The 509,056-nt window shown below is 50.3% G+C and overlaps 142 protein-coding genes across 142 annotated transcripts; 63 read left to right on the forward strand and 79 right to left on the reverse strand.

Annotated features, from left to right (window-relative positions):
- Positions 1–1,232: 1,232 nt before the first annotated feature.
- On the reverse strand, positions 1,233–2,602 carry J4E88_006998 (uncharacterized protein; the record flags this gene model as incomplete). The annotated part of the gene is made up of 2 exons (XM_049400619.1): positions 1,233–2,484; positions 2,535–2,602. The coding sequence occupies 2 exons, from the start codon at positions 2,600–2,602 to the stop codon at positions 1,233–1,235; spliced, it is 1,320 nt and encodes a 439-aa protein (XP_049253567.1).
- Positions 2,603–11,074: 8,472 nt separating this feature from the next.
- J4E88_006999 (uncharacterized protein) lies at positions 11,075–13,018 on the reverse strand (the record flags this gene model as incomplete). The annotated part of the gene is made up of 6 exons (XM_049400620.1): positions 11,075–11,134; positions 11,196–11,402; positions 11,462–12,152; positions 12,211–12,492; positions 12,552–12,740; positions 12,789–13,018. 6 exons carry the CDS (start codon positions 13,016–13,018, stop codon positions 11,075–11,077), a joined length of 1,659 nt encoding a protein of 552 aa, XP_049253568.1.
- Positions 13,019–14,525: 1,507 nt separating this feature from the next.
- Positions 14,526–15,293, forward strand: J4E88_007000 (uncharacterized protein; the record flags this gene model as incomplete). Its single annotated transcript, XM_049400621.1, has 1 exon — positions 14,526–15,293. One exon carries the CDS (start codon positions 14,526–14,528, stop codon positions 15,291–15,293), a length of 768 nt encoding a protein of 255 aa, XP_049253569.1.
- A 2,672-nt stretch (positions 15,294–17,965) lies between these two features.
- Positions 17,966–20,083, reverse strand: J4E88_007001 (uncharacterized protein; the record flags this gene model as incomplete). Its single annotated transcript, XM_049400622.1, has 4 exons — positions 17,966–18,540; positions 18,591–19,650; positions 19,701–19,756; positions 19,810–20,083. 4 exons carry the CDS (start codon positions 20,081–20,083, stop codon positions 17,966–17,968), a joined length of 1,965 nt encoding a protein of 654 aa, XP_049253570.1.
- Positions 20,084–20,852: 769 nt separating this feature from the next.
- On the reverse strand, positions 20,853–22,984 carry J4E88_007002 (uncharacterized protein; the record flags this gene model as incomplete). The annotated part of the gene is made up of 2 exons (XM_049400623.1): positions 20,853–22,568; positions 22,619–22,984. The coding sequence occupies 2 exons, from the start codon at positions 22,982–22,984 to the stop codon at positions 20,853–20,855; spliced, it is 2,082 nt and encodes a 693-aa protein (XP_049253571.1).
- Positions 22,985–25,095: 2,111 nt separating this feature from the next.
- J4E88_007003 (uncharacterized protein) lies at positions 25,096–26,181 on the forward strand (the record flags this gene model as incomplete). The annotated part of the gene is made up of 2 exons (XM_049400624.1): positions 25,096–25,338; positions 25,438–26,181. 2 exons carry the CDS (start codon positions 25,096–25,098, stop codon positions 26,179–26,181), a joined length of 987 nt encoding a protein of 328 aa, XP_049253572.1.
- A 1,340-nt stretch (positions 26,182–27,521) lies between these two features.
- On the forward strand, positions 27,522–28,538 carry J4E88_007004 (uncharacterized protein; the record flags this gene model as incomplete). Its single annotated transcript, XM_049400625.1, has 1 exon — positions 27,522–28,538. The coding sequence occupies one exon, from the start codon at positions 27,522–27,524 to the stop codon at positions 28,536–28,538; it is 1,017 nt and encodes a 338-aa protein (XP_049253573.1).
- Positions 28,539–29,105: 567 nt separating this feature from the next.
- Positions 29,106–30,047, forward strand: J4E88_007005 (uncharacterized protein; the record flags this gene model as incomplete). Its single annotated transcript, XM_049400626.1, has 1 exon — positions 29,106–30,047. One exon carries the CDS (start codon positions 29,106–29,108, stop codon positions 30,045–30,047), a length of 942 nt encoding a protein of 313 aa, XP_049253574.1.
- A 417-nt stretch (positions 30,048–30,464) lies between these two features.
- On the forward strand, positions 30,465–31,579 carry J4E88_007006 (uncharacterized protein; the record flags this gene model as incomplete). The annotated part of the gene is made up of 2 exons (XM_049400627.1): positions 30,465–30,684; positions 30,735–31,579. The coding sequence occupies 2 exons, from the start codon at positions 30,465–30,467 to the stop codon at positions 31,577–31,579; spliced, it is 1,065 nt and encodes a 354-aa protein (XP_049253575.1).
- An 847-nt stretch (positions 31,580–32,426) lies between these two features.
- J4E88_007007 (uncharacterized protein) lies at positions 32,427–36,897 on the forward strand (the record flags this gene model as incomplete). The annotated part of the gene is made up of 6 exons (XM_049400628.1): positions 32,427–32,594; positions 32,699–34,540; positions 35,000–35,291; positions 35,324–35,668; positions 36,423–36,758; positions 36,851–36,897. The coding sequence occupies 6 exons, from the start codon at positions 32,427–32,429 to the stop codon at positions 36,895–36,897; spliced, it is 3,030 nt and encodes a 1,009-aa protein (XP_049253576.1).
- Positions 36,898–37,332: 435 nt separating this feature from the next.
- Positions 37,333–38,316, reverse strand: J4E88_007008 (uncharacterized protein; the record flags this gene model as incomplete). Its single annotated transcript, XM_049400629.1, has 1 exon — positions 37,333–38,316. One exon carries the CDS (start codon positions 38,314–38,316, stop codon positions 37,333–37,335), a length of 984 nt encoding a protein of 327 aa, XP_049253577.1.
- Positions 38,317–39,287: 971 nt separating this feature from the next.
- On the reverse strand, positions 39,288–41,687 carry J4E88_007009 (uncharacterized protein; the record flags this gene model as incomplete). The annotated part of the gene is made up of 1 exon (XM_049400630.1): positions 39,288–41,687. The coding sequence occupies one exon, from the start codon at positions 41,685–41,687 to the stop codon at positions 39,288–39,290; it is 2,400 nt and encodes a 799-aa protein (XP_049253578.1).
- An 886-nt stretch (positions 41,688–42,573) lies between these two features.
- On the reverse strand, positions 42,574–43,463 carry RPL15 (60S ribosomal protein L15; the record flags this gene model as incomplete). The annotated part of the gene is made up of 5 exons (XM_049400631.1): positions 42,574–42,941; positions 42,995–43,008; positions 43,062–43,204; positions 43,334–43,395; positions 43,448–43,463. The coding sequence occupies 5 exons, from the start codon at positions 43,461–43,463 to the stop codon at positions 42,574–42,576; spliced, it is 603 nt and encodes a 200-aa protein (XP_049253579.1).
- Positions 43,464–44,011: 548 nt separating this feature from the next.
- Positions 44,012–44,720, reverse strand: J4E88_007011 (uncharacterized protein; the record flags this gene model as incomplete). The annotated part of the gene is made up of 2 exons (XM_049400632.1): positions 44,012–44,501; positions 44,551–44,720. 2 exons carry the CDS (start codon positions 44,718–44,720, stop codon positions 44,012–44,014), a joined length of 660 nt encoding a protein of 219 aa, XP_049253580.1.
- A 582-nt stretch (positions 44,721–45,302) lies between these two features.
- J4E88_007012 (uncharacterized protein) lies at positions 45,303–48,056 on the reverse strand (the record flags this gene model as incomplete). Its single annotated transcript, XM_049400633.1, has 3 exons — positions 45,303–45,820; positions 45,876–46,144; positions 46,192–48,056. The coding sequence occupies 3 exons, from the start codon at positions 48,054–48,056 to the stop codon at positions 45,303–45,305; spliced, it is 2,652 nt and encodes an 883-aa protein (XP_049253581.1).
- A 7,041-nt stretch (positions 48,057–55,097) lies between these two features.
- On the forward strand, positions 55,098–55,707 carry J4E88_007013 (uncharacterized protein; the record flags this gene model as incomplete). Its single annotated transcript, XM_049400634.1, has 3 exons — positions 55,098–55,139; positions 55,189–55,452; positions 55,501–55,707. The coding sequence occupies 3 exons, from the start codon at positions 55,098–55,100 to the stop codon at positions 55,705–55,707; spliced, it is 513 nt and encodes a 170-aa protein (XP_049253582.1).
- A 7,883-nt stretch (positions 55,708–63,590) lies between these two features.
- J4E88_007014 (uncharacterized protein) lies at positions 63,591–65,709 on the reverse strand (the record flags this gene model as incomplete). The annotated part of the gene is made up of 2 exons (XM_049400635.1): positions 63,591–64,965; positions 65,165–65,709. 2 exons carry the CDS (start codon positions 65,707–65,709, stop codon positions 63,591–63,593), a joined length of 1,920 nt encoding a protein of 639 aa, XP_049253583.1.
- Positions 65,710–67,168: 1,459 nt separating this feature from the next.
- J4E88_007015 (uncharacterized protein) lies at positions 67,169–69,214 on the forward strand (the record flags this gene model as incomplete). The annotated part of the gene is made up of 1 exon (XM_049400636.1): positions 67,169–69,214. The coding sequence occupies one exon, from the start codon at positions 67,169–67,171 to the stop codon at positions 69,212–69,214; it is 2,046 nt and encodes a 681-aa protein (XP_049253584.1).
- Positions 69,215–71,630: 2,416 nt separating this feature from the next.
- On the reverse strand, positions 71,631–73,338 carry J4E88_007016 (uncharacterized protein; the record flags this gene model as incomplete). The annotated part of the gene is made up of 4 exons (XM_049400637.1): positions 71,631–72,276; positions 72,326–72,586; positions 72,634–73,072; positions 73,122–73,338. The coding sequence occupies 4 exons, from the start codon at positions 73,336–73,338 to the stop codon at positions 71,631–71,633; spliced, it is 1,563 nt and encodes a 520-aa protein (XP_049253585.1).
- Positions 73,339–74,216: 878 nt separating this feature from the next.
- J4E88_007017 (uncharacterized protein) lies at positions 74,217–75,568 on the reverse strand (the record flags this gene model as incomplete). Its single annotated transcript, XM_049400638.1, has 2 exons — positions 74,217–74,915; positions 74,966–75,568. The coding sequence occupies 2 exons, from the start codon at positions 75,566–75,568 to the stop codon at positions 74,217–74,219; spliced, it is 1,302 nt and encodes a 433-aa protein (XP_049253586.1).
- Positions 75,569–76,281: 713 nt separating this feature from the next.
- J4E88_007018 (uncharacterized protein) lies at positions 76,282–77,803 on the forward strand (the record flags this gene model as incomplete). Its single annotated transcript, XM_049400639.1, has 3 exons — positions 76,282–76,328; positions 76,380–76,942; positions 76,998–77,803. 3 exons carry the CDS (start codon positions 76,282–76,284, stop codon positions 77,801–77,803), a joined length of 1,416 nt encoding a protein of 471 aa, XP_049253587.1.
- A 397-nt stretch (positions 77,804–78,200) lies between these two features.
- On the reverse strand, positions 78,201–82,067 carry J4E88_007019 (uncharacterized protein; the record flags this gene model as incomplete). Its single annotated transcript, XM_049400640.1, has 5 exons — positions 78,201–79,416; positions 79,464–79,771; positions 79,850–80,250; positions 80,296–80,614; positions 81,447–82,067. The coding sequence occupies 5 exons, from the start codon at positions 82,065–82,067 to the stop codon at positions 78,201–78,203; spliced, it is 2,865 nt and encodes a 954-aa protein (XP_049253588.1).
- Positions 82,068–83,121: 1,054 nt separating this feature from the next.
- Positions 83,122–84,348, forward strand: J4E88_007020 (uncharacterized protein; the record flags this gene model as incomplete). Its single annotated transcript, XM_049400641.1, has 2 exons — positions 83,122–83,475; positions 83,533–84,348. 2 exons carry the CDS (start codon positions 83,122–83,124, stop codon positions 84,346–84,348), a joined length of 1,170 nt encoding a protein of 389 aa, XP_049253589.1.
- Positions 84,349–85,675: 1,327 nt separating this feature from the next.
- J4E88_007021 (uncharacterized protein) lies at positions 85,676–86,368 on the reverse strand (the record flags this gene model as incomplete). Its single annotated transcript, XM_049400642.1, has 2 exons — positions 85,676–86,254; positions 86,303–86,368. The coding sequence occupies 2 exons, from the start codon at positions 86,366–86,368 to the stop codon at positions 85,676–85,678; spliced, it is 645 nt and encodes a 214-aa protein (XP_049253590.1).
- Positions 86,369–87,385: 1,017 nt separating this feature from the next.
- J4E88_007022 (uncharacterized protein) lies at positions 87,386–91,238 on the forward strand (the record flags this gene model as incomplete). Its single annotated transcript, XM_049400643.1, has 4 exons — positions 87,386–88,069; positions 88,116–89,627; positions 89,674–90,363; positions 90,828–91,238. 4 exons carry the CDS (start codon positions 87,386–87,388, stop codon positions 91,236–91,238), a joined length of 3,297 nt encoding a protein of 1,098 aa, XP_049253591.1.
- Positions 91,239–92,893: 1,655 nt separating this feature from the next.
- Positions 92,894–93,796, forward strand: J4E88_007023 (uncharacterized protein; the record flags this gene model as incomplete). Its single annotated transcript, XM_049400644.1, has 1 exon — positions 92,894–93,796. One exon carries the CDS (start codon positions 92,894–92,896, stop codon positions 93,794–93,796), a length of 903 nt encoding a protein of 300 aa, XP_049253592.1.
- Positions 93,797–94,151: 355 nt separating this feature from the next.
- On the reverse strand, positions 94,152–96,812 carry J4E88_007024 (uncharacterized protein; the record flags this gene model as incomplete). Its single annotated transcript, XM_049400645.1, has 3 exons — positions 94,152–96,472; positions 96,519–96,596; positions 96,647–96,812. 3 exons carry the CDS (start codon positions 96,810–96,812, stop codon positions 94,152–94,154), a joined length of 2,565 nt encoding a protein of 854 aa, XP_049253593.1.
- Positions 96,813–97,233: 421 nt separating this feature from the next.
- On the forward strand, positions 97,234–99,389 carry J4E88_007025 (uncharacterized protein; the record flags this gene model as incomplete). The annotated part of the gene is made up of 2 exons (XM_049400646.1): positions 97,234–98,026; positions 98,077–99,389. 2 exons carry the CDS (start codon positions 97,234–97,236, stop codon positions 99,387–99,389), a joined length of 2,106 nt encoding a protein of 701 aa, XP_049253594.1.
- A 572-nt stretch (positions 99,390–99,961) lies between these two features.
- On the reverse strand, positions 99,962–102,920 carry J4E88_007026 (uncharacterized protein; the record flags this gene model as incomplete). The annotated part of the gene is made up of 6 exons (XM_049400647.1): positions 99,962–100,099; positions 100,150–101,519; positions 101,579–101,879; positions 101,929–102,290; positions 102,338–102,815; positions 102,870–102,920. 6 exons carry the CDS (start codon positions 102,918–102,920, stop codon positions 99,962–99,964), a joined length of 2,700 nt encoding a protein of 899 aa, XP_049253595.1.
- A 1,717-nt stretch (positions 102,921–104,637) lies between these two features.
- J4E88_007027 (uncharacterized protein) lies at positions 104,638–105,735 on the forward strand (the record flags this gene model as incomplete). The annotated part of the gene is made up of 2 exons (XM_049400648.1): positions 104,638–105,176; positions 105,294–105,735. The coding sequence occupies 2 exons, from the start codon at positions 104,638–104,640 to the stop codon at positions 105,733–105,735; spliced, it is 981 nt and encodes a 326-aa protein (XP_049253596.1).
- Positions 105,736–107,025: 1,290 nt separating this feature from the next.
- On the forward strand, positions 107,026–107,739 carry UBC12 (NEDD8-conjugating protein ubc12; the record flags this gene model as incomplete). The annotated part of the gene is made up of 4 exons (XM_049400649.1): positions 107,026–107,046; positions 107,105–107,192; positions 107,248–107,537; positions 107,587–107,739. The coding sequence occupies 4 exons, from the start codon at positions 107,026–107,028 to the stop codon at positions 107,737–107,739; spliced, it is 552 nt and encodes a 183-aa protein (XP_049253597.1).
- A 760-nt stretch (positions 107,740–108,499) lies between these two features.
- On the forward strand, positions 108,500–109,802 carry ILV2_2 (Acetolactate synthase, mitochondrial; the record flags this gene model as incomplete). The annotated part of the gene is made up of 3 exons (XM_049400650.1): positions 108,500–108,701; positions 108,751–109,058; positions 109,107–109,802. 3 exons carry the CDS (start codon positions 108,500–108,502, stop codon positions 109,800–109,802), a joined length of 1,206 nt encoding a protein of 401 aa, XP_049253598.1.
- A 2,978-nt stretch (positions 109,803–112,780) lies between these two features.
- J4E88_007030 (uncharacterized protein) lies at positions 112,781–117,703 on the forward strand (the record flags this gene model as incomplete). Its single annotated transcript, XM_049400651.1, has 3 exons — positions 112,781–116,197; positions 116,249–117,210; positions 117,262–117,703. 3 exons carry the CDS (start codon positions 112,781–112,783, stop codon positions 117,701–117,703), a joined length of 4,821 nt encoding a protein of 1,606 aa, XP_049253599.1.
- Positions 117,704–119,221: 1,518 nt separating this feature from the next.
- On the forward strand, positions 119,222–121,393 carry J4E88_007031 (uncharacterized protein; the record flags this gene model as incomplete). The annotated part of the gene is made up of 6 exons (XM_049400652.1): positions 119,222–119,271; positions 119,337–119,412; positions 119,463–119,663; positions 119,914–120,252; positions 120,317–121,045; positions 121,100–121,393. 6 exons carry the CDS (start codon positions 119,222–119,224, stop codon positions 121,391–121,393), a joined length of 1,689 nt encoding a protein of 562 aa, XP_049253600.1.
- Positions 121,394–122,116: 723 nt separating this feature from the next.
- J4E88_007032 (uncharacterized protein) lies at positions 122,117–123,889 on the reverse strand (the record flags this gene model as incomplete). Its single annotated transcript, XM_049400653.1, has 1 exon — positions 122,117–123,889. The coding sequence occupies one exon, from the start codon at positions 123,887–123,889 to the stop codon at positions 122,117–122,119; it is 1,773 nt and encodes a 590-aa protein (XP_049253601.1).
- A 379-nt stretch (positions 123,890–124,268) lies between these two features.
- On the reverse strand, positions 124,269–125,072 carry J4E88_007033 (uncharacterized protein; the record flags this gene model as incomplete). Its single annotated transcript, XM_049400654.1, has 1 exon — positions 124,269–125,072. One exon carries the CDS (start codon positions 125,070–125,072, stop codon positions 124,269–124,271), a length of 804 nt encoding a protein of 267 aa, XP_049253602.1.
- A 618-nt stretch (positions 125,073–125,690) lies between these two features.
- Positions 125,691–126,836, reverse strand: J4E88_007034 (uncharacterized protein; the record flags this gene model as incomplete). The annotated part of the gene is made up of 1 exon (XM_049400655.1): positions 125,691–126,836. One exon carries the CDS (start codon positions 126,834–126,836, stop codon positions 125,691–125,693), a length of 1,146 nt encoding a protein of 381 aa, XP_049253603.1.
- A 1,956-nt stretch (positions 126,837–128,792) lies between these two features.
- On the reverse strand, positions 128,793–129,715 carry J4E88_007035 (uncharacterized protein; the record flags this gene model as incomplete). The annotated part of the gene is made up of 2 exons (XM_049400656.1): positions 128,793–129,394; positions 129,478–129,715. 2 exons carry the CDS (start codon positions 129,713–129,715, stop codon positions 128,793–128,795), a joined length of 840 nt encoding a protein of 279 aa, XP_049253604.1.
- Positions 129,716–130,373: 658 nt separating this feature from the next.
- J4E88_007036 (uncharacterized protein) lies at positions 130,374–131,303 on the reverse strand (the record flags this gene model as incomplete). Its single annotated transcript, XM_049400657.1, has 1 exon — positions 130,374–131,303. The coding sequence occupies one exon, from the start codon at positions 131,301–131,303 to the stop codon at positions 130,374–130,376; it is 930 nt and encodes a 309-aa protein (XP_049253605.1).
- Positions 131,304–132,220: 917 nt separating this feature from the next.
- On the reverse strand, positions 132,221–132,632 carry J4E88_007037 (uncharacterized protein; the record flags this gene model as incomplete). The annotated part of the gene is made up of 2 exons (XM_049400658.1): positions 132,221–132,318; positions 132,425–132,632. 2 exons carry the CDS (start codon positions 132,630–132,632, stop codon positions 132,221–132,223), a joined length of 306 nt encoding a protein of 101 aa, XP_049253606.1.
- A 3,395-nt stretch (positions 132,633–136,027) lies between these two features.
- Positions 136,028–137,534, reverse strand: J4E88_007038 (uncharacterized protein; the record flags this gene model as incomplete). The annotated part of the gene is made up of 3 exons (XM_049400659.1): positions 136,028–137,239; positions 137,284–137,337; positions 137,388–137,534. The coding sequence occupies 3 exons, from the start codon at positions 137,532–137,534 to the stop codon at positions 136,028–136,030; spliced, it is 1,413 nt and encodes a 470-aa protein (XP_049253607.1).
- Positions 137,535–138,241: 707 nt separating this feature from the next.
- Positions 138,242–138,920, reverse strand: J4E88_007039 (uncharacterized protein; the record flags this gene model as incomplete). Its single annotated transcript, XM_049400660.1, has 3 exons — positions 138,242–138,292; positions 138,340–138,698; positions 138,782–138,920. The coding sequence occupies 3 exons, from the start codon at positions 138,918–138,920 to the stop codon at positions 138,242–138,244; spliced, it is 549 nt and encodes a 182-aa protein (XP_049253608.1).
- Positions 138,921–139,494: 574 nt separating this feature from the next.
- On the forward strand, positions 139,495–140,658 carry J4E88_007040 (uncharacterized protein; the record flags this gene model as incomplete). Its single annotated transcript, XM_049400661.1, has 2 exons — positions 139,495–139,601; positions 139,680–140,658. 2 exons carry the CDS (start codon positions 139,495–139,497, stop codon positions 140,656–140,658), a joined length of 1,086 nt encoding a protein of 361 aa, XP_049253609.1.
- A 466-nt stretch (positions 140,659–141,124) lies between these two features.
- Positions 141,125–142,368, reverse strand: J4E88_007041 (uncharacterized protein; the record flags this gene model as incomplete). The annotated part of the gene is made up of 2 exons (XM_049400662.1): positions 141,125–141,705; positions 141,765–142,368. 2 exons carry the CDS (start codon positions 142,366–142,368, stop codon positions 141,125–141,127), a joined length of 1,185 nt encoding a protein of 394 aa, XP_049253610.1.
- A 262-nt stretch (positions 142,369–142,630) lies between these two features.
- J4E88_007042 (uncharacterized protein) lies at positions 142,631–143,326 on the forward strand (the record flags this gene model as incomplete). The annotated part of the gene is made up of 3 exons (XM_049400663.1): positions 142,631–142,952; positions 143,000–143,138; positions 143,188–143,326. 3 exons carry the CDS (start codon positions 142,631–142,633, stop codon positions 143,324–143,326), a joined length of 600 nt encoding a protein of 199 aa, XP_049253611.1.
- A 603-nt stretch (positions 143,327–143,929) lies between these two features.
- Positions 143,930–145,462, forward strand: J4E88_007043 (uncharacterized protein; the record flags this gene model as incomplete). Its single annotated transcript, XM_049400664.1, has 6 exons — positions 143,930–143,997; positions 144,049–144,135; positions 144,181–144,384; positions 144,438–144,969; positions 145,029–145,062; positions 145,116–145,462. The coding sequence occupies 6 exons, from the start codon at positions 143,930–143,932 to the stop codon at positions 145,460–145,462; spliced, it is 1,272 nt and encodes a 423-aa protein (XP_049253612.1).
- Positions 145,463–149,184: 3,722 nt separating this feature from the next.
- Positions 149,185–150,153, forward strand: J4E88_007044 (uncharacterized protein; the record flags this gene model as incomplete). The annotated part of the gene is made up of 1 exon (XM_049400665.1): positions 149,185–150,153. One exon carries the CDS (start codon positions 149,185–149,187, stop codon positions 150,151–150,153), a length of 969 nt encoding a protein of 322 aa, XP_049253613.1.
- Positions 150,154–150,579: 426 nt separating this feature from the next.
- On the reverse strand, positions 150,580–152,056 carry J4E88_007045 (uncharacterized protein; the record flags this gene model as incomplete). Its single annotated transcript, XM_049400666.1, has 5 exons — positions 150,580–151,251; positions 151,307–151,491; positions 151,541–151,763; positions 151,814–151,843; positions 151,898–152,056. 5 exons carry the CDS (start codon positions 152,054–152,056, stop codon positions 150,580–150,582), a joined length of 1,269 nt encoding a protein of 422 aa, XP_049253614.1.
- Positions 152,057–154,467: 2,411 nt separating this feature from the next.
- J4E88_007046 (uncharacterized protein) lies at positions 154,468–155,764 on the forward strand (the record flags this gene model as incomplete). Its single annotated transcript, XM_049400667.1, has 2 exons — positions 154,468–155,170; positions 155,226–155,764. The coding sequence occupies 2 exons, from the start codon at positions 154,468–154,470 to the stop codon at positions 155,762–155,764; spliced, it is 1,242 nt and encodes a 413-aa protein (XP_049253615.1).
- Positions 155,765–157,910: 2,146 nt separating this feature from the next.
- On the reverse strand, positions 157,911–158,695 carry J4E88_007047 (uncharacterized protein; the record flags this gene model as incomplete). The annotated part of the gene is made up of 2 exons (XM_049400668.1): positions 157,911–158,585; positions 158,639–158,695. 2 exons carry the CDS (start codon positions 158,693–158,695, stop codon positions 157,911–157,913), a joined length of 732 nt encoding a protein of 243 aa, XP_049253616.1.
- Positions 158,696–159,147: 452 nt separating this feature from the next.
- On the reverse strand, positions 159,148–159,930 carry J4E88_007048 (uncharacterized protein; the record flags this gene model as incomplete). The annotated part of the gene is made up of 1 exon (XM_049400669.1): positions 159,148–159,930. One exon carries the CDS (start codon positions 159,928–159,930, stop codon positions 159,148–159,150), a length of 783 nt encoding a protein of 260 aa, XP_049253617.1.
- Positions 159,931–160,385: 455 nt separating this feature from the next.
- On the reverse strand, positions 160,386–162,218 carry J4E88_007049 (uncharacterized protein; the record flags this gene model as incomplete). The annotated part of the gene is made up of 5 exons (XM_049400670.1): positions 160,386–161,002; positions 161,057–161,487; positions 161,535–161,785; positions 161,837–162,088; positions 162,213–162,218. The coding sequence occupies 5 exons, from the start codon at positions 162,216–162,218 to the stop codon at positions 160,386–160,388; spliced, it is 1,557 nt and encodes a 518-aa protein (XP_049253618.1).
- A 2,211-nt stretch (positions 162,219–164,429) lies between these two features.
- On the forward strand, positions 164,430–165,796 carry J4E88_007050 (uncharacterized protein; the record flags this gene model as incomplete). The annotated part of the gene is made up of 2 exons (XM_049400671.1): positions 164,430–164,970; positions 165,021–165,796. The coding sequence occupies 2 exons, from the start codon at positions 164,430–164,432 to the stop codon at positions 165,794–165,796; spliced, it is 1,317 nt and encodes a 438-aa protein (XP_049253619.1).
- Positions 165,797–166,785: 989 nt separating this feature from the next.
- On the reverse strand, positions 166,786–169,617 carry J4E88_007051 (uncharacterized protein; the record flags this gene model as incomplete). Its single annotated transcript, XM_049400672.1, has 2 exons — positions 166,786–169,313; positions 169,362–169,617. The coding sequence occupies 2 exons, from the start codon at positions 169,615–169,617 to the stop codon at positions 166,786–166,788; spliced, it is 2,784 nt and encodes a 927-aa protein (XP_049253620.1).
- Positions 169,618–176,668: 7,051 nt separating this feature from the next.
- Positions 176,669–180,021, reverse strand: J4E88_007052 (uncharacterized protein; the record flags this gene model as incomplete). Its single annotated transcript, XM_049400673.1, has 11 exons — positions 176,669–176,991; positions 177,045–177,269; positions 177,319–177,501; positions 177,554–177,590; positions 177,636–177,779; positions 177,826–178,198; positions 178,245–178,534; positions 178,589–178,814; positions 178,881–179,398; positions 179,452–179,807; positions 179,856–180,021. 11 exons carry the CDS (start codon positions 180,019–180,021, stop codon positions 176,669–176,671), a joined length of 2,841 nt encoding a protein of 946 aa, XP_049253621.1.
- Positions 180,022–181,312: 1,291 nt separating this feature from the next.
- Positions 181,313–183,202, forward strand: J4E88_007053 (uncharacterized protein; the record flags this gene model as incomplete). Its single annotated transcript, XM_049400674.1, has 1 exon — positions 181,313–183,202. The coding sequence occupies one exon, from the start codon at positions 181,313–181,315 to the stop codon at positions 183,200–183,202; it is 1,890 nt and encodes a 629-aa protein (XP_049253622.1).
- Positions 183,203–183,558: 356 nt separating this feature from the next.
- Positions 183,559–187,557, reverse strand: J4E88_007054 (uncharacterized protein; the record flags this gene model as incomplete). Its single annotated transcript, XM_049400675.1, has 6 exons — positions 183,559–185,337; positions 186,268–186,504; positions 186,556–186,851; positions 186,901–186,950; positions 187,007–187,155; positions 187,201–187,557. The coding sequence occupies 6 exons, from the start codon at positions 187,555–187,557 to the stop codon at positions 183,559–183,561; spliced, it is 2,868 nt and encodes a 955-aa protein (XP_049253623.1).
- A 1,224-nt stretch (positions 187,558–188,781) lies between these two features.
- Positions 188,782–189,798, reverse strand: J4E88_007055 (uncharacterized protein; the record flags this gene model as incomplete). The annotated part of the gene is made up of 1 exon (XM_049400676.1): positions 188,782–189,798. One exon carries the CDS (start codon positions 189,796–189,798, stop codon positions 188,782–188,784), a length of 1,017 nt encoding a protein of 338 aa, XP_049253624.1.
- A 2,165-nt stretch (positions 189,799–191,963) lies between these two features.
- On the reverse strand, positions 191,964–193,195 carry J4E88_007056 (uncharacterized protein; the record flags this gene model as incomplete). The annotated part of the gene is made up of 2 exons (XM_049400677.1): positions 191,964–192,887; positions 192,938–193,195. The coding sequence occupies 2 exons, from the start codon at positions 193,193–193,195 to the stop codon at positions 191,964–191,966; spliced, it is 1,182 nt and encodes a 393-aa protein (XP_049253625.1).
- Positions 193,196–197,408: 4,213 nt separating this feature from the next.
- On the reverse strand, positions 197,409–198,194 carry J4E88_007057 (uncharacterized protein; the record flags this gene model as incomplete). The annotated part of the gene is made up of 1 exon (XM_049400678.1): positions 197,409–198,194. One exon carries the CDS (start codon positions 198,192–198,194, stop codon positions 197,409–197,411), a length of 786 nt encoding a protein of 261 aa, XP_049253626.1.
- A 1,799-nt stretch (positions 198,195–199,993) lies between these two features.
- Positions 199,994–201,720, forward strand: J4E88_007058 (uncharacterized protein; the record flags this gene model as incomplete). Its single annotated transcript, XM_049400679.1, has 3 exons — positions 199,994–200,364; positions 200,606–200,941; positions 200,991–201,720. 3 exons carry the CDS (start codon positions 199,994–199,996, stop codon positions 201,718–201,720), a joined length of 1,437 nt encoding a protein of 478 aa, XP_049253627.1.
- A 4,776-nt stretch (positions 201,721–206,496) lies between these two features.
- Positions 206,497–210,240, reverse strand: J4E88_007059 (uncharacterized protein; the record flags this gene model as incomplete). Its single annotated transcript, XM_049400680.1, has 1 exon — positions 206,497–210,240. The coding sequence occupies one exon, from the start codon at positions 210,238–210,240 to the stop codon at positions 206,497–206,499; it is 3,744 nt and encodes a 1,247-aa protein (XP_049253628.1).
- Positions 210,241–210,981: 741 nt separating this feature from the next.
- On the reverse strand, positions 210,982–212,829 carry J4E88_007060 (uncharacterized protein; the record flags this gene model as incomplete). Its single annotated transcript, XM_049400681.1, has 2 exons — positions 210,982–212,475; positions 212,560–212,829. The coding sequence occupies 2 exons, from the start codon at positions 212,827–212,829 to the stop codon at positions 210,982–210,984; spliced, it is 1,764 nt and encodes a 587-aa protein (XP_049253629.1).
- A 903-nt stretch (positions 212,830–213,732) lies between these two features.
- Positions 213,733–215,478, reverse strand: J4E88_007061 (uncharacterized protein; the record flags this gene model as incomplete). The annotated part of the gene is made up of 4 exons (XM_049400682.1): positions 213,733–214,416; positions 214,494–214,576; positions 214,627–214,887; positions 215,475–215,478. The coding sequence occupies 4 exons, from the start codon at positions 215,476–215,478 to the stop codon at positions 213,733–213,735; spliced, it is 1,032 nt and encodes a 343-aa protein (XP_049253630.1).
- Positions 215,479–216,648: 1,170 nt separating this feature from the next.
- On the forward strand, positions 216,649–219,475 carry J4E88_007062 (uncharacterized protein; the record flags this gene model as incomplete). The annotated part of the gene is made up of 4 exons (XM_049400683.1): positions 216,649–216,673; positions 216,737–217,134; positions 217,258–217,807; positions 217,872–219,475. 4 exons carry the CDS (start codon positions 216,649–216,651, stop codon positions 219,473–219,475), a joined length of 2,577 nt encoding a protein of 858 aa, XP_049253631.1.
- Positions 219,476–219,564: 89 nt separating this feature from the next.
- On the forward strand, positions 219,565–220,208 carry J4E88_007063 (uncharacterized protein; the record flags this gene model as incomplete). The annotated part of the gene is made up of 3 exons (XM_049400684.1): positions 219,565–219,571; positions 219,796–219,821; positions 219,939–220,208. The coding sequence occupies 3 exons, from the start codon at positions 219,565–219,567 to the stop codon at positions 220,206–220,208; spliced, it is 303 nt and encodes a 100-aa protein (XP_049253632.1).
- A 3,861-nt stretch (positions 220,209–224,069) lies between these two features.
- J4E88_007064 (uncharacterized protein) lies at positions 224,070–225,734 on the reverse strand (the record flags this gene model as incomplete). Its single annotated transcript, XM_049400685.1, has 1 exon — positions 224,070–225,734. One exon carries the CDS (start codon positions 225,732–225,734, stop codon positions 224,070–224,072), a length of 1,665 nt encoding a protein of 554 aa, XP_049253633.1.
- Positions 225,735–226,080: 346 nt separating this feature from the next.
- Positions 226,081–227,152, forward strand: J4E88_007065 (uncharacterized protein; the record flags this gene model as incomplete). The annotated part of the gene is made up of 2 exons (XM_049400686.1): positions 226,081–226,441; positions 226,488–227,152. 2 exons carry the CDS (start codon positions 226,081–226,083, stop codon positions 227,150–227,152), a joined length of 1,026 nt encoding a protein of 341 aa, XP_049253634.1.
- Positions 227,153–233,897: 6,745 nt separating this feature from the next.
- J4E88_007066 (uncharacterized protein) lies at positions 233,898–236,389 on the reverse strand (the record flags this gene model as incomplete). Its single annotated transcript, XM_049400687.1, has 4 exons — positions 233,898–235,085; positions 235,137–235,194; positions 235,245–235,517; positions 235,566–236,389. The coding sequence occupies 4 exons, from the start codon at positions 236,387–236,389 to the stop codon at positions 233,898–233,900; spliced, it is 2,343 nt and encodes a 780-aa protein (XP_049253635.1).
- A 424-nt stretch (positions 236,390–236,813) lies between these two features.
- Positions 236,814–237,909, reverse strand: J4E88_007067 (uncharacterized protein; the record flags this gene model as incomplete). The annotated part of the gene is made up of 4 exons (XM_049400688.1): positions 236,814–236,900; positions 236,949–237,637; positions 237,703–237,797; positions 237,845–237,909. The coding sequence occupies 4 exons, from the start codon at positions 237,907–237,909 to the stop codon at positions 236,814–236,816; spliced, it is 936 nt and encodes a 311-aa protein (XP_049253636.1).
- A 3,176-nt stretch (positions 237,910–241,085) lies between these two features.
- On the forward strand, positions 241,086–242,902 carry J4E88_007068 (uncharacterized protein; the record flags this gene model as incomplete). The annotated part of the gene is made up of 5 exons (XM_049400689.1): positions 241,086–241,098; positions 241,151–241,460; positions 241,512–241,570; positions 241,624–241,663; positions 241,717–242,902. 5 exons carry the CDS (start codon positions 241,086–241,088, stop codon positions 242,900–242,902), a joined length of 1,608 nt encoding a protein of 535 aa, XP_049253637.1.
- A 1,330-nt stretch (positions 242,903–244,232) lies between these two features.
- On the forward strand, positions 244,233–247,782 carry J4E88_007069 (uncharacterized protein; the record flags this gene model as incomplete). Its single annotated transcript, XM_049400690.1, has 6 exons — positions 244,233–244,504; positions 244,566–245,796; positions 245,981–246,620; positions 246,689–246,705; positions 246,794–247,642; positions 247,714–247,782. 6 exons carry the CDS (start codon positions 244,233–244,235, stop codon positions 247,780–247,782), a joined length of 3,078 nt encoding a protein of 1,025 aa, XP_049253638.1.
- Positions 247,783–249,419: 1,637 nt separating this feature from the next.
- RPL7_2 (60S ribosomal protein L7) lies at positions 249,420–250,330 on the reverse strand (the record flags this gene model as incomplete). Its single annotated transcript, XM_049400691.1, has 4 exons — positions 249,420–249,879; positions 249,929–250,095; positions 250,161–250,269; positions 250,317–250,330. 4 exons carry the CDS (start codon positions 250,328–250,330, stop codon positions 249,420–249,422), a joined length of 750 nt encoding a protein of 249 aa, XP_049253639.1.
- Positions 250,331–250,564: 234 nt separating this feature from the next.
- J4E88_007071 (uncharacterized protein) lies at positions 250,565–253,110 on the forward strand (the record flags this gene model as incomplete). The annotated part of the gene is made up of 2 exons (XM_049400692.1): positions 250,565–250,585; positions 250,639–253,110. 2 exons carry the CDS (start codon positions 250,565–250,567, stop codon positions 253,108–253,110), a joined length of 2,493 nt encoding a protein of 830 aa, XP_049253640.1.
- Positions 253,111–253,539: 429 nt separating this feature from the next.
- Positions 253,540–255,123, reverse strand: J4E88_007072 (uncharacterized protein; the record flags this gene model as incomplete). The annotated part of the gene is made up of 2 exons (XM_049400693.1): positions 253,540–254,381; positions 254,433–255,123. The coding sequence occupies 2 exons, from the start codon at positions 255,121–255,123 to the stop codon at positions 253,540–253,542; spliced, it is 1,533 nt and encodes a 510-aa protein (XP_049253641.1).
- Positions 255,124–255,733: 610 nt separating this feature from the next.
- J4E88_007073 (uncharacterized protein) lies at positions 255,734–256,801 on the forward strand (the record flags this gene model as incomplete). The annotated part of the gene is made up of 1 exon (XM_049400694.1): positions 255,734–256,801. The coding sequence occupies one exon, from the start codon at positions 255,734–255,736 to the stop codon at positions 256,799–256,801; it is 1,068 nt and encodes a 355-aa protein (XP_049253642.1).
- A 629-nt stretch (positions 256,802–257,430) lies between these two features.
- Positions 257,431–260,646, reverse strand: J4E88_007074 (uncharacterized protein; the record flags this gene model as incomplete). The annotated part of the gene is made up of 2 exons (XM_049400695.1): positions 257,431–258,168; positions 258,220–260,646. 2 exons carry the CDS (start codon positions 260,644–260,646, stop codon positions 257,431–257,433), a joined length of 3,165 nt encoding a protein of 1,054 aa, XP_049253643.1.
- An 889-nt stretch (positions 260,647–261,535) lies between these two features.
- J4E88_007075 (uncharacterized protein) lies at positions 261,536–263,627 on the reverse strand (the record flags this gene model as incomplete). Its single annotated transcript, XM_049400696.1, has 3 exons — positions 261,536–263,137; positions 263,183–263,493; positions 263,549–263,627. The coding sequence occupies 3 exons, from the start codon at positions 263,625–263,627 to the stop codon at positions 261,536–261,538; spliced, it is 1,992 nt and encodes a 663-aa protein (XP_049253644.1).
- Positions 263,628–265,251: 1,624 nt separating this feature from the next.
- Positions 265,252–265,962, reverse strand: J4E88_007076 (uncharacterized protein; the record flags this gene model as incomplete). The annotated part of the gene is made up of 3 exons (XM_049400697.1): positions 265,252–265,439; positions 265,504–265,899; positions 265,947–265,962. 3 exons carry the CDS (start codon positions 265,960–265,962, stop codon positions 265,252–265,254), a joined length of 600 nt encoding a protein of 199 aa, XP_049253645.1.
- Positions 265,963–266,988: 1,026 nt separating this feature from the next.
- J4E88_007077 (uncharacterized protein) lies at positions 266,989–268,152 on the forward strand (the record flags this gene model as incomplete). Its single annotated transcript, XM_049400698.1, has 1 exon — positions 266,989–268,152. The coding sequence occupies one exon, from the start codon at positions 266,989–266,991 to the stop codon at positions 268,150–268,152; it is 1,164 nt and encodes a 387-aa protein (XP_049253646.1).
- A 312-nt stretch (positions 268,153–268,464) lies between these two features.
- J4E88_007078 (uncharacterized protein) lies at positions 268,465–270,966 on the reverse strand (the record flags this gene model as incomplete). The annotated part of the gene is made up of 6 exons (XM_049400699.1): positions 268,465–269,780; positions 269,919–270,078; positions 270,128–270,143; positions 270,208–270,247; positions 270,299–270,866; positions 270,916–270,966. The coding sequence occupies 6 exons, from the start codon at positions 270,964–270,966 to the stop codon at positions 268,465–268,467; spliced, it is 2,151 nt and encodes a 716-aa protein (XP_049253647.1).
- A 606-nt stretch (positions 270,967–271,572) lies between these two features.
- J4E88_007079 (uncharacterized protein) lies at positions 271,573–275,586 on the forward strand (the record flags this gene model as incomplete). Its single annotated transcript, XM_049400700.1, has 3 exons — positions 271,573–271,676; positions 271,740–273,447; positions 273,661–275,586. The coding sequence occupies 3 exons, from the start codon at positions 271,573–271,575 to the stop codon at positions 275,584–275,586; spliced, it is 3,738 nt and encodes a 1,245-aa protein (XP_049253648.1).
- Positions 275,587–276,496: 910 nt separating this feature from the next.
- J4E88_007080 (uncharacterized protein) lies at positions 276,497–277,744 on the reverse strand (the record flags this gene model as incomplete). The annotated part of the gene is made up of 2 exons (XM_049400701.1): positions 276,497–277,492; positions 277,550–277,744. 2 exons carry the CDS (start codon positions 277,742–277,744, stop codon positions 276,497–276,499), a joined length of 1,191 nt encoding a protein of 396 aa, XP_049253649.1.
- Positions 277,745–278,723: 979 nt separating this feature from the next.
- J4E88_007081 (uncharacterized protein) lies at positions 278,724–280,188 on the reverse strand (the record flags this gene model as incomplete). The annotated part of the gene is made up of 5 exons (XM_049400702.1): positions 278,724–279,134; positions 279,192–279,538; positions 279,588–279,690; positions 279,810–279,883; positions 280,005–280,188. The coding sequence occupies 5 exons, from the start codon at positions 280,186–280,188 to the stop codon at positions 278,724–278,726; spliced, it is 1,119 nt and encodes a 372-aa protein (XP_049253650.1).
- Positions 280,189–282,890: 2,702 nt separating this feature from the next.
- J4E88_007082 (uncharacterized protein) lies at positions 282,891–284,648 on the forward strand (the record flags this gene model as incomplete). Its single annotated transcript, XM_049400703.1, has 2 exons — positions 282,891–283,237; positions 283,286–284,648. 2 exons carry the CDS (start codon positions 282,891–282,893, stop codon positions 284,646–284,648), a joined length of 1,710 nt encoding a protein of 569 aa, XP_049253651.1.
- A 640-nt stretch (positions 284,649–285,288) lies between these two features.
- J4E88_007083 (uncharacterized protein) lies at positions 285,289–286,809 on the forward strand (the record flags this gene model as incomplete). Its single annotated transcript, XM_049400704.1, has 1 exon — positions 285,289–286,809. One exon carries the CDS (start codon positions 285,289–285,291, stop codon positions 286,807–286,809), a length of 1,521 nt encoding a protein of 506 aa, XP_049253652.1.
- Positions 286,810–287,687: 878 nt separating this feature from the next.
- Positions 287,688–288,229, reverse strand: ATG12 (Ubiquitin-like protein; the record flags this gene model as incomplete). The annotated part of the gene is made up of 2 exons (XM_049400705.1): positions 287,688–287,947; positions 288,082–288,229. The coding sequence occupies 2 exons, from the start codon at positions 288,227–288,229 to the stop codon at positions 287,688–287,690; spliced, it is 408 nt and encodes a 135-aa protein (XP_049253653.1).
- Positions 288,230–289,018: 789 nt separating this feature from the next.
- On the reverse strand, positions 289,019–290,880 carry J4E88_007085 (uncharacterized protein; the record flags this gene model as incomplete). Its single annotated transcript, XM_049400706.1, has 3 exons — positions 289,019–289,111; positions 289,161–290,411; positions 290,461–290,880. 3 exons carry the CDS (start codon positions 290,878–290,880, stop codon positions 289,019–289,021), a joined length of 1,764 nt encoding a protein of 587 aa, XP_049253654.1.
- A 1,430-nt stretch (positions 290,881–292,310) lies between these two features.
- Positions 292,311–293,059, forward strand: J4E88_007086 (uncharacterized protein; the record flags this gene model as incomplete). Its single annotated transcript, XM_049400707.1, has 2 exons — positions 292,311–292,869; positions 292,905–293,059. 2 exons carry the CDS (start codon positions 292,311–292,313, stop codon positions 293,057–293,059), a joined length of 714 nt encoding a protein of 237 aa, XP_049253655.1.
- Positions 293,060–293,680: 621 nt separating this feature from the next.
- J4E88_007087 (uncharacterized protein) lies at positions 293,681–294,708 on the forward strand (the record flags this gene model as incomplete). Its single annotated transcript, XM_049400708.1, has 2 exons — positions 293,681–294,017; positions 294,068–294,708. The coding sequence occupies 2 exons, from the start codon at positions 293,681–293,683 to the stop codon at positions 294,706–294,708; spliced, it is 978 nt and encodes a 325-aa protein (XP_049253656.1).
- Positions 294,709–295,059: 351 nt separating this feature from the next.
- J4E88_007088 (uncharacterized protein) lies at positions 295,060–297,200 on the forward strand (the record flags this gene model as incomplete). Its single annotated transcript, XM_049400709.1, has 2 exons — positions 295,060–295,415; positions 295,463–297,200. The coding sequence occupies 2 exons, from the start codon at positions 295,060–295,062 to the stop codon at positions 297,198–297,200; spliced, it is 2,094 nt and encodes a 697-aa protein (XP_049253657.1).
- Positions 297,201–298,687: 1,487 nt separating this feature from the next.
- On the reverse strand, positions 298,688–299,781 carry J4E88_007089 (uncharacterized protein; the record flags this gene model as incomplete). Its single annotated transcript, XM_049400710.1, has 2 exons — positions 298,688–299,320; positions 299,377–299,781. 2 exons carry the CDS (start codon positions 299,779–299,781, stop codon positions 298,688–298,690), a joined length of 1,038 nt encoding a protein of 345 aa, XP_049253658.1.
- Positions 299,782–301,336: 1,555 nt separating this feature from the next.
- Positions 301,337–302,110, forward strand: UBC8 (Ubiquitin-conjugating enzyme E2 8; the record flags this gene model as incomplete). The annotated part of the gene is made up of 5 exons (XM_049400711.1): positions 301,337–301,351; positions 301,425–301,521; positions 301,571–301,685; positions 301,741–301,922; positions 301,971–302,110. 5 exons carry the CDS (start codon positions 301,337–301,339, stop codon positions 302,108–302,110), a joined length of 549 nt encoding a protein of 182 aa, XP_049253659.1.
- A 985-nt stretch (positions 302,111–303,095) lies between these two features.
- On the forward strand, positions 303,096–303,896 carry J4E88_007091 (uncharacterized protein; the record flags this gene model as incomplete). Its single annotated transcript, XM_049400712.1, has 1 exon — positions 303,096–303,896. The coding sequence occupies one exon, from the start codon at positions 303,096–303,098 to the stop codon at positions 303,894–303,896; it is 801 nt and encodes a 266-aa protein (XP_049253660.1).
- A 3,231-nt stretch (positions 303,897–307,127) lies between these two features.
- J4E88_007092 (uncharacterized protein) lies at positions 307,128–310,711 on the reverse strand (the record flags this gene model as incomplete). Its single annotated transcript, XM_049400713.1, has 2 exons — positions 307,128–309,436; positions 309,487–310,711. 2 exons carry the CDS (start codon positions 310,709–310,711, stop codon positions 307,128–307,130), a joined length of 3,534 nt encoding a protein of 1,177 aa, XP_049253661.1.
- Positions 310,712–311,136: 425 nt separating this feature from the next.
- Positions 311,137–313,273, reverse strand: J4E88_007093 (uncharacterized protein; the record flags this gene model as incomplete). The annotated part of the gene is made up of 2 exons (XM_049400714.1): positions 311,137–313,165; positions 313,227–313,273. The coding sequence occupies 2 exons, from the start codon at positions 313,271–313,273 to the stop codon at positions 311,137–311,139; spliced, it is 2,076 nt and encodes a 691-aa protein (XP_049253662.1).
- Positions 313,274–313,927: 654 nt separating this feature from the next.
- On the reverse strand, positions 313,928–314,890 carry J4E88_007094 (uncharacterized protein; the record flags this gene model as incomplete). The annotated part of the gene is made up of 1 exon (XM_049400715.1): positions 313,928–314,890. One exon carries the CDS (start codon positions 314,888–314,890, stop codon positions 313,928–313,930), a length of 963 nt encoding a protein of 320 aa, XP_049253663.1.
- Positions 314,891–316,197: 1,307 nt separating this feature from the next.
- Positions 316,198–317,607, forward strand: J4E88_007095 (uncharacterized protein; the record flags this gene model as incomplete). Its single annotated transcript, XM_049400716.1, has 1 exon — positions 316,198–317,607. One exon carries the CDS (start codon positions 316,198–316,200, stop codon positions 317,605–317,607), a length of 1,410 nt encoding a protein of 469 aa, XP_049253664.1.
- A 132-nt stretch (positions 317,608–317,739) lies between these two features.
- Positions 317,740–319,364, reverse strand: J4E88_007096 (uncharacterized protein; the record flags this gene model as incomplete). Its single annotated transcript, XM_049400717.1, has 3 exons — positions 317,740–318,631; positions 318,686–318,937; positions 318,991–319,364. 3 exons carry the CDS (start codon positions 319,362–319,364, stop codon positions 317,740–317,742), a joined length of 1,518 nt encoding a protein of 505 aa, XP_049253665.1.
- Positions 319,365–320,917: 1,553 nt separating this feature from the next.
- J4E88_007097 (uncharacterized protein) lies at positions 320,918–323,437 on the reverse strand (the record flags this gene model as incomplete). Its single annotated transcript, XM_049400718.1, has 2 exons — positions 320,918–323,300; positions 323,352–323,437. The coding sequence occupies 2 exons, from the start codon at positions 323,435–323,437 to the stop codon at positions 320,918–320,920; spliced, it is 2,469 nt and encodes an 822-aa protein (XP_049253666.1).
- Positions 323,438–324,164: 727 nt separating this feature from the next.
- On the reverse strand, positions 324,165–326,636 carry J4E88_007098 (uncharacterized protein; the record flags this gene model as incomplete). Its single annotated transcript, XM_049400719.1, has 2 exons — positions 324,165–326,529; positions 326,581–326,636. The coding sequence occupies 2 exons, from the start codon at positions 326,634–326,636 to the stop codon at positions 324,165–324,167; spliced, it is 2,421 nt and encodes an 806-aa protein (XP_049253667.1).
- A 7,698-nt stretch (positions 326,637–334,334) lies between these two features.
- On the reverse strand, positions 334,335–335,128 carry J4E88_007099 (uncharacterized protein; the record flags this gene model as incomplete). Its single annotated transcript, XM_049400720.1, has 4 exons — positions 334,335–334,709; positions 334,761–334,828; positions 334,878–334,914; positions 334,967–335,128. 4 exons carry the CDS (start codon positions 335,126–335,128, stop codon positions 334,335–334,337), a joined length of 642 nt encoding a protein of 213 aa, XP_049253668.1.
- An 8,688-nt stretch (positions 335,129–343,816) lies between these two features.
- Positions 343,817–344,344, reverse strand: J4E88_007100 (uncharacterized protein; the record flags this gene model as incomplete). Its single annotated transcript, XM_049400721.1, has 1 exon — positions 343,817–344,344. The coding sequence occupies one exon, from the start codon at positions 344,342–344,344 to the stop codon at positions 343,817–343,819; it is 528 nt and encodes a 175-aa protein (XP_049253669.1).
- Positions 344,345–346,268: 1,924 nt separating this feature from the next.
- Positions 346,269–347,970, forward strand: J4E88_007101 (uncharacterized protein; the record flags this gene model as incomplete). Its single annotated transcript, XM_049400722.1, has 2 exons — positions 346,269–346,761; positions 347,084–347,970. The coding sequence occupies 2 exons, from the start codon at positions 346,269–346,271 to the stop codon at positions 347,968–347,970; spliced, it is 1,380 nt and encodes a 459-aa protein (XP_049253670.1).
- A 997-nt stretch (positions 347,971–348,967) lies between these two features.
- Positions 348,968–350,515, forward strand: J4E88_007102 (uncharacterized protein; the record flags this gene model as incomplete). The annotated part of the gene is made up of 1 exon (XM_049400723.1): positions 348,968–350,515. One exon carries the CDS (start codon positions 348,968–348,970, stop codon positions 350,513–350,515), a length of 1,548 nt encoding a protein of 515 aa, XP_049253671.1.
- A 651-nt stretch (positions 350,516–351,166) lies between these two features.
- Positions 351,167–352,504, forward strand: J4E88_007103 (uncharacterized protein; the record flags this gene model as incomplete). The annotated part of the gene is made up of 1 exon (XM_049400724.1): positions 351,167–352,504. The coding sequence occupies one exon, from the start codon at positions 351,167–351,169 to the stop codon at positions 352,502–352,504; it is 1,338 nt and encodes a 445-aa protein (XP_049253672.1).
- Positions 352,505–353,344: 840 nt separating this feature from the next.
- On the reverse strand, positions 353,345–356,095 carry J4E88_007104 (uncharacterized protein; the record flags this gene model as incomplete). Its single annotated transcript, XM_049400725.1, has 1 exon — positions 353,345–356,095. The coding sequence occupies one exon, from the start codon at positions 356,093–356,095 to the stop codon at positions 353,345–353,347; it is 2,751 nt and encodes a 916-aa protein (XP_049253673.1).
- Positions 356,096–356,332: 237 nt separating this feature from the next.
- On the reverse strand, positions 356,333–357,853 carry J4E88_007105 (uncharacterized protein; the record flags this gene model as incomplete). Its single annotated transcript, XM_049400726.1, has 1 exon — positions 356,333–357,853. One exon carries the CDS (start codon positions 357,851–357,853, stop codon positions 356,333–356,335), a length of 1,521 nt encoding a protein of 506 aa, XP_049253674.1.
- A 904-nt stretch (positions 357,854–358,757) lies between these two features.
- On the reverse strand, positions 358,758–360,473 carry J4E88_007106 (uncharacterized protein; the record flags this gene model as incomplete). Its single annotated transcript, XM_049400727.1, has 1 exon — positions 358,758–360,473. The coding sequence occupies one exon, from the start codon at positions 360,471–360,473 to the stop codon at positions 358,758–358,760; it is 1,716 nt and encodes a 571-aa protein (XP_049253675.1).
- Positions 360,474–360,798: 325 nt separating this feature from the next.
- On the reverse strand, positions 360,799–362,064 carry J4E88_007107 (uncharacterized protein; the record flags this gene model as incomplete). The annotated part of the gene is made up of 1 exon (XM_049400728.1): positions 360,799–362,064. One exon carries the CDS (start codon positions 362,062–362,064, stop codon positions 360,799–360,801), a length of 1,266 nt encoding a protein of 421 aa, XP_049253676.1.
- Positions 362,065–362,537: 473 nt separating this feature from the next.
- J4E88_007108 (uncharacterized protein) lies at positions 362,538–364,376 on the forward strand (the record flags this gene model as incomplete). Its single annotated transcript, XM_049400729.1, has 1 exon — positions 362,538–364,376. The coding sequence occupies one exon, from the start codon at positions 362,538–362,540 to the stop codon at positions 364,374–364,376; it is 1,839 nt and encodes a 612-aa protein (XP_049253677.1).
- A 181-nt stretch (positions 364,377–364,557) lies between these two features.
- On the reverse strand, positions 364,558–365,702 carry J4E88_007109 (uncharacterized protein; the record flags this gene model as incomplete). The annotated part of the gene is made up of 2 exons (XM_049400730.1): positions 364,558–365,403; positions 365,463–365,702. The coding sequence occupies 2 exons, from the start codon at positions 365,700–365,702 to the stop codon at positions 364,558–364,560; spliced, it is 1,086 nt and encodes a 361-aa protein (XP_049253678.1).
- A 1,095-nt stretch (positions 365,703–366,797) lies between these two features.
- Positions 366,798–367,637, forward strand: J4E88_007110 (uncharacterized protein; the record flags this gene model as incomplete). The annotated part of the gene is made up of 1 exon (XM_049400731.1): positions 366,798–367,637. One exon carries the CDS (start codon positions 366,798–366,800, stop codon positions 367,635–367,637), a length of 840 nt encoding a protein of 279 aa, XP_049253679.1.
- Positions 367,638–367,963: 326 nt separating this feature from the next.
- J4E88_007111 (uncharacterized protein) lies at positions 367,964–372,313 on the reverse strand (the record flags this gene model as incomplete). The annotated part of the gene is made up of 5 exons (XM_049400732.1): positions 367,964–369,094; positions 369,144–369,575; positions 369,621–371,942; positions 371,991–372,179; positions 372,233–372,313. The coding sequence occupies 5 exons, from the start codon at positions 372,311–372,313 to the stop codon at positions 367,964–367,966; spliced, it is 4,155 nt and encodes a 1,384-aa protein (XP_049253680.1).
- Positions 372,314–372,800: 487 nt separating this feature from the next.
- On the reverse strand, positions 372,801–374,404 carry J4E88_007112 (uncharacterized protein; the record flags this gene model as incomplete). Its single annotated transcript, XM_049400733.1, has 2 exons — positions 372,801–374,134; positions 374,215–374,404. The coding sequence occupies 2 exons, from the start codon at positions 374,402–374,404 to the stop codon at positions 372,801–372,803; spliced, it is 1,524 nt and encodes a 507-aa protein (XP_049253681.1).
- An 854-nt stretch (positions 374,405–375,258) lies between these two features.
- On the reverse strand, positions 375,259–376,782 carry J4E88_007113 (uncharacterized protein; the record flags this gene model as incomplete). Its single annotated transcript, XM_049400734.1, has 1 exon — positions 375,259–376,782. The coding sequence occupies one exon, from the start codon at positions 376,780–376,782 to the stop codon at positions 375,259–375,261; it is 1,524 nt and encodes a 507-aa protein (XP_049253682.1).
- Positions 376,783–378,104: 1,322 nt separating this feature from the next.
- J4E88_007114 (uncharacterized protein) lies at positions 378,105–380,059 on the forward strand (the record flags this gene model as incomplete). The annotated part of the gene is made up of 2 exons (XM_049400735.1): positions 378,105–378,183; positions 378,246–380,059. The coding sequence occupies 2 exons, from the start codon at positions 378,105–378,107 to the stop codon at positions 380,057–380,059; spliced, it is 1,893 nt and encodes a 630-aa protein (XP_049253683.1).
- A 1,368-nt stretch (positions 380,060–381,427) lies between these two features.
- J4E88_007115 (uncharacterized protein) lies at positions 381,428–384,159 on the forward strand (the record flags this gene model as incomplete). Its single annotated transcript, XM_049400736.1, has 6 exons — positions 381,428–381,908; positions 381,962–382,064; positions 382,115–382,826; positions 383,199–383,442; positions 383,536–384,032; positions 384,064–384,159. 6 exons carry the CDS (start codon positions 381,428–381,430, stop codon positions 384,157–384,159), a joined length of 2,133 nt encoding a protein of 710 aa, XP_049253684.1.
- Positions 384,160–384,581: 422 nt separating this feature from the next.
- J4E88_007116 (uncharacterized protein) lies at positions 384,582–387,771 on the reverse strand (the record flags this gene model as incomplete). Its single annotated transcript, XM_049400737.1, has 2 exons — positions 384,582–385,068; positions 386,477–387,771. The coding sequence occupies 2 exons, from the start codon at positions 387,769–387,771 to the stop codon at positions 384,582–384,584; spliced, it is 1,782 nt and encodes a 593-aa protein (XP_049253685.1).
- A 942-nt stretch (positions 387,772–388,713) lies between these two features.
- Positions 388,714–390,414, reverse strand: J4E88_007117 (uncharacterized protein; the record flags this gene model as incomplete). The annotated part of the gene is given in 2 exon segments (XM_049400738.1): positions 388,714–390,392; positions 390,411–390,414. The coding sequence occupies 2 exon segments, from the start codon at positions 390,412–390,414 to the stop codon at positions 388,714–388,716; spliced, it is 1,683 nt and encodes a 560-aa protein (XP_049253686.1).
- A 330-nt stretch (positions 390,415–390,744) lies between these two features.
- J4E88_007118 (uncharacterized protein) lies at positions 390,745–392,736 on the reverse strand (the record flags this gene model as incomplete). The annotated part of the gene is made up of 1 exon (XM_049400739.1): positions 390,745–392,736. The coding sequence occupies one exon, from the start codon at positions 392,734–392,736 to the stop codon at positions 390,745–390,747; it is 1,992 nt and encodes a 663-aa protein (XP_049253687.1).
- Positions 392,737–393,099: 363 nt separating this feature from the next.
- On the reverse strand, positions 393,100–395,118 carry J4E88_007119 (uncharacterized protein; the record flags this gene model as incomplete). The annotated part of the gene is made up of 1 exon (XM_049400740.1): positions 393,100–395,118. One exon carries the CDS (start codon positions 395,116–395,118, stop codon positions 393,100–393,102), a length of 2,019 nt encoding a protein of 672 aa, XP_049253688.1.
- Positions 395,119–396,851: 1,733 nt separating this feature from the next.
- Positions 396,852–399,947, forward strand: J4E88_007120 (uncharacterized protein; the record flags this gene model as incomplete). The annotated part of the gene is made up of 3 exons (XM_049400741.1): positions 396,852–397,304; positions 397,351–397,949; positions 397,997–399,947. The coding sequence occupies 3 exons, from the start codon at positions 396,852–396,854 to the stop codon at positions 399,945–399,947; spliced, it is 3,003 nt and encodes a 1,000-aa protein (XP_049253689.1).
- Positions 399,948–400,399: 452 nt separating this feature from the next.
- Positions 400,400–403,693, reverse strand: J4E88_007121 (uncharacterized protein; the record flags this gene model as incomplete). Its single annotated transcript, XM_049400742.1, has 1 exon — positions 400,400–403,693. The coding sequence occupies one exon, from the start codon at positions 403,691–403,693 to the stop codon at positions 400,400–400,402; it is 3,294 nt and encodes a 1,097-aa protein (XP_049253690.1).
- A 660-nt stretch (positions 403,694–404,353) lies between these two features.
- On the reverse strand, positions 404,354–405,673 carry J4E88_007122 (uncharacterized protein; the record flags this gene model as incomplete). Its single annotated transcript, XM_049400743.1, has 3 exons — positions 404,354–405,339; positions 405,389–405,593; positions 405,647–405,673. The coding sequence occupies 3 exons, from the start codon at positions 405,671–405,673 to the stop codon at positions 404,354–404,356; spliced, it is 1,218 nt and encodes a 405-aa protein (XP_049253691.1).
- Positions 405,674–406,019: 346 nt separating this feature from the next.
- J4E88_007123 (uncharacterized protein) lies at positions 406,020–407,268 on the forward strand (the record flags this gene model as incomplete). Its single annotated transcript, XM_049400744.1, has 3 exons — positions 406,020–406,665; positions 406,719–406,826; positions 406,877–407,268. The coding sequence occupies 3 exons, from the start codon at positions 406,020–406,022 to the stop codon at positions 407,266–407,268; spliced, it is 1,146 nt and encodes a 381-aa protein (XP_049253692.1).
- Positions 407,269–407,853: 585 nt separating this feature from the next.
- J4E88_007124 (uncharacterized protein) lies at positions 407,854–409,143 on the reverse strand (the record flags this gene model as incomplete). The annotated part of the gene is made up of 1 exon (XM_049400745.1): positions 407,854–409,143. One exon carries the CDS (start codon positions 409,141–409,143, stop codon positions 407,854–407,856), a length of 1,290 nt encoding a protein of 429 aa, XP_049253693.1.
- Positions 409,144–410,940: 1,797 nt separating this feature from the next.
- J4E88_007125 (uncharacterized protein) lies at positions 410,941–412,303 on the forward strand (the record flags this gene model as incomplete). Its single annotated transcript, XM_049400746.1, has 3 exons — positions 410,941–411,090; positions 411,297–411,480; positions 411,528–412,303. 3 exons carry the CDS (start codon positions 410,941–410,943, stop codon positions 412,301–412,303), a joined length of 1,110 nt encoding a protein of 369 aa, XP_049253694.1.
- A 441-nt stretch (positions 412,304–412,744) lies between these two features.
- J4E88_007126 (uncharacterized protein) lies at positions 412,745–415,518 on the forward strand (the record flags this gene model as incomplete). The annotated part of the gene is made up of 3 exons (XM_049400747.1): positions 412,745–413,131; positions 413,746–414,219; positions 414,391–415,518. 3 exons carry the CDS (start codon positions 412,745–412,747, stop codon positions 415,516–415,518), a joined length of 1,989 nt encoding a protein of 662 aa, XP_049253695.1.
- Positions 415,519–416,083: 565 nt separating this feature from the next.
- Positions 416,084–417,487, reverse strand: J4E88_007127 (uncharacterized protein; the record flags this gene model as incomplete). The annotated part of the gene is made up of 2 exons (XM_049400748.1): positions 416,084–416,787; positions 416,839–417,487. The coding sequence occupies 2 exons, from the start codon at positions 417,485–417,487 to the stop codon at positions 416,084–416,086; spliced, it is 1,353 nt and encodes a 450-aa protein (XP_049253696.1).
- A 54,633-nt stretch (positions 417,488–472,120) lies between these two features.
- On the forward strand, positions 472,121–472,808 carry J4E88_007128 (uncharacterized protein; the record flags this gene model as incomplete). Its single annotated transcript, XM_049400749.1, has 2 exons — positions 472,121–472,390; positions 472,443–472,808. The coding sequence occupies 2 exons, from the start codon at positions 472,121–472,123 to the stop codon at positions 472,806–472,808; spliced, it is 636 nt and encodes a 211-aa protein (XP_049253697.1).
- A 1,350-nt stretch (positions 472,809–474,158) lies between these two features.
- J4E88_007129 (uncharacterized protein) lies at positions 474,159–474,594 on the forward strand (the record flags this gene model as incomplete). Its single annotated transcript, XM_049400750.1, has 2 exons — positions 474,159–474,223; positions 474,309–474,594. The coding sequence occupies 2 exons, from the start codon at positions 474,159–474,161 to the stop codon at positions 474,592–474,594; spliced, it is 351 nt and encodes a 116-aa protein (XP_049253698.1).
- Positions 474,595–476,187: 1,593 nt separating this feature from the next.
- Positions 476,188–476,601, forward strand: J4E88_007130 (uncharacterized protein; the record flags this gene model as incomplete). Its single annotated transcript, XM_049400751.1, has 2 exons — positions 476,188–476,252; positions 476,343–476,601. The coding sequence occupies 2 exons, from the start codon at positions 476,188–476,190 to the stop codon at positions 476,599–476,601; spliced, it is 324 nt and encodes a 107-aa protein (XP_049253699.1).
- Positions 476,602–479,210: 2,609 nt separating this feature from the next.
- On the forward strand, positions 479,211–480,161 carry J4E88_007131 (uncharacterized protein; the record flags this gene model as incomplete). The annotated part of the gene is made up of 2 exons (XM_049400752.1): positions 479,211–479,925; positions 479,992–480,161. The coding sequence occupies 2 exons, from the start codon at positions 479,211–479,213 to the stop codon at positions 480,159–480,161; spliced, it is 885 nt and encodes a 294-aa protein (XP_049253700.1).
- Positions 480,162–480,462: 301 nt separating this feature from the next.
- J4E88_007132 (uncharacterized protein) lies at positions 480,463–482,199 on the forward strand (the record flags this gene model as incomplete). Its single annotated transcript, XM_049400753.1, has 1 exon — positions 480,463–482,199. One exon carries the CDS (start codon positions 480,463–480,465, stop codon positions 482,197–482,199), a length of 1,737 nt encoding a protein of 578 aa, XP_049253701.1.
- A 3,863-nt stretch (positions 482,200–486,062) lies between these two features.
- J4E88_007133 (uncharacterized protein) lies at positions 486,063–486,344 on the forward strand (the record flags this gene model as incomplete). Its single annotated transcript, XM_049400754.1, has 2 exons — positions 486,063–486,263; positions 486,324–486,344. 2 exons carry the CDS (start codon positions 486,063–486,065, stop codon positions 486,342–486,344), a joined length of 222 nt encoding a protein of 73 aa, XP_049253702.1.
- A 356-nt stretch (positions 486,345–486,700) lies between these two features.
- J4E88_007134 (uncharacterized protein) lies at positions 486,701–487,492 on the reverse strand (the record flags this gene model as incomplete). Its single annotated transcript, XM_049400755.1, has 1 exon — positions 486,701–487,492. One exon carries the CDS (start codon positions 487,490–487,492, stop codon positions 486,701–486,703), a length of 792 nt encoding a protein of 263 aa, XP_049253703.1.
- A 449-nt stretch (positions 487,493–487,941) lies between these two features.
- On the forward strand, positions 487,942–494,688 carry J4E88_007135 (uncharacterized protein; the record flags this gene model as incomplete). The annotated part of the gene is made up of 3 exons (XM_049400756.1): positions 487,942–488,230; positions 488,282–492,807; positions 492,859–494,688. The coding sequence occupies 3 exons, from the start codon at positions 487,942–487,944 to the stop codon at positions 494,686–494,688; spliced, it is 6,645 nt and encodes a 2,214-aa protein (XP_049253704.1).
- Positions 494,689–498,150: 3,462 nt separating this feature from the next.
- On the reverse strand, positions 498,151–500,119 carry J4E88_007136 (uncharacterized protein; the record flags this gene model as incomplete). Its single annotated transcript, XM_049400757.1, has 3 exons — positions 498,151–499,392; positions 499,442–499,810; positions 499,859–500,119. The coding sequence occupies 3 exons, from the start codon at positions 500,117–500,119 to the stop codon at positions 498,151–498,153; spliced, it is 1,872 nt and encodes a 623-aa protein (XP_049253705.1).
- A 329-nt stretch (positions 500,120–500,448) lies between these two features.
- J4E88_007137 (uncharacterized protein) lies at positions 500,449–501,810 on the forward strand (the record flags this gene model as incomplete). Its single annotated transcript, XM_049400758.1, has 3 exons — positions 500,449–500,536; positions 500,585–500,760; positions 500,815–501,810. The coding sequence occupies 3 exons, from the start codon at positions 500,449–500,451 to the stop codon at positions 501,808–501,810; spliced, it is 1,260 nt and encodes a 419-aa protein (XP_049253706.1).
- A 1,002-nt stretch (positions 501,811–502,812) lies between these two features.
- Positions 502,813–504,839, forward strand: J4E88_007138 (uncharacterized protein; the record flags this gene model as incomplete). The annotated part of the gene is made up of 3 exons (XM_049400759.1): positions 502,813–503,053; positions 503,114–503,414; positions 503,531–504,839. 3 exons carry the CDS (start codon positions 502,813–502,815, stop codon positions 504,837–504,839), a joined length of 1,851 nt encoding a protein of 616 aa, XP_049253707.1.
- Positions 504,840–505,350: 511 nt separating this feature from the next.
- KLP1 (Kinesin heavy chain) lies at positions 505,351–508,495 on the reverse strand (the record flags this gene model as incomplete). Its single annotated transcript, XM_049400760.1, has 6 exons — positions 505,351–505,621; positions 505,698–505,975; positions 506,026–508,197; positions 508,253–508,347; positions 508,412–508,431; positions 508,491–508,495. 6 exons carry the CDS (start codon positions 508,493–508,495, stop codon positions 505,351–505,353), a joined length of 2,841 nt encoding a protein of 946 aa, XP_049253708.1.
- Between the last annotated feature and the right edge of the window lie 561 nt (positions 508,496–509,056).

The following is a 509,056-nucleotide window of genomic DNA, read 5'->3' on the forward strand; positions in this document are numbered from 1 at the left end:
TGCTACCGTCGACGTATTGCGCAACTGTTGGCGTCCTGGGTTGTCGTGGTAAAAGAAAATGAGCGGTCAAAGTAGTCGAGTGCACGTTGCTGGGATCGCGTAGAGGGCTTCGATCGTGACTTCACGGCAGGCGCATTCACTGGCGGAATTGAGTGAAGGAAGTGAAGAGGCGATAGTATTAGAGAGACTTGTGCGCGTGAAGAGGACTCGAAAATGACGAATTGTCTCAGGGATAGCGAACAGTCGCGTCGGGCAGCAACTCTCAGTGGATGGGGGAGGGAGGGCCAGAAGGGAAGACTTGACCGAGATAGGGCAAGTGAGAAGGGGCACGACGGGAGCCCTTGGCCGGCGCGACCCAGCACGGCGGATTGCACGTCGCGTCAAGACTTCCTATTCGTGCTTTTGGGAGATGAGTGGGGATGAACCTGGTTGAGCCCCTTGCCTGGCCGACTTGACGAGTGCGGTTCCTGGGATTGCTGCATGAGCGACGCATGTCGTCACAAGAAACATCACGAACGAGACATGGCGATTGCGGGGGATGTGATGATGGTCTCGAGGCGCACTCTGCTTGCCCTACAATATCTTCATCGTTCACAAAAAGAATCACCACACTGCGAAACCGCCTGCGAACCCGAGTGCGGCGCAGTGTGGCGCGCGTTCCCCGACCATCCAGACTATGCCCAGTAGCGCTGCCTCCAACGCAGGTCAGTCCTGTCGTTCGTCGGTCGTCGCCGAGGTGATTTGTGATGAGGCACACGACGATGTCCAGGTCTGCGTGGTCTCCCAGCTTCCATCATTTACTTTCTTTTTCCTCCAGATCTGCGCCGAAGTTGACGTAGTCTACCACGATTTCAATCCTGCATCCAAGATCTCTTCCGACTCGGCCTTGTCCCTGCTGTGTGGCCGTCAACCTGCATACTTCAGCTGTCAAGCTCAGGCCTCAACCTTCATGTTGCCCAAGCATTCGGGCTCCCCTCCGACAAGCGATCGCCCGGCATAATGTCGGCGCCAACACTGTCATTCCGGCATTTTTTTGCTTGCTAGCTGCCTTCTTGGTGGTTTTTGTCATGTCGCAAGTAGACGGTGAATTGCTGAGTTAATTGCTTGGCCGAACCCTGTGCCCCGCTGCTCTGCATGTGGGGCGCAAGAGAGAAAGTTTATGTCTATCGTGAAATATTAAAGATATACAAATAGTGTGTGGCCTCTTGCATGTGGGGAGCGGGGGACGGTGATCATTCCATCTCCACTGCCATGCCAGCCTGTCGCAGTCGGTCCTCCCACTCGACGCGCAACCTCTCCATCTCCTCCCAGCACTTCCTCCCAGTGTCTATGAAGCGCTCTTGGCTCTCCTTGGTCAGGTCTTTGGCGTACGGATCCCTCCCCTTCCTCTTGTACTCTCCCAGCTTGCCTCCCCATCCCCATCCTGCCACCTCAGTGCGATCTACACGCTCCTGACCCCAAACATCCGCTGCGCTTCCCCACTTTCCTACGCCTTCCTTTGCCTCCATGTTATCCAATGTGCTTTGACTTGCAAGCGCCAGCCAAACCATGGCAGTCGCGCCCTTGTCGACCGAGATGGTATGCCAATCGCTGCCGAGAAGGCGCGCTATGTAGAAGGCCGCAACCATGGCCCATTGGAGGATGAGGGGAAGGGGGACGATCGAAGTGGCGCAGATGCCTGGGTGTGTAACGTAGAGCCGTGGCTTCGTAGTCTTTTCCGTATCTTGGGCGTGCTCGAGGTATTGATCGACAGGCTTCGTAGTTGAAGGTAATCTAGAGGTGATGGCCAGGACGTCTGTCAGCCTCTTCGTAGCCTCGTATGGCATATGCGATGTGATGCCTTGTATGTCTTGTGTGTCGAATACGTGCTCGTACGCCTCCAAGCTGCTGACCCAAATCATCCTGCCCCTTGTGCCCTCGTTCCTTGGATGTTTCGCCAGTAAGGGTGCGAGGTAGTGTCCTAACAGATAGTGCCCAAACACATTGGCGCAGAAGACCTCGCCTAAAGGAGGCTCCTTGTCCGTCTTCTTGTCCGCAGGTATTTGTTCCTTTGCAAGCCATTCACGGCCAGAGATCTTGTACGTCGGCCAGGTGGTGGCCTGCAACCACTTCGTGCAGACCGACCAGACTGCGCGCGGCCAGTCAATACCCGTCCATCCGCCTATGCCAGCATTGCAGATGACTGCATCGAGCTTCGGTGTCGTTTCCCGGAGTTTCTTGCTCAGCTTCTGTACCGAGACCAGATTCAGTAGGTCCAGTCGCTCCTGCCGGAAATACACGCGATTCTGCAGCACCTGTGCGATACCCGGTAGCTTCTGTTCATGGCTGCGAATGACCTTGCGCAGATGCTGCTGTAGTGTCTCGATCGTCGCGTCGCCTTTCCGTTGGTCGCGTGTCGTGATGATGAGGACGAGGGATTCGTTCTGGGGGCGCGTCTGCAGGAATTCGTCGATCAGGCGGGTTCCGATACCAAGCCCCAGGCCGCTATACACGAGTCAATTAGCCATATGCGAAAGAAGAGTACATGTTCCAACCTGTTTGCGCCCGTGACGAGAACATAGAAGCCATTGTCGGGTGTGGGAATGTCTTCGAGACGCGACATATTGGCTGACGTGATGGAGGATGAGCGATGCCTGTTCCTGAATTCGCTACGGCAGAAGGCGCGCTTTGACCAATCACGACCTACATCATTCTTGAACACGACTTTTGGTTGGATAATTCACGTGTGCATGTTTTGAACTCTGGACAGTCCTGTACAAATATTCAGCATGAAAATATGGTTCCTACGTAGTAACTGCAAGTTTGGACAGTGTGCAAGAGTGAAGTGAAACGTAGTATCATAGGATGAAAGCGCAATGATGGTGATCACTTGTGTGGATAGTCTAACATAGACTGATTCTATCGTGCTCTGGGTCCTAGGATCATCTCTGGTGCACATGGTAGTCTTCAATCGCCTTTCAATACACAGATAACAACCACACCAGACCACTGAAACCCAGTATGCTACTAAAGCAGTTTGAAGACCCGAGTAACAACAGCGTCTTTCTACGGAAAAGAACTCTGCCCCTCTAGTCTCCTCAAAAATTCTCTTCCATAGTTGTAGCAGTCAATAGTCGACCGGCTGATATCACCTTGAGCCACCGCCTGTGGCTCTCCAGCAAACAAAGTTTACGACTTTACACGGCGCCCCATCCCCCACATTGACCTCGTCACGAGACAAAACAATCAACCAAACGACCAAGTCCCACACGGCAGACGCAAATAACCCAACGCTTTTTTGCACTTGAGATAAACTTCTTCAAACTCTATTGCCAGTGTGGATTCAACATTGCATTATCTCGCTTTCGTTCCTCGTCTCGATACCACACTCCTTGTAGTGTAGTAGCAGTAGCGCAGTTGATGCGCAAAGTCCAGTAAGCCAGGATGTACCATGTGTAAACCAAGGGATCCACGACATGGACTTACGCGCATACGTAGTGGTATGACAGACAGTCTGTGTCATACACCTATTCGGATATCTTCCAAACCGTCCGCTAATCACGAGTGTGACCCCAGACACGAGTCTGAGGAAGCCAAGACGGCGTGCGTATGCTTGGAGCAAGGGATGCATACGTAGACAAGACTGCTGTCGTCAGCTTTGTAAACCCCCCATGCTGCTGCCCCAGATCAACATATCCGGCAAGGATGTTTGCGCGTGCATCTCGGTAGCCTTGGCGGTTGCGCAGCAGGGTCCTGGCGGAATGTCGCGGATATGCAATGCCTTGTAGGTGATTGTTCACATGAACCCAAACCCTGTAAGCATGTCAGCCTTACCGCCATCAACGCCGCGCCCTGAGCGAAGCGACTATCGGTGAAAACGCCGAGATACGGCACAGACGTGATCACCCGCCGCCTCACAGCACGACAGTCTTTCGTACATATGCTTCCGCCGAGGGTCCGACCGACGCTTGAGATTCGTCCGTAGTTGGGTTGTCCTTGCTACACCTACAGGGAGGGGATGTGGGGCCTGTTTGCGGTAAGACCACGCGGTTGACATCGTCAGGTTAGGTATGAACCTCATACATTGCTTTCTTTGCAGCGGCCCAACCCAGAACAGGGCTGACGAGATTGGTGATCACCAGCTCCAAAACGCGTATCAGTGTTACTGACAAATCATGCCCTATGCTGATCTCGTTTGTTCGAACTATTGGGGTAGGGACTGCGAGGTTATACAGAACATTGTGCGTTACCAACCGGATGGTGAAGCGGAGGTTGAAAGTATATGGCCGAGTAAGGGCCGCCGTCTCGACGCGCCAACGAGGCATATCGTCGGTTTATGCCGGTTATCAGATTGTGGAAGCAGAAGCGACGAGCCGGATTGGGGGTCAATGTAAGTGTTGCTGAACCCGAGCTAATCTTGACCAAATCTAGACCCTGAATATACTTTCCAAGGTTGCGTCTGTTCTGTATAGCGAGCTGTCTCCGCGCGCGCCCACGGGCGTGGAAACAATGCTAAACCTCCGAAAGGCGATCCACGACTAGCTCTGCAGTCGTTATGCACGTCATACCTGTAGCCTTTTAGCTGCGTCTCAGATCGTGCTAGTGAAAAAGGCCAGACTTTGTGCCGTACCGTGTCCGTAGCGGGGCGGAGATGGCTCCGCTGTCCTAGTAGGGAGCGGACAGTCTCACGCGCCGTTACGGCCGCGCTCGCCATTCGGTGTGAACGCTCCGACCGACCGAGGCTGAGCAGGATGTATACGTTATCCGTTTATCTACTCCAAAACGTTTGCGGTATGTTCCGTTTGAGGAGTTCTCTTGGAAGAAGGTTTGCGATGGCGGTAAAACATGCGGTGCTGCGTCCCCCACCGCTTCAACCCGCGATTCTGCTCTTGCGTAAGCATGGGATCCCAGTCGCCGCGGCGGAGCTCCAACTCTGTCGAGCTCTCCGAGATATGCAGCTCGTGCTGATCAAGAGGTGACAAAGAGCGGTGGATGTTTACACAATACATTGATCGGGCCGCTGAACCCAAGGTATATGCAACGCGAGGAAAAGCAAAAACAGGCGACTCTCGCACTGGTATTGATTTCTGGTGACAGCCCGGGCCGTGCCGGATAGGCCACCAATGCGGATCCTCAGGGCTCAGGCACCAGGCATGAAACATGATCCTCCTCGACTGTGTGTCACCTGTCAGGCTCGTCGTGACAGTCACAGACCATTGCGCGTTGCAGAAGGTCGATACGAGTTTTGGGTCGGAAGTACCGGCGCAGGTTGCAAGTGCCGGCATGGAAGACTAGCCACCCTCCGATCCGCCGTTGGCTAGGAGGATTACTCCGGCGTTTCCTGCAAAGGACGAGGGAGAAAAAGGCCGTGGTAAGAATATGACGATAGAGAGATGCGGTGGGCTTCCAACCAAGACGTTTAGTCAGGTGCGATCGACGAACCTAATACATTATCTCATCCGCTCCGTGTGCTCCTGATCCTATGGAGACTAGCTTGTGTGTCGTAAGCACAACCAGGAGGTGGCATGTACCAACGTGTTACCGTGGGTTGACGACACTCCTAGTGTTGATGGCGATGCAATGCTGGTCGTCGACCGTGCCCACTGAGGTGCGCACTGTACTGTGACGAGGGTACGACGGGCTGCAGATAACATGACCGCGCATGCATGCGGGAATCGTACCACTCCAAGCATTGGTGGCACCCTGCGTCAACGTTAGCATATTACTGTTATATCCAGTCGCAACACGTCTCTTCGCCAATTTCAACTCACCTGGAAGCCGGACGTTTATCCACGCGAATCGCTACGAGTCACATCCCGTGCCCGGGCAGGACCCACATGCCCTTCGCGCAATTGCTGCCATGGCCGGGTGCGTAATTGCCCGCCAGCAGCTAGCCATTGTCCCAACGTCGTTAGATGTGCCCAAATCAAGCTCATCCGGGCCCCGGCCCCATGTCAACTCAGAATTAGGTTCCTGCTGAACGCGGGGCGGCGGGAGGGTATGCTTATATCACCGAAAGAGTCCGTGACAAACCGCGCAAAGGTAATGTTGGGATATTGGTACAATGAAGACATATCACTGGCTTCTGAGATTGCCATGTAGTGGCCAGGAGCAACAACAAGCTGCCTCGTCGCGACGTCCAGTCCTGTCATTGAGTTGTTGGTTTCAAGTTCCGTTGGGCGATTGGAACGGGATTGGCAGCCGCAACCGCTGGATATCAGGATGCCAGGAGGATCGCAGTGGAGTGTTAATTGAGGGACTTACTACGCCTCCCTTAGTGTGGCCTTACGAGTTTTCAAGGTCGTTTGTGGCGGGCGGGGTGGTGGGGAAGTTGTCGTCGGTTGCGAGTCAAGCCTGTGCCTCTTTGGGGGTTCACGATGCAGCTTCACGCGGGTCAGGGTGCAGTCTATCAGTAATTCCACGCAACTGCGTCAGTATATATCTACCAAAATGGTAATGCATGCTTTGCTTTTCATCGTATTCCGTGGAGCTTGGGAAATTGGTAGAAAAACAACAGCAACATGCTACGCCGTCTCGTCTGCTCCTGGCCCATCATTCGGTTGGACGATGAGTCAGTAGCGCAGATCATCATCCTCCCGTGAAGCCTTGAGACAACCATGATTCGCCTTCCAGAAGATTTCCAGAGTGGACCGTAGGCAATGCTCTCTCCTGGCCCACTGCGCTTGGTTCTGGACGAGGTCTTTGAATCCTCTCGGCAGTCCTGCAGTGGTCGCAAAGGCCCCGCAATTGAGTTGAACTTCGCAAACCGCGTCAAGGCGGAGAACAGAACCTCATCTTGAGTGTCGATGAAACCAAGGTGGCGTCATGCTGCTGGCCATTCCCACATTCCAACAAGCTCCCCACACATACGAACCGGGTAACTGTATGCGTGCGTCAATGGCAATATTCGTCGTGTTCCAAGCTGCGGAGTTGCCGATGCAATGAGTTGTCAAGTAACGTGGTTGGCTCGCATTGCTCGACTCAAAGGCCGTAACCAACGTATCGACTTATGACCCTGATCTACTCGTGGAGGAAGAATGAATAGTGGGCAGGACTGACTCTTGATACCAGCGAAGCCTCAGCCTGGTAAGGAGGATCGTGACTCCACGTCACCAACATCATGGCCACATCCTTCGAGCTATACATAGCTGCATCGAATCGTGCATAGATCAAGTCGCTATGCGATGCGACGTCCAGTTCAAGACTTTTTGACATGCGGTTGCAAAGACACGAGCCGGCCGTGCCTCTGGCGAACCAATTTTCGTGATTGGCTAGGCCGAACAATGGATAGAAGGATTTTACTGGCCTTACCAGCTCTTTTATCGCGCTCCAGGGACGTGGTAAGCCACACCAATCTGGCAACGTGCATAAGTCCGGCGTAGCTGCAGGTAGCGAGCTGGCGCTACGATGCGAGGAGCCTGTATTAAAAAAGCCAAAAGCGGGTATTCGGCCGATCCATATCTCGACATCTTTCCAGTCTAACTTGTGATGAATGCGAGAAACTGCGAAAAGCGAACCCGACGCAATTGGGAGTCAGGCACTGCCCGGGATGGTGCTCGAGAGTTTCTGAAGCTGCGAAACTGAGACAGACAGAGAGGCGACCGACATTGAGCCGACGCGCTCAGCTTACCTTATGCTTGGGGATAGTTTTGCAGGTCGGAACACACGGAATGCTGTATTGAAGGTATGTTCCTCCGGTGCGCGTTCCGTGTTTTGTTCACGTTCCACGTAACTGGCGCCTGGTTTGGTGGCCGATTGCGTGCTTCGGAGTTGTCGCCGTCGGGTAAGATCCTGTGTGTCACCTGCGATTTGCTTTGGCTAACGCAGTACCGCCAAAATCACATAAACTTTGATTGGAAACCGGACCCTTTTTTAAACGTCAAGTTGCCTTGGGCTATCGTATTTTTGCGAAAGGTTGTCGGCAGATGGATGCAGCTCCGCCATCGTGGCTGGTGACCAACGCCGGACATTGGTGACTATAATTTCGGTTAAGTGCCATGGTCGGTGGAGCAGTATTGGACGGAGTACTGAAAAAACGACTTTTGAAATTGACAGTGATGATACATTCGACTATCCAACAAGGTAGGAAAACATTCAAAATGGGGTATTGTGCAGCTTTCCGCCGTGTTCGCCGTGTACGCCGTGCTATATTGCAACCGTGATGATAGGAAATGATGGAGAGGGGCAGATTCGTGTCATCGTCTGCAATCGCCTGGCGTCGTGTTAGGGTGGTGTTCATAACGGACATCGTGAGATGGGGCAACGAACCACAGTTCTCATTGAGTCTGTATTCTCTGGACGGACAATCAGTTTAGGAATATGGTAGTTGGGACGAACACCTACACTGCCGTGACATTGGCCGGACACCGTACATGCGTTTGTTGGTACTTGGTACACCAGGCTTTGACGACGTAGCGGACGTGAGTGCACTTGTATTGAACTTGGGTATAGTCGCACATGATGGTAGGAAAGGAGAGGCGCGAGGCGTTAGAGGTGATTGACGAGTAAAAGCTCCAAAAGGGTAGCACAAGCAATGATGGATGGCAAGCAAGCGATTTTGTTGGTACGCTCGATGAATTCTCCGGATTAGCATGCAGCGCGACGGTCCGTTATGTTATAGTAAGCCAGACAGAGCAGACAGACGTCAGTGCGATCAGGTACCCGTGAGAGCTATGCAAAGTTAGCCCATGTCCATAGAACCTGGTTCGTCAGTTGACATGCATCATGGTAGTGGCCGTGAATGTTCAACGGACCCGGGAGCCCGAGAGTGGTCGAGCCCTTTGCACATCATAGACGTGGGTGGGGACCTTCATGTTTGAAGTCCTCTCGCTTCCATGAACCTTGAGGGAGGTAAGTGGCAGCCCAACCCGGATGCCGAGAGGGACTACAAGGGCCGCTGGCCGTATTTGAACAAGATGCTTGCACGCGTCAAGATCCTCGGTCTTGCTCTCAGGGTAGAATAGCCAGCGGACGGGCAATGGCAGCCCGTGAGTGGCTGAGGGGGTATAGGATTTAGAAGTGCGCCAATCCGCCTCGTCGTTAGTGTGCACTAAGTTCAAAGTTATCAGACGTGCACAGATCAAGTTTGATCTGCGACTACGGTTCCACGTTAAGGTGGCGCGTGGGGTGGTGCAGCCGTTGGAAAATCCTTGACTGTGGCAGACACTAAGCTTCGGAGGCCAGGGTTACCCTTCCTGCAGGTCGCGAGACAGGTCGACGATATACCAAATATTAGTTATTGCTAACGTTTACACACTGCTGGAATAGGGCGGTCGCTGCATCGTGGCGCCTGTTTCATCCTGGGCGTGCCTTTCTCGGCAGTACTGCACCGGAGTTTCCACCGATTTGTGTCCTTTATGCTTACTTTCCCGCTTCCCCGGCCCCAGTCCATATCGCGAGAGCATCCGGAGGTCGAGTGTTGCGCAATCACCATATGCCGTCCCGCGTACGGTGAGCGCGGCTGCGCGACATGATCCCACCGTTGGTGGCTGTCGGCGGGTCCCTGGTCGCTGGCCTCACTTTCTGACATCGCGAGCATAAACGCGCAAAATGCGTTGCTCGCAGGATGGAATGGGAATGGGTTTGTGTTTGAGTTCTGGGGTGAGATGTGGTGTTGTGAGCGTTTGATGAACCCAGTGCTGTTGTCGGGTTGGGTCTCGCCCGCATGACGCCATTGGGTCCGGACGTCCGCCTCAAGTTCACAACTGTTTACTCATGCTACCCTACATTTGAGCCTGCTATATGGCAGCGGCACGGTCCACACCTTTGTACGGCACAGCCATGGGGCTTCACTATGGACCGTAGGCTTCTCGCATTGGTGGACCGTGCCCGAGCGCTGTGCCGTAGCTGCGTGGAAGAGGAGGAGCAACTGCGATTCGCACGGAGATCCTCAGCAACGTGTGCATATACATATACGTATACCAGGAACCTGGTAACATCCATTTGCAGAACGGCATTCTTACGCGGTGTTCTTGCGATAACGGGTCAGACTGCTGCATGACATAGGTAAAGACAATGCGCATCAGCTCGAACAAGGCGGCCAACTACAACCCTGTTCGGTTGGGGTACGTTTGGTCAAAGAACTGGGCTACCAAGAATGCGGCTACCGAAAACGGGATATGGCGACCTCGTGGAAAAGTTGGGATTTTGCCGCTTCGCCTGCGCAAGACCAATGCAGAACGTCGTCTCATACGGCGACAAAAGTGTGAATGCCCGCAGAACGTACCAGGATCGCGACCCCTGGAGTGCATGTCTTGCCTATGCTCAACACTATTCGTTGCTGATCGGATAAGTCCGTCCATTCGCATTCGCTCGACACTTCAGACGCGAGCTTATGACGAGCCGAATCACCCACGAAGCGAACTTCGTAACGATAGACCATGACTGCATACAAACGCGTCATACGATTTCTATCGGAAAGTGGAGAATCGATAGGATGTCTCTCGTACCATGAGCATGTGGCACAGCTCTGTGTTCCATACATGTGGGCAAGTGTATGTTGGCCTCTGCAGCCTGACTATCGACGCCACTATTGATAGGGGGAACCTGTGGCTCGAAGCGCCTCTCCCGCGGAAGCCGGGCAGAACCCAGGCCGTATAAGACGCCATTTACACCCACAGCTTTTGTCAGAGTATTATAACTTGCCGACGCTTTATTGGGTCCTCCTCGAAATCTCCACCTGGTAGGCACGCAATCCGTCGTTCATTGGCAAGAACCACGGACATTCAGGCTGAACGTGAGACATGGATATCAACATCAATGCCATCAGAACGGTGAACTGACTGGGCAGACTATATATGTGGATCCGACACTGCCCCGCGTTGCCAAACCGGCGGTAAGGCCAAAAGCAGTGGTGTGGCTATAGCACTGAGTCTTATAGATATTGGAGACTGTCAGCCCACCTGAGGCATAAACCCTGTGTAAGGGACGGATAGCGGACGGCACTGGAAGACGCAGCGGCCCGAGTGTATACAATTCACCGGGATGCGTAAGCGCAGGTGTCTTCGTTAGAAATAGTTCATTATTCTCCATACGACGATGCAGAGAAAAGCATCACACCAGTTGTGGATATCTAAGGCTCCATTGCACGTGTTGATCATGAGAACTCTCCATTGGCCTCCCCGGCATCTAGCCAGCCGCGGCACATCTCGACTGCCTAGTAAGGAATTCAAGTCAGCAACTGTCACTCTTGGCTCTGGTTCGTGGAATCTGCTTACCCTTCCCCACTTCTTGAACATCTTCTCGCCCACCTCCTTGTCGACATTCGGCTTGAAGACCATGCGGTCTTTCTGGTTAATCTCCTTCAATTCGTCAAACTCCTTCCATACGTCGACCGCGAATCCAGCTGCGATGGCTGCGCCCAGGGCTGTGGTTTCGCGCATGGCGGGACGGTCGACGGGAATGCCGATGATGTTTGCTTGCGTCTTTCATACACAGTTAGTGGAGGCCGCGTATACGGGCATATGTAGGGAAGATCACGTACCTGCATGCAAAGGTTCGAGTTACTCATGCCGCCATCGACTGCAAGCATGTTGAGCTTGTGGCCACTGTCAAGCTCCATGGCGTCGAGAATGGCCCTGGTCTGGAAGCAAGTCGCTTCCAAAGTCGCACGAGCGATGTGCCCCCGCTCGGTGAACTGGGTGATACCGAATATAGTGCCCTTGGCATCGTCAATCCAGTAAGGAGCGAACAGACCACTGAAGGCTGTCACAAAGACACATCCACCATTGTCTTCCACAGACGCTGCCAGGTCACTGATCTTGTGCGAGTGCGTGATGAAGCCCATGTTGTTCATGAGGAACTTGACACCACTGCCTGCGACCGCGATACTGCCCTCAAGCGCATACACGGGTTTCCGCTTTCCGCCAAAGTCATATGCGACCGTTGCCAGAAGTCCGTGCGACGAAATGACCGGCTTTTCGCCCACGTTGTACAGCAGGAAGCAACCAGTACCGTACGTGTTCTTGGCAGAGCCGGGCGTAAACCCCTGTTGACCGACCAAAGCTGACGATTGGTCACCTAAGCACCCTGCGATGCGAACGCCTTCCAGTATACCGGTGCGCAGGAATCCGAAAGCGTCTGGTGAAGAAGACGGCACGATCTTTGGCAACTTAACCTTGTTTTTGTCGATTCCGAAGAAATCCAAGAGCTTGTCATCGTACTGAACGGTGTGCCTGGGGTTGCATGAGCGGGCTTTTTCGCTTAAGCAGAAGCATGCAAAGGATGACCTACAGGTTCATGAACATGGTTCTAGATGCATTGGTAGTATCCGTCACGTGAATTCCGGCCTCCTTTCCACCATTCAGGTTGTATAATATCCAAGAGTCGATAGTACCGAAAGATAGTCGGTTCTCGTCGTATGCTTTGCGAACGTCGTCGTTGTGGTCTAGCAGCCACCTGAGCTTGACCGATGACGGGTAGGTCGACAGGGGAAGTCCACACATCTGGAGTAGCTCGTCGGCGCCATCGCGATCTTTCAGTTCACGGACCAATCCCTTGGTTCTGGTATCTGGCCTAGAATCGCCTGGAGTCAGTCGCCGTGTGCTCGTCTTTGGGGTGTATTCTGTACGTACCATGCGATCGCATTGCATAGTGGCAGCCCACTATTGGTATCCCAGACGACTGTTGTTTCACGCTGGTTGGTGATGCCGACTGCCTTGATGTCTTCGATTTCGTGTCCGTTGTCGAGGAAGATATTCGTAGCCCTATCGATACATTGCTCCACGGTGTTGATTATCTCCCATGGGTCGTGTTCATGCCATCTACGCTAATTAATCCATGTAAAGTCACGAGACATGCGCAGTACTGACCCTGACTGAGGATATTTTTGGGTGAACTCAATCTGATGTTGAGCTACGGGCTCACCGAGACCGTCAAAGATGATGAAGCGGGTACTCGTGGTTCCTTGGTCTATGGATCCAATGAAGAACTGCCTCAACCTCCCCTCGTCCAGATGCGCCTGCGATTCGTCTCCAGCTTCTTCTCCCTTGGGGACTGGCTGTGGCTCAGTGTTGTGGGCGGAAATGTCTTGTGTCGCCATGCTGAAAGTTGCGCTGGATGGTTTCAAATGTGTATGCGACCCGTTGTACTTATACGGAAGATGTCTTCCGTCCGCGGTCGGGGTTGTGGAATAGGTGCGACGGGTGCAGCTGTTGGTCGCGACGTGTTGCTTCCCAAAATTCGGCACCAAGAAGGGTACTGGGTATTGCGAAGGTACGGAAAAATTTCTAATCAAGCCAATCAGGTCTAAAAACCGATTCGCTTCTCTGCGGTGTCCGCGCTGAAGGATGTCTGGATTGCGCTGGGTTGCGTGTGAGTGTGCGGTGCCGCAGCAAAGCGCAATTGCCGATGACGTTGTTCCGAAGGTGCGGTGCGAAGGAGGTTTCGCGACAAAGAACACCGAATTTTAGGTGTATAAGCTTATGAGTTGAAATTGAGGTGGTAGAGAGAGAATCGCCAGGAGAGCATGGTAGGAGAACGAAGGTTTCGGTGTTTAATCGGCAGCGGAACCCGGGCGCGTGCCTTTCCTATGCGGTGTCTGCGGTATGACGCTCGAAGAGGGGTGGTTTTGCCTTTAAAGCGGGGGAGGGGAAGCGCTCCACGACCAACAACACGACAGCAAAGTCGCCCAGCCTCGTCACATGGAGCCTCAAATCTTTCAGCCTCTTCCGAGCTCGAGAGGCAAGCCGTTGATCGGTCTCAGCATCGTCGATCAGGCCAATGCTAGCAAAACTAGACTCTGCGCCCGGCAAAGCATCCGCGCGGGTGTCAGTGTGACTTCACATATAGCGGGTCGCGAGTCCAACAGATCCACATAAGACGACGCCGTCGTGTTTTCTCCAGTGGGACTCCAGGGGGCTCCGGTGGGATACCCGCATCGAACCCACCCAGAGCCTCATCAATTTACCAGCTTCGGCGGTATCACAACACGCGCACCGTGCTCACGATCTTAACAATAAGGGTTGGCGGGTTGCTCCAAGCTCCAGGAGTCCTTCACCGACCTTCGAACACCTTGGTCACCAGGTTGTCCACGACGCTCTTTGCTTCCAATGGACTAATGCGATGTCAGCAGAAGCTGTTCGCCTTCGGCAATGACTCGCTATCATGCTGTGCCACCTGGGCTTACTACGCTTACCACCATGCGAATCGATGATTTGGATGGCTCCATGGATGGCATTTTGCGCGATGCACGCGAAAAGTCCGATGTCAATCACAACAAACATGCCATTGACGATCTGATTGCAATATCCATGGCTCCCCGCGGATGATCTGGACTTTGGAATGGGTCACCCAGCGAAGCTTCGAGACACAGAATTTTGGAACTCGGAGGTATGAGCATCGGAGCTGACCACGCGTTATGTGTGATGTGTTGCCGAACATGGGATAGTTATCGGTATAAAGTTAGGCATCCGTGCCAAGTGGAGCTAAGTGGGTAGGACTCGTAATGGCGGAATGCCAACCCAACGTTGGCACGTGATCCTCTGCATGGGGAAGGTCCGAGCGTGTCCTTTCCTCCTATCTCAAACCCACCTTCCTACCCGACGGCCATGTCCATATCATTGCTGCCCAAGGAACTTCGCCTGCAGGTTTGGTCGCTTGCATACCACAACGAGCCCCCTCGCCTGGTTGCGCTGGAAACGAAGCCACACGCAGAAAGTCATGACGAAACGCATTTTTGCCCACGGTACTCACCTAGCCCTGCGCCGACAGTGGTAAATATATGTCATGAGTCGCGCGAAGAGGCTCGTTACCAAGCTATCAAAGCGGACCACATCGTGGAGCTGCCGTCAGACATTCCAGGTGCCGGTGGGGGCGAATTCTACTTCCGCATCGATACCGACGTCCTATTGATACAGCTGGAAGGGAAGCGCGTGAAGCATTATGACGACTCGCCCGAAGTAGGACTACTGGCTCACTTCAGACGTGCGACGGGCTGCAATCCCGAACAGCTGCAAAAGGTTGCTGTCACCAAAGTAATACTGAACGGATTTCGAGACGGTAGCCTATCCAACGTCCTTCGCGAGTTCCCAGCGATCTCGCATATGGTGATGATGCTCACAGAAGATATATGGGAAAAGGATATGGAGAAAGAGCTATTTGTTCGCGCTGCTGCGAGGATAGTGCGCATGTACAAGCTCGATTTGATGAACCGAGCCAGCAGCCAAGGCAACACATTCAAGCCGCACCCTTTCGACGTGGATTTTGCCAGGCTTCGCCACGGTCAGCTGGATATCGTAGCGAAAGATATTTGGAGAGATTGGAGTGATGGAGGAGATGAATGGGCGACGCTCGATAACTCTGAACCATTCTGGTAGTCTATGGAACATCGTGATATATACGATCATCTTTTCCCGGTAACTGAAGGAAATCCGGCGGCGTGTCTTCCGCAGCCGGCAGCTGGTGCTTTTCTGCCCAATTCCTGATCGCATCAAAGTTCCGACACGTATGGATGGTATTGAAGTCGACAAAGGCCTGCAATGGCTTGTCCGGAGGCTGGTACCATACTTGACCCAGAACGCCATTGTCAACTGTACACATGAGTTGTTGCCGCAAGATGTCGAGACAATGAGCTAGAAATGTGAGTAACATCTCCAAATGTATGCAAGGACGCTGACTTACTAACGTGGTGCTTCAGGATGTTCGCATCGTTGGAAAATGGGCCAAGCCCTTGCTTCTGATAGTACTCGAAATTCCAAGAAAGAGACTTTCGCAACAGGTTCTACACATGGTCAACATCTTTCCTGACACAGTATCTACAAAACCCACCAAGCAATGCAGATGGTGCAAGCCTTCCACGTGTGCAGGATATCCACCTCCGTATTCCTCCTTGATCTTTACTTGATCAGAGGCAAGACCCGATTTTCCAGCCTCCTCGCTTGGTACCCTCGCGGCATGGTCTAGTCATGGATGTTAGATACTGGAATCTCCGTACATCAGGAGAGCTTACAGTCGACACCCAACTCTTTCCACGCCGCATCTACTTCAGGTCCAGCATCCATTCGATACGCGTTTGATACCAACAAAGATCCGTTGAACTGGATCTGGCTGTAGGTAACCCCGACATCCTTGATGATCGGAGCTGACTGGTATTAGCAGGACACTCTTCACATGCAGCTCCTCCAAACATACAGTACTGTGAGGTGTGCCTGATGCAAAACGCATCTGCGTCGAGTCGTTCCCTTTGAGCTATCCATGCTCCTAGGAAGGCAGAGAGTATAGCTGTGCCGAGGAACGCGGTAGCGATTGCTAGCCATGACCAATGCCGCGGTATCTGTCGCAATGGTCGCAAATCGAGCGAAGCTTCTTCATGTTCTGCAAGCAACCTCTCGCAGTCTCCATTCTCTCGATCATGTTCGTAACTTGGTCCTTTCTCAGTTTCGATGTTCGACATGGCGGCAATGAACAAGCGATGGAATTATGGAACCGGGTTTGAAGGTGAAGACAGAAGCGAGAGGCATGCCAAATCGAAAAAAAGCGACGATTATCCATGGCCAAAACACTGCGGATGGTCAGTCGCACTCCCCCGGGGCCAGCTTCTAGCTCTTACCCCGCCTAAGCTGAATACGACACACGATGCACCCCTCCATTCACGATCGCTGGTGGCGTTTTAGGGCTGAGCTGGGACACACAACCACCACGACCTGTCTCGTATACCTTGTCGGAAATAATGGTCATCATCTGCGCTAGACTTCGTTGGAGCAGCTTGCAGCGCGCGTGCCGCATTTTCGATAGCTGGCTTTCGAACTCGATGCACCACCACAAGAATAGATACGGGACTAGACTTGACAAGCAGAATCAATAGCACGATGCCAGCTACCTTTACGAGCGCCACATCGGATTTTGCGTAATCTACAATGCAAGATGTGGTTTCCAAAGCGTCGAAGCTCTGTGGGGTTGCGGTGACATCTCTTTGACACCGAATGTCCACTACCAAGGTTCCAAAGCTGACATCCACACCGACCTCAAGTGTATGACGCCAAAGTCGCTCTCAGCTCTCCACAAACAACCATTTGCTTTTGCATAGACAGCTTCATTCAGACAAAACCCTGACTACTCTCCACTCTTTCCCCAGCGCCGTCCCGCCAGCTCCTCACTAAGCCCCCATACTCACGGCTTTGACCGGATCAAGCTCAATAGTCAGCCCGCCGCACATACGAGATCTAGTCTGGAATCACGCCACGGAGAATGAGAGCCAGCGCATGATGTACTACTGCATCTTTCTCCGCCCGACTGCGCACACTGTTGCTAAGACTTGCGGGGAGGAGGCAAGTAGGTAAGAGCTAGCTTCAACCAAGTCGATTGGAGGATGTATGGGAGGTTTTATGTACATATATAAGGCATGCTCGTTGTACACATATACCGTACAGCAAGACTCCCATCCTTCTGCCCACCCATACAAGCATCTCCCTCTTACTCATTAATACCTACCTTCTCTCTCCAACCCCAAACATCAACCATGAAGTCCGTTCTCTCCATTCTCGCTCTCGTAGCATGCGCTCTCGCCGCACCAGCTGCAGTTGCTCAGGGTAAATACAGCACATACGGTATGCTATACTCATCCATTCATCCACCATCTTCTCCTCCCTTTCTCCTACCTCGCCGCTCTCCGTCTTCCTAACACCGCAACAAGGCGACTACAAGAACGTCCCTGCGCCTGTAGGCGGATACGGCGACTACAAGAACGTCCCTGCTCCCAAGCCAGCAACCTACGGCGACTACAAGAACGTTCCTGCGCCTGCTGGAGGAAACTACGGGACATACAAGGGGTATGCGAAGGAGTAGAAGAGACTTGTGGGCTATGAGGGTGTGTAGCATGTGGAGGTAGCACTAAAGCAGACTCTCGAGATCGTATTTCAGCCCAGCCAGGGCTTATGAATCATGAATCATAAACATCATACACATAATCCTCTCTTCATACCGTAGCAGTGACATCCATACCCCAAACATCTTCCCCATCACAACTGTCTAGGTACGATACACAACATCATCACGCCTCAATCTTAACCCCAGGCCCAATCTCCTTTATCCTACCTTCCAGTCTCGGCGCAATAGCTTTCGTCCAATTGACCTGGAACTCCGCGCCATCTAGCTCGTCGCACAGCTTAGGGTTTCCCTTGAGACCAGCAACGCGCCACCATTTCCGCATCACACGCCGGATCATCTCGGTCTGCTTATCTGTAAACTGTATCGGGACTCTAGAGTCATACATCGGGCCATCGTCTTCATCTTCATCTTGGTCTGGGTCTTCTTCTCCGAGGGTGTCGTGTGTGTTGTCGTCGCATTGGTTCTTTTCGTCAAGATCTTCAACGGGATTGTTGCCGCGGGACTGGGTGGGCGAAGTAGGAGATGGGTCATGGAAGGCATGGCCATGTTTCTGGAGGTTCGTTTGTATAGACGCAAATCTCGAGTTCATGGACTTGCCCCAGCGTTTCCATTTGCCGAGCACCTTGAGAGACATGAAGTATTGGCGGAGGATGGTAGAGATGAGGACGCCGTTTTCTTCCGAGACGATCTCTTTGGCGACGCCGCCTTCTTCTTCGATTAGGAGGGATGTGTAGCCATCTGAAGGGAGTTAGCAAGTGGTATGTCTTTGTTGAGGGATGGCGACGTACCTTTACCGCGGCCCATGTAGCCTCGTGTAGCAAGAACATACTCGCGTGTCTCGTCAACAGGTTCTTCCCCGATCGTCACGTTCGTTACTCGCGAATGTGGTGGTTTGGAATAGTCGGCTTCGAAGGTGATGTTGGAGACTTGTGGGAATCTTCCTTCGAGGGCTGGGTAGTTGCTGACACCGTTCTCTAGTGCTTCTCGTATCGCCTTGCCGGTGACCTTTAGTACTACGACTGGGTCTTCAAATGGGAAGCAGTTGACCAGGTCTCTGAGCTTCAACAGGCCGGGAGGATAGATCTGGTCACCGCGTATCGTTCCAGCGGCCATGATACAGCACTCTGCTGAGTAGTAGTAGCGCATGAGATCGCAGACGAAATTGCCGATATTCGACTCCTTGGTCCGTACAGTTGTGAATCGGGCGTCAAGTGGCGCAGCGGTGTATCCAATCGGCTTGTCTAATCGCTTCCTGATCTCCCGTGTCTGTTCTTCTACCAGCTCCATTGCCTGGGGATCTTGTGGTATGCTGCTGACAATGTCTCGCCGTATGATCTTGAAATCCCATCCTTTGCCTTCGGGCTTCCGCCATGCTTCAACATGAGAGAGTTGCTTGAAGTCCGTGCCTGAACGCAGTACTTGGGTGCCGTTGATCAGGCTGTACGAGTAATAGTGGTCGTGACCACCGAGGATGATGTCAATCAAGCCGCCGCCGCATTGCTTTGCCAGCTTGTTGTCGTTGGGCTCTCGCTGATGCGACACGCATACGATGATCTCTGCGCCCTGCTCCTTCAAGCCAGGGATGAGTTCCTTCGCAGTCTCCGAAGCGCTCTTGTATATGATGTCCGGCGGCAGCGCGTTGATTGTGTCGAGCCACTCTCGTTCTGCGAGCCCAATAACCCCGACTTTGATGCCGTTGGATGCTGTGAGCATGACCGTCTTCTTCGCGTTTCCGAGTGGGACGCCGTCGCCGAGGGCTGGATCGTGTACGTTTGCGAGAAGCCATGGGAATTTGCATTTGGCTGTGAGGTAGCGATACTGCTTAACACCGAAATCGAGGTCGTGGTTCTATGCTGTTGTTAGTTAAACTCGACGATTATAAACATCGACGTACATACTCCTACGCAAGAGACGTCTGTGCCAATGTTGTTCAACACAGGAACCATGTGGCTTCCTAGAATTAGCGTCAGTCTCCTTGCATACCCTCGGGCGATTCAGCCCACTCACCCTTTGTGATACTACTCTCAATGCTTGGATTGAACGCATCTCCAGAGAAAAAGGTCAGGAGCTTTGGTTGGTCCTTGAATCTCTCATCGTTTCTATAATAATTGACGAGAGTTTGGAATCGAGCGTATCCGCCCACGGGCTCTCTCGACCCCGCTTCTACGTGGTAGACATCATTGTAGTGTAAGAAACGGAGGTCTGGCGGGGCATTTGGCGCGCCGCCTTCGGGCTCGCATATGAGCAGTTCTTCCGCTGAAGGGTGGTCTGTAGGTGCCATGATGAAGTTGGAGTCTATGTCATACGTGTTCCAACGCGGGAGATAGTCGTCGGGGGATTATGGTATCCAAGGCGTTCTTGTCGCGTGTTCGAGCGGTGAGCACGCCCCGACGCTGCTGTGCATCATCGAACGCAGCTAGCGCTTCAGGGTCCAGGCTGAGCTGCATGGCGAGGGCGCGTGGACCAATGACGATGACGTCTTTCTAAGTCGTGGGTGGATCTGCAAGGGGCAGTTTTGAGGCTGACGGGTGCCGTACCGCTGCCGCATGGCATGTATGAGGGGTCAGGAAGGACCTCCGGAATGGCGCGCATCGACAACGGTGCTACACGAAGCTCAGGCCACTCCAGATCCCTTGCAACAGGACTCACGAATGCATGTAGGTACTTTGTTATTGAACTACTTGCTCTAATAGATAGAGCAAAGGTAATGCCTCATATACAATAATGTAACCAGCAAAGGCGAGGGCTGTGCTTCTCGATGCCATGTGCTGGACGATGCAAAACGCCAGTGTCCTCCAAAGTGGATATCACCGGTCCAGATATCATGATCATAAGAGAGAAGATGCGCCATTTACCCAAGCCCAGAGGGACAACGCCGCGAAACCCACACAAGAATCCAAAGAAATGCAAACCGCGGTTGGAAGCTCCCTCTACAGAGCATTCCAACCATCCCAGAGATTTAACCTAGCCTTGCCCTTACCCTTCGGGCCTTGCCTAGACCCAGCTCCCGCTGGACCCGTCCCAGAACGCCTTGAACTCCTTCCTAATTCCTATTGCCTACTACTGCCTGGACGGCCCCCCTTGGCCTTGGTCTTGGTGTGTGTCTCCTTGCACTCGTCACTGCAGAACCATTTGGTCCGGCCAGTGGGCGGCTTGTCAAGGTTGACGCAAGCAAGATGGAACCACTCGCGGGGGCAGTCGTCGTTGTCGCAGGCAATCATGTTGCCATACGACACTTCGTTGCAGTAGCAGTATCGGGGCTCGTCGCCGTCTTCTTCAGCTTCCGATTCGGGCTCGGCTTCTACCTCGGCTTCTTGGTATTCCTGTTCTTGTGCGACGGAGCTTGCGGCGGAGGACGGGGGGTTCGATTTCACGTTGGGGACGGGTTTCATGGCGGGGGAGGCAGTGGCAGTAGTCGGTTGCGTGTTCTTCTTGTGGCCTCGTTTCGACCCGGTGCCTGTCGTGCTGTTGTTCTCGGATGAGGTGTTGGAGTTGGAGTTGCCATTGTTCGCGTTGCGACTGCTGCGACTTCTCGCCATTGATATCTCTGGGAACGCACCAATAACAGGTGTCGCAGTCTTTGAAGTGCGACCGGGCCTTGCAGAGGCTGCTGCCGGCACAGGAGGATCAACGTCCATACTCTCTGGCTCAGGCTGTCCCAGATCTTCCAACTTCATGTTGGATGTGTCAAAGGGCGGCGGGACCTCTGCGCTCTCCTTGGGAGTCGATGCGCCCTTTACCGAGGTATTGTCCCGCACGATCCCAGCAGCCTGCTCAAGCTCTGTAATGACATTGCTACTAGCGGCTTGTTGTACGGAATGAGAAGAGGAGGGGCGCCGTGCCGCAGGAGCCTCTTGGTCTTTGAGCGACGCCACCGAGTTGGCTGTGGAGTTCTTCCGCGCACGTGCAGACAACGGTCGATCCGATGCACCGGCAATTGCTTTGTTGATGGCAAAATTGGCGGCCAGGGGGGACGATGCCATTGGGGGCGAATACGGCGGAAGCGGGTTCTTGCGTTGCGCAGGCACGGGAGCGGCACGCGGTTTGCGCTTCGCTGCGGCGCTCTCTGGACCTGGGGTACCCCGTGGGCTTGAGCCACCTCGTACGCCGTTGCTGGTAGCTTTCAGAGCATTGCTTATTGATCGCTCCATGGCCGGGGCAGCTGGTGCCGCTGCAGCGAGGGCCTTTTCGGTCTTCTTTCGCTTGCCGTGCGGACCTGCGCCATTGCTCGAGATGCCCAACCCGAGGTTCCTGCTGTCTGGCCCTGCTGTCTCTGCGGGCATAGGCTTCCTCTTCTGTGGCTTCTTGGCGGGTCGGTCGTCGAAATCGGAATCGACCTGGTGATGACGACTGCGCTTGTTGGCCTGCATGGCTTCGCGTCTGGCCTCGCTCTTCGCCGCAATTGAGTCGACGTCATGCACATGCTGGGCGGCCGCGGCCAGATTGTTCGCCGCAGCCACCTCGCGCCGTTGTCGCTCGTGGTTCTGACCGCCCTTTTTCTTCTCCTCCTTGTCCGCGTATGCCCAGTGTGTGAGGCTGCCGTATCGCGCTTCGTCGCTGATTTCGCCGTCGAGCTGGGAGAAGGAGTGGTGCATGCGCATGAGGCCCTTGTCTTTGGTGGCTTTGGCGCCCTGGAGGACTACCAGCTTCTCGTCGAGCGTGGGGAGCATGTTCGCGATGAGCATTCTGAGGCGAAAGAAGAGCTGGCGCTTCTGGATCGCCGCCTGCTCTTCGGGGGAGAGGCTGTCGGGGTTGGATGGGTTGAGCTGCGAATGGTGAGCCTGGGGTAATGGCGTGCGCTCAAACAAGAACGTACATTGGTGGTGTTTTCGGATGCTGTAGAGGCCTGTTCCACAGCCGCCAGCTGCGCCTTAGTGGTGACGGGCTGCTGGGCGATCTCGTCAAGCAGCTCCGTGAGCATCTGCTCTGGGTCGTGGAGTTTCGCTTCGACTTCCTTGAACATGGAGAAGTGCTTGATTATCTCCTTGGGGAATGCGTCGACGGCGCCTGTAAAGTGTGTGAGGGCGGGCAGGAAGCCGGGCGCGCTGTTGGAAGCCTCGGGCGTCTGCTCCATCCCGCTGGCGGCGAGGCGGCCGGCGAAGGTGCGCGCATAGTAGTTGGTAGGTCGGACCGTGGCCCGCCCTTGTCTCGTAGACGTTCGAGTGCCTGTGGTCGGCGGCATGGTGGCTGCGAGGGCGCTCCGTGGGTTGCAGGGCGAGGAAAGTGGCCGCGGACGCGCTCAGCTCAGGATGCAGTGTGTAGAAAGAAGTTGCGTGGTAGGAATGACGTGTGGGCGCATCTCAAGCGATGAACAGTAGTTTGTTGGCGTGTCCCGCGATTTGCCTGTGGGTGCCGTGCAGCGTGACGATGCGCAGAACAGGAGCTCCTCACTACCACTTGACGCTACAAGCGCGAAAGACGCTAGGCACTGTCTGTTGACGGGATGCGCACGTGACTTGCGTTATCGGCGGTTCACGCTTGCCCGATAGTGACACAAGCCATCTCCAAGCCATCTCCCTCCCACCATCACCACCCTCGAGTTTAACCGTCTCCCCTTCCCCAACCGCACGGGGTCCACGGAGCTACCATGCTCTCGGTACTGACCAGATAAGACACCCACAACAAACTTTCTTTCATCGTTACTTTACTCTACGCGCCGGCCGTGTTGGTACTTGCCGCAGTCGCACGCGTGACATGGTCCGCTATCCTCGACGTGGAAATCCCTTTCGTAACCGTCCGTCCCATGTCGGTTCAGATCGCGTCGGCATCGCTGAGGTATGCAACGGGACATACGCAGTCGTGTTACTTTGGATAATTGTTTCGAAGTTCAAAGTCCCGGAGATAAATGTCGAATAGTAACACAGAGACTCAGCCTCATGCACGCTTTTGGCCCCGATCCGCGGTTCGCCCCGTATTTCTCCAAAGGCACAAGTCCAAAGAGTGCAAAAGAACTAGTACTATTTCCACTATATTTAGGAGTATCCACCAATTGAGTAACTTCCCATAGCCGCCGTCGGAATGCGACCTATAGCAGCTTGGAATCCTTCGCGGCGTAGTCAATTGGGTTCGGTCCGGAGATCGTAGTGGAGGAGCATTGCCGGCCTTAAGCCTCAGACGTATACGGTATCTCGCCAGGCACATCAGATTTGCGCATTCTAGATTGGCTGGATCGCATAAGTGTTTGATCAATAGTTCTCGACACAAGCGCTGCGCGGTTACGACCTCGGAACCTTGGAAGGCACTAAACTTATCAAAACCTAGACAACAAGGAACTAGAACGGGAACGGGAACCAACTCATGCCACGCCGTAGATGCTCGTTTACATCTACCCTTCGGCAAGTAAGTCTCTTCACAAGGGTCGGGCTGGCGAACTGTTGGCACGAGCCCTGATTGTCGACTCTGAGCTCTTAGACGTACACCATCGCGGTTGGGTCGGTTAACAGTCACTTGGGGGCCGTCATAGATGCGTGGAGGATTCGTTTGACTCAATCGTATTCGAACTTCCATGTCACGTCTTGAGACTTCATTCCTAGGCTTCAATGACCGTATGCGTGACTCCATTCCTCTCACTCCCTCACTTCATTCAACCCTACTCGAAGGTTTGTCTGGTTCGTATTCTGTCAATGTGGGTACTGTAACAACATTCCGCGGGCCTACTCTGAGTGTAATTCATCCTTCAGTAGCGGCACAGCTTCAATATTGCCTAGTTGCCACTCGGGTTGGCGATTGCGGCGATTGTTTCATCTTCCCGACCATTCCATGATTAATACCTTCAAGTGTTGGACTCACACGGGTCGCGATCTCGAGGCGTCATACGCGGCTCGAAGAAAAGGCTGGCCAGGGCTTGAGCAAACGATTGTCTTGGCAGGGACGTGTATCGCGAGTCTCACGGGCTCATCATTGGCCCAAGTTACCAGGTAGATGGCAGTTCAGCGGGGCTCAAGCGGTCGAGCGGTCTCGGGCCGCAGTGCGTTGCATTGTACGACGGCACATGTGAATCACGGACAATAGTCAGGGACGTGGTTGAGTCCGTCCTGAGGTGACGGTGGGTTGCTCAGGCGGTCTGTTCAAACAGTAAAAATTGGTCACTTGAGAGTCACCTTCACTTCCCATCGGCCTGCCGCGATTGCACCGCCGCCTCCCACCCTTTCTCCCACTTATAACCCGCCTCCGCTCACCTCCCTCGAGACTTTCTTAACAACAGACTGAACTCTCGTCAACAGCAGTGCAGCCGACCGTCCTTCAACAGTCGTCCCTCTACTAGTAATATATCTACCCACGGACTCAGTCAACATGTCCACCGACTATATGATCAAGACCTCCGACACCGCCGCTGGCGCTTCCTTAACGCCTGAGGTCACTCAGGCCGACACCATTCGCAGCAAGATGTCTGTCGACAACCTCGTCGAGAGCTCGAGTGATTCTCCTGACATCACCTCGGCGCTCATACTTGCGCCACCTTCCACTCCCAAGTCGACCAAGGAAGAGCCTTCGTCGCCCACTGTCAAGACTCCTGATACCGTCATGACTGACCTCGTAAGTGCAAAGCCCCCATCTGCACGCATCTCGCGCAATGTGCGGAGTTACCACTTCACCATTGAATCCACAGACTGACCGAGTATCAACTGAGTAAAGGCCGAGCCCGACGCTTCTGGTGATGAGTCTCTCGACGACGGCGAAGACGTACCCGACTCCCAGCGCGAGTTCCTCTGCATGAACGACGAGCACACTCGCTGCATGACTGGCCAGTACACCAAGGACCTGTCGCGCAAGGTCATCTCCGACCACTTTGGCCGCAACAAGGCGTGTACCCGCGACGTCACCGACTGGCCTCTCTTCTGCCGCAAGCACTACCAGCGCGCGACCTACAACAAGACCAAGTGGCAGATCCGCAAAGTGCAGCTCATCCTCCGCCAGTTCGAGGTAATCGAGAAGCAGTTTCCGGGCACCACCTACGACATCGCCTTCAAGAAGTCCGAGGAAGCGCGTCTAAACCACTACTCCCGTCAAGTCGCTGCCGGAGCCAAAAACGACCAAGCCGAGAAGAGTGTCCACCCCAAGATCGGCAAGCACTTCGAGGCGCCCATCGACGTCCTCCGCGAGCTAGACCAGTGGCTCGGCTTCAACAAGACCTACGCAGAAGTCAAGAAGATCGTCGATGTCATCCTCCAGATGCTCGAGGAGAAGGAGACTGAACAAGTCCCCTCTATCGAGTTCCTCCCCAAGCTCCCAGGCAAGACCCCGTCGCCCAAGAAGACTCCAGCCAAAGCCCGCACACCCAAGTCGCCCAAGTCACCAAAGTCACCCGCCAAGTCGCCCAAGACACCTACCCGCGTCTCCAACAAGGGTTCCGTCAAGAAGACTTCAGCAAAGGCTTAGTTCTACCATGACATCGCTGCGCCCAGCATCGCGACCACCGTCGCATCACGTCACTCCTTCATCCCATTGCCATTTGCGCTCACGGTCTCTCAGCGGCTGAGCTACCGACACTCTAATCTTCCTTTGAGTGTCCTGGCAAAACGCACGCACTACTACCATCTTCACTACATTCACAGCATCTGCAATTTTCACTCTTTCGATTCACATGTCTGGCACCATCACGACTGTCTTCGCACACGCTATATGCTGTCGCCCCTCATGTATCAGCGTTTTCCAACGCAGGACACAAGACTGTTCGTATGGGCGATGGCCGAAACATGTACTCACTCACGGCACGGGTGATTTCTTTTCACTTCTATACCCTCATCTTACGATGGCGAATTGTCTTATCTTGTCTCTTGCATTATAGGTAGATTTTGGCGGCGTTTAGGCATAGGGTGTCTTTTCTGGGGGCTGGAGTCAGGGTGTGGGCATGGGTTCGGCCTCACTGGGTCTGTGGTACTATGGTTTACGGTTGGGGCGTTGGGTATATACTACGGTAATCAAATTCAAATCTCTCGTTAGAAATATGGACTGTTGCATTCCTCGCCCTGACCTTGACGTTATCGTGAACGTTGGCATCGCCATCGCCATCGACGTTGGCCCTCCATGCACTGTCGTCACTCACGTTACACACATCATCTGCAAACTCCCGTTCCTGCATATGCACACTGCACATGCACCATGCATCCCCGGACGGCTATTGCCTCGTCTGCATGTGTGTCACCGATACTGTCTACCGCCTGCCCCACCGCACGGTGTACTCTGTAGACACACCCTCTTTGGTGTGTACCTGCATTTTGAGTCAGACTTCGGGGGCGGTCCTTTTTCGTTGTGACTGTGCCGCAGCGCGCTGCTTCGCTTGACTGGTTGGTGAGGCTGGCCCCCTCGTGCAGGCGCTTCTCCCCCACATGCAACGCATCCTGCGAGTCGGGCCGAGGGTGTGGCGCGGGTTTGTGTCTCACTGCGGTGTTTGGTTGCGTGATGGTATGGGGAGGATGGGGATAGGTGTGCTGTGGCGATCGTTGCTGCATTTGCTATGCGGATGTGTTCTTTGATGGACATCTCCGATGGCGTCTGAGGCCAGCTGCGGCATCTCACCGTAGTTCTCTCAGAACGTGGGAGTGAGAGAAACTGTCTGATGATGCAACTCACATCATCGTCCCCAGGTGGTAACAGAGGTCGCGTATAAGAAACACGCTTCATCATGTTGGCCTGCTTGTATCTTACACCTGCATCTACCTTATCTCGTGCAAACCTCTACTACTGCTTCGTCATCCCTCTGCCTCATACTCTCCAAGATGAGCGACAAAGACATCGAGCCATGCGGGGTCTGGGACGGCGACTTCTCTTGGGATGGCTACTTCATGCGGATGCACATGAAGACAGTCACTCAGACGTACGACATGTACAACCCCAGCACTTGGCTTTTAGTCCGTCAGGTTCTTGCAACGGAGAACAAGTTCGACTACAGAAAGAGTAAAGTCCCTCCCGAGTATCTAGTGTACGAGCAGACTCTCATCAAGGACCTGGACGCGCTTCGACCTCTTCAAGGCCAGCGGACCGTCAATCGTCGAAAGAACCGAGTCATGAAGAACCTCTTTCGCTACTACCCGCTCAACTATGATCGAAACGGCGAATTGAGAGCGCATCCGCATATGCCGCCTGACGAACTGGAGGAGTGGATGAGTCAAGTCAAGAAGAGCAACCCGATTGCGAAGAAAGAGGAGGACACCAAGGATGTGGTAGTCGGCGACCATGCGACTGAAGAAGTTGCTGAAGATGATTCGCCCGAAGCAGCAGCGATCCATGAGATCATGAAGATGCTGGACGACACAGACACAGTGCCCAACAGCAGAGTGGCTGAACTGGAAGAAGAACTCGACAAGACCAAGAAGGAGAGCCTAGAGGCAGACATCAGAGCGGATATCGCGGAAAAGAAGGTTACTGCAATGACAGCCAAGTACCAAACAGCCGTTCAAAGATTTTCCGTCCAGGTCGGAGAAGCGCTCTGTGAGTACAAGGAACAGTCGCACAAGCTCCTTTGCCAAGAGCGCACCAATCTCAGTACCCTGAAAAATATATTAGAGAAGAAGGAAGATGAGATTACCAGTCTGCAATCGGACCTCAAGAAGAGTGACAAGGATGTCTTGACAGCGAAGCAGGAGACCAAGGTGGCAAAGCAGCAAATCTTCAAGATTCTGGAAGAGATGAAGAAGAAGAAACAGGGTACAGGTGTGCAGAAGAAGAGAGTGGAGGAGGATGGTGCAGAAGCAGCACGGAAGAAGCCGAAGATCGAGAGTTGCGAAATGCAGTAGCGACATCAGGGATGTGTGCGCGCGTCCGGTTCTTACTTAGTTCCTGCGTGTGCTGGCTTGTTTGGCAAGAGAATATGGGGAATGCGACAGTCGGTCTAAGTCAACTGGGTCGCCAAAGACGTGGCTGCTTCATATGGGTTTAGCTCGGAAATACATTGTTTCGGATCTTTCATTGCTGCCTCTACCTAGTCCATGGGACTTTTCGGTAGAGTGGCATCGATCAGCCTCGTGTCTCTGTCTCCTACCTAGGTATCCTTATTTTCAATAGATTTACGGATCTTGCGGTCAATACGAGAAATATACCAAGGTTCCATGACAACCAGTGTGAAGATGACTCGAGGTGAAGGTGAACGAGGAGCGCTCGCCCTCTCACCGCGAATCTCCCAGACTAACCGAAAGGGCGGGAGTTTGATCACGACGAGCGACTCCTGCAGCTAGTCAAACCTCTCCTGCTTCTTCCGACTGACAACAGCAGCATCCTGCCCCTCGTTGGCATTAGAAACTCTCAAGGTAGGTCGAGCGTGGGCGTCAACGCAGCACAAATGACTAACACACTCGCGAATCAAGATGGCACCTCTTCCGCGCTACGAGGGCACCTTCAGCTTCGTCTCTTCGAGGTTGTATGCGAGCATCAAACGCGCCATCCCTACCTACAACAAGGAAGACCCAAAGACCTGGCCCTACGTCACCCTGTCAACGATCGAGAAGCTTCGCCCGTATCAAGGATATCCGGATCTGCCTACAGGCGTAGCCTGGCAACGAGAAGCAATGAAGCGATACGAAAACATGTACACCCCGCAAGAGCGAGCAATTGCCGCTTCCGTGAACGGTCCCTTGCATCAGCGGTACCCGTACAACTACGACCGATTCGACGAGCCGAAGGAGAGTGTCGGTATGTCGGGGGCTGAGTATCGCAACTACATGGCGAGTACTACCCCAATGCCATCTACACCACGCGTGCGCGAGCGCGAAGAATGGGAGCAAGACATCCCCGACAGCGCAATCGATTGCTCCACGCCTTCAGCTGGACGCATGTCCAGCCTGTCTCCCACACCAGCCACCCGACCCCAACCCCCCTCCCGCTGCACCAACAAAACCTGCACAGACACCCGCCGCGAAACCGCCAGACTCCGCGGCACCCTCTTCGACAAAGACTCCCAACTCCTCAGCTGCCAATCCGATCTCAAAGAATACGAGACAACCGAGAAGTTGCGGCGACGAGCTTTGGAAGACGCCGAGTACGAAGTCGAGAAGGAGAAGCAACGGGCTGATGCTGCGGAGAAGGAATGTATGCTGCGTATGGAGGGGAATATTAGGTTACAGCAGCGCGTGAGGGAGTTGGAGGGAAAGGTGGAGCAGGCGCAGGATTTGGATGGGTATTGTGTGGAGTTGGAGGGGGAGATTGAGAGGTTGAGTAGGGTGCGGGAGGGGGAGGGGGAGGGGGAGGGGGAGGAGTCTGATGATGGCGATGATAGACTGCGGAAGAGGATGCGGTCTGAGAGTTTGTAGGAGGTCGCATGTCTGGATGTCGCGGTCGTGTTCTCGCGATGCATGACTGCCGCGGAGACGCCGCACACGCGAGGTTTCGGCAGCGCTAGCCCGTTACGTTGCGAACGCCTTCCCCGCTCAATGCGTCATTGTCGTCAAGTGTCAAGTGTAGCTATAAACTCCGCTCTGCGTCACTCGATTAGGCAAGACTTTTGCGCTGGCATTGCTCTGGACCGATGCGCTGATTCTAGATTTGTCAGACCACGCCCTACAGCTATATCTGCATTAGTACACGACACGAGAAGAAAACCGCTCTAGGGCTTGATTACTACACTCCAAGAGAACGACTTGTACAGGAAGTATCCCGGAGTCCACTCATCTTCCTGAGGTTCTGCGCAAACCGTTCAATCTTCGCTGTCAAACGGCACATTCATCGACATGGCGCTCCCAGCCACTACGCAGGTCGCGATTCTGCTATCGATCTTCGTCTTACCTATTCTCACATATCTCTATTTCAACAAGAACCAACAAGCGAAGAGCAATGCTGGGCCTTTGCCAGCAGCGACAGAGATCACAGGGCTGTTCATACACCCCATCAAGTCATGCCACGGCATCAGCGTAAAGTCGGCAAAGCTCTTGCCAACGGGTCTCGATCTCGGTGCGCCTTTATTGTCAGATCGGAGAAATGTAATATGCTGACAGAGCCAGATCGTCAATGGATGTGGGTGAGCTATCCAAACTACGAGTTCCTGACGATCCGCCAAAACTCCAAGATGACACTGATCCGACCAACCTACGACGAAAAGACTGATACCCTTACCGTGACTGCACCAGCGCCAAACTCGGTCGATGAGAAGTTGGAGTTCTCCATCCCGGCTCATCCATCTAAGGAATGGCTCGACGAGAATACCGAAGAGCACTCGGCAAAGATATGGAGTACTACAACGGGAACCCGCGTGTATCCTACGAAGATGACCGCTCCCTTCAACAGCTTCTTCGATAAGGAAGTACGGCTCGTGTACAAGCCCCCTGTCTCCGAGGACCCCAGACCTCTAGTATCGAACGGTGCACCTGCTGTCTTAGGAAGAGATGCATCGACCTGTTTCCCCGACCTGATGCCCGTGCTCGTCGGCAACCAATCCAGCATCGACGAACTCAACACGCGTCTCAAAGCCGCAGAAGACCTCACAATCGACGTCCGCCGTTTCCGCCCCAATATCCTCGTCAAGGGCGATGCCAACGCGCCCTGGGATGAAGATCGCTGGAAGACGATCAAGATTACGCCTGATGCTGGTGATAAGCCAATCGTTCTGGATATTACCCAGCGATGCGCGCGTTGCCAGGTGCCTAATGTACATCCTGATTCGGCGGAGAAGCACAAGACGCAGCCCTGGGATGCGTTGATGAAATATAGGAGGATCGACGAGGGAATCACATACAAGCCCTGCTATGGTATGCTCGCTGTGCCGAAGTCGGTGGGGGATCTCAGGGTTGGCATGAAGTTTGCGGTTACTGAGGTCACGGATAAGCATCGGTATATCGCTGGATTCTAGGGGGTGGAGCTTGACGGTTCGTGGTGATGAACCCTTACTGGCTGCTGCGTATATGGGGAGTCTGACCGACTGCCATCACAGCGGAAGCCATTGCGACACAGTTGTCGTACGACTCTCCACAAAGGTTGTACGGATGATCAGATCAGCACACAATTTCTCTGCTGTCAGCCTCGAAAATCGAAAGAAGCTAGCTGTAAGCTGCCCGATTTAGCCTTTGGAAGATCGTAGGTGCATCGATTTGCAGCTCCTGAAATCTCTTCAGGTGATTGTTGGAGATGTTGCCCAAGCTACAGCAATCATAAGCGGATCCCCACGTAGTTCACATGCGAACCGCCATGTGCAGCGGCAATTATGACGAAGGTTCCTGATGATCCATCGGATCTGCAAAGCAAAGACTGCCGAAGCGGCTCCGCCTCTAGCCCGCGTTGAGATTAGCGACGCGACGCGACAGACAGGGGTACACCTATCATCGTGTCCATGGCTGACTTTCTCTTGAACTCAACTTCCTTCTAAGAAATGCAAGGGTTACACACAAGACGTTTCCAGCATGTTTCGCAAAGCTTTGGAGATGCCATGGCGCGCGCGTGCAGAATGGCAGCGGCATTGTTTCGAAACAGACAACTGCAACTCAGTGGAGATTACGCGCGTTCTTGATCGGACCGTGACGTGTGACGACGACTATCCGTGTTGAGACCCTGGCGTTTGGGACGCAGGGACACCAGACGGAAGGCACACAGAGGGGATACAGAAAGCGCGTCCCACCTGGCCGTCGACCAAGTATGACCACTTCCGCTTCCAGCGAGGGAGTCACAGGTCGTCGAATCGCTCTTTCCTTTCCACACCCACCATGGCAGGCGATGCAATGCTGGCATTGCCAATGTCTCCGACACAGTCGCCCAAAGAGTTTGGAAGTGCCGCCGTACAATGGGCGTGCACGCGAAGAGGGAGGATGATGGTCTTGACGATTGCACTTCTCACGGTTCTGCTCGGACTGACGGGTATGAGGAATCATGAGGTATGTTCAACCTGCTACAGACAGCGGAGGAGACGACGTCGAGATATGCGGCATACCCCGCAAGACTTGAACGTCATCAGCGAGGTTCAAGCTAACTCTTCCAGGCCATATCTTCACGATACCATAACTTCTCCTCGTACTACCCATGGCGACCGTATCTCCAGCCCCTGCCCGACATCGTACACTCGCCCTTCAAGACCCCCTCGAACACGACGCTGCAGATAGAGAATGGCGAACTCGACCACGTCCCGCCGAAACTCAAGAAGACGACGCCCAACTTCCACCTCCTCATGCCTGCCGAGCGCGACACAGATGGCTTCTGTAAGACGACTCTGTCTGCTATGCTTCTCCACTACCCTCCACCGACGGCGGTACAGCTACACAAGCCATATGAGTCGGACATCAAGTGGGACAGGGACACACTGAACAGCACGCTGCATTACCTGAGCAATGAGAAGCTGGTGAAGGGCCATGACTTGGTTCTCATTGTGGACGGACAACAGTCGATGTTCCAGCTGCCAAGCGATGTGATTGTCACGCAGTACAAGAGGCTTTTGGCAGACGCCAATATGCGGCTGCTGAAGAAGTACGGCGTTAACAAGGAGGGCTTCCAGAAGTTCAACCAGACGATCGTGTTCGGCGCAGAGAAGGTCTGTGAGAACGATGACATGGCGTGCAAGTATGTGCCTCAATCAATACTCTCGGACAGCACATACGGAAGCGAGAACGGTCGACGCATATCAGACACCCCAGCGAAGTTCATTCACTCCAAGATGGTCATGGGTCCGGCCAGCGACTTGAAGATGCTTTACCAGTTTGCTCTGGAGAAGTTCATGGAGGGGAGAAGTCAGTCCCAAACCGTGCAGTCGGTATTCGCGACTCTCTTCGCCGAGCAGCAGCTGGGCAGAGATGCGGAGGAAGTGGCATCGAAGCATACGGGTACCAAAGTCAAAGACTACCTCACGGGCAGAGCGAGCACGTCAGAAGCTAAGCGAAGACTGGAGCGTGCCAGCGCTGAGTTCTCGAACACTACACGTCATGAGTTTTCTGTCGGGTTGGACTATACCCACGCGCTCTTCCAACCCTTGGACTACTGCGTCGAAGACGAACTCGCGCCTCTTCTACACGACAACTCGACCGACTTGTCGCAATACAGTCGCTCCGACTCAGATTCCCGTTACCTGTCCCTACCCACTGCCCTCAACGAGACCAAGACCCCATTCTGGCGCCCCGACTTCGTCGAGCACAACCCCTCTCCCAACGAGAAGCCAGCATACATTGACAACCTAGAGTTTACGCTCGAACTCGATGGCCTGCCCAGCCGCAAACTACCCTGGGAAAGCATTCCCCTGATCCAGAACACCTATTCCGGTTCCGTCCCCGCCATCATCCTCAGCAGCTCTTCGCACGCGAGCGGCGAGCGCCCACCGGCCGCCAAAATAACCTGGGACAACTTGTGGTACTCAGACCACAAACGCGCCATGCTGAGAAACTACTTCCGCGCGCCTCAGTCTTCAGACGGCTACCACAACCACCTCGTCGGCGGCGATCGCTACTGGGACAACCGCGGCGGACGAGGCGGCATATGGACCGAAGCCGAGCAAACCTGGCTGCCCTGGGGCGAAGTCGATGGCGTTTGCGGCACGCTACCTCAACTCAAGGAAGTTTTCAACGATGGCAAGGGCGTGTGGCTACATGAGCTCGAGCAGGACAACGAGCAAGGCCGTCTCAACGAACAAGAGGACCATCGGCAAAAGCAAGAAGAAGCGCGACTCAAAGATATCGAAGAGTTGGTCAAGTTGGAGCAGGAGGCCAAGGAGAAGAACGAGCAGAAGGAGAAGGAGAGTATTGACTTTGAGAAGTTGAAAGAGCTTCAGGATTTGGACGCTACGGAGGAGAAGAAGGTTGAGAGGAGAAGGAAGAGGTGGAATGTTGTGGAGGAGTGTGTAAGATATTGTTAGTGGGTCGGGTTTCTTTTATCTGTTATATATCCCGGGCTTTCGCCGTCTTTTCCTATCTGTTGTTTGATAGTCCATGCCTTTTCAGGTGCAATCTCATGATGTTTCGAAAGTATGGTAGTGTTGTTAAGTCGCTTTCATCGTGTCACTTGCGGTCTTGGTCAGAAGCGCCGGGTGTCATTTGGAAAAGATATGGTGCAAGACATGAGACTTGGACACGTGCTCGAACAACAAGCCTCACAAATAATCCAAGAGACAGATATACTTCCTGATGCTACCTTGGTCACACTGCTACACAGAACTCACCAATGGCGACCGACGCGACCATGGCTACCGAACCAACCACGGCGCCTCATCCCTTCGTTTACATCTACATCGACGCGATGAGCTTCCCAGTAACTATACACACCCAATATGCGTTACCAGCAAGATGCTAACACGACCCAGTATATCAACGAACTCGTCCAAAGCAACACTGAAGCTGATGTAGGTCCGAGGCTGGAAGCCCTCATGCGTACTTGTCTCAAGAAGCACTCGAAGAAGCGGCGGAATGTCGACCTAGAATCGTGCGTACTATGGGTAGACGTCCTCATAAAGGCGGAAAAAGGGGATTGTCCACCAGCTATGCTCCGGTTCTGCGAGGACGTGACTGCGGTTCATGACTCGAAGATATTCTTGTTGATGGATGGCAAGCGCAGGGAAGGTGTGCAGGGTAAGGTCTACCTTGGGAATGCTGCTAGTTAGATTTTCCGTATGGCTGACTAGCAACAGACGAACCGGACGAGTTACCCAACGATCCAATGTGCCAGTTTACTCTTCTCGCTACCCGGAGGCCAGATCAGCTTGAGGTGTTCGCGAGGAGGGATAGTAATTGTGTGATCACAGACGAGCTACCCGGCTACGTACCCGTCAACGCATCGGGCCAGCGTGTCGACGAAAATGTCGTTCAACGACCCGCCGACTACTGCTTTGACGACTATGTCGAACACAAACGCCGGAACGGCAGAGTTCGTAGCTGCTATCACTACCACCTGGGCGATGGATGCGACGGCGAGGAATGCCAATACGATCATAGCGAGATCACCGACGACGTGTTGAGCGTGTTGTGTTTCCTAGGTCAGAGAACACGCTGTGTATATGGCGGCGCGTGCCGACGTGTAAACTGCTTTTTTGGACATGTCTGTCGTTGGAAGGACTTCGGAGGCAAGCATCCGGAATGCAAGTTTCAAGACGGGGAACATGGGGTTGACCAGACGGTTCATCATTGGGAGATGGGGAGGTTACCTACCTTATGATAGCACAGTTTAGTGTGTTTGGGTGAAAGGACGGACAGGGCAAATATGGATGGGATATGTCACGGGACGACGTTGTGGGTGTGCTGACATCTGGGTTGGGTTTGATAGGGCTTGGAGTATCTCAAGTAGTTCTGAGTGTTCGACGGCAGAGGATACGTAGAGTAGGCAACTACGGTAGCCACGTTTTGCAAAAAGCGAAAGACCTGGGAGAATACGTCGCTACCCTGGTTGGGAAACAGAAAAAGTGACGTATCCTACAAGATGCTCGAAAGAAGTTCAGTTGATACTATTAGGAGAGACATGACTGGCCAACCCACTTAACTCAACCACGGAAAGACTTGAGCAATATGCCACAACCCCAACTTAACACGAGATATATATTTGACATGCCGCACATACTTCCAAGCATGACATATCTTCTCAACTCCAAACCTTCTCACTACTACTACTCTTACCAAAACCATCAAGCACCACCGTAGCCATTTCCAAAATGTCCACCACACCACCCAAAACCGGCCTACCCACCACCCGCCGCCTCCACACCCCAAACTTCTCCACAACCCCTCTCCACGCAGAAGCCCTGTCAAACATCTACGCCCCCATCAGCAAAAACCTTTTCCTCTCCAAACCTCCCTCCTGGAAAACAGACTCCATCGCGTCGCCCCCAAAATGGAAGACCGAAAACCACATCTACAAAGAGCCAGCCTACTATACTCTGGACCCCCGAGGCATAGTTCCAGATAAGAGGTTGGAAGCAAGGGGCTTAATCGAAATGCCCTTCCAGTCCCCCTCCACCTTCCCCCGCCTCCTCATACGCAAGACCGAATACCGCGACGGCCCCATCTACCCTCAATTCGGGGATTTCCGCATCGACAAACTGGTTCGGTATGAGAAGGCCAATGTACCGGCTAGTTGCTCTTCCATCGGCACAAGCTGGACGAGAAAAGTCATTCAGGGAGCGGGATTGGTACCGGAAATGGTCAATATACTGTCTAATCCGCAGATCAGGAAAGAGCAGTTCCCGGCGCCGTTTTGCGAGTTGCCGGATGAGCAGTTTAGGATGTGGTTTGTGAGGAATATGGAGATGGTGGGGTGGGGGGCTTGGGAGGCGGGGGTTGAGGTGGAGAGGGTGTTGGGGAGGGGGGAGGAGTGGGGGGTTGTGGTTGAGGAGAAGGAGGAGGCGGAGAGGTGTTTGAGGTGTCCTTTGGCGAAGGAGATTAGGAAAAGGTTGGAGGAGATCGAGCGGAGGAAGATGGAGAGACGACAGGGCAAGATTCAGAGGGCGGTGGAGAGAAAGAGGAGGAGTGAGGAAGTGAGGGATGATGTTTCCTTGTCGACAATGGAAGAGGAACCTGTAAAGCAAGGGAGCTATCCCGTTGAACGCAGAAAGTGGAGTTGGATAAAGAAATTCTTTTGGTGGAGATGGTTCTCATCCTCCCATCCTAAATAGCAACGTAACGTAACCACCACTCAAACAACCTCCCCTTACATAACCTTCGGCTGACTCTCCGCAAGCTTAATCTTGCCCTGCTCATCATAAACAATCTCCCTAATCTTAACACACCGCAGATGGTTAACCCCCTTGCTCAAACTGCTATCATGGTAGAACAAATACCACTTCCCCTTGAACTCCGCAATACTGTGATGTGTCGTCCACCCAATGACCGGCTCCAGGATCCTTCCACCGTACGTAAACGGTCCAAGCGGGCTATCTCCAATCGCATAGCACAAGAAATGCGTATCACCCGTCGAGTACGAGAAGTAGTACTTCCCATTATACTTGTGCAACCACGCCGCCTCAAAGAACCTCCTGTCGTGGTCGCTCGCCTGAATAGGTTGGCCCGCCTCGTCCAGGATAACAACATCCTTGACATCCGAGGTGAAAGTCGTCATATCATCCGACAGTTTCGCTACTTTCGCGCAGAGCGCCGGTCCAGACGACGCCTCCATACTCTCATAGTCCTCGCGGACAAACTCCCCCGTCTTCCAACACTGCAACTGCCCACCCCAAATCCCGCCAAAATACAAATACGCACTCCCATCCTCATCCACAAAACTCGCCGGATCAATACTGAAACTGCCCTTGATAGGTTCAGCCTCCGGCTTAAACGGGCCCTCAGGCTTATCGCCGCTCGCAACGCCGACGCGGAAGATACCCTCCTTATCGCGGGCGGGGAAGAAGAGATAGTATTTCCCGTTCTTGGTTGCGGCGTCAGGGGCCCAGAGTTGTTTTTGCACCCAGGGAATGTCTTCTTGCTTGAGGGCTACGCCGTGGTCGGTGACGGGCCCGCCGACTTCTTCCATGCTGAAGACGTGGTAGTCGTTCATGTCGTATTGGTCGCCGTTGTCGTTGTCGGCAATGTCTGTCTCGCGGTCGTGCGAGGGGTAGACGTAGAGTTTGCCATTGAAGACGTGGGCTGAGGGGTCGGCGGTGAAGACGTGGGTTACGATTGGTTCTTTGTCTGCCATGATTGTGTGTTTTTGTATGTATGTATGTGTTTCAGTTGATTTGGTTGATGTTGCAATAGATAGTTGAATTGAACTGAAAAAAAGCAGCAATGTTATATAGCTATACGTTGCCCTTCCCCATGGGCCCTTATGAATGGAGGGGTAGTCTGCCCCACGATGCCGCCAGCCGCTCTGCTATTTACCCGGCGGGACGGCTATCCTGAAGCCAAGCAAATTGCAGTTGGATCCAAGACGGTCATACCACTTAGTATTGCTCAATCGCGGTACAATGGTGTCCGCTGTGGATGAAGAGATGGATGGAAGTTCGGCGTGCTGTTTAGCCGTCTATTCTTCCGCCCGCACAAGCGCGTGCCTTCTAGTGCTAACTGCTAATCTGCCTCGGGTCGGCGGGCGTCATGCGCTGCAACCGCGGGAGTCAAGTTCGCGCAAGATGCAGATCCAGGGTGCGGGTGACATGCAGGGTAAGAAGTTGTTACGTGTATCCAAAGACGACGTTGTAGGGTTCCTGCTTTTTATACCATGACCGATATCTATATTACTACAATTACACATGCACAACCGTGAAGACATCCAATGACATCGTAACCTGGAAGCTGCATCAGGGGTATTAAATGCTCAGCCCAAACGCCATCGCTACCCAAGAACGTGATATTTCTTCTTCCTCGACAGCAGTGGCTGGGGTTTCGGCGCACTTCTACCTGTCAAGATCTCGATACCACCGTCCATATTCGGCGGACTGCGTGCAGCAGTGCGAAATGCACTCGAGATCCTCATACCAAGGACTGAACTAGACGTGCGTCGGCGCGAAGGTGCTGCATGCGTAGGAACGGACTGCGTCTCTTTCAAAGTGAACTCCTGCAGCTCTTCGACAACGTCATGAAGGTCCCGGCGTCTGCCCTCTCCTTGGCAACGGGCCGCTCTAGGACACGTCAGCACACCTGCAAACTCAAGCAAGCGACAAAGCGCCAGGCTCAGGTCTGTAGGGTCTGGTACAACTTCATGGTCTTGTTCCGCACATCGGCACACTGCTGCAGCGCAGTGATGTGCTTTTCTTGCGCAAGCTTCCATGTTTCCATGACACTTTCATCCTCTTCCATCTTGGCCATGTAGCTCGCAAACCCAATTCCCCTGGTGGTCTCGCCGCGCTGGTGGATGAAGTGATGATCCAAATCTTCCATCTCGCTGCTCCGCGCAGCAAAGTGGCTAGTAAGGGTTTGACAGTAGGCTCTGTAGGACTTGACATAGACGCCCATGTGGTCGAAGTACGTGTTCACGGAAGCCACATCCAACTTGGTAGGTGGAATAGGTGCACGAGGTATCTCTGGATACTTGAGATTCTTTGCAGCGTTTGCCTTGATGGGATGTGAGCTGGATGCGCCGGAAGGGAAAGGGAGAGCATCCATTACAGATCCCAAGCCGGAAAGTCCGTTGTTTTGAGGCTCCACGACCGGATTGATCATGTCTGGACCAAGACCATTCAGTCCTTCGGCTGGTGGTTTTGCAGTGGTCGCAGAAGAAGGCGCAGTAGCAGAGCCATTCGGCGTCGCCCCTGCACCTGCCGTATTCAATCTCGGTGATGTACGCGTTCCCTTCTTTGCGGGCTTCGCGCTTGGTGGTGGGACAGGGTCGATATCCATGGCATCTACATCACCATTTGCTGGCTCTTCTGCAAAGGCCTGGTACTTGGACCTCGCTGAGTCGGTTGATTCCTGGGGCTTCGACGCTCCGTTCTGCTGGACCGAAGCCTTTCGCGCAGCCTTTGGACGTTTCGTAGCCTCTGATGGTCGACGCGGCGATGTCTCCTTCTCCTGATTGTATACCCAGTTTGGATCCTTGAACGTCTCTTGCCAGGCTTGAGGACTGAACTTGGCTGTGTGTGGCGCCATCTTGGGTGGGGCGAAGTTGACACCCGGTGGTGGTCCCGGTGGAGGAGGAGGTATTGGCTGTCCGTTGGGCGCAACGGGAGGCGGGTCCATCGGCCGCGTGCTGAAGGGGTTGCGGTCTGTCGCATTTCGCTGTGATCTGCCGCGGGTTGGAGAGGCTCGGCCTTTTCCGTTGGCACCTTTTTGCATGTTAGGAGCAAAGTAACTGCCACTGCCTTCGAACTTGCCATGCCAGTCCGAAGGCGAGAATTTCAAGTTGATGCTTTCTTCACTCCTGCTCTTGAAGCTGTTGGGTATGTTCCCTGGCACGCCGTTGCTCTGTCGTTTCGGATCAGGAGTCGTGAAGTTACCTTCTGACCAGGTTGGCGGAGGCGGTCGTGTGGTTTGAGGTGGTGGAGGAGGGTCACGGTGTTTGTTGCCGATGTTGGACGCTTCCGAGTCGGATTCTTCGTCGCTAGAGTCGGGATATCCATGAGCGAATGGGTTCGGCTTCGCGCTGGCCTTCTTCCCTTGTGTTCTGCGACCCGAGTCTGAGAAGGCGCCCCCATCTTGCGAATAACTCGCTCGGTGCGAGTGTGTGGGTGAGTTGCGCACACTGGACGACCGTCCAAGGCCTTCGAACATGGAGGTACGCTCGCCTGCTACATGGGAGTGATATGGTGTGCGAACGCGGTTGGCCTCTGAGTATGGGACGTCGTCGGCATGGCTATCCATATCAGGAGTCGTGGACATGGGTGGGGTTGGAGCCGGACGGGCATAGTTCCTATACGCTGACCGTGCCTGGCCTTCATCGACGCCTGGTGTTGATGGGTCAAACCCAGTCTTGGACGATGGGACCCTGGTGCTCTGACTGCGGCCAAAGGGGGTGCCATTGGGGTTGTTCTGCGGATTGGTATGCGGACTGCTCTGGGCGCTTGGGTTGTGCTGCCGAGGGTCCTCACCCCGTGGCTGCTTCATCTTCTGCCATGCCGTGAAGACGTTCGCGCGAGCCTCTGCATCCCTGGCCTTTGTGTCCGGTCGTTGCGCTGTTGGTGGCGCGCGGAAGTTCCTGCCCGAGAACCTGTCCGCACCCGTGTTGTATGTGCTGTGGTGTTGCTGCGGTGGGGGAGGGCGCTGGGCTTGCGGCTGCGGTTTCGGCGGAGGTGCGCGATAGTACGAGCCTTGTGGGGTGGTTGTCGTGTATGCATTTCTCGGAGGCGGCGGCGGTCTCGTTCGCGGCGTGTTCGGAGTGTGACCAGGAGCAGATACATTGCGGTATTTCCTTCTATCGGCGTCGTACTTGGCTCGTAGGTTGGCATCGCATAGTATCTCGTGTGCGGCCTGAATCTCTTGGAAGCGGACGACGAATTCGGCTTCGCGCCCGGGGTTTCGATCTGGGTGGTACTGTAGCGCCAGCGTTCGGAAAGCCTTGCGGATCTCGTTCTCGCTGGCCGTCGGGGATACCTTCAGGTCGGCATAGTAGTTTCGCGTGGCATCGGCTTTGACCATGGCGGCGGTATTGGCGAAGAGACGGGAGTGAAGAGGCTGGCGGGAAGTTGCACAGTGGGCGCACTCTGCCCTTGTAGGCAGCTCTAGTCGTCAAGCAGCCTGGTGGGGGTTGCCCGTTGACTGCCTTGTCGTGTGGCAGGGCAGTGCTGCTCAGATGATGCTGGCTGCGCGTGGACGTCGGAACATGGTAGTGGAAGCTGAACCACGGAAGCTGCAAAAGTCTGGATTAATCACTCTGTCAGCCGCATGTCGTCAGTGTTGCAGAGAGTGTGGTTACCCTTTGCGTCTATTGGAGCTGCGGTCGCTTGTTGCGCTGGCGAGGTGCTCTGCATGTGTTTTGGGCTGATGTTTTGGCTGAGAGGGGCCTACGGCAACGCTTAGCAACGCCCGACCTGGCCACGAGAAGAACCCTGTATTAATTCCTTCTCGGCTCTCGAATACCATCTATGTCGCAATCATCCAAGCATGCACGGAAACAGTCACAGCGAGTACAGCGCATTAATCTTGGTTTTGCCGTACGTCTGACGTCGATGGTGCAGCTGTCTTACCAATACCGGTACCGGTCAGCGACCCATGTGAAAGTCCTGTATTCGTTCTTGGCTATACCAAGGCACACTCGATCCTTCCGAACATGGTCAATACAACGCCTTCCTCAACCGCAGCAGCGTCTTCACATTTGATCCCTGACATTTTACGTTGCAATAGATAGAAACTGAAGTGTTGTCTTCGTAAAGATCATGAATCCGGTATGATTTTGAAAGTCCTGACAGCTTTTTTGCTGCTAGGAAGCTACGTAGCCCAGGACACCCTATGCCATTCACGCCAGCCCATACGCTGAAAACAATCGACCAGACGTTGCACCAAGCACACCATATGCTCAATGCATTTAACGGTAGCGCCAGAGGGAGAGGGTGTTGTGCCTCTTCCAGGTCTTCCTCCTTCCAGCGGTGGTGTTGTTGAACTTGTGTCCACGGCCGAGACCACGGCTCTTCTTGCCGGTGGCGGTGAGACCACGAGCCTCGCGGTGCTTGTGGACGGCCTTTGTGATCCAGTTGATGCGAGGATCGCGGCGGATGGCCTTGTGCTGGGGGTCGACGCAGATGACCTCGTAGTACTTGTAGGTCGAGTCCTGGTTGATCCAGTAGGAGTTGAGCACGCGCAAGTTGGCGCAGCGGCGGCCGATACGCTCCTCAGCGGTGGACTTGAGAGAGCGCTGGTACTTGAGCTGGTTGATACCCTGGTTGGTAGGCTTTCCTGTTCGATTGTCAGTTTTTCGTTCCATAGCAATCCGATTGCGTGTTGCGTACCGTAGGTGGCGCCCCTAGAATATGATGTTAGCGTAGTCCTCTTGTTCAAGATGTCGATTGCACGTACTTGGGAGCCTGCCTCTTGCGACCTCCACGGCGAACGCGGATGCGGTAGATAACGTAACCCTGCTTGGCCTTGTATCCGAGACGGCGGGCCTTGTCGGGGCGCGAGGGGCGGCTTGCGCGGTGGATGACCTTAAGTTGGCGAAGCTATCGATGCACTCTCAGCAAAGTTCAACGAGTACACCAATTGAGACATGGGTCTCGGGATAATCATACCTCCCAGCACTGTCACATTGTTAGCAGAGTCTTGTGTCCAGCTCAATCGGTTATACGTACGCGAACGCGCATCAAGAAGCGCATCATGTCCGACTGCTTCTTCTTCTGAAGTTCTTCGACATCTGCGGCGGATCAGCTACGAGCGGGCAATTGCGGTGTTCGGTGTGCGCTTACACTTGAGGGCACCCATCTGCGGTATTGTTAGTATAGAGTCGACGAGATTCAGCAATATTGGAGGGACGTACCTTGACTGTTGGTTAGTAGATTGTCGACGCTGTCGTGCTGGAGGTTGCGAAAAGATGATACGACAGGTATTTCGCACTGTGTGGGCGGGGCCGTGCGAGGCGCTAGCTTGACGAGGCAACGCGCAGCCTGACACGAGTCGGTCAGAAGAACATGGCCCCGCCGAGCCTGACGGAGGAGATGCGAACACCAAATCTCGGGAAAGTGCAGGGGCGATGTTCTCGTCTGACTGCATGCGACGAGAGGAGAACGATGAAGCTTGCAGATCCATACATTTATCCACGAGCCATGTCCTGAACTTGCTCTTGCGTGGGTTGGAGTCTGGTGTTCTGCGCTGTTCGATGCATAGTCCAAATTAGGAAGTCCTTTGAAATCCGTCGATTGCTAGTGTCTGCATTGTTACCACGGGTTGTCCGAACCATCGCCATGCCCATGTACCTCAGGTTCCTCATGTCCACCCTCACGCCTTGAACACCGCAATACCGCTCATACCCATCAGCCATCGCCCATCGGCAATCCCTTGACCATCCTCTTAACACCCCTCTCCGCATACCTCAAACTCTTCTGCAGCTCATAGTTCAGCTCAACCTTCTCGCCTCCCTGCATATCCACATCGCCATCTTCGTCCGTCATCACTGAGTCCTCCACATCCGCTCCCAGCACCTTCTTGACATTCCTCAGCGCAACTCTAGCGCCCTTCTTGAGCTGCTTGTCCGTGTCCTCGATATCCTGCTTCCATGTGTCTGCGATAGTATCGGGCTGCTCTTCTCGTAGTTTCGCAATCATGCCGTCTAGTCTCTGGTATTCGTTGACGAGGGCCTCGGATGCGCGTAGGACGCTGGTGACGGAGGTGTAGACTGCGTTGCCTGCGATTTGTGTGCCTGCGAAGGTTTCGGGCTCGCCCTTTGCTGGTCGGTTGGGGGTTTGCAGTGCTTCAAAGATGGTGGAGGTGAGTTCTTCGCGGCGGCGCTCTTGTTCCTTCTCGCTACAGTGGCTGTTAGAGTAGCATTGCAGATGATGAGAGATCGACTCACGCTTGGAGCTTTCGCTGTGCTAGTAGTGCGTTGTACTTCTTCTGATCGGCATTTATCGTGGCGCGGAATTCCTGCATCTGCGTGTCATCCTTCCTTGGCTTCTCGAGAAGACGACTGAGTGAAAGCATTTGCTGGCTCTCAGGCGCGGGTGAGGCATGTCGGCGCGCCATGGTTGGGATGGTAGGGTTGGTATGTGAAAAGGTGAGATGGTATGGCAGATTGGTGAGGAAGGTGCCATCCGGTGTCAATATTTGAGGTAGGCGTGAAGGCGACATCACATTTTTAGTTTACAGAAAAATCCTGAAATATAGGCCGGGAGGTACTCAATCAGCCCACGGGCTTCAGGGATTTTATCTCTGGGGTGCCGGGAGGTAGTCAAGGTGTTGAAACACTTCACGAAAATTAGGCCAGGAGGTATTCAGTGATTTGGGCAGGGTCATCTCAAACCTGATATGTAGGCCTGGCAGATACCACAACATTCACAAAAGACAGTTTTTTGGTGCCAGAAGCATTCTCATTTCGCCATTTAGGCATGATATTTAACTAAAATACACGCATTCATGGGGAATTTTTGGTGGTGAAAGCAAGAAAAATCAAGAAAAATCATGAAGGAAAAATGACTTACCTCACCGGGCAGTCTACATAAACCTTGAACTCGTGGGTGAAAGGAAAATGAAAAGGAAATACCATATAATGATCAAAAACCGAAAAGAAACCTTGAAGAGAACTTGACTTGACAGTCAATTCTGTCTTCAGTTACCGAAAGACAAGTTGTGCATGGCACCATTCAAGGTGCTGTCAGCGCCAGTGTTGGGGCGACCACGTCCTCCTGAGGCGCCATAGTATCCTCCAGGAGCAGCTGAGGTGTACTGGGCGTTGGCGTAGGCGTTGGTGTAGCCACCGCCAGAAGAGTAGGAAGCGCCACCGTTGTACGCGTTGTGATGCTGATGACCGAAGGCGTGGCCGGTACTGGAGGTGTAGTTGCGCGAGGCAGCGTATCCAGCAGTAGTTGTAGCAGGCCCATACCCTCCACCGTATGACGAAGTGTAAGTCGAAGGTGGATAGTAGGCTCCAGCTCCATAGTTCATCGGACTGCCGCTCGCAGTGACGTTGGGGTAGTAGTTACGGTACATCTGCTGCTGCATCTGCTGACCGTGGGCCCAAGGCTGCATGTTGTATGAGGGCTGGGTAGGGTAGGCCGGGATCTGGTGGGAGAACGCGTGGAAGCCGTCGTCGTAGTTACCGTAGTTGCCCTGGGTGCGAGCTTGACCTGAGCGATAATTAGCAACCATACACACGTAGCAAGGAGACGACGATGGACTTACCGTACTGCTGGGCCGGGCGGTGAGTGTTGGAGCCGAAGCCAGGGCCGACAGAGGAAGAAGCGTTGCCGTTGTTGGATGTGATGATAGCACCAGGACCGATGGCAGAAGGCGGCGGAATCTGAGACATGCCGGCAGGGTTGACGACGGAGGCAGGGTTGACAGCCGACATCCAGATGCGCACCTTGTACTGCTTGAACAGGTCGGTGACGAGCTCGTTGAAGTTGACATACGACTCGGCGTAGTAGAAGTAGGTCAGCTTGTGGTAATCACTGAAGATGTTAGTATGATGAGAGCAACATGAACATGTTTGACTTACGCCTGGTACTCAGCATCGAGGATCTCCATAGGCAGCTTGTGGTCAGCGGCCTTCTGAGCTCCGAGACGCTTGGCCTTGGCCTCTCCACCCTCCTTCTCACGTAGCGCAGAGATCTCATGGGCCTGAGCGAGACGCTTGATCATCTTCGGCTTGAACGGTTCAGGCTCACCCGAGGCAGTCACTGGGGTACGGCTCATGGGGTTCGGGAATCCGTTAGCACGGGCGAGGGCGCCGAGCATACCGGAGTCGTTCTGGGTGCCAGCCAGGGAGTACTGAGAGAACATGACGAGCCAGCGGAAGTGCTCCTCGTTCGCATCAACCTTGAGCTTCTTAGCCTCCTCCATGGTCAAGTCGGCATGAGTGATCTGGCCCAGGTCGCATCCACGGTCGCCTTCGGTGATGACAAGGTCGCCACGACGGATCTCGAGGCCGGTGTTGTCGTACAGGTAGTAGATGTCGGCACGAGAGCACTTGAAGGTGACAATGTACAAGCGGCGGGTGGGGTTTCCGATTCTAGGAGGGACCGCGTAGGGGTTGCCAGCAGACATGGCCATGTTGGGCACGACAGGATCGGGGTGAGCTGCCGAGATGGCGGAGGAGTTGATAGCGCGCGAGGCTGGGCCGTAGCCAGTGAAGTAGGCAGAGGCGTCGAAGGGCTCGTCATCCTTGTTGCCACGTGGGGACTGGCGGGGTGAGACGTACTCCTCCTCTTCTTCCTGAGTGTTGCTCAAGGTGGAGAGGGGCATGGCTGAGTTGTAGCTACCGTAGTGGGCGAACGAATGACGGCGGCCGAGGGGGTCCATCTCAGCAGGTGAGATGTTGCCTGTGGTCCACTGGGGCTTCTGAGGGCTGTCCACGATCTCGACTTCGTGATCACGGTTGAGGACACCGACGTGCTCGCTGAAGCGACGGGTAAGGCCTGGGGCAGGACGGTTGAAAGCGGGCTCAGTGTCGTCGAGCTCTTCGATGGCATACTCACCGGCAGCGTTGTAAGAGGTGTTGCGCAGACCGGCAGTCGTCTTGCGGCGCTGCTGCTGGAGTTGGGAGACAGGGGAGCCAGTGGAGGTAGCCCTGCTGCGGGCGCGAGCGTTCTCCATGGCGGCTTGTTTGAGCAATGCTTGTTTCTGCTCACGCTCCCAGTAACCGGCGGGCAGGCGGACTCCGTGCTCTGAGCCGTTGGAGGACTCGATCTCGTCGGCGTCGTCTTCACGCAGCTGCGAAAGGCCGACAGCGGACTCACCAAGAAGGCTGGGCTTGGATGGACGGTGGCGGAGGTTGGCGCTGGTGTTTGGCTGACGCGAGAAGCGGCTGACAGGACTGTGCTCGATATCGCCTTGACCTATGCTATAGGACTGGGAACGGACAGCCTTGCGGAAGGGATTGGGAGCTTGTTGGTTGAGCAAAAAGCCAATACCGTTACCGTCGTCGCCTTCAACTGTGGTGGGGGAGGGAATAGGCTTGTCGGTGGGTGCAAAAGCAGAAGTAGGGGAGGGAGCGATCTCTTTGTTGGGTCGATTCAAACCGTTGAAGCTAGGCGTGTTCCAGGGGAACGACGACGTGGACGGGCGGGACTGCTGGGGCAACTCGAGTGACGGTGTTGTGGGCTGCGAGCCGGCAAACGACACCGAGGGCAGCGAGAACTTCCGGTTGGGCTGGATATCTTGGAGCCAACCAGAAGAGGGACGTCGAACACCGAGAGGGTAGGAGCCTTGCGCAGGGCGAGTAACGACTGGCACATGCTCGCGGTCGTCGTCGCTGGACGCCAAGACATCGCTGTCAGGGGTGGGACGTCGGAGTTGCAACTTCGACTTCTCGAGCGCTGAACCACCGACGGTCAAGCCGCGGTTGTAAGGGTTATTACTCATCATGGATGGTCTACCTTGAAGATGTCAGTGATCTCCTTGTCATGGATGACAGGACAGTGGCTGGACGTACCTTGAAGAGTTGTTGGAATGGGGATGAATAGGGGGGTGTCTTGATGCACACTACCTGCACACGGAAGATGTCTGTGATGCACAGGGTAGATGCTATGTTGCGTGGTCGAGGGTGTAAGAAGATGTAATGTCTAGGCAGGTGCTGTGTCTTTATGTCTCCTTCACCTCTAATCGCAAACGCGCAATATGTTAGCGCCGACGTTATCAGAAGGGGCGATAAGGAGCGGGGTATTAAGGGTGAGAGAGGTAAAGGCAGCGGTGAAGGTAGACGTGAGGGCATACGTGGGGGCAAACGGTGAAGGTGGCCAGCCAGCGTAGGTGAAGGGCGGGGCACTCTCATGGCATGCGGCCAGACCGCGATGCAAACAATGAGAGCGCCGGATGTGCCCGAGAAGCGGAAGGTGCTGAGATGAGATGAGAATACATACCTGGACTGTAGATTTCGGAAGCAGATGTGTCTATCGCTAGATGCGTACTTGACGACCTGAAGACAGCGTGTATGGTGCTGATGCGGCAATTCAGGACGTTTATGGGTGGTGGAAAGCCGTGAAGCACCCGCTCCTGCAAGCAGAACCGGATGCAGGGCGTGATGAGGGTTGTGGGAGTGAGATGATGGGAAAGATGGTGGTGGAGGAAGAAGGAAGCAGAAATCGACGCCAGCAGCGGGGTTTTACGAGCCAGCACCGAAAGGCGACAGTCAGCTGGCTTGATTACCGCCTTGAAGCGCTGGAGGAAAGACCGTTGGCGATGCTCGAGGCAGGAACGCCGTGCACGGATGGCTTTAGAGATTACTGTCGGCCAGTCGTCTTAGCAATGAACATAGGGGCCAGGAAGAGGCCACGCTAAAGAATAACAGGATGAAGACAGCAGAAAGCTTGAATTGCTCCCAATGATCCTCCTCGTAGAAACGTAGAATGAGATGATGCTGCTGTTCGAGTGACAATGCTCAGGAGAATTGGCTTGCTGTCGCCCCGCCCACACACCATCTGGACACCCCCGAGAACTTGATGCAAGCGGCTCTACCCATCAGAACATCCTACAGAGACTCTTCCGAGGCGAATAGAGTGCTTCTGCATGTCCAGAGTCGTGATGCAGTGCGTGGTGTTGACGGCGCTGACCTGCTCCCGCACAACCTCAACTCCGCCAACGCCGGTACATACCCCGACATCTTCCACAACACCACTCGCCCCCGAACAGCGCGCCTGAGAACCGTATGCAGGGACGCTCACACCGAAGAGAGCAGCTGCAGTAAGGAAAAGACAGAAAGAAAGGCTGACTCTGCTTACCTAGTTAACAGAACTTTGTCTAGAGAATTACGCGACGCGGAGCTCGATGCCCAAAGCAGATCTATCGGGAGAAGGGCGGTATATCCTATCCAACATCGTCAGCCTCATGGTAATTGCATACACATGCACGACATCGCAGAGCCTGGATACGCCGCAGACCCGCCGCCGCAGCAGACGGGCGCGACGACGACGTGCGCACGACGCGGAATGCCAAAGGAAGGGATACATACCTGGTATATTCTATCCCACAATGACTCTATTCAAACAAACTGATTTGAAAGCCGATTAGCACTGGACGAGAGCCCCAAGCTCTGCGACACGAAGCTGCGAGGGCACAACTGTCGCAGATCGGCGAAGACATACCTCAAAACGTCGCAAACCAAGCGCCAAACTCTTGAACCAGTCTATCCCTAGTCTTTCTTCTCGAAGATATCGAACACGAACACGATCCGCTATGGCATCAGTCGTCGCATGGAATCACACAAGCCTAGGATCGGCAAGAAGGCACCGGGTCCTTGGAGTGTGGGGAAGCGCCACGCTGCTAAACCCAAGGCTGTCCCGCAGATCAAGGACAAATGTTCGGAGGATGGACGTGCGACTACTAGAGCAAGCACATGTCGCCCTCTGACATGGACGGCAGAACAGATGAATATAATAGGGAGGGCACCGTCCGCAGAGGCCAGACTGACAGCAGCAGAGTTTCGCCTTGGCGATCGTTCGAAACGTTGGGAAGCAACGCGGCAGACACCCTGCGTTCCGCGCGCCTTGTCAGATCAGGAGACGACTCCACCAGCCCAAGCGCGGCGAGCTTACGGCGATCTCAAAGACTTCGAAATGTGGCTGACAGGGAGGCAAGAGGAGGAAGGCGAGGCAGGATGTTCATTACAGGAGACGAGACGTAAGTCTCTGAGACAAGCAGACATGCAACGCCTTTGAGGCTTCTGCAGCTCACCGGGCTGGCCAAGGGTCAGGGGCTTGTGAAGGGTCGTTGCGCAGGAAATGCGGAGACGGCCATCCCAACTTTGGCTAGCCGTGTATGCTTCAGGCGAACTCCTGCAAATTGCTGCGCTGTTGGGGGGTAGCGAAGCTCGCCGGACAGGGCCCGGTTCATCCAACCGTCGGTCTTCGTCAAACCTCTTGTAACCACCTCTCGACAACACAGCTTCATCGACTTTCATCAGGATTCATCCTTCTTCTTTAGCCCAATTCCTGATCGACGATGCGTTGGGCTGCATGGCTGGGGTTTCGTCAACGAACCCCTCATTTCTTCTGTCTGGACTCGGTTGGGCCCGTCGGAAGACATCCATCCCTTCTCTTCTAGGGCTTCATGCTTGCTGCACGCCATTCTGTTTCGCTTCAAGCGCCATCAGTCACGCTGCATCCCCGTCAGGCTATCGCACCCCGGAACAGCTTTAAGCAGCACTGCGGACACTTTCAGCCCTAGAGTGTAACAGGTCACGCGGTCTCGACGAAAACCATGGCCTCAATACTAAGCTCTTTAGCTGCTTGACGCACCCGCGGCATGCCCCGCTCAGCGCGTTGATCTCTGTGGACACGTCTGGGCCTTTCCTATTCGACGCCGCCCTTGATATACGTATTGCAACCGATGGCTACACAACGAGCGTTCCTGGAGCTAACGACCAACATGTCCCGCGAAGACTCCTGAGTGGTTCGCGACATGTTCGCCATCTGCAGCCGACAGGGTATTACAGTGTGTCTATGGCTGGTGTCGAGCACACGAGGCACGGCATGCTGTTGGACAGTCTCCTCTTTCGGCTCTGCATATTGGCTGCGCGGCATCCTGACAACCCCGCATTTTGCGCACAGCATTGGCGTTATTGAGGACAACCAAGCCCCGCGGTACCTCCAGTCAACGATGCGCCCGCACGTCTGTTCGCCGCCTGAGGCCTTGTTCAAACGGTCGCTGGTTCTTCGGCCGTGGGCTTTGGGAGTCCTGTTTGTCGTTGCAGGATGTTTGCCAGCATTGTATGCTGCTCTAAGGTACGTATGGTATTGCCACAGATCGGGCTGCCCGACTCAAAGGAACCCTGTCGCAACCGACGTTTGTGAACCTCATTTGGGGTACCGATCAAGTGCTCGGTCCGATGTGGAGGCCATCCGGCTGTCACCAAACGGCATCGCAAGTACCTTGCCCCGATGTTCTGATCCGCGTCCCGGTCAAAGTAGCATGCCCCTCGGCTTCCAATATACCGCATGGTTGTGGCGATGCCTGGTGCATGCTCGTATTGGACCTTCCTGATGGTATTTGCAAAGTGCGTACACATGGACCATTCTCCGCGTTGTTGATGTCCCAGCCTACCACAGGAAGCCACACCGACCTCGAGAGTGGCGTTTGTATTGTGTCGACTCGAATCTCGCAGGGGTATCGTTCGCAGTTGCGCGGGGTACGGTCCAGAAGCCGCCAACGAGTATCCTCGTCCTGGTGTTGGGCGGACCCCCGCGGGGTTGGTCATTGTGTCTGTTCGACTATGGTGTCCGCTTCCGAGAGCCGCTTTGGTTTCAAGGGATGAACTCTGTTCGTGTTGAGACCAATGGTCGCCAGCCTACTTCTGTGTTGCCCGGTTAGCCTTTCGTACCCAAGAGTAGTATTCCGAAGGTGGTGACTGCGTTGACATGATGCCTCGCCGTCGGGTGCAGGATGTGTTGCAATCGAGGTTGCGGAGTATAGAGGGGCTTCCGCTCAGCTTCTTTGTTGTCTGGTCAGCCCTTTGTATCCAAGAGTAGCACTTCCGGGGTGGTGCGCGCCTTGGAGTGGTCTGCCGCCGTCTTCGAGAAGACTTCTTTTTGCCATCGCCGCGGGCTCGTGTAAGATGGTTTCCGATCAGGCACCACGATGTCATCGACCTGACAGCCGGCTATGGTGCGAGTCGCTCGACAATGTGGAGCATGAGGGTGTTGTTCGTATCTGCTGAAGTTTTCTCCGCGCAGAGGCGAAGGGGAGGACGTGGTTTCTTCGGCTTGCCGTCTGGTACGTGTGGCGGGGAGGCTGCGAGGCGGTCTCGTTGCGCACGTTGCCGTTGCTACACTTTTGGTAGAGCTCTCTATGGTATGGGAGTCTATCAAAGAGTTGAGTATGCGCCATCTGGGCGGCGGGGGTCTTGTAGTTCCAAATTGAGGGAGCGATTTGCCCAAGTCGAGAAGACATCGCTCAACCCCCGAGGCGGAGGCGCGGGGTGTCGAGGCAGCCCACGTTCAAAGAGAAGGACCATGACCTCCTGATGGCTTCACAGAGGGTGCATCGGGGGGTGGTGGGCTCAAGGGGGTGGGGTGATTTGAGAGGTTTTGGTCGAAGCTCGAGCAACATCACGGACAACACCAGCGCTTGCCCGAGGAAGGACCAAAGCCAACATCACAACATCATAACAACATCACAACACTATGACAAGGGGTATAAGGGAAGGCACCTTATGATCAAGAGCTTCTATATGACCTCCGCCTTTACCTTTCGTGCAGGGGAAGGAGGGTGGTGCTAGGACTCTGTCCGTGGGATGAGGCCAGACCTTGGGCAGCCAGGAAGGTAAAGCTGGACAACATCGAGGTCACCAAAAGGGTGCAGCAACCAGCACTGACCTTCACGGCGGCAAACAGGCTGCTGTGAAGGTGCTGAAGAAGGTCAATGTCTCCTAGATGTCCTCCCAAACTGCTGCCTTCCCTCTCGATTCTCTTCCCGAGCTTCTGGTTTGCCTGCTCCGCCTTCCCCGGCCTTCTGCCTCCGCTTTGACCCCTTCGGCAGCTCACAAACCGCTTTTTGGCTGAAAATTTCAGCCCCAACGCCTCCGTGCCCCCTACACCACCACCGCCCCGCCAAGCCGCAGAGCCACTTCTTCTCCTGCGGCGGTACTTGAGCTGCCAACCTCCTGCTGTCTTCGATCCCCCGAGTCTTCTCGAGGTTTTCCTCGCTTCAGTCGCTCCCGCAACGCCATCACCGTGCAGCAGACATACAAATATGCGTAGACACCTGCGATCTCATAGACCCCCGCGGCGGCTACACTCAGCTTCCAGTCAACGGTGACACAGCAACGATACACTCGGATGGCTACGCAGACGTTTCTTGTACCCGAGGACATGGCCTACCCAGGCCCTGCCAGCCACATCGTGCGATGCTACGTTGTTTCGATCAATATACACACAACGAGTCCTTCTCGCACCACCGACATAAAGCCACCTTCTCAAAGCCTTTCCATTGGTATGGGAGGGGGTGACTTGGTACACGCCGCTTGTCGGTGCTGTCGAAGGAATGTCGAAGATCAACGCGTCCGTGTTACCCTCCTGCTCCCGGGCAGCGATGGGTAGCTGGACGGCCAATCTGAAAAAGTCGCCTAGACTGAGACTCTTGTCTTTGCAATACAGATACGGGTTGGACATTATCATGTAGATGAATGACATGTGGTTGCTTCATTGAATCGTTTTTATGGAGTTGATGTACAATGTCTCCTCATACAAGGAAAAGACTGAACACTCAAGGGCCTACACTGACGTTGGGTCACCTCCTTCGCATGTTTCTATCCTGATGTAGGCTGCAAGCCTGTTCGGGTTTTTCTTTGCCTGAGGTGATATGTGAATGTGCTTGCTCAGGTTTGATGTTACTAATCCACCCCCACCCTGGGCAAAGTCTACGCGCATGGATCTCGCGTTGGTAAAACAATGCGACTGCACGACGGCACGAAGAAGGTTTCTGAAAAACGTCAACATTACGAAAGGGCCGAGTCGCCAACGAAACACGTCCGCTATGTTTCACGATATCAGGCAAGACTATAAAGCGCGTAAGTTGCAACAGCATCTCCTTGCGAGAGGCTTTCATTCCAAGGGATAGCATAATCTATGACTGACTGGCCGGCGCTGCTCGTGCGAGGACGATTTGCAAACACGGTCCAACCGCGTCACACAACAGTTCGCACGGAGCGCAACGATGGCGATCACGTCGTCGATCCGGGGAGCGAGTATCCGCAGATCCAAACCTCCTCCACGTGCAAAACCAACGTCAAACCTCATGTCGTCAAGACAAACTTTGCATGTCGGCGACGGTCCAGAAGCCACAGCGCATGTCATAGCATGAGCTGTTACGTAGAAGACTGCAGTAGCCCCCTCGGAGAAAAGAATTAGGGTGACGGTGCGGTCATGCGAGCGAAGGCGCCTAGGGGCGTCAGCAGTGGCTGATAGCGCTGATGGACATCCCTGTGCCGACTTGCATCATCGCTGTTGTTGCGCAGCAACCAGGAGAACAGCCGCGTAACAACGTAGAATCATATATAGCATTCGAGCAATGCACGCGCAAACGACAGCCTTTATCTCAAACAAACACCACGCAGCAATTCCAATTCCATCATCCGTCGAAGATCCGCACGTCGTGATCGGCGCTACCAACAAGGCAAGTACCGATAGTTCCGGAGGTGGAAGCGACGATTGGACCCTCATACGTCACTGCCTGTCGCCCAGGGTCCTATGACGCTGCCACAAAGACCCGCTTCCTCCCGCCAGCCGCCGACTGCTATAATTCTCCAGCCCCAGCCCAGCCCTTCTGAAGCAGATCGCCTTCATCTACAGCAGCCACCCGATTCATTCATCTCCACCGCAAACCTAACGCTTTGCTAGAAACGACGAACTTGATTTCGTTTGCATCTATACAACACCCAACCACCACATTTTACATATACACATCTGCAAAATGGTGTCAAGAGCTGTTTCCATGGGCCTTCGCGCCTGGCAGGTATGTTTAAGGCATTGACTCATCGAAGAACCTCATTAACATTGTATAGTTGATCTGCGCCATTCTCGTCACCGCATTCATGGGCAACAACATTGCCCGCGCGTGGAACGGAACCCACTCCATCATCAACTACTCGCTGTTCGTCGGTGTATGGTGGTTGTTCACATTGCTATACTTCCTGCCCACCTCCTTCATCGAGAAGTTCAGCATTCCCATCGTGGACATTGCCATGGACGGACTGAGCGTCCTCTTCGGTTTCTGCGCCGCCGTCGCGCTTCCCGCATACATTGGCGCACACAGCTGCTCGAACGCCGTAAGTTTTCTGTGACCTATGCCGAGCACACAATCTAATATACATCAGGGATACACCCGCTCCAACAAGGTCCTCAACAGCTCCGCAGACACCGAGCAGAACTGCCGTCAAGCACAGGCTACCACCGCTTTCCTCTGGTTCGGATGGGCCGCTTTCGTCGCTACACTTGCCGTCAACATCATGAACGGACGCGGCAGCGGCGCCAACCTGCGCGGCGGCATCCGTCGCGGTGGTCCCTCCATGAGCCAGGTTTAGAATACCTACAAGTCTTATTCCGATGCTTCATGGAATACCCGATCAGATGTCAGCGACGTCTGAGCCTGCTCGCACCAAGTCGCGCAGCGCTACCTGGAACATGTATGATATAAAGGTGGATAATACATCGTGCTTGATGCCGATGCTGGATGGATCAAGGGGAAGTTCTTAGGATACCAGTACACGTGTACGACCGTTATGCGGCGTTTGCATTGATCTTTAGCGATTGTAATAATACTATAGTTAATGATGTGGAATTACGATACCCAACATCATCTCAATACACAACATTCTCTCTTGGAAGAGTTTGTTCATCATGACGTCATTTCCTTGGTTTCGATCCGCGATATCCATCTCAGCATTGTAATCCCACGCCAACTTGAGAAAAACTGAACAGCCTAGAGCCTACCTTAACGTTATAGCTTAATGTAGCCTGCAGACGTGTTTAGTTTTTTTCTTGTATGAGGTGGTCCCCTATCATCACTCGCTTGCCATGCACGTCTTACAGCCGGTCTACCCGTCAGACAGGCGAGGGGCATGCCTAGATCTCCGCACCAATTTACCATGTTCTTTATGGGTCAGTACCAATGAGACTACCCAAATCGACAACACCGACTCAGCCAACAAACACCAAGACCCTCGATACGACTCTAACATGGATTTTACAATTCACCAATCCGGCAATCTCATACATCCGTTTCGCTCTATCCAATAAGTAAAACCCCCTGCTAGACCAACAACATGTCCTGTTTATCCACCGCAAACCCTCCCATAACCCCTGGCACTGATTCCAAACAAGATTCCCTCGGTCTCCAGTATATCACCACCCCATCTCCTCCCCCCTCTCTCTCCCCTCAACACCATCCCTCCGTCCCGCCATCGCATCTCGCTTCCAAACCTGACTCTTCGGCCACACAACAGCATGCGTAGGCTTCGCCTTCCCTGCTGCCTGGACGCGCTCAAACGTCGGCGACGTCTGCATTGTTGGTTTTGCGCCTCGACTGAGCGTTGGTGTGGTGTCTATGTCCGGGGGTGCTGTGTCGTCCTCTTCCGCGGGGCTGTGAATCAAGAAGTGGTGGATGGAAAAGACGAGGTAGGCGGTGACGCAGAGGAAGATGGCGGCGTTGAATGAGTGTGGCAGGCCCAGGTATCTAGTAAGAAGTACCGCGAGGGCTGTGATGAAGGTGGTTCGTAGGAAGTATATCCCGCGTGTCTGGAGGGTGTGGGAGATGGAGATGTAAACGCCGTCGACATCCATCTCGACTTCTCTGAGGGAGTTTGGTCGGGCGCTTACTTTCCTTGGTGTCCGTCAGGTAAGCCGAGAAGGTGGGATGACTGCTATGCTCCTTTGGGGCCTGCCTGGCTGTTAGTTGTGTAGCAGAGATATAGCGGGAGAATTGGGTCTAGTGCGGTGGTCAGGAAAGAGAAGAGCCAGTGCATTCACTGATCAGTCTGATGATTGCATTAGTATCCATGTAATGCTGGGAGCAAGTAGAAGCCGCTGGAATGTATGGGGGAAATACAGCGATCTAGTTCAAGTTACTTGGAAGCGTATGTTTCGTTGCTTGCTCAGACTCTTAGGGCATCTAGTCTTCCAAGGACGCGAGGAAGATATTCATATAGTGCCACATTGCTAGGATCGTATTGGTGAGTTGACCAGACGTTATATCACACACCATACATCCTCACACATCGAATACACAGCACATACAATCACAAGATTTATAGCTTAAGCAAAGTTCAAGTATACTTCTAATAAATATACACACTCAATAAAGTATATATCAAAATAGAAACGACGCCAAAACGCCCGGTGAACCACCCATCAGTTCAAGCCCACCGCCCCATGGAGACGAGAAGGGATCCTCTCAAGCCCACAACGCCGAATCACCAGGGTATAAAACACCCACCCACATGCACCCAACGACAAGACAAGCAAGCAAGCAATCTACTCGCTATCATCGTCGTCATCGAAGCTAGGTTCAGAAGCCTCATCCGACTCCGCCTCATCATCACTAACCACGTACTTCGCCGGCTTAGCAGCAGCCCTGCGACCAGGTCTCGCAGCAGGTGCGCGAGACTTTGGCTTAGGAGTCGGCTCATCCTCATCCTCGTCAGACAAGATGTCGTTGGCAATAGCGTCCGCATCCTCCATTTCCTCATCCTCGTCTGAGTCGACGGTGATCTGCTTCTTAGCCTTGGCAGCCGGCTTCGCAGCTTCCGCGTCCTTGCCGTGCTTCTTTGCGTACGCCTTTGCTGCGGGGCTCTGGGCAGCGGGTTTCTTCGCCACGGCCTTGGGTTTGGGTGCGGGCTTAGCGGCTGCGGCTTTGGGCTTCGCGGCGGGTTTGGTAAGTCTGCTTGCGACAGGCTTCTTGACACCGAGATCGAAGTCGTCTTCGTCAGAGCTCATGATGGTGTCGTGGATGTTGCGAGGGGGAGGGCGTTGGGGCGAAGACTGAGGCATCAGGCCTTCGTAGTTTGTGGTGTCGCCGTCGATCTCGATGGGCTCGATGGGGCTGTTCTTCTTTACAGGTGCTGCAGAGCGCGCGGTGGTAGTGGCTTTGAACATGGGAACGCCGTTCGTACCAGATCCGATGGTCTTGACCATGCTGCTAACATCGCCGAGAAGGTCATCGTCATCATCGTCGTCGGAGTCGCTGCCCATGGTGTACTTGGGGGCCTGCTTCTTTGCGCTGCGAGCAGTACGTGCAGCAGTGGTCTTGGAGGGCTCCTTTGCAGCCTCCTGGGCGACTGCAGCGAATACGTCCGAGTCTTCATCGTCCGAAAGCGGATCCTTCTTGATGGGCTTTGCAGCAGCTGGACGACCCCGTTTGGTCGCAGCTGGCGCTGGTGCAGAGTCTGCGGAAGCTGATCTACCATCTTCTCCGCCTTCCGTCTGGGGCGTCTCCTCCTTCTTCTTGACAAGATGGGTGAGCAAGGTACCCTGCTTCTGCGGCGCGGTTGAGCCGAACGCGGTGCTGCTCTTGAGAGCTTCCGCCGCACTAGGCTTCTTGACTGGTTCCTGCTGTAGATAGCTAAGCAACCCTTCCTTCTTCGGCTTTGCCTTCTTCTTAACCGGGCCAAAGTCGGATCCGGAGTCGTCCGAGTCGCTTCCATCTGCCTTTCTCTTCTTCTTTCCCTTGCCCTTGCCGCCGCCGATACCAAGCTTTGCGGAAGGTCGGCGAGTGATGGCAGCGATCTTCTTCTTGCGCTTGACCTCTTCGTCCAGCTGGACATTCCATTCATCCATGAAGGCTTCAAGGTCGACAGTCCAGATGTCCTTTGGTGATAGCTTGATGAGAGTGTCGATCTCATGTTGCTTCTCGCCGATCTGCTTCAGAAGCTTCTCGACGCGCTCTTGAGTCAAAGACCAGATAGCCATCTAGGAAACGTTAGTTCTGATATGGAGGAAAGGGTTAGTAGCACTTACACCTAGCAGATAGTCGTAATCGTTGGCGGACACTTCCGTCTCAACATCTTCTGAGTCATCTTCCTGGACGTCCTCAACCTCACCAGCAGCCTTAGCATCCTCGACCTTGGGGAAGGGAGTGAAGCCGAGCTTCTTGAGCTCTTGAACAAGCACAGTCTTCTTCTTCTTGGAGACGATGAGCTTGCCGTCGATGATCATCTGAATAAACCTGGCCTGATTTGTCATCTTCAGGTGCTCCTTCTCCATGACCTGAAGCTGATGCTGCTTTCGCTTCTCGTAGTATCGCAGACGGACGTGGTAGAACTCCTCGATGATATCGAGAACGCTTGCATACTTGTGGATGCGGCCATGTGCGTCGAAAGCAACCAAGTTGCTGGTCGACTGAGGCTTGAAGAGCTTGAACATCTCTTCCAGACCCTTGGCAAGAGCCGTTGCCATGTACTTGTCTTCCATCTTGATGATGAAGTGAACGCGGTCTGGGGTGTTGTAGTCGATGTAGTCCTTGATGTATGAAGGGCCCTTCTCGGCCTTGATGATCTCCTCAAGCTTTTCCTTGAAGTCTTGTGTCCAGTAACGAACTGGCAGCTCAGTGATCTCAACCTCGTTGTCACCAGTTTGTCGAACAACTCCAGTGAACTGGTATCGATCAGGACCGAGCACAGTCGTTGTACCATTGAAGCCCTTGTACCATGGGATCATTGGAAGCATGTCTTCCTTGGTAGCACCCGGCTGCATGCGACGCTTGATGTTGTCGATAATATCCATCGGGTTGAAGTTGGGGATTTCGGAGCTCCAACCAGTACCGATACCGCTCGAACCGTTGATGAGAATCGTGGGCAAGATCGGAACAAACATCTCAGGCTCGATCTTGTGGCCATCTGACTCACCGTACTTCAACAGTGCGTCGTCGTGGCCGTGGAATATTCGTCGTGCAAATGGCGAGAGGCGAGTGTAGATGTACCTGGCGCTGGCAGCATCGGCACCACCCTTGAGACGAGAACCGAAGTTACCACTGGGTTCCAGGTAGTTGATGTTGTTGGTACCGACAAAGTTCTGTGCGAGGTTGACAATGGTTCCCTGCATAGAGGCTTCACCGTGAGCGTAGTCAGTGGATCCAGAAACTGAACCAGCAAGCTCAACGACCTTGACATCCTTCTTGATGTTTCGCCTGAAACATGTGTACAAGACCTTGCGCTGACCGGGCTTCAGACCATCAATAACCGAGGGAATTGATCGCACGTTATCGGCCATGGAGAAGAGGATCAGCTCCTTGTTCACAAAGTCGTCGTACGAGATGTCGGGAGTGGTAAGGTCAAGATGCTGACCGGGGACGAAGTCGCGCAACCAGTCCTTACGAGCGTCTGCCTTCTTCTTAGAGAAAGCAAGCTCGATGAGCTTCTCTTCTTCTTCACGCATGACCTGGAAGCGCTTCATGTGGGTGTCGAGATCCTTGAAGTAGATCTGGGCATCGGGAATGTCACTGGTACCCAATCCCTTGTAGTACTTGTGATCCCATCCCTTCTCGTTTTGGTGCTGCTCCTTCCACTCCTCGTACTCAGGCATGGAGAAGAAGCTCTTCATACCACGCGGGTTCTTGGGGTCGCCCTTCCAGACCTTGACAATGGGCGTGATGAACTCCAGGAGGAAGCCGGGAATCTTGAGCAAGCTCGGGAACTGGCACTGGAGGAAGTTGATGAGTAGACCCTTGATATGGCTACCGTCGTGATCCTGATCCGTCATGATCATGAGATGACCGTAACGCAAGCTCTTCATGTCGGCAACCGTATATTCCTTTTTATGTTGAAGTCCCATAAACTTCTTGATGTTTTGGATTTCGGCGTTCTTCATGATCTGGTCGACGGTGGCGTCTCGGACGTTGAGGAGCTTACCGCGAAGCGGGAAGACACCAAACAGATCCTGGTTGACTACGGCACGACCAGCCAAAGCAAGTACACTGGCTGATTCACCCTCAGTGAGGATGAGCGTGCAGAGATGTCCGTCCTTGGTTCCTGCCTTGTTGGCATCTGTGAGCTTTGCGTTGCTGATACGGTTGCGCTTGTTGCCGTCCGTCTTCTTCATCATCTGATCGGCCTTTTGCTGCGCAAAGTGCATGATGTTCTGGATGACCTCCGTCTTGGCGATGGCGTTCAGGAACTTGTCACTGAGGACCGGCTTGCTACCGAACTGGCTGGCCTTGGTCGTGAGCTGCTCCTTGGTCTGCGATGTGAAAGCCGGGTTCACGATGGAACAGTTGACGAACAGGAAGAGATGGTTTTTGATCTGTGCAGGCTTCAGCTTGACAGCTGCCTTGTTCTTCTTGTTGACAATCGCCATGAGCTTGTCGATGATCTGGTCGGCGATGTGGTTAACGTGGGTACCACCTGACGTAGTCGCAATCGAGTTGACGAAAGAGACCTGGTTGAAGGAACCATCAGACACGGCGAAACCAATGTCCCAGCGGTCAAGCTTGTCTGTGATAATGACGTCCTTCTCCTTGTCATCCTCGCTCTTGCCCTGGTCGCGCGAAATCGACTTGGTATACATCTCCATGTACTTCGCGAATGACGAGATCTTGATGCGGTCGCCGTTCAGGTAGACTTTCATGCCTCGTAGCGTACCAGCCATGTCGTAGGTCCTGCGCTTGATGATAGCCTCGAAATCGTCGTCGATACCAGCCATTCCGAAGCGAGCATAGTCGGCCTTCCAGCTGACCTTGGTGTAGTCGTCCCCCTTGATGTCGGTAATCTTGGCCTTGCCCATCTTGCTCATGTTCTCAGTCCAGGTCTGCTTGTACTTCTTCTTTTGTTTCGAATCGACCGTCTCGACTGTGAATTCGGTACTGAATACGTTACAAAGCTTGGCTCCGTAACCGTTGCGACCACCGGTGACTTTCTGCTGGTTGTCGTCGTAGTTGGAGGAGGTGAGGAGGTGACCAAAGATCATCTCTGGTACATATATGCCGTGTTCCTAGTCAGGTTAGTAGTGTGCTGGGTCGGGGTTTGAAAGCGACTGACTTTGTGAATCTCAATTGGGATTCCCTTGCCGTCGTTCTTGATGGAGATCTCGCCAGACTCACGGTCAACCGTGACCCTGATCTCGCTCATGTTCTTGTCGTTCTGCTTGTTGTCGGCCGCGTTGACGAGGATCTCGTCGAAGATCTTGTAGAGACCGGGGACGTAGGAGACGTCGCGGAACTCCATCGACTCGCTCTCTGAGTTGTACACCCACATCTTGTCCGTCTGGCGCTCTACGGAGCCGATGTATGTGTCGGGGCGCTTCATGATGTGCTCCAAGTGCGTCAACTGTTTAAGTGTTAGCCAGTGCTTTGCTACCCAGAGTTCGCGCACTCACCATCTGGTACTTGCTGCTTGCGCCGCCCTTCTTGGGGGCCGAGATTGGTACATCGTCGGCATCTCCGCCGAAGCTCTCGTTCGCGATGTCTGCAAGAGGTTTGCCACTGGACTTCTTCGGTGCTGCTGCCTTCTTGGCTTTCGGTGGCGTGTCGTCTAGGAGTGACTCGTCGTCGTTCACTGGGTCCTCAGCCATGTCGATGTCCGAGTTCTCGTCGTCTGAGACAGCCTTGGCCTTCTTCTTGGGCGCAGCCTTCGCCTTGGGCTTTGCAGCCGCGCCGGCGGGCCGTCCTCGAGGTTTCGCAGGACCTGCTGCTTTCTTCGTTGCTGCTGCTTTGGGCTTTGCGACGGCCTTGGCAGCCTTTGCGGGCTTCGCGGGCGGCGCGAAGTCAGAGCTGGCGCCCTCGTCGAATACGGAGTCGTCCATTATGGAGTCGTCCGCCATAGCTGTAATCGTGTCCCGCAGGACGAAAAGGCGAAATTAAAGACGATAAACGCTCTATCTCGTGTAAAGTAGGCAATAAGAGCGATAAGAAGCAGCGAGTGTAGACGAAAGGAAGGCGTGGTGGTGAGAAAGCAAAAAGTGGAGGCGTGTTTTGTTAGGAGGGTCTGTGTTTACGCGTTGGCGTTGCCAAAGCGAGACGCTGCAGGGGACACACGCTAGCTGTCACGCTAGTGCGGGGCTTCCATCACCCTCATTGGGTGAGGACCGCTGCCAGTGAGCGCGTCAAACGTCTCAATCTGCGGGGAGTGGTGACTGAGGAAAAGACTGGTGAGGTGATTTGAGAAGAAGACGAGAGAGGGTTGTATACGGAGTTGCTATCTCTGCGCACAGCTATCGTCGAAGACCAACGTAGCGACCGGTGAGACACCGGACTGCACCTTTCACAGGTGAGTCCAAGATGCTACGATGTCTTTCGTCGTCTTGAAGACATTGAGGCCTTGTCCTGAGGAGATGTGTTGAGCAGCTGTGGTGGCGGGATCATGCCCAGGTGATGCGGGTGAGCAGGTACACGCGATAACTTGAAAGATAGTAGCAGTGAGTGGATTGCGTGATGAGTGCAATACATATAAAGTGGGCAAGATGGGATTGTGTCTTGGTTCTACTCGTACATCCACGACTCGTCACTTTGCCCATCCTCCGTCGTCTGCGCTTCAGCGAACAAGCACCTCACTATGCCCCCATCTTCAAACACAGGTACAACGTCTTTCTCTACAACCTTCATCGCCCACATAATCATCCTCGCGCCGAGGTTTTCTGTGCGTCCTTTGATGAAGACAGACATTGCGCTATCGGCGGGTTGGTTGACGAAAGTCATACCTAAGTCGTCGAGTATATCTGTCGGTGCGGCGTTCGCATCTGCAGATGGCAAACTCACGAAGTCGCCGAGGTTTTCGTCGACAAAGGTGTATGTGTCAACGTCTTCAATGCCGTCTTCTAGTGTGGGAAGGGTGTGTTTGGAGCACAAGTCTCGCATTAGAGTGAAGATCTTAATGTCGTTTGTGTCTTGTATGGTCAACATCAACGCCAACAGGACGGTTAGTAACACCGTCCACTCCAGACCTTCGTTTTGTTGACCTTGGATACCATGTTTGTTGAGAGCGCTTGAGAAGGTCTTCGCTGGTTCTGGAAGGTCGGTGCCGAAGGCTGCCAGCACATCCGAGAGACTATGCAAGGCGCGGGTGGGAAGTTCAGCGTTAGGTGCGCGCAACCTGGTAATCGCGTCTTTGAGCTCTTGCCGCACTGAATGGATTATTCTAGCCTGGCTGTCGCGATAAATCTTCGCATACTTTTGCTTGTCGTTCCGGGGTTCCTGATCTATCTGCAGTGGAAGAGTACTGCACCTCTGCTCCAGCGCTTGGTGCAGGAGTACCAATACTTGCAGCGTAATTCTCGGGCCTGGTCTTGCGATGTCGATAGTGCTCACATCCACTTCAGAAGTTATGATCGTCTGGATAAAGAAGAAGTGAACAATGTAAGGCGGAACACCACGGAAGAAGGGTACGTGGTTATCGTAGCGACCGAACGGATGGTCCTTAGCGCGTAGAAAGTGCTGCTCCTTGTTCGGATCGGTGGCCAGAAAATCTTTTGACATGCCGAAAGGCACGTTCTCTGGATTCAGCAGACCCAGCTGCTGTGCATACTGCTGCAGTTGCGGCTGGAACGCGAGCTTCAAAGCAAATTGCTCAATAGGGTTGTCTTCTAGGCAAAAACCATAGCCGAGAAGTAGCTCATCGTTCTGCTTAGGTGCGTAGTTGTTGAAGAGTTCTTGGCCGGGCTGAAACAACTCGCCTTCAAGGCACTTGAGCGTGAAAGACTGGTGAGGCTGGAAGTCCCATTCTACTTTGGCGGATACAGAGTGATTCAGAATATCGACCACTGGAAAGAGAATAGGTATGGTCTCTCTTTCCGGTAATATGTGGGTCGAGATGAAGGCTCGCGAGGTGAAGATGGTGGCTGCCCATAGTAACGAATCGCTGAGGATCGTTAGCAGGCTGCGCCAGAAAGCTGATGTATCGGTGTATCATGAGCCATATATGTGGAGATCTGTGTTGTTGGCACACAAAAGCACAACTCGCTTGCAGTGTCTCAGTTGTGGCAGAGGTAGTGCTGACTTTATAGTGCACGCTAGACACAATGTAGATTCCGCTGAATGGCACTCGCTAAAGTACTTACAGGTCGATCTCGTCAGCAAGAGGCATACCAAGCTCTTTCATGACAGCCACAGCATTTTCCCATTGGTGTTGCAACTCAGCCTTTCTTTCCTTGGTCGCAGGCGCTAGGCTGGTACCGGTCAAAAAGGCGATATCGCCCTCGTCAAACCATAGAGGCGTAGTCATACTTTCAGGCCCTGGTAGACATGTGATGTAGGCGTGCCATGGCGACTGATCGCCCCTCTTGCGCTGTTCAATCAAGAGCAGGTACGTCAGAATTTGATCCGGTGTCTTTCCACGACACCGTTGAAGAGGACTCTCGATGTGCAACACCTCTTTCTCTTCCGGGTCTAAGTTGAGAGAAGACAGCGTCAGCTTCAATGGGCATGAAGCCACCACAGTGGAGCTCAATGGTCTGGCAGCGCGCATGTGAAAGCCATGCGAGTCGCTGTAGACGATCTGGACGTCTGGACTGAGCTGACCCCCATGTTGCGTAAACCAATTGACAAGGCTCTCAGCTGATGGATGGGTACCGAAGCCCTGGCCTGACATTTCGTCCGTTGGCATTTGCACTTGTTGCTAAAGATCGCGACCCTCGCTGACACAACTTTCCTATCGTTGCGGCCGTGAGAATCGGGGGTATCTTGACAAATGGGCGAATAGTGATACTTTTCGTACGCAATGCTTTCCTGTTTCAATAGGTTAGATATCTCGGAAGTTCGGTTGAGCCGAGTGCGTGACGGTAATGTGCCCTCCAGCTGACGAGTCGGTCTCGGTGAAAATTTAGCAGCGGGATGCGGAGCACAACGGAACCGACGATCAGAAGCGAGCAGGCTTGCAGAAAGATCGTGAGTTGTAGCGGGTCGTGCAGCACGAGGTGCAGCACGGCGTAATGGTGTGCTGCTTTGTCGGTGAGGTAACGGCTAATTCGAAACCCTCCTCGCGACGTTCATGGTACCTAGAGTTGCGTAAGCCTCAGGCGGCCGCGGGGTGCCCTGTTCCATTGTTGTCGCGAACATCACAACAGCAACGCCTGAGTTTGACAAGCTTCGCGTCAGCTGCGATCTACTTTTGCCATGATGCTTCAATCTGAATCTCGTGGTCAGTGTCTCCTGGGTGGCTTGGCTGACAGCGTTGTTCGCTTGAAACATCGCAAGGCTAGCCAATCGAAGCTTCCCGCGGTGTATACGAATACGCCGTGCATTGACTGCCCAGAGTTCCTTATGAAGGTTCCATGGTCACCGTGCCGCATGATCAATCTTAAGATCGTGAGATAATCAGGTATTCGGACCCCTGCGGAACGTGTCTTCTGCGCTCGCTCAAAGGTCCGCACCGAACCGAAGTGAGACCTCGCCGTCAGCGGTCTCTTTGCTGGCGATGAGCACACCGTAAGCCGCCCCCCAGCTTTTGTCCGCCGAAGCCGAGTAATCGCTCCCCGATGAAGCAAAAAGAGGGGCTCGTAGCGAGTGTGCATGATATGCACGATGGGCCAATCGTTCTAGCCCCTTGCCGGATGCGGCTTTGCTGGCGTCCCTGCGCCCACGGGACGGACGACGGTTGACTTTACCGGCGTTGGAGCCTGTGTGCCTTGTGCGTCGACGATGCGGATGGTGAGTAGAGCCCTGCCCGGCCGATGAATGACCTGACGGGGGGCCCATCAGGACGGCTTTTTTTTTGTTTCCATTTCGTTTTCTGCAATTGCATCTGCGCCGCGTCCTGAGACACTCAGCTGCACAAGCTCAAATTATAGGGAGCAATTGATTGGCCAGCCCACTCCCTGCATAAGGTCAGCCTGCTAGCTGTGGCTTGTAAGTCAGCCCCAGTTGTTCGTCGCCTGTGGGTGTGCCTATTACGCTTGAGGGGGCACGACCTCCAAACTTCAGCGCACAGCCCTTGGGGCCCGCCTTCATAAGAACAATGGCGTCCCATGCGCTGATTGCGCCTGTGTTTTCGTCATTTCCTTGTTTGCTGACGGGTCTCTCAGCATGTCACACCTGGATTGAGTGCTGGAGCAATGCTGCTGGACATGTTGACCGCCGACGCCGCCAAACACGGCCATGAGAGCTCACCACCGCGTGCCGCCTCGCCCACCACCAATGGCTCTTTCCTGCAGATGCCGCTTTCCCTTCTCGGTTCCGTCTTGCGCGGCCAGACTCCTTCACCGTCGCAGGCGACCCTTCCTTCTACCCATACCGACCCTACGACCGATGCCCCTGACACTCCAACGCGCGCCTCGCATAGGGATGCGATGAAGAAGCCGCATGACGAAGCCACCATCACCCTCGCTCCTTCAAGACCTGTCTCCTCCGGCAGCGATGCTGCCAGCGTCAAGCCCAAGAAGCGGACCCCTCGTTCCAAGACCTCCTACATCATTGCCCGACCCGTAAACACTCGCTCCAAGCTCCATAGCCGGCAAAGAGTTGCCCTGCAGCTACACCAAGTCATTGCGTCACAGCGACCAAAGCCAGCCTATGAAGTCGTTCCTTTCTCGGCCATTCCACAGCGAGCCTCGAGACGTCTTTCGCGAAGCTTCAACACTAGGGAAAGACTGGGACCGCACGATCTCCTCATTGCGCAAGCAGAAGCATACAACAGTCAGGATGACGAGAACAAGTCGGAAGAAGATCGCTGGGGCTCGCGCGACATAATTGGCGTCATCAGCTCACGGAAGTGCGACAGGGGTGTTACTGAGACAACGGAGATTTGCATGAACGACGGGACGAGTCGCTGGGCAGTCACTGACATGCCCAACGGAGGCTACGAGTTCAATAGCACTGACGAACATGGGCTGACGCTGAAGGCTCGTTGGGTGTTGAAGCCAAACCACTCGCGCCGTGTGTCGAGCATGTCGACGACTGCGCCGCTGTCGCCATCACTTCCTCAAGCACCAGACGAGAAGAAGTTTACCTTCAGCACCTTGAGCGTCAACTCCAGACGCCATCCCATCATTGCGACAATGACCCGCAGTCGCATAGATGTCATGGATACATACGCAATGCCGTCTGCTGCCTCGCCGTCAACGCCTAGCATAACTTCCTACACCCAGTCTCCTACTACCGACACCTCCAGCATCGACATCAACACCTTCATGGACACATTGACGGATAAGCTCCCCACCGAGACAGGCGACGCACTTCGACAATTTATTTTGGCTTCCGGTGTCTGGGTTGCGTCTAGAGAGTTCGCGACAGAGAGCCCCTCTTTGGCATCGCCTCCAACCTTGACACCCTCTGCAACCTTCCGTCCATGCGCCAACCGCACATTCTCCATGTCCATGTTGGACTGCCCGCGCTCGCCATCTCCAGCATCGACTCTCGACGAGAAGCGCCGCTCGTTTCCTCGGATGTTCAAACCTAGCATGGAAAGGCTGCCCCGTCGCACGACAAGCTTCACGGATACTCCTCCTTCGCCTGCGTCAACCAAAACGGCGATACATGCCTCTCCCGTACCTGTTGTCAAGACACGTGCGCGACGTGCGAATTCCACCGGCACCGCCCTGCATAGCATGACAGGCAGTATGAGGAAGAAGTACGGCCTCACTTTCGAAGACCAGACACTCGTCGAGACCCCCGAAGAGCGCACCATGAAACGCAGCGTAGAGCTTCTTCGCATCAAAGAGCTCTCACTCCCTTCGCCCATAGAGCGTCCTTCCGCCGAATCAACACGGCCACCTCATGCCGCCATCCCCTCTCCCGTCGTCATATCCCCATCAACCGAAGGCCCAAGCTCGCCCGCGCCTCTCCTCGCCTCCCCGCTCCTATCGCCCGCCATGCCAGAAACCGAACGTTCCCGCAAGACACAGTCCGCATATGCGCCCATCACAACAACCGGCATGTGGGATTCCGGCGTCACTGACGGACCTGGGCTCAAGAAACGTCCCACAAGCATGTTTGTCATGAATGAGAAGAAGCGCAAGCAAGAAAAGAAAGACGGCCGTAGTAAGAGTAAAGACAACATCGCTAGAGCTGGTGAAGACGGAAGCGAGGGTCTTGGGCTCAAGAGGAAGAGCGATTGGTACATGTACAAGATCAAGCTTCGCCTCAAGAATTGCTTTAAGAAGGAGAAGGCTTGATTTCTGTTTGCCTATTCATCACTCTGGCATTGGCATTTGGGTATAAGCATCGCTGGGCGTTTTTTTGTTGGTTACCTTCAAGGCTGGACCTTTTGCTGGTCTGCAGTCACCACTCATTGCATTGTTTCCCCTTCTCTTCTTGTACATACATACACACCCTGTTTCCTACACTAGAGAGGACTTCTCCTCATCGCAAGTCCCCTGTTCTTGTCTATACCCATCCATTCCTAGAGCGCCCTGTTGGGTAGCGTGGTTCAATCGATACTTCTTGTTCTTGCTCCGTGGGTTATTTCCGATGCTCCGTGACTACTGCGTGAGGGCGTGGCGATCTTCACGTGCGTGTTCATTACGCCGAAGCTACGGGATGTGCTAATTGCCGTGGGCTAATGCGCACGCTGCATATGGCGAGTCTCTGTTCCGGTACTCTTGGCATCCTCGAGGCCCGATGCTGTCGGCCGAAGTGTCGGACGAGTCGGAGGGTTCGGATGGCGCGGAGGAATGGTTCGACGGAGAGTGGTGGCATGACTCGTAGATGGCTTTCTCTGTGAAGTGCTACGTACTACAGCGCATGTTGGTGTCGCACACTGTGGAGACTTGCACAAGGGGTAAGACGTAACGTGTCGTAGAGTCGAGAAAGGGGCCATCATGGTGGAATAGCTCGTAAGGCAAGATGCTCGGCATTGTCCCCAAATGCTTCTACTTGGTATCTAGCTGGAGGTAGGCAGCAAAAACCTTCATGGAAGCGACCTCAGGAGCCTTCGTCAAATACGCCTCAAGAGGGTGATGTGATCTGAATCCGCGCCTACGATTCATGTCTCCCTACCAACTCACCGGAGACTTAGGATGACAACTCCTCAGAAACTCCAACCACTGTATCCTCGCTTCAACCTGAAACTGCCTTCCCACCACCTCTCTGAACTCAATAACGTCCTTCCTCACCGCAGCATCTAACCTATCCCTCGCAAGATACAGCGCCAAATCGAACAACTCCAACAACTCAACATACGCCGCATACGGAGCGTTGAGCCAGCAGTTCAAATGCCCTCGTATCGCATCCGCGTCTTCGAAAACTATCCCTAGTTTCTCAAGATAAGTGTGCGGACTCACCGGAAACGTAATACTCGCCGGTGGGTCCAAGTACTTCAAGATACGATCACAGCTCTCCAATACTTCCTTCGGCGTAACAGGATGATGCGGCGCATCGAACAGATTCCACCCGCAGAACGGACAAACCCACACCCCCGGCTTACGGAAATGCTCTACAATACACTCCGAGCCGAAAATGTGTCCACAGGGTATTTCAACAGGCCGATGCGGTTTCTCAGACCCGATATCCTGTTTGCGCAGTGTAGTGCCGCAGAGCGAACACGACCCAAGGTTTTGCTTCGATGGGTTGAGCATTAACGGAACGACAGCGTCGAGCGGACGGTCTTGTGCTAGGAAGGTTGTGACGCAACCGACTTGCTCGCGGTCTAAGGTTAACGGACCGCGTAGCGACATACTCCCTACTGCGTCCATTGTGCCAGCCAGAACCTGAGCATCTACATCAAATAGCTGCAGGAATTCCTTCCGCTTCGCAGCCGGCAATTCATGCCACCCCAACGCCCACTCCCTCATTCCCCCAGGTAGCGATGGGAAACCATCGAGATCCATAAACCACTCCCACCCAGCTTTCAGACTCTGAGCCAGACTGAGCGTTTCGTCTTCGAGGATACGTTGAAGCTGTGCGAGAAACAAAATCTTGGGCCAGTGGGGTTGCGGTGCTACTTCCCCTTCTTCGTCTGCTCCCACCCGCCGTTTCACATGCGGAAAATACCATTCTTGCGCTAGATATATCAGGTCGCCGGCATTGAACGCGCCGTTGTAATCTAAACCGCATTCGATGTGGCTGATGAGCTCTTGTATTATAGCGAAGTATACAGGTAGTGGATGGAGACGTAGCGCGGAAAGCGAGGTGTCTGTCGGGAAGTCTGCGTATCGTAGGTGGAATTTTAAGACGGAGATGATGGAGGTGATTTGGCCTTCGAGTCGGATTATGCGGTTGTAGTAAGAGGTGTGGGGGGATGTGGTGTGGCGGCGTGGGATAACCTCTCGCTTGGTTCTATGTCGATGGCGTGGTGGGGAGAGGGAATCTGTTGCTGCGTTAGACATGTCGGGTTGGGTTTGCGCACGTCCTCGTAGCGTTTGTGGGATCCGGTGATGGGGTTGGGAAGGCATGATGGTATTTTAGTTTGGGGCTTTGAGAGGCGTTGCGTAGACTGCAGAGTTCGGCTTTTGGTAAAGCAGAAGATGTTTGACTATGCGAGCTGGATGATTCCATTCAACAAGAAGTTTTCCATTCCATATCTGCGGGTTCACAAAGCCGAGCTATACAGCGCACCGACAAGCAACTTAGGGTATCTGTCTCTCCTGCACATCACTTTCTGACCTCTGCGTGTTCGACCTCCGCTGCGTCCTTGATGTCTAGTCCAGCCATGTCTTCCTGATCCTTAGCCACGTCCCTAATCATCATGTTCTGCTTCTTATTCTCGCTCTTCTTGTACAGATACTGCATAACCAAGAACGAACTCCAGCATCCTACAATGAAGCAGATATTCACTGCATAGCCCTTGGTCCATTTCGGGCCCTCGACGATAGGGAATACTGTGATGGGGTAGAAGGAGAAGACAGCCCAGCCAGCTGTCAACATAGCGCCGACGGTGACGGCACGTGCTTCTGCGTCGTCACGTAAAGCCATGTTGATGAACGGCATGAGGATGGGCGTCACAGCAGCTGATACTCCGAGCAGGTAGTAGCAGGCGAAGTGGTAGCCCTTGGGGATGTTCCAGACCAGGAGAGAAATGTTGGCGACGATGTAGATGGTTTGGACGATCGAGAAGATGGACCAGAGTGGGTAGACCATGCAGAGTGAGGTGGCGAGGAGCGCGGCGAAGACGGAGACACCTTGGGCACCAGTAGGGATAGTGTTGATTTGAGGGACGGTGTAGGCGCCGGGGTATTTGGCAGCAAGATCTTTGAGCCAGATTGCCATCTGTCCGTGAGGATAAGATGACGATAAGAAGCTAGTAGTCGGTCAGCGTTCGCATCTATGAGTTGCTCGAAGAAGCTCACAAGGTGTAACACAGCACGCCCATGTAAAACTCCCAGCGCATGAATGTGCGCTTTGCGACCGTCCAGCTGAGCTCTTTGCTTGGTGCGACACCGGCGTTGACCATGCGTGAGCGAGCCAGCGCATGCTCTTTTGGTGTAAGCCACCATGGCTTCGCGCTGCTTGGTAGACCCGGGAAGATGAGGAAACCCGCAAGAGCGATAGGGAGGGAGATTACTCCGTCTATGATAAACAGCCATCTCCAACCCGACATGCCACCGACACTACAAGAGGTGAGCGATAGCATAATACTTTGCGGAAAGTCGCTTACCCGTTGAGGTTGTTGTAGGCCGCAGCTTGTAAATATCCACCAAACATCACGGCAATGTTGTTGGAGACATACCAAACTCCCGTCCTTTTGAAGACCTCCTCAGGCCTGTACCAAGAGCCAAGTACATATGTGGTACCAGATGCTACAGGCGTCTCAAGTAGACCGAGCAAAAATCGAGTACCGTAGATGTCGTTTCGGCTGCGCATTTGACTCTGGCAGAAAGTCACGATGGACCACAGCACTTCCATGGTCGGCAGATAGTACTTGGCAATCTGCGGTCGGGATAACAGGAGTAAAGATGGGACCTGGAATACGAGATACCCGACGTTGTAGAAGGTGTCGAATAGCGAGTACTCGTTGCCGTAGAGACTAAGCTCTTCCTTCATGCCTGACACATAGGCGTTCTTGATGTTGGAGGAGTCCAGCCACTTGAGGAAGACTAGTTTCGTTAGCATGTAAGTACTGGAAGACCCGATAGTATGACCTACACATAAAGGAACAGAATGTCAGCAGACAAGCGTCCATCTTCCTCAGCAACTTCCTCTCCTCCTCAGGGTAGTGCTTAGGATACCACTCCCAGAGATACATCCAAGCCTTCCATGGTGACCTCTTGGGAGCTTCAGCGGGCGCGATAACGTTGGTATCGAACTCGCCAGTCCTGTTGGCGACGCCAGCAGTTTCGTCGTTGGGCTGTGTGCTAGCCATGTTGAGTTGCCTCTCGTCAGGTAAAGTGTTGACGGCACGACCTCGGAAAAGTACAACAAAGCTGGGGTCTTCGTGCTTAAAGCCCTGACGTTCGTCGGAACCCGAAGAACAGGTGAGTAGGTAGTTCCCGCATGGCTAAATCTCAAAGCTAGTAAGCGACTGGACGGTTCCTCCTCGGGCGCCGGGATATTTCTACATGCGGATGGTCGAGTGCGGGGGCGGGCTTCTTCTGGGGAGAAATCCACAAACGGGCGCTGAAAGAGGTATTATCCCGTTGTCCGGTGGGTGTTGAGCTGCTGGAAGATAGCCAAGAACATGGGGAGACTCTGGGGTGATGGAATGAAGCTCAAATCTTGGTTCGGGAAGGATGCATTGCGATTCATGAGTTGTGCCAAGGCGCAGCCACAGGCAGGCAACTTCGGCGCATCGTCCGCCTAACAAGCTTGAAAGTAGGCCTCGGAATAACTCGCTGATTACTATACCGCTTAGATCTCCGTACGCAGATTTTCTTCTATTTGGCGTGGTGCAGATGCATGAATGGTGTGGTAACATCCGATGACGTCATAGACACGTTCGCGAACGGGAAATCTTAGGCGTGTCTTTACGCGTCGCGACCGCGAGCATGCACATTCATCGCCAACGTTCACGACTCGGAATCGACAAACGTACTTTCACTTCCTGCGCCCATCTCGAAAAACTGTCCGCGTTGAGTATGCGTTCCTTGTGTAAGCTTGGAAGAGCATGGTGCCCGGGGACCTCCCGTACAGAGCCGTGCATACGCATCTTCACGCGACTATCCCTACATCTCAGGAGAGCGTGATCGCGACCGGGATTCGATTTTGGAACGACCATATCTACTTCTACGCTACGCCTTTCCCCTACTTCAACGCTTCGATCATCTTGTACAAGCTGTTCTCTAGGGTGACAGGCGAACGAAGCGCAGACCAATCGTAGTTCAACAGTCCCCAAGCCTCATCCGCTCCTACGAGCGTGTTGGGAGTTCGGTTAGGACGGGTCTGGAGGTAAAAGCTACCTGAGAGCTCCCAATGCTGCCAGCTAACCTGGTACTCCTTGACCATCTCCACCAAGCATTCCGCGTAAGTGGTTTGGTTCCAATACGTTCCATTCTGGATGAATCCCCATTCGGAAATTACCATCGGGAAAGTGTACTTGGTCGCTGGGTCGTCGGGGCTGACGGCCTGGAAGCCCTTCTGATACCACTTCCTCTTGAAGGTCGCGCAGTCATCCTGGGTGGCTTCGAAGTCATACTTGTGGATCTCGAGGACGATCTTGTCCTTCCACGCGAAGCTATCGGGCACGAACTTCGCGGTCTTGTTCGCAGTCGATGTACCGCTGGTACCATTGAGCGTCTTTCCGAGAGGGATGGGGTCAATGTACGTGTCATACGAAAGACCAGAGAAGAAGATTAGCGCATTGGGATCTGCCTCGTGAACGGCGTCTGCAGCGGCAGTCATGTGGATATACCACGTATACCAGTCGACCGGCTCAGCTACCTTCGCAGCTCGCAGCTCATTGCGCAGTCCCATTGAAGAGAATGTCGACCAGTTTTCTTTCGCCTATGCTCGTCAGCATCTGCTCCATAGCAGGCGGTCTTTTGAGTACATACATGCTTCGTCATAAAAGCCAAACCTCGCTTCCACTTCTCCACGTCGAAGTCCTTCTCGCCGAACCAGCCATTGCCGTCGTCATCCCCGCAGCACCAGAAAGCCTTCGATACGTGGTTGTCTAAGTGGATGATGACGCCTTGACGCGAGAGTTCCTTGCCGACAGCATCCCAGACTTGCAGTCTGGTCGTGTTCTTAGTGAACTGTGGGTTCTTCTCCAAGATAGAGTCCAAGACGTCGGTGCCATTGGTGCCTGGAATCGCGTTGAGGACACTCTTTTCGAGAGTCTGGTTAGGACTATTCGCAAGGTAGTCATCCACCATCTGGATCGCGAACGGCATGCGGACCGAGTTGAGGCCGAGCTTAGGAAACCACGATACGATATCTTGGACCGATGAGTGCTGGAGACCTTCAGGAATCATGATCTCTTGGTGACCTGGCCAGTTTGTCGACATGAAGTGGAAGACATCGCCGTTCGCGTCGACTATGTCACGCCCCTTGGTCGACAGAGGAAGTATGGAAGCTGCCCTCTTCAATGCCGATGGCGGCGCGGCAGCAGCAAAGGAAATCAGCAGCAGCCTCGCGGTCGCACGAGTGAACAGCATTTTGAAGTTAACAGGACGAAATGTTGGTTGGTCCTATCAACGTTACGAACGTTTGCATCTTTATGCCGACACAGGTCCACGCGATCGTCTCAACTCAGACGCGTCGATATTCACGGCCAAAGTATCTCCGTCCTCACATGCTAACAGCGCTACTGCAACCCCAGACTTCACTGATAGTACAATGCGGGGAAAGTAGCTAGAAGCCCGGCCTTAGGTCAATGCTACGCCGCTTCCAAGGCTTATCAACACAGCAAGCGAAGGAACAGATACCTCTTCTGGAAGGCCGTCCACGGTTCCAAGAAAGCACAGTCACACGCTTTAAGGCGATACGAGATCAAGCAAAGAATGACGTCCACATCGCGGGCAATGCCCTGGGCTTGTGCAAACGGCCGGGTAGCGGGCATCGGGATAATGCAGATCCCACATTTAGCCTACACCTTAACTTTCAACTCTCGTTGCAAGATGACCCGGTATCGATAACAGCCCCGCCATGCTACGCGCGACAGTTTACGCGTCGCCCGATGTAGGCTTTTTGGCAAGAAGCAACACCTTGGCTACTCTTCGCTTTGCTTCCTGACTCTTCTCTTCGCTCAGTTACGACGGAACATCTAGTAGAAACGGCACACCTCAAGGACCCAGTTCCAAGTGCCATTGCACGAAATTACCTTCGTATCGAACATACGTCACTCACAAGTTTGGATCGCGAAAGCAACATGGGAAGCGCTGTACAGGATGCCAAGATGCCTTCCAAGGCCGCAGTGTAAGCAAACGCGCATGTAAAACGACACAAGCCAATGCTAAGTCTATCTAGCGTGAAGGATGTCGACCTCAGTCAGATCTACTCCGAAAGCGTGGCAGCAAAGATCGTTCAAGTCGCGCAACGCGGTCTCAAGCAACAAGCTCCTTTACAATCATACCCACACACTGTACCCCAGATTGGTCCAGACGCCGGTCGATACGAAGAGCGGGAAGCAGATTTCTGGACCTGCGGCTTCTTCCCAGGATGCATATACGCCCTCCTCGAACGCTCGATACGATACCCACAGGCTATTGATGTCCCAGAACATGTGCGGCCACAGATCCAGGACCAACTACTCAAACTTGGTCGACACTATGGCGTTGCTATCAATCAGATGTCTGGTCGAACAGATACCCACGACATGGGCTTCATCGCACAGCCCGCGTTACAAAAAGACTGGGAGTTGACTGGCAACAAAGAGAGCTTACAATCTGTCGTCAACGCAGCATACGCGCTCGCATCGCGATACGACGACCGAGTGAAAGCGATTCGGAGTTGGGATGTTGCGATCAACGACCGTTACTCAATAACGGATATGTCGACAAACTTCCTCGTCATCATAGATAGCATGTGCAGTAAGTCCTCGTCCACCCCTTCTCTTCCCTTACCCAACTCACCCATCCACTACAGATCTCGACCTCCTCTACTTCGTCGGCCACATACAAAACGACCAAAAGCTAATCGACATCGCAACCCAACACGCCGACTCCATCATCCACGAAATCCTGCGACCAGACTTCTCCTCCTACCACCTCGTAAACTTCGACCCGCGGACCGGACAACCACAAGCCAAGATGACGAATCAGGGTTGGAAAGACGATTCGACGTGGAGTCGAGGCCAAGCTTGGGCGATAATGGGGTTCGCGCAGACGTATTCGTGGACCAAAGATGTGAAATACCTGGCGACGGCGATCCAATGCGCAGAGTACTTCTTGCGTAGATTGAAAGAAGGAGAAGGGAAGTGGCATCACCCCATGGTCCCGTGTTGGGATTTCGACGCGCCACAAGATACCCCCGAGGAGCCGCTACGCGACGTTTCCGCAGGCGTGATAACAGCGAACGGCCTCCTGATTATCCACCAAGCACTCCAGTCCCTCTCTTCAACCACGACATCGCAACTCCCCTCTGGCAACGCCACCAATTTCCTCGACATCGCATTGCAAATCGTATCCCAGACTCTAGACATGTCGTACGACTCTGATCTAGCATCTTTCGAACTCCCCACCAAGAGCATGGTCAATGGGAATAGCGTTAACGGCGCAGCGGTAGCATTGGAGCTCAAGATCAAGGAATCAGGGTTCGAGTGTATACTGAGGAACAGCACGACGAATTGGAATGAGCATGCGCATATGAAGTATGCGGATCATGGGCTGGTGTATGCGGATTACTATCTTTTGGAATTTGGGAATAAGCTTTTGAGGGCGGGGTTGCTGTGATGGGTGTTGGGGCGTTGGGATGAGTGGTCTTTGGCGAGGAATACATGTTGAAGTGAAGCAAATGTGCGTTTTCTGTGAGTGAGCATGTGTAGAGACAGTATGAAGCAAGCTAGCACATAAGAAGAGCAGAATAGGTCAGCAACGAGCAAGAGTCAAAGAACGAGCGGTTGGATTTCTTTTGCGTGCGTGACGAAATGAGCGTAAGGCGTAAGGCGTGGTAGTGTATATACAGAGGTATAAAACGAGCGTGGGTATGTATATGCAACAGCATAGAACGAGTGTGATAGTGCAAGTGTGCACAAACGTGAAGAGAGACATGTACAAGAAAGGTGAGCGGAAAAGTGCGCCACAGCCAACAAACAGCAGGAACGATACCTAGCCGGTCATTGTCACTGGCTTACACAGTGACGTACTCCATGATGACCGAAGTCACAACCGTAGTCTGCGGATCAGCGGGCGCGGTAGGCTCAGGCGCTTGCTCTGAGACGCCCGGTGCGCTAGAAACCTCGGGTGTAGGCGTAGGAATCGATGAGATGGCCGGCGCGCTGGAGACCTCAGATGAGGTTGCAGGTGTAGGCGTTGATACCGCAGGGGTCGAAGCACCCAGTGTTACATACTGCGTAATGACCGACTCCAGGAGCGTTGTTGCAATCTGGGGACCCGCACCACCAGCTTCAGGCACGACTTCCGGAACAGGAGCCTTCTTCCATACAAACTCGCCAGACTCAGCGTTGTAAGATCCGCTCGACTGATCGGCAGGGAGAGTGGAGTTGGTGCCGTCGGGTCCAGGTCCGTTGTACACGGGCGGGTTGCCTTCGATGTCGTCCTTGTATTCGACATCGCCGTTCCAGGTTGGCACCTCGGTGTCGGACTCTGGGATGCTGACTGGCACGCTGAATACGGTGACGTTCAAGCCCTTGGGTGGCTTGTTTCGTGGGATCTCGCTGAAGTCCAAAGCTTGGATGCGCCAGCTGAACTTCTCTTTGAGATAGGCCTGTACTGTCTCTTTGTCCAGGCTCTTGAGCTCGCCGGCCGCGTGCTTCTGTGCGAGCTTCTCTGTCAGGCCAATGTTACCCGTAACGATGTTTGAGGAGCTCATTCGCGGAGAAGACAGGGTTGCGAGCTGACCAACATAGTTGGGGTCCGTAGGCCAGTCGATGGGGTTGGTGCTGGGCTCGCCAAGGAAGGCGCGAACGGCGTAGGAGACCTTGATGTCGGTCGGCATGTTGACTTCGCACTGCCAGTCGGTAGCCTGTACCGTGCGGTTGATGCTGCCTCCGCCTGGAGTTGGGAACGTCGCATTGACTGTCGCATTGGTCTCGCTGAGGCCTTGAGTCTGGGCTTTGTACAACTGATTGATGGACGATGTCAGCGTCGCATTGCTGGGGCTGTTTTCGAGTTCGGGGTAGGTGTATCCAAAGGAGGTCCAGTTGCGAGAAGTGGTTGCAGTCCACATGTCGCCAAGTGCATTCATGTGGAACGGTGCGAGTGGCGAAGCAGTACCAAGAACGCTACCGCTGGCGACAGCGAATGAACCCATACGCTGCTCGGCGTCCTCAACCCAGGTGTCGGGGTAGCGAGTTTGGTACATAGAAATGATCCGATCAATGTTACTACAAACGGTTAGCACTACTCTGAGCATTGCATTCCGAGGACTTACCAGTGATGGAACCAGAAGATAGGGTCAAACGCCGAAACCTCCACTATGCCCATGTGACCCAATCCGAAGACGGTGTGCAGACCATCGTGTAGAGTCTCGAAGTTTCCGATCTTGCCACCGTTCGCCTTGTTGCTCACTTGGCTGAAGGGTTGGTACGTCGTCAACAATTTGTATAGCATATCGCGGAGATTGGGCTGCTGTTTGCCAACTCGATCGTTAACTTCGCTGTTGCGGCTGGTAGCATTGGCAGCGTGGGGATCAGCCGGGTACCGAATAGTGTGGTTCCAGTACTTGAACTCAAACTCGCTCTACTTGTGTGTCAGAAGCCAAGTTCTTCAGGATGCTATCATCATCGCGGAGCGTAGATGTGTAGAATTGAGACGTACCAGGGGAGCGAAGTCATCATACTTCAGAGGATGGAAGTCGTATTTGTACAGAGGGTTGGGGATATACCCTGTGGTCCCATTGGGAAACGTGACAGTAGCCGTGAGGCAACGCACGTTCTCAGGAATGACACCCTCTTCACTGTTTGGCGGATCCATCGCCCAGTCCCAGTAAGGAAGGCGAACTCGGTTTGCAATATCCAAGGCCTTGTTACGGGCTTCACCGATGGGATACTCATTGGCAACGTCGACCGCGCGATCATGGAGAACCTGCTCGAAGAGCGCGAGATACGGTCTGTGCCACGGACCGAACATGCTGGACCCATGAGGACAATATCCCATCATCTCATGACCAGCTGTCCCGTTCACATTGTCCCATTTCTGGAATGGCACTCCGTGTATCCCTAGAGATGTTAGTTGAGCCTCTGAAAAGGACACGGATCCCATACCTGCGACCTGGAAGTAAGAGATCTTTTGATCTTGGTCCATGGCCTGAAAGCGAGCAAACGCTTGGATAAAGATGTTCCATAACTCCGTGTCTTTCTGCAATTCACGGAGTTCCTGTCGGGGGTGTACTCCAGTTCCTTGGACTCCGACAACACTGAAGTAGCTGTCGTCTGCCTTTGCAATTCCACAGGAAGGGCCATTGGTAGAGTTGGACACAGCTTGCACGCTTGCCAGTAACGAGAGTGTGGTAGCCAGACCAGTGAAAGAAAAGAGTGATTTCATGTTGGCCAACCGGTAGCGAATGAAAGTGATCGTCAAGATCTGAACGAATGAAAGCTGCAACAAGTTGCGAACGAAAAGAATGAATGTCACTAGGACTGAAAGAGAGACTGGGCAAGCGATGCTGTGATGGGATTCTGGATGGACATGATGCTGTATATAAGATGTCCGTAAAATGAACGGCTGATGGCACAATCCACTGCCCCGCTACCTGTAAGTGACGTACCGCGTTGTAGTACCGGCACTTCATGCGTAAAACATCCACCAGCTGTCAAAAGGCAGGTGCAGCAGCGTGCACGCCGTTGTTGATCGGCGCATCCTTGCCTGTAGGATGATGTTCGAAACATGTTTGGTTTCTTCGCATGAACGTGCCAAGGACGGAGGAGCACGAGGTATGGACTATGAACACAGACAATCGGAATCCTGTAGCGTATTGTCGAGCTTCATTGGGGGTCTAGTACCGGTGTCCATGATCTCAGTATAACTGCGCTTGACCGTTGACTTAGTCGTCCTGGCCAAGACGCAGCATAGACAGTTGAGTATCTTGGGGATGTCTCATCCCCACCGGCTAGTCGAGAATCAAACATCGGCACGAGCGGGCCATCTTCGATCGGTGCAGTATACTGATTGTGGCTGTGACGTGGGGAAGCTGTGTGATGTTGATTGTGTGAGATGGCAGGGCTGCGGCACAGACCACCACGGCATGGTGCGACGCTCACAGAGAGCAAATTGACGAGCAACCGAAATTCAGGCACCTATCAACTCGGATGTGACGGCCTGGAATGGTCGATGCGATGAAACAATGTCGGCACGCAGCGATTGCTAACCGGCAAAATTGGTGTTATCGTGATTTTGCGGGGGATGTGCTTCATACACTTTCCATAGTGTCGGGAGGCATGGAGTCATCGACATCACGCGCTGTCAAAGTGCGTTTCGTGTCCTTGAGTTGTTTCGCCTGGCTGCTCTTTCTCTTTCTCGAACCTGCATTATCAGATGCGATGTGCAATCTTGCCCACTTTTTGACTCTCTTGAAAACTTCGACTACTGGCGCCGGGAGCCCGCCCAGCTGAGCAGCTGAGATACCGTTGCTTCTCGTTAAGACATCAATAGTCGTTCGAGCACGCGTGATAGCTGGGTTCAGAGATTGGCCAAAGACGGTGTCACCGAACGATGTCAACGCAATGTTCCTCAGAAGCAGCATGTCGCCAACTTTGATGCTCTCTAGTGTCTGCAGTAGTTGATTTTGAACGTGGTTTTGTTCGTTGTTGGACTCTCGGGGTGGGCGCAGCCAGAACGTGACCTTGAAGTCTGAGCGCGTATCATCCGCAACGATGATCTCCCATAGATTCATCTTGTATCCGCCCTTCCGAACGAAGACTTCTTTTTGTTCCGGAGTCGCTGTCACAACGCATAGTAAGTTTGGTGTTGGAGTTTGCGGATAGATCGCTCGTAGACGCTGTGCGCTAGGTAACAATCCAAGAGGCGTGATACTCATCTTGGGCGCGACTTTGACGAGTAGTGTATGCTCATCGACTTCGCCTGGGCTGTCAAAGTCCGATAGAGTAGTTCCGAAAGAAGTAGTCAAGAAGGATGAGGAGCTGACACTCTTGTCGGTTATATCGTCTGGTAGGACCTGAGACGACAGTAGCGTGTCGTGGAATATGAGCGAATGCTCAAGATAGCCAGGCGTGGCGATTGACGTATCCTCAAAGGCGATAGATATATCCAAGTGCGTTGTATCTTCCTGTAAAAGCGACGTATATCGACTCACGTTGGGCAGCGAAACATCTGATATGTCTTGACCTCGTATATTTCCTGGGAGAAAAGGTTGTGACCATCCAGTCTGGAGCCGAGCGTTCTTAAAAGGCAGTCCGCGCCACTTTAAGGACGGCGTGGATTCATTTGCAGGTGTAGAAACACTTGTCGCTGTATCAAAGGGACGGCAATCCTCGACTGCCAAAAGTGTGTACTCGTTAAACTCTAGATGGTTGCGCAAGGGCGCTCCATTGAGCATCTTGAGCCGCATCTACGCGACTGACGCGTCTACGCGTACGTGTTGGATCGACGCGTGCGCGATAAAGTCATGGGAACAGCGTCGTTCTTCGAAGTATACTAGCGTAGGATGTATGCGAGGGTTATGTGGACCCGAGTAAAGAGGAGTCGGAGAATGTGAGGATGTCCGGGCCTCGTCCAGCAAATCCGAAGCTGGGAGCATAATCGTCGCCTAATCTGATAACGCGAGGTCCGAAAGCCGAAGCAATTCACCGAGACAAGAAAAGCAACATAAGAGGCGGTCAGCTTCCGTGAAAAACAGCCGTAACGACGTGTATTCGGTGTTACTCAAGCATCTTCGTATGTACCAGGCAGCAACGGCCGTGAACGGGCGTGAAAGACATCATCCAGGTACCAACCACTCCGTAAGCGTCGGCGTCATTGCGCGCCCACATTCCGCGGGCTTGGCGATCTAATCGCCGCATCTGATATAAAGATACGCAATGGCACCTTCCAAGACGCCCCACCGGCCGATAAACGCCTACCGAGTCCCTGCCATGTTGCGCAACCTGTCCTACAAGCTGACCTCAGCACTCTCGTCGTCAGAAGTTCCTACGTTGGCCAAGGACAGCGACGAATTCACCAAAGCGAAGAAGACGGAGGAGTTGTTCCCGACCACCGACCCCGCGGTAGATGGCGACGATTGCCTGCACGACTGTGCTAGTTGCAGTGTCAAATACCCGCGCAAGTTCGAGATTGATGAGACGGAAGAGCTGTATGGGCACGTGAAGGGATGGAGTACGCATTTGATTGTGGCGACGGGCAAGACGGATTGGGTACGCGATGTCGCAGACGAGAAGGGCAGCATCATGGAGGCGGTTGACAGGGGCGATGCAAAGCCTAGCAATGGGGTGAGTTTGGAGATATCTATCGTTAGGTTGTGTCGAGTGCGAGCTAATTGGGTATAGAAACTCATGTTATCCGCCTCCAATATGCCCGTCCCAGACCACTCGGACCACAGTTCCATGGTACTGCTGCTACCATCATGGCAGTTCATAGACAATGTCACGCCTGCGAACATCCCCGAACTTATCACCGACTACATCAACCCCGGTCCTACGAACAATACCCCATTGCGCGCACGGAAAACTGCCGCGCTACCACCTTCACAAAATCCGGGAGAGACTTCTTCCGCCGACGCCGACGCGCCCTCCTCCATCCCCCCGTCGATACCCGCACCCCAACTCAAAGCCCGACCATGTCCACACAAATACCTCATCTTAATGTGCAGTCAAAAGACACGAGACGCGCGTTGCGGCCAGTCCGCTCCTCTTCTACAAAAAGAGTTCTGTCGACTGCTCCGTCCATTGGGGTTATACCGCGATCTACACGACGAGCGACCGGGCGGCGTAGGAATATACTTTATAAGCCACGTTGGAGGCCACAAGTTCTCGGCAAACGTCATGGTCTACCGACACTCTTCTGTTGTCACACGGCCCGAGAGCACGAATGGCACTGCCAATGGACATACCAATGGTGCGGAGAAGCGGCTCGCAGACCTGAAGCTTGAAGATGATAATGGGCAGGAGGTTCTGCTGGATGCTAATAAGGAGCAGGAGGCAGAGGGTAATGGTGAAGCTGCGCAGTGTATATGGTTGGCACGAGTGAAGCCTGAGGATTGTGAGAATATTATCAAGTACACGGTGCTGCAAGGGAAGGTGGTAAAGCCGGAAAGGCAGCTGCGAGGTGGATTTGATCGATGCAAACAGCTAGCTAGTTGGTAATCGACTCTGGAGCACTACTGTATCCGCCAACTCAGGTGCTGTTTGAGCGCTGGGTAGCTCATGCCTTGTCTCTGTGACTTCTTGTGGCGTAGTTCCCCGGTCCTCGCTGTATACATTCGCCGACTTTACGCTCTTGTTACTTGAATGTCGCAAGCGAATCCAGTATATGGCGACGATGACAGCCCCGATGATCGTCAACCCGCCCATAACGCCGCCAATGATCGCGCCGATATTGTTGGTGTTTACTGCGGCATCATTGAGAGAAGACGATGAGCTGTCGCTGACAGTTGCAAAGCCACTGGAGGTTTGTCGTGGGCTGTTTCGCAGAGTCTGTGGTGATGCATCGCTAGGATCGACTCGGTCGACGGTTGTGGTGACAGTCTCATAGACTATTTGACCTGGTATCAAATTGATGCCTTCTGTAACTAGGAATGATGCATATGGCTCCTGTGTTGGGAACAAGATTGTGGTATCTGGTCCTACGGACACTGTCACGAGTTCCTCCAAGCCTTCGGTGCCCAGTACTATCGTAAGCGTAAGGAAACCTGTTGAATCCACTGGAGTTAGAACGTCCACAATTTGCTATTTTATCGTTAGATGGCACGTTGATAGTAAGATTGATGGAAGCCAGACCCTTTTCATTTCAGCGCGCTGTGGTAGGTGTCTCTTTGAAGCAGCGAGCAACGTTCTCTGGTGAGAAGGTGAAGTAGTTAAGATACCGTGAATTAGGTAAAACTTGCCATGTTTTTGTCCCAACTCGCAGCGTGAACAGAAGCCCCCCTTAACGAAAACATTGCTGTCACACCAATATGCACCGCCGCGGTTGTGTTACCTGTATTAGCATGCAACAGTGTAGCGCATACAATATGCGCGAATAACTTGACAAGTTCCTTTGTAGTACCGGGTATGTACATACTAGCTTGCATACAAGGTCAGGCTCCATATGCAACTGATCACGCGCAGAAAGGAGCAGGCATGCTTGACTCGAACGCAATATGGGGTATCATTTGTGGTATGTCGCTTGAGCATCTGTCTATGGTGGGCGTCGGTCGCATTCTATGGCCTCTTGTCCTCGAATTAGTGACCTACGGTGGACCCTTCCAGTTTTTGTGCCTTCTCGTTCTCACACCATGCTCGACATTGCTGCTCGTGGTTGCCTCTGCTCGACGAAAGTGTTTGAGTGGACCAGAACTCGTAGTCCACTGGAGAACTCCGAGCGCAGAGAAGACAGCTTCCTGAGGGTACTGGCCACCACGAAGAAGCTGTGAAGGACGCTTGAATCGCTTATATCACATGGCTTGTTGTATATGCACATACACGTCTCTTCTCAGCCTGCGGCCTCCTTGACTTTACCACCTGGGTTTGGTGCTTCGTCAATGAACTGCGGTGGCGCTGTATCGTCGAGCATGAAGTTGGGCACGCCTGAGGACTCTCCGATGCCCTCAAAGTCAACCTCGTCACCCAACGCCTCCAGCTCAGCATCCAGCTCCGACTCGTCCACGTCTTCCGGTACGTCGTAGCTGCGGCTTATAGCGTCTTGTATATCGTTGCCCATATCCATAAGATCCGCCATCTCGTCTTGCAGCTTGTCGATCTTATCAATGTTGACTTTGCCGTATTGCTTCCGTAGCTCTTTGGTCGTTGTCTTCATTGCGTCGATGGTGGTCATTGTGTTCTTGAGATTGTCTTGCATCATGCCGGCCTGCTCCATGTTCCACGATTGCGCCTGAAGTTGGTCGCGCTGCGCTTCGTATTGCTTCCGCTGCTGGAGGACTTTGAGGGCTTTTTGCTTGATGGCGGTTTTGCCGGGGCCGTCGCGCATCTTGGCGAGCTTCTGCTGGTAGGTGGACAGCTCAGCATTGAGCTTGGCGAGCTTGACGTCGAGACTTTCTATGCGTGTGTCGACCTGAGCGCGTCAGTATTGGAAGGGTGTTGCCTAATGGATGGAGCCTACATTGGAGATGGCGCTGTTGAGCGTGGGCTTGGGCGCGGTGCTCTTTGCTCCAAACAGGCGGTTCATGCTGGTGGTGTGATATGCGGGTTGCCGGCCGGAGGGTCGTGATATGCAGCCGAAGGGAGAGGACAGGCGTGGAGTGTGTTGGCAGTGTGGGGTGAATGGCAGGCACCGAACGGTGGTCGTAGCTCCGGCAGTTCCCGCTAACGTCATCGATCGTCACGTGGGCGCTAACGATGGACCGACCCTGAGATGCCCAAGCAGGATTGCCATACATTGGAGTGTCCCATGCCATGGCAATTGCCGACATTGAAAAGCTAACAAAAGCAACCATAGTACATGATGAGGCAATATCAACAGTTATCCATAAATGAGTCAAATGAACTTTCTCACAGGCGGATGCCGGCATGCGATGCCAGATGCAAGATGCAAGATGCACCAAACCATCACACTGTTGAAGATGCTACATAACTATGAAATCCTCCAGCATGCGCGGCGTTCACGCCATCAGCACTAGCTCGCATGCTTATCTCGAGCAACTACTGGGTCCCAGACTTGTAACCAGATACAACTGGCAGTCTTCTTCCAACTCGCACGTCCTGGTTGATATCAGGGAGGTGCAAGTGATCTGCGGGCCTGGCACGCTATCCGTACTACGCAGCTTCTAGCCTTGCCTGTCACCACCAAACCCAACAATACCCACAACACTCCGACTCGGGAGACACAGACGTTTTCGCAGCCTGTATCTGTAACGACGCCGCGCAACAGTCGGTGCATGGGTTGATCTAGAGCCTCGCGCGCTTTTCGTTTGCCATTGCCTTCCCCGCGGCCTCGTTCGCCTAAGGTACCTGTCCCACCTGTGCAACACAGCCCAAGCCACGAACACGCGCCCTCTGTCTCACTCGAGTCGCTCTGCTAACCCGCCCGCCGCCGTGTCCAGCTCTGCACGGCGTGTCCTTCTATGACGCATTGGTCGCCGCAGTAAATCTACGCATGTGCCCCACGCTGCTGCACACGCTCTCGAGTGCCTCGCCCGACCCTTCCCCTGCCCCGCCCTTGTAGCCGCAAACCACCGCAACCACCATGTTTTGGCGCTTCGGCGGGTACGCGCAGCTGTCGTCGCTCGACAGCATCCTCGACAAGCCCGACGTCACCGTCGAGGAGCTGCTCGACGAGTCGGACCTGATACAGGAGCTCAAGCAGCAGAACTCGAAGCTGATAGAATACCTTCGCGATGAGAATGTCTTGGAACGCCTGCTGCGCTACGTTATCGCCGCCAGACCCGACCTGCCCCCCGACGACGACACCGGAGGAGAGCCTGCGCACGAGGCGAGGAGTCCCAGTCGGACGGGCTTCTTCGGCAAAGTCAGGGCGCGCTCGACGTCCACCACCAAGTCCGATGCGGGCGATAGTGAAGAGACCAAGGAGGAGCGACAGCGCATGAAGTACGCCTATGTGTCGTGCGAGATCCTATCGTCCGAAGTATGGTCCATATCCGAGGCGGTCCTCGAGAACCAGGACACCTTGCGACAGTTCTGGGCCTACATCAAGCAGCCTGCGCCGCTCGACCCCGTCCAGGCTGGCTACTTCACCAAGGTCAACGAGTCGCTGCTCGACCGAAAGATGGAGGAGATGCTCGACTTCTTCAAGTCACTGGACAATGTTGTAACAGACATGTTGCAGCACGTCGACTGCCCCGTCATCATGGACCTGCTGTTGAAGATCATCAGCCTTGAGAAGAGCGAGGGCGGACAGGGCATTGTTGACGTAAGTCGTCACATACACGCTTGCTGGCATAACTAACAGACTCCAGTGGCTGCAACAACAGAACCTCGTTCCCCGCCTGATATCATTCCTCGCCCCCGATCAGTCGACTTCCACACAAACGTCAGCTGGCGACTTCCTCAAGGCTATTATCACGATATCCGCAAACGCTACCACGCAAGACCAGTCCGTCATCGGACCTAACGAGCTTACGCGCCAGCTTGTCTCCGAACAATGTCTGAAACAACTGATCGACTTTATGCTGCAAGGCGGCAACCCGCTGACAGTCGGTGTGGGTATCATCATCGAGGTTATCAGAAAGAACAACTCCGACTATGATTTGGAGAATCAGATTGGGCCGGTACCCAAGAACTCAGACCCCATCTACCTGGGAACACTGCTTCGCCAATTCGCCAACCACATCCCGCAGTTCATGGAGCTGGTTAATAGCTCAAGCCAGATCGTGACACAGCGCGATGGCAGCACTACAAAGAAAAAGCGAGAGCTCAAGACAGCCTTTGGCGAGAAGATCGAACCGCTTGGATTTGATCGGTTCAAGACTTGTGAGCTGATGGCCGAGTTGCTGCACTGCAGTAACATGGCTCTGCTCAACGAACGGGGCAGCGAGGCTGAAGTCAGGAGGCGAGATGCTGAGCGGGAGCGTCTCAAGGCTGACGGCAAATTGACTTCAGCGATTTCCGGCAACCCAGGCGATTTCTCCACCAGTGTAGATAGCCAAGGCTTCCACCATGCGCGCGCCCCATCTATGGACTCTCCTGCAGAGATAAAACCTCTGCATGTACAGAACAGCTCGGAAGACGACTTTGAAAAGGTTGTCGCGCCGGAAGTCGCTGTCGAGGAGGCCAAAGACACGGCAACGGAGAAAGAGCAGATTGGAGAGCCATTGGAGCCCTCGCCGAAGCTGCCACCGAGAGATGCGCCACAGGAATCGTCCGCTGCCAAGACGGCAGGCGATGACGGCGAGTTTGTTGACGAGCCTTTGACACCACCCAAAGACGCTGCAGCACCTGCTGAGAAGTCTGCATCTCCACCTAAGCCTGCAGATGATGCCGAGTCACCTACGTCAGCCGGCCTGAGTGCCAAGGTCGATGAACTTGAACTGGATACCGACACCGTTATGAACGACCGTCAGGAACCACCGACAGAGCCTGCGAAGACCGAGAAGTCGGATACCGACGTCAAGACCCCGCCATCTCTTCTCACACAGCAGCTCAACCAGACCTCGGATGCCACAACCGCTGAACAATCCGAAAGCCTCTCACCCCATCCAGACGACAAGCCAGCGCCACTGTTTGCGGGTAAGAACCGCAAAAGTGAAGCCGAACCAGCTAGCATCGACACCTCGCGCTTCACCGCACCAGTAGCAGGATCAGATCTTTCGGAGATAACTCCTATTGATGAGTCTCAGAGTGTGCGTTCGGTGGTATTCGGCAGTGCCGAGGATGCTGCCGGCTTCGAGATTGACATTGACGGTACGCCTGTTGTTGGCGACTTGCTGAAGATCACATTCGTTGAGAACAAAGTTGTACCAACGATACTGGTAAGCCCACTCGACTTCTTTCAGTGATGTATGCTAACTTTTCCAGGACTTCTTCTTCCGCTTCCCGTGGAACAACTTCCTACATAACGTAGTATACGACGTCGTTCAGCAAGTCTTCAACGGCCAGATGGACCGTGGATACAACCGTCAGCTAGCGATTGACCTCTTCGACAATGGAGGCATTACCGAGCGCATTATCAAAGGACAGCAGGAGAGCGACAAATCGCACCAAGAAACGTCCATGCGACTAGGATACATGGGTCACCTCACCCTGATCGCAGAAGAGGTGTTGAAGTTTACAGAGCGACATACCGATGAAGTTTTGTCGCAGATGGTCCTAGAGAAGGTCCACGCTCAAGAGTGGGTGTATTATGTGGAGCATATTCTGGCCGAGACGCGAGAGCGCGACAACGCCATTCTCGGAGGCGTACGACCCGACATGAGTGTCGGGCCCAGACAAGCTGTGCTCAACGCCGTCAACGCGGCAAACAACAACTTTGGAGGCGATAGTGGCGGGCTCTCTAATGCAAGCCTCGCCAACAACGGCAACATAGGCCTCGACAGCATGGAGCTCACCAATGCTGGTGACACTGAGGGTGGTGGGTACACCTTCAGCGGAGGCTCCTTGCTTAGTGGCTTTACTAACTCGAGTGACGAAGAAGACGAAGACATGGACGATGTCGACACCGAGAGAGAGCGGGAACAACGACAGGGACCTGTCGACGACTCCGAACAAGTGGGTGAAATCTCATTTGACGATGCTGATATGGACTATCGATAAGTCCATGGCCCCGAGCATACACACTATACCACGAATGTTTCCCGCCCTTGGTGCGTTTCCTTTTCTTATACTTGTTTGTATCATGAGCGGGAACGGACAGACGGCTCGCATGCTAGATCTATGGGCCTATCATCATCCTTTCTGTACATACATTCCTTGCGCCATCCGACAGGGTGTATGATACATGTAGTAATACGCATCGTGAGATGTGGTTTCCTCTCATCTCCTTTGTGTGATGTACCACTGGATGATTGGGCTTCATTGATCTGGTATGGTGTCCTCTTTCCTCTTCGTTTCCATCTGCTTGTTTCCCCTTTGTTCACCCTTTCTCTGTAGATTCTGATTTGCTTGCGTTCCATCTCCGCCCTGACGAGTCGCACCTACTACCATTGAACAGCTCCGCTAACAATCCCTTCCAGCCCAGCATCCCACCGCCCCTTCAGATCCCCCCATCGCGCGCCCGCCGCCAATTCGCCCTCCGTCTCGCCCAACGCAAAGCGCAGCTCGAATCAACGCGCGAAGCAGAAGAAGACCCAGACGACCCTTCCGCCCCGAAAACTCAAGAACAAGAAGAACGCGAAGGGCACCAGCGCTTCGCACGTATGTTCGAAGGAATCGAAGATTCTTCCGACGACGACAGTCTGCATAGCATCGAAGGCATGGGAGAAGACGAAGAAAGTATACTAGGCCGCATCGAAGTTGAGGGCCAGGAGGTGGGCAGGAGGAGTCCGATCAAAGTGGCTAGTCCCGAGAAGGTGAGTAGTCCGGAATTGGAGCGGGGTCCGAGTGGTGGGGAGGGTAAGGAGGAGGAGAAGAGGGTTGTGGTTTAGTATGTTGTTGTTTATAAGTATGGTGGGTGGGTAAGGCGCGGGCTTTCATCAGCGGTATCGTTGATGTGTTGTTCGATGTCGCTGTTGATGGGCATTGCGAGAATTCATGTAGGTTTACGCGATGGATTGGCATGATATATGTAGTAATGCATGGTTATGAGATACCCCCTTCGATCTATCTCTTGGGATATTGTACATTACGTTGAGCTTGAGCACCTAATATAGCCGCAACATGATGATGTCGTTGGAAAAGTTTCCACTTTGATCTTGTATTGTGCCGAAGACGAGGCAGGTACGACGTTGGCGAACAGTACCTACCCAGATCGACGCACACGTCATGTGACTTGGCGACACGCTAAGTAGATCCTTAGCGCGTCCGTCATCCACCCTTCCCTACCATCAACACTCAAAGACTCCACACACAAATCCCACACCACCCACCACGATGTCCTCCCAACCCGCTCCTCCCCGCCCTTCAAACGACCACCGCCGCACCTCCGGCGCCCCCAAACGCCAATCCATCCTCCCAAAACCGTCCTCCATCTTCCTCGACACCACCGTCCTCATCGCGCAGCACGCGCAAATCACCGGCACGCACCCCGTTACAATCGGCCCTAATACCGTTCTACACCCCCACAGTAAACTCAGCAGCGCAGTTGCACCTGTTGTCCTCGGTGAGGGCTGTGTAGTTTTTGAACGCGCGAAAGTGGGTGTTGGTATGGGTGCTGAGGGGGATGCGGAGGGGAAGAGGGGCAGTATGGCACCTTCTGCAAGGGGGAGTGGGAGTGTGAGGGAATCTATGCGCAGTGAAGGAACGGTGCTGGGTAGGAATGTGGTTGTTGATTCTGGGGCTGTGGTTGAGGCGGCGGAGGTGGGTGAGGGGAGTGTGGTTGAGGTTGGTGCTGTGCTGGGGAGGGGCAGTATTATTGGGAGGGTACGTTTACTCCCAGCGTTTTGGTCGCTTCTCGGGAGGTTCAGGCTAACATACTGTAGTACTGCACTATATCGGCTTCTTCCGTTATACCGCCTTATACCCGCTTGCCAGATTATACGGTCGTGTATAGTGGAAATCAACAAAGGGTCGATCGGACGCTGCAGTTAAGACCGGAGATTCTGGAACAGAAGATGGCGGTGCATGCGAAGCAGTTGGATATGTTTAAGAAGCTTATTCCCAATAACATTGCGAAGTGGTCTTGAGGGGAGGACGTACTCGGGTCTTCGCGCTATCCTTCGGATTCGAGACGGGACGAGCTTCGACACAACGCCTCGACGACATTCTTACACAAAGTTCGGCCTACAGCGGTTCCAGGGGTGAAACAGTTTTGGGCAGTAAAAGCAAGGGATTTCCACGAGACTCGGCGCTGGTTGCCTTGTGAAAGCTATGGATAGTCATAGCAGAAGCAATGGCAGCAGTGAAAGTAAGGTATTCCTACGGGACTCGGCGTTGGCGGCCTTGTGAAAGCTTCGGAAAGCCATAGCAGAAGCAATGGCAACAGCCTTTCACCGAACAGTGGGCCCTCTGGGACTATCTCCGGATTGTATATGTACGACGCACCTCCACCGTTCACGACAAGAACCACCACACCATTTAGCTCTACCGCCATTCGCATTCAACCATATCAGCACCAGCACCAGCACCAGCATTGCGACCAACAATGCCTCTCTACACCTCCAAAGCAGCCTTCGTCGCTTCGGACATGAAGGCATGTCCCATGCCGCCCTCCGACCCCTCCTGTCCTATCTGTCGCGAGGACCTCCAGCCTCACGAGCCAGAAGTCTTATCCGCGAGCCCTTCAAGCAAAGTCGCACAGAACGGTAACCCCATTACGAACGGTTCCGCCCATGACCACGACACCACCGCCGCCAACAGCGCACCCGCCGAACCAAACGAAGATCACTCCCCAGTCAAGGTGACCTGCTGCAACAACATCTTCGGCCGCAGCTGTCTAGAAGCCTGGCTCACTAGAGGAAACAGCTGTCCATTCTGTCGCGCCGAGTTTTTCCCATCGCAGACTGTACCAACGGAAATGACATTCGAATGGTTTGCTCAACTCATTGAGAGAGCAGAAGCTCGAACTGACGCGAGGTTGGAGGCAGCGAGAGCTCGATATACAGAGGGCATGACGGCGGCGACAGCTCGGTTCACAGAGGGCATGGTAGCTCGATACATTCAGCGCATGGAGGCTGCGGCAAGTGGCATTACAGGCATACGTAGAAGGGACCTGCGTACGCTTGAGGCTCTGCAGCAGGCGGGTCCAGATGAGGAAGTGGCGGACCAGGATGACGCTGAGGATGAGTCTGAGTTGTCCTCTGAGTACGAGTCGGAGGATGAATCTGATTCAATGCCCGAGCTAGAGCCGTTGGATGAAATGGAAGGGTACTACTCGGGGTCTGGGTCTGTTCTGAGCGAAGATGAGGATGACGAGTCTGAGTTTGAGGATGAAGATGAAGGTAGCGGTGATGAGGACGGTGGGGGCGATGGACCCCCGGAGGGACCTGGATCTGGAGGCGCGGTTTGTGTTGAGTGCGCTCATACAGGTGCTTCAGTGCGAGCCTAGAGTGGCGTCACTGGAATAACGAGTGTAAAGGGAGGTTTCAACAGGCTGGAAAAACTGATGTATTCATTCTTCCTGTTTGCGTTTCATATAGTCATCCATGAAAACTCATGTCGAAGTAGCACTTGCTTCAACTATTACAAGCTCAGCATCTATTATACTCATCCCCTGACTTTACACGTCTACCTCTACCAACGTACCCATCCGGCTATGACCAGTTGGGATAGCGCGAAACATCGTGGGATCCAACGATCTAGCAGCTGGTCATAGCCAGATACGTATGTTGGCAGAGATAGACGTACCTATCAGACTACACCACATCTCCCACACTCACCGTCTTAACTATACCCATCCCACCTCACTGCCACCGAAACGCATCCCCCGGAATAAAGAAATTCGCATCCTCAAACGTGATAACGCGGTCCATATCCAGGAAATGACTGTCCATGAACGCATCCGATAGATTAAGCAGGGACTGGTCTTGAGTGCTGTGCTGGTTCCCCGCCGTGGCAGTATTACCGTACGGAGCGAGCGATGGACCAGATACCGGGACTCCGTTTCCGGGCTGTTGATATTGCTGTAAAGGGGTATGGCTCGGGTAAGTAGCTGATATTTGCGGCGATGCGTATATGGGAGGTGGCGGCTGCCCCGATGGTGATATCGCGTGTGCGCTTGGGAGCCGCGGGTGGTGTTGCTCGTAGTTGCTGGGCGAGGGCATGGTTGTGTTCCGGGTTATGTCTGGAGGCGGGATGCGGCGTGGACTTAGGGTTGAGTGTGAACTTGTGAAGCTGTTGGTACGTCCGTGGCTCCTCATCAAAGAACGTTCATGCGCAAGGCTTCTGGAACGCGCTTGTGGTGTTGCTGCGTAGGTTGGACTGGCGTAATTTTGTGGGTCGAGCGTCAGGCCGTTGTGGTCGTAAAAGTCGAAGCGGAAGTTTGCGTCGTTTTGACAGGCTTCGAGGAGTCGTTGGAGGTGGTTCGCGTATATTCCTGCTTGATTGTTTGGTTTCGCGTCGTCTGTGTTCTTTCCCTTCCATCTTGCGGCCATTTCCTCGAGGTTGTGTATCAGGCGGTGGAATTCTGATCGTAGAGGTTTGCGGGTGGCTTGATGTTCGAAGAGTAATGCTTTTGCTGCAATGAAGGCGCAGAATGAGAACTGGACGTTGACAAAGGGTATGGGCGTATGGGTGAGAAATTTGTCGACGATGTTTGAAGTTTCTACGGCGGCGAGCTCGCAGGTTTGGGCACTGCATTCTTTTGGTAGTGCAACGAAGTCGTTCCATCCGCGAGGTGGGTATCCGATTGGGTGATGCAGTAATATCATCGAGGTGTTATGTGTGATATGTGCTAGAGTCAGGTTAGGATCCATGTCGACCACAGTCCTGTCTGACGAGATATTGGAGTCCTTCCACCTGGGTGGCAAGAAGATCTTCCACTGAACAAGTCTCAGGTCTAGCTCCTTGAAGCGTGTCAGCCAACTGACTGCATGTTCCTTGTCTTGCCAGTTGATCCTTTGTTGGAGGAAGAATGTCGTCACTTGACTCAAGCTCTCGGTTGCTTCGACACAGTATGCGAATGCGCCTAGCTTTGAAGCATCGATGTAGCCGTTGGCGGAATTGGGGCTGGCACCTGGAGGCAAGTGGTCAACTCCTGGGTCTTCTTCGTTGTATTGCGCGGGCACGTTTGCTAGTGAGCGCCCAATGCGAGCGGCGGCCTTGTTCCAGATACCAAAGTAGGGTGTGGTTACCGGCTCTTCTCTGGTGAAGAAACCGCCGTCTGCCGGTAACCGACGGTGCACGTCATCTGCTGTGAGACTGGTGTTCCATCCTGTAGACACCGAACAATATCGATCGAGCAGAAATATGATCCAGAATAATCTCCGTCGCTCTTCCAACTCCGTCCAGTCGTTTGAGGGCTTCACCAACCGCACAGGCGTCATAAGTGATCCCGACTGCGACGTTGATGGCTCAAGAGTAAGTTGGAGGTAGTCTATAGTCCTCGTGAGCGACCCGATCAGCGGCCACGCTCTTTGTGTTTGACCGTCATTTAGAAGATCAAAGACTAGGAAGATGAGGGCCTGCAAGCTTTCTATGGTGACATTGCGCATCGCATGCGTTTCCACAATCATCCGAGAGACCCTCGTCTGCTGAAGGATCTGATCATTGTCCAAGTACAGTACGTTGGGGTCCATGTGTCGCAAAGCAACGGCGACCAGAGCATGAAGGACCAACACATGTCCTGGATCCTGGCAACCTTGGCGCACTCGCGTTTGGAGTCTCGCCTTATGGATATATGGGATCCAATGATGGAATGAGATGCAGAAGAAGTCTGCAACCTTCTCGAGCAGTGGTTGAGATGGCAAGTGCTGCGCGATATCAACATCTTCAAAGGGGAAAAGCCAACTCTCGGCAATTGGCATCTCGAATCTTCTTTTCAGCGGATTGGACACGCCGTTCTCTTCTTCGGAAGCTCTGGAGCTATCCTCTGCGTTTTGGTGGTTGTGGCTATAATCGGGAGTAGGCGCGACGTACGGCGCGTGTTCCTCAACATGAGGTGCGCGTTCTTTTACAGCACTGGGGCTTTCATGCGCGACGGCATGATCATTCGCCGTGGTATCATCGTCTCTATACCGTGGCCGGATGTTTCCCGCATCATCTAGCAGTATCCTCTCCAGAAAGGCTATGGGGCGTAAGATTGAGTTCATTGCAGAAGGAGCATCACTTACCGACGCGGCGGGTCAACGCCTCAACAGCTCCAGGCTTAAGGCCAGGTTTGTTCTTTGGCTGATAAACACATTCAGAGGCTATGGCACATTAGCGACGCGAAATAGCGCCAATTGACAGAATAACTCACACAGCCTCAAGCAATGCGAGCACGAGGGTGTCTCGCGCGAGCATCGCAGCTTGCGTTGCTTGCAGCTAACGCACGCGGGCGTGTCACCGCCCACCGAGACGGGACCGTCGTCCTCGCCTGCCTGGCTACCATTGCCAACCGAGTAATTGGTCCACCCAGCCGACATCAGCACGACATCGCAAAAGCGCTGATCAAGAAGAAGCAAATGTGGAGGATGCAGCGAGCGGCGGGCATCGGGATAAATCGATAATTACTCCACACGCGGGCCCCGCGCGGTCTAACCCTCCTTTCGGCTGATCACCATCACTCCACCCCGGAAGCCACCCGATTCCATCAATACGGGCCGGGAGCCTATGGCGATACGCGGTATCGATGTATCTTTCGGATGCGCTACCTATTGAAGCTTGGATGCGAAGAGGCACACGTCTTTTGCATCCACTGGTGCCGCCCAGGACAGGTCACACCATGAAACCACCAGACTCACGAGACTATGGAACATACAGAACTGCGAATGCATGGCCTTCATTTGAAAGAACCATCAGGTTTTGGGTCACGCGTCAAATACTCTTGATAACGCCCAGCCCACCATGCCTCCGCTAGACGGCTTCTCAAACAACCCGTTCAAGACCCACGCCGACTTCAAAACCGCATCAATAGCACTCCTTCGCGCACTGAAGCCATATCAATCACCCCATGGCGCCCGAATCAAACTCCCATTATCAACTGGCACCCATTTCGACGATGTCGCCGCCCAGCTTGAAGGCTACGCCCGGCCGCTATGGGCAGTCGGCGCGCTGATGCACTCGAACATTGTGTCTAAAGACGAGTACGAAGAGCTCATCAAACCATACGCCATAGGCCTGGCCAATGGCACCAACCCCCATCACGAAGAGTACTGGGGCCCAGTCGTACTACGCGATCAACGAATGGTGGAAATGGAGATCATCTCGTTCGCGCTACTATCGGCTCCAGAGACCATGTTCCATTCGCAGTCTGAAGAGGCGAAGAGGAATATCACGGAGTGGCTGGGGACTATCAATGGCAAAGACTTCCCCACGACAAATTGGCTGTGGTTCCGCGTCATGACTCACCTAGCGTTGATCAAAGTATGCGGCGTACCCAAAGAGCATGTTCTCGATGCGATGAAAGCGGATTTGGATCTCATGGAGCAGTTCTACCGAGGGGACGGCTGGGCAGCAGATGGTATCTGGAGCGATGAGGGACGACAAGCAGATTACTATTCCGGCAGCTTTGCGATCCAATTCTCGCAACTCATATATGCGAAGATGGCACAGGATCTGGATCCAGAGCGGTGCGAAAGGTTTCGGAGTAGAGCGAAGGAATTTGCAGTGTCGTTCTGGCGGTACTTCGACACCAATGGTATGTTGAATACCCACCGCAGACACCTAACACTAACCAACGTACCCTAGGTGCCGCTATACCCTTTGGCCGCAGTCTAACATACCGTTTCGCATTCGCTGGATTCTGGTCCGCCGTCAGTTTCGCCGAGCTCGACCTCCCGGAACCACTCAACGACTGGGGCGTGATCAAAGGACTTTTGCTCCGGCACTTCCGCTGGTGGAGCAAGAAAGACGACATGTTCAACATCGACGGTACTCTGACAATCGGCTTTACCTACCCCAACATGTACATGAGCGAGGACTACAACAGCCCGCAATCCCCTTACTGGGCTATGAAATCTTTCCTCGCGCTAGGACTGCGGGAAGACCACCCGTTCTGGACTGCGGAGGAGAAGCCTTTACCCAGTACGGAAGTGGCAGTTATGCCAGTTATACCAGCTATGCATATCCTCTGCAACCAGCCAAACCACCATTTTCTCCTTTCCATGGGCCAATTCTGTCCTTGGCCCCTCAAAGCCACAGAAGCCAAATACGGAAAATACGCTTACTCATCGCACTTTGGTTTCAGTGTGCCTACTGGTACGCTGATACAGCAAATCGCACCAGACAGTACACTAGCAGTGAGTAAAGACGGTGGCGAGACATGGCGGGTACCATGGAAGGTCACAAACCATCGCTTTGCTACTGCGCAACTGATGCGCAACGACGAATTCATAGAGGACATACCGTACTTGACGAGCACATGGAAGCCCTGGGCCGACGCCGATATCACGGTGCAAACACACATCGTAGCTCCTTGCTCGCGCTGGCCAGATTGGTACCTCCGCTGGCACCGCATCACTAATACCGGGTCTGGTACAGTTAATATGCAGGCCGTCCAAGCTGGCTTTGCGATTCAAGGCCGCGGCGATGAATACGGTGAAGTCTTACCAATACACGCACATAGCTCTGAGTTCTCCATCCAAGCAAGCCAAAATAACGCATCTTTCCCGCAAGGCACGGTAACAACTCTGAACACAACACTCATCTGCTCCAACGCCGGCGCCAGCGGCATCGCTGCCCTCAATTCACACAGCACCGATCATCCAGCGACAAAAATGTTTGCGGAAGTCCTGAAACCGGATGCGAATACGAATTTGATGTGGCAGCGCACACTCATTCCCACGATCAGGAATGAATTGGGTATACCGCCAAGCACGACAGGGCAGCCGTCTTCGGAATTTGGTAGTGCAGTATTTGCCCTAGCTAGGACGAATGATAGTGAGGAGCGATACGCGGGGTTGAGTTATAGTGAGTTGTGGGGGGATGTACCAGTACTGGATACTGGGAGAGAGAAGGAGAAGGAGGAGGAGGAGGGGGGATGGTATGTTAAGCTCGAATAGACATGCGACAGGCTAGCAAATGCATATGGTTTTGTCTATGATCAGTTAGCTGGGCAGGACATAGAGACGTTGTGTGATTTGCCATTCAAACCCTAGTCACAGCCTTTGCCGACAAAGTATGAGTAATGGGAGAGTCGAAGGCTAAACTTTGGGGCGTAGGTCTGAGCAGCACATGAGCATGTGCCACACGCAAACAATTTTTGAAACATATTCTAGTATTCAATCTAGCAAAAAAAGACCCGCAAGCCAAGCTAATCGTGCAAATGTGATAATCGGTATATCTTCCTCCATTCCCCAATCCGATTCAAATAGGCGCCCAGACATTTCAAAAGGTTGTCCGTTATAGCTAGAGAACACACAGATAGTACAAGCAGGTCATGATCTTGCCAATCCGCACCACGTATGTGCAGAAGGTGATGTTTTTGTACATGACAAAGAGTCATAGAAAGACCACGTATAGCCTCCTTAGCTTGCGCTGAGGTCCAAGACACCGGGTAACGCCAACATGATTGATTAGCAAAAGGTGGCTGCTATGCCGCGAAGGATGAGTTGTTGAGTGATTTTTGGTGTTTCTACCTCTTCCTCACGCAGAAGAAGAGACCAGTGCGACCAAGGAACCACAAGCATCCGGCGAAACGGACAATGGCGAGCGCAGCGGTAGCCCAAAGAAGGGCCTGGAAGAAATGCGCGGTTCTGCCGGAGGCGCTTGACTGTGACTGAGTTAGTAAAATGATCGAGACAAGAACTTCAAGTAACTTACAGAGAAACCGAAGCGGTCAAAGTTGTCCTGGGTGATGACAACAGCAAGTGTGGCGTTTGAACCAATCCAGGCTGTGCACAAATGGGTACGGAAAGACTTGTAAGAGTCCTCCAGTGTCTTCTCGTCGCTCTCGACAGGTGGTACGTAAGGAGCGAGAGCACGCTTGACGGTTGCCTCGAACTGGCTGTCAATGTCGGCTTGTGGTAGGTCCGGCTCCTCGATAACGTTGTGCTTGCCGTCAGCTCCCTTCTCGGTCTTCGCTGAGGGAAGCGCATCTGCCTTGTCGGAACCCTTGGTACCCCAGGAAACATCGTGCCAGTTGGAGAAGGCGTAGACGTTGAGGATGTTGACGTAGGAGGACATGATAAGCAGATACTGAGGGAACGAGGTGAACATGTGCCATGGGTCCATGTAGAGGAACGAGGCGACGTAGTAGAGACCGAAGGTAGCCGCAAGAGCGATAATGATAATACCGACACCGCTCGACGAGAAGAAGGACGAGGCGAATGCTTCCGGCGATGAAGTGTCGAGTTTCTGCGAGGACGGGTTCGTGAAAGCCTGAACAACGAGGTAGATGGACAGGATGACAATGTAGAACTGGATGAGACCGAAGACGCAGAAGGAGACCAGGTAAGACCACTTGGAACCCTTTGGACGATTACCAAAGGCCAAAATGAACTGTAGGACAAGGAATGCGAGGTAGAGATAGGTGACGATGACGTTGAAGATGGGCGTGACAGTGTTTCCGAAGGGCCAGGCGTCTCGGGTATCGGTTTTGGTGCCGACAAGACTCATGATAACGACGGTAGTAAGCCAGAAGGAAGCCAGGGAGAACCAGGCCATGATGGTCTGGAAGACGTTGTACAGCATTTGAATGTGCAGGAAGAACATGCGGACGAGGTTGTGGCCACTCTTGTACATGCGGCCGAAATGGAGCAGGGAGTAGATACCGGCAGCGAAAGAACCGTTCAACCAACGACGACGCTGACCGATGAATTCGGCAGCACCCTCAGGCACATCGGTTTCACCCTTGGAGGCCTTGATGTAGGTGAGATGCCACTTGGATCCAGCCTTGGCGACAAGCTCGAAACACAGAATACGATCTTCGGCCAAGAACATGTTCTTCTTGAAAATGTTCATGCCCTCGATACCCTTCTTTCCGAGGATCTTGGCGAGCGTGTGGTCACCGTGGAAGTACTGCTCGAGCGGTCGGCCCATGATAGCACGGTACCGGTAGGCCGAGAAAGCACCAGGCAACACAGAGACGTATCCGAAGGAGGATTCCAGCGGCTTGTCGAGAATGTTACTGATCTTGTACTCGAAGTTTTGGGCGGCTACCAGCGGGTTGAGGAGGTTCTTCCAGCCCTTGCCTGCCAGGTTTGTTAGCCCTCCATATCTTCACTTTTTATTTGAGTCCGGAGCAACTTACCCAACATAGCGTGAATCTCACCACAAGCACCACCGAGATCCTTGTCGTTGTAGAAACCTTCCCAGAGGGCGAGAAGGGACTTGGGACCGGGCTTTGTACCAGCATCGAGCAGAATGCAGACTTCGGGGTTCAGAATGCGACCGATAGCAGTGAAGAGCCATCTATGGGAGTTGATCTTCTTGCTGTTCTTCTGCTTCAAGCAGAACATCATCTGGACAGGGGGAAGTGTGCTGGCGCTGTCATCGTGGGGTCGAATGAGCTGCTGGTTGGGCGTAACGGAAAGTTGCGTGGTGTATTCGAACTGAGTTGTTAGCGAATTACATGTACACTAGAATTTGATCAATACTTACGATGTGAGCAACGGTCTCGTTTCCGTCAATGTCCTTCTTCATGACACCGTCCTGGTAAATACCGACGGTGGCGAGCAGATCGAGAGTACCCTTGTCGCAGGGGTCGATACCGTCGAAAACCAAGCACACGACAATCTTCTGCCAGGCCGGACCGCCCTTGTTCCAGAACTCGGACTTCTTCAGGTTGACAATGTCGCGGATGTTCTGCATGACACCGTGCAGAGTACGGGCGGTGAGAACCTTGTCTTCGTTGTAGTAGGTAATGGCAATGAGCAGCTCGGTGTGGCGGTTGTACATGGCCGGACGCAGATTGTAACCGTTCTTGAGGGTGAAGTCGTTGGGGTCGCATGTCGCAGCAGTGTCTAGCGGCTGTCAGACCTGAAGGGGAAATACAGAACGTGGGACTTACAGCGCATGTGGGTGAACTCCTCGCTACCGCTCTCGAGGTCATTGCGGTACTTGGCCTGGATGGCGTTCTGGATGGCAGAGGGGACGGGGTAGTCGGCACTCAGAACGGAACCCTGGACAAGCTTGACCTTACGGGTCATACCACGCTTGAGGCCACCGGCGGCACCTCCGCCGGGCTGCTGTCGCTGCCTCCATGCTTCGGTCGAGCTGGTCTCGCTCCTCTGGTATGGTGATGGGGCCCGCTGGGGAGCACCGAAGTCGCCCTGCGCATCGTAGCCACCTGACGCCGAGTAGGAAGTGCCAGCATGGGCCTCGCCGGGGTATTGTGTTGGCCTGTCGGTCGCGTAGGACTCGGTCAAGCTGTAGGTGGAGTGCGGGCGGACCTCAGGGTTGCCGTAGAAAGGGTCCGGGTGGGCGCCGGTAGGGTTCTCGTGCAGCAGCGAGCGGCCTACTTCCTCCTCATCGTGGGTGCGGTCGTACTGCGGACGCTGTCAGTATGTCGTGCCTTCCTCCACATTATCAGGGGCGCCTACGCCGGTATTCGGGTCTCCAAGGTTATAACCTTGGTTATTGTTGTACGCCATGACGTGCTGCAGTCCACGGGCCGGCGCTGCAGATGGCGGAGTTGAAGGGAAAAAGGAATAGGCGGTAGGGGTATAAACGGTTGAGATGTCAGAAAGGCGGCAGCGCACAACTTGGGGTGTCGCTTGATAAAGGTGGATGGAATGTCTGGGGCGCTTCAGGGCTGAGAAAGCTGAAGGGACGCGCGCTATACCCCTTGTGGTGGGATGGGGGAAGGTGCGCTAGGAAAACCGCCGTCTCTGAAACACGGCTTAGCCAGCTTCTATTCGTCGTCGCCGTGTAAGCTGCGCGTTTCGGATGCAGCTGGGCACTCCTTTAACAAGAATGCATTCGTGGAGACGCTTCAAGAACGGGCGATCGCTCCTACTTGAATTCGACGGCAACCGCAAAACCTGCTGGCGGTGAAGCACACGACCGAAGCACATGAAGTCTCCGTCGTCTGTCAGTGTGGCGCTAGCCGGCCACGACCTGCTAAAATTAGACAGGCCCTGGCCGCTTGCTTGCTCAGCCTCACCAAAGTCTACCAACATCGCTATTGCCGGCATACTATGATACTGTCATGTAGACTGCCTGACTCGCCCTGCGCAGACTACTCCTACGACGTGCATACAACGCCCGTTGCCGTCGAGTGGCTGAAATGCTCAAAATGTCCTTCTGCACGGCTGCGCGTCTCTGTCTCAAGCTAGGGGTTGCACGGCCGACGTCAGCCAGCTTTCAAGGTTGCTCCGCAGGCGGATCCACTCAGAGAGATCTCCTAGTTCTCTGCAAAGGGTTGCATGCATTGCTACTGTAACCCAGCCTACCGACCTGTATACGAACCTGTAGTCGGAGCGATTGATTTCTAAATAGGGCCGTTCCCATGCCACCACTACAAACCTTGCCACGTCGTTTTTGCCTGCCGTTTTGCCAGCGTTATTGCAGTGCTGCGTTTGGCTGCCGGGTTCGCGTGATGGCGGTGCGGTGACAGGGTCCAGGCCTGTGGTGAGTCTCCTATCCGTCGCTGTGGGCCGCCGTTGGAAAGTTGTTCCTGGACCCAGGACCCTTCATCTCTGCTGGGTCTCACATCTCAACCGCCACATACTCGATCTCGCTGACAGCTTGGCATCGGCGTCGGTACCACATGTGTTCTGAGACGACGTCGAAAGTCAGATCTTCCACCACGACCCTTGGTTAAATATAAGCCTGCGTTATTCAAGTTCCTGAATATGTGCACAACAAGATGCATAGAACACGCTGGCCTATGCTGAGCAACAGTCTGCGCAGCTCCCCCGAGTCATCACATCACGTGCTACAGCCATTTCTTACATCCATGATACCTCCAGGTCTGGGGAATTCCTTCCAATCCAGGTAGCGACATATACACATCTCCCTCAAATCCCTTCTTTTGGCAGCGAAGATGGTGAACGCTCCTGCCTTTTTGCACCTTATCGCGCGGGGAGCAGCAGGCCGCACCTTCCGTCACCAGCGCCTCAACAAAACGAAAACTTGTATTCTTCATGTGCATCCACACCACTCGTGTAGTCTTCCTCATGCTCGAAAAACAACACCTTATTACTTAACCCGCTTGGCTGGCGTCATACCCACTGCTACTGCCCCGCATCGCAATACTAGTCGCGATAGTTGTAACTACAACAATTGTACATCTTGTTCGCTAACCACCTACGAAGCTCTACACAGTTCCTCTTCGACCCGCATATCCACTCAGCGGTACGAGCCGTCATGGCCTCAGCCGCACCGTTAGTGGATCTGCCCAAATCCAAGTCTGGCGCTTCACCACCATCCACGGCGACCACATCTCCAATAGCCGAAGGTCACGACAATACAGCTCAATGGCAAACACCTGAAAACCCGAACTTTGTGCACCCTGATCACGCAATACCGTCACCAAGCTATCCTAGCGCGGAGAATCTCATCATCGTTTGCTGCCACGCCATCTTCCTTCCGAATGCAGATGAGCCCAACTTCCCACTGTGTAGCCCTCACTACGAGCCGCATTGGTTGCTAGCGCCTTTCCAAAAATCAGACGAAGCGACAGGCAAGCCAGGCGAGCATGAGACGTTCTTGGCACATATCAAAGCTGGCATTGATGCCTTGACTGTCGGAACAGACGCAGAGCATCCTCCTTCAAGCATTCTTATCCTCAGTGGCGGGGCTACTAAACGAGCGGAGTCTCTGAAAACCGAGGCACGCTCATACTACCATGCAGCGCTCGCAGAAGAGTTAGCAGAAGGTCACAAGGGTGGGGGACGAACCCATAGGTGAGCACCCAGTATACTTGTCGCGATTCTAAGATTCCTCATATGAGGACGCCGATGAATGAACCAAAAGCAAATAGCAAGGCTTACTTTGAGACCATTTTCTGACCATATACACAGACTATACAATAAGGGATACATATTACTAGAGGAACAAGCGACCGATTCATTTCAGAATCTGCTGTTCAGCATCCTCCTTTTCAGGAAAGCTACCGGCAACTATCCGAAACAAATTCGGGTAATCACGCATGCTTTCAAGTCGAAGCGGTTCCTCGAACTGCATGCTCCAACTATTCGATGGCCGAAAGAGCGTATCCTGGTGCAGGGCATAGATCCCCCGATGGCGAATGACGCATTACAGAGCACCCTTCGTGGGGAAGAAGAGAACGGATATGCAGCGTGGGAGAATGACCCTATGGGTACCGGAGATCTTTTAGGTGGGAAGAGACAGCTACGCGGATGGGACGCTAGCAAAGCAGCTAAGCACTTCAAAGATTTGGAAGACAGTGTCAAGGAGTTGTTTCAAGGCACAGTATCCGACGAGCTGCCATGGATAAGCTAGACCAAGAATTGCTAGGACTTGCCTACTATCTAATGTGTTAATATGTCACCGAAGCTCCTTGTTCGGCCGTCCACAAAGCACCACATCTTCTCCCAGCGGGATCCATCTCGTTTTAGTCAATCTTGTGACGGGCAGGCGTTCTGAGCCACCATCCGGACAGACCTGTACACCACCTCTTCCTAGCCACGTAGGAGCAATCGTAACGATTACCGAGTCGAGTAGAGAATAAGCTGGACCGGGTCCTAATAGATCGTTGATGACAAAACCGCCACCTTCAATCATTACGCTCTTTATACCTCGGTGCGCCAAAGCATCGAGAATGATATGCCACGTCGAACCAGCTGCAGCAATGTCCTCCGGAGACCGGACCAGATAATCGCCACCTACGCTCTCAAGTATCTTTCGTTGATAGCTGGACGGCTCCACGCTGGTCACAATATAAGGTGCCTTCCCCTTACCATCCTTAGCTAATCTCATCACCTTGCTCTCTTCGCTAAACTGCCAGCGCCCGCGAGGATCAACGACGACTGGTCTAGGCTGTCCAACAAGTCCCTCTCCACCATAGCCACCTACGCCCTCGATTCGGCAGTTTAGTGATGGATTGTCGGCAATGGCTGTTCCGACTCCGATCAAAATAGCATCGTGTCTTGATCTTAGGAAATGGGTCATAGCCTTAGATTGCGGGCCAGATAGTGCTGTCTGCACACCGGGTGCGATGGCTAATTGGCTGTCGAGAGAAGTAGCGAAGGTTAATGTGACGAAGGGCTTAGAAACGTGTTGGTGAGCTCGGGGCGATGTAGACGAATCATGAGGTAGGTAGCCTTCTATGTGCTGGCTATCAGAAGCTGGGAAGTGTAACGCGTCTCGTACTGGAGCTGCCATGGCTGCTGCGACTATGTTTTGACTGTACGTGCGAGTGTCGTGAGTCTGTAGATGGGAGGCTGAGAACCATGGGTGACTAAGCCGTAAAGTGGGCATCACCGAGAAACCATGGTTGGACCCCACGTCGCAGCACGGACGCCCGAGGATCGTGGCAGCCTGCCCAACTCATCTCCCAAGGTTCACTCTCACGTATAATATCTCTAGCCCTTCTTTCGTTTGGCGTTCGTACTTTCGCAGGCCCTCGCACTCGCCGCCTTCTCTACTAGCCTCTCCCTATCACCCAACCGCCACCTAGTCCCCTACCTCTCGCCGTTTGCCCCGCGACCCTCACGCGCGCGCATTCCAGCACACCAACGCGATTATATCTATACAGGCAATAGCCCGGACGCCGCATACAATACCGCCAAGATGATGAAAATATGGTCTATGGTAGGTCTTTGGAAGTCTTGTGTCGCGTGGTAATGCAAGACGGCTAACGATCGTGTAGAAGAAACAGCAGCAGCAGGATGAGGCTGCACAAGCTGCCTCAAGCAAGAAGAAGAAGGTCACCCCAGCCCAGTTGCGAACTCAAAAAGGTACTTCCATTTCTCGACCCCATACCATATCCCTCGCAAAGCTAACGCGACACAGATCTCGAGGAACTATCTCTCGGCACAACGATGAAGACGCACTTCCCTAACCCCGACGATATCCTCAACTTCGAACTCACAATCGACCCTGACGAGGGAATGTACAAAGGTGGACGCTTCAGATTCGACTTCAAGATCAACCAGAACTTTCCCCACGATCCGCCAAAAGTCAAGTGCACACAGAAGATCTACCACCCGAACATCGATCTTGAGGGAAACGTCTGCCTGAACATTCTGCGAGAGGACTGGAAACCAGTATTGAACTTGAATGCGGTTGTTGTTGGTCTACAGGTACGTTACAGGGTTGCAAGATGTGGAATGGCATGCTGACAGATCACAGTTTCTCTTCCTCGAGCCGAACGCGTCGGACCCGCTGAACAAAGAGGCTGCCGAAGACCTCAAGCAGAACCGAGAGGGCTTCAAGCGCAACGTGCGCGCATCGCTCGGCGGCGGCACAGTCAAGGGACAGAACTTCGATCGCGTGCTCAAATGAGCTTCCTCGCATAGGATCAGAACAACACAAGCTCACGCAGCAATCCTTCGAAATGCCCACCCACGGACGGGTGCATTACCATGGCATGACATGACATCGAGCCACGGGCTCACTACAGCACAGGGTTGATGCATAGGAGAAGGTCGGAGGTGAACATGTCAATACATTAGCGACTGCATGTATGGTCTGGCGCATCACGTAGAGGGTGCATGGGTATCATACGGGTGCAAGATAGTATTCCAAGATCTCATACAATATGACTGCACATTTGCGCACAAAAATGGTTTTACCCGTTTGTGAGTTTTCACTGTGACTGCGATGTTTGCTTGAAGATTGCGTCACCGCCATGCTGAATCTGTGTCCGTCTACCCAGGCTGTCAGAGCTACACGCAAACCGTACTGCGCAACGTTACCTCGTAGTAAATAGGCCCGCAGAGAGTACGGTCAATCTCACCAAGTCATCAGCCGCCACGCACTATCCACTATGACTGGGTCCAGCGATGCCTCATATCATCAGAACCGCTCTCGGAGACACGCATTCCTCCCCGACGACCCTCCGGCCCCCCTGCTAGCACTCTGACGGCGTGCGGTGATTGGCCGAGGACGCGAACGGTCGGTCTGGGGCAGCGATAATCGGCCTGGTCCAAGCTCCCCAACTCGAAATTCTGGGTGGGTTGACGATCGAGCCCAGCGTGTTTAAAAGCCCATATCCCCGCCAAACAATTCTGACCCCAAGATACCCCTTTCACACACATTCACAATGGCTTCAAGACCTGTTACCCGCGCTCTGCGCCAAACCGCCCGCCAATTGGCTTCCACTCCCGCTCAGAAGCGCACTTTCGTGTCTGCTCTGAGTGCTGGTGCTAAGAAGGCTGCTCCCCGCGCGGCTGTCACAAGCCAGTTCCAGCAGACCCGTGGTGTCAAGACCATTGACTTTGCCGGAACCAAGGAGACTGTCTACGGTAAGTTTGGTCATTCTCGACGCATCTGGATCAAGCTGACAACAAACAGAGCGTGATGACTGGCCAAAGGAGAAGCTTCTTGAGTACTTCAAGAACGACACCATGGCCATGATTGGTTACGGATCCCAGGGTCACGGCCAGGGTCTTAACATGCGCGACAACGGCCTGAACGTCATTGTCGGTGTACGGAAGAACGGTGCTTCGTGGAAGGAAGCCGAGGCCGATGGCTGGGTTCCCGGAAAGAACCTGTTCGACATCGACGAGGCTATTGGCAAGGCCACCATTGTCATGAACCTCCTCTCAGATGCCGCTCAGTCTGAGACCTGGCCCGCCATCAAGCCCCAGCTCAAGGGCAAGGTAAGCAATGCTCATTAATTCGACAAGAGTTGAAACTAACAAACCCAGACTCTCTACTTCTCCCACGGTTTCTCCCCCGTCTTCAAGGACCTCACCAAGGTCGAAGTCCCCACCGACATCGACGTCATCCTCGTCGCCCCCAAGGGCTCCGGCCGCACTGTCCGCACCCTCTTCCGCGAGGGCCGCGGTATCAACTCGTCCATCGCCGTCTACCAAGACGTTACTGGCAAGGCCAAGGAGAAGGCCGTCGCCCTCGGTGTTGCCGTCGGTTCCGGATACATGTACGAGACCACCTTTGAGAAGGAGGTCTACTCCGACCTGTACGGCGAGCGTGGCTGCCTGATGGGCGGAATCCACGGCATGTTCCTCGCGCAATACGAGGTCCTCCGTGAGCGCGGCCACAGCCCCTCCGAGGCCTTCAACGAGACCGTCGAGGAGGCCACCCAGTCTCTGTACCCCTTGATCGGCGCCAACGGCATGGACTACATGTACGCTGCGTGCTCCACCACCGCCCGCCGCGGTGCCATCGACTGGAGCAAGCGCTTCAAGGCCGCCCTCAAGCCCGTCTTCGACGACCTCTACACCTCGGTCGAGAACGGCAGCGAGACCAAGCGCTCCCTCGAGTACAACAGCCAGCCTGACTACCGTGAGAAGTACAACCAGGAGCTCAAGGAGATTGACGACCTCGAGATCTGGCGCGCTGGAAAGGCTGTCCGCTCCCTCCGCCCTGAGAACGCCAAGTAGATTGTGCGTTCGAGGAGAGGTTGAGCTTGGATAGTAGGGAAGGTGAAAATGTGTAGATAATGTCATGTCTTTTGTTACGATTAGGGATGTTATGGCGTCAAGCGCTGGGTTTGTCATGGGCGCTGTTATAGCTGCATTGGCGGCGGTCAACAAAATAACCTTGGAAGAGAGAAGGAAGGGATAGCGCAAAAGCGAATGAATACCTTTCCATGACAATGACTGTTCTATCTCATGCATTCTCGTGTGATGTGTAGCCTGGACTGAAGATGTTCTATCTCGTCAGAGACATCTCAAAATTAAGTGTATCCATCAATGCATCCAATTCATCCCAGATATCCGCCATACTACCCCTTCTTTACCCCAATCTAACTTTCCCCTTCCCTACCCTATCCTATTATGCTCCTCTTACTACACGCTCTCCCACCCACTCCTGTTCGAAACCGGCGGCGCTAACCTCGTAAAAGCCTTGGACCGTGCGTATGTCGTCCAAAGCCTCCCTTCCAAGTCCAGAAGTAGTCCTGGTTTGGGTCTTTGTGCTGAAGATGCAGGGGTGCTGCATCTGAGGGATGATGTTGATGTCGATGAAGGTGAGGAAGGGGGTGGGGTCGGTGATGGGGATGGGTATGAAGTTGATGAAGTCGTAGATTGATGTGAGCCTGTTGTTGATGTTGAGGCGGATGTGGATGTGGATGAGGTTGAAGTTCGGCGAGCCATCTTGATCCTTTCGATGTGTTTTGCAGGGTCGTTAAGGACTGTGTTGAAGTTTGGGGTTTGGTAGGGTTGCGCCGGTGTGTACATGGCCACGGATCGTGCTGGTATAGGTTTGGGGTGGTAGGTTTTGCGAAGGTGTGTTCGTCGAGATAGCACTTGATAGGATGGTAGTCGTCCCGAATGTAGATTAGTCGTTGATCTTTACGCAAGACTCAAGTCGTAGGCTATACGAGGGATGAAGAACACTGAGATTAAATTTTATCTTTCGATATTTATTAACCCCAATGACTCAGTCACCATATTCAGTGTGAGCTGAACTATGGTCTGAGGTGGTGAATTTGGTGTATGTGGGTTTAGCGTACCATGGTTCATTTACAACCACCTCCTGCCCAAGTCCAAACGCCCTATCACCACTCTTTGAACCTAGCGTTCATATCCCATTTGAATACAGTTGTCCTCCAGCTTCCCCAGCCGACGTCGAATGTGAACTGGCTGCGTACTCTACGGTAGCCTGGTTCCTCTGGTTCTGTGTCGTTTACGGCGGGTTCTACGGTGGGTTGTGCGATAGGCCGTTCAATAACTTCCCAATCCTCGCTGATGTTTGTCTCGTCTCCATTTTTGGCATCGTGGCTTGATTTCGATGGTCTCGCATCAGGCGCTGATACAGCCTGTTAGCCAAGGACGAGTAGTGGATCTGTCGGAGGGGGTGCACACTGTGTTCTTTACTGTCTGGACGGGATCCAAGTATGGGCTTACCGCCTATGCTTACACTGTAAGACCATGATGATTCGCGATGGTTAATGCCGCCTGTCTGTGCCATGTTGCGATAATGACTGTTTCGGAAACAGATACCCGTTGATGCGCTATAGGAATGATATTGGCAAAAAGGCCTTTCAAGATTGTGGCGATTCACAACGGTGTTGGACTGTCGAGTGCTCTATTTTTCCTATAATTAAGTCTGCTGACAACCATGATGGTTGCCTGATCTGGCTGCGCCACGTCTTGATACTGCGGGGTGCTGAAAGAGGGAAGGATCTGTGTAGAACTCCCGGAAGTGACGGCGTCCTCAAGGATGCGGAGGGCTGCAGTCTCCGATCAAATCACATCAAGGCTCTCGGTTTGACTTTGGGCCTGGAACGATGCTTCTACATACAAAGTAGCATTCCCGGTATTCATCCGAATTGGTGAAATGGGAGTTGCTGACAAAAGTGCTGTTCCCTACGTTATGTTGGAGAGTGACATAGAGATCAGGTTGAAGTTGAACAGTCTCCTGTTTTTACGAGTAAATTTCATAGTGCACAGCCCGTCGCGACATCGTATTGTCCTTCGATAGGCTTGTCTTCGTCTTCTGAACTTCTTCAAAAGGAGAATGAACTCAAGAGGGGAGGGGAGTGACAAGTCTGGAGTTGCAAGACCTGAACCATACCAAACAATACATTTCTACCTAGGTAGGTTGGCCAAACTTCGAAATGAGCAAAGCAGAAGGGTTCGCGAAATTGCAATGGATGAGTCGCGGCATGAAGACACGATAAGGAAAGTGGACATCTGCGTCGGTCGAAAGGGGAAGCGAGGCCAAGTGGCTGAGACAACAAGCACTGCTTGGCTTCTCCTGCCTGACGCAACGGCATATTGCTCCTCGGAACGCCCTCGCATCAAGCAAGACTTTAAAATTATCCATCAGTGCTCGGGCGCTGTAATATGCAGTGTACCCATGACCCAGGATAAAGCAGAAACAACAAGGAAGCGGGTATCGAACGCTTCGCGCGTTCGCATGCTTTTGACGCACCTGAACACATCCAACGCCCACGCACCAGCAACTCTCCGCACCCCGCGGGCACCTAGCGCCTCCACAAATCGCGTGGCGGATGTACCAGATCGTGCATCGATCAAGGAGGCGTCGAATCACTCTCGGGTTGGATGCGAGGCTAAACTCCGATTTACCGATCTGGGGATCTAACATCAACATGACATCACCACTTCAACATTGAACTATCGACGCGTCGCAAACATGAGGCACGCAACAAGTGCGTGCGCGCAGCGAAGCGCTCTAGTCGACTGTCACTGGAAACTATGTTATAGTACTGTCCCTCCGTTCGGATCCCCCACAACGCCCGCAACTTTCGCGGATAGTCCCTTGAGACCGTCGCAAACGGCTCTCTTTAGCCATTTTTGTTCACAGTTCATCATTGGATAGCGATCGTCCTTGTAGTAGTTTCGCAACGATTACTACTTTTCATTGGCCTTCCTAGGCTGCGGAGATTTTCGCGATGGCTTCCAACGAGGCAGGAACGCTCCGCGATTCCGATCAACAACACACACAAGACGCGTCGCAACAACAATCCCACGTTACTTCAGACGCGTTTGCCACGAATAATGAAACGAGTACACACAATACCTTCATCTCCAACGTCTTACACACCAGTAGCCGGAGCTACTACGGTGCAGAAGGCTCAGGGCTATTCTCAGCTTCAAGCAATTCCACCGCGGTACCATCGCCAGATGTTCGACCTTCCTCAGATGCCGCAATACAACATTCAGCTTCCGAACATGTGTCCAGCGATGAATCTGCAACTCAGACTATTCCAAGCAACGACTACCTGCAGAAGACGACATCGGGAGGCCCAGTCGAGGAGCATGTAGTTCTCCACGATGATTCGTCAGACTCAGAGCATGAAGCTGAGGTGCCGTCTGAGAAGCGCACCGAAACCGCCAAGAGGCCCGGCCTCCAGTCGAAGAACTCGAAACCCATGACCGAAGACGACCTGTTCCGCGCGCTGTCCAGGCGCAGAACGAGCCAGGCCAATGGCCTCAGCAAGACAAATACTAGTGCGACAGGACGAAGCCAAGAGGAAGAAGACGAGATCAACAAGCTCATGGGAAAGATGTTCGGACACACCAGGCAGGAAGCATCAGAAGAGGAGAAGACGAGACATCAAGGTGTCATCTTCAAACACTTGACGGTGAAGGGCATGGGTATTGGGGCGGCATTGCAGCCGAGTGTTGGAAGTCTTTTCCTAGACCCCGTGAGATTCTTCAAGAACCTACTCACCAAGGGGCCACGCAAGGCAGGCGGCAAGCCCCCAATCCGCACCCTTCTCGACGACTTTTCTGGTTGCATTAGACCTGGCGAGATGGTGCTTGTTCTCGGCAGACCTGGGGCAGGTTGCTCAACGTTCCTCAAGATGATCGGCAACCAACGATATGGCTACGAAGAGATCACAGGCGACGTCTCGTATGGCGGTACTGACGCAGACGAGATGGGCAAGAAGTACCGTTCGGAGGTGCTATATAACCCCGAAGAGGACCTCCACTATGCGACGCTGAAGGTCAAAGACACACTTAGGTTCGCTTTGAAGACAAGGACACCTGGCAAAGAGTCACGAAAGGAAGGCGAGTCGCGCAACGACTATGTCAACGAGTTCCTTCGTGTAGTCACCAAGCTTTTCTGGATTGAGCACACCCTGGGTACAAAGGTTGGCAACGAACTGATTCGTGGTGTGTCTGGTGGTGAGAAGAAGCGTGTTTCGATCGCGGAGGCCATGGTCACCAAGGCATCGGTACAGTCCTGGGACAACTCGACTAAAGGTCTCGATGCGAGCACCGCTCTCGAATACGTTCAGAGTCTGCGATCTCTTACGAACATGGCTCAAATCTCGACTGCTGTAGCGCTTTACCAGGCAGGCGAGTCTTTGTACGACCTTTTCGACAAGGTCCTTTTGATTCACGAAGGCCGCTGCTGTTACTTTGGGCCCACCGAGAAGGCCGCGGAGTATTTCAAGAATCTTGGCTTCGTCAAACCCGAGCGCTGGACCACCAGCGACTTCCTGACGTCCGTCACCGACGACCATGAGCGACAGATCAAGGAGGGCTGGGAAGATCGCATTCCTCGTACTGGCGCGGCCTTTGGAGAAGCATTTGCCAACAGCGAGCAAGCCAATGACAACCTGGCCGAGATCGATGAGTTCGACAAGGAGACCAAGAAGCAGGCTGAAGAACGTCACCAGGCACGAACTAAAGCTACCAAGAAGAAAAACTTCACCATCTCGTTCCCAGCTCAAGTCGTCGCCTGTACCGATCGCCAATTTCGCGTCATGGTGGGAGACCCGCAATCTCTTATTGGCAAATGGGGTGGCATTTTCTTCCAGGCCCTTATCGTCGGGTCCTTGTTCTACGACCTTCCAAACACAGCTCAAGGTGTGTTTCCCCGAGGTGGTGTAATCTTCTTCATGCTGCTTTTCAACGCCCTTCTCGCTCTCGCTGAGCTTACGTCTGCTTTCGAATCCCGACCCATTCTACTGAAGCACAAGACCTTCTCCTTCTATCGACCGGCTGCCTACGCTATTGCGCAGACTCTAATCGACATGCCCCTTGTCCTGGTTCAGGTGTTCATCTTCGACATTGTTGTATACTTCATGGCCAATTTGTCGCGGACAGCATCGCAATTCTTCATCTCACTCCTCTTCCTCTGGATCATCACGATGACCATGTATGCCTTCTTCCGAGCTATCGGTGCTTTAGTAGGGTCCTTGGACGTCGCAACTCGGATTACGGGTGTTGCAATCCAGGCGCTTGTCGTATATACTGGTTATTTGATCCCTCCGGCGAAGATGCATCCGTGGTTTTCTTGGCTACGATGGATCAACCCCATTCAATACGGCTTCGAAGGTCTCCTAGCGAACGAGTTCTACAACCTCGAGATCCAGTGTGTACCTCCGTTCATCGCGCCGCAAATTCCCGGTGCCCAGGAGCAATACCAATCTTGCGCTATTCAAGGCAACAGGCCTGGATCGCTTACAGTCGCCGGTCCTGATTACATCTCTGCAGCGTTCGGCTACAGCAGATCGCATCTCTGGCGCAACTTTGGCTTCATCTGTGCCTTCTTCCTCTTCTTTGTGGCGCTAACTGCTTTCGGTATGGAAATCCAGAAGCCCAATAAAGGCGGAGGAGCTGTCACTATCTACAAGCGTGGTCAAGTCCCCAAGACTGTTGAGAAAGAGATGGAGACCAAGACCCTACCCAAGGATGAGGAAGCTGGCAATGGCGAGCCGATCACCGAGAAACACTCCAGCGACAACGACGACTCCAACAAGACGGCTGAAGGGGTGGCAAAGAACGAGACAATCTTCACATTCCAAGACATTACCTACACCATCCCATACGAGAAGGGCGAGCGAACGTTACTTAAGGGCGTTCAGGGCTTCGTCCGACCCGGCAAGCTTACTGCGCTAATGGGTGCATCGGGTGCCGGTAAGACGACATTGCTAAACACGCTTGCCCAGCGCATCGACTTTGGCGTTGTTTGTGGAGACTTCCTGGTTGATGGAAAGCCACTTCCGCAATCCTTCCAGCGTTCGACCGGTTTCGCAGAGCAGATGGATGTACACGAATCTACAGCGACAGTACGCGAGGCACTTCAATTCTCGGCGCGGTTGAGGCAACCGAAGGAAGTACCCATCCAGGAGAAGTACGACTACGTCGAGAAGATTATCGATCTTCTTGAAATGCGTGACATTGCTGGTGCAGCTATCGGTACGGCTGGAAACGGACTCAACCAGGAACAGAGGAAGCGTCTTACTATCGGCGTGGAGCTTGCAAGCAAACCTGAACTGCTCATGTTTCTTGATGAACCTACTTCCGGCCTTGACTCCGGTGCTGCTTTCAACATTGTGCGCTTCCTGCGCAAGGTAAGTTCATAAACCTCGACAATATAAGATGACTCACTAACTTGACTATAGCTTGCGGACGCCGGTCAAGCCATTCTCTGCACAATCCATCAACCCAGCGCCGTCCTCTTCGAGCACTTTGACCAACTATTACTTCTTAAATCAGGCGGCCGTACAGTCTACTTCGGCGATCTAGGCCACGACTCCCAGAATCTCATCAAGTACCTCGAAGCCAACGGCGCCGACAAATGTCCCCCGCACACCAACCCTGCCGAATACATGTTGGAAGCTATTGGCGCCGGTAACCCAGATTACAAGGGCCAAGACTGGGGTGACACCTGGGAGAAGAGCTCAGAAAACGAGAAGCTCGGCAAGGAAATCCAGGATATCATCTCTAGCAGGCGCGATGCATCGAAAAACGACGAGGCACGTGACGACAGAGAATACGCCATGCCTTATCCTCAGCAATGGCTTACAGTCGTCAAACGAAGCTTCGTCGCTATCTGGCGGGATCCCCCCTACGTTCAAGGAATGGTCATGCTCCACATCATCACTGGGTTATTCAACGGTTTTACCTTCTGGAACCTCGGAAACAGCCAAATCGACATGCAATCCCGCCTCTTCTCTATCTTTATGACCCTGACCATCGCACCTCCCCTGATCCAGCAATTACAACCCCGCTTCCTCAGCGTGCGCGGTATCTACGAGTCTCGTGAAGGCAGTGCTAAGATCTACTCCTGGACCGCCATGGTTTGGGGTACGATACTCAGCGAGCTGCCTTACCGAATCATTGCTGGAACTATCTACTGGTGCTGCTGGTACTTCCCGCCTGGCTTCCCTCGCGACACGTATACAGCGGCCAGTGTGTGGCTCTTCGTCATGCTCTTCGAAGTCTTTTACCTGGGCTTTGGACAGGCTATTGCGTCTTTCTCTCCCAATGAGCTGCTCGCGTCGCTACTTGTGCCACTGTTCTTCACATTCATCGTATCCTTCTGCGGTGTGGTCGTGCCATATAACGCGCTACCCTCGTTCTGGTAAGTAATATCCACGAACTGGTATGACCCAGATACTAATCACGAGCGCAGGCAAAGCTGGATGTATTGGCTCACTCCATTCAAGTACCTGCTTGAAGGATTCCTTGCGCTACTCGTTCAAGGTCAAACCATCCGATGCGAGACTAAAGAAATGGCGATCTTTCCACCCCCACCTGGCCAAGACTGTCAGACGTACGCCGGCCAATTCGCGCAGCAAGCAGGGGGCTACGTCGAAGCCCAGCCGGACGGGAACTGTGGGTTCTGTCAGTACGCAACTGGAGAAGCCTTCCTGGCATCCTTCAACGTCTTCCCACAGTACATATGGCGTGACTTCGGCATTATGTGGGCGTATATTTTCTTCAACTTTTCCGTCGTCTTCATCTGCACGTGGCTGTACTTGGGCGGCCTACGCCAGATCAAATCTTTCTTCAGCCCGGCCGCGCGCAAACAAAAGAAAGAGGCAAAGCAAAAGCAGAGCGGTGATGCAGCTTGATACAGAGATTTCAAAGATAGCAGATATTCGGCACAGTGTGTAGCGACATGCTTCGACGTCGACTGCGAAGACGCGGGTTCCGGAAAACTCCTAGCCTGCCCGCGGCCGGAACGCGCAAGGCTGGGAGACGCAGCTTTGGGACGGCCCATCCCAGCGCACTGTGGGGCTCATTTCCGCCTCGTGCATTCCCCGCGAAATGCCTCTTGGGGATCTAGAGCATCTGCTAGAGTTTCTCTGTACGTACAGGCTTGGTTCTAGCGTCCACCATAGTCACCCGTATAGCCAGCGGTGTAGCATTAATAGTAATTTTGACAGCGCAGCTGTCATGTGTCCAGAGTGCAGTAGGTTTCCACTGTACATTTGACGTGTGCATTATCATGGATGTGCTGGTCTCAGTCGTAGCTGTCGGAGTGTGCGCGATTAACAAGACCGCTCACACGAGATGCTCGGCACTTTGACACATGCAAACCCAATCTTGCAGGTATCGGGTTAACAAGGCATCGTGAGAAGCATCGAAATGCCTCAGCTTTTCCGATGGGCAGCGCCGCCCGTCCGAGGCCCTTGATTTGTGCATCGTGAAATCGAGCACTAAGCCGAACGGCGTTCCATCATAGTGCAGGGGTCTGTGTGGATCGCAAACTGCACACGAGCTGGAACCGGAACTGTGGTATCTCTGCACCGCCTCCTGTGGCCGAGCTATGCTGTCGACTATTGATTATCGCGATGCGCAATATTGACGCGCATGTACTGATTGTGGTATGAGGCATTTCGTACTGTTCGTTCAGGGCCGCTCTAGTCACCCTCCTAAACCATACCGAGGTCTATGATCAATAGCACAGCTGCTCCGGCGAGAAATAGGCCAAGAGTGGTTATAGCCGAAATGTTCGTAATGTGGCCCAATGAAACAATGACGAAAGGTCGTTGAGCCTTTACCGCTTGCAGCGAGCGTGAATGTGGGGTAAGTGCGATCAGCCCCTCCAGCCAATACCGACGCGCGCATTGCCGTTCACGCAGCTGTTACAGTCGTCACGAGGGCTCCGGTACTGCAAAAAGTCGTCGACCATGACACAACCGTGACCGCAGACCTCATCTTAGTCCTAGTTAGAGAAGAATAGAATTTGCCATTCCATGCGCGTCGTCGGCCTAAGCTTTGGCAGCCATAAAGCTGGGTGTCGTGGTTACACTTGCCGGGCGCTCCTTCCGAAGTCACCCAGCCCTCGTGCCCAGCTCCGCGTTATTTTCGTCCCTCGTGAGCCGACCGGCACTCCCACTACCCAAACACGCGCCATTACCCAATCAGCGACAGTAGCGCTAGCTTGTCCCCGGCCCAGCAGTGCCAGCCTGAGCGCAGACGACGTCGTCAGAATGGCTTCGAGTGGTATTAAAGCTGCCTCGGACCCCGTTGTTAGAACTGCATCCCCAGCTCCTTTGGCCCAAGACTTTGCCCGTCAACAGGTGTCAAAACAACAGCGTTCTAATTTCCATTCCTCTTCCATCTCTCCACTCATATCCTACACCATGGTTTCTCAAAGCGTCAACAAGACCAATCTCCACCCTTCCGGCGTTGCGTGAGTGCCATCCTTTCTCAGCCCTGAGGTCAATTGAGTTGGACTAAACTAACAACTATCTCAAGGCCGAACAAGGAACACACGGAGATTGAAGAGTCCCTCCACGACAAGGCACATATCGACTATGACCGTGTAGCGATTGTAAGCTTACCTGGGCGTACAAACCTCGACTCCAATACTAACCATGCCAGATCGCCAACCCTTCAGTCGCTGCCCTCTACGAAGATGCGCTCGTATACGAGACCGGCTCAGCCATCACAGCCTCAGGCGCTCTCTCAGCATACTCAGGAGCCAAGACCGGCCGCTCGCCCTCGGACAAGCGCATCGTCGAGGAGGACTCTTCAAAAGACGACGTCTGGTGGGGTCCAGTGAACAAGCCGATGAAGGCCGACGTAAGTCTTCTCCGCATTTCCTATGCATTAAACTTTTGCCTACGTCAAACCGCGGAATTGGCTTGTGAAATTTTGGCGGCAGACGTCATGTACGCTAGGCGCATACCCGATGGAGTTCGCATCCCTGCACGTGGCGCGGTTCTGGGGCTCGGCTGCCCCGCATCGCGCCTGCATGACGGATCAATTTCCATCGATCCATCTGGAAGACTATCACGTGCGCATCTTGAGCTCCAGCTGACATCCCATCCAGGTCTGGCGTATCAACCGTGAGCGTGCCATCGACTATCTCAACACCAGGAACCGCATCTACGTCGTCGATGGCTTCGCCGGCTGGGACAAGCGCTACAGGATTCGTGTTCGTGTCGTCTGCGCTCGTGCCTACCATGCTCTTTTCATGCGCAACATGTTGATTCGCCCTTCAAGGGAAGAGCTGGAACACTTCGAGCCTGACTACACTATCTACAATGCCGGTGCTTTCCCTGCCAACAGGTACACCAGCGGTATGACCTCGTCGACATCCGTCGCCCTCAACTTCGCCGACAAAGAGATGGTTATCCTCGGTACCGAGTACGCTGGTGAGATGAAGAAAGTAAGTTCTGACTGTACGAAGTGCATGTGAGACATATACTGACTTCGTACCTCTACCTCTGCAGGGCATCTTCACTGTGCTCTACTACGAGATGCCTGTTAAGCACAACGTCCTGACTCTTCACTCTTCCGCAAACGAGGGTATCAAGAACGGCGACGTCACCGTTTTCTTCGGTCTTTCCGGAACTGGCAAGACCACCTTGTCTGCCGACCCCAAGCGCGCCTTGATCGGTGATGACGAGCACTGCTGGAGCGACACTGGTGTCTTCAACATCGAGGGTGGCTGCTACGCCAAGTGCATCGGTCTCTCTGCCGAGAAGGAGCCAGATATCTACGGCGCCATCCGCTTCGGATCCATTCTTGAGAACGTTGTCTTCGACCCAGTAACCCGTGTTGTTGACTACGACGACGACACCCTGACCGAGAACACCCGCTGTGCCTACCCCATCGAGTACATTGAGAACACCAAGATCCCCTGCATCTCAGAAGGCCACCCCAAGAACATTGTTCTCCTCACTTGCGACGCCCGCGGTGTCCTTCCTCCTATCTCCAAGCTCAGCCCCGAGCAGACCATGTACCACTTCATCTCCGGTTACACTTCCAAGATGGCCGGTACCGAGCAGGGTATCACCGAGCCCCAGGCTACCTTCTCTTCTTGCTTCGCTCAACCCTTCCTCGCTCTCCACCCCATGCGCTACGCCAAGATGCTTGCGGAGAAGATTCAACAACACGGTGCCAATGCCTGGCTTCTCAACACCGGCTGGGTCGGTGCCGGTGCTACCACTGGCGGCAAGGTGAGACGAATTCCCCTAAACATACATTTGAAACACATGCTAACATCTCCACAGCGCTGCCCCCTCAAGTACACCCGCGCCATCCTCGACGCCATCCACTCAGGCGAGCTCGCCAACGTCGAATACGAGACGTACGAAACTTTCGGTCTCTCCGTCCCCAAGACCTGCCCCAACGTCCCCGACGAGCTCCTCAACCCCGCCAAGTCATGGAACGGCACCGCCGACTTCAAGGGCGAAGTCGAGAAGCTCGGCAAGCTCTTCATGGAGAACTTCAAGAAGTACGAAGACCAAGCCACCAAGGAGGTCATTGAGAGTGGTCCACACGTATGCTGCTGCCCCAAGCACTAGACGGTTGTTTTTCCGGTTCCGACATACCTTTCTTACTCTTTTGACAGACTGACTAGCGGATTTCCACTTCGATGTTACTTTCTCTTTATGTTACAATCGAGCGGTCGAGCGGGTACCCTCCAGCGACGTCAGCGACTGTGCTTTCCTTCTTCTTTTTTGATTGGATGGTTGTAGGCACAATGTGTGCCTGCAGATGGGATTTGATATGATATCATGGCTTTATCTCTTTACTTTGCTAGATGCGTCTTATGAGCGCTTTGTCGCGTGTACATACACTTTTGGCGTTGGGTCCAGCTGAGCATTTCATGGCAGAAGGCGAGAACGTAGCATAGCTGCTGTTGGAAGAGGAGAGAGAGAGAGAGAGAGAGAGACAAAATTATCATCATGTTCATCGAAGCGGTGTTCATTATGGTATAGGTGTGATCGAGGCTGTACCACTCTCGGAAGATACTTGGACCGCTTTCGGAAGGTATCTGTCGAGAGTGGTACATCCTTGTTCCACATTTATACCATAATGTATAGAGCTTTCGATGAAAGAATGAATCTTTTCAATCAAACACATTTACCGATGCTCTCTGTCTCAAAGACGTGAGGGTATCAAACTGTTGACTTCGTGCTCTTGCCACTACTATTCGTTACTGCTATCTCAGTGCAAGCCATTCCAACCCCCTTCCAACCATTCCCATCTATCTCCCATCTCCCATATCCCTAATACACCACCCCTCACAAAACCGCCTCATCCATATTCCTAATCCACCCCCACATCCACATCACCGTATCCAAATGCGCCTGCACCCCCACCCTCTCATCCACCGTATGAATATTGCCCAAACCAACCTGCTCCCTATCCCAACCCGGTCCATACCGAAAGATATTCTCGCTCAAATCCCAATAATACCGTGTATCCGTATTTCCAGTCATGATACCAGGACTCACGAGCAAATCTTTGCCGTAGAGCGCACGGGTTGTGCCGGACAGGATCTGGTAGGGCGTTGCGGTTTTGTTTGAGTTTGAGTGTGAGGTTGATTGCAAGGAGGTGGGTGTTACGGGCGCGGGTTCTAGCATGGTGGGGCCGTGGGAGAGGGTTATGCTAGAGGGGGTCTCGGTGCCGTTGAAGGCGTGGAGGGTGAGGTTGTGTTTTTGGGCTACTTGGGCGGCGAGGGACGCGATGTGCGTCTTCACGTCTGAAGAGCTGGAACCGACGTTGATACGGTGGTTCACTGTGATTTGGGTTCGCTCGGGCAAGGCGTTTGTCTTTACGCCGCCGTGGATTATGTCGACGGCTACGGAGGTTGTGAAGAGGTATTTTATTCCTGGACCTGCTTTTGCTGCTTCGAGTGCGAGGGCGTCTTTTGAGGACTTCTTTGAGCACGTCAAGCTACCTTTGGAGCGCTTGTCGAGGAGTTTGCCGAGGTGGTGCGGGAAATCTGGGGCGTGGGAAGCGCCGCATTGGAGGAGGCCTAGGTACGGGTTCTCGTCTGCGAGATGGGGCTCGTAGGCGTTTGCTTCGATTAGGGTGATGAGCTCGCTGGCTACGCCAATGCCGTTGTGTGCGGGTGGGATGCTGCTGTGGCCGCCGGGCATGCGTACGACGATGTCGACGTCGATGTAGCCTTTCTCGGCGACACCGGGGATGGCGAAGTTTGCGCCCCAGCTTTCGACGTTTACGGCGCCTTCGTCGATGATGGCTGCGATGGAGTTGTGGCCGAGCTTTCTCAATAGGTACTTTGAAAGATGGCCTGCGCCTTCGCGGCCAGAGATCTCCTCATCGAATCCAAACGATAGAATCAGTGTGCGCTGAGGAGTAAACCCAGCAGAAATCAACGCCTCAACGCTGTTCAAAATAGCCAACAACTGGTTCTTGCAATCACTTGCACCCCTGCCCCAAACAAACTTCCCATCATAATGACCAGAAAACGGAGGATACGTCCACTGCTTAACCGTAGAGTCTGGAACAGGAACAACATCCTGATGTGCCATGAGCAGATTAGGCTTCAAGCTCGCATCCGTACCAGCCCACGTATACAGCAAGCCATGCGTGTTGACCTTGTCCAACTGCAATGTCGCATGCGTCAACGGGAAAGTCTTCTCGAGGTAGTCGGCAAAGGAGTACATGATTTCCCAGCGCGGGTCGGATCCAATTTCGCCCATGTCGTCGTAGCTTTGCGTGGGGATCTGGACGGCGCCTGATAAGCGCTCGATGGCGATGTCTCGGAAAGCATCGGATGTCAGGTAACTTTCCATCTCATCCAACTCTTTTGTCTTCTTTGCTGGAAACAGCGGTTCGACCTGAGGACATTGCGCTTTCGAATTGACATCGCTTAGCCCGGATGGAAGCTGCCATGGCGATGATACAGGAACGGTGATATGACGTAAGAAAGCCAAACCCGCTAAGCAAAACAACGCGCTTCCAACGAATTGACGATAGTAAGAGCGACTATACTGCTTCGACGGAACCGGAACAGGCGTCTGCTTTCCCCAGTTCTTGCCCGCCATGGTGATGCTTGTTGATGGTTAGAGTCTTGGTGTCTTGGTTATCGGGTGTTGCGCGGGGATAAGTGGTAGTGCGTTTGCGACTAGTCTCAATAAGGAAGGTATGTACATGGCTTTGTCAGTATTTATCGGATCGACGAGATAATCGTATCTACGTCGCTGTTTGTTTGTTGTGTATGTTGGAAAAGTATCCGGCTCGCGTTTACTTATCGGACAGCGGGGAAGTTGTTGTGCGTGGGTGGTATTTCGGAGTTAGAGCCCACTTCTGAAGAAGACGTCATCTTCTTATCATGGTCTGGTTCGATTTTCTTGCTTCACAGCTAATCACCAGCTAGTAGTTTGATCAGAGACACCCCATGTTCAAATTCTTCGCGAGAGACTGCTACAATGAACCCTCTGGCCACTTGTACTCCGGCCACGGGAAATCTGGGACATACTTCTGCTGAAGCACAACACTTCCCGCCGGAAACGTCTTCCGTGAGCCATCAGGCATATCCACCGGCTGTGCCTCATCAATAAAGGTCCACGCTGCGAGCAGACCAGCAGCCCGCGCAACCTCGTCCTTGAGCTTCCCAAGTTTATCTGGCTGGGGAGAAAAGTTCTCAAGCAAAGCTTTCTCCCTAGTCTCCTCAAATTCACCTGGTTCAGCCGTAACTTCCACGTCTTGATCACGCTGCTGCTCTCTCATATCCATTCCACCGCAATCCGACACCAAGGGCTGGAAGAAATCGTTCTTTAGCGGTCGCTCCACTTCAGCGTTGTCCAGATCCTCGTCGATGTCGATATTGGCAATCTCGTAGTTGATGTACGTCAGAGCTAGGCATTCCGTCTTCACAAGGATCTTGACAACCACTTGTGTACTTTCTGCTTGCCCCTCTTCCACCATTTCGTCGTCGGCAAAGGCATCCACGTACCAGACTGCACCCCTCTTCACTGCATCTTCGTCAATGACGACGAATGGGGATTCTCGGCCTGCTTCGTTCTCTTTGGCGCGCATGTATTGATGGGATTTGCCGATGTAATCATTGGGAGGTCTTATGATCTTGAGCTCAAGCAGTGGCTGGAATCGAGAGCAGGCGCCGAGTTCAAATTCTGTCTTGACTTTTGCGAGCTCGTTGTCGTTCAACGGAGCAAGAAGATATGCTGTGAGGCATGTGACATCGAAGGGAGGCGATATGAATACCATGATGATGGTGAGTTTGGTAGTAGCAGAAGGGGTTGAATGTGAGCATTACAAAGGGTTGGTATTTTCTGACTGTTTATTTGTGATGCATACTGCATGATGGTCCTCGCGTTGCCAAAGACATTGTGCTCGGCCATGCAGGAGACCAACGATTGGCTATAGTTACGCTCGCGCAGGCAGCAACATTGTTGAGGTCCCTGCGTTTAGCGGCTCGACTTAGCTTGAGATCGGCCCTGCCGATCTGAAAACGTTAGGCTCTTCAGCAATGCACTTCAAGGCTAACACGATCATGCCGCACACCGAAGTAGAAGTCCAACAACTGGCATGACGCAAGGCCAGGTTCTCATTCGAGTCAAAGGCGCATACTCTTCTTGATTTGGGGTGTTTGTAGGCAGATCACGAGGCGTATCATGACTCCAGAACTTACGTCGCATTTAGCTTCCTTGACAAGATCTTCATTGTAACCTATGCTGACCTCTATCGTGGCAGTAGATGCGTCATCGCGTGTCCTCCCAGATTGAAACGAGCATGCACAATACGGAGAGAGTACAGGATGGCGAGAAGTACGAGACACCAATCATCGCCTATCCCGCAAAGCCTATACCCGTGTCAATACAGTATCTAAGTCCTGAACACTACCAGCGCACTCTCATCCGGCGAAGGACCTATATCCGGCCAAATTTCTGTCTGGCACCCAGCTGCCCTCCGAACCATGTCCCTCTCCAGAAAGTTCGCCAGCTCCAGACTATCCCAAAGTATCTCTCTTCTCCTCCGCGACCGCAGCATACTAATAATCCTCTGCCGCACTGCCACATCAGTGCAGAAAACATATAGCTGGAACAACGCCGTGGTGAGATCCGTTTTGAGTCCGTAGAGTGGTTGTTTCGACTTACTCCACAAGCGATCGAGGTCGTCTAGTAGAAGACTGCATTCTACAGCGTCGAGTTGACCAGTGGGCTGGTTGTCGCAATCGAATGCAGGGCTTTCCTCGGCTAGTAGCAACTCCCAGAGTTTGTACTGGATTTTCAGATTGACAATTCTTTCTAGGTTTCTTGCGTATTCGGCTGTGCCTACTAGGTCCTTCACCATGGCCCGGAATTGTATATCCCATACTCGCAATCGTTGCCGTAATGTTGCCCATTGCTTTTCGCACTCGGAGTTGTCATGGTCCCGATCCTGCTCCAAGTCCCATGAGATGTGCGTGACGACATCGTCGAACGTATTCATTACATCTTCCGCCTCGACGAGATCCCGAAGCTTCCCAGCAGGTTTGTTGTACTTCTTTTTTGGGGCCATGAATGGCGTGATGTTTGCGAATATACGGTTTGGGGAGAAGAGGCCGACTTGGCTGCCAATGGCGTGGAATATGGCTGCCAGTTCCTCGATATCATGGTTAGGTAGATTTGTGCTGGGTTTGTGGTTCGCAATGAGTTCTGTCCCAGACTTGATGTGCCGAATCGCTTCGCTGAAGTTGCCGCGTAGGCTCTCGAGAATGGCAAACAAGACGCAACATGTCAGGATAGTGACTAGATCGGTTGGGGAATCGTTCGCGATGCCTCTTCCGTGTATCAGACCAGATATGGCATCATTGTAGTGCGACAGGGTAAAAGCTTCAAGACTTGATGGCTTGTCGTGGTCGCATGTTGTGAATTGCCAATGGACGGCGCCAAGAGCCATGACTGCATGTCGTACACACGAGACGTTTTGGCTAGGGCCCTGGAAGGCCTTTTGCCAGAAGTTCTTGTTCAACGATTCAGATATCTCCATGTCGTGAATCGTGTTGGTGAAGAAGTGAGTGTAGTAGTAGGTTTCCAGGGGATGGCCTGGTATCAACAACGCTCTGGGAAGATCGAAGATCGAAGATTCCCTTGAAGAGCAAACCATTCGGATAGGCTTTGGTGCCAGCACTGGCGCGTTCGTCTGCCATTTTCTTAGGGGCGCAGAGGCGTAGCCATCGCAGACGAAGCCGGCTAAAGTGCATCTTTGACATGTGGGTTCAGTCTCGTCGCATTTCTTCCGTCTTTGCTTGCTGGGCGAATTAGGTAAACCAGATGTTACGGGGTGCGACAAGCCACACTGCTGACCTACCAGGTGTCACAGCCTGTACGCGTCTTGTGGGAGAAGGCTCTAACCCTCCGTGCGCCTGATGGTGGCTTTGTGTTTTGCATCGCGTATATGCAGGGGAAAGTGTGCATACATCTTACTTTAATGGCCAGAGGCTGGCAGAACCGGGCTCCAGTCTGAGTCAAACGCGTATGTTCTGCACTGTTGATACGGGAACCTTTGATGGGGGAGATGTGCCAGCCCGTACGCGGTGAGCCGGGAACTTTGGTCGCGGCGCGTTAGGCAGCTTCGCTCAAGATATGATTGGCTTCCTAAACGCGCAGGCCCACCAGCTGCTATAACGGGACTAGCGCTCGGCTCGCCACATGCAAGCACATCGAAGTCCGCATGAAGCCGAGCTACCTTTCTTTGGTCGTAAACCCTGAAAGCATCTAGACGGTGTACATTTTGGCTGAGTCCGAACTATGTGGCTAGGTATATCCGCAGGGCGAAGCAAGAGCATAAGCGTTAGGCTCCAGGGCGCAGAGCTAACCGAGAATCCGAAAGAGAAGGCATTCAGCGTTGAACAGGTGACCCTCATCGTCTAGGGCTTTTGCTCGTTCCATCAAACCTCCTCTCAGGATACCAACCTTGACCAAGAACACAACTATCGCCCTATCTTCAGCTCGAAACATGACCGATACTCAACGATCGAACCCCACGATGGCTGTCGCTCCAAGCCAGGAGAGCTCACCCCCAAAGTTAGATGCTTTTCTATCAGCACACCCCGAGATCCAGATTGGTCGCGCCGCCTTTGAAAGCCTCCAATCTACCCACGATGGAAGCGACTCATTCTCCATCATCAACAAGCCGTTCGTAAACATGGTGCTGTATCAAGAGTTCAATGCGGATACGAGAGAGCGCATATACGTCGTCGCATTGATTGACGATAAGAAGGCTCTTGATCAATATGAAAAAGATTGCGGTGGCACTTCGAACGAAGATGGATGCGATTGTGCAGAGAACCAAGGGCCCGAACACATGATTTACGAGCGTGTCGTTGAATACAAGAGCGCGGATTGCGAGAACCACAAGAATGAGCCGGAGCCAGACCCTGGTTGTTCTGAGTGCTGGCCAGTTTTGTGTGGGAGTAAATGCGCTCCTTGAAGTGCCTGGGTGACGAGCAGCAGTCACAAGTTGGAGATTCTGTACTGTTTGGTTTCGTAGAACTTGTTGTTTTAAGGAAGATTCATTGTAACCGTCGAAAGCGTTTTGTCTCTACCTCCTGTAGAATCAATCGAACGATGGCTGTTGGTAGATAACCGGGCATAAAGGTGTAATCCAGTAATCGATGCCACTTGATACTTCTCTGGAGGCTGTTTCAGGTTTATTCGTAGGCTAGTACAGCAAATATACATCCTGACGAGTTCACACTTCCAAGCAATGACGTGCATTGGGGTTTTGTCAATGCGTGCACTTGGGCAACTAAGTTACGAGATATAAATTGACCTGCGATAACCGATATTCTCATAATGCAATGAGTAGACGTGATAGAACGATGAACGGTACAAACAGGACGAATACCACAGCGGTAGGCGCATTGAGAGCGCTGGCGCCGCTCACTTGTATCACTGGCACTGCTTTTAGCGTGAGCTGCGAGGCTTGCTAACGAGTGGCCTTTTAAGAACAACTATTACCTGGCATGTTGCTGCTATCTGGGATGCCGTCAATAGTAGATTTCACAAAGTCGTATCCGATATCTGTTCGAATTCCTTCAGGGTTTTTAATCTCGGCGTCCTCATCTTGAGAGACTGTTAGCAAGGTTGCGGTTTTAGCCCGGAAGGACAACTCACACCACAACTCGTAGGCCTCCGGATGGGGCCCAACAAGACCAACAAAGCCTTTACCGTATGGCGTTACTGAGGCAGCGACATTCTGATTGGCAGAGTATCTAGCAACAATTCCACGGTCAGAGTCGTTGAAGCCTAGCATCGTTGCGCCTTCTTGGAAGTACGCCCATCTGGCCTTCTCCAATCTCGGGCTGCCAGTGCTAGCATTGAACTTCCAATCGACTTGAATCGTGGTATCTCGGTCGTCGTCAATCTGTGCTTTGTCTTGCAGTATTTCGGATCCGACGTCGATACCGCTGGGCATAAGATCGAGTGCTGACTTTCCAGCAAGATAGGCCCCCAGGCAGAAGCCCATATACCGACCGCCGCCGTTGACAAATTCTCTGATCGTCTTCGCATGCGTTTTGAGCTCATCCCAAGCTTCGTCAAGATCTGTGAAATCATTCTTAGTCTCTTGTGCTTACTTCAAAGTCAAGACGCGCTACGTTCTCATCATTGGACTAGGAAATACTGACCTGGTCCACCAGGATATGCGTAGAGATCGGCTTTAGAAAGAAGAGAGGGGCTGAGGTCCACTTCTTCGTCCGGTCCAGCATATGTGACGTTGAAGTGGTAAGGGGAATTCATGAGGAGTCTGCCGACACTCTCGGAGCAGTTGTCGCAAGCGCTAGACCCACGGTAGATGATGGCTGTCTTCATTGCTACGACGGCGGGTAATGCTACGAGCAGTACCAGGCCATCTGTGATTCTCATCTTGATTTGAGTAGTCGAGGAGTGCTATGTTGCGCTTGAAAGAAGTGTGTAAGTTGAGGGAATCAAATAATGTAGGTGTTTACCGGGTTGAGTTTTATATACACGGCTTTACCTAGGTATGCACAAGAGGGATGGTACCTTGATGTTCCTCAGGTGGGCCTCCCGCCCCATACGCGATACTCGCAAGGGAGGCCTCACCATATTAAAAGCCTCCACTACAGTCATCGCGCGAGCGCGTACATGATTGCTGGGCGAGAGGATCAATACTTAGATTTCGCTAGCAAATAATGAAGCCGACATTGAACTTCGCTGTCGGCTCAGCATCGCCTGGGCAGGCTGTGTCACGCGTCGAACGCAGATCACTTGTAGTGAGATGAATTGAATGGTGGAAGCGTATAGCTGGCTAATCAGCGACTTTCTGATATTATAAAGTGTCGTAAAGGTAGCACCGGGCAATTTCCCTCAAGATGTTGGCGTCGGCCCCAGAATGCGCGTAAAGCCGGCTAATCATTGACTTCGGCCCCACCTGGGCACCTGAGGCGAGAAAAACCTTGGAAGGGCCACATCTCCATCTCACACCTATTCGAGTCCAGCAACTCTCTCGCATCAGAACTTACGTGATGGCCCCTCCTCGTGACGCTCTGGATCTCAGAGCTACCTACTCAATTGTCTGTTGGCGTAGCATAGCAAGCTGCTTCTGGCAATCCTCCTTTGCTTGCTTTGCCTCGTCGATTCCCCAGCGCCCATCCCTCTCCAGTGTGTATATCTTCTCTATCTTTTTAATCTGCCGCAGGTGGGCTTCTGCCTCGGGCCCAAGAATCCCCAACAAAGTACCAGCGGGAAGGTCTTCTTTCTTACGGATGATCTCACGCCACTCGTCGGTTTGGCCATATTTTGGCGCGTGTTTATTGAAGTCGGACGCAAGTGCGCCACTGTCGCTTGCGTCGAATCTCTCTCCAAAACGAACCCCGTCGCGCATGTCAACATTCAGGCAACTATTGATGTAGCTTTTGACCTTTGGAGGCATGTCTCGAAATCTAGACTGGTACTCTAGTACCTTGATCATGTCGACGGAAATAGCGCCTTTTGGTAGCTTGAATCCGATGTCGGCTAGACCCTGCCGTGTCAAAGTTGGTCGATGGAAACAGACGCAGATTGTCGGATACGTTGATGACAGGTCACGGAACATCTTTTCGAGACCCGCGACGGCCTCATTGGTCGATACAAAGCTGGATTGGGGAACGTTTGGTCTCCCGTTCCATTTGGACGGCACCCAGAATCGGTACTCGTGCGCTTTGTTCTGTCTTTCATCGCTTTGATCCTCAGTGCTTGATACTGCTGGGGATGCTGGGGTGGTGATTTCCACAAACAAGACTCGCATCGCTTCTACTTGCTTCCAGTAGCCCCTCGCCTCGTTACAGGATATCCAGCCGTTCCAGGAATAGGCCAGACCAGACGGAGCCCACTCCATTGATACCAGAGCGACATGCGATTTCTCCCAGCAGCGAGCCAGGGTTTCGTTTTCTGTTGCGCATGCCCGTATTCTCTTCATCTCGCTTTCGGAGACGAGGCCAGTCGGTGGTACCATGGCAATCACTGGGCGAATTGATCTGATGCTGCTAGGATGTAAGTAGCTGTTGATAAAAGATAGCTAGCATCACTACAACAACTTACACAGAAGACGAGCCGGAAACTAAAGAGGGCGAGAAGCTTGTATTCCTAAGCGCGGTAAAGAGAGGAAAGAAATGATTGAGAAACGGATGTCATCAAAAGCCATCGTTGGAGAGTTGTTCTCCGACTAGCGCTTACACTCTGAGAATAGAATTTCCATGTGATGATTTGCTCAAAATCAATACTACCTATCAACCTCAAGGCAGCAGCACAGCCTCGTGACACATGATCCCAAACACATGGTGGCTGAGTCGATGCTAAGAAGATTGCACCAACCTGATCGACCTTGGCCAACAAAAACTTGGACACTGGATACAACACTAAGATGAGTGAAAGTCCTGCTTGCCCAGGTGCGTTGTGATGATGTGGTGGGAGAAGCGCGCGCAGTCATGTGCGAGGCGGGGTTGGCGCACATTAGGTCATCGGGCGTACCACCCCGGAGGAAAGAAGCCACCTATCAACACCTGGGCACCTTTGCATTGAGCATCATCTTTCTCAGTTCGACTAAATTGTCAGATCTACAAGAAACTCGTATTATCGTTGTAAGTCTTCTGTTGTATACATCAGAAAAGTATTAGACTAACATTCACTTATCGGGCAGCGAGGAGGCTACTTAGGTATTTTGCAAATTACTATTGAATGCCCGCTTTAGGGGTGCGGACCGTACTATGTCAATAACCTGTGAATGCATGTATCATACCCCAGCCGGACAATTACTAATAGCTCCAGCCGTGTTAATTTCGTGACATCCCGTCAGAGTAACCGTCTCGCTCCCCTTCCTTTGTCGCAATCCGTCTTTGACCGTAGCATGTATCCACCTGGATGGGAATACGTCTACTGAACGGGAGGTCCTTGCATGTTGCTCAAGTTCTCCGGGATGGGCTGTTCGCGCATCTGGATCCAGAACTCTGGCCATTCGTCCCTGAGATGGCCTGTCGGTGACAATAAAGCTTCCGGTCAGTTCATCTTGTCAAGCTTATCCAGTGTGCGTAATCGAAGCAAAATCAACATTTTTACTCAGCCCAGATTAATACTTACCGATGAGATTAACGAAGCCCGAACGAGGAGCGAGCTTGTAACCGCCTTCGAAGGGCTCGAAGTGGTCCGCGGCGCTGCCAGGGTGGACTTGGTCGAACATGGTCCGGATGTCGGTCAAGGTAACCTGGTTACCGGACTTGAGGAAAGTGAGGATTCCGGGGAGGTGGCCGGCCTTGGTGGGGATCAGATCTGAAGCGACGTTTGGCATTGTTGTTGGGGTTTGTATGCTTGGGTTTGTTGTAAAGGGTGGGAAGAGAATTGATGTTGTTGATGTGTATCTCTTTATCTTGAAGGTGTGTTGTGTATGGAAGAAGGATACATGGTTCCTGATGGCTGGTTTATATACTGGGAGGGAGTGAGATATCTGAAGAATGGATATGTGGGAATTCGAGGTGAGTGAGAGAGTGACTGCACGTGGCTAAGTCTTGTGGAAGGAGTATCCTGAATAGTGCTGCAATACGCAAGCAAAAAATAGGTAGCTATGTCTTGAAAATAGTAGAACAATCGCGCGTGATCGAAAAGGTGTGTACTCTCTCCAAGTTCCCAAATTGCGTGTCATTGCGTAGGTGCTCGTGCAACTATCTGAGCGTAGATTCATGAATGGATACATTCGGAAGACTACAGATTCCATGGGATTATATTTCACTACAATGACACCGCCTAAATAAGGTATCTCCTGGAGAGATCTGAAAGGAACATAAAATAATGATAAAACACATCTACGAGAAACGCGACTTATATAGTCTGCCGTCAAAATTGAATGAGTGGAATACCACGGTGGGTGAGAATCACTTATTGTGCGCGGAACCATTGTTTGTGCAAGTCGTGTTTGGTATTGAATGAGAGTAGACTTCACCACCACAGTATAGCCCAATTACCAGTCCATCATGTGAAAGGAAAGAGATTATCGCATCACCATCTTCAATTTCTCCACACCCCGTGATTGTACAGATTCCGTCCAGCCATTTCACCTCCCAACACCAACCTCCGGGTCTTCGACCGCACACTTCGTCTAGGTAGGATTCGGATTTTCAGGCGTCGCATCTACAACGTATCGATTACTCAAGACACTTGGAATCGGGTTCTCGTGGAGCCCGGTCCAGAAATCAGGCCAGTTGTCTCTGTAATTGCCTACAGAATCGATAAAAGTCAGCTTTTGTTGGCCGCGCTGGGTTGAACATGCATCATGAGTGCAGAACTGAAGTTCTTCTTCAGCTCATGGTTATACGCATCGACCATAGTGCGAAAGCCCGACCGGGGACTGAGTATGTAACTGCCATTTGGTTGCTGGGTGCAATGCGCCAAGTGATCGTTCTGTTTAGCTGGCGTAGCAGTACGGTTGATAGCGATAAAGATGTCGGCTAGGGTAATTGTGGTATTGATGTTGGTCTGCAGGACGCCGAGAATGTCGACGACTTGCACGGATGTGAGGACGACCATTTCGGGTGGGATCGAGACGTTGGAACTGAGGAAGATCAAGGAGAATGATTTTTGGTAGTAAGTCGCTCGTTTCTCGTCTTCGAATGTGTTGTAGAGTGAAGTAGCATACACCCATATTGAGAGCAGCTTTTATACTGCGACTGAGTCAGATATCTCTAGAAGCGAGTGACTCGATCTACAGAGTGTGTGAGAGAGTGACTGTTACTGGATCATGTAGGATGATTCTGGGTAGCATGGCTATGCCCAAAGCGAGGAGTACCAGTCATGATGCAGACTGGAACTGAATGAGTTTTCTGAGTGTAAGGATACCATAGTAGACATGGCAGATTAAGCGTGCCGTTTTTATACTACCGATCAGTCGCGTGTTGTGGTATACGTGCACTTACAGGGACCTGAGCTTAGTGTTGGCGGAGAGTTGGAGGACGCGCTCGAACCACCTCCATTCTACGATTGCGGGCCACTGCAACCACTACCTAGCTGTGACAGAAGCGCGTCAAGATCCTGACTTCTATTACACTCGTCATCTCCAATCTTGTACTCCTGACTCCTCCAGCCATTGCCTTCTCCGCACTCTCGAGCCACCTCGCTCCTACCACTGCGGGTCACCCCAACCACTATCTGGCTGTGACGGAGGCGCATCAATATCCTGACTCCCATGGTCTTCCTCAGCTTCAATTTTGTACTCTTGACTCCCGCAGTCGTCATCTCCAATCTTGTCCTCCTGACTCCCATGGCAGTCCTCATCTCCAATCTTGTCCTCCCGACTCCCCCATTCCTCTCCTTCTCCAAACTCCCCAGTCACCTCTCCGTGCGCCCTACTCTGAGCAGCAGTGTCAGCTTCCGCTAAAACATCCCCCAACCAACCCAGCAGCCTCCACCCAGCTCTACGCACGACGCCAAAACGAAAGCAGCGCGAGAGGACCACGTTACCGCCGAAGCTGTCGAAGACACGCAAGAACACCGATCGAGGCGGCGCCATCTCCTCCACGTCATCTTCTCGCTCGTACACACAATCCTCCACCTGCGAAGTATCCTCTCCCTTCCGCTCTTCTGTTTCCCGTTCCACCCCCTCCTCTTCCATCCTCTGCGGCGAAACCCAAACCAACGGATCATCTAGCTGCCCCTGCAGACTACAAATACCATCCTCCACGAGCAGTAACAGTTTCTCATACTCTTCCGTTTTTCTCTTAACCGCCCACTCCAACTGAATCCCCTTACCAGTCGGGGTAGGGAAGTTGTGCGCAAAATAGTTCCTATCATGTCTGATATCACTTGCCGCACCCATAGGATCCGGCAGGCCAAATGCGTGACAGCCCCAATCACTATTCACAGCGCGCAGGTTCTCGTTGATGGCGATGTGGTGCATCGCAAAGTCATTTTGCGCCTTTTCCAACGCCGTTAGTGCTGGCGAGCGTCGGGTTGCAGTGTTGTGGACTACGGCCAACGACGACGCTGGATAAGTGTCCAAGATGGATAGGTTAGCGACGAGGTGTTTGCGGAGCGTGTAGAAGTATTCTAGGGAGAGGAGAACGGATATACGGGATACGGGGTTGGGATAAGTTTCCTGAGTTAGTGTGCCGCTGGGGGAGAGGGTGTAGTAATGGATTGTTGCGCGGTAGTTTGGGTATGTCGGATCTAGATCTTCGATTTCATCGTGGGTTAAAGAGGGGAGAGGTGGGAGGTCAGCTAGGTCGTCCAGTGCTTCATTAGCTGTATTGTTGATACCTGGGCTTGGGCTTGGAGAAGGGTAGCTAATCTCAAGCTCTACTTCAGACGCCGTGGTTGATACTGAGCTGTTGGTGCATTCGAGCGCAGTAGACGGTCCGAGAATTGCGAGAATCTCAGTAGACATGGCCATCACGCAACTTTCTGCTTTGATAGCGGGTAAATTGAAGTTATCATATATACTCAAAGTGAACATGTACATATCTTGCGCACACTGTACGCAGAGCGACATTGTCGGCGCATGTCGTACTTCTTGCAATCACCCAGACACTGTGGAGTAAGAAGAGCTGAGCTCCAGAGACGACAGTCCAACGGTAGCTTGTCGTCGTTATCTGATTGACGTTCTTCTCAGTGTTGTGCTGGCGTCCAAGCTCGGATAAGACCAAGCTCCAACGTTCATCCCATGCCAAACGGTCATCGTCCGAGAACAACATTGTACTATTCCTGTTCGTCCTCGGCCTCACTATCGTTATGGACCATGCCATGTAGTCCTTCCGTTTCAGCACCGATCAAAGGAGCCCTCTCGCCCTCGTGACGCGCGAGATGGCCTCCTATGCTGACAGCCAGAGTACTAAAGCCATGGATCATGGTACTTCCGAGCACAATGAAGCAAACAAGGGGCCAGATCATAGTAGCTGTCCGTTGTCGCTCCACGGGCAGATCCTTAGGCGGATGTGGAAGGGGTAGGGATGTACCAGTCTCGAGCTGCGCGCGGGCTTCGATAGCGAGGAAGAGGGCACCGACACCCATTGGTCCAAAATGTCCGACAAAGAGGGCTTCAGTTGTAGTCTTTACGGATGGCAACATGTTCGTCTTGAAAAGCGTGAAAACGATCGGAATTCTGCGGAAGAGTAGGATGAGTGCGAGTAAAGCAACCAGTCGAAGAGGGGTGATTCCGTCTACCGCGTTGAAGCTCGCCCAGGGTATCATTGCGCCGAAGAAGATGAAGAAGGCCGAGTTGATCAACAAGTCGATGATAACGGGTAGAGCGGTTCCTTCTGTCGGGTTCTTCTGGTTGTGCGCGAAGCCACGTCCTGCGAAAAAGGCCACTAGGAAGTCGTCGACTCCAAGAACCGATGCCAGTCCGATAGAAAAGATGGCCAGGAGTAGGTAGAAGGCGAGGTAGGAGGCTCGACCCATCCACTCGCGGCTGTGCGAGAACCTATACAGCCCGTTGAAGATGTATCCCAGAGCAATACCGAGAAGAACGCCTACCACGCACTGGTACAGTATCGTAACGAGGAACCATTTCGTGAAGAAGCCCTTAGCAGTGTTCTTCAAAAGAAGACTCAACCCCAGGTACAAGAACGGGAAGGATATGCCGTCGTTGCAACCACTCTCCGCGCTCAACAAGTCCCTAATCCGCTTGGGTACTCGGGTGCTAAACTGGCTGTTTGACAGAACGGAAGCCGCGAGAACAGGATCCGTGGGTGTTAGACATGCCGATATCGTCAAAGCAGTCTGGAAGTCTGTGTCGAACAGGAACATGATTAGCATTCCGCACATCAGCCAGCCGAACGTCATAACAGGCCCGAGAAGAACAAGCAGGGCGCGCCATTTCTTTTGGAGATAGCCTGCGGGAAGCTCCAGACCGACTACGAAGCACTGAATCCCGACGATGAGACGCGTCAGTTCTTGGATAATTTCATCCTGCGACGGTTAGTATTGTTTGTTTGTACGAGGAGCACACTTACGGAAAAGCCCCATTCATATGGCCTGAGGAGGTTGAGAGCGCGTGGTCCAACGATCTGTCGGTCTCGTTAGAAAAAGATTCATGCTTAAAGTTATCCGTACTTACGATACCGAAAAGCGTGGCTAATGGCGGTTCTGAGAGATGCAGGCGGTTCCGGATCATAAGCGAAAACAGCGCGTACAAGATGAGAAAGAAGGTTAGGGTCACATAGGTAACGTGCGGCCCTGTGGGCTCGAGTTGAGACCAGACCATGATGCTTTACTGTTGGTCAGAGGCACGCGTGCAATTGTGGTGAGTGAGTTGAAGTCTCTGCGAAGCTTGGGCGAGAGTAGGCGTTCTATGATCGCCGTGACGTCGAGGTAAATGGCGAACACCGCTAGGAAGAAACACGCGCGCTGGAAAGACAGCGGAGATTCACGCACGAAGACCTCGAGCGGCGAATATCACGGGGGACCTGAAGTGCAGGATTAATGGCGCGTTGGATCAGGTGTCGAGCGCGAAGGATCACGCTGCATGGAGGTGCGCATCGATGACGAAGGTTGGCTGGATTGGGCATTGCGCTCGGACCGTAGTTGCCGGAAGTGGTGGCACCTTGCATGTTGAACCACACTACCAAGCATTCCAAGGTTAGGTGAGATGGACGTTCAGAAAGAGCAGTAGAGGAAGAACAGTAGAGATGCCGTGCGAGTGCATGTTTGCGGAGAATTATCGCCCTATCATATGTATGCACCAGTCCCGAATGCGAAATATGCAGCTAGGTCAAGCCACTATCTCCACGTGAGCACGCGAGGTAATCAATTGCTCTACTTTTGTGAATCCAGCGCCTCCCTTGAATATGGATATGCCCAACGCCGCTCCCACGCGGTGATGCTACTCAATCTGGCCATGCCAGGCGCCTGCTATTAAAAATACATGCAAATTACAGTGAAACCAACGGTTGTGATTATGGGCATTGTCGGCTATGCGTCGTCCGGTGGGTTGTTGAAGAAAGCGAATCGTATCCTGTGGAGCTGGGGAAGTTAGTAATGCTTCGTCTGAAGAGTGTTGGGGTGCATACCGAGGGGAGCTTTGGAATGACGACTGCTATGGTCGCAAAGCAGTTGATGAGGAAATACGTCAGATTGTAATTCGTGTAGTGCGTGCTGACGAGAAACAGCACAATGGGTACGCTGAGAAGGAACTTCTTGGCTGGTGTGTATTGTTCGCCGTTGTCAATCTGCTCCCACATGTTCAAGTTGTCGTAGGCGCCCGAGTTGAAGTCAAAGGGCACACCGCGCACGTAGTGGAACATGAGGTAGGATCCCGCCACGTACGAAAGATTGACGAGGGTCCATGATGCTTCTTGCGACATGCCGGGGATGATGTCAAACAGAATCTTGCCGAAGAAGATGAGGACAAAGTGGATAGCCCAGGCGCCTGGAGGTGTTAGCCTGAGATACAGAATAGCAGCATATCATCTCTATCTTCTGTTATATGTATGCGCGGTATCTCGTGCTCACCCTTTGCATTCACCCATTCGGCGTTGAGGTTGGGCAGGGCGGACTGGTCGCTCAGCTGCTCCAGAGACTCGGGGGGCTCTTTGTAGACAAGACTACTGCTACGTCGCCTCCTCGCGTCTTTTGCAGCATCCAGCGACATCTTGGAGTAGGACGAGGACGAGGGCGAGTCTGATGGGCGAGACCGCGGATCGCCAGCAAAGCTCAGGCGGGAGGTGCGATTGAGGAGTATGGGTGACAGTTTGGCGGTATTGCTGGGTTCGTCGGGCGGCCGGGCGGTGGAAGAGGGGGATATATAATCGCGTGCGCGGGCTGAGGCTATGGGAGAGCTGCCACGGGCAATGGCATGTCAGTGAGGTCCTAAAGGAGCAAGGCGGCGACGTGGGCTTTCAGGGTCTTCTTACTGAGTACGCAATACCTTCCGGGGCGTCCGAGCTTTTGGCGTTGAGCGATTGGCGCAGAGAAGGGCGTGTAGACGGTAGCGATATGGCGGGGCAGCGGGCAGAGAAGAGGGAACTGTTGGCAGAGGAGGAGGGAGTGAAGCCTCAGTCGGCAGGCGTGAAGACGGAGGCGTGGCAGGTCCACATGATGCTCCCAAAGACCGTGTTCCTAGCAATCACCGAGGCCGTGCCCTGAGCGCAACCATACAACTCTAGAACCAGACACGACCACCTCCGTCCGCCAAAGACCCTCCAACCACCACCCTTTTCACCACCATGGCCTCGGAAGCGCCGCCCCCGATGGAGACCCACGCCCTCGCCCACGATGCACCGCCCGCCGATGCACCCGATGCGACGCAGAAGCCCGTCAAGCGCTCGTGGAGGTATGACGCGCCGACGGATTAAATGCAGTCCCCAGCTAATGTGCATAAAAGACGAAAATATCGTAAGATGCGTATTAGGTTCGAAGAGGCCATGAACGACAGCGACTCCCTCATCAAGCAGGAGTGGAAGGCCATGGGCACCGCCCGCCGCCTGCAGGAGAACAACGACCAGATCCTCGACATCCTCCTCGAGCTCAACGAGCAGACACGCGTCAACCCGCGCCTGCGCTTCGACCTGCGCAACCTCTCCGCCGCCGACACCGCCGTGCCCTCGCTGGAAGCCGTCCCCGATCCAGAACTGGTGAAAGCGCAGCTGCAGACGCTGAGAGATGACCTGGCCGCCAACACCATCACCCCCGAGGAATACGCGACACGGGCTGACCAACTGCACTCGTCGCAAGCCATCCAGCAGACGCTCAAGTCGCTCGCCAGCCTCGAAGCCAAAGTCCCCCACACGACGCGCGCCGACCTGCCCGACCACGCCGTCGACGGCATCGACCTCAGCGAGCATGCGCCGGGCTACATGTCGCCCACCCACGAAGACGAATATCTCCTCGCTACCGACCAACTCCTCGAACAGCCCGGCTTCGACCAGGCCCTCCAGCAGGGTCGCCCCGTCCGCCTCGCATCTGCCCAGCCCCCGCTCAGCGAAAAGGATCTTACCGTGCGCAACCCGGACAGCGTCTACAACTGGCTGCGCAAGCACCAGCCCCAAGTCTTCCTGCAAGACAAGGACGCGGCGCATCACGAGAACCTCTCCGAAAAGTCTGCCGCTCCAAAGACCAGCAAGGCCAACGCAACAAAGGTCAAACGCGAGTCAAACATTGGCGGCGGCGGCACACCCGCTCCCCGCGACCACGACGACGAAGACTCCGCCGCGCCCGAGACCGGCAAGGGACGACGCAAGACTGGTGGTGGCGACGACGACACCGCCTACCGACCCAAGGGCGGCAGCTCTCGACCCGCAAAGCGTAAGCGGGAAGAGGGCGAGACGCCTGCGGGTAAAGGCAGCAGGAAGAAGAGTCGCCCCAGCGCGGTCACAGGACAAGCTGCTTGACCTGCTTGCTAACAGCGCGCATAGAAGAGATGGCCTATCGAGCTGGGGTATGCACTCATTGCGTGCGCAGTTACGATAGCAAGACCTCGTACACATGCAACGTGCGGATCCACGCTGAGAACGCTTCCGTAGCCATCCCTTGTAAGACGTGCGAGCGCCGTGGCGCCGAGTGCATTGTCGATCCACTCAATACCGGAATCATGGATACATCCGTTTAACATCGTCGTAAAAATCACGTTGGAATTGGGGACGGCGTTATAGGGAAATATTGGCGTAACGATGGGTCTAACTATACCCTTGGAAGACTATTCCCGGAAATTTGTATCAATAGGAGTTAAGGTCCACCACTGGATATTTGGTATCATCCATACACGCAGCACAGAAAGATGCTGTTTCCATTGCGTATCTGTACAACAATCAAACATTTCATATTCATACAGCAACAATCACATGTGTTGTCTATTTCCTACCTCAACGGCTTCCCCCTCGCACCCCCCACCATAACCGTCTCCGGCGCCTTGCCCGCCTCACTCATAAACGGCAAGCTCGTCTCAAGCACCTTGCTCCCATCCACCAGCAACCCATTCCCCTTGCGCTGATCCTCAAGATACGCCGTCTTCGCCCTCTTCTCCTCCAGATACTGTTTCCTCTCCTTCGTCAACACCCATTCCTTCGGGAACTCCGCCCTCTTCTTCGGCGTATGATGTCTAAAATCAAACGGCACGTCTTCAAACGTATCCTTGCCTTCCTTCGCTTCCTTGATAATAGCAGATAGGGTGTCGCCTAGGAACCGCTTGTTTTGTGACTGTGTATCGAATTTCTCGCACGAGAGCTTGACGATGTTGGTGGAGGGGTTGTAGCGGGGTCCCGCGAGTTTGATTACTTTGGAGACTTGGAGGGGGGTGAGGGAGTGGGAGGCGGAGAGATCGTTGGGCGAGAACTCGACGACGACTTTGTTGGCGGCGGGGTGCGATTCTCCGAGGTAGGAGGTGTAGCGGAAGCGGAAGGGGGTGGAGGATGTGGGGGGTTCGAAGGGGCGGGCGAGGTCTGGGTGATGTTAGTCATGTGTGTTTCGTCCTAGATATGTTGGAATCGTTCAAACGTACGGCTCAGAAGCGGTAGTTCCCACGCAATCAACCGCGCGTACTCTCTCAGCTCGCGGTGCTGCTCTAACTCTCCGTGTCCGTGACTCGTCAGGTCGTCGCCGTAGTAGTCCTCATCCGGTCCCATGCTCTCTTCTCCCTCCGCCCAGAATCCCGTGGATACCTTCCTCTTGTCATCCTCTTCAATATCAAAGTCTTCGTCTGTTTCCAGGCCAAAGTCTTGGGTCTGCGGGAGACCGCGTTTCCCCTTGCGGAGGGCGTCGCGGACAACATTCGGATCGATCTCTGCGAGAGACACGCGGAGGTTCTCCAACATGGCGGATTCGCGCTCCTGCGGTGTCATATCTTGGAACGCCTTTGACTGCGTGGTATTCGAGAACGAGGATTGAGGTAATTCCGGCGCCAATTCGTCCAGAGTCTCAGTCGGTTTCTTCGCATCCGCAGCGGTTACAGAGCCCTCTTTCGTGGGTTCATTGGCGTACCGCCGCGGCGTTGTGGATATTGGCCGTTGCCATTGTGCGGATGTGTGTTTCGGTGCTGCGAGCGTACGTATCCGCGAGGGGCATTGGCGCGACTGCAGCAGCAGTCTTCGTGGTATTGACGCCATTGGATGTTGGTTGGGCGGGTGATGCTGTCGTCGACTTTTCGCGATGCTGGATTGGCTTGGCGATGGGGTGCAAAGTGTGGCCGTGCGTTGGACCAATTGGAACTAAGATGGCCCCGACCTTCGCCGCCGTCTCTCCATCGTGACCATCTTGACGCCGACTTGATTTCGACTTTTGGTTCTGATCTCGAGGGCAGTTGATGGCTGGACTGACCACGCTCACCGTTTACTATCCCTCGGTATCTTGACATTCATCACATCCACCATGGCTTGGAACTGGACGTCTGATTCGAAGCTCTGCTTCGTGACTACCGGAGCAACGGCGCCGTTCACCGAGCTCATTGAATCAGTGCTGACTCCGACGTGCCTGGATTCACTTCGCGAAGGTGGCTTTACACATCTTTTGGTTCAATATGGATCAGCCGATTACGTGTACAAACAATTCTCCAAACTCGCTTCAGCACATTTACAGGAGACCCCGTCAAAAGGAGACCTGGTTATAGATGGCATAGATTTCAATCCGGACGGACTGAAAACCCAGTTCCAGTTGGTGCAGCGGTCGAAAGGCTTGGTCATCTCACATGCTGGTACTGCACAGCCATTCCGTTTAGTTGTCTCATCTAACGATGCATAGGATCTGGTTCTATACTCGAAGCACTTCGCTATCAAATCCCACTCATCGTCGTGCCCAATACTGGACTACTTGATAACCATCAAGAGGAGCTCGCTGTTGCAATGGAACGGAACAATTACCTCGTTCGTGGGGATGTAAAGTACGATTGTGCTTCAGACTAGTGGTGGCTTGAACTGACAGATCGTTAGGGATCTTGCGCCTGCGATCAAGAAGTCAGACGATTTCCGACTGAAGATGTCGCAATTCCCACCTATGACGAGTGGGAAGCATCGTGAGACTAAGAGTTTTGCGGCGATCATGGATGAGACGACTGGATATATGGATTGATGCACTCTTCATAAACACCTGCTTTGTTTGTGTTCGCGGAAGAACTCGAATTCTGAGAGACTTGAGCGCTATCCCGATGCTTGGGAGAAGGCCTGCTGTTTGGCATACATTCAGTCTTGAATACCCCGTTCTCAACTCACGGTACTCCCAACCTGGATACGGTTGAGAAATAAGCAGGAATATGTCGCTATCTCAGAGAATAACATTCGTCGCATTACGGTACCATATCGCTCCTGCAACGCATCGATGCGGCAGGACGTACCATAGGGACCAGGTGGACAGGGTTGGAAACTGCGTCACCTGTCACTTCCATTGGGTCACGGCGTGGAACCGAGATTGGTTGCTCCGGGTGTTTATTGCGGTAGTCACTTCCCCTTCGCTCTGAATGCGGGTTTGCAACTGCCCGTTAATTTACTGTGTACGTACCTGCGACGTATGTATCTGAGCTTTACAGATCGCCAGCAATTCTGGCTTGTACTACTTTCACTCGTTCACCTTCAAAACACCACTTGGTCTTTTCGTTCGACCTTCTTTCTCTGCTTTACTGCGCCTCGATAATCTGGCGCAAATACAGCAGACGATCCAAACCACACCCAATCCAGCATGCGTGCGCAGTCCTTCATCACAACGCTGCTGGCAGCTGTGGCCTCCGTCGTAGCAGCCGCGCCTAGGTGAGCACCCTTCCGTACAAGCCCAGTCTCATAGGCTTACTATATCTGTAGTACCCTTCACGGCCGAAGCGTCGCCTTTGACTGGGGTACCGAGAAAGTGCGAGGCGTCAACATCGGCGGTTGGCTCGTCGTGGAGCCGTAAGCAAGCCAGTACGCATTGTTTGCTCTGCCTGACACTGCCAGATTCATCACACCATCCATCTTCGAGAAGTACGACTCAGAAGAATGGCCAGTCTTTGACGAATGGACGCTTTGCGAGCGACTAGGCTACGATGCTTGTGCCGATGTGCTGAAGCAACATTGGGATAACTTCGTCTCATTGGACGATTTTTGGAAGATCAAGAATTCCGGCTTCAACGTCGTGCGCATTCCCGTCGGTTACTGGAGGTGAGACTTCCTACAATTCCATCATGCAACCCCACTAACGGCACACCTTATAGCTACGTGGAGCCCTGGGGCCCTTACATCGCCGGTGCCGCTCCCTACCTCGACGCCGCAATCGACTGGGCGCGCCAAACCGGTCTCAAGATCATCATCGACCTCCACGGCGCACCCAAATCCCAGAACGGCTTTGATCACAGCGGCCACACAGCATCTTGGCCATCATGGGGCGATGAGGAGAGCCTGAGTCACACACACGCTGCACTCAGTGTGATCTCACAAAAATACGCCAAACCAGAGATGCAAGATGTCGTTATCGCCATCCAGTTCCTCAACGAGCCTTTCCTATTGAAGCTCGATCAGGAGATGGTCAAACAGTTCTACAACGACGCGTATTGGAGCCTACGAGATATCAGCGACACACCCGCCATGATGCACGATGGCTTTGAGAACCCGTCTTGGCTGAACGGTTTCCTGACTACCAAGGATGGTGCGAGCAATGTGATTGTCGATCATCATGAGTACCAGATCTTCGGCGATGGTGTCAACGGCATGTCCATCGACCAACACATCGCTCTTGCGTGCAACTCTGTAAGTCACAAGCTCTCTGTCACCTCACGGGTAAACATGTACTGACCCCTCCCTTCCAGGTCACCAACTACGACAGCTCCGACAAATGGACCAGTAAGCCCCGCCCATCCCCATCCCTCCCCTCCGCACACTAACCCCCACCCCAGTCGTAGGCGAATGGTCCGGCGCCTTCACAGACTGCGCCCCGCACCTCAACGGCTTCCACTTAGGCTCCCGCATGGAAGGCAGTTTCCCCGGCTCCTACTACATCGACACCTGCGCCGGCAAATCCGGTCCTGTCTCCTTGTGGTCTCAAGACTGGAAGAATAGCGTACGTCGCTACATTGAGGTCCAGCTGGATGCGTACGAGGCCAAGACGAAAGGATGGATCTTTTGGAACTTCAAGACTGAGGGGGGCGCGGGCGAGTGGGATCTGTTTCAGTTGATTGATGGGGGCGTTTTTCCGCAGCCGTTGGAGAGTAGGTGGTTTGAGAGGGCTTGTGACAACTTTTGAGTGGGCGTGAGGGATGATGGGCGAGGAACTTGTGGGTTGACACGGGATGGGAGACGGGTGTGATGTTGTGGGAGACGGGTGATGGGGTATGCGGTGGTACTTGTGTATGGGTATGTGGCATCTTAGTGGATATGTACTGACATCGCATGTTGATATTAAAAACCGGTTGGACATCACTCCCGTCTTCTCCTAATACGTCACCCCTTTCCCGCACTCTTGTGATATCATTTTACTAATTGTCGAAACATGGGTAGCGCCTCAGTTTATGCGTAGACTAATCACGCATCTACTAGGACCAGCCATGCGTTCACGCTAACTCCATGATATATAACCTGCTCCATTTCCCAACCACGAAAAGACCGTATCCCGCCATTCATTTTCCTTATTATATATAACTTTACATACGTCCAGACGATGGTTGCAAGACATGGTCTGCCCTGTTAGTTTTGTCGACTACTGCTACGAAACCCATGGCTTCTGTCGGCACCATCTGCAATCTTATATATATAACGCCACGACCAAAGTTATGTCATACAATTCCGATTGGCACTTCCTGACCTCGTTCCGAGACGTTCTGGCTCCGACAACCCTGATGTACTTGGGCCAGTGTCACTTGTGTGGCATCCGATGTGATTGCGCTGTGGGGTCGCTTCATAACGTACCGGCGCGTGGAGAGACATCTAGACGCCGTGCACCTCATCGAGAGTCCGTAAGCTCTTCTGTTCGATGAACAGGCAATTGAGCTGACGGCAATGGCTTTCCTCGAGCTAAGCGCGGTTTCTCCGTGCCACTCGATATATACTGTGCGAGAAATCGAAACGGCTCTCGATGACATGTCTCGCGGACAGACACTCTGTCGCGTTTTACTCTGCGCGTCGTTCCTATATATACACCCGGATTCTAGTGCGTTGGCCTATTGGCTTATGTTGCGGAACGCTGCTCGCATCGCCACTCGATAGCTGGAGGGGTTTCCTGTCATTGGATTCACCAGTTGAACGGACTGTTCACGCCGTCAGTCAAGATCCAAGATCGACAGCCGACAGTCTTGACGTTCCTTCACGATGCGGTGCGTGCTGTCGTGGGCTCCGCCATTACACCAGATGAAGTTATAGCGGGGACTTAGGAATATAGCTACGAAGACGTCGAGGCTGAGAAAGTGGGAAGAGAGCATGTCTTATACAACTCTCCTTCATTATATATACGCGCACTCACAGATCGAGCTTCGCGCTGCAGAACTGTGTGCGAAAGCCGGTACGTATCTCCATTCTATTCAATCGCCTGCGGATGTAAAACATGCTGGGCCTGTACGTTGGAAAACGAAGATAACTGACACCTGCTCAGGTCATATGGGTAACGGCTCCACGATACAGAATGTACGGTCGACGCGTGCAGTGCTGGGTTCACTGGGAAGACGTGCCTCAATGGCCACCATTGGATGATTTCGTCCGTCGTGCGCGACTCGCCAACGGAATTTGACAAGGATGAGCAACAGGTGGCAGAATATATACACCTGGCAGGTCTTTCGCGATTGCAGTCTTGCGATTCGCGATAAGAACACACCACATGATTGACTGTGGACTTCCTCACCCAATGGTACTGCGATGACACAACGACGAGGCGCACACAATTGCCGCATCACTTAACCATCCCAAACACCAATGTACTCTCGAATGCAAAGATTGCAACGAGAGACTTGCTTCAAACCCGAATACTCGACGCGTGCTTTCCTCAGCACTCCATTACGAGAACAATATGCAAGTCCAACGCGCAAACTTTGCGCGCAAGAAAAAGTTCATGCTGCAAGGAGAAGTTTCTGATACACAACCCTGCTGCGATCACAAAGTCCAGAACCGCACATCGTCATTTTCTCCTCTCCGCACACCCGTCATTTACTATTTTTGCGCCGTGCGCACCGGAAGACGTGGGCTTCCCCGCTCGCCTCGAGCACCACGGCCCTCCTCTTTGTCCGCAATTGCGTGTCTGTGTTGCGTGCTCGGATCTCCCGAATCTTATCGGACAGACGCTCGGAGAGGAGGGATGATGGCGCATGTGAAGTTGTAATAGATAGGAGGAAATCCAACAGTTTAAAGTGTACGGAATTCCGTACTGAAGACGCGCAGCGAATGAAGGTCGCTCCCACTGCCGCACATGCTGACGTGAAGTACCGAGCCAATTGCCTCGGTTTCCACGGAATCTTAGTCGTTTAGTGCTGATTGCCGGTGCCGCGCTCGCTAGTTAGGGCCTGGGAACTGCAGCAACCAGCACAACGGTTTTGCGCCAAGGACTGGGTACCAATTTTGGGCTGTCACTGGGCAATGCGTGGTCTTCGTCCCTTCTTTTGATTCCAAGGCTGGGAGTCGATCTGCGTGGCCCTGTCTGGGAAACCGGATGCACAGACTGAGGTTGCGATCGCATCGTGCAAATTATAAGGCGGTGGTCAGAGAGCGTTGTGTTCGCCCCGTAACGCGTCCAAACTTCTTGGGCACGAACGTCGCCAGGAGGAGCCTAACTTCTTTGGGATATCGCGTTTGGGCACCGGCCGGCTAGTGCTACTGACATGCACCGAACCACGGTCGAAAATTTCGAGTCTGTCATCAAAGTTCATCAGCTTGCTGTGCGCATATTCAACAAGCAGGTTGATGCTGAATTTCGATGATGACCTTGCTTCACGGGCCAAACCTTGGGCTGCTGGATGAGCTCCCTAAGATGCGACCTGCGAAGTACCTCCTATCTGGCAATAAAGACGACTTTCACATGACGTCTAGTCCACGTCCACGACCCGCATCGTTCATGCAAGGACAAGACTCCGTGGGGTCCTCGGCAGCTGCGTAATGCAGACGAAACGTGGGAGCACAGACGAAAAGTAATGGGAAACCTCGAAAATACGGTGCGAAATCAAAGTGTCAAAAAGCTGTTGTGCTGGATTTTAGAGTTTCGGACCGGTTTACGTCGCTTTGTTTGGCAAGCCTCAACAGCCCAAGGCGCCTCATTACCAACGGCTTTAACGCGAGCGCTCTGGGAAATTGAGCACATGTCATCGGATCGTAGTGGGAGTGTGTTCTGGACCTGCTCGCTAATGACTTACTCCACATTATTCTCCGACACATCCCAGCGATCATGTTTCGCATCACATGGGATGCCTTGGGTACTGATGGGTTCTGTCGTGAAGTGACGAGCATCGCAGCTGTCTCTATGGAAACGTTGGTGCGTGGACGGAGTTCACTGACATCTGCAATATGCACTCCAACGGCTTTCTGAATGGTGAACCAGTCTTTCGTTCTTTGGTGTGCATGTAGCTAAGGCATAGGCGAAAAACACACCCCGGTCCTCGTCTTTCTGAGGTCATCGGATGCGAGTCCGAACCACAACATCGCCCCGCCTCAGCAGCATTGAGCCAATGAGGCGCTTTGCCGGACAGTCGCTGGACTATTGACCGAACGGCTCTGCATGGATCAACCGTTTTTCTGGCGTATTACGAAGATCGCCCCGCCTTGCTTTGCGACTGTTAGCGGGGCCGGAGGGACGCGCAGCTGTGTTTCCCAGTTTCAGCTGTATTTGTATCCCGTGGCGCCCGTGGTCAACACAACAACAACAATCGCAAAAAAAGCAACTAGCATGCCCCTATCAACATAAACACCCTCGCGCGAACACCTCCTGAAACATTGAACTCTCTTCGGACCCAGGAATCGGAACTCAATCGAAATCAATCGCTACCTGCCAGGATGTCGACTACCATTGGCGTGCCGTACGACGACCTTCGCCCGCATGTCCTGCGACAGAAGAAGTCGTTCTTCCAACGGCTGAATGAAACTCACGACCAGCTCCTCTCGCACATGCGGTCATTGAAAGAGGACCCGGTGCTTTCGGTCAAGCAATCAGCAGAACGCACGCGGGCTTCATCGACAACATCGCTCACATCAGTGCCGGAGTCAGATCGGGAAAGTTCCCAGGACACGACACGATGCACCGAATTCGACCTCGAGACACCGATATCGAGCGGCTTCCTGTCCCCGCCCATTTCCCCCGTCGAAGGCAGCTTCTTCCCCATCCAGCAATTCCTAATGCCCATGGACCGCAAGCCCAGCAAGGAATTCATCCAAGGCATGCAAGGCTACGTGCACTGGAAGCAAGCAACCTACGAGTCCACGCTCAGCCCACCCATCTCCCCACCCCAAACACCGCAAAGCAGCTACTCCTGGAGCTCCTCAAGAAGCACCCGCAGCGAGATGTCCGACGAGGAGATGGACGACTGGCTCGACCGGCCCATGGACGCAGACGTGCATCGCTTCCGCAAGATCTCCGCCTCTTCGCTGGAAGAATCGTCAGACTCCGACGGCGACGACGAGAAGAAGATCCACGTCATCCAAGAGCAGCCAGAAGACGAAGATGACAGCGCGTCCCGCGAAGAACGCCAGCACATCTCCGCTATGTGGCGTGAGACGTGGTGCATGCGCGATTCTCAGGCGGATATCTCGTTTGAAGACCAGATCGGCGAGATTGCGCCTGAAGCAACGCTGAAGGCTTCGCCGAGGTCGAACAAATCCAGGAACCGCGAGTCCAGATTACTGTCGCTACCGGATGGAGTGCTTCGCAACATTGCTCTTCATGTGCCGCAGGAGCACACGCAGCCTTTCGGGTTGAGCTGCGCGAAGTTCGATTCCCTTGTTCAAACACCACTGTGCTCTACTTGAGCCAATTCAGAATTTTTCCTTTGTCACTTTTGTCGTCGCGTCCGACGTTTGTCGAGATTGCTGTTATATACACCGCCCCGAAAAGGGAGCTAGAGAGAAGCCGCAAGGCACCATTACATTACCGCATTTCATTATCTTGAGCAGTTCGGATTCTTGGCGGAAAGATTTTCGCGTCGGGGACAGTGGGCCTGCGAATCTACATACTGCGTCGAACGAAGACAACACCAAGAGATGTTGCCATCGACGCAGAAGATTGGCTGGGCGGGTGCGATTCAAATGTAGTCTTCAGATGGATATCATTGGATACATAATATTTATTAGTGTGAGCCATTAGATGAGAGATAGGGTATTAGACGAGACAGAGACAGAGACAGAGAGAGAAACATAAGAAAGACATTACCATCACCATCAAGCTTCGTTCCCACTTCACACCATCTCCTTCGCTTGTGGTCTCTGATACGTCCTCCCGCTCTCGTAGATGTCGTTTGAATGCATCGACTCAGTCACATCTACCTTTGTCGTTACAGTGATGTTGCCCATCCCTCCACTTCCATGTGCTTTGTTGTGCAGCCTCGTGTCGCTCTCCGTGCTTCCTCGTTCTCCGCTCGTTGAGCTTCCTCCGGATGGACTCCTGCTCAGATCTCCAGTTTGCTTGTTCGCCGCATCGATTGTTGTGAGCATGTATGACTTGCCAGCAGCGCTATGACCTGCATACTCGCCCTCTGATGTCTTGTTCGATGCGAGAGGGCCGTAGCTTTTGACCGCAGAGCGCTGCTTTGTACCTTTTCCGTATGCATCTGAAAAGTATCGCGGTTGCGAGTTCTTGCGGGAGCCGCTGCCGTATGTGGAGACGAGGATGGATCGGAAGAGCGGTTTGAGGCAGGGCAGATTTCCGGCGACGATACCGACGTTGCATTCGACGACGGTCCAGATGGTCATGTCGCGCGAGTCCCAGAGGAGGTCGCCTTCCCGCCCGTAGTGAGGGAGGTAGGATAGTTTGACCAAAGCAGCGACTGTAGCGAATGTACCAAGGCCGAGGATACAAATAAGGGATGCTTTGTGACGGCGGTTCATTTGCACGCCCCACAGCATAGGAATCTACATGGATGCGTTAGCACAGTCAATGCAGTAGTCAGTATTCGGAAACACTTACAGGTATGCCGACTGAAAAGGCAATATCGGTGATGATGTTCAGTACGATGTTCAGAAAGCCGAGGGCTTGTCTCGTCTGGATGGTCCAGCATGTGCCTTTGGCGCTTTGATCCCACATGAGACTTAGGGGTTCGCATTGCGTCACGACTGTAAGGGCGCAGCCAATGGTGTAAACCGTCATGAATACTAGGGCTGGTTAGCTTCGCATACTGCTATCAAAGAGTTATGCACTCACCCATGATGCCGATAATCAAGCGCCTGTATAACCGTCCGACCGCAATCCGAAGGAGAAAGAACCCCACAGAGACCTTGACGAAACAGATGGCGAACAGGAAGATCGGCTGCGAAATGAGGTTCAACCTCAGAGCGGCTACAAAGTCTTCCTTTTTGATGTAGTCAATGTGTTTTCCTGCCCCCATGTGAACCTGTGGTATAACAAGGCATTGGCCAGCAATGCACTGCAGAGTGTTAGTAGTGTACAATAAACCCAAGAACAGTCGTCTCATACCAATGTCATAGCCAACAGCATCACATAGTCCTGATCGCAAAAAGTCAGTGTTGTTCACCCATGCCTTGCCAGCGGAGTACTCACGTCCCAACCAACATTCCTGATCATCTTAACTCGGACATAGAACCTCGCAATCGTCGTGAGCACGGCCACGACGGTGACGGTTAGCGTGCTCGCGAGGATGGTAGGACCCTGATCTTCGTAGGGTCGCATTGGTGGCATGGCTGCGCCGCTTTGCTGCATTGTGGGAAGCACGTCAATTGAAGGTGAAGGATTCCGGATCACGCAAGTTCTTCGATGTTCCAGCAAGATGCTTGCACTATATGCAATATAGTACCAGCGAGCGGGAGTTCGCGACGACGTCAGGGGTTTCACATGGCGTACGTCTTGAGACCAGCAGCTCCTGTCTGCAAGACCTTAAACCGCCACACGGAAGGACGGAGAGAATACAGTTAACGCGAACCTTGTTTTCTGGCATCTGCGATCCATCACGCCGCGCAAGAGGTCGGGCTCATCGAATCTGGTACCGAGCCATAACGACATGTGCTGGCGAGAAACCGTCTGGACTAGCTTCGCTACACCTGGAAGGATTGGTGGCTGTGGACGGCTGATTCGAGACGAAAGTATGGGTCTTTGCGTGGCAGACTGACGGGGCAGGAAATAGTATCCCTTGATCCAAGATTACCCCTGCAGACGCAGAGTCTCAAGTGCAGGGTCTCGGGCACGGCGCTGGTAGGGTAATCTAAGTGCGGTCCTAAAGAACCTCGGGAGTTGCGACGGCACTGGCGACGGCGCTGAGCTGTGGCTGAACGCCCAGTGTAGCGGCACGTTCTGACAGTAGTGTATGAGTTGAATAGTCACTGAAGCTGTTCTTCGTGCTACCATTCCGTGAATGCGGATGAACCTATCCGCAAAAAGCAGACATAGATGGGTAACTGCGCTACCGGCCACGTGGATATGAAGCTGCCAAGGTTAGGCAGCGAGGGAGTACCCAAAGTGCCGCATGAACCTCACTCTAGAAATCGTTAAAGCGAGTGATGAAGAGCTAGAAGCTGCATGTCATACCGTTTACTGCACATCTTCGAAACTAAACCCACTGCACTGTGCTAGTCTAGAGCACGGGCCTGTGGAGAATGATTTCGTCAATACGGAGTACAACCGAGCATTGACAGGAGAAGAGAGGAGTCGGCAAATCAGATTGAGGACATAGATGGTATCAGGCCATGAGGAGAAGGGCCGTTGCGGGAAAGTAGACGTGAGCAGATCCCCCGGGCCGCGTAGGCTGTGCTTGGACACGTCGTCTACCGGTAAGCTCGAGAACATGCTGACACCATATCGCAGTACATCTACTGCAAACCGAGGCAGGAGTGAGAAGAGCTGAGAGATCGGTTAATATCTGCTGCGCTTGTCGCTTCCAGGCGCCTTGTAAGGAAGGTCGTAACAGACGGCACGCTTCCAGAGACTCGAAAGGTGGTGCGTAAGCCAATGACTGCGCCAGAATGGGGCCTCCCGTGCGGCTGCACGTTAGATTCGCAATCGAGATTAACCGGTAGCTTGGAAGTACTGGAGGCCTCACTGGCCTTGCGCTCGGTGTGAATATGGAGTGGAGGAAGCGGGACGGGGAGTCGGCAAGACGGATCTCATCCCTTAGCGTGGCCTAGCGCCATGGCATGATTGCGCCACCAATGTGCAGCGGCATAGAATGCTTAGCAGTCTTCACCCAACACGCACGATATCCGAGCTACCAGACCCGATGCAGGCTCCTGAATCATGGAAGGATCAGTACACTTTTCAGGGAGTTTTCGTATACCACATGGCTTGCCGCCAGGATGAATATTTCCTCTCCTGCACGTGGGCGGGTCGCGGCTCATTATGCAGGTCTCGGACGTGATGACCTGCAGACGTGGAACAGACTGGTATCAGGGCATCCTCGGCATAGAAAGATAGATTTACGGACATGACCGAGGTAGAGTTGACGAACTACCTGTTGTATGGGTAACTAACGATTGCGGAGCTCCTACATTACTCGCAGCCGGCATGATTCAGAATGCTGCGCGCCCATCATGTTCCCGCGCATCAACTTTGGGTCTTTATCCAAACGACGCTAGGCCCGTGGCTATCCGAAGACCGGGCAACCTGGACATGACACTATGGGTACATCGGGGCCATATGAGTTGTCCGGCAAGCTACTTCCGATCTTACCATGCACATGTCGCCGAACGATGGCTCTTCGTATGGACTCGCTTGAGCATACGACCCGGTTCATAGGTAGCCCGCCAATCTAGCCTCAGGGTCCTTGCGCTCAGGGCATGAGTATAGTCGGAGATGGGTAGGCACAGGCTCCAGGCACCAGAAAATTATTGGCCCCACACGTGGCATCGCCTTGCCTTGCTCCAATTCTTCGCCAGCAGACGGAGATAGCAAGACTAGATGCGGTGTACAGCACTGTTCCAGCAAGGTCGTGGTGGCTTCGGCATGTACTCGCCACCAACCCCGGCAGTGAGCATGGCAAGCTCACTCGGTAGCGGTGTATGGTCATCTCTTCGAGGTATATGTATGGGAGCGGCACATTTTTCTTTTGCTCATCAGCACTCAGCTTCTTCTGCTAAACAAGCCACTTCCTGATCCATCAGTTCCATTGGTCAACAAACAATATGCGTTTCAACTCCCCCATCGCACTGGCCCTGCTCGCTGGAACTCTATCACACGCGCTACCAGCTCCACAAGATGCGCCGATAGACCCCTCCTCGCTACCAACTGCTCCCTCGAGCGATCCTTCGGTCGCAACCGAACAACTTGAGCAATTGGCTCTGTTCGCTCAGCAACAAGTCGAGGAAGCACTTGCAGCAACTTCGTCAAAGCGAGCCGCTTGCACCTGGAACAATGTGTCGGTACGCAAAGAATGGAGCGCCCTGACGAAGCCGGAACGCAAAGCCTACACCGATGCCGTACTCTGCCTCCAAAAGAAAAAGGCCAACACGCCTGCTTCACTCATCCCAGGAGCAAAGTCTCGCTTCGATGACTTTGTTGGCAACCACATCCTGAAGACCATGGAGATCCACTACACTGGTACCTTCCTGGCGTGGCACAGGTACTTCACCTGGCAGTACGAGCAAGCTCTCAAGAACGAGTGCGGCTACAAGGGCACTCAGCCTTACTGGGACTGGGCCAAGACTGCTGCTAGTGGTCTTGAGAAGTCAGCTATGCTCGACGGATCTGCCTCCTCCATGTCCGGCAATGGAAAGTTCATTCCCGGCCAGGGACAAGTTGTCATCGCAGGCAGGGGCGAACCATACATCTACATCCCCGCCGGTACCGGTGGCGGCTGTGTAACGAGCGGTCCCTTCAAGGACATGAGTAAGTACCCAGTACATATACGAGACGTTCATTCAGGTACTAACAATCATTCCAGAGGTCAACCTTGGCCCAGTCGCTCTGAGCACAACCAACGGAACCGAGATTGCAAACGGCGACGGCCTCTCCTACAACCCCAGATGTCTGACACGCGACTTGACCGACTACAGCAACAAGAAGTGGGCCAACGCGACCGCCATCGCCGACCTCATTATCAACAAGAAGGACATTTGGCAATTCGAGATGGTCATGCAGGGTGTACCAGGAACAGACAGCCTGGGTGTCCACGGCGGTGGTCACTACTCCATGGGCGGTGACCCCGGACGTGACTTCTTCGTCTCGCCCGGTGACCCGCTCTTCTACCTCCACCACGCTCAGATTGACAGGACTTGGTGGATCTGGCAGCAGCTTGACCGCAAGAAGCGCACGAGCGAGGCTGGCGGTATCTCGGGTACTGGCACATTCTTGAACATGCCTCCCTCGGCCAACACCACCTTTGACACGACTATCAACCTTGGCTATGCTGCGGATGGAACAGAGAGGATGGAAGATCTGATGAGCACGACTGAGGGACCTTTCTGCTACATCTACGTATAAGCTTGAATGACCGTTATGACACGCATGTATGCGACTGTATATACAAAATAATTAGTAATTAGACATGAAACCACTAAGACCATCATGAGTTCCCCTGCCACATGACAGCTCTCAGATACGCAGTAAACGCATTAGACGGCATAGAACATCACCTTCCACCGCCACAACCTCGCGCATCCAACCAACACACCACCACATGCCATACAAGCACCCGCCACCTTCATCGCGATCTGCCCACCCGGCTCACTCCCCTCAATCAACGCGGCAGCCCCAATAACCCCACCAAAAGCACACAACCCTGCCAACGCCATACCAATCGCAACCCTCGCCGGCATATCATCCTCCCACCTCCCATCTACCTTCCTACTAAGAAAAGACGCCACAACAACCATATGCAGCGAAAACACCACCCCAAGCGCAACCCCATACAGCGCCGCAAGCGGAATAACAACAACGAGTTCTGGATAGAGAACAGGCGCAAGACAAACCGCACCCCCCAGCACCGCGGCCGCAACGAACATGTTCACCGCCCCAATCTGTCTCAAAACATGTATGTTTGCCGCTGCAGAGCCTGACACAGCGGCAACGCTTAACATAGCGAGGAGACTGTATGCCGCTGTATCTGGGAAGAAGAGCCCAGGGGGTTGGGTAAGGAGGAGGATGCTGTAGAAGGGGTATATGAGGATTCCTGAGAAGACGAGCATGTAGCCTAGCAGAAACCACACTCCGCCCCCTTTAAAATCGTTGAGGAAGCGTTTGGGCATGCGGAGATGGAGGGGGTGGATGGATGGCCATTCTTTCTCTTTCTCTTTCTGTGCATCAAGGCGAGCGAGGAGGAAGAATGCGGTGAGCAGTGTGGCAGCTGTTACGGCGCCGGTGTAGAGATGGACCCGCGCCGCGTTACCATATCCACTGCTCTGATAGGCAAATCTGGATAAAGCGGTATACACGACTGCCCCTGCGAAGCCCGCAAACCCACTTTGTACAGACACCAGCGGGACGTCGTTTCTGTAGTGCCCGGCGAGGACTAGACTACTAATCGTAAAACAAGCCCCCAGTGCGGTGCCTAAGACTGGTCCTTGGAGTAGCAAGACTGCGATGTAACTCTGCGTTGCATACAACGAGAACTGTGCCGCAATCGCTACGAGTATGCTTATTCCAAACAAGACTCTCCAGCCCCATGGTTGGGAACCGGAGTCGATTATACAGCAGCGGTATATATAACCGATTGGCAACGGTGCGGCGAAGAGGAAGAGGAGTTGTAGACTCGGTATCATAGCCAGACCAAGCATCGAACGCCTAGGAAATACCGTTGTAAAGCAGTGTTCCAGCGTCATGCCATACGACAAGGGCGTCCCAAGGACATTAAAGAGAATAAGGGCTTGGGCCCACATGCTTTATCGAGTCAGTCAGCACAGTTCGAAGTCTTTGATAGGCGGAGAAGGGGGCAGGGAGGGAGCGAGGGAGGAGCTTACGATCGATTCCGCTGTCTAGGCGCTGGCTCGCGAGACGGGGGTGAGGAACGATGACGTGTAGGGGCTGCTGGTCTGTTGGAAGGATTCCATTTCGAGACTGCAGCTGGGATGCCGAAGTTGCCTTGTTGGACGGCGGCGTAGCTGGGGGGTTCGAAGGGTTGGGGTTGCCGACGGTTCATTGCGGTGTCAATTCGGGCTGCGTGTTTAAGACGTTGTATGGTAAGTGATGTGCGAAGCTGTAGCGACTTCGGTAGTGTCTGGTAGTGAAGTGTGGAGACATGAACGGATTTGCTTGACCTGCAAACGAGAAGGCTGAGTGCAATTGACTGGTAGGATGTTGGGTCTGTTGGTATGCTTGTCAAACGCTTCAGCGGTATGTCAATGCCGGCGCGAATGGGTCCTTGAAGTAGGACTCGATGGCGATGATGCAGTGCAAACACGCCAAACCACGACTTTACTGTTATAAAAAGAACGCGTGTATATCTGTTGACAAGCGAAGAAATCTCATATTCAATCTCCCTATACCACATTAGTTCCGATAGAAACCTCGTTCATCCCATACCATCCCGCAATCCACACGTCGTAGCAACGAACCCAAAAACAACCCGAAACGCCAGGGCGCAGTCCTCGCACCCACATCTCCATCCATCCCATCTTTCCCACTACCCCATCTAGAAAATCGAATTGACAATATTTCCACCAATCGTAGCACCCGCACCAAAAATCGCCGCATTCCCCAACTTCTTACCAAACTTCTTTCCATTCTGCTCCATCTTACTCGGCTCACCCGCCGGCTGCCCTACCTGCCCACCCTGCTGCGCACCACTCGCAACGTCCAACGGCATATTACCGTAGTTACTCGGCGCGGGCGCCCCACTGTAAGCAGGAACAACGCTCTTCTCCTCTTTGCGGACGTAGCTAGCCGGGAAGATACCCTCCATACCCGTGCGCTCGTTGCGTCCCTTCCACCACTCGTTGTTCATGTACTCCGTCACAACAACCTTGTCGTTGGGCATAAGCGCGAGATCCCCGGCGTCTTGCGCGTTGTATTGGTACATTGCTGAAGCGTGGGCGAGGACGGGGGGACCGGCGGGTGTGGCGGGGACGGAGGGGTAGGCTGGGGGTGGTGCGTTGGTGGGGGTGTCGGCGTAGTAGCCGATGTTTGCTGGGTTCTTCTTCTCGGGGGGAGGCGTGGGCTCGCTCTGGATGTTCATCGCAGAGAGCTGCGCTGAGGGCACGGCGGGGAGGGCGCGCGCGCTGTTTTCTGCTGAGACAGGGAGTTGGGATGCGATGGTGTCGTGTTGCGCCGGGGTGAGGACGTTGGACTCGACGAGGAATTCGAGGTTCTGCGTTCGTGTCGTTAGTATCATGTGATATTCAGGAGCTGGGGATAGCTTACGTTCTTGATGTCGCGGAGAGACCGGTTGATCATCGCGTTTCTGAAGCTGTCCGCCATGATGAGTGTGTTTTGAGTTTTTCTGTCGCGTGTAATGCGCAAATGTCCGTCGTGTAGAATCACTCGAGGGGATAGTATGAGAAGTCGGTCAGAGAATGCGCGACGGGAGTTGGTGAGACGGGGTGGAGTTGATACGGGCGGGAGCACGCCTAGCACCCACACCACTCGGAACGTCTGCGCCGCATTGGGGCTGTGCGCGTGTTGGCTGCGCAACTGCCCCGACTTTATTTATTGAATGAAACAGCCGTTGATCTTACTAAGAACGCATCTGATGGCATTGTTTCTTTTGCAATCACTTGCTCATAGCAAAAGATGGTTTTCTCAACGGCACATCTCCTTAAGCCTATACATCAGGGTCCAAATGTGGCTTGAATTTCTAGGTACCAACAGGCCCCACTCTGCCATCCATCCATGCTTCCTCAAACACACACCAGCCCTCGAATCCTCAATATCTACTTCTCCGACAAGAAAATCTGCTTATACATCTCCTGCCTCTTATTCTCAAACGCATCAAACGCCTTGCCCACAAACCCCACAGGAATCTGTTCCTTCCCCTCCACCAACCCCTTCCACGCCTCCTCCGTAAACTCCTTCAACGGCATACCAATATTGCCTCCATCCTTGATATCAGGCTGGTGCTTCTCATCATGCAACTCCGTTTGTACCGCAGGCGGGAAGATCTCAATGACCTTGATGTTGCCCGGTCCGTTGCCTAGCTGGTGTCGTAGAACGAGGATCATATGGTGCAGTGCGGCTTTGGAAGCGCAGTAGTTTGGACAGCGGGGCAGGGGCATGAGGGCGAGGCCGGAGGTTGTGTAGATGAGGCTGGTTTCCTTTTCTTGCTTCTGCAGGAAGGGGATGAATGCTGTGGTGAGGTGCATGTAGCTCAGGTAATTCGTCCTAAACTCCATTTCTAGCACATCCAAATCCACGGTCTCGGGCTTGGAGAAGTCGAAACCGCGCTGGATGCCCGAATTGAGGAAGATAGAGTCTAGGTCCGGGTGCGCGCTTGTTACATCTTTGACGAACTTGGGGATTTCGTCTAGCTTGGTGATGTCGAAGGCGTAGGTCGAGACTTTGTCGCTGCCGTGCGTCTTTTGGAATTCGTCGAGCTTTTCTTGTCGGCGGCCGACGATGATGGCGTGTTTGCCGTCTTGAACGATCTTCTCGGCGAGCGCCCACCCAATGCCGGATGTGGCGCCTAGGACGAGGACTTTGTTGTATTTGAGAGACATGATGTGGGTTTGATATGAACGTTTCGTTAATAGGTAGGTATGGAAAAGCTTGGCTGGGAATGTGCGTCTTTATAGCGAAGCTGCAGCGTTCATGGAAACATCATCAACGCCGCCACCAGCCAATCTCTAGCCTGGTTCGATAACTACTGTTAACCCCATCATAGCAAGGTCTCGGTGGTATCGGAGTTTAAAACGCGATAGATGATGCTGCGTGGTGTGAGAGAATTCTAGAACGTATACGTCATCGTGAAGATGTGGATCTGGATCGGGGCTCGGCAGTTGCGACGGAGGTACCTGAGCAGGCCATGGCGTCCTCTGTACAACAGGCGAAGAACGACACAAAGTGAATGTTGGCATCATGTTGTGTATTGAATTTTTTATTGAAGCTATGTCTAGCAACTGGGGTATCAAATTATATTATTAAGTATCGCCATCCCACCCTCTTCGCGCAAGCATTATGCGCAAAGGAACCTGCGCATCCAAGCATTGCCCTTCTCCTCATCCGCATCCCTAGTCAACTGACTATTCGCACGCGAAACATTGACAAACTTCGGCCAAGTGTTGGTAAGAACAAGGTACTTGATCTCCTTCTCGGCAGCATCAAACACGAGCTCATTGAACGCATCCGGCACCTCGACATCGGCAACAGACTCGTCGTCGTACAGCTCGCCCATGCGCGACACGGCTCTAAGGTTTGCGCGTCCGAGCTTGTCGAGGCTAATGGCGTTGGGAGATAGGTGGTTGCTTTTGGCGGAGACGTTGATGGGCAGATCGGAGGCGTCATCGGGCATGACGTTGTCGAAGGGTGTGGCGTCGCTGACGGAAGAGGACTCGGAGTTGCGGCGACGGCCGAATAGGAGGTTTGCGGTCCTCTCAAAGACCATGTGGAGGAGCTTCATCTCTTTGGATGAAATGTTGATAGGAAATTCGGAAAACTCGAGAGAGATGAAGTGAGCGTAGATGCGCGTGGCAGCGAGGAACTGCCTGCGGCGGTGTTCGGCGATGGATGCCTTGGGTGAGAACCAGTAGAGGCGCCAGTCTGCGACGTGGGTGAGGAAGCTGACGTTTTCGCCTGTTGGATGTAGTCAGTATACGTTCGTGTAGTAGTTGGGTGTGAAAGACTTACCAGAGAAATCCTTCAAAGCAGCAAATTGGAGCAGTGGCATGGCATTGGTCCTGAGTGCGTTCTCCAGGGCAGTCATGGTCAGGATGTCGGACTTTTGCGAGTCGAATGACTGGAATGACTGGTTGCCGATGCTGACCTCCCCACCAGACTTGAGTGTGGTTGTGTTCGAGTATTCACTGGTGCTCTTGACGTCGATGGAGGCTGCATCCAAGCCAGCCGATTTCTGGCGAGCTTCCCAGTTTGCGATTGCGTCGAGAGTCTCTTGGCGGAGTTTGTTGCCTTTGAGTACGTCGATGATAGGGAAGCCAATGCTGGTGATCTCCATGATGCAGAAGCAGACTGAGAACCACACTGGTGGAGGGAAGACGGCGTTCATGGGAGCAAATGCGGGAGTGTAGAGACCGATGAGCCAGAGCGGAGATGCGGGAAGCCTGCGGGAGTCAGTGACGAACGCGAACAAGCAATTCTTAGTACATACCCAGCAACACAGCAGATGACGGTCTGGAGGCGCCAACCGTGCACATCGCGGATGCCGCGAGACTTGAAGAGAATCCAAGGCGCGTATACCCAGGACCAGAACAGCTGCCACACGATGGATAGCCACCATTCCCAGCCCTTGCTGCACTTCATGCGCACTTCCATGCCGGTGCCGACAACGGTGTAGTCGATGATACCAAAGCCACTGTGGAACTTTCGGGATGCGAAGTAGACAAAGAGAGTGAGAGCGATCTAGACGATGGGTCAGTTTGCGTTTGAGTATTAGCTGTAGAGGCTGCTCACTTGTACAGCCATGCCGATGCCGATGAAGATTAATGTTCGCTCGATATTGTCGGCGCGCTCCATTCCATTCATGATCCTCTTCCAGCGGCTGTTGACGACCTCTTGAGCCTTTTTCTCATCGATAGGCTCATGATCCTTCAACGAGCTCATACGGGCGAAGTGCTTCTGGCGTGCTGCAAGGTGCAAGAATTGACTGTTCGAGGCATGGAACAGGGCCATTCCTAAGGGCACAAGAATCGACATCGCCCAGAACTCGACCGAGCAAGGAAATACAGCGCCGAATGGGTAGGCTGGAGGTATCAAGTCAGCATATGCTCGGTGTTGGCAGGTCTACGTAATGCAAAAGCAAACTTGGATGTAGTAGGTGTGGGCGTACGTACATAGCGTGCAGAGGGCACCATAGATGTGAAGGACGGAAACACCAGCGAACAGAAGCGGCAGCCTTCGCATACGCAGCGATGGGTGTTGGCGATGACTCCATAGGAAAGCGAATCCAGACAGCAGTGAGAGATTCCAAAGAATGAAGATGGTAATGTACGTCCAGCCAACGCCGTCGAGGACAAGGAGTGGGTTCACCATGGTGTCAGTAGGGGAATGTTCAAAGAGCGTGATGAGTACTGAAGCTCGTTGACGACACTGGTATCGTGAAGTTGGCAGACGCCTCCAACCTTATACAGAGCGCCTCAGGCGTTGGAAGTTGATGAAAGAATCGGCGAGACGACAGGAAAGAAGGTTCGCGGCATGGTGCAGGGTGCGAAGATCGACATTCTCTCCCGAAGATTCATCTTGGACGCGGGAGATGTGCCAGGGTGCGCGATGTCGATAAAGTTGTCAGTGTGCACCTGTCAGCAAACGATGTGCCGCTAGCTTCCACCGGATCGTAAGCCAGCGTCGGATACGGCTTCGCTCTATGCTCATTAGGCTAGTCTACGATCTGTCAACTGGGCATCCTGGAGAATTCCGTGGATCGTCATTTAATCGCCCAATACCCCAGGATCACATCCCTTCCAGATGATGCGTCCTTGCTTTCGTACGGTTGGGCGTGAAACACCTGGTTGGTGTGCCTGATGTTTTGTTTTTCTGCTCAGATGCCGACTTCTCGGAGAGATTGACACCCTGCATAGACAATTGTCGCGCGGAGAAAGGGTAACACAGCCACATCAAGGCTGCGAATTCTGTTCTCGCTCTGGTTTCCATTCCGCGCGGTCGCGTCGATCTCAGGAACATGAGTTCGCCGACCTCTAACCGAGCCAGAACGCCGACGTTTCTGGACGACCTATGCCGAATAGCTAGTTACACTCGTCATCAGTATGACTCGCCTCCTGGCAGCTGGCTCTCCCTGGCGGGCGTCCTCTATCCGGGTGCGCGGGAGTCCGGCCACGATGGATTTCACGGGAGGGCTCTTGTCACTTGGTCCAAGCGCTGAATCACACCAATGCCGCTGTCGCGCAGCGTGGTCTGCTGTAGTTCCTGACGATCTTGAGCAAACCGATAGAATGATAGAGCCAGCCTATGGAGAATGGGGCGTGGATGCCAATGATTCGATAGTCGAGTTGATAGAGCGATTAGCTAAATGCCACAACCAACCTAGATGATCGTCAGGGACAGCGAGCGATTCCTTAAGCACGTAATCGAACGACGTCCTGTCACTATGCAAGACGGCACTTGAGCACGTGTGTGTAGTTATGTCGAGCCGAGCTGCTGAACGTAAATCGGCACGATAGGGTTGAGAAGCGCCGTTCCGCGAGTCCAGGCTATTTTCATCCTCGTAACAAGGCACTTTGAGTGAGGCGACAAGAATCATGGCTGTTCAGCGGCGGACAGGCTTCAGAGATTTCAAGCATCCGCTCACATGACCCCAGGCGGTTGGTGTGTAGACAAGGGAGGGAGCGGTACGTCGGTTGCGAGCCTCGAAGGACGCCAAGTGGTCCAGACTCTTTGGTTCACTAACGAAGTGTGCAGGTTTTTGCGCGTAGGTCCCGTTCGTATCCTCGACGGAGTTCATCGCTGAGAGTCTGCGTGCGGGTAGATCCTTCAGCTGCGGAGATGTTTGATTCCGTTGTATTGCTATGAGGTAGCTGCTCGCCTCTCGTGTACATAGTCACGATCGCCATGTGGTAGCATGGCAACATCCGCGCCTGCAGTCTCCCCGCTCAGGGGGCCTGTCCCAGTCTATGATTCTGCAGCGCGGGAATAACGGAAAGGGAAGATCCGGTGCGTCTAAGGGTTATACGTTATGGCGTCTGCTGAGCCATTGAGTAGTCACCTCATACCGATACATTGAATTTGCTAAACATCGTCGCTGAGCACGCTTGCTAAGACATTGGCAGAGAAGCGTGTCTGTGAGTGAGGCAAAGGGCATCAGTGACTCCGGGCATAGCGTGGTGTTTCGTTGAGGAAGTGTCGAGGAGGGGGAAATTGGGCACGAGTGCAGAAGAGGAGAGGCGTCGGCGTTTCGTGTTTCGCATGTCGCATGACGGCAGCCTCGCCCCGCGCAAGTGGGGACTGACTCGCGCTATGGGATTTTCTCCCCGCCATGCATTCGCGTCACTCTTGGGCTTACGCACACCACGCCCAGACATCACGCCCGAATATGCCGCCCTCGTCCTGCGCACTGTGCAAGGTGAATCGGGCACTCATACTGCGCCCCAAGGACCACTCCAAGCTATGCAAGACGTGCTTCATCTCGGTCTTTGAAACGGAAATTCACCACACCATCACCACAAATTCCCTCTTCCAACGCGGCGAAAAGGTCGCCATCGGCGCATCCGGTGGGAAAGATAGTACCGTCCTCGCTTCTGTTCTCAAGACACTCAATGAGCGCTACGACTATGGCCTTGATCTCATCCTCCTGTCAATCGACGAGGGCATCAAAGGCTACCGAGATGATAGTCTGGAGACGGTAAAAAGGAACGCGGAACAGTATAGCATGGACCTGACCATCCTGGGATATTCAGAGCTCTACGGGTGGACAATGGATCAAGTGGTGGAGCAGGTGGGCAAGAAGGGCAACTGCACGTACTGTGGCGTCTTCAGGCGGCAAGCGCTTGATCGTGGGGCGTCGAGGCTTGGAGTCAAGCATGTAGTGACGGGGCACAATGCGGATGACGTCGCCGAGACGGTTCTAATGAACTGTGAGTACTGTCTTCGACGTTCAAAATCTACAGAACACTAACTAGAACAGTGCTCAGAGGCGACCTGCCCCGTCTGTCGCGCACCACTTCTATCATCACATCTACGCCCTCCGCGTCGTCTGACCCAGCTTCGAATACCAATATCAAGCGCAGCAAGCCTTTAAAGTACGCATACGAGAAGGAGATCGTCCTTTACGCCCACCACAAGAGCCTCGACTACTTCAGCACGGAATGCATATACTCGCCTGAAGCCTTCCGCGGCAGTGCACGTGCTCTGATCAAGAACCTCGAGAGAGTGCGGCCCAGTGCTATCCTGGATGTGGTCAGGAGCGGCGAGGATATGGCGAAATTAGTGCCTGGCAGCGATGAAGGTTGCGGAGGTGCTTGCTCGAGCAGTGTGCCTGTGGCTGAAGAGGAGGAAGGCGGATGCGGAAGTGCCCAAGGGCGCAGCACAGGTGGCGAGATGGCTAGCGTCGAGGCCCAACTCAGGCAGAACGAAGCAGCCGTTGACGGCAACCTCGAGACTGAGATCACCACGAAGAGTGTCAACGGCAGTGGACAGCACAGCAACGGCGCATTACCAGTAGCGAACGGAAAGAAGGTCAAGAAGGGCTTCACACCCAAGAAGACGAGCAAGCAGGTCATGGGCCAGTGCAAGAAGTGCGGATACCTCTCGAGCCAGGAAGTCTGCAAGGCCTGCGTCTTGCTTGAAGGTCTGAACAAAGCACGCCCAAAGAACAAGATCGAAGTCGGCTACGAGGTTCAAGATGTCAGCCTGAACAGCGTTCGAGACGAGCTTGAAGCAACGACGATAGGAGGGGAGTGAGGGGACCGCCGACGATGCGTTCTACGACTACGCCTATCGCGCAAGTTGCCATCACGGCATCAGTTCGGCCACAAGAATCGACCGACACATTCACGATCAGAAGGACAAGTCTATGCGACAACGCACCGATAGCTTGCACAACACCAACGTCATGAATGCGGGAGTGCTTCCCTCTCAATGGGTCGGCACATCTTGAGTAACATTCACACCGAAGCCTCGGTCGACATGGTCGGTGTGCGCTACAAGAGCTCGTGGTTGAAAGGTCGGTGAGACAACCCCGGGCGATGGCAGCGTGACCTGTCAGGCCAAGACCGGTGTCTCAGTCACACGAGAGTCAACACTCCACTACCCCGCACGAATGATCTCGCACCCGCACCCGCCCCGTCTCACCTCGAGCTGTGACCATACTTAATTTGCACGACATCGGTGCGGTTGCGGCCGGGCTTGGTGGGTGCGTGGTACGTACCAATTTTGGTCTGTACCTTTGTACTTCTCATGCTGTAGTGTTGCGCCGTGTTATCAAGCCCTCATACCGTCCAATTCCCGACATCACAGCACGTATCCTGAATACAATACGATGATCAACATCATGTGTCGAGTCGGTGTTGCAAGCCGACGAATTCAGAGTACGTGCTGTGATGTCGGAAATTGGACGGTATGAGGATCTGATGACACGGCAGTCATGCTGGAAGCTTTAGAAAGCATATTGTAATAGTACAAGGACCAATATATTGATAAGAAAATAAAGAATAGAGAGTTGTCCTCCAGAGCCCTCCCATGGTATCTCAAGAACCCGTTCCATGAATACAATCCCATACACATATCCAATCAAACACCCGTGAACGCCATGTCTACATGCAAACCGCTTGCAATGAAGATCCAATCCAACAACATATCCAACTAAACAACAAGATGCCACCTCCGTGTAGATAAAGCCGTAAATGAAACCTAAATGTCAAAGACCAAACACACACTCAGTCGTCCCAGTCTTACAACTCGAATGAGAACTCGCCATCCATCTTCCACGGCCCATCAACCGTAACAGCACCCTTCTCGCTGTCAAAGTTACCCGTAGCACCAGCCTCACCCCGGCCCAGCACAACAACCTGGGCAACAGTAACGCTCTCCTCATTCGCGCCAGCATAGGCAAAAGAGCCCGTAGCGCTGAACTTGGCGCCGTCGTACGAAAAGGAGATTTCGCTCATAGCAGGCTGCTCCAGACTCTCGCCGTCATCAAGGTACAGCCGTCCCGTCGCCTTGCCATCCGCATCCGGCGCAACGATGATCAAAAAGTCTTCTTTGCGCAGCGCCTTTGTGGTATTCGCGCTGTTGACACGCTGGGGCACGATGGAGCCGCCGCGGATGTGCACGGGGATGTCGCTGTAGCCTAGGTTGCTGACTGTGACGTTCTTGCCCTCGCCTTCGACCTTGGCGTACGTCCAGTAGTCGTAGAACGTGTCTTGGGGCAGGTAGAAAGTGACGGTGTCGGAGTAGTCTGTTACAACGGGTGAGATGAGCAGGGCGTCGCCGTAGAACCATTGCAGGTCGATGCCAAAGGTATTCGCGTCTTCGGGGTAGAGGAAGAAGAGGGGGTTGATCATGGGCGTGCCTTCTTTGGTTTGGTAGTACAGACCCGTGTAGATGTAATCGAGCAGCTTGTAACGCGTATCGATGGCCCGCTTCGCGGCTTCGGCGACTACGTCCCAGAGGTAGAATTCTTGGTGGATGGCGCTGATTTCCGCGTGGTTGCGGTAGAAGGGCTGGAAGGCGCCGAGCGTGGCCCAGCGGGCGCACATGTATTGGTCTGCGTTGCCGTTGAAACCGCATACGTCGGAGCCGACCATGGGCATTTGGTGCATGGAGACGAAGGAAAGCATTTGACGAATGGAGATGCGGTAGTCGTCCCAAGCGGAGAAGTTGTCGCCGAACCAGTGGGCTACCTTGCGGCCGGTGCCGGCGAAGGTGGAGCGGGTGAGCACGAAGGGACGGAGGGCGGGACGGCGGGCTAGCATGGACTCGCGGGTCGTGGATGCCATCATGTTGCCGTAGAGGTTGTGTGTGTCGTACTGCCAGCTTCCGTCATAGTTGGTTGTGTTCATGGGGATGGTTTGGCGCGAAATGTCACCTAGATGGCTGTTGATACCGTAGGCAGGCTTGAACCATTCGCGGTCGGGGAAACCCTTCATACCACTCGGGCTATCGTAGGTCTGGCGAGCAGGTAGAGACTGGAAACCGCGAGCTTCAACAGAATCTGGGCGTGGTGCAGAAATGGGCTCTACATCACGGGCCTTGTTGCTGTAACCCGGCTGGAAGGATTCTGGGAAGCCAGGAATCGGGCGGCCGGTGTTGGGTCGTGGCGCATTGGCAGGGTGAGGAGGAATGTTGTCGTCGATGGTTTGCTGGCGAGGGTTGCAGGTTGTGACATCGTGACAGAAGCTGGAGGCCTCGTTCATGTCGACCCAGATACCATCGATATCGATACCTGACTCGGGGTTGAACTGGATGTTCATTTCATCAGTCCACCACTTCTCCGTGTTGGGGTGGAACCAGTCAGGCCATGCGACTTCACCGGGCCATTGAATTCCGAGCATGTCGGAGCCATCGGCGGCCTTCAAGAAGACGTCCATATCGTGACCCTTCTTGTAGCTGAGGTACTGACCGCCCACAGCGTGAACACCCGGGTCGAGAATCAGAATGTACCGCTGATCGCGCGAGTGGAGTGTTTGCACAAGCTCACGCATCTTGGAGAGGGGGAAGCGCTCGGGGTCAACCGTGAAGTCCTCGCGAAGATACATGTAGTCAATATCAGTCCACATGACCTCAAGGGGAATTCCAGCAGTCGAGTAGTTGCCGACGACTTCAGCGACCATGTTGACGTCCCAGTAGCCGTACTTGCACTGGTGGAATCCAAAGGTCCAGTATGGGTACATGGCAGAGTAGCCCGCGATGTCAGCATATTGCTTCGAAACCTCGGCAGGCTTGCTACCGGCCATGAAGTACAAATCGATAACACCACCGATGGTGTTGTACTCAAGGTACTGGCCGTCATCGCCCTTCTTCATTTCGACTTGCATTGGGCTGGAGTTGAGCATGAAGACGCCATGGGTGCCCTTGTCGCCACGGTGGTCGAAGTAGACAGGGTGGGTTCCGTACAGGTTGGCATTCCTGGGAATTCGAGGAGACTCCGCGTTCAGCAAGACACGCTCGTAGTTCTCCGCATTGAAGCGGAACGCGTCGCTGTGCTCACCAAGGCCGTAGAGGTTGGGGTTATCGGGCAGCTTGGTGCGAAGGCGGACATACTGCTTCTCGAAAACCAGTGGCACAGTGCCAATGTCAAACAAAACCTCGCCGTTGTCCCTGCGCGTCACATCGAAAGAGAATGGACTGGTCTTGAGGCCAAATTTAAGCGCCAGGTTTGCATCGCCGCGCCTCTCGAGTTTGGGGCGTGGGAACACCTCTTCAGATACTTGGTAGACTTGCTCAGCGGCATCGTAGATCTTGACATGTAGACGCTCGTCTATTTGATGTTAGTAGGCGTGTCCAAAGTAGAGATGCTGATACTTACTAGTTTGGTACTCAACTAGCAACTTCAAGTCCTTGATGTCCTCGCTGTATGCGTTGCACGCATCTCCAGAAAGGGTAAGGTCGGCAGTCAAAGTGTCCCCGGTCTCGACTACATTTGAGGCCGTGTAGCCGGGGCAAGCATCAACTGCGGCGCGGCGAGTGAGAAAACTCGCGACATCGGCAGGGTCTGGCGATACAGGAGCCGCGTACGTGAGGCTCGAACAGGCGGCAAGCCCGAGCAGAATAATATTGATCATAACGATGTTTATCAATATTACCCAAGGGTGGAGAAGCGTTCGGGGAAGAAAGAGGAAGAGTAAGGCCCGTTTGCCCAAGAATATATACGTGGGGAAGACCTGCGTGGAAGGGCCGTGCCAGCATTCACGATATCGGTAGCCAAGTGTAATTCTGAGACCACAGTCACCGCTTGACCCACAAAATGCTCTTTTCGGCCTGTGTTGGCCACCTGATGTCTACCTGGGGAGGGTATTCATTGCTAAAGCACAATGACGCGATGAACGGTAGTATTATTCCCTCCGCTGGAGTGAATGTGGGGAATAACAGTTGTCATGCAGGAAACCGGTCTGGGCCAGGTACCTGCAGGATTTGACCCATTTATACTGCAACAAACCAGAGCTTTCCGCCGAAGGTTGTACATGGGCGCGTACACGATACAAAAAAGCATGTTGTTTGTTTGGATACTAGCATCTCGCTAGGAAATGACGGATCGTCAAATCGTGGCCAGGACCGGAAGTCCGGCCACCACCCAGGGAGGGTCCGGGGTAGTGCTCAGTTGGGCGAATACTCTTCCTGGAGTGCATCGCCACACTTTCCGCTCGGTGCGTGCATGCCTGCCAATGGATGCGCGCTGCCCAGGTGTGCCTGCGGACCCCGAGTGCGATCGTCATAGTTGCGGGCGGCCTGGCTAGGAGGATGCCCCCGTGACGGCCAAGACACCATCGCGGTCAACAACAGGAAGGACGCAAGAAATTTGCTCATGGAGAAAGTGTCGCGAGGCCCGCTACTCAAACATCTGAGGTGTCTTCGTGACGTCGGGAGTCTTGACAAGATCAGTTGCGAGGCTCGCGTGGACTGCGGGGGCGCCTCTTCCGCGCTAAGCCTTTTAGCGCGCTGTGGAGTGCCGTCACCTGGACTCAAAGTCAAGTAACGGCATCTTACTCTTCCATCCTTGAGCGCGGGTGTGGCTGTCATCTTTCTTTCTTCCTGGTTGCTCTTCCTTCCATGGCCCACACCGCTTCCACAGGGCTTGCAGCAGCGCCGCTGGGCATCACGATGCCCTTGTGACTGAGTTGTCAACCTTCCCGACCTACCCGGTTTCTTCCCGATACAATCACCACAAGCTCGATCGCTGAGGGCCTCTTCCAGTGGTTCCATTGGCATCTCACTAACATTCACAATCACGGAAGCCAGCCTTCACGGGAATAAAGCAAAGAGAAGGAACTAGCGAAAGCTTGGAGCTACAGGGTTGCTTCTGCGGCACGAACGAACCTAAAGCCGATTATACCCTCCGACAATCATGCGCTTCCGCAGTGCACACCCTAGGCGTTACTCATTCGACTATATACACTCCAAGTCTCCTCTTTTCTCGTTTCACCGATCCATCGGCCGAGCGGCATGTCACCATCTTCGCGCGCGCTGTTGTCCGCTATAGGATTCAGAGTTTGGTGTGTAAGTTTGGGGCGTTGACCTCCGTCTCGCTAGACACACGAACTTTGTTAGCCGCCGAGTCATGGATGAACTGGTGCGAACGGACGCACGGGCTGCTCCCCATCTGTCGATGGTGTTTTAGGCGCCGCCATCTTTTCCGTTTTGGTCTTCCAAGATACAAGACTACGAGAAGACTTGTCTGAACCGAAAGCTGCGAGAGTACTGCTAGGGAAGTAGGCGGGTTTCTGAAATGCATTAGTCTTTGCGCGATGTATGAAACACTAGCAGGAACTCACCGTGGAATGCTGGCTGGTCATCACTGGTTCTGAGATCGTACAATCTGGACTGTTCGTGCTTGACCATCGATACGTCTACATCGCGAACCACGTCTCTGCTTAATACCATCTCATTCGAAGCCTGTTGGATAAGAAGCGTGGCCGCAAACTGTGAAATCGGCATAGTTGATTCGAGGCCGCAAGAACATTTTGCCTACATTGGAAGCAGTTGGATGGTAAAGAAGGCCGCAAGAAGGCGTACGGTTACTTCTGTGGGAGACTACGCTGTCGTGGGTATAGTCTCTCTGTGCAATACTTTACCGCCATAGGATCGTGTCGGGATTGGAGGCCACAGTTGTGGCTACACTATGAAAGCAGTAAGTAATATGTCGCATCTCATTACATTGTAGCCTGCATGTAGCGTCCAAAAAACTGGAAGCCTTGCCATTGGAGGCCGCGTTACTCTGAGTTTCAGGCCCCTCCCCGATTATTGGAGGCCACGAAACTCATCCATGGATTATTTCTTGTTCACGTATCTTTCAGTCGGTTTACTCCTATGTGATCATTTGCGACATGCTATTGGAGGCCACATCTAGAGTAAGAAAAGATTCTCGGCTGTCAGTAGGCGTGAGCTAGCCAGATTGAGCATTGATTAGCGATTGGCTGTGAACGAAGGCCGCGAGAGAACAGCTCAGCCCAGCCACATTGTCCGCATCATCACGTTGGATCTTGTAACATCAAACGCGATTTAGATTTACCCTACCACCTCATACAATAAAAAAACTAGCCTTGCCTGCGGACTACATCAAGACAAAAACCTGCGAAGTAGGTGACCTAACGTCAACGTAAACCCCAGGGTGTTTAATGTTTTCTTAGTTGGCGTGCTACGTCTTTTTGAGTTCATCTTGTACTATCAGAATGAACGAAGTGACAATGAGGCGTTCGCCTCATGCTGGACGGCAGTCGCTAGGGTCTGAAGTTGCGCCACATTCTGATCAGTCATCTCCCCATATCCACCATTCACCAAAGCCTTTCCGTTTTGCGGATCACAAGAACCAGATTGCCAGCACTCGATATTCCTTTGCGGCTTTATCTCACGAAGATGGCTCTCTTTCACTTGTAGAGACGGGGCCAGAGTCATTGATGGGAGTGAGTGATGCAACACCAAACGTCAGAGACAAGGCTCTACACTCACTAAGCGGCCTACAATACAAACCATGGGAATTTCCGGAACCAGCTTGGCGCTCCAGAGTGGATTGGTCAAATCTTTCTGATACCATACCTTATAACAGCGAAGAATGCCAGCCAGGCTTATGGGGACGTGTTGTCAACTTTCGAATATGGGCCGCAGCTTGGATAATCGGATCGCAAGATGGGGATTCAAGTTTTGACGGCATAAACGTACGTTCTCCCAGAATGACTGTTAAGAAACATTGTTGAGACTAAAATAGGATGTACGCTTCTCATACAGAGCTTGGAGTGAGCCAGAACGTGGAGGAGAAGACCACCGGCGGTTCGAGCAGTTTGTGAGTTTATCAACGCGAACTTGGACCGAAATTGTCGGCATGAACAAGAGAATTTCCTGGAGCATGTCCACCAGTTCACATCCCGTTGTCGACACGACCGGTGGATTCTTAAAAGATGGTCACGCCGGCGTCTCAATGCCAATTCTTCTCAACTCGGCGAATGGGCATTTGAAAGGCCGCAAAGCGCTCGTAGCCTGGAAGGAAGGTGCGGGGCTGAGTAAGACGTGGAGGCGATGCAATAGAGTCACGATGTCTGACTCGAGAGTGCTAGTCATCTTGAGGTATAGCGATCAGCCCTTCTACAGGTCTCCGCTCTGGCTACCTCAAGCCTTCATCCGATCTCCAATGCGGCAGCGACACAATGACAAAAAGAGGACTCTGATCTCCGCGGGACGAGCTCGCAGGCTGGACAAGCATTTCGAGCCTCCTCTCCTGAGTCTCGAAGAAGATGAACAAAGTTATGGGCCACGCCAGTCTCAGCTCGGCTTGGCCAGAATACAAGAGCGAGGACCTGCGGATCTGGGCAACACAGAATTGCCTGCTGCATACATGAGGCTCATGTGGGGGAACGGGTCAACTCTCAACGGACAGCTTGATCGCTTCCTCCCCGAGGGCTTAATACTCCAGTCCCACTGGCGCGTTTCTTCTTTCCTGCGAAACCACTCCCATGCGGACGTATACGTCATCACAGACATCAACCATCTGCACGGACCAGGCCCGGAGCTTGAGCTTCACTCATTTCTGACAGGCCTTTCTGGCAACTCGGCTACATATGCGAAAAGAAAACAGGAGCGTATGTACAAAAGTGATCAGTGTTTAGCGCGATTCTGGTACGGCGAGAGACGCGTGTTGGTGGTACGAGTTCCAAAGCCTGTAATACCATACCGATTACAAATGGAGGATTACCCGAAGCTGAAGGGGATTGTAAGTCGGACGAGAACGCAGTTTCGATACCCACATTGGCTTTCGAGTATACCTACGTACGCTGAGGTGTTGGGTACGACCAATCACGACCCGCAGTCACCACCTTTGAACCAGAAGATGAAAGAGGAAGAGGTCCGTATCCTTGAGAAAATCAGTGAGAAAGTGCGTGAGAAGAAGTCTAAGAAGCAGAGAGATAAGCGGCGCAAAGAAAGGCTGGTCAGAAAGCTGGCCCAGCAGGTACCCGTCTGATCTCAAGTGCGATGTCGGGGTCTGGAAACTCGAAGTTTTAGGCCTTTTGAGTTTTATTTTTCTCAATATATACAACGAAGTAATGAGTTTTGTGCATAATGGCACGAAAGGTAGAATAGAAGTCAGCATCATCTCAACTGCCAATGAACGGGCAGGCCCTATACCAAAGGCAACATCTTACAAAGAATACGCACGTAAATGACCGGAATATCCTGACTCAATGTGAATTGAGCCCTCTGGTGCGCTTTTGTGGGGATGAAGAGTAGTTGTGATGAAAAGGACAACAAGTCGAGGAAGAAAATGAGTGACCGGACGTGAAGGAAACAACAAACAAAACGGTCGCATACCCCCCATGCCAGATGGTCTTTTTTTACCTCGATGATGTGGAAATGGTTTACGACTCCGCTTCCCCGCCGAGACGGTTACATCAAAGAGGCTCTGGCACAGTCCTCAACGCCCCGAGGTATACTTGCGCACCTCCATACATGGAGGATTTCGAGCTATGATCATGCTGACATGGTCGAGTCCATTCGGCAGCAGGAGCATCCTGAGTCTTGGTACTAGGCCCGGTACTCTTTTCCAATAAGACGAGATCGCTTCGACCTCCAATCGTGATTCGCAGAACTGATGATGATGATGTCGACAGTATTAGCCGCTTTCATTGGCATGCACCTCCCGTACGTGGCGCCTCAACGAGTCTTCTCGAAGGTATGAACGCTCACAAATCGAGCATGCGAAAGACTCCCTAACTGTCTGAACAGTACAGGATCGCTTTTGGTGTCTTCGGAGGTCTTTTGGTAACGTGAAGACTCGTTGACATGCGTCGCATTGATTTGTCGATGAGGGAGCCGTGCATTGGCGGTGGCGTCGGTGGTGCCTGTAATGAGCCTCTTTCGTGAAGCTGATTTTGCATGTTGGGCATGACTGAACCATATAAACCGAGCTGATTTCTCTCTTGCCAGTGAAAGCGTCGTCACAGCCCAGGCCACTACTAGGGGGACTTGTAGAAATGGATGACCTGGGCTCGGAGCTTGCAGGAGTCGAAATACTTGGATATCGATCTGTTGCCAGCCTTAACGCAGTGCCTGGGGCTGAAACCTCGGAGAAATGGTTCATGGAAGCGGGGGAGATTGTCGGGGTTGTGAAGTTCTTGTGAATGTGCGATTGGAAATTTTCGGCCATAGCGTCATCGGCCGACGGACTGATCTCTGGTGTAGGGAAGTTTTGAGGTTCGTGAGCAGGCCAGGTTAACAGATCGATGTCAATGAAATTTTCCAAGTCGAAAGACTCAGAGACAGAGGTTCCCAAAGGAACACTCTCGGCCCAGATGTTGAAGGCTGGATAGCCTTCCACATCCAAGGGGTTCACTGTGCGATCCGTCCACCATAGCGAGTCACTTTCTGAACACTCATAATTATCTTCCCGAAAGGCACCAGGTATCTGAAGCGCGGCGAACGAGGCTGATCCGTGTATTGGGTCATCAGGATGGTATTGTTGGTCTCCTGCTGCGCAGAACGGACAGTAACCGAACTGTTCTAAGCGATGATCACTATCGTACCATTAGCATCTCAGTTTGGATGTATGGGGGCTAGACGCGTACTAGTGGGTGCAGTTGATGGCGTAAGCGGCCTATACCTAGGCCGCTTCAGCTATCGATGGTCGTTGATAGGGATGAGAGGAGAGGAGGCCCCAAGCGTCGCTGAGATTTACGGGAATGCGCGTGCGTTGATGGTGTTGTCAATCGTAGGGTCCGGCTAAGTACGGCCTGGGGGCGGCTTCGCCGCCCTCTTGATCGAGATAGAGGTCTAGGTACCTAGGTACCTAGGTAAGCTGCTAACGATCTTGGCGAGAAGATGATGCGGTTTTGCGCAAATTGTTTCGATGGAAGAAAGGGAAGGACAAAGGGCGGCGGCGTGCCATAGATATGGCAGCTGAGATGTTGCGCTGGCCGGGCTGAGGACAGAAACAGAAATCCGCGGACGTCATTCAACGCTGATTGGTGGCCGCGAGTGATGTTTGCCTGAGACCGGTCAAGGCTAGCACACTAGCTTGATACGGACTAGCGGGAGGTCCTCCATATGCACAACCCCAGGACTCGATCTGTTGCAGCTCCCAATTCTCATAGCACGAAATAAGCTGGAAGTTTCCATCGGAATTCCAAACAGTTAGACGCCAGATTATCATAGCAACGCCGATTGATCGCAGCCTGCGACTTCGTCTTTCAACCCATTTTGCGTATGCATGGGATGGATGTACATGGAGCGTACCAGCTTAGAATCAGTCGTCGGCAAATCACAGTCATCACGTATCCAGCTACCCAAATTACATTTAAAGTCATTGTAATCGGATCATCACGGGACAAGCGCGCAAACAAGAAGACGTATGCATGGGAGAAATGATAGCATAGATTAGAAGACCTGTTCGTACCAAGCAGTCCGCAGAAGTCACGGCGCGAACTTGCCGCCACGAAGTACTGCTTTTCTTTAGATGAAACATACAGCCGTAAACGCCACCAAGGCTTCAACGCATGCAAAGTCGTCGCGCCGCAGCCTTAAAGTGAGCGACATCCCTGCCCGTTCCCGCCCAAAACACCCTAGTACCATCCAACCCAAGTAGCGCGCAGTCCACCGTACTCCCCTCCTCCATACCACGCCACCCGCGCCCACTCACTTATGCTCCTTGCACTTCTCCAAACTCTTGCTCACAACGCCCTCGAGAATCCTGCGCGCCTCAGCCACCAACTCATGCAGCTCCTGGCGGAACTGGCGTCCCTCGGGCGTGTCATGCTCCTTTCTATTCTTCTGGCGCTGGAAAGCAGCGCGAATGGTCTTGAGGATCTCGACGACTTCTTTGCGCAGCTTGTCGCAGGTGTTCTTGATGAGGGCTTTGACGTCCTTTTCGACTTCTTCGGCGATGGCGGAGAAGGGGCCGTTGAGACCGATGATCTTTTCTTCGAGGTACGCGTGGCGGACGTCACGAAGCTTCTGACCTGTGAGTGGGTTAGTGGGGGTGTTAATGATGTAGTAGGATGTGGGATGTTACCTTTACCGGGCTTCTGCTCGAGCGCTTTTTCGTAGATAGGCTCCATGGCTAAGGACAGGTAGCACTTGTCTCCCGGCTTGACGGCCTTCTGATAGATGGCGATGAGACCCGTGCGGAGGTCTTTCATGGAATTGTCAACCTTCAGAGTGATGTCCTTCTCGTAGCCGACGAGGTTGTTGCCGAAGCAGACCTGATATGCGTCACCAGCCAAAGCCTGAGGATCGTCTACAGTGTGCATTAGTAGGAGAAGGAACTTATGGATCAGCGAACTCACCTTTGAGTTGCTTGTTCAAATCGTTGATGCCGGCTTTGATAGTCTGGGCAGTCTGGGCTTTGAAGCTTGCGGGTGCTGCATCCAGTAGATCCCGGAATACGTCGAGGACGGCCTGCTTCGTGGGAGCCAATAACGCGGCGTTCACATCGTGCTTGATGCCAAGTTTCTTCTGATGATAAGTGCCTGCATCTCGTTAGCGATTGGCTTACTAGTCTTGGAAGGGGGCAGCACGAACCTCTCTTGTTCACCAAGGCTTTATGCGAAGCTGCGTTCTACAATAGTCAGTAAAGAAAGCGAATAGATGACATGAGCCATACTATCTTGAGTAGCTCATCGAGCTTCTTCTCAGCGACCTTGTCGAACCTGTCTTGCAACTCATGGTTTGAGAGCGCCGCTACAAGTTCCTTCACAAACGTCTTGTTGCACTTTGTCGCAACAGCTCGCACGCGGGACTCAAGATTCTGTAGCTATTAGTGACATGCTTCGACCGGGGAATAGAGATGGTACCTTAATAGACTTATCGATGATTTTCGTTACATGCTCAATCCTAGCCTCGGTGGTCTTGCTGCAGCTCATCTGGACGATGCTCAACAGCATCGGGACTTCGAAGTGGATGAAATGCTCCAAGACTGCGGTCCTTCCTTGCGAAGGAATGCCTGCAATATAGGTGCATGCGGCTGGGATCTGGGTCTCGTCGAGCTTCATCGTAGGCATCTTCTCTAAGTTCTTTGTGTTGTAACCGCGGCGATGTCGCATGTACATACGATTGGAGACGCAGAAAGCTGCAGCGCCAGCATCGTCGCCGGTGTTTTGGCTGTACATACGATTCATACCAGCGGCGACGAATCGGTTACGGCATGCAATGCGTGCATCTTTGCGCCTGACGAAGTAAGCTTGCTGAAGTCGAATGTGGGGGCAAGACTTACTCTTTCTCTAGGATAGGTATGCGCGGCATCATGTCCTTTCCTTTCTTGCGGCTGGCCAAGGCCTTGTTTGCTGCCTTGAGGCTCTCAAGCTGGCGAAGCCCATCTTCAGTGGCAGTGTTCTGCTGAATCTTCTGCCTCAATCGCTTCATTTCAAGCTTGTTGGATTCTAGTTCGTTGTCTATGGCTTGCAGTTTGTTCTCGAGGTCGGCTAACTCATCTTCAATGGGCACCAGTTGTTCTTCTGCTATAATGTCTAGCTGGAGCGTACTGCCGCCGTCGTCATTCAGTTCCTACGGCGCATATGATTAGTCACAATAAGTTGCCTGCTTGCTGTGTAAACTTACATCGGCTCTCGTCGCGACAAGAATGACGCTGCCATGGTGCCTTCGGCTGTGCGCATCGAGGTAATGTTGCCGAAATGATTGATCACTTGTTGCACGCTTGATGTCAACGACCACAATGGTCATCTCGCATTGCTGCAGATAGGCGGTTGCGGCAGTGACACGGTACATGTTGACGTCCTTTGTTCCTGGAACATCGGCCAAGCAAATGCCATCCTGAAGTAGAGGACTATCGACGTAATATCTATGATTGCTGTCAGCAACGCAGCCTATGTATGAAAGGGTATGTTCTTACCGTATGATCTCGACGAATGGCCACGGGCTGAATGGGAGTACTTTGCCTTGGTAACGTGCGTTGGGAGCTCGCATCCGGAACGGACGAAGCTGTTCGCGCATATCATTATGCGTACTAGACTTGAAGGGCACGGAGAGCTCTCCGTCCGGTACGAACTGGCCGTGGATATCCATAGTCCACTTCAACAGCTTCTTCAATGCTGGGTTGTCCTTAAGAGTCTTGCCTGATGACATAAAGTCCTCGAGAGATTCCGGAGCAACGCGGGAGGCGAAGAGATGTTCCAGGCACTCTAATGCAGCGTCTTTACGTGCGCGGTCCTCGTCGTCGACACTGTCTTCGTCTTGCATGAGCTTCTGCCTAGTGTTGAACCAAACCTTGAACCAGTTCGTGACTAGATCATCAGTGCAGTACTCGAGGCAGTAGAACTGGACTTCCGCTTGTACTGCGCCGATGTTGGTTGATAGGGTCTTTTGGCGAAATTCCGTAACGACATTCGTACACGCCGCGCCGCTGTCACCCTAGAAATGCGCGTTAGTGATAGCTCTTCGCTTCGTATCTGGAGTAAAAATACCTCTGGTGTCAGATCTTCACCAAGAAGAGCGTTTGTTGTGGCGGACTTTCCGGTACCAGTGTCTCCAGTCACGGCGATGCGGATCTCGTCTTGGTAGAGAATGTTGCGGTTCTTTATGATCTGGTTCCAGAGATAGTTTGCCTCTTCTCTAGCAACACCGAGACTATTGGCTGCCTTTAAGAAATCCATAAAGACACGCAAGAGTTCTTGAACGTCTCCCTCGGCTTGTTTGAAGCCTGGGTGGTACATTGGTAGTCTGGGCCGGCGCTGCTGGGCTGGGTCGTATGGTGCTACGTCTTCAGAATCTTGATCGTCGTCGCTGTCTTCGTCATCACTTTCCGACAGCGAATCCAAAGCTACCATGAGTTAGCAAGATACACTTCTCAGATGGGGAAAGCACATACCCTTGCGCTTTGCAGGCAACATTGACTCTACCCCGCCGGCGTTCCAGCCCATGATGGCAAGCTTAGCCCTGGTCTCAATGTCCAGGAGGCTCTGCATGTATGGTGAATTGCTAAGGACCTCTGGAGTGGGGGACTTTGGATTGTTTGTAGATAGGGGTGCGGCCATGATGGCGATGGGCACAGAAGCTGTCGGGCACTCAGGCTCAAAAATGGGACTTGCCGATCTCTCACGTGTGTACTGTTGAACGTCCTCCATCGGAACGCTGTCCGCGGACATAGCTATCACTAGTCAAGGACTGTGATGGAAGGTCTTGACGACGAGCAGGAGCCGAAGCTGACCTTGTGTCGAGCGAATGGGTGCAGTGATTGAGGTTACTTGAGTAGAAAGAAGCGTCGAGGGATAGAGAAAGAAGGATGGAGGGAGAAAGAGAAGCGAATGACGATATGAAAGCCTTATATGGGCCACTCTCAGACGCCTACAGGTGAGAGAGCGGCCACAGATTGGAGGTCACCTCGTCTGCGAGGAGGTGAGAGCGCGATAAGCTCCTCAGACTCAAAGTCATCGTGGATGACATGATCAAGGTGTGCCAACCCCAGCAAATGGTACCAGATTATAGCTTCAAGGGAACGTCTTGCTACACAGCACGCGTGCAGACGTTCGGCTCTGTGGCATTGATGGGCGAAATCGTAGTAGTGCTATGCCTGACTAGCCACGTTTTATGCCGTAAAGCCATGACATCCCTGGAGGTCTGCCTTTACTTGTCTCTATGGGCCGTCATGGCGACTGAAGGATCCGGAGTACTCGCCGTCACCACGGATACGGCAGGCGGACCTGGTACCAGCATCTCGTGTAGATCCAGGAATGCAACCCCGATGAGTGCGATGCTCGATCGAAAAGATGTCTGGTCGATATTGAAGTCGTGCGCTCAATCAATTGGAAGTGGCTGGAGATGTGGCTCATACTGTAGGAGACGTGGTGCAGGCGTCCTACTGGAGCCAGGTGCATCGCACGCTAGTTGCTGACCTCTATACGCCCCAGCCGAGGGAAGGCGCTCTGGACCCTGTCGAAAACTTTAAACCTCGTAAAACTTCCGTGTAGCTCCCAAGCTTCCTCCCACCATCTCCAGCTCTTTGCGCGACCGTGGTTGTATATTGATGCGTCGCCATGGCATTTCCACGAAATGCGATACGCGTCAGCGCCAAGCGGATGGTGCCGATTGCCGCCCCCTTAGCCTCTTCGGTCCTCCCGTCGGGCTAGACAGGGAAACTCGCAGCCATGGATGCTTGGAAGGCTTGCGACAGCGCCGAAGGACACTTTCTTTGTCTCCGTGAGCAGTCTTTCCTTTCCTGAGTTTCATGTACGAGACGCAGATGCATACTCCAACGGCATCGCAGTGATCTTTCAGCGCTTCGCACGCGACTTTACATTCTTTTACAACCTTCAATACCTGCCCACCATGGCAATCCGTCCGCTCAATTCGAGCCTCATCTTCGACAGGCGCGTTATACTCGCTCTCACGGCTGCCGTCGTCCTCGCCTTCACATTCGCATTCCTCTACTCGCCCGACCTACGTCCCAGCTCGGAATGGCTACCACCTCTCAGCTCGAAACCTACGTCCACCTTCTCCGCGCCGCTCAAGAACACCGAAGACCCCTACATTGTCGAGCTGGACTACCTAGCCATCAAGCCAAATGTCTCGGACAAGGTCAGGTTCTATTGGAACATACCGTATGCCGCAGACGCAGGAGGGCAGAATAGGTTTCGCGGACCACAACCTGTGAACAGGACATATGGCGTTGGTCGAGGCGAGAAGCCTCTGGTCTGGGATGGATCATTGGGCATGTGTCCAAGAATCCAGAAGATCGATCCAACCCAGCGCAACAGGGAAGATATCTCAGGACCGGACGTTCTGGGTATCAAGACTCGTTCCACTGAGGATTGTCTGAGCTTGAACGTCTTCACGCCGATTGACGCTGAAGCAGGCGACGATCTACCAGTGTTGGTCAACATCCCCGGTGGTGGCTTCCATCTCCCAGGACGCAGCAATGGAGGCGAGATGGTAGAGAAGGCGCGACGTGAAAAGGGCGTGGACGGCAAACTCGACAAGGGCATCGTTGTAGTCACCATGTACTACCGCAACGGCATCTACGGCTTCCTCTCTGGCAAAGAAATCGCAAAGGACGGCGACTACAACAACGCGCTTCGCGACCAGAGAGCGGCGCTGGAATGGGTCCAGAAGTATATCAGGTACTTTGGAGGTAACCCAGACCACGTAGTCATCATGGGCACAAGCGCTGGCGGCGCGTCCGTGATGCTGCAACTGACGGCCAACGAAGGCGACAACTACCACCCTGTCCCTGGTGTAGGCCGCAAGCAGCTCTTTCACGGCGCCATCGCCCAATCCCCCGCGAGTCCGACATTCTTCACGCCCGACCAAGCCGAGAAGTTCTACAACGAGGTCGCAGATGGACTGAACTGCACAGACATTGCCTGCGTGCGCAACGCAGCGACAGGCGACCTCTACTACGAAAACTACCCAATGAACTTCCCCGGCCGCGACACCCCCCCACGCTGGATGTGGGCGCCCACCACCGAGCCCGCCGGCGGCATGTTCACCGCGCCCGCCCCAGCAGCCATAATGGCAGACCACTACGCCAAGGTCCCCACCATCATCGGCTTCACCTCGAACGAAGGCTCCGACCAAGTCAAGAAGACCACCGACAACGAAGGCGAATTCAAATCCTACCTCAAAGACCACTACCCCCTCCTCACCGACGAAGACCTCTCCACCCTCGTATCGACCTACCCCAACGACCGCCACTGGCCCGACAGCGGCGCTTGGTGGGACGCCGTCGCAAAAGCCCAAGGCGACATCCGCTACATCTGCCCTACCTACCTCGCCTCCAACGCCATGTCCCTGCACAACCCGCCCTCCGTGCCCACATACCAATACCAATGGGACGTAATGTGGGGGCCCGACATAGAGAACGGCTACGGTACCAAGCACGCCGGCACCGTTGGCCAAGTCATGGTGCGCCGCCAGAACGAGATTTCGGATTACTTTATCAGTTTTGTCAAGTTTCTTGATCCGAACCGCGAACACGATGTTATTCCTAGGGAGGGTGTCAAGATTGCTAAGTGGGAGCCGTTGGATAGTACGGGCAGGCGCATGTTCTTTACGAATATTAAGGAGGGTGGGCAGAGGGGTGATGGCCAGAATATGTATGGCAAGATGCGCACGGAGATGAGGGGCAGGGATGATGAGAGAGAGAGGAAGTGTGGGGTTATTAGGGGCATGTTTAGGAGGTTGCAGTTTGAGGGTGTGGAGGCGCTGAAGTTGGATTGATGGGGTCGGGATTGAGGTTGGGATGTGGTTGTCTTGCATTTGAAGGGGTTTGGGAGTTGCATTTGCGATATAGATTCTTTTCTTTTTTTTTTCCGTTTGATGTTGTATGAATACCATATCTTTTGCACATTCAACATTGACTTCAGACATCCAAGTTGTTTTAAACAGAATCTTCATTTGGTATAAAACGACGTGCTAAACCCCAGACTAACAGAAATAGATCCTCCCAGATACCCGTGGTTGACCCACACACCCACATCCACATCCGTAGCTTCCGCTCTTCCGCGCATCCTTCGTGACATAAATACTGGTTCCTAGATCCCTTCGTGCTGACTGCAGCCTGCGCCCACTGTCTCCTAAATCTTCCTAACATGCTCAACCAACTCCGCCACGTCGTTATGACTCAAACTCTCATCATCGAGACTCATACCCAGCTCCTGTTTCTTCTCATCAAGATTCTCCCTCTTCCCATCTAAATCACGCTGCGAATCGCGCTCCAGAGGTGTCGCCTTGGTCTTCTCATCCCTCAGCACCCTCAAGTCGCCCGTCTCGATCGCGAACGGTGAAGCCGGCGGAGGGCTGACCATATCAGCACTCGTTTTCCTTGCGTGCTCTACGACTTCTTGCAGATCAGAGTGTGAGAGACTGCCGTCATCAACACTCATGCCGATCTGCGCTTGTTTCTCTTCCTCTTCGCGCTTGAGACGGTCGAGTGGGTTTTCAGAAACGGGGTTGGGGGAGTCTTGTTGTTTGGAGTCTTTCCTGCTGACCCAGCGGACGAGCTCGTCGACGTCGTCGTCGGTGATGTGGCGTTTTTCTTTGATGGGCTCGATGGACTCGCGGCTTCGGGGGCGGCCTCGCTGTTCTTCTTCGTCGTCGATTTCGTCAAAAGTCTCTTTGACGGGTGTGGATGCTGCGGATTCGCCGCTCGTGCCGTCGTGGCGCTTGAACCAGCGGCCTAGTTCGGGGACGTCGGAGTCATAGTGCTCGCCTACGTCGGAATCCAGTTCGGGTCGTTGGAGGTTGCGGCGCACGGGACCGGCTTTGGGTCCGTCGCGGTGCGATATCCAGCGTACGAGGTCGTCTGCGTCTTCTTCCTCGTCTGAGGATACTTCTCGGAGTTCGCTGTCGGATTCGGTTGATGCGTCGCTGTATCCTGAATGTGCGTCGTTCAATACGGCGGTCTCTTTGGCGTCAGATTTCCTGCTGGCAAAGCGAACAAGGTCTTCAACGTCCGATGGCCCCAGGCTCTCATGACCACTGTCTTCCTTGGCTTCCACCACGTCGCCGCCCTTCCGTCGTTCACCGTCGCTAGGGGGATCTCGTCGGCTAACCCATCGTACTAGCTCGTCCACATCAGAATGATCGATGCTCTCGTTGTCACTTTCATAGCGAGTTGTCGATGCTTCTCGTTGGTCCTTCTCGTTATCGGAAGAAGCTGTTGACGCGCGATCATTGAACTCGACCGGCGTACCATCCTCCCTGATCTTCTCCATGCTCCCTGCGTCCTTGGTCGTCATCCGTCTTACGGTCATCCGAATCCTACTCCCAATTCCACCTTTTCCTGAAGCGTCCTGGTCGGGTGTTCCCGGGGGATGCATTTGGCGTTCGGCGTGTTGAGACCGCCATTTGTCGGCCGCATTTTGCTCCTGCTGGCAATCTTCTTGCGTGGCAGTCTTCATTTGGTCTTGAATCCTCTGTTGAAAAAGCATGCTGCGCAAGGAATGGAATCGCGCCATGTGCGGCTGTTTTTGTCTGGACTTTGCGGACTTATCTCCGCTGCCATGCGCCGAAGACGGCTTAGAATGGCCAGAGCTTTTGCTGGTCGTCTTCAGGGAACTTCTGCTTGGTGATAGAGATGAAGGGCGAGGCGCCTGGGCAGCAACGTGCTTTTGCTTGTCTTGGCGCAATTTCTGGGGGTCGAGTGCTGGCTTAGTGTGTTGTTGAGCGGCACGTTGATCTTCTTCTTCGGATGGGTCTTTTTCTTCGCTGCTATCACTGTCCGATTCGTCGTCGCCTAAACCTTCCAATATCTGTGTGACTGCTGGGGACATCAAACTGTTCATGCGACCCAGTTGCTTGCGCTGGTCTTGAGGCATCTGATCTATATTCGTAGCTGGCGGCGCCTTCTGCGGCTGGAGGTCGAAGTATGACGCCATGACTTCTAGAATGGTCCTTTCTCCCCAGTAAAGATGATGCGTGTTTGAGGTCCGAGGATGCCAATGGGCCAGATATGGAGCGGGATAGAAAAGAGCTCAGGTGAGGGCAGTGCTCTTGGAAGGCTTGGAGTTCTGCAAAGTGTCGGGCTCGCAGACAAGCTAGCCTGTTATCGCAAGTCTCTACCCCGCATTTTATGATGTCACGCCTCGTGAGTGGCCGGGCGCGCTGATTCAGCTGACTAGTGCAGTGACGATCGGCGTGGCAGGCTTGGGCGACATCACCGCTTTGAGTTTAAGATCTAGGGCTCCATGCATGGCGCATCAGTTGCGACAGCCGTTGAGATCGGAGGCTTTCACTGGCGAATCTGGATCGCCATAGGTGGGATCTGACCACCGATGAGGCTGACATACTTGACGTGAGACGGCACGGCAGGTCAGCTTCATGCATCTTCCCGCCTCAATGACCGGTGCTGTCGCGCACGGCTCGATCCGCACGATCTATGGGCATGCGCTAATGAACAAGGTCAATCTTATCAACGTTTCAACATTGCTTCCCAGGGTCTCCCCTTTGTCAAAACTATAGTACCGGATCCTCATGCCAGACATTCCCAGCCGACGATGCACTTTGACGACTCTACGCGACCCGCTTCGTACGTCTGCCATACTGCTGGGATGCTTCGGCCATGTTGAAAGCTAGAAGATTCGGTGTGGTATCATGGAGAGTACTTTCATCGATCGCGCCCTTTGTCGCGACGCCAGCCATGCTTTCGCACAACCCTTCCACAGGCCATCCTTGACCCATGAAGTACGCGGCTAAACCAACGATATGAGGGGTTGCCATGCTCTGAACGTGAAGGCGGATAGTCAGCGCGCGTCACACCGACACTTATCTGGGAGTGTACTTACAGTTCCAGAGATCGTGTCGATCGATTTGCCGATCCAAGTGCTGGTGATCTCAACGCCGGGTGCCAGAATGTCGACTATAGGGCCATAGTTGGACCATTCGATGAGCGTATCGTTAATGGCTGTAGCACCTACGGTGCAGACAATAGGTTCAGATGCCGGAGACGAGTATTTAGCGTCGCGTCCCTCATTGCCCGCTGCGACACCAAGGAAGATTCCCGCTGCAACGATGGCAGCGGCCTAGATCGTTGTGAGCTGAATGTCTGATAAAAAACGGAATGGGTTACTTACAGCATCATTCAGGGCCTGCATCTTACGCCCTCCAAGACTCATGTTGGCCACGAAACCGTTTGGACATTCTCCAGCCTCACTACGTTTTGCTGCATCGTTAATAACATACTCCATACCCGCAAGTACGCCCTCGGTTGTACCAGAACCGTACGAGTCCAGTACACGGATAGCGAGCAGCGTTGTCTTCTTTGCGACGCCCCAAGTCATCGAGCCGATTGTACCAGCCACGTGAGTTCCGTGGCCCATGGCGTCGATCATGGTGTCCTCACCGCTGAAGTCAGCTAAGAATAAAGCCCCTTTCAATTTGTTAGCGCGTATCTCTCAGGCCGAACGGTTCGTACATACGCCCTCCAAATTCTGGATGTTCAACCTCGATGCCTGTGTCAATGACGTATCTGCGGTCGCTTTGTGAGCGAAGTTCACATAGGCGCAAATACGGTTGGTAACATACGCGCATGTACCCTCCCCAGCGCTGGAATCGAAAAGATAACTCGTTTGATACGGCTCGGCATGAGAGATACGAGCCAACCCCCACGTAGAGTTCAACTGTTGCACGATCTCGTTGCTATGGACCTTGGCGTTTTGTTCGATGTACTCAACCTGAGTACGTTAGTTCAGGTATGTTAATTCGGGCGTATAGCTTACATGCTCAGAAGCCTGAAGTCGAATAAGTTCTTCCTCAGAGATACTGCCGGCAAATCCTCGGAATCCAGGCATTGCGTATTTGTAATCGGGTTTGGTGGATATGGATGCCATCAGGTCGTTGTGAGCTTGCGTTGCTACGTCGCCCTTCATCTTGACGATCCATCTGCCAGCGATGCCGTCCTCGCCATCGACTCTAGTCAATGGGGCAGCAACGACCAACGAGATGAGAGCGAAGAGGACTGGAGTATACATGTTTCCGAGCCGTTCGAACCGATGTTGCTGGAAGGAATGAATAAGGGGTTGGGTTTCAAAGAAAAGGTGAGGGGTCGAATCCTTCACGTTGAATTGTACCTGCATCAGCGGCAGAACCGAAGCTTAAATACAAATGCCGTACAACCCGTACCAGCATCAACGACGGCCGGCTCATTCGAGAGCCAATGGCGCAATCTGAAGGACCAGTTAGCAACAGCGCTCGCGCGTACGCACAGGCAGTGCAACCTCTCACGGACCACGTTAGGGCATGCTGTCTGGCGAGCGCATGCTACTTTGCAACACCAACAAGAGCACAAGAGATACCGTTATCTGACAGCGCGCATGCTGCTGTTCCATGAGTTGACGGCATGGGTACACGCTTCACGGTCCTCTGGTCTTACTCGTCTCTCGTCATTTCGACGGGCTGGATGCTCAGCCGTGCAGAGCTTTGGGTCCTATAAGTAACACAATGGGTCTAGCAGAGCTTTGGTGTTTCCCGCGGATGGTACGTAGTCACCTGAAGAGATATATGGCGTCCAGATAACCAGAGGGTAGGGCCCAGTCCAGATCCAGCACTAACGGACCGTGACCACGGGAAGGAAGGTGTCTGAGACCCAATGGGCTTGGACAAAGAACCGATTAGAGGTCGTGTTACCTCCAGCGAAGCGCTGTGCTATGTGGTCTGTTATGATGCGGGTTCCTACATGATGTTGTCGTTGTACCCGGTGGGCGCTAACTTTCAGCGTCTTGTCGTGGGACATGGACGACTGGTATAGAATAAGCACTCTTATCAAGAGCACCATAGATACCCTTTGGGTTGCCGATGCACTGGAAAATTTCGATGGGTCTGCCAACGAGTCGCGGGGTGTAAGGACACATTGGGTGCATGCGCATACAGCGATTTTCAAAGAGAGTATTGGTACGACTGACAGAGCGTATCCGCGCCAACAGTTCATCGGTTTTGTTGACAGTCGTCCCTTTGCGGAATCGCGGGTTTGCGCATAATGTCTGGCGAGATTCTGCAGCCTCTAGTCAAAGTACTGGCAGGTGCGCAACTGTGTTGGCTAAACCATACTGTCGGGAACATGGTCGCGCAAGGTATGTCGCCTTACAGTAGACGGTTCATCAAGATAGTCGAAGGTCGTGCTTCCTGTTGTGGCGATTCATTTCATCAATGAATATCTTTCGAGTTGGTTGAGCGGCAAGTTTCAATTCCCTACCAGCTACAGCTATCAACACACCAAGTTTGGTGACTTTGGATACGCCAGCGCAAGGTCGACTATTGTGAAAGCCATACAGCCTATCGTATGTTTGCCACCTTCAGGTACCTCACAAAGTAGCAAGCCACTTCTCCAACGCCTCATTAACCTCTTTCGGCTTCTCCAACTGTACCCAATGCGACGACTCAATAGTGTCATAGGTCAAATTCTTCACATCCCGCTTCATCCTCTCCGCCAACTTCGGCTGCACACTAGGCGAGCACACAGCGTCGTACTTCGCATCAATGTATAGGAAGGGAAACTCCAACACCCCGCCATTCTTCTCGCTCTTCGCATACTCGACGTTTGCTTCGTGGTTGAAGTAGTATGCGTTCGCACCGAAGAACCCATGCTTCTTCTTGCTCTTCAGCAGGCTTTCGTAAAGATGCTCATCCAACGATGTGTACGAAAGTGGAATATCAGGAAGGCTTTCCGGATGACCACCGAACCAACCTCCGTCTCTCAAGACACGGCTTGTGGGTGAGGGCTGGCCCCACTTACTGTCATCGCCTTTCACGTACAAGATCTTGGTGATGACATCCAGGTGGCCGTCGAACGCTTTGACGCTTTGCTCGGGTTTCACCTCGTAGTACCGCATGTACTCCCAGTTTCCCCACTCGGTCTCACTCTCGGGGTAGAGCTCGCGGTTGATGGTGCTCTTGAGGTATTCGAGGCCCAGCTCCACGCTTCGGTACGGGACGCACAGGTTTGCCATGGCAATGAAGAATTCAGGGTAGTGTGCGGCAAGTGCGTTGGTGACGCCGCAGCCCCAGTCGTGGCCGATCCATACTGCTTTCTTGATGCCTAGCTTTGAGGCGAACTCAACGAGCTCGGGAACGAGGACTTCAAGGCGGTAAGACTCTTTCTTCTGGGGTGCCGTTGAGTCGCCGTAGCCGCGCATGTCAGGTGCGATGACGCGGTATTTTGACGAGGCGGCGAAATGATTGAGTTGGTGTTTCCATGATTCTGCGATGTCGGGCCAGCCGTGGATGAAGATTAGGGGAGTGCCGTCTGCAGAGCCTCCTTCGTAGTAGTGCGTGACCTCACCATTTTGGTGGGTGATGTCGCCTGCGGTGAATGAGTCCATGGCGTATACTGGTGCAATAATCCTAAGATGTTTGGTAGAAGATGACGTGGGCTGGAGATTTTGTATACTGGTAGAGAAATGGACCGATGAAGGTTCGTACGATACTGACTCTTGGGGACCTCGGTAGACCCACCACGAAGTGGGTATGACGACAAATACGGATTCGGACTAGACCATAAGTTGCGGCGTGGTCAGAAATGTTGAACGCACATGTGATAGTGTTGTGTAACACCAGAAACGCGAAGTAAGCTGACTGTGGAAGCACCCTTGCATTGGACTGCATAGGATCTTTCGCGGCGCTCAACTCGGTTGACACACAGCGTCAACTCAGAGTGCCAGTAGTTGGTCGATGATTCGAAGGCCTTGAGGCCCAGCTTGAGGATAGGAGAAGGGTATTAATTGACTAGCACCGCGCGAGAACTATATGTCGATTTCCACGTCCACCAAAGAGCTTCGGACTTCGCCTCCATCATCCAAATGCATTCTGGGGATATTGATCGAATGTGATTGGTCTGTATAGTATCCTACAAGGCCACTGGCACGAGCTCGATAAGAGGTATCTCGCCATGTTCAGCATCGAGAGACTCGTACCCCAGTCGGCCGAGACTTGGGACCGAGCATTTCGATGGACCAGGAGTCCAACGAAGGACGGTCGAAGGTGTGAGAGCAGTAGCGTTCATCGAATGTCGATGACAGTGTCTCATGCGCTTGTTCTATGGTACGGTGCTAGCATCAGTCGTCGTGCGAGAGCTACCGGCATGGTCCGCTGTTGACAGCGCGCGCGTGCATACTAACAACGCTTGCAGTCTTTGTTCGACTGAATGCCCTAAGGTATAGTGAGAACTGTATGCGGGTACATACTCTATTGGCATGTTGGGCGATGTCGACCGCGCAGTCTGCTCTCGTGTGTGGGAGTTCGCAGGCGTTCGGAACGCTGAAGCGTGTCGGCGCGACGCGAGCTTCTTACGGCCGTAAGCCAACAACGCGAAGAAACGCGTCATACGTGGCCGAAAGCCTTAATATTGTTCTGTAATCGTCTCATCCTGCGTATAATTCGACAGCTCAAATGATTTCCGCGTCGTATCGCTACTTCAGATGGTTCGCGCAGATTAGAGAGGCGGAAGCGGCAGTTGGTTGATGAAATTGGTGGCGCACCTCATCGCTCGAACCCCGGAAGCGTTCCGAGCTTCACTTTGGTCCGTGCGCGGAGGCGGCTGGCGGAAGGAAGATGGCAGCTGCAGCCTTAACCGCAATATCTCCTAATTGGAATTGCGGGGCGAGATTGAATTTTCCGATGAACCATGCTGATCAACGTTGTGCCAATATAGCCTTGACAATGCGGGGAAGGCTTCAGCCTCTGGTACCGCATGCAGCTAGCTGTGTGTGATGCGTGGTACTTGTTCAAGCTATTGTTAGTCGTCCGAGGTTGCAGACGTTAGACAAAGATGGGGGAATTGTAGGTCTGGGTAGCTTTGTTAGGAGTAACGAGTGTTTGGTCGAAGATCGCGATGTCTTGTTGATCGTTACACTGAGAGATTTCCGTATGCACAGATAATCGATCTTCGCAGGACCGAGGAAAGTACTTCTTTGTTTGCGTAGACGCATGTGCCGGTAGACCCTGCATGAGCCCAGTCACATATGCAAGACGATGCAGGGCATGTGGACGCAGCACCGTTATGCTAACGCGCGAGGCCACGCCTCTCCAAGCCACCTACGACGCCGCGGTGTCAACAGTCTTCTGCCGAAACAATGAATGACCCATTGTGACACATGGGCTTCTGGTATAGTCATGTTGATGAGGCTTAGCGTAAGCCACCCCCACAAGATCATTAGTGACGGTATCACAAAGGCCGTTTTCGTGATGTCGATCTCCGCATCCAAATGCCGTAGTGACGGGATGGCATTCTGTATCCCCATCGTTGACCAGCGATCGAGGTTATGGGGCAACATATCAGCGATCGGTGCGAAGACACTGCACTGGGGGCGTTATGGATGAGTAACTTCATAGATTGTATCTCCATTGGTGCTATCGACTACCAAGAGACAATTACCGCGATCATGACTTCATAAGAAAAGAAGGAAGGGAATCTTCGACTTCTATCAATGCAAACTGAAAAAGAGTCGATGCAACATGTTGATAAAGCGCCGCCGAGAAGAAGAAATGCTTAGCCGCTGGGGTTGCCGTTGAAGGCAAGGTTGTTGACGGTGCCGGAAGGAACACCGGAGATCTTGTTCTTCAGCGACAATGTGGTGAGGCGGCTGGAGAGAGCGGCAGGGGTCTTCTTGCCCTCGAATCCGAGAATGTAGGCGGCGAGACCAGCAACGTGAGGAGTAGCCATGGAAGTACCGGAGATGGAGTTCGTGCCACCGTTGTTCCAGGTGGAAAGAATGGAGACACCAGGAGCAAGGATGTCAACGACGGATCCGTAGTTGGAGAAAGAAGCGAGGCGGTCAGAGCTATCGGTGGCACCGACGGTGTAGACAGTAGGCTCGGATGCAGGCGAGGAGTTGCGAGCATCGGCACCATCGTTACCGGCAGCGACGGCCATGAAGACACCAGCGCTGACTGCGTTGGCCGCGGCAGCGTTGACGGCAGTGGAGCGAGATCCACCCAGAGACATGTTGGCAACAGCACCGTTGGGGCAGCTGCGGGTTTTGGCGTCGTTGGCGACGAAGTTGATACCGGCAATGACACCAGAGTTGGAGCCCGAACCACTGGCATCGAGGACCTTGACAGCGTAAAGCTTGGTCTTCTTGGCTACACCGTAGGTCTTGGATCCGATCGTACCAGCGCAGTGGGTACCGTGACCGTTTCCGTCCGAGTTCTGACCATCACCAGCATAGTTGGCGAGGAAGGTAGCACGGCCCTCAAACTCGGGGTGGGCAGTGTAGATGCCAGTGTCAATGACATAGGCGCAAGTACCAGCACCAGCAGTGGTGTCGTAGATGTAAGAGCTGGTACCAGGCTGCTGGTGGGAGATACGAGCAAGGCCCCATGTGGAAGAAGACTGAGTTGTGTACGCCTTCTTCTCGAGGTGCGACTCGCCAAGGTTAGCCTTGACAATAGCATCTTGCTCAATGTAGTCGACCTATGCTATGTTAGTACTGAAGATGATGCTCTTGGGGCTTTATAGCTTACACCTGGGAGGTTGCGGAGCAGCTCGACAATGTCGTCGGCCATATCAGCAGAGAAACCGCCAAATCCAGCGAACTTGTAGACGTGGGCAGGGTCCTTCTTGAGAACCTTCAAGGCGACGTCAATGAGGTTCTGAAGGTTCTCGTTCTTCATCTTGACGATCCATCTTCCGGGAATGGGAGCGCCAGCACGGGGAACAATGACCGGGGCGGGAAGGGCAAGAGCCACAGGCAAAAGTGCGAGAAGAAGTGAGAGCTTCATGTTGGCAGATTGATCGAAGATGGAAGTCTTTGGAGCGAGAGACGATGAAGACTGCTGATGAGGGCTGAGTGTTGCTGTGCTCGTGGCCTGATGCCTTGAGAGGGCGTCCGGTACCTCTTATATAGAGGTGCTTGATAATCTGGTGTTGAGACGAGATGGCAGGAGGCAAATGCACCTTCCAATAAGGACTAGCAGCCACCGACAAGGCGGTCTCGTGGCATGCCGACGTACCTGAACCACAGCACAAGGTGTGTTAGTCGCTAGAACGGCTTAAGATGGCGTTTGAACCACTCCGATACCTAGTTGGGTAGGTGCTACAGTGTGTTCGGGCACTACTTGCTCTCAGCCCACCTTAGTAGCGGTAATAGAACGGGCGGAAAGTCTTAGAGAAGGAGGAGGATGTTGCGCGTAGCAGGTCAGACGCGCAGGTCTTGGCAGAATGCACTATAGATTGGCATGCTTACTAGTTTAGGGATGTGAATAACGTCGCGTAGAGATTCAGCGTAGAAACCGGTGCGTGGACGCGATTGGATGGGACGGATCGATCTGCAGCCATCCTGATAACGGCGTAGAGGTGATGAGTGGATCATTACTAGGTCGGCTGTCAAATGAAGCTGTTTCATGCAGGATTATCGCCTGGGGTCCATGGAGAGTGTCCCGCCGCCTTTGTCTGTTGGTTATGGTTGCACGAGGCAAATTCAACTCGGGCATGGCACGCTTGCCAACCCGGATCAAGTGAACCAACATGATGTGTTCCTTTTGCATCCCTGACGGTAACTCCCAAGGGCACGGCACGAGCCGCTACTGGCTGAAGGGTAGTTCGTATGTCAAAGTACCGAGGCAATCGTCGGAGATACTGCGCGAGACTGATGTGCAGATGATTTCGAACCAAGAACAAGGTTTGCATACACCGTCACTGTGTAATGAATGACGTGACAAGAGAACCTGGCTCTAGTAATTGTTAGATGGCAATTGTATACACGTTACCTTGAGTCTTACATCCCTTACATATCTGCATGGATGTCCAATCTCGCTAGATGAGATGACCAACGCGATTTGCTCCAATCACAACAGGGTCGCTTTCTCAACTGGTCGCTGCACCGATCCCGTTTCAGGCGGCTTGGAGACATGATTTGGTGAGGAACCAATCAGATATTGCAGTCCGACTTTATCTGGCGGGCTTGGCGAGACCGGCTATGCTGTCGTAGCGCTGTTCGGCAGCGCCGCAACGTGCCATCATCATGCTTTTTTGTAACCCTCGAATGGCCGGCTGTATTGAACATGCAATATTCGAGTGTTGTCATCCGACGCAGTTGCAGCGCCATCCGCTGACACCCCAAGACCCGCTAGCATTAAGCTTAAAAGCACGTAGGCGTTGAAACCACCTCCTTCTTTGGGATTTAGCATGATGCAGATCAATATAGTTAACCTGGCCATTAGCCACACCTCAGATAAGGCAGCAGCAGAAGATGGAGACGGGCGAATCGCGACCGCGATCTTTTGGGTAGCGCTCTTGCCAGCGCGGAATGACATGATCGCCTTGGAAGGTTCTCGTCCGGTCACGTACAGCCCTTGTTCCCGTAGCCCAGGCACACGACTGGCGGCGACAGGAGATCTAGAAGTGCAGTAAGCCCGCGGACTGGAGGAAAGTGCAGCGGAAAGGCGCACTTCTTACTTCCAAGCCTTTCGAGGCGACTGCGGGCGCTGTTGGAATGGCGTCTTGCCGCTGGGTCGATCATGACCCCCGCCGGCAGATGTGAGCATGGCAGAATGTCTCCTGCCTGTTGCGTGAGGTACTCCGCCCACTAAGGTGACCTACGACCCGTCTTCAAGTGTAGTTGGCGAAGCTGTGAAGGCGAAAGGGTGTGGCGTGGTGTTTTGGCGTGGTTCTTCAGGACCCGCTCCCATCTCAGGTCCGGGTGTTGGCCGGTGCCGAGATCCCGCCGCGGGCACGTGCGCAGCGCACGAACCAAGCCGGCATCGCTCACGATGTCTCGGTATCCTCCTGTCACGACATCACCAGCCGGTGTCAACAAGTCCCTAGGCAAAACCTTCTTACGTTTTGCATCTCCACTTGGATACTCGCATAGATCGTCGTTCAATATCCCGCTATATTCCCGTCGCAACGAGTGACAGCTGTCTGTCCCAACGTCTAGGTCAAAAGATCGACCCTCGTGGCATGTCACTACGGACAAGAACGGGTCATCACATGACTGTTGTGGCAGCAGGCGCGCGTGATCTATTGAGAGCTTGATGCACTTGTAGACAACAGCTCGCCGACATGGCCGGCAGGTGGAAGCGGATGATACCTCATGTCAAGCGTGTATTAGGCGTTTGCTAACCCAAAAGAATCGTTTGAGTCGATAGCTCGCAAGAACCGGAAGAGGTGAATTCCTACGACACACCTAGAATTCATCGTCTCAAACACAAGCATTCCACACGCACTGATATCCCAAGATAGTCAACTTGTCATCCCTTCCATACCACGCTAGACACTTCCGTACCTAGCGCCAGCAGCATGATCTCCCATGATCTCCTCGTATCTCAGACCCTGCGACGATCTTCACGCGACGGTTAAGGACCTTCCCTGAGCGTCAATCTTCCGCCCGTGCCAAGAAAACGCAATCGCAACCAGCGCTTACGTCGGGCCATGACCCCACACACCTCCGCCATGGGCTGGCTACATGGTAGAGCTAGCTGCATGTACATATGAGGGATGATGGCTTGCATTAGCTTACATGTTCTACATACAGGCTACTCTTTGGCCGTACTATCTGCCCAGGTGTCTTTGCCCAACCATCATGCAGGTACACTTACTGGTATCGGGGACTTCGGTGTTGATCGATCATGCAGTCGGATGCAGTACCCATGGCGCGAGTTCTATGGCTTACGGGACGAAGTGACCTTCCTCTTCGGTCTCTACACGAACGTTCACTGTCACAGCAACTTGATGCGACCGGTGTTCGAGTGGCGCTATCATGGTTGACGAGTAGGCGTTCACATGGACAGTTCGAGTTTTCGCAAGTAGACCCCCAAAGAGAAGGTCAATCGAGCTATGCAAGACGCACAGCCCGACAGTAACGTACACATCCACAGTACGAATTGGTATGTATTGGTATCGCTGAGCCCTGCCGCAGTATACTGTATTTAGCAACGGCCCGTCCCCTGTCCTCCAAAGCGCAGCCGAAGGATTCATCTTGCACGGGTAACCTGTAGTAGCTATCTTGCAGGATCTATGCACCGCCCCAAGTAGTCCTCTAACGCTGCAGTATCCTGCGAAACGATATTCCTGATGATGGAGCCGCCAGCCACCGCGTTCCCTCCCGTCAGGAACCGGAGTCAACGTTCCGCTTTGTCCTCAGTGGATCCAATACATGTACCAAGCGGACATGTACGGACGTTGAAACCTAGAATGAACGGTGCTAATCCGAAAGACGATGTATGATCGATCATGTCCTCCTGCTGTTGCTCACTCATCAGAATTGGACCGAGATAGAGAATGTCATGCGCACTCCAGCTGCGCTCCAAGGCTACTTGGGCATAGAGCATTTCGACATCATCGCGAGCTCCCTTGTCAGCACGCATCTAGAAACCGTACAGCATCAGCACCGCCGCGCAGATCAAAGACCATCACTTTCCTGTTCCTCATCGCCGATCCCTCTCCGTCCTCCTACCCATCTTCCTACCCCTTCGACTCCCCCAATACTAACCATCCTGCCCGCCCCGGAAAGCACCTCCGTACCGCATCCTGCACCATGCACGCACGGGTGTGAGCAGATACAACGCCACCAACACAGGCACATCTCCGCAATCCTACCAACGGCTCGGCCCTTTTCTGGAATGGCGCACAGAAGGACCAGATCCACATACCCTGTGGATATTTGCGATAAGGCATCATGCGGAATAAGCCTTGGTAAATGTAGGACAAGCCTCATTAAGAAGGCGGGTGGGTGTCTTGGCGGGGGTTGGCGACCTTCCGCTCTGGGAATGTAGGGCCGGTTGGAGGGGTGGGGTGGTAGGTGCGTGTCTGGAGGGGATGGTCATGGGATGCATAGAATGCTCGAGTAGGTCGTTGAGGTCGTGAACGGTTGTGAGATGTTTATGGTAGGCGATGTATGTCTGCGATGCCACGTATGTACATTACCCGCTTGGTAATGGTTACAATCATATTGACAAGTGACCGAGGCGTTGGCGACGCTGACGCCTGGGGTTATTATATCAGCTCGATCGTAGTTTCTTGTGCAATATTGTATCCATCAAGTACGCTTTGCACTATCCGTTTTTCCTCCTCAAGCGGCTCGACATATGAGAAAAATTCGAAGTAGCCTAGTCGTTCATAGCTGCCAGTCTTGACTCGACTTGGCAGAACTAATATGCCTTGTAGACTGCCTTCTTTCCCGTATGCGAAGTGACGAAGAACCACTAGACTGATCTCGTTGCCCAGGTCCTTTGCGTTCGTGATGGTACAGTCATCGAGAGTCACGGTAACTTTGTATGGCGTCCATGCCCAGATACCCGAATCCGGTGGAGATGTCGGAATCAGGCGACATGTCAATGTTAAGGAGGCGTTGACAAGTTGCCCAGAAGGCTTCTGATCCACGGTGAGGTCTTCTATTGCCGCCATCTCATGGATAAAATCCAACCAAGAGTCATACTCCCACCACATTGTACGGCCTCCAATTACGCGATTGATGCTTGCCCAACTCCATGTAGGTGCGCGCCATTTAGAAGGCTTTGGAGGTTCATCAATCGAATGCACCCTTTCATTGGTATGCCGTTTCCAGCATAGCTCTTCGATCAGCCGGCCTCGCCATAAACCAGCAACTAGGGTGTCGTTTGTGACTTCAGCAACGGCCTTCGCAATGCCATTCAGAGCAACGAGTATATCTTCTTCCTTTGTCAAGCTGAGGCCGGAATATGAGGTCCTGAAGCGGCACCAGTCTTTGTGGATGCTTGACAAGACTTTGAGCTTGTCGACACTGGTCGGACTCCCGGACATGATGGCCAGTCGACTCTTGTAGTACCACATGTTCGATTTTAAGGTATGTACTGCGGTGTTTCCATACCACATTGTCGCTTCTTGGATACGGCTACCGTCAGGGTCTTGTTCACTCGTAACAGATTCGCGACACTCCCAGAAAATTAGGTTTTGTGTGAAATGAACGGTTCCAGTACTCAAGTAGCGTTCTTGAGCAACCCAGGCTCTTTGGTTCAAAGGTGCGTTATCGATAGCGATGGTAGCAGTAACTATTTCGGTGTGTATGGTATAGCGTACCAAAGGCTCGTCGGTTTTCTGCCCATGAATCCGAGCTCTACTAGTACTAATCCCTATTGGCAACAGATCCTGCGGATCCCGATAGAAGAAGAGACCGACATTACTATCTTTGGCAGCGGTGGCTGCGATGCAGCAAATAGCTCGACTGTAGACATTCCACATGAGAGCGGCCTCTCTATGCCAATCTTTGGGGTCATCTTGGGTAATACACCTATAGCGCGTCAGATGAGATCCAGAGCAGACTTGGTCAGGTACAACGTACAGTGAATCAATCCAAAGATATCGAATCTGCATGTTCCGAGTCACAAGAATGGCATCCTGAAACGTCTTGGGCAGATCTTTCAACAGAACGCCTGCTTTAAGACGCGCTGCAGTACTTCGTGTCAGCTGAAAAGGCCGAGACTTACCCCAGCAATGCGACAGCGCAATGTAGGGTGGTTGTCCAGCACACTCGTTAGCCTCCACAAGACAAATCGTTGGATCCCCAATGTGACCAACATCGATCATTCTTGTGGGCAAAAACCCATGCGTTTCTTGTCTGCTTTGCTGCATCATCTGACACTCAGTGTGCGTATCTCGGCATCGTTCCAACTGGGACATTATGAAATCGATGCAGTCAGCGCTGCCTGTATGATTGGCAGCAAGGCTTCTATCCGCCACTGCAACACCAGAGAGAGCCAGAAGGGAGTTACGAGGTTGTTCGCTTGTTGCCTTGGGCGTCAACGTGATCTGGATTGTAGTATCAGAGCACGTGAAGCAAGTGTCCAGTCCTTCTTCTACGGTATCGTCCTGTGCGTGTGATGGGATTACGCGGTACACGGTCGGTGCTACTTCGAAAGCGTTCTCTGATTCGTGGCCTGTATCGGGTTAGTCACTTACACACATCGAATAATATCCATGGATGGGGTCGGCAATACGCATTTCGCGAATGAATTCTCTTCGAAGGCGTCTACATATACTACAAGGCAATGCGAGAGCTTGCTGAAACGATTCGGCCGTTGCGTGATGGATGAAGGTTAGCCATCCGTCTTCCTGACCCAACAAAGGGCTCTCTCCGCTGAGAAATCTTTGGCATGGGCCACAAAGTAGCTCGTCTGACATCGTGGCCGATTTATTGGTTTCGAAAAGGTTATGAGCTGCTCATGAATGGTTACATGATAAATGTGATGAGAAGACACCAGGCTGAGGTTAGTGCAGGTGCGCAGCAAGTCAGCCTGACAAGTTGAGGTGCGGGGTCGGCTGCTGCTGCCTTGAGAGTGATGCTACCATTGTACTGGCCAGCATGCGAGAATAGCGCTCCCATGTTTGGCCCGGAGGAGAGTATGGCAAGTAGCTGAAATACCATGAGCGATGTCGATGGTGTTGAGGCAGCGCGTCCCCAGAGATTAACGGGCCCACTTCCCCTAGCCTAAGCCAGGGTCCAGCGTCGCCCGGCCTTCGTACCTGCCTGTGCTCAACTTTTACCAATTGCACACCCTCAGCATGCTGACGCTCCCTTCTCTCTCCGCAATGAAGCGGACACGATGAACTCGTCACGCGCATTCACTCGGACGACCCAGAACACCTTCCGCAAGCCCCTCGACTTCCTCAGCAACCTGTCGCGGGGTCCTGTGCAACTGCCAAAGGACAGAAAGAGAAAGGACAGCAACGTACACCGGCGGAACAACAGCGCGAGCTCAATCGACGATACCGATCACTCCGACGTCGAGTTCTACGCGCAAATGGAGACGTCACGGCGGAGTCATTCGACGCAGAACTCGCTGTCGGAGCTGCAGCCTGCGGTGCCATTGATCGATATTGGCAGTCGCAGCACCAGCCCCTACCCGCGCAATCGAAGCGCCGCGCAGAGCGAAGACGAAGATGACGAATACGAACCGGCGAGCAGTATACGGCCGTTGGTCAGCCATGACGTAGGGCGAGGAAGCCATGCCTTTCGCAGCTTCTGGCAGCAAGGCGGGCCTGGGGCTTTCTTTTTCGGCACATGGAGGGGCTGGCAGGCTTGGGTGGGATTGCTCGTCTTTTGGGTTGGCGGGTGCAGCTTTGGGCTACTGCTGATGAATCGCTTCATCATGCTGACGGGTGTCTACAAGTGAGGACACGTCAAATGCGTATTGGGTGTATACTAACAACACCAGATTCCCGTTTCCCCTCACTCAATCCTACGCGCAGCTCATCATCACGCATATCCTCCTCATACTCGTATCGAGCCTCCTACGCTTCTCCAGCAATCCGTTACATTTCATAGGCTTCGGTGCCGCTGTGCCGCCCTCGCAGCCCGCTGCGCCTCAGGGAGGAGCCTTTAGAGGCAACAAGAAGCCTGGCATATACGCATTTGCGCGATGGTTATCGAATGGATCTGGTGGTATTGCTGGCGGAGGCCTGTTTGAGTTCGACTTCCAAATCGCGAAACAGGTACTCCCACTTGCGGTAGTCTTCATCGTGAAGGTGCTGCTTAGTAACTTCTCGTTCGCGTAGGACGCCCATCACATCCCGATCTTCTCCAATGCTAACACAGAATAGCTACGCACCGCTTCCCGTCTATCAACTCGCCCGCATCGGCATAACCCCGCTTGCCATCATCTTCGCCTGCGTCCTGCAGAAAGAGAACGTCAACGGCAGCACCCTCTCCTCCGCTCTCGTCGCGACCCTCAACCTCTTCTTCGCCTCGTACCGCTCCAACGTCCGCGTTACCTGGGAGTCTGTCGTCGCCGGCGTCTTCTCCTCCATCTTCGTCGCGCTATACCCGATCCTCCTGCTCCGCACATACCGCAAGATCGTCGCTGGCCTCGTCCCAGCTGGCGATGTGCTCACCGGGTACCCTAGCGGCTCAGAAGAACCCGGCAACAGAGAGGAGACACGTGCCTTCTATCGCACACTACACTACACGTCCCTTGTGTCACTCATGCTCCTCACACCGATCGTGGTCCTCTCCGGAGAGGTTCCGCATATATACCACAATATACCGTTCCTCGATGTGCCCTTCTTCTGGGCCATGATGCTGTTCGGTGGTATGGGCTCGTGGGCTGTCTTTTCAGGCACTCTGCTGCTTGTCAAGGCGACGTCTCCTTTGACGGCGACCTTTGTCGCAGTCCCACGAAGCGCCTTTCAGCTGGTTGCCATCACTCTGTTCAAGGGTCCGGCGCAGACTTGGATTGGTGTGATACTTTGCTGGATCAGCAGTCTGTGGTTCCTGGTTGCGAGACGCGACGAAGGGAGGAGTAGGGATCGGTTGAGATTGGAGGGCAGGTAGCAGGCGTGGTGTTGTTCTGGCACATTGACTTCGCCATCTCGTCATATGATTTTTGTCTTCATTCGAAGTTTGTTGATTCAACTTACCTTGCATAGCGTAGCATCTGATACCAATACTTATCACAATTCTGACAAGGATTTCTTTGCCTTATGAACGACCAAGGGCTGACATTACCGGCTTGGTCAATGTGGAAATCCGTGCTCTCAAAAGCGTTGCCATGTGTTGGTACAGTAACGACATCGCGCAGCCGTTCGAAAGGATACCCGACTTCGCCATGGGATGAACTCTCTTGCTTTTGGTTTGGCTCGCATTGGCACCACGTGATTTCCACTGAAAGCACCATATAAAGCTTCTCGTACTGTCCTTACTCTTTCCTTCTCATCATAAACTCTCCTCTTCTGTTTTCCAAAAAGCGTTCAAAGAACAGCTCATGGCATCGAAACCCTTTCTGAATGAATACATGTCTTCTTCCGCTTTCTTCCTTCTAAAACAAACACTCCAAAAGTCTGCCTCAATGCCTCATGGGAGCCAAACGCCCAGCATTTGACTATAAAAGCACCATCACCTTTACCATGCCTCCATTCCTCCACGACAAACTCGAAATCTGCGACTCCAAAAGATGTCAACGAGTGCATCATGGCACCAAATTGCTTATCAACCACTCGCATGATATGGGCCGCGAATGTCTCTCCTCTTCTTCTGCATTGTCCTCGGCTGGAATATCAAAAAAACACAACCTTGACTGCATGTTCTGGCGGTCTGCTTCGAGTTCAAAATTACCAAAGGACGGTTCCATGTGTTCCGCTCCTCCTTCCTTTCTTCAACCAACCGGTCACTCCCGAAAGGCAGTTGGCTGAGCAAAATGGAAAATTAAACATACAAATGATCGACCCAAATAATACCGATAACCTATCCATGAGATTTGCGCCGCCCTCTGCCAGTGGAGATTTCCAAAAACGCTGCAATAGCGGATCATGTTTGGTGAGGGGTCCAAAGATAAAAGAGAGAGAGACCATGTCTTCGTCGGCCCCTTTCTTTGGACGTATTTATGGCAGCTGCATCATTTCCAAAACATGGTCGACTGGTTCCATGTGCGACTGTGTTGTCGGCGCGCGTATATAAACCTTCATTCTCCACGTTGCTCAGCTTTCCTTAGACCACGCTCCCGATTTCGATTGTCTAAAAACGATGTTACTAGCCTTCATGGAGACCAGAAAGGGAACAGGAAAATTCGGATGTCTTTCTGTGTGCACCGCTGCCCGCATACCTTAAAGGCAAGATACAGCCCTCCACCAAAGCTCTCATTCACAACTCAATTACAGAGAATTGCCAAAAGCCAAGTACAAACACCTTATGTTTCTGAGCCTTTCTTCGACTTCAAAAAAGCCAAGATGGATCTTATGTGCTTCGCTCGTTGCGGATCGTCAGCAAGCGTTTCGCTGTCCAAAAACCAACACAGTCGCGCCGAACTCCATTTTTCTTCATCCACTGTTTTTGAAACGAGCCGAGAACTCATGTTAATCTCGTCTTCGCATTTTGGGATTCCCTCGCAGAGGCGAAGTATAGAGAGTCAACTTCTGGCGGCCACAAGAAGTGACTTTATACCATGGCGGCCTCTACCGAGCACACGAATCATGCATTCGTCAACATTCGCTTTTGTTTCCTCTCCTCCTCCTATGCATACGTGTGATATGGCATCTGCATCCTGCCATCATGATAGTGAGGACAGCACGCTTCCGAGCGGTCCGACATACATCGGTGACTCTTCAACTTTTAGTAGTACGCGCGAAATCCAACGGAAGACGACATCGCAAAGCGTCATGGCCTTTTTGATTCCGTCAACCAGTGAAAAAGACTTGATAGGAATACATGGCTGGCGAGGAAGGAAAGCGGAGACAGAACTCTCCATGAAGCGGACCTGCATGTTGTTTTTGGAAAGAGGAGCGAACATGGCTCAAGTGGCTCGGAGCTTTGGAAATACAAAAGCTGTGCTGTGATGAAGGAAGAAGCAACTGCTGGTTACAGGAGACTTATATAGACATCCTCGGCCCGTGCGACCGGGTGCTAGTACAGTGCACATGTACCGCAGTCTTGTCAAATCCACCAGGGCAGGGTTGCATTGAACCGTATGAGAGAAATCAGGGCATATCCACCGCTGTACTGACCTTCGATACATCGCCCGATGGACTTTCTGGTTTTGTAGCAAGCTCTCCGCACGTCCAGAGCACATATCGCATGTCTTCTGGGCTTTTGGACTCATCGAACTTTTTTCGGGTGCTTTTCGAGGTTATGTAAGAGAGAGAGGGAAGGCGGCAGAAACATAAAAGGTTCGCTCTAGGCTTTTGGAAAGGCGGAGGGCAGAAGACATGGCGAAGGTCATGCCGTTTTTAGATGAAAGCTGAATCTGTAGGATGAGGGAGGAATAGGGTGACTCGCGCGGCTTTTATACGTAACCGAGCAAGGAGAGAAGTCATTTTATCGTACATGGTAGCGTTTTTAGTTGGCAACACATGCATCTGCTAAACGTGAGAGAAGCAGGCATCATACATCTGGCTGTGTGTTTTTCGTATCATGATTCACAAAACCAGTGCCAGGGGAAAGGAACGCATGGAAAAAGCGAGTGTAGTTTTCGGAAGATGTGCCCACGCCATGGGAAGGCGTTAGTGTGTTTTGATCAAGCGCAAGGAGTTGATCCGCAGACCCAAGGACGAACATGCAGCCTTTGAAGGTTGGCTTTCGCTTTCTGGAAGAAAGAAGACCATCAGCTCTGTCGGGAGCTTTTTTGGTAGCTCTTCGACTAGAGTAGAGTATAAGACACGGAGTATCACAAGCCTGGAAGATCTCTTTATACCTTGCACAATCCCACAAACTCCATGTCGTCATCGTAACAGAACTTTTGCGCAACATAGCGTGAAGGTATGTATGTTTTGAGAGGCAGAGACCGCCACATATCGTCTGATCAAGGGCTTTTTGGAAAGAAGAAAGAGCAGACAGCAGAGTCATAGATTCATTCTACTCATATTTTGGTTTTTGATATGAGGAAGTGTGGTGTAGGAGATCAGATCCCAGGAGAAAGAGAGAAGCTTTTATGCACTCCTCACTCTCAAACGAGCTGGACATAAGCGCGAAGGTGTTGTTCTTCGATATGTACCGTCGAATGCGGGTTTTTGGAGGAGCAGAGACCGCCACATCTTTGGGTATCCATGGAGGTTTTGGAAAGGCAGAGGGCAAAGTCATGTCCCAGTCGCGGGAAGTTTTAGGTTTCGGACACGCAAAGTGTGGTGTAGGATATCAAGTCTCAGGAAGAAGAAAGCAAATTTTATACGCTCCCAACCCTCGAACAATCATGATACCGCGATAGACAATTTTTGCGCAACATCGTTGCTACATATCGAGGGTTTTGAGAAGGACAGCCCGCCACATGTTACGGTATCGGCTGTTTTGAAAGAGAGAAGAAGCAGAGCACAAGACCATGCAATTTGGTTGACGCTGTTTTGGCTTTTGCAGATGCGGAATATGGTATGAGAAGTAAAGCTCTTAGCAATAAGAAAGACGCCTTTATACGTCAATACATGCGCCGCAACAACTCTCGTCTCGTCCATCGAGTCCTTCGGTCTTCATTTTGAGGCGGCCAACACAGGAGGAGAATCCATAGTATTGTGATTCGGTAGTTTTTGGAGAAGCAGATACAGTCATAAGCACTTCCAGGATTGGTTTTGATCTTTGAAAGTAGCAGTGGTTCTTTTCCATATATAGTAGACTTTCTATTTGCTTTTTTGATAGGTGGGAAGAGAAAGACCAGAGGCAGCTCCATCAAGGTGTGGACCCTAGGTTTTGGAGGAAAGAGAAACAGCCATGCAGCCCATGTCTGTTCTTTTTGATATCGAACAATGCCGGTGGAGCTATCTCATAGACAAGACCGCAGTCGTTTTCGAGTAGAAGAAGGCGAAGACCGGAGGAGATGCCATAGATCAACACCAGAGTAGTTTTGGAAGAAAGGACGCAGCCATAAAGGAGTGCCTCGACTCATTTGGATGTTTCGAAAGGAGCAGAGTTTTTCCCATGAAACTGTTTGATTTGGTTTTTGGTTGTGGTAGGTCGAACAGGAAAGAGCAGGAGAAAACTCCATCGTACGCATCCATTGCGATTTTGGAGGAAGGAAGCAGCCATAGAGCAAAATGGTTTCCTTTTTGATGTTTCGAAAGCAGCGGTGGACTCTGACATGTGCTTTTCTCGCAGCGCTTTTGTGGAAGTTGAGAAAGAGCCGGGAAAGAACTCCATCAATTGGATGGTATAGAGTTTTTGGAAAAGAAGAACACAGCCATGGCTGCGTGCTTCGCTTAGTTTGGTAAAGCACTGCGAGAGTGTGGGATAAAGAAGCAAGAGTTCTACCCGCACAAAAGACGTTTATATACCCCACCTCCATCCCATCTCCGCCCCTCATCCCCAATTCTTCCCATCGCTCACGTGCGACCCCCGATATGTGAACTGCCTCCAAGTGCGCGTGAAGAACATTCATGCGCGTGAAAAACATTCATGATTATACTAATCTTGGTATCTAATCTGATCTCCAAAGTCCTCATCTCCATCTCTTAATCTTCATCAAAAGGACCAGCCTATCTCTCGCCTGCTCAAAAACGATGCATGCGCGTACGCATGTCCTATATACCTCCAACCCACCCAAACTCTCCATGCCATTCGAAAAGACAAACGCCAAGAATGCAACGCCTCGTCTCCAAAAACGCTCCGAAAGGCAATCTATACACACACACCCACTCAAATCCGTCCCCCCTCAACGATCTCCCTCCCAATCAACTCCAATTCTCCACTCTCCGCCGTCCTCCTCCTCTCCAACACCCACCTGCCCTCCCCCGCCTCATCATGTTCCCGCACATAAGTCACGCTATCAGCCGCACTCCCCTTACGACTATGTCCTCTATTCCATCCACTCCCACCACCACCACCATTCGGCGTAATAGGACTAGAGTTACTAATAGGACTAAGCCCCATACTCTGTCTGCGCGTCTGACCAGTCGTAGACACCGTGGGCGCAGAAGGCGAAGACAGCGAAGTATCGATTGAAGGTGGGTTTGGCGGACGGTTTACGTGTTGGGGGAGGAAGGGCGAGGAGAGCGGCATGGGAAAGGGGGAGACGGGGAGGGAGATGTTGGAGGGAGAGGTTGCGGAGAGGCCGCCGGGGGACATGGCTAGGGTCATGTTGTGTTGGGCGTAGAGTTCTGAGATGGGAGGGAGGAGGGGTGCTTCGTTTCCTACGCCGTAGCCGGTTGGGCTGGAGAGGCTGTTGTAGTCGCTGGATGTGAGCGTGGGGCTTTCGGGGCGGTCGTTGCCGGAGTAGGAGTCTGAGCTGGAGCGACCGGACTCGTATACGCCGTTGACGGCGTCCATGAGGCCGTCGTCGTCTTCCTCGTCTTCGTTGTCGTCGTTGTGGTAGTCGGACGAAACGTTCTTGGAAGAGTAGGAGCTCTCGAGCGAGCTAGAAGGGTGCTCCTTCATGCGGTTGCCGACGGGGCTTGATGCTCGTGGTACGAACTGCATGCCCATAGGAGAAGAGTTTCGTGGGCTGTTAGCCGCACTGACAGGAAGGCTGGCAACACTTCCGCCAAAGGCACCTTTCCGTAGCTTCAGCAGAGTGTCTAGACTCATGTCTTCCTCTTCGTTTCCGGGGAAGCCATACGGGCTCATACGAGCGAGTTGTGCTAGGCCAGGGCTAGACATCGGCTGGTTCCCGTCGCGGAAGTGGTTGAGACTGATGAACGAATTGCGGGTGCTGTATTCGCTGCGCTCGGTGATGGGTGTCAAATTCGGCTCTCTTACGGCGTTGCGACCGCTGACTGTACGACCGAGACCCATTCCAGATGGTCCAAAGAAGCCACCCCAAGCACTTGGTGACTCCCCGACTGCAGACGCATAGAACCCAAACTCTTGTCCGTAGAATCCCTCATCATCGTACGCCAGGGCTTCAGCGTTTGCCTCGGCGATGATGGGGTCGTCTTCCATTGCGGAGTCGAAATCACTGTAGTCATAGTCGTCGTTCACAAAGCCAGAGCTCATGCCGTACACATCATCATCTTGTGGGAAGCTGATGGTGTCTACACTGAAGCGACCATCGTCAGGGACAAGACTGGGCCGGGAGTTGCTGAGCGAGGACTGGTCGTCAGCATCGAAGCTGGGTTGACCAACATCCACGCTGGCTTTCCTCGTAAACCGACCAGCAGCCTCAGCGCGCGTTGCTGCATCAGCAAGAGCACTGTGATATGCGCTAAGGTTGTCGAAACTGGGTACAGGCCGCTGTTGTGCAATGGAAGTCTTGTGTGCGAGCGTGGGCGAAGACTTCTCCAGATGCTTCGACACAGTATCGTCGTCCGCCTCATAGCCTGTTTCCGAACTCAAGACATCGTAGGCACGCGGTTGATGAGCGGCAGGCGCTTGCTCGTCCTCGGCAAACTTGACCTTCCTCTCATACAATGGTCCGTTGGGGTCATCGAAGACGTTTTCGTCGAACTCTGTGGGCTCAATGTCGTCTTGGTCGCCGATAAGCCCGTCGTCAAAGTCAAAGTCGTCGCCCAAATCGATATTCCCAAAACTCTGTTGTTTGGCATCCGAAGGAACGGCGTTATCTGATGTCTCGGGTGATTCATCCGGAAATGATTCATGAGGCTCGTTTTGAGAAGTTGTCAAGCCTAACCCTTGCGCTTGAGGGTTCATTGCATTCTGACCATTCAGCTGACCGCCCATCATCAACATCTGATATTGCTGGAGCATCTCCTGCGACATGGCAAATCCGATGGGGTTTCCGTTCATGTCGACGGGTGTCTGCATCTGGTTCATCGGACTAGCGGTATGACCCTTATTCTGCTGTAGCGACAGAGATGAGAAGTCGAAGGTGTTCATGCCAGAGTCAAGGGTTTGGTCTCCCAGCCCACCCCCAAACTCATCCTCTTCACCAAGCATCGGTATTTCCTCGTCAAACCCGCCGTCCATATCGTCATAATCGTCCATGCCGTAGTCGTCGTACTCGTCTTCGACCGAATTGGTAGAAATGCGCGCCTGCTTCTTCTCCGCCTCCTTTGCCTTGTGTCGCTCCTCGAGCAGCTTCTCTTGCGCAGAATCTGTTTGACCTGATATCTGAAAACTGAACCTGGACGCTCGACTGCTGAAATGCGCAGGTAGCCCGGCTGGCTGAAACGACGGGTCGGAGATGGAGGTGGCTCTTGAGCGTGCGGGCGGTGGTGGCGACTTTGTCGACTTTCTTTTCCGCGGGGTAACATCTGTAGACACGTCCAGCGGGTTCTCCGACTCTTGTACGGGCGACAGGACTGAGGAGCCGCTGTCGAATCCTTGGAATGACGGTCGAGGTAGTGGAGATGTTTGTGGGGGAGGCAATGGGGACGATTGCGGTGGAGGAGGCGGCGGCGGCGAGTTCTTGGGTTGCGGCGGGGGAGGAGCTGAGCGTTCAGGTGGGGGAAACTGTACGGAGTTTCTTGCGAGGAAGTCCTTGTTCACCAGTTGCTCTGCGCGTATAGCAGCTTGCGACTGTTCGTAGCTGGTGTCGTCGTCAAAGTGCTCACGGAACACTGGCGTATGCTCCTTGTCTATCTTCGGCGGGCTGACACGACCAATCTCCTGCTGTCCTTCCGCTCCTTCTGCCGCAGTGTTGTACGAGTAGCCTCTATTCAGTCTCGGCGCATTGAAATCGTGTACGATCTTTCCGCGGATGCTGGGGTCGTAGTTGTCGGGCATGGGGGGAACGTTCGAAGGCGAGCGTTGAGTCACGAGCGATTCGTCGGCGAGAGGATCCAAGGTCTGTCCAGACCTGCGTCGCATAAGGAGTGACATTGGGTTGCGCAAGGTCAGCCTCGATCTTGACTTGCTGGGAGCTGCCGTCGGGGTCGAAGTGCCCTTGGAACTGCCCGTGAGCTTGTCGCTGATGCCACTCAGCAGCGACGTCTGCGACTTGGAGAAGTTGGAATAGCCGGGAGAGATGACAGAGGGCGCCAGGTGGGAGGATGACTGGGGAGGCGTCTCAGACGACGGGGCGGGTTCTGTCCTCTGTGGCAAGGGAGAGCCTCCACTATGTGAGCGCGCAGAGAGGGGCTTGTTCTCATAGGCGGGGGAGAAGTGGTCCTGTGTCCGCTGGGGCGGGGAGAGCAAGCTGCGATCCTGCGCCATCTTACTGCTGCTCCCCCCAGTGCTCCCCGAGTGCTGACTGGCGGTATACTGGGAGCTACCAGGCGAGGCCGCCTTGTCCAGCTTGGAGGCGACGCGTGCAATGGGCGGCAGTTGGGGCGGATAGGGCGATATGGGCGAGCCCGAGGTGTAGCTGGCATTGTCGTTGAAGCGCGGCGAGGAGAAGTGCTCGGTGGTCTGCGACGGCGAGGGCAGTGGAGGTGCGGCGGGACTGGGGCTGGGGACGGGCTCGGGCGAGGCCAGACTCGAGGCATTGCGCTTCGCATGGCCGGGCCTGAGCTTGGAGAACATCGACGTCCCGGACGGCGCCATGGTTGTGTTTCGTGTCGCCGCGCGGCCGCTGTCGCGCTGCGTCTAGCACGCAGAGTCGATGCCGGGCGGCGCTGGTTCGGGCGGTCGTCGTGCCTCTCAGCGAGGCCATGCACCGAAGCGCACCATGACCGGGTGGTGAGAAGCGTGCCGCGGCGTCGTTGGGGCGATGGGCCGCTGGTTGCAAAAGTTGGTGAAGGGTTCCGGCGTGGTACAGCCGCGGAACGCTAGCGGGTGAGGCGCGACGGCGTCAATTGCGGCGTTGCGGTGGTAGAGCAGGGCAGCCAAGTGCCGAGTGTCGTGGCCGTCTCGTGTAGCCAGAGGGAGGGGCGCGTCGCTGTCGTGGTACTGCTCCGTCGTGGCTGGCCGTGAATGCTGATGCGACCTCCTCTCCCAACACCAAGGTTCATGCGACACGCCCGCTAGCAGGGGTCTTCCCGCACCACCACCTCCCCACACCGACAACTGGAACGCTCTTGCAACGGCTTCGCGTAGACTTTCTGAACCCGCGAGCGCTCGGTCCCACACAGATGCTATGCGCTGATCAAGCAAAACGATGCATGAGGTCGCTTCACTGCAGAGTCGATGATTGACAATCGGACGCTGATGACGTTGGAGCTCGTCGATACTACAAACCCCACTATAGGCCTAGACGAGTGATAAGACCATGGCATGACATGTGCTTTTTTATTCAACGTTCATGTGAAGATGCATTAGAGCCGATTCTACCCTCCCAACATCTCACTAAGCAGCCCTCTTGCCGCCCCTCGACATCTTCGGCCTGCCAAACCTCCCAACATTCCGCTTCCTCAGTTCCGACCGCTTCGCTACTTCCTCGCCAGCCGCCCAGGTAGGCTCTGGGTCCGGTCCGTTGAGCGCCGTGTTGTATGTCGCATTGGCCGGCGTCACCTCGAACTGGATCGTGGCATTGCCCTCTCTGTAGTCACTTGTCGGTGTGCCCACAGTCAAGTAATCCGCGTCAAACTTCTCCTTACCAGTCGCGATGTCGACCTGCTTGAGCGCGCGCTCGAAGATCTCAAGCGACGCAAGAGGTTGGTAGAAAGGTACCTCGTGGCCGGACTCGTAGATGCGGAGGAAAGAGAAGAGCCCTGCCTGCTTGACTTGGCCGTGCACGATGCCGTCGCTGGTGGTGATGTTGGTAAATCCAGCCTCGGAGTAGCCAGTCGCGTTGATCATGTCTGCAACGACCTGACCACCGAGCCAGTTGCAGTTGTAGTCGGCGTCGCCGTAGTAGAGCATAACCTGAACGCCAGCATCGAGCAATTTCTGGCAAGCAGCAATGGTGCCAGATGGACGGTCGTCATCACCCGTGTTGCCAAATGCCGCAGAGACCGTGCTGGCACTCGATGAGAAGTTCTGGAACGCGCCAACCGCTTGCTGCACCTCCGGCAGGTTCAGATAATCCCTGAAGTAGTCATAGGGGAACGGGTCAGGCGTCAAGAACCTCATGTCGTACTCATCACGTCCGCTGTAGATGTCGTAGAGGTTTTCGACTTTGGAGTAGCAAAAGTCATCTGCGGTGGCACAGACCGAGTTGATTCCCGTTTCGTAGCACTGCTTGGTACGGTCTACGCAGTTCCCAGGGCCGTAGAGGTTGTTGTACCACTCAGCCTTGACTGTGTCGTTGTACGGGTCGTAGTCGTAGGTGTTGCCAGGGAAGACGGAGTAGTTGTAGTAGGCCTGGTACTGGACAAGTGGATCGAACCACCCGTTACCAATCAGCACGTTCTCGAGCTCGATCTTGTGTGCGCCGCTGATGTTCTTCGCGTTCTGGTCGAGGAAGTAGGCGTTGAAGACGGGTGCATAGTGACCGCCGTAGCTCTCGGTGGTGAAGCTAAAGCCGTTGCGCGAGTACTGGGGGAATGCGCCCATGAATCCTTGTAGTGTCTTCCACATGTTTGGCGCCGCGCTCTCGGTGCTGTTGGCGGTCAGGGTGTGGTCCGGCTTGGAGTATGTTCCGCAAGTTCCATAGTTCTCAGCGTAGTCTGGGCAGGTCGCGTTCGGCAGCTGAACGATCGTGCTGCCGTCGCTGTAGCCGGGGATAGGAATAGAGTACGAGAATCCGACGTCTGTTGGTTGATCGATGAACAGCATGTTGCTTGCATTCGTCCACGAGTACGGGTTGTTGAACGGCTTCATGTCTGGGCCAATACCACATGGTCCCAATTCCTGGAAAAGACCGATCATGGAGCTGGAGCCTGGGCCTCCATTGATCCACTGTTACAATGTCAGTATGATTCCATGATGCTAGGAAGGAGCTCGTGGGATTTGGAGTTGTATCCGAAAGTCATCTCAACTTACCACTGTCAACGGCGCATCAGTCGGGTCCTGATTGCGCGCCTCGAAGAACCACCAAAAGATATGCTGGTCCTCCGCCACATCTGCGTAACCGCTGTAGCTCTTTACACTCGGGTCAAGCTCGCAGATGCCAGCAGGTACCTCCTTGTACCGTACACTGACATTCGCATAGCCCTCTTTAGTAATAAGATCCTTTGGCGCAGGTACGAATTGCGCAAGAGCACCCGCAGCCAACAAAGGCGCGGCGAGAAGCTTTCCTGTCGCGCTCTTCATCGTCGGTTTCGTTGCAAGTCTTCTTGGTGAGGCGACGAACTATTCCTGTCCGACTCGACGTTTGAGTGAGTGGGAAAGAGCGAAGGTAAACAGAGAAAGAGCAGTATGACGAGCACTTTCACTTTTTATTCTGGAAGCTTATGCAGGTCCGACTAGAAAGGCCCGCAGTCGTCGCGATAGCCAACTCTCACCTTCCCATGTAGGCTAAGAAGTTGCTCATCTCGGTCCCGGAGGCCGGGGTCGTGGCTATCCGCGTAGCCTGTTGCTCGTACCAGCGACGTCATGGTGTAGCTCCGTACTTGCGGTTTGCTTTTCGCGACGCGCGATGGGCAAAGGCCTATTCAGAGTATATCTTCTGGATCAGCCATCTCTAGAGCTATACGCGTTCAATGGATTGGTTCCAGGCGACCTACACATACAAAATGCGATACGGCCCATACGGGCGGACAGAGACCATGAATCTGACCGGAGCCTGTTACCTTGTTAATTGAGTGAGACGCTACGAAAAGCTACCCCGCTATTCCGTCCAAGCGCGCATTGGCAAGAGCTTGTGCAAGCTTGCATGGCTTGATAGCGGTCATGGCGATAGTGGCAGACTATCTAATCCTATATGGGCAGGTAGGTAGCACCGATTAACCGAACATCACCGGTCAGCTTCATGTCTTCGGCGCCGCGTCAGAAGTCATTTCGGTGTAATCATTGTATAAGACGGCTGGTAATTCCATGTCAAGGAAAGGAGACATCACGCGATGGGTCGGAGTCGTTGATCAGAACATATCTCATTGGGCTCATGCCATTACAATCGTTGTGTATTCGTATCCGTCACTTCGTATGCAATCGTCAAGTCCTCCAACGCCTCTTACTCCATGTCATGCTGGGATGCAATTCGATGTGGACGCTCATCTACAATACTGTACCGAAGCCGAAGGTCGTCTTGATACTGCGCACGTAGTACTGGTCCCAGTTGGTCTTAGTGGGCTCCTCCTGACCAACTGGTACACCCTTCCACTCGACCCTCATAACCGTCACGGCATCAACATCGTTTTGATCAAACCATATCGACAGTGTCGAGTAGTGTCCCGCAGGCCATTGCGCAAGTCGCCATTTCTGGACGATGTGTGTGGGTTCTTGGAGCTCGGTGAACTCTCCACTGACGTTTCCGCCAAAGAGCTCAAAGGTACCGCCAGGCTTCGCACCTGTGAAGTTCCTCGGGGGTGCCCGTGTAAACGCAGCGATGCGCTGAGGGTCCGTGAAGGTCTGGTACAGGTTCGCCGCGTCGGTGCGGAACTCTGTGCTGTCGGTGATAGTGGTCACATTGACAACAGCACCAGAGCTGCTCTTTTGAGAGCCAGATGCCTCAGTCTGGGAGGTGGATTTGTTCACGCTTGAGCTCGAGTATACCTTTGGGGCCGAGAAGCCGCTACCGGGGTTCGCACCTGGCGCGTGTTGGATATCCTTTCCGTGTTCCGCCATGACCGCTGGCGCAAGCCCTGTGAAACTTGTTCGCAGTTGCGGTAGGATCTTGGATCGTACTAGGTCCTTTACGGGTTGTTTGCTCGCTTCGTCGGAGTAGACGTCTACCTCAAACTGTGACAAGACATTAGTGACTGTGTACACTGGCGGGTGCGAAGAGATAAAGGACGGTGCCAGCGAAGGGAACATACGACATACTCGTCTTCCTCCGTGTCGTGAGCGACTTCCGGGACGGTAATGGTGCCGCTAGCCTCTTCGCCCTCTTTGTTCTTGCCTGCCGACTGAGTCAGCGCGACCAAGAAAGGCAGCTGAGAAAGGACGTACCTGAGTATTCGAGCTTCAGCTTCACGTCGAAGATGGTGATCACTTTGCCTTTGCGTTGGCTCACGTCTACGTCTCCATCCATGCTAACGACCTTGTCGATCTTGGCTGTGACGCCATCCTGCTCAGCCGATATTTGCGTGAGCTCCTTGTCAAGATACTCGCGCGTCCATCCCGACACATCCTTGTTGACCCAATGCCAGTTGTTCGGATTGTGGAGGACCATGGTGATGTTCGGCGGCGCGCTCGATCTCGATTCAATCTCTGTTAAGAAGTTGTTAGCTTCGGCCTCTCATACTATGTAGAAAAACACGTGTAGTGGGATATTGTCAGAGGGCGACTCGTAAGTCTAAGCAGCTGATCCGCATATAAAGAGTACAAGTCTTCTCAGACTGGTGCCAGCTTGTGTCTCATCATTCAAGGATTGGTAAAGGGTGGTGAATACTTACAAATTGTAGCGCTCAAGCTGGAATGGATCTCTACAAGCGACAAATCAAGGCGCAGGTGCAGAATGTTGAAGGAGTCGAGGTGTTCATGCGAATTATGTAGAGGGGAGCTCGAGGCAGAAGTTTCTGGAACTGATACCACAAAGCGCGCTATGCCCGGGCCGACCGAAGCTCCGCTCGCGTTCCTTGGCCCGAGCTCTTTGCAGCAGCGGCAGCAACGTCGATGCATGCTGCTGGTCGCGACGCTTTCACTCACTCCAAGCGTCTTCACGAGAGAATGCACTCAACGGTCGCTAGGTAAACGGTTCGAGTTCGATAAGAAGCTGTCACATTCGACATTGAAGAAACTTTCGGGGCTTCACTAGCGGACAGGATACAAGTATTGGCCGGCAATCTCGAACTCACCCATTGCAACATGGCGTGGGATGTTGCCTAGGTGATCCAATCTCACTTCCTCTAGAATCGGGCCATTGGGATGTTCACCTGGACGACCGCTGAACGGGTGTCTTCACTGCCATCTGCACGCGGCATGTTGATCGCATTGAGTTTGAGACCAGGGTTTAGCGCACGGCCGGGAGAACGCGCTGGGGGTTCGCGCTGTGTTGCCATCGTCTAACGGCGAAGAAATTGATGTCATTTTCATTAGAGGATACCGAGGGTGGAGTATTTGAAACCCCTTAACCCTAAGGTAGAGAAGCGCACCTGCCTTCGTACCGTTTCGTCTCCTGCTAGTACCTGGTGTTGCTTGCAGCTAGAAAGTGCGACCGTGTATCTCGACGCGCAGAACCTTGCGACCACCTCTTCCAGGTTTCCCCTCCACACCGTTGCTTTCTTTTTCGCGGCATTCGCACGTCAGATTCTATAACACACTGGGCGCGTCCCTCACTTCATCGCGACCGTCTTTGCACGCACGCCAAGTACTACGCCGCCTGGGTGCATGCGCGACGCGTCTTATCAGCGACAAATCGCTTTCAACCCCTCCGGACCATCGGCGCGCACATATCATTCCTTCCCTAGCATCGCGAGCGGCACAGCAAAGGAATCTGCTGCTTTTAAAATCACTCGCTTCCGGTATGTATCCTCATGTTCCCTTTCTTCTCTGCCATGCCGAACCGTGCGGGAAGTTTTAAAGTTCTGTCACCTGTCATTAGCCGTGCGCAAGGCTGTGCGCGCGAACGAGCGTGCCATACAGACCATGGAGCATTCCAGCATTGGTGTCACGACAACGTCTGGGACAAATCGACCGGCAAGACATTTGAGACGACAAGACTGGTTCATGCACGATGGAAGCATTGCTCGATCTCTGCAATGGGACCAACAAGTCAAACATCAACGGCAATAAACATGTATTGTCTCAGACAGCGTTTGCTCATCGCATCATGTGCCGCTGCAGCCAAAGCTTTCTCTTACACAGAGATTTACCTATATAGCACATGCAGAGCGTGCGACATCTGTCCTCCCACACACATTGCTAACTCCTCGTTGCAGTAATAGTAGACCTCCACAGTCGCGATCGTAACGCCTTGAACCATCTGAGATGGTGGCGTCCGTTCTCCAACCAAGCACCTCTCGGGCCAACATGGTGAACCCGAAGAAAAGACCAGGTGAGTATCACATCTTAAGGTCCTATCCAGGACCGGCCACTGTGCAGACACTGACCACTACAGCTCCCGAGCAAGCACAGCCAGCCAAGTCAAAGGCAGTACGCCCATCCGCAAAACGGCGGGTAGAACGGAGAATAGCAGGATATCAAGAATATCTTAAGGGTAATACGAAGGACTTTGTTCGTCACGATCCAGCAACGGAAACGTTGCCCGATCTACTCGCCTACGATGATGAATTTATGAAAGCCGAGAGGGCTTGCCTGGAGATTCCACAAGACTTCATCCTAGCTGTTAAGCCAGACAAGGACCCGCAACTAGCCGCAAGTCTCAGACCCAAACTCAACGAGGTGATGGACGAGTACCAAAGCGAACCCGAGCGTGTGGCAGTCGTCGGCAAGACTGGACAGGGGAAGTCGAAATTGATAGATGCTATCTTGGGCATCGATGGGATTGCAAGATCTGTAAGCACGACCTCCCCAAAGCATCACGTCATCTAACTTTTCTAGGGGGCAAGCGGCGTGGCAACAACTCGCATTCCAATTGTATATTCACCACGTCGAGCGCACATACAAACACCCTACGAGGTGAGACTGGAGCTTTCCGGCAAGATCGACTGTCGAGATTCCGTACAACAGCATCTTGCCAATCTTGTCGCGAACCTAAAAAGATGCGTGGAAGGGCCCATAGAGCTTGACGATCAAGGCCAAGACAGTCTACGGGCGCTTCAGAATCTGTTCAGCGACATTCCAGAATTCGCATCGAACGAATCTACTTGGACATTCCTAGGATATGATGTCAATTCGCACAAATTCTCATCAGTAGCGAAGCAAAAGGATGCGTTTGGCCAATGCGTCAAGTGGGCTGAGGACCGGCGCCAGAAGATCGCCAACATGTCCGCACAGGGTATCTACGCTACCAACGTGACGGAGCTGCGGAGAGAGCTCGCGCAATTCAGCGACGATCAAGCCAAGATGGACGACACCAAACTTGGTTTCAACCCCTCTGCGCTCGTAGAGAGGATTGAGGTGTTTGGTGACTTTCGGATTCGCTACTCAATCGGCGACTGCCCCGGACTACAGGACATCAACAAGGCAAGCTTGTGCCCTTCCCAGGTTGACATCGCTCAAGCTAACCGTGTGTTGATAGGACCGTGAAACAAAAGCGAACCGATATCTTCAGGACTGCAAAGTAGTCATAGTCGCTGAAGAAATCACGAGAGCTGGCGATAGCGCGTTTCTTGACCACTTAATTAATGACCGTACTACAAGGAGACCCGATCAACGCATCATCATCGCCTTGACAATGGGAGAGTCCAATCTGAACCCATCGGATCGCAAAGATGCAGATTTCAACCAACATGAGATAGCTGATCTCGACTGGCTAGCCGAACGTAAAGCAGAAACTCGGAGAAAGAAGGACAGCTACGCGCCAACAGACTATGCGCAAAGAGACCACTGCGCCCGCGAGATCGCTTTCATGACTCTCGAAGAGAACGAAATATGTGCCCGAGAACGAGGTCGTCGCATCAGCGACAGGCTGAGGCAAAGATTCGCAAAGCAGAACGAAAATTTGACAGTTATGACGACTTCGGCAAAAGACTACATGGAGCATGTCGAGGGCTACCACCAGTACACCGACGAGCATCTGCCGCTGTCCGTTGAGTCCACCCAAATCCCCAGTCTATGCAGGGAACTCGCCGCTATCGCCAATGAACGGCTGCAGAAAGATCTTCTTCGCTTTTACAGGCGAACACTACCCGAGCTCTTCAGCTATATCGAGCTCGCTTGCAGCACGACTTCCGGGCCGGTGCAGACAGGGCCCAGGTTCAACTTTGAAGAATTCGCATCCAAATTGTTGAAGCCGCTCGAAGTCTTCCTCGATGTTTTCGAAAATGAACTCATCCTTCCGAGGATTGAGAGCATGAGAAACGGAGTCGGCGATTGGAAGAACGAAGGTCACCATAAAATCAACAATGTTTGGCGAAGGTTGCATGGCAACGCCGTACGGTGCTACTTGAACAAGCTAGGCAACCACCGGACAAAGGGACAGCCGAATTGCAGTTGGAACATTACGCTTCTGCGTGCTGTCCAGAAGACGCTCGACCCGCTGTTCAAGGAGCTAATCGCAGAAGCACCCTCCAGGCTGGGTAGCCTTGCATACCAGCTAGAAGGAGTCGTGGACGACTTCCTGGAAGCCCTTCGCGTTGCCGCCGAACAGCTCGACAGCAAGAATTTCGTAGCGAACCTTGACGACAAGAAACCGCAACTCTACAACATGTATGATGTGGTCGGCAAAGACCTCATGATATTCCTTCGGCTGTTCCGAGGACGTCTTACTGAAGACGGCAACGGTGACTTCTTTCCCCAAAAAATGAAACAGGTCTACACTGCCACATTAAAGGCAAAACCGACAGGCAAGTTGACCATGAAAGAGGTGCAGATGCAGACACTGGAAACGCGCATATGCGGAAAGAACAGTCCCTACGACCAAATGGTCGACATGTTTGAAACCGCTTGGAAAGCCAAGAGGATAGCGTTGTTGGAGATTGGCAGACAAGCTATCGCTTTTCACATAGCAGAGATCAAGGCGTCGTACAAGCAACTCTGCACTCCTGAGCCGCAGGATAATTCCATGACGCTGCTGCGCGCTGAGCTGGAGCGCAAGGTTGGCGTAGCGAGGGAACAGTGCAAGGGACCCATTCTGACTTCTCTTCTGGAATGCGGGCTTGATCCGAACTTGAAGAAAGTGAAGAAAGAGAAGAAGGTGAAGAGAGAGAAGAAGGTCGCGAAGGTGGAGAAGTAGGCAAATGGAGTGTGGAAATGGTAGTGAGATCGGGTGTATACCCAGGGTTTGCTTTCATGCGTCCGTTCAGTTCAGGTATGATACCCACGATGGGCGGTAGGCCCGCGAAAATGGAGTCTGGTTTTGTTGTGCGATAGTTTTGCGATGTATGTATGTGTACGTAGGCTTTCGAACACGAGTTCGCCACACTATGGAGATGTTGTCGGATGATTAGACTGTCGCATTTCTCCTGCAGCGAATAACGGAAGCATATCCTCCAGAAGTCTACATTACCTTTGAGACATTGCTAACTCTTGCCTTTGTACCAATGTAGACCGCAGCGCGCATATTCGATTTCTTCTTGCCGGTATGCTTCCTCGAGATGACTAGTATACTCTATCCAATACACATGACATGTAGCCGACTACGTTCGTCTTCGGCGAGGCGACGTAGTGCATACATGATCGCTATGCCGAACATCCAGAACAACGCCTTCAAAGAGAACCGCTATTATAACACGCACAAGATCCCGTACCCTGTTATGCCGCGCCGCTCCACTCACTCGATGCTCGGTCCTATACAAGGTAGACCACAGGTCCAGAAACATCCTGGTTTTGAGAGGTATCACGAGATCACAGCCCTAGGCCTGCATGCCGAGACTGGGAGGGGGTGCCAAGTCAACTACGTTCGTTCCTGGAAGCACCACGGCGACGAGCAGAAGTTGAGGCAGTATGTCGATCTTGACTGGGCTTAGAAGACAGTATATAGCCCTCTCGCTTTGCTGCTGCGTCCTGGTTTTGACTCTGCTGTCTATAAGACGGCTGCTCTACCTTACTGCGGCCTTTAGCAAGACCGATGAGTAGATACACTTCATGAATCCATGACACTTCTCTCCTATTATGACCCTTGGCTCTTGTTCGTGATGATGTAGACACTGTCGATTCGTATGTGCATCTGTCTAGTTGAGTTAATTGCCGTGAAGATGGGCTATTGTGCTGTTTGGTTCGCATGACATAGCGGTACCAAGCTGCCTGGACTCAATAAAATTCATGTGATAGAAGAGGGCTTGGGGCGGACCAAAGCTTCTAGGCCTCGTGACAAGCTCCGTGCGGTCTTAAAGGTCATGGGCGTTGACCGCGGTCAAAAGTCACAATACCTGGCCCTTACGCCAACTGCAAGAGCACCATTGTATCAAAAGGTTATGAAGACAGATTGAGGAACGCAGTACGTTACGGCTAGGCTGCATCGTCGACTATATCTTACACCTATCCAGAGAAGTCGGCTGTGTGCTAGGCGGCCTGGGCGAACAAGACCCACCGGCTGACGCCCATCATCTGTATCCCCAGTTCTTCTACATGCGGCAGAAGCTGCACTCCCTTCAAATCAGCCTTGTGCTCTAGCCTTTGGCGCTCGGTTACTGCGAAGGCGTGCGCCCAATCCGTTCGCGTAATGTCGACAGCTGTGTACGAGAAGCCGTTCCGGGAAGAATTTCTCAGACCTATATGAAGTGTCCCAGGACCCACCAATACCTACTAGAACAAAATTTCTGGCTGCTGTGTATGCGGCAACACCGATTCCATTCGAGGCGATACGAGTCTATCCGGGTACACAAGGGCCAAGCCTGGAGATCCTCACGCATTTTCAAGGCGCTAGAGAAATTTCCACAACACTCTGAAGTCCTACTGGGTCCTCCATTACCTGTTAGAACAAAACTTTGGCATGCGATGTATGCGACAAAACCAGTTTCTCAAAAGGCGATACGAGCTTACCCAGGTATATATCGGCTAAGCCTGGAGGTTCTCACGGATTCCTCGGGCGCTGGGAGAATCCTTGGAAGTCTATGAAGTGCTCCCGGGCCTCTCGAAACCTGTTAGATCAAAATTTCCTAAAGCTATGTATGCGGCAAAGCCAATCACGAATTCCGGATCTGGAGCGTCATGGGTGGAAGTCACCCACACACTGTCGCTCACGGTTGAGGTGCCCGTCTCGCATACGACGACCCCGCTGATCGTCTCGGCATCAGAATCAGCGGGGTTCGGGGCGGCGACGAGCTGGAAGGATGGCCCTGGCTGATGGTGGATGGAAATACCTAGAAATCTATCCCACGACTCAGCCGGCTCGTCGACTGGCTTGACGGCTTGGATACTGAAGAACTGCGGCCTCGTCACTGACATTCCGCCAACAAGCGTAGCGGCCGGCCACGATGTGGCTACACTCGCCAATCACTGGATGCTGGAGAGAAGTAGCTGGAACCCCAAACCCAGGACTATAGCGTGAGCGGGACTTGCGAGGCGTTTGCCTGATATGTACGGAACTGGGCCAGTGTCTTTGAGATGCCGCCGACAAGAGATAGGAGCAATCTAGTCCCTACCAGAACTAAGATAGAAGGAGTATGGGACTGAATCTAGGTAGGTATCGTCGCAAACAAATTCTACGCCGGGCGACTACATCGACGCCGTATATACCTAAAAGGAAGGATTACGATGTATGTAGTTGCCAGGGCTTGCGAACAACAGCACAGAAAGCATCCCTGGTTTGACTCTAAGCGTGCTTTGACGCCAGGTTCGGTAATCTGCATTAACGAGACCTCGAAAGAGGTGTTGCGATGTTGATTGCCGCTGGTACGGGGATGGGAGCAATCCTGTGCGAGCCCGTTGAGCGCTGCGTCGTCTCTCGAGAGAAACATGATGTGTGAGGCAGTTAACCTTTTCATGGATTGTGTTCCTTTATGGGTGCTTCCGAAAAAGAGGGCTTTCAACTCGACACTGATAACATGATAGTGTGACTTCGCTATATCACTGAAGAGGGGCGCAAAAGTGGTTGGAACGAAGGCGCTATACCCGCGAGCCTGCACTGAGTGCCCGGTCCCCAATGTTCTATTCGCACATCTTGTCGCAAAAAGATTCATCCAGACGCCTACATCAGCGCCGCGACAACCCAAAAGGCGGTAATACTAGGATGGTAGCTGCCAGGGCGTGGTCTGCGACAACGCTGAGTCGACACAGTCAGAGTACAGGGCGAGGCGGCTGGCGAGCGTCAGCGAGCCCGCCGCCTCTGCCAGCCTGCCGCGCAGCGGCGCCCCCTACAGAGAAGATTAGCATGGCCCCTGCACTAAGGATGACACGCTCAATCAAAGAGAAGCTACCGTTTTTTTGCTCTGGATCTGGCGCCGGAGTAGATAGGATATCTTGGAGGGATTTGCAATGCGATATCTGTGTTGGCGAAGATAGCAAAATGTGAAGTGCAGAGGAAATGGTGTTTTGATCGTTATTGTGCGGAAAGAAAGGTCGCTAGACCCTTGCGCAGCAAAAAGAGCGCAAAAAGAAGAGCTGGGCTCGACTCGAACCCGGGTCTCCGGGCCCCGATTTGGCGGAGGAGTCAGATCAAAGGGCAAAAAAATGGTAGCTTCTCTTTGATTGAGCGTGTCATCCTTAGTGCAGGGGCCATGCTAATCTTCTCTGTATCGTTTCAAATTGACCAAATGCCCGAAGGCGAAGGTTAGACAAATAAATTGGTATATATCGTGCAGCAGTTAAGGGGACTCGCTGGGGCGTGTGAAAAGCTGGATCTGGGCCGGTGGCGGTCAGGAACACCAAAACTTGGAAGTGGACCACGCTCGTACCATCAAAGCTTTGGAAAGTCATCGGGTGACCTGTGCGTGTCCTGAAGCTGCACAATGGCTATCATAGGCGGGCTTCGCCCGCTACGATAATTGTGACTGCTATTGCGACCATTCGTTGTCGCTATGTCACAACAGCCCAAGCGACACCCAGGATATATTCACCATCTCTTTCTTCTGTCAACACAAGGTATGCAGATTGATGTATACGCCTGGCGGCAACGACTTGTTCCTATGCGGATGCACTTGTCAGCTGCGTAGTTGTCTCGTTGGCAAGATCAGCAGCACATGAATCCAGCGCGTTATAGTCGGACCTGTCGCAAATGCTTCCAGCGATCTTCAATATCGTAGGATTCGATGGTGCTGTTCGCGATGTCCTTTACTAGCTGTTGAACTTGGTTATCAGCTGTCTCCATGATTTCGAAGTACTTAGGGAATGACACCTGAAGGCTATCAGTGCACGACATGCACGGAAAGCAACCTGGTATCTTCATATGAGATGAAAGTCAGTTTCGAGGCGCGCAGTGATGCGACAGTATCACGGAGAGAGAATGCAAGTGTGTGAGAAAGCCAGGCAAGTGGTATTGACTGTGATGTTTACCCCTCCACCCCACTTGCGCTTCGCGAAACTGCGCATTAGGAAGTAGCGCTTCAGTATGGTCGTCACGGTCGCGCCTTCCAAATTTCGACCCAACTACACATCTAAGTTGGAAGCAATGCGCATGCCAGGGATGACTGTGAGCGCTAACACATGTCCTGCAGTTATATAGTGCTCTGCAAAAACAGCCTCATGACATGGTGTATACTTTGAAGCCAGCCTTTCTGTGCAACGCGACCCAGAGGACGAGATCGTTCTAGCATATCAGTATGTATGCGCAGGGCAAATGGTCAATTCGAAACAATACCGCGCAAGTTCACAGGCCCTGTGTCCAGGATGATGCGCACACACAGCATAGTTCAAATGAGAGGAGACAAGGGTATCATTGCTACACACATCTACTCCTCCAACAAGTCCATCACCAACTGCGGAATGACCTGCACACCTTCACCCTGTATCGCACTAATCGGCACAGTCTGCACGTTGCGCCGCCACGCATGCTTGCGGTTGCTAGGATGGGGTTGCGCGCCCTTGCTCACCTCCTCCAGATACGCACGAAGAGCCTCAAAGTTGGCCTGCGTATCCGGCAAATCGGCCTTTGTCGCAACAACGAACCACGGCTTCGACGAGATCGGGGTTGTGCTCAGGAAGGGAAGAGGCTTCGGCGAAGGATCCAGATGCGGCGAGTCGAGGAGGTCGGATGCGTCGCTCGGTGGTGCTTTGCCAGCGGGGGTGTAGGTGACCATCCTGCGCTCTGTCTCGGCGTTGAGTTCCTTTCCGCGTAGTGTCTCGTACTCGGATACTTCGCGCCAGAGCAGCTTGAGCGCTGCGACGGCATCACCGGCGGAGAGGTCGATGACGAAGGCGAGGACTGCGGCGCGCTCAATGTGTCGCAGGAAGCCTAGTCCGAGCCCTTTGTCTAGATGCGCATCTTCGATCAGACCCGGCACATCGGCAATGGTAAAGTTCTCTCGCAGCTCTCCATTTGGTCTGCGTGACCTGACAAGCGGTCGCCCCTTGTGGTCGTCGAGGACAACGGTGCCGACATTCGGCTGGAGGGTCGTAAAGGCCCAGTTGCCGACTCGCGCACGGCTGTTGCTCAGGGCGCGAAGAAGCGTACTCTTTCCAGCGTTGGGCAGCCCAACCAGTCCCAGATCTGCGAGAATCTTCAATTCCAGTTGAAGTGATATCTTGAGGCCTTCGTCTCCACGCGTGGCCATCTTCGGCCTGTTGTTGAACGGCGTCATAAAGTGCGGGTTGCCCAAGCCGCCCATCGCTCCGGCTGCGATCAGCATAGGCGTTTCCATGTGCTTGTCCAAGTCCAGCCACATGGGCGCTTCAGGCTCGAGGGCTGCAAGATGGGATCTCCGCGGTGGAGGAAGCTTGGGGAACTTGATCCTGCTCAGCTCTGAGGGTATAGTGCCGGGGTAAACCAGCCATCGATCTCTCCTGTAGCTGGGTTGTCCCTCCTCCAGCTCCTCCGCTTCTTCATCCTGCTCCATCTTCCAGTGCTCCTCCTCCATTATCGCCACCGGATCATGTCTTTGTAGCTCGCGCACGATAGTCCCCACAGGCACCGTGATCAAGACGTCGGTCCCCCGCTCGCCACCTTTGACCTTGCCCTGTCCATTGCGCCCTCTGCCCGCCTTGATCTGTCGCCGTCTCGCAAGCTTATGTAACGACGTCTCGCCGCGGACTGCTTGGATGTAGACGTTGCCTCCACTGCCCCCGTCGCCGCCATTTGCAGGCCCCTCTTCAATGTATTTTTCGCGCAAGAACGAGACGCAGCCGTGACCGCCGCCACCGGCTTCAACGGTGAGAATGCATCGGTCGGCAAAAGGCGTGAGGGAGTAGTCGTCCGCCGTGGGATCTAATCGCGAAGATTGCGCATTCGGGTTCGCATCGGACGGCTCAGCAGACGTGGAGTTGCATCTGAGCTGTAGCGGGAATCGTTTGCGTAGTGGACATCTGCGCGCTGCCGAGGCAAGTGGCACGTGGAGGAAGGCGGGATACAGAAACGGCGTAAGCGTACCGCTGAGACTGTACGGACGAGCGAACGACATGCGTTGGTTGCGAAAGTGGCGTCGTTAGGAAGATATGTTCAATCCTGTATATTTCAATCGTCAATATCGCGTCGCGGGACTAGCGAATGGCGGCCCCAGTTCCGATACATGATCTACAACGCTTGTCCAGGCTAGTCCTACATGCCTCGGTACCCAGCAAACCTCAAGAGTACATATGACTTCTTGGGCATTTACTGCTGCCTTGGACTGGCGTTCAATCGTTTGCCTATCTTTCGCCCTTTCTTGGAAGCCCCCAAACTTCGTATCAGTACCTGCATAGTACCTACCTCGACCCCATCAGCCCCCATTTTCAATAAACGCTTCCGCCCCATCTACCAGCCCCATCATGATCCGATGTGCCTTGCTCACACTGGCAGCCGTGCTGCTCAGAGTCGCCAAACCCGAGTACTTCAGACTTGGTGGGAAACTCGGCCTCTCCAGCAGTCAGCTTGTAACCCTCCATTACTACCTCAAGTGGGCGTTGCCGATATGGGCCCTTGTAGACTTCAACTCGGTGCTCAATCGCTTTGCCGAAAGGCGATGGATCTGGAGGACCGACAAGTCTATTTGGAATTGGAAGAATGAAGTCGCTGTAGTCACGGGTGGTTCGGCGGGCATCGGAGGCTGTGTGGTCAAGAAACTCACCTCTCATGGCATCAAAGTCGCGGTTCTCGACGTTAGCCCCCTGTCAGAAATCTTTACCAAAGGTACGTTGCGGCACAGGATCGCCGTGTTTCAAGCTAATGATCTTAGATGAGCTTGCCCTCGTACGATACTACAAATGTGACATTACATCGCGAGACAACATCCATCAGGCGGCGGAAGCCATACGTTCCGACTTGGGCTCACCATCAATACTAATCAACAATGCTGGCATCGGTAACGCGTGGACCGTCAAAGACATCCCCCAAGCCAATCTCAACAGAATGTTCGACATCAATCTTCTGAGTCACTGGAGTACCGTTCAAGAGTTCCTCCCAGACATGCTCGCTAAGAAGAAAGGCCACATCATGGGCGTCGCAAGTCTTGCTTCCTTCGTTGCTCTCGCAGGTGCCGTGGATTACAGTGCCACCAAGGCGGCGCTTCTAGCTTTCCATGAAGGCCTAACACAAGAGATTAAGCATCGCTACAAGTGTCCAACGATCCAGACCTCCATGGTCCATCCCAACTGGACCAAGTCAGCAATCACCTCACATGAGGCACTTGCGGCGGGGCTGAAAAGCGTGCGCGCAAACATCCTGGAGCCAGAAGATGTAGCCGAGGCCATGGTCAACCAGATAGTCTCAGTCAAGAGTGGGCAACTGATTCTTGGCCCAGCGATTACTCCCATCATCCGAGCACTGCCTCTTTGGATCGGGGAGCTTATTCGCGATAGCCAAGCCAAGGTCGTCACCGGTGATGGCTCCACCGGCGCATGAACGATTCCTTCGACACGGTGATGACAGGGAAGAGCGGCAGTTCCTACGGGCGGTACGGAGCGTACCCGTTCCAACCGCCTGGGGCCAGCAGCGTCAGTGAGAACTGCATGTTCCAACCAGCAACGCCCCGCCGCAATCTCGAGAGGTTCGTTGGAATTTTTCCGCGAAGCCGAATCAGCGGCACAGACGCCGTTGAGGTGGCAGAGGTTGGAGAGGGCTGCGCCACGTCAATATTCGGGGTCGGCAGTCAGCAGCGCTTCTTCTGTCAATTTAGCGAAGTCAATAGAAGGTATTTTGCGCAGCACATCATGGGTAATGCAACCAAAATGCCCACTTCTGACAACTGTTATAAACGATCGGGCGGCTGATGCACAATATGCGAACGATCGAGCGCCACAGCCGGAATCCTGAGCTAATCATAGCTGATGCAGTGAGTATTCTCGGGGTTGTAGGCAAGGTGTGTGGACTCAGCCCCAGTTCCTATAGCACCCATGCAAGGTACATTTCGCGCCTAACCCAACTCGGTCCGAACAAAGTGCAACCGTACGAAGGACCACGGCCTTGGGCACGAGGCGCGGAATTCAATAGTTATATGTTGCCTCTTTGTTGTCTGTTTCATCATCTCCGGGTATCTGCCGTGCTGCCTCCGCCTCGTTGTTGTTACTCTGCTTTGCTTTCCTCTAGTCATTCGTTTCAGATCTCGTGAGCATGCAATGGGTTGGTTCGAGCGTGTTCTGTTCGCGTGTTGCACTGCATCTTTGGTAGTTGCGAGTAATGTTGAATCAGGTTCAAAGAGTAAGTGGAGCGCTGGTAGATGGTTGCATTAACTCATGTTATACAGCTGCAAGCCTCTCTAATACTCATCTCACGAACGAGAGATCTCCTATAATTCCACGGCGCGATTTGCATTTTCGCAATGATACGAGCACATCAGAGATAATCCCAACAAGCCTAAGCACATCAGCTACATCGACGCTCTACACTTCTACGACAGTGGACTCTATTACGACGTCGAAGTCCGAGATCATTGCGCCGTCAACAGCCACTATACAGACTACCAGCTCCTCTCGCCAGCCAAATCCAACGAAACAAGACTCAGATGGAACAATAAGCTCATATGGTAGCGCAAGTAGCAGCGCGCCTGCAATATCTTCTCTTGCGGGCGAGTCGGCGGCGATATCCCTTATCATCACAGGAACGCAGCAGCTATCTGCACCATCATCGATCTCTTTGATCGATCAGATACAAACATCGATACCTGCTCAATCATCTTCGGTTCCTTCAGAGGCTTCTTATTCTACACGCGCATCATCCACAGTTCAGGGCCTAGCCGTCACTTCTCAAGTCAAGTCGACCGCGAGTGCATCCACACCGTCTGCAACATGGGTGATCGCGGACTCATCACGAGCGTCAGGCATTCTTATGTCTGCCAGTACATACTCTGCAAGCATCTCTCCTCAGGATGATCTGTCTACTCGTCCCAACGATGCACAGCAGAACACTCCAAGCGCAACGGTCACTGTGTCAAAGACACTACAGACTGTGACAACGGCATCACTGTCAGGAATCAAGCCCTCTAGTCTAACGTCATCTAGACAGGAAAATCCGGCGTCTAATATGTCTACTCGTGCATCGAGCGTGGCGATACTTCCTTCGCAGACCTCGCAGCCTCTATCTTCGACTTCCACCGTCGATGCTACTGCGGTCACTTCAAGCAAACCTCTTGCTTCGATCTCTTCAGAGGGCGAAGTGACCAGTGAGCCCACGAAGGCTACAGGTCTACTCGAACATTCTGCATCTAGTCTTACTAGCCGGGTGGCTTCAAGCTCGGCTCCGGCGGTCATTGGAGGCAGCAGCCTCGCAGCTCTTTCGTCCTCCGTCACAGACTCGGCCACAGCAACCAGTGTCGCATCGCAACCAACACGATCGTCTGCGTCAACAGGATACGCCAACCTGCCATCGGCTCAGGGCAATGCACCATCCAACACGTCGACGGCGACTGTTTCCGCCTCAGCCCATCTCGAGAGCAGTGTGACTGGTCTTTCATCAACTGCCACTCTGTCCAGTGCCTCATTCCCCCCGGTGAGCAGTCGCTCACCAACAGCGTCCTTGGCAGCTCCGATGAGCTCAGTGATCGCGGGCATGCCATCAAGCTCTGCTCAGCCCGGCGCGACAAAGAACGAGACTCCTACATCGAATGTAACCGCACCTGTTCAATCTAGCCGCTCTCGGATCGACAGCTCGAGTTCGAGCGGCAGCGTCACGACTTCTGCATCTACCAATCCCGATAAGACTGCTTCTTCAACCATGACTCGACCGCAACCCATACCCATTAATCCAATTAACGGTAACATGACACGGCCAACAAGCACGATTGCTACTACGTCAGCGCAAACAACTGGGTACATATCTCCGCCGGCACCAGGGAACGGCACCGTCTCCTCCTCGTTGGCTTTCGCAACCACATACTCCGCAGCAAGCAGCCTCGCAAGCACTGCTACGATTTCGTCATCTTTTGGCTTATCCGGCTCTTTCACACAAACCTTCATCGTGTCGAAGACTAGTCAGATCTTGAGTACTGCGACATCCAGTCAGGCGGCGGAGATCTCAGATGCACCACTTTGGGGGAGCGATCCAACAACTGCGCAATCAACCCCCGCTTCAGGCATTTCCTCATCGGCTTCCGTTGACTTGGGACTTTTACCTTTTCCGCTTGAACCTCCGCTTCAAACGGCACCTACTGGGTGGACGAACGGCTCAACTTCAAGCGCCACTCGTGGAACTCCCACGCCCAGCGCACCGTTATCCACAGCTAGTATTTTCACCAGTTCCCAATTAACCAGATCAGGTAGCTTGCGCGATGTGTTTACACTAAGTCCTCTCTTATCCACCACCACTACCGCTATTCTTTCTACTCCTACGTCGCTCAGCGGCTTCGTGACAAAGACGAAGACGGGGACTGAGAGCTCGGTTGTCAGCTCGCGCACAAGTTCGACGTCTACAAACACCTACGACACAACCCTCAGGACTCGAACTTTGACCAACGCGCCCACGAGCAGTGCTACCGAGACAGAGGCCGCTGCAGCTCCACCTTCAAAGCCACTAACCCCGGAAGAGACTGCCGGGGTTGCTATAGGAAGCACAGCTGGTATTCTACTTGCTATAGTCGCCGCGATCTTCGTCGCTCGCCGCTATCATGCTATTCATACGGCAAAGCGTGGAAGTGGTGGCTCATCGGGTATCTACCCCAAACTGGGGTACTTGTACGATCCTTCACTCGGCGAGAACGGTGGCAGTGGCAGTGCATCCGATGATGCACTCATCTTCATGTCTGGTGGAGCGAGTGGCTTGCCTTCGACTGGAAGCAGAACACCACCTCGCGTGCCGAAGAACTCTCGCGAGTACGATCCTCGCGGTTGGCTCAACATCAGTGCGCAGAATTACAGCGACCCTGGCAACCCCTGGAGAGAAGACCCATTCCGAGATCCCGAAGACCCCTTTAGAGACCCCTTTAGAGACTGGAGAGGTAGCGATGCGATTACCTCGCCGAGTGATCCTGGGTCTGATCTTGTTGCGGAGGTGACAAAGTATGCTGCGGGCCCGCAAAGACCTCTTCCTCCCGTACCGGCGTCTCTGACACCACTCTTCCGCGACCATGTCATTCCATCGCCGACTATAAGCCCAATCATGAATAGCTGCAGCCTGAAGCGTAGTCATTCGGTATCGTCAAGACGAAGCAGTGTCAAAAGCCAAAGGTCTCTAAGGAGCCTTCGTGCCTGTCCTTCGCCAGATTCCGAATCGAGAAACGTCCCACCGATATCTCCTTCCTGGCGTCGAGCGAGTAAGATCCTAGCATCTATTAGGGAGGGACACACGGACGACCCTCTTCCAGATCCGATCGAACATGACCTGCTTCTGCCAGTCGATGTAAGATCGGAAACACCGGATTCAGTGATGGTACATGTATACGCGCCAGCACCCGTAAGCAGAACGCCATTGCGACCGATGTTGTCTACGATACTGTCGGACGACGAAATGTCACTACCAAGCATAGCAGCCGCAAATTCATTAGCAGTTGTACCACCTCGGTCAACTGGTAGCATCCTCTTCCCCACACTCAAAGACGACCGATACGCATACACTTCACTCCCTTCAACTAACATCCCATCACCATCACCACCACATTCCGAACGAGCAGATAGCGACAAAACAATAACCCAATCCACCTACTCCCTCCGGCCATCATCTCCAACCCCAACAACCACCTCCGCACCTCGGAACAAAGGTTGGGAAGAGATAAAGCGCACATCCAACGGCTCATCCAGTCTCATGTCCTCACGCCCGCCAACACCACCTTTCCACCACTTCGCTCTTCCACCGCGACCCAATCTCACCCCTCCGCCTCCCCTCAAGAAACGCTCTTTGATTCAACTCCGCCGCAAGACACCCTTGGCTGGCCCCGGTCAACTCTTGGTTCCGCCTCACAACCATTACTCTTCTCCTTCGTCTTCGCCCTTGACGGTGAAGACGAACTTCATGGTCAATTCGAACAAGAGCTTCGAAGGGCCGAGGATGAGTTTGTTAGCCAAGGTGCACAGCATGAGCGATATGAGAGACGAGACTGCGAGTCCGAAGAAGAAGAAAGGCATTGGGCTTGGGATTGGATATCGCGATTCCATCTCGCGGAGGGTAGGGCGAGTCTCGAGATGGGGTCCTGAGGATGTGGGGACGAAGTTTTGAGGTTTTTCCTTTGGCTTTGGCCACGGCTTTGCATGCAGCATGTCTCTTTGGAGTTTTGGTGTGTCGCCTGTCGATACACTCCACGCGACAGTTATATCTCCTAAGTCTCAGTACAACGGTCTATCATAACGACTCCGCCCAATGTCGAACGAAGCGTTCCACTACGCATCTCTCATGTCTCACTCTTCCAGCAGTTTTACTGGGGCATCTTGTTTGAAGCGTTATACACATTAGAATATCCCACTTTGTGCTGTTACTTGCTCACTGCGCTACAGAAACACTTTTTTGTATATAGGATCTGTATAGCTAGTTTCTAATTCTACCTAACAAACATGGAGACCCGTACCTATTCCCCGTAATGGCAGCATTCGTGATTGACGATTTCGCGCAACCACTTCTCGAATAGCGAATGCATAAGGTAAATGACAATGTCAGTATAACGAGACCGCTCACGTTATCTCTGCACAACAGAACACCAATACGATGCTCTTACTCTTCTCGGTCAATGCATCGTACATCACTTTCTTGCGGTGAGAGCCTCATGCAATCTTCTCACCCCCAACCATCTGCATACACAGCTTCCTTGCAAACACCTACATACATCACCGGTATGTACCATCTCACCATCTCAAAACCAATGCAACCCACCCACGCACTAAACCCACGCGCACCACGCTACCCAGGATACCCATCGCCCATCTTCCCCCCAGCAGCACCACACCCATCGTACGATCCCATTCGTATTCAAACTTCGCCAAACCCCCCAATTCCCATTCCCATTCTCCCAAAACAGCCTTTGGGCATCCATCCTATCTAACAAGGTCAGGTCAGGTTCAAGTCTGCCCGTCACGTTTCGCTAGCCCCAAACCTTATCCCTACATACACCGGCACACGCCCGACTACCACGCGTAACTGGCTGCCGGGCGCCGGGGCAACTTCCCGGGCTGATAGCAGCGACCTAATACGCTGGCGCCAAAGTCAGGGTAATTGTGCTTGTTCCTGGGAGCGGCACGCGATTATCGGAAGCAAGAGGAGCATGGGACAAAACTAGGCCTTGGGTGGTAAATGCGCGCACCTGCTTTTACCCTGTCTACGTCTGCAGTCTGTGCCTTCGCGCGCGTCTGTGAGCTGCTGCATGCACGCAACGATGGTGTTGCGTTTTGTGGGAACGGAATGATGAAAAAATTTGGGCTGGCTTCAGGGATCGCGTGCACTGGTGCATCGTGCATGTATGTATCTTTTGTTTTTCGTATCTCAGCTTCGTATGTACATGCAAGGCTAGCATCGTGCAGTTTAAGCGGCGGTAGCGGTGAACCGCGAAATGGCCTTCGAACCCTCTCGCGATCGAGCCGCAGGATGCAGGCTGGGCTGTGGACGGAGCAAACTCCGGTGCACCATCGCCTTGCTTTTTCTCAGCCTTCTTTGCCTACATCCGAGCCCTGCCGTGGGTAAGAGGGTGTTCAGCCGAGTTCGACCGGGGGCTTCTCCTTCTAGAAAGAAACGACGACCTGCATACGAGATGAAACGAAAAAGCAAAAACGCAAACGTCATTCGGGGATTAGCAGCACGAGGAGATTTGCAATCTCGTATGCAGGATGATCTCTCGTTTGATGCTCATGGTTCGCACTGGGGTATAATCTAATAGTGTTTGTACATCGTAATATTGGGACCGTAGAAGATCCGGGGCCCAAGAAATTCCCCCGGCGAACCATTCTGGGATGGTGTGGCCTGGGCTTTCCAGGGCAGGTTGCGGCTTCCTCCGCGCCTCGTGGAAGATGATCCAGAACGTGATAGGCAAAGGTGTATCCTACAGATCGTTCCAGATCGTACTGGCCTTCAATGGACCAGAGTCGAAAGCGAGATTCGCTGCTCCAACACATGCATCGCCAGTATCCTCCTCCACCCTCTGGCCATCAGCTTCGAGCCAAAAACAAAGGCGCTGACAGCCACCACCGACCTTCACCACCATAGTTTGATGAATCACCGATATGCTCGCGAGCAGGCATCAGGCCACGTCTGAGCCGCTGCGCTTGTTCCTCCTACGAGCCCACAACTCGTGAAGCCACTTGTGAGATGCTTCGACGTCGGTGGGACCGGGGCACAGCGGGAGCCTCTGTCGGAATTCCTTCTCATACTTGCGGATCGCCAAGTGAAGCTCGATCTCCTGCGACATGCTCTCCAGCAGCATCTTTGCTTGTTCATGATCCTTGGGGAGGGTGTTAAGAGTCGCTTCAGCCACAACTTTAGCTTCGTCCGCTGACACTCGAGAAAGGTTGCAGAAAAGCTGACGCTTGAAAAACTCCATGGATGTATCCAGGAGAGGTGCCAGCCCGCCAAGCTCGCGAGTGAGGATGAGCTGAGCCTCCGTGTACATCCAAGATCGCGTCGGGTGAAGTGAGCTGCGATGCAGTAGCTGCACTTCAAGAGGGTTTACCTTGGTGGCACCTGCACGGACACAGTTCTGCAGCTCCTGTCTCAGTCCGTTGGCGTCAAGGCATGAGTTGAGAATGGGGTTGTCAGAGTTGAGGTTAACGCCCTGAGTCTCAGCTTTGTTGATGCGGACCCAGACGAAGAGGGTGTGCACTTGTCCTGGAAACAATCGGCGAATCTCCTTGTCCCCACAGACAAAGAGAATCTCACAACCTGCCTTAGTCCGGAGTTCGACCGTAAAGTCAAACAGTTCGCCAACAGGCTTCTCAGACCGAGCATTCTTCAAGATACGCTTGATGCGACCGGACGTGGATTGGTACTTGGACCAGTTGCTGGCGAAAACGTTCTTGCAGCAGTCTTTAAGACAGATGGTATCCTGGAGCTCTGGTTCGCGGCGATATGGAAGCAGCGCAGGATTGATGCGGTGAATGTAGATATCCGGAAAGGACTTCGATACATCGTGCAAGACATGGGCTGCAGGAGACAGCACGATGACATGAGTTCGGCCGGCCTTGAGGTGCTCGCCCTGCATGGATCTCGCGATGCCAAGGATGACATCAGTCATGGAGGGGTTCGGACGAGGCGGATGCCAGACTTGCGAACCAGAGTGCGCGATCCTAGACGTCAAATCCTGAAAGATCTCATCGACTTCCGTACAGACAGGTCGAAGTGCATAAAGCACTTCTGGCCTGTTTCCGGTGACATCACGGTGGGTGCAGTGAGTAGTGTAAAGCGCCACGCGATCCTCGCCGCCAAGATGATACTAAAAAGATTAGTAGATTGCTTCTGAGCGACATCAGCGATGGTGGCTTACCAAGGCTCCATTGACCGCATCTAGCGACCTCTCGAGACAGGCTGGAGTCACATAGTAACTGTACAGAATGTCAGCTGGCATCGTGGATCCCGCCATGCAGGCACTTACCCGTTGTCTACCACGAAGATCACATCAATACCGGTGTCGGGCAGAGGCTTTCGGTTGTGCAGGACACCCTCGATCTCGATAGCAACGCCGATGTCTTGGTAATCCTCGGTGAGAAGCTTGACCTCAGGGAACAGTCTAACCGCTGGGCGCAGGGTTGTTGGCAAATGGGAGGTCAAGTCTGACACCTGTGCCTCCGAAGCCTCATGGTCAAAGTCAGTCGGGGAAGGAATGCGCTTTGAGATACATCCTATGATGGAGGTGAACTCGTTACCGCTGGATCATATCAGTGACTGTTGCATAGCTTCGCAGATGTTCACGTACTTGCGGGCGTTTCGTAGCAGGTAAGCCCCGACAGCTTCATCGTCCGGATGCTGCACCTCTGAGCCTTCTTCAGTCTCTTCGTGAGCCGCGAGCGCTGTAGCTGCTGTTGGCGACGTTGCACCCGGTATATCGCTAATACCAGCGCTAGTCTCTCCAGTGTTGTGACGACGTAAGAGAGGTAGACCACTGGTGAACGATCGAAGCTTTGACGACATGCGCCGCTTCAGAGGTTCGGCGCTACCTTCAGTGTTGCTAATCACCTTCTCAAGAGCCTGTTGCGCGTTCATGTGTTCAGCGCTATCGGCGACAAAGAGAGGGTGCGCAGGCTTGCTCGACGCCACATCGATCAACGGCCAAGGAGACACTGCAGTGGTAGGCATAGAACGTACTGGGTCGCCGTTTTCGGGCTCGACATGGCTGTTCTTGCGCGAGAACGCCATCTGATCTCCAAAGCTGGATCCTGAGGCTGAGGACCGACTGTTTCTGTTCTTGCGTATCGTCAGAGGTTGGTCGCTCGGAGCGCGACTAACAGGCAGAGGTGTTACGGTCCACGACAAAGGTGCTCTGAGCGGTTGCGCCCAGTCAAAGACGGATGAGTTGAAGCTGTAGTCGGGCGGTGACTCCCAAATATCGCTCTTGATCTCGTCGATGATATCGTCTAGCGGACCGAACACGTACTGATCGTCGCTATAGGTAGGAGTTGACTTACGAAATATTCGCCTTCGAAAAGTAGCTTTCCGCGATTTCTTCTGGATGTGGAGGGGAGATGGGCAGAGAGGCGCGCGGTCCAGAAAGACGCTGCCAGCTGTTGTTGTTGTGATCATTATGGACGCGTCCCAATTAGGCACAAATAAAAGCCCAGTCACCGCGGCGCGCTCTCATTCACCTCGACTTTCTTGAGAACGCGTGGCCTTGCTATCAACAGTGACGTCAGATGGCAAACGGAATCTGGGAGATAGATAAGAAGAGTAGGCAATGCCCAAGTTGAGATGTAGAGTGGATGTGCGAACAGACGTTGGAAGTCCAACGGTGAGGTGAGGTTTAAAGGTGGGAGGCACTGCTACAAGCCGGGAAGGTGCGAGGTGGGCACGTCAACAAACCTACGATGCCCCTTCCTACTTCTGAAAAAAGACAATCTCATCAAGAACTCGCACCAAGACGCGTTCAAGTTCATGCTTAGCTTCTGAACGGGAACGCATAGCTTGTACCAGATATTTGATGCGGACTGTAATCCAAACAGTCCTCCCATTACGCCTCGCCCAGTTGTGCGGCAGCCACTTCTATATGTCTCTTCATCTTCTCGTGCATCTCCTCGTCCGCCTCGCGAAAGCGAATCTATCATATGAGTAAGCAGTGGCTTAGTCAGATATGGCTGTGACCTACAATGTCTTCTCCAGCGCCAGCGCCGAACAGGACTGGTTCCGATATACTAGCCTTGACTGCTTTTCTTACACGTTCCTCCCAGACCCCCTCCCAGTTCCACTCTCCGGGTCGGCGATTACGTCCCAATGCAGATGAACCTTCTGACTTGTCCGTCGTGGAAGGGTCGGGACTTGGAGTTGCTCGGTCTGACTGTTGCGATTGCAAGATCGGTGCGCGGTGCGCCCGCCATGCATGATACGCACCTGGATTCGCAGCAGCCTCTAGCGGAAGTGAGTCCAGTATTGACTCCTCACTAAAAGTTGAGCGGATGTACTCAAGCATGCGCACAATGGAGTACTCCGCAGTAGACTGTGAAGCCCCGAGGACGCCAAATGCGACATTGGAGTCGGATCGCGCGGGAAAAGCATTTGAAGATCCACTGACATCGCGAGAACTCGGTACAGATCTTCGAGCTCTGCCGAACCAGTGCGGGAAGCCGTGCCGGAGACTGAAGCCTCCTGGTGGCAGCCGTTCCTCATCCGTGGCACTGACGGTATCCGTGTCGGCGGAGCCAGTCGTGTAAGTATACGTGGTAAGTGGCGTGAGCAGCGGGTGAAAGACATCGGTAGAAAAGGTCACGAGGGGGGGTATAGTAGGATAGCTGGGTGGGAAGGAGATTTGGAAGCGTAAGACTGCAGGTGCATATGGTCCTGTCAAACGTGAATAACGTCGCAAGGAACGCAACGCGGTGGCGTAGCCCTATAGAACAGCCTACCTTTTCGCACGAATATTACACCTACCCACAGTGTTGGGTCGCCGGGCGTGATGCTCAAGAAAACGCCATCCAGCTGTGCATAGCGCAGACGGGTGCTGTCAGAGTTAGGAAGCGCCGCTGCTAGCCGTGTGCCTCGACTCACAACTCGACGAGAAGATGCTGCTTCCGAAACGACGGGAGAGCCGACGCAGAGACGGACAACGGCATCTCGAGAGCAACGATGATGGTTGTAGGTCGTTCGGCATCTGCAAGCACGGCGCCTGCGATAGAGAGCCGAAGCGCGTTCGACGCTAGTGCTAGCCGATCTGCGTTCTCACCTGCTTGAGTCTAACGCGCTTCCCCGCCTGCCATTCGTTGAGCGTGCAACACCACCAACACCCTTCTGTATCTCACCGGGTCGCGAAAGGAGATGCGCGCATGGTAGCATCGTGGGGGATCTGGGCTGCCCATCAACGTGGCAGTTTGCGAGTGGTGTTTGATGAGGTCGAGCTGATTATTCGTGGATGCAACGCCCTGTCGAACACCATCCCTACACCACCTCTACATATATTCGCGGTAACACTGCATGCATCTTCCTCACCCGCCCGATGCCGGGCTGCCGCTCCATCCCCGTCGTCCATCTATGTCAGACATGCTCGGGACGTCATCTGCGGCCCTGGGACAAGGCTCTGTCTGCATGCTGAGACCGAGTATCTGTGCCGACACACTCGCAACGGTCCGGCTGAACGCACACCACCGGACTCACGTCAGAATACCATGGAGGGTGCATGACCGCATGCGCCGTTGGGACTGGCGAGTCAGAGCAGAACTGGCTCACACACACCTACATCGTCTCGAAACGCCTGTGTCGGGACATGAGGTTAGCCATCCCGCTTTGCGCTTGCCGAGCCAGCCTATACACCAGCATCAGGATAATCAGCTTTCGCCCTCCTACGCTTATTTCGAGACGCTGTGCCGCACTGGTGATGATTGATGACCACGTCGTACAAGGCTCGGGTCGAAATGCGCTGGCTCCAGTCAGCCCACTATTGGTAGCCTAAGGCGATGGTATTACACGTCGTCGCAACCGAGGGCAAAAGAAGGCAGACAAAGCCTCGCACGCAGAGTCGACGCCGCCGCATCGAGCATCTACCTGATGCAGAATGATCGGGCAGCATCATTCCGATCGACCCACGCTGCCGGTTTCAAGGCTGGCTTTTCGTTTTTGTACACTCGTGCCGACAAGCGCGTGAACACCCCAATCCTCCGAAATCTCTCTAACCCACGCCGCCTGCATCTGCTGTCATCTTCGTCGCGGCACGACGCTATGAGTTATGCTATTGCCTAAGGGCAAAGAAGCATGGTGTCATTCTCGGAGGATTCCAGTAGAGCAATAAGAGGGCCAGGGGGCGTAAACCTAAAGGCGCTAAAAAAGGCGGTGGCTGTCTCAGACGCTTCCATCTTCTTGCGAACCCTGTCCCTCGCGTGGAAATCTGCAGGCCAGCCTTACATATCCACACCGCCATGACCGCTTAGGCCAGGTTGCGTCGAAACAGCCGTTGTGCCCTGGACACCTTTGCACCAGCAAGCAGAGATCGCTGGTATACCGCGACAGCTCACTTACAGCACATGACGGAAGCATGTCCGGGGCCCACCGGAAATGGGAGTGCTGGCAAAACCTAATCAAGCGGTCTGAAATGGGCAGCAGTACAGATGCTACGTCGCCGCAGAAGGGCGCAGAGCCTCGTCAGCTGATGGGGGTCCTAGGGTTATGATGCCTTGATGACTGATGAGAATGCAATCACGATGTGTGACCAGCAATGACAGATGCAAGCAGCAAGCCACGTCCTGCGACCCGGTTGGGCCCAATGCGCAGGCGTGGGAAGCTTCGAAACCACGCTGACCGGACAGGGGGGCAGAGAGATGATACCTGGGGCAGCAAATGAAATCGCCGCACGCCTAGTGCCAGGTTGCGATCTGAGGGATACGAAACGCGCTGCGTCGTCCTCCTCGGCCATTCAAGCGCCGCGACTCGTGCCTTGTGGCGCTGACGACCATCCGGATCGCCAGGCATTGCAACAAAGCGACGTTGTCTAATGCGCATTGCCGCGTGACCGGTTGGTGTGCATCTGCCGAATAGGCATGGAGTACACCGCTATTTTTTGGGGGTTTGTCGGAGCAATCAAGCAGCAAGGTATGATGCCATGACAGACGCTCATCATCAATGACAACGAGGGCCCCAGCTGCATGGCCCAAGCTGCTTCTCGAAATTCTGCGGCGAATCTTCTGACTCGCCTCACGTCAAAAGTCTGACCGCGGCTTGGTGTCCTGGTGCCCCTGAACTGGGCGCTGCGAAAATTAGCATCGCCTTGTGTTCTACACCATTGGCGGCACGACGTCCTATTTGCTGGCGGGGCATCGGCCTCTGGGCCGCTGTGTCCGTTTAGGGAAGGAAAGCAAGCCGCAAGTCGCCGGCATGTTGCCATGTCGTTCACAGAGCGACAGGGTCTCCCCTGCTGTGGCGCGACTCAGGGCGCTAGTGCCTGTGAATGTCGGTAGAGGCATGCGGGCATCTCTAGCGCCGAGGATTTGGGTCCCGGGGAGTCGGGTTGCTCTGTTGATCCTGTTCCTCTTACGAGCCACGTCCAACGCTCTTGCAACTCTCCCTGGTCCGCCTTACTCGGTTCCTTCTAGCTCGTCCAATGTCGTGGATTCCGTCCAACCCGGACCGGTTTGTTCGATGAGCAGAAAGCTTCCCCAGCCCAGCCCTGGCCCACTTTCAGGGGGCTGCATTCGCTCTCGCATGCTCACACAGACTCACAGAGCCCGTCCGGTGACATGGAGTCACAAAAAACAGAGCTAGGTACAGCTCGGCTGCCAGCACTGCATTTTCCGGTCGCTTATCGACAGACGGTGGGCTGTTTCGTAGCAACGATGGCATCACGGATCCGCTACTCATTTTACATTCGCTGGTCCCTCCGCTGTCCCTATCCGCCCACACTACGTATCCATACCCACTGCCATCACCGCTTGTTCTCCGTTTCTTCCCCGCCGCCACAATCCTTGCTCATCCCAGCGGTCTATCCGTTTTGAGGACGCCACTTAAATCTTGCTGCTCCTTATATACCTTGTGACGCTCGCGTCCTTTGCAAACTGACTCTGACCTCTGAGCCCTGGAGGTACTAATCTGTCGCAAACTCGCACATGTCTTATTTGTCACAGCCGACTCCCACTTCACTTTGACATTCACCACCTGCTGTCATAGTATTTGACATTCTTCTTCGACGACCTCGACCTCTACACCTGCACACCACCTTACATTCGACTTCGATACTATCAACATGGCTCGGTATGGCGTGGCAGCTGCCGCGGGCAGCGATATAACACCTTTCCCAACCCGACAGATGGCCGTACTTGGTGAGCAGCATGCCATGATGTAGCAACACACGACAGTCGCTAACGATGGTAGCGTTGTGCCGGATATGCGAACCAATCGCATTCATGTCGATATTTCCCTACGCATACTTCATGGTCGAATCATTCATGACCGGACATTCCACCGCCCAAATTTCCATGTACACGGGCATGGTCACCTCCTCGTTCGCATTCATGGAATGCATCAGTGGCATTTTCTGGGGCCGACTCAGTGATCGGGTAGGACGGAAGAAGGTCCTACTTGGAGGTCTTTTTGGTACGGGGCTGAGCATGTTGCTCTTCGGCTTTTCCCAGAGCCTACCAATGGCGTTGATTGCGCGGGCTCTCGGGGGTTTGCTTAACGGGTGAGGTCATAGTTCGATCTAGCGTCTGAGCCTCGCTAACCGAATATGCAGGAACATCGGCGTTCTCCAGACCACTGTTGCAGAGCTTGTTACGGACGAGCGACATCAGCGTGAGTTTTGCCATAACTCTAATTATACGCCGCGCACGACTGACTTTGCATAGCGCGCGCTTATTCCATCATGCCGTTTGTCTGGTGCCTTGGGTAAGATATTTCCTAGCAGCCCGACTCGTCCACACGCTGACCGCTTTTTGTAGCACCATCATTGGCGGAGCGCTTGGCGGCTTGCTCGCTCGTCCCGCTAACGTAATGCCGTTTTTCCAGGACACCATCTTCGAAACGTACCCGTTCCTTCTTCCAAACTTGGTCTGCACCGGCTTTGTCGTTCTCGGCCTGACTGTCGGTATTTTGTTCTTGGAAGAGACCCACGAGGATCGCAAATACGACCAGGATCGAGGCCGTGAAGCGGGGCAATGGCTTCTCCAGAAGCTGTGGAAGCGCGACGCAGATGCGAGATTTGACGACAAGGATGCTTCGCTTGACGAGATGCGCTCGATGTTGAGCGACCACGACCACGACGTCCAGGCCTACCGCAGCACCGACACTTCGCCTACTCTCTGCAGCACACGAACTTCCATTTCAGAGGTCCCGGAATTTGAGTTGGACAAGCAGTTCGAGCCAGCGCCGACTTTCCGACAAGCATTCACCAAGCAAGTGTGCCTGAATGTAGTGTGCTATGGTGTTCTTGCTTTCCACACCATCTCTCTCGAGCAGCTTCTACCTATTCTCATGTCCAAGCATGTGCCAACCGAGGGAAGCCAACATCTTCCCTTCCGCTTTGAGGGTGGTTTCGGATGGTCCACTCAAACGACTGGCGCGTTCCTCGCAGTGCAAGGTTTCCTCCAGATGTTCGCACAGGTCATCCTTTTCCCTTGGGTCAGCAAGAGGCTCGGCAGCCTTCGCACTTTCTGGATCACTCTAGCTTGCTATCCGATCCTGTACCTCCTTGCTCCTTACCTGGCTATCCTTCCCGAAAACTTGCGCATCCCTGGACTTGCGGTTCTGCTCATGGCCAAGGTCACCTTCCAATCGCTCTCCTACCCGTCCCTGGCTATCATCCTCGCAAACTCATCCCCTTCCAAGAAGGTTCTCGGCACGCTGAACGGCGTTGCCATGTCTTCTGCCAGTATCTCTCGCGGCTTCGGTCCCACCATCTCGGGTGCTGTTGACAGCCTTGGTACCACGCTCCACATGTCTGGTCTTGCGTGGTGGGCTATCGCCGCCGTCGCTCTCCTCGGATGGCTCCCCGGTTTTGCCCTCACAGAGACGAAGCGATCCAGCTTCGCTGCACAGGACGAGGAGTCCTTCATCGACTCTGACTCTGATGCGGAGTCCGTCATCACTCTTACTCCGGACGACATCGAGATCGTCCTCTCCAAATAGATTCACGCAATCACGACTAAAACAGTAACGACGCCCCTCGACATGCATGATGCGGCGCAAGCCCTCTGCAGGGCGTCGACGCGCTGGTAGCGACCCTTCCTTTCACATCATAATTTCGGATTATAGAGACATTTTTTATCGCGGCAGAGATGAGGGTTACATCTCCCGCGCGGCGCATCATTATGGGTGCAATTTAGCGACATCATTTATCAGGGCGGCATTTTTTGGGTCAATATTATTAGAAAGGAAAGCTCGATTGTATTGGAGACCAGCAATGGTCATCCCCGAGCCGGCGTTTGTCTCAAGAACAGAATACCCCAGTAGTTATTAGTTTTCTTTGCTACACTGTATGTTAGATTAGCGTGCTCGAGCACCAATTCATGACTTGGATGATTTCTCAAACCGCAGACCTTTGTTTTGCCATGTACGTCGTGAAGAGTGCATTAGCTGGATCTGAGTCGTGACAGGCCTCCAGCGGTGAGTTCAATGCGTCTGTCTTGAAGGTTAAGCGGAGGGCGCAAAACAGGTGTAGTGGGGAATTTGCATTGTCGAAGTGGTCCCTTGCACGTTACGGATGCTTCCTTTTGCCTTCTACACGTGCTTGGATCGGTGTGCTTCATGCACGTGGTGGAGCAACGGGGATCGCGAGTCAGTGACCGCCAACATGCGGATACCGGACGCCTTGCATGGCTGCTTCGACCATGAAACGGTATCACGAGGTCATGGACGGCAGATGTATGCGCGCGGTGACGAAAGTAACGGCTTCCTTTTGTGGTCCCTTGGTGTTGAAGGATCGCGACGTCGGCTTACCGAGGCCGAGGCAGTTTAGTAATGCTACGAGGGCTTGCTCAGCCTTGCAATCAGCACCACAGCCATGTCGACCTGTGGACGGATGTGTAACTGGGCGATGACATAATTGTGAGAGGAGGACGATGGCATCTTGAACAGATTGATGCTGGACGCACCCCATAGCACATGGCAAAGTAGACGTCTACCCACATGGCGAGCATGACGTGCAGCCGCACCCACACTCCGCCCACGCCTATCTTCCGCTGGAGAGATAAGGCCCGTAGCCGACCAGCTAGCCATCCACTCTCAAGCGACGACTACCGCGTCCCGCTGGGAGAATGGCAGACATCTTTCCCGTGCCATCGCAATCCGCAGCCCTATCCACGCCGCCCGCAGTGGTCGCTGTTGCTGACGTCCTGATCCAGAGTGCGGGGGAGCAAGAAAGCTGCCCGCCCGTTCAGCGAGAGCTCGGAGAATAGACGCCAGACGTGCGCGAGCTTCACTAGCCCGAACCCTGCGGACTTTCTTGCCATGCGCCCTGATGAGCGGCCTCAAGCGCTCCTTGGACGAGGCGTCTCATGACGGCGACCGGCCCTCGCCCGCAGACTCGTCCCCGTCGACGGTGAAGCCTGCCTCGCCCGCCGCGCCTGCCTCGTCGTCGTCGAGCTCCTTCCGCAATGTGAGCGCCTGCAACCGCTGCCGGCTGCGCAAGAACCGCTGCGACCAGCGCCTGCCCTCGTGCGCCTCCTGCGACAAGGCCGGCGTCAAGTGCGTCGGCTACGACCCCATCACCAAGCGTGAGATTCCGCGCAGGTACGCACTTACGAGGGGAGCTATGGGCAGTCGCCTCGGCTACGACTGACGAGCGCTACAGCTATGTATTCTACTGCGAGACCAGAATCGCCTACCTCGAGTCGCTCCTGCGCGACAACTCGATCCCCTTCCAAGATCCCGACGACTTCAACCCGGCCTTTGCCTCCAATGGCGCCGCCACACCACGACCCATATCCGCCGCGCCGCCGCCGCGCAATGGCAATACCAAACCCTCGGCGGCTCAGGCCAAGGAGGAGAGCGACAAGTACGATCGCGAGAAGCTGACCAAGCTCGTGTCCAACATCGGAATGGTCTCGGTGCAGGGCGCCAGTGACCCGCGATATTTGGGCTCAACATCCGGCATATCCTTTGCCCGCGTCGTGTTTGCTGCCGTCAAGAGCTCGGTATCAGGCTCCTCCTCTGAGCGCGGCAGCAATCGGGGCGCCAAAGTAACGAGCAATGTCGTGGACAGCGGCACCTCGATGCGCGACTCCTTCTTTGGCCTGCAAACCAAACCTACCATACGGCAGGCGCCCTTCCCAGACCGAGAGCTCGGGTCGCGGCTTGTTGAGCTGTACTTTGAGCACGCAAACCCACAAATCCCCATCCTGCATCGGGGCGAGTTTATGGAAATGTTTGAGCGTGTGTACGCTTCCGGTGAACGGCACCGCACATCACGAGAGTCGTACATGCTCAATATCGTGTTTGCCATAGGCGCTGGCATCATCCTAGGCAGTTCCGACTCTGAGGGCTCGCCGACGTCGGATCACGGGCGCTCGCCAACAAAATCACGGTCATCACCACCGAGCAGCAAGAAGCGGCGACTTGCAGGCCACCAGCACCAGCCCGAGGAGTACCACGCATCCGCCATTGTGCACCTAGAGAATTTCCTGGGTTCCTCTCCCGCAGCGGACCGTCCCGACGGCTTCGGCGGTGGCCTGGAGGAGCTGCAAGCTGTGCTACTGCTCGCGGGCTTTGCGCTGCTGAGACCTGTTGCCCCTGGGCTGTGGTACATTGTGGGCGTTGCTGTCCGTCTTGGGGTGGACCTAGGGTTGCATTACGAGGATGGCGTGGGTATCGACGGGGCGGGTGCGGAAGACCAGTCTGCTGGAACCGCGGCCTTCAAAACTGAGGGTAACGGGAACACGACGGCTGCCAGCGGCGGGAACCCTTCGAAAATAGATGCAAAGGAGAGGGGCCGCAGACAGTGGGTCAGAGACCTACGGAGACGCTTGTGGTGGTGCGTCTACTCGTTGGACAGACTGGTCAGCACGTGTGTTGGCAGACCTTTCGTAAGTACTTTCCTGGGTCTTCATTTTCGTATGGTACTACCGATTATGTCGGTTATGTCACGATCCCGCATGCATGTGCGGCAGTCTTCACCAGGGGACATGTCGAGGATCGGGATGTTCGACACCGACTGTTCACCATGGTCTCGTGCTCTCAAAATTCGATGCGTGACTAACAGCTGCATAGGGTATCACGGACCAGATTGTGACTACCGAATTCCCCTCGCTCCTCGATGATCGCTATATTACCAAGGAAGGATTCCTGGACCCGCCAGTGCATCAAGAGAAGCCGACATACAAGATTGTGGCCCACCATTACTTCCGGTTGAGACTACTGCAGTCTGAAATTCTGCAAGTCCTACAACATCGGCAGGCACAGCAGGCAAGAGCGAGTGGTGCCAATCAGAGCAATGAGTTCATGCATACCAAGCTGCCGTCGCCATTCCTGATCAATTTTGAGTCGTTCCGCGCGTGGCGCGTAGATATCGACAGACGGTTACTGGAATGGAAAGACTCGGCACCGACGCAACTCGATGCTGGCGTGCAGTTCTCGCCACTATTCCTCGAGCTCAACTACTGGCAAGCATTGATTATGCTGTACCGACAGAGCCTTGTCGTGCCCTCTGGTCTGCAGGAAGAACTGGGCAATACCGGCTCAGATATGGGCAGTCCTTCCATGAGCAATCTTGAGGAGCGCGAAGACGAAGATCTCGTTTTCCTCAAGGTAGCCGAAGCCGGTCAGAAGGTTTTGAAGTTGTATCGACAGTTGCACCGCGTCCATCTTGTCAATTACACCTTTTTGGCGACACATCATCTCTTCATGGCTGGTAAGCTTCATCATTTTCACCGGTACCCACAGTGCTGACATTTGCAGGTATATCCTTCCTCTACGCAGTGTGGCACAGCGTTCATGTACGCAGTTTATTGGTAAGTCGGTCCGAACTTCCGTACTACTGTGGATACATTTTGTTGGTGTAACATTCATGTCTAACCAATGCAGTCTCTTGACGACGTCGACTTCACCGTCCTTGCCGCGACATCCGTGCTGGGTGACCTAATCGACAAATGCCCGCCCGCAGAAGCATGCCGCGATGCATTCGATCGGATGAGCAAAGCCACCATTCAGATGTGCATGTCCACCACCGGCTTCGGGCCGCAAGCTCTGCGGTCACTTCCGCAAGCACAGCAGTACCCTACACAAACCTCACCGAATACTGCATACACATCTGCAACCGATGCAGACGTTAGGTCAGACACCGACATGCAAGGTTACGCACCAAGAAACACAGCCAACTTCTTTGGCCAACAGCAACAACAGCAGCAGCGTCGACCCATGCCACGCTTCGACATGAACCTCAAAGACCTCTTCTCTGACGACGAAACCGACAAACGGTCATTCAGTCGCGTAAGCAACCAAGTCAACGCCATGAGACCCCCTCCCCCACCCATGAAATCCGAGACTCAAATGCAGCCCTTCACAGCGGATCTAAAGATCTCTCCCCAACTGCGCACACCCCACCACCAACAACAGCAGCAACAAAACAACTTCTTTGCTCAAAGTTCAAACATGACTAGTCCGAACCAGCAAAATACCTTTTCTACGTCTCCGCCTACTAATCCATCGATGCCATCGCCCTACCAAATCAGCAATCAGGTCCCCTACAACAATTTCTCACAGAACATCACGTCCAGCTACCCTGATCTGGGGTTCTCTGATCTAGATTTCCTAGACAGTTTCCCCGTGCAGGGCGCAAGCGGTAATGGTGCTGATGCAGGAAGTGGTGGGCTGCAAGATGTAGGCATAGGCTTTGGAATGGGTTTTGGTGACGGGACACATGATTGGAGTGATGTAAGTTCCCCCCCTCACTGTCGCTACTATTTGCTACGGATAGAAGTACACGTGCTGACAATGACTAACAGGGCAACGGCTTGGATCTCTTTGACGGGTTTTTCTTTGGTCCGGGAGGCACAGGCGGGACTGGGATGTAGAGTTTGGTGTTGGTGTTCCGAGAACCGGCTCCTCTCAGCCTCGATGTAAGAGCCGGGAATAATATTGCCCGTCGGCTTACTGTACTTGATGGTATCGAGTAAAATGATACCGGGTATTGTTCTTACCCGCCCTTCTGTACTTCTGCGGCACAGTCGCGGACGTGGGGGCAAGGCTGGATAAGCCGGAAGGCGGCGGTCTCCGACAGGCGCCATGACGCCGTTATGAGAAGAATGGCGACGAGGTTATGGATGGCTGTATGATAGATGTTTTCAATCCATAAAACATTTCGGGTTGTCAGCCACTGTGTTCATGTTCATGTTAATGTCAAAACGTTCGTGGTGATCTGAGCGTTTTCAATGTTGACATGCGCGCCCACCAGAGAACCGAAAGACTCTCACCACACCGAAAGGTGCGGGTATCATACTTCTACCCTAGGAATACTTGAGACTCCATACACATTACTACAACGTTCTCTTCTCTCCCATGATCATCCACGCCCCTGCGACTTCATTCCTGCTGCTCTTCTCCACTCCCGTTCTTCCACACACACATACTACTCCTTCCACCCACCACAACGGCGCTCAATCGGAACCACACCCTCTCCACAAAGATGCTTGCAGCTTTCCAAAACAACCCGCCTACCCGTTTCAAAGAAACCTTTTAGTCGGGTCTTTGTTCTTTTCTGCTCCCTTCCTTTCGCATCCCTTGATGTTTCTTCCGCATCCCTTACATGCCGTCTCCGTTCGCAGTCATGCCACACCATGCCCAGATACCGTCCCATCATCGCATCTGGGAAACATCCCAAGGTTTGATGTATGTTGAGCTGGATTTAGGAAGTGTAAGGTCATAACTCGTAAGGGCGTGTTTGAGTCATATCCGTTTTACCACGTAGACTTCTATGGCTGCATGGGCATCACTCCACTGCTTACTACCACATGCACGACTTCACTCTATTTGAAATTTACGTTGATCCATGATTCTCGTTTACACCGTTTTGTCATTACTGTCTCTTTGACTATCACGTCACTACCAAATCCAAACCCAAATCCAAATCCAACCCCATCACATACAAGCACCACATTCACCCCAGCGCAAAACGCTACAAAACCCGCTTCGCCGTCCTCCCCAGCCCAACGCGTTTCCCAAAACAAACATGTGTCTCTACATGATCGTCCATTACGGACCCTCCCCCTTCTCACTGGCACGAGTCCTCTCACGACAAAAAGCTGAGATACAGCAACGAAGTGCACCAGAATGGCGGGTCGAACGTTTAAGTCTGAGTCGTTTACGGGAGCTCTGGCATTTAAAGAGCCGGAGTCAGGAAGATTTGAACGAGGCAGAAAAAGATGATGGGTTCGATATGAGCTATTGAGTCATCGAGTCAGAAGTTGTTAGTGACAAACATCAACATCGACACAATACAATCAAACAAAGATGGATTGGACTTCTTTGGAATGAACTTTTTGAATTCTTCCTTCAGCTGATGTGCAGAAGACTTGTCTAAGCTAACCAGAGCATGTGGCTCGGCCTGCCCTCCATCCTCCGTCGAGGAGTGGGCGACCAGTAGTCGTGATCTTCATGGTATCGTTTTGAAGCTAACCGTTTACTCCACCCATTGAACAAAAAGCACAACAGCCTAGTTCATCTGCCTGACGAGCTGGTTGATGAACTCCTCGCGGTTACCAAGGTCACCACCCTCGATGAAGTGCTTGAACTTGCGGGTGCGGAAACCGCCAGTGGGGGAAGAGAGCTTGAAGGGCCAGAGGAAGTTGGAGACGGCCTTGAAGTTGGGGCCGACGGTGTAGATCTCGTGGATGATGTCCTCAATGCAGGTGATACCGAACTTGCCGAGGTTGGCCTCGATGAGCTCGTTGTCGGTGATCGGCAGACGCTGCTTGTTGACCTTTCCGTAACCGCGCTTGTAGACAAGCTCGCGGACAGTCTTCAAGTTGGGGTATCCGTAGGCGACGAAAGGCTCGACGATCTTCAGCATCTCGCTGGTGGCCTTGGTGAGCTTGACGAAGACACCGTTGTTGATCTGGAGAAGACGGAGGAGCTGGAGGGTCTTGCGCTTCTTGGGGTCGATCTTGTTGATACTGCACGGGTTAGTGAAAGATTTTGCAGATATGGAAAACTGCAACATACCCCTTGATACGGACAACGAAGGCGAGGCGGGACTCGGCGGGGACGAAGAGAGAGTTGTCACGCTTCGCGGCACGCTTGGCCTCGATGACATCGCGCTGGGCCTTTGCGTACTCCTGGGTGTACTTGGCGGCGCGCTCCTTGATGACCTCGCGCTTTTGCTTGCTGGCCTAAGAAATCTTAGCCAACTGTGGAACTCCTATCTGCTTGCGCAGGTTCTGGGAGACTGTTATACCTCACGCTTCTTCTTCAAGTCAGCGGCCTGGGAGTCGCTGGTCTTCTGGTGGGCCTTCTGCTTCTTGAGCACCGACTCGGGGACAGCGATGTCATTCTGGGTGGGGACGCTGGGTTTGTTAGCTGAGTTGCGGTGAATTGAGCGCGGTATACTCACGATGAGCGGGCCATTTTGCTGGTGGTTAGTATCCTTGTTGTTGTCGGAAGCTGGAGGAAGAAAGTTCGGTAGCCCAGTTCGAAATTCATGTGCGGGCGCTAGTGTGGCCGCCAAGATCGAGTGCAGCGCTAATGCCCCGCTCTATTGGCCCGCCTCTCGAAGCTATCGACATTTTCCTGAGAGCTACCAACTTGCGACAGCTGCGGCAGTTTGCAAATTCAGCTTTTTACCTATACCTACTCGCAGCAATGGCACGAGGCGGCGGTCGCGTGAGTAGATACAGCATGCGCCACACATAGACAACGCCCACTGACTTCCATAGGGCGGTGGTCGCAAACCATTTCGCGGCAAGGGTAAAGGTCGCGGCGGCGGCGGCGGTGGTGGAGGACGTGATACTCGCTCAGAGCCATGGTCCACCATTGAGCGCAAGAATGAGCTCTTCGAGAGCTACTATCGCATGGGAGGATTCTTGGAAGAAGCAGAGTTCGAGGAGATGTGGAAGGCTCTCCAGACCGACCTGCCAAACAGTTTCCGCTTCACTGGCACCAAGTCCGATGCCCTCGCAGTGCGCGAAATCTTCAAGCAGCGCTACATCCCGGCGATCGCATCCAAGCAGTTCGAAGGCAAGCCCGTTTCGCCTCCCGAGGCAGTCCAGGCCTTCCCCGATGAGCTCGTTTGGCACATGAAGACGCACAAGAAGGTCATTCGACGACATGCGCCCTTTGCCGACTTCCAGAAGTTCCTTGTCGCCGAAGCTGCGTCCGGAAACATCAGCAGACAGGAAGTTGTCAGTATGATACCGCCACACTTTCTCGACGTCAAGCCAGGCATGGTAGTCCTCGACATGTGCGCAGCACCGGGAAGCAAGTCGGCACAATTGGCTGAGATGATTCACGGCGATGAGGAAGAACGCGTACAGCGGGTAGCGAACGGCGAGTCGGTCGACCTTAGTCAAGACGGTGACTACAGCGACGACGGGCGCTCAACAGGTCTCCTTATCGCGAACGACTCCGACTACAAGCGCGCCGGCATGTTGGTCCACCAGGTGAAGCGCCTCAACTTCCCCAACCTTATCGTTACCCAACACGACGCCTCCATTTTCCCTTCGATCGAACTACCCAGCGATGGCCAGAGGAAACAATACCTGAAGTACGACAGGATCTTGGCTGATGTGCCTTGCTCCGGTGACGGAACAGCCCGCAAGAACCCGAACGTATGGCAGAAGTGGACGCCTAAGGATGGTCTTGGTCTTCACGGACTCCAGCTACGCATTCTGTTCCGAGGTCTTCAGATGCTGAAGAAGGGTGGCCGCATGGTGTACTCAACTTGCAGTTTGAACCCCGTGGAGAACGAGGCTGTCGTCGCAGCAGCCATCGAGGCTTGCGGTGGAAACTCCAAGGTCCGACTCGTGGACTGCTCAGACCACCTGCCAAACCTCAAGCGAAAGCCCGGTCTCAACGTGTGGAAGGTGCTCGACACATCGTCAGTCACTGCCGGAGGAGAGAAGACCGCTCACATGTTCACCAACTGGGAAGCCTACCAGAAAGCGAGAGCAAAGTACGAGGCCGAAGAGCCCGAACGTCAATTCTCCACCAAGGTCACTCCCGGATGCTTCCCCCCTGTACCGAAGTCCGAGGAAGAGCGCATCCCTCTTGAAAACTGCATTCGTGTTTACCCACACTTGCAAGATACTGGCGGTTTCTTCATCGCCATCCTTGAGAAGGTGGATGACATCAAGATTGCGCAGGTACAGAACCCAGAGAACTTGGCCAAGGCCCAGAGGTCGCATGCCAATGCCGACACGACCACCGACTCATCGATCCCCACTCCTGCTGAGAACGTGATTGAAGCCGACGCTACCAAGACAGAGTCTGCAGATGAGACCTCTGAGGCGGCTCCCCTGAAGCGCAAGCTAGAAGAGGATGAAGACACTGAAGCTCCCAAGAAAGCCAAGACCGAAGACACAGTCGCCGAGGCAGCTCAAACACCAGACGCAAAGCCTGCCACCAACGGCTCAGCTGCCCGCTTGAAGCCTGAGAACCAGTCGCAAGCCAAGGAGTACTTTGAATACCTCCCCTCTGACGATGCAACCATCGCCTCCATCATGAACTTCTTTGGCATCGACGATCGCTTCCCGCGCGACCGTTTCATGGTCAAGAACAAGGAGGGTCTCTCCCTCAACAAGATCTACTACACTTCCGATCTAGCCAGGACCATCCTTACACTCAACAAAGACCGCGGCATGAAGTTCATACATTGCGGTGTCGTCATGTTCGTCGCGCACAAGATCAAGGACCAGGACCGCACGCAAGCGCCATGGAGGTTACAAAACGAGGGTATCCGTATCCTCGAGCCATGGGCAAGAAAGCGCATAGTCAAGCTAGAGAAGAAGGAAACCCTTCACCAGCTCATCCGCGAGATGTTCCCCAAGCTACCCAAAGAGGGCGACACCGGCCTCGGCGAAGTCGGCTCGCAGCTTCAGCAGATGGACGTCGGCTGCTGCTTCATTCGCGTCGAGAAAGACGACGAGAAGGGCATTCCATTCCGCATGGTACTCCCTCTCTGGAGACATCCTGGCAGTGCCAATCTCATGGTCGACAAGGATGACCGCAAGGCCATGCTGCTTAGGTTGTTCAACGAGAAGGACACCGAGATCATCAACCACGTTGCCGACAAGGCCAAGGCGGAGCAGCAAGCTCGTGATGCTGAAGAGGCAGGCGAGGACGATGCCAAGGTGAAGGATGAGGGGGATGTTAGTGACGATTTGCAATTTACCGATGCCATGGTCGACTAGGAGGAAGAGGGCGCTATGGAGGTTGAAGTCGAAGACGACGATGTGAAGATGGAGGGCGATGCTTAGGCGTCGTCACCTCTTCACAACGTAAAAGTCCTTATTCGGGCATTTTGTCTTGGGTTCATCATCTAGTTTGCATTTGGGTTGGCGTTTTATCTTCTTTAGTTACCATCTGGAGCTTAGCTTCTTACTCTATCACGCATATCTATGTATGAATGTCATGATGCAATCATTCAACATCTTCATCGCCTCTTTGATCATGAGCTCCAACAACGTGTATTACAAGGGGTATACCAATAAAACTACAAAAATATGCTCTAAACTCCCCTTCCCTTCCCCATCATAAACCCGCGCTCAAAAAAATCGAAACAAGAACAAACCACACACAGACTCTCACACAAACCGATACCCCCTCCTCAAGAAGCCCACCTAAGACTTCTCCTTCTCCTTATCCCCCGCTTTCGTCGCCACACTCTTCCCGCTCTTAACACTCTTCCCACTCTTCATACTCTTCAAGCTCTTCTTACTCGCACTCCGCTTCAGTTTCGCCTTGAGTTTACTCCACTTCTCCCTCAGACCGCCGTCTTCATCCTCATCCACATCTTTGGGTCGCTCGACGCTATCGAAACTGCCGCGCGGGTACTCGAGCTCACTGCCAATGTCCACGCTATCGTTGTTCCGGGCGTGTTGCTGGTGCGATTTGCGTGGTGTTTGTTTAGACGGGGTCTGCATGCCAGAGCCAGAGGGAGCGGCGATGTCTTTGTGCCGACCGAGGAGCATGAATTGGAGGGTTTGCCAGGCGGGCATGTTGGCTATGGGGCTGTCTTTTTCGTTGGCTTGGACGTCGGCGTTCTTCCAGGGGCAATGTTCGCGGTGGGACTCCAGGAGGTTTAGCCGGAGGCTCTCGATGGGTACGTCTAGTTTCTTGCTCATCTCTGTGAGGCGCGTGGCGGAGGAGAGCCACAGACCCAGGCGCTGGAAACAGTGGTTGCATACTGCGAGGGAGATGCGCGATTCGGAGACGCCGGTCCAGCCGAAGAGGGCGAAGACGAAGGCTACGGTGTCGCTGGGGGAGAGCGGGGGTTGGGTGCCGGTGGATGTGAAGAACGAGGAGGGGATGCGGGCGAGGATTTGCTGGATGGGTGGGTCGGGGTAGGTGATGTGTTCGAGGAGGGGGAGGTCGGTGGCTATGGCTTTGAGGAAGCGGTATCGATCGAGGAGTTCTGCTGAGCTCTTGGTGCGTGATGCGATGGGGATGTGGTAGATATCTTCTGTTTCGATTGTTAGTTGTGTTACCGCTCCTACTGTGCGTATCCTCATACCTTGACACCCTCGCTTCCTCCACAGGCAGTCATCTGAATGTCCCTCCACAATGAGATCTTTGTATCGCTCAATCAGAGCGTTGTCGATATCGAACGCCAGGTCCTCGCTCATCTCCAGATCCTTCCCGTTCGCATCTTTCCGCTTCGGCCTCAGCTTGACCGCAACACGGTTCTCGCATCCACCCTTGCAGGCCACTGTGTTCCAGATATCGCAACTCCAGCCCCGCTTCGCCCACTCGACCTCGTTGATCGCATCTGGCTTGGTCGTCCACTTCCTTACGTCTGCAAACGTCTTCAGTCGCTCGAGGAAATGCTCTTGACTGTATGGCTGGAAGTTTGGTGCTTTGCGCGGTGTCGAGGCTTTCGGTGTGACTACAGTCTTACCCACGACCTTGATTGTCTTTTCCCTCCGCGGCGTCATAAGCTGTTCCTTGAGCTGCCGTATGCGCTCCTGTCCCTCCGATATGCCTCTCTGGCGCTCCATGCTCAGGTTCGCGCTGCGCGGACGCTTGTTCGGATGTTCAGGGCTGTCTGGTTCCGAAAGCGCGGAGAGCGACGCGGTCGATGCATTTGATTCTTGGAGGGTGCTCGCGAGAGAAGTCGTCGAGTTGCTTGCGGTGAGGTTATCGAGGAGCTTGTGAAACTTGCGCTTCGTGGTCGCAAGCGCAGGCTGCTGCTCTATTGAAGTCATGGTGCCGGAGTGAAAGAGTTCGCGATGATTCGGGTGGAAAGGCGGATCGTTCGGGTGTGATTATTGGGATGCGCGCGTCGTAGAGTCGTGTGTCGATCTTTGTTTACGTCCAGTTGAGTCGAATGCCAGGTCCGTCTATTCACTCAGCATCGATCAGTCGCAGTCGAAAAGATATGATAAAAGCTCCACTTCACCAGAAGAGACCGCAATCTCGAATGTCTGTGCACTAACAGCAGTTGAAAGCCGTTGATGAGAGTGTTGTTGCCATGGCGGCGACCCGATTCCCCATGCAGTAACCTCCGCCCGCAGCGCCAAGGCCAGCGCCAGCGGGCTGCGTCGCGTCCACCCACCTCGGTGCAGCCCCCCACCAAAGCGACAAGGAGGGGCTGAAGATTGTTAGTGTTAGCGTTCAATGCCCACCCAAATTGCGCCATCAAGATTCTTCCTGCTCGCACTCGTCATCCTGGCTATCTCACTTATCAATCCATCGCTGTTCTCTCGCAGTCTTGCTCGTCTTTCTCAATTGAAACACCACTTCTACCCGTCCGCCGCACTTCATACCTCACAGCACGTACCCTTACACACGAACGCAAACCGAAGCATACACACCATGGCCTACGAAAAGGAACTGGAGATTGCTCTCCTCGCCGTCCAACGCGCTTCCATCCTCACAAAGTCCGTCTACTCGAGCCACTCCAAAGGCACACTCTCCAAGAGCGACTCCTCGCCCGTCACAATCGGCGACTTCGGCGCACAAGCCCTCATCATCGCATCGATAAAGCACGCCTTCCCCGAAGACGAAGTCGTCGGCGAGGAGGATGCCAATGACCTCCGCAACAACGACTCGCTCCGCGACCTCGTCTGGGACCTCGTACAAGCCGCGAAGCTCTCCGACAGCAGCGCAGAGGAAAAGATCGGCGGACCCATCAAGAGCGCAGACGCCATGCTCGCAGCACTCGACCAAGGAAACAGCGAGGGCGGAAACAAAGGCCGGATCTGGGCTCTCGACCCCATCGACGGCACAAAAGGTTTCCTCCGCGGTGGACAATACGCAGTCTGTCTTGGTCTCCTCGTAGACGGCGTCCCCACCGTCGGCGTAATCGGGTGCCCCAACCTCCCCGTCGACGACCAAGCCCCGCTCACCACAACCACCGGACAAGACGCCGACGACAAAGAAGGCAAAGGCGTGCTCTTCGGCGCCGTAAAAGGCCAGGGCGCTACAAGCCGCCCCCTCAGCTCCGGCGCCCTCACCCAAGCCAACCCCATCCAAATGAAACCCCTCTCCGACGTCACCCAAGCCACCTTCTGCGAATCCGTAGAAGCAGGCCACTCCTCCCAAGGCGACAACGCAGCCATCGCATCCAAGCTAGGCATTACCAAGCCCTCCGTACGCATGGATTCGCAAGCCAAATACTGTTCCATTGCGCGTGGAGCGGGGGATCTTTACCTCAGACTACCTGTGAGCAAGACGTACCAGGAGAAGATTTGGGATCACGCGGCTGGTGTAGTGTTGGTGCAGGAGGCGGGTGGTGAGGTTAGTGATGCTTATGGCAAGCCGCTTAACTTTGGTCTGGGTAGGACGCTTAGGGAGAATAAGGGTGTTGTTGCTGCGCCTAAGGATGCGTTTAAGCAGGTTATTGAGGTGGTTAAGGAGGTGTTGTTGAGTAAGAAGGAGTAGGGATGTGATTGTTGATCAATAAATGATATGATGATTATGTATACCAAGTTGTGCGGTTTTGGTTGTGATGTCCTGCGTTTTGACATATTGGAAAGCTTCATACAGGATACTGTCATGACGAAGTCAATATCACCTTTTTTGCTCTCGAAACACATTGCGTAGCTCAAGTACCAATTCTAGCAGGAAACCCACGTTCAAAACTCTTATTGAACCACCCCAATACTCTAGTATAAAAAACGCCGAGATGCGGAACCATAAGATATCCCTCCCTTACCATACCAACCTAACTTACTCCTACTCCAGTTCACTCCAGTTCCAATCCCAATTCCAATATACCAGTATAAAATGCCCTCCCATTTCCCCACCAGCAAAAGCCCTAGTAAAGACGTAACTAAACTTCCCTATTTTCGAACCATGTTTTCCTTCCCGTTGGGTATCACCTGCTTTAGATCCTCCATTCGTTTTCTTGCTCCGTAGAGACAAAGTTTGTTTCCTTAGCCTTTGTTTACTCCGTTAAAGTGCAATTTGGTATTTCTTCTCTCCGTTGTGGATGATGTTGAAGTGAGCTGTATGAGCGATGCGGTGCGTTCGCGTTTTGAGATGGACTGTCGAAGTTGTTGAGTGGCGTCTCATGCTGTGAGGGTAGTCGTAGGCGTGAGAATACCGCCGCCCAGAGTGTCGTCGCCACTCTCATCGACAAAGGTGCTTTCGGCACCTGCGTCGAGCTCGTCGGTATCGACATCCGCTTCTGCACCGGTATCATTGACTTCCTCAGTCTGTTCTTGTTCGCTGTCGTGCTGAACGTGTTCAGCCTCGACGTCTACCGGTAGATGCAGTATGTGGGCACTCATGCCGGGCACGGGGGTGAGGTGCATTTGTGCCAGTCCTTGTTGAAGTGCCTCCACCTCCTCGTTCACGTCTTCAGTCATCTCGACGTTATTCTCTTCGTCGTCGGAATGATCGTAGGCAGCGTGGTACGGCGAAGGCCCCGACGCACTGATGGTGGTCAGGTTTGCGGGTTCCTCCATGACACCGAATTCCGTTGTCACAGTGATAGAGTCCGGGCTCGGGATGGGTAGCTCGTGTGCATATGATGAGGGGCCATCCATGGTCGGGTTGACAGTGCTCTCATCATAGACTGTTGTGAAGAACTCGAACATCTGTCCAGCCAGCTCATCTGCTTGCCCGCGCTCTTCCTTGTCTTTCCTCTGCTTGGCGATGGCACGAAGTTGCTCTTCTTTCTTTTGTTTGATCTCCGCCTCAAGCCGGCATTTGGCACGAACATTGGGTTTGTGTGTGCATGTCGGGCAGTGGTAGTTGACAGTGCAGAATGTGCATGTGCAAGTTGGATTCGATGATGCGCATTGCTAGAGACATGTTAGTAATCTGTGATTCTCATAAATGGATAGTCAACTTACATCGCAAACAAGAACTGCACACTCCGAGCATTCCTTAAGGATAGCTGGACACTGTGGCCGGACATCTCCTGCGGGTCTCGGATACTGGCAAAAGTATGCACCACAACCACTCCACTGAACGGGATGCCGCGGATTGCACGGTAGGGGAAGAGGATTTGTGACAGGGTGATTGATGGGAACGCGTTGCGAATTCGGCGGCCAAGCACTTGTGGGTCGACCGCGGACGCCAGACACGCTGAAGGAACGCGGACGCCCTGAGCTAATGGGAACAAACGACAGCGAGGTGGCAAGTTGGAAAGGCTCGGGATTTGAAATGGAATTGAAGGATGTGGTGGTCGACATATCGATTGACGAGTGTTGGGGAGCAACCATGATCTGCGACTGAGACATGGGTGTTTCGGAGGACTCAGACTCGTTGTCACCTGTGGAGTAAAAGTCTAGATGCGATGACGATGCTGTGGGTGTGCGTTCAGGATCCGGTGTACTGGCCCTATTTGGGTTGAACTCGGGTATGACGAGGCGTTGTGGCGGCTCGTTGTGTGACCTTACATGGTCCCGCTCCGTATGTAGGTCCCGGTAGCCACACTTGCGGACCTTGAGCGCCCTGAAGTCATGCTCCTTGCATATGGGGTTCTTGCAAGCCCGACATGACACTTTCCACCTGAAGCTTCGATAGCAGTCGTTACATAGCCCTCTCGGACATGTTTGTTGTTGCAGGTCAAGCGAGTCCTGCTTCAAGTACGACAGGATATCAACGTCTTCCCCAAGCACATATTCGTACAGGCCGTTGTTCTTCAACTCCCGGACGTAGTCCACGGGTCGAAGTGTGTTGCTGAAGTCCGGATCCTCATACTCCTTTGTGCGAGGTAAAGGCGCTGCGCGTATCTTATCCGCTCCTCGGCCACCCAGTCCAGTACCCAGAACAGCAATGCCGCCACCACCAGAGAAGATGGGCTCAAGACAGCACCAATGCATGTTCAGTTTTGGAGGCTCGCGGTTCGCAGGTGGTACAGGCATACCGTTGTTCCCGTCTTCGGAATCAGAGTCGTCATCATCCTGTGCACCCTCGTTCATCAGGTTCGGTGATCGGCTCGCGCCTGGGGCCCACCAGAAGCGGTTCTGGTCGGCCTTCTCCTCTTGACTCCGGTCTTCCAGTGGTCCAGAAGACCCTGACGCGTGACCAAGTGTGCCGCCCAATGTGCTGCTGTTGCCAAAAGCCAGGTTTGCGAAGTGCCGTGTCTTGACCCGTTTCCTCGGTATCGGCCTGTTGAAGGCGCAGCTCGCACAGAGCGTCTTCCTGCAGCCCATGCAGTGCATGCGGACACTGCACGACTCGCATCGCTCCAGGATGGGATCGTTGCATTGGGCGCATTTGACCTCTTCAACAAAGGCAGTGTGGCTCCTCCGCTCGTGCACCGGGACATGTTTGCCTTCTCCGGTGGAGTTCCCGTCTTCGGGGCCGAGTGGCTCGCCATCTTCTCCTGTCTCGGCAATCTCCCACAATCTGCCATCGTGTTCGCCCAGCTTTGTCGTGCCTTCTACCGGGCCAATGCGGTTGCTCGATCGCCATAACCGGTCAAAGGGTACCCAGACTTCCATGTTCTGGGGTCCTGCTCTTCCAGCATGGTAGTCCTTCCTCCGGTTGCACCTGCCGCCCGGAGTCGGACACCACGCTGTATCTGTCCATATCCCCAACTGGTGGCATATCTCGATGAGCTGGTGGGTGGGGTCGGAATCGGAGTCTCGCCGGATGAGGGAGGAGGGCAGATAGGGCCGCCGGCGGTGGTGTCGACAGCGGTAGGTGTATAGGCTCTTCAGAGCGAGGTCCTTCTTTATCCAGGGTGCGTCCTTGAGTGTGTAGGGTTCGAGGAAGGGCACGATGTGGTACTTGATGGAGACGTTCTTGCAGCCGCGTACCGACAGGTGCTGGAGGGTGTCCTTGCGCGGGCCAACTACGTCGCCAATGAGCGAAACGCCGGCCACGGCCGTGTTGCAGAGGTCCAGGCTGGTCAATCGTGACCCGTTTGGCAGTATGGTCTGTATGAGGAGGGCGTTCAGCGAGTAGGCCTTGGACTGGCGTTCCCGGTTTTCAGGCGTCTCGTTGCCGGGCGAGCCCACTGCGACGGCGGGCTGGGGCAGGCGGAAGGAGAGCGTCTTCCATGCGAGGGGGTACTGCTGCAGGAAGTGGCGCAAGTGCCGTGACGTGTGGTAGAGTTCGAGGAGGGTGACGGTGGAGATCTGGGCGAGGAGCGACTCTAGGATGGGCGGGTATGAGGTGATGATGGACTCGAACAGGCTGAGGGCGGCGCCTGGTGCGGCGGCGTGGCTCACTGCTATCGTCTCGGTGTGCGTCGTCGCGGCTTTGTCGCCATGGCGGGTGGTGCAGGCGCCGAAGTCGCCGTGGCCGTCGTGGAGTATCGTGCTCATGCTGCGTGGGTGGTGGGTGACGGTGACGGTGTCTACACAATCACGCCCGGGGAGGAGAGAGCAGCGACATGCACGGGTGGAGCGCGTTGAGTCGTGTCGCGCAAGCGAAGATGGTCGTGTGAGATGGCTTGGCCAGCCGTCGGTCGCAGGCCAGGGTTCTTAGGCCAAGATGAAGGCGATCCGTTTGCCGTCGCCGGGCGATCTTTGTGCCTCACCGATAGCCAGGTGCGACTAGCAGTACCATCCTCACTGTTACTCGGCTCACGCTGCCGGCGACCACCTCAAAGACGCGAAACTTGACGTGCCAAGCTGAGACTTTGATAGATATGCATTCGGCCCTCCTCACCCTCACGCCGGCGCCAACCAGCCTATCAGCCAGCGGCACATTGCAGTCCCTCCCTCAGCCTTGCCGCGACAGCCCTCTGCCAGCTCAACACGGTGCATCACCTGGCGACACTAGTGCGCGTTGCTTTTGCCTGTTGGCAGACACGACACTCCAATTCCATTCGCCTGTGCGCGTCCATAATCACATCATCCGCGCTTGCTGTGCGACTGCTACTGAAACCCCTTTACCCCGCTGCTCTGTGCCAATTCGCCACCCTCAGCATATCATGGCAGGAGAAACAACACCAAACTAAAAATATTACATAGGCTACGCTAAGAGGATATCAAACAAAGTACGCCAGGTAGGCCCTTGAGCGAAAATTTATTGGCCGTACGCTCGTGCCCACAACATATTCCAACAAAAACAAAGACAAAACGCCGCAGGGACCTCTGCGCTACTGAGTGCATACGCAGGGCAGCATGCAAAGAGCAAAGAGTATGCAGCAGAGTGGTATCCCTGTCCTGAGAACAATCCTCTGCAGACTAAATATTCCAAGTACCATAATCAGAACACCCAATTGCCCTGCGTATCCCGATCCTCAAGCCCATCAAACAGAACTATATCCCACTGATCCTCGTCCTCACCAGCCGGCGGCCACAGCGAATTATCAATGAATGAAAACACTGGAAGATGCTGTCCCGTAGCCGTAGCATTCATCAACTTGCCCGCGTCAGAATCAATATCGAAAACCGGGCGTATGGGCAACTTCATAAACTCCAATTCCACTGTTCCGAAGAAAGGTATCGTATGGCGGACTTTGCCACTAGGCTGTTTGCTCGGGTCCAGTGAGGAGAGTATCTTCTTGAGTACTATAGCGCTGCGTGCTGCGATTCTTTCGCGTGGGCTGGCGCTGGCCAGTTTCTCCATTTCGCCGATGAGACGACATATCATCGCGAAGTCTGTTCCTTTGGTCTTCTTTACTTCGACTTTGTCTTTTGTGCCTAGCTCGATGACGATGTCGAGGGTGAGTGTGACGGCGGCGATGAAGACTGAAAGCTCGGCGAATCGACAACAGGCTTGCGTGATGCTTGCGTTGCGGAGCGCGAACCATCTCATCAAGATGTTGCGACAGGCCTGTAACGCGGTGACCTTGGAGTACTCATATCGGTTGTCGAGATGTGCCCTGAGTAGGTAAGGCAGGTGGATGAATAGCTTCATCTCAAAGTGCCAGACTTGCACCATCAGTCGCTCCAGTGTGGCGAAAGACTCTGGCGACCTTGCTGTCGACGGTATATTTGGTACTTCCCAGAAGTCCTTGGGCATCTCCTTCATGGAAAATTCCAGCTGCTCGTCCAATGCCAGCGCTGCCGAATATGCCTGTGGCGAGACATCGCGATCAAGCTCCGCCACTTGTCTTGTCAGGTAGTTGAGTTTCGACCGATGAACCAGATGTGGGCTGGCGTCTGCTGGAAGTGGATAGTCGTCCGCGCCGAACGGTAGGCGGAGATGCAGTCCTAGATACCGGTCAATGTCAACGAAGTGGCGCCATATCGACTTGGCGTCCGAAATTGCTGGGATCGGGGGGTTAAGGTCGTCCTGCGCAATGATGCGCTGGAATCCCATAAGATGTGCCAGGCTTAGACCGCGCCGCACAACAAGCCATGACTGCCGTAACGAAGCACTGTTTAGATGGTAGAGAGCTAGAAGCAAAAGCACCTCAAGTCCATGCAACGTCATCATCTGCTCGTCCGAGGAGGTTACCAACGATGTCACCGTCGATACATAGTTTTGCATCGTCACCTCCATGTTCCAGATGCTCGAGAGGCGCGAATGGTCGAAATCGGGTGGGAGCGAGTTGATACAGATAGCCAGATGCAGTAATGTGCGAGCGATGATGATAGGCCGCTCTTGTGCCACAGCCTGCATACACAGAGCGTACGACTGCAAGTCGTTGTTAACATATATCTCTTTCGACGCCCGGTAGATGCCTTCTAAGATCATCCACCCGTTAGACGATTCGAAAATGATATCTGCATCGTGCTGTGATGGCAACAAGGCGGCTAGGGTTCGGTGAATGTTGTCGTAGTCTGAGGGCTGCCCCTTGCTATCTGACTTGTTGACCAAAGTACGAAGAGAGGGCGCTGAAGTCCATGTTTGCGCCCCAAGCTGACAACGTTAGTGTGGGCGGTAGGACGAATAGACTCGACTTACGATCCCATCGGCCAGTGAGGAAGTACTATACGCATCGCTTCGCTGTTCCGATACATCCGGTTTGATGTCTTTCTCGGTAGAGCCTGAGGCAGTGAGGGCAGGGCTGTGCGGCACAGTAGTGGCGGCGCCTGCGGTGGCATTTTTACGACACACAAATCTTTCAAAAAGTTGTTCCAGTTTGCATAGCCTTTCTTGGATGTGGTTTGAGCATGGATTCCCGTCATCTATCCGATCCGATCCGGTATTGTCCATGATGGCGGAAGAGTTGAGGGTAGTTTGGCTCGCATTCCCGTGAACTTTGCGCTTCTTGCCTGTAGCATCTTTAGTAAGTAGTCCAGATAATGTGTAAACGGATCCTAGTCTTACACTCCCAGCATGCCCGGCGTAGACTTCTCGAAGGCCGTTTCTTAGAAGTGTTACTCGCGTTACTCAATGATTCCATCATAGTCTTGGCGACAACAAACGATGAAGATGGTATGATTTACGGAGATCTTGTATTCCTGTCACAGGCCTATACCTGATAGGGGCGGCCATGTTACTTTCATAGTGGGGTGAAGGTGTTGCGATGGCAATGCTGATGTGGAGCTGACGCTGTCGGACCGCCGGCCGGGTTTCGTCCGCAACGGATGCCGAGAATTCCTCTACTTTAGTAAGTCATACAACTCCGGCGCTTGGTAACGGCAAGGGAGGCTCGCCCGAGGATATGGCCACCTTAATAAGCGCATCTCTGAACGGGTACGGTAGAATATACTCGTGTTTGATGCTTTTACTGTGCTCTTATCCGCAGTCCTCAATTTCCTAGGTACTTTGGTGTTGAGAAGTTCGCAATTTTGGATTATCGACATGTCGGCTCCAAGGATGCTCCGACGGATGATTGCACAACGCGACCAGTGCTTATGCGGCCTATCTCCGCCGTGTTCGAACGCACTTAGAAAAGCCACGCGCATTGTTGACAAAGTCTGGAAAACTTGCCTTTCGGATACGGATATCCTATTACCAACATGTCGCTCAAGATCGTAGTTTCTGGTGTCACCGGTCGCATTGGCGCGCATGTGCTGCACCAGGCGTTACAAAACCCGCTCGTATCGAGGGTCATCGCAATATCACGGCGGCCCCCACCCGGGATAGAAACGCACGCTAAGCTGGAGGTAGTGTTGCTTGAGGACTTTACAAAATACCCCGACGATGTGCTTGCGAAACTATCCGGGGCAGACGGATGCATCTGGTACCGAGGCACCTGCGTCATACTCCCAACAACTGCTGACGTGCAAGGTGTATGACAACAACGGCTGGTGATCCCATGTTAGAGCTAGAGTATCCCAAGGCGTTTGCTGAGGCGTTTGCATCGACCATGCCTGTCGACTCAAAGCCCTTTCGGTATTTGCACTTGTCAGGCGGTATGGTGGAACGCGATCAGGAGAAGTTATTATGGATGAAAGGCTCGATGCGCAAGATCAAGGTGGGCGATTATTGTTCCTTTGTGATACCATGTGCGCAAATCGCGGTTAGAACGATCCGGGGCAAGCTGCCAAATGTGCTGACTCTGCGTAGGGCCGTGGGGAAGTTCAAATGCTTGAATTCGCCAAGATGAATGAAAACTGGAGAACGGTCATAGCTCGGCCAGGCATGGTTGTACAAAGAGGTAGTATTGTTGGTGAGGCTTCCATGATGATGGCTGGCTCTTCTGGCTCCTTCATCCGATTTGATGAGCTTGCGCTTGCACTCGTGGATGCGGTCGTACATGGCAGTGAGGAGCTGTTGCTACCTTCTATGCTCATACAACGGGGCCAACAATTGGTAAGGGAGGCCACCGAGTGACCTGTTCAGTCAGAAACGAGGACGGTTATGGAGGTGGAGATATGTTGGATTCCATTTGATCCATGAATTGGAAGCGAAGGCCGGCGCCAAACTACCGCTTAATCTCCTACCCGCAGAATGTCTCCGCATTTGATCACTGTCAATACCGGGAAGGTTCCGCGTGTGCGCGTGACGATCGAGATCATCTATGTTCAACCGCTATCTGCTGGTATTCCCAAACTCCGACGCAACGTAACGCAGAGTGAGACCTTTCAGGCGTACATATCATCGTAGTCTTCTTCGTCGTCATCCGCAGGCGGTGGCGGCGGTTGTTTCTTCTTCAACAGTTCTTTGCGATCAAGAGGGCATGTGGAGTTCAGCTTGAGCCAAGGTCCTATGCAGTCCAGGTCGAAGCGATGATCGTCGTGACAGGGCAGCTGGACTACGAGTGGGTACTTGTCTATGCAATAACCATCAGCCAAGCTCTCAAGCTCTCCATTGGGTCTTTGAGACGTGCGACGTACCTTCAAGGAATGGGTTCACGCAAATTGGACAGGTGTCAGAAGGCTTCAGCGCTTTCTTTGGCACCCGCTCCAATTCATCCAGGAAGCTGTTTGGAACTCCCTTCAGTTCTGTGGGCGGATCGTCGGCATTCTCACGGAGCATCTCGATCATACTCGCTAACAGATCCCCGTGTTCGTTGCTCTCGTCCGCCGGTCGTCCGCGCATGGTCTCGAAAGCATTGGCAAGCAAGCGGAAGGCCGCCGCCATGTTTTCGGGCTGCGGTAAAGCATTGGCATTTGTGTGCGCGCTGGGATCCGACGTGTCCACGAGTTCAAGCTGCGAGAAGAAGGTCGAGAGGTCTGGTCGGCGCGAGGGTTGCTGCGACTTGTCGTCTTCGGTGGAGATGTTGTGTTCGACTGTCTGGGTTAGCTGTTATGTTGCGCACACAGTCGCTCCTGCCTACCTTCGTAGCCCGACATGGTGGCGGTATTCCAGATGTCGCAAGTCCGGATTAGGGTCTGTGGTTTTGGCGGATGTCCTTGCCAGCTGAAATTATGAAGCTACGCGGAGTAGACGCGTCACAGCAGCAGCCTGAGACCCTGCAGTCTGGAAGGTGCGACCCCTCAGTTGTGGCGCAGGTGGCGCTCATCAGCCACATCATGACCCACACTGCATGACAATTCCACCTCCGTTGGACCATCCCAGTTCTGCTCGCCATCGGCTTTCACTTTGGCCGCCGTCATTCTGCGACTGTCACATCGACGTGTGGCGCAGCCCAAGCCGCCACCCTCATTGGCGCTCGCACAGTCCGAAGACAAGCTAACACTAGGGGAAGCTTGTCCCTGTGGTATGCCATTCTTGCGACACGCGACACTGACGCGTTCGTTGGTAGTAACTAGTGAGGCCGCGTCTGTCGTTCAAGGTTAATGTGCAGTGTGGAGGAGTTCCCTGTCAGCGCTGTCCCCAGTCTAGCGACGCTACAGGCACCTTGCACCACCTGCGCGAGGTTGGGCGCTGCATGCATATCTTGTCGATATCTGGGGAAACAAGCAACTGATGCCCAGGCACAGATCTCGGCAAAGATGCGACTCCATTGGAAACCGCTGGCGTCCACTCGAAGCAAATAATTGGGGCCTTGTGGAGCCGGTGATCCAGATCATGCACAGCCTCCTAGTGTCCGCAACCAAGTCGTCACGCACACTTTTCCCTGACAGACAACACAACATGCCGTAAAGGGGCGCAGTCATCGCAGCGGCAACTGATAGAGTCAGATACAAGAGGCAAAGCAGCCTCTGTGACACACTCGAGGTCTGAAGCTTCACATTGCCAGTAGGAGTCTTACAGTGCACAACACTCACCGCTTGGACCATCGCCGCCGACAACTACCACTTCACTACTTCAGCCTACATCTAAATTTCCATCTCCGCTCAATGTCGCTGCTCGTCATGTCAACAGATCCACCTTCTACTTTTGAGCGATTATCGCCCTCCTGGATACGCCGTCCCATGTCTCGAAGATCGACATCACCGCAAAAAGAGTCGCGGCCTACAACATCAAACGGCCTACTTGCACCAGAACCAGCGTTAACATTCAGCAACAGCGATGGCACACGATCACCACGCTCAAGCTCATCTAGCCGCCGCGGGTCGATAATAGAGTTTGTCACCAGGTTCCGTTCTTCCTCCAACGCCAGTGTCGCAAGCAACAAATCGCAAGACCCAACAGACTTCAGTGAAATCGAGAACTGGTTCCACGGATTCCGGAGATACAACCAACTAGTCAGCACCACCACATCGCCAAACAAAACCGACTCACCGCAAGACCTCTCGAAACCTTTCAAGAAGCTGACGAAGAAATGCGGGGGCCAATTTCTGCACGGGCTACCAGAAGCAGTCTTTGACTTCTCACTCCTCTGGTGTCCCGCCGGCCACCTGACCAGGAAAGACAACAACGAACCATCCTGGAGCTGGACCGCCTACGACGGCCCCGTAAACTTCCCATTCGACCCAACAACCTGCCCCGATGTGTACAAACTGCCACGCAGCGAGGGCGAATGGTTCCAATCCGAGATCTTACACTTCCACGTCGGTCCTGAGTCGGCGCAATACACAGTCCGACGGGAAAAAGAAAACTCCCTGCGCATCAAATACCCGCCTTATTTCCACGCGCCGCGCGGCTCAGACCACACCAACGAGTCCAACACCCTGCGCTTTACGGCAGCGACTATTAGTGCGGATGCGTTTACCGCAGAACCCAACACGTATGAAGGCAACGAAACCCCATCCTCACAGTTGATCAATTCAGACGGCAAAACCTGCGGCGCCATCATGGACTACGAATCTGAGCTCTCGAAACCTTCCTCTACCGGTCCTTTCGAATTCGTGCTGCTTTCCCGGAACCTGTGGCGCGAACCGAATCCTGATAATAGCAAGCCGGGGTCGAATACTATGCATCCGACTGGCACGCCGATCTGGAATGGACAGCGTTTTATATGGGACGAGAGAGTTGTGGATCATGATGAGTGTTTTGAGATGGGGCCGTGGAAGATGCTGAATGTTATGCTCATTAAGTGGGTGGGTGAGTATGCGGAAAGGGTGGCGGTTGCGAGGATACATGAGGATGAGTGGAAGAAGCATAGTCCGAGTAAGCAGGATATTGTGCTGAGATGAAATGAGATGGGTTGTTTCTTTCGTTATGATTGATTAGAGCGATGGGATGGGTATGATGGTAGATATGCCGTTCAATCATGCTATTTTGAGCATATGGATAGCCGAATACGACTAGAGTATATACGTCAGATTTGATTTTCATGAAATTGTTTGCTGACTACAGAAATTATCTCATGATCTCATTTCATGTCGCTACATGAATGCAGTAATCTAGCAGTCAGATATCCTTGGTACTCGAGACTCGAAGACTCCATGTAGCCTCCACGACTTCTCATGAACCTCCCTCAAGAAAAGCCAACGTCATCGCATACTTCAAGCCTTCTCCACCTTCTCCTTTTCCAGCTTCTTCTTTTCCCACTTCGCCACCTCCTCATCAATGCACTTGAAGCTCCAGTTCTGGTAGAAAGGCGGGTACAGGAAAGGCCTCAAGTCGAACCGGTTATCATCAGGCGAATATGCCTCCGCATGGTAGGAAGGCGTCATTGTCGTCATCTTGTGGCGATTGATGGCATAGTAGTGGAAGAACCGCTTGACCTTGACTGCGACCTCGGCGGGAGTATACTTGTCGGACCATTCGTGTGCTAGGCGAACCCAAGTTCCGTATGGACCAAGTTTAAGCTCTTTGCGGCATTTGCCAAAGACACCGAGTTCTGCGTAGGTCATGCCCATATCGACCTCGTCGCTCTGGACGTAGTCTTCTGTGAGTGGTTCGAGTTCGGCCGTTGGGGTTGCGTCGATGAATTCACTCAGAATGGGCAGGTCGAAGTCCTTTTCCGCCCAACCAATGAACCTCTTGAGGTCGCTCTTCGAAATACTTCCAATGGGGTTGAGGTCGGCACTGCTGCAGTCGTACTTGGTGAGGTATCCGCGCAGACATTCATCGACGTTTCCTGAGGCAAGGACCAGAAGGCTACCCCCATTAGGCCTGCCCCTAGTCAATGGGAGCATCTGGGCGAAAAGGTACGCTTGCACTAGACGTGTGCGCGCTTGGATATTTTGGAGGGCCAAGTTCTCAGCGTGTGAGCCGCCATGAGCCCTGAATCGTGGCGTAAAGCCCGTAGCCTTCGTCAACACGTTCTTCGTGTTAGTGTACACATCATCAATTTCCGCTTCGACATGGTGACAGCCAATGTCTTCCGCTAACCTCTTAGCGCGGCTCCTGGTCTCTGTGCTTGATTGCTGAGACATTCCCATGTATGCGGTATGAAGAATGCCGTTGCATATTTGCTGTGGGCTTGTAGGTACCCAGTCTTCGCCGTGATAAGGGCCTACGATGCGGCGGACATCCTTGAGAACTTGCTTGTTCCCGTCCTGCACTGCTTTGTACACGAGGCGGCACATGGAAAATACCAGAGTTGCGGTGGCGCAGCTATCGATCCCTCCGCTGAGGGGCAGCATGAAGCCAGCCTGACCGGATCGACGGAGGTAGTCCCAAAGCCAGCATGCAGGTCCCAAGGCGATCTCCTCTTCGGGTCGATGGTAGCGGAGCGGCTGTACTGGAGTTGGGCGGATGTTGGGATCAAAGTCTCCGTCAGACGACAGGCGGAAATCCGCCCTGAAGCGCTCATATCGAGGAGCTGATGCAGCTTGTAGGCCCCGCGAGGGATTTGTCCTGTATGACCAAATTTCTTCCTATCAGTTGTTAGCACGAACAATAAGACGTCGAACAGCTTTGCCAGCTGCGCAGCTAAAGCTTAGCATAAGAGAAACATACTAGTAAGAAGTTAGTAATATTCCTTTAAAGCTATTTGTAGCGACTACTATACCTAAGTCGATAGTTGCTGTGATAACCGCAACGTCTTCCAAGGAAAATTGAGATGCCTGTGCTCTCACGGTTCCGTTCACGAGGACCATGCTGGAGCCATCGTAGTACAGACGATCACCATCGCATCCCTGTTGATTGGCATAAAGATACGCGCCACCGCACTGCAGTAGTCAGTCTCACAAGTAGTTAGTATAGCTAGATCGGAAATACCTTGGATGTCGCAGTTCTGTAAAGGTAGAGACATGATGTCAGTGTAAGTCTCACATGAACTTCGTACAGTCAGAACTTACCTGATCAAGTCGAGACGTGTATCCAGTTTACGCAATTCATCTGACATGACAAGTTAGCATGATTCCCTTGCTTTGTACATGGAGAACCTACGATGAGAACCTGAAGAATTGATGATGATGTCCACGCCCGCTAAGCTCAAGTCTATATGCGGCGCCCGAGGCGTGAATAGCTCTTCGCAGGTTTCGTAGCCTATTGAGCAGTCGAGGGCAGACACTATGGCATCCCCAATTGGGACGAAAGCTGAATCCTGCAGAGAGCGTGCAGTAGTGGGAAGCTCATGTAGCTCGTAGTGCTCGACGCGTTGGGGTCCAGACCAGGGAATGAAGTATCGGCCTTCTCGATAATTCCCAGCCATCGCGAGGCTCATCTTGGGTCGAATCAACAATATCTTGCCGTCAAGTACAACGATCCTCGCGTTGTAAAGATTGCCTGAATGCCTAACTGGCATGCCAACATCGTATATGATGCCGTCGAGTTCGCGGTCAACAAGCAGGGAGTTTAGCATTTGCCAACTGTGTGTGACCGTATCTTGTTCAAGAAAGTGGTCGAGACACCCATATCCAGGAATTGACAGTTCCGGCGTGGTGACATAGCGTGATCCATTTTCTTGGGCGACCTTGATCGCTTCCTTGATGCGATTCAGGTTCCCCTCCCAATCCTGGAAAAGTGTAAGCAGTGTACATCGCACAGTATACAGAGGATCTCACAAGAGCCCAATTATTCAAATTAGATGTAGAGACTGTGACAAGCCTTCCCATGTTGAGTAACTTGAACGTTCCGGTTGTGGTGGGGTGTAGGTTGGTTGAAGTCGACTTGATGGAGTGAGAGCAGAAAGCGAGAAGAAAGTAAGACCTCGAGATTAAGACCCAACGCTGAAGTTGACTAACGGCGTTGATTCTCAAGTCTGGTGACTCGACATTCACAAGAGGTGGATGTATAGTACCAGGTTTCAGTCGTGAGTGGCGGACTGTGCCCAGGTGGGTCCGCCAAGGCGTTAGAAGACTACTTCGAATCAGGCAAGCGCGCCCAGGGCTGGCACCAGCCCACTGATAGCCAATCTATGGTTGCACTTCATTCAGGTACCAGGAGGATAATCTTTTCTCGTGCAACTGTCTCCCACGGCTCGCAGGTCAGCATCTTGCATGACGTCCGCCATTTGCAAGGCTCGCTGCTCACCCGATTGCCGACGACATACGCGTATCGGCTAGTAGCCATTTGCTTTCCCTGCGTCGGTTGTGCCCAAGCGGGAGTTGTGGTTGGCTGCCACTAGAAGTGCCCGACGCCAATGCCTAGGTAGTGGCTTTTGAAGGTGGGTAAACACATAGCGGTAGACCCTTTCTCCGCACGTCTCTTCAAATACATCAATGTCGGATTCAATCGACCATGCGATTGCACGCACGCAGGCCAGACGACGGCGTCGCATAGACCATGCGGATCTAGCGAGGGAGCGGGAGAAGACGTTCTATCGGTAGGCTTATCTCCTTTGGCATGCGCCACCTGGAGAGCTACACTCACCAATGTCACCATCTAGGTACTACCCTCGTCCAGGCTCTCACCTTCCCCAGACAGATGGCCCCGCGAGCCGTCACTCATCCCCGGGACCGGCTCCCAAGTCCCAGACGCCCCCGACTACCCCGCCGCCCTCTCTAGACTACGCCCCGCGAGCGTCGGACGACAAGGCCCTGACGGCGTTTGCGCAGTTGGGAGCGCTGCGTCTGAATGCGCGGAGATGTCTCATATCCTTCTTCGACAGGACCGACTGCTTCCTCCTCGCCGAAGCCACGCGCACTCTGTCGTTGCAGACTGGCGAGCCCGAATTCGAAGACGACCGTTTGTGCTTCGGCACCACCATCTTCCCCAAAGAACAGAGCCTCTGTAACTACACCGTCAACCTCGCTCCCAAATACAGCACGCTCCCTCTCGACGATCCGAGCGACCTTCCTTCCCTCGTCGTCAACGATCTCAGCAAAGACAAACGCTTCTGCAACTTTCCCTTTGTCCAGGGCCCACCATACTCGCGTTTCTATGCCGGAGTACCAATTCGCAGCCCAAGCGGCCACAGCATCGGCACATACTGCGTTCTGGACGAGAACCCGCGGGACGGCCTGTCACCGCACCAGCTCGCTTTCTTGAAAAGTATGGCAGGCACAGTAATGCGACATTTGGAAAGAACCAGGGCAGCTGAAGATCACCGCCGGGCCAAGATTATGGTCAAGAGTCTGGGATCTTTCGCTGAAGGGAAGAGTGGCTTGGAGAATTGGACGGTCGATCCCTGGGATCAGGAGACGGGCCAGTCGTCAGGTCTACCAGATGCGATCATACCCCAGCGCCAGCGTCCTTCTGCCAATTCCGACGCTGCGCAAGATCCAGTCGTGCTCAATGGAAACATAGATCCGGCCATGAGGAATCCGAAGGACACTCCACCTGCAACCGGTGCGCCCCCGAGTTTAGTCAACGGAGAGACGGTCGATACTATGCGTCCGGAGATGACTACTACGACGTCGTCCACTTCCACGAAAGGCTTCACCAAGACTGATCAAAAGGACAGAGTGGCCCCAGAACTGAGGGCTCACTTCACACGAGCGGCGAACATGATCGTAGACTCAACCGAAGCAGAAGGCGTGGCATTCTTTGACGCGAAAATCAGTACCTTTGGAGGACTTGTTGATGACGACTTCGATCCCGATCAGCTACCTGAGCCGGACAAACCTTGCGATATATTAGGGGCGGCGCTTTGCAGAACCGATCGCGACACGAAGCCGCTACCCAACACCGGAGAATGCATCTCAGAAAGTGTTCTTAGACACCTCCTGCGACTCTATCCACATGGCCAGATTTTCCACCTCGACGACGATCCTGCAACTCCTTCGGTCGCCTCGCCATCGACAGCTGGCGTGGACGAAGTCGAGTCAGCCGACGGGTTTCCGTTCAGTACACCGCGCAAAACAGAATCTACCAGAAGCTTGGATGACGAAGCTTACTTGAGGAGGGTTTTTCCGACCGCTCGGAGTTTGATACTCTATCCACTGTGGGACCCACATCGCGAACGTTGGTTTGCCACGGCTGTCATCTGGAGCTCGGAACCGAAGAGAATCTTCACGACCGAACAGGAGCTCAGCTACCTGGCAGCGTTCAGCAACTTTGTCATGGCTGAGGTCGCTCGTCTAGACACAAAACTAGCTGATGCTGCAAAGGCCGATTTCATCTCGTCGATCAGCCATGAGCTGCGGTCACCACTGGTATGTATACAAAGATGAAGCAGCCGAAGCGCATGCACTGACCGTATCTAGCACGGCATTCTGGGAATGACAGATCTATTAAAGGATTCCCCTCTAGACGGCCAGCAGGTATCACATGTAGCAACAATCGAGACATGTGGAAAAACTCTACTGGAAACTATCAATCACGTAAGTTGTTACAGCCTGTATCAGATACTGCCACTAACTTTATAGGTTCTTGACTTTGCCAAAATCAACAATCTGACCCGGGGAGTTTCGAAGCGCCAGAAGAAGCGGACACAGAGCGCGAAGCATATGATCAGTCCGGGTCAAGCTCATACCAATGATATCATGACACTAATCAACGACGTCGACATGAGCATTTTGACAGAAGATGTGGTCGAGAGTGTCTTCGCAGGCTACACCTACGCGAAGACGTCTGCTCAAACATACGAGTTAACCGCCTCTAAAGTAAACAAACCGCCGATATCTATCATTCTCGATATCAATCAGAGCGACAACTACGTCTTTCGCACTCAGCCTGGCGCATGGCGGCGAGTCATTATGAACCTGTTCGGCAACAGCCTGAAATATACACCGGGTGGGTACATCAAGGTGAAGCTTGAGGTTAAGCGGAAGCCTGAAGACGAGGACGAGACCTGCGAGTTTCGGTTCTCGGTGACCGACTCTGGTATTGGAATGTCAGAGGACTATATCAACAACAGGCTCTTCCACTCCTTTGCGCAGGAAAACCCTTTAAGCCAGGGCACAGGTCTAGGTCTTTCGATCGTCAAACAGATTGTGGAATCTCTGGGAGGCGAGGTAGAAGTGCGTAGTGAGAAAGACCGCGGCACCAAGTTTACAGTCACATGTCCATTGAAAGAGTCACGAATGTCTCCCAACTTCTGTGCAACCGGTCCAGAAGGAGAGAAAGATCTGCAGCTACAACAGGTCACTAAGCGCACCAAGGGTCTGAAAGTGAGGTTTGACGGTTTCAATGAGGAAGAGGAGTATCATGTTAGAGACTTGAAGAACAAGACAGCCTCGAAGCTATCATTGAAGGCGCTCGACAGCCTTTGTGCTGAGTGGTTCGGTATCGAACGATGCGAGGAGGGCGACAATGCGGCCGAACCAGACCTGATCATCGCTACCGAAACCTGCGCCAAAGCGTTACGGACTACGTACAGCCAGTCTCCCGGTCGAGTGTCTCCAACCCCTGTTATAGTCGTGTGCCAGGGCGCCGCAGCAGCACAATCTACAACAGCCATTACGGTGCCGGGGATAATCTTCGAATGTATCGGCCAACCTGTCGGACCCCACAAGATGTCGAAGGCCCTAGCTTCATGTCTCGATCGACACGCACGACGCGAAGAGACCCAAAAACTGGACGTCAAATCGATGATCCCTCGAATAACAGAGCTCAGTCTAAAAGAGGAAGCACCTCCCCGTCGCACCGATCACCTGCATGTCGTAGAGCCATCCCGACCACAGCTCACCAGCATTAGTAGTGCCCCCGAGATACGCTCAATCAACAGCAGCCCACCCCGAACATCCAAATACCTAAAACCCTCACGCGCACTGCGCTGTCTCTGCGTCGACGACAACCCCATCAACCTCCGCCTCCTACGTACCTTCGTCGACAAGCTCGGCCACCAACACGTCCTCGCTGCCGACGGCCTCGAAGCACTCGAAGCCTACAAAGCCGCCAGCGACGAAGAATCGCGCATCGACGTCGTCCTCATGGACATCAACATGCCCATCATGGACGGCCTCGAAGCCACCCGCCAGATCCGCGCCCACGAAATCCGATCCAACCTCCCCAAAGTCACCATCATCGCCCTCACCGGCGTCGCCGACACGGACATCCAACAAGAAGCCAACTCCAGCGGCATCAACCTCTTTCTCATCAAGCCCGTCCGCCTCGCCGACCTGGAAGTTATCCTCAAAGGCGTGGTCACAGGCCAAGACAAAGCGAACCTAGAGCTCGAAGCAGAGAAAGAGCGGATTAAACAGGCGGAAGCAGATGCTATCCTCAAAGTCGAAAGCGTGGATGAGAAAACACGGAGCATCAATGTGGGTGTGGCTGTCGTCAAGGGTGAAGACGATATACAAAAAGCGGTTAAAGTGTTCGAGCACAAGAAGAGTGCGTCGGTGATATGAAAGCACACAAGACGACCAGTATGCATCACGCTTTCTTGACGCATGTGCTAAAACCATTGGGCTAGGGCGCTCATACGCATCATCGGATGACCCTTCTTCCCCGCGCAAAACTTCCGCGCGTATTTCCTCCTTGATCACGAAACTGGGCATGGACAGGAGGAGTGAATGAACAGTGAGAAAGGGAAAAGCATTTACCTACGCATTTTGGCGTATATTGCGTTTGCATTTCAGCTTCTCGCCAAGGGAGAGAAAAGCGTTGTCAAGAGCGAGCTTGACGAACGACACAATGCATGCATGGGGTTGGCAGGCATGTTTAGGCGATTATACCCTTTTCTATCTTGCGTTTTTCTGTTTCTGCGAGTTATGAGTCCTTTTTAGGTTATTCATCTGTTTTGCTGCTTTCCATGTTTAGAGAACAGGCGGATGCGTTTGTGGCGATGGTTGGCGTCTTTTGTTAGGATCTGATCATTTGGCTGGTAGGGTAGCATAGCGTGGCGTTTTCGCTTTCATGGGCTTGATTAGACACTGGTGGGTCGGCTGGTGGATGCACTGATGGATGTATGATGATTATGGTATTTTGATATATTGAAATAAACGTCAAAGTGAAAAACAGACTGTGTGCTTGTCAATGTGATATGTGCTCAGAGTCTCGACCGACATGCAGTTGGGGATACATCAAGTGCTGGCTTAGATGGATTCTGATCTGGATTCTGACAAGTTACGAAATAATGATTCAAAGAGAGTGTGAGTAACTTGTATATAGCTAATGTGGTTATCGAACCCTTATCGTGATAATAATAACAACAACACCTGATCCAGTCCTATCCTATCCAAATCCAAGCAAAGATCAATCTCCGATCCAAAAGCGACTTCAGAAACCCGCCGTAGCAGTCCAAGCTGATTAGTCAGTCTAAGCACCGAACAAGCCATTGGGCAGGGCGTTGTCCTGCTCCCTCCACATGATCATGAACTTACCGACAGCCGGGCCCATGATAACAAAGACCTCAGCAGCCAGAACGTGGGCAAGAACAATGAACATGCCAACGATGATGAAGAAGTTCTTGAAGAACAACTTGATAAGACGGCGGCGAGCCTCCCAGTTGAAAGACCTCCACGCATCCAAGAAACCGACGACACCGGTTCCACCCATCATCTTGCTAACAACCTTGCCACCGAAGGTGCGGTCGAAGGGGACGACGGTGTCCTGGTCCTCAGGGAGGATGGAAGCTTCGATGCGGATCAGGGTGACCATGGCGGGGAGGCAAAGGAAAAGAGTGCAGACGATGACAAAGACGAAGAGGGTGAGGATGCGAACGGCAAGACCAGTCCACGCAGCGCAGGAGCTAATCTTCTCCTGCTCGAGCTTGTGGAGACCCATGAGCATGGCTACGCCGAAAGAGAGGTACAGGCTGATGTATGGCATAACGGAAGCGATGGTGGCGGGGACAGCGAGAGTCTTCCAGTGGCTCTTGGAGGGCATGCGCTGCCAGAGGCTCTGCTCGGTCGGCATACCGACTACCTTGTGTGTCCAGACTGCGTGTACGTTGGCGAGAACGGCACCGGTGATACCAGCGACGAGGATGGGCTGGCCGGGAACCATGGGGAGAGCGCCGTTGAAGAAGGTGCTTACGATGCCGGCGAGGAACGAGTACAGAACGTGGACGCGGAAACCGCGGAAGCGTGCAAAGCGGCCGGCGTTGGCTACGAGGTGGCGGAGAGTGGCGCGGATGGACGAGGTGATGGGCTTCTGGTTCACGAGGGTGATGGTAGGGCCGGTCTCGAGGAGCGTCTCCTTCTCGTCTTCTTTGTCGGAGGCCTCGTAGGTCGTTGGCGAGACGGTGATGGCGGCCATGGGGGACTCGACCATGCAGAGGGTGGTGACGACTTCATTGAGCATGTAGGAGATCTGTTGGTGTCTTGTTAGTACATGTACCGAGATGTCAAAGAGGCATGGAGTACTTACAAGACTGATAGCCACACTCGCAATGAAGATGCTAATGTAGATGACAACGACGCCCCAGATCGGGACGTCTTCTGGCTTCAGCTGGGTAGACTCTCCGTTGCGCACAGGAGCTCCATTGTGCAAGGCGCGCTTGACAAACGTCGCCGTGTGAGGGTGCGACACAGCGCGACGAGCGAGTTCGACGAGGACCGTCATCTTGTCTGAGATGCGTATTCCGTAGACTCTCAAGTCGCTGTAGAAAGTCGTATATCCTGCAAAGTCGCAGTAGTGAGAAAGTTGAGAAAGTGAGAACAGAAGAAATAGAAAAGGGAGACGGAAGTAAAAGGGTTGACAGGTGTATTGAAGTTGGCGCTGTCACAGCGCGGCACGGCGTGAGAGACAAGGAGGCGAAGTTCAGGCCAAGGCTATGCTGGCCCCCATTGACGCAACACGACGGCTGCCTGTTATGCACGGACCACGTGCCGGTTAGCCGCCGATCTATAATTGGTCTCGTCCCAAGTTGATGCGGAGAATCGGATGTGCTGGAGTGGATTCACTGCATCTATGTTCCGACGTATGCGGTGCTCCACGAGAATGTGATGGCCGTTTCTTTCATCGCGGAGGACACATGTGCTCTACTGACAGAGTTTCAATCCTGCATGTTGGCTACTGTATATGAGACATGTTCAGCGCCGCACCTGTGGCACAGCGATGGGCGAGCACATAATCCGTTACCTTCAGGCAACCTGTTGACATTTGGGGCCAATCTTGGGCGCCTCGTTCCACCCGCTAATATAAGTGTTTCACAATACGCGTTCAAGTGAACAGTTGTAAGAAGACAATATTTCATTATACCTCCCATCACCCAGATGATGAGAAAGACAACTCCCATACCGTGATTATGTACCGGAACCCCACCCATGACAGACAGACAGGACTATTTCCAAACGCTGAGTGTAGAGAATACATGAACGCGCTAGACTAGAGATCAAGTAAAGGCTTTTAAAGAAAAGGGATACACAACGCTGACTCCGGTTGCAATTTCAGGCTTGAGGACTACACACAGAAACCGAGCGTAAGTCGTTATACGTGAGCACCGTGAGAAGGGTACGTGTCAGAGATGGATTGTGGCGTGTTTGAGTGTAGGACCATGGAGGAGCCTGGCTACTCCAGATGAACTGGTTGGCGGAACAGCTTATAGAGCAGGCTGCGCGACGGGCTTCTCATCCTCAAGCTCCTCGTCAGAGGACTCCTCAGTAGCGGGAGCGTGGGTTGGGGCAGAAGGGAAAGCCTCCTTCTTGACCTCTGGGGAAGTGGAACGCCCGCGGTACTGGTTGACGGTCTCCTGGGCCTTGGCCGTGGCCTGCTGGGTGTATCCTTGGACAGTCTTCATGGCGTTTCCAGCGTGCTGGTTAGCAAGACCCTTGACCTGCTGGGCCTGTTGGTTGGCGACGTTGTAGCCCTTCTCCAACTGAGCATCAATGACCTCCTTGTTCTGGATGTAGATGAGGGGACCGAGGAAGGTAATGAATGTCGAGATCAGAGCCAAGCCCCAGAGGGGGACAAACTTGATGAGGAAGTAGGAGATGAAGGAAGCGAAGAACATCTAAGGGAGCGAGAAATCAGCCATCTTGTTCAGTGTGTGAAGAGGGGTTATACGTACAGCAACAGTGACGTAGACGTTCTCGGCGAACATGATACGCTGAGACTCAATAACGAAGAAGTTGATGAGCTGCTCGAAGTCGTCGGTCATACGCTCAAGCGAAGCCTTGGGAATGGTGTAGTACTGGCGGGGCCTGAACTGCGAAGTAAGACCACGTCCGAGAGCCATTTTTCCGACAACCTCAGCGGCTGCCGTAAGTCCGAGCACCATGTAGGACATCTTGAACATGTAGCGGATCAGGTTGAGGTATCGTGCGGCGAAGATGAAGAGGACGGTCGCACCGAACGCTATTCCGGTAGCGCGGGGGTTCTTCCAGCTCAACAAGCGGTAGAACATGCTGTGGTAGTCTGGTGTGTGTTAGCTACGTGGTCGATTCGGGGGTTGGGTATAGCTTACGAGTAAGGTTCTGGCCAGTTGCTGCCTTGTGCTCGGGAATCGTCTTGGAGTTGGCGAGATCAGCAAACTCGTTGCGCGTCTTTGCGCCCTCGGCCTTGACATTCTGTGCAACGGGACCTGTAGAGTTTAGCATTGGTCGTGTGCGCATAAGGCTGACGTGTGTGCTGCAAGATCACCGTTAGCTATTGTCCAAAGCGTGTAGAGACGACCGTGTGCACATACCCTACCGTTCATAACTGTCTGCTTGGCGTTCTGGACGCTGGGGTGGTTGTTTGCGGCGTTCATGGCGTTTGAAGCTGCTTTGTGGGTGTGAGTTCAAGAAATCAGGTGTTGTGCGGGCGGCCGATAAGACTGCCATGTATCGCGTTAGCTTGCGTCTCGGTAAGGGTCAAAGGCGTTTTGTCCCACTCACCTTACTCTCTAGAATTCCGTTCTTTGCCTTGATTGCGCTGTTTTGCAGGTCTTTGTTGGCGTTGCCGTTGGTCTGCGGTGCAGAAGAGCCGTCCATTTCCGATAGGAAGTCTGGGGTGCCGTTGGGGGTTTGCTGGAGGTCGAAATCGGTATCCGTGTTGGGGAGCTCAACGCGGGGAGCACCTGACATTGCTCGGAGATACAGTGGAGAAGAGGGGAATCACAAGTGGATTGAGAGGCAGAAGTATGCGAGTGTAATAAGGAGCTGGGGTGTGTGAGAGTGCGGGAGGTAGAGGTGCTGCGGTGGTTTTGTTCGGGCGCTGTCGTGTGCGCATTGTTGGGTATTCACCAAAAGCGGACGTCATGGCCCCACCCTGATCTAGCCATGATTTGTTTTCCACTGCCACTCACGACGCGCCTCTGCACATAAGGTAACAGGTTTCACGGCAAACGATGTCATGGGGATACATATGCATCATTCAAGCAATGCCTGAAACCGCATTGCTGCGTGTCGACTTGCTGTCTCCGCGGACGATTCTTCATGGGGCAGGCCCAAGCTCGACCGGTTTCACATGTGAAAGATGGCCAGGTGGTCTTGATTCCCCTCATGACGCAAACCCGATCTGGCATTTCAAGACAGTCTTGCACGTCTCACGATACGTCTCCCCAATCGTACACGTACCAGATACTCCTGTTTGTCTTGTGCATGTTGTTGATCATAATGGATCCACATTTGTCTATGCCAGGTCCCGGACAAACTCCCCTGTGTCGATCTTCCTTTTATCCAATGTCCGACTTTCTTTGCCATAGAACAAGATGGAGTTTGCTCTTGCTGCACCCAACATCGTAAACTGGGCGAAACTCTTTTCACGATTTTCTTCTCCAGTAGTGCGCAATGCACGTCAACGTCATAGGGAAACATGTATCCCCACTTTACTCACGCTGTTAGTGCTGGTGGACGAGCTAATATCGCGCTGAACGATGCTGTGGGCTCTGCTCTCTGTCTGTGCAACGTCTCCCTCTTAAGCCAGTAAAAGGGGTCGAAAAACTGAATTGGAGTCCAGCTCATGGACACCGATGAGCCCCCTAGTGGTTCGTGTCGTTTTATTGCTGCTGGGCAATGGGCCGAAGTGAGTTGATTAATCGGGTATCTGAACATGTGGAACCAGGAGGACCGATCACGCGAGGCTAAGCCTTGCGGCCATGTCCACGATGGAAGCCACGGATAAGGACTTTGGCGATGCGCACATGAAAATCATGGCTATGCATGAGCCTCGGAAAGCAACGACAGCGATTGCGAACCTCGCAATCTCGGGGTGGTATATCTCTTCGGAAGTAGCGCGTGTGACAATCTGGTCGCAGCGCCTTTGATGGGAACTAAATGTCGTCTGAACTTTGTAGTAGCAGGGCGAGGTCGTAGTGTTCTAGGGTGTCTTGTCGTACGTACGCATTGTACATAGGAATAGAACAGTACACTATTCATGGGTGCAATGACGATCGTCAGATATGTACAGATCACTATGGCGGATGAAGGATTGTGGACGGGATGTCGTTATCGGTCATTTCGCTGCGTTCGCGGGGCAGCAGCGACACTGTTGGTAATATGGCCGTTCGCGGAGTTCTCAACGTCAGCATTCAGCAAGGACCATGTCCTCGAAAATTGCGTTCCTGTCTGGGCATCATCATGATATAACTCAGCCTTTGTAGTACTGTATGAATCGCTATTGTTATCGAAACAGGGAGCACCTTCGCAAGGCAGGTGCGAAACGGGATGGCGGGGGTCAGGGTCTCACGAGGCAGGCGCAGACGCACAGGGCATCTACCACGCGACAGTCGGGAGGTGGGGGTTTGCGAAATGGCGCATCCCCAAGACCAACACTATAGCCGGGCGAACAGTCACGATAATTGTGCGGCAATGCGCACACTTGTGCAGCGACTAGTGAGGTTGTTGGACGCCATGCCTACCGGCCTCAACCCCGGGATTCGGGTCTGTTTGCACGCCTAATCCAGCGATAATCAGTGTCATCGATCAGTTGGTGGCCATCTCCGTTGGCCTGCCGGAGCTGATTATCCTGAGGCTTGGGTGTGAGGTGCCAATGCCCCAGGAGCCTCCGAGCGGTCAGCAACCGCTGCATTCAGGTCTGAGGGGTGTTTGACCTCCCGCCATTGCGCCGACAGGCCCCAATCGCTTTGTTTGGAGACAGATAGAGCTACAAGCGCCATAGCGGACGCGCAGCACCATTGGAATTATGCAGGTGGCCTCAGCAGGGATGCATCCGACAGCCAGCAACAGGTCCTCCCGTCGCGATGCTCGGCTTTGGACTCGAGCCGTGATTGCCAATGTCGAGCCCATTGCCCTTTGTTGTGGCCAGGACGTGTCACGGCAGTGTCAGCTAACGCCTATCAGCGAGGACCAGGAGTTGGAACCAGGAATGCTGGGGTTGGCAGGCCATGGCACCAGGCAGCCCGCGCGCCTTTGGCGATCGAGGCGGGCTCCAGCGAATATGTGGCGTACCTCCGAAGTCCTGGCCAAGGTCCAGTCTGCCGTTGCGATAAGACCCACTCACACGCGCAGCAGCTTCCGTTTATCACGCCTCTCGCAGCCGGTGACTTGTCTCGCTCTTCAACTTCACTTTCACCGCGCCCTCGCACCGCTTGCAAACGCGCGTTGAGGCTACAAACTTAGCTTGACAGCATACCCACTCTGCCATCCCAGATCCTCGGTACGCCAGCAACGTCAGCCAGAAAGAGCGACATGGTCAAAGCGCACACATCGCCATCCCCAACTCGTCACCGCTATCGCTGCCACGCAAATTCGGCACTGAGCACGCGACTACCAAACAGCTCACCCTCTGCGGAGGCGAGAGTCTGTGGGGACTACTCAACAGCAGCATGATAATATCTCGCGACCTGTACAATGCCTCTCCCCCGCTGCGCCGAACCCGCATGGCCAACAACCCGACTCTCTTGTATTCGTGGTGGTGCACCGTTTTCTCTGCCGTCATCATAGGCGTCCGACTCTCTGGCCGCTACATCCGCAATGAACGACTCTTCCGCGAGGACAAGATCATGGCGCTCAGCATCATCCCACTGTTTGCGCGTATGGGCTTTGTGCACGTGGTCCTCATCTGGGGCACCAACAATGTCAATGTTTCGACTTTGACGGACCCGCTCATCATCCGGCATCGCGAGATCGGCTCTCAGATGGTCCTCGCCTCGAGGATCTTCTATGCGTTGTTGTATGTGCAGTCATCAACTTTCTTAGATTACGACTAACCCCATGCCAGCATCTGGATGGCCAAGTTCACCGTTTCCGAGTTTCTGAAGCGTCTGACAGAACGTTTCTGGAAGAAAGGGTACGATTGGGGACTGCGTGGCATACGCATTTTTCTTGTCGTTACTTTCTTCATGGTTCTCATTGCCACACTGGCAGAGTGCCACCCCACCTCCCACTACTGGCAAGTCGTGCCGGATCCAGGACCGCAATGCCGACAGGGTTACGCGCAGCTGCTCACCATGGGCATCACCGACATCGTCACCGATATATTTCTGATCGCCTTCCCGATTCCGATCATCGTGCGTTCGAGCATGCCATTAAAGCGAAAGATCTCCCTGACTGTGCTCTTCTCCTTGTCAGTCGTCCTGATCGTCGTAACTGGGACGCGAATGCCTCTGGTCATTCAACGACAAGGCCTACAACAGTTCCGCACTGTATTCGCTTCTTCGGAGATCTTGGCTGCAACCATAGTTTCCAACGCCATCATCCTAGGATCGTTCCTTCGCGACCGAGGTGTTAAGAAAGCCAAGTTCAAAGCACCATCAACTACAGACAGCATGGAACGCAGAGGGTCAGCACGACGCTTCACGGACCAAACATGCAGTAGCGACGAAGACCTCGCACGATCGCTAGGGTACCGGACAAAACCCGAACTACTCGAGAAGCAGACAAGCGTTCCTAGACCAGCTCCGGTGGCTGATCTTGACCTTCTGTCGTCTTCTAGACAACCTGGCCCTTTTGTCAACAATAACTGGAGATTCCCCGACGAAGAAGCTGGCATGATTCAATGCAGCGACCGATCCAGCGTGACAGTCGAAGATATACGGGATCCAATGCCTAGCCCTCGTGCAAGACGAGTGTCATGGTTCGATGTTGGAGGCCTGCTTGAGAATCAAACTGTAGCTCCCTCACCCACCGATTCAGTGATCGCGCACGACTTCGCAACCCAGCCACGGCGGGGGTCCAGAGCCTCGAACACAATCATACCAAATGCACGCGCATTTTTGCCTCAAGCACGGCGCAACTCTCGACTTTCGCAGCAGTCTGAGGACTACGAGATGTCGTCTGTCCGGCCCACCCACCAGTTGCAGGACCTCGGCGGCTTGCTCTCCGAAGATCGCGAACAAGAAGAAGCTCTGTCAACCCCCTCTCCACACTCGGGCTCCTCAGCCGGTCCTCCTCGCAATGAGCGATACGCGCCCATACAACGCACGTCAACGCGCTCAACACAAGCAAGCTACGATGCTCTGTCTCTACGAGATCCTGGAGGCTTGCTTTCTTCCGCACCCCCTCCTACGTCTCATCGACGCAACCCTACCCAACATAGCCGCAATGTGCCGTCCTTACAGGATGCTGGCGGCCTTCTTGGTTGACGACTCCCTTACTACTTTACATACCCCCTGCGTGATACCCCGGCCCCTATGGCCTCTTTGCATATGCATAGCCTGCCTAATGCTTCCCATGTTATTTTTTCTTTTTCTTTTGTACAGTACACGAACCGTCCACATGTGGCGGTCGTGATGGGTTGATGACTGATGGCTTACGACATTTCCGGATGCGATACCCATGGGCCATCAGAGATCTAAGATGTATGTCGGAGGTTATGATTTAGAGTCAGGCAGCAAGACTTGTGTATAATAGCAATATACCCAACGCATGGCGTTGTTGAGGCGTACGTCACGGCAGTGAATTGCCGACCTATAAATGAAGTCAATATGCACTCTCGGCTCCTTGATCCTACATCCGGGTGGCACACGTGTGAAGGCACAGGGTTTACGCTAACAGGAAGTCGAAAAAGCGATTACCGAGCGCATGGTTCAGCATCCAACGCTCCAGCCCTATGGAACGAATAGCGTTCGGGTATTATTCACGATGTCTTGGCTGTCAACGGCGCGGGAAGGAGCTGCAGGGCGTCGGTCAAAGCTCGCACTATTACCAACAGCAACCACCGTGCCACTTTAGCACCCTTTGCGGTAGCCATCCAACACCATCGCGAAAGTGGTGCCGTCAGATATGAGCAATGACGCGCCGACGCTTGGAGAGATCACCCAACTAACCCGTCAAGAACTTACTACGAGGCAGAAGACCGATCCTATTCGCGAATGCGGACGCGCCGCGCTGTCGCTCCTTCCCAACGATTTCGAGCTTGCCCTCAAGCTTGCGTATCAGAAGCTACACGATGTGCCGTATAGGGAGGTGAAGACGTGCTGGCGTAGGCTGTATACGGATGCGAGCTTGTGGAAGGTGTTGAAGCTGGTAGGCGACGAGCGTGATGAGCACCTGCGCGAGACCCTCTCGGAGTCCGGGGGCGACAAAGAAGAAGTCGATTCAAAGAGTGACTGGGTCGATGAAGTGGTGCGGATACTGGATATGACGCTCATACTGACGGGCGCACCTGAGAGGGAGGAGCTCGTAGAGCTATGGTTTGCAGCGCTGAAGGCTGTTCTAACTCCACCAGACTCTCATCTCCATACAGAAGTTTCAGAAAGGCCGCGCAAGAGAAGAAGACTATCATCTAAGGGTCAAACTTCGCGCCTACCAGCAAGCTTCGCAACGATGCTTCCCGATCCTCCACCCTCCCTTCGACGCGCGATTCCACGAACGAAAGAGCTCAGCCTAGAGGCTTTCCAGAAGAGACTCGGTGACACAAACACCCATACACCACTCATCATCGAGGGTGCGATACAGCATTGGCCCGCCCTTGATGAAAGGCCGTGGAACGACCCAGCATATCTGCTAGAGCAGACGCTTGGTGGTAGACGGCTCATACCAGTAGAGGTTGGGAAGAGTTATACCGAAGAAGGCTGGGGCCAGCGCATCATCACCTTCCGTGACTTCATGGAGACGTATATGCTCGAGGGTCACAGAGAAGCTGTCTCAACCGCAGCGCATACAGACACGACGCAGAGTCTTGAACTCGACCAGGCAGACAGCAGCACGAAACCCACACCCACCGGCTACCTAGCCCAACACGACCTCTTCGCCCAGATTCCCTCCCTACGCGCCGACATCAGCATACCCGATTACTGCTACTGCGAGCCCGCTCCATCTCCCCATCTCACACACATCAAACCCGTAGCGAAACTAGAAGAACCTCTACTCAATGCTTGGTTCGGCCCTGTAGGCACTATATCACCCCTCCACACAGACCCCTACCACAACATCCTCGCGCAAGTCGTAGGTTACAAATACGTGCGCCTCTACGCACCTGCGGAGACGCAGCGTCTGCATCCGAGGAGTACGGATGAGAGTGGTGTGGATATGAGTAATACGAGTCAGGTTGATTTGGATGAAGCTATGGCTTTGTATCCTGGGATGTCTTGTTGGGGGACTAGGGAAGGCTATGAATTGGGCGAAGATGATGCTATGAGTGAAAGGAGACGGGAGTTCGACGAAGAGTTTCCTGGATTCAAAGACGCGAGGTACATCGAAGGTATCCTAGCACCAGGCGAATGTCTCTACCTACCCGTGGGTTGGTGGCATTATATACGTAGCCTCACGCCGAGTTTCAGCGTAAGCTTCTGGTTCAACTAGACAATCATCGTACTTCTCTTCTTCCATATATCACACATTCAGTCCATACACATATACATTCCTCTCTTCCACTCACCATTCTTCCCATATCATACACACAACCCTAATTCTCCTAGTAACCCGTCAAATTCGTCGAATATATGCAAACACCCTTCTTCTCCCCCCAGCAACCCACCTAAGCACGCCCCGCACGGTCTGGACACCTCCCACACACACCCTTCAACGTCCCGCGATGCACTGTATCCGGCACTCCGCTCCCGCAGACTCCATCGCGCTCATTCCAGTATGCACATCGCCGGTAAAGATCTTTATAGACACAATAGCAGCCTTCGTAGGTGGTTTCGTCCCATTCGCACATGGTTTATGTCGTTGGAGATGTGTAGGTGTTTGGACAGTTGAGAAGTTCAGAGTCGGTTGTTTTATTCAGGGGGGGTAAACTCGATTTTGATGGAGTGTATGTGCGCTTTGAGGTATCTTTCTTTTCTCAAGGGTGATGTATGTGGCTTGGGTGGTTTGTATAACTTGGCTTTCGATATGGGTTCTAGGTTATACGAAGGGGAGGGAGCAGACTGCTTTTATACAGTGTGCATTGTTTGGAGTAGCGGATTCCATTCTCGTACTTGAACGAAAGTGTTGACAGAGTTTCCGTCACTGTTGCTGTGGCCGTCTGCTCTTCGACCAGTGTTGGTATGTTCTTCATGCCATATTTGAACAAACATCGTGCTTGTTGAGATAAATAGATGTATGCTTCCATGATCATGACTGTAAACATAGATGCCATCGGACACAACCGATTGAATCGTAACACATCCTCTTAAACATTCTTCAGACCCCCACGAAACACCTCCCTCCCTCCCCTCCCTCTCTCCCCCATCCACCTACCCAAAAGCCGGAGCCAACGCATACCCCACAACCAACTCCTCGCCCTGCCTAAAGCAGCTCCACAGATTCCCGACTCCCTCATCCAACGCAGGACTAAACACATTGCCCACATAGCAAAACACGCTCTCGTGCTCCTTAACCCCCAGCCGCTTCCGCAGAAAACGTACTATTGTTGCGAAAGTCTGGTTGGTGGAGAGCTTGAAGATGCGTTGGGTTAGGTGGGGGGCTGAGCCTATGGGTTGGAGACGGATTGTAACTGTGGTGGGGGGTTAGTGGGTAATGAGGGAGGGAGGGGAGGTGGACTGGGATGGGATGGTGTGGATGGGGGATGTAGAGTGTTTTCGTTGTTGATGGGTTGGAAGATGGGTAGATGAAAACGGATGGGGATACCTTTCTGAACAGCGAGGTTTCCTGCTCCTTCCAACGCTTTCGAAGCGTCTTTGGGTAGGTTGGTCAACACGACTGAGGCTGCCATGGTGAGAGGCGCTTCTGTAGTGTCATCTTCCTCCGGCATCCTTTCTCTTGGTGATTCGGACATGGCGAGGGTTGATGTGTACTGATGCGAAGCGAAGAGTGAAGTGCGGTTACAGCAACTATTTTGGACTGAGTGTGAAAGGCCAAAGAAGATAAGGAGGACTGATCTGGGAAAAGCGAATGTTTGTGGGTCAGTGTTCGTTCGAGGCAAGAGCGATGGTCACGATGGAAGGTGTAAACGTCGGCCTAGCCAATCAGCGCCCCACTACCCCAACATCACTTCAATGCTTAAGACCGTTGATCAACCATATCATCTTTCGCATTGATATCTAGTGTTTTCTACATATCTGATACGATAATGATATATAACATAGCCTCCAGTATGGCGTCGTCCGCGTTCGTCGCCAAGTAACCTCCTCAGTATGACAATGTTCTACAAACCTCCATAGTAGTACCAACCCTCGTTTACTGAAAACACACGCGTGTACACCACCAGCCAGCCGGTTTGCAAAGCGCAACAACCAGCAAAGATGACCCGAAGGTCATGACGCAATAGCTATATACAAAGGGGATGCATGCATCGTTAAGCCACCAGGGATCAGTGATCATGGGCCTATACAGGGTAAGGAAATGGAGCAAGTCAAGCTATGTCGCCAATAAGGGGAAAGGTAGAAGCTGCGCCTCGAAAATGCTATGGAAACGGGTATTCGCTCGCAGAGTAATGCCATGCGCCCGGGGGCGAGAAGTGAACAACAGGTGCGATAGGAAATTATGTCGTGGGTATTAGTGAGGTCGTGCATTACGCCGTAAGGGATGCAATGTGTGGCCGTGTAGTCTGCATGAGCCGCAAGGCTCATCGACGATCAAGTTGGGCGAGTAGCTGGTCAAGCTCAACCCAGTTGTCCGTGGTGACTGCGAACTTGCGGTGCTTGCGGGAAACGACGTGCTGTATGTTGTCAGTATGTTGTTTGTAAAGGAATGCTCGTAATGCGTACCTCGTCAAAGTCATTGAACTTCTCCCTGCAGTTCTCGCAGTAACCAGGCTTCAACTCCTTCTCAGCAGTCTTGCGCCTGCGGAGGGCTGCTGCTTTACGAGCTTGTCTTTCTTCGTCTCCATCATCGTGTGTGTGACCCATGTTCTCCTGGGCCTTGCGCTTTGCCGCGCGCATGGGTTGAGAATGCTCATAGCTGAGCGCAGCCCTGACATCGTTTGTAACGGACGAATGGCCACTATTCGTATTCGCCGACGGTACGCTGTTCTTCTCTAGGACCTTTCGTTTCAGCTGGTTGACTTCCTTGCTGTTTCCAGCACGAGGGGCAGCAGCAGTCGAGGAGATCATTTGCGAGCGGATAGCGGACGTGATGTTCGATTGGTGTAGACCAGACGCGACCGGCTCACCAGCGATGAAACGGGGCATGGCTCGGATGCTAGCCTGAGCACTGCCAAACATGGGTGGTGGGCCGTCTGCCGTGTTGCATCGCTTGGGAGGAAGGGCCTTTGGAGGATCTAACGGTTTCGCATCTCCATCCTGTTCTTCTTTGACGATGGCGGCAGGAGCGCTGGGACGCCTTGCCAGGTTGTTGTTCTCTCCCAAAGCATTCTTCTCTTCCATAGCTGAAGCAGCACGCGTCCGTGGCGCTTGAGCAGCCTGCCTTCGGCGTGCTTCCTGCTCTTCCTGCTGTCGGCGACCGAAATGGGGATCCTCCACGAACGGGCACTTGCCGTTACCCGAGGCACGGAACTGCGGCCATTTGCCCTTCTCTTTCTCAACCTTCTGGTATTCTCGGATCATGACGGGTCGGGTAACCTCGTCCATATCGTGCACGTACACGTAGTATCCACGGAGCGGAATCATGTCCTGCGAGGCCATGACGTAGTCGCGGTCCAACTTCTCATTTTGTAGCAGCCTTTGCAAATCGGCGGGACGGCCCTTGTGCTGCGTAGCCACCGCCTGACGTGTCGAATGGGTAGACGCGTCCTCCCCAGTCTCCTTATTGAACATGGTATCCACCATGCGTTGCAACTTCTCGACGGACCATATCTTCATACCCAAGCTCTTAGCCTTGTACAGGATATCACCACGGTCGGACTTCTCGAGGGCGGCATCGAAGATGGACTTCTTGTTCTCCAGCTGGGCCGGGTTGACGGTGCCTTTGTGGGAGGATGAACTGCCATCGAGGTCGGCGGGAATGGAACGCGTCGTGATGACATGGGTGACTTCCCGAGAGAAGAACTTGACTTCTCGCTGGTGACTGTTAGCACGACGGATGTAGGGAAGGGTGTGCCAGACGTACGGAACCTAGGACGCGTGCCCTGTTCAAAAGTTTGTCTTTCTGGGGTTCTGAGACGCTGTCAAAGTAGAAGGCAAACTGGGGAAACAGCTTGCGGTAGTGACGCTGCCATTGTCGAATCGTTTCTAGGTCGTGAGATGCACGCTGTGCGGCCTGCTTTGACGGGGCCTTGGTATCTCTTGCTGCTTCCAGCTTGCGAGTCAAAGCCGTGGGCTGGGCCCCACTCCGACGAATAAGGCCGTGACGGCGAGCTTCAGCATCATCGACCTCGATGAGCTGTTTTTTGGGTGGTGGCTGGCCATAGGGGACATCGCGTTGCTCGCTGGCGTGGGAGCGTTGGCGCTTTCCTCCTATGGCAGTCGCGCGTAACGGGGAGTTGGTAGCGTTTTGCAGGTTGGCGAGGGGGACGCGCCGGTTCGACATGACTGAAGGAACCTGGGGCGACGGAGGGACAGCCACTGCTGCCATACGTATGATAGCGGCTGAGGGTGCTTCGAGGTGTAATAGACGGGCGTGGTGGGAGGGGCACGTGTGCGTGTAGCTCACGACGCGACGGTACAGGCACGTCGAGGTTTTCTAGCAACGCGTAGCAGCCATGTCGATGCGAGGGAGCTTCAGAGACCGAGTGAGATGTTGACCACACAGCAATTGAGCGAAGGTGAAGCGCGTTGCAGACGTCGATCTGCTTTCATCGACCAAGGAAAGAGTGTCTTTGTTTGGTCCGGAGGCTGGGTACAGTATGATGCAGGTGCAGGCTAGAGCGACTGTGGTTAGCCTGAAAATCTCGCGCGAACCATCCACAACATCATTTGCCTAGACAACGACCTGGGCAAACAATACACCCTTGCCGACAACACCGTCAGTGCGCCCTGCACGACATCTCGCGTCTGCGAATCTCCCACCGTATTGCTGGCTCACGATTCAGCGTATCAGGGGAAGATTTGCAGCTTCTGCATGCGGCGCGCCTCTGCTGCTTGCACCGACGCCGACCCCACTTCTCCTGTCTCCTGTCCTGGGAGTAATTCGACGGCGAGCGCTGCACCATTAGGCCCGTCTCATTTCGCGTCCTTAGGCCAACATTGGCTGGTGAAAAGCTCCCACGTCTTCCATTTCCATGGGACCGTGACAGCTTCAAACTTATCAAGGGTCTGGATGATGGAGGCTTTTGTGGGTAGCCGGAAGTGTCACCCACCTTGGCCGCGACTTTGTTCTATGGGCCACAAAACACCGGAAGCGTCAGGAACAGTGCATACAAGAATAGACAAAACACACACGTACAAAGACGTCATGTCGATGATGTACGTTCTGGGTGCTCCAAAGTATTTAACAGGTATTGGCAAGACGCAGGTTTTCAACGGAACACACTATGAGATGTCATGGACTCTGCATATACGGTCGTAATTAGCCCCCAACACAGTAGGTCAGCTGTTGCACATACGTTCCTACACGCTTCTTTTAAGTCTTACAATATGTTCTCACACTCTATTTCGTTCTCGTGGCTATCACCCTCTCGGTTTCCATCGCTGGCTCGTCTGGAGCTTTGCTGCCTTGCCACCCTGTACCATATCCCGTCGATGTTACTTTCATTATCGTATAGAATATGTGGAAGCCAGAACTCTGCGATTATAAAAAAGTGTGATATCGGACTTGCACATCAAGATCATGATCATAACACCAGGTCGCCCATCATTCCTTCACGTCTTGCTCAGTGAAAGGTCTACGCGTGCGGATGGTGACCTGATCATTCACTTTGACTTGGGCCAAACGCAAACAGACAGCGCCTATAAATTCTCTGGACTGCTTATTTCTCGCACCTCCACTCTCCTAACTCGACTATATACAACATCGTCACCATGACCGATTCGTATCGTCCGCCGTACAATTCCAACCGACAATGGACACCAGCGTCTGCACCTTCTGAGGCTGCGCTCAACTACGACGACGCGGATGTGAACCGTATTCCGATCAATCCCCGCCGTTCCAACGCCGCAGTTCCAGCTCAATCATCACGGCTATGGGACGAAGACCTGAACTCCCTCATGCACCGCACTATCCGCGCCTACGATCTCGTTGTGAACTACGTCCGCGATTCTCACGGCGGTACCCGCTGGTCACGCGAGGACATTGATCGCATTCGAGACGTCGGCGCCTATCTTCATGGCGACGTCCGCGATTTGAAGCACTGGAGTGAAGTGGTAGCAAAGGAGGGAGAACAAGATGCCTACACTATGGACAAGATCCGCGATGACGTCGAAAACTTGCGGAAGTACTGTGAGCAGATTCAAGCCATCATCAGGGATACCGAACGTGTTCCTCTGCGCCAACGTATGACACGAGACGATGGAGTGCAGGCTGGTCAGTATGTGGATGATGGTCATGGTTTTGGTGGTGGTAAGAGCATCTTCCCTGGAGGTGGCGCCTTAGTACTGACTTCTCGCTGCCTCCAGATACCAACCAGCTCGTCGAGAGCACTCAAGAAGGCGAGGATATGGACGTCGAGATGATTACCGACCTGGAGGAGAAGCCTGAAGTCGTCGATCCGACACTTAATCCACGGCAGGCAGTCTGGGCAACCACACCTTCAACGCGATTTGCTTGGTGAACGGTCGTACGTATTTGTACCCAGGTAGCCTTCTCAGACGTGCATTTCTGCAACGGATACTGTAGGACGAGTGCTAGATTAGTTCACGTAGCATGTTGGCGTCGTATCTTCGTCGTGTGTGACGATGCAAAGATATCCAAATGTTCCTACACGTTTTCCACGTTCCAGCTGATTGGTGCTCGGTGCTCGGCTATCTCAGGACCCCTGCGCAACGGCCTGCACCTGTGGTGTGAGCGACTCAACGCTTTCACATGCTTGCAACTCACAACTCTCGAAAATAGCACGGATTCGGAATAATGCCGTCTGCGCCAAACGAGGATAGCCGCTGTGCGGCGGCTGTCGCAGCTCTAGGCTTATCTCGCATATTTTCATCGTCCTCGATCTTCTCCCGTTTCCATTCGGCTGCTTCCTATTCGTTTGCGTTCGCGGAAGAGTCTGGGTGAAGTCGCTGGGATCGACCGCACAGCTTTGGTGGATACGCCCGCGAGATAAGCCGAAAGTATGCTGAGGGTTGAACGCGCTGATATCTGCACGTCGACTCTCGACATGGCGTCTCTTGACACGCCGTCTCTTGACACGCCGTCTCTAATGTCAGGGGATGAGACCAGCTTCCGACCCAGCATGCTCTACAGCGTCCTGCCCACCGTCGTATCGAACCATCTTCCGACGATACCCTCGCTCCGACAATCTCTCAACGACGTACGAAACCGCGGATCACATAGTAAATCAGCCTCTATCGACGAACTACCACAGCCCGAGACTCCTCCTCCAGGCTATTCGTCGATACCCCCGAGTGGTGCCGTCACACCACATAGACTGTCAGTTGCGTTGGGCGAGGCAGACGTCGAGTTCGTGGACGATGGACTGGACAGACCTGGCTCTTCAGGAAGCGCACGTTCACAGCCACATGGTGCTCACGAGGGCGGCTGTGGCATCAGATGGAAGTATGCTACTTTAGGTATGGAATGTCCCTCGCGAATGTGGGCACTGCATGCTCATACCCTACAGGAACAAGCCTCATGGCTCAAGCATCTCGAGAATCAAGCGAAACGATAAATAGCCCCGACGAGACATCCGCGACGCTGACTCGACAGCTCTATATACACGGCATAACATATCTTCTTCGGGGGCTACCAGCGAAGCTCACCCCAGAAGAGACGTTGAGCATACAAGCGGCTCTTCCACACGACGTGGTCGACACAACGAACGACGTAAGCGCACGCGCGTTACTCCCAGTCTCGCAACGCAGCCCTAGTACTCAGAGAGCGCCTCCACGAAACCCCACGATCCTGCACCGTCTGACTGCCACCCTCGTCCTCCAGTCCTTCATTCTCATGCAGTTCCTTCTACCATACATCAAGCTGTTCCTATCACACACCTACCAGTTCGAGAGGAAGCATCAGATCACAAAACGGCTCGTCAATACAGGCGTCGCGACTGTCGACGATATCGGACGGAAGACGCTGCGGTTATCACAAACCGTATGCCAGATGAACGACGGGATGGTGGGACAAGCGATCAACGAGATGACCATTTGGTGGGTCAGAGGTGTCACCGGAGGTGTTCAACAAGGTCTCGCAGAGGGATTGCAAGCTATGAGGATAGCGGAGAGCCAGCGGGGTGAGGAGAGTATGGGGCGGATCAACTGAGTAATTGGACTGCATTAGCTATGGCGTTAGGCATCTGCATAACTCGATAGACTGACGAATTAATGATATGCATCGACTGTTCCGTCCGAGCTGCTGGACCCTGATCATGTTCTACACGTGATCAGCCGCTTATCGTTATCGGGCGGACTTCCTAGCGCGTTGTCGACGCACGTCCCTTGGAAAAGTGCAATGGCAAAGTTTCTAGCGGTAACATTCTAACGAGTACACGCCATTCCTTTCTCCCCATTCGCCGTCTTCCTTCAGGCGCACACGCAGAGTACTCTAGTTGCTCATTCTAATCGTTCAATATACTCTCTGTTACGAACGAGTGTGTACCATTACCCGCACATCATGTTCGGCGCAGTGAGAAGATGTCCCGCGACCCTCGCGAGGAATCTTGCCTCAATCTCCACCAGGACCCTCCGCACACCCTTCCCTAATACCTCGAGCGCCTTAAGAATACCATTACAGTCAGCGCGCCTCGGAAACGCCTCGTTCGCTGGTTTCCACAACAGCGCCGCAAAGTGGCAACAGGAGGCTCAGCAGAGCATTGAGGAAGATGGTCCCGTCACAGAGTTCCAGGACCTGGCCACACGCGGCCTTGTTCACCCCAACCTAATCAACACTATCACGAGGCAAATGAAGCTCACGACCATGACGGACGTGCAGTCCAGGACCATCAACGAGGCGCTGAGCGGGGTTGACATGTAAGATCTCCCTTCGATTGTAACTTCAATTCGCTAACATCCGGCAGCATCGCACAAGCAAAGACCGGTACCGGTAAAACACTCGGTTTCCTCATCCCTATCATCCAACGAATTATCGCGAACGACCCCCAGCTCGGCGAGAAGGTCAGAGGATACAAGCGCGCCAGACCAGACGATATCCGCGGCATTGTCATTTCGCCAACCCGTGAACTGGCAGAGCAGATCGCTGTCGAGGCGAAGAAAGTGGTCGCCGGCACGGGCATCATCGTGCAGGTTGCTGTCGGAGGCACGCAGAAGAGGGCTATGCTTCAAAAGACTCAGCGCGAGGGGTGCCATCTCATGATTGCTACTCCCGGACGACTGATGGACATCCTCTCAGACCCTTACTCCGGTATCAAGGCACCAAAGCTCAGAGCATTGGTCATGGACGAGGCGGATCGCCTCATGGACGACGGTTTCCAGAAGGAGATTGAAGAGATCAAGAACTTCCTTCCCGACCCAGCCGAGGTCGAACGCCAGAACCTCATGTTCTCCGCTACTATTCCCCGCGATGTCGTCAACCTAGTTCGCCAGATCATGCGCCCCGGCTTCCACTTCGCCAAGTGCGTCGATGAGAACGAGGAGCCAACACACCAGCGTATCCCGCAAAGACTCGTTCATTTGAACGGTTTCGAGAACGTCATGCCCACACTTTACGATCTGATCCTCCAGTCACAACAAAAGGCACAGGCTGGTGAAACCCGACCCTTCAAGGCTATCGTCTACTTCAACAGCACCGCTGAGGTAACTCTCGCAGCATCAGTCTTCTACAAGCTCAACGGCGGCTTCAAGCGCAACACCCCTCTTTCTGGCACCAGATGCTACGAGATCCACGCCAAGCTCACTCAACAGCAACGTTCAAGGGCTGCAGATGATTTCCGTCTCGCAAAGTCCGGCATTCTCTTCTCCTCGGATGTAACAGCCCGTGGAATGGACTTCCCTGAAGTCACCCACGTTATCCAGATTGGTCTTCCCCGTGAGCGCGACTCCTACATTCATCGTCTCGGTCGTACTGGACGTGCTGGCAAGGAGGGTGAGGGCTGGTTGCTCATCTCTCCCTTTGAGAAGCAAGAAGTCCGCCGTCGTCTCCGCGACCTGCCTCTTGTCGACGCCACTGATATGCTCGAGACTGCCACCGTTGATATGAGCGAACCGGCCGAGCTCCCTGAGAACGTCGCAAAGATTCTCTCTGATACCGTCGAGGCACACAAGAAGGTCTACCCCGACCAACTCGACGCCGCATTCCGTGGTCTGTTCGGAAGCTACCAGTGGTACGGTGACAAGCAGGGTCTGCTAGAAGGTGCGAACCGTCTGGCCGAGTTTGGCTGGGGCATGCCATCCCCACCCCCACCACCTGCTAGCCTCTTCTCCGGAGGCCGCGGACGTGGCGGCGGTGGCCGTGGAGGCTTTGGTGGAGGACGTGGCGGCGGCGGTGGCTTTGGTGGTCGAAGCGGAGGCTTTGGCGGTGACCGCGGCGGCCGCAGTGGAGGTTTCGGAGGTGACCGTGAAGGCCGGAGCGGAGGCTTTGGTGGTGACCGAGGTGGTCGACCTGGAGGCTTTGGTGGTGACCGTGAAGGCCGGAGCGGAGGCTTTGGTGGTGACAGGAGAGGCGGTGGCGGTTTCGGCGGTGACCGCAGAGGAGGAGGTGGTGACAGGAGAGGAGGTGGAGGCTTCGGTGGTGGTGACAGGCGTGGAGGCGGTGGCTTCGGTGGTGACCGACCAAGGAGAGAGGCCCGCGAGTTCTAAACAGCTACCCAGCTGTTGAAAGGAACTCCCGCTCCTTTCTTCCTCCCCGCTACGTCGTCGAGATGTAAGTCTGTCACACCTTCCGTCACGCCTTTTTTCCTTCTCTTTCTTGTACTATATACCTGTATACCCCCCACAGCAAGCTTGGAAACGAGGGATGATGACGGAGACATGTCGTTGTATCGATACACTACTGGTTGCATTGGGCGGCGTTTACAGGATCATGTCCCGCTCCAAAAAGCAGCAGCGCATGTTGTTGTTGTTGTCGCCGCAGCGATCTTTTTGGTTATGGTTGGTAACGAAACGTATAAACAATCTCCATTCATACTTCTGGAGTTGGGTTGTTGATGTAAAGCTAGTTGTAGTTAGTTGGTTTAGGTTGAAGGAAAAGTTTTAGTTATCTGAGAAGAGAGTGTTTTGGGTTGATGGATATGTGATGGAGGTGATCTGTGTATGTTGTTGATGGTGTTTCTTTTTAAAGGCATGCTGGGTATATGATGGAGGTAGTAGTAACTACTACGTTGAAGATCGGAAGGACTATGCCTTTGGTTTTTCGAATCCAAAGCTACATATGCAACATCTTCTTCGGTCAATCACCCAAACATCCTCCATCCTCTCAGTCTCTATTGTAGTCACAACACTTAAACGCGTCAGCAATGCAAGATGCTCTGCACTGCAAAGTCGGCCCGTAAAACTGTCCACACACCACGACAGACCCCGAGAATCCAAGCTATGAGCTAACAGAATTTCGTGCTTCCTCCCCCCACTAGTTTCCTGTGCATTGGCCAGTGGGACACCGTTCATGAAGTTTTTACTACAGGTTGATTTATTAGATGACATAGAAAACACCGAACGATTGCACCGCGCATGGCCATACAGAATCCAAGCACAATGTGCGACAGGCATGTACATGGCGTGTGCCCACAAAGGTGTGATAACCACTAAGATTACTCCACCTGTGCGGCCACACGCTTTATGCAGACCTTCCGCGCATTGTGTTTGTGATTGAAATCTGTCATGTGTGTTGCTGTCGTTTTTTTGTTATAAGTTTTTGGCTGTGTTTGTACCGCTGTTTGCTGGTAGCAAGCGAGCGAGCAGGGAAAGAAAGCCTAGGTTCGGTTCGAGATGGGGGATGGTTGATCTTTTTGGGATGGGACAGTAAGGTATTAGGAGGTTGGGGGAGGAGTTTTTTTTTTCTGCATTGTATATGGGATGGGATGTAGAGGCGAGTGTTTCACTCACTGTGTGTGAAGGTAGACAGCTCGCTGGTTTGTGATGGAGTGTTCAACGTTTGTGTCTTTCCGTGTACTTGTCAATATGGTAATGCTCGTGAGTAAGTAGAAGTATCCTGATGTACGCATAGTTCAATGTCGGGCACAATACGTATAACCTCCACAATATGCAGAACAACGCTTCGTCTCTTATATAACTCCAAAGAAGGGAAAACAACCACCAACAAGACCAGGAATCGCACTATCAACACTCCGTCACATCAAATCCGACTTCTCCTTCTCCTCATCAACCACCGTTCTAAACTCCTCAAACGCCTTCTTATCCATAGGATACGTATGTTCCGTTGCCGGGTACTCCCTACTCTTGACCTCATTCCTGTACTGTGATATCGCCCGATGCGCCTCCTCCCACACATTCCCATACTGCTTGACAAACTTGGGCAAGAACCGTCCAGGTGGGAAGTTCCCTAACATATCAACCTGTACGAGAACCTGGCCTGAACAGCCATTCCCTGCTCCAATGCCAATAGTAGGAATACGCAGTTCTCTGGTAACCACAGCAGCGACTTCAGCGGGCACGGCCTCGAGGACTACTGCAAAGGCACCGGCTTCCTGAACGGCGAGTGCGTCTTCGAGGAGTTTCAAGGCGGAGTATGTAGATTTGCCTTGGACGCGGAAACCTCCTAGAGCGTTTTGGCGCTGAGGTGTAAGACCGATGTGTGCGAGGACGGGGATGCCAGCAGAAGTTATCTTGGCTATTGTAGGAGCCATCTCCTTGCCGCCTTCCAGTTTGACAGACTTGACGCGGCCGATTTTGATCATGCGGATAGCGGATTCGAGGGCTTGGGCTGGGGAGATTTCGTAGGTTCCCATGGGGAGGTCGCCGACCTGAGGGAGTTTGTTAGTAGGGCTGACGAGTTTTGTATGAGGGACTGGGAACGTACTGTGAATGCGCCTTTTGTTGCGCGCGCAACGGACTTGCAGTGCAGTAGCATCTCTTCCATCAGCACTTCGCTCGTGTCTTCCATGCCTAGTGCTACCATGGCCAGACTGTCTCCGACGAGTATCATGTCCATGCCTGCGTGGTCGGCGACGTGTGCGCTGGGAAAGTCGTGCGCGGTTATCATGGTGATGGGCTCGTTCTTGCGGTATAGACTCTGCAGCGTGTTCAGAGTGACGGGTTTACGCGCATTTGCTGGCGCAGAGCCCAGTGGAGAATGTGAACTCCATCGGATTTGCGCGGAAGGCAGTATGGCTCGAGATATCGGCGACGACGGCGAGTATGCACGTGGTGTTGTCTGGATATGTCGCGAAGACGTTCGCAGCACATTCATGAGGGCACGCGACATGGCGGCAGTGTCGCGGGTGTGGTGGTGGTGGGTATTTTGGGCGGCAGAAAATTTGTCAGAGCCCCTGAGGAGGGTGTGGAGGTTTGTTCGTAAGCCATGGTCCTAGGGCGGGATGGGTGTTGCTTTTAAGCAACATGTGCAGAGAGCTGCGCTGAAGATTGTATACCTAACCTTGGAGTTTTGGAAGAACCGAGGGTCAGCCTGCGCCCAGACGCCAGGGGTCTGGAAGTGCCCTGATTGCTTCGGCGAGTTCATTACTTGGTACACCCCGCCTTTTGATTATGACTATGTGTATTGTAGCGTGTCCGTCCCATCTGCCTTTGTTTCTCTCTGAATTCAGCGTTGTGCTTCGAATTGCAGAGGGCGTCGTTCGGACCGGCGGTGAAGGCCTCAGGCGAGGATCTCGGGGAAGCTGCGGCATTGCTCCTCAGTGATTGGATGTCGGTCCCAGCACCCTCAGTCTCGGTATGCATTGAACTTATACTATCTTCAGCTGTGCGGTCGGCATAAGCTTCGAACAACTTTTGGTTGATATAGACGGATCTGAAGATTTCTTCGTTCCATCTACGCTGAAGTGTCAAGTCAGATTAGGGAAGCGGTAGCCGTCGGGAACCACCCAGTCTGTTTTTGGTCAGAAACGTCCCGCTTCATACACGGCGAGTGTATCTCAGTCTTTCTGCTGTTCTTGTGCATCACCGTAGATCATTTCAGGGCGTTTCGTTGTACTTTGTAGATTCAAGTGCTAGTTATCCATGGATGGCTTTGTGTGGCTCACGATGACGTAGCCTTTGGAGTCATCCTATCTGCACTTGCGATCGACATGTAAGCACCTGGGTAGAGTCAGTGATAGTAGAAGTAGGTATTCATGATGACTGGAGAGCGGTGCTGTTATGAATGCATGAGGCAGAGATACGCAGTCGCGCCGTGGTCTCGGCGATGACTTGCCCGGCGAGACGTGCGCAAGCGTGACATGCCGGTATCGAGCTCGTGATCGCGACTACCGCGACCATCATTCCCGCCTCACTGTTCCTGCCCTTTGACACGTCCGACCCCAAAGACGCGACAACAACACACATTCACCGATCGACATCCTTACCAGGGTTCAAACAACCACAATCTGCCAACAAAGCACACACCACTTGCCAACGAACGCGCCCCTCATCCGCTATCGATAGCCCCGCCGCCTACCTCACGAGAGCTCTCACTGCGAGCTGCGCACTGCCGTATACAACTTGAAGACAAGCGGAAGACTAGGGAAGAGCAGCATCCTTTACAGGTCGCGATATCAGGAACGCCAAAATGAGTTCGCCAAAAAGACGTATTGAGACGGATGTATGTGGAGACCTTCACCCCGGTGGTTGCTGAGCAAAGGACAAGAGCTAACCGAGGCCTCTTTCCAACTATACAGGTCATGAAGTATGTTGCGCATGGTTCCGGCTGTAAGACAGAATGCTAACATGCGAACAGGATGTATGTCGACCAACATACCGCTTCCTTTGCGCCACGCGCCTGGCAACCACATGGCGAACCCTGATAGCTGATACAAGGCAGGCTCATGAGCGACTACGAGGTGACTCTGGTCAACGACAATAGTGAGTAACATAACACCCATTCCTATCGGATACACAGCTAACATCCCGTAGTGTCAGTCCTTCCTACCATCCGAATCCGCATTCGCCGAAACGACGCTGACACACCACAGGCAGGAGTTCTACGTTAGGTTTAAGGGCCCAGTAGAAAGTAAGTTGCGCACGCGCCATGCGCATCATCATGTGCTAATGAAGGACAGCGCCATTCGAGGGTGGACTTTGGAAGATCCATGTCGAGTTGCCCGATCAGTATCCGTATAAGAGCCCTAGCATTGGCTTCGTGAACAGGATATTCCACCCCAATATCGACGAACTGTACGAACTATACCTCTGTTTGGCTACATTGATGAATACCCGCTTACTTGTACAGTTCTGGCTCCGTCTGCCTCGACGTCATTAACCAGACATGGTCACCAATGTACGACATGATCAACATCTTCGAGGTCTTCCTTCCTCAGCTCCTGCGATACCCAAACCCAACCGATCCTCTGAACGGCGAGGCCGCAGCCCTCCTTATGCGCGAACCTAAGAGCTACGAGGCCAAGGTGAAGGGTATGTATACAAGGGTGAGTCGTGTGAGCCAGGCTAATGTACATCTAGAATACGTCCAGAAGTACGCCAACAAGGACACTGCCGAAGACTCCGACAAAGACGATGGCGATGACGACGAGATGAGCTCTGTCGGCAGCTACGAGTCAGGCGATGAAGATGAAGCGGCGGGCAATATGGAAGACATCTGAGGCAACCCTTCTTCGGGTGCTATCAGTCTCCTTTGTATTGTCCACGACCTTTCTTCTTCGCTCTACTTCCATGGCTGGACGTTCACGGCGCTGATCTGGCGCATATAAAGGCTACATTGCTGCATATTCCCCTGGCATGTGGCTGCTTTACGGTTTGGTTCTGGGATTGGATCTCTCTGTTGGCGTTTGTGTCTTGCTTTTGAATTATATAGTAGGCATGTGACTAGGATCATTTCCTTCGTCACTCTTGTGTAGGATTGGTCGGATGACCTCTTCGATCTTATAAGTTAAGGCCGATGTTAGAGGTACTGTATGCTATTCCACTTAACTTTTCCCCTCATCACTCGCCTTTCTCAACTCTAATCTCACTTCTTATTCCGTGTCCTTTTGTCTCAGGACTCTTTGAGTCACCCACCCTACTCATTTGCTACTGCTTCCGTCGTTTCGCGCACATCACATGCCTTTAGTATCGCACTCACCAGCCTTGCCTGTCACATGAACGGCGGTCTACATATGGGCCAATTCCTATATATTGCCACGACCTACTGTTACTCTTTATTGGCCATTACTCTTCCTTCCTACCATATCTCAGGAAATGTATATACCATCTCTGTATCCACCGTCTCCTTACCGCTCCACGCTACCAGCCAACCGACGCTCCTCACAGTGAAGGCGAATCACGTCCCCATCAAGCCCTACCGCTTTCTTCCCCGCTCCTCGTCTTCTTCACCTCGAAACACTTTTCGCCATGCGGGGGTGCAAAGTTCTCGTCGCCCGGCCCGAGCGCGTCCGCGTCCGTTTGTATATAAACACCCAATCGAGCCATCACAACAACACCTCGACGCGAACGACAATTTTTCACAGCGCACAACACATTTACTGGCAACAGCAGCTATATACCAGGTCAGAGTACGGAGTTCCCCTTGCATACCCGGGATCTTCGTGGTTTGGAAGCTGAACTGATAGAGCGATAGGCAAGGTCAAGATGGTGTCTCACAACGAGGCAGCCAGTCGCCACGACAAGCGTGCTAGGGAACGTCCGGCACTCAACGGCAACGCCGGTACTGGTTTCACCAACATCGGGGCTCCAACTAACTCCAGGCGCTCCACTGGGTATCTTGGTCGGAATGGCCGTCATGCTGACAGCAGCCGACGCAATTCGGCTCCGGGCACTGGTCTCCCTACTGTACCTCGCCCGCAGAATGATCGTGGTCTCAACTATCATGGTAACCCAAACGCATCCTGTGGTCTACTGCTACTAGCTGCTAACACCAGTACCGGTGCCGTCCGCAACGAGGTCAGCCCTGAGCCTGACGACAACGCGCTCACTACGCCCACCAACCGTCGCATGACCAAGTCCAGCCCCACTGGTCCGTCTCCCTCGTTCAGTGGCTCGCGCTTGAGGCGCCTCCTTCCCGAGAACCAGCGCCCGCCTGCTCCAATGACGCCTCTTGGCCACGAGCCTCCCGCTGCCATGACCATGTCTGCAAGCCCGATCCGCATGTTCAATCGCCCTAAGGGCAAGGGCAAAACGGTCGAAGAGCAGTATATTCTACCCAGTCCTCCCGACTCCAACATCACGGTCCCCAAGCGAGATAGTTCCAGGAAGCGCTCGAACAAGTGGGCCGTCGACAGCGCTGACGACGATGCCGCCAAGCGCAAGCTCTCAAACCCGAACGCGATCGCTGTCGTCACTGGTCGAAAGATCTACAAACCTCGCCAGAAGCCTGTCTCAGAGCGCCCCATCCTCAGGATGCGCGGCGACAGGGAGCAGAGGTACCTGTGAAGAGCTAATCCAAGGGGAAAGAATGACGGGAGTCTCATCTAGACAAGAGCTGTGTGCTGGATCGTTGTTCGCTGGTTTCCGAGATGCGACGCGATCGATCCACAGTAAGTTTTTCTTCCTTGCATGTCTTTCTTCAGTGTTCTGCCAGTCATTTTTCTACGCATGCGCTTTTCTTCGCTTTTTTCAGTTCTATTCTGGGAGGTGAGCGGGAGTCGGTTGTATGTGCTGGTTATGACAATGGTGGGATATGGATCAGTTCTGTTGCTTGTGAGTTGCGCTTCTCTTCGGTCAAACGGACGGACATGGGGATGTTGATGACGGATTACGGGTCTGGATCTGGGTTTCGTGCTTGGATCCCTTACGACTTTTATGACGGCGTCATGGATGGAGGACTGAGATGGATGATACCCTTTGCCTTTTACTGGAGGAGCACTGGTGGATTTCCTAGGTTCGGATATGAGAGGTTCGGTCATACGTAGGCTACCTTGTGTAGCGATCTGCTTGGGCCGAGGGCTCTGAGCAGTATCAATCGAGACGTGAATCTCAATTTTCTTCATGGATGTGTTGTCGTGAGAGCGCCTTCCTCGCGCGAGTTGCCAAGGCACGAATCCAGACATTGACCTTGCGACTTCCGCCTTCCTCTTTCCTACCTCCTTCACTCATCTCAAAACATCGGTACACAGTATTCCCCAAGAGATGCAAGGCCGACAGCAAGGCTCAAGCGTCGCTCCTATCACCACGGCTGTGCCGTGCACTCAATTCACGATTCGGCGGATGAACCACGCCCAACACCTCCATGCCGTACCCCCACACGTCCTTCGATAGGCAATAACGCCTATCAGATGCAACAACCACTGTTATACCCGGTGTGGTGAGTGTGCCTCAGTGCGCAGGCAGAGAGGCAGGGTCATTACCCCGCCTGCCCTGCATGCAGATGTCCAAGATGGTGACTGCCATTAACCGCTGGTTGGTAGAGTCGTGCATGCTCAATAAAGCCATCAGTTCACCGGTCAACATGCACTTGCGGAGTGGTTCTGTCGGTTTCTCTCTCTTTCTGCAGCTCCTGGTCAACTTAACATACCTAAGCCTTTCTTTTCGTTGCGCTCAAACATATACATTTACAGAAAATTTGAAAACGACATACCGCCTATATCTTTCAATACAGTATGGATCCAGCAAGTCTCACTATTGGAATCTTCGGCTTATCAACTGTACTACTCGCGACAGTCAGGAAGCTCAAGGAGACAGTCCAGGACGTTTGGTACGCTAAGGACGACCTTACTCATGTTCAGGATGAGATGGATCTCTTCGCAGGAACATGCGACGACTTTTTGGATATGTGCGATGAAGATCCATCGATTTCGGAACACACCACGAAGTTGAAGCTACAATTGACATCTTGGACCATAAAGACCATACAAGGCTTCGAAACTTTACTTGGCAAGGTGCAGCCAGTCGCCAGGGACCCTCGAGATAATTATAACATCGTCGAAGTTGTGACTGCTCATGTCGTATGGCTCAGGAGTAAGGGTACGCTAAGATACCTTTGTGCTTCCCTCGTCGTGGCAAGACAGAGCATGGTTTGCTTCACAAATATCCGCTTCATCGAGAAGCTAAACAGAGAACTGGCTTATCTCAAGTCGATACTATCTTTGACCGAGACCGAAAGACGACGCATCGAGGTCGGATTCAATATGACGGTAGAGAAGCGCATTGCAATAACTCAAGAGAAGATGTAGGTCGCATGATCCCACTAACGAAGAATTCACTGACACACTTAGTCGCAAACGCCGCAAACAGCGAAGCAAAATCAAAGCAGACTTAAACGAAGCAATCCAGGAAGCTACAGCGCATGAAAAGAACATTAAAGATCCAGAATTCATCCCGCAAACGAAACCACTACGACAATTTCGATACTCGGTCACCCAATACAGCAATGATGTCGTTGATCAAGAGAGGATAGACCGAAGAGCTCGTCGCTCGGACCGGAGTAATTCGTCAATCACGTTCCAGTCAACTGCTACCACGCCTACGCAGTCTACACAGTCTTCGCACCATCAGGCGTCAGCACCAGAATCCCCTCCCACGTCGCCTGAACCTGCAGAAGAAGACCCACGCATAAAAGAGTATGAGGAAGTAATAGACATGGTACTGGAACAATGTCGCAGATGGAAAGAAATGCACAAAGATGTTGGAGCTCACATCATCTCAATTCCACCTACCCCCACAGAGGCAGCGTCGCAAACAAGTCTGGTTGTTCCACCTATCGTACCTCCACCTCCCCCGAGACCTGAAAGAAAGATAAGAAGAGGACGGGCGTCTTCTTGTCCACAGCCAAATCGAACACGGCTAAGCAGTCAAAGTCCAATGCCACATAGACGCGCTCCAGTCGAACGAGATGTCAATACTGCGGAGGATGCCAACACAAGAACCTTCATCGATCCGGTCATACCTGAGGAGGCTGAAGACGCCTCACAGGATGTAACTTCTGAAGAGGAAGACCCGACAGAAGAGCAAACTAGAAACGCGGGACTGAGTATATGGCAAGCTACTGGTGCGTTTGAGGGTAATATGCTAAGGGGTCTGTCTAGCTGGCGACAGAGGAGTCGATCGCCTCAGGATTTCTGATAGGAGACTGCAGATACACTGCATGCGTGTTTGCAAATATACGATCTTGTCGGCTCGAAAGACGATTGAATCGAGGCGGATTGGAAGACGGAGTCATGAATGTACAACACGAAGAGGTTTTCAGTCAAGATGTATGCAATGATGTATCCAATTCTTCATGTCCAGACTAATCCGGATGATCCATTGTTGACCCTATGACCCGTTCTTGAAGCTTCTAATACACCAGCAACGTCCACGAATTCATATCCCTATCCTTCTAGCGAGACCAACTCGAACCCAAAGAGGGTGAGTCGAGGTCTCAAACCGAAAGGACTGAAACGTGAATATCGAGCCAGATGCCGAGCGACTAGCAGTCTACAAGAAAAGCCGTAATGCCAACAAGAGAAGAAGAGGTGTAACCAAGAAGGTAAGGAAAGGAAAGAATCCGACCGCCGTCCGCATGCTCAAAACAGAGAAGGAAGAAACGCCCATACCCAATGCCCAATAACAATGCAAGTCCCCAATCAACCCATATCCAAAAGAAAACACCCCAATGCACCACCCAACCCTATGTTCTCTCAATCCAGAAGCATCAAAACAATTTCCCCCTTACCCAAACTCAACTCAGTGCACACTCGCCCTCCACCCCTCCAGCGCATTAAAACTAACATCCCCCTCCATACTCTCCTCGCCAAACCCTTCCCAAGGAAGTTCATGCGTCTCATCCCCACTCTCCTCCGCCCCATGATCCTGTTGCGCCGCACTACGCCTCAGCTCCACACTCTCATCCTCATCCTCATCGACAAAGCTGCGAATCGTAACCTTCTTCGCCTTCTTCTTCTCAGGCACAGGCACCGATTTCTCCGTGTTTCCATCCTGTTGTTCTTGCTCTTGTTCAGACTGTTGAACAAGAACCTCTTGTGTGAGGTCGTCGAATTCCGCTTCGGTGAGCTCATCCGCTTTTTGGCCTTCGAGCACGTCGTGGAGGCGGTAGATCTGCATGTCGAGCCACTCCAAACGACGATGCAGGTCTTGGATCGAGGCGTTGAGGGCGTCGCGGCGGCGCTTACCCAAGCTGGGGTCGTGTTGCTCGAGGAGGGCGCCCTGGACGGCGAGTTCGGCCCAGAGGTGGACGCGCTCGTCTTTTAGGCCTTTGACGACGAGGGCGAGGGCTTCGCGGGGGGATTGTGCTGGGCGGAGGGTGGCGTCGGGTTCGTCGGCTGTGCGCGTGGATACAGAGACGAGTTTGGGGACGCGGAGGGGGCCGGTGGCGGTGGTGTAGCCTTCGCGGCGGCAGACGGTGCAGTTGTCGTTGTCGTGGTCTTTGGTGATGGGTTTGCGGGAGGTGGTGGTTTGGTTCGTGGTGCTGAGCTTGATGTCGGGGAGGATGAAGGCGGATGTCATTTCGGTAGGAGCGCTGCGGCGTCTGCGGCTGGTGTTGCTGAGCATGGACGCGTCAATGGCTGACTGCTTTGTTTGCGTGGCTTCGGCGTCGGCGTCCAAGTTCGACAAGTTGCCAGTGTCTTCTTCGAAATGAGTGTTGGTGGTGCGCTGAGTGGTGTCCTTGAGTGACGATTTGCGCACAAGGGAGGGTCGCCGTTCGCTCTTAGCAGAAGCGACTGACCTGACGGTGTCTTCGCGAGTTTGGCGCTGCGATCGAACGGTATCCTCGCGGACTGGCTCTTCAGTTCTAGCAGATGAAGCACCATGGCGCTCCGCAGCTCGCTGTTCTTCCAGAGATCGTCGAAGCCTAGCAATCTCTTCTTGAGGGAAGAAGCTCAGCTCTGTCAGACTTAGGTCAGCAGGAGGCTGAACAGTCGTGGTCTGTCTCGTTAGAGTGGGGTTTCGTGAGATGCGAAGAGTTGCGCGAGGCGCAAGAGACAGATCGGTCGTCGACTCCACATCACTCTCGGCGCGGGCGTGCTTGTCAGCGGGAACAGGTGCCGACACGCTACGGGTTGAAAATCGCGAATGTCCGGTGAACGATTTCCGCGGGCTCTCTTGGTTTGGTACTCCAGCGACCTTGCTGTTGCGGACTTCCTGCTGGACACGGTTCCTGATGCGTGTACGTGTGTCTTCGCGGCGATAGCTAGGCTTGCGTTGCATAGTGTCTTCGAATATGTGCTGGGTATCCCTAGTTCTCGAAACAGGGTCGGTGGTATCGTCAAAGTGCTGCTCGATGTCCCTAGCCTTTCGAGCATTCTCACGCTGGCGAATCTTTCGCTGCAACTCTGCCTCCTTCCTGGCCCACTCCTCGTTCTCCTCATCTTGCTGGGCTTGCAATTCGCGAAGCTCGTTTCGAAGGTTCTCATTGTCCAGACGCATGGCTTCATTGGTACGTTCCTGTGTCATATCCTCAAAGTGTCGAATGGTGTCGTCGCGTCGGCCAACCTGAGCTCGCAAGGAAGCTTCTTGTCGAGACCAGCGCTGAGCCTCCTCTTCACGCTTCGCCTTGAATTCTGCCAATTGAGCCTTGAGCGACTCGTGGTCGGACTTCAAACGGGCATACTCAGCATGCTCTTGACGCGCCTTGCGCAGTTCCATATCCCTACGAGTCAACTGCTGGGTGTTCTCGTCCTGTTGAGCGCGTACGCGAGCCAACTCGGCATGTAGGTTGGCGTTCTCCCTCTGGGTAGCATTCGCGGCTTGGTCGAACTGCTGACGAAGCTGAGTTGTCTCCTCGCGGTGGTGTGACTGGTCTTGTTCGAGTTGTTCGCGAAGGTTGTCAATCTCCTGGCGGAGCTGCTCGTTCTCGTGGCTCAGAGCGTTCTTCTCGGTCTTGAGTTCTTCGCAGGTCTGGAATGCGACACCAAGCTGGTTCGCCATGTTGTCGCGCTCGGTGCTTAAGCGTTTCTTCTCGATTTCAAGTACGGCGAATTTGCGGTCGGCACGATCAAGCTTGGTTCGGAGGGTTTGTACTGTCGCGTCAAGACCTAGCCATTGTCAGTAAAGTCATACATCTTCATGTTCTGCAACAACTTACGCGTCTTTTCAACCTTCCAGCCGCTCTTTCCGCCAGCATCAGAGTCCTGCGCGCTGTCGCTTCGTCGCAACTTCTCTTGAGCTTGCGTAGTCGCTCTCAGCTCAATCAGCTCCAGTTCCTGCTCGTCTATCTTCTTGTCCTTCTCCTCACGCTCACGCTCCATGTCTGCAATCTTCTCCTGTAGCTGCTGGAGGGCAGCGAAGATGGCCTTCTCTTCGTCGGGTATCGGCGCACCATCGATTGGGATATGCGATGGGCGGCGACCGCCGTATGGAGGAGCAGCGAAGCGTGATCTTGAGGGTGCGGTCTTGGAAAAGACTGGTGTGCCATCGTCGAAGACGCCAGAGACAAGCTCGGTGAGGTTGGGGATGTCGGGCAAAATAAAAGACTGCGCAGTCGCATTCTGTGCTGTGGTCGGCCTGGAGCGAGATGTAGCTTTTGATTGCGGCTGGTCGACGTTGCCGTCAGTTTGGAGGGAGGTCTGTCGGCTCCTGTTACCCCAGCGCGTGTTCTTGGCCGAGTCCATGGTCAGTGTTGGTGGTCGGTGCTCCATAAACGATGACTCGTCTTCCGAAAGCTTCGCGTGCAGCTGTGCAAGTGAAGTGCGCTTGCGGTCTTCCTTTGTAGATAGGGCGGGGGAGTTGCGCTTGCTTGCAGGACGCGGCGATGCAGTATCGAGATCGTTGCGTGAGGCGCGTCGGATCGCCGCGTCGCGTCGAAGGCTACCAGTCTCTGCCTGGTATGACTTGCGCGACCGGTTGGTGGGGGGCGTGATGTCGTAAAGGCTGTTGAACTGAGAGCTCATCTTGCTGGGAGTACCGCGGTTGCTGCGGTTACCTCGCGCCTGCTCGACGGCCATGCTCTCCTCGTCTGATATGCTGTGGTCAAAGTCGCCGAACTCCTTGTTTACCATGGATGTATCCGGCTGGATCTGCTGGGAGCGGAACGGTGCCCAAGTGTTCATCTTCTTGGCTGTTGACCGAATGTGCGGGTATGCTGGGAGTGTGTTGGTATCTTCGCCAATGTTGTGTTGTGTGGACATGAGAATGTCCGGGTCGTCAAAGAATTGAGACGTGTTGGTGCCGAAGCCCGAGCGCTGAGTGGGATTCGAGTCACTCGGTGGTGGTGATGGCGAGGTGATATTCCTGGGGCTGTGGCTGAGGCTGCGTGATAGTTCTCGAATAGCGCGCGCTTTCCCGTCACTTGTGGGAGGAGACGACTGCATGTCGAAATTGTGAGGCTGCGGCGGGCAGCTTGTGGAAGGTCGCGTCGCGTGGTAAACACGTGAATAGGGTATGAGAAAGATAGTTCGTAAAGGCTACTGAAGTTATATCATTACCTCCAAGAATAATTCCAGCCCAAGTATGATGGGGTGTCTTGGGGCGCGTTGTAGTGGAAAGTGCGATGAGTGTTGAAGACGAAGCGGGTCAGCGTGTTTACTCCAAAACAAAGCTAACGAACCCAGGCCCCACCCAGCCACCGACGCCCGTCATAACGTGCGCGGCGCGTGGAACAACTCGAATTGAAAGGCACTGCACCCAACTGCGAGGTTCAGAAGTTCAGTTATGATGATTTTGTTGCTTCGTGTCAATGCTATAGAGGTATCATAAATCAGATCTGTCACAACCATACTCCGTCCCCAAACATCCGCTACATGCCATCCCATGCAACACTTCGACCTGCGCAAAGTCGATTCCATCTCCACAGAACACCCACAACCATCATGTGTGCCAGCAGAAGTATCACAGAGCGCCCTAACCCACCCAAGTCGACTGGTCTCCCCCTGATGGATATACCCGCATGCAAAAAGTCGAGTGATGCTATGCACAACAACGGGTACAGGACGCGTGGATCCGCCGTAAACGGCTGACAAGGCGACAGCAAACTATAAGCCTTTGCGCAGAACAGCAAAGTTTTGGTAGTGCTAATGGCAGCGGGATTCCTTGACAGTCTGTACAGTCTTGATGATGCACTCGCAGGCGGTGGTGGAGGGAGCATGAGACGCTGCGGTGATGGCGTTCTCCCTCCGGAAGGCGGCGGCGGGAACTCTAATTTCCTCCTTAGGATCACCGCCCCATCCTCAGATGACTGCCTCCTCATCGGCTGCGGACGTGGCGGACTAGGCGAGCGGTCCATGACAGTTGCGCTGAGATGCGATCGACCTGGACGTGTGTAGTTGATCGAAGTACGCTTTTTGTTGCCTTGGTTGGGTGACGGACTGGGCGTGTCGGCTCGCGATATGCGAGGACTGAACTCGTCTAGACCCGATGGGCCTGCATATGCGTTGTACTCGTCGAATACCAGTGGTGATTTCAGGACGTTCAGGATTTCCTCTGCACCTGGGCGTTCATCGGGGTTGATGGCAAGGAGCGTCTTCAACGATCTGTATAGCTTTTCAGGCAAATCTGAGCGGACCCGCTGTTCGTCGTCGATACCAGCCCAAGTCGAGATCTCCGCCCTCAGCTGATCTAGGTCCTCGTTGTCCTCGTCGATACCGTCCGCGTTTCGGTATGGCAGTCGTGCAAAACACATGAAGTAGACGATCATGCCGAGCGAGAAGATGTCAGACTTGGTTGTGAAGTTGCCAAAAGCACCTCCAGGTCGCTCTTGACGTAGCACTTCGGGGGCGCAGTATGAGATGGTTCCAGTTGCTCCTGTCGAATTTCTCGCTGTATTCGCTGATTGCACTTCTCCGAAATCGCTGACCAGGACCTTGATCTTGCGGCCAGTACGATGGAGCAAGCAGTTGCTAGGCTTCAGGTCTCGATGTATGTAGCCGTTGGCATGAAGGTGACTCAAGCCGGATGTGATGTCCTTGAAGAAAGATATGATCTCTTCAAAGTGCATGCGACGCGGTCCATGCACGTCCTCTGGGTCTTCCAGCTGGCCCTTGGACCTCCTCCTAAGCCGCTCTTTCATCTGCTCCTTGGTAACAGACGTCTTCATAGAGTCTAGAATATAATCGTGGAGATCGCCGGCGTTGCAGTACTGTTGCAGTATGAACGCGCACGGTACACTTGGGCCAAAGCTGGATATCTGGTAGTCCTCCAGCCATACATGCCGGTATGAAACCAGGTTCTCGTGCGACAGGGTCTGGAGGAGTTGCACTTCAATCAAGACCTTTTCCAGCCATTCGTGATCGTCGCCGACTGGCACGCGCTTGCATGCGAACTTGCCCAGGTGCACGCCGTCCAGGATATGCTGCACCAGCAAGACCACACCCTTGCCTCCTCTGCCCAGCTCCCGCTCTTCTATGAAGAAGTCCTTGAAGTAGTTGGGACTGAAGGCTCTGGCAGATATACCCTGGCTTCTAGCTGGCTGAATCGGTGTGCTTCCCACAAACTCAGAACCTGGTGGGGGGTCGAAGCTACCCATGCGCAAAGGGGCAGGCGCGAGTTGTTTGTGTGGTGATGAGGGCCGCGATCCTTCTGTTGATCCTGGCTGACTCCGGCGCAGCATTTGGAAGTATGCGGGATTGACGAAGCCATTTTCGGTGGGTATGCCAGGCGCAGTATGTTCCTCCGCGTCGCTGTCATGTTCGTCATGGGGTGATGGTTCGCGGTAGGATCGGTGACAGTATGGACATGACGTAGAGCCGATATCAGTCGCGTGGGAGGCATCGCGGAGGGAAAGTTGTTTCGAGCGCTGGTCGTAGACGACAACAGCAGAACCATGACGCCTGTGATGTTCGTTAGCTCTCTGTCATTGTTGTCGCATGGTATATCCTCATAGGAACCTACAGCACAATCTCCCGCGACTCAGCCGGGGCGTAGGGAATCAGCGACATGTTTTGGTGCGCCTTGCGCCTGTCGGCCCTGTCGTATGGGTGTCGGTTTGGGAAGGGCGCGCACCGTCTTTGACAGCAGTCTGCAGCGTGTCGCCCACGTAAACAACCGAGCTGACGTAACTGCCTTCAATATGGAAAATGTGATATGTGCGGTCGTACCACCTCGTGCGGTGCGGGGAAGCTACAAAGGCGCGGTATAGGCAGGGACCTTAGTCGATAGCCCACAGCGGATAGCAGAAGGGGTAGCGAACGGCCTCGCGACTGTCTTGTAGAAGTGGCATGACCGTGTTCATCAGGTAGCGCTGACTGTTGTCATGGTGTCGTGTGTTGTTTGGACGGCGCGCAGGTTTTGGTGGGGAGAGTGGAACGGCAAGGGCGTCCCAGCTGGCAAGGGTCTGTCACCGTCTCATAGCAAGTGCATACCAACAATGACTGGCCAGACTCATCATTATTTTCAGTGCTCTACCTAGGCAGTCTCCAGAGCTATCAGTAAACCGCATCCATGCACGGTTTCACCCCCTCCCGCCTCATACAGGAAAAACCTGAACAGGTCCGCAGACTACACCAAACCAAAAACTTGCAAAGTAGGTGGCCCAACGTCAACGTAGACTCCAGGGTGTTCAGTTTTTTCCTAATTTGGCGTGCTCCTGTCTCCTACAAGTGGCTCTTGACCAACATGCCACCCTCCCAGACCTCGCCCTTCTCCAACCTCTGCCAGCCGTCCACGGCACCGATCTCGACGCAGACCATGTTCTTGTAGCCGTCGTCGGGTGAGAAGTCGCCCATGGCCTTGGCCTTCTCGATCCACGGGTTCCAGGTCACGGTGTCCTTGACGTTGTCGCGAATGACGTCAAAGCGAGGCTTGCCGTCTTCGGTAATCGATGTCGTGTCCTGCTTGATGTCCTTGTATACGCGATCTGTCTCGCCGGTGATCTTGAGCTGGTTGTCGCTCTGGGTGTGGGTAGAGGCATTGAGGACCTTGTCGACGTACTCGGTGCCAGACAGGCCGGTGATGGCGATTTTGGACACGTCCTGGATCCTGAAGTAGGTGTGGAGCAGGAACTGGAACTCGAAGCTCTCCTCGCCCTCGTTGCGGACGGTGAGAACGGCCTGTAGGCTGTCCTTGCTCAGTGTGACGCTGTATACGAGGCCAAAGTCCAGTGGCCATGCCTTGCGCGACTCCTCGCTGAGCGACTGGCGGTCGAGGCCAAAGTCGAGCTTGACCGAGTTGGAGTCGAGAGCATCCTCCGCAGTCGACTTGCCCATGTATTCCCAGCGCGATCCACGCGCGAAACCGTGTTGTGGAAGCGACGAAGTGGCGTGTCCCTCCTTGGGAGGAGGACCGAAAACGGGAAATACGACGGGAATGCCACCGCGTACGGGCTTCTTGCCAGTCAGATCAGCCGCATCGCTCAACCAGAGGTTCTCAGTCTTTCCGCCGCTGCTCTTCCAGCTAGTAACAGTGGCGCCGAAGAGCAGCACCTCGACGCTCTCGCCAGACGGCAGTCTCGCGACGACCTTCTGGCTGCCACCTTCTCCGACGATGTCGACCTGGGGGCCGGGTGCGGACGCGGTAGGCGCGTTCAGCGCTGAGGGACGGTTCGCACGGTCGACCATGATGACGATGTGTTGTTGCTGTAGCTCGAGGTGATGGTGGGGTATCTAATGTATAACTCGAAGTAGCTTGTTTGCGGGTATGATTGATTGCTCGAACTGCAATTGGGAATTAGATGGTGGAATGGCAGGAAATCAATTGGGGACAGCTTACACTAATGGCAGCAGGCAGTATGGAGCTACTTGGTCTAGAAGGGAGGTGCTCGCAACGAGAGCCCTGGGGTGAGGGGCAACAGCTCATTGCCCCACCAACACCTGCCAGCATCCACGCATCACCCACCACCACTGAAACACATAGCTTGTTTCACCTCGACTCTCTTACAGCCCGCTTAGCTGCTCCGTCTGAACATTATTGGGTCTTTCGCCCTCTCGGTGCATATACTTCCATGCCGGCGATGCAGATCCAACAGAAAGGTGCATCTTCGCCTGCACATCTGGCGAACAACGGCCCGCGGTGCCCGGTTTGCCGGTAAGAGCTGGGTGAGCTTTATGGCCTTACTATTTCACCTGTGCATCTGAAAATAGCCTGAAGACATCTAAGTTCTCACCTGGCGTCAAGAAAAGACTGCCCAGTCCCAACATGTACCCCGTTTCGGGTGAACTTGGAGTGTCCAAGGTTCCTTTTAGGCTCATTCCGGTCGATCATCAGATGTATATACAATACTCCGCTTGGCTCATTGGCAGCGGCGTCAAGCTGTATCGACGGTATGACAAGTATTCGGAATTCTCCTGTCGTTCGTGTCGATACCGTCACAACAAGTCAGCGTATCCTTGATACGTCTGAACTCAATGTTCATTTGATTGACTTCATCAAATCAAAGGCAAAAAACTACCTTGTGTTACCTATGGCCGGCAGAGGTTCAGGGTAGCTCAACAGTCATCATGCACGGGACCGCCATTAGTGATGTGCAGCCAAAAGAATGAAAGCTCCCCGTTTTCTGATCTGCTGAACCCAGACTTTTTCTATAACTACAAAAATAGTCGTCAATGAGCTACCAGCTCTACAAGGTTGGCGTCGGCCCGAGTAGCGTGCCATGGCTGCTGGGCCTAATTGGTGCGCCCAGCGGCTTCCCCCACTTCAACACCACAGCTAAGCCACCGCTAACGACCCGTAGAGTCTAGACAGAGCTGAAAACGCGTGGCTGACGGATCGCCCGCTGTTGTGCTATATGAGATGATGCCCCGCTTCCCTAGCTCAACATGTTGCACATCTCTGATCCTCCCAGCATAGACCCGCTAAAGGTTTAGATTGATCTAGTGCGAACAATACATCTACAACACTATTGGAAAGAGAAGAACAAGAGTTGGAAATGCCTTCCAAGGGTGTAAGATGTTTCACCTACATCGCAGTGGATGGAGTCGAAGTTGAGTACACGGTGCCAAAGGGGAATGTCAAGAGAGGCGATCAACACCAATTCCTCCACGATCATCTCGAAGTAGAGTCATCCAACTTGCCCCATTTCAAGTTCACCGGAAACTTTGAATTTATTGTTCGCCAGGATGACCGCGAGCTCACAAAACAATGGGTCGCAATCAACAGCATGACGGGCAAGTTAGAAGACGGCTCAATGGTCAACATGGAACAAACACCCAGCATCTTCGCCAACGACCTCATAATCTCATACGGGTTCTACGATGCCGGACCAGGTCTAGCCGAGCTACCAAAACAACACCAATGCTACGTGACCGTCACAAAGAACTACGAGAACTGGATGCGCGACATCATACCCCAAGGCTCAAACAAGTCCAACCGCCCCTTCCACAAGATGGTCCTCCCCTCCGCCCACGACATCGGCATGAACAACATGTCGAGCAGTCTCTCCCTCCTCAAAAACGCCGGCACAGGCATTATAAAAGAGGTCCTCGGCCGCAGTCTCCCCCACGCCCTCACCATCATCAACAAAGTCGGCGACGGCGCCATAAACCGGATCGCACCAGACATCATCCGCGCACTAGCCATAACCCAAAAAGACACTCTCGACACCATCCTCAAGATCGGGGCTCGATACTTCGAGTTCCGCCCCGCGAAATGCCATCGTCAGATGCAGAAAGTCAGTCCCTTGGATGATACATGGTATTTCCAACATGGCGCCATACCAGGGATGCCGTATCGCGTGTTACTGGATCACATAACGCGTTTCCTAGTCGATCACAAAGACGAGATCATCGTTGTGCATAACCGATGGGATGGCGTGCCGGGCGACTGTCCCCGGCCTAACGACGACGAACTACGAGATGCGCTCAACGATATCCTTCGCGATAGAGATCTTAGAGCGGGGAATCAGGAGGATATGATGCACAAATCCATTCACGATCTTCGCGAGTCAAATATCCGGCTTATCATCCTAAAGGATTGCGGCCAAGCCTCCAACTACGACGACGCTGCAAATGCTACGCTAACTGGGGACTCCATGGTCGAGAAACTGTCTTCCATGTGTGAAGACCCACCAAGGGGCCATCCCATCACCTTGCTACAGTGTCAAGCTACGGCAACGAATATCAGGGATGTGATTATTGCTAGTGTGCTTGATTCGGATGTTAGTACGAGTCCGATTCTAGCGACGAAGCCGGTGTGTGATCATAAGATTCTGCCGTTGTTGAAGGGGGAGGTGGGCAGGAAATTGATGGGGGAGGAGGGGGTTGTTGTGATACTTAATGATTTCTTTGATGGGGCGACGGCGGATGTGGCGGTGGGGTTGTGTAGGGAGAGGTTGGGGTAGATGGGTGGGAAGAGATGGGCAATGGGTGGGAGGTGATGTGGAAGGATATTGTTACATGTATTACATTGTTAGGTACGAGGCTACAAGGCACTACCTATCCCAGGTTCCATCTGCACACCACCCATCTACCCCCTAAGCACCCCCATGCTCCCCCGGCGTAAAATCCGTCGTCCCCAAATCCCTATTCCCCTGAACAACGAAATCGTGATCCTTAGTCAGCGAATCCAGGAACTGATCATTGACGTTGAGATGATCCTTAACAATCTGCCTCGGCATAATCCCCAACCACTGATTAACACTAATATCACTATACTGACTACTCTGCAACACCTCCAGATAAACCAACGTCTCGTCCCCCGTATTCTCAAGGTAATGCGCATTAGGTACAGGCACATAGCCCACATCCCCAGCCGTAAAGTCGAATGTGCGGGATGCGGCGGGTGCTTCGTAGACGGTGAGGCGGGCGGAGCCGGCGATGAAGTAGGACCATTCGTCTGAGGTGGTGTGCCAGTGCATTTCGCGCATGGCGCCGGGTTCGACGGTGATGAGGGCCGCGGAGAAGGTGGATGCGATGGGGAAGGTGGAGGGGTCGAGGATCTTGATGGTGCCGCCGGGGACGCGGGCGGGGGCTTGTTGGCTCCAGTGGTAGGAGTATGCGCCTTCTTTTGGTATTACGCCCGCGGGGCCTGTTACATTTTGCTCCGATATATCTTTCGGCGCGGGGGTACCGGGGAAGATCCACAACTGTTCTTGAGGCATGTTCTGCACTGTTTTGACCGACGTACGAAAGTTCTTGGCTACCACGGATTCTGGGTTCCGTAGCATGAGTTCGGAGAGGAGGAATGTGTTTTCTTCGCTGAAGGAACCGTCGTTGAAGATGAGCAGGAATTCGCAGCCGTTTTCGAAGGCTTGGATGGAATGTGGGATTCCTGGGGGGAAGAACCAGACGTCGCCTTCTTGGACGTCGTCGACGAAGGTTTGGCCTGCTTCGTTCATGGAGGCGATGCGTACGCTGCCGTTCAACCTGGGGATTGTTTGGTTAGCTTTGTTAGGTGGTTGGGTTGGAGGAGGGGTGTACATGTATGCCCATTCTCCTTGCTTGTGCCAGTGGAGCTCGCGGTAGGCGTGGGGGCTTAGTCGCATGTTTGTTCCTGCCATGGCGACGGAAGATGGTAGTTGATCGGTGTTTTGGGATCGCGCCCATCCTGCTCCTGCGAGGCCGTGCCGGTTATGGCTGAGACCAAATGGCCATTTCGCATTGCTTACTTCTCCCATATCGGAGCCGGGTGGAGCGTAGATGTCGCTATTCAGACGATCATACGCTGGGGTACTGCATCAACGTATCAGCCACAGTACAGACTTTGAATATATCCAAGAACTTACCGTGGACCAGGTTCAGTTGGTCCTGTAGTACCTCCGCGGATCGGCTGTGGGTTCTTCACATTCGTGAGATCGATATACAATCCCAAATCCTCGTCTTCTGATTGCCCAGATGCGAGTTCGAAGTCCTCAGGTGGAATGACTGTAGACTTCATGTCGACTGGGTTTGCCGGGTTGTACCCTTGCAAGTCATCCGAGCCGCGCAACGAGCCCGATGCTGAAGAGGGTAGCGGCATGTTCAGGACTTGCGAGGGATCGACAGGGCCTGGCACTGATGAGCCACCGGAGACTCCTGACGCCTGAGGTACAGGTGCAGGTAGGCCATTGGCAAGACCTGCCAGGGAGTAGAGGAATGCGGCGGATGAGGAATAAAGCATTTTGAAAAGGAATTGCTCGTTGCAGTACCAACTCACCGTGCAACTGCAGAATACCTAGGTAGATGGATAGCTTACCCTCCTTCTTATACACAACTGGGCGACAGTAAAATCGTACCACCTCAATACCTTGACCACTGACTCCACAAGGCATACGTCACCTGAAGCGACATCATGACTATTGAGAATAGTAAGGTAACGGACACATAGCCCTGGCGTGCATGCGGCGATGAACGGGATCGTGCATGAGATATTCGATCAAGCTTGCCCGTTCTGGCTATATTGTCTTGTCTATAGCTGGGGTTGTGGTTTTTTCGGGGGATGTCCACCAACTGCCGGCGGCCTAGTGGTTCGAGGTTAACTGAAGATTGGCTGCGGAGCATGAGGCTGACCACGAGTTCGCGACAGGGGTCTGATTTGCTCGGATCTTGAATTACTCCCATCTTGTTGATCGTGACGATGGTGACCGCGTAATGCTCTCAGTCTTGCATCATTGTCTTTCTTCGGAGACAGACTCGGTACCTACCCAGGCATTGTGGTTTCTGGGTTTGAAAAAATCGAAGTAGATGCTTTCTTTGCTCTTCAAATTTGAACCTTTGAGCAATGGTGACTTTGCAGCCACCGGCGAGCTTCTGAGCTGACCGCGTTAGCTTACTCACAGTTCACACTCAGTAGTCTGATCTGCTATTCCCGAAGCGCTCCCATGCACACCGCGCGTTTTTGATGTAGTGCCGGAACGAGCCGGGATCAGAGTCCATCGCGGGAGGCAACAAGGACCTGTGATGAGACCTCAATATTGACCAACAGTGTAGCTGAAAATGGAGGCAGGTGCGGCAGTAGGACTTGACTCTGCATTCCCCAACACAGGGCAGCTGCGCATGTGTGATGGATCCCACACAGAGAGGGTGCGAAAGCAGACGAGTAATGAAAGGATACCGACACTCACACCCGTACTGAGTGGAGATGAGATGGCGTGTCAAGCTTTGCGGAGAAGGCTTGATTTGTGGCTACGGGTAAGCAGCAGAATCACGCTACGTCATCACATGGCTTATTACGGCTAGCGCGATTGCCCAGGTGTCAGCTCTCCTCCCAAACCTCAGTCGCGACAACTCTGTCTTCACTCCGGTCCGCATGCAAATGCACTCACAACAGCAAAAGAAGGAAAACAGAGCGCTACACTTCCTCAGCGAATTTGACTTTCGTATCCTATTGCCTAGTATGCCCGAGCTTTCGCGATATCCAGCCAACGCGTCTCGATCGCGTGGTCCATCACACCTCATACCTCCAATCTCCTCTATCTCACCAGACGCTCATATGTATAGCGGCATATGACACGTCTCGCGATGCCGAATCTTGCCCGGAGGAGAGCTAAGCCCTTCTTCGAACCTCCAGCTGTGAATGCTGCGCGTCATAAGCTCAGCGCCGATAACGCGAACACGCCAACACCTCTACCTCTCGTCCAGGCCTCCCGCGGTCTTTCCTTAAATATACCTCGTATATCTAAAGCGCAGTGACTTGGGCCGATGCGATTGTGGGCCGGTGCTAGCGGATACTCTTCATTCCCTTCGAGGGCGATGTATGGAGTCAGCCTTGCTGACAGACAGATGCAGTAAATCCATCAACCGGTTCTCCGCATCATTCCTCGGTCGGGTCAGAGCTATACCATCGCGAACAGTGACCTGCTGTTCGCGACGTTGATCACGGCTCATCTCGGGGTTCGATGAGCCTACCCAGACGCGTCCCTGGATAGGGACAGGACCGGGTACATTGTGTTGTATCAAGTTACAGGGAATGCCTGATTCTTGATCTCGAAGTTCATCCTCAACTGCCAAATAGTCGGCGAGAATGCCAGGCGGAACTTGGATGCTAGACTTGATAGCACCCATGAAGGCCTTTCTCTTCAAGAATGCTTTGAGAAATTTAGGAGAAGGTGTGATGACCTTCTTCTTCTTCTTTAGGAACGCCTCAAGGAACTTGGGAGAAGGCGCACTGGCTACCGCGTCAGCGGCATCATCTACCTCCTCGTCGCGAGTTCCCCGGATGTGCTCCATGAGACCCCCTGACTCACGAGCTGCAGCGTTCAACACAGAAGCGTTGTCTTTGGCCATTATTTGAGCCGCTGGAATGCTGCCGTGCGTACGCTGAACTCGTGGAACCCCGGCAGCAGGAGAAGTCATGCTTTTCAGCTCAACAGCCGAATCGCGGCGTTCCCGCTCCAGCGCAGCCAAAGTAGGAACACGGCGCCCCGCAAGTAGTGGGCGTGCAAACTCTTCTGGCTCTTCGTGTGCTTCACAGCCTGGTTCGCGGCTGTCTTGATACTCCACGAGCGCGTCGTACGGCTCGCGACATTCCTCGTCGAAGTCGTTGTGAGCGATAATGTCGCTAACTGAAAGACGCCACAGCCGAATCCAGCGTTCAGACTTTGCTGTCCAATCCACTGGGCTGTCATGAAGGGCGTCGTAGAATCGATGTTCTTTAGGAACTTCCTCGGGTTCAGCACGCGATGCTGGGTATTCCGGTGATCCATAGTTAAGAGTAGCATCATCTTCCTCGGTCAGAAAGTATGCCGCTCGATTAGGACGTCGCCGTGAGCGCACGTGCTCCATGTGGTATCGGACAATGGCTTCAATGCCGCGGATGCCCATCTTCTGCTCCCACCACAATTTCTTCGCCTTCAGGTACTCTGGATTGTCGCCAAAGTCATCCTCGGGATTGAGCAGCCCCTGTTGGCGTAGCGCGTCGGTGTCACACTCGTCTTGATGGTACAAGTCATTCCAGAGACCGACGATCATGCTTTCCTCGAGACCTTTCCGATCTCCAAGGATACTGCCGGCCGCATACTCATGGGAATCGTTTGCGACTAATTGATCGTAGTGTTCCGGGTGAGCGCGTAGCTTCTCCAGTCTATTCAGGACGCCTTGAACAAATCCATCGTTTTCGCCTGGGAGATCGTGAAGGTGACCCCATGTTGATTTTGGTACTGCGTCTAGTGGCAATCCTCCCTCAAAACGGGGCCGGTCGCAGTCATGGATTGGTGTAGCTCGACAAATCTGCTCAGTGTCGTTCTGATACTCTGCGAGCGCGCGGGCGGCTTCAAGGCCCTTTTGACAAGACGAGAATTCCATTGGGTCGTCTGGCACATCTTTGCGCACTTTCATCTTCTCGTAGATGATCTTGCGCTGAGTACCGGAGCGGACTAGTCCAACAACGACACGTTCTTCTCTAAGAGGCAACGGAACTTCGTCGAAGTCTTCGTTCCACACCGCTGGAAACTGCCGAGGGTGCTCAAAGCTACCGATGTTCAGGCGAGGCTCTTCCTCATCCACAACAGATCCGAATTTCCTTGCGTGAAGATGCAAGTGTGGCTTGTGTTTGGACACATCGCAAGCTAGGTCCAGGAAGTGCTGTTGAACCTCGTCGCTGACTTTGTCACCATGGAAAGCTGGATGGCCCGTCTGGTGTTTCGTATACGCATCATGGAATAATGCCATGATCATTTGGCCACCATCGGGTATCTCGGCACTGAAGTAAGCGAGGGTGTATGCCATGATAGCCAGGTCATCGCATTCAACGCCCATTTCTTCGAGAATCCCGTGGGTATACTTGTAGTCTTTGAACTCACCCTCATAGTCGAAACTGGAGCTTACAGATGATGACGCCATGCGGCTCGCCGGGCCAAAGCCATGGTTGTCTGCTTTGGGATGGCTGACGAGTTCTTCTACTCCGCGGAATTTCGGACCCAGCGACTTGATATAAGCAGGATACTCGCAGTCTTCGTCATCGTCGTCTTCAATCATCTCAACATGGAGCTTCGAAGTCGCGGAGGTACGCAGTACGCTTCCGATGTTTGCAGATGTCGAGAGCGGATCCGCGAACGACGATGGTGCCGTGACCATTATAGTGGGCGGAAAGACCTTGTTGGGTGACTGCATAGTATGACTGCGGTGATTTAGCACTTGGTCTGCATTGAACACCAAAGATGAAACTAACCCGGGAACGCCTGACAGCCTGGCGATCTGCACAATGGGGTCTTCCTTTGTCGTAGCCGGTGTGAAGGTAGACAGGCCGCTGGACATCTCGTGGACGCGCTTCGTCTGGACCAGCGCTTGCGGCAATGGTATCAGGGGGTGGTTGGGGATGGTGCCGGTGGAGTGGATAGCCCACCTTCACGGCTAAGGCCTTCTTAGTGTAATTGTGGTAAGTTCCAGGCGAGTACAATTAGTGCTGTGAGCTGATATGGGTTGAAGTGGTTGGTATGGTATGATGGAGGTATAGTACACTCTGCAGCGCGAGCGTGGACATATATACCGAGCGAGGGTTCAGTCGCAAAGGCGTAGCCAAGAGCCACCCCGGGTCTAGCTCAGGGAGCAGCACAGACTACGGTGAATGAACGACTCGGGGCATCCAAATGGGCAGTGCTGCTCGCGAGAACCCGTCATTATCGTCCAGTGAAAGTAATTGCCTGCACTGCCTAAGCATAGTTGCGAAGTGAATCGAACTGTTCACAGCGATGGGGCATTATTTGGTATATGAGTGAATTGAAGCTAATAAGACTGATGACTTGCGAGTTGGGTATGCGCATTTATATGGCTAACATACAAGTCGGATATGCGCATTATATGGCTAACATGAGCAAACAGAGATGGTGTTCATAGAACAGCAAACCGGGTATCAAACGCTGAACAAATCAAGAGGAATGAGTACATTTGAGATCGTCCACGATCTCGATCAAATCAGCGATTAAAGGAACGACATGGGTGATAATAGTACAAACTCGCTCCCAAGACGGGCAAATTCAAAGGCTCATTCCCAGTTGGCGCGCTGCATCGCAGCCTCGAAATCTGGGTTAATGGGGAAGTTGGCATACTGCTGTCGGCCTGCAGGTTTGAGGTCAGCCGGAGATCTAACAAGAGGACCAAGAAAGGACATACCGGGTGAATGGAGAGTACCGCGCGCAGTACCAGCGATCAAGGCTTTTGCCCGCCTAGACTGCACATTCTGTGCCAAGTCGTGACCCTGGTGCTGCTCTTGAGCAAAGTCCACTGTTGGATGATATGCGGCGTCGAGCTGCGCCCACATGCCGTGCGGCGCAGCCAGGGCATAGCAATGCTCTAGACACTCCTGGCATCGGGTAACAATGTGGCCGTGCGGAAAGCAGTGTGTACAGCCGATCTGACTCGCATTCATCATCCTGCTCGCCATCGTCTGAGGCGTGAACTCAACCTGATGCAAGCGACCGTGCTCACACCGAGGAGCGAGTAGAGGATACGGAATCTCCGAGAAACCGATGGTAGTCTGAAAACCAGAAGGGTAAGACGAGGATGTAATTCCCGGAGCAGGAAGTAAACCAGCAGGATGGCTGATGCGCTCGTTCAGGTCTTCGACTGATGTGTCAACTAGAACAAAGATGTTCTTGGTAATTGTTTTGTGCAGCTCGCAGTTCTGTACAATCTCCTGGGAACGATGCGGTGTCGCATGCTCGGGATAATCCGGGAACTGAACCAGGTCAGCCATGGCGTCATGGAGCTCGCTACCGTCGAGGACTTCAATCGGGAAGGCCGATTCAAAGCCCTTCATCTCCTTGTAGTTATGCTCCTTTTCGTCGCGGTAGCTACCGAGCGTTGACATCGCGACCTGTCCGCATGGACACTCGTGGAAGGCATTCGGATCAAGTAGGCCGCCTTGGTCAATGTCTTCCATCCAGTCGGGAATCCTCTCGTAGCTTTCGAGCAAGGCGTGCTCTGGCTTGCCCTTCGTGACTTCACGAATGAAGGAGGGTTTGAAGGTAATCTCCCAGTTACGCATGTTGTAGTCTGAGATGCCTTCATTGATCGCCATCTCTTCATATTCCGTGAGATATGGTCGGCAAGGGTGATCTAGCCCCACATAATGGCGTACATCAAAGTGACATGCAGGGGTGAATTTTCTCCGGTTTCCCTCGATGATGGTTTTGATATCCTGCAATGTCTTGATGGGTGAACCGGGCGCGACAACAGTACCGGGGCACATGATGTACCAACACTTTTCGAGTTCCTGGAGGAGGGCATTCTCGCCATTCTGTGACCGCGTCTTGATAAGGGTATCCAAAGACTGGGCTCCAATCGCGGCTTTCAGATTTTCCGGAAGATGCGATTCCAAAACGTGTAGAAGGAAGGCGATGTCCTGCGCATCTGCTTCGGTGGGTCGTCCAAACCATCCGTCGACATCCTCGTATGCCTGACCATGGCCATCAATAAAGATAGGTTCAAGATTATTGGCCATGCGTTGGTTATAAAGTCGACCACCCGGGGCCCATTGATCGGTGTCGTTGAAGACAGGGTTGCCATGCTGACGCTGAAGTGCTGCTATCTGGTCACCACTGGAGCAAGCAGCTTCGACAGTGTCTTCGTCTCCGACAACGTCTTCGTCTCCAACGATTTCGCACTGGGGTTCGGTAGTATGAGATATCCCCGTAGGACCTTGAGCACTTGGTGCGATGTCGGCAGCGAGAGACAAACTTTCTTCGTTCTCAAGCGACGACATCCACTGGTCGCTGCCTACAGACATATCCCGAAAGCTGGCTAACCACTGTGGCACTTTTGACTCTTCATGAGCGGTCTGTCGGTCGAGCATCATTACCTCAATCAAGGGCACGATGTCTCCAGTAGTACAAACACCGCAAGACCTGTCGTCGTCGTCGTCTATCATCGGCGACGGCTGAGCTGACTGCTGTTGCTGCTCAAGTATCTGGAAACCGCCGAACATCAACCATACCAGGCCGACCAAGGGAACAAGAGTGAAGATACTCTCAGCGGCAGATCGTACTATCCATAGTACAAAGAACGCGCAGACCACGAAGATAGCGAACTTCTCAACGAGCGATGTTTGGCCAGTAGTGTTAACGGTGGTCGAGCATCCATCGACCGTGGCCCGCTGCTGGAGCCACTGAGGGCCTTTGGTGGTGGAATGTTCGGCGTGGAACTCCAATCCGAATAACTCAGGCTGTGAGTTATGGGGGCCGCGCGACTGGAAGTCGTTGAAAGCTCGCACTTGGGACGAATCGGAAGCAGCGAATGAGTGGCGCGACATAGTCGGCGCCCGTGTGCTTGGGGCGACGGATGTGTACGTAGTTGCGGACCAGTACGACATGGACGTTTGGATAGCCTGGCCTGCGTATCGTGCACGCTCACTGGGAAGAGTTAGGGGATATATCGTGTAGTTGGAGAAGGCAATCACTGACCTTGGATGCGCAGATGATGCGCGACCGTCGCTTGTGACCGCAGCAGCGGGCGCCATAATGACTGCTGGTACCTTTTTGGCGTGCAGACAGGCTCTGTATACCATACAGACAGGCTGTACGTCGATAGTGGAGTTGAAACCGGCGCCCTTGTTAGCTGTGCAAAGCTGCAGTTACTGGTGGAGTAAATGCGAGCTTGCGAGAAGTGGTGGTGGCCCAGCGCTCGGAGGCTGAAAGTACCCCTGGGTTAAGTAGAGAGTAGTGTCAGCTGTAGCGCTGGCTACACTAGCTCCACACTAGTCATACCTGCGAGTGAATGCACGTGAATGGGCTTGTGCGGCCATCACGTATGGGCTTGGCGAAGTTCCTCACGCTTGCGATGCCTCCTCTTTATGATGCAAGGTATATATCGTGGAGATTCTGGAAAGCTGCACTATAGGCAGTATAGGTAGATGCTGACCCCAGAGTGGTCCTGCGCAGCGATAGATGTACATCAACGCGCTCAGCGAGGTGCTTGATGCTTGTACGACTTAGAATCAACGATATTCGCCAAACACCTAGCATCTGGGCGAAATGGAAATCAGCGCAAGAGCCAAAAAGCTTCCATTGGATCATTATGATTCTCTTCCCGAAAGCACTGGCTTGGTTCGAACGGTTGGCCATCCAGGAAGATGGGATTGAATGAGCACAAGGCGTCGTGGGAAGAACGGCCTGCATAGGGGATAGGTCATGACTCTCACAAAGACGGCGTGAACCGAGATCTCTGGTCATGAATGAAAGTAGAAAGAAACGGGATAGTTGTGCGGGACAGCATCTTCTTCACCAGGACCGAGGTTCCGGTAGGTAGCGATTGAGGATGAGAAAGCGACGCTCACGCGCACAGTCGTGAGAACAGTCGAATAATTACAAAGATATAAGAGTGAGGGCATTACAAGAGTCGAATTACTCTCTATTAATAGTAGGTAGGTCATGGGGTATCGTAACAAAGTGATGTCAAAGTGTGTGGCCTGAACAAAAGAAAAGTCTCGGATCTACCTCGACGCACGCGGATTTTCGTCTACTAGCATCTTGGTGCTGTTCTCTCTTTGTGTTTCCTTGCGGGAAATATTGTCCGCCTAGGTGGCCTGCGAAGCGGGCGTTCTCCAGCCGCTTAGCCTCTTTCTATTGGCACTATCCACCTCTACGTGAATGTCCGTAACGACCTGAATGTCTCTCGCGTTCTCGCTCGAGCTATTTGAACGCTTCGTTACGTCTAGAACGTAGTTGTTCTTTGTGCGCAGCGCCTTGCTGCTACCCCTGCTGCCACCGAACACTAACTTTTTAGGATTCTAGGACTCTAACTTTTTACTAATATTTTTGCACTAATTAATCTGCAGTAGTAGCCTCTAACTACCTTAGCTAACTAAGCATCTACGCTTGCGCGTAGACAGTTTAGAATAGCTAATGTAGCAACGCCTAAGAGTTTGCTATACTTATGTAGCTTCTCTAAACTTAACAAGATAACTCTAAGAGCCTAGCTTACAGGAATTTACGTGCCTCTAACAAGAGATAACAGCGCAAACTTAATTACGCTATAGCTTCTATTAGTAAGAGCACGCTATTAAGACACTAAGCTATCTTAGACGCTATTTGCTAGCGCATTTAGGTAGACTAAAAGGCTACTAAAACTTGCTATAACATTATTTAGAACTTGGCTACAGCTATTAATAGCTATCTAGATTATTTTACTAACCTTGCCTAGCTCTCTATTACTAGAGAACTCTAGGAATAGATATTAAAAGCTATTTACTTGTTGTTTAACTTCTTACTAGCCTCTAGAAGCAACACTAAGGCCTCTACTAGCCTATTCTACTACTTCTAGGCAGAAGTAGCAAAGACTCTAAAAAATCCTACACCTCTACAAAGAGGCGCTGCTAAGACAAAAGCAGCACTAATAGCAAAGCTAGCACTACGCTCTACAGCCTATCTGCTACCTATAGATAATTGTATTCTTATTACTCTTAGGCTAGTAGCACGCATGCAATAAGCCTCTCTATTTACTATACGCAAGGCTATTATAGAGGCTATTAGAAATAGAATTACTCTATCTAATATACTCTAGGCTAAGGCTATAAAAACTAGTTAGACTATTACACTCTATAATAAAGATGTTAAAGCTTATCTTATAAACTAAGAACTGCGCAAACTTATAATTAGAGTAGTTAAGAGCAAAGATGCTAGGCTTTCTAAGCGCTAGGTTAACTATACAGTCTAAGGCGTTAATAGCTACTATAGATTAATTATAGGTAGCCTTATTTCTACCTACCTAACTAAAGTTTATAATAAGGCACTCTTATAGACTAGAGTGTAACCTATAAGCGTCTAACTATCGCGGCACAGCCTCTAGAAGAATAGAAGAATTACGTAGATTATTTCTTTCTCTACTCTAGTTCGCGCTTTCTGCTTATTTAGCTAGAGTAACTATTTAAAGAAAATCTAAAAGAACCTACCTATTTTGCTGCACAACTCTAGCTATTAAGAGTATTATAAGATTACAAACTATATAAAGGTAGCCTACTATTCTAGATGTAGCAAGCCTGTAGCTATATACAAAGAACTAATTAAAGGCTACTAAGATATACTAAGGTGCTCTAACTGCTATAGCCTCTACAAGGCTACCTACTCTAACTATCTAGCAGCTCTATTATAAGTTAATAGGCAAATAGTACGCTCTATAAAAAGAATGCTAATAACTATAAGGTAGTCTAGTTAACGCGCAATATTAGTAGCTACTATAGTTATAGCAACGCTGCTAATAGGTACCTCTAAAGAAACACCTATTAACATTACTACTAATAATATACCTAGTTCTTTAGTACAAAGCACTACTATAGTAAGTGCTAACAAGAGAAGCTATTCTGTAGGCACTGCGCCTAGGCAGAAATTAATAAGCAAGTCTAAAGCACTAGAATCTTCTAGGCTACAACGATTAGCAGCGCTAATATAAGACCTTAGCCTTTGCTAACTTTTTGCTAAAAGCCTTAGACCTAAGAACTCTAAGTATACTAACTCTTTCTTAACAGAATATGTAGACACTAAAATAAGTACTAATTTAAACTTATGTTAAGACAGCCTTTAAATAATAATAGCGATTACCTATAGAACTATAATAGCTAGCTTTAAATCTGCTAGTCTAACGTAGCTAGAAGCTTACTCTACTATATTTCTACTCTTTAACTTGCTTAGAACGCTAAAATTAATATTATTTGTATTTAAGAACCTTTTACTATAACTAGTACCTAGACTTCTACCTACCTAGGCTACTATATACTCTCTCTAGTAATTAGCTAGAATAACTCTAAGACCTAGAAACGTAACTACCTATAGGTTCTAACCTATATCTAAAAAGTCTCTAGCCTTAAAGCTAATATTATTTAGCTCTATCTTAGCAGAGACCTCTTATAGGTTAAGGTTAACAGGTACTCTATTCTAAATTTCTACTAACAACCTCTAGATAACTTAATATTACACTACTTAGTCTCTTTAACTCTCTCTTCTAATTGTCTTATTAGAGAGAACCTAAACGCCTATTATAAACTCTTTAAGCTAGAGTCTATTACTGCGTATAGTAGATTAGAGGTTGCCTACTAGGCTAGTTAGAACAACCTTTCTTTTATTAGAGAACCTAGAGAGCTTACTTATCGCGCTAGGTACGTTATTAACGTTTTCTTTTTAAACATTCTCTTTACTAGAACTTTAGTGTAGGCTGCTCTGTATTTAGAATCTAACTATAATACCTTAGTAACTATTCTACCTAGCTGCGGCTAACAGGTATTAGAATAGTATTACTATTGCGTCTCTAACTGTAACTTACTCTAGTTTACTAGGCTAGTTAAACTAAATCTTATTAGCCTTAGGCCTATTAGCCGCGACCTAATAGTATAACAAATTAAGAATAGTATAGTAGACATTACTAAAGCTATAAATAACGCTATTAAAGTTGCTAGCAAGCTAGCCTGTAAATTAGGCTACTTAGCGCTCTAGTAGATAGATAAGTGCTAAGCCTTATATAGAGCCTATATTAGAAACAAAGCCTCTAATAGCGAGCTACTCTCTAACGCTACTAGAGCATTTCTTACTAGAGTTAGAAAGGCTAAGAGAAGGTACTAGCAACACTGTATTAATTTCTGTGCCTCTAACTAGAACCTTTATAGGCTAGTTAGATAGTATAAGATAATATATAACTAAATAGACACTCTACTAATTATTAATAGCTAAACTTTTACTATACCTTTAGAGAAGGCTAAGACTCTACAGAAGGCTATACTAGACTACTTCTTAGTAGAAGATAACCTCTCTAAGCCTCTGCCTTTTATAGATAAGTTGCCTAATAAGTATTTACTCTAGAACACTTATATTTTAATAGAAGAAGTTAAAAAGAGTATAATTAGCGTCTCTAGCACCTTCTCTAGGTCTAACAGAATTACTATTTAATTACTTAAAGCATGCTAGTTGCATGTTAAGCACTTTATGCACGCTATTTACTAAGAATATTTTACTAAGGCCTATTATAGAGATATATAGAGCAACGTAGAGGTAGCTATAATTCTAAAGATTAGAAAGAAAGATAAGTTCTCTCTCTACTTAATAAAACCTATTACTCTTACGTTATATATAGGTAAGAGTCTTAACTAAATTATCGCAAGATAGATAGCCTGTATTGCTATAGTATATAATATTCTTAGCCTATAGCACAAAGGTGCGCTACCTAAGCGCTTAGCTATAGATCTAGTTACCTCTTTTATCTATAACGTAGAGACAGCCTAGTCTAGACATAAGTACGTATCTATAGCTACTATAGACGTTTAAGAGGCATTTAATACGCTACTTAAGAATTAGTTTCTTTAATAACTTAAAGAGTAAAGCTAGCTTTTAATTCTTAGAAAGCTTATTTAAAAGTTTTTATCTAACAGAACTATCTGCGTAAGGCTAGAAAACGCTACTACTCTAGCCTACTCTATACGCTGTAGAACACTCTAAGAATTACTACTATTGCTAGTTCTTTACACTCTCTACCTAGCTAAACTTTTAAACTAGAACTAATAATTACGCTTTAGGTATGCTAACAATATCTACATCTACAGAACTGCCTATTCTCTAGACAAGAGTACTACGTTACTAGCCTCTAATTTAAAGTTTATTAACAAATAGAGAGTAGTAAATAAAATTACGTTTGCCTCTAAGAAGACTAAGCTAATTTACCTAATAAGAAAATAGAGCCTGCTTTCTCTTTCTATCTAGCTTAATAACTAAAAAATTTACGCTATTCTCTCTAAGGTAAATAGTAGCTAGGCAGCTTTGCGCTAGCTAGAGGTATAGTTTAATAGAAAGCTAACCTTTAAAACTTATATTGCTAAACAGGTAGTAGTTGCTTAAAAGATCTCTTACTACTTTTAAAGTCTCGCAAATACTGCCTATAGCCTACCTACTACGTCTCTTTACAAAGTAGTTACAACTTACGTTATACTATTATTATTCTATAGAGCTAAAGCTTAGTATAAAGAGAGAATAAAGAACCTATAAATTATTAGAGCCTTCTGTAAGCCTATAGTTAGTACCTACATTAGGTAGTACCTAGCTATAATAGACTACACTATAATAACCGCTACAAGAGCTATACTACTAGCGTAGCGAACTATACTAAACGCTATTATACTAAGAGAGGCTACTATACTATTAGTAGTAGTAGCTCTAGAAGAGATTAAGCTCTAATAATTAGTGCACCTGCTAAGTATAGATAGTTTCTACCTACTAGTAAACAGAATTACGCTACTCTCTATTTAATAGAGTAGAGGCGCTAGAGGTTACTAACGCTCTTAATCTAAAGTCTAACAGATAGCCTAGCTTCTACCTACTATCTCTAGGCTAACCTTAACTAATATCTAACATTTCTTACTAGGCTTATAAGAAGACTCTACTCTTAGCTAGGCTAAAACTAAAGCTGCAGCTACTTTTATAGCATAGTAGAAGGCTCTTAGCCTAATAATAGTAACTATCTTCTTAGATAGCTCTAAGCAATAAATTAAAGGTTAAAGAGCTATAACCTATAGATATGCTATTTACTAAGGCTAGACTAAATTAACAACTAGCTAGAGCTTATTACATCTTCTCTCTTACGTATTTAACGTAGAAGCAATAGAGGCCTATAGAGGTCTTACACACGTAGTCTATCTTACTCTACCTAGCTACTAGAAGATTATACTCTATATTAATAGTACCTCTGTTATTTAGAGTATCTAAGAATAAGCACTAGCATTATTCTAATAGGCGTTCTTGCAGATACACAGTATTATAAATGCTTATAACGTGCAAGTATAGTAGGCACCTAGACACACTAGTATCTCTAGAAACAAACTAGCAGACTAAATAGCAAACAACAAGGCTAAAGACCTGTATCTACTAGTTAGTTAAGCAAATAACTCTACGTATTTAGGCATTAGATTAATTAGCTAGAGCCTACTAAAACACGCCTACTAAAACTAGTAGAATACTAAGAGAGGCAAACTGTCTGCTTAGTACTTGTAATAGCAACTGTCTTACGCTACTAGATAGCTACTAACTATACTAACTTTGCTCTAGCGCGTGCTAGCTAAGGCTCTAATAATCTACTCTAAATATAAGAACTTTGCCTAGTATTACTAAAGATTTAACTACAAAGATGCAACTCTAAAGTATATATATAGTAGAGCTAAGACCTCTAAACATATTATCTTCTATAGAAGAACCTAGTTAAAGTTTTAATACTAGCCTCTACACTCTAACGCCTCCTCTAGTATATAGAAAGAAAGGCTTAAGTATCTTAAAGATTTAATAGGCTAGCCTAATAAATTTGTATTCTTTATTAAGGTAATAAACTACTACAGCAGCGCAATTGCACTGTAAATTTATTTAAATTTACTAAGACCTACTAAATTCCTTAGCATTTTTTAGTAGAGTACTAGCAGCTTAAAAGCTGCTATTATCTACCTTTATTTACTATTTCCTTACTGTTTTACATTTACGTTTGCTATTTTCTATTTATTCTTATCTAATACAGTAGTAAGCTGCTTTAACACTACTAAAAAGTAGTATTGCCGCTAAACACAATAGGCATAAAAGGCACCTAGAGGCCTTTCTTGTCCCTTTAACATGTATATAATTTACCCTAGAACAGGCCTACAAGGTAGTGTGCAACTACTATAACTCCTTAGCAGTGCCCGCTAGAATGCCCCCTAGGAGGTTACATATAGGCGTAAAACCAATATCAATCAATCAATCAAGCCACCCCTGCTACCGTAGGTACGAGCGCCTTGTAGGCGAGAGTGGGAATATGCGCTGCGGTGTCTTGACGGGAACGCCCTTGGAAGCCAATGTGTGATCAAAGGCCTGAGCAACGGCAGGCAGGCACAAATAATGCCGACGTTGGTCTCGACGGAGCTCCAGGTCGCTGCAGGCGGGTTGTCGTAACTAGGATCAGCCGAGTTCGAGATCGCGACGAGAGATTGTAGACGGAGAATGGAGACTAGGCAGACACTGCAGGATAGCGCGTTAGTGTGACTTCTTTGTAACAGTTGCTGGTAGGGGTATGCCCGCTGAGTAACTCATCACGAGAAGAGCCGGTGGTACAGTGATGCACCGTGCGATAATCGAGTGAGCTTCGTGTTACACCTTGTAACAGACATCAGGCGCTGACGGAACGGCCCGAATAGACAGAACAAGGTAGCACCAGGGAGGAATACTCACAATCCGCCAACTGCGAAGATGGAGATGAGTCCAATCTTCTGCCTCTTGCCGAGGTTTAACTTCTGGATGACCGGAATAGGAAGAAGGATGATTGCGAAATCGGTAAGGATGTTGATGGCGGCGTTCGTGAACCAGACGGCGAATTGGTTAAGACAAGTAGACTTCTCGTGAGTCCAGAAGGCTCGTACGGGTGTACAGGTGAAGATACTGGAGAAGACTGTCCAGATGGTGTAGGCGACGACAACGGCCATCGTGAGCCAGTTCGCGATTTGAAACTTCTTGGTCGGGAAGATGCGTCGATATTGGAGGAGCATTGATCCTTTGGTCAACCCGAGCGACAGGTAGTATACGATGAGACTGGACCAGAATGTCTATCGCTTCATGTTAGCAGTGCCCTGAAGTACACGTTGAGAGTGTCGTACCCTCAAGAACTTGACCATATGATCGTCTGGGATTGTTTTGATGTGTCTGCCCATACCATATTCGGCCTCTGTATTTTGTCAGTGTCTATAAGATGGCATAGTCAGGCATATACTAACGGATACCAATGGCGATTGTCAGGCCAATGGAGCAGAGCTGGCAGAAGGTTAGCATGAGTATACACAACATGACGTAGTAATTAACTTACCATTGCGAGAGCGATGCCGGCATCTTCGATACCCACGCAGCGAATTATAAAAAAGCGCGTGTACAGTCGAAGGACGACGGTGATGAGAGCCAAACCAGTGAAGACAGAAGAGATCTCGACCGCTTGCCTGCCCCTCGGGTTATCAGATAATGATCCAGCCATGATGTGATAGCGTAGGTCTCAAGACGACCAGATAAGGTGAATCAGGCTGCTTTTGTGGGAAACATAGAGTATTTCACAGCTGCCCAGATCCCTGAACGAGATGGGTGGTATGGGCTTCGTCGGTGGCTTTACCTTTAACCACACTTATGCACGTACCCACCTTCCGTACGCCCACCGAACAGTGACATTCGCCAATTACTCCGCGGGTGCCAGGGTCTGCAGCCCTGTCAGGAAACCTTCGGCATGGCCACGAGTCGAAAACGCGAGAGCAACGAAGTGTGTGAGATCGGTCTCAACACGTCCCGTGCGACGTTCCGGTTTTCCCGGGATCTACAGAACGCAGAGAACCCAGTCCCTGCACAATGGTGAGCTGTTCGGCTGTCACGAAAAGTTGGAGAAGTAGCTCCAACTTCAAGCGGCACGCGTGAGCAAAAGTTGTGTATGGTTCGACCTTGAGCAGTTCGTGTTCATTCGTTTTGTGATGGCGGCTATGGTGTCACCAACCATGTTTGCCGGATGTAGTGTTTCAGCCCGATGCATAGGGCTCCTTCGGCCGCCAGCATCCTGGGAAGTGAGATCGTGATATTACACACGGGCTAAGGAGTCGTGGATGTGATTCCATCTCGAGCGTCGTACCGAACCAGAGCGGTAAAGGATGCAACTGAGGACTCGGGAAGATCAGTCGAAAAAGCGGAGTGTACACACACATGCAGGAACGTGGCACGGCTTGCGTGATGTCGTACAGGAGACGGTAAACTCTCATTCGCGGATTTTGTAAGCGAAGACTAAAAACTTTGTGTGGGCAAAACCATGATCATCCTTCGCGTTTGCAGGCTGCAGCTAGAGACGCACGGGGCGGACCTAGAGACGGACTTGCGCACGCAATGCGCTTTTTCAATCTCTACCTCGCCAAAGTACGAAGCTTTAGAAATTGACGGCACGAACACCATCGCGAGCCGTCTGGAAAGGAGCTTTCATGTGCTGAGCTTGAATTGAATTGGTTGAGGCCCGGGCCGGGACCCTAGTGTCAACCCCATGAAAATGACAGGACGCTACAGTATATCCTACGTCGCAGTCAGCGAGACGGCTCTGCCACTTGACATGCTTGGTTCCTACTCCGTTGACCTATGATAGTCTCACAGCTGCGTTGCTAGAAAGCGAGCAGAAGCAGTATGGCCCTGAAAATCTGCAGATCAGTCATCAGCAGCGCATGCAGCTGCTCAAGACCGTTAGAAGTCGCCGAGGCATGTCGAATACAGGTGGAGACATCAGAAATTGGACAAGATCAACTTCCACTAAAACTTTTGGTGAGCAGAATAACTGTGGCTCCAGGAGATGTGCGGGTAGCTTTTAGACCGGATCTTTAGCTGTACGCGAGCCGCGATGACCCGGCGGCGGCCTTTTCTCGCTGAGACCTGCTGTGGAGATTATCAACGGGTCGTAGCTGACTATGCGCGCGGGATGAGCTCTCTTTCTGTCTGTGGCTTCCTCACATAGATGAAGCTCCATATAGGCTGTACAGCGGTGCCGTTGACACATTGTTGTTTCTGAGATTCTCCTTGCTTTTCTTTCCCCGCGGAACCAGGGTTGAGTCGGTCCTTCTGCCCGGTAAAGATCTGAGCCTGAGGATGCGTCCGACAGTGAGGGCCTTAGCCTGGGCGCGCGCTGTGACATGAGGATCGTCGACAACGTAGCGTTACAAAAGGGCATGGTGTCGTGGGAACAGAGCGGACCCCTTCTCCACAAGTCACGATTCGAAGGCGTCCCCAGCGGCTGGGCACCACGCGACGCCAAGGCGCTAGTGCGATTCGGCATCGGCCGGGTGTCCGACAACTCTCAACTTGTCAATCTTCATGTCAATCACCTTCAAAGAGGACTCGTGCGCAGCCCTACACACCGTTCAGGCGAGCGACATCATAGTGTTATCAAACCGCCAATCATATGTGGGTGCATGCAGCCCACGCGAGAAGAGCTGCACATATGCCGAGTCGACAGTGGCCCGCGCGTAAGCACCAGGTTGTCTGCTCGCCCATTGGAGCTTCCCCTTTCCTACCAGACATCTTCGATGGCGGTTGAAACTGTTTGCATATCGCTAAGACTCCGATACCCGCTACGTTTCTGTCCACGTAACAGGAAGATGCCGTTTTGCAGCTGATACCCAACGCTCCAGCTTGGCGCTTACTGTGACGCATTCGTCCAACTTACGTACAACGACGTGCAACGGTTTTTGCTTCTGTCACAACGAAGGGGTGCCATTATGTCAGTACGTTGCGTGGACCCTCTTTTTGCGCTTGCTTCCGCGCTTGTTGTGGAGGGCGTTCTTTGGCAGCCCGGCTACGTTGTCCGCTGCCGCAGTTCCAGAAAAGCGAGGCGACGCCGCACCCGCGGACCCTTCGTTGGCTCACAGTGGCGCAATGCTGTACGCCGCTGATTCTAAGTTCATTGGATGTTTGCTTTTCAGGGCGATGTCCTGTTAGCCTCCGAGGACCGAAAGCTACCGAGTACCATTGAACACGTACCGTGCTTCATGTTCTCGCTCGGCGCTATTGTGACTCCAACGAGACCAGCTCAACGGAGCAAATTTCGGAGTCTCATCACCCGATCCCAAGAGAGGAATTGGGAACTGTCAAAACGGGTCAGCATCGTGGAGTCGACCCAAATCGTAGGGCTTGGGTCAGCCTGTTCGGTAGATCAACGGTCGATCTATCGAAAAACCTAACCTTTACCGTGGTGTCTTTACGGTACCCATGATAACTACTCCAGGAGTCCAGGAAATTCCCGCACATTGTCGTCAGGCTCATTTCCTCTATTCCCCAACGGCTACTTGCTTACGACGACACCCCTCTTAACGCAGCACTGCCACTTCCCGCATGTAAGCAGTGTCCAGGTACCGCCGCATCTCCAGGTAGCCCCTCTTCACAGACGCGTTGCGTACCTATGCTTGAAGACGGATTACCATCGTTGGCCAGGGTAGCCCTGTAAGTAACATTGAAACTGTACCACTGAAGCCTGAGTATCACCAGCCGGGACGGATCAGAGCCATGTGCCGGAGGATGGGATTAATGCGCATAGTGAACATAGTGAACAATAGCCGCGAGATTTCGCCGTTGGAGATGATTGTGGGATGGAAGTATGTTACCGACAGTCTAATGATTGTAGTAATGAGCTAACAATGCTAGATCCAGATAGCACAAAGATGGTCCATCCTTGCCTTCGAAGACACTACTACCCGGCGGCAACGTCACAATGCGACATAAGCTCTCGACTTCCAGTTTCTACAGCCAAACCCCAGCTTTCCAGTTATGCGATGAACGGCATTCACATGGTCGTACCGTGTCTCCACATCCATACCCATGTCCTCTGGGATCGCTTCGACGAGTATCACGGCAGAACTCACGAGTACATTGTGGTGCAAAGCCTTCGACTGATCCGAGACATCAGCAAAGGGGTCTCTTACTTTCAGTCGTGCAAGCTTGCAGTCCTGCGCCTCCCCAGATGAGGTGGGGCCTTGCGGCCATGCGGTGTCTTCGATACCCGATACGAGCGCTAGGGTCACGCAGAGACAGAGACGATACCGGGCGCCCTCAGATACTGCGGTCATTTGCTTCGGGTCAACGCTGTTCCCGGGCGTACACACTCGATCTGCAAATCGAGAAGCTCCAGCTTCGATCGCATGAGTTCGCACGGCCAGGTCTCAGGCTTGAATTTGTCCCAGACTTCATTCAAAAAGAGACGTCTCGCGAGCTCTTCGTGGAAGACAGCGGGTTGTTTATCGCTAAGGCAGGGACTTGAAAGACTTTAAGATGGCTATCCTCGATTCTTTTGATAGTCGCTGGCGTGTCTAGGCGGTTCACTGTGTGAAGGTCACCTTGGCTATGGTTAGCTTCGTCATCTCGAATCGAGCGATGTATTTGGAAACTTCCAGTAATTGGAACGTTGTCAATTCGTACTTGCTGTAGATTGTCTAGCTTGCATCAAGTACAGATATCCACTTCTCTTTCAACTGTGCTTTGGCGGTTTGGGCTGAGCACGAGCAACGTCATTGTGAAGTGCATGGAGTGAACAAAGCCGTACGAATAACTGGAGGCCCTTTGTTGACTATCGTGGCTGTGTTCACAGCCATTGCTCTACGTTGTCGCTTATAGACATTGTGAACGCATATTGATACCTATATTTTGTACACAATGTCTTGGGTGGGGCCATGACCGTTGAGACAATCTTCGCTGAAGAGAAATGCGTGTCTCACTACCAGTGTCTTGTATATGTACCGAACCTTTCCATTTCCATGCGGCTCTAGTAGTCCGCTTTCATGCTAACGTCACTGTTCCGATAGCTTTTTAATGAATGCTCACTGGATGCAAGCACCAAGGGGATAGAAAACAGCTGAGGCCGGTTGCGCATGTGATTCACCAGCTTCCAAGTTCGCCTTCTCGCTCTCTGCTTACGGCCTTTGCTTCGTCTCAAAGAATGTAAAGTCTGACCAAACCCAGGTGTAAAGCGTTCACAGCATCAGCTCAACCATGTTCCATCGACTAGACCATCTGCCACCCCAACGCGGCCTAGATAGCTCCTTCTATAGCTACACGACACTCGATGGCCTACCTCACCGATCCTACGCCCTCTACCTCCTGCGACGATGTGCCTACATCGTCGGACCTATCATGCGTCGGCATGGCTGGACTGTCCCAATGCTGCATGAGCTCTCGCAGTACTCTTCCTGCCATGGCAAGTCCCTGACTCAAAAGCAATACGGCATAGATCGTTATGGGAAAACTACAACCGAGATCATTCCGTTGAACATACAGTTACGTTTACGTGACGATCGCGATCCACGCCGTTTCGTCCACATGAACGACTTGGTAAGGACAATGCTGCATGAGCTTGCGCATTTTGCGCATTCGCGGCATTTCGTGGGGTTTTACAAGTTGAATGCTGCATTGTTAAACGAACTAGTCAAAGACGTCGAGTCTGGGGAGCTGCGTCGGCGTGTAGACTGGCACGACGTACCGATACGTATTGCGAGAACGGAAGAGATCGTATACACGATGGCTAGAGATCTGAAGACGACCTTTGCGGAGATGATTGGCGTTAGGAGGGAAGATCGGTACAGATATAGGGTGTAAGAGCCGCATATGAAAGCATCACCTTCAAGATAGACTTGATTAGAGCAGAAAGACACGGGTGGTGTTGGTCGAACGGTTAGAGACGGGTGTGGTCTAAGCATTCAGCTACGACTTGCTGAACTAGATGATAGCTCAATCAGTCGGTTTCACAGAGAGTACGTCCTCGAGGCGGATATCATCATCAGCCTCGAGTCGCTTGATCGTGACAACCGATGACTCAACAACCCTATAGCTGATGTGCGTGTGGACTGTCGTCGGCGCCCAACCCAGCATCTGCCATCCTAGTAGCTCCCAGAGTGTTCCCTCAAACCAGTCCTTGGCAAAAGCGTTCTCACTGATGCTCATTCTATATGTTCGCCCATCTTTGAAGCCGGCGAACTTCAACGACCTCACCCACGATACTCCTGGATCCGATTTCTCCCGTCCGCTTGTATTTAGAGGTGTAAAGCCGGTGTGAATGTTATGTTGTCTCCCTGGATGTAGTGTAACGTATTGACCTCTAGTCGCCCATGAAAAGCTCTCGCTAGAGAAATAGCAGATATTCAAGGTGCTGCGTGGCACGCGTTGGCCAGTCTCGACATCGGTGAACGTGAGCCCGCCATCATGAAGTATCTTGCCGTCGAAGAGGCTCGTTTCACGTTTGTGCAATGTAATCGGTTTGTCATGACGAAGCGTGAGACTGAGGCGGATGTTCAGATTGGTGGATCCGTCGATGTCGAAAACGTCGGGCGAAGAAGTGATGGCGACGTCGATAGATGGTGAACTAGCCATTACGACTGACAGAAATACAGCATCTAATCTGGAAAAGTAAAGGTGTGAGAGCAGTAGCTATACTCTTGGGTAATGCAAAGACAAATGCAAAGCTGCTGCCTTGACGCGTTGCGTCCTGCATGCGCCATCGTCAATTTTACAGAACTTCGGCCGGCATCGCTACTAATTCTCCCAGGCATTCATCTGGAACCATTGCGGGCTCTGCGATCGCATTGTTTCTAAGGATGTGAACGCTGATAGCCACGTCGACAGGGTGAGCAGATGCGTTCATGGGTGCTAGAGCTAGAGCTGCCAAACGAGAAATCCTATGGATGATGTCATCAGCCACGCTAACCATATCCAGCGCTAGCGTGCACACGAGCCATCAGCACATATCGTCACGTACGAGCTGCGCCCACTACACCAACTTCCTCTATTCATACGGATTTGCGCGACTCGTTTGAAAAGAGGGATCTGGAGAGATATGGATCTGATAAGACAAGGAGCGATATGCGTCCTGGCTGCTGCAAAAATTACAATGTTCGCACCACCCACACCAAGGGGAACGCCGCGACCAAGTGAAGGTGAAAGGGTCTGATGGGAGCGAGACCCTGGAACAAGACCCTGGAACAAGAGGCAGCATCAAGAGCTATCATGACCGAAACAATGAGTCTCATGAGCGCCCGCTCACAATGGAGAAGTCCAGTATTGATGTGCTGAGAAAGCCATATTTGGGTATCAGATGGCTCTCTGACGTCTGGAACTATCGCAGGTCACCTCGACTTGTCCCGTCTTGACCGCTTCTCAGCACAATCGTATTGTTCCGCGAAGTGAACGCGCTCAAGATGGGTCGATTTTACGTCTTCACTACGACTCACAATAGGAATTACCAGCCTTCACCACCCGATTGGGACAAGACGGCAGAAACTCGTGCAGCTCACCTCGAGACAATAGCAGCTTAATGAGAAACAGTCGCAGCCGTCGACAGCAGTCCTCATACTTAAACTGCCCTCCTCCTTGGCAGAATCTATCGTCAGACCACCCAGCTTCTTCTATCTTCTCATTACGACTTTCTCAGTTTACAGCACATTACCATACATTCGTCAGCACTCAGCTTCTTACTTCCATCTTTCAATCTTCACGATACCCATTACTCTTTACGATACCTTTCCATCATCATGTCTTCCTCTACTCTGCCCTCGGTTGAGCTGGTCTCACCCGGCATGCTTGAAGCTGCCACCATCTTGGCTGGACTTCGTCACGCTCGTCCCCAGGATCCCTTCACGACTCCCACAAGGTCACCTTCCGTCATCCTCCCTTCGGTTGAGCAGGCCTCACCGATCGATGTACCCATGGGAGCTGCTCGTGCTGGACACACCTTCGGCCCTCGCTCCACCGGCGCTCCTTCTCCGTCTGCTTCTTACAGCTCTGGCAAGCCTCGTCTGCTCAAGCTCAAGATCAGGCGCCCCAAGAACACCACCGCGGTCGACTCCACTCCCATCCCCGTGAGTCACGCGGCCGGCCTCCCCAACGCAGGATCTGGTCGCTCAGGTCTCAAGCTCAAACTGCGTTGCATCCAATCCGCCCTTCATCCTTCTTCACCCACCCCCATTGCTGGCGCTGGCCATAAGCGCAAGATCGATCAACTTGTCACCCAGTCTGAGGACGACAACGACTCCGAGGCCGACACCAAGCCTCCCAAGCGTCGCACGAAGCAGACCGCCCAACCTTCGGTGCCCATCTCGGTGCCCGCCCTGAAGCGCAACAAGCGCATTCTGGACCCGAAGCGGGCTGACCACGCTGCGCTCATCGCCACCGCCGCCAAGGCCGGCAACGAGTACTACGACTCGGACGTGGGCGACGTCGCTGGCGACGTCAAAGACACCACCAAGCCAGAACTGTTCCGGAACGTCACTTGGGGCGCATACGCCACCGACTACACCGACGCCGACAACTTCAAGGCCACTCCTGAGTTCACTCAGTTTGTCCCCGGCCGGTTCGAGCTTCTCGCCGACGGCACCGCGTTCGACCAGAAGCACAAGCTGGTCATCAAGCTCCTCGACAAGAACGGCAAGAAGCGCATCTTCGCCAACCCTCCCCCGCGCAACTGGGCTTCGCAGGAGGCCATCACGGCGCTGAACAAGCGCACTGTTCAGCAGATCCGGCGCAACACCAGCGTCCGGTTCCGTGAGGTCGTGCAGGCCTATGTGGCGGAGGAGCGCAAGTGGATCCTCGCCAACCTCACCGCCGGCAAGCCCACCAAGGGGTGGAAGGCCTTCGTTGAGGCGTTCAACCAGACCTTCGGAGGCAAGGTTCTCGCGGGTACGGCCGGCGCTCGGCCTTTGAGGAGTCACTCAAGTCTCACCAAGGAGGTGGAGAGATTTGGAGCTGACTTCTACATGAAGGGTCGGGTGCCGGTGACGGCCAAGAAGGTGGTCAAGAAGGAGTGAGTGGTGGTGGTGGCGGCGGCGGAGATGTGGTGTGGTGGTATCCGGTTTGTGGGTGCTGGTGGTGAGCTGGGCGCTGGTCGTCCGTAAGTCTCACCTTGATGATCATTAGCTAGTTGTGAGCTGGGGCTGGTCCCTTGTAAGCCTCAACAATTCATGTATACACTCTTTGAACACTCGCATGATATCTTTGTGATGACCAATGTTGACTGAAAGGATGGATTGTGTGCCTCCGGGCCATGCATGCTATATGTACTTGGTGAACTGCAACGTGTATATCGTCTTCCCGTTGCTATGACTTGTACCGTTCTAATCATTCGCAAATATATGTTACCTCTAGCCTTCACCCTTCGCACCCCGAAGCTGAGTCAAAACTCCATTGCATCCGTTGCCATGGCATTCACCCCCATTGATGCAAACACCGCCGCAACATCGTCGACTGCCTGCTCGATCTGCTGCTGCTCCTGCTGCACCATCTCCACACACCGCATGACCTGAGATCGCGCGGTATGCGCATCAGCTGGTCGTGCCCCTTCCGTACCCGCGAAATGATCTACGACATCAAATAGCTGGTGGCCGTAGCTATCGTCTGCGCTCGCGGAATAGCGTGAAGAGCTAGCGCCATTCTTCTCGTCCTCGAATATTGGAAGGTTGTATTTTTCTATCACGGTCTTCGTCATGATCGCGATCTCGTTGTGGAGGAAGATTGCATCTGAGTTGGAGTTGAACATGCGAAACAGTGCTGGTGAAGAGCCGGACCCGCTGATGTTGCATCGAAAGACTCGTGTGATGATGTTCCCGTAGAACAGGAAGTCTTTGAGACCAATGATATCCTTGAGTCTTTGGAGGATACTGTTGGTGTAACAGGACGTGTGTGCGTTCATTGTCTCGACCATTTTTACCGTTACAATCGATTGTGTGTGTTTTCGGTGCGGTTGACTGTTGAATGTGATGTTCTGTTGAAAGCTTCTGATAGTGGTTAAAATGGTAGAGGGTAAAGGGCCGTTTATAAGGGGTCTATAGGCTCTGAACTCAAGAGTGAAATTGGTTGAGTAGAACAAGAGTCAGATCATGGACCGTTCTCGGTCGACATAAGCGGCGGAGAAGGCTCTCATTCACATCGCCAAGGTAGGGCCACAATGATCGAATCGGTGAATTGGGTGAGCTTCTCAAGGGTCGCGACTCCCGCGGAGCGACTGCGGAGGTCTCAAAGCAAGATGTCGCAAGCTTCATCTTCTTGTAAGGCAAGGAGTGTGACGGGTCGGTAGTGACGGTCAAAAGCAGCACCTGACTGATCAGCTAGGTAGTAAGAGATGTTAATGCAATATATATATATATATATATATATATATATATAAGTATAGAAGGAATTTGAGAGGCAAAAGAGAAGGTAACTCGTCACTCCAATAAATACTTGCACTTACCTTGTGGTAAGTTGACTATTGCTTGTTTGGCCTCATTATCTAACCTCATTTCATTGTCCTATACGAGCGAAACATCAAAGTTAGTTTCAAAGTTTGCGCACGCAGTTATGCCAAAGCTTGTCATACAACAGGACTACGCTGCCAAGTGAGTGTAGGATGGAGTGACCTCTACTGCAAGCTGAGCCAAACTGCGCGCAAGACCCTTCAACCATGATACCTGCTGAATAGGCGCTATAGTCGCAGCAAGCACAGGTTCGGGCGTGACGGGTAGGCCAAGAGGTGATTGCAAAGACAACACAGCTAAGAGAGCAGCAAGATCCAGGACACCAATCTGACCAATAGCAGGCGTGTCTTGCACGGTACTGCCAAAGTGGAGACAAGAAGCCTCAAAATCTCTGCGAGCCTGCTCGCGCTGCTTTACAGCCAGACCCTGCTGTTCCAGCACTTTCCTGGTCTGCGCATCTCTCGCCATCTCAGCTGCCTTCTGCGCCTCGTCCAAGCGCCTGTAAATGAAGTCAACTACCACACATCGCGCGACAAAGACATCCTCTCTCGTCATTAACGAGAATCTCTGCGTACAATACTCGTGGAATCTCTGAATCAAAGGATGCAAGAGATCCGTACTTTCCAGTACCGACGGCAGGTTTGGATCGTCTTCGTCGTACATCTCAGAGAGTAAAGCTTCGTGCCACATCTGGATGCGCGGCCGGGCGCGTAAGAAGGAGATAAGATGAGCTTTGGCTATGTGCGCCGAGTCAGATCTGCATAGTATGTGTGAGATGAAGGTTAGGTAATAGAACCACTCCGCTGCCGAAGTGTAAGACTGAATCGTGGAAAAGATTGCTGGGATGGTGTACCAGCTTGGGCGAAGAATTTTCGGTTGCTGAATGGGTTGCATTTCGGCGAAACCGCACAACGTCGAGGTGGCCATTTGGACACGCTTTGCTTAGACTTCGTTGGGTTGCGGTAGCTGAAAGAAGCTCGTGGAATCGCGCATGCTCATGGAATGACCTGGATTGACGGTGTTGTGAAGGGCGATGTCGAGAAACAGTGTCTGGTTGATAGCGCAAGGGATGGATAAGTCCACCATTGAACGAGACTGCATCCGGAGGTGATATGAGTATGAGCGCGAAGCGGTCATGATCCTTGGGACTCCAGGTAACGATGTTGTTAGTTCCGGAACATATCATGTTGTGCTTTACGATCCAAAAAGGTGTGCAGGGTACTCAATGAAAGACACAAACCACCTTGCACGCGTCAGTGCGAGAGCAATCTCTCCACCACCCCACCACACATTGGAGCACTGTGGCCCTCATATAGAACAAAGACCACTATCAATTCTTACCAATTGTTTCTGCAGCCATCTTTGCTCTACACTGCCCGTACAACAGTGACCATGTCCACTCAGGAGGTTCCGGTAGAAACCCCCTTCCCCGACATGAACATCGACAAACAACATGGCCCTGTGCACGTTCACAGTGCGACCGCTACAATCACCAGGATCGCTAAGAGCCCACCGTCCAAGGGTTTCACCACTAAAGTGATCATGGTCGTGATGAAATGCACCGGCAACCTTGACACCGACACTGTCCTCATCGAGAACCCCGATATCCTTCGCATGTTTGTTGAGAAGGAGGGGAAGATAGTCATCAGTTTCACGCAGCTTCCCATGATGATACCGATCTGGAAGTTGGAACCTGCTGGCCCAATGCCGGACAACCATGGTCAAGAGGACACCGACGAGGACCTCCAGATGATAAGGAATGCTTGGAAAACCTGTCGACTTGTATGGGGGCGCCATGCGGGACTTGAAGAGCTGAATAGGCGAGCGGCTGCGACTATGCGTGCAAAGCAGAAGCAGGACGAGCTTGCTGCTCAAGCTGACAGTGGTAAACAATTGCGTTCTCTTCAAGTTGGTTGTTTGTGCTTTCGAAGTCTGTCTCCCCGCAATTGCGATCGCTGACCTTTGATAAGCTGAGCGTCCACGAGCAGTATTTGCACCATCACTATCGACTACGCCAACAACGACGCCGACAACGACTCCGCCACCATCGACGACTCCACAAGATAGCCCACCGAGGCATCCGTTCGTCATCCCTAGCGTACCAGCTTCCAAGAATTCTCGTCGCGTTCCAAGCCAGGCATTCCCGTCGGCCCCGACAACGATGACACGTCCTATGCGTATCGGTGGTCATACACTATTACAGCCAGAGGACGTCGAAGGGCATTGGAGCGACGCAGAGGAAGAGGTTGGGGGCCAGACTGCTGGTGACTCTGCATCGACCGGAGCACGCAAGCCTGGGTCTGGAGACCTCGGAGCATTAGTCCGGCGTCGCCAGGCCGAAATTGAGGCTGCTCAGGCCATGAGGGCGGGGCTGTCGAACCTTCTGGACGCACCTCGTGTGGAGGATGAAGGAGCTGGAGATGCGGAGCTCGTTGGTTTCTCGGATGTAGATGACGACGGTGATATTGAGGGACAAGTCGCGAACCGGTCGGAAGAAGAGCCTGAAGATGACAGCGAAGTTTTTGAAGACAGCAGCGAAGAAGCCGACGATGACAAAGAAGACGGAGACTTCGGGGAGTCTCTCCCTGTGAAGGGCAAGCGCTCGCAGGGTATCCTGAAGAAAGTCTCACGACCGTCTCAGAAGCAGCTTGGAAAGCGACCTGCCAAACCCACTCCGGCTGAAGCCAACACCCAGCCCCCCAAGTCAAAGCTTCGAAAGACTGGGGTTCCGATCTGGCCGACGACTATCATCACCACTGGTACCGCCGGACCGAGTCTACGACAGGTTATGGAAGAAATGGGCCAGATCTTGACGACAGACGCTGAGCGCCAGGAGTATATGCATCTCGTGTGGACGCGTCGTCGAGCCGCCGAGGAAGACAAGGATGCTACCGCCGAACAAGCAGTGCTTGCTGACCTAGAGACCTTTGTGCGTAATCACGGTATCGTGGACTTGCATAACCGGTGGGCACGATGGATGGAGTCTGGCGTCAAGACTGCCATGCCGATGTATAAGTCGAACGGAACTGGCGTGATGGACGCGGAGGAGCGGAAAACGATGTTCGAGAGGAAGAAAAGGGTGCGTCAGGGCTAGGAAGGTTTGGTGGGTTCGAGACGGAGTGAGAAGTTTCGGCGCGGGTTCATGGCGTTGAATATCGGTAGCAGGTCAAGGAAGCTTTGCGTATGATCCTAGTTGTTAGCTAGAGGGCAGAATGTCTTCGCTCAGCAAGATTAAAAAGTGGTGCGAATCCTCCATGTGCTGAGCATCGCGCGCGAGGAAAACTTCGTATAATCGCATGAACAGACGTTGGGCGTGTATTATTCGCTGGTATTCATGTGCGACAACGAGTATTGACGATAATGAGAAAATTGTTCGTGTTGGAAAGATGGCAGCCTTGGTCCTCGTCGAATGTCGTGAAGTTTGGGACTTCAGGGTCCAAGCACGCGTGTCGCGCACGCGAGATCGGCGCTAGTTTCGGTAACGATGACGTCATCATGGTGACAACAGCACCGCAACCACAACCGCGCATCTTCATCTACCTTCGGGGACATACTTGCAAGCTCGCGGATCTGACAGTCGACCCGAGACCTCGTGATGTTCGCCATAAGCGGATGTCTTTGCCTCCTTCTCAGCGAAGTGTGGACTTTAAACGCTTTTGACGCCGACGATGACCATCACATTGTCCACGACATCTTGCGATGCATGAGACGAAACCAATCTTGCAACGGCCTGTATCGGCTGTGCAGAGATTTTCCCGCACGCGAATTCACTATATCAATATCGAGCCGCTATGACCAAGTGGTCCTGGAAATCGTCGACATTGCTCGTCATCTTAATTGAACCACCAGTCTTCGGTACGTACTCGTGTGCTAACCATAACCTCTCTGCCTCTCTTGAGCTCAACGAGCTCCGAAATTGAGACGCTCAGGTTGGAAGTTACGGTGCATGAAAGCTCGTCGCGAAGGAAACCAACGGTAGAGCACCCCGTCGATCACGTTCTCCACCGGCCGCCATCAATCCGACCTCTTTGACTAGGAGGCCTCGCGCTCCTGCATCGGAATTTGCTATTACCGATAGAAACTTCAATGATATGGGAAGTGAGAGCAGCGTCCCGGCAGCTAGGTCTTGTGACAAAGAACCGAAGCAAGCAGCTAAGAAGCATGAGCCCGGCAACAGTGAAACAAATTTGCCTGGTACAAACATCAGCGAACCCAAATCAAAGCGACGCAAGACTATCAAGCCCAAGGCAGTCACAGAATCTCCATCTAAACACGAACCGAATTCCCCGAGTAGTCGTGCGCCACAAGGTCAAGGCACTCAACAAACTGTCGATCACCTCCGGGATAAACACTTCCAGCCCCAAATGCGTGAGAAGGGGGGACGCAATGGGAAGAAGGATAGTACGACCGAGACTCCAACAAGACGTTCGCATCGGAAGAAGGCTGGTGGACCGGAAGCTGGACCAACCACTCCTCTGGTAAAGAGTGTAAACAAATACGGCTTTGAAGTATGGGTCCCGGCTACCGGATCGAACAGCCTTACGGCGAGTCAGAGTGCGAAAGAGGAGACCGCAAAACTTCCTTCTCTTCAGGAAGACGATATCTCCGATGATGTTTCAGTCGAGCCCGCCTCTGATGCTGCTGTAGCTGGCTCACGCAACGAGACTTCTAAAGACGCAATATTCCAAAAGCACACTGGCTACGATACAAGGCAAAAGTCAGTCAGTGATGCCGTTAGGGGCGACGTGAACGAGGAGACGATGGCAATGGAGGACGTTGTCGACACCAACTTCATTCTAGAACGCCTGAAGACATACAATGCACAAACCCCCAGCAACAAAGACAGAGGTGCGCAAGATGCTATCGACCTGGAAAGACAGCCGATACCCGAGCAAGACGTTCAAATGATGGATGTCGATGACGCTCGAGTTAATGTCACTACTTCTGGCCTTGGTCGTGACGACACCTATTTCCAAGTCAACCACCATGCTTCGCCAGGCTCCAAACCGGAGAAGGAAGTTGTCGCTGCTGAGGTCGATAGCCCATTGCGAGACAACCGCGACGTTGGAAGAACGACACCTGGCCCCTTACACTGGCGTGCAGCAGACAAACGAACGGAAACGGGTGTCCACTTCTTCAACATACCTTTCGAGGACCTGCGTGAGATGACGCGACTTCAGGCTCTCGAGCGAGCGCGTCCGCAGTCATCCGATGAACTTCGTGCTTTGCTGGTCTCCGCGAATACCAGTAGCGAATCCAGTCCCGAAGAGTACACTCTCGCTGATGCCAGAGTCAGGCTCCAAGCATGTCGCAATGCGTTGTATGGCGTTCGACTAAGGGAGCGCATGGCTACGATGCGGATGGCAGCCGCTCGCGCGACGCAACAGCCGCGTGATAGTGTTGCACAGCTTGAGGTCATCACCGAAGAGGCACGGAAGGAGCTTCTTGCTGCTCAAGATGCGTTTGATGAGGACTTTCGGAATGTTGCTGTCGCCGAACAAGCCCTCAAGAATGTCACGGGTAAGCCCGTGCCAGATCTCCAGGACCCAGAGACGGAAGCGGATGCTTTGAGAAGGGAGAAGATGGTCAATGAGATCAATGGGGCTATTGCAGAGTATGAAGCGCAGGTGAAAGCGTAGTACGGTATCAGCTGAGGTGCACTTAGAGCAAAGATGTCTGGCAAAAGGATTTGGATGGCGGGGCCTGTATGATAATGTGTAGTAGAGGCATGTGCCGGAGACGTGTGATGCATGGTATCTGGGAAGGAATGAGAGATCACGATACAGTGATAAACTAATGCAAAGGTGCTTCCATTATCTTCATCAAAGTGCTCGCGCATCCGCTGACTAAGCTCGGTCTACAGTACGTTGATGCATACCCAAAGTTCTACGTACACACACGGATAGCATGGGAGACAAAATATGGCTCTACACTAAGTATTCAATGTGATTCAATGAGTAAACGTCTACAGAGGTGACATGCGACCCGAGCTCATGTGATGGCAGACGCGATAGCGGTATCGCTAGTTTGACTTCTATAGCGTTGTCTCAATGTTCGTGGGTATATCACTTATTGCTTCCATCAGTTGCTGGAGTTGGAACAATAATTAGTGCTGTGTATAGTCCTTTCAATGTTTTCTCTCGTTTTGGAGGTCGCGAGTGAGAGCGCAAGCGAAAGTGAGACAAAACAAAACAACTCTGCGCGCAAACGCCCACCACGCAACCATCAATAACAACACATCTCAACGAATTGTCTAGTAAACCCCGAAACATTAATATACCAAGACCAGTATGCGCGAAGAAGGCACCAAGATGCAAAGCGACACGCCAGACCCCCAGCAATTCTTCACGCCCGCGCCTACCCCACCGCTCAACACCACCGCGCCTGAGACAAATGCGATGCAGACTCCCAAGACATACAGACGGAAGAGGCCACCCACGACGTCGAGCAGTCTTACCGTCTTTGAACCTCGGCTCTTCGCTGTCATGCCCGAAGCCGCAGCCAGTGAGCTCATCAACACCATGCGCTTGATTCTCACCAGAGGCGGCCAAAAGAAGCACTTGCTGGAATTGTGGACGCAGAGGATCAAGAATATTCTCCAGAGGCTAGGGAACGGCGAGGTGACAAGGGTGTATAATGAGTTTGCGACTGCGCATGATCATCGAGAAGAGAGGTTGTCGTACAAGCTGCCTTTGGTCGAAGAATTGGCAGAGGAGGAAGAAGAGGCGGAGAAGCTCGATGAAGCGCAAGACGATATCGGAAGCCATGGCGCGTCCGAAGAGATTGCGGGCGAGGATGCTGCTGCCGACGATTCACTGCAAAAGAAAGTCAGCCTTGAGGTCGCACAGGACCTGGATGTTCACAAGGAAGACTTACCTCTAGCGAGAAATCTCCAACCTGTCACGATCGAACATGCCAACCCAAAGACAGCACTTTCGCCTCCACCCTCATCGCCGATACCACCACCTGCTCCAATCACTTCTGCAGGTGTCGCATGCGAAAGGCATACCCCCGCTACCTGTACAGTTGTACGAATCCATGGTTTTGAAGCTTTTCCCATGACAAAGGTCCAAGAAATCCAAGCCGACTATTACCCAAGCGCTATCATCGTTGCTATGTGCGTACATCGCGACAACAACAACAACCAGGTCACCCAAGTAGCAGCAAGTATGGATAACGGGCCAGTCGACTTCCTCCTCATCAACGATCCACGCATCATTGCGTTCCTAGGTTTCCGCCAGCCACCATACGATCGCGTCTGCCTCCAACCCAATCCTCGCCTAGATGAGACATACCAGATCTTCATGCATCCAGGTCTAGCATCGCGGGATTCGAAGGTTTGGCGAGTTGGCGAGTTGGTATCGGCGCGCCATGCGTATCTATACTGGTTGGACAGCAGGCAGACCGCAGACCCGAAAGCTCCGCCTACTATAGCAGAAGCCAGGATCCTGGCTCCTAAGATAGGTCGCCGGGCTAAGAATGTTTGGGAAGAGATTGAGAGATGTTGGAATCTGGAGCAGGGTAGTAGTGGGAAGCGTTACCAAGAGAACAGGATGGAGTATCTCGGCGAGGACCCAAAGTACCCTGAAGGAGAGGAGAGGAGATCGCGGAGGAGTATGTGGGTGTAGGGGCAGGACATGTGGTTGTATCTTTGATATAGCCGGACTGCGATGGAAGTTTCGGGAATACTGCAACTGTTTGACACTCCAGGCATGTCGTGAGTTATGCGTAGTCGCTACGGCCACCTCATTACATTGAGCGTGATGGCCGACTGTCTGTCGCGCGCGTAGTGTATGCGCATATCGACATCACTATCATGTAGTGATAAATCTTTCAAACATTTCGAGAATTAATGAATCCACGAGTGTACAGTAACAATTCCGGTTCCTGGTGTTAAGGTCCATAAAAAATAGGTGCAACTCACTCTGCCACGGGGCATTAATGGGTGCATCGAACCCTAACTCACACTATATTGCCGTATAATTCAGCTAAATTGTTCGAATATCAATTGGTTCTCCGGACACACTATCGATGTCCTTGATGTTGGGAGGCTGCGTCAGGGATGGATGGGGTTCAGCTGGGAAGCTTGAGCTATGACGCACATTGATTACTAAGCACAAATCCGGCCTCAAACCGCGACTGCAAACTTCAGTACTACACGTCGGCCAACAAACATCAACGATTGCCCGATGCCACAATCCTGCGAGCTTCGATGTCTTACCGAATACCTCGCGATATGGATACATTTTTCCCAGTCCTTACCTTCCATGGTAGCGAGACCATGCCACCTAGATAACGCGAAGACGACGCGTCCCTCCGCGCACCGACGAACGAAATCCAGCAAGGCTCCCTCACCCGATCAAACTTCATGACGCTTCACCCGATACCTGCTACAATCAACGAATAATCATGGATAAAGACCGACATCTACGTACATATGGTTGAACCGGTATACGGTGGTGTTGTGTCTACAGATCTTCGGCACCATTATCCATTTGGTCGTCCTCTGTAGACACAGCAGCTTCTGGCGCAACACTTGTTAGAGCTGTTCCATCCGGGGCGGTAGTCCCCGAGGCTTCCGTCGGCGGTGATACGGGTGCGGGCAGGCCGCCTGGAAAGGAGCCTGTCACGTAGGATTCATGGAAAAGATCACCTTCATCGTCCGATTCCGCGTCCGCGTCCGAGCCCGAGCCCGAGTCATTTTCATCAGGCTCTTCTTCAGGATCTGCCCACGGCCGTTGCGGTTCCTCGATAATTGGCACCGCCATCGACCGGACCTCATGGACACCTCTTAGATGCGCATCAGGAGCCAGGATCTTGCCTATGTTTCCTTGGCTGGATGTTGCCGGAACTTCCACCGGCTCTGCAACATTCGATGCCTCCGGCTCCGTCTCACCCTTACCCTCATCTTCTCTGCACAGACGAAGGTCTTCGAACGTCATTGGTTCATATGGCACTCGTATTCCAATCCTAGGCCATATGGGCCGCGCTGGGGCCTCATCCTTGGGTGTGCTCTGGAACATCAGTCCATAGTGGTCGTATAGCCTAGAGCGGTATACAGGCATACCGAGTGCCGGCACGTATCCATCCGGACCCCCTTCGGTCACGTCTTTGGGTGCATCTATCCCCTGGATGGGCCACTTTACAGGTTCTTCAGGCCGCGTCGGTCGCTCTGAGTATGGTATCCAACACTCGTTCAAAGAGTGGGGCCAGAATGCTCGGCATCTATTGGGATTCAGAAGACATATTTTCCTGCGAGATCTTGGCTCTAGAGCGACAGCTCGCGTATCCGTCTCGGGGAAGCCCACGGGTATGGTGGCATCTGATATTTCCTCTAATACTGGAGATTGAGGGGGCGAGTTGACAGGTGAGGCATGCTGCAGCTTTCGGTATGTGTGTCGTTCGCGGCGACCGGTCGTTTCCTCTGCCCACTCGGTGGTGACGAACTTGCGTTCGCCCAATTGGAATGGTTTCGAATCTCTCCAGAACTCTCTGGCGGGGTATGGGTAATTGATGGTCGCTTTGCCAGCTTTTCGGCTTTCACCTGCTGGCTTCTCGAGTATGGTCGCGTCGTTAGTCGGCTCACCACCTGCTGAGGCCTTTCCGGATGACTGCGAGGCGGAACCGGGCTTGCTTGTCCCTTTCCCGCGCCCATTCTTCTCTTTTCGGAGACGACGTTGACCCTCTTCGATGCCAGCTTCGCCATTCTCTGCTCTAGTGCCGATAGGATCGCGCGAGGGTTCACCAGTAGGCTGATCACCGGAAGCCTGTGGTGCATCCACCTGGCTGCCGCGTTCGCTTCCACTCTCAGGATATACCAAGTCTTCTGGATCGTCTCTGACTGCGCTTGTCTCAGGGTGCCAGCCCGATTTCACCGGCCCGAGCAAGTCATACGAAGTCAGCCAGTCCCATGAGCTCTCCCGTGCAGATATGAACAGGCCCTGTTCCGTCCGAATTTGTCCCCACCTGTCTTCAATGATGGTTCCACTGGACGTCGTTACTTCCCGTACATTCGAAGTGTTAGGCCTATCGTTCTTATACTGTGTGACTTCGTCCTGGCGTCTTTCCTCATGCGAGGTGTATAGGAGATTCTCCGTTTCGCTATCTATTTTACTGTCCACCTTTGCCCGCTCTGTCTCAATGGCTGCCTCATCCAGTTCAAAGCGGTGCGGTATCTCATCTGGGATATCGCTGTCAGCGTCGTCTTCCCCTGAGCGACGCAAGCCAACAAGTCGACGCCTGTACATCGGTGTCCACAGGCGAAGTTCACCTGGCCCGACGCGAGGAATAGCTCCTGCACTGTTCCTCATATCCCGGATCTGGTTTCCCAGATGATCTTCGAAACCTTGTCTGTAGCTTTGACCGCCAATGGCTCTTGAGTCATAAAGTTCAAGCAACGAATGCAGCCAGTCATAATAACCACCATCGGTGCCTGACGTTTCGAGCTTGTATGTGAGCTTCCGCTGCAGTCGTTCCGCCTCGGCAAGCATTCTTTCGTCCGGGTCCAGATATCGTCCCCTCCTTCGCCGATTGGAGGCCTCCTGATAGAAGAGCCAGTCTTCGAGTACTTGTTGCGCGGTGGTTGCCCAATCGTGGTTCTGTCGGCGTTCCACTCTGTCGAATCTCTTTTTATCTTTATCCTTCTTCACTTTCTTGTAGGCCTGTTGTGCGAGCATCATCGCCTTCTTGGCGTCTTTGGTCTGTTGTAAATGCCCACGACGATGACCAGTCTGCTGGTCTTCGAGATCTAGGGCATCTTGGTGCGCTTGAAATTTGGCCTTATATTCAGCTTCAATCGCTTCAAATTCGTAATACGCAGCGTGGTCCTTTTCCCAATCCTTTGCCTTCGCCGTCAGCTCTTGCCAGGATTCAAGGCTCTTTTTTATGGACTCCCATGTTTCGTGCAACTTCTTTTTTTTTCCTGGCTCTGTAGTCACCAAAACCAGGTGTGGCATGTATTTATTTCGGATCTCCGCTGCCCTTGGTGCCTCATCAGCTTTGCCAGTACCGTTCTTCTTCCCCCCTTTCTCTTGTTTGCCATCCTGTCCAGAACCACCGTTGCCGCGTGGTTTCCTTTTAGCCATATTCTCGTAGGGAAGGTCGCACTCGACGTGGGCTAATGCGGGATTGTTCAGCTGGACGTCGAAATCGATTGCATCAAATTGCGTAAGATCAGACCGTGGCATTGCAAGAGAACGGCTTGATGGTAATTGTACCATTTCGTTGACTGACAAAACAGTCCAAACAAAGAGCTATTGACCGTCTTCGGCGAAATCTCTGCCCCACCTTCAAACAAAGCCGCGCTCGTTAGGTACAGATGTCCGAAAAGGGCACATGCGCGCACTACCGCTTTAGACAAAGAGCTATGTATGCATGCCGACATCTGGTCGTGGTCACCCAGGCCCGAAGAGTACTCCTAACTGGCCCCTATGGTGGCTTGCTCCACATGTTCTCTCTTATTCATCATGCCAGGTCTTCCGCTTAGGTCGAGCAGTTTTCTTTGGAGGAGATACTCCAGCCATGATCGCATCCTGTCTCTCCCACTCTTCCTTCTGCACGTCGTACAACTCCCGTTCTCCGGCGCCCAACTGGTCACGATTCATCTTCTTCGCTAACCAGAGTGGAGGAATGTGCATATAGCCATCTACCTTGTGGGTACCCTTGAACTCCTTGACGAGGTTGGGATCGCGACTGGAACCCAGATTGCCACTTTTCGCGGCGACTATGGTCCGTGCTGCAACCTCATCGTATGGAGAGTGCGAGTAGTCGTCTTCGTCAACCCATTTGTCAAGGGGCAGTATCCCTGCCGGCACGTGTGTCTTCTTTGCCAGTCCATCTGCGTCGGGACCTTCGTCGTCCTCCACCGACAACGCCTTGGACACAGCAGCTTCTTCGGAGGTTTGCTCGTATTCATCGGAACCGTCATCAGAAGCGACAGTCTCGTCTACGGCTGGCGCTTTCGCCAGATTCCTGTTGGTACGTGGCGGATGGCGTCGGAACGGGATTTGCTCAGGGTCGTTTGCGGGCGCGGCGATGCCGAATACATCGCCCACTCCTTGAGCGCCTGTATCGCCAGGGTTGTTCTTGCTGCCTTCCATGGGTTTTGCGAGCTCAAGAGGAGATACCACGCCATGCTGTAGCCTCGAACCTGGCTTCTTAAGAGTGCGCCGGGTGTTTGCTGTGCGCGTGTCTCCAGCAGCTTGTCTCGGACGCTTACGAGCACCAAGACCCTGAGCATTGTCGTTAGCAAGAGCCATGATCTTGTCGCACTCGGTCTCACTTACTTGTGTCTTAGTCTGCATGCCGCCAGTCGCAACTCCATCTATAGTCGGCAGCTCCAACTTCACGATTAACGATGTCTTCGGTCGGGAGGTACGTGCCCGCTTGGTGTCAGATGGACTCACTGTGGCAGGACGCTTGCGCTTGCCCCCGCCGTTGACGGGACTAGAGACCGCCTCCGCCGTCGGATCGACCAACGGTACTGCCTCTGCCGCATCCTCATCTCCCGCCATACGCACATCTCCGTCTTGATCTCGATCCGCTGCTTCGCCGTCGATCGGGGTAGCTTCATCTTCTTGAGCGCTGGCCTTGGTCTTCGCAGGCCTCACCGTGGTCGTCTCTTTCTTCTGTTCTAATTCAGACCTTGCTGCTGCGTTCGCGCTACGCTGTTTCTCTCGCTCTGCCTTCTGTTCCTCTTCCTTCAGCTTCTTATTTAGCTTCGCGATCTCCTTCTGCCTATTCACCTCTTCTTTCAACTTTGCCTTCTGTGCGGCGGTCACTTTGTCCTTGATATCAGTGTCGCTCAGAGACAGCGGATAGTTTCTGTTATCAAAGTCCAGAAAGATCCCCACAAGTGCATCCTTCGATATACCGTTGAAATTCGTAAGTTTGTCGTCGGCTTTCTTGAGCGTCGGTCGAAGGGCTAGTTTATTGCCCGAACTGACGTTCACCGGCCAATTCTCGTAGTCGTCCGCCATCGTGTGCAGTATCGCGCGCTGCCGGCTGTCTTTCTGTAGGCGCTGTCTTGGTGCGGTGGGGTTGTGCGGTCGGAGCGAGATGGGCTGCGGAGGTGTGCGCCAAGGATCGTGACTGGGGTCGCGTCGTATGCGGAACGGCACGCGAGTCGCGCCAATGATACGCTTGCGATGGAAGTTGCCGAGCCTGTATCCCAGGGTGAGTGACCATGCTGCGAGCAAACCCTGGAGGTGAAGCGTCCCTCACGTGCGACGTCCCGCTCTGACCCTACACAGCGCAACCCTAACCGGATTGGGGGTACGTCATCAATCAATGTTCGACAACAGTGTGACCCACGAAAGCTTCTGCTCTGTATAAGCTTCCAAACGAGCTGCAGCGTCGTAGAACACTGCGGCAGTCAGATACAACAGGACTTAAGCTTTACTCAGCTCTTAGCGTAGTCTATGTCTCGAACTAATTGCTTAGACTTTAAGGATTGCGATGTCTCTTATTTAATAAGAAGTACCTTTTGCGTATATAGTAGTTGTGTATTTAAGGAGTTATAAGTAGCTTATCTTACTCTGCGTTATTGCAGTACTATAGATAGAATAGAAGGGAACTAGAATATTAAGTCGCACACTGCAGTAAGTTAACAGTTGAGGAATATATAAGCTGCTTTCGCGACTCACACCAAACTGATTGCTCAAAGCAAAGCGCGCGCTATGAAGAAGCACAACGTGCTGAAATTGTGAGAACTATACTAAGTTTGGTCTATTCTAGCAGACTGCGAGATCGAGCGCGAGAAGAGCATCGCATGCATCTCCATGCCATGCACCGGCTGTCACCCCAGTCCAAGCTTGCACCTACACGCCCACGCTCCTTCTTGTCGTCCTTTTTGCCAAAGATCGAAGAGATAAGCGAAGGGTTCTACTTCTTGCTCTTACGTTTTGGCTGCGTCTTCTTCTTTTCCTTAGATTTAGATGTCTTCTTAGCTTTCCCCTTCCCGGTTGACGCGGGAGAGTTCTCTTCGGATACGTCAGTATCTACTTGTTCGCCATTCTTATTCTGCTCATCGAGTTCTTTTTTATATTCAGTCGACCAACCTTCACCCAGTTCAGTAATCCTTTTCTCAAGACGATTTGCGACACTCCGATCCTTCAGGATATAGTGATGAATAGTACCAGGTTGTTTCGGGTTGTCGTCATAATCATTAGCACGCTTGTGGAGCTCCGTAACATACTGAGCACTCTGAGCTTGCTCTCGATACTTCAAAGCTGTACGGACTTGTGGGCGATTGTATTGCGTGTAGTCATGTTCCTTCGCTTTCTTTCTTGGCGATTGAGGTCGAGGTTCGGACCCAGTTGGCGGCCCACCAGCAGGGTTGGCTGGTGCTCCTGGATCATTGGTGTCTTTCTTTTCCCCCTTTTCACTATTGCCATCATCATCACTACCGCCATCATCATCATCACCACCACCGCCACCACGGGGAAAACCTGCCAAACCACTACATTCGCGGTAACTGATTGCAAACAAGTCGTTTTCGTCGTCGCTAGAATCGCTGTCATCATCTGGCATCTCCTCCTCGGTCGGTGGGTCGTAAAGCTCATTCGGTGCATCTCGCTCGTCGGAAGTCTTCCAGTCGTCCCATGTCTCGCCCGCTGAAATGAACAGGCCACTCTCCAGTCGCGTTCTACTAAGATTATTCGCTGTTGCCAATGCGTCATTGACATGACTATCTGAGGGCAGTCCTTCTGAAAGCCCCGTCTCTCGTGCTCGACGTTCAGAGTGTGACTCAGCCATCTTGTCATCCTTATTTTCATCTTCCACTTTCTTCCTTCTCTTCTCGATAGCTTCGACATCAAGTTTCAGGTTGATCGGCGGGTCGATTGGCGGAACTCGCGGTCTACCTAATCCCACAGCTTGACTCTTTGCCCTTGGTATCCTGACGTGTAGGTGATGGGGACCCATGTTGTCGTAATCGAGTGTCTCCGTTTGACCGACCTTATCATCTTCAAGCGATTTGAGGATTGGACGTAGGACTTTATCGTAAGCATCGTCTCCTGAGAGTAGCCCAGGAGGCTGCCCATCCCGTATCGACTGCTGTATTCGATCTTTCACCTTGTCAATGTCTTGGAGATACTGAGAACGAAACTCAGGCGTCTGATAATATTGAAAGTCTTCATACAAGGCAGTCGCATGTGTGCGTGCGGCGTGGGCTTCCCGGCGTACAACGCGGTCGAATTTCTCTTGCCCGCCTACCGCCTTGTTGGCCGCACGAACGAGAGCTATTCGATTTCCGGCATTTTTATCTCGCGCCCGAGCACGGTTTGTAAGGTGTTCCTCAAAATCGGGTATCTCGGCTTTCTCCTTCGTGTCTTTGATTTCTTGCGAGAGTTCTTGTCTTTGTGCTTCCAAGTGCTCGTACACACTCTGGGACTCATTGGCATTATCTTCAGATCTAGGACTGTTGCCCCGTCTCCCTTTCCTGGTATTGGCGCTCACGTTACTGCTCTGCAATACTGGCGTCGATGTTCTACCCGCTCTTGGATTTGGGCTATCTGTATTTCTGGCGCTTCGGGCGTTTGGTGATTCTTCTGCGCTACTTGCGGCATCAGGATCAAGTCCTGCGCGTTTGGGCGGCATCTTCAGTCGAGAAGAGGGGGGAAGCTCTGGAAGGGGAATACAATACGAGATATAGCAAGTGGGAAGCTTCAGGAGCGTTCCGTAAGATAGCGTGACGAAGCTATAGTCACTTAGATGAACGAGACTGATATTCATGCTACGTTCTTTGTTTTGAACGCTTTTGTAGAGTACAAAAGGGATACGTCGTATTCATCATCCCTGCGTCGCCGTTCCTGAACAAAGGGTTTGAAGACTCTGCGACACGACACAAAGCATCCTGACGTGAAGTATTCGCTTGCTATCGCCCGACACTAGTGTGCCCATCCATCCATGCCAACATCATGCCCTACCATTCTTCGTAGATGTCCTCTTCGGAATCGTTCCTTGATGGCGACGCTCCGCCACCCATCCAGAGATCTAGGTCTTTCCCTTCTTCTTTTGCCTGATTCGTGAGACGCTCGTGCAGACGCCAGGAGCCCAGTTGATCAGTAGGTGCAGGCTTGACACCAGGTCGGATGTGCCCGTCCAGGGGAGCACGAACTGTCTTGTGCACGACACGAAACTGCTTCGCGAGGACAGGGTCTGAGTAGTGGCCTAGTGAGCGCGCTTCGTGCAGCTTCTTTTCCGCCTCTTCATCTTCCAGACGCTGCTCCTCCTCAAGTTGTTTAGCAGTCTTTAGTGTGCCATCTTTGTTGAGCATCTGTTTCGCTGTGCCAGCTTTGGTGTTCTTCTTCTTGCCTTTCCCGCGCCTAGTCACTTGCCGTTTAGTACGACGTCCCTCTGACCCTGCCAATTGCACCTCTCCAGCCTCAGTGTCGAGCCTCTTGTCGTCTCCTTCGCGGTTGTGGGTCAATGCATCGTCCGTACTATTGCCCTTGTCTTCCCCAAACTCCCTCAGCGACAGTGCAGCCATGCCCCTGTCTGCTTCGAGGTGTGTCACGGTAGCATGTGGTTGGCCATCTCGAGGCCTACGGGAACGCGTTCGCATCCGGGCGAGTGTTCGAGTCGATGTGCTGCCCTCGATGGCAGTTTGTGGGAGGGAATCGCCGCCATCTGGTTCGTTTCGGTCCTCCATTTCGACGTCGTGGTCCCCTGGAGAAGCATTGCCATCGTTCCGGGGCTTCTTCGCCGCTGTGACTTTAGTTGGCACAGCCTTGCGTTTCTTCGACTCCGTTGGCTCCGTTTCGGCTTTCTTTCGCGTAGAAACGACCTGTTTAGGGACGACGGGCTTAGTGGCCTTGTCCGAGCGCGGTAGCAGAGCCGCCATAAGCGGGACGTTTTGTAGATCCCAGTCTGTCAGTAGTTCAACTAGTTTGCCTTTCTTTATTCCTTCTTGATGGAGGTTGTGCATGCCAGCTGCGTTAGCCATTGGCCGCAAGTGGTCGTTGATCGCGTATTTGGCGTAATCAATTGGCTTGAGGTCTTTAGCATCCGCTTTCGCTGTTGAAGGGTCGTGCTGATCCAGAATCTGAATGGCGCGTTCAACGTCGTCTGGTAGAATCTTTGGAGGTACCACCATTTCATGCCGCCGAAGGACGACGTGGGCTCTCAGCGCAGAGGTCTGCTCAGTCGTCGCCCAAGGGGGGTGGTTCTTGCTGCTGGCTGGGGCCATGGCGTCTGTGAAGTTTTGTTCAGCGCATGCAACGGGTGTCTTTGGATGCGGATGCGGCGCTCGGAGGTGCGTACAAGCGAAGTGTGAGCGCACAGCGTAGGGGGCGCTGTGCAGCGGTCGTATTCGGACGCGGCGAGAAGATGTCGAGACTGAGATCAAGCACAAGCAGCGGCATTAAACAGTGCCAAGCTGATGGGTGACCTCTACACCGGTCTCGTCAACGGTTAGCTCCGATACATCTCCAGAACCGTGCGGTAGTTCGGCGTGCTGACATAAACAAGGAAGGGGTGTCCACCACGTTCTACTCGAATAGAGCATGACCTACCAGAGTATTCGTTCACCATCGTCCCAGCCGCGCCCCTCTTGAATCACTCAACTTAACAGCCATTGCAACTCGGACTGCCCATTACTCCGACCGCAAATCACACCACCAGCGCAACTGCTCCACCCCAACCACAACCACAACCTACATCATGGACCAGACACCAACCGCAAATCTTGACATGGAGCCGCCGTCATCTCCACCCTATACAGGGATTCGCACCTTCGTAGAAGACATCGAACAGGAGCGCATCGAGCGGGAAGGATACAGCGCGACCGGTAGCTCTGTTGACGCCTTCGACCAGACTGACAGTACTGTCAGGAGTCCTACACGCTCTTCGCGTCACGCTGACATCGCCTGCAACCTTCCACTCCCGCGCGCTTCAACCCACATCCCCGAGTTCCAAGACCGCGATACCACCAAAACTGGTGGACAGGAGGAGGCAACGTCTATTCGGAAGACGGACCACCATGAGACAGCGGACGAGGATGAAGACTTGGAGGAATTGGAGGCACTGATGATCCCGGCGGAAATGCGGTCGTCCCCTCGGCAGCCAGAGGCGTCTCCCAACACAGAATGGCAACCCATAGACAAGTCTTCGTGGGACCCTGCTGGTTTCCCGACCACATCCGGATGGCATTCCATCAATGACCCAGCGTTCGGCGAGAACCCCAGCCAGGATGCGACCATAGACAAATCCTCGTGGGATCCCGCCGGTTATCAGACAAAGTCCGGATGGCGCTCCATCAACGATCCAGACTTTGACGAAGACTTCAGCGAAGAGACGCCCACAGACGAGCCCTCAATGGCGCACGCAGGCGACATACCTGACGAAGGCGAAGAAGACTCGGTGGCTGATTTCCCATCTGACCCTGCTGACGATGCGAAACCTTTGAGAGAGCCGGATAATACCGACGATGTACTGGACGAGAAGTACTTCAGGCACAACGGCTACCTGAACTACATCAACAACGTCGAGGACGGGGATGAATCTGACTCTGCGACGGAGAACAAGAAGACAGGTGTTCAGACCAAACTCAAGACGACGAAGAAGAAGGAACTGAAAGTTGTCTTCGGCTCCTCGCCTGGAAAGTCCGCGGTACCTGGGAAGTCTTTGCCATCGCCAAAGAAGTCTGCCAAGACATCAGCCCAGCCGCCGGCCACAGAAGACACATTGACGAAAGACACGGGTCGCGATAACCTCAAGGTCGATGCGAAAGCTGAGCGGAGCTCCAGCCCTGCCTCCTCTTCGGATGAACCGAGCGGATGGGAGGTGGTAGACGGCAACATCGACGCCCCGCGGACGGGCAACAAGTCGGTCCACAAGCTTACGATCAAGCTCCACAACAACGTGACCGGTGAGTCCAAAACCGTCACGTACACCGACGTCGAGGAGGATGACATCGACTGGAAGTCCAAGCCACAGATCGTCGCGATAACACAATGGCGCACCAACGTTTTCAAGCAACATGGAATTGGCACCAAGAAGGCTGCATACCCGTACACACCACTGGAGGATGCCTGGATGACGCTCTTCCACAGGAAGCTGCGCGCGACCATCGATGCGGGTCACGTCATAAAGATCCCTGGTCCTGTCTCCGTGATGGAAGCCTTCAACGCGTTTTTCGAAGGCAAGGTGCTCAAAGACGCGAACGGTGCTGATGCACCTTCCAGACCACAGCGCGACGTGTCATCCATCCGGGGAAAGCTCGACGGCAGGGTTAGCAAAGTCGCCGCGGAGAGGAAGAACATGAGAGGACTTCTAGAAGGGAAGACAGGCGGTGTTTTGTTTGTTCCGAATGTGACAGAGGACGAGCTGAGGAAGTTTCAGGTCGATGAGTCGGTTGCGGTTAACGACCCGACTGAGGTTGGTAAGAATGCGGCCTTGGATGCTGAGGGGAAGAAAAGCAGGCGACCGTCACCGAAGAGGAAGCGGGATGAGAACGATGCGGGGGATATGTTGGCGAAGAAGACGAAGCAAATAAGCTAAAGTGATCAGGATCAGTATCGGATATGGAGACGTCTAAGCCGGTACCTTTGGCCCCAGTACGCATGTCAGCGACGCTGTCACACATTGAAAAAGAGGCCTCGTTGTACGTATGAGTCGCACATTGCAGTAGTCAAGCCAAAATTCATTTGTCTCAAAGTTGTCGACCCAATCGCAGTCGCGCTCAACCCGTCTTGTCTTCCCAGATTTTTAAGAACAGCTTCCACAGGATGGAGAACAAAATGCCCTGCAGACCGTTGGCGATGATTCTCGTCTTCAGTCCGCGTCCAAATAGACCCAGTCTACCGTCTTGACGGATAACCTGCTTGGCAGCCTCGGTATAGGATATCCTTGTATCGTTGACCTGTCTATAGGTCTTCACAACGCGTAACGAGTTCGATATTGTGTCCGAAGCGACCGAAGCGCAGAAACCGATGAAAGCCGCCCGTAGCAACCACCATCCGATCTGCTGCCTCGATGGCTCTGTGATAGTTTCGGAAAGGAAGTTGTATACGGCGAACCAAGGGTAGTGTCCAACGAAGGTCGCTGCTGCTGTTGCAAAAGCACCCCACCACAGAGAGCCGATGCCGTCGGTCCTAATGCGCTGCCGGAGAAGACCCCAGCCACTAGATCCCTGGGCCTGCAGAGTAGTTTTCAAGGTATCGATTGGTGTTAGTAGCATCCTGAAAGCTGCAGCGCACGCAGATGCAAAGATAGTCTGAATGGGCGATGGAAGCTGCTTCAAGAAGCCGTTGGATTGCAGCAAGGCCAGGATACCAGCGTTGGCGGCTGTGTCTCCGAATCGAGCGATGGGCCCCTGGAAGAGCGCAGCACCCATGCCTTGGTAGTATCGACCTATGCCACCGTCTGCATACAGAGTCTTAGTTGCGACAGTCGTTGATGTTCCGTGGCGATATTGGTAGTTCATGATTGTACGGATGGGCATCAACAGCAACACTTGCAGTATCATCGCTGCAGCACCACTCAGACCTCCACCTAATGCACGCTTCAATGCGCCTTTGAGATCGAACTACGCATGCTGTGAGCTTCTGGAGTTTGTATGTACCGCGACAGTGCAGAGGGACATACATCGACGTCATCAGCCTCTATCCAGCCTTTGATGAAGACAGCAATGACCAGTATCGCGAAGACGGCCAAAATGCCTCTCCAAACATAATACCAGGTCTTGGATGCCGCCTTTTCCGGTTGGCCGATGACTTCGTCGCTTTCGGATGGTGTGGGCGTGTGCTGACGCGCGGCATCATGCGAGAGCAAGGGCGCGCGCTCGTCTGGCACGCTACCGCCTTCTAAGTCGCGTTGAGAAGGCATCGTTGTAGGTATATGGTGTTGAAGTGCGACGTTACACAGTATATCGCCTCCATTCGACGCGTGTTGAGATGGATTACCAATCCGGCGCGATGACGCGCACTCGGCTATACCTTCAAGCCGAACGATGCGGGCCCACTTGTGCGCTCACGTGACACTCCGTCCTGTTCCACGGGTGTGCCATTCACCAAATTTCAACGACAGAGCAACTCATCGACGATTCAGACACCAAGCGCTACTCTTATACTCCTGCATTTATGAAGTCACTATTGGTAGTTCTCACGGAATATAACGAGAACATTCTCACTTCCGTCTCCGCGGAAGTTACTTTTGCCACCAAAAAGCTCGCTATGAGATGTTGAAGACTCATAGACCCGTAAGCTCTGGGCTGTTGCGATTGCGCGGCATGACTTGAATCGTGATCAAGTCCACAGCGCGATAGAAAGAGGCGCATTTCCAACTCGACGAAAAGGTTACCAGGACAAGCTTCAGCGACTGTAAATGACTAAACAGTCGTAAGGCCTCTGATCGGTGTGGAATACCAAGGTCGCTTGCCTTACAAGCCAAGACTCATACGGGGCTATGAAAAGGTCGTCCCGTGTGAACTCGACCCGAAGCATCGCAGCAACACTTCGCTCGCTTCGACTGGGCGACACACATCCCGCTGGCCTTGACAATACAACGGATGATCTCTGCCGTTTATCCATCCGAGTTCCACCTATTACGCCCGGATCATATAGCCGTGACAGCCAGGCACAGCCGCAACTGCATCGCTAAGTGGACCAATCGCGTGGAGTTCACACGAGACCCGAGTTACTTAGGCTCTGTTGTAAACAAGGCCACCAGCGCCAATGTGTGGTAAACCAACACAGATTTTCCGCCACATTCCAGTCACTTGAGCAGAACGCCAACTCATTGAGATGATAGCCGCTGTAACCGTTCAAGCCAAGATACTGCGCCCTGGGCTTGGCTAACCGGTGAGGATGCCCTACTATAAACCCACGATGCTTAAAGGGACGTAAAGACCTCTTAGAAAAAGGTTTGTGTTGTGCATATCGCGAACCATCTTCCACTACACCTAAACCCACCACCACAACAATGGCACCCCTCCTCTCAACCATGCTATTCGCAGCCAGCGCATCAGCCCAAGTAACAACCTCCTTCTGGATGCCCTCCAACGGCCTCGGAACAGACAACATCGGCTTCGTCGGCTCCGTCATCGCCGCCAACGAAACCCACACCACCGTCGCCGTCGAATACGACGAAGGAACCGATCTGGACGCTCTGAGTATCGGTCGCGATGACCCCATGACCATGACCATAGGTCCCGAATACTACGGCACCACAGTCGACGTTGGCATCACCCCTTCCAGCGAAGACGATGAGGACGACACCTACGCACTCGACTGCACCTGGCCGACCCCCGAAGAAGCAGACTCGAACCGCACATGCACAGTTTCTTACCCTCCGGGTCTCGCTAGTCTTCTCTGCGAAAATCCCGCGTATATCTCGACAACTGAGGAGATCTGGACGAGAACACACACGTATCCTGCGCGCGGCTCTGAATCTGCAGGTACAGAGACAATCAGGCAGACTTTGAGCTATGGCTATGGCTCTGCTGTCTCGTCCGTCTCTCAGCCTGCCTACTGCAGTGAGAGTGGTACGCCCGACGAACCTTATGTTTCTGAGGTGGAGATCGAGGCGACGCAATTCGGGACTTACTACCTTGTTATTACTGCGGGGACGGAGAAGTTAAAGGCTACTGCTGCGGCTACACCGACGATGTCGAGTGCTATGTCTACGGGTGCTGCTACGGACGCGACGGGGGCTTCTGGGACTGCGCCCGTGCCTGAGGTGACGGAGGCTGGTGCGCCGATGGTTAGGGGTGCGCCGTTGTTGGCTGGACTTGGTGTCGCAGCTGCTGCGTTCTTTGTTTAGTTTATGGGATTGAGGGATGTGATGGATCACTCGTTTGGCAAATTGTGACGCAGCTAGGTCCCAGTACTGTTGGGTACGACATACTGTGTAATAATACCCATTGGTTTGTCTATGTTCGTGGAAAACGATGTAGGTTATGATCACCGCTGGTACTGTCAATGTCAATCTTGGATAGAACAACAAGGCCTGAGATTTCATACTGGCAGCCACGTGCAGAATACACGCACCGACTATCATACCTATCAAGTACCGCTCAGAACACCCAGCCATGCCACTATCCCCAAACCTTCATACCAGAACCACAATGTATCAACCAACCAAATCTACTAAAACCCGAAAGCATCCAACAAACTATTCGCATCCGGCTCATTGAACTGAGTCGGCGGCGGTTTCTTCTTCGGCTCCTCCTTAGGCTTCTCATCATTCTTCTTATCCTCTTCACCCTCTTCACCTCCTTCCTCGCCATCCTCCTCACCACTCTCCCTACTTTCCTCCAGCGTGCCCTTACTTTCCGCCAAATCGTTATGCGCATGCTCTCGCACCGGTAGATCAGCGATAACGAGCGAACTCCTCCTACGTAGCAGTTTCCTGGGATCGAAGTCAAAGTCCGTCGCAGATTGGTTTCTTCCCTGCGATTGATAGCTCTGTCGCGGCATCGAGGGGCTTAGCGGTGGGCGGCCGGATGTTGCTTTTGTCGGTGGTGGTGGGAGTAAGAACTCCCATGTCTTGACTAGATCGAGGGCGAGGACGTCGCAGCCCATGCGGTCGTATAGCCCAGCTGTATGTAGCACAAAGTCCCACTCTTCGCGCATGCCTATCATTGTGGCTCCGCGTAATGTTTGAAGCGACTTCTCGCGGAGCTGCTTGTACAGGACTACTAAGGCGGGGTCGTCGGTGAGGTACGATTTAGCGGCTGAACTGGGCGGTTCGGAGGTCTCAAGTAGAGTGGCCAACGGTGTGACCAGCGAGCGAACGGCCATGTCCTTCTTGTTTAATAGCCAGTATGCCCATGTTGCGAGCCATCGGTTGCCCTCTCTAGCAGCTTGGGGCAGAATTTTGTCTCTCAGGAAGTCCAGTAAGATGGGTGAGTCATCACCACCGTAGACGCGGGCGACTGCTATTGCGAGCTGGGTATCACCAAGCTGATTATGGAGAACGCTGACAGCGTCTTGTAGATGATCTGCAAGCAAGAAGAACGATGCAGCATACTCGAATCTTCTCCTGCCCATCAATGCGTACGCATTCTTGAGAGCGGCGGTCTTCCAGCGGTCTTCGTTGAAGTTGTTCGATAATAGTCGATGTGTTGCGCCCTGTTCTCTCGACCAAGTAGCCATTCGCCAGAGACCCACTAGAACCGGCTTCTTCCGGAGGGCCATGTAGTATAGGGCGCAGTCGACGGGGTTCTTTTCGTCGGTTTTCGTGTACTCGTTTCGAGCGATGACCTCGAATTGTGCGCGCTGTAGATATCGTTAGCATTTTCTACCGACAAGGAAGAGTGTACTATACCAGTGCGTTGATGTCGGACATCCACATGAACACTCCACACTCCTTTGCGTGCTGCCACATCATCTTCCCGTTGAAGTGTCTGCTGACAAGATCGACAAGAATATCCTGACTTCCTGAGTGGAATGCCCAGATGATCTCGCGCCACGAGATGGGTCCCTTGTGTGTCTCACTCAGCACATGCTGTCGGAAGAACAGCAAGAAGCGACCAGCGTTCTCATCAATGGATCGACGATGCTTCTCTACCATGCCAATACACTCGATGATGTCCGCCAAGCGAAACTGTTCGCGACTGGTCAAGAGCGGTATGCGCTTGGTGGTCAGGAGCTCTTTGAGACTAGAGGCGACTTCTTCGGTGACTGCTTCAGGCTCGCTATCGTCAGAGAAATCGGCGTAGGATGAATGTACCTCTTTTCGAGATGCAGTCATTTGAGTCTGCAAAGGTTAGTTCAATCTAGATAGAGCTGTTCATGTACGTACCTCGGCTTCTGAGAAGTCTTCAGGTGCGAATCCCAACGAGCTGTCAAGCTCTTCACCTTCGATCCAAAACTTGAGTGTAGTGTAAAGCCTAATCAGGATGCGCTGCACCAGTAGCAACTTGCCGGCCAAGACGCATTGTGAAAGTAACTGGGGGTGATACGCGGGTAGAGGACCGTTGAGCCTGCTAACTGCATCGAAGATGTCGATAGATGCCGTCTTCCGTGAGATGGTACGTAAGCTAGGGAATAGCCCTTCGGACACCTGGACATGCTCATCTTGAATGAAGAGCTGATTGCCTGCGCCAATGACCAGATTACCACTGCTTAGCCATACCGAGTCGCCGATCGGATGTGGCGTGATGTCGCGAATGCGCACGTCACTGATCTGTACCCAGGATGGACCGGCGTTGAGGTAATCGTATCGCAGCTGGGCGTAGATGACGACACGGTGGGGGAAGCCCACAGCAAGTATGGACTGGTTGTCGGGGGTAGAAGACCAGTCGAGATCCTGGATGATTCCGCTGCCTTCGAATGTCTCTTCATGTTCCAACTGGGCGCTTCGGGTGTTCCATATAGTGAGTGTAGTTCGATCAGCATCGGCCAACGCAGCCTTGCGTATCGACGTGCCACTAGCAAGTGATGGGTTTTTGACGCCAGTCTCGACCTCCGAAGTCAACAGCCAGTCCAGTTTTCGATCTTCGATGTTGACACGCGCGGTCCAGGACTTGATGATTCCGGATTTTGTGTATGAGATGGCTATATCTCGCGCAAAGGTGTCAAGAAAACCCGAGATGACGGGTGCTGTGCCAGCGGGGTCTACAGGCAGTACAAAAGCAAGGTTGTCGCCAGATCCAAGGTTGAATGTGGAGAACTCCTTGAGCGTGATCTCTGAATGACCGTTGGTATAGCCATTGGTTTGCGAGATGGCGAGCTGTTCCTCACCCCCAGGTGCATCTCGCTCCGGCTTTGGCAGTGTGACCTCCCAGCAGATGCCTTTCATCTCGGAACTGATGGTGGCGATGTGTATGCGCTGTCCAACAACTTCGACCTCTGGTATCACTAGCAGACACAGAGGTTTACCCTGGAGTTTGTATGCGAGCCGTGTCATCTCAACGGCTTCATGACCACGAGTATCCCAAAGCGAGATCTCGTCATGATGTAGGAAGACAATGAAGTTACCCTCATGCAAGAGAGCGATACGATGGATGTGCTCCGTCACTTTGACGCTGCAGTGTCGATGTAACGTCATGCCCTGATCGCTCTGCCGCTGTAGCCATACAATGCATTCATCTGTCGTGGTCCGCGATACCAATGCTCTTCCGCTAGCTGTGCGATTGACCTTCTTGATGGCATGTGAGTGTCCCGTCCACATAGCCTTGCGCTGAATGCGCTGTGGCTGTGACGAAGGGTCGAACAGATAGTCGATGCGCGACTCTAGCCACTCGATTCGCCCGTCAAAGTGATGCGATAGTAGGGTCAACTCAGAGTCAGGTTTGTCGCCGATGAACGCGTAGAGTTGTACATTGTCCTCGATGGGTTTCGGTTCCTTTGCGAAGTGTAGATGAAGTCCATCGACATGCGCAATGTTGAAGACGTCGGTGACTTTCTTCTGTTTTGCCCCTACGTTCTCAAAACCCCACGCAGACATGTTGCCTCTATCATCCAGTACAACACATATCTCCGGGTTGCGATTCGCGACTTCTATCAGGTGATGCAGCGCGATGCCGTGGTCTTTCTCTTCTGCCGAAGCCTGCTGCATCGCTCTTTCCGTTGCGTGTGTAAAGTGCTTGCCGTCGATGAAGAAGGCATATCGCTTCTTCGACTGTTGCTCCAGTGGCACATGGCGTGACATTATGGACTCAACGAGGTCCACCTCAGCCCACATGTGCATACCATCTACGCCGTGATGCTCTCCTGGTACCCAGACCCGTACCTTCTGGTCCGCGCATATTGTGTATAGCACGTTGTCCGTAGACTGGTCTTTGTGGTATGGGTGCCGCCAATGCAAGCCTGTGATGGCCTTGGGGTGTGGGAGATAGAAGTAGTCGAAGCTCTGATCCGCAGAGCCGAAGGATGTGCGTCGCCATATCTTGAGGAGGCGGTCGTACCTGCCTGTCGAAGCTATCAACTCGGCATCGGGCGAGAAGTGGGCGAACTTGACAGGGTTCGCTAGCTGCTTTGTCCATATTCGTTCGATGTCGCTGTGGGTGTTGAAGAGGGTGAGGGATGCGCTGCCGACGAGCAATTCATCTGGCATGCCCCATGAAAGAGTCGTTATCGTGTCATCGGCGTCAGACAGGGACGTGCTGCCCTGTTGCGACCACTGCGCATATCAGCAGTCATTCCCAGCTGCCCCTCCTTGTGTGCCCACCTTGATCGCGCCTTCATCTTGCCCGTATGGCCGGTATATGTATATGTGTCGCGTCGAACATGCCGCGACCTTGCCAGTGCCTTCGTCGATCGCGACTGCCTCAAGCTCGAATTCCTCGTCGATGTAGATGGTTTGGAGGACGTGGTTGGGTCGATCGAGGATGATCAGCGCGTTACCGGAGATGTAGACCTAGACGAAGCGCAAGTCAGTCTTTGTGCGCGTCGCAAAGGGTGTAGTCATACGATTATCTGGAGGCCTTCCCACAGGCCATGAGCGACAGCTTGGAGCTTAGCCTGGGGTCGCCCAGGGAGGATACCGCGCATAGAAGTTATCGAGCTCAGCTACCGTTGATTGCGCATTATTAGGCAGTCGCTGGATGTCAAGTAGCGTCCAGTCGGCAGTAGTACGTGTGGGCGTATATTAAGCTTCCGGTGTCTCGCGGTACGAGATGCGACACCTAGGGTTCCTAGAATGTTGAAGCTCACGCGCACGATCCACGTGGTATGTCGTCACCTCGGACATCGGCAATCGTGGAGGAGAGATGCGGCACAGCTATTACTGCAAGTGAATCGAACGGGTGGGGAAGGACATAGATCGCCCTATCGCAGCAGACGGGGTGTTGCGCGGAGTCAAGATGCATTGTCGACGCTTGGGGGTCGCCGCCAGCCTTCCGCGTGCATTTCGGAATCGGAACACTAGCGCGAGATCAGAACTGTCGGCCCGGCATCGACGTGTCGCGCTTAGGCTACATAGACGCGTGTTCGTGGTATCTGGTGTCTACATCTATCCTCGTTCATACTCGCGCATGGCTTAGGCCATCGTTCTCTGTACTTTTCCTTCAACTTCCCCCTGCTCGCCCTTGCCCTTCCACTCCACCGTCACGGTAATACCACGATCATCGCCCTTCTCCTTCGCATACGTCAGGCTACCCTCCAACACTGTGCCTTTCTTGTAGGCCTGCTTCTCCGCGACCTCTGGGTCAAGCAGCAGTACTGCCTGGTGCCAATGCGTAGGTGTGTTGCTCGGACCCGTCGAGAAGCCCAGCCCCGGAATACCGTTCTTGCCCCAATCGACGTTGTCAAGCGTCTTGACATCCTGGGAGCTGCCAGGGTGGATGAAGATCGTGTCGAACCATATCGCAATGGCCTGGAGAGATGTGATGTCGCGGTCGAGTGTCATGCGAAGAGGCACCTTGAAGCTCAGATCCTGCACAGAAACAGTCTTCATCTCCAGCAGATGGCTTGTCGCAGTGCCGCAGAGCGCCTTCTCAGGCACGTCGAAGACACCGATTTCGTGCGTGTTGAGCAAACCGCCTGGGATCATGGGTGAAAAGTCGAATCCATAGATGTCTTTCCAGAACTTCTCACTCGTGCTGTCTGCTATCCAGTCGGCATCTGAGATTGGTGCAAGACGGATGTTGCAGTGGGATGGCACCATGATGCCGTCAGGCTTGAGGTACATGTCCCGTGCGCGCAGGACCGAATCCAACATGCCTTCGAAGAGGAGACCGTAGCCCATCCATTCCGAGATGATGATATCGACCTTCTCCTTGCCGATTAACCGCTGGGTGTTGAAGTCTTCAGCGCGGCCTTGGATCAGTTCAATGCGGTCTTGGTAGCCGTTCTTCGCAATGATCTCCTTCGCGCGGACAGCGATGCCAGAGTTGTCGACTGCGAACACCTTCTTCGCGCCTGCACGGGCGCAGAAGAGAGATAAGATACCAGTACCGCATCCGACGTCAAGCACGGTCTTCCCAGCAAATACCTCGGCATTCTTCTCGATGAAGTCACGGTACCCTTCTGTCCTTACGCGATCCTCGATCATCTCACGATGGATGCTGTTGCCCTTGTACGACTCAAAGTAGTCCTGGTCCCGATCATTGGTGAGCTTGATCTTGGAGAAGTCTTCTTGCATGTCCTTGTGCATCTTCGCCTCATACTCGTCGTAGTCGATCGCCTTGCTGTCATCATCTGGCATGAGATCTCCAAGTTCAAAGAGTAACGCGTCATCTTCCAATACTGGTTGTAGGTATTTGTCGCTTGTGAGATCATCTAGGGTCACCTTGATACTCTTGGGATCTGTGCCTTTTTGTGCTTCTGACCGGAGGTAGTTGATCAGCTTGATGATGGTGATCTCGTCCGCGTCTAGTGCAGGCAGTCAGTGGTTATCCCAAAAGGGTAAGGCGTAGAACGCATAGATGAGCGTTCAACGTTGTGAGCCGTACCTGGTCCAAGTCCTTTGATGGTTGCTGGCAGATCGAAGCCGTTCTCAGTTTTGTTGTGCTCTACCATATCCGACACGCGAGTCCATTGTCGATCCGAAAATAGATCTTTGAAAGTAGTCGTGTCTGGCTCGCTTGCGTCTTCGACGATGCTGCCCACCGAGCTCGCGGTGTCTGATTCGGTGTCTGACATGTCTTCTGGACTGTCTTTTGCTCTTTTTGCGACAGCAGGTCTTTCAGATTATGCAAAAATTGCAATGAGTCGGGATGTCGCGTCAAGTTTCCTTTGGTGGGGGAAGGCTCTGCGGTTAGTGTGCTTTTGTGGGCGATGCTGCGGGGCAGGCTCGTCGCGCCTGCCGTATCTCCTTCGCACCTCCTTTCATTCTCAACTACCCCTTCGCATGCCATCAATACCCATCATCTTCATCCATGCCATCTACCGTGTTGATTACTCCTGAGGAACTCAATTGCGATATGTTGTTTAGCGCTGCAAACCCCACCTTGATTACGTATGTAGTATAATGCAATCGTTTGCGCCTTCCATCCTGCGACGCGCGGCCATGCCATCGTCACAGGCGTTCTTCTCGTCAATCCTGACTCCTTACCACTCTCCGTCTACCTCACCTGGCTCTCGATACAGTCATTCGCAGACTATTGTGTCTCTTACCGTTAAAAGCATAGTCTCACTCCAGCGACATATCTCTCCCCCAATGTACATAACCAAGGTTACCTTCGCGAAAAGACCGCTCAGGCTCGAGCGCGAAAGACAGGAAACACTCCAGCGACACGCATATTCATGAACAAGGGCCATGCAGAGTTTTACTCTCATCCATTCTACGCCTACAGTATGCTATCCATGTGTACGCTCGTTCCCAACAGTCGCTAGTGCTGAAGCCGCTTTGTTGCTGTGCGTTTACTCAATATTCGACAACGTCGTTTGTACCTTCCTCTAGCTTCAACGCCCGCATCGAACTTTTACCGCGCTTCGCCACACCAGTCTCGGGCCGTTATCTTGATCTCGACTGTATCAGGTGTACCGGTCAGCTACTAATCAGAATCGTCCTCGAGCATCTGGCGGGCGAGCTCAATGGCGTGGTCAGTCACACGTGGCTTCTTGGCTGGTGGAAGGGCGTCGGCCTCTGCACCCGCTGCCTTCACGACCTTAGGCTTCTTGTCCTCGACCTCCATATCCTCGGCCTTCACGTCTGCGGTCTCCTCCAAATCCTCTGCCTCCTTCAAGTGCTCGATCTCACTACCGTTTTCCTCCTCGTCCGAAGTTTCGCCAGCGTCGCTGCCGTAGCCATGCTCGACTTCCTCTTCGTCACTCTCGTCAGCAGGAAGCTCAGTCTGATCCTCGACTTCGTCGCCGTCGGATGCCGGTGCATCGCGCTTGCGCTTCTTGGAGATCTTCCTTGTAGTCGAAGTAATGCCGGCACTGTCGTAGTCTTCGTGGACCACTTTGTCATCGCCAGTCTGTGTGTTCACAGATCGGAACTTGGGCTTGTATACCTTGGGTTTGCCAGTACCCTTTCGGTGGTTGGCACGCTTCTCAACTGGAAACTCTGAGAGAGGAATCATGTGCTTAGGGTACCGCTCCTCAACGCCCACTACACCACCGGCTTCAACCAGCAGTCGAAAGTCTCGGGCGTGCTCACGAAGATACGCCATCGTTTTGTTCTTCGTCGCATGAGCCGACGTGATCTGACCTCGAAGGGCGTCCAGACCACGGTTCTTCACACCAGCCTTGTTGATGGCTTCGACGATCTTGGACAAGTCGGCGGTGGTAATGGTGTCGTACGCGTCAAAACCTTTGGTGTGAACGAAGTCGTTGATGCCAGTGTACATGGCGCAGATCTCTGGGACGGTCCAGTGGTCACGGTTCTTCTTCTTCTCGTAGGCGGCGTTGGACCGGCGCGAGATCTGGTCGATCCACTTGTTGTATGCGTCTTTCCATTTCTTGTCGTTTGGGTCAATGTTGGCGAGTTTCGACTGGTTAACGTGGACGTGTTCATATGCGCGGGTACGGGCGTTGAAGCGGCGGAGGGCGATGCTTGGGGTGAAGACCTCATTGATGCCCTTGAAGGTCCGCTCCCAACGGTTCTCGCTAACCTTGTTCCACTCTACCACAGGGTTGTTCTTCTTCTCCTTGTCCTTCTTGGGAACCTTGCAGCTCTCGAGGTCAGGGAAGAAGATGCAGTCATCGGCTTCGTACAAGTCCCGGTCGGCGGATTCGCGCTTCTCCGGGATTATGTTCTTCTGGGTGAACCAGCTCTTGCCGTCGGGCATTTGGATCTTGAATGTCGCCTCGATCTTGGTGGGATCAGTGTCGTGGGGCGTGAACGTCTCTTTCGGTGTGAGCTCCTTGTTGACTAGCTCTCGGCCGGCGTAGGGCGCAGGGTCGTCCGACAATTCGCCATCGCTGTCTTCGTCAACGGGGAGGGAATCCGTATACGAAAGGTGTTCCGGCGGGCTGCTGGCGGGCACCTTGACCTTGGCCTTGGTCTGGGGTGTTGGCACCTCCTCCGCGCTGGGAATCTCGCGGGCCAGGCTACCGATCAGGTGGGGCGGCATCTTCTTCCGTCCTTGTCCTCTCGTGAAGGTCGATAGGATGCGTGTAAGATATGTATTGGGAGCGTAGGAGTATGCGCTGGATTGAGAAAAGCCGTGGCAAGAGGTGGAAAAGCCCTTCAGAGAAATCGTTAGTCGATGCGCTTCAAATGCCGGATTGGACAGATGAGACGACTCCAACGGTGCTGCGGTGTTACTGCGTACGGGAGTTCAGTATTTCTAAACTTACGGCGCGATGTCGACTATGTTTGCGGGGTACAGTTGCGAAGTCAGCTGCGCAGATATCACGCGTTACAGCCCGGAGCGCGCGCCAGATCGAAAAGGCTGCTATGACCAAGTCCTTCCAATTCTCAGAGTAGAGACTTCAAGGTGTGGTGACGGTGGCGCGGTTGGTCGCGGACTGAACTGAGCAAGATATACGCCAAGGAAGGGGAAAACTCAAGATTTCAAAACAAGGCTTAACAAATTGGGACAGTGCGCGCGTCACTGCCTAGAAGAAAGGCCTCAAGAGGCTCATTCACTTCTGGTGTTTCGACTCTGATGAACCGGGCAGTCTCTGAGATATTAGAACAATTCTGTTCCTGCGCATGAGAGCAGCTATTGTTTCTATGGCCGACGCGCCAGATAGTCACGAGGATACAGAGTTTTGGAAAACCGTCTGATGTCGGCTGAGACGATCGAAGCTGCGCTGTACATCCGCGCATTGACCGAAGTCAGTGGATGAAAGACAGTTTGGTATCTGTCTAGTTACTGCTGGCCAGCGTAAGCGAAGACGCCGAGTACCTCCTCGAATCAGTATCCAAGACTTCGTCTGGCCTCGGGTTCTTTCAAGCGACAGCCGCAATGGCAGAATTTACTTAATGGCGACGCGCCCTCGAGATAGCAACGTCCAAATTGAGCCCAGTCAAGCACGCCAAACCGATATGGTGGGGGCTCAGGAGGCCATAATCGACTTCAAGCCTATCTTGCGGAGAACAAAGCACGCTTAGTGTTCACTGGTTCAACATTATCCTCGCGACAGTCTGTCCTATGGGCGTCTTTGCTGACACTGCTGTATTCATCACATCAATACTCAGTGACTAACAATGAGGCTCGTTCTTTAGAGCTGTGTGACCTCGCTGTTTGACTAGCGCGTCATAACATGCTCGCGTCACTATCGATTTGCTCACCCGCGAGCAAGACCTCTTCACTTTCGATCGCCAAAGCTTTTGGAGCGCACTGTTACTAGCTGGTCCCCCATCCAAGCCAAAATCCGCGCATGCAACGTTCCGTGTGGCATTGAGAAATCTGCGCGAGGCTTTGCAAACATGGATAGCAATTACACAATGGAGAGCGACAAAGGCAAGCGAGCTGATGCGACCCACCCCGCGACTGGCGACAGCACCAACAAAACTAGCGATAGTTGTGAGTATAGTCGCGTAGATATTGATAATATGTGCAATAAACATTGACGCTCTACACTCTAGACACGCCGCTTGCGCCCATCACCACGGAAGCACACCGTAACAGCGATCGGGCGAATACCAGAGACACGGCTCCAGATTGCAGCAACGAAGACGAGATGGCACCGCTACCAACATCGCCGATCTTACCCTTGGGGCCAGAGAAACTACACGTTCTCCTGACATACTCGGCTCTACTGGCGTTGACACGACATTCTTCGCAGCCAGTAGTTGACTTGGACATGCAGGCTCAAGTTCGACAGCTCGACGCCTTTCTGGCTGGAGATATCACCGACGAAGGTGTCGCAACACACTGGTCCGTCGAAAGTCAGCGATCCGAGCGGCTTCAGCGTTACCAAAACTTGTGTGACGAGCTCGTCCCCAATTTGACAGCTGCGGTCAAGAAGCAGTCGCGCGAGAACCTGAACACGGAGCCCAAGAACCGCGTACATGGAGACAGGAACCCGGAGCATCGATCGCTCTCGCAGCTATTCTTGGCCAAGAATCTGGTAGACATGTACGGTGCGTGGGTGGAGAAGGCCAGAAAAAAGGGCATTGACCCTGATGTCGACCCTTGGACAAACCCGACAAAGTTCAGTAAGGTGATTCCGGTGTTCGAGTCGATTTTCACACTACAGTATAACTTCGACGATTGGCAACACACGTCACCCAAGCCGGTGTTCAATCAGACGGCGCGGCTCGATGCCGAAGAGTTCATGCGCGTGATGGACAACCGCGACCAAATTCGAGTGTATCACCGTATGAACACCCCGCTCGGGAACGTCTTCGCGCAAATGGACGTCATCCCAGAAATCGCCACCAAGTACAGTAAAGACGAGTTGACCAGCATGTGGCGCGACAAGACTCGTCCCAAGTATCTGATACCCGATCCCACGACCGTCACGATCCCGAACAAGCAGAAAAACACGTATTGGCAGAGATCAGATGACGGAAAGACCTGGACGCGCGGCGAGACAAGCTGGGCACCTACCTTCAAGTTCATGGTCTTCGACACAGCCACGAATGCGTACATCCACGAACACCTCGTCGACCTCGACCACCTTGACCAAATCGATCTGAATGACGATACTTCGGTTTTGAAGTACCGCAAGAAGCTCTCGCAATGGCGCAATCGCGACACTGGTGAGACGACCAAGATGCGCGATCCCTGGACCGATGATGAGCGTGCCATCGTTTACGAGTGGGTGAACACTTGGGTCAAGAAGAACGGCGTGAACAAGCTCCTACCTCGGGTCATGGAGAGTGGGAGGGAGGATCTCCAGGCTACCCTTGTGGCAAAGACAGGTTTTCTGCGTTCAGTTGACTCGGTCAGTGGTTGGGCAAGACAGCAGATCACCAATAAACCCAACGAGCCCCTAGGCATGTTATACATCAAGGGCCAGAAGCTGGCTGCGCTTATTGAAGCCGGTGAAAGCATCCCGGACGACGAGCGGTACCCTGACCAGGCTATCGACGTTGCAGACTTCTTGGCAAAGGCGAACCCGCAGACATCGTCCGAACACCACAAATCCGGCAAGAAGCGTAAGCTTGATTCCGACGACGACGACACTACCATCGAATCCGGCTCTGACGAAGATTTGCTACCCTCTTCCCCGCGCAAGTCTGACAAACGTCCTCGGCTCAGTGCCAAAGGCAGGATACAACCTGGAAGAGACGCGCATCTTACCAAGGCCGAGATGGATGCTCGTAATGAAGCGTATGCTGCTAAGGAAGTCGATGAGACGGCTGACGACGATGAGGACATCAACCGCGAAGTTGACATGATCTTCGAGTTTGGCGATGATGATGAGGAAGAATTAGTTGAGGAGAATGACTAGAACTTGTTCTTTTGTGAGAGGCGGAATGGTATGAGAAAGAGCCAGCAAGATTTCGGCCCAGGTAGAGATGGAAGGTTTCGGCGTTATCATCAGCAATTTTCGTGGAAATGACACAGCGTAGAGGCGAATTAAGGTTAGCAGGCGGAAGGGAATTGGACTTCTTGTATACCTAGGCAGTCCATCCGTTCCATCTGTTCATGGCGCTGTCGCAAGTTACCGTGGCATCTCAGCAAAGACATGTAGATATACAGGTTGATGCAGTCCCCCACGATGCGTGACCACTGTTCTGTGGTGTTGAAGTTTGCAACAGCTTCTACGCGCCATCCTCGCGCGAGGGACCTCGGGAGTTGCTGAGTCATCTAGCGCGACCAGTCTAGCCTGTTCTCGACCGGAGCGGCTTTCTCGCTACTCCTTTCCACCCGCATGCCCATCATCTACACACATTATGCATCGACCACAGCCAGCCCATCGCGGACCAGCTAACACAGGTAGCACGAAGCAGCGACTGTTCGGTGTCAGATCATCAACCAGCTCAATGGATTGGACTGATAGTCTCTGCTATCTACTTCCGTAGTCGCGCCGATATCTGCCGCAAGCCGCTCAAGATCTCGGGACCGCCCGCCCGGCTGAGTCTTCCAGTACGAGACCACTTGGGCATCACGCAATTCAAGTCGTCAATAGATCACGCTGTTATCTCTTGACTGGACGGTCTCCCTCTCGTTGCCTCTGTTTGGCTGATGCAATACGGCTTCAAATGCACCGCAGACTGTTCTCTCCGAAAAGTCCACCACTCTGAACAGCGTTTTGCATCATCAACTGCCCTTTACCCTTGATAGTGCTCTATTGCCCAGACTGAGCCTTATCTCTCCCCATGTTTTCGAGCCTTTCGCAATATACAGACTCTTGGAACCTGCCTGTTCTGTTGTCGCGAACAATGGCATTGATTCTACAAGGCCCGATTTTGCGGAGTGCATTCCGATGTGGGATCTATCCACAGAATACGACGCCGGATCCCGTGTTCATCGCTTCGCGCCCGGTAGTCACGCTCGAATTGGAAAGCGCTGGCCGGAAGAACAGGGTTGTTTTCCATCCCGTTTCCAAAATTACCCCTGGCGCGACCGTCTTGGCCGACCATGAGTCGGAACATTCCCATCTACCGCTACCGGCATCGCCTCTTATACGAACTGCATTACGGGAGCTGAGCCCAAACAGGCAGTAGTCAAGAAAAGCGCGATGCTTGGATTAACGATTACTCGTATCGTAACCTACGCGACGAAGATGGAGCAAGTCAAAAAGCGCACGTAGTCCAGCAGTAGTAGGCAAATCGACCTTGATTTCCACATGCCGCACCCACGATCCACAGGCAGAATGCAGTTCTTCACCCGCATCACCGCGCTCGCTGCAGCTGCAGCCCCTTTCCTGGCCCAAGCTGCTCCCGTCGTGGCGCCTCCAGCCAACGAGATCATCCCCGGAAAATACATCGTTCAGCTGAAGCCTGATACCGACGTTGCATCCATCGCAGCCCACCACAACACTGTGCGCAGCATACATGCCCGCAACCTGGCTCGACGAGGCGACGATGGTCCCGTTGGTGCTCCAGTGGACCGCGAGTACGGGTTTGGCGACTTCAAAGCCTACGCTGGGTCGTTCGATGAGGCGACCGTTGAAGAGCTGAAGGCTCTCCCTGAGGTCCTCACCATTGAACCGGACTTTATCGTGAGGATCAACGCGGTGGTTACTCAAGCGAACGCACCGTGGGGTCTAGCCAGCATCTCTTCCCGCAAAGCAGGAGCCACTTCATATGTGTATGATGACTCTGCGGGCAAAGGCACCTTCTCTTACGTTATGGGTAAGTCACGAAACCGATGACAATATTGACTCGGTGTTGACATCATCTTCAAGACACCGGTGTTCGTATCAGTCATAGCGACTTCGAGGGACGAGCAACTTGGGGCTACAATGCCGTGAGAGGCACCGCCGACGCCGACAACGAAGGCCATGGAACGTAAGTCATACCGTCCAAAACATTCATTTTCACACCCTGACAAGTCCTAGGCATGTAGCTGGAACCGTGGGTGGCGCCAAGTACGGTGTTGCTAAGAAGACCAACATTATCGGCGTGAAGGTCTTGGACAGTGACACTGGAAGCGCATCAGATGTCTTCGCCGGATTTGACTGGACGGTCAACGACATTGTGTCCAAGGGCCGCCAAAACACCGCCGTCATCAACGTCTCGCTTGGCTCTTCCGCGTCAACAACATGGGATGCCGCCATTACTGCAGCATGGAAGAAAGGCGTTCTCGTCGTAACATCGGCAGGAAACGAGGATTCCCCTGCTATCAACAGCTCGCCAGCTCGCTCCCCTGAAGTTATCTGTGTTGGAAACATCGAAATCACCAACAAGAGGCACAGCGGCGGTGGAGGCTCCAACTACGGCGCTGCGGTCGACATCTTTGCTGCTGGAACGAACATTGTATCGGCATCCAACCTGGGCGACTCAGAGACGAGGACGCTGACCGGTACTTCCATGGCGTCTCCTCACGTAGCGGGCTTGGTCTCGTATCTGCGCGGTCTTGAAGGGCCGTCAACTGCTGCCGATGTCAAGGCGAGGGTGTATGCGCTAGCTACACCCAATGTCGTGACGGACCCCATGGGCTCGGTGAACCTACTTGCGTTCAATGGTAACAGCAGGGTGACTACCGCAGGCAGCCCGAGCAACGGTACCGAAAGCACGAGCGAGGGTACTGGAATCCAGAGCAAGGGTGTTGTAAGCTCAGGCAACGGCACAGTCCCTTGCAACAGTACTGTTGAAGCACGGAGCTCATGGAAGCTGTGGTAGTTCGTGATAGTACTAGTGGAACATCAATGGGAGAAGCAAGTGACTAGATATTGCATCCTCGACTATTCTGATATCATCCCATCGATCCAAGCCGCAGTTCCGTTCATGCAAGGTCTCTGAACCTGCGCTGACTAACACGCACGTGATTACGCGCGCCTGCTCTTTCCCGAAGCGCACGCGTCGCACCCCCACCGCCGTCATATTGAGACGCGAGATCTATGCCGCGACACCCTTGTTACTACTCACTGTCTCTCACCATCCCCACCATATTCACAAAGTCTGATGGACCTAGTGAGCCAGGTCAACGAGAGCGAGTCTCGACTTCAGCGTGAGCGCGATACTGCTCTCAGCGCCGTTGACGAACAGAAGCGAAAACTGAACAATCTGTACGTCAAGATCGGACGCCTGTGGGAGGAAAACGATGCCCTCAAAGAAGACATCACGGCCTTGAAGGACCAAGAGAAGAAGAAGGAAGAGCTTTGCCAGACATGCAAGGCGAAAGATATCAAGATCGCTCAACTTGACGGACAACTCTATTCTGCAGGTAGGTATCCAAAGAGATTAATGGCATTATTTTACGCCTTAATCCAGAAGTATGAACTTACGTTGAGCATGGTAACTAACGCTTTGTTCGCAGGATCTGTACGACCCAAGACCGATCCCGACGTGGACACCGCACAAGCCGGGTTACGCATCGCATTCTTCAAAGCAGAGGAAGAGCTGCGAACTAGAAATCTAGAGCACGCCGCGGAGATAGCGAAGATGCAAGAGGAGCATGGGGTCATTGCTAGTCGTCTGCACGAGGAAGTACGTGCTGCTCGTACAGCGCACGAGCTCGCCCAAGACCAATTACGGCTACTGCGACAGAACAAACGGAAGAGAACCTCGTCGTCCACCCAGAAAAAGCCCCCTCTTCTCTCTGCCGACGAAATACCTTGGTTGTTCTGCGTCTCGGGCGCAGGCGGAATCAGCTATCATACGCTCTACGAGTTGTCTCCCAACGCCCAACAAGAAGTCGGAGAAAGGTTCCAATACTATTTCAGCGCCAGCAACGACGCCCAATATGACGCAGCCGAGGCCACCCACCACAATACCTATGCCACTATGGTCAGCGAGAGTAACCGGCTGGCGAACGTGGGGAAAGGATGCGTACAGACCATTGTAGTTGCAAGAGGCAATGTATCAAGGGCTCCACATCAGACTGGCGAGTATGAAGCTTGCGGCCTATGTCAGCGCAAAGGCTGTCCATGCGCTAAATTGATTATTCACAACGGGAACCCGGTCCTATGTTGGTACGGTCAGGGCTCGGTTGCATCATCGGTCACGACATGGCAAGATGCAGCCTACTGGATAAGGTGAAGATTGTGAAGTCGTCATGTATCACCTGCGGGAGGGATTTCATGTATACGCTTCGAGGTAGAGTGCTCCAAACACGATCATGCTGTCAACTTTTATTTCGCCCGTAGATAGAATGCACATATCAAAAGCATGTGGGGATCGGGCCCTATGAGAATACTGAAGACTCGTCGCGTACACAGTGTTGGGCCACAAAAGCGATATTTTGGATGACTATGAAGTGAATATGGTGTATGGATTGCCTGAGATTGAACTTCCTTCCATGCGAGATGCTGAAACGAGACCACAGCATGTTGGGTGTCCACATGGATCGAGCATCTATGGCCCCTACGCTGTGCCATCGTCTGCTCCAGCCAGTCGACGCTGAATGAGTCGCTGAAACAGCATCAACTCTGCGCGCTCGTCGTCGGAGGGCGGTGTTGGGAAATTTCCGCTGCCCAGAGTGACTCGATCGAACGACTGCACAACAGTATCCTGGCTGCGCAGAACCCCACGATGAATGAACTTCTCGCTTACTGCCTTTGAGATGAACTCCCAGAGAGCAGTCTGCGACTCCCAAGGCTGTGGAGTATCGGTTTCTAGGCCACCTGCATACGTCCCGCTGATCCTGATGTATTCGTCTAGCATGGGCCTGTTGATGAAGACCTGAGGTACGCTGCAACGAGAGTCCAACTCGGTAGTATTCTCGCAGAGTTGCACAATATGAGACAGTAGATTCGGCATCGCGGCGTTCCGGTAGCGAATGAACGAGGCCTTGTAGATCGCTTCGTCTTCTACAGAGTGTAGATGGATGCCATTTTGCCTCTCTTCAGGGCTGCGGTAGAACATTCGATGAGCAATTGCAGCTACGCTATCACTAGTACAGACCGGGAAGGATCGGTATTGGCGTCGGCTTTGCAACAAGAGTTTGTAGTAAAGTTGAATCCACGCACGCTGATCCGCGTTCCATTGGGTGGTCGGGGTGGCTGAGGTAGCGAGGTTGTCGGTCATGGTGATAACTTCGTGTACTGATTGAAGGTAACGCTATACTGGCCTACTTCTTTATACGCCAGGGTGTTTGCGAGGGACGGTATCAAGATGGTCTTATGACCAAGTCACGCTGGGCTATAACAATCGCGCGGAACCACGTGAAGATTGCCTGTCCTGCCACTACGTTGCCGCCATCTCACATTGTTCGCAGCATCCTCGTAATTTGCTCGGCATAACACTGTGAGACTCACTCTGTAAACTCAGTGCTAGGCCATGAAGGAAGGCTAGATTTCGTTGTAGCTAACATCTAGCTAACCTGATCCGAACATCTCTCTCATCCTGAACATTTGCAGAACCCGTCTAATTAGTGTCTAACTTATTGTCCCCTAGAATATTAATCCCTTGTGTTTTACCTGCAGCTATTATTACCTATATAATTATATATTTTATAATATATTTTATTTACTCTAGTATAAAGTTTTATACTTATTCTTACTATTTAAAATAGCTTAAATACTAACTTATATTTTAACTTATATATTATAAAAAGTAAAAAGTATATTAGTATACTTCTACTATTTTATATTACTACTAATATTACTTTAAGTAAAAAAAGTAGTTTTTACTTAAAAGAGCTAGTAACTTAGCTAACTTAAATAAATAAGTAGTATATTTACTATAGCTATTTTAGTATAAAAAAAGTATTTACTTACTTAGTATAGACTTATATACTATTAGTATATACTTATTATAAGTTATATTATATTACGTACTAAGTAGGCGCTTAAAGTAGAACTTATATAACTTAATACTTTATTAAATATATAAAATTATATTTATAAATATTACTTAATAATACTTAGCTTATATAGCTACTTAGTAGTAAGTTACTTTTACTATATTAGTAAGTAAAAGCTAGTAGTATTTAATATTAATAAAAATATATAGTTAAATTAAGATTTTAAAAGTAATAAAAGTAAAAAGAAGTACTATAGTATATATATATTATATAAGTAATAATAATACTAAAGTAGTTACTTTATATACTTTACTTCTAACTTATATAGTTACTATATACGTAAAGTTATACTTTAGAACTATTACTTTTATTTTATAATATACTTAATAACTTATTATAATAAGTAACTTATAACTTCTAAAATTTATATATACTTATATAATTAGGTTTTTTTATAAAAAGAGAAGTATTGTTAACACAAGAGCTTAGAATATTAATAGCTGCTTTTAGAAACCTTTCGCTCTTTGGAACAGAGTCGACGCCTTTGTCGATGAGTTTCTTTTTCATTGCCCTTGCACGCAAGGCCAGCTCCGTGATCGGCTTGTTCGCTACCGCCTTGGCCCTCCGCATCGCGTCTTTTACTTGGCTTTGGACGCTCTCTGCACTGCGCACTGATTCGGTGCCTCTGGCCGTGCAATCTGCTTTGATCTCGTCAGCAAAAGTCTGACATGTGACCATGCCTATGTTGCCTGTTTCGAATCGATCTACACCATTATCCTTGCACCACTTGTTGATGGCGCGCCAGAGGGCGTGACGTTCCATTTCGGTCCAGAGGCTTTTGGAGAACGCTTCCACTGGTGCTACCACATCAGTAGACTGCATAGGCGGTGAGGCTAGATTTGGATGTAACTTTGCCGCTAGGCCCATGAGGAATTGCAAGCGCTCGCTATGACTCTCCACATCTGTGTTGCTCTCATCACCTATGATATCTTTACGTATCTTCCGGTATGCGGCCAGATGATCCGACGTAACGGTTGTTCGCAAGGCTATTGGGTGACCGCCTGCTTTGATGAATGGGTCCAGTCGCCAATCTAGCCTCATGACCGTGTCTCTGGCCAATCTTCTCGTCTTGGCGTTGAAGAGGCCATCGTCAATACCAGGCCCGTCGTTAAAGTACATCTTGTATTGATGCACGGAGTGCCGTGGATGCCGCAAAACGACGGGCTCCGACGGAAGTTTCGTGGTAGCGTATAGAAGACCGTAATGCAGCTCGAGCCATAAGTCCTCGTCGGACATTGGTCCTGGGACGTCTGTTTGATCTGCCAGTTGCGCTTCTTGTCGGCGCTTTGCATACTCCATAGCAAGGTCTTCGCCAAGGGTACGGTCTTTCATGCATCCGAGGATGTACTCTTCCGTCATCAATGGACAAGGGCCCATTTGACGTTGGAGCTCAGCTAAGCATGCCTTTGTATCCTCGGTAGTTGGCTCCAGTGCGTGAAGAAGGTACTGCAAGGCGATGGTTCGTTCTGACATCCCATCTTCCATCCATTCTGCGACAGAATTTTGGTCAATGCCATGACGAGTAACACCGAAACGACTCAAGCGCGAAAAGACGTCTGCCGCTCCGCCCGATGAGTCTTGATACACCAACACAGTGCCACTCCACTCGGCTTTGATGTGTTCGTCGCTAACACCCTCCTTGATCATGTCGTAGATGTGTAATCCATTCCAGTGCGGGTAGTCGCCGGCTTCAGCCTTGAGACGGGCGTAGAGTAATCTTGCGTGTTCGTAGTGATACTTTGAAGCCATGATACTGTGAAGTAACGACAGTCTGTCAGTAACTTATTCGATGACACCAGTCTTTATACTTGAATGGACATCGACCTCCATCACGCGTGTCCACTAGCAAGCGACACGCGATGCCTTTCACGCGTCTTGATATCGATGCATGACCCTCTTCAGTATATCATCTCGCGAGCCACGCCTACATGCTCATTGTTTGCGTATTCGTCGCGAGAACGTCTCGTGAAATCGACGGGTCAGATCAGTGACGCTCAGGCTGGAATAGACGCAGTAGCAGTAGTACTGCCCAGAGATGGCAGTGCGTGTGTGTGTGCACCCTGTCGCACATCCCTCGACCGCTCCTTTGATGGACTTAGAGAATATGAAAGCATTGCGACGTGATGTAGAAGGATGTTCAAGAATATGTATCGCGTTCGGGAAGGAAGTTCCCTGGGGTCGACGCGTCGGCAGTGACGTCATGACGTGCTAGCTGCAAACCTCAGCCTCACCTCGGCGCCCAGCTTTGTCGTCTTCCATCGTCACATCATCACCTCCTCACATACACTTACCCACCTGACTATCATCACACACACGCACGAACCGCGTGGACAGACACAATATCTGTATGCAAACGCCATCCATTCGTATAAGTCGGCGCGTGTCGTGAAGACACTCAGTAAGCACAACCAGCACATTTGGGTATATATCTTTCATCTTTTCATTGCAATAGGAAAGTGCGACGACACAAAGGCAGTGCAGAGCGTCTGTATCTCGCGATGTCACTCACACGCTGTCCAACCTGCAGCACTACCTCCAGTCCGCACCTTCCAGCTCATCGGCGATAGCCGATGACTTGATGTCACCCCGACGGACAAGTATCCCGAGATCACCCATGTTACACCCTTTCATCGAAAGCCGCTAGAAGCAGCGCCACCACCCTCTCCACTCAAATTTCACTCCTTGTCCTCATCACTTGCCCTTGCCGGGCTCGAGATCCGCCGCCTTGAACACATCTCGCGGTTTCAGCTCTGCCTCTGTCACCGTCTTCTTCGGATTGGCCTTCCTAGTCCTCAGTGCGTCAGCTTGCGCTTTAATGCGCTTATAAGCAGCCTTCTTGTGAACCTGAGTGCGCACACCATCCATGCCGCGAGGATCACCAGGATATGTGGCCTTATCCAGGGCCCTATGTGCGTTCACCGCGTCAGTGGCCTCGTAAAAGAGGGCACTGATGTTGTCCGCCCAGTAAATAAGGCCCTTCTCGGCTATAATCTTGTTGAAGAGTGCTATGATGACCTCGCGCTCTTCCTTCGTCCAGTGATCGTTCTGCTTGCGGTTCGGTCCATGACCCTTCTTGGTCTTCGGCTTTGTGGTCTTCTGGGCGGTCTTCTGGATGGTCTTCTTCGCGCGCTTCTTCGGTGATGCTCCACCGTCGTCCTCTTCTTCATCTTCCGCGATGTCTTCTTCTCCATCCTCATCCTCGTCTTCGCTCTCATTCTCCACCGCTGTGTTCCGTCTGGTGCGCTTCGTACCTGTCTGCGCCTTCTTCGCTTTGTCGGTTACAAAGACTTTTCGGCCGGACTGACGAACCGGTGGGGATGCGTTGTTGTCGTCGGGGGCGGCGGTGGGCTTCCTGGCCCTCGTACGTGTCCGTCGTGTAGTCTCCTCCGTGGCTGGTGCGTCTTCCTCCGCCGGCAAAGCGCTCTCTGTAGTCTCAAACTCGTCCCCAGGAGGAGAGCTACGAGTAGAGCCGTCATACATGTCGTCGTCAGCATACTCTGTACGAATGCGGTCCTCGTCCGCATCTGAGCTGGAAGGACTATGTCCCAACGACTTCGGGAACCTTGCGCAAACGATCCGATACAGGAATTCGCGAATCTTTTTGGTCTGCCTCGGGTCTTCGATCGGCAATTCGAGGCCATACTCTTCGCGAATCTCTCGGTAATCATCAAAGACTTCCTGTTCGATTATCCACATCTTACCCCTCATGAACTCTCCGGTCTTCATCGCCTTCCGCGCCAATTCATCCGTCTTGTTCAGCGCCCAGTGTACCAGCTCCTTTTTTTTGAGCAGGTACTCTTCTTGGGTTCTCGGGCTTGCGGCGGCGTCCTGTTCGGGAGTGGTCTCGGAGGTATCTTGATCTGCAGACCTAAAGAACCGGCGAAAGACGTAGTAGTAGCTCTGGCCGGTCGGCGGAAGTACTGTACAAATGGGCAGGAAGGCGGCGTAGAGTGCAAAGCCGGCTTGCAACTCGATGAAAAGGCGCTCGTCTACGCTCCAGGGAGTGCGCGCTATCTCATCGGGCACGTCTTCAGTTGTTGCGGATGCTTCCTGGGAACCGCTTTCTTTCAAGGACGCCGCATCTTCGATGTTCTGGGGAGTGCGCGCTACTTCATCGGGATCGTCTTGGGTGAGTACGACTGCGTCCTGGGGTCGGCTTTCTTCTGGAGATGCAGCATCTTCGATGTTGCGGGGAGTGCTCGCTGCCTCATCGGGTACATCTTGAGTGGGTGTGGAGGTGTCCTGAGGACGGCTTTCTTCTGTGGCGGCCACATCTTCGATGCTCAATGGAGTGCTCGCTGCTTCGTTGGGAACGTCTTGGGTGGGGTTGGATGCGTCCTGGGGGCGGCTTTCCTCTGGAGACGCCACATCTGGCATGATGATGTCACTCATGTTGGCTATGCGAGGAGCGTTTTCGAACGGGTCGTGATGACAAGAAGTGTGTAGAGTGCAACAAGGGCTTCTGGTTGTCTTTATTGAGTTGATTGTAGGTGGTTGCTAACGTGTAGCAAATAGTTATCGACTACTCACTGTTGTGATGGTCAGTGCGCGGTGGCTACCTTGAGTTTTCGAGCACGCAACGGATTAGCGCCACCGATTCGTGTCTTTCACTACATCGTTCGGCGTGCGCTGCTGACAGTCGAGTATCAAGTCTGATCAAGCTCACGCGAGGCAGGTCATTCGGACTTGAAGGAGACAGCAAACATCAATTAACCCTACGATCTACGACCCCTCCGCATCGCTCTTATACCAATCTATAATCTCCTCATCTCCAACAACCAGAGAACCATCATCACCATGCAGTTGCAACCCCCTAACACTTTCCACAGTCCAGTTCTCAAGCACACCAAACCTCTCCCGCAGATCCTCCAACAACAACCGCGCTTGTCTCGTCGCAGGGCTCTCCGAACACTCTCTATACGACTCCGCAAACAAATCCCCCTCATCGTCACTATCATCGTCATCGCTGTCACTAGGACGACCAACACCCTCCCCTTCTCCGTCACTATCGAGGTTGTACGCCCAAGGATTTCCCAACAACTCCGGATTAACATTCCCCGATCTCGAGAAATTGGCATTCGAGGATACACATCCCTCATCCTCATCACCCGATAACTCATACTCCCGTCCTGCCCCTCGCTGTCGCTGGCGCCGCGTCTCCCTAACATGCGATTCCTTGACCAGGAAAGCAGAAAATCTATTCCTCGATTCATACCGCGGTGGTAAAAGGATACGGTTACCGTCATCATCGTAAACCCAAACAGGCGTAGCGATCTGACCCGGTACCCAATCTCCAATCCATTCGCCGTTGCGGTCTCGTCCTTCTACCGTTCCATCGTCACGCATCTGGTGTTCGAATACGAGGCCTTCGCGCATGTGGATTTCGCGCTGGTAGTGTGGTCTTTTGTCGATTTTTTTGATACGCGCTCCTTTTTCGTCTTTCTTGTAGCCCAAGAACGTTTTTCGGCTTTTGGGGGATGAGGGGTCGCTGAGAGGTTCGTAGACGAAGTCTCTTCTTTTTGTGGTCTTGAGAATAGTGGCGACGGGGGAGTCGAAGGATGTGGGAAAGTTGAAACTTGTTTCTAGACTGCCGTGGTGGGGTTGGTGACCTTCTGGTAGTAAGTTAATAGTGAGAGGGTTCCGGCTGAATTCCTTCTCCTTCTCGGCTCTCATTTTCTCATACGCCTTCTCGTCAATACCCCATGTAATCTTTTCCATCCTACCCCTCCTTGCGAGCCGCATATCCCGGCTTCTCTGCGCCTTCGTCCGATACCCCTCTTCCTCTTCAGCCCTATCTATCTGCTGCCGTCTCACACGCGGAAACTTTTCTTCAATGTGACGATGGCGGTGGTGATAGCGCGGCGTACTTGTCGGTGTAGTACCACGAGGCGGCTGGCTATACCGATGCGCATTCTCCGGAGCCACAACGCCGGATATACGCTTTCGATATCCGAGACACGCACTTTTGTACAGATCGATCATGTGTTTTAGCCATACCATGTAAGGGTCGTGGAAGGCGTCGGTGTAGGCGTTGATTTTCGTTCGGTCGAGCTTGTTCTGGTTGTTGGTACCGGGCTTGTGAGTCTTTGGATCCTGGGGCTGGTGGTTTTTCGGTGGTCTTCCTACTGTAGCTTCGTCGGAGTCTAGATCTTGCAGGTCCTGTCGAGCTTTCGCGCTGAGCGATCCTAGTGCTTCTTGATATCTTTGCTCGGCAGCTGTTACGCTGTATATCTTCCAGGGATCGTGTCCTCGTCTATTCCATACATTCTGGTAGTATAGGAAGTCTTCCCAAGCAGACTGTGCGTATCGGTACTCGACGAACTTTCGCCATGTCCTGTGCTCGTCGTGTATACTCTCGCGCGTTCTCCTTTCGCGCAATACGGCTCTCTTCATCGCCGCTTGCTGCGCTGCATCATGGATGATGCCTGTTTCTACGTCCGTTTGTCGTTCGAAAGGTTGCCATCTCTCCAGCGCTTCTTTGTTGTAGTTGTCGATGGTCTCTTCGATCGCCGGGTCTTTGGCCGCGGCCGTGGCTTCTCTCAACCATTTTTCTAACGCTGCCTTGGTCTCAGCCATCCATGCATTGAACTCTGCCGTCGTCGTCGGATTAGCGGGCCAGTTTTCTTGAACAGTTGGGTTGACCAGCAGGGATGATGAAGCTGTTTGCGCGGCCCCAGGCGCATCCTTGGTTTGTGATCTCGTCGCCGCCACCATCGTGTCAGGCACTTCTTCTGAGTCGTCCTGCGAAGCGCTATATGGTACTGCGTCAAGTGATGTCTATCTCGAGTATCGAGGACGATACGGACAACGTAGCCATTTTCAAGGTCGGAGTTTTCGCTTTGTTCGTCGTCTGCTCGAGTGCCGGTACCTCCCGATACTCGGGTGCTTTGTTCGTGGTAAAGAAACGTTTCCGGCGTCACATGAACGTTAGGGAGATAATGAATAGTGCACTGTGTATTTCATTGTTTTAGCTAGTAGTAGCGAGCGACCAATCCGGTAGCTTCGTAGCTGACGGACTTTGCGCTGCAACACCTGACTTGCTATACCGGGACACCATCAGCGTTCTCATGTGTTCCATCATGCCTCCTCATCCGTATCTTCCCCCGAGGTCGTAATGTCTGAATCGTAGGCCACATCTTTTTGCATAGCTGCAGCCCGATCATGCTTCGCTTTCAAGATGGGGTCTTTGTCAGACTCTTCCTTGATCTTCATCTGTCGCGCGCGCTCGACTGCTTCCTGCATTCGAGGGATGGCGGCTTCGCGTGCGTCAGCCAACTCGAGTTCGTCCTCCGATAACAGCCTCTTCTTGTGGAGATCCCGGATGTCGCCTGTGTAACCGAGGGGTGGGATATCGGCGGTGTTGAGCAAGGCCGTAACTTCTGCCGCTCCGGCTCTGCGTGCGGATTTCTCATGCCAATCCTCCACGTTGACCATCTTGCCTTTGCCCTCATACTTCTCTTTCAGATCCTTGTTGAAGAACTCGCGATTAAAATCCTCATTTGTCTGCCTTCCGATGCGATCTTCCAGGTTCTTCTTGGTCACTTCGATCCACGCATTCTCACTAGGCTTCGCGTTCTGCGCCTCCTGATGCGCCTTAATCGCCTCCTCGTTATTCTTGGGTAGTTCGGTCCATGTGTATCCCTTCGCCTTGAGATCGGCAATAACGTCTGGATGAGTGGGTATTGGTTCTGTCTCGACGGGCTTAACAACTCGCGGCTTCGACTTCGGTTCGGGCGCTTCCGTTGTCTTTCGTGGATCAGTCATCGTCTTCTTGGCGGAGCTCGTCTTCTTGGTGTTTTTCTCTGGAGGAGGTGGCGAAGAAGAACGGGCGCTTGACCTGCCCGAGGTGGCCTTACTAGTACTCCGCGTGTTTGGTGCGGGATTGCTGGTTGTAGGCTTGGTTGTCGTAGGCTTGGTGACTGTAGGTTTGGTGACTGTAGGTTTGGTGACTGTAGGTTTGGTGACTGTAGGCTTGGTGGTTGGTCGTTTGCCCCCTGGAAACTTGCTGGCTGTGCTGGGTTTAAGCTTGAGCTTGACTATCAGACGCTTAGCCTGTTGTTCGCGCTCAAGAATCTCCATGCTTTCGAGTTCTTCGTCCGTGTCAGGTGGTGTGGTAAGAGTAGAGGTGTCGGAGTCATTACCGTCGTCTTCATCCTCAGCTTGATCTTCATCCTCTCCTTCACCTTCACCTTCAGCTTGAGCTTCATCTTCTTCCTCAGCTTGATCTACATCCTCTTCTCCACCCTCATCACCAGCGGCAGTAGTATCGACAGCCGACTCCCACTCCCCTTTGATATACTGCTCAATCTCGTCGTCGGTGATGGTAGGCATCCAAGTATCATCCTTCTTGCTCTTCTTGAGCTTAGGCTCGAGTGCTTTCATACGATCTCGCAGGCCACGAACTTTGGTATCAGCGCGGTTGAGGTACGAATTTAGTCCACCCGGGGGCCTGGTACCGAGACCCTCCTCTATGGGTTTGCCGTTCTTGTCCCGAATATCGGTCCGGTCCTCAAAGTAGTCGTTGAATGCTTTATATATGAGCTCGTTGTGAGGCGCCACAAAGGTATCCGTCTTCCCAGTTGCAGCCTCTAGGAGCTTCTCGTGGAACAGCTCGAGATAGGCGGTCTCGAACGGAGTCCAGGGAGTATGTGTGACCTTGGGTGGGAACTTCATGTTTTGAACGAAGATTTGATTGCGCCACTTGTTGATGTCTCTGATGTGGTCCTTGGAGTTCCAGTCGATATCAGTCGCTTCCCTCCTTTCGTATGTAAAGACTCGATCTTTCTCGTTCCTGTCATGTCGATGGTGGAACGTGAGTGTAAGTCGATTTGCCTGATCCTTACCGACGACGAGCGTCGAGCGTTCGTCGCCGTCTAAGATCTCCCACTCGAAGTTGGCGTCTTCATCTGGGGCCTTGACTGCTTTCGATCCGGGATGCGCCGGCTTCCTCGGCTTCCTGACGGGACTGTTTGAAGGTGGTGTCTCACTACCGTCCTTCTTGCTTCGTGGAGACGTGCGTGTAGGAGTGGCGCCTGTCTTGGCTTTCTTCGCAGGCTTTGGCGTAGTGGGTGCTTCGTTCTTTCGCTTCGGAGGCATCGCGGCGGTACTGTTGGGTGGATCGTTACAGTTGATGGACGTGAGCAGCAAGTATGAACTTGGAAAGCAACGGATGGGAAGCGGGGTATAAGGCTAATGGAGAATCCACCAGAGTGACTGAGAAGCCTAACTTCTTGCTGTGGACCTTTCACGAGTCGTCACTAGACCCTTGTGAAAGGTGTGAAGAACAGTGTAGCAAATCCCAACGGCGGTCAAAGCTTGTATCCGAGAAGAACGACATAGTGAAGGAGACCGTTTAGAAATCATTGTATAATTCGAAGCACTGTTCCAGCCCAGCGAGGGTACTTGCTGGAAGTCGACACAACAAGATGCGGATAGAGCGCTTTGTGGTTGTCTGCATGGTGTATATAGGTCGGAATTTCAATGGTGCCCAGGTGGACGGCTCCTGAAGACAAGGTTACGATGCCTCTGCGCGGTACATATCTTTTATCTTTTCCTGTATGAAAAGGGTTTGCGAAGCACACTAGCTTGCTGATGTCAGTCGGTTGTAATGATGTTCACGTGGATCTACCTGAAGATTGTTCGTAGCAAAGTGCAAGACACCACTAGAAGGAGCGTACGTTGTTTACAAGATGAATGAAACAAGGAAGGATGGAAGAATGAGATTTTCGCATGTCGACACTGCTCAATCGAGATCCACCGCGTCCAGTCGCTGTAGCCGCTAGATAACATGGATTGTAATATCCTTCCAGCATACAAGGAAAGTTTCGATCACGGTAGTGCTTGACGGAGATAACTGTAGACTCGCATCAGCGGAGAATACCACTGATCGTCGCGATCCAGAACTCAGAACTACGCGAGTACATCTAGTTCGGCGCGAACAACGGCAAAGATGGGCAGTTCGTGTGGAGCAACTGTGCCGTAGCAAGAGGCGGTCTGCAGGGGCACTCGAGTAGTTTCTTGTTAATCCCTGGAGGTGTTGAGGTACTATTACCACCCGTCCCGGTTAAGCGATGCCAAGCACGACGGAGGACGCTGCCGACTCAAGAGGGCATGGGAGAGGCACAATCGCTCGATGCGGACAGAGGGGGTTGGAGGGAGGGAGGGAGGGCTTGGTGAGGAGGATGCGGAGTGTCGGCGGCGGTGATTGGCTCCGACGCCGAAATTAGCGTGGGTGCGCATGTTTACGTCGCGTGTCCCTCGTGCACGCCATTTGCGCGTGCATGGCTGTGACAGCTGCCAGTGGCAGCGTCGTGACATCAGCGCTTGGTCGCGCAATCAGTGGCATCAAGGGCTCGATCCATAGGAAAGGCGGAGGTGAGGTCGGTGTAGGTGGGATGCGGGGCCAGGGGCAGCAGCTGGTCCCGCCGTAAATTAAGCAGCAAAGGCGAGTGTGGACCCTGACCAAGAGGGTCTAGCTGGCTGCGGGCCTAGTCCAGGGCCTCCTTGATGCTCCTTTCGAGGCCGTTGGGGAAATCATTCCCTCTTTTGCGGTCCGTCGCGCTCTTTTCGTGCTGCCGTGAGCTGTTGCGCCGTCGCTCTGACTTTCTTCTGTTCGCATGAATGCCGCCTGCAGAGTAATACCCAGAGAGTCACAGCGTGCACGACTCAAGCCGGCGCCAGCATACTAATTCCACAGAAGTGAAACACGCTCTACACCAGCACCACCGAACCGAGCGCCCCAGGTAAACAGGTCTGTTCTTTCTACCTGCCGCGGCGGAGAGCAAATTTCCGCTCCGTCATATCGAACCACCACCGTGAAGACAGCAGACATGTCCAGCGGAAGCATCACCATGGAGGTGAAAGAAGAAGCCGTCGAGCGCGCGCCCAGGTCACACGTGGACAGCTCGCCGCTGCCGACAGACTCGATGGTCACAGTGCCCCTCTCCGAGACGGACGGCAGAACCCCAGAGGAAGAGGAAGGTGCGAGGGAATCGGTGATGCGGCCAGAGATTATAGTTGAGGAGCGAAGAGCATCATCACGAACCAACTCAACGGAAATCCGCAATGCCTTCGGACGCCGCGCCAGCCAATCGAGCGTCGACACACCCGCCCCGACCAGCCCTACCATCTCAGTGCGGGACACCGACGCACCCGTCTCCCCCAAGACAGCAGCGCCAGACAGCAGGGGGCGCCGTACTAGCAATGGCTCGGGAAAAAGCGAAGAGGTCGACTGGGCTGAGCTAGAGAAAAAGGAAGAACAGGAGCCCGAGGGCGAGGAGGAGGTGTGTAGCCGGCCCCTGTATGAATAACGAATGCTAACATATCTAGGCCATGGCCCTGCTGCTCGCCCGACTGGAGCAGGAGAACGAAGCCATCCTCTCAAACTCAAAGTCCAACATGAAGGTCGCCCGCGCCCGCAGCCAGTCCCGGCCCCCCTCCTTCAACCAGCTCAAGCGTCTCGTGGCGGATGACACCTCCACCATGCGCTTCTCCCAGCTGCCCTCGCCGCCCCCCATGACCGAACTCGAGTTCTGGGCTGCCCTCGTACGCGACTACCCACAGACTGTCCACAGATTGCCCACGCTCTGCTTGAATAAGATTCGGGGAGGCATACCAGCGCCGCTGCGGGGCGTCGTCTGGCAGAGTGCAGCTGGCTCGAGAGAGAAGCTGATCGAGGACCAATATGACTCGCTGTGCGGAGAGTCGAGCCCGTACGAGAACATCATCAACAAGGACCTGGGACGCAGTTTCCCCGGTGTGGAGATGTTCAAAGACCCTGAAGGCGAGGGGCAGAAGATGCTCGGCCGCGTGCTCAAGTGCTTCAGCTTGTACGACCACAAGATTGGCTACTGCCAGGGTCTTGGTTTCCTCGTTGGCCCGCTGCTCATGCAGATGGGCGACAAGGAAGCCTTTTGCGTGCTCGTGAGGTACGTCATCGCACTTTCCTCACAACGTCAGCGACTAACAACACCAGGCTCATGGAAGACTACGATCTACGCTCATGTTTCCTGCCGGACCTCTCCGGCCTCCATCTGCGCATCTTCCAGTTCCAGAAGCTGCTCCACCAACACATGCCCCAGCTAGCCCAGCATCTCGACGATCTAGAAGTGCAATCCGCATATCTATCGCAATGGTTCCTGTCGTTCTTCGCTGTCACATGTCCGCTACCCATGTTGTTTCGCATCTACGACGTACTATTTGCCGAGGGCGCATCCGAGACGATCATGCGGGTAGCCCTCGCGCTAATGAAGCGCAACGAGCAAAAGCTGCTGTCCCTGAGTGAGTTCGAGGACGTGATGCAGTTGCTTTTGGGGCGCCAACTCTGGGACCCATACGGGCGGAACGCGGGGTCGGCGGATGAATTGGTCGGTGATTTCGTTGGTTTCACAAACGACGTGACGCGCGAAAGGTTGCAGGGATTGGAGCAGCAGTACAAGGAGGCCCAGGAGAAGGATTCGTCCAAGCAGCAAGTCCAGAAATCTGCCACGAGCTTCCTGGGCCGCCTGTGGGGTCCCTCCAACTCTTCGACCAAGTCCGTTTCACTCAGCCCGGGTCTCTCCGCGCCTTCACGCCCTGTTAGCTTCCTCAGGCGCTCGGCGTCCAAGCAGAGTCTCGCCTCGACACTCAACTCTACTGCCGAATCCGATGCTTCTGCTGCGACACAAAGTACAGCCATGACGGATATTTCGCGCGCCTCGAATGGCGACGCGCTGTCGATGAAGTCGGGCCACGGCTCCATGGCCATGGGCGCATCGTCAAAAGACCGAGACCTCCACTATCAAATCGAGCAACTCCTCATGTCAGTAAGCCAACTGCAACGCCAAAACAGCGAACTCGAAGCCGCCCTCCAAAAGCAGCGCGAAGACCGCAAAGAAGACCACCGCATCGTCCGCACCGTCGTCGACAAAGTCCGCAAAAAGACCACCACCCTCGCCGCACCCTCAACCCGTTCCTCGCGCCGCCGCACAACAATTACCTCCGCAACCACGCTGCCCCCTTCCTCCTCCGACGACGCCGCCTCCACCCCCGAACTCACAGAAGAAGCCTCTGAAATCGTCGAAACGCTCGAAAGCCGCTTTCCAGCTGCCACACTCCACCACCGCGCCTCCTCCATGTTCGAAACAAAAGCCCTCCTCCGCGACAACCTGTCCCGCACGAAGGAGCAACTCGCCAACGAGACCCTGCGCGCCAATGCCCTGGCCCGCGATCTGTCAGACCGCGACGCAGAATTGCAAATCGCACGTGACGCGCTCAAAGATACGAGACATAGGTTGCAAGATAGCTACAACGCAAACCAGCGCCTCGAGAAGTCCATCCAAGAACTGCGCCAAAACGCGCGGAAACAGTCTGCAGCTGCGAGTTGGACGGGCGTGGATCACAGTAGCCATGGGAATGCGCCGGATACACCACCCACGCTATCGCGTTCTACAACGAGTGATTCTATCAATACGAGTGGATTGAGGGAATTGAGGCTCGGCAGGACGAATAGTCAGAAGAGTGAGAGAGGCGGGTATTACAATAATTACAACTCGACTGCGCCGCCGGTCCCGTTTTCAAAGAGGAGTAGTAGTCTGGCTACGCAGAGTGTGCTTGCGACGGAGAATAACTCGCCTGCGGATAGTGAGGCGCTGTTACTTGAGTTGGTGAATGCGAAGACGGCGGAGGCGGTTGCGAGACAGGAGTTGGAGGAGATGAGGAGTCGGTTTGAGGGGATGAAGAGGGTTATGAGTGGGGGTGGTGGAGCGAATAGTGGAGGGTACAGTGGGAATGGATCTCCGATGGGAGGAAGTCCTTTCGCGACGCCGACGCAGACGCCGGCTGTAACACCTAGTCCTGTTCCTAAAGAACCCGCCGCGGGTAGTGGTGGGGGATGGGGCTGGGGTGGGTGGAAGAGGACGGTTAGTAGTAATGCTGCGGGTTCGTAGGTCGAATCCTATGGCTGGACGCGATAGTGGATGGAACGTTGAGGGATGGGTGTTGGTGTACAGTGTATATACTCATACAGTCTAGTCCTCGAGATTAGTACGACGCAGCGGATGCCTGCTTTCTACTCTCTACATAGACATAGAGAGTAAGGCTTGTGATCTTCTCCGGCTTCTTCCCCACCACGGGATGGCGGGGAATAGATGTGCCTCAAATACGTGTTTAATTTCAACATTTTTCTTCATGATAGACAAACCGGTGTTCCAAGTCGTTTCATGACCTTCCTATCAAGTTTACTAAACTAAACAAGCAGTACAAAAGCCCAAACCTGAGTAATTAATGGTAAATCCAATGACCAGTCGTCTTGATCACCTGCCACGCATCTCCACCTCCACCTCCACCTTACATCCAACTCCCCCTCAACTTCCCCCTCCCACTATACCCACACCTAAACCTAAAACCCCTCCTCCCCTCCCTCTCCCCCTTTCCCCTCCCCCAAACCCTTCTCCCCCTTCCCCTTCCCCGGCACAGCCAACTCCCCCACCACCTTCTTAACACACGCCTTCCTCTTCCAACACCCGCGATACCAGTCCTCCAACTTCGCAAATCTTACCTCAGCTTCACCACCATCTTTCTCACCACCAGCTACACACCAGCCTTCCCACTCCCCTACCAAGACATGCAGGATAGGCCAGAGGAACGCATCCGCAATGCTGAATCTGCTTCCTGCGATAAAAGGGCCGCCGTTGCGCTCGAAGGTGGCTTCTAGGCGCGCTAGTAGATTCTGCAAGTCATCCTTGGCGACGGTAGTACGCGTCGTAGTAGTAGTCGTCGTAGGCGTCGTAGTACCATCCCCTTCTCCTTCTATTCCCCCACCACCACCATCCCTCTCCCCCCCACTCCCCTGCCTCTTCCGCCAGACCCCCAAAACCTCCTCTGCTAACAGTAAAACCGTAAACGCATTCGCCCCCACCAAATTCTTACTATGACTCCCATCACACGGATACCACCGCTCCAAATACACCAACACACCCATCGCTCCCTGCACCTCCGCATGCTGAACATCCGTATCACGGAACATAATCTGTCTATCTTTCTCAAACGCCCTGTCCAAATCCAGCACCGGTGGTTCAATCACCGTGTAGGGCACTTTGGATTCCGAGAGAAAGATAAGGACTTGTTCGTTCTCCACTTGGTTGTTGGAGAGGAATAACAGGGGTGTATCGGCGTCGGTGGGAGGGGGGTCGTTTAGGTGTAACACGTCGAAGCCGTCGGCATACCAACTTTCCCAGTCAAACTCGCTACGTTGGTTCTCGCGGCTAAAGGCCGTGATGAGGCGTTTAGACTCTGCCGCGTCGTTGACGATGATGTCTGCGGCGTCGCGTTGGGTTTTGGACGTTGCGCCTTGGCCCCATATGATGGTGCTGCGGCAATCGAGGTACGTGGCTATGTGGCGGAAGGTGAGGCTGATGCGGATGCCTCCATATGCGTTTTCCGTTTCGCTGCGTGAGGCGGGCAGGCGCTTGTCGGGCTGGATGCCGTGGAGCCATTTTGCGTTTGAGGCGAGGCCGAGGATGAACATGGAGTTATGGGGGAGGTGGACGCGCTGGGTTGAGCGCTCTGTAGCGGCACCGTCTGTGTCGTCGGCACTTGACTGTGACGGGGTTTTCTTGGTGCGCAGCCGCATTGTGCGTTGGCATCCGAAGCTTATGTTGACGATGGAGGAGCCTTTTGCGATGTCGAGTGTTTTGTCAGAGTGCTCGGAGATGAAGTCGTTGCCGGAGCGGTAGAGTTGGATGAGGACGTGGTTGAGTGGGTGGCCGACGAGGGACTCGGCGCGCTTTCGTATGATGTGGACTTTGGGGGAGAAGCGCAGCAGGGGCAGGGTTTGGTCGGATGGGTGCCGGTATACGGGCATTGAGCCGTCGTCGCCGAAGGCGCCCTGGCAGCATACTAGACGCGGTACTTCGCCTTGTTGGTGGAGCATCTTTTGCCATCGTACTTCGTTGTAGAGATGGGTGAAGATGGTGTCTTTGAGTGGTTGAGATGGTTCGGTTGCGTGGAAGAAGTCGGCGGGGAAGAAATCGTGGATGATGCGTGAGTCGCCTTCTGCGATGTGGTCGCCAGGCCCTAGGACAGGGAACGTTGCGAGTGACTGTAACTTGGGCGTTTTGCCCATCGTCGCGGCTTTCGCAGGTGTCGTTGGAGGCGAATCGGCTTCTGGCGTGCCCGCAGTAGGTTGTTCTGGCTGTGCGGCTGCTACAGTCGGTTGCTTGATTTCCTTGTCGTCTTGCTTCGGGGTGGTCGGGGCAGGCTTTGCAGAACTGATGGACCCTCTCTTTGACTCAGACCCCGACTCAGACTTTGGTGCTCTAGTGAGTGACATGCGCACGCGATCCGAAAGTTCAGTCAACCTATTCTTCTCCTTCTCATCACCAGCTTTCGCGGACAATGCAGGTACCGAGCTAGCATTCTTCAGCATGTGCTGCTTAATGTCCTTCTGCCGCAGATCTGCCACACTTCCGGCTTTCGCGATCTTGGACATTCGTTGAGGCTCAGTCGATGCGGACTGTGGTATGACTGTCGGTGTCGTTGTGATTGGCGGAGATGGATCCTTCGTAACCTGGTTCGCAGACGTGCTCGGCTCGCCATTCGCCTCTTCATCTTCCTTCAATGCTTCTCTATCCTTCGCCTTCTTCTTGCTCTTCCTATTCTTCCTCATTCTAACCTTCGACTTGACAAGTTCTGGCTTGTCCCCTTCTGTTTTATATTCCGCGGCACCTGCAGCCCTCTTTTCTATAATGTCCCTTGCGAGAGATAATTTAGCCATGCGCTCCTCCATAGTCTGCTCGCTCTTCGTACCATCCGCAGGCGTTGACGCCTTTGTCGCAATTATCGTCGTATCCTCCTTCAGTATCTCTTCACTATTGACCAGATACGTGCTGAAAAAGTCTTCCATACGCTTCAGCGCCAGTTCGTGTCGATTTTCCCTGCGGAAGCCCAAGCAATCTTCTATGACATGAATCTTGACACCATGCCGCGCTGCATCAATGACAGTCGCCAGCACAGAAACGTTGGTGATGCATCCGCAGATGAAGAGTTCGGTAATGAGTCTTGCGCGCAGAGTTATGAGCATGTCGGTGCCCTGGAAGGCGGAGTAGTTGGTCGTTTGTATCACAACGTCTGCAGGTAGCTCAATCTGCTTCGCGATGGCATCTGCAAACTCGGCGCCACGCGTGTCGGGCACGCATGCTGGCGTTCTCTTCTCGCTCTTTAACAGGAACAGCTCTTCGTCTTCCTCAGCCTTGGCTTTTGCGACTTCCTTTGGCAGCGTCTTTCGTCGTGCAGACACGCGTTTCAGCAGGGCTAGCGCGCGTTCCTTATGTTTCGAGGATCTGGATGGCGCTGGCAGCGACGCAGCTTCCTTGGCTAACTCTTCCTCAGCTTCATTATTGTTTTCCTCGCCATCGAGCAGCCCTTCTACGACAAGCGTGTCTCCTGCACCCGTGTCGGCACCGGTCGCGATGCGATCTCCCTCATACAGCGTCTGGACCCAAATGACATTGCCGCTGAGCTCCCTGAATTTCGGGATCAAAGTCTGGATGCGCTCCAGAAAGCCCGTCTGGGTGTCAACCGGCAGCCGTCCGTCTGATGTCACAAAGTCGTTCTGAAGTCCAACGAGAACAAGGGCTTGGTGTGTTTGGAATTTGGGCTGGTTTTGGGACACAAGGTCCATCAAAGACGCCATGTTGGAGTTCATCGTGTCAGGAACGCGAACGGCTAGGGTTGAACGCGGAAGCGACAGGTCTTGGCATTAATGCTAGTGAGCGGGAGATTGCCAGAGACAAGGGCTTTCTGGATACGAAAGCGAGCGGAGGCAATGGTTAGGGTGTTGATGTTCTACTTTTCGGACGACAGCTGATATTTGATCACGAGGTGCAAGCAGGATAAAACCAAGAGGGCGTTCAGTAGATTGAGTCAAGTCGCCGGATCTTCGGGCCTACAGGGATAAGCATTGGAGGAACGCGCTCCGGATAGGTTGCGCAGAGCGTCGAGAGCTCCAACAGACAGGATTGGTAGTGGTTTGGAGGTTTCGACGGCCGCTAGATGGCCCCTCGCGCCCATCCCAGCCACCATTAGCGCGGGGCAAGGACGGTACTTCTATGTCTGCGCCCATCTGCGACCGCGGACATGCTCACTCCGCAAGGGCTTTCCTCTCATATCCTCCACCATGTACATCTCGACGACCGCATCTCCGCGCACACGTGTGCCTGCGCTGCTGTTTGCCCCTGGACTGTAGGCCGGACGGTATGGCGCACAAGGCAGGAAGCCTAAACGGACCTCGTTCTTCACCGCCAAACCGCCTGATGCTCTGGATGGTGTTCGGACTGGAAGCAAAGTCTTACTCTCACTTGTTACTGAAAAAGGATGTGATCTTCCGCGAACCATCCGCCCTGGACGTCTTCGCTGCACTGCCGTTACTCGTGGCACTTCTGGTACCTTGCTTCTTCGCGGGTGTTGACTTCTTCGCAGGGCTTTTGGTAGGCGAGACAGACGCGGTGGGTTTGTTGCGCTTGTGCTGTGGCTCAGACTCTGCGGTGCCATCGGTCACATCGTCGTGCTCCCGCTTGATGCCTTTTGGCGACGTCGCTGGGATGGGCAATGGCGCGTTATCTTCGGTACCTTCCATGCGGTTGGTTGTGACACGCGTCTCATCAGCGTCGTGCTCGACTTTGATCTGACCTTTTTTGTCTGTCGAGGCATCCAGATCATGCTGTGCTTTGTCGACAGATTGCTCCTCTGCCTTCGTCTCAGCGGCCTTTCGTTGGTCGCCGAAGAAGTTGGCAATGTTGTTCTTGTTGGCTGCGCTGTTGATTGGCACGAGAAAAGACGGCGAGTTATTGCCAACTTTGCCTACGTCTTTGCTGACCGGGTAGCACTCCAACTCGCCCTCGTATGGTTTCAACAGCGACTGCAGTTCTGTGCTCCACTCTGTGCGCGTCGGGTCCAGCCAGGTACGAATGGCATCTGAGCCGTTGTCGAAGATGACGGGCATACGGTCGTGCAGAAAGCTGAGCTGCTTGTTCGAGTCGGTGGTGATGACGGTGTAGGTGTAAAGCTTCTCGCTCGAGTCCTCGAACTGCACACAGTCCCATAGTCCAGCGAAGCACATGAGCTGGCCGTCCTTGCGCTTGGTAAAGTGTGGCAGCTTCTCCTTGCCCCCGTTCTTCTTCAGCCACTCGTAGAAGCCCTGTGCCACGATGATGCAGCGCTTCTTCTTCTTCATGGTCGTCCACATGCCGCGGTCTTCGATTAGCGAGTCGTCCCGGCAGTTGATCGTCTTCATTTTCGAGCCGTAGTCGGGGTTGCGCTTCGTCCAGAAGGGTACGAGACCTGTCGCATGCTGTCAGTGACGTACGGGGTCATAGACGAATGTGCCTACCCCATTGCATAGACTGCAGTTTGTACTTGGTGTCTTCCGTCGTATCTTCCTCCTGACCGCCAGTCTCGGGACCGTCTGCTCGGTATACAAGGCCATGATAGCCGGGGGCGAAGTTGTAGCTCTGGCGCACGTTGCTATCGTCGTCGGGTGCCTCTTCGACTGGCATGTGCGACTGCTCGAGCTGCTGGCGGACCTCCGAAGGCCGCTGGTGTCTCCGTCAGTTATCGCATTGTATTTCACGTGACTGTAACTACTCACCAAGGCCAGCGCATACCTTCCACACATGATTGAAGAGACTCAGTGCATTGTTGTGAGGTCTACGGCAACGCGATGCGGCGCGTTGGTGATTGGCTACGTCATGACGGACTCAGCCCTACGCGGAACGCACGCGACGGGCACTAAAAGTTCGTTCCGTCATGCACTCGCTCCACCAACTGCCAGATGCCATCGCCCACATCTTTTTGCCTTTGCCCGGCGCACCATGCTGAGCAGGACGGCCCCCCGCGCCGTGCCCCGAACGAGCGCAATCGCACGCTGCGAAGCGCAAACCCCGCTGACGCGATGCCCACAGCTGCCGACTAAGCCATGGCGGCCAGCACAGCAGCACCTGGGGCGGCGCTATGGCTCGACGATGCGGGAGCAGTTCCGGGAGCAATACCACAAGAGCCCCGTGCTGTTCCCCTTTGCGATTGGCTCCATTGCGCTCGTCGCCGGCATCTGCGTCCTGTACATACCGTGGTACTACAAGAACGTCATCATCAAGCCCTACCACAACTTCCCCGAGCCCGTCGCAAAGAAGCTGCGCAGAGCCCTCTTCTACAGCCGCGGCCAATGGCTCGACATCCGCGAAGCCAACAAACACTTCCGCCAGGCGCTGGCCCTCGCCGACGAGATGGGCATGGATCCTTTCAGCGACGAGATCATGGGCGTCAAATACACCATCGCCGCCCTGTTTGAGGATGCGGGATACTACAGTCTGGCTATCGATGTGCTGGAGATTATGCGCAATGATTGCCAGAAATGGGTCGACGAGTTCTCGGATAGACACTGGACAAATGGGAATAGAAGCAGGGTGAAGAAGAACATGGTGCAGATCAATCTGAAGCTGGGCCAGCTCTACGACGTGAGATATGTCAACGAGCCTGAGAACGGAGAGAAGAGACTGGTCGAGGCTGTGGAGAGCGCACTCAAGGAACAACAGAGGCGGGAGAAGGATGGTGTCAAGAACGGCGAGGGGCCATGGCTCACCAACGACGAGATGGGTGGTGTACTCGAAGGTAGGCAGCAAGAACAATCTGATAACCGCGTATGGAATGCTAACACAACTCAGCTCTCGGAACACACTACGAACAGTTCGACTCGCACTACCTCGCCGCCCCCCTCTTCGTCAAAGCCCTCCAACTCTGCCCACCCACCTCATGCCACAGCGTCGTCCTAAGTACATCCCCCACACCCTCCCCTCCTACCCACCTCCACTAACACCCCCAGTGAACAACATATCCACCTGCCTCGCCCAACAAACGCCCCCCACCTCCTCCAACGCAATAACCATGTCCTCCGCCCCCACCTCCTTCCCCGTTACAAACTCCGCGCCGCGCTCCCTCGCCATCGACCAAGCACGGCAATGGGCAGAACGGGCCCTCGCCCAAGCAGCCCAGATCAAGTCTTCTTCTTCTGAAAGGAATGAAGAATGCGACATGGGCTGTGCTGTTGCGACGCATAACCTCGGCGAGTTCTACGAGATGGAAGGCAGGATTGGGGAGGCGAAGAGGAAATATGAGGAAGCGGCGCAGTTGGCGAAGAAGGTGGGGTTTGCGGAGGGTGTGACGAATGCGAGGGCGGGGGTCAAGAGGTGTAAGGATGGGGAGAGGAAGGGTTGAGGGGTGAGGAAGAGGGAGGTATGGATGATTAGGTGCTGGGTAGTGGTAACGCGTTGAAGGAGGGTATGCGCGACCGTGGCATACGCGATTATTCCTGTGGAACCAGAATTGCTGGTTTGGTTATCGGTCCAGGTGTGATCGACATACAATCGCATCGACAGACTACTCAAGGGTGGTTCAGTCTGACCCGTTTCAGTCATGAACGCACGTGAAGTCTCGATCAATACATTTAACCCTATACCAGACAACCATTGTCGTAAAACTGCATATATGCCCATCCAATCAGATCCTCTTGAAAAGCGTAGTATCGTCAACACAGCAGCTTTTTGTAAAACTGAATTCGTTAAAGAACAAGATCACCCAAGTCTACATCAAAGGAAAGTGGGAAAAGCCAGACAATTTCATGCAACACACTCATCAGATATAGCCATACTACCACCAACGCCCCCAGTTTTTCGGCATTGGTTACAACTTATCTCATCACCTACCTACCGCCTCGTGCCGAACATTGTCACACAACATGTGCCCACACTTCGTCACACATCACCTGACCGCCGCACACCTTTCCTACTCACACACTTCTACTCACACAGCTGTCCGTCTACCAGCAGCTGTAGGTGCCGCCATCACAGCACCCCCACCTTTCTTCACCCTCTCCTTCTCCTTCTGATGCACCTCCCTCCTCAACTGCTCAATCTCCGCATGTAAGCGCTCTGGTACACCGATATCTTCCACATGTTTACCGTGAATCTTACGGTTCGCGTTCTTGGCATGACTTGCACTGTTCCTTCCAGCGCGATCATCGGTGGCGTGCTTAGAAGCTGCAAGACCGGAATGGTGCGTCGGAGTCGTGGAAGTTGTGGCGGCGCGTTTGCTATCGCCGCGAGGAGCGGGTTTGCGTCGCTGTTGGGCTGGGCGAGAGGGTTTGGTTGTAGTTGTGGGAGTTGTGGGTTTGGGGGGAGCGGGAGTGTCGTCTTCGGTATCAGAGGCCCATGAGAGTTGGGAGTGGCGCCGGGTGGTCGAGTCCCCATTTTGCTTCTTGATGACGACGGGTTTGTATGGCGTCTTGCTCTCGATCGGTGACAAATTTCCACACCCGATGCTGGGAGTTGATGGTGGCGAGGTAGAAGGGCGACTGGACGGGATCTGCACCGGACTGGATCCTGTACTGGCTTCGGAAGTAAGAGAGGACTCGGGGCTGGGTGGAGGAGCAGGATTATCGTCGAGATCGATGAGGAGGTCTGATACTTGACTAGCACGCCGATCGGGTTCCTGAACTGGCAATGACGGAGAGGTCAGTCGTTCTGATGTAGTCTGCCCAGGAGACTTGTTCCTCTTGAAAATACCACGCGGCTGCTGCACCTCATCCCCCAGCAGATCACATTCTCCACTCCTCCTCGTCCAAAACATCGAAGGGTCAGGAAACACTCTCGCTTCCGGCACCACACCATCCAGATCCGCTTCCTCATTCGCCGCCAGCCTTCGCTGCATCCAAGTCGGCGGCCTGGGCCCGATAGCAGACTTCTCTCTCCACCACTTCGGGATTCCTCTGACGAAGCCCAGTTCACGCAGCTTCTCGATGCCGGGCATTTCGTGCTTGAACTTGCATCCGATGGCTGTCCAGTCGCATTCGCCGGTCTTGATCCAGTGTGTGCAGTACTCTTTCTTGGATGGGTCGGGCTCGATGCCAGAGGGGTGGGGCACGCGGTATCCGAGGCGCTGTGCATCTTTTTGGTAGATGGAGGCGAAGGTGTCGGTGAGTGAGGATGGGCGTACGGGAGTAGTGGTAGGGGTTGGACGAGGTGGCTCTGCCGTATTTACGATCGTTGGGAGGGTATGAGATAGTCGAGGAGAGTGAATGCCGCTCACGGGCATTGTTTGCGGCTCCGCACGTACATGGTGGTCTGGCGCTAGGTATCGTGACTGCGTCGTCGTAGTGGAACGAGGCGAGAAGCTGCTGGATGTGGGCGCTTGGATCAGGAGAGCCGAAGGGATCTCGTTTGTCTCTGAGCAAAGCTTCCAGGCTCCATCTGAGATCTGGCGATGAGTCAACTGGCGTGGGATTCCTTGAAGTTGGAATGGCAGTTGGTCTACTGGTACCAGCGGGACCATTACGCTGCCGCGAAGAAGATAGTAGCGAAGACCTTCCGGGAGGGCGCAAGTGCTATAAGCTTGGGTAGTCATATCAACAAACAAACAACAAGGGAATCTTTGGATACAGATCGCTGTTATGGACACCCTTGGGGTAGTGAGTATACAAAGAGATGGTTGAGATACGACTTTGAAGGAAAGGTGAGATGCTGAGATCCGAACGGTTGTGTTCCATTATATTCGCGGGTGTGCGACTGTGCTCAAGACAGCAATTCGATGTCTCTACCCGACGCAAGCAGTTTGCCGGCATCTGCAACCTTGCTTACCTGTCCGGCAAGCCATTGCTACGAATCAAGATGTCTAGCAGTCGCCGAGAGAATGAATGGATTGCCTGTGAGTTGAAGATTGTCTGCGGATCAATCAGGGAAGACACATAAGCCTACTTAGACAGGATGTGAGTAACGCGTCTTGGAAGTTTGTGATACCATGATCTGTCGCAACCCGTGCTGCAAATAAGCGACAGACTCCGCCAGAGCGTTGACAAGCCGTGAGGGGAGAGTGAACAATCGCAGTGTCGATGATAGGGGTCTGTCCTCTTGGCTTGGACAGCACGCAATCGGCCCTAAGACATGGCGTAACGGCTGGCAGGATGGGGAACTGCGATGTCTGCGCTTGCGATGCCGAACCACTCGCTCTCCGCTCCTCAAAACGTCGAAGTCGTGATGCTATTGTGGCGATCGCGGTGACAATGACGAGTAGATTACAAAATTGAAAGAGCCTTGAAGATGGCGTACCGCACTGCCATGTGGCCAGGCCAGGTTAACCCTTTCGCTCAACGGGTATCCCTGTGCCGATCTACCGCGGCACGGCAATCGCCGTCCTGCCCAGACGCGCCTAACCACAACTCCAAAACATTAGACTGCTTCAACCCGCGTTGGGCCATCACGGCTTTCGGATTCGGATCTGTGGCTTGGCCGTGGCAGCGCATGCCGTGTATCATGTTCTTTACCAGCCTGAAGCCGCCGCTAGGAGTCTCCCTCCGCATCTCAACGGTTGGCCCTCCGGTCGGTACCGATGATGTCTGCACAAAGTCAATCTGCAGATCTACCACGTAGTCTTCCGGCAGTTCACGTCTCGACCGAACATGTCAAAAGTTACTTGCATGAGATTAACCGTGTGGCTTGTCCTGAGGAGATGCCTCCGTGTTGAGGTTGGCAGCTGAGGTATGCAGCCTAAGAGGCCCGCCATCGAAGTTATCGCTCTTTCGCGAACGAATAGACCGTCCGGCACATCGTTCATGACTCGGTTAAGAACGCGATCTTCAATAGTGGGTCGTTGGCTTCCACTGGTCTTGCGCGGCAGGGCTTCTGGCCAGTTTCGGAGACTATCGCGCCTGGCACGACTATCAACGGTGCCTATGCTCCAGGGTCTGCTAATATTGGAGCCTTCCTCGGCATCTTGTTGTTTGTCGATGGAGTTTTTCAGCAACAATTCGGATGAACGACTGTAGGTAGCTATGAGAGATCGCATCGCTTTAACGGAAAATCAACGAAGCTTCAATAGCCGGAAAGCATCTCCGACATGAGCAAAGACGACCGCAGTCCCGAAGTGTTCGCTGTGGCTGCACTGTTCTTTGTGCTCACATGGACGACTGTTCTCCTACGGATCTACGTACGCGCGGTATTGATGAAGACATGGGGAAAAGATGACTCGTACATGGTTGCGGCACTAGTAAGTTGTCACGTTTCGTGTTCAATCGGAGATTATTCTGATGAAGCTTGTAGTTGACGTTCACCGTATACCTACCATGTCAGATCATTGCCGCGATGCATGGAACTGGTCGCCACCGATGGGAGTTGAGCGATAGCGATGCGAAGACAGCACTTTTGGTCAGTCTAACACTCTCATCACATTATCTGACATCTGACTCGATACAGTTCTGGTATCTGTGCGAGCTGTTCTACGTGATAGCGAACTGTCTGCTCAAGTTTGCCATCGGTTACTTCTACCTGCGGGTCGCAATCGAGCGCTGGCACATCTGGGCCATCCGGATACTCATGCTAGGCACTGTACTATGCGGTCTTGTCTACTTCTTTCTAGTCTTGCTTCAATGCATTCCCAGTAAGCATCAATCAAGCGCTCGTTGTCAAATTCGCTAATGGATCCAGTTTCGGACTTTTGGAACGTGCACCCAGCCTCAGACAGATGCATACACAACGGCCCAACTCTGGGGATTACTTATGCCCTCGCCGCCATCAACGCAATGGCTGATTGGGCATTTGGTTTGTTGCCTTTCTTCATTGTATGGGGCTTGGAGATGAGGACTAAGACAAAGCTATTGGTCGCCGGTATCCTCGCATTCGCAGCGATTGGAAGCACCGGTACTGCCATTCGTATGGCATACATTCACACTCTCGTTCAAGGTCCCGATTTCTTGTATGCCACCACTGACGTCGCCTTGTGGAGCACTATCGAACCTGGCATCGGCATTACCGCAGGAAGTATCGCGACACTCCGTCCGCTCGTTCGTCACTGTCTATGGAAGATGGGTCTGGCCGACGCACCTCGCGAAGAACGAGGCCGCAACTACTATCCTTCACAAGAAGGTGGTCGCTTACGAAAAAATCGCCGCGGATATCGCCGTAGCCTGAGCCCTTCCGATCTGGTGCCTACGATACCTGGCAACATGACGACCATACAGATTCATGGACCTCACGACATAGACCTGGAAGAAAACCTGTCCCCGCCGAAAATTGTCGTCACAGATGAAGATGTCCCGGTAACTCCAGAGGGGCAGATTATACACACTGTCACGGTTCAGCAGCAATATGAGGGCCCTGCGAAGCTTCCTGAGGCACCGCCGAGGCTTCAACTGCGCGATAGCTTGAGACATAGTTTCACTCGCGGGAGTATTCTGAGCCCTGTATTCCGAGTGCCCGAGTGAACTCTCGCAATGAGTACCGTATGTCTCACCGCCTTCTCAGTTATCTCAGTTGAGCAAACGGGCCACATTCTCACTTCAGGCTGTCCATGACACCCGACGATACACCGTGTCATAGAAGCTATGTCTCATCGACTCACGTCGCGGCGCTCTGACGGACACGCGTTCCAACGTCACTAGATCAGTTGTCAGAAGAATGAAAGCGTGAGAGTATCTTGGAGCGTGGCGTCACCTGCGCAAAACACATTCACCAACGCTGGCTGTAATTCACGTCACCCACAGTTCTATCTCCACCCGCCGCTCCTGAGCTCTCTGTCTCACCCACGGTACCATCAGAGTCTCAACAGTGTCTGTCAAGCTGTATTCCAGTACTTTGCTAGCAGCAGCGTATCAACACCAGGTAGCCATACTGTAATCAGTATGGCTGAGACTCGCGCGCCATTAATGGACTCCCCCAGCCAGTCTTGCAACCGCATTCCAACAACCAATGGCGAGTTACCCGCCTTACCACCCAACAAAGAAATTCTTGCCTCTGCCATCCGCATGACAAACATCACCCGCTTCATCCACCTCCTCTCCCACTCCAAAGCCCTAATCACCCACCACGGCCCCTACACCACCCTCCCCGCCACATCAGTCTTCACCCGCTCTCTCAAGCCACGCAGACCCACTTACCCCTCCTCCCCATCCCTCACATCCCTCGCCTTCTCCCTAGCCGCAGCCCAAGACAGCACCTACAGCGCGCAGCCTCCCAGCCGCACAAAATCCGACCTCGACTTCTTCACCCTCCTCTGGGACAGTTCCATCGTCGTTCTCGAAGAGATTTTATCAGTAGGCGATTTGCCACAAGAGTCTTTCGGCTGGGGCATCTTCGGTCTGGCAGCGGGGTACATGCATCCTCCCTCCCCTCCCCATGATCTGAGTCAGCAAAACATTTTCATGCGGAACAAAGCGAGGCTGCATGCTGCGCTTTGTATGATGCCGAGCTTGGAGGGGCCACCCGGAAATGGGGTCAGGATGAGCGGGCGGACGACGACGGAGGCGTTGACGAGGGCGAGGAGGGATATACATGTTCTAGGCCATATTCTCCTAGATGAGTTTCGGAAAGGGGGGTGGAAGAGGGTTAGGTGGGGGAATGCGGTTGCGGTTGCGGAGAGGTGGGTTGGGGCGTTTGGGTTGGGGCGTTTGGGTTGGGGGATCGGGAAATAGAGGTGGCGGTGCGGGAAGAGGGAAAGGAGGAAGAGGTAGAAAGGAGGATGGAGAAGAAGGAGAATAGGAAACGGGTTACGTTTGAGTTTCCCTGATGTCTTGGATTGGGAGAAGACTGATGGGCTTGATGTTCAAAGTAGTCAATGAGAATACGAACACTCTCTACAATCTCTATCATACAGAAACCGCGATTATTACTAAAATAGTGCAGTTTAAATCTTCCCTTTCACTGGTAGTCGGTCCCTCAACGTGGTCAAACCTTGGAAGGCACCGAAAATCCTCCAGGCACCGGATCTTCGCCCGTGCAGCGATCTCAAAGCGCATTGACGCGCTTCTTCCGCGCCTCCTACCTCTACATAATGCCCATCACACTTCTAGAATCACTCAACGCTTACTGCACCTCAGTTGAGACCGCTCAACTACAAGCTTGGAGCAAACAAACCGCCCACAGAGTCACTATGACAGAGCACGCGCTCACTCCAGCTACCAGCGACTCTTTTATCCAACAGAAGACCATGCAGGACGCTGGAATGTTGATACCGAGCCCGATAGTTCAAGACGCCATGTTCTTCACACTGCTGAACCGCGACGTCCGCATGAGTATCTACGACTTCCTTTACGAATGGCTCCCGCCTCTACCGTATAAGAAGCGCTGGCAGAAAGAGGATGATTGCCGTGGTATGGTGTTGGCTTGTAAACAGGCTAACCTGGTAAGTTGTTTCCGAATAAGGAACTGATAACTTTTGGTCGCTAACATGACGGAGGAACTATCCGAAGCAGCGGCTCGCCACTTAAAGATGTTCTTCGATGAATTTTGCAAGGACTTCGAGCAAGAGTGTGGGCATCCCATCAGCTTACATGGAAGCATTCCTCTTCACCAGGGATGGAAGGCGCTGCAATCCGTCACGTTCACCCTGGACATCAGCTTTTTCGACGAAGCTCTCGCTGAGATTGCGATGATCCCCGAGGCTGAGAAAGACAACTGGCGTCGTGAGGAAGCATCACAGGATCTCAAGCTGCACGCCGGTACAGGTTGGAGGGACGAAATCTCACAATGGCGCGCACTCCTCTTCCACCCGTTCGACAAGGTCACACTCTTAATCACTGATGCTTCCGACAACAGCGAAAAGGGCACAGTCGCTCAGATCGAAAAGTACCTTAGCGTCCTCAGCATGCTGCGAGACAGCCTGGACACTCTAGGAGAGAACTGCGGGCACGACTGGCTTATGTTCCAAAACTCGCTGGACTGGGACGCCATCTGTGAAGAAGAGCACGAAGCACCCGATCGCCTTTTCAACAAGTATGATGAATATGACTCCACGCCAAAGCGGAAGTGGTACAAGACCGCAGAGCTCTTCCGCTTTGCGCGCGTACAGCACGAGCGACTTAACGATAGGGGAATGAGGAAATATATCGGGAAACAAGCTGCTCGCGACTATATTAGAGCGGGCCAGCGTATTCAGACTAAGCAGGTTTGCTTCGCTTGGAACTTCCTTCCTAGCTGCAAGCCCACGCCGAAGAAACTTGTCGGTAAGATGCACACCTATACTGCCCAACACGCGGGGCAAATGCGTAGGAAAGATCAGCTCCGCGAGCTCAAGTATGAAAATATGTGGCCACACAAGTATGAAGTAGCCGCTGCGGACGGGCTGATCGGCGAGATGGGCATTCGACATCCCAAGCGCTGGGTCCTGGCGAGTGAGGAGTATACTGAGTACTATGGTTTCATGGGACAGCTGAAAGAGGCGGAAGATGTGGAGAGTAAAGGTATTGGGATGGCGCTGTGGAGGGCGAGGCCAAAAGCTGAGAAGGCAGGAGGGGATGGAACGGCCGAGGAAGCTGCTGAGGTAGAGACTGAGCAGGAGATTGACGAAGATGTTCAGGAGGAAGTTAAGGAAGACGTTGTAATCGAGGTCGAGGAGGAGATGTGGGAAGAGTCTGAGTCAGAAACTGAGGATGAGGATGAGGGTTACAGTGACGAAGATGACGAAGATGACGAAGAACCATGAAGAAGATGGCGACGATGACGAGGATGATGAAGAGAATGACGAAGAAGATGAGGAAAAGGTTGAGGATCAGGTCGAGGTCAAGCTTGAGACCAAGGGTAAGAACCAGACTAGGATAACCGATTTCTGGAAAAAGGCGTAGCGTATCAGGGCGTGAGGATACGATGCGTCGATGGAGTATACATTCTCGGACCTTTCCACTCCCGTTGTAACAGCAGAAGTAGCAGGCATCATCGATAATCTCAAGTAAGCTTTTCAGATATGTCAGCATCAACAAAGACCATCAAACACATGACCTTTCCAATAACAAGCCCGGAAAACACCGCTGCAGTGCTATCCCATTGAAATTGCGAGCTGCCCCCAACCCTATCGAAGGAGAAATAGAGACGCCGAGTAATACGCCGAGGATGCCGCTTCTTCATCAAACCAAAAGAAAATGCCCTAAAAACCCCATCCTTGCACATCATGTACAACATCCCTCCACAAGCCGCCTCTGCCGCCAAAATCATCTGACAAAAGAACAAAAAGTAATCAACAGCCAACGCTATTCCCCAACACGTCCCGTCGCTTACGCACCCCACTTCTTGACCGCCTCGCCCAGCTCTTTCGTCAGTCCTCTCCTCACAGCGAGAAGTTCTTCTTTCGCATTCTCAGCCTCTTTCTCGCTTCTTTCGACCCGTCCTCTCAGTTTTTCGACTTCGTTCCTGAGTTCTTTTCGTAGTTCTTTGCTTGCTTCTTCCACAGCTGTTAACCGGTCTACTTCCACCCGCATCTTTTCGCCTGATGTTTCGACAGATTCCAACCGCTCTTTCATAGCCATCATTTCCTTCCTCATATTCTCGGATTCTTTCTTCAGCGCGTCGGATTCGATTTGTAGTCCGCGGTAGGCGTGGGATTCTTTTTCCATACGCTTTTGGAGGTCGGTCTTTTCGGTTTCTAGGCTGGTGTTTGAGGCTTTGAGACCGGCGTTTTCGTCTTTGAGGTGTTGGATTCGATCTGTTAATGCGCGGTTCACACGCTCTGGTGCTGGACTGCGTGGGCTGAGGATAGATAATGGTGATGGGACGGAAGTTGAGTCTTTGAGATTTGAGGGTGGCACGATTTGCTCGCTGACGGTGCGACGGTGTTTCTTGGGACGAATAGCCGATGCAATGCTGGGGTAGTCTTCATCGCGTTCGCGTTTGATCTTGACGCTCAAGTTATCTGTTGCTGCGCGTTTGATGGATGGCGGCTGGACCTGGATGTCTTCCGGTATGGACCTTGATAATGACGCTGCCTCTTGTCAGTACATTATCAACCAAATGACAATCAAAATTGACATACAGACGGTAGATGATCGCTTTGGCCGAACAGCGATCGAATCCTTTTCAATGGGCGTACTGGGTTCCGATTTCCTAGACGGCGGCAGCAATGGTCTTTCCCCCTCGTTCTGCACCCACAAACACGCGTCTCGGAAATTCCTGGTAAACATGGTAGGATCTGATCTCGTCCGACATAACTCCTTCACGTGGCCAGCAGCCAAGAAATAGTAGAGAATGAGGGCCGACACACGATGGATGGCTTTGGAGCCGCCGGTATCGTCTCCAACATCACAAAAAGGCGCATGGAAAGCAACAGTACTGGTACTATTCACAGCTTGCAACTCGTGTGCGCCGTCCTCCAACTCGGTAATGCGATAAAAGCTGACCTCGGCCTCATCTTCGTGGACGTGCGCGGTGACCCGATCTATGGGTTCATCGTCGTCGCCGGCGGGGCCTGGCGCATATCCGCCGATGACAAGCAATTGCTTGTGGGTGGAGCGGCCGAGCCCGCGCCAGATGGCTCTGCTGATGGTGAAGCTCTCGTCGAACTGGATCCAATGCAGTCTTGCGGCGCGTGGCAGGGCGCGAAAGGGCGCGGCAAAATTCGCACGCGCCCATGCTTGGACATTTTCGTTTGTCAGGGGCGATCTTGTCTCATGGAAGTCGGCCATTGTGGCGAGTGATTGGCGTGGTGTCACCCGTTGTTGCGCTGGATTTCAATGGGGCGCGCCTTGATTCGCAGAAGCGGAGGCTGCGCAATTGCGGGTCGTGGGGTGGTGACGAGCTGGTGCTGTTCCTGGTCGCGGTGAAGAATTGTACGACGAGCACAGGTCGCCGCCATTGAAGCCCGTTGGTGGTCGGATCACGGCGACATTGCTCGAGAAAGCTGTGTAGAGGTTGACGCAGGCAGAAGTCAGGCGGGAATCCTTCCGCTGCCCGTTATTTGCGGGGCTGGCAGTGGCTGGACGACTAGAACGGAAGGTGTGCAGCGCAACCCATTTTAACACATGCAAGACGGCCATCATCCCAATCGTCATCGCACAGTTGCATGTTTCGGTGTTTTGCATCCATCGCGCTGCATATCTAGTTCTAGACTTGCGCTAGCCTGCAGCAAAGCAGCGCAGCGCTAAAGTAAACTATACTCTCTACTCTTACTACACAGCCTATATAACGCTCTTACTAATACTATAGACTTTTTACTCTACACTACTAAGCTAACTTTAAGTTATAGCATAGTTATGCGTAATTTATAATACTTAGCTACTTACTCTACGCGTTGCTTATTTTATACTATTATAATATATTAATAATATAATACCTTATAAATATATATTTATAACTCTATTATACTACCTATATCTCTATATTAATATATATACTATTAAAATACTATAGTTATATAATTAAGATAAGCTAAAGGCTCTAAATAAAGTATAATGTAAGGCTCTTAAAATCTAATACTATAATAGTGTCTTTAAGCGCCTACTAGTAGATATTTATCTTCTAGCTAATACTAGTCTCTTACCTTAACTTAATACTAAACTTATATTAATAACATTCTATAGCTATATACGTCTACTATATATTTATTATAATCTTTATAATACAGTAGAGTAACAAAAAGAAAGAGACATTCGAAAAGTTATCTTTTTCAAAGCTATATATCTAAACGACTAGACTAGCTAGAACTAAGATTTTTAGTGTTTTGAAAAGCTAAGAACTTCCTCTTTAAGTTAGCCTCTTTAGAATCTTGCTTAGTAAGCTAAAACTAGCGTAACGTTAGCAGTGTTCGAGTATACTAAAAAGCACTGCTCTTTTTAGCCTATATCTTTTTGTTTACAGTATCAATTTCGCTAAAATTTTAATATGCTATTATATACACCTAGATCTATTACTAGTTTAAATTAGAAGTTATTCTATCTGTTTTTGCAATAGTTAGATTTAAAAGTTGTTTTTTAAGCTTTTTATATTATAAGCTAGCTAGATCTAGTAACTAGTACTTAGTATACTAACTCTTAGCTCTTTTTACTACCTTATAACGCCTAAGTAAGCTTTTAATATAGTTATCTATTAATTCCTGCAGTATAGCTACCTACTCTTCTAGAATAGTAGTAGAAAACAAATCTACTGCTTTCTTACTAGCTCCTACGCCTAAGAAGCTAGTAGGTCTTCTTGCTAGCTTATTCTTTAGTAAACCCTAGACGTTTTCTATAGGATTTAGATCTAGGCTATAGGTAGGATGCTCAAAGAGAGAAATCCTATTCCTTCTAAACTAATTAAAAACGGCTAGGGTTTTGTAAATCTTAGCGTTATCTTGCTAAAATTTCTACCCTAGATAGAAGAAGATATTAGCTTTCTAAATATAAAAAAATTTTTAAAAAATAATAAGAATTAACTAAGTTATAGTCGTTTAAAGTTAAAATTAAAAGAATTCTTTCTTACCTCTTTTAAAAAGAGGTTTAACTATAAGAGTTAAAACCTCTCTTATATATCTTGTATTTATAAAGCTTCTAGGCTCTTGTAGAGTCTTAGTTATGTATAACTTAGATCTTCCACCTATCCAGATAGCTCCCCAAACAAAGATAGTAATGTCGCAGGCTATAACTTAGTTAGTAAGCTAGCTAAAAATAATCTAAAAAACTAGAAAAATACTAGATTTTCCAGAGAATAATTTAGCTTATTCAGAATTTTTTTAAACGTACTAGTATTGGTTGTAGAGACTTGTTTAGGCCTAGTCTTCTAATTTCTTCTCTTTCTAACGTATTCTTGCCTAGCACCGTGCCTACGCTATATAGAAGACTCGTCTAAAAATATAACTTTGTTAAAGTTTATATTTCTAATATTTTTAAGAGTCTTCTTAGCGTATTTTCTTCTAAACAAAGCCTTTTCTTTGTTTAAAAGCTGCTTTTTCTTAGCAGTAGAAATAGAGTATTTCTCTGCTCTTAATAGGCGTTGTAGAGATCTAGTAGAGAAGTCTAGATTATTCTCTTCTAGAATACGTTAATTTGTCTTTTTAGAACTGCGTTCTAGATCTCTATTAACTACTCTAGTAGCTCTTTTAGAGATCTTTAAAGGCTAGCCTAGTTTAGGCTTAGAAAGAGTAGTAGAAGTGTTTTTTTTCTTTTTAATACGTTGTAGAGCGTTTATAATAGACTTAGAAGACTTTTCTAGTATAGTACTAATAGCACTAGTAGATAGTTGTTGCAAAGATAGAGTGTAAACTTGTTTTTCAAATTTCAAAAGTTCTGCCGACATAGAGAGAATATAGAGAAGAGAAAAGTTAGACTTAGAAAGAGAAAAATATATAGAATAAGACTAAAAGAAGCTTACGTAATTTTAGCGCCTTTTTTTAGTGTACTTTTTTTTCTTTTAAATTTTTAAAATTGTTTAGATAAGAAACTATAGTCGAAACTTTACTTACGTAAGCATTATATAAGCTAGTATTACGTAATTTTTTTTTAGAACTTTTTATACGCTAGTTAAAAAGATGTAGCTATATTAAACTAGGCTTTTTTTTTACTCTATGTTTAACGTTACTTTTCTTCTTATACATGCTTACTAAGCAAAGGCCTAGATAAGCTAACTTAAAGAGGAAGTTCTTAGCTTTCTAGAAAACTAAAAATCTTAGTTCTAGCTAGTCTAGTTATTTAGATATATAGCTTTAAAAAAGATTACTTTTAAAATGTCTCTTTCTTTTTGTCACCCTACTGTAGTAGTTTTCTTAAACTAGAAAACTATTAGCTTTCTTAAGAAGATATAAAAGAATTACGTACTTATAAAGTTAGTAAAATATTAATAGTAACACTATAATATATTAAGATTATATTAGTATTACTCTATTTAAGAGCCTCTATTACTATATTTAATATACTCTAGTTAACTAAATAGTTACTAACGTGCTAACTTATAAAGTTATATAATATACGCTAAACGCCTTTAGTATATTAACTATTATAATAAGTACTCTAGTATAGCTATAAATAGCTTTACTTATATTATTAATATTACTAGAAAGACTAGAGATTAAGTAATAGCTCTCTTTACTATGCGTATATATATCTACTAGCTATATAAACTAAGCTTACCTAGTAAAGTATATTTAATATAGTATATATAGAGCTAGTAGAACTATATCTAATACGTACTATAACTACCTAAAGACTTAAGTTAATATTTACTAATTTAACTACTTATCTATAAAGCACTATAAGTATCTAGTACCTAAGCTTAGAGACCTTTACTACTCTAAGATAATAGAAGATTTATAAAAGAAGATAATATTCTACTATATTATAGTTAAGAATAAAAACCTAGATTCTATAATATCTAAAGCTAATTTATAGGTAGATCTTATAAAGTGTAGCTACTTTATTATTAATATATTATAGTCTTTATATTACCTAGAAAAGACTACTTAAGTAGAAGAAGCTCTATATAAGATAAACACTAGACTACTATATTACTATTTAAAAAGAGAAAACTAATAGACTAGATTACTCTCTACGTAAATATATATACTATAGCTACGTAATAGAGGCTTAAGAGAGTACTTACTATTATAAAGTTAAGATTCTTAATACTACGTTAGGTGTTAATATTCTATACCTTATTAAACTTATTAGCGCTTAAGCTTCTATTAAGTCTAGTGTATATAGTATTATTAAGAATATCTATAGTAGTAAGAAGAGATTATGTAGTAAAGTATTCTATAACTACTAGTAAATGTTTTACTAAAGGTATTAGATATTAATTATCTATAAGAAAAAGATAAAATAATTTATTTAAATAATAATAAAGCTATAAAATACTTTTATATCTTCTAGTTTATTATACCTCTTAACGTTACTATCTACCTCTAAGTTATTATTATAGCTAAAGGCATTTATAACTATATACCTCTACTTTCTAAACAACTATCTTCTACCTATATAAAGTAACTTATTACTATTATAATTATAGTAATAATACTCTTAATAACCTATAGTATAGACGCTCTAGCTAATAACTAAATTATTATTAATATATTATCTAGTATAGTTCTAATAATTATTATAACTTTATAAACTTCTTAAAAAGTATAGAGTAAAGATACTTAGCGAATTGCACGTAGTATTTACTAATACTAATTACCTTACGTGCTACTTCTATATAGCTAAGTATATAGTAAATCTAATAGGTAATAGTTTATAGAGACTATAGTAGAAGTTTAACTAGTATTATAAGATAAAACTAGATATAAGTACACTAGTATAGTTATATAGTTAACTAACTCTACTAATACTATAGTAGCGCTATATTTAAACTATTAAAGCTAAAGAAGATAACTACTCTATAATTTACTTCTTTAAAGAATAAGTAGATAACTTTCTTCTCTAATTCTTATTTAAAGTAAATATATTCTTTAAGTATATATATAACTCTAACATAAATAAAGTTATCTTTACTTATTATTATCTATAGTAGCGTAAAGTTATAATATCTAGTTAGATTATTACGTTATATAATTTAACTAAAGAATACTATAAGTATTTCTATTAGTTTTTCTAAGCTATATAGAATTACACTAGGTATACACTACGCTAGCGCTATCTCTATAAGCAAAGAGCTATAGCTTTCTAAACTATAGTTACTAATATAGATAGTAAGCAAATAGTAGGTATATAGTAAAGCTACTACTATCTAATACTATACTAATATATTGCGCAAGGTCTTAGAGCGTATTTATTAGATATTAACCTAAAGTATTATATTTAGTAATAGTAGCTAAAGTAGGTTATAATATTTTATAGCGTTTACTTTGTGTAGAGAAAATTAAGCTAGAAATAATAGATTTAGATAATTAGAATTGTAATTACTACTCTTATAAGATTAGATAAGAGTAGTGTAATATATATAGGTAAGCGCGTAAAACACTAGTACAAAAGAGAGAAAATACGTAATTAACTTAATAAGTGCTTAAATACCTATTATAATATACTCTCTAGGTAAGCTGCGTTACGCGTAGATTACCTATTTTTAGCTACGCGCTACTTATGTAAGCGTTACGTAATTAAGTAGAGCTATACGCGCCTAGGCGCGCGTAACAATAATAAGGCTAGCGCCTACTAATATTTTTTTTAGCTTTAACAATTACTAAAATACTAACTATAAGTACTCTCTAGAAGCTTTTATCTTACTCTAAAGCGCCTACTAGTTACTATATAAAGCTCTAGTAGCTTACAAGATTATCTCTAAAGTGCTCTAAATACTTATAGTACTAGTTACTACTTCTAGTAAGTAGTCTAACTATAAGCTAACAGCCTATTAGTCTATAAGCTATCTAATCTATTAGTAGACACTTGCTACAGCTATTTATATAGATTCTTTAGCTAATAAGTAGTAAAAATAAGTTTAATAGCGCCTAGTAGCTATAGCCGCTAGCTAAGCTACCTACGCCTACTATAACGCTACTACTACTACTACTACTAGAGAGGCCTCTACTTCTTAAGATAAGAAGAAGTAAGCCTTAGGCGCAGTAGTGCGCGAAGAACAAGAGAAAGAGAAAGAGTAGCCTAGGCTCTCTATTAGTGCTCTCTCTCTATTACGTTTACTAAGAGTAATACTCTACGTTAGGTGCGTTTAAAGCGCGCTCGCTAGTTATAGCAAAGAACTTTACTTTAACTAAGTAGGTAAGAAGAATATCTAGTATAAGTAGTATAGTTATAGGTACTTATATAACTCTATATAAGTCTTTAAGCTTCTAGACTACTATTTACTTATACTAACTATTTATAAGCCTAAGATTATAAAGCTAATAGCTTTTAAGTTTGTCTACTTTCTCTAGTTTAGAAGTAAGTAGAAATAGAATAGACTACGCGCAGCTGTTAAGTTTCTTCTAAATAAAAAGAAGGTCTATAGAATTAGCGCTCTACTAACGTAGGCTAAGTAGTGTAGAGTAGCTTATAGTTATATAGAGGCTAAAGCTAAGATAGATAACGTAGCTTTAATAGCCTCTAGTAAAGTTAAGAGCTCTAAGCAAGTATCTTCTCTATTTATACTCTTAGTTTTAACTAGTAAGGCTAAGTAGTTAGAGTATATAGTAGCTTAATAAAAGCTTCTTTACACTAGCTATATAGAGAGGTAGTAAGCGTTTAGAGAGAAGGTAAGATCTCTTTATCTAGTTATAGAGCGCCTAGAGTAGAGCCTAGTACTACTCTATAAATATATAATTAGACTTACTAACCTTTCTTATACTTATTACTTACTTATAAGCTCTAATTAGTATTCTTATAAGCTACCTATCTAAGATTTAGCTACTTTTTAAAGGCTTTAAACTTCTACTTAGGTAAGTACTTAGTAAGTCTATTTACTAATATATTAATAGTAGGCTTATAGAGCACTTTAAAAGAGCTCTTACTATACTTCTAGCAAAGCTATATATTCTAGATATTAATATAGCAGAGCTTAGTAGAGATTCTTTTACTACTCTCTACTATAAGCCTAATAGTCTATTAATTATTATAGAAGATCTACTAGGCGCTAGTAATAAGTAGCTAAAGCTTAGTAAATAAGCGCTTTAAGGCTATAGTTTCTTTAGTAATAGCCTTAAGAGTAAAAAGCTCTACCTTAGTAGTTAAGGTTATAACTATTAACTAGTAAGTAGTCTACTATATAATTAGGCCTCTAAATAGCGTTATAATAAACCTATAAGAGAAGTAGCGCGTCTTAGTATTATCTATAAAGCTTGCGTCTCTATAGATCTAGAGCTTCTTACCTAACTTTACCTTTTTACTATACGTAATACTCTTATATTACAAGTAGTATAGATATATAATAAGATGCTCTACTATCTTAAGGTAAGCTAAAGAAGAATTAGTTAGAAACTAAGAGAGCTAGAAAACTGTATACGTAACGTTAGAGTGTATTATAATAGTAAAGTATAATACTAAGCTAATATACTCTTAATAGACCTTAATCTTCTACTTTAAAGCGTTCTCTTAGTACTTTAGAAGCTTGCTAGCTAGTAGAGGTATCTCTAGAAAGTAGCTACTATCTTTAAGACTAAACTTCTTTATAACCTTATTAAGGTAGGTATTATAAAGTAGTAAAATAGTATCTATAGAGTAATTACGCATAACGCGTACCTTTAAGAACTAGTTTACTACTCTTCTATTATTAATCTTATAGGTCTTCTTAATTCTACTAAGTAGCTTAGTTACCTCTAGATAGTGTAACTTAGTAAATATAAGTAGAATATTATCTATATAGAAGAGTACAAAGACGCGTTAAGCAGCGTTATAGTATAAATAAAGCTTCTTCTTACTAGCTTATAGGCTAAGCTTTAAAAGAGTATTTAAGAAGTTATTATACTAGAGAAGAGAGCTCTTACGTATACTATAAAGAGCTTTCTTAAGCTTAGCGTAGTAGCTCTTTCTTTAAAAGCTATCTAAAAGCTTATAGTATACTAGCCTATTACTACTAACCTTAGCGTTTAAGAAGGCTACTATAATATTAAGCTACTAGATCTCTATATTAAATTTAGTAGTAATAGCTATTACTAGATAGAAAGATTACGTAGCGAGCGTAGTAGTATAGGTTAAGTAAAGCGTGTTCTTAGCTTATATATCTCTACGCACTATAAAACGTACCTTATACTTTATAAGGTAGCTATTCTTATCTACTTTGTACATAAAGACCTACTTAAGTAGTAGAGAGTATTTTTTACTACTTATATACTCTACTTTCTTCTAGGTATTAGCTATAAGTAGTGTATTAATCTTCTAACGTGCTACTATCTTAAACTTATCTCTATAGAGATAGTTATAGAGGTGCTTCTAAAGCGTTAGAAGCGCTAGAAGGTTATTCTAATAGACTTAGCCTTTGTTAGGCTTATCTATAATTATAGTAGTAATAATATAATATAGAGTTACGTACGCATAGCTAAATAACTAATTAGAAGCGCTATAGTAAGTCTCTAAGTTATTAAGCTGCTTAGAGTTAAATAGTAAGGCGTAGATATCTATACCTCTAAGATTATTATAATTATTGTAACTACTTAGGTAACGCTTACTTCTACGTATAGAAGGTTTATAGACCTTTTTTACGTACTTACGCTTAGTAAATAGGTTTTATAGATTAAGTAGAGAGCTATTAGATACTCTTTTATTCTAAGAGATATTTATTACTATAGGTAATAGAAGTCTATTACCTTAGAAGTTATCTCTCTGCGTATCTAATAAGCTTGCTAATTTAGTTACTATAGACTAGTACTTACTAGAATTAACGCGTTTATTACTAAGCTACTTAGTAATACTTATTATATTAGAAGGCTCTAGTATAGTCTCTAGCGATAGTAGTTCTGTAGCGCGTTTAGTAAGCCTTACATATACTTTCTACGTCTCTCTAGCCTAGAGATCTACTTATATAAGACCTAACTCTTCTAGATAAGCTTCTAATAGGCTATTAAGTAGCTTATCTATTTAGTTAGGTAGTAGCTTACTATTATCTATGTTACCTTACTAAGAGAGTAATAGAAGCTTATTATAAGCCTCTACTACGTTCTTCTACTTATTCTTATAGAGAATATTAACTATAATATAAGTATTCTCTTTAGAAGGCTTTTGCTCTCTACTACTATAGAAGAGCTACTTATTAAACGTTACGTTACGCGTAGTAAACACTTCTCTTAGTAATAAAATCTATATATAGTATATATTAGAAGCTTAATAGCCTACTAAATAACTAATATATTCTCTAGGTAGTGTTTTAAAGCTCTTTAGCTTACGTCTAGCTACTTTATTTTTATTTAAGAGATAGGCGTAATACCTATAGGTGTATACGCTGCTCTAATTAGGTTATAGATTAGTAGAAGCTTTTCTTATAAGCTTAGGCTAATACTATCTAAAGTATTCTATAAACTACTACTCTAACTTCTTATTAGAAGAGCGTAGAGTATAGGTATATAAAAGACTTATGTTATAGAGCTAAATAGTAGTAAGCGCTACCTCTATTTAGAGGTACTTAGGTAGATTAGCTCTCTCTCTTATCTTAATCTATTTAGTAATAATCTCTTATCTAGCTCTTTTAGCTACTCTATTAGGCTTATAGGTATAAGAAAAAGCAGGCTCTAGCGTAATACTATACTCTCTTATCTATACCTTATAGCGTAAGTTGCTATACTATAGATTAGTTAAAAAGTTATTATTAGAGCTAATTCTTATAATAAGTAGATAATAATAGGTCTAGATAAGTACTTAAAACTTCTTAAGAGCTCTTATTATCTCCTCTATCTTCTTAGAAAAGAGTAGGTAAAAGTAGACTTTACTACTATACTTATTCTTAATAAGCAGAATCTACTTCTCTTCTAAGCGCTCTTTAGGTATATTAAAAAGGTTCTACGTAATTCTCTAGAAGAGTTAGAGAGCTTACTTCTTTAGCTAATAAGAGATAACTTACTTTATATAAGATAGAGCGTAGAACTTACACTATACGCGCGTAGGCTCTTTAATTCTTACTCTCTAAGTATTACGTATAAGTACCTTAAGCGTCTTAGAGTCTAAGTAACTAGCGTAAGTATACTAAAGGTCTTCTAAATTACTACGCAGCTAAGAGGTAAAGCTAAGTCTTATTTTAGATATTACATTTATAACAAGAGTATTATAAATAGTAATTAGCTTATATTCTATAAACGTAAGGTTTAGCCTACGCTGCAAAGTAGCTACTATAGTACTTCTTACTAGTAACCTAGTATAAAGAGTGTTATTAAGACCTAGGTACTAAATTCTAGATTAGTTAAGGCAAGCTTCTAAGACTATATTAATATAGAAGCGCTCTATAACTATAACGCTAGTAAGTATAAGATTAACGCGTTTACTACTTATAAGCTTAATAAAGCTCTTTAGAACGCACGTACTATAACTAAGAATAGAAAAAGCCTATATACCTACTTTAACTATCTTAAGAGTTCTAGCTAGTTTAAAGTCTAATAATAGAGAAAAGTAGTTAACTAAGTAGATAGCTACTCTATTATTAAGAATAGTACTAGCTAAGAGAGAGTAAGCGTTATAGTCTATAGTAGAGTAGATACCTAGCGTTAGCTAAAGCATGCCTAGGTTAAGAAGCGTAGTAACTATACCTCTAGAGTACCTATTATTATTATATAAGCTTTCTAAAGAGCTTAGAATAGAGTATCTCTTACTAATAAGCTTTACACACGCCTTCTTAAAGTGCTTTATACCTAAGTATTTAATAATTACGTCTTTATTCTCTTGCAAAAGCTGTTAGAAGCGCTTCTACTTAGCTCTAATAGTAGTAAGCATATTATAGTACTTTTTAATAGGCTAGTAGTAGGTCTAAGACTTTAGAGCAGCGTAAGAGTAGGTAGTAAGCTTAGCCTAGTTTAGTAACTTAGACTTAGCGCTAGCCTTATTAGTAGATAGAGCTTCTCTAATAGAGGCAAAGATTCTATATAATTTAGGCTAGGCTACCTAATACTATATAAGTGCTAAAAAGAAGATTCTAAGCTAAGAAAGTGTAAAGATCTTTATACTAAGCGTCTAAGTAGTAATTATATTGCGCTTTGTCTAAATTGCCTAGTCTATTACTATTCTAGGTATTAGCGCGTTAAGAAAGTTATAGATAGTAAGCGTACTATCTACTTTAGAAAGCTTATACGCCTTTACGCGCATATAGAGCGCGTTCTACTTATAGTACTACTACTCTAGGTTAGTCTTTGCTAGCTTAGCCTTGCCTAAGTAAGTATAGTAGTTCTTTCTAATCTACTTCTTAGTTATATTATTATAAGGCTATAGTTACGTTTTAAGAGACTTTATAATTACGTAAAGAGACTAGTCTTAGCTCTTAGCTAGCTTAATCTATACTAGAAGTAGTAAAAGTAGATTAATAGTTGCGTTAACCTACTTCTTAAGCTTTCTAAGCCTACTTTAGGTGCTTACTAAAAGAGTAGATTTAAGCTTCTATACTACTAGTTCTTTATTCTAGAGCGCCTTCTTATTACGCTTACTAGTTTCTTTCTCTAGATAGATAGAATAATTAGAAGCTTTAAAAAAGCTATTTCTAGAGAAGAGTATTACTAGATTAATCTTCTCTTATACCTCTAAAGAGCGCGCGTTAAATTTAAGCTGCGTAAACTACTTAGGCTAAGTAGAGCGTCTCTTAAGAATTACGCTACTTATTAGAATAAGTGTTAAGCTTACTAAGAGGCTGTAGTTACTTATAGCTACTTGTAGAGAAGGCAGTAAGTAGCGCGCGTATTACTAACGTACTTAGAGTTGTTAGAGAGAAGCGCTACTATAGGCGTAGGTAGTTAATGTAGAGAGAGCTGTAAAAAGCTAGTTATCTTACTTATTATAAGGTAAAGAGTTAAATAAAGATTAGAGAAGCGTCTAAATATATTATTTGCAGCGTTATTATTACGCAGAGAGAGTAATACCTATACTTTAAAGCGCTAGGCTTATAACTATAGAGAAAATTAAGCTAGAAATAATAGATTTAGGTAATTAGAATTGTAATTACTACTCTTATAAGATTAGATAAGAGCAGCGTAATATATATAGGCAAGCGCGTAAAACACTAGTACAAAAGAGAGAAAATACGTAATTAACCTAATAGGTGCTTAAACACCTATTGCGACACTTTGCCTATAGTATTAAAAAAGTATTATATTCTATTTAAGATAAAAAGATAAGAGAAGAAGCGCGCGTATTAATATTTAGCCTATATATAGTTAAAAGTAGAGAGAAATACAAATCTATATATTACGCACTAATAAGTTAGTATATTACTCTCTAAACTTATACCTATTAACTAAGTTATAGACTCTAGTAAACCTACTCTTTTCTTTTAGACTAGGTACAAATTAATTCTAGTTATTATATCTAGCCTTAACCTATATATATCTAACATTAACGTATATACCTTCTAGACTACCTATTAATATAGTAATATAGTAGAATAAGTAGCTAATAAGAGCTATATATTTAGTAGCACTAAATAGAATATTATATTAGTAATATATAGATATATACGTTTTCTTAATAGTATAAGTATTTTATTAACCTTACTAGTGCTATAGAGCTTAACTATTGCGATCTTACCTAGAGATAAAACTACTTTGCTACTAGTATTCTATATCTTAAATAGAATATATTATAATTCTTAAGTATATATAGTTTTAAGTCTAGAAAGAGTAGATATTACTTAAAGAAAATATTAGTAGCTAATATATTACTAACTTACTACCTAGTGCGCTAGCAGCGTAGACGTAATATAGAACTCTTAGTTAATAGTTATCTTAACGCTATAACTAATAACAAAATTCTTATAGTAGCTAACTCTAGTAGTAGTTCTAACTACTATAGAAGAAGATATATAGCTGCTATTTATTAACGTAGTACTAGAGGTATTCTATAATTTCTACTTATATAGTTATTAGTTTAATTAGAGTTACTACTAAAGTAGTAATAGATAGAGGCTAAGACTCTAGCGCTAGTCTAACTAGGCTTATAATATATTGTACCTCTTAGCCTTCTAATACTATAATTAAGATCTAGTTCTATAGTAGTTATTAACCTTATAACACTAATATATCTATATATTTAATATTTTGTATTACAAAAACCTAGCTAATTACTCTATAGATTTATCTATTAATAGCTTACTAAGTAATTACTATAACTAAACTCTAGTTCTAACAACTCTATTAGAGATAGCTAATATTATAGTTCTATTACTATAAATATTAATAACTTCTCTAAATCTAAAATTAATAAGCTAGATTTTATAAGTCTAACACTAAAGTAAGCTTTACTATATAATATATTAGCACTAAGCTAACGCGCCTTTTAGACTAATACGTCTATCTATAGTGCTACTCTCTAACGCGCTAGTATTTAAGAACCTTAGTAGTAATATTCTACTATCTACCTCTTACGCACTACTTCTATTAGATTTACCTAACGTCTTTCTACTCTATACGTAGAGTTTACTATCTTAGTTATTTAGCTCTTTACTAAAGCGTAGACACTATAATATACTTAATAAGTTTTAATTATTACTCTTTAAATAGTTAGACTACTTCTCTATAATAAGCTTTACGCTACTAGTTATATAGTTAGGTTAGTTAAGTAGATTATTATTACTAAGCGTTACTTGCTAAGAGCGTAGAATAGCTACGTAGAATTAGAGTCTAATAACTTCTAGTACTCTATATATTACTTAACTTTATATATATATTATATATTACTAATCTACTAGTAATCTATCTCTACCTACCTAAACTATTACCTCTAGAAATAGTAGTCTTATACTAACTACTCTTAGTTAAGTATTTAAGACTAATTCTACTAGAGCTATAAATACGTTAGAGTTCTAGTAATAGAAGTTATAAAAGCTTAAAAGATAGCTTATTCTTCTTTTACGTTAGATTAATTTGTATAAGAAGTAGCTTAAGCTTACTAGCTTTAATTCTACTTCTAGTAATAGCTCTAGCTAAAGCGTTTATCTAAATATATCTTATAATATATTACTATAGGCTTATAGAACCTTGCGTATATAATCTTATAATATATTATTAAACTTATATTAATACCTCTCTTTACTTAGACGCCTAGTACTAATTATTACTAAGACTTATAATTCTCTAATAATACTACCTAATATTACTATATTTATATTAAAAGTATATTATATAATAACCTTAGTCTAAACTATATAATAATTATTATATTAGTATTTATTATTATAAATAATTATAGATAGAGTAATACTATACCTTTAGCCTACGTTGTATAGTGTTAGTGTAGCTTAGACGTTATTACAAAATAATAATATTTTTTATTTTTATATCTATACTATATATATAAAAAAAATTCTACTTATACTATATTATATTTTAAATTATAAATTTTATATCTTTCTACTCTCTACATCTAGCTCTATACTACTATACCTTTTTTTTTAATAAAAAAAGCGTTTTACGCTTATTAATATAGAATAAGAATAAGCGCTGTACTATATAATTATAGTTTCTCTACTATGTAATATATTACTAGTAGTATACTAATAATATAAAACTATATAATTACTTAGGCGCTAGAAACTCTATCTATTCTATTTAAGCTAGTATTACCTTATATACATTTAAGAGATTAGAAAGTGTTTATAGATAATAACCTAAGCTTTATTATATTATTCTAGTAGCTTAATATATAATAATAAACTAAGTATATATATAGTAAAACTAGTTATTAATTTCTATATATAAAGGTCTAATTTTTTATTCTCTAATATTTTAGAAGCTATTCTTGCGCGTTTGCTATATCTATATCTATATATCTAATATTATAAATATTAGTAGCTACTACGCGTTATACTCTCTCTAAGCTATTATTATAGTTATATAAACTTATAGCGTTACGCGCGTTATTATTATTATATATATTACTATTATTACGCGTATTATTATTATTACGCGTATTATTAGTATTAAACGTATTACTAGTAAGTAGCGCGTTACTAGAGGTGTGTGTATTAGTATTATATAGTAGACTAAACGCGTTAAAGATAGAAAGAGTATCTAGTAAAGCTATTAGAATAGAGTTTACCTATTATTAATATATTACTAGTAGAGTAGAAGCGTAATTATATAAACTTAATATATTACGTTATAATCTAATAAGCTTAGCTATTACCTTCTAGTACGCAGATACTAATATTCTCTATATTATCTCTACTATATTCTTTTTATACGCTATAAGAAAGGTATCTCTATATACGTCTACTAAAATCTATTAATATAGTATATATAATAAATAGAATTACTTATTACGTATACTACCTCTACTATACCTATATATAATTAAGCTTGTCTTCTATATAAGTAAATACGTAGTTCTTATACTAGAGTATTTTAAAATAGCCTACAATATATTAGAGACTTATTATACACTTTTACTATAAACCTACTTTTATATTTCTAAGTTTTTATATATATCTAATATAGATAGTATATACTTAGGCAGCTAGTCTTTATAAGAGCTTTTACTTACCTCTTAAGATCTAAGTTATCTACTTAATAAAATTAGATATTATTTTTATTAGGTATAGAAGTAATATATACTACTATAATTAGTACTAGAGTGCGTAATAATAGAGTAGCGTATAAAGTTATCTACGTTATTAATATTTTACTATACTACTATTAATAAATTATAGTACCTTTAAATATAATAGCACGTACTAGAAGTAGTTATTATAGTTATTTATATTCTAGGCACGTAGCACTAGTAAATAACGTAGGCCTTACTATTAGTAAATATAGTAGTAGAATCTATATAAACTACTAGTCTAGCTCTATATTACTATTAATGTCTTCTAGTGTTATTGCGTCTATAACTAGTAATATTTTTATTATAGCTTACTTATTTAGGTACAACATTATAAAAGTTATTAAGAACGTAGAAACTATAATAGAAAGCTATTATTATTATCTCTTAGAAGAGAGCGTTAGCTATAATATATTAGTAATATATTACTACGTGTAGTAGAATATATACTATCTATATATTATCTTCTACTTTACTAGGCGCCTAGTTCTTCTCTAACTATATATTATTATTAGAAGCGTATAGTAAGCGTTAAATATACTTTTCTCTCTAACTTATAGTATCTACCTTATCTACTAAGTTACTAGTAGTATATATAGCTAGCTCTATAGAGGTCTCTACTTATCTAAAGTATTACTAGTTTATAGCTAGTAGAGCTACTATATTAATAAAGTTAGACGCGTTTGTTATATATAAATATATCTATAGCATAGGTTATAGTACTATATTTATTATATAATATAACGCGAAACGCGCTATATACGCTATAATTACTCTAGTATAGTACGCTATATTAAAGTAGTCTTTAAATTATTTATAGTTAGAAAAAGCTATTATATTAGCTATTACGCGTTAGTAGAAAGCTATAATATATTAGTATGCGTATAAGAACTTATTACTTATTCTATAATCTATACTATTTGCGTCTCTAAGAGCTTTACTAGTAATATATTCTACTTATCTAGATTAGTATTAATACTCTAGATACGTATAGCTTATATAACGCGTAAGTTTTATATACTCTAGGTATAGTTTCTATAATTTATAAATATAAGCGCTAGAGTAACTAAGTAGATATATAAACACTATAACTAGAAAAGTAGTAGAATATTAACCTAATCTCTAGATCTACTTATTATATACTCTCTAACTTAGGTTCTATATTATCTACTTTATTCTAATAAAGTTAGACGTATTTACCTCTTAGATCGCGTAGTAGTAAAGTATATTTATAGCTTCTACAACCTATATCTAAGTAGAAAATCTCTAGAGTATATTATTATATAATATATATAGATAATATATAGGCTTTATTATTAGAGCGCACTAAAGCGTACTTAGATAGGCCTATTCTTATAGAAATTTAGGCTAAAGCTATATAGTACAAAACTAGAGGCGTCTATATACTAAGTATAGTTATTTCTAGTAGGCTTAATAGAGTTACTTATTACGCACGTAGATAACTAATAAGATATAGTATATAAGGTTACTAGCATAAATAGACGTATTATAATATATTATAATTATATTATTATATAAAATATAAGAAATAAGATTAACGCGTACGTAGTAGTTCTTAGTATAATATTAGTCTACTTTATAGTAGCTTAGCTAGAATATTATAAGTCTCTATTTAGTTACTAAACTTATTATAAAGTATATATAGAAGGCACTAAGGTTAAAATATTTATTAGAGCTAGTTATTACACAAGAGCTAGCTGCACTATTACTACCTAAGTATATTTAGCCTCTAATACGTTAGTATTTACTTTTACTCTTTTTCTAATCTAAATTATCTAGTGTTACTAGAAGACGTGTAATTATATCTAATATAGTTCTACCTATTATAAAGGCTATAGGCTTCTCTCTACTATAATATAAATAAGCTTCTAGCTAATATTAGATAACCTACTATATATACTAATATAACTAAGCAACTAATTAGTAATATATTACTTATAGTATACTTAATACCTACTTTAATAGAACTCTAGAAAATACGTATAGAAAATAGTAGTAATCTCTAGAAAGTTATTAGACGCTAGAAATCTATCTAATTTAGGCGCGTTATTAATACCTATACCTTAATTAGAGTTTTCTTAAGTCTCTATAGCCTTAGAGTCTACTTCTAGTCTAACTTTAGTTTATTAAACTACTAGTGTACAACCTTACTCTATAGCATTATTTACTCTAGAGATATCTTTAGCTTTATTAGCTAAGCTTAGATTCTTCTTTTCTTTATTACTAGATATAACTATAACTATAATATATTAGTAAGAGAATAAACTAAAAGAGTGTATTTTCTACTCTTACGCTCTTAGACAACCTATCTAGCTAATTCTACTCTCTCTCTAAGCTATCTAGTAACTTATATAGGTTTCTCTCTAGCCTTCTAGATATATAACACTAGTTACCTTATTATAGCTAGAACTAGTAGTTACTTTTCTCTTACTTTTTAGATTATATTTACTTAGAGGCGTTAAGTTCTTATTATAGAAGCTCTACCTTATCTAGTATTATCTATATTTCTAGTAGATAGATCTAGTAGCTCTAGCTCTATAGAAGGTCTTAATATTAGGTATAAGTAGTAGAATATGCAATTAGATAACTTAGCTAATACTAACTTAGCTAATCTATTACTATAATACTAGATCTAGAGAAGTTAGTAATATATTATATAGTAGGTAATATTATATTTACTCTATAAATATAGTTAAAAGCTTTATCTAATGCGTTAGAGATAGCTAGAGAAAATTTAGGTTTAGAAGAGTTACTATCTACTCTATTTAACGCGCTAAAGTCTAGATAATCTTAGTCTAGAGAGTTACTAGCTACGCTAGATCTCTAGCAATTAGCTATACTACGTAGTAGTAGAGTAGTTATAGTTAATTTAGAAGTAGGTAGTAGTTATAAGTAAAGTAACTAGCACGCAGTAACTATAATATAGCACTAGGCCTTACTAGGCTTAGTCTTAACTATTACTATAAGTTTTATTAATGTTTAGTAATATATTATATTATAGTTTAATTATAGTAGTAGTAGCGCCTACTAAGTAAGTCTTTTCTATTATTTAGAAAACTCTTTTATATAAAGAAAGTTAAAGTAGATAGTATAAAGTATAAAGAATAGCTACTACCTAGGTATACATTACTAAAATATATTTAGCTATTATAAAAGTGTAGACTACGTTTCTCTTATTAATATATTACTAACATTCTATTACTACTATATTACTTTACTATATACTAGCTAGAGTATTTAATTAGTCTTAGTATCTGCAAACAAAGTTAACTACTACTATTTCTCTTTGCTTCTAGCCTATAATTATATCTACTATATAAGTTTTAGCTTATCTATACTCTTTTTCTATTATTCTCTCTATATAAAAGGTTTCTTAAAAAAGCGCTACTATAGCTATATATAGTTATCTTACTCTAAAACTTATTAAGCTCTTTAATAATAATTACTATACTACTATATTACGTATATATTTATTTAAAAACGCTTACTTTAAAGCCTATAGAGTATAAGATAATATTCTAGTGCTAACTAAAGTTACTAAAGATTTTATTAATAACTACTTTTGCGTCTATATATTTTACACTAAAAACTATAAAGTATAAAATAATATTCTAGTACTAACTAAAGTTAATAAAGATATTATTAATAACTACTTTTATATTTATATATTTTACACTAAAAGCTATAGAGTATAAAATAATATTCTAGTGCTAAGTAAAGTTAATAAAGATCTTATTACTAATATAGCTCTTACGCCTTTACTTTTACACTAAAAGAGATATTATTTTTATTAATATTACTTATAGTATAGATTAAAAAGAAAAAGACTACGTATTAAGAAGTTGTCTTCTATATAACACTAACTCTTCTATTTCTTCTAAAATATACTTTAAAAAAGAGTATAAGATTTCTACTTTTCTAAAAAGAAGTTAAGATTTATAATATAAGTATTACCTTTACTCTAAAAATATGCAAAGAAAGTCTCTATAGCTTCTTTATAGAAGAGTACCTAGAAATTATCTAAAAGTCTAGTAGTGTTAAGTTATATATAATATATTAATAGCCTATTAGCTATAGGTATAGTAGAGGCTATTCTAGCTTAGTTAGTAAGTATAAGCCTTTCTTAGTCTTTCTACTTTAGAATATTATCTAGCTAATCTTACTAGTTATAGTAATACTAGAATTGTTTATTAACTATAACACCTTTTCTATTAACTTCTTATATCTTTAACTTACTATTAATTATATTTAACTAGCATAGCGCCTATAAAAAAGAATCTTTACCTATTTAGTTTAAAACTTACTAAGACCTGCGTAAGTAACCTATAATATATTATATATAAACCTTAGAATATTAATAGAGGCTAGAGTATCTATAGACGCTACCTCTATTTTTTTAGAAGACTACGTAAATAGCTAAAACCTAGTACTACTTAGAAAAAGGTTTAAGTCTAAGTTAAAGATACTATAACGTAATAAAATAGCTTTCTCTAGAAAGTTAAATATAACTATTTTAAGCCTCTTCTTAGAGCTATATTTTGCCTAGTTTATAGTATAAGCAACATCTACGTTAGAGGCAAGTATACTATTACTAATAATAATAGAATAAAACTCTTATATAATCTACTCTTATAATCTATCTTAATAGCTAATATAATATTTACGTACTTCTAGTAGAAAGTAGTAATCTAAGTAGTAGAGCTATAACCTACACTACTTATAAGTCTATTAAAACACCTACTAATATATTATTAATATATTACTAAATATATTAAGGTAAGTATAAACGTATTATAAAAGATATTATAGAGAAGAGCCTATTTAAGCGCTTTAAAGATAGATTTAATTCTATTAAGCGTAAGCTTACTACCTAAGAACTTAATAATATAGCTAAATAGAAGTAGATATATACACTATATAAGAGAAAGTAGAATAATATTATAGAAGAGGTCTAGTAGGTAGATAAGCGTCTATTAACGCTAAGAGTCTCTAACTATAATTAGCACTCTATAGGTTCTACTAATAATATAGCTAGTATAACTATAATTACCTTACACTAACCTTAACACTAAAGTTAGCTATTACTACTATTATAAACGCCTAAATATAAGCTTATTAACCTTTAGCGTATAGTTATACTAGTATCTAGTAATTATATAAAGCAAGCACGTATAATAAGCTAAGGCTCTAGCGCTAGAGTACGTAAATTAGATAGTATTATAGAACTAGTATATTTTCTATCTAGTGTATGTTAGCGAGAGAAGGTAGTTTATCTTATTACTAATATATTATTAGAAAAAGTCTACTAACTATATAACTCTTAGTGTAGATAAACTTATAGTGCTATATAATCTAATAGTAGAAGTCTCTAATTATAATAATCTTAACACTAAGAGCTAGGTCTCTATCTTAATAATACCTAATACGTTATTATTAACTATACTACTAATACTAGTTATACTATAAAAACGTTGCACTTTATTTAATAGAATTATAGTTCTCTCTACTATTTAATAATCTATAATACTCTATTTTAAGCGTTTATAGAACGCTTAAGATAATTATATACTCTATAAGACTATAGTTTATAGATAGAAGAAAATAGTAAATTACCTTAATACGTATTATAAAGTAAAGCTAATATATTATAGGTAGATCTATTATCTATATATACTAGTGTAGGTTACTATAATAAAACGTACTCTTTACGTACTATCTCTTAGTTAACGTAGCTATACTATATATATAGAGCGTAGTATAAACACTATAGAAAAGAAACTAAAGGTAGTAGACTTTACTAAGACTAGTTTAATAAGTATTATATTAATTATATTTTAGGTTGCTTTAAGACACTATCTTATTAAAACTATACTTACTTCTATACTAAAGATAAATTAACTATTTTAGAGGTATAGTAATATTAGTATAAGTATATTACTTTATATATAATATATAGCTTATATATTATAGTAGATAAGTATATAGATATAGTAAAGAGCGCGTATTCTAGTCTTAATATTAAGGTAATTATCTATTAGTATAACTATTATTTAGCACTAGAGTCTTAGAGGTACTCTAATTACCTTATAGAAGATATAAGTAGTAATTTAGAGTAGAGTAATAGACTATAGATTCTTTATATAAGTAGTAGAAGTAGTAAATAAATACCTATTATTAGTAGTATTATAATATATTATAGATATTTGCAAATAGTACTACGTTTATTACTAGATATAACTTAACGCCTATTACACTAGTATTATAATTATAGTTATATTACTAACTATAATTATAATCTAAGCTTCTCTATAATATCTAGTCTATAGGTAAATATATTATATTTGTATAATAGCTTAATAATCTCTCTAGTATCTTCTATCTACTATGTGCAAACGCTCTATTCTATATATAAAATTATAGGCGTTTTTATATACTCTAGCTCTTAATATATTACTAGTTACTCTTACTAGTAGATAGTATATTTTCTAGTTACGCCTTTCTAGTAGAATTAACTTTAGCTAGAGACTCTTTAGCGCGAACGTAGGCTTACTATAATCTAGTTTATTAGTCTTAATAGGTTTGTTGTTAAGATTGCTAGCGCTAGTATTATTATTACTACTAGCTTTCTTTATACTTAAGATATTAATTATCTCTAGTATAGTAGTTTTAACTTATTTATTAGTTCTATTCTTTTTTAATTTTAGAATAGCTATTTTTATCTTCTTATAAACTTATTCTATAAGTGTTTAGTAAACGCCTATAGTATATTTATTAGATACTTATAGCGCAAAACCTTAATAGACTTTATAATTTTTCTTATTAACTCTATAACTAGAAGCGTGCTCTTATAAGAGTGTCTATAGTATTTACTAGCCTACGCTAACTAAGACTTTTAGAAGAGTATATATCTAGTCTTCTTTTTAGTAAACGCTATAGACTACTATAGTAATAGCGTATTCTTATTCTTATAAAGTACTATATTCTATTCTATATCTAATAAGGTTATATATAGCTTACTAGGCATAGAGATAGCCTTTACCTAGTACTTATATAGTATAAGTAGGTTACGTATATTAAGTATTATTAGTAGAAGAGGCTACTAACCTCTCTAAACTCTACTATAGTTCTAGTAATATATTAGTAAGATCTTAATATAGGTATAAGGTATATTATAGCTTAAAGTAGATTAAAGTTATCTATACTATAAAGTTATATATGCGTAGTTAGTAGCTATTTCTATATTATAGACTTATATAAAGTATAGAGTTAAGACTCTTATATTCTATTCTAAAGTGTAGATATAGTACCTTAGCCTTAAGATTTCTATCTCTAGATAGATATCTTCTATAATATATTAGTAATATATTATTATTTAACTATTAGAGTATAGTACACGCTATCTAGATAGAATATTCTACTTATTTTACTTAAGTAATCTTTAGAGTCTTATAGCCTTAATATCTCTAGATATTATAGATAGCTACGCTATATCTTATATATAATAATATTAGAAATAACTTTCTTAGCTAGTAATACGCTAAGAAAGGTAACTACGTTACTTATTATAAGTAATAGATATAGTGTTATTACTATATAGAATACGTATAACTATCTAGTTATTTATAGATAAAGTTAATATCTAATAGAGTTAGCTATCTTAGTGTACGCTACTAATATACTACTTATATAGTTATTAGAGTATTTTAGAGCGTCTCTAAGTGTATATATTAGCGTATGTCTTAGACTTAGGCTTAGACTTATAAGAAGAGGTTTTATATATAAAGTCTACGCTTCTTATTAGTGCTATAACGCTACTATATTTTAAAGCGTTAGCTAATAGTAGATATTATAGTCTAGTAAATATAAGCTTACTATTATTATATTATATACTATATTATATATAGAATAGGTACTAAAGTTATTTAATAATTAAGAGAGAAGAAGTATTTAACTAAAGTATTACGTAGTAGAGCTATATTAGCGTTAGTGTAGATATAAACTTATAGTAATATATTATAGATATACTATAAATATAATACAAAAGCTTTAATAATAAAAATATAGTCTAGTTACTTAATTAAGATAAGGCTAGATATAGATATACACTTATATAACTACTATTACCTAGAAGAGCTTATAGCGTAAGACTAGTAGGCTTAATAGATAATAGCGCTTCTATATACTTTAGTCTCTAAGTCTTCTCTTCTATTATTTCTTACCCGCTAACTCTAACTACTATACTCTTTATCTTCTAGTTTCTAGGCCTTATAGTAATAAAGTTTACTTACTTAGAATCTATAAAGAACCTAAGGCTCTTAAGCTATAATATATTAGTATATATTTATAATATATAAGTAAGTACCTTATATTAGAATTAAGGCTGCGTTTAATAGCTGCGTAGGCCTATAAGAAGATTAGTGTTTACTTATTAAAGATAATTATATTTTAGATAGTTTATATATATAGATAAGTAGATATAGGTTATTAAGTAAATATTAAAAGGTTAGTAAAACTACTATAGATAGTGCTATAGAGAAGCTATAGTTATGCTTATATATATACGTTAATGTTAACTAGATAGAGTTTATAGGTAATACCTATAATACATTAGTAATAGATTTACACTAAGATAAATAGTTATACACTTAGAAATCTAGACTATTACTTTCTAGAAGTAGGTTAGGCCTTAGAATTATTAGGCGCTAGGCTAAGAGTAATAGCTTCTTAAAGTATATACTCTTCTTCTTAGTATTAGCTAGTAGAGTTATTAGTAGGCGCGCTAGATAGATTATAACCTCTTATACTAGTTAGTAGAATACTATATAGATTACGTATAGCGTAGTTTAGTGTTGCTTATACTACTCTACTATCTACTCTAGCCTACTAAAGATAGTTAGCATTATCTTACTAGTTAGTAGATTAGGCCTACTACTAGCTACTAGAATAAGATATTACTATTATTCTACTTAGTAGAGGTTTAAAGGTAGTCTAGAACTTTATTTATACTACTAAATATTCTTTTCTAAGTAGTAGTAGTACCTATAGCGCTCTTATAAAAGTTAACTTAAGTAATACTAATATAAGATATTATAACATACTTACGCTTTAGAATTCTTATCTTTATCTTTTACTTCTATTAGATCTTCTATTATATTAGATAGTGTTAGTGTTTTATATATTAGAAGAGTAAGAGAGTTATATATAAGGTACCTCTATTAGCGCTAGCGTCTTAGTGCTACTTCTAGTAAATAAGGTAAATAACGTTCTTTTATATTTAATATATTATAGACTTTCTTACTATTATTAACTTTAATAGAAGAGATTAAGGTAAAGAATCTATAGATTTAGTGTAGATAGAGAAGTAGTAAGATAAACTATTTATACTCTATACTATTCTCTTACTTCTTATATATCTATTTCTACTTATTATATTTCTAATATCTAATTATAGATATATAATTATAGTATACGTATTTATAAGTACTATTACCTAACCTTAACTAGCTATATATACTCTTAAGCTATATATATATCTAATTCTACCTAAGCTATAGTATAGTGTAGTTACTTACTACTATTATTAGGCTAACTATAATATTTAAAAGTATTTAACTAAGCTAATAGATTCTATAATATGTTAGTAGGCGTTTGCGTCTATAGTATAGTAACTTTACTAATAGCTCTTAACCTCTCTCTACTACTATAAAAGTCTAATAATCTATTAGAGTAGTAATAATAATAATATTAATAAATGCGAATATACTTAAATTAGTACACTAGAGTTATTAGTAGTATATTAATAGGTTCTCTATATGCAAGTGTAGCTAGAAGTACTATAGTAGAAAGAGATTAAGAATAAAAAGTAAGTAACGTAGAACTAGTAGCTATTAGAGGTTAAATTATTATTATCTATAGCTATAGACATAAGTAGCTATAATATATTAGTAGTAGGTTTAAGCGTTATTAGAGATTATTATATATATTATATATATAATATCTTAGGTCTTATTCTTATAGTAAGCTTTTATTTGCGTTGTCTAGACTCTTATAGATTACTAAGTCTAATATAGCTACTTCTTATACATTATTCTAGTTTTATTATAAGTTCTAATAACTATATATTAGCTTTACTAAGTTTTAGTAGTAGTAGCTAGAGAATTTAGTTATACTAGAGTTAGTAAACTATACTATATTAGTATTTATATTTATAAGGTGTCTAGAGTTTACAGGTCTACTACGTATACTTAATATATATATATATAAGAGCTAGCTACTTCTAGTGTCTTACGTAGGTGCTAATAGTGCTTATTCTTATTAGTAGAGGTTTTATCTACTAGTCTACTATATTTATATAGAGTAGAACTAGCTTTAGTTAAGAAATCTATTTATACTATTATTAGTACTAGAGTATTAATATTATATTCTAATATACGCCTAAGCTATTCTTATAAAACTTCTTATTAGCTATAATTAGAATTATATAGTATAGTAGTATAGTAGAAGTAATAGTGTTAGCGAAGCTCTTAGACTTTAAACTATAGAAGATAAGTTAGTGTAATAAGAGACCTAAAACTTTATTATAGTCTAGCTTATATATATAAATAACGCTAGTAATTAAGTTATTATAAATATAGTAGATAATAGTACGTATAATAGTAACTATAATATATTATATATAGAGGTTACTTTAAGGCTATATAGCTTGCGCTAGTCTAGCGCGCTTAATAGTTTACTAATACTTTATAGACACTTTATAGACTACTACTAACTAGCTTTATTCTCTAAGTAATCTATCTAATATTTTAAATTAATCTACACTATACGCCTACTTATAAAAGCCTAAATAGCTACTATAGTAATTATAGTTATACATTACTTTAATAAAAGTCTTTATAACAATTTAGTTAGTTACTCTATATAATATATTATAGCTATATTAACTAACTCTAGCGTAGAAAGTATATAGAAGATACTCTTAGCTATTAAGAAGGCTCTACTACTAGCCTAATTCTCTAGAATAAATATAGATAGTTAAGGTAAAAGAACGCGTTAATAGCAAAATTACTAGTAAGGTTATAACTATATTATAGTAATGCATTAAGCTACTTATTAGCTAGTTTTTCTATCTAAAATATAGTATATACTATTCTAGAAGACGCTCTTATATATAATATACTAATTTATTTTAGAATACTATATTAGACTACTAAGTTCTTAAAGCCTATCTAGATTAAGTATATAATCTATATATCTTACTAGCCTAATAAGCTAGTAAGGTAATAGAGCGCGTACGCTGTACGTAGTAAATACCTTTTATAATCTATTACTAATATATTACTAAAGGCCTATAAAGATATAATAAGTAATATTAATAATAAACTAGCTCTTAATAACCTACTAGATAGGTTATACTCTACAAAGCTATATACTATCTAATAAGATTAGAATGTAAGAGAGAACTAAGAACGCCTTTTTACTAAGAACGCGCAACTTTAGCTTACTTAATAGTATCTATAGTATAATAGCACTAAGTACTTTATAAGTTACTATAAAAGCTTCTATTAATAGCTCTAGAGCTAACTTAGCTATAAAGAACTATACTATATTACTAATAGCTATAAGTAGTAGCAGCTCTAATATAATAATAGCTAGGCGTTAGAGTTCTACTATTAAGAGAACTAACTCTTCTATTAGCTTACTCTATAAAACTAATAGCACCTATATATTATAGACTACTTAGAGTAGAACTACTAGATAATATTTAGTTCTAATAATGTATTTAACTTCTCTAGTATAGAAAATCTTAATAGTTATAACTCTAGTTATAGTATAACTAACGTAAGCTACAATATAGGCTATATATATATTAAACTACTACTAATATATTACTTTAGACTTTCTAGCTTATACTACTACCTGCACTACTACTAACGCAAGGCCTACTAATATTTTTTAACTAATACTTTTTCTTTATACGTTTCTAGAGCTCTAGCTACGCTAAGATAATCTATAGTATATTACTTTATAACTAAAACTAATAACGTAATTAGAATTATAAGAGACTATATAATAATATCTTATCTACACTACTAATACGCTAGCGTAGAATTAATTAACTATCTATACCTATCTAAGGTAATATATATTAAGAGCTATATATAGTTTATACTCTTTTTATATACTATAATATATTACTAATTAGTATAGCTGTTATTATCTAATAGTATAACTAATATAGTAGAAGAAGAGTAGATAAAGGTTACTATATAGCTTAATTAGCCTTCTATTAATATTAAAGAAATTACTACTAAATCTACCTAACTTATTCTACCTCTACTAAATAAGCTTAATAAGCGTTACAAGCTATTTAATAGAGAGTTTATTAATAATAGTTAGCTCTAGCTACTAGTTTCTATTATACGTAGTAAGTAAGAAACGTAAGCGTATCTAATAGAATATAAAACAAAGTAGATTAGTAGAAAAGAGGCTATAAGATTATATTAAAGACTAATATTTACGTACTAATATATTATAGGTTAACTCTAATAGTATAAAGGCTAGAGTTAAAATATATAATAAATTATATCTAGATAATTCTATTAGCTACCTATATAATATATATAAGGCTATTAATAAATACAAAAACTTCTACTAGAAGCCTAGTTAGTGTCTTCTCTTTCTATATACAAAGTATATTACTAATTACTCTATAGCCTACTTTAAGACTATAGAATACAAAAACTACACCTACTTCTTCTATACTTAGAATATAGAACTAGTTTATAAACAAGAATTATAGTATAAGTATAATATTACTATTATATAATATATTACTAATATATTATAGTATATAAGTATAAAGATATAGTAGAGAAGAAGTAGCTAGACTTTAATAAAGCTATATATATTTATAATAGCGTATAACCTATAGAGTACCTATTTAATAAGAATATCTCTAATAATATCTATTAACTAAAGAGTAATAATAATAGTAAAAGTAATATAGATAACGCTAGTAGTCTCTAGTAGATAATATAAGATAAAGCCTATAAGCATATATAAGAGGTTAATAACTAGTATTAAGAGCTTTTAGTATAGAAACTAGAGAATAACTATAATACTAGTAATATAGATAGATTATAAAGCTAGATTACGTAAGTGCTACTAGGTAAGAATAGAGTAGTCTAGTTAAACACTTTCTATCTAGTTAGAGCTAGAAAATAAGTTATATATATTTTTAGATAGTTTATAAATATACTATAATCTCTATATATAATAAACTAGTTTATATATAGTCTATCTACCTCTAGCTATATAATATATTAATACTATAATATAAGTTACTTATACTTTACGTATTACTAGTATACTATAATTATAGTGTAGTTAACACTTAACTTTCTAGAGCCTATCTATCTATATCTACTAATCTAAAGTAGCGCTAGCGCCTATAACTAGTATATTAGGTTTTCTTAAAACTACTCTTACTAATAATATATAATTAAAACTTTAATTAGTAGTAGTACTTAGAATAATATCTCTAGCGTTTATATCTTAGATACTTTAAACTATAAGTAAATAGCGCTATACTTCTAAAAAGATTAGTATAATATAATTTATAGTTATAGAAAACTTACGTAAGTATAGCGTAATATATTAATAATTTATAAATAGTTAAGCTTACTTCTCTTTAGACAGCGTATTATAAGTATATCTAGTATCTTTAATAACCTAATAACTAGCTAATACCTATTATCTACTAGAAGATAATAAAAGTACTAGTAAAGTATAACTAAAAGACTATATACTATAAGAAAAAAGAAGTGCCTATATATAATAGATTACTAGAGGTAATATTCTACGCCTTTTATAGAGTAAGTCTAAATTTGTATATAGTTTATATATATATAGTATTAAATATTTATAGGCTAAGATAGTAAATTAGTCTACTTATATAATCTATATCTAGTATATATATAAAACGCGTATAGTGTCTATACTAGCTAGAAACCTAAGTAGCTAAATAATTAATTAGATAGTATATAGATTAAGCTTTTACTTACTAATATATTACTAACGCGTAAATAGAGCGCTATACGTAGATTATAGATACTATTAATAAAGAACTAGAATTTAAGAACTTTAGAGACTAGCTTAATCTAATAAAGTACTAGTAGATCTAAAAGCTATATAACTATAGAATTAATTAAGAATAATAGTAGACTTAAATAAACTACTAACTATAAGTATAAGTAGAACACTATAGCTAATAGAGGTATTAGAACTTTCTAAGGCTAGCGCTATAATAGGTACTATAACTTCTACTTCTACTTCTATATATAACTAGACCTACGTAAGATAATTTCTATATAACTAATAATATAAAATAGATATATAACTTTAATTTTAGTTTACTACTTATAACTAATAATATAGATAAGTTTAATTATAATGTACTACTATACTCTTCTCTAAATCTTATTATATAGTTACTAGGTAATACTAGATAGTAGAAAGATATTATTAATATATTATAGAATAATTCTATTAGTAGATATAACATAGTAATACTAAGTACTTTCTTTTTACTTAGAGATAATAGTATATATAATAACGTAGAATCTAGTACCTATAAGAGAAGACGTCTAGTAGATAGAGACTACGTTTCTAGCGTATATAATATAGCACTTATACTATACTTAAGGCTAATATATTACTAGGTAGATAGAAGTAACTATTCTAATACGTTTATAGATATATCTAATATTAACGTAGCTCTAGCTAATTCTAAGTAAATAAGAACTAGCTAGTTTATTATAGATAAACTATATAGTAAAGAAAAGTTAGCTATAAGAAATAAAGAACCTTAGTTCTAATATAAAGTAATCTCTATACTAGTGCGTATATAGTAAAAGAAAACCTACTTATTTAATAGTAGTGTTCTACCTCTATATAAATATATTAATATACCTTATATTAAAGAACTAGAAGATATAGATTAATATTATTTACGCTATAAGACTAAAATAGTAGATAGAGAAATATTAGTATAATTTATTATATATTATACTATATATAACACACTAATATATTATAGACTAATATAGAAATAATAAAAGTAGATATTATACTCTATAATATCTACTATCTAAATAGACTATAAGTAATATTTCTATATAGTAAGTACTACTTCTAAGATACTAAAGGTAATTTAATATACTATTAACTCTAAGAGTAGAAAGTAAAAAGAATTCTATTAATATATGCTTAGATTACTTTACTACTCTATAGTATAGAAACTATATACTATTCTATATAGAGGCGGAGTATAGTATACTATAGAAATAGGCCTACTAGCGTAAGGCCTATATCTACTCTTACTAGTAGATACTAATATATTATAGTACGCTATTATAAATAAATTAGTAAGAAAAGATAGCTAGGCTTCTTAGTGTTATTATACGTATACTATAACGTGTAGAAGTTTATTAGTAAAGAAAGCTTTAGCCTATAGTATAAGTGTAACTATAATTATATAAGCACTTCTATACACTCTATAAATAATATTATTTTATCTACTATAGATAATAGCAAGTAGAGCGTACCTAGAGTAATACTAGATAGAGTTAAGAACGCACTAATACTAAAGTAATATCTATATAGTATAGCGCTAATAGTTTATTAATATATTACTACACTATTTATCTTATATTACTACTTTAATAAGTAAGGTAATTAGTTTTTATATAGGCTACACTATTTTATATTAGATTATAGACTATACGTATAGCTTTCTTATATCTAGTTAATACGCTATAATAATATATATTAAATAAACTAGATAATACACACGTAGTATTCTACTATAAAGTATTCTTTTATTAAAATTCTTATAGTTATATAGCTAGTAGAACTACTATTAGTGTAAGGCTTAGATAAAGGTCTATAATATATTAGTAATCTAACGCTTGTTATAACGTAAATAATTACTAGTAAGGCTTACTAGTTATGCTATACTATAAGCTATTCTTTAATAATATAGATTGTATCTATTATAGATAGGCAAAATAGCCTTAAATAGTAGAGATTACTACTCTAATAAGCTAGATTATCTAATTTACTACTATAAGAGCCTAAGTATTGTTAGATAATATACTTAATATCTAACGTTATTATAGATATTACTTATAGTAAAAAGAAGATCTACGTTATTTAGAGTCTATTAGTGCTAACTAGCACGTGTAATTATAGATGTATAGTAATTAGTACTAAAATAAATATTAGCCTAGTCTTAAAGATACTATAATCTATTACTATATGCATGCCTTCTATTAATACTATAAGGTATTCTACTAAGAATCTTTAGTAAATGTTACTACTACTCTCTATATTAGTAATTTAGCTAGATAAGAGTATTATATATCTATAGAAGGCGCGTAGGTATAAAGAGTAAGTATAGATAAAGTAAAATTACTTTAAAGTACTTATTCAGAGTTATAGTAGACTTAGTGCTAGAAGTAAGTTATTCTAAGCTAAAATATATCTATAGTATTAGTAATATATTACGCTACGTCTGTAAAGCTAGACTAGGCTTACTAGTAGGCTAGCGTCTTCTCTACTAGCGCTACCTAGAATTATCTATAGGTACTAGTCTACATACCTACTTCTCTCTATCTATCTAGTCTTACTCTAATACACGCTATATAACTATAATAGACTATTTATATTATAATAATCTCTATAAATCTAGTGTAAGTAGAACTAATATATTACGTAGCTATTTACTAACTAAGGCTAGAGTACCTATAGGCGCTATATTTAGTATCTTTAATAGCCTTCTAGATTACTATAGCTAATAATAACTATATAGACTATAAAAGTAAAGATAAAGAAGAATAGAATAGTTATAACTACCTCTACTAAGAGATTATGTATTAAACTACTTCTAGAGACTATATTCTATTCTACATGTAGAGTATATATACTATAACTAAGAAAATATAGCTTAAGACTAATACTAGTCTAGAAAGAGATATTTATAAGACTAAAGCTAGTAGCCTATTTATATACTAGCTATAATACTATTATCTTACTACTTAATACTTCTCTATCTAGAGTAAGAGTAATTAATAATACTTAACGTATGTACGTACTCTACTAGATATTAGAATACTAATATATTATAAGGCGCCTAGAATAGCCTTATAAACAAAGTTTAAACTAAGCCTAATTTTTAGTTATTTACTAACTACTATAATTCTAGAAAATACTAATAAGCTTAATAAGATAGTAACATAGTAGCTTTTTAAGATAGAGAAATTTAAAAATACTATAAGTAACTAAGTTACCTCTAGAATATAAGAGAGGTAAAGAGGCTTTAAGTCTAATAAATAGGTAAGTATTACTAGTAGTAGCTACTTTATAAAAGAGCTAAATAAAACTTCTACCTATACTTATAGAGTATTACTCTTTAGTTTTCTTAACTAAATTAGTTTAGTGCTATACTAATATAATAGCTACTAGAGTATTATAGTAGTTAAGCAGCGTCGCTATAACTACAATATTATAATATCTAGATAGAACTATAGGTAACTTAAATCTATTTACGCTAGATATAATAGATATAATATTATTCTAAGTAGCTAGAGTATAGACTACACTTATCTCTACTAGAGAATAGTATAGTTACTAGGTATAATATACTATAAGAGTAATATAAGTTATATAAGAAAGAGCGCCTAGTCTAGTAATATATTATAAGCTATAAGAACCTAGTACGTAAAGAGCTACTTTATAGTGTTAACACTAAAGCTTCTATCTCTATACCTAAGGTACGTTATAGTATATTTATATATCTACCTACTACTAATATAATACTAAATAAACTAATAAAAAGAGATTGCGCGTAGGTACTAGTAGATATCTAGTTATACTACCTAATAGTGCTAAGAAGCTAGGTTATATTAATTCTAGACAGAGCTAGTATAAGAAACCTTAATATAATACTAATATAGTATATCTCTATACAAGATAGACTAATAATACTACTAATATATAGAAATTAGTTAGATTTACTCTCTAAGTAGCTATAGGCGTCTATTTTAATAGAAGCTAGTAATAAAACTAGGTATAAGAAGCGCTATGCTAATACGCTAGATACTTATAATAATAGTAAGAATAAAGCTAGCGCTATCTAAGCGCTAAACCTAAGAATAGTTAGTAACTAATACTATATATAGTTTTATACGTACTATAAAGTACGTATAATTTAATACTAATATATTATAAAGATAGTATAGAATAAGTAGTAGATAAGCGCTACGCGTAACGTGTATAAGAGAAATAAGCTACTACTAGACGTAAGTAGAGATCTACTATCTACTTTTAACCTAGCTCTGCTTATTTCTACACCTTCTTAGATACTATAGAGATAGTAAACACTTTTTAATAGTTGCTCTATAGATAATAATAAAACGCAGCCTATAACTTCTCTATTTCTAGGTATTACTATAATATAAAAGTATTTCTTAAAGTATAAGTTAAGAGTATATAGTAGAAGAATTATTATATAATAAACTTATATAGATCTATACTCTTACTAATATATTATAAATAGACTCTAGAGTAATTAAAGTAGATATAGCTAGCTTTAATAACTCTTACTCTCTTAATAAATAGGTTAGCTAGCTATATAAATACTATCTAAGTTATAGTTAAAAGGCTGCTACTAATACTAGTAAAATACTTATAGTATACGCTATAGTAGTAAAACTAGTAACATAATAATAGGCCGAATAGCTATTAGACTTAAGAGTTAGTGCACTAGGAAAAGCTAGGTCTAAACAGCGTTTAGACAAGAACAACATATATATATATACATAATACAATTAACTATATTAAGCACCTATTCTAATAGAGATATACCTAATCTCTCTACTATAACGCTCTAGAGAAATACTAACTATAGCGTAGCCTACTTTATAATTAATAGGTATAATAACTATAATTACTTCTACACTAAAGAAGAAATAGCTATTATTAAAAAGTAAGATAAGTAGAGTATATTTTCTATAATAGTAATTTATATTAGTGCTAATATATTATAGTACTATAATATAGATAGTACGTAGCTAGATAATAGCTAGGCTTTAACGTAGACTAGTATCTATACTATAATAATAATACTAGTGTAATAAGTTTATTAAATATAAGTCTCTTATATTATTTATATCTTCTACTAGTCTAGTCTATAAGAGTAGTATTCTAAGTATAGCCTAAGATAAGCTATACTTAAATAATAGTTTAAGCTGCTAGAAGATATTTAGAGTATTAAAGAGTACTATACTAATCTTCTACTAGAAGAGAAGCCTCTACCTATACTTAACCTAAAGATGTAAGATATATAAGATAGAAACTTCTAGTTACCTAATATACCTAGTAATAGAAGAGAAATCTTTGTTTCTAGAGAGTTGTGTAGATTAATCTTACTTCTAATATATTATATATAGCTAATAGTAGAAGATATAGCGCAGAGAATTACTATAATATTTAGAATATAATAGATCTAGAAGGCTATTCTAAATAGTAGTTAGATATATAAGTTTTTAACCTTACGTTATTATATTATTAAAGACTAATATTAAGTATAGTTACTAAGTATATTAAGGCTTACAAGGCTAAGTACCTATTAGCACTAGAGTACCTTAGTTATACTCTAGTGCTAGAAGATAAATTAGAATATAAATAAAGTATATAGAAACTAGGTCTAATTATACTATATATAGAGTAAAGGTAGTAATAAAAGTATAGATAGTCTAGCTAAATAAAGTTAGTCTAGATATAGAATCTAGTATAATGTAAAGTCTTATTTCTATAAATTATTGTATATATAGTAAGTATTATACTATATTAAGACTAAGATATAATCTTTTTATATAGAACGTATTTACTTAATAAAGAATATCTTTACTATATATAGTTACTATCTATCTATAGTAGATATAATAATATAAGAGTAGCTATTCTCTTTAGCCTAAATATAACTAAGAGCGCTACTACTTACACTATAGACCTCTATAATATATTACTATACTAAAGTAGAAGCTAAGTATATAAACTAAGTCTTTCTCTTTCTACTAGTAACTTTTAGGTAGAGGCGTTCTGCCTATATTATAGACGTGTTCTTAATATTATTATATATATATAACTTCTTACTATCTAATACTATAAAGTTATTATTCTCTAGTAAAGCTATAGTATCTTTCTCTTTTTTATTCTTATTATTAAAGTCTAAATTACTCTATATAATTAGTCTATTCTAATAGCCTACCTCTATAATATATTAGTAATCTATTATAGCACTTATATAAGTACCTACTATATAAAGTCTTTTTATTTTTTATAATTTCTCTAGTTATTAAAAAGTATATAACCTAGTTATATAAAGCTACACTATTAGCTAGTATAGTAGAGCTTTTTATATATATAGATATAGACACTAAGGTTAGTAGAGAATAGAGTAAAAGTACCTACTTACGTTCTTAGGCCTAGTATTACGCGCTGCCTCTTTCTAGAAATAAATTACGCGTCTAGTACACTAGAAGCTAGTGCTAGGTAGAAGTATTATATATATAGGCAACGCTAAGAAAGAATAGCTCTAGATCTTACTTAACTCTTACGTAATTCTATAAAAGATATTAGTAATTTATTAAAACTAAATAAAGTAGATTATACTACTTAAATAGAATTAGAGTTATTAAGGTTAAAAGAATAGACTCTATATTATAGATTAAACCTGCAACCTCTACCTAATTAGGCCTAGCTTTAATTAAGTAAGAAATATTAAATATTTGCCTACGTACCTAGATAGACCTATACACAGAATCTTACTTATTACTTAAACTTAACTCTTACACTATTCTACGTTGCTCTATACCTAGAATATAAATACCTATATCTTCTCTATTATAATAGTAATAGTTATAAACTATAAAATAGATAATTATAAACTATTACTAACTACCTAAGCTATTAGCTTATTAAATAAGTAAGCCTATAGTGTTACTAACACTATCTCTAACTTAGAAGCAACTCTAACGCTTAAAGTAATAATTAGCAACGCTACCTATATAACCTAGAATATAAGAATAATAGAAGTAGAGTAACTAATAGGTACTGCTAGACGCTTTTCGTTAGAGCACTTAGCTACTAGAAGGTAACTATTATAGAATATTGCGCTTTATTACTAAAGTTACAACGTAATAGAAAGAGAATTAGCTTACTTTAACTAGAGTAAGTCTATTAAGAAGGTAAATCTATATATTATACGTTAAATACTAAGACGCGTAATAACCTACAAATAATTAAATAAACAAACTTTACATCTTTATAATAGTTAATAAGATAACTTATTTATTATTTATCTCTACTACTATACTATTATTATTATCTAATATAGCTACTTTATAATAATCTAGTTATTTACAAATATAGTTCTACAATAGCAAGACCTAAGATACCTAGAACACTATAGTCTAAGACCTTACACTAAGTAGAGTTTAAAAAGGTAGCTGCTGCTAGAGTAGCTTTCTAGACCTACACTCTCTACTCTCTATTCTAGAAAAGAGAACTAGCTCTAAGCTAGAAGAGCCTATAACTTATAATACAAAGTACTACTAAGTTAAAGTCTATTAAGACTACCTAGAAGTTAGTATCTAAGAAGACTCTAAGATTATTTAAATCTTATTAGAATCTAGATAGTAGCTTAAACTTTAGACTAAGAACAAAAATACCTTTATAATTATAATAGGCTAAGACCTTCTAGAGAGCACTAAGATCTCTAATAATAATAACTTACCTTATATAACTATTAAGAATAACTAACACTTAGCTAGCGCTATTAAATAATATCTCTAGTAGTTCTACGCTGCACTTGTCTGTATTATAATAGTAGGTAGAACTCTAGCCTTAGTCTACTTAGTTCTTAACGTTGCGTAGCGCACTTTCTCTATAACTATACTCTATATACTTTATAATAAGAAGCTAAACTATATTTATAACCTTAAAGGCTAGCTTAAGAATAAGAGTAAAGGCGTTACTTCTAAGAATAATATTACTAAGCATTCTTTCTATATCTCTTTTCTTACTAAAGTTACTAAGCTCTATAACACTAGAGAGATGTACTAAAACACTATTAGCAGGCTAGAGAATACCTAAGACTAGAATAAGAATAAACAAGATTGCTTAGTTATAGCTTACAAGGTAGAGCTTGCTAAGGTTACCTTAGACTAGTAGTATAAGAAGAAAGAAGCTAACTACTTCTACTAGAATTAGAAAGACAAACGTAATATTACTACTACTAAACGTTAATACGCTGCTAAAGAAAAGAAGAAAGCTAATTAGTACTATATTAACTATACTAACTACAACACTAATTACAAGAACCTTCTATAAGAACGTAATAAGATCTAGACTAGCGCTAAGTAATAGTAGTATAAGTATAATATTATTCTTAAGAAGCTATTAGCGCATAAGCCTAACTATAAGCTCTTTACTATTCTTTAGCGCAAATAAACTAACTCTAATAACTACTATAAGCGTAATACTCTAGCTAAGAAAGCTTAGCGTATATCTTACGCTAGATCTACTATTACTAACTACGCGCGTTAAGACAATAGAGACTATAACTACTAAGATAGTGTTAACTAATTCTAGCGTAACGCTAATAACTATAAGTAGTGTAACACTAGCAATTACTATTATAATAACCTTAACCTAACCTTACGTCTCTAACGTAATAAGTAATAGTTCTCTCTATTTACTACTTCTAAGTAACGTATCTACTAAGAAATACCTAGCTTATATAATAAAGCTATGTCTTTAGTAGGTAGCCTAAGTAAAGGTATTACTTTCTAACTATCTAATATCTTAGTGTTTAAAGGTAAAAAAGGTAAAGATATAGATAAAGACTATAAAAAGTAGCGCTACTCTACTATTAATAAGTATTAGACATATATTAATAACTACGCTACTCTTATCTATCTTAAAGACTGTATTAAGAGTAATGCTTAGAACTTAATTAAATATAATATTACTTCTACTAAAGACTTCTTAGATATTCTTAAAGCCTTAGATATTTACTTTAGCTTAGAGACTTATAAAAAGAAAATAGAAGTAGAAGCTACTCTCTAAGATAACTCTCTAATATAGAAGAATAGTAAAGCTTTTATTACCTAGAAGTAACATTTTCTAAAGGTATACTCTATTCTTAATAAGAATAACTACAAGATAATAGAATACGTACGCTAGTTTCTATAACTAGAACTTACTACTACTACTACTACTAGTTTAGTTTAGAGAGAAACCTTAATAATCTTTCTTAACTATGCCTGCAAGCAAGACTTTAATTAGAAGAAGATTAATAGCTATAACTCTATAACTTCTACTACTAAGAAGACTTTCTTCTATAACTAGAATACTTATAAGACCTATTAATAATTACCTACTAACTATTTACTAGAGTAAAAGCGTAACTCTAACTATACTACTAAGCGCTCTACTAGCTTTAGACGCACTAATATATAGCGTAATATTTTATTTAAGAATAAAGTATGCTTTAAGTATAGTAATAAGAGTTACTAGAGTATAGACTATAGTAAGACTTATACTATGCTCTTTAACTAGATTAAGAGATTATTATTAAACGCTATTAACGCTAACTTTATAGATAATAAAGATTCTATTACTAAGAATAATAATAAAAGTATCTACTAAGCCTATATTAAAGATAAAGGCATAGTTAATAACAAGAGATATCTTATTAATAAAGACCTTAGCAAGAATTTTTAGACGCTTCTAGATAAAATTATAATTAGAAGCTAAAGTAGAGTAAATCTTTAGATAAGATACGTTATATAGTAGAGTACTATAACTAGCTTAAGGTAGTAGCTATAAAGATACTTAGAACTAGATACTTATTCTAGTAATAAGTATACGTCTCTGCTACTATTATTTAAGACAAGTCTAAAAGCAGCTTCTATCTAATAAAGTAGCTTAACTTTAAATATTATCTTATAACGCCTAAAGGCTTAAAGTCTACTATAGGCTTTATTAACACTAAAGTAAGCGCTTACTTTATTAGTTAACACTAAGTTAAAGACAATTACATAATAACTATTAAGACCTCTTCTATCTAGCTATTGCTTATAGATAGATCTATTATTAAGTTACTAATAGAAGCTATTAAATTACTAGTAATATATAGCGCCTATAGTAGCTACGTTACTTACTACGTAGCTAACATAGGCTAGTACAAACTTATTCTTAGAATAAACTAGTTAGATACTTACTAGCCTTCTCTAAGCTTTAGTAAGAACTATTCTATAATATTTAACTTGCACTATTATTACCTTAACTATTTAGAATATAGAGTTACTAAAATAGTGTATAATAATAACTAATTACTAGATAGTAAAACTAGATTAAAGAAGAGCTAGACTCTAGTTATACTTATTAGTGTCTGCGCAGCCTACCTAAACGCTAAATATTACCTAGATAAGATTATATAGGTAGAACTATATTATTAGAATAAGTTAAAGAGGCCTTCTAACTAAGACGCCTTTAAGTTCTTCTATAATAATATTACCTACTATATAGTAATAATATAAGAGAACTTTAACAAGTATATAGAAAAGTATAATAAACCTAACATCTCTAATAAAGAACTTAAGAAGCTTGTCTCTAGCTAGTTATATAACAAGATAAAGAATATCTTTAGTATTTACTTTACTAATAACCTACTACCTTACTACTCTAGCGTAGATTATACTATTAACGTTAAGAATAATAAACTACTAAGACTATATATTTATAGGCTTATATGCTAGAAAACAAAGGCTATAAAAGTATATATTAATAAGATAATAGAAAAAGGCTTTATATAACCTAGTGTCTTACCTTATATATTATCTATTCTTGTTATTAAGAAACTAGAGAGTAGATTACAAATTTGCGTTAACTATAGAGGTTTAAATAGTATTACTAAGAAGAACTATAATGTACCTTTCTCTATTAAAGAGACACTTATATAGATATCTAAGATTAGAATTATAAGTATTATAGATATTATTACTATATTTAACTCTATTTATATTAAAAATAGTAATAAGAAGAAAATAGTCTTCTAAACTTACTATAGATTATATAAATACTTAGTTATACTCTTTAGCTTATATAACGTATCTAGCACATTCTAGATATTTATTAATAAAACGTTAAGAGAGTACTTTAATAACTTCTATAGCGCGTACCTTAATAATATTTTTATCTATAGCAAATATAAAGAGAACTATAAGAAATACGTACTAAAGGTCTTAACTAAGCTATAAAGAGTAGGCATATACTTAGACGCTAAGAAATGCTAGTTTAAAGTTAAGTAAGTAAAGTATTTTAGTTTTATTCTTACTACTAATAGAATTAAGATAGACCTAAAGAAAGTAGACACTATTCTAAATTAGTCTCTTCTATAAATAGTAAAGAATATATAGTTATTTCTAGGCTTTACTAACTTCTACTAATACTTTATTAAAAGTTTTTTATATTTAGTAAAAGCTCTTACTACCTTAATAATAAAGAATGTAAACTCTAGAAAGACCTTTCTATTAGCTAAAAGCTTAGCTACATATAAAGTATTCTATAGTATTAAGAAAGCCTTTAGTAAAGCTAGCGTTCTTGCCTACTTTAATCTAGAACTAGAATTCTAGCTTAAAATAAACGCGTTAGACTTTATTATAGCTACTATACTATTCTAGATAAGCTCTAAAGAAGTTCTTTGTTCTATTACATTTCTATCTAGAAAAATAATACCTATAGAATGTAACTATAAGATCTATAACAAGAAGCTTCTTACTATTATATAAGCCTTTAAAGAATAGAGATTTAAACTAGCTAGCACTTAAGATTCTATTAAAGTTTTATCTAATTACTAAGCACTCTAGATATTTATAGAAAGTAAACGTCTAAACTAATAGTAAGCTTACTAGGCAGAGTTTCTTACTAAATTTAACTTCTATATTAAATACTAACCTAGTAAATAGAGAATAAAATCTAATACCTTAACAAGACGTCTAGATAACTTACTAGAGAACTATAAAGATAAGTAACGTAAGTATTAAGTCTAAATAGTTATTAAGCCTAATTAGGTTAATTCTAAGCTCTAAGTTATAGTGCTATCTTTTAAAAAGAATAAAGGCAGTGCCTACGCTATCTATCTTACTAAATACTTCTTAGAATATATTACTAAAGACTCTATACAAGCTGCGTAGCTAATATACTAACTTAGTAAGTAGAATAATATTAGTAAATTCTATACTAAGACTTTGCTAATAATAGCGTTACTAGCTATTACTAATAACTCTAACGCTGTTAAACACTCTTTACTAACGTAAGAAAACCTTTAGCCTACTATTAAGCTAGATTATAATAAAGAAGAGAATAGTATACTTAAGAAGCTTATTAAAGCAAAGACTAATAGAGCTTACTATATATCTTATAACTTAATTTATAGTAGCTATAAGATATATATTAAACTAGAAAACTATAAACTTATTAATAGACTACTATATATAAATAAACAAGTCTATATTTCTCTTATTAATAACCTTTATACTAGAGTAATTAAACAGTCTTATTAAGCCTTTTGTAGAGAATATAGTAGAAAGTATAAGTTATATTCTTAGTTATCTAGATAGTATTACTAGTCTAAGATAACTATAGATATTATATAATACGTATGTAATTACTTAACTTACAAATAGATAAAGAGCTATTAAGATAGAAAACATAGGTTGTTACATCTATTACTAATACTAATCTAATATTAGTTATATATATTAATAGACTTTATTACGCACTTACTCTCTTGTTATTATAATAGCTAAGCGTTTACTAATATTCTTGTTATTATTAATAGGCTTACTAAGAAGAAGAAGTTTATTCTAATAAGCTCTTTTACTATTAACGCGCTAGTATAAGCCTTTATTAAGTACGTATAGTATAAAGAAAGCTATCTAGAAGAGATTATATCTAATAGAGAAAGTTAATTTACTATATACTTCTAGAAGTATCTATGCTAAAGACTTAGTACCTACTCTAAATACTTCTCTTTCTTCTACTTATAAACTAATAGATAAACTAAAAATACTAATATCTACTTTAAGTAATACTTGCGCGTATATATTAATTATAAGCAGAATAACTAGGCGCTATATCTTTCTATTACTAAGTTTAAAGTAAACGCTATAGTTAGTACCTTAATAGGTATTTCTCTATTCTATGCTATAAAGAGATATAAACTATAATTAGAGCTTAAGCTATCTCTACCTAACGCGCTAAATAACGCTGCTGCACTAGCTTCTATAAGAATAGACAAGTTCTAAGCTAATTAATTAGCTTAGAAGCTTAATAGCCTACACTAGAAACTATAAATATTAATATAGTAGGCTTAAGCTAAGTAAGTAGAGTACGCAAATATAGATTACCTTTCTACTCTATTATTTAAGGTAGGTAATATAGTTATACTAGATACACGTAATATACGCACTATATACCTAAATTAGTTACTTAACTTTAAGAACTAAGAACTCTTTAAGATAGTCTATATAATTAATAATTTAGCCTATAAACTAAAGCTTTCTAAGAAAATAGGTAGAGTCTACAACGTATTCTACCTATAGCTTCTCTACCTTATATCTTCTAATTCTCTACTAGAATAGACTATTAACTCTAAAGAGTCTATAACTATCTATCTAGACGTTATAAATAATAAGAACTATATTATTAAAGTAATAGAAGACTATTATATTAATAAGATACTAAAGAACTTAGCGCTATAAAGAAAGAGCTTTCTATAGTACTACGTATAATAGGCTAGTTACCTAGAGAGACCTAATAACCTATTCTAAGAACTCTATATAAACCTACTAGGCAGCAAGAACTTTATCTATAACTTCTATTACTATTATTCTACAAAGCTAGCTATATACGCTAAGTTTAAGATATTAGCAAGCTAATAGAATCTAATAATACTAACACTTAGATAGACTTCTATTAGCCTATTATATTACTAATAGCTTATTATAAGCACTTACGTAATACCTTAATTACACTAGTTTCTATAAAAGAGAAGAGTACCTCTATAGTTATGTTTTACTCTACTTTATAATAGCCTTCTAGATAATAACTAAAAGAAGATTATTACTCTAGAGTAATTACTATAATAGTACTAATAGAGTCTTACCTAAGTAGAGGTTACGCGCTCTACTATAATAAGTAGTCTAGCCTTTAGAAGGCTACTTTATATAGAAATATATAATTCTACTATAATAGCTAGAACGCCTTAGCTACTAAAGAAGTAACTACCTACTTACTAATAATTAAATAGAGCTGCTACTAGTATTCTTGCCTACTTATCTACTATACTACCTTACTATATTATTACATTAATCGCTAAGCTTACTAATAACACTACGCTATCTACTAACTAACTTATACGCGTTATAATAGATATAATAAAAGAATACTAGAGAATAGAAAGATATAGATACTATAAAACCTATTTAGCCTATATAGCTTTTGTAATATAAGTATATTATATTTATATTTATAATTATACTAACTTGCATATTATATAGAGTAAAAAAGTAGTTTAAGTGTTAGAACTTACTCTCTTTTTAGAGGGGAGTAGTGTTATAGATTAAATCTATAACCTCTACCTAATTAGGCCTAGCTCTAATTAAGTAAGAAATATTAAATATTTACTTACGTACCTAGATAGACCTATACGTAGAATCTTACTTATTACTTAAACTTAACTCTTATACTCTAGTAGCTATTATTCTAGTCTATATTAACTTACGTTTAGCGCTTATAGCCTAGAGTTATAATACTAGTTTACGCTAAGAATATAGTGCGCTTAGATTTAGGTATAGAGCTCTAGTAGTAACTAAGGCCTATAATAGATTAGTAATATATTATAGATAGATAGAGTATATAATATACCTTTTTATAAAGATACTACTAAAGCTTCTCTTATTCTTACTATATCTTAGCCTCTTAAACTACGTTACGTATATCTACTTTACTTAGTTAGCTCTAGATATATAGGTGTATAGATATAGTAGTTATAGTTTAGTAGTTAAAGTAATTACTTTCTTACGTAGTAAAAAACTAATTATAGCTATAGACCTAACTAGATATTAGTATTAACTATCTTTACGCAGCTAGTTAAAGAGTTATACTAGGTTCTAAGGTAGCTATATAGCCTAACCTTATTTATCTCTATACTAGTGTTATAATTATTAATTAGGTAATATTATAGTAGATTATAATTATAAAGGTTATAAAATTATTACTATATAAAATATTATTAGTAAAAGTAAGATAGTAAAGAGAGAGGCCTTTATTATAGAGATACTAGCTATAAGATTCTACTACGTACGTAGGTAGAGTAGTAGAGTTAGAAGTAGTTCTTATAATATTATAATAAACTAATAGTAATAGAATAAATATATAGATAGCAAGTAAGTAGCCTAGATATAGACTAGCGTTATCTAGACTACTTATAATATATTACTAGTATATCTCTATTAAATATTATTATAATAACGTATCTACCTTATAATTACTCTACTAGGTAATAATAGTAATATAAATTCTTATTTAGGTACTACCTAATACTTATCTCTACTACTAGAGAAAATACTAGTGTGTTTACTTTTTACGCTATATAGACGTATAAGGTTAACTATTATTAATATATTATACTACCTACGCTCTATTAGTCTATCTCTTAACTATAATAATCTACTACTTATAATACACGCGCCTAATAATAACTATACTTTACTATACCTAAATACTACCTAAAATACTAGTATATAGCGCTAAACTCTATAAGAACTATATACGTAACTATTAATATATTATTAATATTTTACTTACTTTATATTAGCTAGAGTATTAGTAATACGCGCTCTACGTCTAAGAGCTCTAACTATAGCTAGAGCTAATAAAGCGTAGAGAGACTCTAAACGTATCTATAAAAGTTAATAGAAAGACTATTAAGTATAAAGATTAAGAGGTAGACGTAATTAATAAGCCTTTTAGAGTAATCTTCTACCTCTTTTATAGTATAAGGTATTATAATATTAAGAATTTTATATACTTAGGTAGCTAACATCTTTAGTAACTATTAAGTAATAGATCTTAGTATACTAGTTATACTAGAATATAGTATAACGTCTATATTAGACTTTATAAAAGTAGTAATCTAATAGCGTAAGTGCTTATAGAAGCTAAGAGTATAAGTAGCTATACGTTTTGTAATATATTACTAATAGATTACTAAAGTTCTATAAGATAGTAATAAAAGAGGTAGACTATAAACTAGAGTTTAATAACATTCTAGATTAGAGAAATCTAATTAAGTACTAGACTATGCTAAAAAAGTATAACACGCGTATAGAAGAAGTAAGAAAAGAAGCTACACTAAAGATAAAGATAGTAAAGCTATAAAAAGAGTAAAAGGTAGTAGTTTAATAACACTAAGCCTTAGTAGCTCTAGGTAATAGATATTAATATAGATCTACTAGTAGGCGTAGATAAGCTACTTATAAAGCTACTATAGTTAGTATATAGCCTATAGCTAGAATAAGACTAGTACTTACTCTCTTTTATATACTCTAGAGAAATTAGCTAAGATAGTACTAGGTTTGTATTCTAAATATCTATTCTCTTATTTTTAACTAACGCTAATATATTATAGCTAGACTATCTACTAGCTTAAGATCTAGTTACACTAAATACGCAAGTTAAGACCTATAAAGAAAACTAGGTAAGCTATTTAAAAAAGAGAAGAGTTTTAATTACTAAATAAGTAGATTACTAGATAGGTATCTTAAGAACTATTTATATATATTACTAATATATTACTAGAACTTAATAGAATAAGCGCTAAAAGTAAGAAAGACAGAGTCTACTAGTAGAATACGTACTATAGCTAGTCTAGTAAAGATAACTATATAATCTCTAGATAAGAAGAGAATAGCTCTAACTTTAATATATTATAATACTATAAGAGAGCCTAGTACTACTAAGAATCTAAGCTCTTATAAAGTAAGATAGACTTAGAAACTACTTACTACGTAGCCTTATAGCTATACTATATCTAAATATAATAAGATTACTAATATATTATAAGCTAGTTTAGAGAAGGTATAGCGTAAGATACTATAGCTACCTATTCTACCTAAGAAATAAGAACACCTATTTAATAGTGTTATAGTACTACTAGGTAAGCGTTATCTATAAGTACTACGTATTATAAATATATAAGATATCTAAGATAACTACTTTTTATTTAAGAGAACGCTAGGCTACTTTAAGCTAAAGGTACTCTTTTAAGATACTATAAATAGAGATATATACTAATATAATATAGAAGTATATTAAGTAGTAAAATAAGCTTATTAATAAGTTTAACAAAAGATATATAGGTAATAAGATTAAGAGTATACTCTATACGTTCTATTAAGTCTACTAGTAGAAGTTAAAGGTAAAGAAAGTATAAGGTATATTTTAGCCTAAACTATATAATTAATATACTATATACTTACTATTATATAGACTACTTTATCTAACTAGATTATAGTATATATAGAAGGTTTTATAATAATAATAAGTTTAAAATTCTATAAATATAGTAGTATTAGCGTAAGCTTTGTAAGCTAAATAATAATATAAATCTATTACTAATATATTATAGTGCTTAAGTAGAAAGTAGAGAGTAAGGCTAGATAGCTAGAGTTTATTGCGAAGAACTATATATAGATAGAGTATTTAGGTAATAGATTTCTAGACTTTAATAAAAACTTTAAATATAACTATACGCACCTCTTACTATACTAATATAGAGTATATTATATAGCTATCTAGAATAGAAAGTAAGAGGTAGCTATTATGTAGCGCGTAGAAGATTATCTAATCTTAGCTTTTGTATATATACGCACGCAAAACCTACGCAGTAATATATATTATAAATTTTATATTAGGTAATAGCTTCTATATTTTATAGTAGCTAGTCTAGAATAGATAGAAGAGTTTTATACTATTTACTTAAGAATAGATATTTAATAGAGATAGTTATAGAGTTAAGCTAGGTTAATATAAATATAATATATTAATAAACTATTCTTTTCTAACTATACTATAATACTATAGTAATAATAAATCTAGATAGTAAAGTTTTGCTAGCTGCGCTAGATAGACTAATAACGTAATAATAGAGGTATTGTTTTGTTCTATATAGCCTTAGAGAGTTACACTTATATATTACTTTCTCTAGACTCTAAACTATAGACTAAGAGATTATTAGAATTAAAGTAAATAAACCTCTCTATTAATTTACCTAAGTCTATAGACTAGAGCTTGTTATTATAATACTAGTTATCTAATTTCTTATCTAACTTCTCTTCTTTCTACTTCTTTTTACTTAATAGATTCTACTAGTTAACTTCTATACTAGATATAGCATTACTCTCTTTACTATCTTCTAATATCTTCTTAGTAAAGAAAGACTTTATCTTTCTTTTAAGACCTATACGTAATATATTAGTAAATAATTATAGACGCTAGACTAAATTATTACTTTAGTATAATAGTAAATATAACGCTCTAGTCTTTTTTATAACCTATCTATATCTATATTACCTAAGAGTTAGCGTCTTCTTCTTTAGATTTAGTTTAGTAATCTTTACTATTACTACGTCTCTATTTAACTCTATAGTAGTCTTAATAATAGTAGGCGTTCTACTCTACGTAGGCGCTATACGTAATAAGCGCTTCTACTATAAAATAATATAATCTAACGTTAACTAGTATTATACTAGTTATTACTGCAATAGAGTTATATACGTATAGTACTATAAGTTTAATAATATTACTAATAGGTTTATACTAGGCTAGCTATTTCTTAGCTACTACTAGTACTTATAATAGTTACTAAGAGGTATTAGTTTATAACTACGCTTAACTTATACGTAATTCTTATAATATATTAGTAATAACTTTATATTTAATATATATACCTTTTACTAAAAATAGTAGATCTAGGTTATAGAGGCTGTATTAAAAGTTTAGTAGACTAAGTAGTAGTAGTTAGGCACTACTATACTATACTAACTATATATAGTTACTTTGCTAGAGATATAGTTAGCTTTACTATAGATAATACTATATAAGCTATTAGTATTAAATTATAGTTATAAGAGAAAGAATTAAACGTACTAGCTATATAGTTACTATATAGGTGTTAATAGACTTATATAATAAGAGTAGAAAGAGCTAGTAGTACACTATAGATATACTAGAGGTATAAAGTTATAGAGATAAATTAACTTAGAAGTAGATAGTAAAGAAAGTATACACAATATACTACGTAAGAGATATACTAGTCTAAAAGAAAGTATAGCAAAAGTTATAATTACTCTTACTATTTACTATATAAAGTATAGCTAGCTCTAAATATATATAATAATAACTAGACTAGTAAAATATAGGTAATATATTACAGGCATAGCTCTTAGAGAACACTACCTAGATAACTAACTACTTTTTAATAATAGAGAAGAGTAGAATATATTTTAGATTTAATATAATAAGTAAGTTAGTATATTCTACTATAGGCGCTTAAAGCTAAGAGGTTATCTAGTAGATTTTAATACTATACTAGCTGTCTAACTATGCTATTCTAGACTATACCTACCTTTGCAGCCTACTTAATAACTAGTATATAGTTACTATTAACCTAGAAGTACTAGAAGAGATTCTATATAGTATTAGCCTAGAGAGTAGAGAAAAGTAAAGTATATTTACCTTAGAGAACTAGCTACGCTCTATAGTAGTAAAGACTTATAGTACTATTAGAAAAAGAGCTAATATAATATATTAAAGTACGTACTATAAAGAGTAGATATAGATTATCTAGCGCGTAATAATAAGTCTATAGTAACCTAGTTAATAAGCAACGTATTACTATATAATAATATAGATTAATAGCTCTAGGTTAAGCTATACTCTAGATCTACTATAATATATTAGCTATATATTAAAACTACTTATATAATTAGTGTACTTACCTATATTATAAGTAGACCTTTAGTAGGCGTAGACATCTTTACTATACTCTTTCTTACTAATATAACTAACGTAGATCTTAGTACTTAGAATATAGCTATTATATCTAGGTTCTTATTATAAAGCTCTAAACTTATTCTTAAACCTAGATCTAGAGCTACTTAGTTATCTTTATTATTAGACTTAGATTAAGAGTTATTAGTAATAGTAGAGCTACTATAAAAACTATAGAGGTTAGGTTTAACGTTCTTAGAGAAGCCGCTAGTAGTAATAAAGATAACTAGTAAGTTCTTCTCTAGCTAAGTAGGTTCTCTAGGCTTTATAGATAATAAATTATTAGTTTTAAGTAGATTATTAGAGTTAGTCTAGCTATAATTAGTATTATAATAGAGGCTAATATATTACTAACTACTTATAAGTAGGTTATAATCTTTACTTTCTATTTTTAGTGTAAGGTAGTTAAATAAATATTCTAGAAAGAGAAAAGTAAAAAGAGAAGTACTTAATAGATAATAGAATTAGTGCTAGTAAACGTATAGTCTAGCGTAAATAAATAGTTTCTAAGATTACTTTTACTTAAAGCTAACTACTAGGTAAGACTACGCTACTTTATTATAACATTATATTAATAATATATTATATTTGTGCCTAGACTAAAAGTATAGATCTTAGGCTTCTATTAAGTCTTATTCTACTAGTAGACACTAACTTTCTTCTATTATATAACCTATCTATTTAGATACGTAAGTACTTATAACCTTAGAATATACTAAAGAGATAGTAAGAGTAGTATAACGCTAAAATATCTAGTTTACTATACTATAAGTAAGTCTATAAGTCTAGCGTAAGTCTAATATATATAATATATTAAATATTAAAAGGCTATTTTATAACATTAATTAAGCTAGATATTACTAATATATCTTATACTAATAATAACTCTAGAGACTCTCTTAGCTTATATCTATAAAGGCATAAGTTAAGATTAAGATTAAGTAAGATAGAAAGTTTAGACTAATAATAATAACTAAAGAGTATAACTACGTAGAGGTCTATCTAGAGATAATACACTACTCTAAATATAATATACGTTAACTAAAGATTATTTAGAATTGTAATACTAAGTAAATATAGATTAAAGCTTTAAATAAGGTAAAGATAGCTTACTACTTACTTACTAGCTATAATCTATATATCTTACTAGTAGACCTAGCTATACTACTAGTACGTATAGTCTTTCTTACTGCGTATACGTATCTTAAAGGTTAACTATTAATATACTAATATATTGCTAGAAGTATAGAATTAAGATATAGATCTAGTAGAAGATAAACTAGACTATAAGTTATTTATAGACTAATATAACGTAGTTAAAGTTAATAAAGCTTTCTAACGTTAGAATATAATTACCTACTAAGATTAAGAAATTAAAAGGTATAATAAGAAGCTAGTATTATTATAAGACTAGAAGTATATAAGTATACGTAGGTAGTATAGAGTCTTCTAGCCTTACTCTCTACCTAAACTATAAAGTAGAGATTATCTACGCATTAATAAACGTAACTAGACTAACTAATATTCTTATAACCTAGATACACGTACTACGCCTTAACTATATATATTAGAGTATAGTTAAGTAGGTAAGAATAACTATAGTTAGAAGTGTTACTATATAACTAATAGTATGTAACCTCTAGTTAGATAGCTTAAATATCTAATAAACTTCTTTCTTCTTAATATATAGATAGAGGCTTACGCTTATTAACTAGATAGATACTTACTTAATAAGCTACTTAATAATACGCAATATATTATAGAACTAGAGACTACTATATAATAGAATAAAAGAAAGTTATACAACTAATTACTTTTTAACGTACTAACTAATATATATAAGATTAAATATCTCTATTATTATAGTTTGCTAATATATTTCTATAGCTATTTTTAAGATTTAGAACTATAGAAGATTAAGTTAGATAAGTAACTCTAGTTAATATATCTAGTCTCTATAGAACTATCTATAATAACTCTACAAAGTATATAGATAATATACTTAATTATAAGAGTATATAAAAGTAATAGTATAATATATCTCTACTTAATATACGTAAGGCAAATATTAGCAAGAGTAATTAGAATAATATTAGTAGTACTACTATAGTAGACGTTCTTTATAAGTAGTTCTAGCGTAATAAGTAGATAGTATATTTAATATTATTATTAGCTTATTATATAGCTAATATATTATAAAAAGAGTATAATAAATAGACTAGATAGTACTATAATAGATAATACCTTTTATAGAGCCTTAGTTAATAGCTTCTATCTAGATTCTTATAAATGTAATAAGAATCTAAATAAATAAGTAACTAGTAATATAATAAATAGAGACTCTAAGCTATTATTCTACTATAATATAGTATTATAGAGAGTTAGATTTATACTTTAATAAATACTAATATATTATAAACTAGAGAATACTTAATTAGCTACAAGAAGACGTTAAAGCTAAAGTACCTAATAATACTATTTTATTTTAATAGCACGTAGTTAATTACCTAGCATTTAATATAGTAATACTAATCTCTATACTACTAATCTTTCTACTATAAAGAGTAATGTTATTTAGTAACTATAAGCTACCTAAAGGTAAAGATAGTCTAGTAATACTAGTTCTACCTAGAACTAAGGCTATCTATAGAGACTTTCTAAGGTATAAAGAAAGAGTATATAGAGGTAATATAGAAGTAAGATACCTATATAAAGTAGTAAGCTATACGCTAATATATTATAGGTAAATTTAAAGAAGGTAAAATAAGATATTACTAGCTATAATAAGTCTTAACTTATAGAGAGTTATATAAGGTAGCTATATAAGCTATATAAAGAGCACTAACATAAAATAAAAAGCTAGATAAAAGGTAAGTTCTCTATTTATATATAAAGAATTTATAACTAATATTTCTTAAGTATACTTTAAGACACTAAAGTGTAAGAACTACGCTTACTTCTATATAGATAAAGAAATAGCGCTAGTTAAGAAGTAGAATATATAGTATAGGTAAAGATAATCTACTATATATTATATTACTAATATATTATAGTATCTATATACAAGAACTACGTAAAGAGAAGGTAGCTAGATCTAAATTTACAACGCTATATTTACTATAGAGATAAGTAAGATATAACTTATAAGTTATATATAATACCTTAGCTTAGTATAGATATATAATATTAGTTAAAGAGTAGATATTATATAGTAAATAATAGTAAAAGCTAAGGTATTGCAGCTTAATAAGCCTACTAGATTAGTAGTATATTAAGAATACTTTGCTAATATTTCTATAGTAGTTAAACCTTCTTCTATTATCTCTTTTACTAATTAAGATATTAAAAATAGAAAGTTTACTTTACTTACTAACTCTATAACTATAGTTAGTATCTCTAGATTAGATAAGTTATATAAGTATTAAGATTTATTATAGTATATTAGAGAAGCTAATCTTACTAAATATATTCTAAGGCGTAGCCTATGCGTTTAGAGTATAAATACTCTAGAAGTAGATTCTTAGTAGAAGTATATTATATAAGTATAGTCTATTAATATATTATATAACTACTAATAGATATATAGTTATAAATTATATTAAGTTAAAAGAGGTAGCCTACCTCTCTACTATAGATAAGTTTAGATATACTCTAGAAGTAAATAACTACGTTAATAACTAAAAGACTAAGAATAGCTAAGGTATATTAAATAAAGTAAATATAGTATAGTAATAGAGAAGGTAGTTTAAAAACGTACTTCTAGCTACCTAGCTTACTATTAAATGTTTTTAAATAGTCTATAAATACTTTAAAGTCTCTTTAACTTAGTGCACTTACTATCTAGTTTAAATAGAACTATATTTTATTAGCTTTATAATATATCTACTTAAAAATATATTATATAGACTTATAAGTTAGCTATAGATACTTATCTTTACTATTTAGTTTATAATATATTGCTAGCTACTTTTAACGTAAGTTTAGTATTTAAGTAGCAAAGATTACTATATCTAAGTAGAGTTGCTATTATATATAAAATAGCTAAAGTTTAATTTTCTATAGCGTAAAAGATTGCACGCAGCTTCTATTTGCGAGGACTTGCTTTAGCGCTGCTATAACTTAGTAGCGGCTAAGAGATTGCACGCGGCCTCTGTTTGCGAGGACTTGCTTTAGCGCTGCCACGACTTGGTAGCGGCTGGACTTGCGCGATAAGGGTGCTGAGCGTCCGTAACGCGCTGGTTCCGGGTACCGAGGTACCTCTTGTTGTCGAGCGCATCGCGCGCTTAGCCCCGAAGAGACCTGATACACTTGGCAATAGTATCAAAATAGCTAGAGCTGGATTAAGGTTGCAGGTGCGCCGGACAAGGTTCAGGATGGTCCTGGTCAGGCCGGGCGATGAGTTCATCGGCAGTTCACGGATGCTTGCGCTAGTGGTCGAGACCATCATCTTCCTCATGTTGTGCATGTGCTATGCATGGGTACGTCGGGAACTGCACTCAGCAATCGTGAACATCTACATGATGGCAGTGATGCCAATGGGGGCTGATGTGTGATACAGGTCAACACTTCAATTTTCACGACGGCCAATTGGTACAGCGGAAACCGTGGTAGTACAAGCGAACTCGCCGATGCCATCTTTGAGGGAATTTGCTTTTTCGAGTGAACGATCGATCGTGGTATTTCGTAGTGAGGTGTGTTTAACGTTGTTGCGTCCACGGGTGCCACGAGGGTTCTCACGTGCCGGCGCCCAATCGGGCAGTCCTACGCGTCTACGTCATCGTCTTTTTTTCTGCCACGCGCGCGCCACGTGCGACAGCTTTCACAGTCACCCTGCGCACCTCTATTCTGGCCTTCCCACGCTTCTTAACTGTTGTCGTATCTGCAGTGATCTTGGCCTTCTTCCTCCAAGCGCCCTTGCCACCCATACTGAAGACCACGATGCCCCGCCGCAGCGCGACCTCGTCGGCATCCACCGACACAACCACGACCACAACGCTCCCGGAAAAGGTCCAATGGCCGTCAACGTTCACGGATGGACTACCGCTCCCTAAAATTGTTGTCTTCGATCTCGACTACACACTATGGCCCTTCTGGGTTGACACGCACGTCACGCCTCCGCTGAAGCCTGTCGAAGGCGGCCTGAAGGTCAAGGACAAATATGGCGAGGGCTTCGGCTTCTACAACGATGTTGGCGGCGTATTAGAAGCAGTGAGATGACTCGATATCTATCGTCTCCATGACGAAGCTGACGTAACCACAGCTCAAACACAAGAACATCCTCATCGCCGCTGCCTCGCGCACGTGCGCCCCCGATCTCGGCCGCGAAATGCTCAAGCTTCTCAAGATACCCAGCGCAAACGGATCGTCCTCACGCGCGATAGACTACTTCGATCACATGCAAATATACCCCGGCAGCAAGACGACGCATTTCCAGAGGATACATAGAGACAGCGGGATCGAGTACGAGGAGATGCTTTTCTTCGACGATGAGAGCAGGAATAAAAATGTTGAGGTACTGGGAGTGACTATGCAGCTTATAAAAGACGGTGTGACAAGAGATGAGATTGACAGAGGTGTGCAGAGTTGGAGAAAGAGGAATGGACGGACGAAGGCGTTGGAAGGCTGAGAGGACAGTGTTTGAAGCCATCAGTGGCATCGTAAAACCTGAATATTAGATCTCCGCGTCTAGATCTCGTATTCAGGTTCTACGATGCCACTGATGGCTTCAAACACCGCCCTCGCCGCCTGACCGCCTGTTATCTTCTGTTGACCTCGAACGCAACGTTATATATTGCTGAGGCGTCCCGTTAGATCGATCCAACGTACATGGCGTCTCAGAACCCCGCCTTGTACATGCACATTAAAGTACTGTGGTGGCCGCTAGAGGAAAGACGGACTTGGCATACGCAGCCTTGTGCCCCGATGCAGCCGCTTCTGGGCAGGACTCATACCCGACTTTCTTACGTGTCTTATAATAACATTCCTACAATGTCGGTGTGGCAAGACACCTTGTGTCCGCCCCATGCGGAAGCACTAGCAGAGCCGCATCAGGCTGTGTGGCGCTTCTGTACCATACCCTGAGCTGACACGAAGGAGGCTGTGGCTACTTTATTGCTAATGAGAATTTATACATGTCAAGCTAGTGTTAGTATCATACACCCACAATGCGTCTCCCGAAGCTTCACCATTTCCGGTGGTGATGTCTGGCCAACAAGAGGCCTAAACGCATAGCTTGCTTATGCTGTACACCCGTCTCATATCTCCCTATGCTATACTCAATTGGACGGACTGCTAATTCCTGGAACTAGATCTTACGATCGACAGTGTTATGCGGCCGTTTTTGGACAAGATTATCTACCGTGTATGCGGTGCTCCTTCGACGTGAAGGTCATCATGAGCATATTGATACAGTTCCGGCTCGATGTGGGGCTCTTCCTATTGCAATTCTCGCTGTGGCGTTCGGTATCCTCGCTAGTATCGTGGAAGCACTGCTTTGACTACCAAGCATTGCTATCCTACTGTCGAGGGTAGACGGCCTCTGCCTACAGTCCGACAGAAAAGCGACGCAACTCTATCAGGTTTACCAGCTGCCACGTCTCCGGATAGGAAGAACAGAAGTCATATCAGGGGCTTTCGCTGTACTCCTCAGCCTCACGAACCCGGGTCATTGGCAGTCGAATCCGCAGTGTCTCCAACAAGGACAGTAAGGCTCTTCGCCCCGAGCGCATGCCCAAGTTTGCCATGCGCGTCACCTACGATGGATCTTCACCGGTCACATAGCCCCAAAATTAATACAGGCATCGGGGCCTTGTCGGAGTTGAAGCGTATGGATGTCTTACTTACATCTATATTTTGTCTATAAGTACTGTGTCCGCATCCTGCTTTGGAAGGTATCTAGCATATCGAACTTATAACGAACAATCAACTACAGAAAAAACATCAATAGAGACTTTCGGCCAGCCACAAGCATACAATCATGTTCTTCAAATTCCCCATCACCCTGCTCGCCATCAGCAGCGGCGTTATGGCTTACACAAACAAGTAAGATGCGCGCGCTTTCTTTACTACCTCTTTCCACCACAACCCTCTTGCCGTCACCGTTAATCGAAATTACTAACCTTCTCAGCTGCAAAGGATCCACCAATTCGCCTCTCATCGCTGAATGCCGCGATGCCATTGCCAACAACATCAACGCCGGCCTCACCTACAGCCACGACCAAGAGTTCTCCTACGGAACCTGCTACGTCAAGTACGCAACGAATGACAAGGCGAGTGTGTCACACCCTGTGTCTGGTCAGAAAATCAAGGATGTAGCAACGCGCATCTTAAATGAATGCGGACATCACAAAGGCAGCTTCGGCACAGACAACTGTGACGGGTGCCATGTCACGGTCAACTACAAGGCGCGATGAAGGCAGAGCGTTGTCTTATCCTTTTGGTGCGAATTTCAAAACACAGTCTTTACAGCAATCACAGCAATCAGTCGTTACCTAAACATGTAAACACTCGCTCAATTATAATCTGCTTTACCTAAGACGAGATATCCATGAACTTCCGATCCAATTGAGATCGCACGGAGGAAGGCCTTTCCCGTGGCTGGGCACGAGCGCATTGGCGCTTCGGTACGGACAGCTTCCCCATCACTAATCGTGCGGTTTGTCCACATACTCTGCGTCCATTCTAGCTCATTGTGGATATGCTTTTTAGTCTACAACGCCAGTATGGCGCCGCGCTGCCGCAGCCTGCCAGCTAGCTACGGGATGACAGCCCATTGCGGCCACTTCATCACAAACACCTGACTTTTCAGTACTAAAGCGTACCTCACGATCCACTAAGATGCCTTAGCGCCTAGTTCCCCGCCTTTTACACGATAGCCTTGGTGTATATCACCTCGCGCCCCTCGTTTACTCGTTTAGCCGTTCCTGGGCAATGCTTCTCCGTAGCTTGTTTGGAAAGCTTATGATAACTCTAATTGGATATCAGTACGACCATCAATTTGACGTAAAGCTTCGGTGGCCAGCATAAACGAAGACCAGGTCGGGGTCTGAGTCAGCCTCATGCTCTTCTTCGATGAGCTTGCTGCAAAAGCAAATGCTGTGTCACTGCAGCCTGCATGGCTCATCAGCGCCACAAGCTTTTGGACCCTTCGGAAGCTTATCGTGTTTGGGAAGGATACTAATGCACTTACATCAAGCTAATGCCGGGGCCGTACGTCCGTAAGGCTGTACCGCATGTACACTACGGCCCGCAAACCTTCACTACCTTCCACTACCAACCTGGCCAACGAGAGGTGATGTGCTTCCTGCTTACTTGCATCATATTACTGCATTGTAACTTCAGGATACCAGAACTAATGCGCCTTCGTGATGCTAGGTTCTGCGATCGACCGGATCAGGCGTTCGTTCCTGATCGGCGCTTCCCGGATTACCCGAAGTGGGCGGATCTCTCAACACGTCTCTACGCTTCCGTCTAATGGCGGAGGACCTTCCGATTGCATCTCTCGTTGGCAATGTGCTACGGACTCTCACGTGCACTCCAAGACGTAAGGCTGTGCTTACTGTGTGTCACATCAAGTACGGAAGGCAGACTGCTTCTGTCAAAACCTATGCTGCGGAGACATTGTAATTCGCGAGGTTTCACCGGGTGGTTACTCCTGCATCACCAAAGGAGACGGATCATAGAGGCTCTAAACCGACATTCTAGGGACATGATCTCCAGATCGGAGTTGTAGCCGAAGCGTGTCCATCGAGCATATGGGGGGCCTCATCCCAAACACGCATGCCTGATGGCATCATGCACATCAGCAACGACGCACCTTCACCGGTATCTTCACTTACAGAATAGTAAGGACAGCGTGGTATAGTCAGCTAGGGGTGGCGTGTGCGAGCCCTCCTGTACGTACAGATTTTGTCTATAAATACTGCGTCCGCACAGCGATTTAGAAACATCAAACACATCAACTTCCCATCCATTACCATCACAAACACCCAGAACACTCCGCAATCATGTTCGCCAGAATCGCACTCGCCCTTTTCGCTCTCAGCAGCACTGCTCTTGCCTACTCCGACAAGTAAGCCATTTCCCCTTCCTACCACCCCTCAGACATCAACCCATCATCCCCACCCATCCTAACCCATCCTCCCAGCTGCGACGGTTCCAGCCGCTCCCCCAACCTAAGCGAATGCTACGTCGGCATCGCCAGAATCGATGTAAACACGTACTACAACGACCAGCAAGAGTTCTCGCAGGGCAGCTGCTTCATCAAGTACGCAACCAACGGCTCTGGCCAGCAGGCAGTGCGGGGTCAGGTTATCAAGGACAAGGCCGAGTATATCTTGGCTCACTGTGGAAAGTCGCATGGTAGCTATGGAACTGGTAACTGTGATAAGTGCCATGTGACGGTTAACTACCGTAGCTAGAGGGGGATGAAGGGATGTTTTGAAACTAGGGGGAAGAAGGGGTGATAGCGGTTTATGACGGCTGGTTGTTAGATACACACTCGTTCAATTGGAAAGTAGTGCACCTGGTGTCTCACCAAACAGACTCATGTACTTCATCTTTGTGCGAGACTCCCGAGGTCACGAGGTTAACCGACGCAAATAGCCATTCCAAGGCTGAACATCAGACCGTGAAGTACCTATAATGAGCGTGCGGGCCCGAAATAGTCTTATGTTGGGAAGTACTTCACGTCGATGCGCTAGCGTCATGTTGACCCAAGTGGGAATTACAATTTGTACCGGCCGAAGGATGCAGGTGGGGCGCGTCCCTGCCGCATATGTCAGCAACAACCACACCAACCTCGGGACTACCTAGATACCTTGTGCTTGTCACGACCAGGCTTCTTTTTCACGCCACCCAAATGCTTTTTTGCCTTCAATTTATCCCGAACCAGCTGTCTCGTGAGTGTCACAAACCACCATCTTCGCCTTCAGATCAGCCCCGGATGGCGGAGCAGGTACCTGCGGGTGTGCTTTGGTGCCGCCAGTGCAACAAGCCGTTTACCAAACGTCAGTGTCTTTGCCGTGCTGCTCCAACTTTGCGACAACGACTATTGGACTGACCGTTTCTCGAAGAATCATCATTGAAACGTCATGGTTACTATTGTCGGTCCAACACGAGAGCCTCTGTCCAGAGACGGCGATCGTGTGCGGCTTGCGCAAAGGCAAAGACCGCGTGCAATAACGCACTACCAGGATGTTCGCGTTGTATCCGAAGGGGTCTCATGTGTCACTATCCTTCCAGATCTACAAGGCAAAAGCGTCATGCTGTGCGTCATGCTACCTCCGACCACCTGGACAATCCCCTTGACGGTCATGCAAACTCGATTGTGCCAACTGTAGCCGATCAATCTCAAGGTCTTCTGGCTACTACATTGACCAGCTTTGACCCCGTGTTCGAAGACCTACAGTGGAGCCTCGACGATATGACGGCTTTTGACGACTACATGATACCTACGCCTCAGTCGGCTTTCCCTTCAGTCACATCATCTTCACCAGGATCAGCCAGCCCGACGACCATTACGCCTCCTTCATCGTTGCTGGAATTAACAGGCCCAATCTCCGACGAACAGAATGAAGTTACTCGTCAGCGGGAGCGGCAACATCGAACTCAGAGACAACAATTTTTGTGCTTTGCCATCTCACCCGGCCCTAGTTCGAACGTCAGATCAATGATACAACGACCAAAGATGCACCACGAAGCGGAAAGAGCGGCCAGTCTCATCTTCTACACATTAAAGTCTTATCCGCTGATGCTGCAGCAAAATGACCTGCCACCTTTCATACATCCAAGCTATGTGTCGTTCATGGATGAAGGGACAACAATAGAACCACTTGAGAATTGCATCGCGTTGATGCACATGATGGCGAACCGAGTGAAAGGCAGCCGAAAGCTCTTCTGGCGGAATGTGAGAACCGAGTGTGAACGCATCTGTGACCAGAACCAAACTCTAAACAAATGGGAACTACTAGGTGCTATGCAAGCTCTTTCGGTCTACATTCTGATTCGCATCGACGAAGGCGAGACTGAGCATAATAATCTGGATTATCTTTTAGAGAGGGCAGTCATTGTGAGTCCAATATGTCCGCACGTTTAGGAAACACATCTAACGATATTCGTTCTAGCTCGTCGCAATCCAACTTTCTCGCGACGATTTTGATTGCCATACGCATGACGTATTATGTCGCAGCAAGTCAACTAACAGCTGGCAAGACTGGGTTTACAAAGAATCCAGGCGAAGGTACATTGATCATTCCGATAACCGTTCCATATTCCTTCACTAAAACCCATGATAGACTCGCGGTAATCTATCGCGTCCTGAACAAGCTCGTCTTCTTCGACCCAGCAGCCATGTGTGACATGCCCACTGAGTTTGTGATTGCGCCTCTGCCCGCTAAACGGCAACTCTGGGAAGCACGGGATGCGGAGGAGTGGCAAAGACAACGGCAGAACGAGCCGCGAGAAGAGACATCATTTGCGCTGGCTGTGGATGGTGAGATTATAGAGTTGGATCATCGTCGATTGTCCTGCCGCGATGCGTGGTTGCCATACATTCCATCAAGTGACGAGACGCCATCTCAGATTCATACGAGTAGAGCTAGTCGTAGCGCGGCCTGTTGGGCTGAATGGTGTTCTGGTATGGACAGCATGGGTGGCCTGATCATGCTCACGGCCTCAATGGCTTAGCGACATAGCTTGACGGATTCTAGCGAGACATATAAACAGCAAGATATCAATGAGTATTTGTGTACAAGTATGCATGACATACCAACCGGCGAAAGCGACACCCCATGCGAAACAGGATCAATACGGTCGGATTTCACTAGTGTCGGGCGGAACAATTTGTACGTCGGGATTCGTGAACTCCGCCGTGTCTCTTTCCCCGACCGGGGAACAAGAACATTATAAGAATGATGGGTCGTCCTCTCCTAAGAACATCCAAGACATTCGCATCTTTCTAAGTGGTATCAGTCGCAAGTCACGCAGCAACCCATCCTTCATTCTCCACCAAAACCTCATCCATGTCACCATGGTATCCTCCACTCCTCCCTTCCCATCTCCAGTCCAGCGCTGGCACAACAAAGCCCAACCCGCCGGCGACCCCAGCCTTCCAGCCCTCTCTCAGAAAGGCAAATCCATTCTCGTGACTGGAGGAGGCAACACCGGCATCGGAGGAGAGACAGCACGTTTCTTCGCCCGCGCAGGTGCCGCACGCATCGGTCTCCTAGGACGCCGCGAGGGTCCGCTGCTCGAGAACAAAGCGCTTATCGAGAAAGAGTGTCCTGGCACAAAGGTCTTTATCCAAAGCACGGATGTTACCGACGAGGCATCTGTCAATTCGGCTTTTGACAATTTCGCGAGAGAGGGCAAGATTGACACTCTTATTCACGCCGCTGCGGTCATTGGTCCGACTGAGGACTTCGCTGAGGTTGATGCAAGAGAGTTTCTCAAGGGCGTCACTGATAATATTGAGGGCTCTTTGTGGGTTGCGAAAGCTTTCATACGCCATGCTGCACCCGATGCGCATGTTGTTGCTATCAACTCCTGGGGCGCCCATTTGAGTCTAAACGATGCCTACGCGTCCTACTGCGTTGCGAAGATGGCTGTTTACCGCTTGTGGGACATGGTCCTCCTTGCGAAACCCGGTCTTAGTGTCTTCCATACCCAGCCTGGCGTTGTGTTGACGGAGATGAACCGTAGAGTCGGTGGGTCAGAGAGCTTCAAACATGTCAAGACTGATGATGGTAAGTTCTGTGACTCTACTGCATACTGCGATGAGACTAATCGATTTGACGTAGTCACTCTCCCAGCAAGCTTCAATCTCTGGCTCTCGACCCCAGAGGCTCGCTTCCTCAAGGGCAAGTTCTTGTGGTGTAATTGGGATATCGACGATCTCAAGTCTCGTGCCGAGGAGATTAGGTTGGGGAGGTTGCTCAATATCGATCTTAATGGATGGCCATTTGGGGCCACTACGAACTAGAAGAGGATAGCGAAGGCAGACAGTGGTGATCTGTACTTAGCTCTCAAATCAGAAAGTTTTAGATCTATGAAGAGTGGATGATTCAGGCAGCAAACTCCAGGTGATTGGGCGACGTGGCGATGACGTCACGTAAGCAGCTGTCTAGCAAGATGCCAAGCCGGCATCCGATACGCCCTGGCGGCCTTGCACAACGAGCAACAGCTAACAACAAAACGATAAAATCTTCTCCGAATTTCAAGATGGCTATCGATTCCTCTTCTCCATTCCAGCGAACTGCCATTGCAAAGTCGTTGTTCTTGCCATGTCACTCTCTATTGAGGAGAAGCTTCCCACCGAGCTTCTTGAACACGTTGTCTCATTATCCACACGCGAATCTCTCCTCAGCCTATGCCGTACTTCCAGAACACTCAATCGGCTTGCGACGCCATGGTTGTACTCAGAGATTTACCTGAAAGAGACCGACAACCTTGCCGCTCTTGCATACTTGGTTTTCACTTCCCCCGCCCATGCCTGTCTTGTCAAATCCTTCATCGTGCCTCGTACCTGGGCAGATGTTGAAGATAGATATTCCAACGGATCCTGGCCAAAATCTGATGATCCTGGAGTCCACGAAATCTTGAGGCAGAAGTGCGCGGAGTACACTTCCACCGTCGAAGAGGCTGAAGATGTGTATGGGAAGATCCAGTCGGCCAAGAATGAGGATGCTATTATGGCGCTATTACTCGTAGGCCTCCCGAAACTTCGACGTTTGAACATCAATTGCGACCTGTATGGCCATGATGATTTCGTCTCGTTGCTGCCCAGGGTCATCCGTGGGAATCCACACGCAATGTCAGAGCCTATCGATATCCTGGTTGCTGGAGCAGACGACAAGTATTCTAGCGACACCAGTCACGTCGCAGCTTTCTTCCATCTACCTAATGTGCGCTCTATAAACGGATGGAAGCACGGCGACAGCGAAGTTCACGATGAGAATGCCCTGTTCTCGAAGCTGGAGCCACGATCATGCCCAATAGAGTATCTGGAATTGCGATGCGCAAAGCTTGACATGGAAAATTTCCAAGGCATGTTGAACGCGACAATACCCGGAAGACTCAAGACCTTCAACTACGAGCTTGGAGGCCCGTGGGCATGGTGCGACACGGAGCATCCGGCGATGATGCGAAGCCTGGAGCCACATCACGAGACGCTGGAAACGCTGGGGTTAAGCCACGAAGACTTCTACCCTTACCTTGACGACGAAAGCGCCGAGCGCGGAAAGGCTTATCCGTGTTCATTCTCTTCTTTCACGGCTCTGCGTCGCCTTAAAGTCGCCCCCGTGTACATATGGGGCCACCGCAAGACCACCAACGAGGAGATGTTCGACATCGCCGAAACGAGAGATAGACTCTGGACCACGCTGCCCAAGAACCTTGAAGAACTCTGGATAACACGAGCCCAGAACCAGCATATAGACCACAAGAAGGTTGTCGAATTTGTCCCAAAGTGCTTACTCCCGGCACTCGATTTAGTGGTGCAGAACAAGCGGACAGCCTTCCCCCAGCTCGCGCACCTGCGTGTCGAACTTCCGCTCCTGGACTGGAAGGAAGATTGGCTGGACAGCTTGGCATCGATCAGCCGAGCCGCTGCCGCCGAGGGGATCCAGACATCCATCATCTTATACAACATGTTCAGCAGGTACGGGCCTATAAGCTCGGAGCGAAACTGGGGCTGGAACGAAGACATCAAGTGGGAGCCATCGCGCTACAGCGACAATAAAGAATGTCCAAAGATATGGATTGAGGTAACCTCGGAGCGGCAGGAACATCTAGCCTCCATACTCAAAGACATGAAGACCCGGTTCCAAGAAGAGAATGAGCGATACACAGAAGCGAGAGCTAGAATTAATGAGCTGGGCGCGCTGTGCACGGATTGTCAACTCAGTGGAGAGTACGATTCCAGCAAAGGCATCGGTCTACCTGAACGCTTCGTGGACGAGAGGTTGGGACAGGAACCGTATTGGAGAGGAAGAGGCGGTAAACCTGAGGTGGTGACATGATGCCAATCATGACGCCACGATTGATACACGTCGTATCGCCGTATCGCATCTCAAGGTTCTACGGAACGATGGAAACACTGGCGATTTCATGAAGAGCGAGCAAATCAAACCGTGGCATAATTAATGTAAGCCCTAAAGTTAGTCAGCCGAGATGTAACCGAGGAAGGACCCTGCAGGAAAGGTAGCGGTGAATGTTTGCATCGCAGTGGTCGTTACGCCAAGAAATTCCGCGTCTTCATGTATGCTTTGGAGTATATTTATCGCATCTTGCGTGTGGTAGTAGTCGTTAGCACTATTCGTGGGTTAGTGAATGCATGTGTACATGACGTAACATCAGATGGCTACTAGCAACAGCACTAACATATTCCAGTAAGACGCGACCAAAGGTCTCAAACGGCACTCCGAGGCTCGCATGCTGTGCGCATCATCTTCAGCTATCAACCCGAGCAAGCGACATCCATGTAGCACGAATAAAGCGCTGGCGATCAAGTCCTCAAATACCCCAACTCGCCGCAGTAACGACGACGATGACGAAAGACATTTCGTTTCAACCCGATATTCCAGAACTGCATGTGCGTATCAGGCGAGAAAGCATCACGATAAACCAAACCTTGGCTTTGCGGACGGAAAGAATGTTTGATCAGGATGCATGACATGCAGAAGAGAAGCACCAGGTTGAGGAGCAGTAAAGATAGAAGAATGACGATGCTCAGTCCGCCCAGCTGCTATTCAGCCTATATTACCCAGGTTAGCGACGAGCTCGTACGACGACGGGCCGAAGGAAAGAGAGAGGGGGATCAACACTCATGTACATACGTACGTGGTGATATACCATGCGATACGAAATACGTCGGGAGAAGCGGAATACAGTAAGCAGTAACAAAGGTTGTATGCAGGTCGTTGTACAGCAGATAGGTAGGTGAATATAAATACATGCACCACGACCACCACGACCGCCATCGACATCTCGTCCCAACAACATCATTACTATCCACACGCGCCCACCACAAAAACAGCCAACCATGAAGCTCACCGCCATTCTAACCGCCCTGTGTGCAAGCACCGCCTTCGCCATCGACATCTTCGAAGCCGACGGCTCCATCAAAGCGATGGCAGAAGGCGATCTGCTACCACGCCAAATCCCAGGGTGCTGCTCCACCAACTTCAATGGGCCTTGTGTTTGCCCACCTGCGCCTTGTACTAGCTGCGGTGTACGTATTTCCTAGTCGAATCTAGAAGAAGGAGGGCTTAGAGAGCACTGGAGGGGGTGAATGAGAGGGACAAGGGCATCAAGGAACGCTTTGCTAACATATCTGGGTGTAGCTTGAGTGCTGCGGTTTTTAGAGAGGTGCGATAGTCCGCCATGACCGGTCACCTCTGGAAAGGACGGATTCTTCGAGAAGAGACGTATGAGATGACTGCCAAAGGGGGAAGAGAGGCAAAGACATGACGATAGAGAGAGAGAAAGAGAGAGGACACCGATGGCGTGATAGCCTAATATCAGCATGAAATCGGACATCTGCGCTGATACCTACTTTAGGTAGCGTACAAGTACAAATTTCAACATTTCGAAGTTTACGAGTGCCATGAAGAGTGAAGTAAATAGCTACTAGAAGCAATAACAGCTGACACGGACAGGACTACGACAGACATGCCTTCTTGTATCACTGCCCACTGACCGCCGACCCAGATCACCTTGGGCCACAGCTACGGGTAAATATCGGGACTCTCCTCCAGCCTCATATTTCCCAGGTACCAGGTCCGACAATACTCACACATGGCAGTGGTTTCTGCACACTACCACCTGGGCACTACCACCAACAACGCCAGCAACAACACCTCCATCGCACGACACTTCCATCCCACCCCACCGCCCCAACTCACCGCACAGCACCAAAAGTCGCAATGTGATGCCCAGAGGCGCCCAGATGTGAATCAGCCCTCCAGCCTCCTACCTAAATAGTACTACAAATCACAACAAGAACAGATCGGAACCCGAACCATTGGAAAGGTCGAGGTAATACAGTACACCAGAGATGGCGCCATAACACCAATCCATACACCAAACATTCCACCCAGGATAAGACCCTTCAAACTGGTCTTCTACACCTCATGTACAGCCTCGTCACTCGTGCCAGAATTGCGACGTGCAAGTCTAGGTAACTAAGTAGGATCGAGCGACCGAGAAACAACCGTGGAACCACTGTACAGGACAGGGAAGAAAGGCGGTGAATGTTCATGCGACAACCTTGGAAACCACTACCAAAAGCCGTCAAGTGGCGACCAGATACTCGAAACGAGGCTACCAGCTACCATCGTCGACCCAAGCAATCTATCACGACACTAAAACCGCTCTACTCCAACGGCGCGAAACCTAATACGCGTATGTACAACATCATCGTCACCATATCCTCCCATCCTCCCGCCCACCCAAAACGCTCCCTCCCTCATCACTCTCCCGCTTCCCATGGCCGGGAATGCAGACGCATCCAACTGCCGTTGACAGCTGCAGGTCATTGCCACGGCTCTTCTCCGCGTAACGAATACCTAGGTACCCACAGTAAGCAGTAGAGACAGATGGAGGTGGTGATGTGCGGTTTTGCCCAGGTGCTAGAGCTGGCTATTCAGCCTATATACCTAGGTACAGACTAACCTTGGAGACCAGACGCGAACGGGCCGAAACGATGCGTGTGGTGGGTGGGAATGGGCCGGCTTGTGTGTGCGTGGTGGGTGGGTGAGGTGAGGTGAGGCGATGCGGGAAGGGAAGGGAAGAGAAGCTGGAGGTACGCAAGGTACCCGTGGACGTGTGTGGTGTGGAGGTGGAAGAAAGGTTGGAGCTGTTTGGGAACACATGTAGTATACATGCTTATTTCCACACCACCAACAACATCCCCACATTCCGAATCCAATTAATAATAAACCACATCTACCAGCCGCCTAAAATGCATCTCACAGCCCTCCTCACCGCCCTCTGCGCGAGCACCGCGTTCGCAAAGCACATCCCCCAACTCGACGGCTCTGTCAAGATTGTACCAGATACGCAGCTTGATGCACGCCAGTTTATCCCGGATTGCTGCTCCAAAAACTTTGCTCCGCCTTGGGGGTGTGGGAGGGCGTGTGAGAATGCTTGTGGTGTGTATTTTGTTGTGAAATGAATGAAATGAATGAAATGAATGAAATGATGGATTGGGTGTAGTCTTCTTGCTGAAATCTTTGAGGAGGGGAGAAAGGATGGGGAGGAGTATATTGGGGTTGTGTATGATATCTTATCAGTGAAAGACTTGGGAGATTTTACGATCTATTTGCCTTGGCCTGAACGAACGAGTTTAGATAGTTCAAAATCAACGTCTGCTTTCCATAACCATCTTCACCGGATACCTAGTTCAACACCCCGTAGCTAGCTGTGATCCACATCCACATACACTAACACTAACAATCACAACAGCAACCACAAAGCCACCAGCGGCCACCTCCGACCCCATCTCCTCACCGCCGCATCACTTCATTCATGGTGTGATGCCCAGTACCGCCTAGATGTGATTCAGCCCTTTAGTCTGCAAACCCCAACCCTACCGGGCCGAAATGCAAGGGGTTCGTCTCCACAGAATGCGTACGCAGTGTCTGTGATGCAACGGACGAAAAACAAACGAGGCTGGATCAGTAGAGATGTGGAGATGTGGATATGTGGATATGTGGATAGATGAATGTACGTGTTGGGTAGGATGGTCGGCCGGGGTAGGAGATGGGGGATGGGCTGTGTGGGTATAAGTAGCTGGCTATAGCACGACCACGACCACCCTCCTATCCAGACAGACAATAAGAATACGTTTACCTACAACTCCGACCTCCTTATATCAACAACCATGAAGCTCACCGCCCTCCTCACCCTCCTCTGCGCGAGCACCTCCCTCGCCGCCACGAACTACGTCCTCCAAGTCGACGGCAGCATCAAAGCCTACGACGTCGTAGAAGGCGACCTACAAGCTCGTCAGCAGTTCGAGAGCTGCTGCGCCACCAGATTCGTGCCGCCGTGCGGCTGTGGTACCGACTGTCCTAGCTGCAGTGTAAGTACCGTACCTACTCTAGAGAAGAAGAAGAAGGACATTGCTAACAGTGCCGTGTAGGTCAGTTGCTGCGGAGTATGATTTCACTGAGACTGTATGGGGAGGGAGGGCTTGAAGGAGGAGGGGAAATTGGGAAAGAGGGAATGCATAATATTACATATGTTTATTGTTTATGCCAATTTGAAGGAGGTTCAACGGTCTTCCCACGTTGCCCAGAGATGAAAACGCCAGTATACGTGAAAACATGTGCCAACGCCGTCGCTATGCAGTTAAGAAACAAACATGATCTACTTTATCTCAGTTCCTTCCATGCCATCCATGGTACTGCGATGACGCAGATCGACACGAGCCACTCATGACTCCCGAAATAACATAACCACCACGTACGCAAAAGGTACTCCACATCAAATGAGAGAGATTGCAAGCCTCAGACTCGTCTACTTTCTCATTCCGGAGAAGTCTTTCAGGATGCCAATCATGTGGGTATTCGTCTGCTTGCCACCACGACGAGGACCCTTTTTCTTCTTGTTCGTAGGGGCGGCGACGATGACCTTGGCTTGCGTAGCGGCGGTCAGCTTGTTGGCCAAGAGCGCCTTACGCAGCTCGTCCGGGTTGTCAGGCACCTGGACCGAGTGCCAGGCCTTTGCGAAGACGGGGTCCATGGGCAGCATGAGAGAAGGGTCGTTGCCCCAGACAGTCTTTGGCACGCCGTCCTTGGCACGTCGCACCAGCACCTCCTTCTTGTTCTCCATCTTGGTGATGTCGTCGGCGACGGTGGACCAGCCGTCTTTCAGGTCTTTGATCTGCAGTCCCATGGCCGACTTCTGCGTCTGGAAATGGCCTTTGAGCTGCGCGCGGTCGTGGATGCTGAGCTTGCTCTTGTATTTGTAGCGTTCGTTTGCAGAGTCCCAGCTGATCCTGTTGCCGGCGTTGTCGGCGCGCATCAGCTGGCGCAGCTGTTCGCGCTGGATGTGGCCCGGTGGGATGTTCAGGTATTCCATGATGTCGTCGAAGGTGTGCCATTTTTCTTTGCGCTCGCGCAGGAAGTCGTTGACGTAGGTGAGGCGGGTGAAGACGTGCTCGCCGGTGCCTGTGTCCTGCGGCTGCGAGTAGACTACGGGGGGCGCTCCATCGGTAGGACGCTTGCGCTTGCCGCTGGCGGAGGAGCTCGAGGGCGTGGGTGAGGGGGCATTCATGCCTGTGGCCGAGTTCGCTTTGAGGAAGGACATGGTGGTTGTGGTGGTAGTGGTACAAGTTGAAGATGTGGTCGGGCAGGTGCGTGGTGGCTGTTGCCTGGTCAAGAATACCTGCTGTCGGTAGTCGAGTGTGCAGCGTCTAGCTAAAGAGTCGCACGGCAGACAACGGGGAAGGTCCGGTAGTAGTGAGCGTGGATGCGCGGAAGGTGCGACGGGTGAAGGTGAAGGTAGTGAATGGAAGACGTCGAGTGAAGGCGTCGGAGAAAGACGCACATGTGCTATGACCTCAACCTTGGGAGGCAGCCGCGCTAGTGGTTGGCCCCTGCGCGACCGTCGTCAAACAACTGAACTCGCGACTTTGACCGCGGACCCGTTCATTGTTCGCGTCAACACCACCCCCGTCCTTTGTCTCTTTTCTCCCCGGGACCCACTCGACCGACCCGGAGAATGGTTCGAGGCCTGCAATAAACTAATACACGATAATGGCGGCCACCGTCGACGTCGGCTACCTGGCCGCGTCCTATTCCGTCCCAGAGACGACCCTACAGTCATTACTATCAGAGCCCACCGTTGAGCTCGTCCAGACGCTCCTCACCCAGATCGAGGCGAAGGCGCGCGCATACGATGACCTCCAATCGGAGAAGATCCGCACCGATGTCGAGCTCGAAGCCGCCATCCAGGGCGGAGAGCAGCGCGCGCGCACCCTGAAGGCCACGGCAGAGAAGGCGCAGAAGGAGGCCGAGGAATTGAAGAAGAAGCTAGTCCAAGAGGGTACGAGATGCATGCGCTGTGCATATCCAATTGATACTGACGCGTTTATAGAAAATGCACGACAAGAGGCAGAGTCGGCGCTGCACAACCTGCGCGCCACGGCCACCAGCTCGACGTCTGAGACGCAGGCGCTGGAGTCGCGCATCAAGACGCTCGAGTCCCAGAACCGCGACCTCATGGCCATGCACGAGACCAAGACGACCGCACACGACCGCCTCGCCAAGGAGCTCACCGAGCAACACCAGAAATCCGTCGAGCTGCGCAAGCAGGTGTCGACGCTCGAGGAGAAGACGCAGTCGCTCGAGAGCGCCGCCACTAATGTCAAGTTCCGCGAGGCCAACCTGCAGCAGGAGATCGAGCAGCTGCGCAGCAACAACGACTGGTACACGACCGAGCTCAAGACGCGCGCCGACGACCACAGCAAGTACCGGAAGGAGAAGAACGCCCAGATCGCCCAGCTCCAGCGCGAGAACGCCGACGCCGCCGAGACCATCGACACCCTAAACCGCTCCGAGACGCTGTTGCGACAACACATTGAGGAGCTCAAGGGCAAGGCCGAGGAGGACCGCCTGCGCATCGAGGAGCTCGAGAATGCAGCGTCAGCCGCCGAGGCCCACTTCCGCATCGAGCTCGACAGCGCGCGCCGCCTGTCGACGCTGCACCAGCAGAACAACGAGATGACCAAGAAGCGCTTGGAGCAGCTGCAGTCGGACAGCAGTCGTGTACAAGAGGAAGCAGCGACCGAGATTGGCCAGCTCATGGCCGAAGTCGAGGCGGAACGCGAGAGGGCTGCCGAGGCCGATGCGCGCACTGCTGAGCTCGAGACGCTCGTCGAGACCCTCAAGAGCGACAATTCCGAGCTTCGAAGCTCCGTCCGCGTCCCCGGAACCCCGCGACACGACATGAGCATGAACGGTGGCTTCAGCACGCCCGGCCGAGCTGGCTCGCCTGCTGTCGTCTTCTCCCCTGGCGGCTCGCAGCTCAAGACCGATGCGTCCAAGACCCAGCTACTGATCGAGAACAACGACCTCAAGAAAGAGCTTCGCAAGGTCCGGGAGAAATTGGAAGAGAACACCGGCGTCCTCAACGACATGCTGCAGGAGCTGGAGCGTCACCAACCCGAATTCGACGAACTTCGCCGCCAGAACGATGCCCTGAACGAGCAGAACAACGAAATCAGCGCGCTTCTCGAAGAAGCCATTGCCGAACGCGAGGCAGCACAGCGCGACTCGCGCAAGGCGCTGGGTGACTTGGAAGGCGTACACAACGAATCCGCTCTACTGCGTCGCCAGGTACAGGACATGACGATACAGCTGCGGACACTGCTATGGCGTCGCCAGATTGAAGAGCAGGGTCTGGGCAGCCTCACAGAGGAACAGCAAGAGTTCATCGTCAACGCTGTCGAGAACAACCAAGTACCGGACAAGCACGTACCAGACGACTCGCCTACACACCAGATGATCACGAAGCACTTGATCCTCTACAAAGACATTGCTACCCTCCAGCAACAGAACGCCGAATTGACGCGCACACTCCGACAAGTGGGCGACGAACAGGAGAGGCAGGAGGTTCGCATGAAGTCTGAGCAATATCAGCAAGACGTCGAAGAGCTTGGCCGTCTACGCTCCGTGGTCGCTGAGAAGGAAGAAGAGATCAAGTCACTCAACGTTCGCTCGCAAACTCTCAAGACCGAGCGCGATATGTACAGCCGCATAGTTGGCGGCCGGGGTCAGTTGCCATCTCACTCGCAGTCAACGTCCGCTTTCGCACAGTCTGTGCCTGCAGGCGGAGCTCCTTTGCTTCTCGAGAACGGCTCCCCATCTCGCGAGATCCCAGAGTACAGCAAGCTTATCAAGGACCTTCAATCACACATTGACCTGCTCAAGGAGGAGAGTGCCACGGACCGCACTACACTCAAGGCGCAGGTTGATGGTCTGACCAAGGACAACTCTCAGCTCCAAAGCGACAAACTCCGTTTTGAGTCGCAGGTGCGTCGAGAGCAGGACAGGTATGCTCGTCTTGAGGGCAGCATCAAACTGCTCCAATCCGAAAAGGACTCCCTCCAGGAACGCTACAACAAGGTCCAAGCCACCATGGCCCAACAGGACGACAGGCTTGTCAAGGCCACCCAGAACGCCGCGGAAGCCGAGGCACGTCTTCAGAGCTTGCAGGGCGAGATGGTGCAGCTCAAGGCATCTCGGGAAATGTCCGCGACCATCGAAGCACGTCTCAAGGAAAGGAACCAGGAGTTGATGACTGAGCGCGATCGGTTGAGCAACATGGTGTCCTCGATTCAGAGTCTGCGCAACGAAGCTGAGTTGGCCACCGCGGAAAGCCGTCGCGAGTTGCAGAACACGGTGGACAAGCTTCGGACAGATTTGCAGAGCGCTGAAAGCAAGCTGGAAGACGAGATCGCCGAGCACAAGAGGGCCACCCAGCAACGAGACTACGAGCGAACCGAAACGCAACGACGGATCGACGACCTCATCGCAGCACGTAACAGTGCCGAAGTCAAGTCCGCGACCGCTGAAACGACACGCCACCAGTTGGAGCAACGCCTCAAGGAACTCCAGAACCAACTCCAGTCATCAGAGGAGCGTCTACAGGCTCTTCAACCACGATCGCAGGCCAACGATGAGCAGGATCCTGTCAGCCGCGAGGAAGAGCTGGCGGAACAGGTTTCAGACCTCAAGCGCAAGATCGAGCGCAAGGAAGAGGATCTGGAGGCTGTCACAGCCCAGATTGCCGGCTTCCAGGATATCGCCCAGGATGCTGAGAACCGATTGCAGACCTTCGTCGAGGCCCACGAACGCCTCCAGGAGCAACTTAACCTTGCACAAGAAGAGAAGGATGCTACTATCCGCGATCTGCAACAGCGCGTGGAAGACATATCTTCTGAGCTCGCTACAAGCAGCACTGAACTTACCGAATTGCGAGGAAAGCATGAGCAAGACACGTTGGTCCTCAGACAAGAGAAGGAAACCTTGGAGGCAGAGATCACCCGACTCAACAACGATGTAGCCGACTACAAGGCTGAGGCCGAGAACCAAATGCAATACGTCAAGACCCAAGCCGACATCGCCGAACGCGCCCAGAAGGACTACGAGCATGAGTTCCAGAAGCACGCCGAGAGCATGACGAAGCTCCGGGAGCTTCGGGACGAATACAACCAGCTTCAATCCCAGATTACCGAGTTCAAGACGCAAGCAGAAGCTGCACGCACAACGCTGGAGCAGAGTCAAGAACATTGGAAGTCTACCGAGGGCCGCTATGAGGAGCAGCTTGCCGAAGCCAGACGCCGTCACGACGACTTGAAGCAATACAACCAGACATTGCTCAAGCAGTTCGACGAATACAAAGAGCAAATCAACAGCTTGAAGAACGACCGTGGCGCATCGACTGGGGAACCAAGCAGCACGGAGTCCGGCTCCAACAACCTCCAGGACATCGAGACCTATCTCCGCCGAGAGAAGGAGATTCTGGAGGTTCAGCTGAACCTGAAAGTGCAGGAGTCCAAGCGTCTCGAGCAGCAACTCACACACGCCCAGGGTCAGCTCGACCAGACGCGAGAGAAGCTACTGGAAGAGCAAGCCAAGGCCTCGGGTTCGCAGAGCAACTCCAGCCTTGCACATCTCAACAAAAACCTCGAAGAACTCAACGTCTACCGCGAGAGCAATGCGACGTTGCGCAGCGAAAACACACGTCTCCAGGCCTCGTTTGCCGAGAAGGCCAAGGCACTGGAGGATCTGCAGGCTGAGTTGGAACCCTTGCAAGTTCGCGTAATCGAACTTGAGGGCGAGCTCGAGCTCAATGTAGGTCACCTCAAGGCTGTTGAAGAGGATCGCGACCGCTGGCAGAAGCGTCACCAGGATGTGCTCCAGCGATACGATCGCATCGACCCCAAGGATCTCGAAGATCTCAAGCAACAGATCGAAGACCACAAGGTGGAGCGCGACCAGGCACTCGAGCAGGTAGCCGGCCTCAACGAACAGATCACAGCTCTCACAAGCGACGTACAGAAGGCGAATGCTGAGCGAGACAACATCAAGGCGGCTGAGAGGGAAAAGTTCCAGAAGACACACAACCAGCGCATGTCAGAGAAGAGGGCTGAAATCACCGCACTCACTGCACAACTCAAGGAGTCGCAGGAATCGAGTACAAGCTTACAAGAGGAGGTCGACCGCATCCGCCAGGAGCTCACCAACGCACAAGCCACAAGTGCGACCGCCGGACAATCCCAGGAGCGAACGGCGGCACTTCAGAAGGAGCTGGAGCAGACCCGCGCACGACTGGCTACGACCCAGCAAGAGCTTAATGCTGCGAAGACTGCTCGCGACGAAGCCATCGCTCAAGCGAACACTTCTACTCAGGCGGCTGAGAATGCAGATGCGGGCGAGGAGGGTCAGATCAACGAGAACTCCGACGCTACGACACCACAGCTGGCTCTTCTGCAGAAGCAGCTGGGTGAAGCTCAGCAAAAGGCTTCGAATGCCGAGAGCAGCCGATCTGCCATTGCAAACCAACTATCCGAGCTACAGGCGCAGCTGTCGACACTGGGCGAGCTCCAGAAGGAAGCCGTAAGTTCCAGTCACGTTCATGTTAAATACCCCAGACTAACGTTTCCGCAGGCTACCAAAGACACCACCATCGGCGAGCTTCGGAACCAGCTTGCACAGCAACAACCATCATCGAACCCGGCTTCTGGCGAGCCCGCAACCGACTCTACCACGGCCGTGGAGACTGAAAAGCTCAAGGAGGAGCTCGCTGCGAAGGCCGCCGAAGTCGACGATTTGCGGGCTCAACTTGCTAGTGCGAAGTCTGCACAACAACCTGCAGAGGGTCAGACACAACCGGAAGCCTCGCACAACGATGAACAGATCACAGCCCTGAAGGCTTCACTCGACCAGCGAGAGGCCGAGCTGAACGAACTCGAAGCATCGTTGAAAGCCCGTGAAGACACGATCACTAGGAGAGAAGGCGCCCTGGAGAAGATCAAGAACAAGTACAACGAGTCTATCAAGAAGACCAAGGCCGAATCCAGCGAACAGGTCGAACGCTTGAAGGAGGCTCATCAAGCCGAGCTCGAGAGTCTACGACAAGAGAAGCAGGCCGCTGTCTCGACTCAAAACGCCCCCAGTGAAGGGACATCCGAGACTCAACCTGTACCGGATGGCATGATTAACACACAAGATCTACCCCGACCTGCAGTCACGGAGGACCAGCTCAGGAAGTGGTTCAAGACCAACAGCGGGGTGTTGGCGGTGGTGAAATCTCAGATTCACATGAACCTCGAGAAGCAAACAGCTGCGAGGGATGAGAAGATCAAACAACTCAACGAACAGATCAAGCAGCTCAACACACAGATCGAACAGCTCAAGACTCAGAAGGCCATCGATGGCATTACGGGTGTGAAGCAGGAACCTGAACAACCGAAGGCGGCTGGTTCAGGCGAGGACATAGCTGCCGTCAACGCTGCTTGGGAGAAGAAGCTGAAGGAGAAGCTCGAGGAACTGGAAGCGAAGCTGACCAAGACGCATGAACTGAAGGCGAAACTCAACGCTTCGCAGTTGAAACTGTTCAGGACAAGGTTCAGCTACGTCGAGAAGGCTGCGAAGGAGACGCCGACTGAGGAGGTTGCAAAGGTGTACGCCGTTGCGCTGACCCAGAAGCCCGTGGAAGCCACCAAGCCTGCACAACCCGCCACACCCGCCAAGTCTGCTCCCGCACAAGCTGCACCGAATACATCAACACCAGCACAGCAACAGCCAGCAGCGCCTTCCGCAACCAACACGCCTCAAGCGAACGGCACCAACAACGCCACTCCTACCCAGCCCACCCAGCCCAATCCCTTCCTCCAAGCTGCCGGCCACGGCACCAACCCAAACCCATTCCAGCAGAACCAGAACCAAATGGGACGAGGACTACCGCAGCCAGGTTTCACAGTCCAAGGCCAAGCCCAAGCTCAACAGCCTCAAGCACAGCAGCAGCAGCAATCCGGACGCGGCGCAGGAACCGGGGTCCAGGCCCTCCGCGGCACTCTCCAATCCAACATCCCCCGTGGTGGTGGTGGTGGTGTTGGTGGAACCGGCATCCCCATGCCTGGCGGACGCGGACGAGGTCAGAACCTGCCGCAGCAACAACATCAAGGTCAGCAAGGTCAGAACCAGCAACAACAGCAAAACCAAGGTCCAGGTGCATCGCAAATCGGTCGCGGAGGCGGCCGGGGTGGTGGACGGGGTCGCGGCCAACAGAATCAGAATCAGGCTCAAAATCAGAGTTCGCCTGCGAGGGGGCTTAACCCCGGTGCTGCGGGCTTTCAACCTGGTCAAGCTGGTCAGGCTGGACGTGGACAGAAGCGTGGGGCTGAGGATGATAGTGAGGGTGCGACGAGGGGAGGAAAGAGGCCGAGGGGAGGAAGGGGGGGTGGTGGTAATGGAGGGCAGGCGGGCGCTGAGTAGGAAATGTCATGAGTTCGAGGAATCAAGGGATGAGGATGGGATGAGATGAGATGGGGATGCGAGCATATATTTTCTTTCTCTTTTGTTCAATGTTTTTTCTGAGTTTCACGTTCATGGTTATCTTTTTCCCGAGGGATGAAGGATGTGTTATCAAAATGGGTATGTACAGCGAAGTTCATGCATGGGATTAGTAAGGCTCTGGGATGAGTTTCCGATCTTCCAGGATGTGTCTGTACTATAGCATTACATGGTGTTTATGGGAATTTGAGATTTTTGTGCGTTCTTAGATTCATGGGGTTTGGGGTGCTGTGTCGTGGTGTGTCGATGAACTAAGACTCTACAAGTGATGGCATGCCCGTGCGCCGTACGGTTATTCTCGAGGGTGAGAAGGTGAAGTGATGATTAGGTAGGTCAAAAGACTCATAGCATCATCCGCGTCAGCACGAGAGCTCTATTCTCGCTTTCTTTATCTTCTTGTAACTTCTGCGTGCTTTGTGCATGTCACCTACATGATTCAATCATTTTTGGGTGGGTGGGGGAGGCGGAGGGGTGGAGGTGGAGGTCTTGCGACAGTCAATAATTGCATTTTCCCTAGCTAACGCTACGTCATCCTCCCCCATCATCAACGCCGATCTTCCAAAACTAACCCACCAACACCCCGCGGGATAGCCTCCGCATTGTTCCCCACGTGTGCGTCGTCCCCCGATCACGCGACAGAACCTGTCAACTAGGTGGGTGGGGGAGGCGGAGGGGAGGAGGAGGGGAGGTGGTGGAGGTCTTGTAGGCTTTGCGCTCGAACTTAAAGTCTTATCGCGAGGGACTTAGATGTGTACGTTTGTAGGCAGGTAGTAAAGGTCTCGCACACTATTCGCCTAGACACGATTTACTAGAGTCTCCCCCCGGTTGAAAATGCACCGATCACGCGGCAGAACCTGTCAACCCCGGAATCGGCGACCCATGCCAAGCTCAATTTTCTCTAGATAAGCTTCTCGCGCGCTAGTGGTGCCCTCTTTGACGTCGCTTCACTCGCTCACCTATGGAAGCCAAGAAGCTAAGTCTGCCTCCTAAAGCTTGTATAAGAGGAGCCGCGGCAGATAGCAAGACGGGATCTGAGTGGGTGGGTGATGGTTGAATTACCTAGTTGGGCCACGGGTGAATCCGGGGTCTAGAGAAGTGTGGGCGAGCTTGGGTGATCTTCGGAGAAGGAAATTGTGGGTTACGTAGGGTGATGGGTGGGTGATCTGCGGCGGATGGGATGGGGTTGGGAGCTTATATGGGGAAGCTTGCGTCTTCTAGAATGATTCTTCATTTTTGCGCTTCTCACGATATCTAGCGAAAGACATATACCAAAGAGTGCCTCACACGATAGGATACTATAAACACTCAGAAGTAGCACGCACCTAACGGACTGTACAAACTCTCGTAGCACGCTCGATCTTCGACTTTGTCGACATATTACAACACCACAACAATGTCACCACACTCAACACAAGACCCGTGTATTCCGTACGGCCGCGGTGGAGCAGGAAACATGCGTATGCCATCCCTTCCCTTTGCCATTATCAACCTCCCCGAACCACCCACACTAACACCGCCCCAGACCGCCGTTCCTCCATAGCGCACACCTGGGCCAATATCCTCTCTTCTTCCTCCTCAACCGACTCTAACAGAAACCTCGTCCTCACATCCAGACCCGCCGACCACTACGCCGCGTCGAAAACAGAACGTAGAAGACATTCAAGTTCGAGGTCGGAAGGAGGGAGGAAAAGTAGTGTAGAGGGGAGGAGGAGGGCGAGTAGTCTTTGGAGTAGGGAGACGGATAGGAGTGGGGAACATGGGTTGGGGTTGAAGTTGGGGAGGTTGTTTAGGCGGGAGAGAAAGGAAGATCATAGGGGTGGAGAGAAGGATGTGGAGGATTAACAAGAGAAGGAAATAAGGATGTGAAAGTCACAGGTTGTTTTTTGGTTGAGCGTTATGCTATGCAGAACATGTCTGCACATCTCTTTGGACGTTTACGTTTATGTCTATTCCCTTATTCCTACCTAGCGAGAATGATACCAATTTCTTCCCTTGTTCATCTATACACAAAACATCCCCTTTCTTCCTCCTTCTCATTCACTCTTTCCCCACCATCCTCATTCTCTTCTCCCACTTCCTCTTCAAATACCTCAACCCCTTTCCAGCTCCCATCTCTCAACCTCCTAACCACGCGCCCTCGACCGCGACCGCGACCGCGCCCTCGCGCGCGTACCCAAGTGCCCCGTAACCTTGCGCAACCCCGGGACAAGACGCGAAAGCCTCTTGTGATTCCGCATGCTAGACCTGATGTATGATTAACTCGATATGAGCCGTCGGTGTAGGGAGTGACTGTGTACTCTGGTTCTGCTTTTCCACTGGCGGAATCGTCGCGTCTGATGTAATCTGTGTACGAGGACTTCAAGCAGGCGACGGGCCGAGGCGATGACGAGCGGTCGGTAGATGCGTGGTTGGAGTTGCTGGGGGGAAGATGGATTTCGCTGAAGCGTTTATGGCTTTCACTTGTCCGTGTATAGCTTTCACTCGTGCGTATCCGGTCTTCACTGGAGCGTATGCGGCTTTCGCTCAGGCTTGGGCGGGAGTTTATGAAGGATATCGCATCGCAGCGGATGGAAGGGCGGCGAGGAGCCATGGTTGGTCGAGGCGTCATACTTGGGACAGTAGGACTGGTTTGGTGCGTGGTTGGGGGCATGGAGAAGATAACGTGCGGTAAAGAGAGGAAATCATTCATGTTGTACAACCACCATGCCACATGGTCCAACGCTCATATTAAACCCCAAGCACATATGCGCAAGGACCACGTCTCGCCATCGAATCAATCTCCATACCACCGATGCCAACATATTAATATCTCCGATCTTCGTTTTGACCCGCTGGTTTGGAAATGAACGCGTGCGTGTACGATACACAATATGTCCTTTCACACCGACACACCGGATCATGGCTTCTCTCAACTGCGAACCAATGCCTATTCTTATCTCAGGCGTATTTTGATTTGCCAGTAGGAGGGATCTGCTTCGTCTGTTTATTCCGTTTGCGGGTAAGGTAGACCACATGGCGCACAGTTCTGCCACATTCTTGCATGCAACATGTGAAACAGCAAGGGCGGGCCGGCGATCTTCCACCCTAAGTACGCCAGGCTGCGGGATGTCTTTCACAGTACACGTGCGAAACGTTGCAAATCATGTGGCGGTCTGGTTTGGAGTCTCGGTATTTATTGCTGGGTTTGGGGGTTCTTGTGTTGATCGAGATTGGCGGGGTGGTTGATGTTGGCATCGCTTTTCTTTGTTCTCTAGTCAGACTACTTTGTCAACTGGTGACGTGAATGGTGGATGCTTGCAGGACTCGAGTCAGTCGAATTGAATCTGATGTGACATTGGATTGCTTGCTCATTTACAATCGTGATCTTGAGGTGGTCGTGGCCGCCTACAATGGCACCGCCGCACCGTCACCTCGCAGATCACTACCTCCACTCCAGACCTGCACACCGTCGTCTACGTGTCGCCGGATGATCTGACCTCGACCAAACATACCGCGTCCGTAGCCATCCAGTTGCTTCACATTATGGCCGAGTGCTCGCAGCTCCTCTACGACCTTTTGGTCGATACCCTCTTCCAGGTAGATCGTCGCGTCAGTCATCTTGCCGTCAGCGCTAGGCATGCCGGCTCCGATACAGAAGCGTGGTGAATCTAGCGCAGCTTGCGGGTTGAGTTTGAAGACTTCTTGGTTGAGGAGCACCTGCACGTGACCCTGAGGTTGCATGAAACCGCCCATGACGCCGTACACGGAGTGCAGACTACCATCGTTGATGTATGTTGTCAGGCCAGGGATGATAGTGTGGTATGGTCGCTTTCTCGGGGCCAGAACATTCGGGTGGTCTTTGTCGAGACTGAAGTTTGCACCTCGGTTTTGCAGAGTGAAACCGCAGCCTTTGGGAATAATGGCGGTGCCGAACCCGCCATAGTTACTGTTGATGAAGGAGATTGCATTTCCTTCGGGGTCAGAACAGCAGAAGTAGACAGTGTCGCTTTGCAGATGTGCTGGAGAACCATGGACAGGGGCTGAGATGGCCTTCTTTTGATCGAAGAGTTTTGCTCGCTCAGCAAGATATTCTTCCGAGATGAGCTCGGCAGATGGCACTTTGACGACGTTCGGGTCTGTGACGAACCAATGAGCATCACAGAAGGCAATCCGCAATGCTTCGATGACGGTGTGAAGATATTGCGTGCTGTTGTGGTCTTTGAGACTCCACTTTGGAATCTTCTTCTGCTTCTCAAGTTCCTGGATAATGCCGAGGGCCATCAAAGCGACGATTCCTTGACCGTTTGGTGGATGTTCCCATAGCTCGATACCGCCGTCGGGTCGCTCTCCAACACCTTGGCCTGTGTACTTTAGCGAGATGGGGTCTACTGGCTCTGTCCCGGTTTCTGCATGGTGTTTGAGATCGTCTAGAGTGAGATAGCCACCGAGATCTTGCACTACTTTTACGAGCTGCTCGGCTACTTCGCCCTCGTAGAATCCTTTCTTTCCGTGCTTGGCCAGCAGTCTGAAGGTGTTGCCCATAGTGGGGTTCTTCATGATCTCTCCGGCTTTGGGCGCTCTGCCATCCTTGAGCATTTCGCGCCCGTTGGGCGATGCTTTCAAGAGGTCCTTTTCGCTCGCTGCCCACTGCAAAACGTCAGAATGTCACCTGTTCATGAAGCGTTGCAAAACCTACGAATGTTGCTGATAGCTCGGAGACTGGGAAACCGTTCTCCGCGAGATCGATGGCGGGCGCGAGCACGTCCTCCATGCTGACCTTCCCACTACCAAATCGCTCTACACAGTCAACCCATCCTGCTGCTGCGCCAGGCACTGTCGCGGCATGTACGTGATCCATGGGAATCTGGCCGCTCTGGCCTTCTGCGATGTTGAGGTCTTTCCTGACCTTGTCGAGAGTGACGTTCGCACCACTCCGGCCGGAACCGTTCATGGCAGATACCTTCTTCGTCTTCGCATCGTAGTACAGACAGAACATATCACCGCCGATGCCCGTTGAGCCCGGCTCTGTGACATTGATGGCTGCCGCAACGGCCACCGCAGCATCCTTTGCAGCGTTAGTATGTGATGGGAGTGGTGATGGATTACGTCATACTGCCGCATTACCACCTTTCCTTAGGATCTCGATTCCAGCAGCGGCTGCGAGTGGCTGCGTACACGACACAATACCTTTGGTACTGTGTACAACTGAACGGCGACTGGGGAAATGGACGAATTGAGGCTCAGGATGTGGGTAGACATTGCGCGTATTCGAAGTTGTATTGTTATCCATGGCGACTTTGGCGACTTTGGCGGGCCGTTCTTGCTCAGGCTCTTGTTGGGGTTTGGACCTCTTGCTTCGTCGTGGGGTAGGCATGGGGACTTGAATTGTGAAGCTTGGAGCTATGAGTGGGGTACGGGCAAGCTGCTATGGTATACCTAGGTACCTAAGTAGTCTCCAACGGTTATCCCCGGAGATGGTTGATGCCGTTCAACGTGCCGATTTCGCTCGATAATCCCTCGGGACATATCGCAGCGTCCCCGCCTATCTCCATGACGTCTCCATAACAGGAAGGTGGTAAGGCGGTGTAGTCCGCTTTAATCTGCCGGGGTGAGGGTTATCATCACGTGCACACGTTCCGAGCCGATCGGAACGCGAATTGGACATGGAGAAATTCACAGATTGGAGCTTGAGGCAACTCGACGATGCTTACAACGTCATGGATATGTCGCAATTGCCTGTCGCGCATTGCTCGCCCGTTGATAAATCGCGGCATTCGGCTCCAGAGTAATGGTATGTATTGAATGTGTCCGGTTTGGCCCAGTCGCTAATATCGCATAGCTGCGACATCCGAGTCTATACCCCCAGCCCTCCTCACAAGAGCCCGCGCAATCGTTTCCGAGCATAAGCAACTCACAGAAAAGCTTTCAAATGGCTTTGACACACGCGCGGCGAAGAAGCTCGGCGAGTACAGCCCGATCGTGAACGCATTAGGAGAATGGGACAAAGCCAATGAGGTAAGCGGGACATCGCAGCCAGCAGGAGCATTTCAGTAGCTGATATGGACTAAGTCTGTGACAGAGCTCACCTCGATGATACACGACTCCTCGACCGATCCCGAACTACGATCACTCGCTTCCGACGACCTTGGAGAAACACGGACGCAGCTCGCCAATGCTTCACAGAACCTCATCACCTCTCTGGTACCGGTACACCCATTTGCACACCTACCATGTCTTCTGGAAATACGGCCTGGCGCGGGCGGATCAGAGGCAGCTATATTTGCTGGGGACCTCTTTCGCATGTACTCAGCCTTCTGCAACCGCAATGGCTTCCGTACAAACCTCCTCAAGTATGAGAACATAAATGGCACGACTGAAGCGGGTGTACCACTATCAGAAGCCATCATTGAGGTGGAGAACGATGGCGCATATGGCGTCTTCCGATGCGAAGCAGGTGTGCATCGGGTACAGCGCGTACCCGCCACTGAGGCCAAAGGACGTACACACACGAGCGCGGCATCCGTACACGTGCTACCTAGTGTACAGGAGAACTCTGCAGAAGAGCAGGACTTCGAAGACCCTGAAAGCGACTACTACATCGACGTGAAAGAGGTCAAACTAGAAGTCATGAGGGCAAGCGGTGCCGGTGGCCAGCACGTCAACAAGACCGAGTCAGCAGTTCGGCTAACGCATATTCCCACAAACACGGTCGTCGCGATGCAAGATTCTAGATCCCAGCACAAGAACAAAGAGAAGGCTTGGGCGCTTCTGCGCTCGCGTATCGCCCAGTCAAGACGCGAGAAACGCGAAGAGGAGATGGCCAACATGCGACGAAGCGTTATTGGTGTGGCGAAGATGGGCCGCGGTGACAAGGTGCGGACCTACAACTGGGGTCAGCAGCGCGTCACCGACCATAGGAGTGGAACCACTGTGCATGATTTAGACGATGTAATGGGTGGTGGCCAGACGCTTGAGAAGGTCATGGAAAGTGTCCGCAGCTGGCTCATGGAGCGAGATGTTGAAGCCTTGATCGCGGATGATGCTGGATCGAAGGACAAGAAGTGAGGTGCAGAGGTATGCCCGGACAGAGATGATCTTTCTCATCCGGTATCCGTATTGCACAACATGTACGAAAGGCACCTGGAGAGCAAGCCTGTGGAATTACATCGCCGAACCAGCGCTCAACAAAAAGCAGGGCCATCCACATAGACGTACGCTGTCGGATGCATTCATGCGAACTGCCGGAACCGCACCGCCGGAATCGCGAATTCAAATGGTTTCAATCGAGCTACACCCAGTACTTGTTTTCGTCTCTGTTCCCAACGTGACTGCGGCAGCATTCATCAGAAGGCCCATTCTGTCTAACTAAACAGTATTCTCGTCTAATGAAAACTCCGTCTGATGGATGAGATAGGCTTGCGAACCGCATATAGGCTACTCAGAACCCCACCGGGGTCGTATTACCCTATGTACGCCATCTTTACCACAACGCAACCAGCACACCAAATCCGATCTATCCAGGCCCGCCACCAAAAACAAAAAGCTCGTAGCTGAGCCGCTCGCCAAGTCCATAGGGCCCGATTTCCACACTGCGGGGTACATGGAACCTTTTCCCGGCAAGATGCTAGCCACAAAGGCCTCTTCCTCACGATGTCGCTACAATCGAGTCAGTCTAACCATGCGCCACCTTCGATCCAAAATGGGCCCAGATCGTCACATTGCTGAAACGTTCGTCAATTCCCCGCACTCAGTAGCTGCAAACTACCCCAGGTTTCGCTTGTGCTAGTCACTGGAAACCAGTACGAGTGGGTCGAATGTGGGCTTGGTACGCGCCTACTGGATCGCTACATGAAGTTGACTGCATCTTTGAGAGGCCAAGGTGAACTGGTAGGAAGACGTTTTCAGGAATGTGGGGTGCGTTTGGTATCGGGATGTGGGAGGGATTGGGGATATAGATATAGGACAGCAGCTGTTCCGTTATGCGGGAGATAGTTGCGAACAACCCTTCTTTTTCTTTGAAGTTGCAGTACCAAATCAGCAGAATTATTGTACTCCGCCTGGTAGATCATGGCTTCAGATACCATCCAACCCGACTACGAAAAGGAGAAACAACAAGTCAGCCATCATATCGAACATGCAAACCCGCATCATGCTACAGACCTGTCGCTGGAGTCACAGCATGAACAAACGGACCAAGGCGTGTATAGGAATAATGCCCAAGCACTCAAAGGAGACGACTCAGATGGCAAGGTAGAATGGAGCGTCCGTAGCATCTTCGCCGCCATCTTCCTCGCCGCCCTATACACCGGTACAACCACCCCTCCTCATCCCATCCCATCCCCAACCCAAACTAACCACCTCACCCCAGGCTCCCAAGTAATCCTCTACTTCGCCGGCGCCTCCCTCTCCTTCATCGAAGCCGATCTCAATCTCGACCGCGGCTCAGCCTGGCTGCCCACCGCCAACATCCTCGCCATCGCCGCCGTATGCCCCTATGCAGGCTACCTCCAAGACCTCTTTGGCAAACGCTACATCGCGCTCTTTGGCTCCTTTTGCATCTGCCTCGGATGTGCGTTGATGGGCAGTGGACAGAACTTCGGACAGCTGTTGGCTGGTATGGCGATTTCGGGGGCGGGGGCTGCGACGGGGGAGTTGACTGGTCTTGCTGGGTAAGTTGTGTTATTTCTTCCCTTTCGTCTGTTGTCTTCTGTTCTAGTTTCTTCATCCACTGGTTCAGTTGCCACGTCCGCTATTATATCAATCCCCTACTAACACCCCACCCCAGCCTCGCAGAAGTCGTCCCCGTAAAATACCGCGGCTACTCCCTCGCCCTCGTAACCGCCTTCGTCCTCCCCTTCTGCCCCTACCTCCTCTACGTAGAACTCTGGTCGCACTCCGCCACCGGTCCAGGTTGGCGCTGGGGCCCCTGGGTCGCCCTAATCTTCAACGCAATCGTCGGCATCGGCCTCGCCCTAACCTACTTCCCTACGCGCCACACCAACTCCTCCCCCTCCTACACGCGAAAAGCAATCTTGAAAAGAATAGACTATGTAGGTGGCGTACTCTCCATAACAGGCCTAACCCTCTTCCTCGTTGCCCTCCAATCAGGCGGCTACACCCACCCCTGGACCTCCGCCTACGTCCTATGTACCATGCTCATCGGCCTCCTCCTCATCCTCACATGGATCCTCTACGAAGCCAAATACGCCGCATACCCCATGGTCCCCGCCGCCCTCTTCTCCGGCCAGCGCATCGTCGGTCTCGCGTATGTCGTTGCGTTTAGCGCCGGAATGAATTTCTTTTCCATCTTAAACTTCTTCCCGGTTACGTTTAGTAGTGTTTACACACCCGATCCAGTTTCTATTGGACTGAGGGGCTTGGGACCCGCGCTTACGACGGCGGTGGGGGCGATATTTTTTAATGCGGCACTGAGTGCGTTTCCGGGAAGGACGAGGGAGGTGTTGCTGTTGGCTGTGGGGATTATGACGGGTTTTGCTGGGGCGCTAGCGGTTATGACGCCAGACAACGAACGCTTGGTGCTGTTTCTGGGGTCCATGGCGGGCTTTGGTGTAGGCGGCGTTCTTGTTCCTGCTGCGACGGTTGCGATGCTGGTTTGTCCGGATGCGCTTATCACAACCGCTGCAGCGTTGTCGTTGTCGATTCGCACGGTTGGCGGCAGTATCGGGTATTCTATTTACTATAACATTTTCGCGGGGAAGCTGACGAATAATCTACCCAAGTACACGGCGATGTATGCGGTGCAGGCTGGTTTGCCGCTGGAGAGTGTGGAGGCTTTCGTGGGCTTGTTTCTGACGGAGCCGGAGAAGTTGGCGGAGGCGGGTATTCCGGGTGTTACGCCGCAGGTTATTGAGAGTGCGACGATTGGGACGAGGTGGGCGTATAGTGAGAGTTTGAAGTATGTTTGGGTAAGTCCACATCATCCCGAACTAAACTTCCAATCAGCTACTACAGGAACTAATTTTCAATCTCAACAGTTCACGAGCATCGCCTTCGGAAGCATAGCAATCATCTGTACACTCCTTCTCCCCAGCACAAAGAAGTACCAAACAAACCGTGTCGCTGTGCGGATCTGAGACACTACTGCCTCAAGAGAGTACTTAGCTTTACATCTTTCTTACTAGTTAGCTCTTTAGTTATTCATACAATAATCAGAGCACGACCCAATTTCGTACTAAATGTCCACTCTCCACCACCATTTCACAATGAAGGAACGGAAGAACGGGTGTAGACAAACATCCTCAAGCAAGGTATTCAAAGATAATGAATCTATGGTATAAAGTGGGTTCTACTCCAACAGTACGCAAAGCAAGCGATAGAAAGCCAAAAAGCGACACTCGCTCCCAGAGAACCAGGTCAGAGTGCATGATTCAGTTCGTCATGCATCTTGTCTCATCTCATTCCATCCATCCATCCCTTTCCTCATTGATCGTGCCATGCACACTTACCGTCCTCCACAAAGCGCGACGCCCAAAACACCCTTATACCATCCCATCCAATCAATGATACCCACCCAAATCCATCTCGTACTCATACTCCACCCTTTCCCCTTCCCCTACCCCACTCCCACTCCCACGCCCACTCCCACTACCGCTGATTAAAGAACCAGCTCGTCCGCTTCCCCTTATTCGCATCCCCTCCATCACCGTCCTGCTTCTGCAGATTGCCAATGACAGGGAGGACAGGCCCATCCGCGACGGGCCCACCACCGCCGCCACGAAGCGGTTTGGCGATGCGGGACCCGACGCCGCCGAAGCCAGCGTAAGATGCGCCGCCAGCGGGGGAACCGAGACCGCGGGTGGAGCCCGCTTTGGCGGACTCGAGGCGCTCTTTGACGGCTGTGAGTTGGGCTTCGAAGCTGTGAGGAAGAATAGGAGTTAGTATGGTGGGTGGTTTGTGAGGAGGAGGAGGGAGGGAGGGAGGGGGCAAGTTACCGGTGATTCGCAGCTGTGAGTTTCTCCTGAGAGTCTTGCAACAAGCTTTCTAGAGACTGTATCCGCTCATTGCGAGCCATGAGTTTGCGCTCGGCGATGGCGACTTCCTTCTTGAGGGAGCTGTTTTGCTCGACGAGTTGGCGCTGGACGACGGTGAGTTGCTCGAGGTTGCGCTCGAGGAACATCATCTTCTTCTGCTGAGCGCGGTTGTTGGAGGTACGGAGCACGTTGTTATACTGCTCGCGTGTCTCGTCTAGCGAAATCTCAAGCTCGACAACCTGTGGCTTATTAGCAATGCGTCTTCGTTTGAGAAGCTCAGTCTGCTCACTCGTTCACAGCGGTTCTGGAGGTCGCGCATGAGGCTCTTCTTCATGTTGTCAAACTCGGCAATCTGCTGTTGCACAGTCTTGCCGTTGATGCCGTTTGCGACACCGTTGGCAATGGCGCCACTCTTAATGCGCTGTTGCAGGCTTTCGTTCTCGGCCTTGAGTTTCTGGTTCTCTTCCAGCATACGTGCAGTATCCTGCTTGAGGCTTTCGACAAGTTCGAGGTTGCCTTCTTGTCGGGCAGAGTAGGCGTCGGCGAGACGTGCCTTGAGCTCCTCCTTGTCTTGCTCTGAAAGGTTGCCTTCGAGGAGTTCCTCATACTGCGTCTGCAAGGTCTCGCAGCGTGCCTCCAGTGCTTCGCGGCGCTTGGCATATGTGTTGTCCTCCTCACTGCGGGCAGTAAGGGAGAGCTCGGCTTGTCGTACAATGCCCTGTGTTTCGACGATCTTCTCCCGCAGGCCCTTGATCGCATCCGGAGCAATCGCCTCGCCGGCTGCGCTCATGTCGTGGAGCTGGTCTAGCTCCTCTATGATCTTCCGTATCGTACGCTCGTTGTCACTGAACACCTCGCCGCCGAGATCGAAGCCGGCCATCATTTGTGCCATTGCCTCGGCCTTCTTCCTCTTCTTCTCGTCCATAGCGGCGGAAGTCTCCTTGGCGTTCATCTTTGCGTCCAGGAGCTGTTGCTTGACGTCGTCCAGCTCGGTGGTCAGCTCAGAGTTGGCTTCCTTCAGTCCGTCCATGGTGATTTGCGCCTCCTTGCTCTCAAACTGGATCTTCTCAACCTGCATGCGCATTTCGTTGAGCTCCATGGTGATTCGCTCATTGTCCTTGTTCGTCTTCGCGTCCCGGTCTTTGTAGTATTGAAGTTCCTCTTTGGCAGACTTGAGTTGGTCCTCGGCCTTGGCAAGCTGTGATTCTTTCTCGGCAACCTGGTCTTGGAGTTCGTTCTCTCTTCGCAGAAAGTCGTCCTTCTCATCCTTGTCTAATGGTATGCTGGGTGTACCTGCGCGTTCCAGGTCCATTCGCGAATCAGGTCGTGGCGTTTCAGAGTTTCTCACACCTTCCAGTCTCGATGGCGTGCCCGGACGAGGCGTTGTCGCTGGCTTTCTGCCTGAAGATGGACTAGTCTCCAGAGGCGGTATCCACTTCTCCTTGGGGACGCTCTCGCCTCCACGCCAAAGCGAGACCTCCCCTTCGAGCGAACCAATGTATGTCTCGTATGACGTGACTTGTCCTTGTACCTTCTTGAGCATGGCCTTGAGCTCAGCCGGACTGAGTTCGGCGTTGACCTTGGCCTTGTTCTTGATAGTCTTTGCGCGCATACCGAATCGAAGTGTTCCCAGCGTTTCGGCATCGTTGTAACTACTCGGCGAACAGTTGATGATCAGGGTCGTCCGGGAGTTACCACCGAGCGATTCTTGGAGAATACGTGTGAGCTTTGAGTCTCGGTAGGGGATATGTTGCGTCTTGCTGTCGGTCAAGCAGTTGATGACCATGCCCAAGGCACTTAAACTCTTGTTGATCTTCTTTGCTTCCTCCAGCGTCTGTCCACTCGCTCCGGTCTTGCCAACCTTCTCAGAACCAGCCAAATCGACCAAGAAGAGCTGTCCGCTTTTCAATGACCCGGTCTCGACGTTCTTCTGGTTGACCGTTACGACAAAGATGGAATGCGATCGCGAGGATTCGGCGTTCATGTTGGTAGCTGACACCGCTCGTGCAGATCCACCTCTTCGGAGGACCTCGTAGACTTCTTCCTCGCTCGAAACGTATACTTCCAGCAGGCCCTTGACGTAGACTCCCCTGTTCTTCTCTTCGTGCACCGGCAGATTGTCGTTTTGGGGAACCAAAAGATCGCGGATGCGCTCCATGTAAATCTCCATGTAACTGACGCGGACGGTGTATTCAATGTTGCTCGGCGATGCCAGAATGCTTGCGAAGATTTGCTGGATGATACGCGGGATGACTCCCTTGCCGACCTCATCGTCCATATCGCTACCCATCATGGTGTACGACTTTCCGGCTCCCGTCTGCCCGTAGGCGAAGACTGTTCCGTTGTATCCATTCAAGATATCGTCGACGGTGGGGCGGATAGAGTAGTCGAAGACGTCGGCCTGGCGGGAGTTCATGTCGAAAACGCGATCGAAGGTAAAGGCCCCGGAGGCCTCTTTCGACTAACACACAGCATTAGTGGCTCTGCTTTGCATCCCTCGAGCTGGCATGCCGTACCTGGATCGTACATGTGTCGTCGGATTTGAATTCGACTATGGGCTCTCCGCCGCTGGCTATCTCGACCTTGTTCTGCGGGCGGAACCGCGCCACCACTGCAGTCGTACCGTCAGTAACCCGTCTACCATGCGTGTCTGTGTCTCGTGTATGGCGGCGCACCTTTGATAGTATTGGAGCCCCTGTCGCCCGTTTTGTTAGCCATGCCGCCCCTCTTCGCCGCCATGTTTGAGCTACTTACGACATGATTGCTGCTGTTCAGGCGGTGCGGCCCAGAGGCCTCGCTCTGTTTGCTTCGCTCGCGCTTCGGGGCAGGTGTTGCTGCAGGCCCGCCGGGAGGTCCTGTTGTGGCACCGTCACGTCTCGCTGTGTCTCGGCGCGTGGGAGGTGGGTAATTACAGGCCCCGCTATGACTATGGTTAAGGGGAACTGCTGAAACGGCCACGGAGGCTTCCTGGGGCACGCCGGGGACTCCTTCGCTGCTCGCGCCAGAGGAAAGTGAGGGGACAACAGCACGGGGGCGCGCGCGGTGAGGGAGACGAGCGATGTTGATGCCGGCCGATTGTCGAGGTGCGGGCTGGGGCTTGTGTTGATACGCCCAGGGTCTGCATGCCCATAGCGCGCCTTCCTCCTCCCCGCCGCCAACGGCCGTGACGCAACCTGCCTGGTCAAAGCATGCTCTGCGCATCTTCCTTTATGGTGACCTCTTTGTCCCGCCTACTTGCATCGCTTCATGGCATTGTAGCAGTTGCAGCAAGACACCGCTACATTGTGCCCAAGACAACTAACCAGGATCCCTGCATTAGT

This window comes from Alternaria novae-zelandiae (genome assembly GCF_023758075.1).
Source record: "Alternaria novae-zelandiae strain BMP 2774 chromosome Unknown scaffold_14, whole genome shotgun sequence".
NCBI classification, from domain to species: Eukaryota; Fungi; Ascomycota; class Dothideomycetes; order Pleosporales; family Pleosporaceae; genus Alternaria; species Alternaria novae-zelandiae.